The sequence below is a fragment of the Aythya marila genome, assembly GCF_965140915.1.
Source record: "Aythya marila genome assembly, chromosome: 1".
Lineage (NCBI taxonomy): Eukaryota > Metazoa > Chordata > Aves > Anseriformes > Anatidae > Aythya > Aythya marila.
Window position 1 is genome coordinate 61,191,053 of NC_139042.1, and position 540,233 is coordinate 61,731,285.

Genomic DNA, 540,233 nt, shown 5'->3' on the forward strand with positions numbered 1-540,233 from the left:
GTTGAGTAAATCCTGAAGGCATGAAGGCCCGAAGGCAGGAAATTAATCCAAAACAACAAAAAACAAAGGCAGAAAGGCTGAAACCTCATTTGAGGTGGGACTGAGAATCCATCTAAAATGGACCCTCTGGGCACACCCCATGGAGGTGACCCATGACAACGACCCAAACCTCTCTCATGCCTTGCTGGAAGTAATTAAAGGCAAGGAATTTCCATGCAACCATAAGTAGCTAGTGATTCAAGAGGGGTGGAAGATGAGCTTTCAGAAATTTATATCCTAGCAGATAGCAGAGATCTTCAAGGAGAAAATAATATTTGAATGACCGTCTCAGGAGCCTCAGGAGCTCAAGCCCTCGTCTTGGGGTAAGGAGGCTGGGGGGAGAGGAACGGAAGTATTATCTACCACCAGCAATAGGCAGAAATGGGAGCTAGGCAGGGCCTCAGTCAAAAGAAGAACCCAGGCTGGTATCCAGAACATTTTCTTGGAGCTAAAACAAAGATTGAGAATTGAGTAAGAGGCACAAGTGTGTGCTTTGAGAACCCAGTTGATCTTGCTATTAATCATTACCTCTCCTGCAGGAGGAAAGCAAGCACGCTCTGCTGAAAACAGCTATCTACCTTTGCTGCTGCAAGACAAAACACAAAAAAGACTGGAGTGGCCAAATGCAGGATTCACTGCTACCAGTTCAGGGGAAGAGGCAATGAACCCAGGGACAGCAAAAGATGATTTCAACGTCAAAGTCATGCTTCGATTAAGGATAAGGCTCTTCACAAGGCTGAATGCTCTTCTCTGCCTGCTTCCAATAGTAACCACTACACAACAATTCCAATTCTGTACTGGTCCACCTGACCACAGGGCCAGTAATGTACCCCATGGAGATTCACCAAACTCAGAACCAGAAAATTTGACAGGAGTATCACATTCATGCCAGGAGGAGAAGGGGAAAGGAGACGACAAGAGGCTGGAAACCGATACAGGAACAGCTAAGCCCATAACTTCCTGATTGCCAGGCAGCAGGCAGAATACAGGAACAGCCTGAAGCATTAGGGAGTATCATCTACCCTCCCAAAAGGCTCTGCAAGGAATACAGTACTCCTTTCCAAATTCTTCTAAGGAACTGCACTCATCATCCTGCAGGGCAGGAACTTGGTTGGTGGTACAGTTGAGGATTCTCCTGGTTCCAAACCTCAGGCTACAAGAAAATCAGATCAGACTAAGACCAGAAGTGCAATCATCATCCCTGGAATGGCTGAAGGAAGTGCTCTGCAGTGGGGACATATAATATGGGCACAACACCTCTTCTGTGTGAAATAAAAAGGTGAGTAGACAGTAGCTTTGGAAATATGCTGCCTCTAAGTACTGACAGAGGTCAATCCCAGGAACCTTGGCCTTGTTTGCACAAGACAGCTGAACTGTCTCAGGGTCTAAACCACCAGCAGCTTGCATACCAGCCGAGGTGAACACAAAGAAGCAGTGGTAGTGTCACTGCTGGCCAGGATCAATCACAGACAATGAAAAACAGATGGCCTGGTATTGTCTACAAGGAAGCTGGCTGTGGCTTTCTCTTTCTGGAGAATAGCCTGGAATGCTTATTCGCTCCAGAGTTGGAAGGTCTATTCATGCCAAGTCTAGAGCTGCCACACCTGCATGGGATCCAAACAAAAAAGGACCCAACAGAAGCTTTCTTTGGTAGATTTTTCTGAACCTGTAGCTCCTGGTCCTGCAAACCTGTAACTAGGGAGCTCTGACAGAGCATCAGACCTCATCCAGGTGACTGAGGAACAGTATGTGAGGGGGAATAAAACTTGTTGAGTAGCTTCTTGTAACAAGACTTGCAGATGGAATTACAGCCAAAAGCAGACAATCACAGGAAGCCAACAAGGACATATTCAGAGCACCACTCCACTCAAGAAAAAAAGTAGGAGGAAACCAATCACAAAGTGCTTCTTTTCCATCAGACTGTTGGAAAGCCCTTAAATGCCACAATGCATGCACATTAAGCATGAAGGAGGCAGATGATACCATAAGGACACTGAGAGAACAAAGGGTCCTGGGTGAGAAGATGCACCACCTGGTCAGCAAGTACACGATCTATCACTCTGGCCATATACCAGAAACTGCAGGTTGCTGCCTTAGTGCCTTGGTTTCGCAATGCTCAGAGGAGAAAAGTAGCCTGAACACCTGACTGTTTAGACAAACATATTTGCTGGCAATGTGCTGGCACAGTTTGGACAAGACCCAGACAAGAACAGCGTCAGAGAGGTGACAGACGGCTAGGCCTCATCACCTAAATGGGGCAGAAGGAGGAAGAGGAGAAGCCTCCTCCTGTTGTCACCGCCGCTCTGATACAAAACCCTGAAACAAAAGCAGACACTGATCTACATCTCAGCCCTGTGTTCAAATGACAGCATGCTGAGGTTAGCTTAAAGAGAGAAAATTATATACCCAGTCAGCCTCTTAGAAAAGTTTAAAATAGCAATGCTATCATCACTTGCTTGTTTTTTGGAAGGTGAAGAGTGATACAAAGCTTAAAATTCACTGTTGAAGCAAGAGGGAGGCTCAGACTTTCCTCAGCACAGAGAAACACCAGCCCTCCTCAAGCAGGTAACCAGAGTTCACTTTTCCCAATTACATGGACTTCTTAAAGCTTTTGGTTGAACGAAGAATTTAGAAGATTATGGTTGTTGGATTAAAAAAAAAACAAACAACACACACACACATACAACACAACTGAATAACTAATGAACATTTACATAATTATAGTGAAGACAAAGAACTTGAGCTTTAATGTGGCTCGAAATTAACAAGGTCAGATCTACAGCTCACATAAACATGGCCCTAGTATGGAAGAGATCCCAAACAGCTTGTCTTCACTGACTGGGTTTGTTTCTTTAACTTCACGAAAGCTCACGCAGGACACCCAGGCTGAAGTAAAAGTATGATTGTAATTCACCAAGAAAGCAAAAATTATTTTTAGCAATGAAGAAAAAAATAAAGGAATCTTCCACATACTATCTTACAGATAAGTACATGACAGATACTTAGAAAGCCCAGATGGACTGAAGAAGCTTATGTTAGATCTTGTAGATATTCTAAACAAAGCCTTATTTTCTTTTGTTTAAAGTTAATTTCCTCTAGGGGGAAAAAAAAAAAGTAAAAATAAAACAAAAAGGAAAAATCGAATCTTTTTTTTTCTGCAAAAAGAATTCGAAGGAAAGTTTTCAAAAACCGTCTTTGCTGAAAGTTTACAATCATCATCAAATTTTATTTCTTCATCAGCTATAATAATTTTATTTATTGCCACTCTCCAAAGCCATGTTTTTTTTTTGGTTTGTTTTTTTTTTTTTTTTAGTTTTGCACCTCTACATCATAAAACAATCACTTTTTGAAAGCAGAAGGAGAATTAAAGGAGTGAAGAACTACAACACCAACTTTCTCTAACAAAAGCCTAGCAAAAATGCCCTTATCAACCTCAAAGTATTCTGAATGTCTTGGATGTCAATGTGGTCTCCAGTCTCTTGCCTCCTCACTTGTAATTTCACTGTGCCACTGTTAACATTTCTGTAACTTCTATTAATTGCACTTGTTAGTACCACTGATTAATTCAGTAACAGTCCTCAGAATTCTTTCTTACATTAGTGTCACTCTAATTTTGTGCAAAGTGAAATATGTACTTTGAACGTGCAGAGATCTATTGGTAGTAATACAAGACATCATCTGGAAGACTGTGTAAGTGCCTGTTAGTTAGAGCACAGAGCTATCTAAGCTCCTGTTTTCAGCTTTCCACTAAGACTTGACAGAAAATAGGATTACTTCTTTATCCAGAGTAGAAATCTGCAACATTTTATAATTAAGACTATTATTTCTTATTGCAAGGGGACACAGTCTCTGTTCTTTGGTCCCTTTCCTTTCACAAGCTGTCAGACACAGCTCCTAAAATTAGAAACTGAAATTCATATTTAGGTTCTTACAGTACAGGTGCTCGGCACCTAGGAAAACACAGAGCCCTTCAGAGGTGCCAACATCTATTTCTTAATGAGCAACTTTCACAATCAAAGCAGAAGCAAATCAAAACAACTATGTGGGTGCCTGAACATAAAGCATCGCTCTTAATTTTAATAATGAAGACCATAATTAATAGCTGCAATTTTCTGTCAACAATATCCAATTAAACTCTTCCCTTTAAATTATAGCTGTTACAATAAATACTAACCACTCATAAAAAATAAAGTCTTCTTAAAAAAAGTAAAATACTTTCTGTAGTTCATTCTTATCACAGAGCCCCCTTTCAATCATGGAAATATATTGCAACAATTTTACTTAATCTGTTAGTTGTTAACCAGAAACATCAGTGTGATCACATAGATATGGAATTGGTTAATAAAATTCAACGTGAAGACATAGAATAAAATAGCAGGAAACATATTACCTTTGCGTTCTCAAGTAGAACTTCATCTCTACCTAAGCCAGGTCCTATGACAACTGAGTGCAGTCGTGGCAACCACTTCTCCACCTCATAGACAGCATTCGGACTATCACTAAACAAAATTAGGGGGAAAAAAAAAAGCATGTTCAAAAAGGCTTCATTTTAGTATTCTCAAAATCTGAGTTCCAGGTGCAAGACATGAAGAGCTCTCTCATATCCTGAGTGTCAGGCAATTTTATCCTTCAAATTACCAAACATTTGTAGCCCAGGAAATGTGGCGTGGTTGTCCAAATAGCTAAAATGAAACATTTCTCTCAATTCATTCCTTAAGGGATACCACATAAAAATGAGGAAATAATTACAAGTATCCCCCAAAGCTATTACAAAATATTAAAAGAAAAAAAAATTAGAAGAAAAGGGCGGGGAACCAACAATTATTACAGTCTGTCACAGTTCCCTATTTAATGTTTCCCTGTAGAGATTACACCTGGGAGAGAGATCCACCATCTCACAAGTGTATACTGCAGCTTGCTGGGAATTACGCAATTATTTATTATTCTATATAGCAAAATGATAAATCTAGTCGTTTGCTTTTTTTGTCTGTTGTTTCACAAGCATTTGTTCCAACTGAACTGCAGCCAAACCGTCCCCTTTCCCAAAAGGCAAGAGAAGCAGCAAGCTGTTCGCCACGGGTATCATGGGGTCGTAGTGTTTAAGATCTCTGTAGTGTTTAGGTTTTGCCTGTGTTGGGAAAATGACATGAATACCCACTGCCAAATGCAACCACTGCAATCCAGCAGCTCACCAGAACCGTTTATGTTGTTTTGATTGGTTTTGTTGTGTAAATAGGTCAGAACATTTTGAAAGCACAGCTGGACAACGCCAAGTAAATCCTCACTGTCAATACGGAGGGGAAGTTTAGCCTCCCTCCCCACCTCCGGCACAAGTGGCTGATAACAGATGAACATTTTCACCCAAACACGGGGGGCAAAAGCTCCCTGCAGTCTAAGCCAGGAGGTGCTGCTAGATGACAGCACTCCTCAGGATATTTTCAGCTTGTGATACTTCGACAGAGCTCTGTGACTGCGGACAAAAGCCCCTGCATGTTTTTCATAACCGACAGCTGTACCGCTGGGACACACCACTCGGGAACAAGTGTTTAGCCCGGCTCTGGCAGAATCAGCAAATTCCACAGCGATTTCTGCAAGTGCCAGGCAGGAGCCAGCAGCTTGTGCAGCTGCGGCAGGCGAGGCGGCCTGCTCGCGCCTGGCCGCGGCCCAAAGGCCTCACCACCACCAAGGGCCGCTGCACAAATCGCCACGCTTTTATTTATGTATTAACATATAACGTAGAAACTGGTTTTAGCTTTAAGACCAGGAGAGCTGATCTATAGCAAAGCCCTGCTTCCCTGATGAGGATGTTTGAAAGGGCTGGATTCAAACCAGCTTTGGGTAGCGGAAGACAAGTACACAAAATAAACGTTACTTTAAATAGAGCGAGGATTGTACCAAAACTTCCTCCGCAAATAATAAACTTTCTCATGCAAATAATCTCAAGGTAGAAAGTTTACTACTTTATTTATATTCAGACTTCAAATAAGATAATTTGGTCTCCAACCCAACTGATAATGTACGCTCTTCAAAACAAAGCCATCTCTCGGGAAATGAGCAGTCCAACATGAAGCCACTCCTGCTCACTTTGCCCCTGGTAATAATAAAAACCTACTGTAGAGCTTTTCATCTTCAAAGCATTTTACAAACATTACGTTTCACATAACTCCTTCGCAATTCCGCATCGAGAAGCAACCCAAGGCACATGAAGGGCCAAGAGATTCAGAATGGTGATAATGACTATTACACTGCAAAATCAGCTATGAAAAACATGCCGAAAAATATCTGATGGAATTTTATTCTTTATAAAAGGAAGCAGAATAAATACTGCCTCCTCGTAGCACCACACCACCCTCACTTCAAGGTACCGGATGCTCACAACAGCTGCAATTACGCACCTAAGGACACCTTATAAACTCTCCTGGCTCTGCTTGTCTGGAAGTGGAAGGGCTTATCACATCAGGTTATGGCTTAGTCCCACACACAGACATCAAAGCAGCAATATTTTAAAGCTGACAGAGTAAAAATGACCACCGTGTAACTTTCTTCAGGAAGATGATAAATGGGTATCATCTCCAACTTTCCTGACCACAGGATGTAGCATAGAGAAACTCTTTCAGCTCTTAACACAGCTACAGTCTACACACAATATTTAAACATCCCCAGATTGGTTTTCTGATGCAGAAGTCAACCAGCCGCTGTAAGGAGCCCACTGTAAGGCTTTAGAGCAGGGTTAACAACCAAGCTGCCTACCAGGCACAGCCCCTGGACTGTAGTAATTCCTCAGCAGTGGGAGAAGTCACTTAGGAAAAGCTACATGGCGTGGGCCAAAACCTTGCCCAGGATCATTTGGCAGCATGGATAATAATGCTTAGGTAACTGGGAATAAATATGCCTTGGCTCTGTTTAGTTTACTACTGCAGACAAAGCCAACATGTATTCTTGTTTCTCTGGGGATTAAAAAACAAACACAGAATATTTCAGAAGTACCAGCACAAAACACAAATCATATCATCAGCTGTTTGCTGGGTGCTGTACTCACAAAAATAACTGTTACTTCCTTTGTCCCTTCATGCCAATTGCTCTGTCTGATTCCTAACCTGATTTCAAACCACTCCATTTAATTATCGCCTCCACTGCCAAAGACATGCACATACAACTTAGATTAGCACCGTTTTTTTAAGCATCTATAAAAGTATGAGGTATGAAGATGATGTCCCCTTGATCAAAAGAGATGTAATCTTTAGTCTTAGATAGAGAGGGATCGAGTAAACAAGAATCATTATTGTCTTCAGGGGTGCAGAGCCATAAGATAAAGAATCATGGATTCTTTCCAGAACACGAATCATAAATGCAATACTCCTACTCTGAAGAGCAGAGCTAACACTAATATTAAAGGAAGTCAGAAGATCTATTGGGAGGCCCCAAGACAACAGCATCTGAACTTCTGAAAAGAGTGAGAGAAAGAGCTGTTATCTTCCCTGATCAAGACTTTGATTAACCAAAAGTTAGTGTTTTCACAGAACTACAGACTAGCCAAGGCTGGATGGGACTTGTGGAGGATATCTGGTCCAACTTCTGCTCAAGCAAAAGGAACCCAGGCCTATCTCCAGGCGGCTTTTGAAGGCCTCCAAGGAGGAGACCCCACAGTCTCCCTGGGCAGCCCGTGCCAGGGCTCTGTTACTCACACAGCACAGAGGTGCTGCCTGGTGTCTTGATGGAATCTCTTGGGTTTCAGTTTGTGCCCATTGACTCCTGTCATATTTATTTCCCAATTTTCTCTTGTCTTTTATTTCCCAAAATAATCTAACACAATGGGAATAATTTAGGAAGCTGAATCGAAGCCGTAACACTAGTAAACATGGATAGAGAACTACAATACCATTGTGCAGATGCATGCAATAAAACATTCTGGTGACAGATCACAGTTGCAGATTTGCAGGCAATGAACAAATCTTTAAAGAGCTATCTAATTTCCAGCTAACCGCTATTATGTGAAATGTTGTCAGATACCATTTTGCAGGAAATCTAGATTATGACAGCTCACTGTTGTTCAAGCAAGCAACTAACCAAAACCCTTCCAAAACCCAAAGGCTTTGTCAAAGTCTTAGCTTGTCTGGAGAGCAACTGATAAAGCTCTGGCTGCATACAGAAAAGGACTACTTACTGCAGCATAAACACGAAAATAACATCTGCAAGACAACAGAATTATTGTTTTTCAGGCAAACAGAAGAAGCTTGCATAAGCCATCTAATTCCTGTGAAGGCCAGTAGGCGAGGAAGAGTCTAAAGCTAGTGTCAAGTGTCAGAAAGATAGCCTCCTGTCAAACAATTAACTTTACACATTGTCCATTAGTCAAAGCAGAGGTAAATAAATAAGCAATCCTACAGTCTCACAGTGGGGCACACTATGAAAAAGGGCCCCACACATGTTTCTCTGATCGATCTTCCCTTGGCTGTTAGTGAGAGGCTGAGGAGACAAAGCCTCGCTCAGTTCATGAGGAGAAGACTGCAGTCTCTTGGGAAGGGAGACACAACAGCTTTATCACTTGCCTTCCTTGAACCCCCTCTGGAGACAGGGCCAAGGCATGGTGTTCAGAATCTTACATGTTTATCTTTTTGCTCTTTTTTTCTGCCTTCAGAATGTAGCTTTCATGGAAAATCCTAAAGAGATAATAGCTTCCCTTCAAATTTAAACACCACCTAGTCTCTGAAATGGTGAGGACAATTTTTGTGAATTACTGGTAACTTTAGATAACTTCTACCAAACTAAAATCAGCACATGCTGAAAAAAGCATTCTCTTGGCTTTCCACTCAAACTGTTTTTACGTACAAGAACAGCACCGGTTTCGTTACTGTGCTTATGACAGTAATTGCTAGATTCAGTACTGCCAAGTCTCATTGTTGCCTCTTATCTAAATGCACAGCCTCACAGCCTTTTATATCTTTTGGTTTTGAACTGGTAATAAGGAAAATAAAAACTTTAAGCTTTTTGCTCTTCGGGACTCTTCTGTATTTCACTATCACACAGTAAAAAATGATATAAGACAGTTCTGTAGATCTTTATCTTGGTGAAAGTTTGCTGTAATAACCTTTCCAAAAAAAACAAAGAGCCTGAAAATAGATGGTGACTATTGCCCTAAGATCACCCACAGTTTCTAAACATCTTCCAGAGCAGTTTGTAACAGATATTTGATAGTTGCCATCTGCTTGAAAGTCTACTCGAGCTGGTCACTGTCCAGAGTTGGAGAACACTTGACAGCTAGGGCCTGAAACATAACTCCCCTCTCCAGCCCCCCAAAACAAAAAGAATTTTGCTGTATGCTGTATCTTATTCAAAGGGTGGCTTTCACCCAGTGATCAAAAGCTGTCAAGGCAATAGCTTTAAATTATCACAGAAAGGTCTAAACACAGCAGCTTTCCCCGTGAATGACAGTTACTGTCATTGCTTTCTAGAAGAGGGAAAAGGAACAACGATGAAAAGCTGCAGCCTTGTCAAATTCTACACGGAAACAAGAAACTGAAGCAAAGTCAGCATGGGTATAACTGGGAGCTACGGAAATAGTAGATAACCACAAATGACAGCGCGTACAGGAGGCAGCAAGACAGCAGCTTTTCACATTTGTTTTAGGCAGGTGGAACCACCTAGGTAATCCGAGTAATCTTCGGTTTGGGCTTGGTAAAATGCCAACCAGTGGGACCTCCTGCTAGAGAAGGTCAAGGGACACGACTGCTGTCACCCGATCAACCACACGGCTCCTCACAGGAGAAGGTATTTTTTTTAAATTCTGCTCATTATCAGTGTGCACTGGGAATGATTGAGCCCAACTCCAAATGCATTAAAATGTATCGTTGCAAAAGTCTGTTATGTAAATGCAGACAAAGACATTTTAAGTGGGCAGTTTCAAAAGCCAACCTGGAGTCTTATCTTCAAAGATGAGAAAAAGTCTCTGATCTGAGGATGAAAGAGTTTTGGTTTTGTTTGTCCAAGCACTGCAGGTAATTATATTAACGTGAATCAAATGCTAGACCTGCTGACATTTAGATCCTGTCATATTATAAAGTACATCAAAAGAGCAAAAGACGGGACATAATGTGTAGCTCTAGAATTTAGGTGGTTATCTCAGAAAGCTAATTATTAACTATTGTGGTAAACCTCAGGTGAAGTCATTATTGGAAAATGGGCAAATAAGATAGGGAGAGAGATTATTCTCCAAAGGTTAGGTCAAAGGAATTACAAGCAAAACCAAACAGTGCAAAAAATGAGCATAAAGTTAAAATAATCATATATTCCCAGAGTAGCTGTATTTCTCCATGTTTAAATCATCGTTCTTGTAAATTAACTCCAAGCTTCCAGAAGCCCAAACTTTTCACGTGGCATCTCTCAGCCCCTTGAACAGAACTGGAAATAACAGCTTGTTCTAGGAAACCTCATTGATCCCACAATCAACTCATGGGATCCAAGCACTTCTGCCAGGCAGAGTCAATCTCAGTGATGAGAGTGGTGTAAAGTTGGTTGGATGCAATTAGAGACCAAAAAGACGTATTTAGAGAAGTAAGATTAAAACGCCTAAAACAAAGTGACAGGGAGGAAAGTGACAAAAAATGAAAAGCAAAGGCCCTAATGAGGAAGGGATTGAATAATATTAAAACCAATTATTCCTTTTCTGCTACTGAATAATCAGGCATATGTGATAGGCTTCATTCACATATTAACAGCAGGCAAGAACAGCAAGCCAGCAGCCAGGAGAAGCAGTGGTATTCCAGGTTCACGGCCAGAGACTGCCCTTTATATGCAGACACCACAGTCTTCACTTGCTGTATTCCACCTTCAAAAGAGCGCGAGGGTGGATTACCTATCAAGGTACGTATTTGGAAAAATGCCTTGGTTACCCTATCATACCTTTCACATTGTAATAATGACGACAAAACCCCAAACATAATCCAGAACTGCTACACAGACACCAAAGACCCTCATTTCAGGCACAATATCTGTCTCACCAGGCACTGGGCACGTACATTGTCAACACACTATAGGCATTGGAGCCAACCACAGCCTCATTAATAACAAACCTAAATACATTACACAAACAGGGTCACCTCTCTTACGCAGAGCAGGGCCTCATATCCTGCGAGAAAGAGCCCCAAAGGAGAAGCAGCTATCGCTTCAATCTATTTTCTGAGATTTCTCACACAGACATGACGACAGCACTCAAGGGCAACCTCATCCGGCCTCGTAAAGACACCACAAGTACCAACACAATTATTTCATGGCCTTCATTTAGATATATCCAAACCTTCAAAGCAGTTATAGTACATTTCAATCTCAATCACATTACCAATGTAATATTACATCACATCACCAACGTGCGTTGCAGCGATCCACCCCAAAAGTATCATGATAACCAAATGTCTCAACTCAGCTGTTTTCATATTTCAGAGTTAATGGAAGCAGTCCTGCCCTATTAATACTCCCTATAACTGACTTGGTAAGTAGAATCTGTCAAAAATCCCTCCAAACAGACTGCAATCAACCCAAACCTGTGATTTTAAGTGACAGAATGAAGCTGGGATGACAATGTAACCTTCCTCAGAAGGAAGCAGAATTAAGATGTCCCGGGAAAAACTAATGCATGTTATTTTTACTATGTTGGCTGATAAACAAAGTGACAAGTTTATATTACATTGGTATCACTCTCTAGTTTACATTCTGCTCTTAAGGTACAGATGATAGTTGAATCTGTACCTGGAAGGCTTGAGTACTTCAAGTCAGCTCTCTACACCTGAAAAGACAGAACAAGTCTCAGCCCAAACATGTTTTGGTGATTGTCAGCTGGAAAAAAAGAATGAGATCCTAACAGCTTCAAATAATAAAGAAAAGCAAATACCATCATGCCTTTCTTTACTCAAACTCAAGAAAAATTACATACCAAAGAAATCAAATCGCAGTGTCAAATCATAGCAGCATAGCAAGTAGGAAGAATTAGCAAGAAGGATGAATTTGACCAGGACCTAACCTGAATACAATGCACCTACACATGTATATTTCTTTTTCTGACATATCAAGATACAGCAACAGCAGAGCGACCCCCCACAGTGCAGTCAAAAATGTTTTACTACATCTTCCATTTTGAGGTGATAAAACATCTGTAAGTTTTCATCTGGGATAAGGAGCACTGCCAACAACAGGGAGGAGAGGGGCTATAGCATGAGGTGAACACATCTCCTTTCTTTTACTCACTTGGCAGCACAAAGCAAAGAAACAGCAGCTTTTTTGAACAAACTCAGTTTATCAGGAGCTCACTATCCATGATTCGCTTTCACGTTTTTTTCCAATTATCAGATCATGGACAACATCAGGTAGAAACAAGTAAATACGTCCCAGCAACCACAGCCTAAGCTAAGCTTCTTCGTTAATGGTAACCGGCCTCATGAGTTTTATCCTCAATCATTTTTATTTCAAAGTGAGAAAAAAAAATATATCTTTTTCAAAATCCAAAGCAAGAGTTGAACTCTGCAATTAACTGTAAGACTTCTGGTAATTCTGTCAATCTTTCCCAGTCCATATAGACCCATAGCTATGACCAGCTGGGATAAAGGTATTAGTCCTAAAGCTGTATTTTGTTTAAGGAAGGTTTTTTGTTTGTTTGTTTGATTGTTTTTTTGAGAATGGAAAAACTGCATTAGTTCTTCTGGACCACAAGGAATGTATGACCTGACACCTCAGACAGCTTCTCTGATAAAACTCTGCGGAACAAGGAATATACAACTATTGACTTCACAAATACATTTGACAAGAAGGTTATAAGTGGGTTACTCAGTAGTATCTTGTTCTTTCCAGGCCTGTGAAGAAGGAAAAACTCTGTAAGATTACAAAAAAAGTCCTCGTAAGAGGACTAAGAGGTGAACTAGCAGCATAGATTTACTCTTCCCTCCTTTTAAAATATAGCCAGCTCTGTTCGTATAGCTCATTTAACTCTGTGATCACTGACCTATCAAGACAGTATAAGCTAACCCAAGACATGTATCCAAGCAGGCTACTCAACCTGACCCAAGGCAAGGAATTAACAAAGGCAATATAAACACACTCCTGAAAACTGTCTTCTAGAAAGTTCCAAGCATTAAAGCATGAAAGTCTGTACATATCTGCAGCAAAGATCCACACAGAAAATGCCAAAAAACCTTGGCTTTTGCATTTCAATAAGTTTTATCTTGTCTGTATTTGTGTAGAAGTTATGGTAGGAGCATGCTAACAGAGAAAACGGAGAAACGTAGCACAAAACACAGGTGGTGGTGGCAGGAGCAAGGCAGCCATGACCAAGCCTCAGTATACTCCACTGTTCAAAAGACCCTGACTTCTGCAATACATATTTCTCAGTTCTCCACTGGAAAGCAAAAAGTCAGTCAGCAGAATTACTGAACTGGCTAGCTGGTTAATTTTTAATTAATGCTTTTATTAATACCGTCATTGTTGAAGGGACAATAATGCCTTTGAGAGAACCCCTGACTAAGAAGGAAAAGCTGCTATTGATAATATTGACAACTCATTGTCCCATGAAATACAGCTATAATTTTTCAGCTCAGGCAGTGAGGACACAGAGCCAGGTGTTAAAGCTTCCTCTTCCCAGATCCCAGGCTGCAACATGCAGTTCTGGCTCTCTTACCTTCAGAGAATGAAGTCACGAGATAAAAATCACACAGAAACTTGCATTATGGGTGTATCTAGCATGGGATGTTACACTACAAATGAATCTCAGAATGATCTGGGGCTGCAGCCACACAGAATTGCCCTGGTAACACTGCAATGTTGGATGCCCGTTTTCATAACCCTTCTGCAATCCTACTCAATCCTCCTCACAAAACACTCTTCATATCCTCGAAGTGACAGACGTATGCCAAGGACCTGAAACACAACCGCACAACTTGTAGCTCTCACACGCCTCCGCTAGTCATGTTGTCACACACCGGCTACTGCAGCTCGAAGGAGCCCCTGCGTTGAGGTGCTCTCTCCTTAGGGCGATCCCCCCTGAGGCGAAGGCAGATACCCCCGAGAGGTAGCAGCAGCCAAGTCACCGAGGAGATGATAAAATGTCAGACTCCTGGCTGTACAAAATGGCAGTTGAACCCTGGCAAGGCGCCAAGTCGCTCAAACAGCGAATTGAGAAGTCCACAGGGCCATAATTATGATTAGCATAATAAGAGAGCGCTACAACAGCTACCTTGTTACTCTGAAGGGTCACGGAAAAATTATCACAAAGCAAAGTTTTAGGGAGGGACACAAAAGACAACAATGACGTAGCTGGGAGGTTTTTACCCGGAGTTTCTCCCATGCATGAAGCGTGGCCCGGGAGAAAGTACAAAGGCTGTGTAAGAGATCAGGCTCTGAATCAGGAGCAGCCAGCCATGCGAACACAACTCCAACTCCTCTTCAACTTATAAAAGATCATACGAGAAACGTGACACGGAAGACAAAAGGATTTCACCAGAAAAATAGGCGGCTTGTGTAAATTTGAATTAAATACGGGCTCAAGACAGTCAGGCAGGATTCTTTCCTTTCTAGCTAAAAAAGGCTATTTTCTCCTTTCTTCAGATGAAACAGAAGAGATAAAAATAACAGAAATTTAACTGACAAAATTTGAACATTCTGGTATTCACATTTTTTCACTCTGAATGTCATATAAGCAATATTTACAGAACCACTGATTCATGCAATTAGCCAGCTGTCTGGGTGAAATTAATCAGTTATAACAAAAGTGTTAGACATTATCATTGATTTTCAGACTTAATGCTAAATGGCTACGAAAATTTTTAGATTCATCACACTTTGTACAGGAATTTATAGAAGAGCTGAAGTTTAAACTCAAAAGTTCTTTTTGCAAACAGAAGAATAAGGGTTTTCATTGAGATCTGAATTGCACAGAAGACACTGATTGAGAATCTGCATATAAAAACGTACATATTTAGCAGACACAGTTTGGTCCCGACAAGCAGAAATGCTACTGTTTACACAGTCACTTCCACTTTTGATTATGCTGCTTCTGTTTTTCCTGTAAAACTTTTCCCTTACCACAGATAGCTCAAACTAAAAATGCTTCTTGCGAGGCAAGGTCAACCATTCCCATAGAAGGCAACTGTACGCTGTATCCCAAGTGGCACTCACCAAGACAGCCTAAGTTACAAGCTAATATACTGCCATTAAGATTTTCCATCCCATTTGTTATGATATGGTATCAGACAAAACATCAACTCAAGATCTGCCTTTTGGATTTTAGAGGCTAAAGCAGTTGGACTTGTAAAAACCCTACCCTGCTATCTTCCCCTTGATCTCAAATTCCCTGTGTAAAATCCACAAAGTCAAGGGTTTTCTAATAAAAATAAAAATCAACCCTTGGCATCTGTTTGACTGACCTCTTTCTAAGCACCTTGTTCTACAGACAGGAAAGAAAACCACCTTTAGACTGTAATATACTTCTTTCAACTGCTACAGCTTCCAATTGTAGGCATCCCCATAAGTGAGATATTCTACTTCTCACACACCAAAATATTGCTACTGTCATAAACCTTTCCTGACAGAAATATCTGGCAAATATGGTTTTAAATATGTTTTTTTTTCTAGCTTTGCTATGTACACCAATGGACTTTAACACACACAAGCTAAGCTCAGGGCCATAAAGGTAAGGCACACATCCTAAATCTCATTTACAGTGTTCACTGTATACCATTGCTACACCTCATTGAAACAATCTAGCCTGTTAAAATTTACCAACTGGTAGCACATTTCAGAATACAAATTCAGGGAAGTGCATGCTGATTTTCCCAATTAGGACAGCCGCTTATCAAACCTGTCATCTTCACGTTAATAAACCTTTTATTTTAAGTAAGAACATCCATTTATTCCCAGAATTGCTGCGTATCTAATGCAAGATGCTTACGAAGAAACATGCAAACAACTGCCCCTCTTGCCCAGTAATGTCAAGCAAAAGACTATAGACAAAATAATGAGAGGAAATATACACTACTGTTAAATATTTTTTGGACAGAAGAAGCAGGAGAACATACTCTATTTGTCTTTCAAATGCAGATTCTAAAATGCTGACTTGTAGTGAATCTTAGCTCTGGATTTTGCTACTGCTCACATTTAAATGCATTACAATCACAAAACACATGTCAGCAAGTAGTGGAAAGCAACATCAGATACTACTTTATAGTACTGATAGTATTCTGATAGTAATGAAAAACTTCACAACTGATTCAACTGATTGTTCTGCAACAAATATCTGTTTTTAATGAAAGGACAAAAACAGGCTTTTTTTTGTACTCTCCGTCTCACTCATACTGTAACTAAGAAAAAGAAATGACATAAACTAATGATATCAACTGTCAGACTGAAATGTTCAAACTAGTAATCTATACTTGTTCATTATATATATATATACACTCAAAAAAAAGGTAAGTCACTTACAGGACAGGATGAACAATCAGCTCTGGACTATATGATTTGATTACTGTTGCTGCATCTTTGGTACAAAACACGTGGGATAAATCTGCACCCTAAAAAAGAAAAAAAACAAAAACCAAATAGAATCATCAATTCTGTACTTAATAACAACTTAGTCATTCCAAAGCTTACTCAGTAAATAGTTCATCTACTATCAAATTCCTACTTCTTGGTGGTTGAAGCAAACTTTTTGTATTTTTTCTATTTTGGCTTATCACACCATGCAATGTTTTGGAGAAAATTTATACAATTTTTTTGCATCTACCTTCCAAAATGTTTTTTTTTTTTTTTTTTTTTTTTCTGTTTCTCAACAAAAGGATGGCCAAAAACACAGATCTTGAACTTTTACTCGCTTGAGCATCGTTTCTCATTTCAGATTACCAAAGACTAAAACAGCACATGTACAATAGGAAAAAAAGGCAGGAGAACATAATTGAATAAGAGATAAGCTGCACTAGAGAGGAAAAGTAATACTGTAATATACTTGCAAAATATAGCTGTAACAACCTACAAGTACTATTCCAGTCCTACCATTTTTACTCAACAGGCCAAATCCACGGCAGATAAAGGCTGGCACAGTTTCAACAGCTTCCCTTCAGTTAAATAAAGCTGAGGAGTTTAGCCTCAAACTTCCACTATGAACTCAAAAAATCCAAAGTACACTTAAAAATTATGTAAGCAGTGACCAGAAAGCCTTGTCTGCTATTTGTCTTCCATGCTGCAATTTCACAAGGTTAAGGAAGTGTCTCCTCTGCTTTACTTCTACACGTTTAATATTTCAGGTTTCTATGCAATTCTTAAATTTGATCCTATGGTTCCTCCTATGCAGATGTAATGAGCTGCGACCACGCAACTTCAGCAGAAGACCTCCTGGTGTACTACTGTATTTGCACTTAGTGAACAGAAAGCTGAGTGCTTTAGCATTTTATAAGATGCCAATTTAATAAGATTATTAAATGATATCATTTCAGTTTTAGGATTTTTTTTAAATCGTTGAGGAACTGCATCTTTCGGGGGGAAAGAGGGGAGAAAAGATCGAAACATGCCTTCAGAAGGAATAAACATATGCAACGAAAAGGAAGTACTGAAAGTGCTGGTACACAAATAGAATATGTGTATGTGAAAAGTAGATATACATTATATAAGCATGACTTGTTTATATTTGTATAATCACAAATGTATTTCGGTAGTATGCTGTAAATATATTTTTAGCCAGTTAATATGTCACTAAAATCACTTCTAGGAAGAAAAAACATTGGGAAATACTTCTGCTAGAGCTTATAATGTAAATAAAATGTACTACTAAAAAAATACATTAAATTTAACCAACTATAGTCAGACTTACAGCATCCAAGAATTTTATTAGCTTAAAGCTCTAAGTTTTGAAAGAAAGTTACTTCATTCAACACACTTAGCAAGTATGGAAAGAAATTCTGAAGATTTCTGAATGCCACACTGAAAATGTAACTTTAAACACTCGTCTAAAGATATTTGAGAAACTATTTCAGCAACTTTTCAGATTTCCTATCTGAGCCTCTGATAAAACAGTTCTCCCCTAAAATCTTCATTTTTTTGACTTAGCTCTAACTTTACCTTATACAGAGGAAATACTTCCAAGAAACAGCAAGTGACACACACTTACAAAATATTTCTACAAATCCAGAACTAAGAATTTTCTTTGTTAAACAGAAGACCTTTTAGAACTCCAATTTCAAGTACAGCACAGAGCAAATGCTTTTTAAAAATGGCACTAAGCCAACATAACTGATGAAAAGTTCACTTTGGATTGGTGTAGAACACGTACCGCTTTGAGAGCTGTAATTGCAGCAAAATATGGTGCTCCCGTGTATCTAGAATGAAATACAATTTAGGTTAGGAAGCACATTCATGAGGTTAGATAATCTGGAAATCACTCTGCCATAATGAAATCTCAAATTCAAGGGCAAATTAAAAAAACAAACAAGCAAAAAAACCTTTCTCTTTTGTTTGCTGTCAAAGACAGACAAAATTCTGCTATACTGAAGCCAATCTCAAACCTTGCTTTGATTTGAAAGTAGCCAGGATTTCACCTTGGACACCTGATCTTTTCACAGAAACATTTATAAAGATTATGCCATAAAAAAGCAAACTCTTCTCAGACAATCATCTTAAAAGTTTGGAGACAGACAAACAAAACAATAGTTGAGCACTGTTTGCGAGCCAAGTCTGGGATCCTTGACCTAGATCAATCCCATCTGGTTTTAGATGCTGAACTGAAGTACCTAAACTGGGACTACAGTTGTCCTGAATTCTCTTTATGAAGACTGAAAAGAGGGATATGGGCAGAATCATCCTCCAGAGGTGTCTGCTTCTGCCAAGAGATAAGAACCTAAGTTCAGTAGACCAACAGGAAAACTAACTCCTGGCTAATCAACCTAGCTATAACATAGCACATTTTTGCTCTTTATAGAATGCTTATTAATGGCAGATCTCCAGCAGCAGATCTCTTTTACAGAAGATGCCACCTCTATTTCAAAAGGGGAAAATGGAAAACAGGAAGGTATAGCGGTTTGTGCAAAGTATTGTGCAGATTATTGAAAGTGACCAAGAAACTGAACAGAGGTTTTATTTCTTGGTCAGTACAATGTTTAACTGGTATACATTGTATTTATTTATTTATTTTTTTGAAACATTCTATTTCTAGCACTCCAAAACATCATACGTCAGGGTATTGATAGATTCTAGGAAACACCACAGTTCATCAAAATAAAAAGCTCACAGTGACACAACATTCTATTCCTCATTTAAGAGCTCCAGTTCCCGAGATACCAAAATACAACAAAGATCAGCTGTGCCACTGTCTTAGTCTATTTACTTCCACAACCTCATCACGCAATGGGAAAAGACATTAATACTGAAAGTAAAGACTGTTAGGGTAGTCAAAAAAGACTGAGAGGGTAGACACAGACACAAACTGCACTCAAGTTTCAACACAAGTTTCAAACATATTCCCTGCCAAAGTTTTGCATCACAACCTTAGGGCAACGAGCTCTTTCATAAGCATGCACGGTCACAATGATGGACTAGTAAAGCCCTCTAGAAAATTCTCCTAAGGTGAGCTCGAATGGCTTCCAGAAGCAGCAGTGATATCCACAACCTCTTGAAAACAACGCTCAGATTTCTGTTTAACTTACTCTTGACATCCTCCAACAATGCCTATCCGTCCATCTTGACCTTTATGCCTTTTCCCTGTTAGAGGAGGGATAACGTTGCGCACCAGCTGAAAAATATTCTCCATATCCTTCAAAGTGTGTGTTCGGTGCAGTGAAAAGGTTCTCTCTATAACTGAAAAAGAAAGAAGTCTTACTGTAAAACATGTTCTTTTTTAAACTAACATGAGCATTTAAGTACTCAAACACCAATAAAATCGCTTGAAGATATACAAATGGACGTACTTGTAAAAACCAAAAGCGTTACCACCTCAAAGCCTTTAAAACACCACGTAAATAGGGAAGGTGATCATTTTTTAAAATGAATTTAGCGTCAGAGGCGGCGAACATTCTCACTGCTCACAGTCCTAGCTTAGAGCTCAAGTACAGAGAGAAACAACAGCCCAAAATAGTTACATGTACATTTTGCAACTCAACTATCGTCAATCTGAAATCACTTCCATAATTAAGCTCAACTGAAATAGGTACACTCAGTAAGGACTAAGCACATCCAGACACGGAGCAAGCACAGAACAGCTCAAACCACATTTTATATTTATACCCTACCTTATTTTCACTTCCCCTTAAAGACTTCCACACCTCAGCAGAATCGGGGCCTAACTCACTGCTCTCATTTTGGCAGGTGGCTACAAAGCATAACACAAAGTCTTTCTGCAAAACTATAATCCATTGCACTAGATGCAGCAAGCATTACAAAAATAACACAAACAAGTTTGAGCTGTAAGGCAACTACTGATCTCTGATGCAAGGTTACATTTGACACTATGTATTAAAACAGCTATACCCTCTAAACGCTGTATGCTCAAATTATTGTTTCAGAAGACTACGAAAATTTAGCAGAAAAAAAGTGCATCAGCAATTACAACTAAAGCAAATTAACGTTTACCTATCACGGGACAAAACAGAAGACCAGTACTTACATCAATGACGGTTTAACTATAAATTGCAGTGAATAAAGAATAAACTCTTGTATTTCAACAAAACTCATTTACTGTACAAGTTTGTTGAGAAGAGTGGTTTATTTAAACATTATATTTTACTTCTTCACTTTATCCATGTTTCTTTTATTTTTTTTTAACAGATCTCCAAAAATATTTCAAGGAACTGCTGCATATTTATAGAAAATTACATAAAAAATAGCTCCCACAATTGTCCTGATTTCCACTTGCACAAAATTTAGTAATCCCACCCCTCAACCCCAAAAACTGGAGGAGAAAGAAGAGAAAAAGATGTGCCAGAAAATTTGGACATAATAATGAAAAAAAAAGTAATAAGCAAGAAAACTATCTGCACGCTATCAGCAGAAAGCATCTTTTTCTCCATCCTTCACAAAATCTAAACCTAAACCTAATCATCAGCAATAAAATGCTTTAGTATTCAATAATAATAAATATTCCTTGCTGATCTTTTGCTTCTAAAATCCTCCTGTAATACAGGCATTCTGCTTCCACTGAGGTAAAAATATTTATATATATATATATATACACATATATATTCACGTGTTGGATTACGGCCAATGTAGCATTGCAGCAACCCCTAGTAAAACAAAACACTCATCTCCTCTGGAAATAGGGCAGATTAATTTCTTTAAATCACACCTCGTACATTAACTGGTTTTCAACCTCACATTAAACATCCATATCGTACACCTTAGGAGGACTTGAGAAACTCCTCTGTTCCTTTGCTGCTGATTTTTGTTCGTTTGTAAATATAAAGTGATTATGTAATAAACAAGAAGAAAAGGGAATCATGCTGAAAGACATTCTTTGTGGAGCCCCACTTACCTACATAAACACTAAGGCATATTTAGCTATCAACAACTGCAATCCTAACTTCTTCAAAGATGTGTTGCCTGAAGCGTGATTTTTCACATTACAAACACTTTCTTTCACCTTCACCATTTGAAAGGTTAGGAACCTGAGTTTCTCATTACTATGGTTAAATATACATAAAGCATTTTTGCACAGCGTATTACAGCTGTACAACCTGTATGGTGAAATCCAGCAGGAGAAACTAGACTGCAGTTTCGATCCCATACAAATGATAAAACTCCTTCAACTTTTGGCAAGAAAAAGAAACATTTTAGAAGCAATGGTAAAGCCTTGTAGGTACCATCACCCCAGCTGAGCACCTCAAATAACTTCCTTGGAGATTTTCTAAAGCACTTTAGGTTTCCTTTCCTTTAAAAGTAAAAGCAGTGTTTGAAACACAAAATCCATAAACACGCTGTAATTTATCAATAAGTCTTTTGACATAGAGTATTGCTACTGATCAACTAGCCGATCAAGAAGAAACACAACTGAGTCACCTAGCCTAAACCTGTACAGGCCTGAACACACAGTTCCTGATCAGTTTTACAGGGAAATGCCAGAATATTTAATATAGAACTGAAAAGGTTTTAAGGTCCTCTCAAGAATCAGAGCATGCCCTTTATGTTCTGATGTGCAGGATTATTATTCTATGCTGTGGATTTGGGTGTTGTTTTTTTCTTTTCAAACCACAATTTCTCTTTCCAGCAGTGTGAACTTCAGAATTAGAACGAGACTTGTTCCAAGACAGCAGGCTACAACCACTGAGTCCCAAGCTGACTCTGGTTTCAGCACTGACAGAATACCCGTTTTCCTCCTGCCCATGAAGTCTACCTCCACACACAAAGAGACTATGATAAAGAAAAATGACACAGAACCACAGAGCTCAGAAGTCTGTTAATGAATGCTAATATCTGATTATCAGCTTCTGGGCCACATGTAAGTTACAGAAGAAAAGGTCTGTGCATAAACACCAAGTCTAGAGTTCTTGCTTTGCCTTCTTCTCTAAAATAAATTCAGGCCCCCAAAGAGTTTATAGATGAACTGGTATAGAATAAAAATACATGCCAGTATTTCCATCTTGTACTGCGCCTACTACAGTAATATGGTGTTTAATTAAAAGATAGGATTCAGAATACATATTTAAAGAAATTTATTTTAAAGCTGGACTTTAACATTTGGCTTACTTGAGCGTAAGCAAAATTCAAGTCTTTTCCCAACCCTGGAAAAATGTATGCATATCCTTAATTTCACACACTGAGTTAGGCCTGCTAATTTCAGTAGTAGCAGAATTTCTGCTACAACATATCCATTTCCACATCCTTTTCAGCAAACGTACTACTTGTCTTTTATATATAAAACTTCTCCTAACTTTGTTTTACAGACACGTGAATGTGGAAAGAACTCCCCGATGTTTACAGGGTTTCAGAAGTGTTACTTCACTCATTAGAGTTTGTTATAACTAACGCATCTATGTTATATAATCAGTACAATGGTGCAAGTGACAATTTCGCTTTACATCAGACAGACACCTTCACCACGGTATTAAATAATTCCAACTACCTTTTATTTTGAAAAGCTGCTTACTAACAGGGCTTTCACATCGAACCTTTAAAAAAACACAGCTTTTATTTATGCTATAGAAGGAAGTACCTATCGGTGGAGAAAGTGCTGCTGTCACAGCATTATAATTAAAGTTATCCCCATATGAGCGATGGTTTGCCCTCTGAGGTGGACTCGCTGGTATAGATTGTGACCTTTGTGATACCGTAGAAGAAATTCCTGCCAACATCTGTCCCAACATCTGTAACATCTGGAGCTCTCGAGCATGCTCAGCTTCACGACGCTTGTCCTCAATTTTGAGCCTCTGCTCTTCATATCTGTAAAATTTCTCTTCTGTATCCACGCTCTGTTGCAGAAATTTTTCCATCATTTTATCCAACGTTAAATTTGCATGGCGTTTTTTTGATCTTTTGGGCTGATTGAGAGGTGGAGTAACAGTAGGAGCACTTATTTCTTTAAAGCCTAAAACAAGAGGAGAGAGAATTATCTTTCTGGAGGACTAAGAAGAAAGCACCCAAAAAATCTCCCTGCGAGATGTGGACCTAATGTGTCACTAAGTTGTTATTCTTCTCAGTGAGAACTGTAATTATTTCAGATATTTGTATTTCAGAGTACCAAAGCAAAAAACCTCAAGCTTCTACAAAGTCGCAAAGGTAGCACAAAAATCACGCAGACATCTTTTAATTGTTGTAGTACTAAACTTCAACAATGGGAGTCTTTTTGATCTCATAAAAAGGTTTAAGTGAAGGCTATTAAACAGTAGAGGCTCATTTGTGCATTGCAGGTAATTACATTAATCTAAATTGAGTTTCAGTCTGTTGGCATTCTGGATTTGCATTTCAAAAGGACATTAGTGTAAACAACCCTTTGATGGGGTTTATGTGTAAAAAGAAGGTTGGTTAAACGTCAACCAATTGGCTGATTCCTCAGTGATGTCAACTGCTGAGGACAGGTTCACGTTTGTATTAAAAACACGGCTCTAATCTAGCTTCAAAACAAACAAATAACGCTGCCCCCCCACCTCCACGACACACACACAGAGCCGGGGGGAAAGAAGGAGAGGGGAAGGGGCAGGCTTTATCTGAAGACTTCTCCTGTCTGCCAGCAGCCTGCTGAACTTGGAGGCAGGCTTTCCGAAACAACCCAAGCCGTTAATTACGTAAAAGCTACCCCTAGCTCTCTGGCCCGTTTCTGCCACAATAAGCAGATTTTTTCCAGGCATTATCTTCATCATCATCATCGTAATGCCGCTTAGCGGGACCGCGCGTCAGCCGAAGGGAAGGGGAAAATCCTCCGGCGAGAGGCGCTCCCTGACGCCTCGCCTCACCTCCGCTGCCAGTCGGCTTCCCCCTGCTCAACCCCAGCCAAACCTCCTCTCCTCGGGGCCTCCATCCCAGCGGCGTCTCCCACCTGCTCCCCTCCCGGGCACCCTTGGGAGGCCTGGAGGAGGCGGCAGGTTCGGGAGCGAGGCAGAAGCGGCCGGAGGGGAGGCCGCCCGCTACTCACCGTCGCCCGGCGGCACCGGGATGGCGAAGGGGGGACACTCCACCTTGATGGGGTGGTCGGCGTAGGACGAGCACTCGCCGGAGTCCTCGGTGAAGTTGTCGCGGGGGGACTCCAGCTCGCCGTCCTCGTCCAGCTCCGTGTCGACCTCGCGGCTGTTGTGCGGGGTGCCCGGCGTGGGCGGCCCGCCGTGGGGACCCAGGGGCTGGGGGCCGTCGGGCAGCGGGGCGGCGGGGGGCTCGGGGGCTCCGTCGGGGCCCCCCCTGCAGCTGAGGATGCGGTCCATCTCGTCGTAGTACTTGCAGATCTTGCGGGCGTGCCCGTTCTTCTTCAGCCCGTCCCGGGCCTGGTAGTACTGCCTCTTGAGGCCCTTGATGCGGATGCGGCACTGCTCCGGGGTGCGCTCGAAGCCCAGCTCGGCCAGGCGGCACGCCACGTCCCGGTACACATGGCTGTTGCGAAAGTTGCCGTCCAGCGCCGACTGCACGTCTGCCTCCCCCCAGATCTCCAGCAGCGCCCGCGTCTCCAGGTCGGACCAGAGGAAGCCCCGCGTGTTGGTGATCATCCTCGGCCGGCCGGGGTCACCGCAATGGCCGCGCGCCGGGGAGAGGAAGGCAGGGAGAGGGAGGGACGGAGGGGAGGAGGAGGAGGAGGAGGGAGGGGGCTCAGCGCCCGCTCGCCGCTCGCCCAGGGGGCGCCTGCACCAGCCCCGGCCCGGCAAGCGGCGGGGAGCCGAGCCCCGGGACCCGCATCCCAGCCCGGGCCGCCGCCCGCACGCCAAACTTTTCCCGGCGCCGCCGCCGCGGTCACCTGCAAACAGGGAGGGAGGGTTCCAGGGGGGTGGGATAATGAGGGGAGGGGAGGGGGGGAGTGGGATACAAAAATAAAAAAATAAAATAAAACCCCCCTTCCCCCGCCGCTCGCTCGCTCGCTCGCCCTCCGCCAAGAACAACGAGGGAAGAAAGGAGGCGCAGCCGCCGCCGCCCCGCTCAGCCCAGCGCCGCCGCTCCCCCGCCCCGGGCTCCTCCGGGAGCAGCAGCAGCAGCAGCAGGACGGCGGCGCTGCCCGCACTCGGAGGCCCGGCTCATGGCAGCGCCTCCCTCCTCCTCCTCCTCCTCCTCCTCCTTCTTCCTCCTCCTCCTCCCTCCCGTTCCTCCCCCTCCCTCCGCAGCGGAGCGCGGCTGCCCGCACGGGCACGGCCACCCTTGCACACGCCATCCCCTCGCACACCTTGCACACCGGGCTGCCCGCGGGCACACGCACACCCCCATTTTACGCCCACCCCCATCCCATCCCATCCCATCCCATCCCATCCCAGCAGGTGCCCTCCTGCTCCGACCCGCGGCGGGGACACCGCAGCCCCGCGCCCTCCCCCGGGGGCTCCCCGCTTACCTCGCCGCAGCGCGGGGCCACCACCGCCACCACCCACCGCCGAGCGCGCAGGCAGGCGGCGCACCCAACTCATGGGCTCGGCTTCCGCCTCCGCGCCGCGCTGGGGCCAGGGCCGGGGCCGAGCCGCACCGGGCAGGGCAGGGCAGGGCCGGGCTCCGCGGCCGCCCCTGCCCGGCTCCGCTCCGCGCCTCCCCGCGGCGCCCCGCGGCCATCCTGCCCCCCGCCGGCGGCAGCCAATGGCGGCGCGGGGCCGCGCCGAGGCGGTGGCCGCGCCGGTAATGGCCGCCCGCGGCCCGCTGGCAGGCGGCTGCCTCAGGGCGGGCGGCCGGGGCGCTGCCCGGGGTTGTCTCCTCAGCGGTGGAAAACGCAGCGGAATTACCGTTTTTATTCATCGCCGCCAGCCTGGGGAAGCTCCTCGCCACCCTCATCTCCCCCGGCTTTCCGGGGAAACCTCCGATTCGGGAGCGTGATACGCGGCGGGGTTGCTATCTATATCCCAGACACGTCATCTTAGAGCAGGGTTCTTGTAAGATTTTCTTTAAAACGCGCCCAAGCCGGTGGAAATACCCACTAGTGTTCATCTCTGGTCCTACAGCACCTACATAGTCAGCGCAATACATCAAAATACAAGAAAAAACGAAATTTTTAGGCAGGAGATACCTGAAACATTAAAGCTCAAAATATTCCTAATTTCTGCCCTATGCTTCTGGGTATTCCCAGCAAGACTGTTGTTAGTAGCTCAGAAGAGCTTCTGGCCTAATTAGAAGTAAGATGTCAACGTCTCGATCAATATTTTGCTAGGATAAAGACAGACAACATTGTCTTTTACAATTTTTCTTTCCACACAGGATGTGGACAAACAACCTGCTATATTTGCCTGGACCAAACCCAAACAAATGATTTGTGCCCTTCAGCTTTGGAGGCATCGTTTTAAAAAGCCATGCTGTCTGCAAATTGCAAGACAGACGAGCTGGGCTTTTAATAATCCAGATCGGACAGTAACACAGGTACCGAAGCAGAAACTTGGATGACTGACAAGTGCACTGTCAAGTTTTAATTTGTTTGCTGAAAAGTTACTCTTCTATAGGTCCCAGTATCTGATATGATTTTAAAACTAATACCAGGCCAGTGAAACTTGCCTTGTATTCAGTCAAGCACAAGTAATGCTTTTTACCCTTTGGTTATTTGACTGTACCACAAACTAAAAGATAGGTTCAATGGCAGATCATGCTTAGCTTTCACATGAATTCTAGCCCCAAAAAGAATTACCAGACTGTTGAACATCACGTTTCTTACACACATTTTGATTCCAACTAGAAGAATGAAGGCAAAGTAGATTTCCTGTAATGCCAGCACCAATTTAATGTCCAGGAAAGAGGGGGAAACGAACAATGCAGATGTCTTTTTTGATCCCATCAAGTATTTCTAGCTCCACTAAAAACATGTTTTGTGCCCAAAAAAAGAAAAAAAAAAAAAAGAAGAGAGATAGAATTGTAATGTTGTTCTTCACTGTCTTCTCTGGTTTCCTTCGTAGCAGAGTAAGTTCTGATGTTTTAGAACCCTTACTATTTTTTTGGGGATCAGTGGTGTTTCTGGGACCCAATTCTCAAAGTGGAGAAGAAAACCTAAAGGTTGTACTATGTGCTTCCCATATGCCAAACTTGTTCATGCTGTTATACACAACCCTTAACATCAACTAATCTAGTCTCACCATACTTGAACTGTGCATTAGCAAACACGAGTGTAAAACCTTTGAACAAAACGTATTGCCACTCTTCCAACATTCTACTGCTCTGCATCTAACTCTAGTTACATTATTTTCGTATTGTACTGGCTGCTATTTCCATACATTGTACAGTGTGAATCCACAATTACTAGTGCCATCTCTGAGCCCAGCATCAGGACTGTTACTTAACTGGGGGATGAGGCAGGAAAAAAGAGCCATTTATAGAACTACAGAAGATAAAAGGTAGATGAGGTGAGAGTTCACATGCCCAACAGAGAGAAAATGCAACTGCAAGAGGCACTGATTTCTTTGGGTAAATACTGTGTGTGTGTTTTTTTTTTTTTACTGAGTTCCCTTTTCTGACAGGTCCGTCCATTTGTCTGCTTGTTCATCTCTCACATGAAGGAAGGGAATGACTGTGCAAACTTCCCTTTCATACTTTGGATTAAAATCCTTCTTGCTTCATTGCTGGTTTCTCTGTTGCTGGCCCCTAGCTCTTGATGTCAGCTTTCAGTTCCAGCATTTTATCCCATTTGTAGCTGCACTGTCACCGCAACATAGCTTTCTCATTAGTGGAATTATTACTGCAAAGAAAAGCTGGACATCATTGGCCTACCTGAGAATTTCCTACTCCTGCCAAAGCAGACAAGCAATTGGAAGTTTTACTTAGTAGTAGGTGGCCATGGTCGCTGACAGCAGTTGCTTGCTGAGAACAGAATGTATATACAGAGATGAGGTGAAATATGGGCTGTAAGCTAGATGTAGAGACCCCCAGATCATGATCACTCTGGACTATTGTTCTCATCTGCAGGCTCCTGCTGAATCTCCATTCACAACTGCTTTCTTTTTCAGGTCACTTTGTGCCTACTCAGTCCTTGCCATTCATTTGGATCCTGTGATCCTGCCTACCCAAGCCAATCCAAGGTGAACGTGGACAGCAGGTGGCAACAGCAGAGCTTGCAACATCCTTTGATTGCATTCTCCATTCAAATAAATGTCAACCTGTATTGCAATCACCGCTTTAGGTCAGAAAAGCATATCCATGTTAATAATTGCAACAGAAGGTTTAATTGTTTGTGTGGAGTGAGGGATTGGATGAACTCAGAAGTAGTAAGTAGCTTGGAGCTGCCCATAAAATATGACCTAAGATATTTTTTTTTGTTGGAATGGGAATGTGAAAGCATTTTTCATCATGAAAAACGTGAAAAGTCAAAAGGCTTTATTTCATCTGAATGTTTACCTAGTTAAATGAGGGGTTGGAATTGACAGTAGTAATAGAGAAGGCAGCAGTGCTGCAGGTGTTACGATAAAGAAATAAGGGGCCAATTCTGCAGGTGTTATGATCAGTTAAATTTACTGCCATGAAAGTGAGTGAAACGAGCATGTTTTACAACAAATGTTGTGGTTTTCTTAGTACAGGACAAAATGGATTTTTATACTGTTTAATTTTATTCTCTTAGTTTCGATGTCTCTCTAGGCTGCGAAGAAACTAAATGTTTTTAGTTGAATAAGGCAACCTGAAGCTATAATTATTCCTGCCACTATACTTCTGTGCGTTCTTATATTCAGGAGAGAGGACAGCAGCAAAGAATTCATGACAAGCACTTACTATAACACAACATACTTTGGTTTGCCTGCAACATTTACTGAACAGGAATACCACATGGCCTGAAGAGTGGAAAGGAAACTGTAAATGGGAACAAGTTTACTCACACTTGATTAAGTAGTTTGTAATAATTTAGTCTCTACAGTTTCTGTAATTCTTCATACTTTTATGAGTGGTACAGATATTTCTGCTTTTAGACATATTGAGTATGATAACATTTTGAATCCTGTGCATCACTAGATATTTTTTGTTTTATACAAAGTGGACAGTAAGGTCTTTTCATTTTACTAAGTGTTAATGGTGAAAAAAGCAGGTAACAAGGAAACTGTAAAGAGAGTATTTCTGTTTTTTCTTCTTCTTAGAGCAGTAAATATGAATGACCTATGTACTGCAGTAAAAGTGAAGATGTTTTTTGGGGGCTTACCCAACTGATTCAAACAAGTTCCTGATACCTGGTGCAAACAAGCATACATACAGTTGCACGACTCTTAAGCAACATCCAAAAAGTTAAAGCAAATGGTTTATTTTGGTAGCCTTCTATCATGGGGTTAGAGCATTGGTGGATAAGGGTTGAGCAACTGACATAATCTACCTGGACTTGTGCGAAGCATTTCACACTGTCCTGCACCACATCCTTGTCTCTAAATTGGACAGACATGGATTTGATGGATGGACCACTCAGTGGGTAAGGAATTGGCTGGATGGTCCACTCAAAGAGCTGTGGTTAATGGCTTGACGTCCAGGTGGAGACCAGCGATGTGGTGCTCTTCAGTGTGGGAGTGTGGCCGTGGGGATCAAGCCCCATGGCTGGTGATAACATCAGGCTCTTAATGATGAGGCCATGAGGAACTTAGAGAGTTTAGAAGGAACAAAGAAGAGTGATTCAGGAGATGCCTTGCTCTCTGGACTGCTTGTTCTCCAGCCATTAAGGCATGGAAGTTGCTGGGTGTTTGCTGTTGCCAGGATGTGGGCCTGTGCAAACCTCATGAAGTTCAACTAGGCCAAGTGCAAGGTCCTGCACTGGGGCCGGGACAATCCCAAACTCAAATACAGGCTGGGCAGGGAATGGATTGAGAGCAGCCCTGAGGAGAAGGACCTGGGGGTAGTGGGAGACTCAACAGGAGCTGTCAATGTGCACCTGCAGCCCAGAAAGCCAACCGTATCCTGGGCTGCATCAAAAGCAGCATGGCCAGCAGGCTGAGGGAGGTGATTCTCCCCCCTTGCCTTTCTTTTGTGAGACCCCACCTAGGGCCCTGTGTTCAGCTCTGGGGCCCCCAGCACAAGGAGAGCACAGGAGTGTAAGAACAAGTCCAGAGGAGGGCCATGAAGATGGTCACGACCTGGAGCACCTCTCCTATGAGGACAGGCTGAGGGAGTTGGGGTTGTTCAGCCTGGAGAAGAGAAGGCTCCAGGGAGACCTTACAGCAGCCTTCCAGTACCTAAAGGGGGCTACAGAAAACCTGGGGAGGGACTCTTTTTCAGGGAGTGCAGTGATAGGACAAGGGGGAATGGCTTTAAACTAAAAGAGGGTAGGTTTGGGTTGGAAGAGACCTTAAAAATCACCCAGTTCCAACCCCCCTGCCATGGGCAGGGACACCTCCCACTAAGATCAGGTTGCTCAGGGCCTTGTCTGTCCAACCTGCTTTTGAACACCTCCAAGGATGGGGCATCCACAGCTTCTCTGGGCAACCTGTGCCAGTGCCTCACCACCCTCTGAGTGAAGAATTTCCTCCTAACATCTCTTCTTCAGACTGAGCCTGATAGCTTAGCTTGAATATTGTACATACAGGAAAGTAAACCCCTTGCACAAAACGCAGCTTTCTGCGCCTTTAAGAGAGACACAGATTCTCAAAATGATGGACAGATTTGTAAAGTATAAATTGGTTTTACTTTAACTGACACATTTCACTTCAGCCTGGGAAACACAGAGTATACATTGAACATAACTGCTAGGAGAAGACTACAAGCTATATTCACAAAGGGATTTGAACACTGAAAGGTTCCTCTTTCAGGTACCTTGCTTTCCATTTTTTTCCCTGTAATATATTGCTAGTCATCTCACACATCCAGTATATCAAATTTAGTGGTGTCCCCAGGTGTTTCTGGAGACTTTGTAGTAGCTTTCCGCATAATGCCCTAAACCTTGCATTTGTTGTCAATCTCAGATTGCTGCATGCCATGGGTGATGTCTTTGCCTCCAGCTGCTTCTAGAGCTCCGCATAATCTTGTTGCTCAAAGGGAAAAGCTGCAGTTCTCTTTTCTCCCTATGAAAGCTCTTCAGGTTACATATTCCTGAGATCTCGTACATGAAAAATATACTCCAGTCCTCAGTAAGTCTTCTCTTCAGTATACAAGTATTATAATTTAACACGTGTTCCTGAATTTGATTACAGCATCCTTTACTGGAAAGGTAGCATATATGGATGTGTATTATTTCACTCTAGTTGCCACAGCTGTATAAATGCATGGCTAGCAAAAAATCATTTTCTCAATGCTGAGGCCAGCTCTACGAGTTTTATTGGTATAATTAATCCTACTGGGGGAAGGGAAGGTCATTTAAAAATAAAAGCCATAATAGGGCAAAAGTTGTAGGGTGCATGTAACTGTCGCTATAAAGACAACACATCAGAGCTATGATTTTCCTTGCTATATGGGAATAACTATCCCAGCATAAAGCACTTTCGTACAAATATGACCATAGATGTATTAGGAAGTTGGGATAGGAGGGGAATTTTATTACTTTAGATCTATCATGATAATTAAAACAGTACCTGTTTCTGACAGATGAGCCCCAATTAACCTATGGAAATTTTAAATTACTTCATTTGGCCAATGCTTTTCCACACATCCCTTCCTGTGAAGTAAAATAAACTTTTCAAAAACACATTTCCATTTTCTGCCCTTCACTATCATTAACGCCTTTCCCGGGAAGGTGTACTGTGTCAGTGAACAGTGCTCTTCTGCTAGTACATTTGCACAAAGAGTAGTTAATGAGAGCGCAGCAAAGACCAGGAGGGGCAGGAATTTTGTGTGTAAATGTGGGAAGGAGAGTGTTGAAAGATGGTTCCCCAGAACTAGGGCTGACAAACACCAGGTGTCCAGAAAGCTGATGTGTGGCTGGAGATTAAGAGAGGTGGGTAGCTGCTCAGCCCGTGAGCTGCTGCTGCTGCCTCTGGGTTCACATTAGAAGTGATCAGGCAGCTCACAAATCCCCTGCCCCATTCCAGGGTCATCACTCCTTACCAACTACCCTCCCTGCATTGTGCTCTCCCACTGTCTTCCAATGCTTTCCACCAAAATTGGCCTTGATCACAGGTTGAAATAAGATTATTAATTTTATTTTTGCTCTCAGTAAGTAAAGGGGAGAGGTCTCTGCATGCCCACACAGAAATCTTGCTGCCTGAGGCCACCCAATGGTGTTGCCCAGCTCCAGAGCCTTTCTTCTCCCCCTGTGCCTGCCCACTCAGCCCTTTCCCTCGATGGCCATATTGCCAGCTGGCTCCAGCTTCTCCTGCCACACACTGAGGCTGTCCACTTTGACCTTCTGTTCAGACACTCCCCATGGAAGAAATGGCTCCAGCTGCAAGGAGAACAGCATAAACAGCCCACACTTAACCAAAATCCACCCAGGCAGGACTCTGATGGCAGGAAAACATGGGGTGCATGCAGCAAAAAACAGGTGGTAATGGTCAGAATGTCTTGGGATGCTGAGGCTAGATCTCAGCTAGGGATGCAGAACTCAAATAATTGCCAATACCATCATTTATCATCTTCAGTCTGCAATGTCAGGTGAATTCCTATCACACTTAACACACCTCTTCAAACCCACTCTCTCCTCCTTAAAAAGGAAGAGGACTAAAAACCCTTTTTAGGTCCCCCCACTCTGCAAATGAGGCCCCCAAGACCTCTTACCTTCTTTCTTCTTTAATTAAACATCCCACTTCCTCAGGCTAGAGCCCCTAACTTTTGCATCCCCACCCTCTTCTTTTTTTCTGCTGAGTACTGCTGCCTCACTGCAGTGCACAATTGGTTCCCTGCTCTGCATTTGTATTTCTTTTGGATATATATATTTTTTTCATTTATGTATCCTTTGGAAAGCGGATCCCAGCACTACACTGAATGTGAGGGAACACCTTGCAGCGCAGCGGGTGCTGTGGCTGGGCGCCAAGGCTCACACACTTTCACAGGACTGATGTGGATTTCCATACAATACACTGCATGTGCCACAGGTGGCCCGTTTCTGCAGGCCACAGAAGAGGGCCAAAGAAATAGTCTGCAAGCTGCCTTCATCCCAGTTGTCAGATGGTGAGTTACCTGCTGTAAAAAAAATCTGTTAAGGCACTGCTTTCCAAGTGGCCATGAAGGCTTCCTCCCATTATAAGGAAAGCAGATTATTGCTGAACTTATTTGATCCACTCCCAGGGAGCAATAAAAAACACATTTTTCTCAGTAAAAATTCCATCTGGTCTCTGAGATATATTGGTATGGCAAGCTTATGCCTTCCACTGTTGCTGCTCGCATTCCCCATCCAGCCACTTATCAGTTCATCTGTCAGAAGAAGCAGAAAGATTCCCCTTGCACAGACAAAAAGTCACCTCCCGGCAGCCTCTGGTAACTGGTTCTGCATCTATTCTGGCAACTGAAACAGCCTGATTTTATAAGGTTGCAACAACCTAAAAAGGACTTTAACAGTCTGCCTGCTCTGTTCAGGCATTCAGAACTGTCTCTACAAAGAAACTATGGGGTGGGGAGGGAAAGCACTGGAAAGAAAAATTAATCACCCTTGTGTTTTGCTTTTTGTTTGTTTGTTTGTTTCCTGTGAGAGGTCTTTTGTAATGCTTCACAGCAGATGGGAGTTTGCAGTTAGGAAAATCAGCAAACTGAATGCTATTCTTTTGAGATAAAATCTGATGCCTTTCATTTGCAGCTGTGCACACAGAGTCTTAATCCACCCGGTGGTTATCAGGTTCAGAAGCAGCTTTATCAAATTCACTGAGGAAAAAAGGAGAGCCATCGGTTTGGGCCTAACTCCCTTCCTGATACCTGTGGGTCAAGTTTGAGACCTCAGGTCTTTCCTCCCATTCCTGTGCTAATTAAAGCTGCTGACCCGTTGCAATTCATCGCGATGACACAAGTGACACAGTCACCTTTCAAAAGCATCACGTTATTTCCAGATAAAAAACACTGAAGAGTATTATCATTCTGGTAAATATTGGATGGGAGAAAAAATACTGTTTATCAGGTTTAACAGATGCTTGAGGTTATTAGTTCTTCTGCCAAGTGCATGCTTTCTGCATGTGCTTCCTCTAACCCTCTTCAGAGGTGCCCTGTTTCTGTGCCCTTCTCCCTCCCTGGTTTTTGTCCTGTTGAGCCAGAACTCACCAGTAATTTTCTTGAGGGCAGAAGGCCTCTCAGGCTCTTTTACCCACCCTAAGAATAATGTTAACTACTCTCCAGTAATTCTGTGATCTCAAAGATACAAAGGATGCCTATTGATGCATTAGCCTATGAACATCTCATGTGTGCACAGTCTGGAGATACAGACTTTTCTTTTTTTTTTTTTTTTTTCCTGGGCTTCCAAAGTCTGTTACAAAGCCTCTTAGCCTATTCAGTGTGAGTAAAAAGACTCAGAATTGGAGGTCAAAGTGACAAGGATGACCTAATTGTGGAGGTGTGTGAGGACTGTTTCAGAGTAGCGGAAAAAGTGGAAATAAAGGAGGTCAAATAGTTTCAGAAGATGCTTCTGGCTGAGTATTTTTGCCAGGTCATGAGCTGTGACGGGAAATATGGAGTGTAATTCAGCTCCAGATTGTAGACCTCTAAATTTAGCTATTAAATGTAGGTAACTGCCTGTGAGCCACATACCTAAACTTCCATTTCAAGGAATGGAGATCAAGTCCTTAGAGTTATTGGGGCCTGGAGAGCTACTGAGCTCATCCTAAATTAGACATCTTCCAGGCCAGTCAGTCAAAGACCTGCTCCTGCTGCTGCTACGGTACTTCTTAAACTTTGTCAAGTCTATTTGGCACTTACCCAGATACCTAGGGTACCTGAGGATATGCTGGGCTCCCTGAAGCCAGAGGAGCCACATGCAGCCCTCTGGTAACTGTGTTGGCAAGGGGAAATTATGTACCCTTTTGCCCACACAGGAGCACGCCAGATGGTTGGGACAGCTGAGTGTAATGCATCCTTCAGCGCGGGCCTCCTTGAATGTCCCAAAAGGGCATGTCCCAAAAGCTGCTCGTTTATTTGCTTGGTTTACATGGCAAACACAAGAAGGGGTAAACATGGCATCAGCTGCCCCTGGAAAGCTCAAGGGCTTCTTCTGTTCAGAGTCTCTCAGCCAGGCTGACTGATGTGGCTATGGGCTGGAGCTGTAGGAGTCAGGGCTGTTTGATAAGGGTGTCCAGATATGCAGCCACTTTAATCTGCAGTAAACAATATTAACTGAAAAGATGTGGCACACAACCCTGGCACCGTATAGGTATGGAGAGAAAGGGCAGTCTCATGTATTTCTCTTTTATCTTACTCTCTGCTCAGCCTAAAAGGTAAAAAACAATCATTCAATCTAAAAAACAAACAAACAGCCCAAAGAAACCTACAGTGACATTATCACAGCTTATTCTTATCTATTCGTTTGCTGCCTTTGCTCACAGATTACAAATCTCCTTGATATATTACACAAGGAGTACAACAATTTAACTACTAATGGATTTTCACAGTAGAAGAGGAGTACAGAGCATTTCTGGAAATACTGTATGTTCATGCAGAAGAGGATATACACACAGACAACTGACTTGCACTTCATGAAGAAGCTTTTGGTCCCCCGCTGGTCATTGCCCGTTCCCTTCACAAGGTGTTCCGGCTGCGCATTGGCTTTAAAAACATTATCAGCTTTGTCTGTGCCACTGTTTCTACACAGTCATGTCCTTCCTTGCTGTTGTTAGGCTTCTGTTTGCAACTAAAGGCTGTTACTTCCATCTGCTCTGGGCAAAAATCTGCTTCTGAAAGACTCTTCTTGTCCTTTGGCAGCGTGCCACAGAAACGTTTCTTCACAAAAGCAGTAGCTGTCAGTTCTGGATTTTAGGGACTGCAGGATCACCTTCAACACGCAGCAGCACGCTGTTCAATTAGTTGTCATCAAGTCCCCCCCCGGAGATGAATTTTCTGGGCCTGGACACATACAGACAGCCTGCTGTTAATGCAAACTTTGAGCAGCCCAGTAAGTGGCAGTGCTATGAATCTTCTCCTTCCTTTGCTCTCTCTTTTAAGCAAGAACTACAGAAAGAGAAGTCATTCCTCTCCTGTAACCCACATATGTCACTGTGCTCTGCTGTTCACCCAACAAAAGATTTCCTTGCTCCTGTGCCCTTTGTAATCATTATTGACAGTGCAATTCTTCTGACCGTTGATCAGATTTATAACTTGGGCATCACCTCCAGGTTGAACTTCGTTTTGAGTTCCTTCCATCTAACTACATTACTACATAACTACAACTTCCATTTAACTACACTTAAATCTTGCAGGTAATTTTTGCCTAACATTGAGAGGAAGTGAGCCTTCCTATCTGCTCACTCGAGCAAAAAGCTTGTTAAAGACAGATACAGCAATACCAGAAAAACAGTAAAACTTGCTGCTTTTGGATTTTTTTTTTTTTGTAAGAATCCTTATCTGTAATTACTGAATTACTGGTGTGCTAGAAGCCCGACTTACTGATCAAGACTCTGTTGCATTAAGAACTGTGTAAAAAGGACAGGATCCCAGAAAAATGTTAAATCCATGTATACCGGGCAACAAGCAAACAGGAAGATGCAGAGACTCAAGAAGTCCTTATGGGTCAGCATGGGGGTGACAGTACTTACAACATACCTGTAGCAGAACTGTTTTAAGATCTTTGCTTGAAAGTTTTGAAAAGCAAAGTGTGTTCACTGTATACATGTTTATGGCACTCTTCTCCCATATGTGATGGCTGAATAGGAGGAAGCACCAGGCATGCTAGGAAGGTCCTTGAAAATGAAGACAAGGATATATTTCACGATAAAAAAGCAAAGAATAAATTGGGGTTCAAAGATAAGCTGATGGAGAGGAAACAAGAAACTAATGATCGACAGAAGTTGTAAGGATGCAACCTTTAGCTCAGCAAGTCTCTAAGATGCAGACTGGGGGAAGAAAGAGAGGAAGCCTCTAACTGTCTGGCTCTCTAGCTTGTGCACTGATTACCTCTGGGACTGCACAGATGATTTTGAGGAGTGTGGGATAAGGTAAATGTGACAAAGGTCTTGCAAGTAAAGTTAGGTAAATATTTTGGAAACTGCACTGAAATGTAATTGTCTATATATTATTTTCCTTAAGTACACCTAATGACCAAGGTCATCAGTATAGACGCTATATTTTTGCTATCAGGACAGAAGAGTGAAGGAAACTCAGCACCTCTTGCACTATAGCCCTTTATCCCTGGAAGGTCTCTTCCTTTGAAGCTGCTCACTTCATCTCAGCCTTTCTCAATAACTTTTGTCTGCTCATCTGAGAATCATTTGTGTTATCCTTAGCACAGGTTAGAAGTGGAGTTGCTGAGCTCTTGGTATTTTTGCAAGTTTGGAACTTTTCCTGTTTTGTAATAGAATAAAACCTGAGGGTTGGAATCTTTCTGCTAAAGGAAATACTGGAAACAGTTGTAATGGATCGTTTTTGGAGATATCATTTTCCAACTGCAAAATTCTCCCTCTCCCCAATATAGAATAAGTTTTGAAACAAACATCACTTACAGTGAAATTCCTTTCAGCTAACTCTTGTAATTTAAAAGATAGCCTATTCATCTAGAAGTCAATCTACTCATTCAGCTCTGGGTGACTGAATCCAGAGAGTGGTTCACTTCATCCCTTGAAAATAGATAGGCATTTACATTTTCTAAGATCAGATTGTAAGTCCTTTAAGATAAGACTTCAATTTTTCTTGACCTTGATATCAAAATGGTGGGTCATGTGTACTCCAAGGTATATCCTGGATTGCTAGACACCGATTGTGCACATTGAGGGATCTGTTGGCCTACATCATTGCCCCCTCAATTCTCATGTATCTAGATATTCCTTGGATTGAAAAGAGACTCTGGGGAGGAAAAGGAGCACAACCACCTGGCTTTCCCCCTAGTATACGATCAGGATAGAGAAAGAGTGTGTATCTGGGTCCAGATGCTCTTTAATCTATGACAAATTATACCAAAAACTTAATCTGTGACGTATCCTACCAAATACCCTCTTTTTATGATTGTTATGTGAAGGTGGTTGTATTTTTTGAGCTGTCAGACATGGTATGCAAATCTGCAACTATTTTACAAAGTAGGTCAGACAATCCAAGAGGGGGAAGAAGGTAATAGGATTGTGTTCAAAGGCCTTTGGCAGCCACTTCTGTCTAGTTCCTGTATCTTATAATAATCTCTTAAAATGTTATGAAGTTTTTTTCATATGTGTTTTCCCCATTTATTTCTTGAGAATACTTATATGTCTCTACTGAGTTGTTCATGGGTCTGTGTCTGGTTTACTCACGATTCTTCTCATTTTTAAAATGTTCACCAATATCTTTTTTTTTTTTTTTTCCCAGGAAAATAGCAGTGTGCGCAATAATTTACAGGCATGGTAAACTTCAGAAAAGCTGCTCAGGTTTCTGAGCTCTCAGTTTTAATGCTGTCTGTCCCTTTAATGTCAGCTGAACACTTATTACTGATGAGAAGACAGCTGGTTGCTCAGACATGGATGTACAACATCTGCTGGCTGCTGTATAAGCACGAGACTCAGAACAGCTTCCACTTACTGTGCACCTGACTTTTTTGAAAATGGTCCAGTTTTTGTGTTTATGAACTGATTTTGTGTCTTTATTCATGGGAGGGCTTCTCCTCATCCTTTCTTTATCCATTCTTGAATCTGTGCCACATCATCTGAAAATAACGATTGAAGAACAGCTCTTGGTGTTTAGCTTTTACACGGTTCTTCAAATATTTCTTCAGTTAAAACAAAAAGAAATGATTTTTGGAGTGCCTGCAAGCCTGTGTGTCTCTTTGTCTCACAGGTGGCAGAAGTGAGAAAATAAAACACCCAAATTTTCACAAGCTTGGAGCTGTGGGCAAGGGGCAGCTGAAGAATCTCTGTAGGGGTGAGGAGTCTCTGGTTCCACGGCAGCTGAACTATGAGGTCTCTGAGAGGAAACAGATAAAGCCTGTGACTAGTAAGTGTGACAGACAGTTGAGTTAAAACAGCAGCACTAGAAAACACTCACTATAAAGAAATTTAAAGAGCATCTGGGTCTGTGATTGTAGTTAAGTGAGCATCCAGCTAGGAGAAACCTCTCCAGGGCTGTAACCAGCATTCAGAATGGTACCTGTTTTGCTGGAGGCTTTAAGCAGAAAGCCGTAAGACAGTCTGCAAGTACTGAAAATGCAAATGTACAGATGGTGGCTTTCTAATTCTGTGAATTGCTTTCTTTCCAACATACAGTACATGCATGTCATTCTGTGTTGGTGTGAACGTGCTCATGCAGTTTGCTAAAACTATCCTTTACATCAAAGGGAGAAATGGGGACATAGGAACTCTATTTACCATCAACACCAAAGTAAGCGTGGATGTATTTCACTGCTTGTTTCCATTCCATCTCAGTCACTTTACCATGACAGAACCTACATGGGCATATGCATTCACTAAGAGGGTGGTCGGGCACTGGGTCGATCCCCAAAGCAGTGGTCATGGCACCGAGCCCATTGGAATTCAAGGAGCATTTGGACAGCACTCTTAGACATAGGGCTTGATTTTTTTTGGTCCTGTGTGGAGCCAGGAGTTCGACTTGATGGTCCTTGTGGGTTCCTTCCAATCTGGGATACTGTGTGATTTTATGAGCTGTCTAACTTCAAGCATGCAAATAAATTTCCAGAGTGGGTGGGAAGGTGTTGATATGCTCAAAACTCAAGGTTAAGAATTTGTAGACCCAAAGTTGTCCTCCTAGGCAACTGCATATATACATGTTCAAAAGCGTGTTCTTACCCCGAATTCTTGCAACCATGTTTTGTGTCACATCACTTGGATCTCTCAGTTATGCTTAATAGCTATGGCTATGAATACTTCATGAATGTGTCTGTGCATGTTCTGGACTGAAGTTAGCTCCCTGGAGTGTGGGTGAGGTGAGCTTGCTGGAATAAGTACCGAGTACTATCAAGTGTTCAGCACAGGAAGAGCTTTGGTCTTGCTCCAAACCCATATGTAGTGTTGCTGAAGAAGCAATACCTTTTGCAACTTTGTCAAGATGTAAGAAGATTTTATGCTTTTTAAGGAAAGAGGGAAACTGTTATTTAGGGTTTCAAAGGTCTGTACAAAAGAGATTTTTGTTCTTTGTTGAGGCTTTGCATATTGACCCCTTGTTGAACTATATTCTTTGGATCATTGCCTAAGCTCTTTCCAAGCAAAGTTCATGAACAGTGCCATGAAGTGTTGGCATTTTAGGTCTCTGACTCACCTGCACTGGACCAAATAGCTATGGTGATTTAGACTACAACCATTCAGCAGCTGTCTGCTCCTTCTCTACGCCGAGGAGAACAGAATTTCTTCTTCTGTCTGGGCTACTCTAGCCGATAGGTCACGTTGGCAAACCCAATTTATCCACATTTTAGCTACAATAAAGTCTGAACTGAAACACTTCACTTCAAGTATGTGCTTGATTATGCTGTTATTTCTCTGTGGCGGTGTGGATGGACAGGACATTTTTTTGCTGACTGTGGTGTCCTCGCCAAGTCCCTTCTCCACAGATGCCTTATGAGGAAATATGGACACAACAATCTACATTTTTGATTGTAGACACAATCAGACTTGAACTTACATCAAGTGTCTTTTCTTGTGTACATGCCCCAAACCTCTTGTGAGGTACATTTCTTATGGTTAAAGGTAAGAAGAGAACTCATTTGCTTTAATTTAGGTGTCAAAAAGTAAAGTTTTTAACCTCAGATTTTCATTGTAGGCTCCTTTTATAATCAATAATGACCAAGCAAATGTACCATCAAAGGTGATAGGTGTAATCCTAAAATGAAGGAATGAAGGCCTGTGAAAAGTTAGGCAATTGAGAGAAAAGTCCTCTGTTTCTTTCCATTATGTTTAAAGAGAACTAGCACAGTAGGGTACTAGCTCAGACTTTTGCTCTCAAAGGTTGGTGGCAATAATTTAATGTTTGCTGTACTGGACATACCTCTTTGCAGGCAACAGAAGTAGAATATGATTCTGAAGGCATACAAGTAAGTGTCAGAAGGACTTGGGATAGACATTTACAGTAACCATCAGGACTGGATGGCTCTCATCAAGGAGTGGTAACAACTGACTTGTTATAAAATACCCGCAAGCGATCATCTCACATAGGCCATGCTGAGACGAAACCCTAGCCCTGCCTAACTGTAGCCCTAGAAATACCAGTTAAGTTATAGATGTTTTATCTTGGCATTATCCTGAACAGAAATACTGACACTCTATTTGCTCTAAAGAATTTCAAGAGAAATACCAGCCAATCTATTCTTATTACTGAGAATAATTATTAGCAAATATTGAGAATGATGAAATCTTTAGATGGTTATGATTTGAGGGCAAACGGACATCTTTCATGAGGATGAGTTCTGACTAATTTTGTGTCTTTTCTTTTGGTAATAAATGAATAAAAGAAGGGATGAAGAAAACCACGCAAATCATTTACTGGCTGAACTTTCACACAACAGTCTGTAAAGGAAACTTGAAAACCACGGGATGGGAGGAACAGTTCTGTCATTAATCAAAACCTGCAGGAGAAAGGAAGCAAGGGATAATAGTATCAGTCTGGAATGAGTTTAAATCTGAACTGTTCCAGTGAAGAGTACCTGGAAAAGTTTCAAGTGTACTGTCATCAAGCAGATTTAAAAAGAACTAGCCAAGTACCTTAAAAAAAACGTGTATATTTAATTAGCAAAATGTTATAGTTCTGAAACATTATTTCAGGTTGGAGATTAGCAACTATTTTTCTCAGATTTCACTTTACCAAGCTATGCTGCAAAATCTTCTGACAGTGTTGTGCTGTTCAAGTGTCTCTTAGAGTGAAGGAGGATCCAGTTTCTTCATTCAAATCCCTGGAATACATCCATTTGCTAAGTTGCAGGTTCTGCATTTTTTGGTGCCCATGGAGTAGGATGGGAGTGCAGCTGGTCACAGTTGCTCATGCTTTATACCTCTTGACATATAAGAGCCTGAAAAAAGGCGGTGAGCATGCCATCATGGGTATGCTGGCTTGAACATTTGGCCAATGGCATACAAAATGTAACCCCTAAGGTGCAACCCCAGCAAGTAAAACACACCATACTGCAATACTGCTACAGAGGAAAAAGAAAATAACCCTTAAGGTAACACTAAGCCATGGTAAAAATCTTATTCCAGCTTTAAAACTTTCTCTGGATTTTTGCATAGGTTCACCATCCGCTTTTTTTTTTTTTTTTTTAATGGACTGGTGGTAACAGAAGCTCAGCAGAACTGCACAGGGGATCTTATTCACTGAACAGTTGCACTGGCCAGGTGGTCCTGTGAGGTTGGCTGGGGACACAGAAGCTTCTTTTTACACTTTCTAGGAAGTGTCCGGATGCAATTAAGTGAGCCAGGAAAAAAATCTGTTCTTCATTCCTTGGAAAGCTGAGAGACTACGGAATAAATGCTTTGGGTTTTCCAGAACACATGCCTAAAACGGTTTGGTGGAGAAGCATGACCAAACACAGACAATCCAGTATTATGTGTTTGGAGGGGTCAGTGTAAGGGGGAATGATTCCTGTAATGTGGACACAACCTGAGGGTACTCATTGTTGCCTTCTACACCTTGTGAAACCACGAAGAGGTGGGAGAGAGTCTGTCACCAGTAATCTTCCCACACCCTGCAGAAGCAGTTTCATTTACCTCTCCTCCAAACTGGCTACTGGGATTGAGTGGAGAAGGTCTCAGTGTGGGCTAACTTGTGCTAAAACTACTACATTGCTCCCAAAGATGAGAGCAGTTGGTCTAACTTGGTTTGACACGCTCTTAGCTTCACTTCAATCCCATTAAAGACAGGGTCTTTATCTTATCCATTCTTTTTACACATTTCCATTCTTCAAAACTTGGAAACAAACTGCAAGTAAAATTTAAGGAATATGATCATCATTTGTTTGTTTCAGCAAATCATGAGTTCGTGTGTTTCAGCAAATTTCACTAGAGATTGTGAAACAAAATTTTGAAGATCAGGACTGTATTATTCTCCTTATTGGAGACATGAACTGAGAGATGAAACGGTGAAGGAATATGAATAACAAAGAAGAAAGTCAATCCTAAGGTTTTGATCAGGCAGGCATATTCCCAATGAGTTAATGAAGACTTTGCAATAACCCTTTCTTATTTTTTATTTTTTTTTTTTGCCTTCAGCTCAAAATGCCAGCTGAATGAATCAAAATTAGGAGTGTTCAGCAGAGCAAAAAAAAAAAAATACTGCAGGGAACTGTTCCTGCTAAAATTAATAGAGATGTTCTGGAACCCACCCCACTCAGATGCATAAGCGAATCTGTAATTTCAGCTATCAAAAATTTGTTATATATGTAGCTCTGGGAGATTTAACAAACTGTTTGGAAGACGGACAAGTATAAGATAAATGAAAAACAAATTAAATATGTTAGTTACAATATCATTACTTCATTTTGCCTTCAGAAAGTGACATGTATGATTTGGCTGAGCAGACATACAACAGTTTCTTTTGATCAGTCTGAATTACAACACGTTTTGCCTGCTGCAGCTCTCTGCTACTCCTTTAGCAGCTCAGGTTGCACACAGTTTGATTAATGTACATGGTTTACATTGGGGTCATTTTTTCTGTTACAGCCCCACTCATGATTATGTAAAAAGAGATTATCTATTCTGGATCAGAATTCCCTTATTAGAGAAACACACACACAGCCTTTTTTTTTTTTTTTTTTTTTTTTTTCCTCCCCCCTGTATCTTTGCTCTACAGTTTTCAAAGAAAATAATTTTGAAGCTCATCACTTTTATTCTTCAATGAACATATGAATTTCTGTTGGTCTAGGGATCAGGAAGACCAAAACTCCAAAACTCCAAATAACTAGAAATAATTATCCAGAGTTTCTTACAGAATACTGACTTGACAGCTATAAATTTGGCCTGATGGATCATGTTTTTAATAGAGTCTGTCTCATTAGCCTTACAAATCTGATGATCTAATTTTAGGTATCCAAGTAAAAACAGTTATCCTGAATTATTTATTATTTTTTGTTTATCCTGAACTTGCTATTGATATATTAGAACGAGTGTAGTGGAGGGCCACAAGCATGATCAGGGGCTGAAGCACCTCTCCCATGAAGACAGGCTGAGGGAGCTGGGGTTGTTCAGCCTGGAGAAGAGAAGGCTCCAGGGAGGCCTTACAGCAGCCTTCCAGTATCTAACAGGGGCTACAGGAAAGCTGGGGAGGGACTCTTGGTGAGGGATTGTAGTGATAGCACAAGGGGGAATGGCTTTAAACTGAAAGAAGCTAGGTTTAGATTAGATTTTAGGAGTAAATTCTTTACTGTGAGGGTGGTGAGGCACTGGCACAGGTTTCCCAGAGAAGCTGTGGATGCCCCAACCCTGGAGGTGTCCAAGGCCAGGCTGGATGGGGCTTTGGGCAGCCTGGTCTGGTGGGAGGTGTCCCTGCCCATGGCAGGGGCTTGGATATAGGTGATCTTTAAGGTCCCTTCCGAACCAAACCATTTTGTGATTCTGAGATTTATTTTATTTTATTTTATTTTATTTTATTTTATTTTATTTTATTTTATTTTATTTTATTTTATTTGTGCATATATATATATATATAATGTGCAGTTGATTGTCAGAATACAAACCAACGGGATATTATTGTGCTAATATATATACACCACTGCTAAAAGACATAGCCTGGCTCCAGGCTATAAAAAGTTCAATTATCCCATTTCAATATGGAAAAAAAACAAATCTTGTTTTGTAACTTCCCAAAAGCTCATGCAAAATTTAATTTCATCCAGACTTCAGAGATGTTTTGATCGTCATATAGATGTAACTCTACTGGCTTCAAAACACCCCACATAAAAGTTACTTAACTTTCAGAATTTCTGTAGTTGCATTGAAATTATTCAGGTTGTATAAGCATTTACAGTACTGAAAATGGTGTCAGACTCCATCTGCTTGAAAGTAAGTCAACTTTTCAGCTAGTCACTTTATTTCTTTATTTCTAATGTCTTATAAGAGCGCACTGTATTACTATTACAAAGAAGTCTTGAGCCTGTGTTCAGTTAAATCCAGCCTTCTGGCTACATCCGAACCTCAAGTAAAGCAAAGTATCTGATTAAGAATCTCCCTTCTCTAATATTTCCAGTTATTTCCTTGAATGTCTTAAGACTGTTTGGAAAGCAATGATTTTTCCTGTCCTGCACTTTAAAGCAGCAGAAGTAAAAGTGGCTCTTCTTTTTAATAACCCCTTTACATGCAGTGTCACTGATAAATCAAAAAGAAGATGCCTCACTGCTGGGAAAAGCATTTCAAACTAACCGCAGATAACAGAGTAATGCTCACTTTGCAAGTGCTGCTCCCATGCCCAGAGCTGGCAGAGCCCTGGAGCAGCTGTGGAGAAGTTTTTACTCAGCCAGAGTAACATACACCATTAAAATACGTTTGAGAAACCACACATGACCATTAAACTTAATTAAAGATGGGGGGAAAAAAAACACCTAAAACTCCCAGCACCACAGTTTGCGTCAAAGGAGATCTGGAGCTTATTTTTGCTTCCAATTGCTCTTTCTTTATTTTGACTTTTGCCATGCAAGTTACGCATTCTGGTTTGGGTTAAGACACAAGGATATTTCGACCATGGCTAACTCATAATTATTTATATGCTTACTTAACATGCAGATGGCAGTATTTTTTTCATGCTGTCAGAGTACTTGATCCAGTCAGAAGGTAATTTCCTAGGTAGGTGAGGAAACAAAAAGTATGGGCATTTTGTTACTCCATATACACTGATAGCGTGCATGAATATAAATCACAATTTGGGAATGGGGGATGTAGAGGTGAATAAAAAACACTGATTGCTGGCAGAATATCTGGGAGCTCATGATGCCTTTTGGTCCCAGCAGCCTATTTCAGGATGCCTGCCCATTCCCACAGGCTGCATAGGGTAACAATGCAGGGGAATAGGGCAGAGTTCCTCTTCCCAAAGCCACAAACACTGCCAGAAGTGAGGAACAGTGTGTGCTTTAAAGGAAATTACTCGTTTTCACATCTTTATGGGATGCTGTCAGTCTCTATGCTTGTCAGAAACAAATAGCAAACAGGTTTCCCAGAAAAGCGAGTGTGATCTTAACAGTGTCTGACTGCACATGTGAACATTTTCTGAGTGCAATGACATTTCTATTGCTTTTTTATGTTAAGTATCCCCGGGAAGAGTACTCCGTAACAGAGAACTTGCTGTAAAAGCAAGGCAAAAAAAGACTGAAGGATGGAAATCCTCTCATTGCAGTGCCATAAGCACGGAGGTGGCTGTTGGCATCCTGCATGAAACCCAAGGGATCTTGCACTCGGCGCTCTTCAGTGTGGCATCCATTTAGAAGGGGTGTAAAGAGGGGTCTCACGCTGGTCCCCAAATCCCAAAAACCAACAGTCCTTGTGCTGTCATGACAACCACAAGCCTGTGGTGGCTGCCTCCGGATGCTTGTGCACACACCTGAGCTGCTGGCAGTGGGGTCTGGGACTGATCCTTTAGCATTAGCTGAACAGAGCTTCTTCCAGTTCAGAGGCCACGAGAAGTCATTTCCACTGGGCTGGTTATTCCTATTGCTGCCTTAATGGTACTTTTCTGATTAATGGTACCAGGCTATTCTGGGAAATAATGAATCAAATGACCTTTTTATCTATGGTCTAAAAAACCCTACGCCCTTCTTTGTTTCCCAATTTGGCAGTGGCCCCTAAACCTTTTCCTTCCTAAGTTCATGGCCATTTGTGATTATTACAGTGGTCGACTCTGGCCTGTGACAGGGAACAAGAGCAGCAATATCTAGAGCATGTCACCATCTCAGCATAGTGTGACAGCAATACAAATGGTTTGTGGGCTCTTGCTGTGACTATCCAGGGGAAAAAGCTCTCCATCTCCACCACAGTACCCTCAAAGGTCTTATCAGCAGAGCTTTTACCGAGGATGGACAACCTGAGCAATCTCAATCATAAATCTTCATTAAGTATTTCTTGCTGTGATAAGCTTTCTCTTTAATTCATGGATGGGGTCATTCATATTCAGAGTGGTGGTAGCAGAGCTGTACCCAAATAGGATAAAAGCTGGTCCCTACTTGCCATGGTGTTCCTGCAGCTCCATGATGCTGTTGTTGGGTTGGATGAGGGGGGTTAAAATACCCAATACTTAGAGGCAGCCAGTCTCCTGGGCCCTTGGAGCCAGGGGGCTTCCCAAGCTTCGAGCCCTGTGCCTGTGGGGCTAGCCACCTCTCCTCTTGGGTCATGGCACATGCTTTTCCCTTAACTGAATGGCTAGCTAGCAGTCATGGGCTTTTCGGAGGTCAGATCTGACTCTGTAGGTTTGCATCCAGCGGTGGGTCTGTCCCACTTCTCCTCACTCGCTTTCCTGTTAGCTCAGCACTCCAAGCACACAAGCTTGCAGGCGTGGAGGAAAGCTCTTCAGCCTCCAGGCTGGATTCCATCAAAGTGAGACAAACGGGCTTATTGTGAGGGCCCTGCACAAGGTCACAGGTGCGCCATGAATTTCCCTAAAGCCATTTATATTTGGTGTCATGCTTAAAAGTGAGTCTACAAAAGTGCATCAGAAAAGTGTGGGCAGCTTGGCTGTCCCCCATTGTACCACCGAGAACCATTGGGATTCTGAAGGCAGTTTATTGGCACACTCAAATGAGTGAGCAATAAATAAAACACTTGTTCCAGGTGACCCCAGCAAAAACACACATGAATCGTGCTGCTGAGCAGATAGATGTCCAGTGAACACACCTATGGACCTTCTCCTCTGCATTCACTCACACTCAGCCCTTTGGCCTGTCTAATTCGCTCCAGGCTCAAGGGGAACTTGTCTTGATTCCGCTGGTAAATCTGCTTTGAATTCAGGAAACCTGCACTCATATTAATAAAAACAAGGCTGGAAAGAAGGAAGGGTCCAGCAGAGCAGAGCCCCGGAACATCAAACAGAGCATCCCGCGCTGCGACCCCCGCGGGACGCTGCCGGAGGAGCAAGCCCTCGATTATTAATTAAGAATTACCGATAACGAACCAAAAAAGCCTGAACACTGCCTTGGCAGGAGCGCAGGAGCCCATAGGAGAATGCCTGCTGCCACCTCGCGGTGCCTGGGCTGGAACAGCAGCTCAGCCCCGCTCCTGCTCCTGCGGAAAGCCCCCAAGAGAAATCCCAACAACCCCGGAGGGCAGGGACCCAGGGCTTCGGTTTTTATTACAACGCGTCCTTATGCTGCTTCCCCTGACATCAACTGCCCAGGTGCCCTCATGGCCAGCAGTAGTCACCTCCAGAAATCATCTTTTAAACTTATCTGTGACCACACATGCCCCAAGTATTCATTTAACATGTTTTATCCTATGTTGTAACACAGATACACATGTAAAGCAGATAACACATACTACGTGTTTGACAGAGGTGATTTTTAAAAAATGATGTCTAAGAGAAGTGGTTATCACTTTTTTGTCTTTGTAGGAGCTTGTTTCAGAAGTAATTCCCCCAGTGTAGGCTGTGCCAGTACTGCTGGTGTTTCTGTACTACATGGTGTCACCTGCAGTCTTGATTTCCCTACTTGTCCAGATAAAGGCACCTGTCCAGGTTTGCTGTGGAAAACCTTTGCTTTGTGGTCCTCCTGTCTGAACATCAAGTTTTCTTATACATGGAAAAAAGGACAGAAAAGGGGCACATATGGTGTTTCAAGCTTGAAATCAGGACAAGAAATCTTAAGCATCCAAATTCGGCAATAGTGAGATGCTCCCATGCCCCATAACGCAGCCATATTCTCAATGTCCACCTGTGCTTGGACCCGTTTGTGTTTCAGGACATGACAAGACAAATTCACAAAACCCCCATGTAAAGTCCCCCATGTGTGGGACTATGCACCAATTTATGTTGCAAAGGGCAGCCACTACAAATCCCTTAGAAGTGCAGAAAGAGCATTTCACATCACCACCGAGGATGTAAGGGTCACAGTCACCAGACTCCCATGACTTTGGACAAAACCCTGTGTGTGAATTGTAAGCCATCTACCAGGGGTGGCATGTGTGAGTGGAGAGCTCATGCTTTCAGCTTCTGATAAAAAAATGTTCTTAGTCAGAGGGAGGAAGTTGATGCAACACATTGAAATCCTCACTTTCTTAGCCAAAATAGAAACGCCTCTATGGGTATGCCTACATTGCAGCCAAATTCACGACTGCAGCTCCAAGTAGTTCAGACTATCATAATTGCCACCCACAGACTTCTGCTAGCAGTAGTAAGGGGTAAAGATATATTGCCTCAGCTTTCCTCTCTCTGACATAATTTGGGTCACATGGAAAGCATTTTTTCCTTCTTCTCACTTACTGGAAAAGGTGTAAAGGAAATGACCTGGAACATTCAACCCTGAAACTACAGTATCATGTGCAAATTTTTATCTCATTCCAAATTAATATCTTGCTGTGCATTTTAAACAAAAACATCTGGGAGTTCAGAAGTGAAACACACACTCTCAAAGGAAAAAATGCACAACAGAAATTAATAAAACCCCTACTATATTCGCCTGGCTTGGCCCCTGATTTATCCTGTATTTTTGATAACCTCATATAGCCAATCTTATTAAAGTCATTCAAAAACATTCAAAAATTTAGGCAGCCTGGTTCACGCTGGTACCTATGGTACAGGACCCTTTGTGGGACAGTTTCCATTGTGAGGAAGGCTAGAAAGATGTTCTGTTAATTTGGATAGACATTATCAAAACTGAAGGCTAGACTGTTACTCCCTCAGTACACACTGTTGAACAGTTACTTCTACCACTACATTTGTGACTATATTATATTAATGCAGTTAACATGCACAAACAGTCTATGGATAATGAAGAGGCTATTTTATATATGTATATATATATATATATATATATATCTGCTATCAGAAACTTAGTTTGTCAAGGTCACAAGTCATTTTGCTTCAAGGCAATAGCTGATCTCAGACTGACCATACCAGCTTCCATCTACTGGTTAATAGTTAATAGTTCATTTCAAGTGCCAGATGAATTCTGGGTCAGAACGCCTGAAAACATCTGAAGGCTCAGAGTTAATGTTTATTTTAGCAGAGTGAAAATATGAGCCACTTATTTCTGTAGCCTCTTGTGATTTGATTTTATTTCCAGTGTGAAACAAGTGGGGCACAAGCAGCCACCTGCCTTGCCAGGGAGACCTAATAAAAGAGCTGAACAGAAAAACCTCTCAGAAATAGAAGACCAGGTGGGAGGAAGCTACAAAGACCAGAACAACAAGTTACTACTGCTATCACACAGTTTAGGATATAAAAGACCAAGAGCATTAATTCACTCTCTGACATTCTAGCATTGTTCCCTACTGTTTATTATTATTATTATTATTATTATTTTCATTTCTAGTTTTAAAGGAGATTTAGAAGAGTTTAAGGTCTCTCCAAACTGGAATGGTACTCCACTGATTCAGTTGTTGGCCCTCCTGCTGAAAGACTTGGAGGTATTGCTTCTTTAGCTATCTCCCCCAGAGAAAGTGGGCAAACATCTACCCTCATGCAAGTTTTTGCAGGACCTGTTCAATTCTATCATTCTTAAATATTATCTCTACAATTCTTTGCTTAATTCTGCTGTATATTATTCTACTTTCATAAATCTACACTGCTTAATTTATTCTTTGCTTTCACCTATCTGGATCAAGTAATCATAAGTTTTATGACCCTTCCAGCTGATAACTGAGAAGCAAGAGAGCTTCTCAGTTACCAGATTGCTATTCAAAAACTCAAAAAATAAAGCTTTTGACAGCTGGTAGCAATCAAGTGGCTCTAGTTTGTACTAGAGATGAGCTAGTTCAGAATCCAGGAGCCCTCTGTAGCTCCCTTCTACAGTCACCTCCTACCCTGATCACACCACCAAATCTCAGTGTCCCACAGAAGGGGCCAATCAGTGCTCATTTCCACCTCCTGACATGCCAGATTTTAGGTTGATGCTTTAAGACAAGCTGACCCAAACTTCAGGTTGTGTTTATATATAACTGCAGAGGTTTAGGGGCTGCTTCATAAAACCTTTCCTTTCCCAGAGGTGAGGATGATTCAAGTTCGAATGTGGGTGAAAATATAATGTGTATACAGATTCTCTTGCCTGGTATGTCTGAGAATCAGGGGTTTGGGGACTTTCTGATTTCCATTACTTACTTTGTCTAACCTTTTTTAAACCTTTGGCTTCCACAAGGCAAGCAGTTCCGCAATGTAATTATGCACTGAGAAAAAACAACTACTTCCTTCTGTTTTAAACCTTCTACATCATGCCCTCAGTAGTGCTAGCTCCCAAGTAGTGTTTTTTTTCACCCTTTATATTGGCAATTTTAAGAGTGGAGGTAGTGAGATAAGTGTTTTACCTGGAGAACAAATTCACTTCCATTCCCTGGACTGCCTAACTTTTTTTCCAGTTTAAATAGACCTTGAGTTTCAAGTTGTCACGGTTCTTGTGACAAGAAAGGTTTATTACAAATCTTTCATGATCACAAAATGTACTTAGAATGAATATAAGTACATTGTGAAATTGCACGCCATATCCATCCAAACACAGACTTTGACCTAAAGCTTGCTGAAACTGATGGATTTTGTTCTTACCAGCTCTGAAGAACACAGCCAACAAGTGTTCTTTGTGATTTCTCCATTTGTGCAGTTTTTTTTTCCTTTTGTTATTATCCATTTTCTGCTTGTCTAAGAGTTAGCTAATGCATAACCCTAATAAAAACCTCAGAATTTGAAATCAAGGACATCCTTCCTCAGTGAGTAATTTTAGCATATGCTTTTAATGTTTGTATGCGTTTGCTTAGATATGCTTTTAACTGTTAACAGTATTCTTAAGAGCAGAGAAAATACTTCTGACCAGCTGACTGTTAACATGCTATGAAATCAGGTCCCAGCTTGACACAGAGAATGGAAATCCTTTTCTATATTCACTGATGTCTTTCATCCACTGTGGATATTCCTAGTTATTTTTCTTTTACCCATTTCCATTCCTACTTTCCATGCACATATTCTACAGTGAAGCTTTCATTTTACGCTGTGTATCCTCTCTCTTCACTTTTGGATAAAACCTCTTTTGTTTCACCTTTTAATTTCAATTATTTCTTCCATTCAGTTTCATCTGTCTACATTAAATTAATTTTCTCCTTTCTCCTTTTTCTGATTTAAGAATAGCAATCTTGCTATGCTATTTTATAGTAATCTCCTCTGAGCTTTACAGAATTACAAGCATCTTTATTGGAATTAAATAGGAACGGGCTCACTCCAATAATAATATCTTCCATTAACATCTCCAATATGTGCTAGAAGTGTTCTTTACTTTTTGTTATTTTTACTCTTTAAACAGACCAGCTTTGACACAAGCAGGTGTTTGAAGTCAATTAGATTATATCATATTAAATTTGGAATGAGTTCCACCCAGAACTTCTGCTTAAATTAGGGATTTAATTTAAATATCAACACGCATAACAATTTCTGCAATTTCCTTTCACTTGTAGAAGTACATAAAAAGATGTTTTCTTAAAAAAAAAGTTAAAAGGATCCACATAATTCGCTGTCTATGAAAAATTATCTCTTAACGGAGTGTAACTTTTTCCTCAAGCATTTTGCTTCTTAATCCCCCCCTCCCTTCCTTCTTCCACTCAATTTTTGGACCCAAAATTTTGTGTCCCAATGGACCCAACTTTTCCCTCTGAGTTGAGTTACTTTCCCTGGGTGTGAAGGGAGGTTGGGATACCTTATACTCAAAAGCTTCTGGAACCGATCAATGACGTCAGGTGAAATATGGAACTGATTTACTCCCATAAGCCATTTTAGCAACATTGCAGTGAAGTTGGCATAGGTGTAAACTAGCACAGAACATATGGCCACAATTCTGCAGTGCTCTAAAAATGAAAATGTCATGAAAATACTGTGTTTTACTAATAATTAAAGAGCCAAAGAAAAGCAAAGTGCAATTATGTTTACTTCCCAATTGGCATTTCTCGCACATGGAAAAATAGCAAGCAAACAATTTTTCAAATCAGACTTTCAGCTCTGAAGCCCGAAGAGGAAGTACCAAAGCAATTGCTTCAGCAACTTGCTTGTATAAATGAAATCGCCAGCAACAAGTTTCATTTCTAGGTAATTTCCCAGGCTCCCAAGAAACACAGCAGAATCTACAGTCTGGAAAGATGTCAAAACAGTAGCATGCAATTCATTGCAGCTCAGAAACAAAGTGCCAAAAAATACACTGCATGAGCAATCATCATTTGTATCAAATTTTCCCATAGCAGAACTACATAGAGGATAATTGTATTATAACAGCAGAAAAAAATTTAAAAAAAATTCTGTGTCAGCTGCAAACAGTAGGCACTGTTTGTCAGAGGAGATTTTAAATTTTTTTGCTCTTGAATTTAGAGCAGGAATATATCTAGATAATTAGATGGGAGGGTATTTCTTCTGAGGTGGCCGAAGGTCTAATTCCATCACACTTATTTATATCTTTGCTATGAATAGTTCCATTGATCTCAATAAGATTTCCAGTGGGGTCCTCAAGGTGAGTGATGATGGAAAATACGGCTATAGAAAAGAAAGGGCAAAAGCAAAATATTACAGTTTTATAAGACGCATTAACAGCAAATTCATACACGCTGAAATTGAAAATGCTCTAAAGGCTGACACGGAAAGGAATTAAAAAAAAAAAGGGATGTAAAGGGATGCACTCAGGAGTGGTGCATTTTATGGTAATTATAAATACACAGTTAAAGACACAGAAGACTAGGAAAAACTGAATGAGCTTTTATCTTTATAAAAGTTCTCTACAGGGTTTTACAGGGTTACAAAGGTAATGGTGTTTATATGCTTATGCCTTGTTTGAAACTATTTTAATAAACCTTAAAGTTGTTTCAGTAGGCTTTAGTGCAAATATATATTGTCTATATAGTGAAAGTCCAACAAACTAGGTATTAATCCAATTATATTTACATATTCAAAATCCCACTTTGATCATTCCTCTTTCTCCTAATCTCCTATTTCTTCACACATACAGCTAAATCATTAATCTCTTTATACTTCTCACTACATTCATATTTCCTTTCTAAAAAAATCCTATTATTCGCCAAGACCTGGTGCATTCCTAACCCAAAGGCCAGACCTAGGTGGATGAGGCACAAACCCATGAATGGCTTCCCTGATTTTAGGAGAAAGCATTGCCACAAATTTAATTTCACAGTGATCTCTTTACACTTTGACGGTTACCACATTATCTTTCTATGTAAAAAGAGGGCGGCTGTTCTTTCCTGCCAGATTCAATCACATCCTTTAGACCTTTAGCAAGTGCCCAGAGGAGAAGTCACAATTACTGCCACATACTGCCCCTCTGGGCTGGGAGGGGTTCAAAGAGGAAGGAAAAAAGGGATCACAGTGACTCCTCCAGCCCAGGGGTGAAAAAACAGTGTTAGCAACACGGCTAGAGGCAGGACAAAGCCTAACTGCTGACTGGAGCTGGGTTTGCCCTGAGGCTTAGACCATGACTGCCTTCAGTGGTCTTTTCAGCCCGATCAGAGCAGTACTGACAAGCCTGGCACCATGTGAATTCTTCATAGGGAAGCGTGGTGGCTGTGGCTCAGAACATAAAGGAATGAATTAAAATTGGGGTAAAACAATAATATGTGTAATAAGCATAATATGATGGCATTGCAAATAAAAATAAAGCTTTTCCGAGTGCTGCAAACCTGGATTGTGGAAATAACTTCACATTCAAAGGCCACAAGCTGTATTCATTTGGGCTCATGTGTCACTATTAGTCACTGGGCTTGTGCCATCTGATTCTGCCAGGCCTGCACTCAGCTTCATGTCAGCATGCTGCCTATGGGACTTCACATACATACACCTTAGACCTTTTTATCATGAACAATATACAATAATCTTCAAGGCTTTATAGCCACTAGAGCAAATTCTGTTTTATTGTCAGCAAACTTGATTGCTTGTATGATGCCGGAAAGAGTAAAAACCTAATAAATCTTTTTATAGGCCATAATTCTGTAGCTTCTCATCGGCATATGGACATCCACACGCAGTGCCTTGTTAAATTCTAGAAGAATAATATAATAAGGTAGGCTTGGATTGTTATGTGTTGATGGAGTCTGATTAGACTTTAATGTTGCAGTCAGAAAACAGAAATCTAAGGAAAGTTTGGACCTGGTGCTTAGGGACACGGTTTAGTGGGTGACTTTGGTAGTGGGCTGATGGTTGAACCAGATGATCTTGGAGGTCTTTTCCAACCTTAATGATTCTGTGATTCTATGCCAAACTTACATGATGTACACTTACCTGAAGTGCTTGTTTTGTGGTTACTTTGAATCATGGTTTCTTACTTTCTGACTGAGGCCCTGATTCTCTATTGCCATGTGGTTAGGTGGGTGCACCCCTGATTTGGTGAGCCTGCTGAAATTCAGGAAAAAGGTTCTTCCACTCTTTCATTTACAGACTGGCTATTAACATCTTTTTATAGTATGCATAGCAGAAAGTGTAGAAAAACTAGTAGTTCATTCCCGAGGTAGCACATATCAATGTATCTATGTGATTTTGGTGAGACAGAAGGATTAGTAAAGAGACAATTTGGCAGGGTGGTGAAGTGGGGACAGCAGCCCAGCTTCCTTCACCCTGTGCCAGCTGCTGACTGTTCACAGACTCATACTCCTTGCTGAAGGAACCTGATCTGAGTCCTCAGCTCACAGGCTAAGGTGAAACTAATTTTCACAGAAAGCCTGGGTGGGGAGTTCCTCCTGGGCCCCTCTTTCTGTCTTCATCTCTTGCATCTGTGCCTCGAGGAAGTTTACTGCATCTCAGTGACTCTATCTACAGCTGAAGCTGCCTCATGCTTTTTATTCAAGACTTTCTTTTCATATGCCTGTAGCACAGGCAAATTGTCATCATTCAAGCCAGGCTTTTCCATGACGAGGATGTCTCAGGCTGGTTGACTCACCTGCCTCATTTTCAGGGCGCTGTGATTCAGACACCCACCAGGCAGAAGTAATACAGCAATACGCTCGTTCCATTGCTGTGACAGAAAACTGTCCTGCAGCTGAGGTGCTCTAAGGGCTGCGTGGTTTGGAGAAGGGCCAAGAACAGGGCCACCTTATGAGCTGCCAGGCCAAAGGGACCTCAAGCTTGTCGGTCCTGAATTGGGGCTGCCTCATCAGCCTCCTCCACACTGCCTCGGTGCCAACCTCCTGCAGATCATGAAAACAGCAGAAAAATGCTCACTTTCATTTCTGAGTTGTTTTTTATATCAGCTCCTCAAGCTCAGTTGCTCTGAGGAAGGGTAAAATGGAAGCCAGAACCAGCACAAGGAAGGAAAAGGGAAAAGGTGAGGGAGGCGGAAAAGGGACTGACTCTTGATTTGAAGTGCAGAGCAATTTTCCTTGATTAGGGAACCTAAGCTGTGGGCTGATCTGTGAGGTGAAGAGCAAGAATCTAGTCTATTTAGGATAAATACACATGCAGAGTAATGCAATGAATAGTACTCTTAGGCTTTGCAGAGAGTGCCCTGAGAGAGAGCTGTAGTTAGGGCTGCCCAGGAGATGAGGAGTGTGAATGTCCCTGTTTAATGAGCATGCACACTCATTTGTTCCTTTTGAAAAACTAAGTCATAAAGGAAGGCATTAAGCACAAACAAAGCCAGATATTGCCATGCTTCAAAAACTGCTAGCTGCTCACAGCTCTTGCAGTGACCTCACATCTCTCAAAGATGTGCAATTCATAAACCACTGGAGAACCAGCACGTTTTGAAGATGAAGAGTAAGCCTTCCTTATTGCCCTTCTCTTGTGTTCTTAAGACACTGGATAACTGAGGTACACACCCCTATTGTATGGATTTGTCTGTTTAAAGAGCAGCGTGTTTCTGTCAGCAGTTTGTACCTCTTTTGTCATCGAAAACGGCCCCGTTCAGTTCCCCCCCCCCGTGATGTTTCCATGAGGCACTCTCTCTGGTGGCAGGTATTCAACATCCCAGAAGACAGAGACACTGTGAGAGGAGGAAAAAGAGACACAGGTGCTGACATCACTTGCTCGGTTTGTCCCTAAAAGAAGGTCAGCTCAGCAAAAATCAACCCTGTTCTGTGACAAACATTTCAACCCACGTGAACTTAAAAAATAGTGGCGGCCCCGAGGCTAAATGAGGCCCATGGGCAGGACAATGTATATAAATACCTAGGGAAGGCTGGCAAGGGAACAACTAAACAAGCTCTAATTTTCTCCTACAAAATTAGGCAGGTTTCATACCACGGGAGACTAGAAAGGTTGAGTTACCCTGACGCCAGTACCGTCATTATTGGCTCAGCTTTTTTGGCTGGCGTACAAGGCTGACGTTCCTGCTCTTGAGGGGATTTTACTGTAGCACAGAAATTGGTGGGAAACTTCAGTGTGTCAGCCACCTCTGTAAGCTGGTCCAAACTTCCGAATTCCAGGACATCTGGAGACCGACCACGGTGGCCATGTCAATGCTCTGTCAGGAAGGCTAATGAGCAACCTCACTGTAATTAAATGGTGTCCTCAGGTGCTCTAAAATTAAAAACAAAACAAACCCCAGACAACGTGTACAGCCTGCATACATGTGCTATTATCCAAACCGTAACGTATTCCATATGCCTTCCTATCAAGTAACTTCCTACCTTCTTCAAGCCCACACTTACTACCTTGGGGACCTCCCAATAAAATGCAGTGATTTGGGGAAACGATCTTGCAATAGGCCTACACATCTGAGGGCCAGAGAGCAAATTACAGGCTCCTAATGTTTTCCCAAATATCTTCACATATGCTCTGTTATTATCTATATTGCACTACAGTGTATCATGACCTATTTGACATTAACAACATACGACATAAATTGCCCGCGGAGGACTGGAGAGCGTTTGTACAAAGCGATGTTGGCAGTCACAGCCACATGCACTGCACAGTGCCCGGTGGATCTGTTCTCCTGAGGTCGATGGAAACTCAGGCTGCTAAGGTCTTCACAACCTTCAGTCCTCTGCTTACCTCAGGAGCCCTTCTGCATACCAGGAGCCTGGCCACATTACCAACTATTTTTCCAAAATCCTCCCAAGGGTCTGAAACAACATGCAGTATTCTCTGATCCTATTTGCATCCCATTGTTAGCCTGAAATGCTCATGCTGAAAAGTGGAGGGTCACAGGTATCTCTTTCAAGCAACTGTGGTAAACATCCATTAAGGGCATCACATTCTCTTTTATAGCACATTAATTAACAAAACCTAAAACCCTAGTTGCTCTTTCACCCTGTTATTGCATGTTTTCTGCAATTTTCCTAACTTTCCTGCATCACTGTTAGAAGCTGTTCATACCTGTTTCGGACACTGAAAAGAGCTGCATTTCAGCAGCACATCGGTAGTAACTCAAGCACAGCAGAACCTTGGTAAAGTACAGAAATCATTGTTTTAAGTGCTGTAAATCAATAATCATACTTAAGCATTTAGGACTTTTTTTTATTACGCAGACAGCAAATCCACGTGTGAGGTAGGAGTATATATACTGAGGACCCGGGAATACATATATGGTATATAAGCATATATACACAGGGGACCCAGAAAAGAAAAACAAAACAAAACACCCCCAAACTAGTTGCTTTGCTCCACCTGGAAGAAGCACTTTGAGCTGATGGGTTTCTTTTCCCCAGCTTTTGGATTACGATGGGAATCTAGGAAGGAAACGGGAATCAGAGGTGAAGGTGCCACAGCAAACTACCGCCATGCAATGATCAAAGTGAAATAAAGCCCACAGGTTTCGCATGGCTCTGAATCGCATTCAGCATTATTATTTTGGAGTCTTTTGCATTTTTTTTTTTTTTTTAAGGATTTAGCATCCTTTCTGTTTGTGTAACTCCAGAGGTTTGCTATCTGGAGGGTATGTAAACCTGAACTGAAATTAGGTATCTCCGGAGGAAGCCTAAATCGCTTATCTGGGCAGTAAACGCAGAATAAGCAGGATTACTGGCACGGCTTGAGTAATACAGAAATACTGCTTTTTGAGCAGGTTTGCTTTGAACAAAATCTCGCTGTTCTGCCTGGAGCCAGGCGGCTGTGAGGACGCCTGCCCCTTTACCCCCCTTCCCAGTGTGTGGGGGCAGCCGACAATAAGGTGACTTCTCCCAGGGACACCCCAGATTCGCCTCCCCTCTCCCGGCCCCGCTCTGCCCCGTTTCTGTCCCACAAAAAAACTTTCCCCGGAGCTTTTCTCCAGGCCCGGGGCCGCGCAGCTCCCGCCCGGGTCCCTCCCCCTGGCGCCGGCGGGGGCGGAGCGGGGCCGGGCCGGGCCAGGAGGAGGAGGAGGAGGAGGAGGAGGAGGAGGAGGAAGAGCAGGGCCCCGGGGCTGGTGGAGCCCCGCGGCGGCGCCGTGTCGGTGTGCGATGAAGAAGCCAGACGGGAAGGTGGTGCTGCTGGGGGACATGAACGTGGGCAAGACCTCGCTGCTGCACCGCTACATGGAGCGGCGCTTCCAGGACACCGTCAGCACCGTCGGCGGCGCCTTCTACCTCAAGCAGTGGGGGCCCTACAACATCTCCATCTGGGACACGGCAGGTCCGTGGGGTTGGTATTGGGGCTGGGGGGGGAGCGAGCTTGCTGCGGGGACGTGGCTTTTCCACCGCCGGGCTCAGCAGGGGGAGCGGGGGGAGAGGAACCGCTGGGGAGCCGGGCAGCAAAACTTCTCGGGAGTTTCCGAAGAAAAAAGGACTTGTGCTTCAGCAGGGACGTGTTTTATTGCGTTTTTTTTTTTCTAGTAAGCAGGACCCGCGAGGGTGGCTAGCGGTGGGCTGTGCTTCAGCAGAAGTGTGGCCAAAGGCTGGCTTCACCAAGATGACTTCTCTTACGCTACTCTGCTTTTATTTTTAAATATATGCTGTGAAATAATCGGGTCCGAGCTGAGCTGGGAAGCTGGAAAGCCTCCAGAGACTCTTCTCAGCAAGCCAGGCAAAGCACCCAGGCGATAGGCACCTTCCCGGGGGCTCAAAGCCTGGCTCCTTCCCCCCAGTTGGGGTTCACCCCACAGCGGGACCGCTTCGGGTGCTGCTGACCACGCAGCGCTGTGGCCGGAGCTCCTGTGGTTTCCTGAGCCCTGGCAGGGTGTCTGCTGGTGAAATGTGCCATGCTGGGAGCTGTGGCTTCCCCGTTCTTCCCCCCGGTTGGGAATTAGCCTTTCAGAGGCAGGCACGGCTCCTGGAGGGTCTCCCTGTTGGCTTGGTGCTCCTGCGGAGCGGTGCGAGTAGCTCTGGGCTAGGCAGCACTGGGACCCGTGGGCTGTGGTTGATCCTCTCATTAGTCTTCTGAGAACTTGTAGCTCCCAGGGCACGTACGTGCCTTGTTTCTGGTGAGGAAGTAGTGGACCTTGTGGGTGCTACAACTCTGATGGTGATAAGATTAAATGTGAGTTTTGTCATTGTTTGCTTTTTGCTTTTACGGTCCTTGTGCTTTTGTTGGCCACGACGTGTCTGCAGTCCTTGGTATGTGGGTATTACTCCTCCGTGGTGTCACTGTCATACCTCTACCAGAGGAGTGCCACCTAAGCTTTGAATTTTTATAGCAAGGAGGGGCTTAAAATTCAGTGCTGCGTTTGTTTATTAACCTGGCATTGCTTACTATTGAATTCTTATGAGGCAGTTACAGCGTAATCAAATACAGATACATTGTTCAGTGTAACTGTGTATGCAGAGCTCTGTAGGAGAACCCAAAAGAAAAGATCAGCCTGGAGATGAAAAATGCTCCAGCACAGCAGTAGCAAATGTATGTTTATTTTTGTTTTGGCTTATCAACATTTTTCTGGGCACTGCTCTCTCCGTAGAAGTCCTCTTTATTTTATGTTTAGTCCAGTCTGGATGTTGTTTGTTATTGGTAGGGGTTAGGCAGCTGCCTGTAATAAGGTAGACGTTGATAATAAACTGAGACTTTTTTTTGCTGTGTTTTTACAAGAGTAGACTTCAGTGACTGATGAATATCAGTAATGGTGATAGATCAAAAGTTACTTATGTGTGGATATTAGTACTACCTCAGTTCAGTTGCTGATCCTCTGAATTATTTGAAACATACCATTTTTACTCATTGCTCTGGTCTTCTTGCTCTAGAAATATCTTACCTGTTTTCCAGATATAATTAAATCTGCGTGCCGATGTGCTCGGGGTGCATGTTGTTGTGTTATCACTTAGTAAATCACAGAAATGCACACCTCACATCTACCAAGGGAAGTTTGAATAACAAATCATCTCTCCTAGGTAGGGCTCCTCTCTTGGCTGTGCATTCCCACCCATCCTTATCCTGGAAAGATCAGCCGCTTAGTCTAATCTACATCTTTGATATTCTTATCCACAAGTCTTGTAAAATGGGTGTAAAGAAGTTGTCAGACTTGATTTTATTTATTTATTTTTTTTAATGTAAATGCTCACAGCAAAGAACTTGACATTTCCAGTTTTCCAATCTGATGATTATGGAAGAAGTTGTTTAGAAATTGCATTGAACCCAAGGAGGCAAATAAGCTACACAAGGAAGAATACTTGGGAGAAGCACTGTGTGCTTGCTCTGGTTTTTTTTTTGTCCTCTTTCTTTTCTTAGCCACCTACTTTTGACTGTTTTTTCCATTGTCAGAGGCCTGGCTAGATGGTCCTCATGTTTCACCCAGTGTGGTGGAGCGGAGAATTGTTTGTTAACTCATATTCCCTGGATACAAATTATATTTACGTGTTTTGTTTGAGTCAGTTAATTCAAAGGAATTAAACAAACAAACCCCGATGTGCTTAAAGTATACAAAAGAAGAGGAAAACAGTCGAATTCTAGTGTTTGTTTTTTTCTTTTTTTTTGAAGGACTAGTCTGCTAGAGGGCCTTGGTCTCCAAAGCATCTGAGCGTGTGCCTCGAGACCTTCCTAGCAGTATTTTTCAGACCCAGGGAACGTAAGCAGTAGCATCAGCCAGAAGAACATTCTGCAAACGAATCGGAGGCTGGAGGCTCAAGGGTGTCCAAGTGTGTGTGTGTCTGTCTTCTAGGCAGTGCTGACAGCAGCTTTGGGGTAAACCAAAGCTCTCTGCTGGGTGTTGGTGGGGTGCAACACCATGCTAGTAGGTTCTCTCTTCTCTCTGGCAGCACAAATGTACCTTGAAGCTCTGGGTCTCGGTTCTGCTCTACCTTTAAAGGCGTGTGGTGTTTTTGCTTAACAATTCAGTGGAAGTGTTTGGGGATTTCACGTGTGTTTTCTATGTCTTAATATTTCAAAAGGGAAAAACTTGTTTGTATGTTAGTTTTTGGTCTTTTGAATTGGACATTTTTCAGGTGATGCCCCCAGAAGCAAGGCTGTTTAACTATTAGTGGTCAGGATCCATTGTGTTGCTGGCGTGGTATCAAAGCAGCAGGCCAGTAAGTTAATCACAAGTATTTAACAAAATTCACTTCATGATGCTGTGACTGCATTTTAAGAAAGAAGCCGGCTTTTGAATTTACCATGCAGTGAGTAATGCAGCATGGTAATGAACATAAAGGTTAACTGGGAAAGTGAGCTTCCCTTCTCTTCCTTCCTCTCATCTTAAGCTAGGTGGCTGAATGGGAGAACTGATTTGATTATCTTCTGTGAGTATTCGGCTCTCAAAGAAGTAGAGCTTAACTGTAGCAGTCTGCAACGGTGTTAGGTTCCTCGCTGACTTTGTCTTTGAGCCTCTTGTTTTTGGAGGTGGAGGTCTATAGGGGGAGAAAAGAAACTACAGATGAGGTGGGTACTTGGGTTATTCAAAGCCCAAGAGGACCCCAAGGCAAGTGGGACGGCCTTTCTAAGCCAGGTGAAGGAGTGACAGAGTAGCAGCTGACGTTGGGTCTTGATCAGTGTTTAATGAGGTATGTTTGAGGAGGTTTAGAGGATATTACCCCAACAAGAGTCTTGGGCAGCAAGACTCATTCAGTGAGTCTGTGTGTCTGGCTGCGCTCAGGAGCCTGGAACTTAAAAAGGTAGGAGATGAAAACCACAGAGGATAACCTGTCTTAAGTTTGTTGCCTGTGAGTCATACTCTTGGTAACTGGACCCTGAGCTGTCTGAATTTTTGCTTTTTGCCTCTGGGAAGATTATCCTGCAGAATATGATGTTGGCCTCTGCATATGATAGCTGAGGACCAGTGCCTTCATGCGCAGAGCTTCCTTGTGTATGGTTATAGTCCCCACATCTTGAAAAGGAAGCTGTCAGAATGGAGATTCAAAGAGATGGGGTGGTTAGCTGCTGAGAAAAATCTCTTGTGTATTTGGGGAAGCCAATGAAGAGAGTTCACTGTCACCGAGCTCTGTATCTAAAGCCTATGAAGCAGGCTCAGAAACAGGAATAAAGGTTTTGCTTTCAGACGTCCGCAGAAGCCTAGTTTTGTTGTTGTGAAACATTGCACTAGGGGATTTTTCTGCAATGAATCTTCTCTGAGAAGAGCAGAGTAACTTGGGAGGTGATTAGAAGTATGAGGAAACAATGAATTGTACAGAGAAAGTCCTCAAGAAACTTCTGTTTTTTGTGTCCTACAACTTGAGAATATAGAGATGCAAAAGTCAAAGGTGACAAATTCTGCTGCTGACAGAAAGTGCTTTTTTACACAAAAGCAGTAAAAAAATTGGAAATACCTTGTCACAGGGAACTGTGGGGAAGAAAACAAAAACGTGAACAACACATGGGGGACAAAATCAACACATTTTCTTCATACAGCTGCGGCTAACTCACTTTATTGACAGGGGATTATGTTTCTATTGTGTATTTTTTAGTACTGACTCTTGAGGAGGCAAGCTGTTGGAGAGGGTAGGCCACTTGTTTGTTGTATTTAATACAGGCCAAGATGAGTGTCACGTATGGACCTCTCTGGTAATGTCTCTGTTCAGACTTCCACGTTAAATCCATGCTTCAATAGTAGCGTGCAAAGGGACTTCACTAGTCCAGCCCGAGTGGGACACTGCCTGAAGGTTCAATACGACTCTCTCCAAATTGTATCGGTAACCTGGGATTTTCGCCTGGCTACAGCTGGCAATGTGTTATGGCACAACATCGCTAATGTTTATCAAGCCGTAGCTAAGGTTTGTGGCTTTGGAGTCCTCAGGAGCACCTCGACTTATGTGAAAAACGATGTTGTCTTTGCTTTTTAATTTTGGCCTGGAGTGGGGCCTGAGTTTTAGAGTCACACTGTAAAAGAGTGGAGAGGGATTAATCTTAACTGTTTTCAAGAGCATCTAGTGGGAAGGAAAACAAGGATGTGTTTGTCTAGTCTTTGGTGCATGATGTGTGTTCTTGTCTTCCTGTGAAAACTCTGCTTCATGTCTGTGGCTGATACGAATGAGTTTGTACAAGTCCTTGAATTGACTGAACATATCTATTTTCAAACCAAGTTTTAAAGCCCCAAATCCTAGCTTGAAGCAGCACTGATAATCTCTGTAATGAAGAGCTTGTGCCTTTGGCATTGCATCCTGTCTTCCCTGCTTACTGAAGGAAGAGGTGTGTTTTCCAGATATCTCTGTCAAAATTGACGTGACAGCTGAAAGGTTAGTTTAAGTGATGACTGCCTGCTTAATGACAACACTGGCAAAATGTTTGTGAGAGAGAGGCATAAAAGAGGGAAATGGCTAGTCAGACAGTGGAAACAAAATGGCAGACTTGCTTCAGGGTTGCTGACAAAAAATGCAAATGTATGAAAATTCATCTTGCTGGTGGATCAGAAGCAAGGTGGGAAAAACTGTAGAAAATTTCAGAAGGATGGCCGTGGACTGGATTATTTGCTTCAGTAAATTTGTCTGCTAGTAGGGTGTGTGCGAAGGCTTAAATAGGTATTTTGTGCAAGAAAGCAAGTCATTAATGCTTTGTTGCGCTCTTCATTTTGAGCTTAATATCTGTCAAATGCGTACCTGAGCTGTCTATGAACACTCTTTCAACTATTTGGAGGTGGAGGGGAGGACACAGGGACAGAACGGGACGTGACACTCTTTTTTCCTTGCATCATCCTCTGTCTAGCTGGGTAAATAGTGGTGTGCTCCTGACACTTAGGCTAATTTGAGTATCTTAACTTCACGCTGTGATCACATATCATAGCTTAATTGTTTGGTGCACAACAATTATTTGCACTCAAGCCAACTGCCATGTGAGCTTCCGAGTGTTTGTTTTTTCTGTGGCAGCGTTTCTCTGGATGAACTGAAGGTGAACTTGGTAATTCCTTGTCCGAGTCACGTTGTAGTATTGCAAAACATCTAAACAAGTCACCTTTGTTTGGGTCTCCACAAAGAAAGACACTGAGACTGTGGCAGATACGTTCGGAGATGTCAGAAATTATGGAATAAAAAGAATCATTTTCTCTCCCAAGTCTGGCTGATTAACTTTCTTCTGGGTGAACGTTGGGTAGGACCTTCTGGGATATGATCAAAAGGTGTCAGAGTTGTGATATATTACTTTTCCTGTTTTGTTTTTGTTATATTAACTATAGCTTCATATGCAGTGCCCAAAGATGTGCGGGCCTAGGAAATGGATTAAAACTTAGCTTACGTGAGCAGTACTGCTGAGAGCAGAGGTGGTCAGAGGAAATGAGTTTTGGCTTTTTCTTGTCTGAATTTGAACATTGGCTCATTAGAGCAAAAATACATCCTAGTCTAGTTTGTAGCATGGTGGACACTTCATGTACAAGACTCCAGGAGGAGGGACATTCAGAACTTTCAATATTCAAACAGGTTATAGTCACAAATTGCCTTACTGTGAATTAAAGCTTCCGTGCTTTCAGGTTATTTCTGTTTAGTATTATTGAGCCCTCTCCACCCCCTTCAGTTCTTTCAATTTTGTTTTTGCTTTTTTTCTGTCATGAAAATAACTATTCGTATCCTCAGTTTAAAGAATATACCATTTTCCTTGTTTTTCTGGTCTCCAGGTTAATGAATTGAAGATTGAAACAATTATGTTCAGTAACCATTAAGTGTCTGACGTAGATACCTCTCCCTCTTCCCACAGCATGTCCTCTCCCCAGTTGATCCAATGGCATTTCTCCTTTAATTCATTATATATTTAATATTCCTAACCACCGTTCTTATACTTAAGGATATTCTTATGAAATACAGAGAAAAGATGTTTTCCAGCCATCCAACTGCTCTTGTATACTTTGCTTAAAAATAATGGTTTTCAGTACTGCTGAAATAGCAGGGTGTATTTGTTCTACCATTTGTAGCTGATGACTACTTAACCTTAAATGTGTATGGTTGAATATTTTGTATGACTTAAGTATTTGAGTTTTTATTCTTCTCTTAATTATATCATTATCCATAAAGTGAAGGGTGGCTTAGTTGGGCATTCAGGGAAATGTTGTTCCTGTAAGAATATATAAACCAGGCACCTCAAAGAAACAGTTTGTGAGGTGGGGCAAGGTAAGTGAGTGTAATATGCTTTATGAAGAATGTAAAGTAGAAGGTTAGTACATGGGAATAGCCTTTAAAAGAAAAGAAATACTTAAATTTTGAACACTGGCCGTATAACAACTACTTTAAATGGAGACAGCCAACTTTGGGATACCTGCTTGCACTCATGTTCCTAATGTACTGAACTGCAATGGTATAAAAACATACATGTGTGGTGGTGTGCCCTGGCTGAAATGACCTTCAGGTGAGCTCTTGCTCCCTTCCCTCCCATGTCCCGAGGGGTTTGGGCTGGCCGACTTTCCTGTCTGGCTGCGCAGGTTGCGACACTGCTGGGGCTGCGGATGAGTGCGGTTCTGTGCTTTATGCCATGAAACTTCTCAACGTTCGTTTTCTGTTCTTCATAGTGAGGTCTGTCGTCTGGATGTACAAATCTGGTGCTACTCTCTTATTAGCTCTCATATTTGGAAAGAAATAAGGCTCTGGGTTATTCAGAGGGTTTCTTGTTTGTTTATTGTTTATTTCTACTCTGCTGTTTCTGGCAGCAAAAGATTTTGTTTTATTCAGAAAATTGGGAAGTTACAATATCTGTAGTGATTTATGGTTTAAAAAAAAAAAAAAAAACACAAAACAAACAAAGCAAGAGTCCTATGTAATTTAGTCATCATCCTCCAAGCTTTGTAAAAGGGATCATCACATCTCTTGGGTGACACGTGGGACACGTTTTGGAAAATAGCTGGTATAATGAGACTGATTTTTACTTATTTTTTTCTGAAAAGCAGTTACAGACTGCTTATTTAAAAATAAATCTTTAGTTTCATGAAACCAAAAACACCTCAAACTGCTCACCTCTCCCTGGTCCCTGCCTGTGTGCCTGCTGCTTATTTTTATGAGGAGGAACAAACACTCTCTTGGACTCTCCTTAGGACGTGAGCTTTCCCTCCCACAACAGGTAGCTGTCTGTATCACGTTCCTATTTCCCTTATCTCCTTTCCCCGTGTAGCATTGTATGCACCCTCCACGTTTCCACATTTTCCTTCTCAACTGTTGTTTTTTTGTTAAACCTTGGAAGCCCAGTGGCAGTGGAGTAGTTGCTGCCTTCCTTCTAGCAGAACAGTACTTTGTGACCTAGGGTTGCTGCCTCATCACTTTCTTAAGACTAGAGGGGAAAAAAAAAAGGATGTAGCACATGCAAATCTGCAGTCAGTTCCCTTTCAGTAAGTGGCTTCCCCTCGTGTCATGAAGGTTCAATGGATGGATGCTGCACAGTGCAAGCAGATTGCTCTGCGTGGCATATGCTGTGTGTGAGTTCAGAACTGAGCTGTTTACAGGTCTTAGTGGTACTCCTTTTGTGCCAGGCTAGGGAGTGTTAATAAGACAAGATCAGTTTTATTTTACCATCCCTGTTTTGTGGTTTTTGTTTCTTTAATCCTTAAATTAATGCCTATACACAGTGAATATTAAACATGCTCTTAAGAGTGCAGGCAGAGAAGCAAGAAGTGGAACTGGAAGGGAGAAGAAGTGCTGGAAACTGAAAGCCATGTCTTCATCTTCATCAGCAGATTTTCTGAAAACCCAAGTGCCATGTTCCGTGATACGATTACCCAAATTCAGTAAACCTCTCCTGTTAAATCCCTGAGGCAGCTGTATGTCTGGCATAGTCTCCTGTTCATGGTGCTTGCTGAGGACAGCCCGCTGGGTCACCAGAACTTCCTCCTGCTTCTGACAGACAGCAGCTATCCAAGGGCATCCAGTGAGGGAGACTTCAGCTCAGTCAAAGCTGGTGGCAGCTGGTAATGAGCAGAAGCAATTGTGATTTTCTTGTGGATAAATTAGAACCGAATAAATTGAGTATGTTCTCAGTTGAGAATCTGCCTGAACTGATATTGAAACAAATCATTTAAAAATATGTCTGAGTGGGCCTAGGTTTATGTCCCTTGTTACTGATGTGAGATGATCTTCAGCAAATGAAATAGTAGATCTTTATTCGCTTTACAAGATCCATATCCTTCATTCTACCCATTCGACTTTCTACCCTGAATTACAATTTTTCAAATAGCTAGTGAAGGCTAGGCAATTGAAGTGTTAGAAACCAGGCGTTACTTGTAGTTATCTACTACAGCATGGTTTCATTTCACCATAAGACAGATCAACCTTAAATGCAAAGCACTTATCAAGTATCTGCTGGGGCAGACCATCTTTAGGTGCTTGCTGTTGGTCTGAGAAGGTAATTTCGTGAAGTAGTTCAGACAACTCTATTATTCGTTATGTGTGCAAGAACCATTTCTCAGTTTTAAAGCATGTGACACAAAAGGTCGCTTCTGACAACAACTGCCAGCTATCAAATGTTTTTTTTTTTCTCTTTGTGAAATCTGGTCTCTATATTTTTCAGAATCTGAATGTTGTATTTCTGCATGTTGACTTTTTTTTTCCCCTCCTCAGTGGCAAACAGTGGTGACTACCAGCATTCAGCTGCTGTTTTACACAAGCTTCTAAAAGCTGTCATTTTGAAATATTTTAGCACTCTTCTTCCTGTCACGTAGTCCCAGTCAACTTGGAAAGGTACTGGTAAGATAAAAGATTTATGGAAGTAGTACTTGAGGTACCATCTGGATATGACTTAGCAATTAATTTTATCTCCAAAAGGAACCACGGCTGATATATTCAGGGCACATTTGGCCCTTTCTGTATGCCCTAGAGTGTCCGTACTGAACAAAGCCTTGTTGTGGAAGAACAGGATGATCTCTGGCTGTGGACAAGGGTAGGAAAGTGTGACCGGGTCACCCTAAATGTCCTCCAGGCTGATCACTGAAGGCTAAAAAATTACTGCTTCTGGTATCCTGGTGCCATGGTGGAAGCACGCCGGAGATCCTTGAAAATGTCTGAAGCCTGAACTTTTTTCAGTTTCTTTGTGGTTGGATACCTAAATTTAATTCACAGAGGACCTGCTTTCATTAGAGAAGAAAAATAGTGCATAGTTAAAGTGTTGCTGTCCTTAATTAGGATGTGTTTATTAAGTTTATGGTATTTCCTCACTCAAAGAATGGCATGATGTAAAATATTGTAGTGACTTGGTGTGTGTGTAGTCACCCGTCTTCAGCAAAATTTATGGGGAATTTCAATTATTAAAAGAAAAAAAGTCTGTATAAAGATGACTAGGGTGAAAGTAAAGTATCTAATGAGGAAGCTGAAAAAACTAAGTAGACTTAAAACAGTGATAAAAATGAAGAAAAACAGGAAGCATTTCTCATTTGTGAGGGAACAGGCAGATGCTGATTGCTAACTGTCTTCACGGAGAGGAGGAATGACTAATAGTGCCAGGGTTTCAAAGGGTTTACTGATGTGCTTTTAGGAGAGCAATCTCAACCCCACCCGCCTCCGATTATTTTTTTATTATTTTTATTTTCTAATATCACACCTGTATCAATGTTTGCTTGGGTGAATTGGAAGCCAAGTTAACTCGCGGTTCTGTATTAAGTAATATAACACATCCAACTTGTCTTGAGTGACCTCCAGGGCCCTGCAGTGCTGGCTGAACTGTACTAAAACAAACCTGGCCCTGCATTCCTGTGTGAGCTAAGGACCAACTTCTCCCTTTGAAGAACAAACTTTGGGCGGGATCGCAGGCTTTGAAGTTCTCTTTTCTGGAGGTAAGGACCTGGTAACAAGCTCTGCTTAGCAATTGCACGAAGATTGTCTGCAGCGCTGGTTCCTCTGTGGAAAGGAATTGCAAATTTAAGGAAAAAGTATCAGATTTTGGGTACTGGAAAGGGAAACAAGCTGCTTTTAGAGTTTGTCCTGTGGAAAATTAATTGCTTTTCTGTAGGAGTGACTTTTCTTTGAGGCGACGAACTATTGTTCCAGAGGGTGTTCTGGCGAAAAGGCTTCTTGCACAACCCAGAGCTGAGAGTCTGACGTGGCCGTGGTGGTTTCAAAGCCCACTTCACTTCTGTAAGTGGTCTCTTTGTTACCTTCACTGAGCAATAGCTGGCTTTAAGCCCTGCTGCTGCAGTTAAGGAGTCGGCGTTATTGCTTCCTGCTGAACTCTTCCAAAGTAAATCCTAAGGTTATTTTTTTCCTCCTCCTAGTTTGTTTCTAATCATATCTCTCCTTAAGCAGGTCATATGCCAAATGACCAGTTCTTCTTTGAAGCAGCAGTTTTAAATTGCCTTTTAAACATAAAACTTAAGAAGAATTTTACATTGATGCTTACATTTTACTTTCTCAAATTCAAATTTCTCAATTCAGCCTTGCGCTCCTGCTCACACCTGTACTAAAGCTTCCTGATTTTAATTCTCTAGTGCTCTGCCACCTATACAGTAGAGGTGGTGTTGATATTGGAGTTCTGGCACGGTGTTTCCTCTTAGACAGAATGATACCGTCACACGAGTCTGGCATCACCTCATTTATTTTGCCAGACTTAAGCAGATAAAGTGTCTTCTTCTAAAACATCATAGTTTTGCAGGGAAATAGATAAATACCGGTGTCATTTTGTCAGTTTGTATTGCAGATACTCTTGAGATATGCTTGCTGCACTGGAAGGGCTAAGGTCATTTTTACATTGCATTTACAAGGCACTGCATTTCCAGACAGCTGAAAACTGCTTGAAGCTTCTGGGGTTATTTTCTTCTCCTAAAAAATACATATAGATCAAGAGAACTAAATATAATAGGTGGTTTGAAAAAGAGAAATCTCATTTAGCTAAATGAGAAAGTTACTTGGCATGGTAGAGGTGTCAATGGGACCTTTAGCTGCAATATATATTTATTTACAGGGGTACCTATTTATATATATATTCACTGGCATACCCAAAGTTTTTGTTGGCAAAAAACACACTAGATACTGTGGTTAGGAGCATTTTTCCAAAATGTTTTGTGTTACAATAATACATGGTTTAAATTTAAAACTTTGGATGGAAAGCATACAGGTAGAATAAAATTAGCCTGTCAATGGGAACTTCTGATTTTGAAATGAAAATTCTTGTGAGTTGAAAAGTTTGGGCTTAGTTCTAGTAATAGTAGGGTGAGTTTTGATTTGTCAGCAAGAAAAAAAAACAACTTACGAAACAGAATGGACTCCAGCTCCTCTTTTATCCCAGAGAAGTTGAAAATAGTTCATGGGCTAAATCTTGTGGATAATGGGGATCATCTCTGATAGTATTTGTCTTTTATTATAAGAGTTATGCAGCTCCTTTGTCTGGTGGAGGCATTCCTGGTCAGATACCATGAACATGCATTTAGTCCAAAGACACTCAGCTGACAAGTCTATCTACAAAAAGACTATTGCAGTTAAAAACATGCAGACTAAACAAATGCGTAAGGTTACAAATATAGACTAATGGCCAAGCTAGGTTTTGTTTGCGCAACAATACGTGTTTTGTTGCAAGGTCCATTGAGCTGGTAGCAGATGACAAACCAAGCTCTTAATGTTTTGTGGTGTCCCAGAGCCCAAGAGCTGTTCCGAAACGTATGTGAAGCATAGAGATGAAAGTAATGAAGAATCGGGGTAACCAAGCAGTGGTGGTGACTCTGTGCTACAGTCTTGGTTATAGAGTAATGCAGAAATGTTGGAGAAAAGAGCTACAAGCATGGCTAATGGATTAGAGGCAAAGAGCCTGAGTGTGAAAAATTGTTGACTTCTGTGGCCTAATTAGAAGAAGGTTAAGTCATATAGGAGTATCTTTTAGTGAAGAGTAGGGTTTTTTTAAAGTGAATACAGCATAGGAATTTGTGGAATATTAACTCCTCTTTGGTTTTTCTATGAAGTACAGATTCTTCAGTTACAGGATGAGGGCTGAATGAAATCCTGTTGTTACACAGCAGATGAGACTCAAATGAGAATTACAGTGGCTGATCTCTGGCTTTACTCTGAATGTTTTTTTTTTCTTTCCTCTCCTTTCTCTTTCGTTGGCTTGATCTCCTTAAACTTGTAAATGGGTCTGTCTTTGGGACCTGGTAAATGCTGGTAAATCTCCATTGCTGGTTATGGAATGAAAGTTTTCAAGGCTGGATTTAAAAAGTTTCTGGCTGAAACTGATTATTCTGACTGAATAATCAGGGATTTCAAAAGATGACTGAGCAATATTTATTTTATTGAGGATTGAGTGAGAGGATTTCATCTGCAGTAGCATTTTTTTTGATACTTCTGTGGCTTGGTATATTCTGAAGGAGGTAACGGTGGATCGACCTGCACCAATGTAAGTTGCTAGTTACGTGGTTTTAGTTTAGCTGCCTTTAGAATGAGAAGCTAACCATCCAAAAAAATAAAAAATAAACCCACCAAAAAATACCAAACCAACCCCAAAGCCGACTTTTTCTCAGTTTTGGTCGTGGACTTGTCAGAGGTGTGCTGGGAGTTAAGCCTATGTCTTTTGAGTCATTTCTTTAGCACCTCAGAAAAATGTTGTAACAAGATGTTTATTTTGGAGTTTCTACTAGTGTGTGCCTAGAAAGATAACCTTCTCAGAGGGTACAAAATAAAACTAAGCCTGTAGCAGAAGTTCCCATTACTTTCTGTTGTTGGAGAAAAGCGTATCACAACAAGCCATCATCTTCAGATAAAACTCAGATGATCTTGTAGATCATTAACCAAGTCTTTGGGTGTTTGGCATGTGACTCACAGTACGCTGTGCTGGCGTGGTTCTTGCGTAACTTCTCAGTGTGCTGTTTGTCCTACCAATAAAAGGCCCATTTAAGCGTACTTCTATGGAAAAGATCTCTTACGTGAATTGCGCCGAAATATCACTTCTGAAATGCAAATGGAATCAATGTTTTAATAGCTATTAAGCAATCAGTTGAAACTGCTTGATCGATTGGCATAGTTCAATCTTAACAGCAGATGCTCATCTCGGAAAGTATGGAGGCATGAAGGTGCTTATTCCCCTGGTCATTCAGGACTGTTCTGTAATCACTGTGGGAGCATACAGCAAAAAAAAAAAAAAAAAAAAAAAAAAAGAAAAGGAAACAAAGCCAAAATACAGTGATGAACATTTTTTCCTGATGGAAATCATAACAGCGGAAGGAAAATAAGGACAATTGCAGCTGTTCATTTCAGCTTGCTGTTAAGGTGACTTTCCTTTCAGAAAGGCTGTAAACCAGGAATCTCTAAAGAAATATAAAACTTGAATCTCTAAATATAAGAAGCATTAGCAAAATTATTCATCCTCTTAAGGAAAGGCTCCTATTTTAGAAGGTAGGTGACATGGCTAAAATTATAGGACAAAATCTTTTCCCTGTTTCATATTTGACAATCCCTTCTGAAACATGCCCTGCAAAACTTATTGGTGTATCTGTTATTTTTAGTTATATTTAAAGGGGAGGAGAAAGAAGTAGGCAAAAAAAAAATCAGGATAAAATAATTTTTCATTATATTTATTAATATTTGTGGGTATAGAGTAATGAAATTTCTGTTCTCAGAAAGTAAAAGCCCCCTTTTTCAGATGCTTTCTAGTATTGCTGTCTTCCAGTGGTTCTTCTTGTATGTAAAGAGTCTGAATTGGTGCCTTTCCCAGCAATGCTGGTGGTGATTACAACTGGAGAAAAAAAAATTGAATTCATATGCTGGGTTTGTATTGGAACAAGCAAAAAGAGCAGAAAGGAAAGAAAAAAAGGCAAAAAGGAAGGGGATTTATTGGATGGGAATCCATTTTTTTTTTTTTTTTCCAAATACTACCATGTTTTCCTCTCTTTTTCCATGGAGACTATATTAATACCTGTTAAATATTTAGGCATAAATATGAAAAGTTACCCTCCAAAGATAATTTATGCTTCTTTTTTCAATTGCATTTAATTTTTAATTTATTTGCCTTTTCACATAGTCCTTCAATTGTTCATCACTGAATTTTTCATCTTTTTTTTTTTTTTTTTTTGATTCTGAAAAAACTTTTAGGTTTCCTAATAACAGAGTTTATGTATGTTTGGATATGTTTTTTGGATCACTAGCGGCAGATTGCTGGGCTTCTCAAAAGTATCTCTTTAATATTTTTATTTACATAGACGGGTGCAGCTTAATCTCTCAGGATAAAAGCCATCCTGTGGTATCATAGCTCATAAACCCGTGATTACAGTGACAAGGTATTTCCTGTTTTATGAAAACCATTCTCTGCCTCCAACTTGATAACTGGTTGGATTTTCTTGAGTAAGTTATCAGGCTGTTCGGACAAAATTAGAACAATAAACTGAATATTTTAATATTTGAAAGAATCCTCCTCTGTAATCTGCCAGTAGATTGTGTTAAGCTCTCTGTATGTGAATTCAATGGAGACTGGCTTATAGTGGGATAATGTAATGCCACATCCAGGTTGGGAAGATAACATTTTCCTTTTGTACAATAGTGCACTGAGTTCTTGAGGGCTGCCTTTTATTTAAATGCCACTAAATTAAATGTATTTGAAAACATCTTCTGCTTCACTGTTTATAGTTAGTGGGGCTTTTCTGTCTCTGATGAGTAGTTCAAACATTGTTCTTTTGAGTTTGGGACTTGCCTCCATTTGAGTATTGTTCTCTATTTTCATGTGAAGATGCTTGTCCTGCTTGAAACAAACTTCCTGCCTGGACACCAGCTCTTAGGGCAGTACTGGAGCTCATTCAGCATATTTCCTTTATTTATAAGGCAGTATAAATTCCTAAATGCTATCAGGCCTGAGGGGTTTTAAGCAATTCATAGCTAAAGATGATGCAGTGGATAAGTTGTAGTCTTTCTAGTCTTCACTTTTTATGTCCAAGTGAAACATTTGTTAACGGGGGGGTGTTATTTGTAGGAAGATAATTAAAGCTGCCTGAAGGACAGTGCTCAGGTTGAAGGCAAGACAAGAAATTGCAAAAGTGAGGAGTGAATGATGGCTCCTGCTTGTGTGGTTTTCATGCTCACACTGAAGGGCTGTGTTGCAGAGAGCTTTACAAGCCTCGGATGCTTCGTGTTTGTAGAGTGGGAACTTTTGCAGGGTGTTTGCCAAATTCTGAAGGAGTCTGAAATTCCATGGTTGTTCTTTAAGGTAAAAACATAGAGATTTAAGGGAGAAGATTGTCTATTTGGCCATTTAAAGTCTTCTTTTAATATGAGACAGATACCTCACTTAGCAACTGGGAGTAAGTTACATCTGGAAATGCAGTAGGATTGTCCCAGTCCTATACTACATACAGGTTGCTTTCCTGGCTGTTTGGTTCTGACAATTTTTCTTCAGAGGGATATACTGAAGAATCTTCCTTTTTGTTCTTTGTTCATCCAACCAATGCAGCTTTTTTTTTTTTTTTTTTTTTTTTTTTCTCTTTCTACTTTACAAGATGAAAGTGAAGCCCTTTGGGTATGAGATCAGGACTTTCCTATGTTCACATTATGTTCTGCTGTGGCCAAGGCATCCATACACTTCATCTTAATAACTTAAGTAGGTTCTCATGAAGTAGGGCATAGTTCACACCTTGAACGTTGATTAGCTTCTGAGTAATTAATATAAACAAAATAAATGTTGTCTTGATCTTTTAGTAGAGCTAGAGGTCAGTTGTACTCTGAAACTTCCACGCACCCAAGTATATTCTCTCTTATACCATTGTAAATGTAAAATACCAGGTAAAGGCAAAGCGTAAGTGAATTTTCTAGTTACTCAGCATTAAATGGTTTGGTGTTTTGTTTTTTTCTTTTCCCCTCTCCAAAACTTTTATTCTATGGGGAATTTTGTCTTGGAGCAAAACCAAATGTTGACATTTCAAGTGGATCAGGAAATCGTGTATTCAAGCAGCTTCTGGGTATGTGAAAAAATTGAGCTCTTCAGTGTTCTCAGGCTCATTTGTTTCCGCTAATTCCTACTTATGTCCTCCATGCTAATCCTTTGTGATGGAGAGCTTTATTTTTATCCGCAGGTAACCACAGGCATAGTCCAGCTCTTCTTAATAGAGTTCCTGGCTGTAAGGGAAATACGTTAAAGCTGTCTAGAAGGAATAAATATCAATATTGATCAAGAAGTGACGAACTCTGACTTCATCAATGTCAAAACTTTACAGCCAAAGTCACATGTAGGCAGGGGAATTTTCCTGAAGCCTTCAAGGACCTTTATTGCTTGCTTTTTGATAGTCAGCCTGTGTTTTGGTATACGTGTGCAAACAGAAATCTCGGTTTCTAGCCAAATTATTTCCCCTAATGTCAGTTAAAGAATCATAACATTACCGGTCTGTCTGCAAACAGAAGGAAATGCTGTTTATTAAGAAGGAGCTTCTGTGTATGGTCTTGTGATTACATGGATGTTCCTACTGAAGCAAATCAAGAGCATCAGGCCCACCCTTTGAACCTCTGTCTTGCTGCAGCTGAATCTGCGTTTCTTTCTAGTACTGTTCTCTGTGCTGTCTCATGGGTGTCATACTTCAAGGGAAACCAGCTGCTGTGATCTTTTTGGACTTCAGCAAGGCTTTTGACATGGTTTTCCATAGGATCCTACTGGACAAAATGCCCAGCATACTCCTTACCAAAAACATCATACGATGGGTGAGCAATTGGCTGACGGGCAGGGCTCAAAGGGTTGTGGTTAATGGGGCCACATGTGGCTGGTGGATGTCACTAGTGGGGTCCCTCAAGGCTCCATTTTAGGGCCAGTCCTCTTCAATGCTTTTATAAACTATTTGGATGTAGGACTAGACGATGTTCTGAGCAAATTTGCCGATGACACCAAACTTGGAGGAGTTGTGGACTCTGATGAGGGTGGAAAGGCCTTGCAGAGAGACCTGGACAGATTGGAGAGCTGGGCAATCACCAACTACATGAAGTTTAACAAAGGCAAGTGCCGGGTCCTGCACCTGGGACAGGGCAACCCTGGCTTTACGTACAGACTGGGCGATGAGACGCTGGAGAGCAGCCTAGAAGAGAGGGATCTGGGGGTTATGGTTGACAGCAAGTTGAATATGAGCCAGCAGTGTGCCCAGGCAGCCAGGAAGGCCAACCGTATCCTGGGATGCATCAAGCACAGCATCGCTAGTTGGTCGAGGGAGGTGATTGTCCTGCTCTACTCTGCGCTGGTGCGGCCTCACCTCGAGTACTGTGTGCAGTTCTGGGCACCACAGTACAAGAAGGACATTAGACTGTTGGAGAGTGTCCAGAGGAGGGCAACGAAGATGGTGAAGGGCCTAGAGGGGAAGACATGAGGAGCGGCTGAGGGCACTGGGCCTGTTCAGCCTGGAGAAGAGGAGGCTGAGGGGGGGGACCTCATCGCAGTCTACAACTTCCTCATGAGGAGGAGTGGAGAGGCAGGTGACCTTTTCTCTGTAAACACCAGTGATAGGACCTGCGGGAACAGTGTTAAGCTGAAGCAGGGGAAGTTTAGGCTGGACATCAAGAAGAGGTTCTTCACCGAGAGGGTGGTTGCACACTGGAACAGGCTCCTCAGGGATGTAGTCACTGCACCAAGCCTGTCTGAATTTAAGAGGCGTTTGGATGTTTGGATTGTGCAGTCAGTCACATGGTCTAAACGTTTGGTCTAAAATTAGACCTGAGCAGTGCCAGGAGTTGGACTTGATGATCCTTATGGGTCCCTTCCAACTCGGGATATTCTATGACTCTATACTTCATTTTCTTTCCTGTTTTGGCTACCGCCTTAGGGCACAATTCCTGTTTAACTTTGCATGTGCTTAGATTCAGACTCTCTTTTAAAAGAGAACTAGAATTCAGAAGGGAAAATCTAGGTGGTACATTGTGTTTGTGCTTATTCCTCCTGCTCAAATTACAGTAAAAAGAAAGCCTTGAAAGAGATCTGGCTTTATGGGCTGTCTCAAAAACTTTCTGGACAATTTTGCACTTTTGTTTATTTTGAATACAGTACTAATATACTTCTACCACTCACCTTTGTAGTTTTCCACACAACATGTTTACTTTAAAAACTCAGAATTTGGGACCGTTTTCAGACTTAGGTATCAGAATAACATCACTTTTTTCAGTGTTTTCTGGAAGACCTTTTCGGCTCCTTAGTGTTCAAGGTGTTATATTCCCTCAAGACTTCAGGTAACAGCCTGTTTTGCATTCTTCTGTGTGCTCAGCATTAAGAGATTTAAAACTAGTTTTTCCAGTGGAAGATGCCTTGGAAGTGTGTGTGGGAAGTCATGTTTAGAAGCTGCGGTGAAAGCCTTTGCAGAGGTGTTAGGTAAGGAACAGATTTAAATCTGGCTGGAGGAAATTTTTACTCTCCTAAACATCAACAGCGACTCCATAAGTGACCTGGGGTCTCATTCTCCAGGGTGGCCAGGGACAGAGCTCCAGGAAGCAGCTGGGGACAGCTGATCCCATGGCTGGGAAGGGAAGGGCAAGCTTGGTCAGGTTGTGGTCCTGTCTGGAACAAGCCTTCAGGTGGGCTGCAGCCACCCAGCTGTAGGTCAGGCTGGCTAGATCAGACATAGGCCTTCAGTTCTTGTCTTAGAAGACTTCAGAATCACAGAATCATTAAGGTAAGCCCTCCAAGATCACCTGGTCCAACCACCCCCCTACCACTAATGTCACCCACCAAACCGTGTCCCCAAGCACCACATCCAACCTTTCCTTGAACACCCACAGGGACGGTGACTCTGCCACCTCCCTAGGCAACCCGTCCCAGTGCCTGACTGCTCTTTCTGAGCAGAAATGTCTGTTTCCAATGTGAACCTCCCCTGGCATAACTTGAGGCCATTCCCTCTAGTTCTATCACTGGTTACCTGTGAGAAGAGGCCGACCCCAGCTCCCCACAGCTTCCTTTCAGGTAGCTGCAGAGAACAATGAGGTCTTCCCTGAGCCTCCTCTTCTCCAGACCAAACACCCCCAGTTCCCTCATCCGCTCCTCACAGGATGTGTTCCAGGCCCTTCACCAGCTTCATAGCCCCTCTCTGGACATACTCCGGGGCCTTGATGTCCTTCTTGTAGTGAGGGGCCCAAAGCTGAACACAGTGCTTGAGGTGTGGCCTCACCAGAGCTGAGTAAATCTGGCCTTGCTCATTTATCAGGCTGGCCTCTTGCAAGATCTGCTTTTCCCTTCTTTTTCCAGTGGGTTTCTTACAAGCTTTAGGGTCCTAAGGTCCATTTGGCTCCAAATTCTTTGCTTATGGCAATTGCCACAGAATTTTGAAAATGCTTCTTGGCTGTGCTGCTCCTGAGTGGGTGAAGAATACAACAAGATTTCATATGTTTGCTGGAAGAGCCTTTGTAATACAAATGGTGCTGCAGGGAGTGATACAGCCATAGGGGTTTTGAACTGCTTAAAATAAGGCAAAACATAAAGAAAAACTGAAATTAGTTTTCATTGCTTGGCTTTAAAAAATTCCCTAATATTATTCTTTCGTTGTTGATCTTATTGTTCTTGCAATTCCTTTGATTGCAAATTATTTGATATAGTTCTGCCACTCTTCCCTGTTACCTTTCTTTTTTTGCAAGGGTGAAATTGTTTCATCCTTTGATCCAGGGTTTGCAGTTTTATCTAGCTGACTGTGTAAAAAGGCATGTTGTTGGAGTGGGACCAGGTCCTTCCAGACAAGGAAGTAACTGGTCCTAAGAGAAGGATGGCTATCTCTCTGTAGTAAGTTTTTCACATTATGTCTGATATTATTTTGACCTTCATTATATTGACTGAGACCTTGAGGATAGTTGAGATTCTAATTTAAATTCATTGCACAGTTTTGACGGGGGGAGTTCTGCATATTCCCACCTATGAGTGCTACCAGTGGTCTGCACAAGGAGACTGTGCAGAAAAGTAAATTATGCATTTTCTGCATGTTTATGTAGATTAAGATGTGTGGGTGAGCAAAAGACTGTCCATAATTCCTCCAATATAATTAATCCCTTATGCAAGGAAAATTCTTCTTTCTGCTTTTTACCCTTTTCAACAATATGTTAGTTGTAGGAATAGTCGGTTCGTGGTTAGAATGTAATTGTGTCGTGGTTTATATTGTGCTGTGCAAGATTAGATTAGCATACAAATTCCATAAAACAAGCAATACTATTGTTCTAGCATTCGGTTGCTGTAGCAAATGATTTTGGGGGCTGGATTTAAGCATCTCAAGTGGGAGAACGAGGAGAATATACGTTCCATTGTGGCTTCCAGACCACAGTATAATAAGGATTCTGGTGAAAACAAAGTAGGTCATGGCACAGACTTCTCCTAAAAAAAAAATATGGAGATTTCTAATAACTCACAGTGCAACAGAAAGAACAAATATGAACGTGAGATTTGAGGAGAAAGTGTGAAAGTACTGACCTCCTCCTTCCCCTACACCCCAATCTCCCTTGTTCTTACCTAGCATAATGAAGCAAGGGCATCTCTTCTTTTCTTTATTCCCCCTTATTTCTGATTTCTACATCACTGGTTAAAGAACTTTTTTTTCTGGAGGAAAACAAATCAAAAGTTATACAAAACTGCACAGATGCATAAACGTTGTGTAATAAACGTTGTGTAATGCTTTCCCAAAAGCCGTTCACTGAATTTTTGACCTCTAAAATGTGATAAAACAGCAATTTCCATTATTCACTCTGTAGGTAAGCATTTAAACTACATGCATGCTTTTTTTGATGGGGTATCCTCATTTTCTGTGCTAAGAGGAAGTAACCCAGAGACTACCCAGAGAATTTATAGACATCCATTTATATCCTTTTTCAATCATTCACCATCATTTTTGTTTTAACTATTTGATTATTGTTTATTATGAGTATTTTTACTTACACAAGTTTTCACCATTTCTGGGCATCCACACCATCTTCCTTTATACCTCTCTATATTTTACTCTGCATGCTTTTAGATTAATTTCTTTAGCGGTTACCAGAATTTCAGTCAGTGTTGAAGGACTCAGATGGATTTCATATTTTTAGTTCTGTTTTCCAGTTTTGTTTTACTGATACTGTGATACCTTTGATACTAATGTACTGATACCTTGTCTCTCTTCTGGCCGCCATGGAGTAGTGTCCTGAGGTTTCTCAAAGGACTGTGTACAGTGACTCAAAGGTCTATTTTAAATTCTGTTCCTGATGGGAGGTAGGCTCTAAGTTACCTTCATCATGTGCGTCTTCATGTGGCAGATATGTTTTCCTAATACACGCTGACCTGTGTCTTTTGGCATGGATTTCTACCTTTCCTGTTCTACAGTCATTCGCAATGATTTTGTGGTACTGTAACTCTTGGTGATCAGTAGCTTCCTGAAAAAAAAAACAACACACAAATGTAACCAGATCATTTCCAGATTTTCTATAAATGGAGGCCCTGTGCGAAGAGACCATATGAAAAGTGTTGATAAATGATGTTAAATGTTCAAAAGAGTGTAGTTGGAGTTGTATTCTTGGCTCTCTGTTATTTCCTTTGTTCGTTCACAGTTCTGTTCTGTAGCGACCAAAGGCTGGCTCCAATGGCTATTTGAAGTCTTGTGCATTTAATCTTTTTCTCAATCAAGTCTGGGGAAGAAAAGTGAAGGTGCTAGAGCAAAATTCCTTATGTCCTAGATGTTTGGAAAAGTTGCAGTTCCCTGTCAGAAAGGAAAACACTGTTTGTCTGTCTTGAGTCTCATTTCCCTTGGTCCCTTTGCAGCCACTGAAGAGCAATGTTTCCTTCTCAGAGTTTAAGGTAGAATCAGTTTTGTCTTCCAAGAAACAAGTCAGAAGGAGACCATTGAGGCTTAGGTGGAAGTGATGTTAGGTATTTGCTGGATGATGATTAGGAAAAAATGTTTTGCTCTAATTCGTGGTTATTGAGTGAGTTGGGACAACTAAATTGAAAGGTAAATCACAGTTAAAGTGAAGTTATGGTTCATTTGTATCTGTTTAATGCCCTAAAAAGCATAAGTACTTATGATGGGACAGATGCATAATAATATAGACCATATACGGAAGTATTAAATGACAAGGAGTCTCTTCCTGTAAAGCCAGTGTACCTGAGAACAGTGGACATGTAACATAGCACTAAATTGCTTATGAAAACCTTCAAAATCTAGGAAGAAATGGTCTTTGATCCAGATTTCTGAACTAGATGTACTTTGTAAAGTATGTATGTACTCACTTTGTACTGACTAATAAACTGTAGCAGAACTTGACACAATAAAACTTACTTTGTGTTTATAAATGGTCCAATAGGTGGAAGGAGACATCTGTGGATGCAATCAGGGTAGTTACTCACGTGACATAAACCAATGTTTGTTTTTTTTTTTTTTTTTCTGCAACTCTGAATGCTTTGTCACACTTGCACAGTCGCTCATCTTTACAGGTTCCCTGCCCTGAATCAGTGTGCAGTGAGCTGAGCTGTTCTGTGGCACAGTTGCACTCTCAAGGAGAAGTTTAAAAAAAAAAAAAAAAAGTGCTAAAAGTAACATATTTTACCTTCAGTGCTCTATCCCATTTTGTGAAATTGGCTTAAAATTTCTTAGACTCTTTTACTTGGTTAATGATCTAGCTTCCAGTACACTAACTTCTTTTGTGTTTAAACCTTTGCCAGGACGGGAGCAGTTTCATGGCCTTGGGTCTATGTACTGCAGAGGAGCAGCTGCCGTGATCCTCACGTACGATGTGAACAGCCTCCAAAGCCTGATGGAGCTGGAAGACAAATTCTTGGCGCTGACGGACAGTGCAAGTGCTGACTGCATTTTTGCTATTGTTGGAAATAAAGTTGACCTCACTGATGACTGTGCTTTGCCACCGGATGAAAATAGGCCTGAAAAGTCTGTTGCCAGCTGTGGCGCAAAGGTGCGAAAACAAGTCCGTGCAGAGGATGCGATTGCACTCTATAAGAAGATACTGAAATACAAAATGCTAGATGAGAAGGATGTTCCAGCCGCTGAGAAAATGTGCTTTGAGACCAGTGCAAAAACAGGATATAAGGTGGACTACTTGTTCGAAACTGTGTTTGAGATGGTAGTGCCAATAATTGTAAGGCAGAAAGCTGAGGGGCCACCGCAAACTGTAGACATTACTGACTACAAGCCAGCAAAAAGGACAAAATCTGGTTGTTGTGCCTGAACCATTTATGTGACGTAAGAAATGGGAGGGACTGTTCACTCTAGCAGACTAAGAAGTTCTTACAGTTCACCAGAAAACAAAAGTGAAAGAATAAATAGACTGTAATGGTTTATGTGGGAGAAAATAAAAAGCCCCACCCACAGCCAAGTCTCCTGAATATTAAATGTTTCTGGGAAACTCTGTGTATGAGAATGTGAGTGAAATTATGGAGGAGGACTTGCCAGTTTCCAAGGGCTCAGAAGGCAAATTGTGTTAGTACGTTTGGTAAAGACAATCATTTAAACAGTTGTGAAGGAGTCTTATTTTTAATGACTCACCATTTCATGTTGCATATAAATGATCTATTTGTATACTCTATACAGTTTTCAAATGATAATCATCTTCCCCCTTGTGATTCTAACTTTGGAAGATTGAACACATGGTACTTTTTTATTCTTAAAGAGAAAAAGAAAATCCAGATATAATTTATATTTGTAGCTAATAAAGTGATTACAGTCTTCTTATGTCAGATATGACACTGTAAGATTCCGAAGCTGTACTATTAAAATCACTGTGGATATGTGCTCTTCGTATGGAGACTTTATTTACGTGAATTGTAATGCTGGCTTTCATGTATTAACAGAGCAACATCATAGATCTTGCTGCTGTAAATGGAAGTTGCAGAAGGAAGTTTTTTCCTTCATTTGTCTTGTGTTATTTCTTTATGTGGAGAAGCAAATTTTTTTTTGTTTCCTTTCTGAGAAGGAGGGAAAGAAAAGAGCATGGTACCTCTTTATGGTGACTGATACCATAGTGTTGAAAACCTGGGTTCTTAATCCATTCCAACTCCTCCTTGGCTATGCCCAGACAAATCCATGTATTTGATTTTTATCAGCTCTGCTATACTACCTGGGGGGGAATGAGAACTGGTATTTTCTGATTTATAACAGGAGGAAGGGAAGAGAAGGGGCGTGTTGTATTCCTTTGTGCAGCTTTCTATTGTACTAAAGAGGTGCATGGTGTCCCTTCTGACCGCAGTAGAGGACAGGTTATTACTTCATACTGCTCCTAGAGCTTCCCAACCCCCCCCCAGCTACAAAGAACTCATGCAGTGGTGCAGTATCTCACACTGAGACATGGTAACCAGAGAGAAGATGGTTAGTAAAAACAAAACATCGCTACTACTGGGGGAAAAAAAAAAAATAGCTCGTGTGTTTCCAGTTCTGCAAGTTCTTGTGTAGAGTCTCCTTCGTCTTCCTATGGATGCTATCTGGCTTCATTTCCTAAAACTAAAAGGTTAGCTGTTCATATGCTTTGTCATTGTCTTTTTCTGTCCCACCCAGCTCATGGTTGAGTAGTAGATAGGAAGACCATTGCTAAATAAATAAGAAATTAAATTATTATTAAGTATATCTTAAATATTTTTATTTTCACAAGTATGTCCTCTTGAGCAGTTTAGCTTCTCTGCAGCAAGTTGAAGGTCAAAGCAGCTTTATTTGCTGCTTTCAAGTTAGCAGAGTACATAGTGGGGAAGAATGGCTTGTGAGAAGAGTCTCAGTCACATTTAAGGGTTATCTCTTGGGTTTGTTAAGGGTTTGCGGTTTAACACCTGCCAATCTGTCAGACTTAATTGTGCAGGCTCTGTGGTGTTTAAAACATCAGCTGTGTTCAATTAAAAACTTAGCAGTTATTAAAAAAAAAGTTCAAGGCCAGTACCAAGAGGTCTTTCTGGACTGGGAAGAGACAAAAAGGCTTGCTTGATCTTGTTTGTGACCAAAGCGATCTGCCAGCACATCTGTGAAAAGTCTGCCACTGGCTTTGCTGCATTTGGTGACAACTGAACTTTGCGTGCTGGCATGCAAAGGCTGTGCTGGAGCCTTTAGTCACTTGTTGCAAGATTCTTTACACCTCGAACAGGAAAAAATGTTTATAAACCTAACATCTAACACTTCATAAGGTATAGGTACTCAAAATTCAATTTCTCCAGCATTTTATTCAAAGGAGATCTTCAGGAATTCCTACACTCTTTCCAAAAGCTATAACCTGGGTATTTTTACTGAAGGGGTTGAGACAGGAAGCTGTCCTGCATGCAGTACCTTTGCCTAAAGGGCTACTATTGTCTGGCATGATGTTAATGGCTTTTCTGGTGTTGCTGGCTATTGCTCCTTGAGAAATGCATGGGTTACAACAGGCGGTCACTCTCAACCTTGTGTTGGACAAGGGGGTTGCACAACAGAACACAGGAGACTCAGTAATGCATGGGGACTATTAATAAGATGTTAGAAGGGAATCTGGACTATTCAATGTACATGCTAGTCCCATTTCTTCACTACTTTCTGAAGTCAGATTGTGCCTCCAAACAAAATTGGAAGGCTTTTTGGGGTTTGATACAGGATTTTTTTTAGTAGTAACTTGAGTTCTGCTGCAGTTGAGCTCCATTTAACAGCACAGTGTTGATGCTCTGCTGCAACAGTGCCTATGCTGTCTTCATGTCTGCAAGTGTGATCACAGAGCATGGTTCAACCCTTGATGCTGAAGTTGCACAGATTATTCTCCTGCTTAGTGGTACTTCTTTATCAACATGGATATTTAATACAATACGTCCTGCTCTTGTGCTTCCTACATGTCCTGTATAAATTCGTTTATTTCCTTGCTGCTTCTGCAGTAGCATCCTGGTATCCCAGCACTGCAAAAGGCATTTTATACCCCCCTTCCTACATAATTTTACTAGAAAATTCTGCTTGGCTTAATGAGGGGGAGGAGTAGGATTTTCCCTGCCCTTCCAACCTTGCTTTTCCCACTGATAATTTTGATAGGAGGCCTGGATTCGGGCCTTTCGTGGCTGCATGGGGAGGGCTCTGCATGAGGGTTAGCAGTGGTGTATGAACCCTGACGGGGAGGGAAGCTTATTTTACAAATATTCATTTTTTCTGCTCTTCCTTGTTTTGCTAGACCAGATTATGTGGAGTGTGTAAACAGTGAAATAGTTGCTATTTTTTTGTAACACCACCTGAATGTGAGCTATGGGCCTTGCCAGGCTGGTGCCCATCTGCTTTGGCTTGGCTATGCCACTGTCCGTGTCACGGTGGAAAGCACAACACCATGGGAGCAACAGCATTCAGACCAAACACACGGCAAGTGTGTGTCTTGAAGGTGGTGTCAGAGAGAGGCCAAGGCAAGGTTTCAGGCTCTGGCAGCCAGATAAGGTGCAGCCAAACCCATACAGCAGTCGGTGACCACGCCACCTCTCTGCTGGCAGCGGTCTGATACCGCCTGTTATAGGGTCATGTTTACTGCTGCACATTGCTGATTTTCTGTTCCCACATGCCTTGGACAAGCCCAATCACTGTGTGAGAAGACATGACAGATTTGGTTAATACAGAGAGAAAACTTTTTGGTGTCAAGTAGCCAAATTGCATTGACTTCACTATAGCTATGCTTATACATGTATATTGATGCACCATTACCTATGGAGGGGAATATAACCTTGCTGACCTTTTCCAGGCTCAGCAGCATGTTACACTTCAGCATGTTTTCAGACAGAGAAGTGTAGGAAACAAGCAGAATGCTTGGAAGCAAAATTTTTGACTATTACTCAGAAACAGGCAAAATACTTGTGGTTTTCACATCCTAGGCTGGAGTGGTACAGTTCAGTGAAAAGATTGTTTTGAAAAGTCCTGTTTCCTGAATAAAAATGTTTTAACTTCCTGGGAGTAGGTGCTTTGGGGAGGCAAATTTATCTAGGCAGTTTCGGACAAAGCATTTCCCCTGCAAGTGCAGTGCCGTGCTCCAAGGTAGCTGGCAGGCTGAAACCCTCTGGCTGCTGCAAGCATCCCACGTGTTCGTGTGTACTTGCTCCCTCCCCTTCCCAGACAGTGAGTAAGCGTTGTTTGGAGAAACGTGTATAAGTACATGGACCTGAAGCACATGACGTACACAAAGAAAGTACAAAAGTTCACTGTGGTGTGGCATAGTTTTTTTTTTTTTTTTCTTCTAACTTCCTGAGTGCATTTCAGCTCACCACTGCTGATGATACTGTGCTGAGCAAACTTGCTTAGAACAGCTTATGGGAGTCAGAAAACTAATAGACAACACAACTCGTGGAGAAAGACCTATCTGCTGAGGCTTTACACGCAAAAAAAAAAAAAAAAAAAGCTGTATAGGGACATTATGCAACATAGCAGCCATTAAAGTCTGAATAGTTAGCTGTTGTTGCTGACAATTGTTTTTTACAGGTTTGTATAACCTGTACTTGAATTCTGTTGAAAAAAAATTCACGTGCTGCACTGCAGGAGTTGCACGCTATAAAAATCACAAGTGATTTAACTGGTCATCCGACAACCACTGATGACCTGGAAGAGGTAAATTGATGATTATGGGGTGTTTGTTCCTGCAGTGTGTAATTTAAAAGGATTGGCAAATGTGGAATAGATTTGGCTAATGTGCACTGCAATGTTTTCAGTTCTAGGTATTTTATTTGGCTGAAACAAATACCAATGGAATTAATTTGTTCAGAGGCTGCCTTTCATAGCTAAAGCATGGCCAGAAAACTGATTTTAAGCTCATGTAATTTCTCACTTCATGGATATATCTAATTATACGCACAACTAATCTCAGCTAGAAACTGTGCTAGCTCAGAACTTTAACTGAAGTTACACTTTAAGTTTTTTGCAGAGGTAACACTTGTCAAGTCTGGTTAATGTTGGTTTCTTGAATGTTGTGGAACATGAATAATACTTTGCTTTAATTTGCAGCATCACAATTTATTGGCTTAAATTCCTCTTTCTAACAACAGATTAAATACTTCCATCTCCACAGTTCAGCTTAAAGGAGCAATTTTAGAACTGCACTTCCCTTCTGGAATGGTTTAAGTGCCACAAAATGTATTCCTGGTTGAAGAAGTAGAATGGAGCGTTATGGTAATGCTTTTATTTTTCTTTCTGCCTTAGGTGCAAACAAAGTAATTCAAAAGAGCAGTCCATATGCATTTTATAGAAAACAAACAAACAAACCACTTTACAGAATGGCAATCACCAACAAATAGAAGTGTGGAAAAAAAACAGATTTTATTTATGATACAGTGAGGATGGAATGTAATTACAAAAGCCAATAAGCACCTGAAGCAGGAGTGAACAGTTGAAAAATCAATTGTCATTGTTATAGAAGTCTCTTTGATTTCAGTTTTTAGTGTTTGGGTATATAAGGAGATTGTGTCAATGGGAAGAGAATCATTTGCAGCTGTGCTTTTGCCCCCTCTCCTGTAATGGAGAGAGACAGCTTTGTGTTAAATGGCTTCTTTAGAAGGGAAGCGCTATCTGTTGGGGCCATTTCTCAAGCCTGGCATGCAATGACATGGTTTTCTATGGAAAAAGATTGTGCCAAATAAATGCTCTGCTTCCTTCCCCTTTGGTTTTGCAAGGAAGGATGTGTGTAGGCATATATGCTGGTCATCACATTGCCACACGTCCCCAGCTGCCAGGACTACATGCCCCCTGACAGACAACTGGCAGGTCTGCAAGTTTTGACCTTCAAGGTAACATGGCATTGAACAATAGGCTGTCCTGGAAGACCTACCCTACGTGTGACAGCAGCTCCAACAGCACATGGGTAAGACCTGTTTGTGATGAGTAACCTGGTTTCAGAGGGGAAAAGCTGCAATGCAAAAAATACTCAGTGATGTGAACTGAGTAACATGACACAGACCAATGTCCACAACACGGTGGAGAAGGAGACCTTTGTAACGATCCTTTGGCCTGGAGTATGTCTAGAAAAAAAAACACCGGACTTGTAAAATAATATGCTGATCTTCATCATGCAGTCTCCTAACCAAAACAGGAAGAGATGTGCATTTTCTGGTTACTCTTTTTGGAAGGCTTGTGTGCTTCTCTGCTATTTCCAGTGATTAAGTGCTAAAGAGTGGTGAAGCTTAAAAAAAAAACAACAAAACACAACTATAAGAAAAAGATGATTGTTCTGGGTGTGTGTTTGAAATGCCCAAGCATAAAATACTGTCATTAAAGTTAGGTTTTAATGCTGGACATGAGCACCTTCCAGTGTACATTTTCAGTACTGTGCTAGGCTTTTAAGGCTTAGTGTGATCACAGTGTGTTAATTGTTTGAATGAATGGTAGCTGTTAGTGTTTAGTGTTGTGACAAATACAGTTAATAGAAAAGATGCATACTTTATCTTAAAGTAAATGCAGTGGGTATCTGACCAAGTTATTCATTTACTGCTGAAGTTTTTGTGTTTCAAAGCTGAGTATTTGTAACATTTGGCAAATGACAGAATGTTAGACTAGCAAAAAAATACATATATACTGTATAGCAGGAGAACACAACACTAGGTCTGTGTGTTAGACTTGATTTCTGTTACACTTAATTTGCTTTTACAGACACTTACAATTAAATTTCCATTCAGCTTTTGAGGTAATAAGTTAAAAAAAGCACCAACATGATTTATTCAAATGTCTAAACATCATAGAAGGTTTCATAGTACAAGAACTACAGGATAAGCAGGTTCCTTATACTATGAAAGAATTCTATAAATTTTTCATACAGACTTGGCATCTGCTGATATGGCTTCGGATGAGTCCTGCCTTGAGTGTATCTGCGGAGGGCTTGCTTTGGAAGGACTGGTCAATCGTAGTGAGCCAGAAGCTGTATTTATTTGCAAAGTAATGACAGGTTCCACGTGCACCGTTGCATTCGATGAAAGGAGTAGCTCTGAAATCTTCCAGGCAGCTCCCAGGAGAAACCAGCGACTGTCCTCCACCTTCATCACCAGCTGCAGTGTGCTAAGGGAGACAAGAAGGGCAGCGTTCAGAGTAGAACCTCAGGCAACGCTGTCAAAAACTTACATGTGGGGAAAAGAGAAAAAACACTAGAAGTGCTCCTAATCCTTAACTCCAGAGCAGAGAGAAGGCTAATCCTGCAACCAAGTAAGACGTAAGGGTTTGGCTGTCCTTTATACAAAGGAACAATCTCATATGCTGATGCCACTTCTGACAAACATCTTTACTATAGTTAGGATTTTCACTGTTTCTAGTTTTAGACCTGGAGAATCATTTGGGTGAGAAGCGCTCTGGCACTTGAGCCAGTTCTCTGCTCAAAGCAGACTCAGCTTCAGCGTCACACTAGGTTGCTCCAGGGCACTGTGGAGTTGTTGATACCTCCAAGGATGGAGTTTCCACAGTCTCTATGGGCAGCCTCTGGTTGCCATCATTAAGTAGAACATTTTGTCATATAGCTAACTTGAATTTCCCTCATTATAAAGTCTTATGTACTCTGCATTGCACTTAAGAAGCACTGTGGGAAAAAAAAAAAAAAAAAAAAAAAAGCTTCTATACAGATAACTTCCCTGTATCATATATTCATTAACAGCACATTGTAACAGCATCATGCACCTTTAAACCACTCAACTGTTTCCTTTAACACGTACTGTGGTAACAAACTGAATGTTACTTATGTTCTGCCAAAGGGATCTCTAACAAAACAGGCATTTCCACAGTCCCTTTGAGGGCTGTACAGCTGCATATTTAAGTGCTGTTGCTTAATTTTCTGTTAAAAACTGAAGGTATTTGCAATACAAATGAAAGCAGCTGGAAAAGTTGCTAAATAGTTTTGTAAATGTGGGAAGAAATCTGTTGGCCTTGGTTTATGCTCAGAGGCCTGCTGTGTCCATATAAATGGGTAACACAAGCGGCCACCTTTTAATGGGGTAAAGGATCTGACCTCTGATCCCTTCTAGCATCCTTCTAGATAAACAAAGTTGGTAAGAAGAAGGGCTAAACTGTTCATAGTTTTGAGGCCTCTGCAATTGGAGCTGGAAAGCAGCTGGTACAAGCTGCACATGCTATCTAAGAAGTGGCCTGGGAGTTCGACAACCTCAGTGCAAGGGCTGTGGCCTTCCTGTGCTCAGTGTAGTCTCCAGCTTTGTGCCTGTGATAGCTTCTCATTTACTAGCCAGGGCTTCTTGTCCCTCAGTAAGTTCAGTGCCCTCTCTGCATTAAATCTTACTGACTTCTGAGGTGGTTTGGGCAGGAGTCCACAGTGACTCCCTTCAGGATTGTACCTTAGCCAGGGGAAGGAGGTAACGAATTTAAGCCAAGAAGTAAAAGAACGTGTACTCTGAAATAACCACAAGCATGCCGTACTTCTCCTTCAAGAGTTGCATAAGAAGCAAAAAAAATGTGTATGCCAAACACGTCATTTGATCTGAGCACTAGATGGGAAAATGTGAAAGCTTTAATCTTCTGAAACTCCTCTCACTGTACGTTCCTTGGTGCTGGCAGACTTTGTCCCTGCAAAAGCTTCTTGCTAAGGTGACAACTGTGCCCTTAACAATGCTGAATGTTTACATGGGCTTTACAAACAATCAATCCTTGGAATTCCTGTGAAGTAACTATGAGATCCGTATCGGGGCTTTTCAGAGAAGCAAAAGAAAGGTCAAATATAATACTGGACAAAAATTGGATCTGCCTTTTCTCAAATCTTTTTTCTACAACTAGATGAAAAATATCCAATTTCCTTTTATTTTTTTTTTCTTTCCTGAAAAGTTGAAGCTTTTGGAAAGCAAATAATCTGCAGGAAGGGCTGACTACAGCTATTCCATGATGTTTTCTGCCAGAAAAATCTTACTCTTTTCCAGCCTTGATTACTTCATCATTCAATCCAACATTTAATGCATTAACACAATACGGACATATTGTTGCAGGTTTTGACTCTAGTGTGCATCAAGCAAGTCAAGTAAATTACTACCAGCCGGATCATTCACTGACATATTCTAGGTACTGTTCACTATGTTGAGTCCTCCAATGCCTACATGATCCCTCTGTACTGTTCTGCACCCAGAGGTAACTGTTTGGAGTGAGACAAAAAGAGGTGAATCTTTTCATTATGTTTTACACTGCATGCCTAATGTTAAGCTCTTTTGTAAGATCCCATTTCCTAATTATCTTGTAATCACACAATCTACGAGATCCTTTGAGCAATAGGATATACAGCTCTGCTCCTGCTGCCATTAGAGGTATGACACTGAAGATTAACTTTTAAAACACCAGGAGGCTGTCTCTCTTTCCAGACTAGATGAAACACTTTTGCTTCTAAATCTTCTACTAAAAATCAGTGATTTTCAGTTTCTAAAAGAAAGGGAAACAATGTCGTTTTTCCCCCTCCAGATCAGCCTCTTAATAGTGATGTTCATCAGTAACCTCCACTCTTTTTCTAGCTGTGAAAATGCTCCATAGACTACTGCCTACAGAGTGCAGTTTTACTGGGTAATTCACAGCTGTACCTGTACTGTGCTCTCAAACACTATTTTGTACATAAAATAAGGGCTCCAGATGCTATTCTGACAAAGAGGCAATTTTCTCTGCGGTTCACAGAAATTTTGCTCCTCAATCCTGTTTCCTAGAAACAAGTTTCCCAGGATGTTGCATAGTTTTGATGTTACTGGAGCTACGACAGAGCAGCCGTCCTAGGGTCTAAGACGTCCTTAAAGCCTAGTGCCACACACAGTGTGATGCTGAAGGACAAATACCATGAGGAAGGAATATCCAATCCACAAACTGCGCCAGCCTTCAGGGCAGCGAGGAATAGAAGCTTCTTGGCTATGGACAGCAATCGCCACAGCTGGGGCCTCACAGACTGAGCAGCGGCTGATATATGGTCTAATTTCTTCTTCTGCCACAGGCATCATTGGGAGAGGTGCTGTAGTCGAGAGCCAGTAGGATTTATCATTTCGATTTGCATAGTAACAAATATCCCCGGGGTTACAGTAGAGGAATGGCATCGTACTGAAACGAGCCAAGCATGAGCCAGCCAGCCCTGTTAAGAAAGAAAGAAAGAAATTATGGCAATCATTTTTGCAGAAGACAACGTGTGTTTTCAGTTTATTGCTCCTTCCCAAGTGTGTGTCAGTAAAACCTTGCAGTCCATAATGTGTCTCCGGCTTTCCTGTTCCCCTCAGATGGCACTAACAATTTGCAAAGTCTCTCTCAGGGATATGCTATGCAGGTGTGGTTTTTATCTTCTCATTTTGGTGCTTCCTAAATCTGGCTGTTGAAGTCCCAGCTTTCTATCAGTAAGCTCTATTTTTTTTATTTTTCATTTTTTCCTTCTTCTCAGTCAGAGGGATGGAATTGCAGCTGCTGCCAGCAATACCTGCACGTACCTAGGTCCTGGTTGTGTGCTTTCTCTTGACCTTCGAAGTACAGGAGGCTGTATCCACTCCAGAGTTTGTTCATGCCGATCGGACACATGGGCTCTTGGTCGGACTGGCTGTGCTTCACCAGCAGGTAGCCGATGCTGACGCTGCGACCCGGCATGCCTGGCAGCCCAGGGCTACCAGGGCGGCCTGGCTGGCCTTAGGTAAAAGGGAAAAAAAAAAAATACAGCTTAGTTTGTGCTCCCACAAGTGCTCTCGTGCTAGCTGGTATTTCAGCTAAGCTGCCCATGAACAAAGATTGATTGCACAATAACTCTTCTTATGGTAAGTTATTGTTAAAAGAGATGTAGCTCTAAGGTTAAAGCAGTTGATTTTGAAGTAGATTGGAGCTGGGTCAGGCTCCCTGGTTTCTAAGATATTTCACTATGAGAGCCAGGGAAAGTCACATATAAGGTTCTGATAAACTTTAGCATACTTTGTACAATACAGATGCACACCTTTTTTCCTTCAAAACATTTTCTAAGAATAACCACTAGGTTTTGAATTGCTTCCATCTGCTTTATATGTTTAAAACTGTATTCTGCAAATATCTTTTGGTCTGTGTATTTAGTAGTCTTCCCGCTCTTTGACTAGATAAAGACACGGGTATTTCTTTCACAGGTACATTTTCTTAAATGTTGTTCTTGCAAGTATCACCTATGTAAACATCCATTTCTATGAACATAACAGCTAGTAAAACTCTATGCTGAAATAATTAGAGAAAACCAACATGAAAATGCACACAGATCAAAACAAACTCATTCACGAGTGGACTGCCATCTGCAGCTATCAAAACTTATTTTGAAAACATTGCTTTAAGCTACCTCTGTTGAAAGTTAGCTGTGCCTTTGAAGAAGTTGTGAGGGAACAAGCCATCTCTCTCCTCCCTCCTCCCATCCAGTGATACAGTTACTACAGAATAATTATGGCATTGAAATAGGAAAGAGGGAAGAAGTGCTGTGTGACATCTCTTACCTTCAAATCCCACTGGACCTTGAAACCCCATTGCTCCTTGTTCACCTCTGGATCCAGGAGGAGCTGGAATGCCACCTCTGCCCTGGAGCCCTGGGTCTCCAGGTGAGCCTCTGAAACCTTGCACCAACAACAGTTATGAGCACAGTGGCTGCAGAGATATCAGCATGCTACTTGCTCTGATAACACGTGCTCTACTTGCGTGCATTCAGTCCTATCTACCAGATTTACCAATTTATACTAAAAGTGATATCCTGTGGCTCCTGCTCAGGCAAAAAGCACTAACTTTGGAAAAGGCTGCTGGAATTGAGACAACATGACACCCGCAACCTTAATCTTTCACTCTTGCCACCACCATGCATCTCTGACAAGGCCGTTAGCAAGAGGTGCACTGTGTCTGGTCCACGTATTGCTAACACTACATCTCCTGAGCCAAAAACACACCCACAAGGACGTGTGCCTTTCCACAATTGCATCTATATCTGGTGTTGCTTTGGCAGTGAGTGTTGTCAGAGTTTATTACTGTTTTGCTTAAGTTCTGAACGTTACGAGGGGGAAGAAAGCCAAGCCCTTGGCTTTGAAAAACCCAACTTTGACTCTCATTTCTGACCTGTAGAATTTAGAGTTGAAGAGAGCTAAAGCAGTGCTCTGGAGCCCTCTCTCTGCTGAGGGCAACTGAGCATTTGCTATGAGTGTGCAATTCGTACCTGGATCGCCTGGTGGACCCTGAGGGCCCATATCTCCTGGGCTTCCCGGAGGTCCTGCGTTTCCACGGGGACCTGGTGTTCCTTGCTCAGCAATCAGCCTTGGAGGAACAGGCGGCAGCCCAGGAGAGCCTGGAGGGCCCTGAAAGCCTGTGATAGGAGGCAAGATGAGACAGTTTCATTAAAAAATATGCACATTTTCCTTAATATGCTTTCATCCACAGACATGTTGCTGTTAATTGGCTGTGTATGTGAAAGAGGGACCGTGATCTACAGTTTGCTACCTTGGGTATAAGACATATTTATGATCTTGGAGGAACATATGTGAGGATTGGGATTGTCTTGGACTGCACAAAGATAAGCAGAAGGAAATGAATGGCACTACTGCTTCCTCAGTTACAATGTAGGAGGTTGGGATGGTTTCCCCAGACAGCCAACAGCTCTCTGAGGTAGAGCACCATCTTTTGGTGGGCTTCTGGAGACACAAATACACGATGGCATAGATACTCCTAAATATCTAGTATGTCTACTCTGCAGGATTATTTTAAGTCAACATTTCTTTTTCTCTGAAAGCGGGTCTAATTTTGGAATTGGCGACTCATACAAAATAAATTACTTACAGCAAAATGTTGACTACTCGTGTTAAATTCAGGCACCCATCCCCTACAATGGGTGCTCAATGAGCACCTACAATGAGGCTCAAAGCAGGGCCAGCTGGATCAGCTGTGTGTTCCTAAACAAAATGTGTAGAAAGGAGCCATGCACCTGACTGCACTTACTCACCAGTTAGTCCTCTGTCCCCCTTGGGTCCGATGGGTCCCAGATCACCTGGAAATCCTACTGTGCCCATAAAGCCAATGACACCTGGCTCACCCTTGCGACCTTTAGCGCAAAAAGACATATCACATTACTGCATTTCAGTACGGATCATATAAATTCAGAAGTCAAGCTGCTGTAGCATAGGGGGTTTCCCCCTGCAGATGATCAGCATCTCCCATCCTTACCTTTTGGTCCAGGGTACCCGGGAATTCCAGGTCTCCCTGCTAATCCAGGGTCACCTCTTTCTCCTTTTGGGCCAGTTTGTCCGCTCACACCTGCTTGCCCGCTTTCTCCTTTGCTTCCAGGTGGAGCTGGTACTCCAGGCTGCCCCTGTAGTCCTGGATAGCCTGTTTAGAGCACATTCAAGCTGTTACCTGTTTATACTGCCTCAGTACCTGGGCACAGATGAAACTAACAGATCTAATTGTATCCCATCAGGTTTTATGTCCTCAGTTTAAGCAAGGAGCTTGTGCACAGTTGACCAACAGATGTATTCAGCACTCCTGGTCCTGCTCTCAGACTGGCATACCCTTCTGCTGCAGTGCCAGAGGAATCAGCACAAAACTCCCACAGAACCTGGTGTCATCTTAAGCAAGATTTCAGCAGCCATGAGATGCCTGCTGAGATGCAGCCTTTGGTGAGCTACCCCTACCCCAGCAAATGCCACTCTTCACTAGGTGCCTCCCTGCTTTGTCCTAAATTCTCCAAGCAACTAGAGGGAAATCAGATATCAGCAAATACCTGACTCGGCGCCAGGTGAGGTGGTAAATATGCCAAGGACTTGCTGTTCCATGTACTCTGGTACTTCAGTTGAACACCTGGATACAAATAACTACTTCACGCTGTCTTGGCAGTTACGGGAACAGCTTCCTTTTCCAGAAGTACCTGTTTTCTGAAGCTAAACCTGGCATGTTCCTACCTCTGCTGCCTGAGAGGAGATTTGGACCCTGTTTCCAAGGGGAGAAGGACTTAGTAACTAGGGTTTTCCGTGGGGCATCTCCTATGCGGCCTGTTTCAGTTGGATCACGTGTGGGTACTAATGCAGGATGCTTACGGCAAAGAGCCATGCCTATCAGCATATCAGGTGGCAGATGGTCTTCCTGTTCTCATCCCCCTCTCCTCACTGCTTCTATTTTTATTTTTTTTAACCCAATGACTGCCTAGGGAATGGGAATCAGTATGCAGAGTAAGGCCAACTAGCATTCTAGTCACATCTGGAAACCTAGGTACTGTGTTGGCTCCACAGCTAGTTTGCCTCCTGTAAGTTTTTGCTGAGCTTACATTAAATTTCCACACATCATAGAGATGATAATGGGACACCTGCAACTTCTGCTACAAGCACTGAAGTTTGAAATGATTGTGCAGTCCAACAAGCAGCAGGATTTTCAGCTTCTAAATGCAGAGCCACACTGTAGCTCTTTCATAGGCTTGAAAAATGTGGGCTCAGAGAATGAACTTTCAGAAAGAAGAGCAGTTAATGGTCTCCTATGCAATTTCACACAGGAAAATTCTGTGAATGATTAAGAAAGTATTCTGTAGATTTGCATATCTGCCACAGATCTAAATTTTAAAGTAGAAAGTTAACATAGTGCTTCTGAAAGTTGTTAAGGGAATTTTGGATGATCAATTAAATCTGTTATTTGCATGAAAATCAAGTCCTTCCATTAAGACACCCTGCAGGAATGGCCTTTGGCATCAGAGTTCTGTCCCTATTATCTTTTGTGCCATTAGTTGTGTCTAACAATTATACAAGGAGCATCGAGCCATGTACTTCAGTGTTGCACTTAATAGGGATATTTTACTGAACAAAGATTGCAATAACTACTGCTGTTGCTAACTTGCTACTTAATCTTCTGTGTTGTCTGAGGGACACAAGGCATGAATTACCTGGCACTCCGTCCAGACCTGGGGAACCTTTATCACCAGGATATCCTGATATATTTGAAATCCCAGGAGGCCCTGGAAATCCATCCTGCCCAGGAATGCCAAAGGTTCCTTGGATCCCTGAAAAGAAGAGAAGAAATAATCAGTACTGCAAGGAAAATGCACAATTGCAATTATAAGGACTCACCTTTGACTACATATAAAAATGGGATTTTCAAAGTCAAAACACCTGCAGTTCCCACTGATTTCCTCCCCCCCCTCCCCCCCTCCCCAGATGATATGATATGGAGGTTTTTCTTAAAAACAAAACAAAACAAAACAAAGCCCACAAAAGCTAGTTCTGTTTCAAAGCTCTCTGGATAGCTAATTGCATCTCACTGTGTGGAATGCTAATAATTTTGCATCTGCCAAGTAAAATATTATTTCAAAATAGGAAGTACTTAAAATATCCAAGGTATATTGAAGCAGACAAGAAAGCAGCTTTTTTTTTTTTTTCTGTGTCCTATTGAATCAAGGTGACAGACTTTTTTTTTTTTTTTTTTTTTTGGGTGGGGAGGAGGAATTCAATTAAAACCAGAAGTTCAAATTCAAGGAAATTCTCTAAGATGGAAAGTGTTGAATGGCCAAAAATTTGCTTCACCTTTTTGCTCAAAATTGTCCTTTTGAGCACATGGAAGTTGTCAGGAAGCCATAAAAACCCTCTTGTTTAGTCTTGTAAAAAGAAACTAATATATTTAGTTCCAACAAACAACAGGAATAAAATAAGCCAAAAAGTTATTTCTTGCAGGGCTTGGTACTAAATCTCTGAATGGTGTTTGGGAAGACGCAGCATGTTAGCAATAATAAAGTAGAGCACCAAAGAGCAGATATTCAATGACACAGGTAAAAGCAGTAAGTTTATTTATTTTTATTTATTATTATTATTATTATTATTATTATTATTATTATTTTTTTTTTTTTTTTTTTTTTTTTTTTTTTTTTTTAATCTGCCAGTCCTTTTAGAGCCAAAATGTTAGAAAAATTTTGTAAAAAAAGTAGTAGTTGTTCATCTGTAACATGAGTCTGGTGACTCTGTGATGGAAGAAGAACTGGTGGTGAGCCATACTGAGGTAAGTGCTGCCTGCAGGTGGGTCAGAGCTGGAAAGCCGTACGCTTATGTTGCACAAGGGTGATGGTATGAGTAAAGCACTGTGCATGGAAATAGAGCACAGGAGCGATCGCAGGGAAAAATCACATGTTAATGGACAGTGAGGCTTTCAGAAGAAAGGTAAATATTGAAGGATTTGCAATGCAAAGAAAGAAAGAAAAGCCATAGTGTTGGTGTAACTGGATTCTCTTTATAAATATTTTGGGAAATGGTGGCTAAGAGCAGCATTTGCAGCGAGCTGAGCTCTGGGTGTGCTACAATGGGCTGCTACTGTGGGGAAGGACCCAGGCTGCCCAGGAGGAGCCAGCTTGTCCAGCACTGGGCAATACACAGTGCTGTTTCTGAGCAAGGTTTGGTTAATTAGCAGCAGGAACTCCATACAGTCTCTCCTATATCTCTGTCTACACTGAATTGCATTTCATGACATCCTTAATGCCCACAGGTGGAACAAAACCCAAGTAGCTCACATTCTTCAGGATACAGACCTGGAACACCTCTGTCTCCCTTCTGACCCGGAGGGCCTCGGCTGCCTTCCACTCTGCTCGGCTCTCCTGCTTCTCCTTTGTCACCCACGGTGCCTGGAAAGCCTGCAGAGCCGTAGCCATCCGGACCTGTTGTGGAGTAGTTCAAAATTAAGAAGAAAAGTTTCTGCATGTAATAACGTATCATCATGCTAACATACATGTAGAGAACATGTGGGTCTACTGAATACCTGAGCCTAGGGTGACTCATTGAAAAAAAAAAGGAATAAGTAATGCTTGTAATGGAATAAAATGGTCTCGAGGATTTCACTTTGCAAGAGTAAAGAAACTATGACTTGAAGTTGTGTTTTAATTCATCTGTGTGGCAGCATGTAAAGTGTGTGAAGTGTTTTGCCAGTGTCCACAAGGAGGTAAATTCCACACTGGGCTTTATAGGGCACGGTTAGGAAAGTCCCGTTGCAAAAATCTCACGGACCTAACTTGCAGCTAACACAATGCACAACCTGTGAACCGGCAGACTAAAAGTCTCATTTACCTGGTGATCCTGGAAGCCCCTTAGTGCCCGGTAAGCCGTGCAGTCCACTGATTCCTCTCAAGCCAGGCAAGCCTGTTTTAAAGTTATAGTCATGATTATTTTAATAGTTTCTATCAGTCTGTATATATTCCTCTGCAGAAAACTGAAAACCTTGAATAAATACGATTCTGTGTTAAACTCTTTCATATTATATGCAAAATGATTAATTGCGATAAGCTTATTATGAAATACAGCACTCTATGTTTTTTCTTCTTTGATTAGCAATTTTGTTATTATCCAATAAGCTCACTATGAGGTATTTCTTAAAATATCTCTGATCTGTCTGGTAGCACACCATTAGTTCCAGTCCTGAGACCACAATTTTGTTAATAACCGTTTATAGTTTTCAAAAGTCTTCAAACAAGACAGCTATGGGATAATTGTACACTCTAAATGTGATTATAATGAAACCATCTTCAGGAGAAATTCGCCGTGGGTCATTAAAGAAACCAACACCAGTTAATAAAATGTCTAATAGCTGTCACTGCTGGTAAAATGTATCACATTTATTTGTACCTATCAAAAAGTTAAGCGTGATTTTAAAACTAGATGGGTACCATTTAGTTATCAATGGTAATCAATGGCCAGAGTTCTGGAGGACAATTAAACCTTCACAAAAATAAGTGTCTGCCTCTCTTCACTGTCTATAAAGGCAGCCTTCAAAACCTTATTAGCTTCAATTTGATGCAGATTCAGATAGATGAATCTCACTAAAAATAGGGCAATTTTTGGCTGTACTGTAGAGAAAAATCTGCTTACTTCATACATTAAGGAGTCAGGTAGCAGACAATGAGATTCTGCATCCTGTGATACAAACAGCTTAGTTCGAAACTACTGCCTTTATTTTGAGAGCAGAATTCTGCCTGAGCCATAAGTCAGATGTAAGTTATCCAAATACATAAAAACACCTGTGGGATCAGTTAGTGGTTTCTTAGGATGATGGAGAACAAATACACTGTTTGCTATCTAATGCCACATTATAATATTCTAATACTGTACATCACCAGTCTTGCTGCATTTTAAATATCTTTTTGCTTTTCTTCCCAGCTGTCATGAAAAATGAAAATGTTTCTTGAAAACTGCTTTCCTGGAAAAAAGAGAGGAAGCTCACAATCACTTAAAGTGATCTCAGTAGACACCAGTCCTTTAGAACCCATGAACCACACACACGGGTCTCCATTAATGCATCTGGACTTTTTGAGGAACACATGTTTACTAGAGGGAGCTCTGCCACTGTGAATTGCAAAAAGTCCCCTTTCTTCTTCTTTACCCCAAAAGAGCAACAGCAAGTGTTCACACTGAAATGACTGAATAGCTGAAGTTGTATAAATACCTGCTTGTCCAGGTAAGCCTGGCCAGCCGGGAGTTCCCTTTTCACCTTGAAATCCAGGTGTCCCCGGGCTTCCTTGCTGCCCTGGGGGGCCAACCAGTCCTGGCAAACCTACGCGACAATGATAAAACATTGTTTTTGAGTGTTCTTAAAAACCAACAGCCCAAAACACTGGCTTGTGCTACCTTCATTCTCCCAGGTAGCAAAATGAAGGTTTCCCCCCACCAGTGTTATTATATGGCACTGCACCATACATCTGAGTGGAGGAAGTAAGAGAGAAAAGGTAGGATGGACAAGGTGAAACAGAACAGTTAACTACAAATTTCAGGTTTCTGACAACCTCAGAAATATACTGGGCTCCTCCTATTAAAATTATAGTTTTACATCTATTACCAGTTACAATAATTAATTTCATTTGTGTGTACCTCAGTTTCCCCATCTGCCCGGGTTTTCTGAGAGGAAAGCTGATCAGACTAGTGCTGTTTCTCAGTGAGGTGCCTACCAAAACGGCTCCAGTCTTGGATGGAGCTTCTAAGCCCTATCATTAAATGAGAAATGTGGAGCAACTGCTCTGAAGGAGCATTTTCGTGATCATCCTGCAATGAGACATGTTCCTTAAGTTGCAAGTTTATGATCCAGCCAGAGCTGGACCTCATTTCAATTTCCTTGTATTCTTGTACAGTCAGCCAAGGAAACTGGCTCAAAGGTTCCCCAGCTGGCTCCTGTGGGATATTTATTTCATTTATGGCAGAAAAGAGCATTGAAATGCCCACCTCCTTGCCATATTGAGACAGCATTAGAATACCAGCAAAGTAAGCCAGCAATGGCTTACTTTGACTGGACACAATTGCTATAAAAAAAGGAAAAACTGGAATAGAGTTATTCTTTTGAAATTTCCTCTTAATAAGTTCTCTTGGGAATTCCATGTCCTTTTTGCTGCTCTTTACCAACTTACAGAATGATCAACATTTTAAAAACTTAATGACTTTCTTTCCAGAGCGTAAGATTTTTTTTTTTCTCCTTTCTCATCCAGTTTTATTCTTTGGGGTGTTAAAAAAGAAGAATATTTTACCTTCTTGTCCCAAGGAGCCAGGGACACCCTGTATGCCCTTGATGCCCTCAATGCCAGGGACACCAGGGTCACCCCCTTCACCTTTTTGTCCTGGGCCTCCTCTTAAGCCTGCAAAAAACACAAAAACACATTATTCTCTCAATAATCTCTGTATGATAAAAGCTAACCTGCGCAACGTGAAGTTGGCTACTTGATGAGTCCTGATCTTGCTGCATAAAGACATTCTTCAAGTCAGAGTGCTTGGATTGTCTGGGAGAACAAATGTTCTTCTACAGTAGGTCAGCCAATCCATCATTAAATTTGTTTTTTAAAAGTACTGCTCATATTATGTGGAATATGACACCAATGTTCAAATGTGCTGAACGTGCAGAGATAGCTCAAATTTTACTACATCATCTAACCAACCCAATCAAAAATAAACCTGATTCTGCTATCCCCCCTTACATATTTATGGCCTTATATTCCTCTTTTGTCACCAATGGCAAAAAAAAAAAAAAAAAAAAAGGAAATGTTTTACTACAGCTGCATGTGACTGATATTTACTGCCATAACCGCACTTTCATTTGAAGAGGTAACCCAAGCACATATTCAAAGATGCACCTCTCTCTTCAGGAGCTCAACAGTCATCAAAAGAACACAGGCTAAACTCTCCCTCCTTTCCTTTATGGACTTTAGTACATGAAAAATTATCGCTCGAGTGACTGTGAAATGAGTACCTGTTAGGCCTGGCACACCGACTTCCCCTTTAAGACCGGGCATTCCTGGTAAGTTTATAGTATCTCCCGGCTCACCTGTTTCAAGTGAAAAAACAAATGAGTGGCAAGGCTTTAATTTAAATAGTATTTCCTGTTGTTTTGAAGGAGTTTGGCAACATCCAAGGCAAAATTCTGCAATAATTATCTTTCTAAATATAAAGAAAAATAAGTTTAAGGAAGAAAAACAGCCTCTAGAACAATGCCCTCACTATGCCCCCCATGTATTTATACATGTTGTGTGAAATTAACAATATCAACCTTTTCACAGCCTCTCACATTTACAATAACATACTCTAAGACTGTACAAGGATCCTTTAAGACTGAAAACCCTACAGAAATTCATGTCGTGCACTTGATGATTAATGAATACAAACAATGCTCAAATAAGAAAACAAACTCACCTATTTCACCATGGGAGCCAGGAGTACCAAAATGGCCTGAAATTCCCGGGGCACCCTTATCTCCCTGTTATGTGATGGGAAACAGGTATGAGTTAACGATGATGGGGATTTATTCAACCTTCCAAACAGCATAAGCTTAGATATTGAACAAACATCTTTAAATTTACCTTTCTGTTTTGTTTTGTTTCACAGTTCTTTATAAGTGGAGTCATTTGGTTGAAATTGGTTAAACCAAACCAGTGCAAACCAAGTCAGAAGTTGTGTTTGCAAAGTCTTAAATTTGAAACGGAGAGCTTCATGTTGTACATATTTGGCACTGCTTCTCACAGTATTTAGTTAGGAAAAAGTTCTACTGAAATCTAAGGGCATACCTAACCGAGAAAGGAACAATTTTAATTTTTTTTCTCTATTACATAAATGGTATGTGTGAATTTACTGCCACGCCTTTTGCAAGACTTCTTTTTGTTTTCATTGTAAGTTATTTTGCTGCCAAAGTGAATAACGGTGAATTGTGCTCAAGGAACTTAGGTTTTTAGACTTCTTACCATCAGGTGAGTGACAGTGAGCAATTTTTGGCAGTGGCACCATCAGTAGGAGAGAAAAAGAAGAATAAATATAGTGCTGAAAATATTTTTATTTTTTTTACCAACAGCTATGGTAGCAAAACCAGGGACCTTGAGGAAACAATCTGAGTCCTCATAGGCAAAGGGCTGGCACCTGAAATCTGGATGTCTCCCACTGAGAAGACTGTGCTTAATGAACATTGGAGGGATCAAGGAAAAAGATTTGGTCTATTTATTCCATTTTTATTGCATTTTAGTCTTTGCACTGTAGCTCTTTGGCACAATTTCAAGGGGCGAATGCCACTCCCTAGAGAAGCTGAAAAGGACACCGTGTTGCCACCCGTGGGCATGTACTCACCCTGCCTCCTGTGCTGCCAGGGAAGCCTCTGATGCCAGGAGAGCCAGCAGGACCAGGATACCCTTTCACACCTGTCGTTCCTTTTGCACCAATGTCCCCCTTCACACCAGCCACGTAACTGGGGTGCCCCGGAGACCCGGGAGTTCCTGTCTTACCGGGGAGGCCTGGCATTCCCTTGCTACCTGCAGGCGGGGAAAAGAAAAATAAAGAAGACTTAAAACACTAGAGCAGGGAAGGATGATAAGGAGTTGTTAGTGTGGAAGAAGTTTCATGGTAGCAGCCTTCCCTAAACACAGCATCACAACGTGCTGGCACAACAGGGTAGCACACATGAGTGGCATAAACACGAAGCGCTTTCTTTGGGCTTTCTCTCTGTGAAACTCAGCTGTGAGCTCAGCTTTTCTTGTCAACCTTGTGGGCTGCAGCACAGTGGTGCATTGAGCAGAAAATATTTTATATGGCAACTGAGAAAATACTTAGACACTGATCAATAGCTGTGAATGTGCTTTCTTTGCTTTGTCGTGACCACTGACCTTTCAAGCCAAAGAATCCCTTGGTGCCGGTTTCTCCAACATCTCCTTTTTCACCTTTAACTTCCATCATCATGCTAGGCTTAAGCTTTGGGGGCTCTCCTGGGGGACCCTGTTCCCCACGGTCACCTAGAGGGTAAGAAAACAATCGTATTTTAAAAAGCTAGTCAGCGGCACTGTGCTGGAGAAAGCAAAAACAGAAGAGTGAAGTTAGCAAAAAAGGGATTACTGGATAACCTTGCATAAGCTATGGAAAACCCATCTGCATAAAAAGTTGCCTGCATCAATACAACATGTCAGCAGAACAATTAAACATAAGAAACCATGAAAAATGAGTTAAACCTTTTGTACATACTATTCTGGGGATCTGGACACAGACTCCTTTGCGATAGATAATCTACCTCTCAGTAGATCAGTTATCTTGTGTTCATAAAAAAGAAACCACACTGGAGAAAGCACAAACAAGTTGGTAGTTCCAGTGAAAGGGAAACCCTCAGATAAACAGGGTAACGAGGTGTCTGTCTCCAACCTGATCATGTTCAGGATTCATAAAGCCCTCCTTGAGCTTAAAATCCAGGCCTCTGTGCCAGAGGCCCATGTGTGAAATAGGTGGAGGAATGTCTGAGCTAACCCGGCTATGTCAAAAATGTGTTGTCTTTGTCTGTGCACCCTTGCAAAATAGTTCTCCAGATGTGAAAAGCAAACACTGGTACCACCCATAAGCAAATACCTTTAAAGCCTCGTGCGCCCTGTGCGCCTTTATCACCCCGAGCCCCGAATGAACCAAATTCTCCTTTGATTCCTTTGATTCCTGGTCTTCCTTTCAGGCCTGGCATGCCTTTGAAACCATCAATGCCAGGTGAACCTTTTAGACCTTTAAAGAAAGAAGGGGAAGAGAAGTGTTACTTTGCTCAGCGTTCTGCAGACTGAGTAAATGTAAGCTAGTAATGCTCAACTAGAGCTGTATAAAAGCCTCACTGCTGCAGTATCTACTTCTGGGTTCCTTGATGCCTAGGGCAATGTGCTGCTTTGTATTAGGCACCCAAGCTCTATGAGAGGTAGGTACCCAAACAAGACCAGGGCTTCACTCAGTTGTGAAGATGGACAGAACTTGGCGTCATCTTCTGAAAAATCAATTCAACCCCTGTCCTACAGCTAGAGAAAGTTAGACTAAATTCCATGCAGAATTTTTAGGCAACCCCTTTTTCTGCTTGCACAGATACAATTGTAGGGCATGCCAGTCATAAACCTTTCTCAACAAAGATGACTACACTCCTCTTCTAAACAAGTAAACAAGAGGATGATGTTTTACATGGGTCATGCTAACAAGCAGATGATCATTCCTCTCAAATGAGAGCTAAGCAGCACTTCAGAATAATTTTAGGAAAAAAAGTCTTAGTTGAGTCTGATCTTTCCAACTGATGAAATTGCTACATGCATTTTTAGATATGCACCCTGTCTTCTGTTTTAGTTGGCTTCGCATGGAGTTGAACTTTGTTGAAACTCCCTCTGTGATGCAGATATAACACTTTTGTGACTGGAAAGTGTGAATCTCACCTTCTTTATACAAAAAGATCGGTATCCCATTAAAATTCAACATTGAGGTCTTGTGTCTGGCATTGCTCAGCATGCAGCTGCTAACTTTCGAAAACTTTAAAGTAAAGGTTTCGAGGAACATCTCTCAAATTCCACTGAGAGCTGGTAGGACTGGGACAAAGGAAAAAACTTTTGGAGAGAGCAAATAGTAAATACTGTATGTTCTTCAAAAGAAGAAATACAGCAGCCATTGCCCTTCAAAAAAGGGTTGCAATAGCTAGATTTTCACCAAACACAACACAAGGGAAAACCAACAGTGATTCTGGAATATACTAGGCCTATGAACATAACTCTTCTGTTTTAAAAAGGTAGCCCAGCAGAAAGCGTGGCTTGTTCTTTTCAGCACAGAGTAGCTTTAAAGAACATAATTTTTCCCAGTGCAGCTGTTCAGAGCTTACCTTTATCTCCTGGAAAGCCATCCATTCCACTGATGCCAGGGGGACCCATCACGCCAGGTATACCTTGCAATCCTGGGTGCCCCATTTCACCTTTGTCACCAGACAGACCTTTCAGGCCCACGGGACCAGGAAAACCTTGCTCACCATCTTCTCCCCTTGCACCTGGTGGACCTGCCATGTGAACATGTGAAAAGAGATTAAAAATGTTTGGACATACATGATGATTTCACACAAGGTAGCTCAAGAGGGAGAAAAATACTATCATACCAGCTTCAAGTTGAGGGGGGGGAAAGTCTGGATTTTTTTAATCAAAGAACTTCAGAAATGATTATGAATGTAAACCAGTCTTGCTACCAGTCTGGTTCAATACTCAGTCCTAACATGACCTCCCCCTCCTCTTTAATTTAAGAATAACTCCCCTTTTCTACAAGACTACTCCTATTTGGTTGTTCTGTTCTCCCAGTCTGCCACTGGAAAGCTCTGACCTGGCCTGGAAGGTGGTTACAGAAGGAAAAGCAGCAGCTCTGCCAGTGAGGACCATCACCACCCCCGCATCCCATTTGTGACACTGGCACGATTCGCTACCACAGTACCTGCGCTACCTGACTGGGAATTAAAGCCTGGCACATGCCACAATCCCAAGATTAACTTTCCCCTTGGTAAACCATACAGTTGCCTTGCCACAGAGAAGTGGGAGGAGAAAGTGACACAGGACAGCAATACTTCCTTACCAAGGGGTCCTTGAGACCCAGGTCCTCCGTCTGGCCCGGGGTTCCCTGGTGGGCCTGGGAATCCGTGTGTTCCTGGTGATCCTGGCAAACCCATCAGACCAGGGAGACCCTGCAGCCCTGGATCGCCTTTGGCTCCTGGCAAACCTGGGCTACCATCCGCTCCTAAAATACCATAATCTTGCATTAGAGAGCATCAGTATCTAGACAGCTGATTATTACATGTAACTTCTCGAAGCAGGCATATGTACACTGTTCTTTCAGGTTATGCTTTTCCTCTGAAAATTAGTGAGAACAGGAAAAGCGAATTAAAAGACTGCTAATTAGTTTTTAAATGATTGATAATACTGGTACTAATCCAATATTTGCATCAGATAGGTTGAGAATCAGAGAATCAGAAAGGTTGATAGGCTCTTTCCACTTGATGGAAGTAATTTGCTACCAGGTGGATCTAAACAGAGTAGGTGTCTTCCATTTCTAACTCCAATAATTCTGTAATTTCTGATCTTTTCCTTTTATCACATACTTCTTTGTAAGAACTCGGTTGAGTAACTGACCAAAAGACAGAAACAATGTCTATATCTTTTCTAAAATATGATAGGCAGAAATGGAAAAATTTAAATCTGACAGGGTTCTTGCTTTGTGTTATTGTTCAGAATTTTTCATGTAAGGTATTGTTATAAGATTCATACAAATTCCTAAGAAAAATGGCCCTGATTCTACACTTAATGTATTGAGTGAAAATTTACATCTCTACAAAATAAAAGCAAAGGGGTTGTAAAGCCCTTCAAGATTTAAAAAGCAATGCGCACTTTGCATTAAGATTAGAGAAGCAATAGCATACAAGACTTTAAAAGTACATGGCACTTAAAGTCCAGGCCAACTGGATCTGTTTGTCTTTATTCTGATTTTACATCAGAGTAGGTCCATAGGCTTGAATGTAGCTAGATGTGCTTTATAACAGAGAGAACCTAAATGGTCACATACAGTGAGTTTTCTCAACAACAGGCTACAGACTTTAGTTCCCTATTCTGAAGGGCTAAGAGTTTAAGTGGCACGGATGATATAAAGTATTCACTAACCACTTCATATGAAAGTAAAATAAAATAAAATAAAAGTCATTCATATAAAAAAATCACAAGCCTTTTCTTTTGGCTGTTTGACCAGAACTGTGAAATACATCAAAAATTGACAGACTAATAATGATTTTTATTTTACTGTAATTATTCTTTATAACTGAAAATTTAGTTCTACAGAAACACTAAGAAAGAAGGTGCAAAGTCACATATTTTTTTTCCTTTTCATTCTGTGTTTCCCCTTGAATTTCTTTACATTTTCAGAAAAATAGTCTAGAGGCATTAGTGTCTGCCTTTTCTCAGACTTTCCAAGTATTACCACAGTGCAACAGAGCTGCCTTTATTCTATCACTTCACTCCATGACTCTACTGAAGATGAAATCAACTCCCCTCACTTCAAATAGCTCAGGTAAAATGGCGTGCTCTTTTCTTTTTCAATTTGTATTGCAAATCATGAGAAGAGTCTCCGAAATGAGTTCCTGTGACACACTACTTTGCTTTGAGCTAGTCACAAAATTACTTCTCCTTCCTCATTTCCACAACAGGGCAAGAGGGTAATCTTCAGTCTTAAATTTAACTGTGTGTCCAACTGCTGCAGAAACTGTGCAGAAGGAGATGCTTAACTCCCAAAGGTACTTTTGAAAGTCCCCCACTGAACTCAAGGAGAGTCAAAGTCAGATTTTGTGGAGAAGCTATGATTTTCTCTGTCTTCTGTATGGAGAAGACATATTTTTTTGTAAAAAAAAAACCTGTAAAATAACAAAATAAAATGAACACCTCAAAATTAAGAATAAATACATAATGCTATCCTTCCCTCGTTCCTGAACGTACAAAGACCGATCAGGTAAGACAGATGATTAACATTTTACTAAATATTATGTCCACTCAGCTAAAATTTACAATTTCTGATGTGAAGCAATTTACTATTCTGCAAAGCCATGTGTTACCTAAACATTTTCTGGTGTGGGAAGTAAGCTCAGTACTATGCAGTATGTGAATGAAAAGTCAGGAAAATTAACTACAATGGGAAAAACTAAAAAGTGTGTCTGAACACAACAAAGATGAGCAAAGTCATGTTCTTTAGTATCCTATTGCAGCTGATTTCATGTAGTACAGTGTGAAGGAGTGTTGGTCATAAGCAGTGGATCTCCAGAAGGTTTATGGAGGAGCCAGGTCCTTTGGTAATAGGCAAGGTACATGGGGAAGGGATGAGAGACCATCAGGCATGGGTATTTGACACTGGGGTTATTGGTAGCTCCAGTGCATTTTGCCATGGTCTCTTACTACTCTCACCTATCCTTAGTTTGGGAAGTAGGCGTTACCTCTAACTCCTGGTACTCCTTGATCTCCAGGTGCGCCTTTCAAGCCAGGGAAGCCAGGCAGCCCAGCATCCCCTCGAGAACCTGCTGTTGCTCTCAAAACTTCACCAGGAACGCCCTTCTGTCCTGTCAGTCCTGGAGCACCAGGCTTTCCTGTAAGGCCTGGGTGTCCTTGTAGTCCAGGTAGTCCATTTAGGCCCCTGTCTCCCCGAGGCCCAGTAAAACCTAGAAATAAAACAGGGATTAGGCATCACAGCATTCACTATAGATGTTGCAGTGCAAATCCTAGATACAACAGATGTGTGGGGAAAAGCAGAGGCGATGACCCATCTCAAGGGACAAATGCCAATTTCTTCAAACTCTTGATAAACCATTGCCAGTATGCCTGTCTTCCACCCTGTAGGTGAATGACTGTGAGGGAGCAAGTCCCCATTCCCACAGATGATGGGAGGGAGACTGGGAAACTGGACCTCATTGTTTCAAGTGCTAGTACTCTGTCTTCAATATAATCAGTATAATTTATATTAATGCTGGAAAGAGTTAAATAGAAACACTAATACTACTAATTTCTTCATTTCTGCAATCATCATTCTATTTCATCTGGAATCTGAAATGTCTTAGTACTGAATTTCCTTATTTCTACATCAACTTAATGAACTGTTGTATCTGTAATTTTGCACTATAAAGCATATTGAAAAAGGTTGAAGTCTATTTTACTTTTCACCATTAGAGAACCTTCAGAAATTCATTTTGGCTTCAAAAAAGACAGTTTTTATAATAGCTTATTGTTTGATCATGACATGGAAGATAAATGAAGATGCATCTGGAATAAGGTGACAGTGCTCCTGTGACTGTAGCAGAGGTCATAAGTACATAACGAATGATTAATTATTTCAAGATACCTGGAGGACCTGGCAATCCTTCCCGACCTGGATCACCTCGTGTACCATTGAGCCCTGGGTATCCCACTGGGCCTGGGTCACCTGGGAATCCTCTTGCACCTTTAGCTCCTAAATTATATAAAAGAAGTAAAAGGAAAGTGATGATCTAAACAAACAAAACAGAAATTTGCATATAATGTAAGCAAAGGTAGTGGTAAATATCATAATTATGTATCTCCAGGTACAAAGATAAACTTTAAAAAATATTATGGGATTATACTGTGCTCAAGATCCCAAGAATAGATCAAAACTAAGTGCTCTTACAAACATGGATTAAAAGGACTGCCCCTGACTTTAAGACTAATGATAATGGTGCCTTTTAGGGTGAAAATCATCAGTTTCATAGGCTTTTTGAGACCTTTTAAAATAATATTTTGTAATTAAGCGTTTTAGCTTAAGGTTAAAAGAAAATGTCAAAGGAAGAATGCTCAACAGTAATGGGCACAGGTGAGATAATGTTGGAGGAACAATTTTTTCCCTTTCCTGCTAAACTGATCACAGGACAAAGCTGACTGGTTTAGATAACCAGAAAAAGAAATGTAAGGCTAAAGGTTAGATCTACTTATCCTAGAAACTGAATACAAATTAACTAGCCTACTTACTATTTTTGTAGTAGTGCGGGTTTATAGCTGTGCCCTGAAAAAGTGTTCCTCTGGCACTGAACTCATGTTCATATTGATTTATCTCCTGAGAGGTAAAATGAGACCTCACTTCCTCGTGGTGTAATACTTGACATCTGGGTAAGTACAAATATTACTGTTTCTTAACATCGCAAAATCTGGAACCATTTCATAGGATTCTTTTCTTTCTGTTACGTTTATAAAACTATTATTTGTGTTTTTTTTTTTTTATTTTTTATTTTTTCCCAAGCAATAATTTTATTACATGACTCTTGTCAATTAATTGTATTCCAAGATCCAGACATTTGGTGAAGTTCCTTCAAAATAATTCCTGGGGAATGCCTTCTTTCTCTCCCCTCCCTAGCTCCTTGAACTCTTTAAGTTCTCAGCTGAGGATTGAAGGTCAGGAACATGCTTTAACCTTTTAAGTGTTGTTGCTTAGCATCATCATGAATTACAACTCATTTATTTATTACACTGAAAGTAATAAATACTCAAACTATGACAAAACAAGGAAAATATCACTTGAATTTTGGTATTTCTTTTCACTTTAGTTTTCTGGATTTCTGATCTAACCATTGATTTTTGCATTTTTAGCTGGTTTGTGTGTATGTATGTGTGAAGCAGAGAAGGAAACCTTTCGAAAGCCAGAATTGAAAAGCACATAAACAGCCTACGCAGTGTGAAAAGTATTTTCCCAGTGCAGTACAGGACTATTGTTCTCTCTCTTATATGAACAATAACTTCTCAGAAAGCAATTTAAAAGAAAATCCTAGGCTTTCAGGTCTCAATGAAAAATTCTAACATGTCTCTTATCCAAATGGCATCTTCAACTTGTTTCCCATCTGTAATAACTGACTTTCATTTATTCTGCTCATTATTGTTCTAATTACAGAATCACAGAATTTCCTAGGTTGGAAGAGACCTCAAGGTCATCGAGTCCAACCTCCAACCTAACGCTAACAGCCCTCCACTAAACCATATCCCTAAGCTCTACATCTAAACGTCTTTTGAAGACTTCCAGGGATGGTGACTCCACCACTTCCCTGGGCAGCCTGTTCCAGTGCCTCACAACCCTTTCAGTGAAGAAGTTCTTCCTAACATCTAACCTAAAACTCCCCTGGCTCAACTTAAACCCATTCCCCCTCGTCCTGTCACCAGGCACGTGGGAGAACAGGCCAACCCCCACCTCGCTACAGCCTCCCTTGAGGTACCCATAGAGAGCGATAAGGTCGCCCCTGAGCCTCCTCTTCTCCAGGCTGAACAAGCCCAGCTCCCTCAGCCGCTCCTCGTAGGACTTGTTCTCCAGGCCCCTCACCAGCTTCGTCGCCCTTCTCTGCACCCGCTCAAGCACCTCGATGTCCTTCTTGTAGCGAGGGGCCCAAAACTGAACACAGTACTCGATTAAATTAAAAAGCCATGCTAGAGAAAGAAGGCAGCAGATGGAGAATGCATCCGCTGCTAACATGTATTTCAGTAATTCAATATATGATGCTATCTGGTGTTAACATTGTGCCAAACAGCAGTAAGAAAAGTTTTTATTTTAGAACAATGTTTAATTTGCAAGCATTTTATCTGTATGTTTGAAACAGAAAACTTAAGCATCTTATTCAACAGCAGTTATGTAGGTCCTGAGACTACTGAATACGAGGATGTAACTTAGGATAAACTGTGCGTGTTGCCAGGAATTTCAAAGAAACACAATAACATGAGGGTGTGAGACTATAGAGATGACTTTTTGCTTGATATACTGTCATCAACAACTAGGACACTGAGAGACTTGATTGTTTATAGCTGAGCTCCATCCTGGCTGAAAAGAAGGCAGGAAGTCTTGAGGACAAAACCACAACAACCTAAGCAGAGAATGAAAGTGCTGTAAAGGTGTTGGTGCTTTTGTCAATATGGAGAATGTGGGCAGGAATTATGCCCTAGGAAATCAGACCAACACAGCTACAGTGACAAGAAACTGAAAAGACGTAAAATGTGTCCTGTACCTCTGAGTTTTCCAATTCCAGACCTACCTCCAGCTGAAAGAAAGAGAATGCAGCAGAGTTCTGCATTCTGATCAGCAAGGGCCTTTTTCCAGTTTTTGGAGGGCAGGAAGGCAAAATAAATCTTAAAGTTCATAAAACATATACATTGATGAAGATAGATTTGTTAAAGAGCTAACCGAAGCTACAAAACATAAACCACACAAATCTGTGATTGCAGCATCACCTGCATGCAGCACTCTTAGAGCTAGCAGTCTGACTGCATTCACTGAAAGAAAAAAAAACTGCCAAGTTCATATGAAGGAAAGAAGAAACAAATAATCCTACTTAGAAAGAAGTTACAAAGATGGCAAGGAAAACAACATTCAGAAACATAGATCCTAATGCCAAACTAAAGGCATTAGGACTAAGGTAACACAAATCAGAGATAGTCATCATCTTTCAATAGAGATAAACCATTCCCTTTTAAGATCAATGAATTTGTTATAAATCAATCCATGCATGCCATAATAAACCTTGTGCTGGGAAAAAAAGAAGTTGACCTTAAATGTTATAGTCCAGATCTCTGATATTGCCTGAAGCACAGAGGGAACGGTTCAGAAATGGGTACATCAAGAATTTTACATTTCCCAAACTCTGAATAACCCAGCGATTTATTTATTTATTTATTGGTCAGCTGGTGATAGAATTATTTACTAAAAATACAGCTTTATTGCTTAGGCTGTAAGTGTATAAACTTACAGGAACTTATAGTTTGTGGTGCTGGTCAGAAATTCCCTCTTCAAGGTTAATGGTTATGATTGCTCCTCACAACTTCTCTGTGGTTCTCTCAGTTCCCATCTCACATAGTCCTTCAAACCCTGTCCCCATGCCCTCTTTGTTTTGGAAAGTGGTGGGGAACCTGCAGTGCTGTGAAGGCCCAGGATCACCAGATGGTCCTTCTGGGCTTGGTTGTAGACCAGCTCTGCAAGGAAGGCACGTGGTGCACCAGATAGGGCAACTGCATTGCATCAATCTGGCCCATTGCACCAAGCCACATTAAAGAGATTAGGCTCACCCTTGCAGAAGGGACTCTGTATATCTCACGAGGAACAGTAAGAAGCTGTCACAGTCCTTCATTGCAACTTGTGAGGTGCCCAGTCATCTTGGAGAGACCTCAATACACTCTCTACCAATATACTTGTATATTTTCTCTCTTGACTTACTTGCACATGCAGAACAGCTTTTTCTTTTTGTTTCATGTCTGACACTCATTAACACAGGCAGAATTAGTTTAGGAATGGTGCAGCCACCAGGGCTGTGTGCTGCTTAGAACCCTCTGCCTGCTTCAGGTCAGTACTTCCCTCCACTGCCATTTCTAAACTTTAACTTCTTAAACTTCTGACTTTAACAGGTTTGGCAAGATCTCCCTCATAACGTAGTGTATATGGGAAAAAAAGGTGAAGGCAAAGCATTACCTGTGGCTCCTGGCAGTCCTGGCTTGCCTTGGGACCCCTTTGGTGGCCTTACACAGCCCCCACCTGCAAAGAAAGACGGTTAGTCACACCATGCGTGCTCACATGCTGCCTCTCACCAGCTCTGTGCCTACAGTTCAGACAACATTGTTAAAGCAGGTGAATGAAATTAACAGGCAAAAGCCTAATTTTGTAAGTTTTATTCTTCATTAAAAAGAAAACAACAACAACAAAACATTGGTTATAGGTGGCATTTTCCGGGTGGCACTCAAGCTGAGCTCCATCCCAATAATCAGCCCAGCCTATTTTACAGAGGCTATGGTAACTGCTCTTGTCAGGCTGTCATGGGAAAGCTATTTCAGGACACCTGACTTACCAGAATAAGAGAGACACTTTGTTTGCCTGCTAGCAATTTGTACCCCTGAATAAACCAAGTCAATTTCTGGTACAACTGAAGGTTCTTTAAACATAAAATTGCACTAAAACTCATTACTCAAAGTTCTTCAGAAAAGTTTCTTAAATTCCCTTTGGTAATTCATTTCTGGGATTGTTGCCATATATTGCATAGTAATCATTATTTTATCTCAATAAACACTCAGGAAAAATGAAACAAGGAACTTCTGGATGGTGAAGGTAAAACTGCAAGAATTTTAGAATATTTTCAATTTGATTCAATTACTTTTGAGCTACATACTCTATATGCACGGTTATTTGTGACCTGAACTTCAAAAAGTTTTCAATTAAGAGTATCCAAACCAGTCATCAGAAAGAACTTATCCAGCTTTAAGAGTTCCATAAGACTAAATATGGAAATACATTCAAGCCATTTGTATGTTCAGTACCTGACCATATTGGTTCAGTTCCGTCTCCTCTAGAAAAGTCTTCAATGACCTGCCCACAGTCTACAAGCAAAGAATGGGAAAGGATAGTTATCATTTAAAAGTGGAAAATCCTAAAACACTCTCATTTCTAAACAAAATGTATATTATAACATCATATAAAGTGTTCTCTTATGTATTATGCATTGGAGAAGCTACTTAAAGCCTATTTGCTATAAAACACTGAAACTCTCTGTCCATATATTAGTTAGAACTAGGCTTGCAACCTAAATTTTCAAATTTTCAAATTAGGAGCCTATATATCCCAAGCAACATATAGGGTTGGCAGGTTCCTGCTGAGGCTTTCATATTCTGCTGAACAACCTGAAGCCAAACAAAAATACTCCAAGTCTGAGCTTTTGGGAACATGAGAGGCTCAGAAAGTTGTGAAGATACTACAAAGAGCTCTGAGGGAAAAATACGTGATTTTCTCTGCTCAAATAAAAGATGAGGTTGGATGGGGTAGACCAGACAAAACCCCCTGTGAGTAATCTAAAGGCAGTACATTGCTGCATTGCCTCCAGCTGTTCAAGACACAAAAGACTACTTGCTGACACAAATATATTCACTTATGCTGTTTCAATACTCTAATTGAAACCAATAAAACTACTGGGACTTCTGAAGTGTGTTTTTTTTTTTTTTTTAAGATTTCTGGACAACTAATATAAGCAATCCCTTTTCCTCCATATAATCCTCCACCAAATGCTAACTTTTCAACACTGGTGCCACACACAATTTAGTAGTGATCTTCCACGGATTTGATACGAGACAGAGTCATCTTTCTTACCTAGTTGGCCAGGCTCTCCTGGTGGACCGGGCAGACCTGGAGGTCCAGGGCTTCCGTCTGTTCCATGGTCACCTGGAGGACCACGGTACCCTTTTGGACCAACAAATCCTTCACCTGGAAGACCCGTTTCTCCTGGAAAGCCCTTTGGGCCTAATTCGCCTGGATAACCAGGATCGCCTGGGAAGCCCCTGATAGTATCACCCTGTGGGAAGTGAATAGAGGTGATCACTCCTAACTTTGCTGAGAAACAAACAAAAATCAAACATAAAGTTCTCTCATGAATAACATCTTACAGACAGCTATTCCTCCTGAATTGCATCCCAGCTCTTTATATCAACATTGCAAATAAAACATATTTGAAATTATCAGACATTAATTTAGACCCCACAACACCAAGGGCATAAGAGAAACTCTCTTAGAAGGAGCATTGCCCTAAAAATGATGGCCAATGAAGAGCATTTGGACAACATGTGTCACTGCTGTGGACAGCCTTACTGCCCTTTCTGAAATGCCCTGAGTAGATTTGGGGGAAACTACATGCATCACTAAAGATGAATTAGGTTTAGTTCTGATGTGGCATTTAGTTCGTACATCTTGAGAGGTGCTGACATAAAACTGTGCTCAAATGGGTTGGTTCTTCTTGTTCTGCTACTGTAGTGATGTCACTGCAATGCTGAATCTACATCTTTAAAACATCACTGGGAAATGTTTCCATTCACAGAAGTAATGAAAGTACCATTTTCACTGGCAGTATAACCCACCGTGGTCCGTATTGGATGAAATGGCTCTAGCTCATCCTCAGATATGAGGCAAGAGCATCCCAGTGGTCCAAAACATTTGTGAGATGAGTCACTCTTCTTTTGCCTACAGACGGATCTTAGAAGACCAACTGAGACTACGTGTCTAACTGCTTGATGGCTACAATTACTTAGATGAGGTGCTACCAAGTGCATATATGACAACATGACCTATGTTTTGAGGATGTAAAATTGTACTGATTATTGCTTTCAACTCCCTCAAATCAAATTGTCACACAGAATGGCTTACACAATGCTGGATAACAATAAACTGCTAATTATCACAAGTTAACCTCTAATACCAAATTGGCCTAAATGGGTTATATATTACTACATGTACTTATTTGCTTAAATAAAACAGAAATAAAAGTGAAAGGTAGCTCAAAAAAACCCTGAGGATAAGATCAATATTTGATATATCAATAACTAGCACAGCCAGTTTAGTTATGCATCTTTATGTGTGTGTGAAGGACAGCCTGGTAATCTGCTCAGAATGAAATGCATTAGTAATTAAGTGTACTTACCGGAAGGCCAGGCTGTCCCGGTAAACCATCTAATCCATCTCTGCCTGGAAAACCATCTCCCCCTCTGACACCAGGAAGCCCAGGGTCTCCTCGGATTCCTTTGGTGCCTAAAGTAGACCTTTCATTTTAAGACTGCTCTCTCATGAAAGGTATAAATAATGCAAAATAATGTGACATGAACTTTTACTCTACCTTTAGTAGTTATGTAAAAAGAGTCTCCCTTTTGTCCTTTTGGTCCTGGAAATCCTTCTTGACCTGACGATCCCTGATGTTACACACAATGAAAAAAACACACAAAAGAAACAGGAATTCTTAAAGAATAAGTATACATACTTGTATTCCCACTGTTCTACTTAAAAACTTGTTAAAAAAAAAACAAAACAAATCAAAACAAAACCAAAAAAACACCACCAACCCTCCTTAAATTTCACTGCTTTTCTGTTACTCTCCGTGTATGGTTTCCTCTCCAGTAATCCCACTCTAGTGCCTGAATCTTTATTAACATGTGCTAACTAGGACCGAGGTCTGTGTGGCATGGTGGGGTGCTTCTGCATGAGGATGTCATTGGAAGACCTGTGGGTTTTCATACATTCGAGTCCTGTAGATGACTGCAACTGGAGAACTGCATCAGTACTCCATCAGTCATTTTTCCCTATCTTCCTTTTACTGAATTTCAAGGCAGACACTGAATGAAGGGAATTCCTGGTGCATTTATTTTTTGTTTGAAATATTCCTTTGCCGTAAATTACTTAATATGATATCTTTTGCATCACTGTCTTTTACTGACATTCTCCAATCTTCTCTGAAAAAAAAAAAAGCATGGTGGAAAAAGCATTGGTGAAAAGCATGTGTGGAAACTGTATCTCAGCTGCAGGTCATCTCAAGAATACAGGTTCACACTTCTGTAAGTCTAGAAGGGGAGAGTAAATTTGAGCAAAAGGATCCTGCTTTACCTGTCTGTATTTTCTAGCTGTGGTGGACAGTGAAGCCCCATGTAGAGATGCTTCTTTTGAACATTGCTTTATATAGGCCAAAAGAAATATCAGGAACTTAATATGATGCTGAATTATGTCATTGACTATATAACTGCAGAAATTTTCAGCAATAACACTGCATTAATAGTATGATGTTCACTTTGCTATTTTTTGCTTTCAACGTTTAGATGTGCATAATGCAATTTGGCACATAACGTGTATTTGAAATGGTTTACAGCTGTTCCTAATTTCTCTTTCTCTACAGAAAAGAATGCCCATGGGTTGGGATAAAATTTTATTTTCATTAAATTGACAAAGATCTGATCTAAATGAAATGTATTTATTATCTGTACACAAAATTTACTGAACAAGCTCAAAGAATTATGAAGTCACTTCTGTCTAAGAATATGGACCAAAAATAGCTAAGGTAACTTGTTTTATGTTGAATTTGTTGCAAACCAAAAACAGAGATAAAGTGCTTTCCCGCTGGATGATATTTTGCTATAATATAACATGTCTGTGTATGTCTTAATTCTATAGAATTCTGTGTCTTAAACTCTGGAATTCTGGGATTTCTGGAACAGAAATCATTCATTACAAAGGCAAAAAATCTTGCAAATATGAAAAATTTAACCAAAGTTCCAACACTGAATGTTTCAAAAATACTTTTGCCTTTTTTTTTTTTTTTCACAATTCAAAGAAAATAAAAATTTTCATAAAAGTATTTTGAATTTTTGGAAAAAAAGTTTGTAACTTTTTTTTTTTTTTTTTTTTTACATCAACAATCAAGCCAATGTTTATTTTATTTTAATTCTAAAAAAAAAAAAAAACCACCAAAATCTAGATAGTTGCAAGTGAGTTTGGTTTATGTTCAGAAAGCCAAAAGCACTAACTGAAAGTACTACATTATTATTATTAGCAAAGCACTCTTTTCAGGGCTGTTGACAGTGTTGTTTAGGAAGACTGTGTGCATTTATAAACAGGAACCTTACATTTAATCAGTTTGACATATGCATCTTATTAGAAACAATTTGAAGGGACTACTGAAATTGTTACCCTTCTGGCCAGATCATAATTGGTACTACAGCTGCTTTAAAGTGTTTTGCTGAAACAGCTTTGTTTAAATGGAAAATATATTTTGGATTTTGTGGAAATCTTTTGCTCTTCTCAAGATACTCCATTTTCATCCTCATCCCAGCATCTTTTGGCTTTCAGTATTTTGTAGCAATCTGAAAACAATTGAGGTGGTACAGAAAAAAATACTTTTCATCGTTATTTTTTTCCTGTGGAGAATAGCTGTTTTTAATTTTTCAGTAGGCAAAAAAAACTGCATCAAAGAAACAAATATCTCACTTTTGCTCCAGGGTAGCCAGGAATACCATGTGGACCTTGATCACCAGGTTCTCCTTTTCTCCCTGGCTGGCCAGGGGTTCCTGGAAAACCAGGTGGGCCAGGGGGGCCAGTGGAGCCCCTTCTGAGTTCTTCACCCAGAAGGCATTTACTGCAATCCCCTTCTTCACCTAAGGACATGTATTGGAAAGAGAAGAAAGAACACTCTGTCACAACAAATACACTTTCAGCTGTACCCATTATATATATATATATACTTGAAAACACTTGAGCAGTTTATCAAATACTTGAGAAAAGTGCTTATTTTTTCTTATAAGACACTAACAACTTTACTTGTTGTGTTATCCTCAGATCATATGCATCACTCCCTGAGTCATAATTCAACTTAACTCAAACTGAATACGAAGGGAGTTTTACACAAAGAATAACAGTAGAGCATCTTTATAGTTATGTATTATAAACTACCTTTGGGTCCTTTTTGTCCTCTTGGCCCAGGGTAACCTTGTGTGCCAGGTCTACCTGGTGTCCCTTCCCGTCCTTTTAATCCAAAGAGAGAACCTACAAGTTTAATCGAATAAAAAGATAAGTTAATGTATTTTAGATTTACTTTTCCTGTTTCCTCCCTCTTCAAGCTGGACTGCATCTGCCTTTTTTTCTGTAACCCTTAATGTCATTGTCTAACCCAGCTTGTTATTTTTGTTGTCTTGTCTTTTTGCTTGTCTCTGCATTCCTCAGTCCTGCTTGCTTTCATCTGCTTGCAAAGAATCCGCCTTTGGTATTGCTCAGCATGGACAGTCCCACCTAGACCAGCTTTGTCAGGCTTTTTGTCCCTCTGGCCATGACTGCACTGCATGGCTGGAGCACTCCAGTGACCAGGAACTGGCTGGAGCACATGTATTTGCTTGGCTGGAGACCAGCATGAGGGGTTCAGGGAATGTATATGCTCCGACCTCATTTCAGCATGGTTACAGGACATGGCCTTGACACACACACAGCCCCAGGACCCAGGTCTTCTATCACAGACCTTGTAACTTCTTCCCAGCCCCCTACTCCTCATTGCTTCTTCTGTTATGGTGGATGATTCTTTCAATTCTTTGGTCTCTTACACCCCAAATTCCTTTGCTTTCATCTCTCAGCACAACATACTTTGCAGTACCACAGACCAATGGATTACTTCCTGCAATCCTTTTCTCCACTTCCACTCCTGCACTGCAGTGTGGTGCTTTTCACTCAATCTCAGTCAGAAGTGGCCTCTGGAGACCACCTGGTACCTTCTTCTCAAAGCAGGCCCAGCTTCAAAATCAGAGCAGGTTGCTCAGGGCCTTGTTCAGCTGAGTACCTCCAAAGCTGAAGCATCTATACAACCTCTCTGGGCAACCTGTTCCAGCAGTTGACCACCCTGAAGGTGGAAAAGGATTTCATAATATCTACGCAGAATTTCCCCTGTTGTAACTCATGACATTTGCTTATTGCCCTGTCACTTATATTCTTGGTGTGTCTGGTTCCATTTTCACTGTGACCTCCTAAGAGGTACAGGAAGATAGCAGTAAGATTTCCCCTTAGCTTTCTCTTCTCTAGGCTAAGGGAGAAATCCGGTTCTTTTAGCCGCTCCTTCTATCTCACAAGCTTTAGCTCCCTAAACATCTTGTTCATCCTTCATAAGACTCCCTTTACTATGTTAGTATCTTTCTTGTGCTGGGGAAGATGAAAAAACAAACTTTTCCAGAACTTCTCATTTTAACTTCTGTTTGCTAAACTTATTATTTACAGTGTTCTCCATTCCAGACCCTTTCCAATCTACCTCTTATCTCTTGCACACTTACTGGGACACTCTTCCCAGAATACTGGCACATATCTTTTGTTTGAAATTTCATCTGTGAAAATTATTTTTACCTGAGCAGAATGCAGGTTTAAGCATGTCCATATCCCTCCACCAGCCCCAAACAGACCTCCTTTTCAAATTTTGCCAGGAATGTCTAAAAATCATGCAAGCCTTTCTTTCATCAATGCCCCTACAACGCTTCTACCCTATGTGTCTCCCTACCACCCATTTTGTTTCATTCCCTCAACCTACTTTTTCACTTTGCTTTGCCAACAACTATCTTTAAGATAAGCAATGGTGTTCCCATGAGTTCTCCTCACCTCTCTTCTTGCACTTACCGGGAGTTCCAGCAGGACCAGGAGGACCACGCTGCCCTGGTTCACCGTGCCTACCTGGTGACCCAGGTGGGCCTGACTGATAAGCAGGAGATCCTAATTCACCTTTTTCACCTTTTGGTCCCATTTCTCCAGGTAAGCCTGGCTTATCCCCATCTCCTGAAAGAGAAGCAGAATTGTTCAGAACTCAGAAAAATTTCTTAACAATGCTGCACAAGGATCTGTAATGTAACAGAAAAGACAGTTCATGCAAACTGCATGTAGCACTCAAGGAAAAATGGAGACATTTAGTGCACAGCAAAAATGGCAACCACACTTTTCACTTGAGCAAATCAATAGCAGGTCCTGAAGCAAGGCTCTGTCATCATCTCTACTTCAGTTGTTTTGCCAGAGTCCCCCTGGGCTAAAGCATGAACACAAAACACACCTCACAGTTAGTTATCTACTACTCTGCACCACATATTTCACCAAGTGCACATGTGTTTTCTCCACCTCAATCCTGTACCAGTTAAAATTTGCTATAAAGTGTAGTTGTTGGAACAACTGTTATTGAGGTATTACCATCAGAGAATCCAGGAAGACCAGGCAGCCCACGATCTCCTTGCTCTCCCGGTTCTCCCTGTAGTCCAGAAGCACCTGGAAAGCCTGGTTCACCTCTTGTACCTGAAAAACACCCCCAGTTCCACAAAACACATTAGTGTGATGCTGTTTGTGACCATAAACGCTGACTTGTGGTACACTGCAGATGTCCCAGTTTACTGAAATTCTCAAAATATTAAAGTTTTGAGAATAAAAACAAACTTTTATTTTGTTTTGTTTTGAGAAAAAAAAAAAAGAAGAAACTTCCTTTCCCTGGAAGTTCTGGTCTTTGCGAACTTTTATCACTTGATGTGGTTCTAGTCTGGTCACCCTGAGCCAACACAGCTCGGCACAACAGGTAACAGTGGGCAAAACAAGCCTACTGAAAGGATCACTGAAGATATTTATGACCCAAAGGAAAAAGACAAGTCCTCTTCTATTCCTCAAAGATTCTATTTTTTTTTCTTAGCTTTTTTTTTTTTTTTTTTAAACATTAGATTAGATGAATGAGCTGTCAGTGCTGCATTTTATCCAGAGAGTCTGAAAAAGGATACAGGACACAGACTCTCCATTTCTTCCTTTCACTGGACAACAGTCACACTCTTTTATTGTTTTAATTAATTAATTAATTAATTGATTTTCTCTGTGGACTCAGGAATGCATGGATGCCTTTTGTATAGCAATCCAGCTTCAGCAGGAAAGACGAAAAAGCCACCTTGTCTGCAAAAAGGTGATTAGTGATCTCTCTTGGAAGGAAATTCTACCTTCTGGAATAGCTTAGCAAACCAAAGTTTCTGAAGGAGTTGAATTCTCAGTCTTTCATTCTTTTGATCTGTGTAGCAAGTGGTAAAACATGGCTAAGATAAGCAACCTAAGCAAAAGAGACCTACCTTTTCTTGGAATGGGGTACGGAACATAGACAGGTGGTCCAGGAGGACCCATCTCGCCCTGCTCTCCCTGTTAACAGAAGTTGAAGCATTGCATTTAAGCACGCTATTCTAAAGATTTTCTTTTAATATTGAAACAAAAGCCCAAGAAACACACAAACACACAAAAACAACTTTCAAAAACACTACAGAAACTTTTAAGAAATCTGAGACATTTCAAGTTAGCAAACAATGTGACTAGTTCAACAGTGCAAACAAACTCTTTGACTGTTGTTACATCACAGAGAAGAAAAACAAAAAATACGTCTAGTTTATGCCTTCTAGCAAATGAAATTAAAGCAGTACCTTGGCACCTCTAGGACCGTATCCACCTGGTAGGCCATCAGGTCCTGAAAAACCCTGTAATACACATAAAAAGGGTTGACTTTTCCTTTAGCAGAGAGACAATAAAATTATTTGGTCTGCAGCAGCTGGCTTCCCCTGATGTTACCGTGAAAATTATGCAATAGAGCTGAACAGTTTGCTTCCTGGTGTGTATCAATTCAGGTTATACTATTAAGTCTCTTTGTGCTTTAATGTTCCATCCATTAGACCAAACCTAGCTCCCATCAAAGGCCAGAGGAACTTGCTGTGGCACAGGTTCTGGCAACGGTGCAGAGGGATGGAGCAACTACACTTGCACCATCCCCTTGGACACTGCAGGGTGGGAGAGTAGAAGGAGGATGTCCTCAGTGCTGGTCAACCCTGAGGACCATGGACCAGACAGACAGAACATGCCAAACTGTTTCACCAAAACTAAATGAGTCTGAATCATGATGAGTGCACTTCACTGGAATGCAAACAGCAAGCAACAAAATAGCATGAAGTGCACAGGTCCTCTTTGCTGTTTTCCAAGCAGACGTAGTTGGTTTGGCCAAAGAGAAGTCCCCCAGCTCAAAGAGAAGAACTTGGGACCACCCCTGAACATGCCTTATTCTACCTCTCCTACCCTCAGGCAAGCTGTGTCCTAGAGAAATTTTCTATCCCCACCTGCCACAGAAAACATTTCAGTATCTAAGGTCCTACCCACTTCACTCACTTAAAATGGTCGAAACTCGAAGTGTGTGTATTAAAACACGTGGCAAAACACAACACATCCAATCAAAAGGACATATTTCAGCTGCTGGAGGTGCACAAGGAAGAGTGCAGATTTCAGTGATGCAGATACAGAAGAGGTCAGAACCTGTATATTGTACTCAGTTTCTTAAAAACCTTTGTTCTCTATAGAAAACATTGATAGGTACTCAGTAAAAGAACTGGGGTTAAAAAGGTGAGCTTTTAGTAGAAAACAGTGGCCAGATCCTCAACTGATATCAACTAAAGCAGTTTCACTGAAGCCAGTAGATTTGTAAAATTCACAATAGTTAGATTATTACCCAGCATTTTTAAAACAGCATCTCCTAATTTTCATAATCGGAACAGCTCCTACATGGAGCATTAATTTTTATAGCATGCTCTAAAAGATATTTACACAATTCCACCGCTCTCAGCAAGACACCATGAACTGAACCATAGGCATCAAGGACCTTTCTGTAATGGCAACTATACTGCAAGCTATCAGAAAAGCAGCATTAAGTATCAGGTGTAAAATCTCTTTACGCTAGGTGGAGCTGGTGGTCTAGAAGTGAAGCCAGCAGCTTCCTAATTAACCAATGCTTCATATAATGTGGGCAGGCAAGGCAACTATCCTCTCTGAAGAATCAAATCATTCAAAAAACAACAAAGAGGGTATTATTGTGAATCGCAAACCAACCAGCCTATTCATAGAATCACAGAATCATTCATGTTGGAATAGACCTCTGAGATCATCTAGTCTAACCTTTAACCTAGTATTGACAAGTCTACTGCTTAACTATGCTAATTAGTACTGCAGCTACACGTTTCTTGAAGACCTCCAAGGATAGTGACTCAAGCACTTTCCTGGGCAGCCTGTTCCAATGACGCACATCTCTTTCAGTAAAGAAATTTCTCCTAATATCCAACCTAAAAAAAAAACAAACATAAGAACTATTCCTTTCCATGCATGTCCAAACCAATGTACATTTCACTAAAATTGTTGCCAAAATTTACTTTCAATAAAGGGAAGCCATTGACCATTTCTGACCAAAGTGGGAACCTAAGTTGAGGTCAATCATTTGGCTTTAATGGCTTTTGCATCACTCTCTCCACACATGTATTACTGCCACACCACCAAGTTTTGTGATCAACTGAATACTTGCACAACAGTTACTTTTATTGCTTCATGTGCTTTACGTCCCATGTGTTTCATGTTATTATTGTTTTACCTTGGTGGCAGGACAAATTCATAAACCTATTAAAGATAGAGAAGCAAAGTCATGCAGCTCATAGTTATTTGAATACTTCATGGAAGTGATTTCTAATGCTGACTGAAGAAGCCTTTTTCTGAGCATAAACAGAAAGTATGAGCTCTTACTTGTCTGACACAATGCTATTTTAAATATTTGGGTGTGTTTCCATGGGGACAGAGATTTAATGGTGTATTGGTGTATTTATCAGTTTCCTTCCTTTTTTTTTTTTTTTTTTTTTTGATATCCAAGATGTAGCATAGACCACAGATCTCAACCATGTCTGTGTGTCTGCAGAAAGCTGTTCAAACTAGTAACTTTTTGCATCTAAGAAGAAAATTATAGAAATCATGGTAGCAGTAAAAGAAGAAATGAAAAAAACAATTCCCCACAGCACTTTTAAAATGTGGTCATGTAGAAATGGAAAAACGAACTTTAATTACAGGACCATTTTTTTCTCACTGATGAGTAAACTAACTGACACAAAATTACAATGATAGAAGAATCCAGATGATGCTTTCTAGACTACAGTTGGTGGAATTACAGGCAGAATTTGTCCTCTATAATTTACTTTTCAGACAGATTGTCTACATGTGTGTTGGAAACAACAGTCATGTATGCAATACTCACTCTTTCTCCAATGAGTCCTGGATAGCCATCGATACCAGGTAGTCCCTATGAAGGCACATTGAAATTAATAAATATAAGTAACATCATAATAAATCTTTTAAGAACCATTACTATTTCTTAGACAAAATAAGTCTGACAATTATTTAGAATCTCTAAAACTAACAGTCAGAGTTCAGATACTTTTCCAATGTGATTCACGTATGCTGCAAACACAAAAGATCTGAAATTTACTCTGGTATTAGATTTTTATCTTCTTTCTCTTAATCGGGAGATTACAAATCAACCATGAAGATTTTAAAGTCTCTGAGATTTTTAAAAAATATATGCTGAGTACTGTTCTTAGTCTGTTTAAGCACCTTAGAAACAGTGCTCCCAGAGAAACATCCATAGATGCTACAAAGTAGTAGGATTTATTTATTTATTTATTTATGTTTCTGGGGTAACTGGAGTCAAACTCGTGTTTGCTGAACACAGTTTGAAGAGAGCTAATGTGGAAATCGTAAAATTAAGACTATGCTGGGGATCAGGGGAGGAACGATCCTCCCCTGGGGAGATCCATGGGGATCGCGGTGAGCGAGCACAGCTTTGGGTGAGTGATGCATGACGTTTCCCCGTGAGGGTGTAGTCAAACCTGTGAGTCATGTGGGGCCCTCCTTCTGTTACCATTTCACAATGCCATTTTTCTTTTCCTGTACCAGGGATTTCAGAGCTGCCCATAACTTGGAAGACATGGGCTGAAGGGCTCTCATGTCTGTGGCTTGTTAACCTATGTTTTGCTCCTAAAGGCAAAGTCTCAGATTGGACTTGCACATTTAGCAATACTAATTTTACCTTTGAGGAGTGACTCACCCTTTGTCCTGCGAAGCCCGTTACCCCTTTTTCACCTCTTTCACCAGTGTATTGTATACCCTAGGAAACATTACATTCAGATAACATATTTCTACATAAAGTGCAAAAAAAAAAAAAAACCAAACAATTTTAATGGAAGCTAAACAGAAGGAAAAAAACATCATTGTAACACATGCATGATCTAATTATAGCTGCATGTGAAAGAACCAGTGTCTTTAAAGTAGAGTGCAACATGCTTGCTTCATTACAATAGCAGGATCAGGCTATTAGGCAGAGGACAGGGTTTCCCTTCTATCATCTCCTCCTTTATTTCTTTTATTTCTTTCTGTGACTCTGAAGAGAAGCCAAAGCAATTGTTCAGCTATACAACCAATTAAGCAACTCAGCGTATGTCCAAATTATAGCTTTAGAGAACTATTTGGCAAATACAGGCATGCTACTACTATTAAAAAAAAATAAAAAAAAAAAGGAGAAACATATCTGAAACATATCCCACTCTGCTACATCAAGATAAAATCTGTGGTTTTACTAATAGAGTCACAACAAAATTCTGCATGTATAAAATCTGACCATCAGCTAAAAATATGACTAGGAAGTGCATACGGAGGGCAGCAGGGCTTACACTGCAGGTTTCTGCCATAACCCATAACCTCATTGGGAAGTTAACCAGACTGTTTGAGAAAATAAAGCTCTGCAAAATACCCAGTGAGGCATCCCAAGTTGGTGAAGACTGTATTTTAAACCACTCTGGGAAGTAAAAAAGAACCACTCAATAGTAAAGCTATTTGGACAGACTAGAGTTTGCATGTGAGTTAATTAAACCACATTCAGTCAAATTCAGTTGACAGCTCTAAAAGACACAGCAACACATGGGATTATTCTCAGTCAACAGACCTATGAGACCAAAGGTTTGTATGTGCTGGGCAGCAGACTGAGAAGGATTGAGAACATTTCCTTACATACATATTTAATGGGATTTAATGTAATTTTTAACATAGCAGACCATCAGCAGTAAAGAGATTTATTAATAGTTATAGCTAAAATTTAAATAAAAGTGTGAGGGAAAATCTTATTTTGGTAAACCAGCAAGAAAAGAACAACAGATTATGCTGTGAAGTTCTTACACATCATGTTGTTTAGATTTCCTAAAGCATCAGAACTGGTGCCCCTATTTGTACTGCTCCATATTATACCATTTCAGTGAAGAATGCACCAGTATTAACTCTGATATTGTTTGTCTTTGATGTTCTCCACTTGACTTACTGGTTGTCCAGGTTCCCCTTTTTGCCCTCGTTCTCCTCTTTCACCCTAAAAATGAAGAAAAAGTGTTCAGATATGTTAGGCATTCCCATTTACATTTTATTAACTTTTTTTAATGCAAAAATACAAATCTTTTTCAAAAAAAAAAAAATTAGATTTTTTAAAAAAATCTATATATTTCATAGTTTTTCTGAAAGTATTTCTAGGAATATGAACACTGTAGGATATTTCCAGGCTTGTTCATAAGATGCCTGGGTGATGAGTGCCTGGTTAATGCCTATAAATAAATCCACTTTCTTCAAGTTCTACCTATTGCTTATCTGTGAACTGTCTGATCAGATGTAAGAATTCCTCTTAGGATGAGAAAAATTGGAGCCTACTCATGATATTGTCTATATCTCTAAACTGACTACAAAGACTGTCCAGACAACTAGCTCACATCTTCCCTTAGTCATGGAAATTCCATCTTGACACCAAAGACATTTTTACATCTTTCAGTATCACACCAGTTTACTTATATTTCTGGAGCCACATGAACTTTGTAGCTTCAAACTCAGAACTGAAAACTACTGGTCTGGACATTGGTGCTCACCACAGAACATTCCTATATGAGGTATGACTATCTCTGCTCCCAGTAAGAAGCAACAGATGAGAATAAACTGTATCTTGCTGTAGAGGATTTCTCCAATACCTATGGAGAAGCCTTTACTATAAGTATACAAACATCTGCACCACAGAGATATGTTACATAAACATACACGACAATTCTGATTGCTTCCCTAAAATGTGCTTCTTACAGGAGGATGATTTAATTCATTATTATGGAAAATGAGATACTGAATGATTTCTCAGATGATATTTCTGGTTGTAAAATCAGAAGACATCAGTGACGACCAGTAGCTTCATACTTGGGTTTATTTAAACAAAAATAGCAAGTTTGCTATGATACCTCCAGTCTTACGTTGTGAGAAGTGCTTTCTCAACAGCCAACATAATAACAAAAGTACTTTATGATTCAAGCTGCAGGAAAGCAGCAGATTTGTCTTTTGACAAACTAATGTCTTCTACGTACTATATGTAAAAGCACATTTATCCAATATTTTAGTTTTGATAGTAGAGAGCTCTTAATTCCTCTCACATTTTGGGAAAATATTCTGTAGTTACCTTGTGTTTGTCAGAGGGGACACCTGTCAGTTCTTTTGTAGGAAGCCCGGGTGGACCTGGTGGACCTGGTGGTCCCTGCAGCGAAAACGTAAGGGTATGTTTACTAACAGTTACAATACCTTGTCAAGTTGTTGATCATCTCTGGCTGATGAATAGGATGAATGATGAGTAGAAAAAGAGGGATGCATATTTTCCCCTGCTAAGAATACAATTCTAAACCTCTAAATAAATTGATAGCAAGAAACAAGTTTACTTTGTGCTGTGATAAACATAAAGCAATATGTGCTCTTGCCCTGTATGCTTCCAGAATAACTTTAAAGGCTATTGCTTTATATAAAGGAGTCTGGCTCTACACATTTCAGAAATGTCACCTCTGATTTGTGTTGGTGTAAATGAAGGCACAGTTGGACCAAGACTAATGTAAAAGTTAGATGTAAAAATTAGTTCAGTTATGACATTTGTTATGGAGATTATCAAATATAGCTTTCAAAACTATGTTTGTTTTTCTATTATAATAATGTAATATAGTTGCCAACTGATAGTGTATTTAAAATAGGTTCCTTTATAAATAGCAAACAACATCATCCTGTCCTGTAGTGATACTAATTCATCAGTTTTTCTTTACCTGTTCGCCTTTTTCTCCATAGAAGCCAAGGCCCCTGTTGCCCTGCAAAAGCAATAGGTCAAGATTTACTAAAAGTACAACCTGGTTTTCAAATGCAAAATTCAAATTTAAACACACTGAAGGGCCTTTTCAGACTTAGAACTCTGTAGGATGCCACTGAAGAAGAGTAACAAGTAATAATCTAGTTTTACCTCAAAGTATTTTTAGAGATTTAGAAGTATTTTTATAGATGTAAACATCAGAAAGATGACTCTAATTGAAATCTCATGTTACCAGTGTTTCTTATAACAGACTTTGAGTCATTCGCTGAGTAATGTTGTGAAAAGATCAAGTACTTTAGCAATTTTTTTACGGAACCAAACATTAAATAAAAATACCTAGGTGGGTCAGAACAATTAACTTATATATTTATTTTTTTTTCCACTGAGATACAATTGAATATTGTGCAGACTGAAGGATTCTTTGTTAATGGGAAGCTACTGTGACTACAGTAGCAAATTAAATCTGGCTCTAGAACTGGTTTAATCATTTCAGGGCAGCCGATCCCAGTGTAAGATTAACTTCTTGTGGTATGCAGCCAACACAGAAGGTCTTGTGCTACACAGCCTTTGGATCAGCCTGTGGTTCTTTATTTTACTGCCTCCAAGTGGGTCTTGGATAAACCTTAGTGACACAAAATCAACATGAACAGCTTTGAAACAAAGACTTACTTGTGGTCCTTGTGGTCCTGGGGGCCCTGGTGGTCCCTAGGGAAACAGAATATGTGAGAGCAAGTTACTTGTCACTTTGTAATCAATGCATGCAGGTCAGTTACTCTATGTCAGAAATAAAAGCATGTATTTGGAAAATAGTGTAATCCTTAGTGCTCAATGTACTATCCTTGATACATTAGCTGTGTTTACTGCTCTGAAAAATACTCTTCTAAATCATATAATAATCTTTCCTAACATAATAAAAGTCTCCTGGTTTATGAAATTCTGAAATTAATGAAATTCTGTTTTATTTCAAGTAATAAGAACTTGTGCTTTGGATCCTGACCTAGTAACATTTTAACTTCAGACCTAAAGTTAAGCACATCTTTAACCACTTCACTGGACTAGTGTCTTGGTACTGCATTGGTGTTTAAAGGGTGTTAAACTACCATGAGTGTATATCAGATTCCCAATTTGGTATATTACAGAATGAAAAAAGAAGATGGTGGGAAATGAAACTAGAACAGACATAAATGCTTGTCTTACAATATAGTCTTACAAGAAGAGCAGTAAGGAAAGCTATTAATTGGACAGAAAACCTACAGTGCTTCAGTCAACTAGGGTAGTTAATAGGCTCCAAAGGATCCTAAGCATTAAAAACTGTCAAATGTGGGAGAGGTGGGGTGAATAAGAAGCATGAGCTTTTCAGAGAAGGAGATGGTGAATAAGAGGAATAATAAAAGTGAGACAGCTGCCGATGGAACTGACCACCTGCTGAGCCCCAAAGGGGGTACAACCTGGGTTATGCAACATCAACCCAAACTTACAGAAAAAAAGATCATGATGGTCAGGCGAGACCTAAACTTGTTATATATCTCTCCTTTGCTATGTGTCTTTGTGTAAGTACACAGTAGACTGGTTCTGACAAAACAATGCTAAATCAGTTTTGGTTAGTCAAGGAGTCTGTGAGCTGTTGCCTAATCTACAGGGCAGATGCACCGTGCGGGCATGCTGCCTCTGGAGGAGCCACGTTTGCCTTCATGTGGGATCTAGGACTCGAGGATGAGGAACGGTGCAAACCTGGAAGCATTTCCCAGGTCCCTCCCACAGGTCAATCACAGTTTCAGAGATGATAAAGATAGTTTGAACTATTTTGTTAATAGTGGAGATGGTGGGTATCCATCTACTGTGGCAGAGTGTTCAAAAGAGATGTTGAGATGATTGTAACCAGAGGGATGTACTCAAAAGGCTTAGAAAATGCACTGTTCATGTCACTCTTTACATCTTACATCCAACACAGTGTCCTGGGAATAGTAGGCTGGGTCTTCTGTGTGAGGCTCATGAAACTAATGAGTTCACTCTAGGAACAAAGTAAAGGACTGAGAAGATTTTCTTTCAGGAGGTTCAGAAGAGAAAGGTAAGATGCAGCTTACCTGCAGTGATAAAGCAGACACCGCAGAAAATTAATTTTGGAGAGGCTTAGCATGCTGTGAATTTAGTCCTAGAATTTTATTTTATTTTATATTTTATTTAATTTATTTTTTGGGGGGAGGAGGCTGGGTGTCCCTCATAAAAGGTTATGGAGGTCATTTGTAAGAAGCCCTGAATTTGATTTTTTTTTTCCCCAAAAATTAGTGATGTAGAGAAGGTCTGAAGTAAATGTTGACAAATAAAAAGATGAAAAAGTAAGTAAGTGCTATAAAGTTTCTTACAGGAAAATAAAGCAAGCCTAAATAAAACATAATAAACTGAATTTGAATATCTGCTTTTCACCCATAAAACCGTTAACCATGGTAAACAAGAAATGTAGAAAATGATATCTGTAGAGAACACAATATTTCCAAAGAAATAGTCAGTACCAGTTGTCAACTCCAGTGCTGTAAATGTTGACTTTTGAAAAAAATACTGAAAAAAAGTTTAAAAATAAAATGGTCTTCTAAAAACTAATAAAGAAAGTTATCTATTCAATCTCCTGTAGGAAGGATGAATAGCTGATAACCACATCCTTCATGAGCAGAAAAGATTACATATTTAGATTCTGATATCTCAGAGTAGGGGGGCGTAGATTCTTAAATGGACTGCAATAAATAATCTCTACAAAGAAAACTCTTTCAAGGAGGTTAAAGAAATACAATATAAATCAAGACCTTTAGGTAATACATGGTGAAAGAAAGTATACTTCTTTGTGCAATACTCATCACTGTAGAACCACTGTCTTAGTACTTTTTTCAAGGTTTTCTATCCAAGCACACCTCCTTGCTATTTCTAAATTCATTTTTTCTCTTCATTTGCTATGCTACAGTTCAACATAATGAATATTGCTGAGATGAATCTTTCATTAGGTTAATTTCCTACAGAAAATATTTTAAGCATACTTACTGGTCTTCCTCGTTGTCCTCTTGGACCAATAGGTCCTTGAACACCCAGTATACCTGGAGATCCCTTTAAATTGAAAAAAGAAAAACCCAAAACATCAATTCATGTTGTTTTGATATCAGTTACTGTTGACACTTTATCACATTTGCTGTACTATTACTTACAGGAAAACCACTGAATCCTGGATCCCCAGGTTCTCCCTAAAGAAAACAAAGAAGTAAAAAATGCAGTAAATACTATACACAAAATTGAATAAAATATTTTCTTACTAGCTTTTTCTTATTCCAAAAGCTATTTAAAAATCATAGTATATATTCCATATAAATCCTTATATACAGATACATTCAGTGAATATTTTGAGATAATTTGAGATAATGTGTTTTATCATAGATTGATTTTATACTTTATATAGTATAGTTACATACAATATACTTGGAAGGTACAAAGATGGTTAGTGAAGTTAGGGATCCAAACTGCAAGACTGAGACGGAATGTTTAATTCCTTTTTGAAAGACCCATCTAATCAGTAGCTTAATTAGGGATACAACATAAGCTGAAATGTACAAGTTAATTTTTCATGAGTTGCATGGGAATTACCAAATCATTTTGATTCTCTTCTGAGTCACTGAGAAGCTCTTGGAACATACCGTTTTCAGTGACCACATATTTTAACTGCAGTACATGTTGAAATGTTTTTGGAAATTGGATCCAAAAATGTTCTAGTGCAAAGACCTTTCAAGCCCATAAATAATACAGCATTCAGTCCAGACACCTTCAATCATCTTAACTTTTTTTTTTTTTTTTTAATATGTCTAGATAATTTGAGTTTAGTTAATGTAATGATCTGTGGAACCAAGTACTTTTTGAAATGAATACAGGTGCCAGTACCTATTCTTGACTATAAATACTTGAGTAGTTCTCCAATTACTACTAATGAGTGAACAGAACTTAAAGTTTCTGAAAGGAAAAGATTCCATTAAAAAAAGTCAAAAGACAAATATATTTTGGCACTCATCACTGGCATAAAATTTACTTAAATGAACTTAGCAGATCCCAGTGCTGAGTACAGTTCTAATGTAGCTTTGTACTTAAATTTGTCACAGTTTATACTCTAACAGTGTATATAACCACTTATCATTATCTGATATTTTCAACTTATACAAAACCATATATATGAGAAAAAGACTCAAGTGATCACAGAACAAGTTTTTAGGATTAGATAGAGTAAGGGAACCCAGAAGAATACTTGGGGATAACTAAATAACTGAATAATACATTGAAGCATATATTATCACAAGTCAACCAAATTCCTACATGGAAGTTATACAGAAAGGATCATAATATTAAATGGAATCATTCAGTGGAGAAAACTGTGAGAAAGGAATTATTTTACCAGGAATGATATATGGGTAGTCATCGAATAAAGAGGATAATACTTGAACTACAACATTTACCACTTTTATTTAAAAGTACAATGTTACAAATGTTTTAAAATCAACAGGTTTATGTCCTTGTCCAGTACCTCTGCAATCCACCTGCAAACTGTAAGTCCTTGCAAGTAAGCGAGTGGACATTTCCTCCCTGGATAGGCTTAACTGTAACCAGAGACAGAAGAAGCTGCCTGGCAAAACCTACACAGAATTTAAGTGGGTCTCTAGGAACGTGTCTTCCAGAATGTAAGGGAAACTCATTCTCCATCACCTGTTTTAAAAACAGTATTGAGCATTGACTGAAAATTCATCAGCTTGAGGGAGTGACACACCTACCCGGTATTGTCTGGCAATGTCCGGTGGTAGTATATATGGCTCCCCCTTCTGGCCCTTTGGTCCTTGGACTCCCTGGATGTGACCGAAAAAAAAAGGAAAAGTAAGCTTTCATATCATCTGTGAATGCATAAACAGTTACGAGTAATGCAAAATATCTGTAAGGTTTTTCATGAGCATATATGTACAACTGTTTGAAGGCAGAGACTACGTGTATGTCAAACTCTGGAAAGCTGTGGTTCACAGACAAATTATAAACCCTTGTGGTACCTTTAGGAATGGATTTAAAATACAGGGGAAAGAACTCCCTGTTACTTAGGAGTGATATTATGGGATGGCACCTGCCAGATAGAGCCATGGCTGCAGCTACTTAGGGCTGACACATAGGCTGGTAAATCAAGGAGCTCCAGTGCTCATTGCAGCATGATCCTACATATTGCGCTATGGCAAGCCAGTATGTTGGGCATGGATAGGGAAGGAAAAGGTTACTTTCATCAGAAATTGTGAGTCTGATATTCTTTTACTGCTTTTGGATAAAGTTGTACAGGATTTCTTGAAGCAATGACCCTGCAGGACCTACATGATAGGTATGGCAGACCTTCCAGCCCTAAGTGTTATGAAGGTCATCTGGGTAAGTCCACAAGGATGCTGTGCTGGGCCAAAAGGGCCCATCAGTTTCCAACACACACTTGCATGAAATACAAGTACTTCAGTAATGATCTTCATTTTAGGTATCCATTTGCTGTCATCTACTTACAATGGTACCAGGGAAACCAGAGAATCCAGGAGTTCCTGAGTCTCCAGGGTCACCTACTGTCCCGTTACAGCCATCATGACCCGGTTTCCCCCTTGATCCTGGCTGCCCTGGATGACCCTGTTGAGGAAAAAAAAAAAGTGTTTATCTATCCATCTGTTTCTAGTTTTCCTTTTCCTGTAGTCACACAGTATTTAGACATTCTCACATTAAGCCCAAGGCTTGGATCCATGGGAAACTATGATTTTCAAAGAAAGAAACAGACAGTGCCTTTTTTTAATATAGCTGCAGCTTGAACCAGATGCCCCAGACAGTATGAAAAAAATGAGTAGTGAAGGACCTTTCAGAAAGGGTAAGAAAGCTATGTTCAATGCAGTCTCTGTTAACCAGAGAACTAAGCCAGATGAGACTGCTGTGCAGGGAGCCACCAAGAACTGAGATTGTTAAGAATTTCAGTGCTTCACACTGGAGGAGTGGGAAGAAAGGTTCATTACTGGCTTTGAAGAGCTTCCAAGCTAGGAAAAAAAAGTCACTGATGCCTTTGGAGCTAGGTTGGGTGCCATGATGAAGCTGTAAGTACAGAGATGGGAAGAGATCAGGTGGGCTCAAACCAAGGGTGCTGGGGATACTAAAGTTCCACATTGAGCCTCAGGAAAGCAGGAAAAAGTTACTCCTGCCTTAAAAGGAATTTCCATTGCAGTGCCTATGTTCACCTAAATTATACTTATGATTGCTTTGCACTGGGATTGATGAGAAGCTAATCTGCCCTTGAGCAGCTTTCTTCCAGGGGGCTCAGTCAGCAAAAAAAACAACACAGAAACTAACATAAATAGAATACTTTTCTTCCTTCTTCACTACTTAAAGCAAGGGCTTTCTTTTTGCTTCTGCTCACTTTCTTAGAAGAAAAAAGAGATCTGTCCATGCCCTCACCTAGCTTCATCAAATACTCATATTCCTCACTCCAGAACAGACCCAGGTTTGTCACCCTCCTCTCTTGGCCTTTAGCCCCACATCCCAGCACTTTGCTGTTACAGTTCATATATGTGCCTATTTGCCTTCTCTTCTTGCCGTGGTCAGCGTTGTGCTTTGGCCTAAGAAAACTGGTTGGAGAACATAATCAAGTGGGAAGGGTGGAGGGCTTGAGGATGCATGCGGGTTCAAATAGTATCTGAAGGCATTTATCCCCCACAATGCAATTGCAGAGGTTGTGAAAACAGGGCTAAAAAAGAAAACTTGCTCAGGTAGCAGAAGCGGTCCAGCTATAGTAACATGGAGCTTCAGAGGAGAGTGATTTACTCGCAGGAAGACAGAGCACTGAGAAACAACTCAATGATGTGGTGGGGCGAATGAGATCCTTGGCTACAGAAGGTTTCTTCTTCCTTTAAGGGTGATAAGGAGAGAGAGGAAGAAGAGTGTGTGAGAGAAAGCTCTGAAACTCGATACAGAGCTCTTTAGGAAACAAAAAGGGTGAAAGTAGAGTGGATGTGGATGTGTGGGTTGCAGAGTGAGGCCCCGGTGTCAGAGAGCACTACAAAGGAAACCCAAGCCTGGGAACTCTGTCCAGGGATTCCAGTGACTCAGATTTCTTTGTTATTTTATGACACAAGATGTAAAGGAGTGTAAGCTGGGAAAATACTGTGCTGTGAACTTTACCCAGTTTTCCTCTTTGAACGCTTCAGTTTCATGGACCTGGACAATTTGTTCAAAGTTTTTGAGATAAATAGTTTTTTTTAAGACCATCTCATGCAAGCTTTATGAGATATAAACCAAATAACAATGGTTAGTATTCTTACATTTATTGGTCTTTCTATGTACTTTACAATTCTGAAATAATTAAGGCATGACCCACTGGTGTCCTTTGCTCACTAGCCTAGGAGATGTGGAGAACTTATCTCACAGCTCTTTCCTACAAAAGAACACACTTAGCTGGGTAACCTCCAGGGACACAAGAAATTTCCTTCTGTTTTTGTCCCTTTTTACAAGAGGATTTCTCCAAAGGACAAAGCAAACGGACCTTAATTATCAGAGGGAATGAGCGGGAACACAGATTCTATTCTTTTGCTGTGCATCTGCAGTTCCACTTACTTTAGCAAATGCCCTTAGTTTAACAGCGCGTATGTGGCTGATGCAGAATTCAGCCCAGAGACTTTAATTAAAGTACAAAGTCATTAAACCAGTCTGCAATATTTGCAGTTGGTAGTTTCTTAAACATGAGGTAACCGGATACTTACAGGAACGCCATCTGCCCCTGGGAATCCAGTGACTCCTCTTAGCCCCTAGAGTGAAACAGCACAATTAAAATGATGTTCTGTCTAGTATTTTGCTCATTAGCTAAAACATCTGATATTCAAAAGTTACCATTTCTCCTTTGGGTCCACTTATTCCTGGATGTCCTCTTTCACCTTTGTGACCTTTGGGACCTTGCACACCTGGGATCCCCATCAATCCTGGTGGTCCAGGGAACCCCTGTGATCCAAGGAGTCCTGGCTGGCCCTGATAAAAGTAATAAAAAAGCATTTATTTAGGAACAGTTATGATGTGTGAAGCTGGGTTAGTTATCACTCCTGCAGTGTAGTCAATCTCTTCAAGAGAAAATAAACAGAATCTCTTTTCATTCCAGAAGAGCAGATTCTGATGAATGTCATCTGGAAACACCATACATAAACTCCAGCAAAGTGACTACATTGTGCATGACAAAATGAATACATGGGAATGAACTCTCAAATCAGTATTCACTACTTGAACATTTGCTGCTACTCTATGAAAAAAGTGTTTTGTCTGGAGTAGGTAGAATGACTTCTCAAGAGAAGGAGGCTGATACTGAATGTCATGAATTTCTGCCTGCATTTCTGCCTTTTGGGGATGGTATTTCTATTTAACAGTGGAGCCTGAAAATTATTAGACAACACCATTAGGGTATGGCATCCACATAGGTTGAAATGTTGCATGCAGGTTTCCCTATCATTAACAGTTCCCTTCCAGAGCTGGTTTGGTAGAGCAACCCTAATGACACTCTTCAAGCCATTTCAAACATTGTTTAAAAATAATTCTCTGTTGACTGCCAACATCACAAGGCTCATCACAAGGGAAAAAAAATCATTTTGAAATGACACAATGGTGGTTTAAATAATGGGGCTGTGACAGTATGTCTGAGATCCGTGAACCAAAGTATTTGAAAACCATTCCAAATGCAGTGTCACCAAGGCACATGTGTTTTGTATGCTCTGTGGTACTCACTGCATTAATGACAGTAATAGTAAATTGATAGTCTTTTCTGGAGAGAAATGCTTAAATGGCACAAAGCACCATTTAACAAGACATTCTAATGAAGCAGGTTCTAATGAAAGTATTTTTAAAATGCAGCTAGATTTTCACAGGTCATTCTGCAACAGCATTAATATCTCACAAAGCAAAAATTATAGGAAAACATGAACAAATAGATGTATATTTATATTAAAAAAAAAAAGATAAAAACATCAGTATAAAATATATAATGCAACAGTTTAAAAATAGTGTAAAATATATCCTATCCCATCTTCCTACAACAGCTTACTTCCTTTTCCACTCTCACCCATGCCTGGAAAGAAAGAATTAAAAAATGAATGTAGTCTCTCTCCAAGAAATGCAGTCGTTCAACTTCATTTAATGTCATTGAGATTGTCATTGAGAAGTGAAATAAGACAGCGTGGGGACTTGAAGAAGTGAACACGAAGATATCCTAATCCTAATTTCTTTGTATTCAGAAAGCAGTAGACAAGCTACCAAACAATGTTTAATTGATTTTAGGCGAACTTTTATTCTCCTATTAAAGGATAGGCCCACTTGTGACACAGTTTCAAAATGTATTTGTCAACCACGCAGAAAATCACAAAATCACAGAATGGTTTGGGTTGGAAAGGACCTTAAAGACCACCCAGTTCCACCCCCCTGCCATGGGCAGGGACACCTCCCACCAGATCAGGTTGTCAAAAGCCCCATCCAGCCTGGCCTTGAACACCTCCAGGAATGGGGCATCCACAGCTTCTTTGCCAGTGCTTCTCCACCATTTGAGGGAAGAATTTCTTCCTAATGCCTAATCTAAACCTACCCTCTTTAGTTGAAAACCATTCCCCTTTTCCTATCACTACACTCCCCAATAAGGAGTCCCTCCCCAACTTTCCTGTAGGCTGACTTTAGGTACTGGAATGATGCTCTAAGGTCTCTATGGAGCCTTCTCTTCTCCAGGCTGAACAACCCCAATTCCTTCAGCCCGTCTTCATAGGACAGATACTCCATCCAGCCCTTTGATCATCTTTGTGGCCTTCCTCTAATACACCCATGTCCTTCTTGTGCTGCGTGGCCCAGAGCTGAATGCAGGGGTCCAGGTGAGGTTTCACGAGAGCAGAGCAGAGGGGGAGAATCACCTCCCTTGCCCTGCTGGCCATGCTGCTTTGGATGCAGCCTAGGATGTGGTTGGCTCTCTGGGCTGCAAGCACACATTGCCGGCTCATGTTGAGCTTCTCACCTGTAGTTGAGAAGTTGAGTTGTCTTATTATCACAAACTACAAAATAAACACCATGACTGAAACATAGTGTACTTCTAGTTAAAAAAAATAAATATCATTTTTCATACTGTTTTTGTGGAAAAATGCTGTCACAATAGTTTTGGTAGTTTTTATATTTTAAACCCCATTATATAATATCAAACAAGTCCATACTGAGAAACTGAGATAACCAAACAAAGTACAAAACTCAGTGCAAATATTTTTCTTTTCTTTTCTTTTTTCTTTTCTTTTCTTTTCTTTTCTTTTCTTTTCTTTTCTTTTCTTTTCTTTTCTTTTCTTTTCTTTTCTTTTCTTTTCTTTTCTTTTCTTTTCTTTTCTTTTCCTTTCTTTTCTTTTCTCTTCTCTTCTCTTCTCTTCTCTTCTCTTCTCTTCTCTTCTCTTCTCTTCTCTTCTCTTCTCTTCTCTTCTCTTCTCTTCTCTTCTCTTCTCTTCTCTTCTCTTCTCTTCTTTATTATTATTATTGTTATTATTGTTATTATTATTATTATTAATTTTATTTTTCTGGGAAAAAGACTAGGAATGAACCAGTATGAAGAGTGAATTACATGTTCTTCCTCAGGGACAAGTCACCAGTATGGATCCTTGATCATGCAGATCTTTTGCTATACCGTTATGATTAATTTGACAGAACTGATGGGTTAGGTGCATTACCAAAGGATACCATGGATTAGTATTTGAGCTGACACCACAGAAGATGATCTCTCTTGTACTTATAACCAAGCCTGACCTCATACAGCTTCTGTACTTGTAAAGGAAGTCTGCTTTTGGGGATTATTGCCATTTAGAAGGCCAACATATTTCCATTTTTCAATTCAACGGATTGAGAAGAAATAAAGCTTATATGAGTACACACGCAATGATTCCTGTTGACAAAAGGTACACACATCTGAGCAAGTAGCAGCTCATTTTCCTACACCAGTCGCAGCTGGCTACTACAGATGCAGCTTTCTCCACATAAGCAGTTTTCAGTCTTTTAAAATCAGTGAATCTCTGTTATCCTATGGAGGTGCAAACCCTTATCTAGCCATGTTCGCAATAGCCATACTTTTGTTAGTTACCTGCCTCAAATTGAAAGCTGCTGATTAGAAGCACTAGAATAATGATTTAAACGGGAACTAGTGTGAGCTCCAAGGTACAAGGTCAGGAAAAAGAAGCCTTTTCTGACTTCTTCTTGATTTACCTATCTTTAACTATAAAGGGATTGAGTGAGTACAAATGAACATATACCATGGAACAGCCTTTTTTTTTGGAAATTACAGATAATATTTCATCCATTCTAAAAGATGCACGGTAGTCTTTTTTTTTTTTTTTTTTTTTTTTTTTTTTAGAACACCATCTCAGTATCTATTCTTATGCTCTTGCATAAGATTTTTATCTAGTTAAAAATTCCATCATACTACAAAGTTTTAAAATCTAATTAAATACTTAAGCGAGTTTATCCTTTCCCACATGTAGAAATCTGGGAAGGAACCTTTAAAATGGATGAAAAGTATCTCACACATCTGCGAAGAACATAGAAAAATTATTCAAATTCAATTTTAGGGATTTGAGTTGGCTCTAGTTTCAATTTAATCTTGAGAGGTTCTGGGAAGAAACATTTCAGTTCCTTCCACAAAGAAAGTAAACCATGGATTCTGCATACTGGAAAGGTCACTTCTTTATTATATTGAAGTAAATAAAAGCCAAAGGAGATTAATTTGACAGAACTATTAAGAGAACAGAATTATGAAAGGAAAACCAATTCCAGAAGCCACTCACCCACCTGAGACATATAAAATGACTTTTTGGTTCATATCTGCTTACATTTTTGGGGAAGCACACAGCAGACAGAATGAATGTACGTTTTCAGTTGTAACTTTTGACAAAATGCTGGTTATGGTTATAATTATTGAACCTGTGCATAGCTTTCTGCAGGGAGTTGTAATACTCCAAAGCTGGCATTGCATGGGACACAGTTGTATCTCTAATTCATATATAAAATACCACCCCTATTGTTTGGGGTTGCACTCCCATCTTTTTGTCTGGTAGGGAGGAAGAAGTAAACAAGGAATGGAAAATGAGGAAGAGAGCAGGGCAGTGCCGGTGTCCCTTCCCCATGCTTTCCTGGTTATTATTAAATCACTTGTTTGTTGAGACACTTGGGTGGACTATTTAATATTAGTTGTAATAAAGACAAGGTAACCAATCCTTCTGGGACTTGTTCATCACGAGGCTAGAGACAGAGCTGGAGAATTAGTTAATATTATGACAGTTTGTGCAATTCTTCAGCCAGTTCACATCTTGGCTTATGCTTTATTAACCTTGGATTAATAAAGCTTGGATTAGCTTTATTAACCTTTGTTAACTCAGACATGTAAGCTTTTACTCTACTTTCTTTATGTTAAATCTTTTGTTGAACAAGTATGTCCTCTCTTCATTAACAAATGACCTAAGAACATGTGCTCTTCTGCAAAGGTCATTAAGGAGATTTAAGTAAAGACAATCAATTTGAAAGGTTCAGTCAAATACAGCACAACTCAATTATTAGAGTCCTGAATACCCCTGTGTAAAATATGCCATGCATGCTACTACTCTGGTTGTGCTCCTGGAGGTTCAGAAGTCCTAGAAAATTCTACAAAGCTGTGAAATTGTGTCTGGATTATATTTCCAGGTTAAAAAAAAAAAAAAAAAAAAAAAAAAAAAAAAAAAAAGAGGTAAGCCTATGGGAATATGTTGTACCTGGCTGTCATATTTTAGGTAACTCACAAAGCACTTTCTCTGGTGCTCCCTTTTCTCACCTGAAAAAGTATTGCAGAAATGTGTTCTGGCCCAAATGTCTCTCCAGAAGAAGGCTTCACATTTTGCTGGGGGGCACTGGAACTCTGCATGGCACAATTGCCCCTTACTGCCACTAGATTTACAGGCTGGAGCTACAAGGCTTATGGGAACATGCATAGCATACATGCATGGCATACTATGGCAAAACAGCTCAGAGGGAGCATGTGAAACGAAAAGGAAAAAGTGGGTGGATGGAATATCTTGAAGACCAACAAGGAATTTTATATTCCTTTTTGTTCTTGTACAGGACTTCCTTTACCATTCGGACACATTACAAAGCTACCAATGTCAGGATACACTCCCAAATAGGCAGTCCCCGCTCCGCTCTTCCTGTGACTCCAGCTGACTGGGAGAGGTCTCGCACAGTCCTTGTGGCCAGCACAGCCATGTGCAAAAGCTATTTACAGGGAGGAGCAGAGGTCAGAAATTTAGGAAGCCTGGAGGAAATCTTCCCAGAAAATATTTGCAATATTGTATATACATTGTCCCCTGTCCAATGACGTGCATGAAAGAAAACGCTGTCAGGGTTGTCATTGAATTTAATCACTGCATTTTGCAATTCAGTCCCAGTGGACTTAGAAGATCCTGAACAGACTTTTAGATATGTACTAAATGTTCATGTATTGCAGCTTGAACTTCAGTTTTTGTTTCTTGTAGGATCAGTCAAATGAAAGAGAGATGTTGTGTTGCAAAACTTTCTTCCTTCTAATTTACTGTGAAATTTACACCATGGAAACAAAACTGGTAGACGAAGGTGTGCTGATTTTGAAAACAACCAATTTTGGGGGCTTCTATACAAATAAAGGCATAATGAATGTCAGTTCCTGCTCTGGAGGTTTTAAAATACAAAACGTTCATCATGAATCACTGAGAAAGCTATTTACCAATGTTTAGATATAAAGAATGGAGAGAATCAGTGATTTGCAATAATGAAGAGAGAGAGAGAGAACCAGAGTTACTGCAGAGCTTCACGGTAATTGAGCCCATTTTGCTGTATTTCATTACAGACTTTTATTTTGCAACAGCTTCTGGTATATGGAATGTGATGATTCAGTATTCCCCACATGAAAATGACCCTTGTAGACCATAATTTGTTTAACAGTGGACAAGAAGAAAGGAGGTTGATTCCCTGACATTTCAGAAAGGTCATTTGTGAAAGGACAAGTTCGCTTCCTGCGGGAAGGGGGATCTGACCGTGATGGCCAAGCATGAGCTCGGACTTTCGCAAGAGGGCTTGGCCTCGCACGGTTACTCTGAGAATGGATGGGAAAGGGAAGCGACAGCAAGAACCTCGATGCAGCCCCGCTAATGAAAGACATCGGCAAGCAGAACAGAAGGCAACTCACCAGGGAATAAAATCAGTTAGATGGGAAATTAACAACTTCTGAGCTGGTTTAAAGTGTTAATCCAGGAAAAGGCATTCTAGAAGGCACATAGGAAAGAAAGCAAGGAGAGAAGTGTCTGGAGCATCCATCCACACTGCTGGCCCGTGCATGGGAGCGGGATGCTGCCCCTTAGGTGGCACCAGGCATTGCCTTCAGGCACAGCCATGCAGGTGCAGCTGGAGCTATGGGCATTTCTTGCATTTATGCTCTGAATCTGCATCTTGCTGTCTGCAACCAAGTGGTTACCAGCATTAGGAAGGGGTGGACTTCTGTGATCTCACAGGAATATTGATTAGCAAAAGAGGCAAACCTTTCTCGTGTGCCTTAACCTGCTGGGTATTCAATGCTAAAACACAAGAGTAGCACTGAAATACTCAGCAGACTTTAAAAAAAAGTATATTTAAATATGTACTAAATATGGTTAAATATGGTTATTATGTACTAAGCATGGTTCATATTGAACCATATGGTTCAATATGGTTATTTCTGTTTTGAAGTTCTCTTTCATTACTTTACAGAAGGTTATTTAGCTGAGTTTCACATTCTAGCTCATTTTCTCAGAGAAAGCTTTCCTTCTCATTTGTTAAAAAGCTGTTTTATTTATATCAAAAAGTAAACAGAAAATTATAAAGTTGACTTTAAGTTAAAAATAACTGAAAAATGAAGCCAGTTCAGCCTAGTGGCATGGTAACAATTTGCTGTTCTTTCAACTATATTGTCTGGACATGTGACATTTTCTCTCAGGACAGTGGCGACCAAATGACATTAATGTTAATTCCAGAGCAGTGATTCAGCTTGCAGATTTTTTTTTATTATTATTTTTTTTTGTTAAGGAAGGAACAAACATTAAGTCTCCTTAAGAAAGAACTATGAAAGAAGCCACAGTCCTTTTCTGTAGTCAGTAAATGAAATAATTTTGTACTGCTTTCTGTTCCCACGGTTTGATCTAATTTGTGATCTTCCAGAAAGTTGCTATGTCACCCAAGAAGATAAAACATGCATAAAACAAAATATGTGCTGGAATGTGTAGGTCAAGCACTCAAAAGAACTAGTTAGAAGTTTCTTCATGTCACAAAACACATACAATTACATGTCAGAAATGCTTTCTGTGCTTTGCAGAGCTGCTGCAGAAAGAATGATATTGGGACCATGTCAATGCTCTGTTGAAGATAAACACTGGACGAGTCTAGACAAAAAACAAAACAAAACAAAACTCACAAGGATTTCTGTCCTGTCTTCAAAAGGTCATTACATGGAGGAAAGGAGAAGATATAGGCATGAAGTGATGGGCAAGAAGGACATAGTGTTTTTGTCTGCAGAGTCAGTGAAGGGAATAACTCTGAAAGTCCAGAGTGTAGTTGCACAAGTTACGAGGTGGCAAGTAAATTAAGATTTGTGTTTGCAATGCACCAGGTGCTTGTGAAGCCTCCCACCATTCATGTTCATACTGTGCAGTAAATGGAAAGTTCCTTACCCCATCACCACTGAGAAGTCAGCTGCAGTAAGGTCAGCATGTATGCCAGCACTAGCGGTGGAGTTGGGGCTGACAGGCTGTAAATTCACATCCTGCTTTATATCTTGGTAATTTAATGGCTTGGATATTTAGAAACAGAATTGAGATATATTAGCAAATATATCTATCTGGTGAGCACGTTCTACTGAATTATGTGACAGGACTTGAAAGGCCTTGAAAGGCATCATTTTTCTAAACAGGATTGTATTTACTGAGCACATGTGGTCATTTATCTGCCTACATTCAGTGTAGTCAGCCAAAGCTACATTCAGGCGAGGGTGAAATCTTATGGCATGGTATATCCTAATGTAGACATTCAAACTAGTCCAGATGAATACACACTGAATGTGGCCATTTTAATTCATTGTCTATAAAAGGAGCTTAGGTGCCTAGCTCAAATATTGACCACATTGTTGCTTTCTAAATTAATCCACATTGTAGCTTTCTAAACTGTGCAAGAAGGTAACACCCTAAAAGATCAATTGCATATTTGATGGTTAGGATGAAGAAATAAACTTGAGTGGGATAATTATGCTGCTTGAAAAAAAAGAGCTGGATGTAAATGCAATCAATTTACTGAATTTGGCAGGTAGTGATGCAAAATAGTGGGATTTTCTTGGAAGTTAGAAATGTTTCAACTGATCAGATGATGATAATGCCATGCGCTCAAGAGTATATTCACTTATTACAACCATATCATCTGGCCCCTACCTTACTTCCTTTCAGGCTACTCATATTTCTTTTAGGCTACTAAGAGTCACATAAGTGCCACCACTTCTGCATAGTTTCTTAGCTCAATTTCTGTCATCCTTATTCAAAGCATACCAAAATTTCTGCTGACATCAGGCTCTGCTAAAGTTGTGGTAAGGGGCTCTAGCTGGAGGTTAAGGGGAAAATCATCACATTTCAGAAATGTGCAGAGTGAGCAGAGCTGGGGCTGGCCTGACACTGTGGCAGGTGCTTTGGGCTAGTATGAGAGTGGAAGTGTGATGAATGGAGCTATTCATTTTATATTGGTGAAATGAAGAGCATCAGTCTAACACAGAAACAAACAAACAAACAAACAAACAAACAAAACAACCACACTTATATTGACATGTAAGTGTTGCCCCCCTGAGTTCCAAATAAAAGCTTTCTCTAAGACAGTTAACTAAAATAACGTAGAGATGTTATTTGAAATGAACTTAAACATCAGCAGTGAAGTTGAGCTCATGAGCTAGTGATGTTTTACAGAGCAATAAAATGGCATTGATTTATCCTTGCAAACATTCATTAGCATTTAATTAATTGGAAAAGGGTAGTTTTTAGTCAAACAAAAAATTCACTAGAGACAAAAAACATCTTGCCAAATTTGCTTTTCCAACCAGACAAATATTAAGATGCAGGGTGTGGAGCAGGAGGAAGCAGGGAACTCCCATTTACTTCGTGACAGCTGCTGTATCATGCTTATATAAAGGGGCAGAATTTGGTCATGGTACCTATCAAATGTTTGACTGAGTATTTTGAGGGACAGCAAACGCCTCAGACATATTTAGCACTATGAGTGTGTTTTCAAAACAGAAGAAAATTCTGTTCATTCAACATGGGTTTTGACAGAATTACAAAAGCCAGACAATTTTCAGGGCAAAAAAAATGTGTGATAATTCTTCAAATCTGCTAGCATCTACATTGCCATTTTTTTTTCCCCGCTCATTTTATTTGGATTATTGTACTAGGATCAACTGTTTTTTATGCCTTTTACTAAATCACATCAAATCCTAAACCTTGCATAATGGAGGGAGCCGGCGCTCCTGTTTCGGGTAGCGGCACGGTTACTGCTTGGCCAGCCAGGCTCCTAGAGACAAGACAACAAGCAGCACCTGCTCTTGTTGGAACATTCAGTAATAGACTCGAAAACTGATCTGCCAGCCCAATTGTTTTCAAATGGCTTTTGGTGGTGTGTGTGGGAGTGTTCTCAAGATCCTAAAATTCAGGAAGTTCGACACAGATGTTTTTTGTCAGTAGGCGTTGGAAGCACCAATAGTAACATCTGTTCACTTTTTCATATTTGTGAGAACATCTTTTTTCTGTCCAAAAACCATTCACTGTTGAAATTTCTAAATTGTGCAACTGGCCAAAATGTTAAGCTCATTAGGCTCCATGAGTTTAAGACTATGTGAAAATTAAAACCCCTGCAGGAACTCGGTATGTCATATGCCAATCTTTCCATTCTGTGCTCCTCTTCTGGTTAGACAAAACTGTAACTATTTTTGTGGTGGGAACAGCTATCAAACTGACTTGATCATTTAAATGCAACTTACTACTAGCTACTTTAGCTGTAGAAAGAATTTAAATCCCTTACAGAGGCTGTGACTGTTTTAATAAATTCTGTGCTGAGATACCCTCTCCACACGGGAGCCCTGAACATGCTCTCCAGCAGCCAGCACAGGGGACTTGTTGCAGACCTTAGGCACCTTCATACTGCAGTCCTGGGAATTTACAGCTTGGGATGGTCTCTGAGTTCCCAGGAAGGCCAGGTGACTGGCTCTGAACCACCAGGAAAGACTGGGGGCTCTGAGGCAGATGTGCACAGCGCTCTGAAGAGCCGCTGTTGATACAGAATAAGTGACATCTATTTTTCTCTTAACACTTCTATGGCCAGATGGTCCTTGAGAGCAGCAAGGTGCCGTGAGATCATCTGAATGTAGCTCAAACAGTTGTTTTCTCTATATGAGTTGCAAATCCTTATGTTAGTATCAATGAGGACGGTGTACAGATTTCAGCAACAGGGACTCTACTGAAGCCTAATGATGAAGCTACATGAACCCTAGGTCTTCCATCCAGTGCATGTGGCTTGCTAGCATAACACCATCACTTTGATGGTGAGCCTGGCTTCATGCTGGGCTTGTCTCCCAAAAAAATAAATAGTCAATGAGAGGTCTTGCCATCTTTAGGTAGTAAGTGGAAATACTGAAAACTCTCAGTTCTTTTTTTATATAATACAATTAGGTTTCCTGTCTTCTGTATGCACAACATTTTTATAATTTTACAGTACTACATCAAGCTAGATCAACTAGATTTAGGGGAGCTGAATGATCGGGGGAAATTATTATAGCAACTGATTCCTTGGAGAAGTCTCTGTAATCCCACTTTTTTTTTTCCCTCTTTTTTTTTTTTTCATTTTTTTTTTCTTTCTTGTAATCAGGGAGAAGAGTGAAAATATTTTCCTTTGAATCCTAAAAGAAATAGTTCCATATCACCTAGCTGAAAAAAATACTCTTTTTGTGTAATGTTGCTTGTGATAGCAGTCCTGAAGATGGACCAGATTGGTATATGAACTTGAATAGGAAGATATAGTTCTCCAGATCCATTATGAAATCTAATTTTTCCATTACGTCTAGTTTTAGGTAGCCAAGTGTGCCCACACATCTTCTCTAGATTCCAAAATCTCGTCACTTGTGGGAAAGGATGCTCTGGAGAACATCATCAGCAGACTGTTCTACAGCTGTTCATGGAAAAAGCCTATTTATTATTTCAAACACTGATTTCAAAAACTATTGGAAAGTTTTAAAACTTTTACTGTAGACAATGCAGGCTACGTGGCTGTTTCACCAGAGGACCAGAAGAAGAATCAAAGCAAAACATTATTTTTGATCCTTTATTCCTTTTCTATCTGCAGATAATAAAGGGAGTTAAAGTACTATTAAACTGTAGTGGCGAGTTACTTTTTCTTGAAGGAGGTACTATTAGTTTGACAGGCCAGGGAAAAAAAATAAGGTTGATCTCTAACTGGTGGCAAATGCAGGTTATGTGAAGGAACAGAAAGGCCTTCCAGACAAGGAGAAACAGCAGAAGTAGCTTTCACATTCCACAGGAATAACAGAGGTTGTTAAAAAATTTGTTGTGACTACTAATCTGGCCCAATCACTGGGGACTAGTTTCAGGCTTCAGTTTGAGGAGAGCATCTTCAGTATTTCAGATTCTGGTTGTGGAGTGCCTCTAAGCTGTCTTAAACTAGTGCCTTCCTGGCAAAAAAAAAAAAAAATATGATGTGCTAGCAGTATGAGTTGTGTCAAATAAATCAGTACTGTGTTGTCTTCATGAACTTGTGATAAAGTACCTCCATAAAGTGCTTCCATCAGACTCATAGGAAAGACTGCATTTATTGACAGGGAGCTTTGAATTGCTGGTGATGAAAGGCAACAGTGGTGCAGTTCACAGGTTAACCATAACCCTGAACCTCTGCTAGTTTGCCTCTTCTGCTTTACCCTTACTGCTACAAGCAAGGATGAAAGAATTAAAAAGTAAATAGGAAGCTATACCTCCTTTCCTAAAAATTAACTGATCCTGAAACATGTGTCCTAGATTTATAGGTCCTGGATCCACTGGGAATGTGAAACCTGAATGGCCACCGGCAGCATCAATCATCTGTGTTTTTGACAATAACAAATGAACTTCATGTTCATGTTTATGTTTATGTGGCTCCTATGGACCTTTGACCTCCCTCCCTGCTTTCTCCACTAAAAAGGTTTCAACTCTAATTTTATAACTTCCTCTGTACCTAGGAGAGCTTATAGGTTTTACTTAGCTGCTGAAAAGAGCCAATGTCAGCTCTTCTACACAAGCTAACACCTGTATTTTATATTTCCATCTTTTTTATTTTGCTTTTATTTTGTATTTTTCTTATTTTTGTAAAGAGCCAAAGAACACATTATATGAAAGCACACAAACCCTGAGCAGTATCATTACTGAGTGCTATGGCACTCAGTACAGACTGTCGTAATGTGGATGGTCAAATGAGTCACTACAGCCTAGAGATCAAGAACCCCCAAATTATATGGAAAATAACCAAGGCTAACTAATAACCTGCCCTAGTTGACCCTGCTTGAGGGGGGTGATGGTGATGTGCACTAGATGATGTGAAGAAGTTTCTTCCAACCTTAACCATTCTGTGATTCAGAATATGTTTGATGTCCAGGATCCTCTCTGAGGCCCTGTAAATTAGCTTTTTACCAGATCTACTGTTTACATTTTTTCAGTGCTTAGATTTTTTCTTCTCTGTGGTGTCTGCAATTTATTTTTTTAATGTCTGTGTATGTATTTATTCTCCCTTTGGTTTGCTGTCTTCAGATCTCTGTGTATCTAACATAAGCCATAAAGCCTTCTAGTTTCTTTAAAACCGATAAGGGGTCATTCACATGAGGCACTATAATTTCTTCTTGTTAAACATTGATAATTACTATGAAATGCTCAGGTGAAGTCTGCATTATTAGTAAAAGCAAAGACATAAGTTTGTGACTATCTGCTTGTGGATATAACAATCATGGGCTTGCTGCAGTCATGTCTATGTGCATGTGAGATCTCCTACGTGTTTACAGATGAGAAAACCTAAGCTTCTGGTTCTACAACAGTGTAATAATGTTGGCTAAAGCCCTGCCTGTCACTGTACAGACAGTACTGCTTTATGTGGTACATGAAGTTCTGAACTAGATTGCAGAAAGTCTCTGCTGCTGAGTTACGTGCTTCTACAATAAGACATTAGCAAGCACTCCTAGGAGAAACCTGTCTTTTTTTTTTTCTCAATATATACTAATTATTTCATTACTTTCTGGCACAAGAAATAACTGAAAGTGCATCTAAAATGAGAGATTAGAATAAGACTCAGAGAAAGCAAAATAATACAGATTTTCAGCTTCCTGTGCATGTTTCTTAGCTAGGGCCGTGCTTTTCTTCCTACTCCTGTGCCACCCCCAAACAAAAAACCCACAGCAGACTTTTGAATAGATGCATTAAAAAGTGAATATAGATGCATTTGTCTTAAAAAGGATGAAAGAATTATCAAGGGATACATATGCAGCAACAAATGTATTAAATATCAATGAAAATTTATTTCTTGTCATGCCAGCTGGTTAACCCAACAGCAATGAAGAAAAACTGTCTATTTGCATATTCGTTTTGGTCTTGATGATTTTGTCTGGTTTCTGCACATATTAGATACCTTGAAAAGATGGAACTAATTTTAAAAGAATGGAGTTTATTAACCCCATGGGGATTACGCAAGTTAGGAAGAATTTTAATGAAGCATCATATAAAAAAAATTTGCATTATTAACTATGATAGAGTGTGGGCACACAAAAATATCAAAACTATTTCCTTTCAGCATTCAATAAAACTATTTTACTTCTGGAGAGAACAATCGTTTAATACAATTTCTTGATTAATTTTGGTTATTTATAAAGGTCTGTCTAGACATGGAGATGTGGATGCCATAGATGTCAAACCATCACAGAAATTCAAAGTATTTTATTTATTTTGTGCAAAATGGTTGAGATTTCTGTAGAAAAAAACTCTTTAACTGAACTTTCCCCAACAAATTAAGATCTTAATACACAGAAAATCTGGAAAAAAAGGTGAAATGTATATTGAAAATACAATAGAAATGGTAAGGAAATAGCTTTAGCAAAAGATTAGAGTTAGGATACTGCTTTTAAGCTGTTTAGCTAAGTAGCTTGCTGTTTCATTCAAGTCCTATCTTAGAGAAGAGATGACCTCAATCCCCAGTTGAATATCTGATCTTTGACAGTTGAAATTAGTGACGATTTGAGAAATTAGTTAATTGACAACAGGACACAGTGTTCTGCACAGCATCAAGAACACTACTGCCCTAAACTACTGCTGATGAAACAAAGAAATGAAACTGAAAAATAAACCTGCTGAAAGTAGTTGGATCAGGCAAAGAGAAAGAGAAATGGTGAGGAAGACCCGGGGAGGAAGAGCACGCTTTGTCAGCACAGGGAAGGCAGGGATGCCTTGGCACAGCCTGAACTGGCAAGCCTTTGCCTTTGTCAGGATTTTTACCACCTGTACTGTTTACTTGTGTTGTTATCTTCTCAGTGGGAAACAGTCATTGCTCAAATTCCATCTGCATACAGTCTCAGCAAATTGTTATCATGAAGTTATAAAAAACCACCAACCCTCCACCAGGTCTGAAGCAAAGAATTTAGAAGTCACAGCCAAAGCATGGGTGCTTGAAGGCTCCTTGGTTCCCACAAGTTGGTATCTCCTTCAAACATGATTACGCCAGAGCTGTTTGGTTAACTGTTTTCTTCTACTCTTTTCTGTTCTGTGCTATTAATAAAGCACATACACTACTTTCATTTACGTATTCGTATGAGGTACAGCTATTAATTAATATGTTTTTAAGAAACACGGCTTCCAACTTACAAAGAGAAATGAACAGTAAAGCCTACAGCGATTTCTTTCATTCACTATGGATGAACAAATTAGTAATACTAAGGAAACATAATTTTTTTTAGGAAAAAAAATACCTAAACTGGGGCAAGAGATGCTCCATGAAGTCATGCCAAGAAACATAATCATTTTTAAAGCCATGACAGCCACCTATCAGCCATTAATCCTATTTGGAAATGTTAGAAATTATACGTCTAAGGTGGAGGGAAGTTGAGAAAAAGAGGTGAAGTTGCATGTAAACCGCTGGGAAGAAAACTGGGAAGAAAATTGATAGTGATCCCGGAACTTGATGCAGTTCAAGTACACACCTCCATTTCCCACAATGACAGTGCTGCCTTTGAGCCATGCTTCAGTTTTTGAAAAATGCAGGCTTCAGATGGAGTGTTCATTGGTTAAAACAGGGTATCTACTGAGAACAAAATAAAATGTAGGTAGATTTTTTGTTTTGTCTTTGCTTCTTTCTGCATTACTTTTTTTTTTTTTCCCCTACACTGTTCCTTGACTAGCAGTTGCCAAACAGTAGTTAAATTGTAATTATTTTATTAAAGAAGAAATTACGATAACATTTACTTTTACCTTAACAATTTCTAAGAGTGATTACAGAACAAACAAGCAAAGCTACAGGCATCTCATTCCCCAGGGAGCAGCAGCAGCACCCAGGAGGTTTGGTAGTTGGAGTACAAACTGTCAGTTTTGAGAGATATCTTTTCACAGCAATAGGATAATTGAATTTCCTTGGACAGAGGCTGGACAGAGGCTTGAGACTGGGTTGCGCTGAGTTAACAGCAGTATCACTCCTGTGTGATGAAATGGAGATGGGAACCACACTTCCAGAAGAACCCTTCCCTCCAGTCAATGGCCAAAACCTCCTCGCGCTCACCTCTCTAGAGTTAGGAGGGAGCTTTCCTTACCCAGTTGGGTATCATAATCCCTATGACACCTAAAAAGAACTACAGGTCTCAGACAAACCCCTCTACTTCTGCTAGTTTGGTATTTGCTAATTATTTTTAATAAGCCTCAGCACCAGCAGCAATCCTTCAGCACACAGATAAACAGGACTTCTTAAAATTTATGGAGAAAAATAAGAAAGAGTCTTGGAAGCATATTTCAGAATATGTTTTTTGTGCAGATTTTAACAACTTCATACAAGAAATGCTGAAGATATGTGCTTGGAAAATAACACAGAGTGACAAAAATGTAAACATGAAAAGACTAGCTATGGCTTAATTTAAGACTTGTTGAATCGTGCTAGCTAAAGCATGTTTGCACCATTATAATTAAAAAAAAATCTTGAAATTTAAAACACACACAGCAACACAGCAATGCATTGTCCCAAAGATGTGCTATGAAAAAAAAAAATCATTTAAATCTTTGAGATTAAATAGAAAATATGCAAGCATGCATTTAGCACACTTTAAAATTGTTACTCAGTTCTTTCTCTAAATCTAATGGAACATGTATATCTTCAGTGAAATGCACCAGTTCCTGATTAATAAAACTGATCATACAGTTTATCTTAAATTTTGGGTCATGATTTAAAAAACATTATTTAAAAGACTAGATTCTAGCAGTAATCAATATGCCTTGTTCCACCTCAGGAACATTACAAGGTGGTGGTTTAAATACAATGTCCTAGTCAGACACAACTGTCAAAAGGGCACCTTGCAGACCATCTTCAGTGGAGACAAACAAAAGAAATCTGAGAATCACTCTGGCAGGTACTCATAGTCAAGCTGACCATCAACATTTTACATGGGTACATGGGTACACAGGGGGTCACTGAACAAATTAAGTGAAACTTGAAAAACAGTGTTTTATGGCCTTCAAGATATGGCCCAAAATATGCCTTTCTGCCTTTTCAGATAACTTGAGTACTGTATTACCGTCAGTACGTGATATGATTGTCAGAGCCTCACTCAAGGTCATGTATCTTTGCAGCCACACCTACTTTTTTTTTTTTTTTTTTTCCCTCAAGCAATGGGGGGTATCAGGGATGCATGGGAAAATCTACCAAGCAATTTCAAGTACTTAAAACTTCCTCTTTTTAAATGCTTTGAATATTTTTAAAGTGCTTCTATATATCCTCTGTGAGACTGAAATGGTACAACACTGAGTGTTTGTAATAATGTTGTGATATGTACGTTTCCAAAAATTGTATGTATTGTAGACACTCTTACATGACTGCTATGCCAATAAATAGCCCTGACGTGCAGCAGTGCATGGGAGAAGAGCCACCAGCATCCATGGAAGCTGCTGGCTATAGCTCATTGCCGTGGTAGGTGCTCACAGACTAAAAAATGCAAAGTATGAGTTACTTCTGGCTAAATTAAGCCCAGGCTAACTTCTTAGCCAAAGCCCATCAGTTCCTTTTAGGGAGAGAATGGGTGCTATGCAGAGTGGCTGCTCTCCCTGCTGTGCTTCTTAAGGACCATGGGAGACCAGTAGGAGTGTCCAACTCTAAAGAACAGACCAATTATTTTTTGCAGTGCCTGTTTAACAAGACAGCTCAAATGAACTTCTCCCAAACTGTTAGCTGCTTCTCACCATATATGCCAGAGATCTTTCCTCAGCTTTGTTAGGAGACAGAAATGAGGCATACACAGCCATCTCTTTGCCAGCTTTTTCTGAGTGGATTACCTTTTGGGAGGATGGAGGGGGTGGAGAACAGAGGAGACCTTCCTTTGTAGAGGCTGTTGATCTGCCTTGTATAAGGGAGTCTTTGGTGCTATCCTAGTGTGATATTTTCCTTCTGTTGGTCTTCATTAAGACTGAGAAGAATGGGATAGCACCCAGTACTTGTATCTCCACAGTTGTCATCAGTGCTGCCCATCTGCCTTGAGTAAAGAAGACTGTATCTCCATGCTACTGATCCACAATAGGCTCTACAAACATCAAGTATAGCTCATGCAATACTCATTTTTCTTTATGAAGTGGTATAAAATTCACCTAATCATTTGAGAGACTCATAATTGTCTGCATGAAGACAACACCACTAAAAATGGACAGAAAAGCTATTAAAAAATTAATGTCCCAAGGCCACTTACTATCACAAGCATGAAATACAGAGCTCCTTGTTTAAGTTCTCCTACACCATTCCAGTCTACTCCCTCCTCATTATCTCCACAGAAAGACTATTCATTCATGATAAGTCGGTTTGATTAGTTCAGATAATTTTCCATGGCTATTCACATGCTCTAGTCTGCCTCCTGCAAAATTACTTACATGTTGCAGAGTTTTTGACTCACTCTCATTAACTTGCTCCAAAATTTGCCTGCACTTCCCAGTGCCCTAAATCCACCAAAAATCATAATAATGTTTGCATACGGTACTACTAGTTATATATTTGAAGTTCTGAGTGGAGAAATAAGAATTAGAACTTCTAAGCAGTGATTACAGCCATTCTGGATTTGTCTGATCTTTCAGTTGGTGCTCAGCCAGACTATCCATGATAGGAGTGTGATAATCCTGTGGGAAAGGATTGTGGAAGTGAAATCCAAACAGTGCAGCCTATTGGTTTGAATGGAGAAAATAAGTGGGTTTTGTCAGTTTATTTTGATTATGGGGTCGGCAGAAAGAAAGTGAATACACCTCAATAAGTAACTTACCTTTTATCATTGAAATGTATTCATTTTTGCATTACATATTTTTAACATTAAAAAAAACTGTGGCTAAGAAAATTTACTGGCAACTGATATACTCTAAATATTTTTATTTACATTTTATTGGTAAACAATCTTCTGACACCTTTGTAAGTAAACAGGCTGTAAAGCATATCTCTAGAAAAATATAAATGTAGAGGGATAAACAGTCTGAGGGAAGAGGTTTCCAAAAAATCTCAAGCTGTCATGTAATATTAACAGGAATACAGTGTGTTCTCTGCAGCACTACTAGTGAAATGTTATGACCATGGATGGTAAAGCAATGAATAAGCTGCAGTTAGTCCTGTTCATGAACCACTGTGTTTGAAGGCTGCACACGAATGCCAAAAAGTCTGTGCAATTAAGTGCTACTAGTCTGACAGATCCCAATTAGGCCATATAAGAGCTTATCACTCTCACTGCTGTGAAAAACCAAACCGAAACACAAACTAAACCACGGCATGCTTGCAACATTTCTGGAATTACAGGGCTAAACAAAGATGGGAATATAAAAGCAATAACGGCACAACTTGCTGCACACCAGCCAACAATTTTTAGGTCAGTCAAAGGAGATTTGAGCACTGAACTTTAGGAGCCCTAAACCCAGAGCCGTTTAAGATTATTTCAGTGAATGTTTTCTAATCATAAAACATTGATTTGTCAGAAATGATTATCTGAATGTCTTGTTTTAGAAGCCATTGGTGGTGGTGGTGGTGAATTGGGACAGATTTTCAAATTCCAGTGTGGAAGTCTTGGACAAAACCAGAACTGGTGCCAACCCTTGTGATGGTGAATTGCACAAAGGCTGCAGCACCCACGTCAGGTGTGTTGGTTCAGGTTTAAATCTAGAGCACGGCTACACTGCCATGCATATTTTTCATTCTAACCATGATTTTCCATCTCAGTCCTTAAAGAAAAATAATCTCAGTTTTGCCTTATTTAGGAATAAAGCATCTCAAGTCTTGAAAATACTTCAGGTAAGCAAAATCAGTTCTGTTAACATTTGTTCTGCCATACTCTAGCAAGTGAAGTTTCCAAGCTTTTATGCTGGAGGACGGTATGTTTGCATCTTGCTGTCTCCTGGTTTTTACACCTGCTATGCTGTGAATGGAGTTAATGTCACCAGGCTGGCTCTCCTGGCTTTATTCCAGCCTAAGATTTCCTTGTGTTGGAGGGAACTTCTTCAGCTGCTTCTGCAGAGCAGCTTTAATTCCCCTTACCTCTGCTGGAGTTTTGCAAAAGAGGACTTAACAGAAATCAAATCTGTCTTATTTTTCATCTCTTTTCCAACAGAACTGTTTCTAACAGCTATGACTTTGATAACTAATGTGAAGGAGATAACAGCTTGTGCCCCTCCTTCATTAAAAGGACTTTTATTGCCATCTAACTTTTATTTTCCCTAATCTGCATGTGAACTGAACTACATGCATGCAGTTTATAACCCAGAACTCAGACTGGGTGAGATTTATTTCTAAAATGGAAAGGATATCCAAAGGTAGTACAGAGTGAATACAACGCTGGAATAGGACTTTCACTGGATTGCAGCAGTGGATGCAGAAGAGGTTTCCACTGCAAGGCAAGATTGATGGTGGAAGTCTGCTAGAATAAGGCTCTCTCTGGACCAACTTCTGGCCATTACAGTTTCTTTGTCAACAGGGTGTTCCTTATTCATAGATTTCTCTGCCTTTCATGATAAGATTTTCTTGATCTGAGATTATCTTAGACATGGCCATTGCCAGTAGTTAAACAGTAAGTATGTTGCAACAAACTATTGCCTTGTCATCTCTGATTAACTCCACTGAGTTCAATTAAATCACTCCAGTATTAAACCAGTGCAGCTGAACTGGGAACAAATTTGGGCCTAACATCTAACAGATGTGCAATGGGAAAATTTCCAATGTCTCTCATTTTTTTTCTTAGAAAGCAGTTTATAATAAAAGCTAGTTTAACTCCAATTTCTCATAGCTCAGAATCTCTCACAAGAACAAGCTTTAGGAACAACATGGGAATGAAAGAAACCACACTAATATAACAAGAGGGAATAACAGCTCTACTTAAAATACAAACTATTTCACAAGCTTATTCATATCCATATTATATAGAATCTTTCCGCTGAAAGCATTCCAAGAATGTGCCATTTACCATTAAATCAATGAAGTCAAAGAGCATGGGAATGTACTCTTAGACCCCAGAAGAATCCATCCAGATTGCACTATCAAAAACCTGCAATGTAGTGCAAGGTTGAGACCAAGGCCGATATTCTATCCAAAAGCAGGGAGATGATTTTTTTTCCGAAAGCCTCAAATGCATGGGTTTTAACAGTACCATTTGTGACCATTTGTCTCAGGGAAGCGAAGCAAAGTTGGACAATAATGCTTTCTTTAACAAACATATTTTATTTGTGCTCAATGTATATGCGAATATTTATTGGAAAGAAATTTTATGTGAGCCATTCTGAAAACAAACCCCTAAACATAAGTAATTGAAGCTTACTCAAATACATAGCAGAAGCAGGAATTTTGCTGAGTTATTACATGCTCAGCTTTTTCACTCCATGCCTCATCTAATGTTAGGACCCCAGCTTCTGAGATAAATATGATTCTTGTATAAACACATTCTTTCCAACAATATTCATCTGGCTCTTTGCGTCTAAAAGAGTATGAAACGTTACAGAGCTCTCAGCACTTCATTCTCCCTCTCATTCAGCAAGCAAAAATAAATCTTTGCTTTTTCTGCTGGTATATGATATGCAGTGCCAGGAGCTGCAAAATCCTTCCCTTTTCTAGTAGTGTCTAGCGCACTCAAGAACTCGTTGTTAGCCACAGACGTGGAGAAATGTTAAACAAAGTAGCTACTGCATGATCATCTCCTCCTCTGTAAACTCTTGCAATAGGTTTAGCACTTGCACTGGAAGAATATTCTTGTTGAGATTAATGTGGCATCATAGCTGGGCTGCTTGCGTAGTTTTATTTAGAGTTGCGTCAGCATCCTTGCTAAGAGATCCAGCTAGGCTATTTAAAACACATCTGAACAAGGCAAGAAATCAGATTTTTCGCAACTCAAGTCCTGGAATTTTCATAGGGAACTGCAGAGTTCAAGATTACAGTTGGTCTTCAAACTAAGAAGTCCTTTTACATGCAGGACAGAATCTGGTCCCTGTTTTTTAGCGTTGGCAAGACAGCTAGGCTACATTTAAAGAGAAGGACCCAGCAGAGCTTCCCACCTCTTGGATAGAGATGCTGATCCCACCCATTTCCTGACTGTGTATTAGGATCAGACACAGGTGCACTTCACCTCCTTTTTCATCTTCATCTGCCCTACACTCTACTGGAAGAGCCCCAGGCTCATCAAGAATAAAGAAATCTTGTAGGGGTACCTGCACTGCAGGGCTGGCTGCAGGGGGACCTACAGTACACTTCAGCTTAGACACTACTTTAATGAATGAGTTGGTACCAATTACATGCAGACAAGAAACATAAATTCAGAACAATAGGATAATTTCATAGTTAAGAGACTGCATTAACACTTTGTGGACTTGAGTAGCTTAATTCTTAATTCCATCATGGATTTCTTCCTTAACACTGGCAGAGCTCTTAAAGCCTCATCAGAGGTTAACATGTCCTGTCTTCAATTGTTTGTCTCCTTTGCTTCAACAGGCAGCATAATGTGCAGTGGTGAAACTATATATTTTTCTTATTATTTACATTCCTTCTATGTATCAAGCAATCTTTTAGGATTAGGACCAAACTGCTGTGCTGATAATAATGGTAGTGGCATAACAATAACTCATAATAATTTGGAACTGTACATTAAGGAAGTCCAATTTTATTCTTTTGTTTATTTCATATTACAGAGAAGAAAAAAGGAAGCTTCACTAAAATTATTTGCATGACTTTTCTTACCAGTAAACTCATACCCATTTCAAGATTGATTTGTTCAGTAAAAGTATGAGTAAGCAGTCTTGCATATACAAATGTGCACTTGGAGACCTCTTTGTGTCATGCAGGTGTCCATTTTTGTGGAGGAGGGGAGGCACAGTTTTTTCACATTGGCTCATCATCCCTACTGCATGCCTGCTGAGCTCCATTCTCTGGAGGTCCATCTCCGGGGAGAGAAATGTAATACGGGAAGCTTTTTATATTTAGATCTGAGAACAACTGAGCAGCCCAACATTGGCTGCACTGAACAGCTTTTCTGCCTATTGCCATGTCTCCAGCAGCCGTGCAAATTCATGCTCTGCATAGCAAAGGACCATGTTTCTTTATCAGCTATGAGTTGGCTTATATTCCTATCGTGGTTTAACCCGTGGTTTAACTGAAAATTCCATTTTCAGTTGCAGAGCATATTGGTAATACTGAGACAAGAAAGTGGACAGATGAAAACCAGAACCTGATCAACAAAAGCATCCTTTTTAGACTTACATTACTCCAATTATAATAAAGCACTTCTCAGAAAATATTGGCAACATTTTTCTCTTATGGCCGAGTTCTCCATAAGTGCATGCTTCTGACACAGGGACCTAAAAAAATCTTTTCCTGTTTCTTTTGTCTGTGTATACCAATGTGTGCCAAAAGGAAGTATGTTTGGACACTATTATGTGGCTTGCTGAGAAACTATCTTAAATGTGAGGTTTCTTCTTTCCTACTAGCCATTATGATTCCTTATCTCAAGCATTCAAACTATTTGCTAATTAGTCTCTCTTCTGTTGTTTTTTTGTACTTTTCTTTTGTTTTACAAAGTAGTTGCTATGGAAATAATAACTCGTGGATGTGAACATTATGTCCATTTTTTAATGTTAAAGTGTTCTCTTTCTATTGAGTAAGAAATTTAATAGAGTTCTGGTAATATCTTTGTAAAAAGCAGGTTGCTAGAATATTGCTGTGAGGTTATCTGAAAAGCTGGTCAAATAAAAAGACCAAGTCTTTTGTGAGTAATTGCTACCAGGAACTATTAGTAAGAGCTGAGTCATGCCATTAAAATGAGTAGAAAACACACTACATCTATTTGACGTTATATAAGATATGTGAGGTATAAAGGTTTCTTCTATACCACTTGTCTGTTATCTTGCTCTAACCCGAAGAAAGCCATCAAACATATACAAACATGCTTGTTCATATGTTAACATACTTAGGTGTCTGTTCAGACAAATAATGCTCACAAAGTTGTCAATGTGACTAAACACAGAGTAAAAAAAAAAAAAAAAAAGGTGATCTGCATATAGGAACAAAGCTTTTGACAAGAGTTGTGCAGTGTTTTACCCTTGCTGGTGCTAGCCTTGCTCTGGTACTGCATGACTGAAATTCAGAACAAAAACATGGAGAAAGAGAGGTTGTTTCTTTTCAAAAAGGTAGATGCTATCAAAACCAACTCCTAAAATCTTCCAACAGAAACATCTTTCCATCTGCTGCTATAGTTTCTTTATCCTGAAATTGTTCTGTGGAATTTCCTGTTTACTCTCAATCTACTAATTTATAGATCACGTCCTTCGACACCAATGGAAGAGTTTATGTAATTCCCATTCACTGAATTCCTTCTTTTAGAACAAGCTGGATTATTATCTTAATGTGCATAAGTTCAAGAGGGCTAGCATTTCTTTGTAAGGAATATTTCTACAAACTTGAGTTTAATTGCAAGTTTGAGCCTCTTACTGACAATTGCCTAATTAAGAAAAACAAACAAACAAACAAAATTAAATTCAAACTACTGGAGTAAAATTTACAATATATCATACAGAGTAACATTACCATTAGTTTTGAATTTCCTTACTTTTTGGCCACTTCTTGTATGTACTGGTTCTATCTGAAACAGCAACAAAACATAATGTCTTCTCTTCAGTTACCTTCTATAAGAAATACTTCTTCTCATCACCTTTATGCCTGATCTCTAAGCTCTGGATCATCCTGGGTCAGACCTTGCACTGTGACAGTGGGGGGAGCTACAGGTGACCAACCACGAAGGGAAGAGCTTGTGAAGGCATCTGTATGGAAAATCCCTTTCACCTTCTCATGGAGTTGATAGGACAGGTGGCATTTCCATGAGGTAAGCTGTGGGTCTCTCCCCTACCTATACAGATATTTCATGATCAGTGGAGACTGGAAACCAGATCTTCCAGCCTCTGCCTTCTCGTCCATCCACATGTGCTTACCTGGAAGGTCTCTCTAGCAAATGACAGGCCCATGAACCCAGCCTCTGCAACCCTTCCTAGGTAGCATGGGAGAAGGAGGATGGGTAAGTCACTTTATACCTCCACCAGAAGCACACACTTCCCTCCTTGGCCTTCCTGTCACCTGGGAAAATGGCCGAAGGCAGCGATGGGAAGCTCGGCACACAAGGTACACACCACTGTGGCTCCTGGTGTCACCCAGGACATATTACAAAATCCACAGCTAGAATGGGCTTGGGAAATTGCAACTCAACATGCTTACTGAAGTAAGATTTATATCGCTAAGTCCTCACTGTGTTTCTAAGTGGTTTGTTGAAAATCTTCCAAAGGTTGACTTGGGAGCCAGATTCACTTTAGCTTAGCAGAAACTTATTTTAATCAAGTATGTAACAAGGAAAGGCTATTTGCTGTTGACTGGCCGAACTCAACTTGTGACTAACTAGCACTCACCCCCAGCGATGTGCTCAGTGCCCACAGCAAGACTCTGAACATGGCTCTGAACATGGCTCTGAACCACATTGACTGTGTGTGGTGGGTACGCTGGGCACTGCTGTAGCCTAAAGTGGCCCTCAGACAACTAAAGTGTTACACTGACAATATCCCAGTTCCCTGAGTTTCCAGCTACTTTATTTGAACACAGAGAGGAACACAAACTTCTGTCCCATGACAGCTTATCAGGGATCATGTCTACCACATAAACATTTACACAGAAACAACTTAAATTATCTTCCCCTTGTGCAATGCTGAGTCCTGCTGTGTTTTGACCGCTCTCCACTACTGCACATCTCCTCTCCAGCCTTAGTCCCAGCTATCCACCACAGGTTCCTAGACAAATCTCATTCACAACCTTCCTCCTTCTGTCTCCTCTACAGTCCACTCCCACACCCTTCTTAAATCTCTTCTTCAAAGAGCCAGTTGGCAAGAAGAGCATCTTCAGGTTCATCAGTTACACATTCCTGGAGAAAAAAAGGACTAGCTACAGGAGAAGGGTGGGGCTGGCATGGGGATAGCCAGGGAGAAAAACAAAAACAGGCAGTGAAAGGATAGGAAAGCACTCTAAAATTAGGGAGGTTCCTTGCCTGGTAGCACGGATGGCCAGCAGGGTTTCAGTGAACCTTGTAGTGAATAAAACATCCTGCCTCACTTCTACTCCATACCCGGGTCTTAAAAGAGTCAAAAGGAAGAAGATGGCTGGAGCACTTTGATGCAATTTTTATGGGCTGTGAGATGCTCTAAAATCTGTCACTGAAAAACAGCCAGAGAAACAAATAGCCAATTTGAGGGCTCGCATTGTTGTTAAAGCAGCAGAAAGTACAAAACAGGCTGAAATCAAAGCTAATTTTCAGGAGACGCTGGGTGGTAAGAAGCAGTTGTGTTGTGTAAGAGTAAGCCATCAAGAGGAAGAATGCATTCTACTTTGATTTTTTTTTTTTTTCTAAACATGGATTTGAGGTCAATAAAGGCAAATGAGCTCACCTCCCAGTAGAGATAAAATTCCACTCATACAACTGATAGCTACAAGACTGTCCTCATCATACTAAAACTATTCCAATCAAAAAAAAAGCCCACAAAACCTTCCCACAACCCCTAGCCCCCCACCCACATTTCTTAGTGAACAGAAAAAAAAGCTGCTGACAAATGGGAGCACTGTCCATCTACTGAGTTTTCAAAGTGTTATGTTTTTGGTATTCATTGGCATAGTTACACTGAAAATTAACTTCTCACTGACTGATATGTTCTAGTAAAATTTTGACCTAAGCGAAGCGTACCCAGTTATTTTGGCCAATTGGCAGTGGTTGATCAGATTCCGGTTATTTCTACTTTGTTTTGACTGGCTTCGAAAAGGCAGTCCTAAATAGGCTTTTTTCACTTTCTGGAGTCACAGGGAGTTGAGGAGGTATCATGCTGCATGTACATACAACGCTGTGCTTCCACACAGCACTGCGCAGTTACAGGCTGACACACATACACTAACACCTCCTTAATCTGATTTACTACCTGGCTATCAAAACAAGATGCACTGTTGTGCAAGCATTCCTTCTAACCTTTGATAAGAGAAATGATATTAAAACCCAAAGAAGTATACACACATTTCCATAACTGTTGGTGAATGTCACATTCTTTTCACGCTCCTCACCTTTTCCCAACTACAGACTGCAATTTCTGGCACTTTCTAGGAATATTCTGGGCCTCCAGGATGGTGCGAGGTTCTGACCTGGGACACAAGAAACCTCCTTGTGACAGGAAAAGAGAATTATTGTCATATTAACTGACTATTTTTACAGCATTTGTTGCAGACTTGTCTTATAGTCTATGCAATAGCTCTACACCTCCTGTGATTTAGCTCTTTCTAATAGAAGTTACTTGGAAATAAATGGAATTGTAGCAAATATTTAACTGCAATGTTCAGATACATACATATTTGTCAAAGATCAAATTAAAATCTGAAGAGATGCCACAGCGATTGCATAACCAAAGACAGAAATGACAATTTTCTCATCTAGTGACCTTTCTCAATTCTGAATTGTTGAGTATTGTAGGCAGGCATATACATGTACACTGCATAAAATATATTAAGTGTCCCAGGCTCTTCTCAGTATTGACAAGCTCTTGGCCAGATGGTTTAAGTTCAGAATTGAACATAGCTTTTGGAGAGTCACAAGAAAAATAATAAAGAATGATCAGTGATACAAGAAACTTTGCATACAAGTAATAAATGTGAGAATTCAGACTGCAGTAGCAAAGACTAAGTGGGTACATAACAGCAGAGAGATACCAGCAGAGCACTTCAGATACGTTGACAAGCTTGCTGGGAAACACTGCAGAACCTCCATCACTGGAGATCTTTAAGAGAAAGTTAGACGCATCTGTGCTGAGAACAGTAGCAGAGATGGCATACCATACATTTCATTAGGACATAAATAAGATGAAAAAACCTCTCAAATGTAGTAAGTGCTTATAATTTGCACAATCTATAGAGTTTCAAAGAGATCAAGGCCTCTTTGTGACAGGCACTCTACATGCACATTAAATAACTATGTAGATAGCTTCCACTGTAAACAAGAGGGCTGAAGGTAGGAGGGAACTATTTTCTTTACTAAGAAAATATACTATATTTACTACATTTTCTTTACTAAGATTGAGAAGCTCAACCACAGTGATATTAAGCAAGAGACAAGAGCCCAGTTTCCAAAATACTGGGTACGAAACCCTGGCACCAAGTCCTCTAAGAAGCTTTCAACTCCCAGATAGTAATTTTTCAGTAAATAAGTGTGATGAGCAAAAATCAGGACATAATGGGCAGAACTAGATACACGTTTTAAAAGGTTTTATTTAGGTAACTAAAGAGAAGTGAGCTCCTGGAAGATTCACCTTACATGACTTTGCTTCCAACAGACCAGGAGTCTGCAGCTAAGCCAAGAAGGGAAGCGACATTTCCTGTGAGCCCAAGGCTACAAAGCAGGACAGCCTGCCTGGAGGCTGCAGCCTCATTTCTGTTGATGTGCTGGCTGCACACACATCTCATATGTTCATGTAGTAAGTACTGTAGTAAGCTACCAGAAGTACATAAAGATAGGCCAAAATCAGTGCTGATTCCCTGCAGTAGGGCAAACTGCAAGCTCTAGGAATACCTGCTGCTTCATAAGCTAGCTGCCAAACCCTCTCAGAAGCAGGGCCAACTTAATATCATATATAGAGGATAGGGAAATACTTTTTGTTTCTTTTTTTTTTTTTTTTTTGTAATAATTTCTCATATACTCCCATGTTACACAAAAATGATGCTCAGTTTTTCTATTGACAAATATGTGTGTTAAAGTACCACGTGTCCCACTAGGTCCGAGAGCCCCAGAATGGTAAAATTTGCACTTATAGTAACTAAAAGGTAGTTCTTACATGTTGCCTATGGGCGATACAGAAATCTAATCTCTTTGGGGAAAGAAACCTATTTTAAAAACAGTGTTTCTGGTTTCATTTGTCTGTAGGGCATGGGTCAATCTGAAAGGAGAATTGATACACTATAGTAATGCCTGATTACACCCTGCAGTTTCTTGACTTGCACAGTTTACTGAAAAGGTTAAAATACCTTGATGTTAACAAAATCTTTTTTTTTTTTTTTTTTTTTTTTTTTTTTTCTCATAGTGACAACTACAGAACTACAGTCTGAGTGACAAGAATATAAAATGAGACAAGCAGTCTTAGTGGAGATCATGGGTGAGGTGCTTAGCTGATATGAACTGGGTTAGCTCCATTTCCTTCTTGAAGCTGATGCTGATGTTCAGTAACTGTCCTGCAAGAAGGTCTAACAGATGTTTTGCTATAATCTGCTGATATAGGAGTCTTTCGAAGAAACAGGTGTGAGCAAAGGAACAGGAATGATAGTGAAACTACATCCTTGGCATACTGACTGCAACCAGTCCAAAAAGAGAAAGGGTGCTCAGAGGATTTTTCTTATTCCCCCCATGCTGACCTTCATTAGTTTCTCTCCAGACAACATGGAAACTCCAAAGTCAACCACAGGCTCATTGCAAGATTCAGAGTGGAAGTCAGGAATGCCTAAGTTCTGTGGCCAGCCTTCAGATCAGGAGTGAATTCGGCAGAGGTGCGTGTGGACTCCGCAGCCACACAAAGGCTGCACACTAAGTCCTATAGAGTTCACTTACGCTTTTATTTTTTTCACTTAAGGAATCAGAGGGGACCGTTTTTACCATACAAGAGGATCATGAATTCGAGCCTTAAGTAACAGGGACTTGTTTGGTTTAACTTTTTTTTTTTTTTTGTTCATCACATTGTGTACCCTAAAATCTGGAGAAAACTTCCGTACTTTTGACCTGGGAGACTATAAATACATGTAGACAAAACACAGACAATAGCAGATGATTGCATATTTTTACGTTTATTACAGCATTTTATATGAAATTATGGCAATATTCTTCTTCACAGAAGTTATTTATTCCCTTAAGCTCTTGATAACTTTGTGTTTAGTGAAAATAGTTGTGCGTGTGTGGCACTTTAATGTAATGACACAATCTGTAAGTACAATAGCCTAAGTTTAAATAATGCTTCCTTACAAAGTTTCAGGCACACAACTAAGGAGTTAAGTAGTTTCCATGTTTGTTTTTCCTGGATCCTGTTCTGAGACTATCTTCCATAGCTGGAAAAGGTCAACATCCTACCATTAATACAACATTATTCCCACAAGTTTCTACAACAACAACAAAAAAGTTTTCATAAACAAAAGCCATTTTTTAATGTGGTGCATCAAGAGCCATGTTTACTTGTGCTGTTATTTTGCCAGTACCTTATGGTTTAGAAAAGATAAGGCTATTAATGGAATTTAAAATACATATTTTTTGATCTTATTCCACATTAGGAATGAAAGAAAATGTTACTAAACTGTCCTCCCAACTTCCTCTCTTGAGAGGTCGGACAACTTGGCAATCTATCATTTTTGAAAAAAGAACTATACATATGTATATTTGAAGGAGCCATGGCTTGTAGAAAAAATATTATATACTATCATTCAAAATTTTCTGAACTTTGCTCTGAAAATAAATAATGTTGTGACGTGAAGAAAATTGTAATTATTTTATAGTTATTACAGTAAAACCCTACAAATCTCATAATCAAAATACTCAAGAGGAGTTTCTTTACTTTGACTTTTAACTCACTTTTTTCCAGTGCGCTAGCTGGCAAACAGTTCATCTGGGAAATGTGCGCACATCCGTCTAGTTCTCAGTTTTGTGTAACACTTCAACAGAGTGTTCAAGAACATGAGAACATGTACTGAAGTACTCATATGACATCTGGCTGAAAACGTAAAGGGACAGAATATTGAGACAAGTGAGTTTTTTCTTCATCTGTATTTTACAACTGCAGCATCTGTTTAGATAGCTTACTTGTTCACAATGCATGCAACTCACATCCATTTTCTCCAGAGAACCAATGTGCAAAACTGGGATGTACTATCCAAAACATGGATCCCACTGTTTATTTCCTTCAAACTTTCAAAACTTATGTGGAAAGAATGTATTGAATGGGGGTATCTGAACAAGAAGGTGTGGTGCATGGACGTCAGTATGTGATAATCTCAAACTCTGGAAAACATAAATTGTTATTATCTGTCATGCTAATTGATTCTGTCTCTTCTCTGTAACACAACTTCAATAAAAGAATCAGTGAGCTGGTACATGCAGATAGTTAGCAGTTTTAAATGAGAAATGCTCCCTCTTTAACCCTCTGACACTTTCCACATTGTCTGTTGATGCTGGGCCACGGCATAGACCTGCCCTGGTCTCTGGGCTTGTCTCTGTGGGAACTTATTTTTGTGTATGACTCACAAAAGTTGTGAAGGACTCTCTTCCTTTGCAACTTCTTCATTAATGAAGATGATTTTGTGTTAGGGAAGTATTTTTTGGCATTTGTCTGAAGCCTGGGCAAGCTACAGACTTTTGTAACATTGCATACACACATCAAAGCTTTTTACTTTTAGTGGCTGAAACATGGGACAATCCCACTGCTGTGGAGTGTGTCCAAACCCTCACAGCTCCTAGGCAGGACCAGGCTCTGTGAAGACTGAACATCCCATGTGGTTGGGTCTGCTGCATACCCCCACCAGTCATTCATGTCATCTGGCATCAGCCTCACAGAGACCTGTGCATGCACTCATCCAAGAGCTGAATAGGTGTGGGAGAGCTTTTGCTAATAGATACTCTTCCAAACCAGCACGGGATTAGATATGAACATTTAGAGCTGATTTTCAGTCCATCCTGAATCAGCATTCAGGCAGCATGGAGCTTTCACCCAAGCAAGAATATTTGTTCACAAACTCACAGGCTCAGCCACTTAGAATATTAACAGACACTGACTTTGCATCCCGCAGATTTGGGTTAAAGATAAGTAGAATAAAGTGAAATTGGACTACCCCTAGGTGTCTCATGTAGTTGAGATATGTAATAACCCAACCAAAAGGAGAGGGATAGACCACAGAAACTGATCTGGTAATACAGCAATAAAGTAACAGAGTCTGGGAGTGATTGCAGGAACACACATAGTAGCACATAACAGAAAGCAAATGTGCAGTTCATATTACTTGGGCACAACATCCACCAGCCACAAAGCAGTAAAAATATGAATCACGTTGACAGCGGCAGAGCAGATTACATCATTTCAGAGAGGCATCTGACTGGCTGCAAGAGAATCCAAAGGAGCATGAATATCAAACTAAAAGCTGGCAAGAGCCATCAGAGCATCACAAACATCATGGTATCATAGAAAGGCATATGTGCTGGCCACCAACTAAACTGCTCTAAGCTTTGGGGTCATAAACAAAGCATGGGACTGTTTCACAGCCCCCATAAGAATTTATTCTTAGCATATTTATCTGCCCAAATATTCATAAGTCAGATAGGAAATAAATGAAATTCATCATTCAGCAGCTGGCTGATGCTCTTGCATTCTGGAGTGTTCATGGGTTGTGCAATATTTCCGCTCCCAGGGAAAAAATACTTGTTACTAGACAAAATGTGTTTTCAGTCCTTGGTTCTTAGTATTACTTCATTGTTGAGGTTTTTTTTGCTCTTTCTTTGCTTACCTCATGACAGTCTAGTATCTAAATATTACTGGATAGTTTAAAAGATTGCCTTCTGCTTGGTTTATGTATACACCTTCTACATATATACTATATACGCCTTCTACAATTTTTCTTTCTAAATACCATCCTTTCCTCCATCTATCCCATTCTAACCAACTCAAGGAAACTTCTGATTGTTCTATAATTACAACAAAAGCTTTGTACCCATGGAAGGAAGCACTTCTAAGAAGGAAGTCTTGATGCTGTTTTACTTTGGAGAGTGGCAGATTGATATCTCCGGATAGTTTTATCTCAATTCTTCCTGAAAGTCAAATTTAAGCAAAGATGGATATTTCCTATTTCCATTAGAAGAAACTGAAAGGTTCTCACAGAAGGGTAAGATAGAAGCTGAAGCATTTCCCTCTTGGAACCTCTGGAAGGCCCTACTTACTGCTGTAGGTTTGATTTAAAACACCTGGGTCTTCCCCTGGTCAAACACAGTTAAATTTATCTGAGATGCTTCTACTGTCTTATGAAACACACTTTACATCTCCCAACAGTTTTTAGATGCTTAAAAAAAAGCTCTTAAAAACCCAAACCTGACCTCTTGCCAAATTTCAGTTCTGAAAACTAATCAGACCAGCAACAAATCATCACACCAGAAATGCCCCTCTTGCATTCCTTCAAACAAGTTGCGTGTTGTGGAAATTATTGTGATCTATTCAGAAAAGCCATGTCTGGGGTGGGATACCTCCTGGAAGTTTTTATATGTGCCTACAGCTAAAGGGATTCATTTGCAACACATGCTGGAAGGGAATTATACTCTCTTGGAGAGGCTGGCTAATTCACAGGACCCTAGGACTGGCTTGCTTTCCTACGGTCTGAATTCTGAGGAAGTTCTTCCTTGAGCTAAATCACTGCTTAAATGGTAGGCTTAAGTTTGATTTAAATTTCAGCTCTTGGTAAGAAAAGATTCTAATACTTGAGAAAACAAAAGCTGACCAATTTTCTTTATGAAAACTGTTGTAGCTGCTTGAATAAACAAGCTACAAGAACAGATGAACAATTATAATATAAGTATTGAATTTCATTACTGGAATGCTTTTAACTGAATTGAAAAGAGATTGTGCTCCATCAGACACAGATAAAAGATATGCAACCTCTAAATGCATGCATTTCCTCGGATCTTTAATAGAATTTAGTTTAGAATAACAGAATACAAAAGAGATTGTACAGTATGGAAGATGCCTACATCAGAGATCTCTTGAGGCAAAGGATTCACAAATGGCTGCAAGAGTGTTCCAGCAATTGTAAATACACAGCAGAGAAGTATGTTTATCCCGCAAAAGTGAAAAGGAATCCTGTTGACTTAGTGCACAGACGCAGGAACACATTCAGCTCTACAATCATGCCTTACTGTGTGAGGTTTATTCAGCCAGCTGGTGTGCTGATTTACACCATGCAAAACATCTTTGAAGTCAGTGAGGTTACATGACTTACAAATCAGAACAGGTATTTGCCTGGGACTAAGAATAGAGAAAGAAGGAAAATCCTTACAGGGAATATGCAGAACAGGGTGTCTGTTAGGGGGAGTAAACAGTAACCAACACTGCAGCTGTGTAAATGCACTGAGCTGCAGAAGCTGCAGACACTACAGTGTGTGAGCCTATACCAGAGCGCTGGGGCTTTTTCAGCAGACAGAAATATATTCTTTTTTAAAGTGTGCTTACTGAGAATGGTATTTAACATCAGTTTAGGACACACTGAAACTTATTCAGAGGTTTTTTGATGATTAAATACAAGTAACACCGGCTAGCAGTAACTATTGCTGTACTTAATAAAACTATGAATGCGATGACAACGCATATCCTTGATGGTGATATATGTAGTTTGCTCCCTGCCACAGCAGAGCAGTGTGCCCTTCCAGCCACTCACTGCTCACTGCAAAGATGAGGATGGAGGGGAAGGGAGTGTCTCCTTCCACCAAGGGGGAGGACCTCAGCCCCTTCCACATGTTTCTTGTTCTGCACACGCCATACCATGACAGGGCATGGGATGAAGCATGTCACCCCTTTGGACAGCGTTAGGCTCTCTTCATGCTACTGTTCATGGGAGCGGTCAGAGGGCACCCTGATCCTTTCCATGAGCATTCCCTTCTGTGAGCTGCCACAGATCTGGGATAACCCCAGCAGACCAGTTCCCCATTTCCATGCATCAGTGAGTGCCTGTGGCAGCTCGGGTGCTGTGCTGGAGGAAGGTGGCTCAGGCAGCAGAAGCGAGCCCGTGCTCCAGCACACTTGACTGAGGTTACCACTGCAGAACAGGACCTGGCACTCGCGGAGGTGCCCCGTGTGTTTAAAAGCACTGCTCCAACACATACCGTTCCCCTCCTCAAGAGATGCTTGAGCCCTTGTGCCAGACAGCAGATAAACCACTACACGCCTGCTGGGCCCGAGGATGTGGCTTGGGCTGGGCTCTGCTCCCCTCAGCTGCAAGCACTGGGTATGGACCTCAGGAACCACCATGTCTCATCCTCCCCTTGCTGCCTGGAAAAAATCCTGACCCATCCCACCCTGCATGAGAGCACTGGCAGCACTGCGGCTGAGGGGAGGAGGATGGGGATGGAGGAAGCAGCGGGGCCCATGGCCTCTCACTGTTCAAGCTGCATACTGACCCAGCCACCGACCAGGGCATTTGGGTGCTTGCTCCTCTGCATTTCTGTCTGCGGGCACAGGCTCAGCTCATTTTCAGTAGAATTCTTTACTGTTATTTATCTGGATAAGCTGGCTTCTTTCACTTTACATTTATATTTCAGTGAACATCTGCCGCGTTTGAGAGTTCACTGCATGGATTTTCCAAACCACACCATAGGATCTTGGCAGTTACACATGACTTCAGAGATTTTATACACATATATCTGAAGCTCTGAGGAAGCAATTAAACCATATGGACCTCTCCCATACAGTAGGAAGCACAGCACAAGTCTTGTTGCTTGATTTATTATAACCCCACGTCATTTAGCAAAACTAACTCTGCAACTGTTTGAAAGAAGTAAGCCAGCGGAGAGGGGGAGGACTTGCACAGGGAGCTGTGGCTCAGCAGACCCTGAGCGGCTGCACTCAGCTGCAGCTGCATGGTGTGGGGAAGGCCACACTGGCTAGACCGAGTGTGGGCTAGCCAAGTTGAAGTCGTGTCATGGGGTTGAGCGACAAAAAGGTAAACAAAAGGATTAAATGGATCCATCCTCAGCCACCACACACCTACAAAGCAGGCAGTGCCTGTCTGCTTGCCTATCCTCCTTCCCCTGTGCAAAGTCTCTAGCAAATAAAAAGTGAAGTAAAAGCTGTGGAAAAGGGCAAGTTTTAACAAGGCAGTGTTAAACCACACACCTATACTGCGCACATGGAGGAGCATGCTCTGTCCTGAGTAGGGAGTTTGTCTCACAGTGGTGAGGGACAGACGCTGCAGGAGCAGTGCAGTCATACTGGAGCTGAAGTGTATGCCATGGAAAATTTGTTCTAACCATAAAGCAGCATGCCAGCTCATGCTCTCATTAAATACCAGAATAATTAAGGTACTTGGGTCCAACACCTTTAGCACGGGGTGGTGCCTTTGGGCCCTTTGCTGCTGGAGCTCCTGTCTACTTGAAGGAAGCTGTCACCGTGTCCCTTGGCGTGCTACTTCTGTTATTAACGTGAGAGTGCTAACAATGCTCTTGGCACTGTGCAAAGATCCAAAGGCAAACAGTTCCTGCCCCAAAGAGCTTACATCCTCCCAAAGACAAACACAGCTAGCAGTGAGGACCACAGCACCATGTGTTCTGGGGGAAGAGTTCATCTCACTGATGATGAGCTTTGCTCATTCCTCTTCCAGGCTACAAAGAAGAAAAGTCCTTTACAGGAAACCTTTAATACAAAAAGGGTGTTGAAATGACAAAGGAAATGCTGTTCTAGGTAATTTAAGGTAAAGTAGGGATAGTCCTGGGAGCAGGTCATGAAATAACAGAGAAGTAGAGGGTCTGGAAATTGAGAAACAGCCAAAAGCAAGAGGTAGTTCAGGTGGGAAAGAGGAATATTTGGATCAGAATAAATTAATAAGGACACATCCAAATCCTTAATAGACTGGGCAGAAAAACTCTGTTTGCTGCTGTGCCCTGGATGGAGCAAAGCATTATATGTCCTGAGGACAGCAAGCACAGGACTTTTCATTTTTGCTCTAAAATCAGTACTATGCTCTGCCAACAACCTTGAGGCCTCATAAATCTACTTTTAAACAAGTTATAAGGCTTGATAATATCTCTTTAACCAGAGCTAAAGCAAAAATGAGCTTTGCTAACTATTAAAATAAGTGACAGTTATCATCAAACAGCCATGACCCTTACTAAAAAAAAAAATAAAAAAAAAAATCAAAGAATTGTACTTCATTGGCATCTGTGATGATACCAGACAAAAGGGAATCTGACAGACTACTAAAATATTTTCACAGGAAAATAATTTAAGTCTGTGAGAGAAAAAACACTGCACAGACATATTTGTTCGGGCTTGCAGCTTCATTGTCTAGAGACATTTTCCATGCCTAAAACACAGAAGTCTATCCTTCAAGATCTTCTTTCTGAATACTCCCAAAGAAAGTATCCAAGTGTAAGGTATTTTAATGCTTTTCATCCTTTTCCAGATCAATGTAATGGAAGCACTTCCCTATATTTCCACAGTCCTGTTCATTATGTGAAGATACTCGAAAAGTATTCGGAATCCTTACATACAAACTGAGGTAAAAAAAGAACATTCATTCTTTTAAGTGTCATTAAGGAAATGCTGAGAATGGGCTATGTTAGCCTAGGCAGACACTGTACATGATGACACTCTGCCCATTCCCACATTCCTGATCTGTCCAGGTCAGACTCAAAGGATTCCATTAATAGTTTGGTGCTTACCAAATAAGACAAAAGGAAAATGGGTCAATGCTACTTGCTCCCATGTGACAAAAATACAGAAAATAGAAACAAGCACTATTTGAGAAACTTGTAAAGCCTTGGATACATGTCATGAGAAACCATTCACACTCTCTAGAGTGCAATTTAAACATTACAAGATGACCTGCATTATCCCCCTTGGACGGCTGTGTGGGCTACCCAGTTACAGAGCAAGGCTATCATCCACAGGCTGCACGGTCTTTCAACTACTGCTCACAGTAAGCAGAAATTGTAAAACTTGGCCAGAAGTATTTCTGGGCATTAGTTGCACCATCTGACTGTCAGAAATCAAAGCTTGAAGGTCTAGCCAAATGGACAGTATATTTGTCCTAAAACAAAGCCGACTGCATTTCATTTCCATAATGAAGTGTAATTCCTATGAGAAACACAAACAAAAATATCAATGATACATGAGAATGTACTGTGTTGTGCAGATACTATTGACCACAACGAGTGAAAAGATTACAGATGACTAGTTAATAACAGAATTGCTTAGCTGCATGTACTTGTTTTCTAAAGGAGGTAAAATATACCTTCAATATTTCCTAAGAAGACAGGAAGTAACAACAACAACAACAAAAAGAGCTGTTTAATTTTGAGTTAAAAGGTATGATAATTTTTTAAAATGATTGTGAGTAACATCTTTTACTCACAATCATTTTATCGTGAGGGTTTTTCTTACAGTTTCAGCTATTATAACCATGAGAGTTTTCCACTACAACAAGACAAGCTAGCATTGCTAAAGTTTCCTTTCATTATTTCATTGCTGCAGTTAAGTTTTCTACAACTAAATTTAAAGTCTTTTTTTTTTTTTTTTTTTTTTTTTTTTTTTATCTTCTGGTAAAACACTTCTGGTGTGTTTTGTCTTGCTTTTGTTCTTCATCTCTCATTCAAATTTGTGATATGCAGATGGCCAAATCCACTCTTAAAAATGCTGCTCTCAAAATAAATTCCTAAAATACCAGTGAAATACCTTTTCAACTTACTATCAAACTACTGTAATATCTTATTTGATTGCAAGAAACCCATAAATCAAGCAAATATGTAGCTAATGCAAAAGGCATTGCATTTGTGTCATTTCAAATACAAGAGCTGAACCTGTATTACAAATAGAGTTAATCCAGCACATTTACTTCAGTCCTAATTTTGTTTAAACGGCAATCTTGGTATTCATTTTGATTGATTATACTAATTCTTGAGCTTTGTCCAACACCGTTGAATTGTTCTCTAGTCACACCAGCTGAGATTGCAAAGGTTTTTGAGACAAGCTTGTAGGAAAAATATCTGCACAGCTCTAATCTAGGTCAACGGGTTTAAAGAAAAAGTGCAATATTTATTTTATTTTTTAACATTTCATATGTGGATGAAGCAGAAATGCTCCACAAAATAAAAGAAGAAAAAGAAGAAAAAAAAATATTTTTGGTCAATGCGCAGATTTTGTTTGATCTGAAAGAAAGATTTTAGTTTTATTTAAACTTTGAAAAAGACTTTAAAATATACTTTACATTTACAAATGAAAATGTGATTTTGGCTTATACATTTAATTGCATATGTGCACGTATCAAATCACTTTGTTTCTTTAATATATATATATATATTTTTTTTTTGGTCTGAAACTGGTTCTTAGAAAAATCATTCACTGACTCTTCCCAAATCTCTGATTTTGTGTAGAATGCATATGTGAAAGGCAGATCTATTGCTCCTTGCTCATGGGAAAGTTATCTAACCTCCGTCCACCAGTTCAAAAAGATCCCTGATGTTGATTAAACATGTATAAACAGAGTTGAAAAGGAAACATGCATATTTCACTTGAAAAAATGTAAGGACAAATGTACTAAAGGACAGCAATTAGCAACCAACATGAGTGTCTTGCTACATGACTGATTGATAGCCACTGTAGCCCAGGTTAGGCAATTTGCACTAAATAAAATATTAGGTTGTAAACTAGGCATTGAGTTTCAGACTGACCAAGTCAACTTATGTCAAGCAAACCTGCATCCTGCCTTTCTCTGGTAGCTAACTCAAGAGATTATGGAACTATTCACTACTAATAGTTCATGCTATTAAGCCTTAAACCCAAGATTTAGATGCCTGTGGAACAATATCAAGAGTTTAGGGACTTAGGTATGCCAGCAGGACCTTATTAGGTAGTGTTATGCAAGTACAAACATAAACAAAAGCATACATTTGAAACCATATCCTCAGACGTGTATGTAAAAGGGAACTGTACTCTTGCATCTGAGAGCTGCGTTCAGCTTCAGACAATTAAACACTTTTTTTATGGTAACACTTTCTTCTTTTACAGTCCCTGGTAAGCTGTTCTCCACTATTATTTTGACCAGCCTGAGAAAAAATATATAAAACCTGATATACCACACTAGACTTGATTACAGTATTAAAATAATGAAAGGTGCCTTCCTGTCAATACATAATGTTTATTAGCACTACAGGTAGTTTGCCTATAAATCTGCCACCACTACAAATACCTCTCTCAGATAACTCCCCTCTGAGGCTGTGCATCTTCCTGGCAGCTTTCAGGGAGAAGCACAATTACCTATTGCCTGTGAAGCAATATGAAATTTTGAAGTGTCTTCTTTTTTGGGGGATGAGGTGGGGAGGGAATGGGGTGGGAAGTATTTCATATCCATTCCATTGCAGAATCTGATGATACTTTTGACGATAAATGAGGGAATTCAATCCCAAAGCTTTGCAAACACAGAACAACAAACAGGAGACTTTTAAAATAATTACTTTTTGGGGAAAGAAGGAACAAAAAGAAAGAAAAGCAAGGGTAGGCTAGTGCAGGGCACATAAGCATGATGAATTTTTGGCTTATATGATCAGTAGAGTTTTTCTTGGTGGTGGGAGTGTTTAGATTTTTGTTGAGTGGCTTTCTGAGGATGTCTGAAGGGCATATGAACTAGCCAGGTGGTTCTTCATCCTTACGAAGTGCAGCTCAGGTCAGCTTGCCTTCTCCCCACTATTCCCAGGTATGTCTCCTCAAGGCCAGATCTTCCTTGTTGCTACTTAGCTTGATAATGGGTTGAGCAGGGAAAAGAAAAGTAATTCTACTCACCTCACAAATGAGAAGTTGTATTAATGAACCTTCAAGAGCTTACCTATTTTAAGCTCAGGATGCAAGCAGAAGCTGCACAACAGAGCAGACCACTCATTTTTTATTTTTATTTTTTTACACAGAGAAGACAATGTGTGTTATTACTAGCCCAGAAGGCAGGTTTTGTACATGCAACCTGGCAGGGGTCCTGGATTTGTTCTCTACAGGCAAGAATGGCTGAGCTGAAGCAGCTAAGAGAAACAGGTTCAAGAGGTACTAGGGGGAGAACTGCTCTGTAATAGCTTTGCAATACAACTTGAATTTAATACTGTAGTCAGATGGAGTAAACAAAACAAATGCATCACACAGATATTCCATATCAAGAAGGGAATATACATAAAAATCAGACGAATAGTAAAAAACTAAAAAAGCGGTCCAAAATGTAGGAAGCCTAAAGCAACCTGGAGGCTTTTCAAAACCACTGTATTAAAAGTCCTGGTAAACTGTGTCACATATCAAAAAGAATATAAAACAGTTCAATAAAACTCTGCATAGCTCATAAAAAAGCTAAGAAGGCTATTGTAGGGAAAAAGGTTCACATTTAAAAATTTGCTGAAATGAACAGCAAAGCTCATAAAAACCAGATCAAGAGTAAATGGCAACTCGGATGGCTAAAAAAGAATGTGAACAGTTTGCAGAAGATCATCAAGCTCATAGTAAAAAAGTTGTTTAAAGCAAAGCAAGAAGCCCTCAAAGGAAATAACAACAGTACATGATGCCAAAAGTTTAAAAGGGGCACTCAGGGACAGGAAGGTCACAGCAGAGAAACTTAGGGAAATCTTTGCATATGTCTTTACCGCTGAAGGTGTTTGAGATTTGAGTCCCAAACCTAAGCTATTTTTTGAGCCAGATTAAGTTCAGGTAAATATACAGGAAGTAGAAGATAACATAGATAAGGCAGACCTTGGTAAGTGAGTAGAGAGTGGTGACATTCAACTAGACCTTCTGAAGGACCTCAAGTGTGAAATTGCAGAACTGCTGGCCAAGGTGTGTAACCCATTGTCACAAATAGCCACAGTTGGTGCCAACCCAACTCCCATGTGAAAAAGACACTCAGGAGTAGACTCTGGCAACTGTGGCTGGCTGGGCCAGGATGTCTGACTTCTCTGCTTGGCCAGGCAGTCATCTACCTTAAAGAATATCATAACTGAGCACACGGATAAGCATGGTAAAGGAGAACCTAGTAACCATAAAATATTTTCAGTATGGCTTTCGCAAAATTCTTCACCAAGACTTTTGAAAATAAATTCCCTTGGGGTTGGAAGAGAGGTGCTTCTATGGATTGAAGGCTAAAAGAAAGATTGAAGGAAGAATAGTGCTCGGCAGTCACATTTCAAAATGGAGATGCAACAGGGACTGAGCCATGAAACACACAAATTTGTAGACGACATTATCCTTTCTCAAGGTGTTAAACACCTTGATGGTGATGAGGAAGTCTATCACTGGGTGGGTAGATAAACTTCAGTGTTGGTAGGCCTCAGGAGCGGCATTGAGAGGAAAACAAGAGGGTATCAGTTTACTGCTAAGACCTTGGTGCACCCATAATCCTGCATGCTGTGTACAGTTGTGGTATCTCAAAGACCAGAGAGTCCAGAGAGAGAAGACTAGAGGGATTAGGGACTAGAGTGCTGTCTCCTAGGAGAGGCTAAAAACACTGTGACTCTTCCTTTCGGACAAGAGAAAGGCGAGAGGGGATGTCATTGAGGTTTACATTGACGTTTACATAATTAAGGGAGCAGGGAGTAAAGTAAATGCAGAATTGCTCCTTTCCAGATCTTACAGAACTGAAAATAGGGTGTATTAGGAAGAGATTGGCTTAGAACAGGTTGGATAGTAATTTTATATTGTTTGATTAGTTGAATCCTTGGTGCCACAGACGGCTGTAAAGACACACAGCAGCTTCAGAAAAAGATTAGACAAATCCAGGGAGAAACACAGATATTGAAAGAATATAAAAATATGTCACGTCTCTAACAGTACAATTTTAATTAAAAAGGACTGTACAAAGTTGCCAGATCTCTGTGCTCCCCCTAAAAAGCACCTCCTACCATCACTGCCGGGGACATAGTAATGGGTTAGATGTATTAGTGGTCTATGATGGGAAGAAACTTCTTGTGCTTTTATTTTGTAAAAACAAGCTAAAATATCAGATTTCATTAGATATATCAGTTTACACTAACCAAGAGTTAAAAAGGAGTTACTGCCATTATACCAGCTGAGAACCTGGTTAATTGTGAAATTCAAGAATTACACTAACAGTTAATAACATGTATTTACTGGATTTAACCATTTCCCTGAAAACACAAGAATGGAATTAACTTCAGAATAGTTAAGTGTTGTATTTTATTATTATTATTATTTTAAACTATGGAGAAGAACATCTGCTAGATCTAGTCTGTGTGTAAAGATTTAAACTGGTACAGAAAGTGCTTGTAAGTTAAGATCAGACACTAGATTTCATAGTTGCACTCAAAAACAGACAGAAATGATTATAGGTGAACTGGTAATAGTTTACCCTTGGCCATTGCATTAGTGAAAGCAATACAACAAATATCTGTATAGGAGTTGTAGAAATGTCTCATATCAGTCTTGATTAACAAAAAATAAATAAATGTTTTGGCATTCCCACAAAATGGCCTTTATGGGGACACGAAACTGTCCATTCATTTCAGTTTCCGTTATCTCAGCCCCTTGCAAAAATAAGGGCTAACTGGCTCAAGCAGTGCTAGACGCTTGACTCAGACAGAAAGTACAAAGCAAGATTTCAATAGAGCACATTTTCTCACTCTACAGAAAGATCAAAAAGATTTCTATTCACTTCCACTTTCTACAAAGTCCTCTAGGTTGATTATGAAGTGAGGCTGATTATGAACTTCAATAGGTCAAACAGTTGGCCATTGTACTGAAAGGAGTTACCACTTCCTACATAAGCGTATTCATGTACTAACAATTTTTAAAGGTGATATATTATACTCTGCCCAATATATGGTCTATAAATAACGTCAAATCTTAAAATATTAGGAGTTGCAATAAAAATTTGTAGAAAAAATAAAATAGATTTTTTTTTTCCCCTTTAGTCCAGGGCCTCTGTTTTATTCAAGATAGAATTTCAATACAGTATCAATGCTTACCCGTTCTCCCTTCCTTCTTACACAGACACCTTGGCACTCCTCACAGTATTTTCTCCACATGCTGCTTACGGAGAAGATGAGACCACCATCTTCCCTCTCCCTCCTCACCCTGAGCCCTCCACCACATGTTTACATACATGTAGTTTCTTGTTGTGTGGATCTGGACACTCCTGCAGGAACTTTGATTCTCACTGTAACTCCACTGAGGTTTTTGCCAGCTGTGAGAATGGCCAGATGACTGACCATGAGGTATGGTCAGACCTATAAAGACTGGATATTCATATCCAGCTAACAATAAATACACACCTAAGTTTAAAGTGAAGTAACTAGCCTGCTGTCAACACGAACAAAGACTGGAGTGTCATTAGACACTAGAGAAAGAACAACTTATGAAAGCAGTTCCCTTTCTTTGTTTTGCTCCAAAGGTGTAAACTCGAAAGCAAGACAGGAGGTGGCAACTTCAAGGGGATCATGTGTGGCCCTGGGAAGATATGCCTTTACAGAAACTTCCCTGAACAACGGCTAGGCATTTGCTGTGAACTGCAAATGTGGTTATCAGCAACATCCTGCGATTTTCTGAAGGTTTGACTCAGAAATGAGGTAGAAAGGATGGAAATGTGGTAGAAAGTGCCTTTCCCATGTGTCTCCATAGCCCTGGCAGCAGGTCTGATGAGGGGTGGGAGCTTGCATGTTAGCCGCTGTATTTGCCTTGCTGCTGCAGCTCACCACCACCATGGCAGGCAGAAGATGGGGCTTCTCCTGCTTCATTTTCCCCACCCACACTGGACTTCATTGAGCTCTGTCTGAGTCTAGTGAAAGCTTCATGGCAGAGCCCAGCCAAAAAAGAGTCGAGGAAAAACTAAACACAGCCAAGTGATACCATAACTCTTTCCAGCAGGCTTGTTGGGTGCATGCACTAATTTGTGCTAGGTTGCCTTCTGTCCCTAGAAACTGCCTGTTTGAAACATGATTCAACTTCTGTGTGCCTTCATAGCTGGTGTTATCAGTCTTGAACCAAAACTGGTGTAGAGAGAACCACAGGGCTTCCAGCTGTCATGCATCTGGAGACCTGGCACACTTGAACAAAGTCTGGCTGAATCCTCACAAATCCAGACAGACAGTGCCTCTGAGCACAGAACCCCCAGAAGAAAGCAATGGGCATATTTTAGTAAAAAACACTTAAAAAAAAACAACAAAACAAACAAACAAACAAACAAAAAAAACAAATGCCATTGGATTAAGACAATACAGAAAAGCACCTTTATCTAAATGCTGTACCTTAAAATTTCAACTGCAACAACCGCAGAAAATGAAGTAGAACCTTATATAAATAAAAATAGGCATTTTTCAGACCTTTTCTACTGTCATAATTTTCAATAGTATTTGCTGTTCCAATGAACTTCATTCAGCAATTTCTGAAATGCATTCAGTAGCAGAAAGCTGAAGAAAGACCTTTTGTATGTCTGTATTTAGAGATCTGTTATGAGATTAATGTGTATTTTCACTGCATGGTAGGGCAACGGTATGGCAACTGGTTGCTGGCTCTCACAGTGCTATTTCTACCTGAATACCCAGAGACAGCTGTGTTGTACCTGACACGGAGAGCCACTGAACAAGCACAAATCTAGCAGACTTCTTCAGGCACTCTTACAAGTGCAAACACGCAATATGTCTATTGTGCATGTAATGAGTCACCTCAAAAAGAACATGTGTGTCGTGCCAGATTATACAGAGGTTTTGTGAAAATAAATATTCCCATTGAGGATTAGCATGAGACCAGAAGCTATGCCAAATTTGACTAGTCTCTAAAGGCCAGTTTTGTTCCTTAAAACAGATGTTTAACTGAGGTTCTGACATCTGAAGAGACAAGCAGACGCAAAATACATTTAGTGCATGCTGACTCAGAATGAGGTATACAATTTCAGAGAATTCAAACACAATTTTTGAAGTGTTATAAAATTCTTTAAATCACTTTCCCCGATACTCCTTCACAATTTCCACAGTAACCACAAGTAGCAAAATATAATTAATGTTTTGTAACATCCTCCTTTTCTCTTGTCTTAGTGTCTCTTTAACTAGCTTGATTAGTTACTGGGGTTACTCTTACTTCCCTGACATAAGCAAAAGAGTGAGAGTGGAGAGTATATAAAATATGCTCTTTTCTCCTTTCTAGATACTAAACATCTAAGCTTCTGGGGCACCTGGCTGATTCTCTACTTTAATAACTTAAAATTTTCAGCTTTTCTAACCTACTCAATTACTTCTGTTTAGCTACCTCTCTTCTCTTGCAGACGTGGTTAACTTGAAATTAAGGGTTATTCACTCAGTAAGGAAGGAGAAAAATATTTGGTCACAAATTAGGTAGTTTTCCCACAGATTACTGTTTTAATGAACTCTAGTAGAGAACTAGCAGGTCCATGCTTTACCTTAGAACACAAAATGTCACACTGAAGAAAGACACAGTAGCATCGTACTTGAGGCTGTTTCGCACAGCCAACAGTTTTTGTCTTTCAGTGCCCTTGGAGGGAAATGGCAGGAGGCACTCGCTCAACTTCACAGGCTGAGTGATCGGGGAAGGGCAATAACAGCTGGAGACAGCCCCTCCGGAAGCTGTGTCTCATGGGAAGGGTTTGTTTGTTCTCAACTTCATCAGCCTGCCATTAGGCTATTGTAATGGAAAGCAGATCTTGAGCAGGCCATGGTCAGGCGTTGGGAGTATTGCCACTGTGGTGCTCATGGCATGGTGACCATGGGATCATCTGACTTCCACAAAGACATCAGGAGTTCTGCTGTAAACAAGAGTGTTCCTTGCCTTCCACCTACACGTTGACTTTCCTGCCACCTCTTCCTCCACTCAGACGTGGAGTCAAGCTCAAGGAATGTGATGGGAATGGGAACTGGCAGCCTGCTGCATGGAAGAAAGGCAGAGTGATAGCAGAAAGAGCATATGACCTGCTGCATCTCTTGCCTGGCCTATTCTTAGGGATGGGTGGATGGAAAAGGCTGAGTCACTCTCAGCTGCAGACGACCAAGCTGTACAGAAGGAGCCTGCCAGCCAGGGCTTCGAGCCATACAGGATAGGAACTGCCCTACTGCTGGGAGCTCTTTGGGCAGGTGGCTAATAGCCTCCACCCCATCTCCCTTCCTCTGCCTCTTAGCTCACTATTCCCCAAAATAAAGAAAAGGGTATCAGCAACAACCCAGTGCCAGGAAGTCCCAAGCAGTTTCCTTCAAGTGGGTATTTCAGGTTCTGCATAACTGGTTCCCTTCTGCTTTGATGAAAATCACACATACGAGGTATCATCTCATTGGATAGCCTTTTGTTAGAAAGAATTCAGGAAAGTTACTGAGTGATTTTGTTGATATTCTTTTAGCATCATCATACAATCTGTACTGACAGATCTAACATCATGGGACAATTATCCGTTGAATTCTGACCTGATCCACTTGCCATGTCCCTGAGGTCCCTTGGCCCTCAGCTTTAAGAGAAGAACCTGCTATACTTGTCAAATCTATGAGTTCCTGAGGAAGTAAGATGCAATAACAGTAACTCCTAAGAAAAAAACACAATAGTTTGAATATTTACAGCACTCTGATGCAAGTTTGCCTCTAGCAAATGGTATTGAACTGATAGCATGAAGAACGTTTTGCAGGAAAAAATATTACTCACACGGCCTCCTTTTTCAGGAAAACACTGGCATCCTCCACTGCAGTCTCTTCCTCCACATGGTCCTGCGTAAGTCTTTGCACCCTGCACACCAGAACAGACATAAAACAAAAGTTAATTGATGTGAACTACATATTTGTGAACTACATATATTTGGCACAACACAATAAACATTAATTAGCAGAATCACTGCAAAGACCTGGATCAGATCTATGACTTCCAGGTGAAACTTCTTAAAGATAAGCTTAGAAGCAGAAGTTGGAGCCCTCCCAGTTCTTGGAGATCATCATCAAGAAATATAATGTTACTCTATTAATTTCCCTCCACATTTGCGAAGTGCTGCAGCTCCATGTTGAGTGATATTTCACACATCTTTTTGACACATGCAGCATGTATCATATCGCAGAAACACAGCTGCTTGGATTCTTCAGGGACACTGACTAAGTCCTAGATCACAATGCAGCACATCCTTCCATGCGTGCTCTAAATCATTGCTACATTTTGCAATATTTATTGGTAGACATAAAGAAAGACGTTGGTATCATGTTCAAAACCACAAGGCAAACTCCTGCCCTCTCCTTTCCAATGGCTGTCTGTTCTAAAGGCACCTAAAACTTGCTGGCAGCCAACCTCTGTGACCTAGAATTCAGTCCTACATTCAGCTGCAGTTACACCTGTCCTGCCTGTGTAGAAGTGCCTTGGCCTGGGCTGTGAATCTATCGGTCACAACGCACACACTGCTACATGCAAATCCCTGGAAGGACTCGGGCAGGCTGGCTGGCTCAGATTACATCTCGCACACACTGGCTGCATGAAGAGCAGCAGCCACAGTCACTCTTGTTCAGAAACCTGAACAGCAGAGATGCTGTGCATGCTGTGGTGTAACTTTTAGAAGCGTAACCTAATAATTAGGAATATTATGAAGGCCAGCCTGTGGCCCACCTCAGCTCAGGGTTTCGAGCCCCTGATGAAAGTGTCTCAGCAGCCTGGTAAGGCATCTGAGAAGAGGAGAAAGGGATTTCTCATCACTATTACTGAACCAGTTTTGCCCCACAGAAAATAATAGCGTCAGAAGAAATAGAAGGACTGAAGTCCAGCAGCTACTGGAAGTATGTTTTTGGAGCCAAAGCTCCTCATTCAGGGCTGCTGATAATTTTCACATGCACTGCTCAGAAGATAAAACTGTAAAGCACCCTCACTCTAGGGTTCAGAGTCAGGCTCCATTCCATTTGCTTCCCTCCTGCCTTGAAAAACCCTGAATTTGTTGTTGTGCTGGGGCAGGAACAAGGAGTTCTTTCACCCTCCCCATCTTCCTCATATTTGAGTACTTGGAAGGGGGGTGACATGGGTATAAAGCCTCCAAAACAAGACGAGTGCTCTGAGCTGCTCTGCTATTTCTTAAAAAAGCAGTAATGCTGCCGTTCCTGCCTCTAGCCCTGACTCAAGGACCTAAACCATACAGAGGGACCAACAATGCAATGCGTGGCATTCTTCAGGTAGCTCTAATCAATCCCCTACTCAACACGTGGGGCTGATTTCTTAGGTATCCACTTCTCGCTTTACACTATCAGGAACCTGAAAACACAGCTTCAGGCTTTGGATTCCACTCTGTGAGCTAAATGAGTACCAGGTATGAAGCAGGTAGCTAACAGACATTGCCTAAGCCCTCCTTTGATCATATTTGTACAGCTGGCTCTTAATCTCATGACAAGCGGCTATACCAAGTTTCCAAAACAAGTTGTTATGCTTCTCAAGAGGGGGTTCCTGTCTGTATCATAACTCATCTCATGTATTAAAATGATATTGTTTCAGGTTTATATTTACTTCTCACATTTAATGAAACAAGTAGGCTTTCCATGCTGACAGAACAGGTCCACATGAAAAACTGAAACCATGCCTCGAGCTATTTAAAGGTTAGGTGTCTGACTCAGGAAATTATTTCACAGAGGTAACAGTGCTCTACGTCATGTTCTGACTCTGTTTTTTCTTTAGACTATTATTTAGAGGAAATAACAAGCTAAGACCATTTTAGAAACTCAAGCAGCTTCCTCAGGTTGGTCCATTTCAGTCAAATGACTGGATGATTGCAAACTTATTATGCCTGTGTTTTGTTCTTATTAACCTATTTACAGATGTAACGTGCACCTCTCTTTCAGGATCCTTCATTTCACAGTTTCCCTCTTCCCCCCCATTCTGCTTTCATAAATGAAGAACTGATCTATTCATTTCTATGGATGCCATGCTGATATAATGCTTCTGTGAACACATTCCTCTGCAGGATGCACATCTGCATTAAGGTGCAATGTAATAAGTAGTGCAGCCACTTTCTGGAATTAATTCTGAACTTTTAGAGAGATGTTTTGGAGCTGCAAATAACAGTATATTGCAGCCCAAGAGTAATAAACTGACAAATACAGTAATTTAATCAGGAGAAATTTCAATTATGCCTACTGAGAAAATAGCAAGGAGAACAATAAGTTTATTTATTTTTTAATTAACACAGTGTCTCTCAATTTGGTAAATTGTTGCTAAGGAGAAAACAGAGTATGAATCAGAGCTATGGCAAGATAGTTGTGCACTTGCAAAAAAAACCTGGAGGCTGCTAATTCTTATTTTGGCTAGAAGAAGTTCAAGGTCTATTGTTTGTGTACTATCCATCGTCCAACATTTTAATTTGCATGTTTTAACAATACCAGCAGCTAATGTGGGGACACAATTGTTTTCTTCTACAATCTGAGGAAGCTTTATTTTATTTTGTCATTTTATGTCCTTTAATGCACACAGATCCTTGAGATAATGAAGAGACAAATCAGGAAGACTTCTCCAAAGGTAGAGAACATAACTGGAAAACATTTGAGACTAGCATTAATATATTTACTCTGGATTACACTTGGTCTCTCTATATTGCTTTATTTCCACTCCTTCACTTTTTGACTGCTAGTGGGAGGGCTCTGGGAGCTTTTATTCACATGTAACATTTTCTGTTTTATTATCTGTTACTGTTTCTAATCTCTTGAAGGCAGATAACTGCGCTGTCATTTAATCTGACATTACCAGGAAGTTATAGTATAAAACATAGTTTAAGAATTTTTCATGTTAAAAATAGATCATTTAAGGATCCTTGTAAAACCTTGAGAAAACCAACTATACACACGGACACACAACTGAGTTGAAAAGAAATAAAAGAGAGGTGTATCAGTCAATAATTAGAATGGAAAAAGCCCAACTTAAAACTTAGAAATGGGCTATGTAATTTTAAAGTAACACAAAAATGTTTATTTCCCGAGGAAAATACATTTGTAGGAATTCAGCAACAATGGTTAATCCAGATGTAGTTCTCTTGATCTGAGGCAGGAGCCACGACTACCTGTTTGGTCAGAGGGAGAACACCCAGTCCTAAGATACAATTCACCCCATCCTGATACTGGCACCTAAACTGATCACCTGCATTTCTCCCAGAAATTACCTACTGCTATCACTTAGCTGGAAAAGCTAGTGGAGGCGTGCAGCTTACTTGGAGACATCCACCTACTGTAGAGGTCTACAGACAAGGAGATGAATGTCCTGATTTGCTCAATATGAGGTTGAATGGTAAAAAAATGTTTGCAGCACAATGATGTTCTAGCATCTGTGCAAACAAAGTAGAAGAGTAGTAACAGCCCCAATTCTGAAGTTCTCTGGTGTGAAAACCTTCAAATCCAGGTCTCACTTATGTTTTGGATGATCTCAAATCCCACTAATGATTAAAAAATCCAGAGTCTAGGCAGAGTCTAGAAATGGGGTTTATATAACCTAATTTTAGATATCTGCAATATACACATCTACACTTGAACACAACATCTGTCTTGCTGTTATAGACTACACAGAGAATTTCATCAAAACTATTTCAGGCAGTTGAGATAAATCTTATCCCAGAAGTGCCAGGAGATGAGAAAGGCAGCCTAGGTTAACTAGTTCATATGTGTCTACAGCACAGACATCCAGTTTCAGGTGAGATTAATACTATGCTAAGTGTCCTAATCTCACACCCATTTATTGAACAGATCAGCACAGAAGTGGGAACAGTCTCCAAGGAATTGTGAACTAGTTCTCTGACTGAGAAAATCAAACAGGCATCTACCCTGGGAAAGCTCTAACCAGCAGGTCATGAACTAGGCTGGAATGGATACAGAAGGGGGAATGAGGAAAGAAATGAATAGAAAAAGAGAAGAGGGAATTTTCAAACTCTTCTTTTAATATCATTTGGTAACTCTGTGGTGGAATGTATATATGAGTGATAACTCAAGAAATTTGAACGTCACTTACGTTTAAGCACAAATAAGGGAAAACATACAATCTATGACTTTAAACATGTTTTTTGCCTGGTGCAAACAATTTCCCTTTTTATGTATGAAACATCAAGCATAAAATATCTATGTTGCAACAGAAAAAATTGTTGACCTCTTGCTTTTTCATAATTTTTTTTTTGTCCCAAAACAATATTACTTATGTTAGTATATCTTCAGCCAACAATTGTCAACTTCTCTTCCAAGAGTTCATGGAGTTTTGCTTTTGACTTAAATGTAGTTTCTTTCAGCCAAACTCCTAAAAAAAAAATAGAAATATATACCCAAGTCTCTTTAAAATTTTCCACCCATTAATGAATTTTTTATTACTGATCTTGACTACATTTATGTAATTGTTATCTCTGCATGCCCATTCAAGTATTTTCACTTTAGTGGTTGTTATTCTGACAAAGAACAAAGGCAATCAGAAGACAGAACTCAAAGTAAAGTTCTAAGAGTACAGAAAGACCTGGAAATATAAGCCATTTCGTTACATGCAACCTCACCCCCCCAAAAAAATACAGAAATTTTAATGTAAATATTGCAACCTGGAATCAAAACACTCTGCACACTGACATTTTCTTTGATAAAGTTTTACAGGTTGCAGTTGCGCCTTAACTTCTGCCTTGTCACAGCCTGATTCTGTGCTTTCCATCAATCACAGCAGCCCCTCCATGAAGAGTAAGGTTTACAAAGGAGATTTCAGAAGGTCTGGGAACTTGCTGACAAGCTGAACCATAGCTGAGGGTGCTACACACTGCGTGCTTCACTTCGCATGAGATTTTAGCCAGAAAGTCAAGTCAGAACTGCAAACCTGCCTCTGAGGCAGCACACTGTGTTGACTGGCCCATGCTTCCAGTACGAACCTCTTTTTCCATGCCTGACTTTCAGTTGTCAACACTCACTCTAATTTCAGATTTGGTCTGTAAGGCCCTGACATGGAAACATTAATCCTTTGCTGCCTTTGAAAGAAAAGAGAAAAAAAAAATAAAGTAAGAGTATGGTTGGATACTCCAGTTGCTGAGGAAGCAGACAGATAAGAACTTCATTGGTTTCAAATGTTACTGCACAGTTGTATTTGCTCAAAACAAGCTTTTCACTCCTTAAAAAGATGAAAACATTTGTGGCCTGGATGCCAAATTTATTTCTCTAGAAACACTCATAAACAATCCTTCAAAACAAATATGGAGAACGCTGTCTGTGGGGTAGCCTGGGTTAGCCAGCATTAAACTTGGTCTGGAAAATGCTCTGTCCTCAGAGAATTGCAATGCCAGGGGAAGAACCAAACGTCTGAAACTGTCTGCCTGCAATCCAGTAACTACGAGTTCACTGGATAGTACGACCACTGTGAAGACCTTAATTGGTGAGGGAAAGGAGATATAAATTGGCACATTCAGAGAGGAAGGAAAAGATGTGGGTGTGGATCCTTTTTCCAACTGTTCTGAGAATTATTTAGCTAAGAAATAATTCTTTCTTTCATATTTGAATGGGAGCCAGAATCTTTCTAGACTGGATGCATGGCGAGTAATTTAGTGTGTGACCTCAACATCATATGAATGTTTACACTTCCCACAAAAGCAGGGGGAGCCATGTATTTACATATCCTTCAATGAAAAATAAAATAAAATAAATGGAGCTGGAAACTGGCCCCAGGATGAACATGAAGAGACTTACCACCAGCCATCCAATAAAGCTGGTTGCTTCACTACTGCCTAAGGCAACATCCCTGGTGTGATGCTTCAATGCTTGTGGCAAGCACTTACGAATTTTTGATTTGTGTGGAGTTTCCAATGCCACCTCTCTTGTGATGGATTGTGTAGAGAAAACTGTAAAGCAGGTTGCCAGACATGCAAACAGCTTGCTTGACTTCTGGGTCCTGATGGGCATGTGATTGTCAACAGACAAGGAGTATTCCAAAGCAGCACAGCTCCTGGGGACTGTCTGGGGCTGAGTGGATAAAGGATGAGAGAATACAAAGTCTCTGATGCTGTGAAGTCCCCAGAAGACAGAAATTTGTCCTTTCTAGTGTGTCTCTGCAAGTATGTCAAAGCTAGCAATGAGAAACGTGAATTCTGTACCTCTCAGATGTGAAGCTATAAAAGATTTTCCTCTTATGGACTGGCTTGTGGCTCTTGATTATATGAACTTTCTGGCATGCAGCCTTGATTTGAAGGCTGTATAGTTTCATTTCAAAGTGAAACTTCACAGCTCCACATCTCACTTTATTTGAGGTACTTCTTACCGTCCCCTCTTCAAATTAAAAAGCTCTCTCATCCCAGTCTTGAGACACTGCCTTCTAACAACTGCAGAAACCAGACGTGCTGCAGTGCGAACTTACCCTTCGCATTTTCATAAAAGCATTTCTAATTGTGTGGCTTTCATCCAAACACATATTTACCCAGAAAACCAGATGGAATCCAGAAGGAGCTGCTGCGACATAGTAGGCAGTAGAAGAAGAGGAAGGTCTTCAAGAGGCTTAGTTACAGCATAAAGCTAAAAAGCTGCCTAAATGTATAGCATGGATATTTGAATAATAGTCCAGTGGTCTTGCTCACTTGCCCAGCATGAGGCTGTTTTCAAACAGCAAACTTCCCAGCAAGCAGCCCACGCTGTGACATAGTTTTCTGTCAAGAATTCAGTGCATGGGAGTCTGGTATTCACAGGTAAAGAAGTTGGATTCAGCTGTATTTTGCATGTTGTTGGTTTTTTTTTTTGTTCTTCACAGAGTTGTTATCTTAAGAAAGTGACTAGAACACAAGATGGGAAAACCCAGTTAAAACATTGTAAAATGTCAAACAATAATAAATGGTCACCTTTACATAAAAATTCATCACTGCTGTTTATTTTTGAAGAATCTGCAGTGCTATCAGGTAGGGAATGCTAAAAAGCAGCAGCTGGTCTCTACTCGAATACGCTGCAACTCCCAGGACCTAATGAGGGTGGGTTAAGATATAGATGGCTTTTCATAGAACAGAAATGCATCTAGAGGAGGAAAAGCAGTATCCTCTGCCACTTCCCTATTTGAGATAGGTGATTTTGTTCCTTAGAGGAATGAAAATTTTTTGTCTTAATGATCAAGTAAAGCTTGAACACGTGGTAACAAGAGACAAGAGAGTTGATGTTGCAATGTTGCAAACTAAGCTTTTTTTTTTTTTTTTTTTTTTTTTTTTAAGATGGTTGCAGCCATGGCTGAAGATACATCTTATTTCTTACAAAGGGGCAAATACAGTCATCAGTTGACACCTACAGCCTAGAGTGATTATGGAAGAACAATAAATGTGTTGCTCATGAGCACTCCATTTGCAGATGTACCAGCTTAAGAATCAGACTTGCCAACAGAAAAACCACAGATATGAGTCTACTAAGAGCTTGAAGTTGGAAATGTATTACTGAAGGTAAGCAAAGGTTCAGAAATTCATTATTACTATTAATTAAGGCAGGGTCATTGGTTTCCCCGATTATAATAGGCTCTGACACTTTGTGAATATGTAGATGCCTAAATTTAGGTGACTTTGTATCAACTGACTCCTTGTTTGGAAGGTGAATTTACTTCTTTCAGCTAAATCTGAAAGATAGATATAGAGGTAGCTGAAGGGAAATCTGGACTGGTAAACTAAAATTTGGTTTAATATCCTTTAAACTTGATTTCTTCTTTGTAAATGCTTGATTTTAGAGATGTATACTATTTCAGTCTATTATTGTTTCTTACGAGACAACAAGACTCTACTATCTTCTACCATCCAACATGGCACTCCTCATGTGGTAGGATGGTGGTCTTTAGCATACAAGTGTTAGGACATCCTAACCTGAGCCCTGCTTCCCAACACAATCTTCCCAGGAACAAAGTGTATCTCCATAGAAGCTACTTAGGTGATTTTCAAAGCTAGTATTTCAGGAGTCAGAAGTGTTTTCTAGTTATCAGTGATGCTGATGAAAGCTCTCTGATACGGTGAAGTAGACATAATCACTCTCTAGGGAGTCTGTGATGACAAAGTATACTGAAAAGCAGTCTGCCTCTCCCTTAATTTTTATTCTATAATTTTATGTTATGCAACCCCCTATGTATTTTGTATTTGACTTGCATAAGTGTAAATGCTCATGCAAGGTACAAGTCAGTGGACAGTGTAATCACCTCATATGTTCAGTTACACTGCACGGTGGATGAAAAAAGATTTTCCATAAAGGAATGAGTGTCAAGACACTGTCAGCCCTTAATCTGGATTTGGCTTCTGTCCAGTATCTTATATTACTGGAATAAAATCCCCCTTCTCATCCCCAAGCACAGAAAACCATTTGTTCACATACTAGTAGCATAATAATGAAATACAGCATCCACTCATTAAAGTAGCAATTTCTATATTTAACTTCTTTTAGTTTCCGAAGTTCTGGAATGACATCCAAATAATGATATCATTTGCTTCAAACAATAGAAAGTCTGGATGCTATTCTATATATGGAGATTTTTGTAGTCTATTTATAAACCACGCCAGTTATTTGACCTGTCTAGTTTACTCACCTACGTAAATTGACAGACTCAGGAAACTTGCTTGAGAACATATTATTCTTAGCAGTTGGTAAATTTGAAAGTTGTTAAATTATACTTGAGATATGAAACCAATATTTCTGAAAACTCATTTGCACCTTTTATGCTAGGAACAAACAAACCTGTCAGTGTAGGACAGATTTTTGCTTTTGAACAAGCAGCAGTGCAATTGCACTAGCCCTACTCGTGGAGAAAGGATTGATATAAAACAGCCGCACAGCTGTTTTCATGGCTGTATCGTCTATATTTGTTCAGTGCAGAGCAACAGAGCCAGTTTTTCCCGAAACATAAGCACAACCACAGAGGTTTGATTCCAGTTCCATGATTAATTATTTAAAAGTGCTTGATTGTGCATGCACTGCATTTATAAACCGAGTTAACTTGTTTTCCTCTAAGAATAGTTACATGTATTTACAGCCGTAACCTGCTGACCTGGTTTGTATGCGTTCAGAGATCATGGGACCAGGGCACCGTTTTTTTCGGCTTGGGAGGGGTTAGGTTAATGACAGTTTTTGATGACCTTTTTTAAACCTGTTGTGCCTACAGAATTATATATAGCAGAGATAAAGAAAGAGTTGAGATGAAACAGAACTATGTACTAAATTGCAGTTTGTAAATAAATACACCAAGAATTGGGATTATGGAACTACTGAGAGCATGATTTGAAAGGAATGGATTTGCACAGGTTTATCACTGATGGCACTGCCTGACTGACACTGCTTTTATCATACATGATGAGTAGTTCTAGCCCTGTGTAACTCTTACAGTTGTGGCTCATTTTTCAGAGTTTGCTCTTAGACCAAGGAATGATCTGGAAATACTACATGTGGAAATTCGGTACGCAACTTTTCAGAACAGCTTCTCAGGACTGGACTGGTATTTCCTTAAAAGTAAGAAAAATGGACAAGAGGTTTGCAAGCTGGGAGAAGAACTATATTTTATGATGGAAGTGTTTACAGCTAACTGCTTGGTCAGATGCAACACCCACCATTTCCTTTCTATTTCAGTCAAGAAAAAGCCCATGAGAACTAGCTTTCTAACTGACCCACTTCACTTTTCTGTTTAGATTTAAAAACTTAACCTCCTCACTGAGCCTGCTCCTCTCTGCTCTGTGTTAATCAGTGTCATCCCTGGTAAAAGATCTGTGCAAAGCTGACTGCTATAGGAGGTATAACAGAGAAACCATGTTAGAGGATCTAACGTATCAGGACTAAATGCAGACCTCAGTGAGTTTTCCTATTTGGAATGGAGTCAGGGCAGGTAATATAAAATATAGAAAAAGGTGTTGAGGTGAGATCTCTTTCTTTTGGATACAAAAATGGATAGCCACTACTAGTGATAATCTTATTTCTCACCCATATGCTTCTGTCTAACAAAACGTTTTGATACATTTTCACAAAAGAGGAAAGAAAGGATGCAGATTTTTTTTTTTTCCTGTTGTTTGCAAATAAGGTGCCCCAATATGCACCTAAGACATAAGAAACACACTAAAAATCAAACAGGAGAAGCATTATTATCCTTTCTCATAAAAGATGTGTAATACTTTTTAATTCCCACTTGTACCAAAAAACTGTTTTATTTACTTATTATGTACTCAGGTGACAAAACTTATACCTCAATATAATGCTTATTTTGTATATTTGTAGTCTATAGATGTCAAAATCACAAACCTGGAATGGACAAATTAAGTGCTCCTTGATACTAAAGAATAAATAACAGCCAGTTTTTGCTTTGGTTATATTTTTCATACCCACTTCTACAGAAATTTCTTCAGATGGGTGGGGAAAAATTTTTGCAGGGGGAGGTTCGATTTCCTTCAAAATATCCAACTGAATGTACAAGAATGTTAGCACAAGCACACCATGAAACATTGGCTTGGGAGAAGATGATGCAGGATTTAGGTTTATCCAGAACAAGAAGAAAAGACTCATCGTTCCCATATGTACTACTGACTTGACACTTGCAACCTGCTTCTGTTCAGTTCAACAGCTGGGCGGATTTCTGCAGTACTGCAGACTGGAGTTGAACGAACTTTCCCAGAGCCATGAGTCACCAGTTCAGCTTGGTCTAGGATCTGAGACCTTGCTGCCTTCCAGTCCATTACTCTAACCAACAGACAAACACTGTCTGCATTGCTGTTATAAGTGTTGTGGCTCAGTCTCCACACCAAAAATGCTCTTATCACAGTACAAACAACTAACATACTGAGATTATAAACAACCAAATATCAAGCTTCTTTAAACTGACTTAAGTGATGTCACTTGGTTTTTCTTTCACATCCTTTTTCATTATGTGCTTCTCTTTGCAAAATGATCTATGAAAATCCAGAAGTGTTCATGCCTTGGCAATAAAGAGCAGAAAACAGATAAGAGTAAATGAAAGAATACAGCCATATTTCACTGTATCAGAAGTGAGACGGTCTTAACTCTTAAAAGAGGTAGGATGGTCCACGCAGTGCTCATCAAGCCCAAGTGTCTTAGTAATTTGTAAGCGATGTCTGATTTGGAATGTGTTTCCTGCATAAGTTGTACACCCCATGGACCTCAGAAGGAGAACTGATTTAGAAATTCAAAGGAGGCAACCAGTAGATTGGATTTATATACTAATCTTTGCTATAAACATATTTTTTGAAACTTCTCATAGGTAATATCAACTCAAGATGTTGATTTTGAGCCATAATGCCCAAAGACCAAGACTGGAGCTTAGAAACACTTTATCAGCAATATCATGGAAATAACCTGGGATTGCAAAATTCATGTTAAAGGGTCACAGTACTGCTTATCAAAAAAATCCAAGCTCTATCTCCTTGCTTGCCTCCCTGAAACCTCACAGGTAACATCTCATGGCTCTGCTTGGAAGAGATCTTTAGATTGGAGACCAGCAATGAGACTGTCAATGTCATGGGCAGGTACCACCATATTAGGGCAGTGATGAGGCCACTTTTAAGCTCCCAAACCTGAAAACCCTGTGGCTTTTACCTAACATAAGACACAAGACTGCCAAACTCCTGGTATGGGACAACAGCTCTCCATGTGTAGCCTAAGGTCTCTGGACTCCAGTGAATCTTTATCATAGGTATGCCTCAGCCACTGTCAGACTCTTCTCCAGGGGCTCTTTGCTCTCCTATGCAAAGCCACAGCTTCATTTTCAGGCAGTATGGGGTAATACAGAAAAAACGGTGTATTTATCTCATCTATCTTCTCCCTCATCACAGAGTTAACAATTTTTATGCTGTATTCTGTGAGCAGGATAGATCCTGAATGTGACACGTTTCTGACAGGACTGCTACTTTCCCCTCCTAGAAGATTCCTCTCACAATTTACTTCTACAGAAGAGATTCAGTGCTTGAAGAGCTGCCTCTTAACTAAATCTTTCCTTCTTTTATTTTATTTTATTTTTTTTAAAGCTCTAATAAAGTATTGACCCACACTTGGCTCTCACCAAGCATGTATTCTTTGAGGTGTTGAGCTTTGAGTGTGCAGCACCTGCTATCTGCATGACTACAACCTCATTCCTTGCCTAGTGAGATGAGTAGCAGTCCCCAGAAAATTTCCACTTTGTTTATATTGCATAGTTTGTGAACTCTTATATTCTGAAAGGTAAGAAGAGGGTTTTCCTAGCTGTCAGATCCTGGAACCTGTTTAACTGAATTGGAAAGATGCTAAAGCAAGTATTGGAGGCATTTGCTCCAAAACTCATCCTCCTTATTTCCTTAGTGTGTACTTACATACACACAGAAGTGTAATTCTTTTTCCAGCTGTGAAGTATAATATTTTTTCTTCTGGCTCTTCTTCCTTACTTTTCTCTTTCTTCTGATGCACACATCTCTTGGGTTACACTCAGGCAACTGCTTCTCAGTAGCAGGAGATCCCAAATCAGCTGCTATCTTTGTTTCAATTTCAATTTTGCTGCTCAAGTACAATCTTTTAACACAGTTGGACCTTTTCTCTACAGCTCTGTTTTCATGGTGCCAGCTGTTCATGGTCCATTCAAAACACTTATGCTGCATTTTTTGTTTCTGCACAGTATTATAATTTCCGCAGACTTTTCTGACTGTTGCCCACTGCCTTCTTTATGCATATACATGCTTCTTCCTTCTCTCTGTACAACATGCAAGTCACCAGATCATTTGGAGGACTCCCTGGATTATAGTCACACTATTAACCCTTCTTTTAGGCGTTAGTGATTCCTGATGTCCCCTGTTACACAGAACACTGGGTAGTATCTAAAGAAAGTGCTTCTCCCTCCTGATTCTCATGTGTTTCTGTATTACATGTGAGACAGATTTTGGAGTCTAGATCTAGGAATGCAAGACAACTGAGAACATGGGCATGACAAAACAAAACTTTGGAGACCTTGGAAAGGGAATAGCAAAGCACCTTAAGGATTTCCCCATCCCCTCAATTTACTGAGCAAGAGAAAGGATGTCTGTAGAAACAAGTTTCCTAGAAATTCTTGTGACTTTCCTGCATCCTGTTACTTCTCATTCATCTTGCAGTGGAAATAGCCAATAAATCTGAACTTACTGAATCCATCCATATTCCTTAAAGATGGACAAAGAGCCTCTTGTCACATACTAGAGAACTTCATCACCATCATGAAGTGTGATATTCTCAGCTGCAAATTCCTGGTACTGCGTGCACTAGATCCCATGGCAAAGAAGAAGTTTTTCCTGTTATTTATTTATTTTTAACTTTAGGTGACTAAAACATCAGTTCTTTTGTTTTCCTTATTAAGTGACAACAGTGATGTAAGAAGTTATGCTAAAATCTACTCTTAAAATCTCATAATAGCAGAAAAAAAATCTTCTCCACACAAATTTCCTTTTTTACATTTACAGACCAAAATCCAATTATGCTAATCTTTGTACAAAAGCATGGCAATTGTGCCTATTACCCCTTAGTAGTAACTGTCCAACTCACATCTTCTTCTAGCAACAGGAGACCTAGATGATACACAACTTACAATACCCTTACAATAGCAAAGACAATAGTTTATGCCAGATGCTAAAAGAGCAATGGGATGCATTACAAAAACAATTTTTGGCTTTTTTTTTTTTTTTTTTTTTGACTGAAGACATGTAAGTTATTAGCCAACTGTTTCCTATCATCCCTTTTTAACAATCTTCTGCTTTCAAGGGGAGAGCAGTACAGTGCCAACACGCTTTGCTGTGTCTATTTTGCTAGAAGTAGCTGACAGAGTTGGCAAAGGGGAGGTTAAATTTTTCTCACTTCCCCTACCCCCATCCACCCCCCATCCCAGGAAGGCAGTAGGAAAAAAGGAATTGTTCTTCTGAATTGCACATCCGTCCCGTCTCCTCCTGGGAAGAGACAGCTATTTCTTATCTTGGCTGTTTTACATCACTGAAATGTGAAGGGAGAGCTGGAAGGAAGGAAATGAGAGAAAAGACAGAGAGACCTCTATGCTTCAGAGCATTGGCGGGAATTGCTGTCTACCAGAAAAAAGAAGGGTGGGGTGTTGGTGGTGGGGATGGGAATGCGGTAGGTAATGACTACCTAGAAATCCTCCACTGATAGAAAAATAAAAATAAAAAATAGTGAAAAAGTGATCTTTGACCTGCTATCTGCTGTTTAGGCTTTTAAAAAATACGCTTAAATAAGTTCCTCTGCATTATTTCAGTCTGCAAATTTCTTTCAATAGCTATTGACTTCTGAGATCCTAGAGAAAAGATGTAGCTGTCCATATTATTAATGCTTCAAAGATGCAGAGGAAAGAAGAACATCATTTCTGCACTAGTCTAAGATACACTGCCCCTGAAAATAGGGACCTATGGCTGAAGCTTGCATAAATAAAATCATTTTGTAATAATTCAACAAATAACAGCATGGTTAATTTAGCCTTCCTGCTGGGGATCACAAATATGCATATGAGTTCTCTGAGAAGGCACAAAGAAATTTTGGTTATCTCATTTAGAAGAAGCTCTGTTTAAAAGACAAGGACTAGATAGATATGAGAGGGGTAAACTCCAAAAGACTGAGAGTTAGAGATAAGCACCCCAAACTCAGAGTACTTCAGTACTTCTCTGAAACTTATCTCAACTATTTGATGCTCTGTGAAACAGTACCAGAAACGTTGTACAAGCAGGCTCTCTGGTAATTCCAGAACTTCATTTCAGGCCAGAAACTTCATCAATTTGGTAGCAGTTTTCACCTCTGGACGTTGCCATACACTGAGAGTGTGGCGTGAGAAAAGGAAAGCCAGTAACTTAGAAATTCCTCCCACCAGAGTGCTAACCAAGCATTTCAGAACTCAGAATTCGTCAGAATTCCAGAGTTTTGCCACTGCAGTAATGGAAGCTTAGAAAAATTCAACTATTTTTTTCCTGAGAAAGTATGTGGTCTGAAGAGCAGACATTTCTCAAGAACTCCAGCAGGCAAGTAGTCTTCTCCAGAGGCCAGAGAAGGAACAACATCTGTTGGCATCTGCTAGCAAGGACAGGGAACTGCGTGAGATGAAACAACAGACAGGGCAGTATCAGGCTTATTCAAACTCTTATTTTTTAGCGTTTCATGCCGTTGTGTTAAAAACATCAAAGTTAAAATGTAGAAAAAAGTACATATGAACACATTTGTGAAAACTTGTGTAACTTCCCTGTGCCTGATATACCTGGGGTAAACAGTAGTCCGAGTAAGCTGTTCTAGTCATAAGAAGCAGGGACATGTGTGCATGTCGGGAAAAAGATTTCAAGATCTTCCCTCCCTCCCTCTTTTCTCCCTCTCTTCGTTCCTCCCTTCCTTCCTTCCTTCCTTCCTTCCTTCCTTCCTTCCTTCCTTCCTTCCTGCCTGCCTCTCTCCCTCTCTCTCTCTCCACTTTAGGAAAGAAAGAAGACTTAATTCAGCAAGCCTGTTCTGTGCAGCTGGGGCTCTGCATGGATGCTTGCATCACTGCACTTTTTGTAAAGGAACAGAAACACCATGCGGCCTGCTGCGAGGCAGGCTGAAAAGCCCAGCAAAGGGAGTTGTCAGGAAACTGGCTGGCGGAGCAGCAGTCACAGCTAGCAGCAGCAACTAATGGCCAAGCCAGCAGTGGAGCTCTGTCTGGCACAACATGTGCCAGGATTAGGGCCAGAGCAGGCTCGTCTGCAGACGGCGCCCACCCCTGTGACCTGGTCAGCCTGCTCCCACGGGGGATGAGGGCACGAGGGGAATGCAAGCCACCTCGGCAGCTGCTCACAGCTCCTGGAGGACGGCTTGACGCTGCCAATGCACCCGCGATAGCAGGTTTGCCTCCTGCTGTGGATTACTTAGGTTTTCCTAAAATGACGTATGATTAATTGGGAGGTAGAAAGAACAGGGAAGTGTAAAGATTTATTTATTTAAGCCCTTTCATTTGATTCATTGTTCCTGCGGAGGGAAGTACTGCTCAATAAGAGAGTGTAATTTAGATTGCCAGATTTCTGGGTGGAGGCTCAAACTGGTGGTGTTTGTTTGGCTCTCCAGTGTTGTTTTTTTTGGTAAGGAGAGTTAAAATTGATGCTGACCTATTCTGCTTCTTGCCAAAGGGGTTCCTCTTACGTTGAATTCCTTGTCGGGTTAGACATCAGTGCTCTTCCTGAATGACGTGGGCAGACACGGATGTCTGAAGAACCAATGCAGACAAGCATGTACCAAATCTAAAAGCATAATTATCTCATTTGTAGATGGGTGTGATGGAGAGTAATTTATCACTAGGACAGTTCGGCCAGGAAAAGCTGCTGTTGCAACTGTAAATGTCAAATCACAGTTCTGCCAGTGGAGTATTTTTATACCAAAAATATGAATTGGGAAAAGCACAGGATTTCCATTTCTGGCTTTATCTATACTAGCGGCTTTTGTCAGCAAAATATATACATGGAATCTACAAATGGCTGGATTACAAATCTGGCTAAAGATTGCTTAAACAGACCCTTACATTTAGCTAGGTAATGAACATGACTCAACTGAGATGTCCCACTGCGACGCTGTCCACTACTTCATAATAGTAAGCTCATCTATAAATATTACATACCATAATAACATTACTCAGTTAATTAGTTATTATTATGTTTAGATCTTGCACATTTTTGACTGAATTTTTGGTTTCATATATGAATTCTTGGTTTCATATAAATGATAATGTAAATTATGCTATTTTATCATGGATATTAATTGAGAATTGTTGCTTTTTAGAAGATCATTTCTCTATTTTCATTTTTGGAAAGAAATTTCGATGAAAACTGAAATTCCAAAGGAATTTGTTCTTTTTTTGGAGAGCAAGCTCTGAAACCCTGTAGAACTTTCTACATTCCCATAATAAAACTCCCTTGACCTCTAGCACCAGAACTATCCGTTCCTCCAAGCGCGGAACACACCAATGAAATATTTACTGTCTCAGAAAGCCGCTGGCAGTGATTTTCATACCATCCGCGTTCAGTTCTCAAGAGCCGGGTGAGGGTGCCTCCTGGACAGCTGTCAAAAGCTGGGCAGAGAGTGCTTAGCATGCCACGGGAGGTGAAGGGCCTGCAGGGGAACCGTTACTGAGCTGCACCACCCCAGCACGCCTCGCCTGTGGCTGCAGCTCAGCCATCACCCTCCAGCTTCGACAGACACCCTCCTTGCTTACGTTCCTCTAGCAGCTCCAGAAGCATTAATTGCTTCTAGTTTTCAGTCCTAAAACTGTGTTGCTGTGCCAGTCCCTTTGTTTCACCCTGAAGAACCTCTCCTTCAGCAAGGAGGTACCTGCAGCATGTATTTTGTGGTGTGATTCATTTCCATAGCTGATGAGATGTACTTGCATTTGCACTGCTCTCCACATAGCTCTTGTCCAGCCTGCCTAAATAACTCCAGCTGCAATTTATATAATCCAAGGAACTGATTGAGATTGGTGCTACCAAATATTTTCATTATGCTGTTTTTAACAGCAAATTATGCTCCTTCTAATAATCATGAAGATGAAATAATGAAGCCGAAATTATGAAGTCAGACGCCTACCTGGGCAACCTGCTCTAGGGAACCTGCTTTGGCAGGGGGCTGGACCAGATGATCTCTTGAAGTCCCTTCCAACCCCTACATTCTGTGATTCTGAGAAATTTTGATACAGTGCCTAAAAATGCATTTATAAAGCTTTCTGTTACTGTGTTTTATTTTATAATTTTGGGACTCAAAAATAGTAAAACTTGTGTACAGTAGGAGACAGCAACAACTGTATCAAAACATATAAAAGTCTTTAATCCGCCAAGTCAAGGTTCAGAAAAAGTATTTACACAGGTGTTAATTTTTTTGGGAGTATGGAAACAAAATGTAGACTGGATTTGAAAGAAAGTATTTTGCAGCTTTGACTATGTTTTGGCTCTATACAGTCAGGTAGGTGACACACTTTCTACATAAAAGCAAAGTAAAAAACCTCCGTATCAAAAGGATAGGTCACTTAAGTTACTTGTTTCTCTTTCCTGAGCACAAAAGAACAGAGTAGGAAAAAAAAGTCTTTCGGGTATTTTTCAGTGACATTTGTTATGCATATTAGAAAAGTGTCTTACTTTGTTTTATCTCAAAAATAGCACACACTCTCCAGAAAATAGTAATAATATAAAAATCATGCAGCTTTCTTTTCCATGCCTCAATACTGACTGATGGAGCCTGTGCTCTAAGACATTTCCTCTGCCTCCAGGAGGCATGCCTAGCTAGTTCAGGAGATCAGATAAACCCACGGGTTGAGCAGACCAGATCACAGGCCATGAAGAGTGGCAAGGCTGCTGCAGCTGTCTTCAGTGTACAGCAGGAGCCTGGGGACATGACTGCTGTAGCACAGCATTTTGCATGAGATCATGGGTCAAGCGGAGATGAGCTTCAGTGGGCTGCCAATGGTAGATTTGGTATTCATCACTTTGCTATCTGACCTCACTGAGATGTCAGAAGGAAATTAGGTCCTATTTCAGCTGTGACTGAATTTTTGACTTTTGTCAGCCTGACTGATGGACACTTGGCCTGGGACCCCGCTCCAAAAAAATTATCAGTAGTGAGAACCACATGCAAAGCCCCCTCAGAGACACAGCAATGAGGATGTGTTCATGTCCCAGAGTGTCAAGGAGGACTAGTGTTGGCAGCTGGAGAGGGCAGAGCATGCTGCCACCACTGAGGATGTAACAGCTCTGTTTGAGCGCTGCTGCCAGGCTCAAATTCCAGATGCTGAGACAGGAAGTTAACAGGAGAAGGCAAAGGAGACAAGTCAGGCAGTGATCCTTTCCAAGGCAAGATGTCTTTTTTCACTAAAAACTTCCGCTGCATTGAAGCCTTTTTCTCCTGGCATTCAGCTGCTCCCCAGCTTTAGGACAGGGCAACACCTACTCCATGAGGAAATGGTACCACAGCAGCGTGTGTGGAACAGGTTCCTGGCTAGCAATACAGAGAAAAAAAAAAATATATATATCTCTTTCTTGCTCATTTGCAAAAGAGGGAATACTGCTGAGAGCTCTCAAGCCTCTCTTATCTCTGAGACTGATCCTTGGAGAACAGCCGGCAGTGAAATGAACTTTGCAGGGAGGCTGAATAGCAAATAAATGTGGGTCGCCTGGACTAGAGAACAGCACCACTACATCTTATCTTCTTTTGACAAACAAGTTAGCATATTCTTCGTTCCTTACTTGACGAATGTAAGCAGACACAAAGGGTATGTAGGGACATAACATCATTTTCTTCCATTTCTTAAAAATAGCAAAGCTAAAAGATCTTCTCTCTAAGCACAGCATATTCTAAACTTAGAAATACAAAGACAGCAGAAAGGTTTCTAGGACTTATTAAATAATGCAAAAGACAGTTCCTTCCATCCTTCCTGTTTTCCTACATGTCTGTTAGCAAGTAGATGGGAAATGTTATTGTTAAGATACAGGGAACTGAGTTATATCCAAGTTAAAAAAAAAAAAAAAAAGAGAAGAAACTAATGAACTGAAAGAAACTGTATTTCAGCATTAAGGCAGAATTATGTAGGGGTTTCCCAGACTTGCTTGAATGATGGCAACAACTCTTGACTTCATGAATGGGTGTCTATATTCTCAACAATTCACAAACAATTCTGAACTCACAAATTCAAACCTGTGCAATCACTTCTTTCACTCTCCTATTACATACACTCACACCCATGCTCCAGCATCCTCAGCTGGAGCTGTAGATATTCTATGAGCTTCTTTGCAGCGTGCCTGTGCTCGGGACCAACAGCAGAAATGGGCATTTCTGATTTTACCCATGCATGGACAATGATTCAAGTGGGCAGAGCTGGAAGCCACCATCTCTGGAGGGCACACACGTACCACTTTCAAATAGTGTGCATATACGGCTATTACAAAATACATAGTCCGGGAATCACGCATAAGACTTAAGTGGAAAGAAAATGGAAGTTCTGCCCATTTAGACTGAAAAAGGACAGTCACAAAACATTTGTTTCCCTACAGCAGCCCTAGTCATGAAGCAGGCATCAAAACAGCTGGTTTGCAGCTTCCGTTTTAGTATTAGAGACCAGTTATGTATGTCATTTGTGTTGGCCTACGAAAGGAAAACATTCATCATCACTAGTCCTGAGACCTGTGTATGGAAAAACCACAACAATAAAGCAGATAATTTGGAATATTCATTCTGTATAAACACCATAAAGAAGATGCAGTTGTAATGGCAGCACTGGGTTGGTGAAAAAAAGTGTGATGACTTGTGGGAAGCAGAATTAGGAAACCTAAAATCTCAAGGAACACATTCAGAAAAGAAGTATAATTTGACTGCTACTGAATATTTCAATTGCACTAAAGAATGTCACATAAGCTAACTTCTGTGCTGCTGAGTCTTTTTAAGCAAAAGTATGCAAAGTAGCTTTAAACTTATCTCTTATCTCCATGATTGCTGTATATGGAATTTTCCAGAGGAATTTGTCTAGCAGATGTTTTTAACTAGAGCCCCAGTAGGGAAAATAAATAACAGTGTTGTGACACTAGGAACCCAGTTGTCATTATTAGTGATGAAGAAAGATAACTGCCTGCCCTGAGCAAGAGTGTTCTGGTGGTCTCAATAAAACTTGAGACAGAGGAAAACAAGCTGGGCTGAGCAGTCAGGGAAGTGCAAGTATTGCCTCATGTGCCTTCAACATACAAGCCCCAACCAGTTATTCACCAGTCATCAGTAGCACATTTTAGGAGTGCTTGCTATGTATCTGGAAAATAAAGTATCGAGAAAAAGAAATTGCCTCTCCCCCAGGTGGATGCTAAGAATGAAAGGCTGGGGTCCTCAGACCCTTAAGATGGAAAACATTTATCTTATAGACGAGTTCTTCATCATTAAAATACTGAAGATGGTCACGCGGGACATGGGGGCAGGGAGGGAGAAGGAGCTGGAGCCTGCACATTTCATGCTAACCATGCAGTTTTTTCTTTCCAGGCTGAGGAAGGAAAACCCCTGGAGGAAGAAACTGAGAGGAAATTCTACATGGAATTTTGAAGATTTTCTTCCTTTAGTTTTCACACAGAAGAAGGTGACCTGAATCCTTCAAAGTAAAATAAATGCTCCGTAAAGCCTCATATGAATCAACTTCATGTCAAAAGCCTGATCTTCTGCATGCAACGCTCTTTAAAGAGCTCCTATGGAACAATTTAATATAATTAGTTCCATGCAATCTGCAGAACTCCACCGCTAATGCACTGCTTTTGCAATACCAGAAGTAAAATTGAGCATGACTGAACTCTTTTCCTGCAATGTCACGTTGCTGTACAAATAGGAATGAGCTTCAGGCACAGCACAGCACTGCCCTTTGGGCCCAGGTTAGGCTGTGCAGGGTGGCTGCACTCTCAGGCCTCTTTGGAGAATCAATGAATGGACACGGTGGGTGGCAGGCTCTCACAGTGCTAATGGTCACAGAAAAAAATGAAGCAAGACAGGGGGCAGGGGAGGAGGAAAGGGAAAGCAGGACCAAGAAGTGGAAAACTATTATATTTCCACAAAGCTCAAAGGGAAACAATAAACAAAGCACTATTATCTCGGCTGTTGATGCTTTATTTTTTATTTTTTAAATTCATTTTCTCTCTCTTTCTTTTTTTTTTTTTTCTTTTCTTTTTCACTAGATTTCTTTCATCTTCCTGTCTCCTGATCTTTCTTTAGCAAAAAAAATACCATATTGAGATGCGCTCAGGCTTAAAAATGATTAAAAGAAGCACACTGTACTTAGCCTCACAAGTGCCTCTTTGTGAGGAGATATCTCCCTGCCTTGCTGCCAGCCACAGGCAGTGGTACTTAGCCAGGTAGTAAAAGCATCTTATTTCAGCATGCATGTTCCCTTTTTCCCTGGACACTGGATGCCCACAGTGGATGGAGCAGGGGTGCCACACATTCCTCTGGAAGCCCCCCTGCCGCAGGGCTGAGCTGAAGAAGCCCTGTGGTGGGCTGTGGCAAGCACTAGTGCAGACTGGCAGCAGCTTCTGCTGGGGCAACTCACCCACAAGATGCATTTGGGAAGTCAGGAGGCATTGCTTGTTACAGGTGCATGAATGCAATGCAACACTGCTAAGCTGTGCCTGTGAGATCATTACAAATGAAAGCCTATAAAGGTGAGGGGAGGCCAATCCTTTTGCAAAACTGACTTCTCTGTAGCATCTCAGGTTGGACATTTACATTTGCCACTACTTTTTCCATTATGAAGAGGAAAACCTTATATTAAAGAGTTTATGAGGTTGACAATATATAGCAAGTTGGCAATGAGATTTTCAGTTGCCAAGTATCTTTCATTCACTCTTCCAGGCAATGTGAAGAAATTCTTGGATTAGCAGCAAGTAAAAAAAGTGATGGATGTCTGTGGCATGCATTCAGATATATGAAAAGAAATGCAAGGTGTTAGAAATGCATGCCTGGTAACATTTTAATTTATTTGAGAATGTATATTTTCTTGTCCTAAGTGTGAAATTAGTTTCAATAACAGTTTCCAGGAGATCCTATTATTATAACATAACCATTAAATTTATAGTACTTGTGGAAAGGCTTCCCTCTGTTTCTTGGGATACCTCCCAGGAGAGCCTGGCGCTGAAATGTCTGACTCAGTAAATACTTATTTTTTGGTAGTATAACCTTCTTTCCAGCAAATGTGTGATTTATGGTTATTTTTGTGGTAGAATAAGTTTGGAATTATCTATCTGCATGGTATTCTTTAATAGGCTGAAAAAAAATACTTTCCTTAAAAAATAAGACTTTGAAAGATGCTAAATTTTGTGAGTTATTAGAGTATAATCAAAAAATTCACAGAAGGGATCATTGGCTGTACAAGATGAATGACATATTAGACAAGCATGGACAGATAGGGAAAACTTTATTTGACTAGTCCATTAACTTTGTCTCAGGCAAGTTAACCCCTCAGGAAATACCTTTTTCTATACAGAAAGTAGGACCTCAGCCAAAAGGTGGAATCTTATGAAAAGGTTTTAAGTAGTCAGTAAAGCTGAAAATGTCCATACCGTGTTTTGTGAATTACAGCAAAGATTTCTATGTCGCAGTATATGCTAAAATTACCATTTCCAAAGAAGCAAATACTTTGTTGCATGCTAGTCTTAAAAGTAAGACAATCTCTTGATTTTGAAAACTGTAAACTCATGAGAGGAAATAGCCCCCAAGCCTCTTGAATCCAGATACAGACTTAACAACATAATACTTTCCAATGAATGCTAATGGCAATTTCATCTCTTCAACAATTACTCAAGAACTACTTCATTTTCTATGTAAACTTCATTTGTTTGTTTCCATTATTTTATTGTGAAAATCTAAGTTAGGTAACATACAAGCTCCTCTCCCTATTCCCAGTGCAGTCCTTTATAAATGTAATTAAAAATTCTAACTCAAGAGAACTGTTTGTAAACAATGGTAAACAATTTCCTTCTTCAATGAGATGACCTCTTTTCCTAGGTATCAAGTATCACAGCTTGAGTTTCTCTCTTTACACTGTGAGGTCTGTATTAGGAAGCAACAAAGTAAACAATAGAAAGAAGAAGGAAAAAACACCAAGGTCTAGACCAGCTTAACTTAAAGAACTTAGCCTAACTTCAGAGAACTTGACCGAAATAGTGTGGTTTTCTTATTTCTTCAGAAAATGCTGCAGAGTCCCTAGACCCTGAATGCGTATAAAGAATATATATGAAAACATATAAAGAATAGATACTATACTGCAGACCATTCCTAAATTTATATCAGTCTCTTTTAACAGACCAATACACGACTTTTCATCATGTCAAAATTGTAAAGAAAATGTAACAAAAATATGAAAAGATTTCTGTGTGAGCTACAGCCTGCCTTTGCAGGGGTCCTTGTACTGCTGCACAGTGCTGGACTGAAAGATCTGCTTCTACCAGTGCTCTGCATCTACACAGAAGTTACTGTATTACCCCAAAAAGGGGAAAAAGACTGTTTTGTGAACAGGGATTAAACTCATACTTCCCACCATTGTGAATTTGACCACAATCAGCACGGCTACCTGAACTGCAATAAGATGTAGGATTATGCAACAGTATAAAGTAAAATTACACTGATGAAACTCTAACCTTAAAAATGTCAAGTTATACTGACCACAGTAACAGTGCCCCACTGCAGATCCAAGTAAGACAATGATGAAATTAACATCATCATGGTGATAATGTTACATTTGTGGAAACAGGTGAACTGATGAATGAACATATCTGAATTTCTGGATTTCCCCAAGTAGAAAGAAATCTCAGCTAAAACCTCATACTAGTGTTAGTTACAGGCATTTTTTATTAAATGTAAACACACAATGAACCTAAGCTGAAATTGATAGGATTGTTGGTTAAATCATTCTAACCCACCACAACTATCTTATGACCAAAGAAAAATGCAAGAGAATTAACCGGAATTCATTACACTGTAAAGAGTAGACACACCAATCTTGAGTTACTATTTTCAGCTTAGTACACATAATAGGACAAGAGGGCAAAGGTAGAAATTAAAGAAAAACAAATTCCAGCCATCAGGAAGAATTTTTCACAAGAGAATCATAACTGTTGGAACGCTCTATCAAGTAAGGTTAATGAGGCTAACAGCTAGCAGCCAAGGAACATAAAATTAGATGGCATCATGGGTGGATGACAAAAAGGAAGCAATTTTGTAATTATCCTGAAGGCAAGAATGCTTCTGATGCTCCCTGCATACCAACATACATACAGAAACACAATTGCCTTTCAGTTACATCTGCAAAACCTGATTACAATCCTTAGGAAATTACACAGCATAAGTAACAGGATAACCTGGACCAGGGGTTTTACAAAAGGTGTATAGGAAGAGGAAGGGTTATTTTTCCTTAATGGTCTGCTGTTTAAAAACTAGGTTCATTTTTTCTGGTTTGTTGTATTTTGCAAATTTCTTATATTCACTTACAGCTTTCTACAATAAAATAATACCTGGGAACTATGAGAAAATCTACTCTCAAAACTTTTCTTGTGGAGCTGGGAGGGGACAGACCCAGGACAGCTGATCCAAACTGGCCAAAGGGGTATTCCATACCATCTGACATCATGCTAAACAATATATAGGGGTGGCTAGCTGGGGTGGGGAGCTGGCTGCTCAGGGTTAGGCTGGGCATCGGTCAGCAGGTGGTGAGCAATTGCATTGCGTACTTGTTTTCGTACTTGTTTCATACACATTATTATCAGTAGTACTATTATCACAGAATCACATAATCACAGAATTGAAGGGGTTGGAAGGGACCTCGAAAGATCATCGGGTCCAACCCCCCTGCCAAAGCAGGTTCCTCAGAGCAGGCTGCCCAGGTATGTATCCAGACGGGCCTTGAATATCTCCAGAGAAGGAGACTCCACAACCTCCCTGGGCAGCCTGTTCCAATGCTCCGTCACCCTCACCGTGAAGAAGTTCTTTCGCATGTTGGTGCAGAACTTCCTGTGTTCTATCATCAGTATCATCATTATTGATATTATTGTTATTGTTGTTATTATTATTATTATTAATTATTGTTGTTGTTGTTGTTGTTATTATTATTTGATGCTACTATCAATCTAGTGACACACCCTGCAGACACTCCAAGTCCTGTGACAAGCCCAACTGCCACTCCAACCCCTATGATGGACCCTGCAGCCACTTCAGCTCCTGCTCCTGCAGTCATTTCATTGCTTGCTGATGTTCCAGTTCCAGCTCCTGCAGCCGTTCCAGCGCCTGCACGGAAGGATACATAGGAAGGGTATGGAAGGATATAACATTTCCTTCCTTGTTACTTTTCCAAGTTAAGAGGTATTACAGATAATGTAATGCAACTGCGTCATGGAAGTATTCTGTGGATGTTAAGGAGGAGAAGTGTTTAACACCCTGCTTATGGGCTAACAGGGAGAACAAGTTCCCTCTCCCCCTTGCTATGCACACCTTCTGCATCACGTAGGCCGGGGCCCACCTGCACTGTGACTGCAGCAAGACCAACACCACCAGGATGGACAGGCAGCGAGCCCTGACTTGCTCACACTCACTCACTGGTTATCGACCATGTCTCTCATGTTGGGGTTATGTTTTAAGACAGTCTTCTGTGTGGCTCTGCTGCCGCGGGGGCCGATGGACAGTTTGAAACTCATGCCTGAAGGACGAGAGACACGTGGACCTACAGTGGTCCACATTTCCAGGTCTCCCGCAGACTTGGTCCTGCAGCAGGACCCCTCAGGCACCTGCTCTCTGCTTCTACTTGTAAAATGCTGGAGTGTCCCTTTTGCTCAGGTCTCCAAGTTCTCTGGTATTTGTCTTGCTGCTTTTGGATGTGCGGAGATTTTGGGAACAGATCATCAGATCAAAAGGTCAGAAGTCTTTCCTGCTTGTGCTCTGGAGCACAGTCTTTGTGTACATTGCTCATCTGAGACACAAGGGACAGCTGATGTTCCTGACCAGACCCTTTGAAAAGGTTAACCAAACTATCTAAAAATTACACTCAGTTCTGAAGTGTCAGAAAAAAAGTAAATTTCTTCAAACTATGGCAAAAATGAGTTGGTCTTTCATATCAAAAAACAGAAAGCAAGAAACAAGCTTGTACCTGATTTTAATTCAGTACTCTCTCATTCCCTTTCATAGGAAAAAAGTACTCCCTTTTGACAGTCTGCAATCTTGGAAGTAGGAAGATACAGCAGAAATTCTGGGATTGAACTCTCTGGCTGAAAAAACTTCAGGGCAATCAGAGTGGACCACAAAAAGACAGAACAACGATCCCAGGCCTGGCTTTTCAACTACTGAGGAACAGCAGTTTCCTCAAAGAGAAGGGTAAGTTCATGTTTAGAGAAAAGCTGTATGCAGAGGGGGATCTTGAGATAAGATGAACAATCTTAGGAAAATCTCTCCTGATATGATAGGAAAACAAAACAAAACAAAATGAAACAAACAAACAAAAAAAACCCACATTTTTTTATGGATAAATGGTTTGGGGAAGATGATACTTCTGTACAGATGAATAGATTACCATGGGGTTACCCATTATCACTAAGAGGTGCCATAACCTTGCTGCAGTCTAAAATGTAAATTGTGAAAATACACGGCACGTGCACTTCCATATCCCTTTATCTCCTGAGAATGACGAACTTTATTTTCCCATTATGAATTTTTCTATTTGATGAAGTTAAATGTGTACTTGTCTTAATGCAATATTTATTAAAAAAACTAATTGGTAGCCCCAGATTGGTAGCCTCAAGGCTAAGAGTAAATAGCAGAGGCCACTCAGTCTACCTCTCATTCATAACAAATGATGGCTCTACCTCAGTTCCTCTCTCCTTCCTTACAAATATTAGTGGCTCTAAGGAAGATGGTGAATGATACACTAATAAGAGTGAAATCACATTCATGGAAAATGACATACCTTGAAGAGTTAGTAAAAAATTACACTATTCCTAATTGGGGGTGGTGTACTTCCAGTGAAACAGATGACCAGTCCAGACTATTTCATGGAAACTGGATTCTATATACAAAACGTTCCCAAAATGCCAGTAAGATGTTTCTGATCTGGTCACAGTAACTGTCCTATATCCTTCTTTGGGTAAAACAATAGACTAGGTGGTTGAAAGCATGAAGCCCTGCATACCTACTAAGCAACACAGGACCATGTTCACATGTTGCTGTAGGGCTTGCATGGATTCCTTGCTCTGACAAACTCAAGACTACCGTCTCAATCTTCAAAGTGATTTATGATCCAGCCTCAAGCTACCTTACTAATCACCCATCTACTCAATGGCGACACTATGTAATATTGTGTCCCTAAGGGACAATACAAACCTCAAGCAAGCGATTAGAGTTGTGAAAGCAGAAGTAATATTTGCTTGAGGTTTGCTGACATCTCAGACTATTGAACACACCTTATCAAGAATGGCTCCAACCTTATCCCTTTGAAGGCAAAGAATTTATTCCCTCCTACACAGGAAAATAATCAGAAGATCAGTATTGGTCAAAGTATGTGTTGTATGGATGGTGTAAGATGTTTGGATCTTGATTTGATGGCATAAATTCCTCAAAGGTAATCAATATTCAAGAGAAACCTAAATTTTTCCAGATTGTTCCCTAGTCCATGGGCCATATGAGTTCATTTGGATAACCATTCCTTGGAGAGGGATTCAGGTATAGATAGTCTGATGACTGAAACTGTTATGAAACTGCATAAAACTGTTAACATGTTATACGCCTTTGAGCCCATTTAAGCCTATTTACTCAAAGTAAAGGGGTACTGATTACTTCAGTCCCTGGGTCATTAAAAGGTTGAAGTCCCAGGAAGTCCTCTCCTTAGACTTTGGTAAAAGGTAAGCAGATTATCTTATAGGGATTTTTTTTTTTTTTTTTTTTTTTTTAAGATAAGGTAATATTAATAGTTTCATAGATAGGGCACAAAGGCTGTGACCTGCCAAACAATCCAAAACTGTTGCCATAGATGAGGACTGGAAAAGTAAGAAGCAAATCTAGACTGGAAACTGACACTGTGTGACTGATAACCAATAAGCCTCAGTTTACAACAAATGAGGACAATTAAAACCCCCGCCTTCCACTACTCACTACTCACCCAGTCTCAACTTTAATCTAAAATCAGAAGGTAAAAGCACATTTTTCACATTCCCCTCATCTGACCACTGTACATAAATACAAAATCTCTAGAGAGAGGGAGACAGATGAAGATGTGCTGAGGTTCTCATACTTTCCAAGAACAGATGAAAGAGCAGTTGGGGAGTGCAGCATAAGCCAGAAAATGAGCCTGTAGCCAAGTGCTACGTACTTGAGTCACTTGGGGACTTCCTCACGTGGGGAGGATGATCTTTCCTAACAGTTGTGTACAATGAAGAGGACTAGTGAATGCTTTTTTAACTTGCTTTTGCATTTTTGTTTCTGACCTGTCACCATTTGCATGTTTTTACGTGCTTATTTTTGTCCATTATTTTACTTGCATGATGCAGATACCAACAAATATGATGTCACAACACCATGAAACATCACATAAAGCTTCAAACAAGCTATCAGGACAGGATTTACTTTACTTATTCAAGCAGGTGACATAGAAATACAGTTGTGAAGCAAGCCACAAGTATTCAGAATGTTAACTGCTGCCTGCATTTTCTCACAATTTCTCAGCTGCTCATAAAGCAACTTAGTTTTCATGCAGTCCTACACAGATAAAATTGCCCAACTCACTGACTTATGTGAGAAATGAGAGAGGGACCCTGATTTCCAGCCAATTAATCTGCACTGAGGTGTCACAGTCTGAGGCACACGTGCTATGTCTATGTTAATACGTTAAGTATTCCCATGCCCTGCAGCTCTGTAAGGGGCCATCATGGTTCAGTGGGTGGCATTGGTAGTAGGGTGATGGTTGGACCAGATGATCTTGAAGGTCTTTTCCAACCCTAATGATTCTGTGATTCTGTAATTCTGTGATTCTGTTTTGCAAACGAAGGAGGCTAATTACTAAGACTAATGACTATTATGGACATGGACAGACTGTGCCAGCTGGCCACAAGGGCAGAGAATACACCTGGGACTCTGCGGTTTGCAGTAAAGGACACAGCCAGAGAGGAAGCAGTCTGTGGGCTTTACTGAGTTAAGAGATACCAGATGTGCTGGCTACCACATAAGCACATACAGCAGAGAGAAGATTTAGGCAACTCTATATCTTCTCTGACAATGCACCTGCAAATCACCTGGGGAAAATTTAGCTTCAGTTCCACACCATGGGGGAAATGCTTAAATTTCCCCCCTTGCTTCCTTCTTCCAGCGAGTGCAACTGAAGATTTTCCAAGTGTCACGCAGAGACGCCTGGGCCGTTTTCCAGCAAGCTGTTTCTCTGGCTCCCAGCTTGGGGAGATATGCTGACTTCCCATGCTCCGCGGCCCCAGCGGCTATTCCCAGCCCTGCGCGGGAGCGGCATTCCTTTCTGCCCACTCCCTGTGCTAAGGCTCAGCCCAGGACACGCCGGCAGCCCCGGTGGGCAGCTCCACTCTCCTTCCGGAGGGGCTCCCTGGGGCTTGGCTGGGGCACCGTGAGACTGTGACCAGGTGGCTGAACACCAATTGCCCTGGGGTCAGTGGGGCTGCAGCCCAAACGTGACATGCCTTCCTGCATCTGTTTGCAGTGTGCAAACGGGGGTTGTGCAGGCAGAGCAGGACTGAACCTCACAGAAAGCCAATGCTGTGCTTGCCAGTGTGGCAGGGAAGCCTGCTGAGCTCTCCCAGCTTCTCCCATCCACCTTAAGAAGTGATTCTGCTCCCCACGGCTGCCAGGCTGCGGTTTTGCAAGCGCAGGCAGGACCTGAGCATGGTATAGGCAGCAAATCACTGATCTGTACAAACTTTTTTTCTCACCCCCCAGTCTGGAGCTCTGCACACCCATGATGAAGAGCAGATGTTTTCTTGACCCTGTGTTTCCACAATTCAGACATGCAGAGAGATGGCCAATGTCCTGCTAAACCAGGGGCTGCAGCATCCCAAGGATGAGAATGGGCAGAAAGACACCCGCATGGTTCTCTGCCTGTTGCACCAGCACCAGTGGCTGATAGTGGGCTCTACAAGCTTGGCACTGCATGTAGCACTCATAAGCTCAGAGTTGGGACAGAGCTGCAATCTGAAACAGTGATACTTGTTTTCTAAAGAAACAAACAGAAATAAAAAGATCAACAACAACAACAAAAAGCTTTTGGCAAAGTATGACAAGTAGAACGTCTGTGTCATATCCAAAATTCTTCACTCCGCCTCAAATATTTCTTTTTACTCAGTCTGGTTACATTGTCAGAAGGTAATTTTGACCAGCAGAGAACCTTAAAGAGCCTTATGAAATAAAAAGGAAAAGCATAGCTGGAATAAAAAAAATGTTACATGGCTTCATCAGTCAATGGTGAAGGGAGGTTTGGGCATGATCTGCAGCTAAGACCTGCCAAAAAACAAGCCAAGCCCTATTTATCTGAATGATCTTCACTTGCTGAGTTCAAAAAGCTACTTCAAAATAAAGGTTGGGATTACTTAGGAATAAATAGGACATCTGAAATATCCCAAGCAAGTGTACATCACTGGGAACAGATATGATCTAAAAATTCTTCTGATCTTGCACGTATAGGATTATTTTAAAAAACACATGCCAATAATAGAATCCACAACACATTGCAAAATGCAATATATTGTTGGGAGGAAACAAACTTTGCTATTCACAAAAGTGGGATGAAAAAAACATATTCTGGAATATAAACTACCTGGAAGAATTTTAAAGACAGATTCTCTATGATGGACATAGTAACGGCATACGTCTTCCACCAGCAAAGTATTTGCAGTGCCTCTTGCATTACAGAGCAAAGATTATTTTATGAGATGGAGTGGCAGTTTGCAAAGAAAGAAAGCTGTTAATAGACAAATATATTTTCCTGTGCTACAAGGACTATTCTCAATGATCAGATGAAAGCTTTTTTTTTTTTTTTTAGTATTTAGTTATGCATTAAAACAGATGTCTGATGTCTGACTGAAGACTTTAATGGAGATCCTTGCCTTGGACATAAAGACATGGATTATAATGGTGAAAGGAAGACTCGGTGTCCAACCCCAGTAACCATCCCCAGCCTTGCTAACTGCTGTGGGGATGTACCAACCTATGAAGCCTTCTCTGCCTCTCCACCCTAGTTGACATTTCCTATCCCCAGCTCCCCTGCCCAAAGCAGCAGCACCCTGCACTGTCTCTGAGTACAGAAAGTCCCTACTACCCCTCCTTCTTGGGCTACACAACCATAATGACATAATGGTGGAACAGTAGAAACTGCACATTATTTTACTGTGAACTTAGTCAGTTGCTGCAATTTGTAAGAAAATAACTGTTAATAAATACCTGTAAATACTGCAAATCTTACTGAACTTTTTGGTCCCTGGGAGCAAACAAGGTATTCCAAATAGTGTAAAACATTAGTTTCCTAAGGGAGAACATGGAAGATAAGCTGCAGCCTTTGGCAAGCAAAAGCGTCATAACAGTCAACTGCAAGATCACCTCTGAATCCTTCCAGATCTTGGATAAGTATACTGCAGTATGAAGAATGTTCTACTCTTTGCCTTAGAAAAACAAAAGGAAAGAACTGATAAAAAAATACTGTAGTTTCAGGCAAGAAACTCACTCATGAAAAAAGAAAAAGATCCACTCAAACAACCTGTGTTCTAAACTACTCAATCAAGATGTTTATAACAAGTGTCAGTTTATAGACATAACTGAATAAGCCACAACAGTTTTTTATTTGGGGTAAGTCTATTCTGCTTACAGATTTTTTTTTTTTTTTTCTACAACATTAAAAAAATATAGCTGTAAAGCCATAATGCATAAAGACTTCCTGTGGTGCAATTACTACACAACAAAAGCCAGGTATACTACTTTATAAGTTCATGGAAAATCAATGTTTAATTTTTGTAACCACTGCAGCTGCTTTCAGATAAAGGTGACAAAATAAGTACATCCTTTCATTACATGCTAATGTACCATGACAGGATTCTTGTCTCTCGGTGTCAACATTTTAACCTCTGAGAAATATGGGAAGCTGCCAAAACTCTGTCTCTTCTACCAAATACAGCAAAACATGAGTATATATTATGTCATTTAATAAATGTAAAAGACAGAATTACACTGAATATATTATTGCTACCATCCCTTGAGCGTGCTCCTATCTACTCACAAGAAAAAGTGAGTCAAGAGTCTACACATGGCTTTCCACTGAGAGATTACAGAACAAGGGCATGTACAAGAACCTCTTTCCATTGTTAACGCAGTGAGACAAAGTATATTGCTTCTGGCGTATCCAGTTCTTGCATGAGTAACTTTAACCAGTGTTACAAGATACGTCTGTATACAAAGATTGGTCTGATTTAATACATATAGACATGGCAGAAATCTACCTAGGAAGAATGATTAATTCATAAGAAATTAGGCTGAGCATTGGTATCATAGGCATGACAGCTAAAAAGAATTTCACTAAGTATTTGAGGAATAATAAGGGAGTGTAACATTTAAGGAAATCCTCTTACTGATGAGTGGAGCAGACAGCATATGAGAAAGAAAGGACCAGAAGAAAGGAATTCATAGCTATAGAACAAGACTATTTCCATATATGTAATAGTTGCAGAGAGTGTGTTTGTCTGACATTGTAAAGATGCTGTCAGATGAAATCTTTGCTCTGGTAAAGAAAAAAATAATCCCATTTGGGCAGCCATCTAGAGCATGATGCACACTGTAACACTCATCATGATGGGGACACCACTGCCAGATCAAGGCATGACGGTGTCAGTGGAAGTGAGGGGTTGTGCCTACTGCAGCTGCCTGCAAACCACCCATTTCACTCAAGACTCCTCACAGTTCTTTAATGGAGTTGCTGCTTCTTCACATCTTTGTGGCTGAACACAGAAAGAGTCCTCTCCAAACTACCCAATAATTCTTTCAGGGTCCAAAGAAATAGTGAATAAAGTGATCAGATATACTGGGAGGCTCCCCTAAATGATGTTTTTCTTTTTTTTTCCACATAACATTATTCTGTCCAATTTTTCTTATAAAACACCACTGTTACTGAAAGATGAACCAAATTGTATACTCAGCTAAACAGACATGAAAAAGCCATGACTGCAAGCTAGTGGAATTGTCCCAAATTACCCCATTGCAACAGTGAAATGAAATTGTTCTAAAATGGGATTGCCACATTTCTCTTAGGGAGATTTCCTAGACAGAGCTGTTTCTGAAGTAGTGCACAGGTAAGGTGTCCGATATTTGCAGGAAGTGATGTACTCTGCATGCACTAAAGAGTGTAGCAGAAGAATTTGGTAAGTCAAGTTGACTACTCATTCCTATGTCACCTGTGCAAGTACACATGGAATATCATATTTTGCACACTGTGATCTTGGTGCATGCATTTCCAGTGGACATGGCCAGCAGGGTGGGCTGAGTGATTGATCCACCCTAACCTCTATTGGCCTGGAAATCCTGGGTCAACAAAAAAAGTCCTCCTATTTCCACCAGATAAAGGTTTCCAGATGGAAACAAACGGTACACATCTGGGAAAACTTGGATATATGATAGCTGTAGTGCACTGACACATAACTTAGAGCATCAACTTGTGTTAGCAACCTCATTTTACTACAAAGTCAGCAGAAAGAAGTACATACCACTGTTGGCTTTATCCTCTCTTTTTAGGGCTTGTTGCCCTCTTTGATGCCATCCCCCTGAATATATCCCTTTACAATATCACAGAAGTAAAAAAGATCATATTCCGTACACTACTTTGACTCTATATTTTTTCTCCATACATTTTTCTATGCATCTATATATGTTGTTCTTTTTAAATACCTATCAGTTGTGATCAGTTATGCATAGTTATTTTTCCAAATGTTATTCTAACTTTCTCTTGACTTTCTTTCTTTAGTCTGACATTCATTCCCTTCTTTTCTATGATTCCACTGCTCCCACCAGCATTTAGCTTTTTTAAAAAAGTGATTTTCATTAGGAGCAGTTAAAAAAATATACTAAGAGGGCACCAATGAAGTCATTAAATGTTTCAAAGCTATTTAGAAAGAAGTGCGCTTTGGGAAAGACAGGAAAAAATCATCATCAGTAGAAGGTATATTCTCTCTGAAAAGAAAAAAAAAAAAGTATTTTGGATGCAATACACTTGCAGTGAGAGAAACAGTGAGAAATTTGTGAACTTGGCTAAACTTCGGGTATTTAACACAACTTAATTTTATTTAAGCCAGATGAACATTTATATCTACAATTTAGAATGGTTCCAAATTTATTTGAGGCCTTTAACATCACCAGCCAGCATATGCCAAAGACTGCTAAAGATAACTGGGGCCTGATCCACTCCATTTGGCTGTCTCCTTTAGTATTTTCATCCAGGAACTTCTCTTCCCTAGCTCTCTGAGCCCAAAGCTGGAGTCCTCTCCTCTGGCCAACGATACCATTACTTCTGCCCTGATCCTCTGATATTCTAAACATCCTCTTTCTTTTTCTTCCTCTCATTTCTTTCTTTGCTCAGAAACATCCACTCCGTAGCAGCTACAACAGTCTGCCAGACATGGTGTCCAGTCAGATGTTCTGGGTTCCCTTCTTTTTCTCTTCCTCCTTTCTGGCTTTCTCCTTCATCTCATTCCAGTGTCCTCCCATGTATAATTTTACTCATTCAGCAACGCTTATCTCCACCAACTGGAACCTGTTCACACACATGGCTGTTGAATTCAGCTGCTATGCTTGTCTTATTACAGGCAGAACAATGATTTTTAAGATCTGTCTATAATAATTCATAGCGATTTTTGATGATGACTGCCAGTGCCCACCTGCAAGTACTCAGGTGCTGCTTCTTCCCACATGTCTACTTTGTCACTTTGCAGACACATTCAGACGGGGGCTGTTGCTGCGAGGAGCGAGCTGCCCGCCTCTCACCCCCAGCTGCTGTCTCCCAGGGCTGTGACAGCCCAAGTTTCCACGAATGCACGTGGGGATCTGAGCAAGGCTAAAGTTAGCTCTCCACACTCTTCTCTTTTTGGGGGCTGGTTAGTTTAAACCAATAATTTTCCAGTTTAGCTCGCCACGTGACTATAGAAAGATCTGTGCTGGCTGAGGGAAGAGAGTGGCACTTGGGGGGAAAATGGGATAAATACTTTGGTAGCAATGTGGCTCTGATTCTTCATGGAAAGATGATCATACTGCCTCACTCACATGCACAGGAGTGTTTCATCTCCTAAGCAGCTGCCACTATAGAACTGCCCATCAGGGAAACCAGACATCCATGGAGGCCAACTTAATCTTCCATGAAATTCTGGGGAAAACATCACTTTCAAGGAGATTCAAGGAACCGTGACTAGACTGCATGCACTAACTTGAGGAGGTAGCTCAGATACCTCCTTGGTATCCCTCTGCATTAACTCTGTAGCCTGCGGTCTACAAGCAAGAACACGAAGGAGAATAAATCATCCCACGCTGTGGCTAAAGCTCAGGTATCACACTACACGCTCTGCAGCACACCTTCAGAAAAAGAAGAGGCAAACCACGAATGACACCGTTTTAGGTCAGCTGATCCCAATGATGTCATTACTGGACCTAAAATGCTTTAATTGTCATCAGCCTGTTCTGGTTTCAATAGCACATGGTAGCATCATTCCTTTCGCGCAACTCAGCAGAAGGATGACGCCACCAAAAGATCATGGCAAAGAAAAATAATACATGACACTTGGGGGCCTCACTCACTGCCCTTCCTGTGGGGCTATGGGGCTTGTCTGCCAGCTTGTGCTTGGCCACAATGTGGAGAAACTCCCCCAGTACCCCACCTGGCACAACCAGCCATGCAGACCGAAGGGCAAATTGCAGCCACAATTGTGTGCCACAATACCTCCTGCAAAAGCCCTGATATTTCCTGCTTTTTAAGGCATTATGCCATCTCCCTGTAAAGACATAACCACACCAGGTATCTACGAGGAGGGTAAAGTAATAAAAAATAAGGGGTAAAAACTGCAGAGAGTGGGATTAAAATATCAGTAGAATAGCTCTTAAAAAAGGTAATTGAGGTGCACCTTACCCTCGCATGGCGTTTTGGTGGCCTTCCAGCATCTACTCTGGCGGCTGACAGCACCACCTCCAGCAGGACCAGCGCGATCCCCAGATCCCTGCACGGAGAAGGGAACAAGCTCAGTGTTGTTGCAAGCGAGCACAAACACAAGCACGTGATAGACTTCCGCGGCTCAAGGTGACAAGGCGACTTCGGAAAAGTTGTTCCCCGCAGCCCCCCGGGCGGATTTACTTACGGACGAACCAAAGCACTCGCGCTGGGAAGCTGCGCGATGTCCATCTTCGCTCATTCCCAGCCCGGGGGCTCCGCTCACGGCTTCCTCTCGTCGCCGGGCCGTCCCCTGCGAGCCGAGCTGAGCCGAGCCCGCTCCTGGCACCCTCCGGAGCTCGGCGAGGCGCTGCTGGGGGGGCTCGCAGCCGCCCTGCCCGGCCCGGCCCCTGCCCCGCTCCGCTCCTCTCCGCGACCTCCCGGGCGGCCGCGACGGTATGGGATGAGGAAGCGACGCCTCTACCCCCCCGCCGCCCGCACCCACCCACCCATGGCCGGCAGAGGAGGAGGAGAAGGAGGAGGAGGAGGAGGAGGAACCGCGGGGAGCGGGCGAGGTTGCGCGCTCCCAGGGTCTCCGCCCGGGGGAGGAGAGGGGGCTGCCGCCGCCCATCGGTTACGGCGAGGCGAGTCCCTCGCCCTGAAGGCAGCCGCGGCCGCCACGGAGGGGAGAAGCACGGCTGTGGGGCCGGCCCCGCGGAGCCCCCACGCCCAGCCGCCGGCACGGTGCGCGGCAGCATGTGGCTGTGGCTGGGCTTCGGGCTGCTGCTCAGCGCAGAGCTCGACACCGTCGCCGCCGCGGTGAGTACGAGGGGGCTGCCCCCGCGCCCCTCTCGGACCCCCTTTGCTGTGGGGACGGGACCCGAGGGACCGGGGATCCCCCGGAATCGCGCGGGGGGTCTCCGCGGGTGGGCAGGCGCGGCGGCCAGGTGGGGGGACCGGGGGGATGCCCGGCTGCCCCGCCGCTGCCCTGCGCGGGTGCGGAGCGGGACCGAGCGCGGGGCGCCGCGGGATGGCCGCGGGGTCCGGGTCCGGGTCTGGGTTTGGGTCCGAGCTCCGGGCACGGCCCCGCCGTGGTCTCGCTGCCCCCCGGCTCCTCGGGGAACGGCTCGGGGTTGGGAGGGAGGATGGAGAGCGCAGCCGGGACCTAAAGCAGCGCGGGCGCCCGGAGAGTGATAAACAAAACAAAACAAAACGGAAAGGTGAGCTTTTGTAGGGAAAAACAGCGACAAAAAATGCGTCTGGCTGCTTGGATTCAAGGAGTCGTGCTCGCTGCCTTTGACCCCCGCGATGGGCAGTCGGCCGGAGACCAGGAATGATTCTGATGTTAATGATTAAAGTTCAGTTCTGGCACCTTTCCTGACAGAGCGAGATTCAGCTGCAGACATGTAAAATCGAAAGTATGCAAGTAGTCTGAAAGTTTTGCTAAGGGAGCTAATTTTATCCCTGTGATATTAGCTACCCGCTGCCCTTAAGTTAAAGGACTCCGTTTCCTAGCGCTCCTGAAGTATTTTGCAGTGCCTCGGACTGTCTCTCCCCTAAGCAAAGGGAGTTGACATGATAACGTGAACTGAGTCATCTTCTCATGGTCTTTGGTTTCTTGCTTTTGGGGAGTTCGACCCCATAGCAGTGAAATCCAGGGGTGCAGAAAACCAGTAGCCACGGGCAGATGGGTTGTTTGTCACATTCCCTGCCGTAAATGTAAGATCTGGCATTTTAAGCAGTGAAGGAAGTAGCAGAGAGGCTCATTGTAAACTTGTTTTCTGCAGAAAGCAAGTTCTATATTGAACTGCTTTTTTCTGTGTGACCATGGGGATGGTATCTATGCCTTGGATCAGCTGAAGTCAGAAATGCACTGAACTTCTGACGTCTGATCTGTTGCTCCTAGGCTGATAGTATCAGGCTCGCAGTGATGGCAGTAAATCACTTGGTGATGCACCTTTGGGATGATTCACCCATCATTTGGCATTAAACTGTCTTCCTTTCAGGATATAATTAAATTTAATTAATTAAAATCTTTTGAGGTAAATCATTCATGTTTGAATTCGGAATTTGGTGTTCCTAGAGGTATAAATGTCTCTCTGTGAAATATGTTCCCACCTTGCACAGTTTAAGTGAAGTCATTGGGTAAACCCCAGCCGTCAGTGACAGACAGACAGCTATGTGACAAAGACCTGCACATTAAAAGAAAATTTGAGCTTTAATACTACTTATACAATTTCAAGTCTTCCATAGCAACCCTGAATTGTTCTAAAGTTGTCCTGTGTGTGCAGGATAAGTTGCTGTATTCACATCAAGGCTCCTAAATGCAATCTGGAGCTGTTAATTACGTTACGGAGCTGTCACACTATTAACCACCCTTTCTGTGCTATGCTGGCTACAGATTGCTCCTGATTGCTCGGTGCCACCAGGAAACACAAGCATGCCACGGAAGCCGAGCTCCTTGAGGCTTTATTGCCATGGATGAACTTTCAGCCATGCATGGCTGGCCTTTCGCTGCGTGCCGTTCTGCCAGCATTGCCCTCAGCAGATCCCCAAAGGCTCTGGGGCCTGCTTCTCTCCAGAGAGCCCAGAGCTGGCTTGGTGCACCCGGGTAATGGTGGCCGAGTGGGGCTGTCACATACATGAGCCTCATTCTCCTGCTTTCTGAGGGTTGGCGGGGCTGGCCCCATGCTCACATTGTCCTGGGCCAAATGTGTCCCTGCTGCTCGGTTGTTCTGTTTATGTTCGAGCAACGGTTGTGTTAAAAGAGGGCCGTGTGGTAGGAGAGGTTGCATGCAGCACTGGGGGTGACAGGCTGAAGGAATCAGCTGGTTCTTTCCTGCCCTGAAATAACTTGTATAATCTAGATGAAAAAATCATTATGTTTGTGCAGCCACCGTCTTGTCATGCTCTTAGTCGTTCTGTGGCCTTCATCACAGAATCTCTGAGGCTGGGGCACCTTGCAGAACGACTCATCCAAATCCCGCCCAGAGCAGGCTCACCTATAGCAGGCTGCTCAGGGCTGTGTCCTGTGGGGTTCTGAGCACCTCCAAGGATGGGGACTCCACAGCCCCTCTGTGCAACCCGTCCCATGTAGTAGACATGTTTCTTCATAGTTCTCCTTGTGGTTGTGCAGGAGTGACTAGCTGAAACTCGAGGTCGTGTCTGCAACGGCAAATGTAGCAGAAGCAGCTTGTGCTGTGTTGCTCTCAGGGATTCTGCAGAGTAACAGGGCCAACAGTAAAAAACTCTTTTTATCACCGACTTACTCATGATTAAATACATACAAGGAGATTTGGAAGGACTCCTCTCATGTCGGCATTTGATGCAGCAACGCCAGCCTTGAGCCAGCTGCTGTCAGGATCCTGTGCCTTAGTGCACAACAGGGGACCACTCCTTTGCAGCTCCCATGGGGACCTTGCCAGGGTGTGAAATGGCACTATGAAGTACACCCACATGTGACACTGGAAGCTCAAAGCATTTCATGTTCACCCATTGTCATTGAAATACTAATTATAGCTGATACGGGCTTTTGTACTGTTCCATGTTTTACTGAGGAGATTCATTTTCAAATTGTAAAGGGAGCAGAGCAGAAGACAGGGCAGCAGTTTATTGTGTTTTCAGGTCAGACTGAGAGAGAGCTCCCGTGAGGCAGTTACAGGAGAAACTTGTTTTGATGGATCTCTGCAGGGGCTCTCATTTCTGACACTCTTCAAGCTGCTGCTTCTTTTGGAGAAAGTCTGCTTCCTAGCATTAGTACTGCTTGGTTGAGGGATGACAATGCCATGGAAATCCTGGTTTCGTGTTTTGATACCCTCTCCACACCACTGCAGATGCCTTCTGTGTGTTTTCCGAAATGGAGCAAGATCTCCTGGCTGCATTTAAGTAGTGGGGCAGATCAGCCTTGACACGAGCAGGCTGGGTGCTGGTGGGAGGCCAGGAGGTCCCTGTCCCCAGGTGAGCCCTGCCTGGTGTGTGTGTCCTGGCAGAGGCTGGGATGAGGCTGCTCTGCCCTGTCACCCTCACACCTTCCTCTCATCACCCTCCTGTTTTGAAATCATAAAAACACAACCAACCAACCAAACAAAAAACCCCTGCTCCCAACTAGTCTGAATGATTTTTCTGTTCTGATTATGTTAAACACAGTTTATTGAGATAAAGGCAGGTAAGCCAAGGGCAGAGAAAAGAAATGACTAAAGAGGCCTGGATGACTGACAGCAGTTCAGGGTGTGCTTTTACTAGTGAAATCAGGCTATGTTGGCCACCTGCCTTCTGCAGCCTTTCATGCCTATCACTGTGACTGTCTTTGGTGTTGAGAGACTCAGCTCACCTCTCCCTCGAGGCCATTTGAGATCCTTGTCCCTAAATGACCTCAAGGACTTGTCTTGTTGACACTAAGAGCACGTCTAACAAACCTTGGCAAGTTTGAGTTCAGGATGGAGATGTGGTTACTGTAATTCAGAAGATGTGGCCAGAAGGAGAGACCCAAATGTCTTCCGCAGAGTTAAGCACCTCCCAGGCTAGAAGGCATCCCTGAGAAATGGGAGATGAGGGTCGATTCCCCCTGCCAGGCTATGGTGGGACACAAGAAGGTGTGAAGGACAGCTCTCTCCCTTGCTCCTGTAGGAGCTAGGTGGCCTGATAGGAAGGGGTGTGGGACTGGGGGTGATAGATGGTGCACTACAGAGAGAGATGAGAGCATGGACATGCATGTGGCTTTCCAGCTGGGAGATTCAGATGTCATCTCCTCCCATGTGATCCTAGTGTGGTCTGTAGCCTTGTTGTTACAGGAACTGTACTTGCCCAGGAGGTGGGAGAGGTGGATGAATCCCTCTGGGCAGAAGGGGAATTGAGATGGGTTGCCCAGCTCCCCCAGGGACACCACTGTTGCATGAGAAGGACATAGTGGTGGCTGCTCCTCCAACCCTATGTCAGAGCAAGAGTAACCCAGTTCTGCATCCCTCAGGTATTTGAGGTTGGCTACTTGCATGTAGGAGAGGGATTGTGGCCTCAGAGCTGAGCTAGCACCTGATTGTGAGCAGTGGTTTTGGGAAGGGAGAGTGTGGTAGAGGGTCTAGAGAGGCAGGTTGCTTCAGGAGCACATAAGGGGTTGCTGCCGGCTGTGTTCGAGCACCACCAGCTGAGCACACCAGTGACGGAGATCTCAGCCAGCCTCCTTCCCTGAGCAATCCTGACTCATCTTCGTCAGCCCCTTCCCGCAGCCAGCTGTACAGCATCAGCAGACGCAAGTGCATTTCTGAACCGTCATCCCAAGTAGCACAGTTCTCACTTCTGGGCGCTTGGGTGTGTTCAGTGTCTTCAGAACTACTGCAGTATTTCATCGCATCTCATCTGCTTTGCGTTTGTAGTCCTGGGATATATAGTTGTGTTGTATGGGGTCTGAGGTTATGCTGGTTGTATATGCTGTCAGTTGCCATGATCACGTAGAGAAATGTAGGATAGCTGCTTTAGGCAGCTAAGACAATTGTTTAAAAACGTCAGAAACCATCTCTAGGGATAGGCTTGTGAATATTGTTCTTTTTATAGAACTAGACTAAACACGATTCAACAACCTCAACATGAGAATAAATTGACTTACTTCATCAGTGTTTAAAAGTTACATAGTGCTCCCTTCCCAGAATTTCCGCTGGTATTACAAAGGCGTTTGACACCTTGCAAAATATGGCCAAAGGGAGAAATTTGGGCATGGGCTATAACCTGACTGAAATAGCAACCAGTGTAGATAGGGAGCAGTTGAATATATGAAGCACTGCTACAATTTAACGATGTTTGTGGGAAGATAAATTTTGACTTCTCAGGGTTGTGGCCGGCTGGGATTATTCTTGGTAATTTAATACATCAGAAAAGTATGTGGCATTAGCCCTCCAAGAGTCTTTATATAGCAGTATCTTGGACAATGTGGACATAAAATACAGAACAAATTAAAACATTGTTGACATATATTGGTTACTGTCATTGTGCCATTCTAATCTGCAGTGGCTTGCAGTAAAGAGAAAGGCAAATGTGTACTTTATAAATAATATAAGTAGAAAATACAAAAAAAAAAACAAAAACAAAAAAAAACATGGTTTGCCGTTACTCTCTGACATGTATAAACAGATAAAGAATAATCAAAAGATTTAATCAGAAAAAAATGTGTCTATTTCAGCTTGATGTTTCTACTTAGTATTGAGAAAAATACATGTATACAACTAATTAGGATTAAGTAAGTATTTCTGAGGCTGAAAAGATGACTGTTTAACCTCCATTTATCTTTGGCATATTCTCTTAGAGGAAGGCAGAACCTGGGTAAATATTCTAAAGAAGAAAAAAAAGTGTGTTTTTAAGAGCACCTTTGCTTCCAGTTCCTTGTACTTCTGGATACTCTATTCTGCTTTAGATTCGGTTCTTACTGCTTTAGTTGATCAAGTATCTCACCTGGGTGTTTCTTTGGAAACCTCTTGCAGCCTGCATCCCATTGTGCTTACCTCCATCGTATTTCCAACCCAGGCAAAAAACACAGGAAGCCTTAAGGTTGTATTAACTCTTTATAGCTTAGTTGAATGTGTGGTGATTATAGGAAATACTCCTCCTCACCTTGGATTTGCCAAGTTTTAAGGATATGAAGCTTTGTACTGACAAAGTCTTGATTCAGACAATAATTGTGGTGCTGCCTGTATACCTGTGCGGCAGAGTTTCAGTAACATTGGTGCATCGCTGGTCCAAGGTGTTGCTGTGTTGCAGCAGGCAGCAGGTGCTGTGGGAGCCTGGGAATCCCCTGGGATTGGAGATGAGTCAGCCTGGCCTCACAACCCACAAAAAAAGCTCTCTCTCTTTTTTTTTTTTTTTTTTTTTTTTTTTTTTCCTGGAGGGTGTAATATGACAGAAAAGGCATGGCCAAAGATGAAGAGAGAAAAGCCAGAAGAAAATGTGAAGATGATGGATTTTCTTCTTTTTAAAATGCCTTCTTGTAGCCACACACATTTTCTGAAATAAATGGCATAAGATTTTCTGACGTTGTGCCAATCTAATTCATAGAAAGTGTAGCTGTGTTTTTAACACAGTTATTCCGTTTGTTTTATGGAATATTATGTAGGTTGGGGTTTTTGGGTGGATCCAAGAGATCTACTAAACATCCTCTGTTCCCCTCCTTTCCTCTGCCTTTTCTGTCTGTGCACACTCCTGCTGCCTTTACCTTCACTGCTCCTGTTGCTGGCAAACAGCCCCTTAGAGGGTCTAAGGAAGGGTGTGCATCACTAGCAGAACAATGCAGCACACAAACACAAAGTGCTGTCAAGTGTGTGGGGTAAACAAATTGCAAAGTAATCATTCATTTTCTTTCATCTTTTTTGTGGCTTTCATCTGCTAGTAACCGTGACAGATACAACATTTTGAGATGAAGGTTTTCAAGATGGCTGAGAAGGAGCTGGTGGAATAAATGATAAAAGTTATAAAAATACCAAAATTAATTTCAGTCTCTACAACTGGGAAGCAAAAATAGGTTTTTAAGTAAGATTTTGTCACCCCAGTGGAGAACTTTGTGTAGCTGTTAAAGTAGTAACAGAAGCAATGTGCTAAAAAGCCTGGATTTATAGACTCTGTACTTCATGTCTGAACTGAGATATGATGAAAACCACAAATTAGTTCTGGATGTTGAGCTTCTTTGAAAGCTGCCAGAAGTCCAGTGGTATTCCCCTGCACCTGCTAGAAGAAAATGACCTGTGGTGGCTAACATTTCATCTCCTCTACCACCTATAAAAAACACGCCTTTTCTCTGCCCTGTTCCTTCTCACCTGCTGTGGAGTTCATGATCTCTTTGACCACATGAAGGGTCTGTGATTTCACCAGCAGGGACACCTGTCCTTCTAGCCAACGTGCTCTGCTCTTGTGTATGTCTTCTTGTATTTGATGATGTTGCCTTTCCTTTGAGTTCTAGTTTAGAGGATGGATGATGGATGTGTTCTAATTCATCAGTGTAGTTGATGTGGTTTTTTTTGTGAAGATTATTTCTACAAATATTCACATGGAAATTCACAGTGAAGTATGTAAGTTTTCATTCAAATAATCACAAACTTAGAGGAAAATTGTGTGTGTGTTGTTTTATTAGCAGTAGTATTTTGATAGATAATCTCTGGAGTCCCTAATTTAGAAAACAGATGCCAGGATAAGAACGGCTTTTTTTTTTTTTTCGTGTCACATCTCTCTTCAGGCAATGTTTCACTTGTAACTAAGGGATAAAACAAATTAGCCCATTTTCACTGGATAGCTATGTTCTGACTGGGTATTCTAGGTCTTTTGGTCTTACTAGTCTTGTTTATCTAGTGAAGAAAACTTCTAGTCTACTGAAGACTTCTGTTGAAATATTTGATAGCCTAAAAGCATTGAAACAAATTCTAAGATTGTAATGAAACCCAAATAAGGCTGAAAAAATATGCTGGCATGGACTTTTGGGGCCCTAAAGAATTAGAACAAAAGTATGAAGAAAAATTAGTACATTAATGGTTTGTATTCACAGTGCACATATTAAGGGAAAAATCAGCTAAGTGAGGTTGACTCAAACATTCCAGGAATTTTCATATTGTGCTTGAAGCTCTGTCCCTTTTATGGCAATGGCAAGTCAGTTATCTGCTAGTAGAATAAAAAAGGATAAATTCTGGCTGCCATAAAGCCCAGATGCATGTGCAAGCTGTATTCAAGGCCCAGACTCAGAAGATGGTTTAGCTGTAAATATTCAAACGTGTTTTTAACAGTTTGCAAGAACAGGCAATGAAGACTAAAACTATGTAAATGCTCATAATATTGCTTGAGTAAAATATATATATATATAAATATATATATATATATATATTTATGGAAACTACCGTCCTTTTTATCACAAGTCTACTAACTGTGTACTTGTTATTAGCTGGAATTGCTTGTTATTTTGGAATGGACATGGAAATACTTAGAGAAAACTTGGGAATAGCAAGAGGTGTAAATGAAAGTAAGAAGCAAATAAAAGGCTTAATGTTATCCTAGGAAGTTTATGTTCTTATCCTGTGTTAAAATGATGCAGTGGTTGTAAGGAGTCAAGGCTCCATGACTGATGCCAAGGGGCCAGAGTAGAAACCAGGGCAAGAAACATCCCAGAAGGCAGGAATTAGAAGAGATTGTCAAAAACTGGAATAAAAAAAATCAGGAAGAGGGAAAGGACTAAATGCAGGAGCCATGGACTTTATGTTTTGATCATCTGCAGATCAACTGTGGAAGCAAACTCCTGCCCCTGCCCAGTTGCAAGGACCCCCAGCTGGCTGTCCCAGTTTGGACAAGGTTGGACAAGGTTCTTCTTATGGCCATTCCTGGCAAGTCCCAGTGGGGGAAGACTCAGACATGGGTTCTGATGACGTTAATTCCTATGTGACATAATTTTACTGACTTTCTATTGCTATTTTAAAACTTACTTCCCATTATGGACCTTGGTGATATATCAAATGTTGTACCGATGCCTAACATCTTTGGGTTAAAAAATGTCTCAGCTCATGCCCTTGGGAATGCCAAAATAATAGTTCAAATCATGCAGAAAAACACATCCATCTTGCTGGGGACATGCCTTTGAAAATGTTCTGTGATTCACACTGGTCAGACAAACACTGGTGCTGACTTCGATGCATTTTCCAGGAATGGTGTCTGGCTGGGAAAGTGCTGATGATCTGGAATAAACTGGAAGTGTCATAAGCATAGAAAAGCTCAAGGTGGCAGCCCATGAGATGTGCCCCAGACAGTTGCTGACCTGGCAGTGATGCTAGCTCAGTGGCCTTAGTCCTGTCAGGTGCAGAGTAATCTGCAGATTGACAATGATTTCAGCTTCCATTGAATTTATTTTTAGAGTAACTGAAGTTGCTAAGGACATGGAAAATATTCTCCTAGATCACAAAGGAGGCCAAAGAAGATGATGCTGGTAGGGTAAAGCTAGGAAACTGTGTATGTCAAAAATGAGGAAGAGTTTAGCTAGGCTGTCACCCTGTACCATCAGGCCCACAAACAATTCTTTGTCTTTCTAATCTGCATACATTATTGTAGATTAAAGTCTAAACATTTCATGAGGAAAATGTGAAAAGTTCTGGATTTCCCTCTCTGCTTGCTCAGATGCTTTCTGTCATGGCAATGCTAATGTGTAATTATATGGAACGGGCTTGCATATGGCACAGAGTGTATGTATATTCTCCAAATGAGATGTAGGAAATTGATTGATATGGGAATGTGCATATGTGGTTATGTCATGTCTTATATTGTTTCTGATAATGCCTTTCAATTGCTGATAAATGTGGTTCAGCTGCCTAGAAAATTATTTCACAGTTCTAAATCTAAAGATACGTAAGTCATATTAAATCAGTCATAAAAACAGAGGATGAGTTCTCAGTGAAGTTTCGTATGTTATTGGATGAAACATTGCTGAAGTGTATGTTGTGATGTATTTAAAGTATGAGCATCTTATATGAGTTTTTCTGTACCTGAAAACAACTAATGAAGTTCCAGAACTTTACTTCAAATGTAGAGCTTGGGTACAACAACACTAGTTTAAAATGAATTTATAATATTGGGTATAAAGTAATCTGTTTCTCGTCATTATTATTTACTGTGTTAGAAAGTGTCGAGTGCAGAATTCCTGTTCTTAGATTTATTGTATTACATGGAAACTGCCAAGAAAGCATTTTTAAAATCTGAATCACTCGATGCTACAGGCAGATTTATGATGGATCTTTGTAATTAACCAATTTCATAATTGTCATTGGTGGTGGCCAGCTCTGTATGCTTCCTTCTGATAACCCCATGTCAAGTGAGATAACTGGTCGAATGGTTGTCTGCTCACTTACTTGACTGGGTTTGGTATTTCAAAATAGTGCTTTTTATACTTGAAAATTTGTCTGGCTGATGGAATTACCTCATGACCCTTTTCTTAAGTGTAGAACTGGGTCTGTCATGGAAAAGCCTGATCTTACAAAGGTCTCCATAAGTTTCTTTGGACTGGATTTTGGTGTGTGTGCATTTGGGGAGGCAAGAAGGGAACGGGTCGTAAAACAGTCAAGATACTTTGCCCATTGTGGTGAAATGCTGCAATGCAAGCGAGGCAGAGGAATACATGTATTTCTCAAAGTATTGGCTGGGTAAGACCAACCTCCATGGTGAGATGTCCCCCAATGCATGCTGTGCTCCCAGTGGGATGGCTGGTGTTTCGGTCTTCGCTTTACACCTGCTTTCCCATGGTGTGTTGTAGATCAGACTGGAAGCATCACCAGCTTTTTCTTCCCCAGCTGTTTCCTCCTTCATGTAAAGCCTTGGAGATGAACCAGCACCGTTTCCCTTGAGCTGGCTGCTGGCACCTGTGTGTTGAAGCAGGAGCACAGCTGGGCTTGAGCTAGCCAGCAGAGATGTGCTCCTGCCTCAGTGGCAACAGCTGCTGCCCTTCACCCCACGGGAGAGACAGAAGAGCACAGATATGCCAGTGGGCTGTTGCCAGTCCGAAGCTGGGAACTTCATGGCCACATCTGCTTCCCGTGAGCGAGAGGACGAGCAGCAGCAATCGCACAGTGTCTGCCAGGGCTGCAAAGGTTTGGTCTGCAGGGGCACATGCACTGGTCACACTTGTGCTAGGGATTGAGCTCTCCTGCTGATGGCTGTAGGTGATGAGAAAAATATCCTTGCTCTCATTGCTTGGCATCCACTTCCAAGTCTATAAGCGATGAGAAAGTGGAGAGAGCATGCCGCAAAAAGTCAGTATGATTTGTGTGTCTTTTTTTGCTCATAGGGTGTTCTAGCAATTTGTTTATGACATGAGGAATGAGGTCTGTTACTTAAGAATTATTATGTGCAGAGTTAGCAGTCTAAATTCTCTGTCACTAGAGTGAAAAGGAGTTTCATCATCTCAGTTTTTTGAGGGTTACTTGGTATTAGGAGATTTGCCAAGCAAAAAAAAAAAAAAAAAAAAAAAAAGAGGCTGGTGGGATTGTCTTTACTGCTTTCTTCCCTTACAGATGGCATTGCCCTGTTCTGTAGACTGAAAGTGTCATGTCTGTAACCATTTTTATTTTTTTCATACATGTTTATTTAGATGTTGGAACTTAGTAGCTATAGTCTGATAGCTTCCTAAAAATGAGTCAATTAAAATATAGCAGCTGAAAATGTGTGCTGTGGTCTAATGTCAGGAAGCCATTAAAAACCTCTGGATGTCTTGACAGCTGAGAAGCTATCCAGGTAGTGATCAAAGTATTTAGTAGTAGAAAAACACCTACTGAGGCTTTAAGCTGAGTGATCAAAGAGAGAATTTTTTTATATGATAAAGGCACATTAATATAGAGACAGCTTCCAAAACGTTATTGACAGAATACAAGGGAACTGGTTTTCTATAGGTTTTGTTTTAATATTTCCCAGTGTTAAGTAAACAGTATAAAGGAGACAGACTACTGGGGAGGATGTTTTAGTCCAGAGTTGTCTTCACAGAAGTGGGAATAAGAATAAGTGGTTAACTGAAACCCATAAAGGGGAAAAAATCCCTTAAATGTTTCAGAATAAAAGATAACTTTAGTTTTTCTGTTTTTTTTTTTTTTTTTTTTTTTTTTTTTTTTTTTTTCCAGGCCTTTTTTAGAAATACTGGAAAAGAAAATTCTGAGGAAAAAATTGAAAAGAAGTTTACATTATGTATTATTCTCAGAATAGGCAGTAAAATAATTGTTAGGATAATGATAAAAGTATTTGCACTGTACTTTTATTTATTGGAATTCTTTCTACAGTTATAAATAGTTTTGAGTAAACAACTTCATTTTGGAACCTGCAGTATCAGCCAGGCACAGTTCCTGCAGTCTGTATTATTCTCAGTCCTGTTCTACATATGCAATCATGTCTATATATTGCCATATGAAGTTTCTTGACTAAGATTGTTTTCACCAGAAGCATCTCCTTTATTTGTACGATTGAGTGAAGTACTTGTGCACATCCCTGTTTCTGAAATCTTCCCTTTTTGTTTACAAAACAATGATACTGCTGCTTTTTCTCTTTCAGTTTTTATTTTTATTTTTTTCTATTCTAGTCATATATTATTGGTGCCTATTAACAGAAGCATCTCTTAATAGACCCCCCTCAATATTTGGTGTAGTATTCAAAAGTATTTTATACTTAATTTCAAGCAAACATATCTAGTACTGCTAAATCCTTTTCAGACTAACAGGTGTGCTATGCGTAATGTAATAAAACCTTATTTTGTTAATCAAGTATCTGTTTCAGGTACTTCTTCTGTTTTTCTGCACTCATCCCCTCTTATTTTTCTTTAGGAAAAGTGTGATCCCCACCCTGGATCCTCTCCCAATGCCTTTAAAACCTGCAAGAACTTCTCTCATCTAAGTCAGGACTATGGATCTAGATGGATAATCAAGGAAGAATTACAAGCTCCAATGAATTTCTGTTCCCTTGACAATAAACTCAGCATAGCCTAGATTCTGACTCTGTGGTAAAAATAAAATATACTTTTTAATATTCTTTTAGGTTAAATTGTGAACTTTCACACTGTGCAATCTAAGGATGCAGCCAGCATCCAGTACAGCCACAGGTGCATGTGGCTGGCTTCATGCTCGCAAACAGGAGTCTATTCTGCCTATTCTGCCACAAACAGCTTCTGCAGTCCTACGGAGCATTTTTAGCTTCTCTGTATCTCATTCTCCCCCAAGTGAAGAAAGGGTAGTAGAACTTCATGGTATTCGAAACTAGATATAAGTCTGTTGTGCTAGCGATTATACAAAGCCTGAAAATGTATAATAAAAACTAATTTGATCAACCTTGAAAATTAATTTTCAGTACCACCTTCAGGAATAGAAGTCACATGCATGTCCCAAACGGTGGCAGCTCATACTCATCACTTACCATGTAACTTTGCGTTGTCTAACATTTTGCTGTATTGGCCTTTACTGTTCTTGGGTGTTTTTATGGCAACCACATGTTTTATTGGCAACCCCAAAAACTTTATTTAAAGAGGCTAAATGTAAGAATGGGAAAAAAAGACATGATCAAAGGGAATTGTGTCAGAGAGTTCAGGATAGTGCACCAGATTAGCTGGGGATTTCCATCTCAAGCTTTATTTTGTCTACTTTTTCATGACCCTCTTTGAGAGAGAAATTGTTCATAACTGAATTGATTCTGCTCAAAACCTTAAAATAGAAAAGTCTTTTTTTTTTTCCCTCCTATGAGAAAAGGCAAGTATTCACAAAATTATTTGGATGAGTAAAAGCAATGGATTTGAATTTTGATATCCAGTGTAGTGGAAGAAAATAAAAGTAACCGGACAGAATAGCTTTAAATCCACATGTCTTATGATGCCTACCAATTTGATTTGTCTGAGGAAAAAAAAAGAAAAGGTAAGATTTATAATCCTTAAGATAAGTTTAGTATAAAAAAATCTTTTGGAAGTTGACAATCTCATTCGTATTTCTTTTATATTTTTAAGTTTCTTTGACATAAAATTCCTTTCCAGTCAAAGAAAGGGAAATGAAGGAAATTAATAAAGAAAAGGCTTGCCAACAAATGATAATCTTTGGATTGTCATAAATACCTATAAAAATTTTAGTGTAATAAAAAAATAAAGTAATTTGAAAGCATGCTACCTGCTCTCCTCTTGAGTGGTGCTGACTGAAAGTAAAGGAGGAGTGATTTAATTCTTTATGATTACATTTACAGAGTTAGACAAGAGGGAACCTAGTCTGTTCTCAGCTGGATAGCAAACAGTAGAGCTATTCTTTTGGTCCCAAAGCCCTGACCTCGTAGGGAAAAGTGATCCAACTGTTTCCAAAATAGGCACATCTGTATACTAGAGTACTTTGTCTCTTGGTGATGCTTGGTGAACATCCCAGTAGTTGACATGACAGGATATGTATCACAGCATTGAAAATAATGCAGACTGCAGGGCACAGGAATTGCGAGATAAATGTCGAGCTAGAGAATAAAAGGCATGAAGCTGTACGTCACCCGCAAATCTAGGAGCCCCTATGTATTTTTTATTTAGAAAGTTGTGTCTATCTATTCTAGGAAGTATAGCGGACAGCTTCTGTTCTTCATTCTCCTCACTACTTGCAGTTTCTGGTGGCCACCTAAATAGCTTCACCTGTGTTAAATATACTTACAAAGACTAAATCACTCAAGTGTCATTATAGAATATTTTTTTCTGTGCTCAGATGCTGAAATACAGAAATAGAGATGGAAGTACAAGGAAAATGACTGCTGTTTGCTCTCACAGTAGGATTGGGAGAATAGGCTGGCCACACTGGCAGCATACTGGCAGTCAAGAAGTGGGATCTCTGCTGTAATTTCTCTGTGATTAATTAGGGGTGGAGAGGACAGGGGAGTAGGTTGCGGGAACTTTGCTGGCTGGTCCTAAAGTGGCAGCATCCCGCTGCGAAAGAGATGCTTCCTCTCCTTTCCCCGTGCCCAAGTGTTCACTTTGCTGTAAGCGGGAGCCCAGTCAGACAGGCTGGCCGCAACATGGAGGCCAGCACGGGAGCGGGGCCAGACCGCAGCCCTGAGTGGTGGCGGGGCCTTGGTCGGTGTGCCAGGAGCTGTGCGAACCACAGCTTCCAGGTGTGGTTTCACACCACGCCTCAGCTGGCCTTGAGGAGGGGTGGAGGATGCCTGGGGCCAACCTTCTGGCAGCCGCTGGCTTCCTGAAACTGCAGCCATGCTCCCGCTCCTGTGTCTTTGAGTCTGGAGCAGCAGTGGCTGTTAAATATGTTTGCATGATGTACAGCCAAACGTATTTCCCCTTTACTGCTGCCTGAATGTTAACATAATGTTAATACGTCTTCCTACAGAGAAAATCCTTAAAGAATATTCTGTTTTTGCAGTTGAGCTCCAAAAAGCTAGGAAAGCTCTGTGCAACCTAAACACAGGCCCTTTCGCATCATGCTAGCCTTTAATTGCTTGATTTATTTACCAGGACCCCATCTTATTCAATGCACAAAACAGATTGTGCTCACTGAATGAGTGAAGATGCAAGGTTTTTTTTTTTTTTTGCTTTACTCTTCAGTTTTTGGACTTGTTTCTTTTTTAAGATCTGATAATCAAATTACCCGATAAAGACAGCATAACCATCTTCAGGTTCTTAAGAGCTTCAGTTGGCTTTTATCACAATCATAGCTGAATGCTCCAACAAAGCGTGCACTGATTTCTTGAAACCTACTCGTGTTTAAGGAGGCGGTGTGTGGCTGCTGGCAGTTGTTTCATCCCATTCTCTTTGCATGAGCCAAAGTAGTGCTAATAGATATTTCCTAGAGATTTCATAGTTATTTATTGACGATTTGAGAGAGGATGGATAGGAAATGTTAGAAGTACCTCCTAGTTAGCATTTTATAGTCTGGTTGGTTATGCTTTTACCACAGTGACTTCAGCTGAAACCAGGTCTTCAAGATCTTTGGTCTGAGAAAAGACCCTAGACCAAACACATAGAAAATGAAGAATGTGTGATGAGTGGCTGCCTGTAAAAAGCATGGAAATGATTTTTGCAGTGTGTTCAAGGGATTTCGTGGTAGAGGCAGGGACCAAATCTCATCCTCCAGGACACCACTTCCAGGACACAACTTCCTTAACCAGGAAAAGTCTTTGCAGTTCTCTTCCTCAGGTCTCTGTGCATCTTCTGGTATCTGCAGCGACAAAGCAGTAATCATGCAGAGAGCCTTAGAGAGGTAGCAGAGTCTAATGCTGAGACCCCATATTCTCTTTAAATGGATTTAAGTGGGGTGGCACTGACAGGGATGGCCATGCTCTCCTTACAGCTTGTTACTTTTTTTCAGAGAGAAATGTATTTTCAGCCAGACGGTTCCTTGCTCTGGCTTGCTAGACAGCAAAAGTGCAAGGGAGATATGGTGGTGCCAGCTTGGATAGAGCAGGCTGTCATGGAGAACATGGGTGGCCCCAGACCAATAATAACTGAATGAGTTTAGCCTGTGCAAGGAATGCTATTGCGCTTCTTGGAAGACAGTAACCCTCTGCTCAAGGGAGGGCTTATGTGGAGCTTTCCCAGAGGACTTTAAATTTGCATTTTCTGACTTGCTTTACCTTGGAATGAGAAGATTGAAAATCTAAAACCTTCAAAAATAATAAAAAGAAGAAAGAGAATTGAACAAAGAGAAAAATGTCATTATGTTTCCATTTTGACTCTTTCAGGAAAGTAAGGTTGTGAAGCATAGTTCTACCACAGAGATTTGTGACAAGCTCTTGGTTCTCTGCTGCTCTCAGTTATGCCATCACTTTCTCTGGGGTTAGGAAGGTGCAGGTATTTGAAAGGTATTTGAAATCCTGTCTCAAAGTCATCCTAGTTATGGAAAGTAGTGGCAAAATATGGATTGCTTTTGACATATCTCATCCAGACTATTATTTCACTACAGTAAGGAGCCTACACTCTGATTTACATGTTTCTTCTCTGTCTCTCAGCCCAACTGCTTTGCCCTGGCTGTATTGGTTATTTTCCTTTTGTTATCTGTTTGTCATCCTTTTTTTCCTCACTCTTCTGTCCTTATAGTCCATTTCCTGTGTGTTTGACTATCATTTCAGTCTTGCCCTTCACTATTCATGTCAAGCCAATTGAACTTACGTATATTGCCAGCACTACTAGATTTGCCTCTAATAAGAAAAGAAAAAAAAAGTGAATGCAGTAAACCAAAGGTTTTCATATTAACATGGCAAGTACTTGACTATTTTGTCTTTTAACTGCTGATGAGCAAACAGTTCCCAGTTTACAAGCTGCTTAATCTGTTTGATGTATCCATTGCAACATCAGTGCTTTGTCTGTGCTCCTCTTTTGGTGTTCCTGTCTTTCTATTGAACTGTTGCCAGATACAACTCGTATGCCTGAAAACATGGAAAGAACTGATGGAATAATTGTGTTTCTTTTTCCCTGGAAATTGTTCAGTCAGTCTTTGGTTCAACAGCTTCTGTGTTGTTTTTATAGCTGTCCTGTCCGGTGCTTAACACTGCCATGAGAGCAGGGAAAGGTCAGATGCTGCAGGACCTCCTTGTGAACCTGCTTTGCATCTCATGAATATGAAGCTTTTAAAACTAGCTAAGAGCTTTGTGGGAACAACTAGAGAATGATAAGATCTCTGAATTCAGCTGAATAACAGTAGAGCTGCAACACTGTTATTTTTAGGCTTTATATAGGCAGATGCAGGTTTTTGTAACCCATTTTGAATTATTGGTGGTAATAGAATATTATGTGTTACTACCTAATATATAATCCTTAAAGTTCCCTTAAGCATGTTTCTAATTAGATAATATCTCTCAGAAAGTCAGTGTTGGCATTATGACAAGTCATGTACTTCTAAACATGGTGCCATTCATGTCTTGTTGGTTGTACATAGCCCCTGCTATTTACTGGATAACAATGAGCACCTCAGAACTAATTGCAAAGCTGGCATGCATTACAGATGTATTAAAAACAGAGTGTATTTTTTTTTCTTCCTCCCAACTATCTGTACTTAACTCATAACAAAATGTCTTGGTTATCCAAAAAGATCTTTGTATGCTTCTCCTGAATAAAGTACTTTGACAATGTGAAGCTGTATAAGCAGTGTGATGTAATCTTGTACAGCCCTCAGGACAAAAAGAAATATGTAATTCTCAGTCTTCTAATAGTGTAAATACAGTAGAAGGGGAAAATATGAGGGTTGAGTGTAAAGTTATAGCAGGTGTTTTATAGCTTGTACATGCAGCAATTTCAAAGCGTATGAAGGCAAGTAAGGTCCCCATGGGTTCAGTGAGCTTTAGGTTAAATCTTAAACATTAATAGGTCTTAGATCTGAGTTAAGACTAAGAAATGAAGAAAGAATCCAGAAGAAACCTAACAGTCAAAAGTTCTGGAGTTCTGTGTTTGTATTTTGCTAACTATGATCAGCAAATATTGATGAATAATCTGAGGACTGATGGGGATGGCTGCTTTGGCTGCTGGTGGTGTTTGAATAAGAACTGCTGTCTTGTAATTCAAAGTGAACAAATATTAGAATTGCATCACATGTCTTTTAAGTGTTTGTGGGTGTCATGACTTCCATAATGCATAAAACTGCAAGGAAAATAAGTTGTGCTTTTTGAACAGCAAGATTTAAAATTTCACTGTTGGCTTTCACTGTTTTTTAGGATATTTTCTTTTAAGGAGTTTTGCTTTTAATATAAATGAGTAATTGTTTTACATTTTCAAAGGAATAATAATGACATTGTTGCATTCAAGATAGTTCGGAATTTAGGAATGCGACTTTTATTTTAAGGTTGCATGGGATCTCCCAAAGGCATTTCACTTTTGACCTTTAGATGAAATAAATGGATGTTCGCTTTTTGTAGAATGGACGGAGTCTTCTGGTGGTGTGTAAAGGCATTTCTTATTTAGCACAAAGTCAAGCTTTATGTGGAGAATTAGATATACAGATTAAGCACCAGCTAAAATCCAGTAATGCCAATATAATGCCAATCTTGTTCTCACCCTAAATAAGTTTGCATCCTTAGATACAATTTGCTAATGTGAATCTGTGTTACTAGTTCTTTAAGCCTTTAGTTTCTGTGCTTCTAATTTTCTGTTCGTAATTTCCTGGCAGTAGAGACACCTGTTTGTCTACATGTGTGTAAAAGGCCAAGCTTTGTTTCTTCAGAAGTCTGGGGGGCCTGCCATGTGTGTTAGCACACACATTTGTTAGCAGGTATATCTAGTTTTCATCGTAGAGCAGTTTTGATTGCAATTAGCAGGAAATAGAGGCTAAGATTATGACTTCTGTATTACATGGATTGTAAAATATGTCTTCATGTTACTATGGTACTTACAACATGTTAGTTCTTCCAACTCTTCCTCAAGAGACTGTATGTGCAGCAGTTTTGTGTGGTATTACCTTTTTAAATAAATCCCTGTGCCATAGTTGGATTTCAAATATTAGAAAAGGCAAAGTCAAAAAACCCGCTGCCCACTGGAAGCAGAAGGTGGAGATTTATTGTGATGCTCTGTGGATCCTCTGGCAACATGTCCCTGGCTGCAAAGCAACCTGTTTTAAGTGCAGAACTAGCCAGCTGGAGCAGGCTGAGGGCTTACCACAGGGCTGTCCAGCTTTCCAGCAGTAGGATATACTGAAAAGAGGCGATGAAGGCTTCCCTCGGCAGCTGTGAGAGCTGCACTGTGCAGCAGTACCTGTTTGAAGCCCGTTCCTGAAGAAAGGCTGCAAACTCAGCAGTGCTACCTGAGGTCTCTGTCTGCATTGAGGTTGCGCTTGAACAGTATGTGCCGCACAGAGGAAGCATCAACATTGTTTCCAGTTATTTACCGTACATACAAAGTAGGTCAAAGAGGCACTTGGTTTAGATGAAACAACTGCAATACTTGCCAGCCCTCTTCCTCTCCATCATCCCCCTCTGCTGGACGTGCATAGCTTGGGGAAAAAGTCAAGACAAATTACAGAGGAAAGCATTAATCACTGTCCTGGAGCCAGCTGCTTCGAATCCCAGGTGGCATGGGGCAGAGAGTACGGCACTTCTGTACTGAAGCAGAGTGCATTTACTTTTTTGGGCTAGCTATAAAAGGATTTCAGTATTTAAATGGAGTGTTGCTCGGTTAAATTATATATATATATATACATATTCACATACATATATGTTTATATATATGTATGTGTATATGTATGTATATGTATACAGATAAACTTAGGTCCAAACTGAATCTTGCACAAGCAAGATTGTTGATGGAGCAACAGTACCTTTGGGCCTGCTATGGTATTTCATGGAAGCCAGGCTTTTTGAAGAGCAGCTGCTTCTAAAACTCAGAGAAGACTGAGCCCTGAATGGGCTGAGTTGATGCAAACGAGTGCTTTCTTTCACTGAGCCTCCTCACCCCTGTAGCTTGAGCCCCTCTTTGTAATCGAAAGAATTGCAGAGAAAGTTAAAACTTACAGGCTGCAATAATGCCTGCAGAGTTGCTTTTGTAGGTGAAAGATGGCTCCAGCTGATGAGCCCAAAGAAGATGCCTTTGTGCAGGCTCAGGTCTTTGCTGCTTTCCTCTGGCTTTTTGTGCTCTTTTCTTCCTTTGCCTCTGGCTGCTTGTTCAGTAGATGCACTCTTTAGTGCAGTGAGCTCTCTGTACTGCTTCCTTGTAGGCACTCAGCTCCTGTGGTGTGACGGGAAAGGATTCTTAGCAATCTTGCTGTCACCAGTGTATCAAATGTGGAAACAAGAGGGAGAGGGGTATTTCCTTTCCCAGTCTCCTCCTCAGCAATGAGAGTGAGATGGATGGAGCACCCTGAGCAGCAGCTGTGTCTACTAAGTGGGTTTGGCTAGGCACTGGTTCCAGCCTTCACTGGTAAGGACACAGAAAGAGGTCTTTGTCCTGGTTATTTGCACTGTGGGCTTGAATTAACGTGCATGATTTTGTCTAATGGCCAGTAAAGTTTTGATCTTGAAAAGCTGTGTGGATACTTCTGTGCAAATGTTTGGGCTGCATTTAGCTTACAGGAAAGTGGAAGGGGGAATTTATTTGTAATAAATAAATTCTCACCAACTTTTTTTCAATTACAGGCATATGAATTTGGGGAGGATTCTTACTTTACTTTCAACTGAGTATGCCTGTTCTAGAATAACCAGGTAGAAACTTGGAGAAAACAGCAGAGTTTCCTGTTCCCTGCATGGTGGGGGGAGACGGGGAGAACAAAACATGACCTCCCAGAGGTGGTGTCGATCGGCGTGAATCAGATGCACGCAAAATACAATTTCCTGTTCGACAGAAGCAGTGAGTTCAGCGACTGCCCTCTCTGTTGGCTGCAGAAAAAAACATTCTTGAGCTCTTCCGAGTATTTAACCCGTCGTCCAGTTACAGTTGTGAGAAATACAAAAAGCTTAGGGCCCATAAAAGGAGATAATTCGAAGTTAATGGAGGCAGCGCTATGTAACACATAAATGGAATGCGAGCAGTCGTGTGGTTTACCCTTGTATTCTGCTCTATTAAATTATTCTAATCTGCCAGTTTAATTCCTGTCTGTGTTAAACAAAGCTTCACATGACATAACAGAAAAGCGCTTGTGTGTCTGCCTTGTTGCCTTGGTTCTTTCATAATACTGCAACTTTCTGTGAGCCTGAGGACAGTGAGATGAGCCTCAGCGTGGGCTGAAAAGCAGCAGATTGAATAGTTAAAAAGATTGAATAGCTAAAAAGTTTGAATAGCTAAAACTCAAGGGTTGATTAAAGGGTTGGCCAACATGCCCACCCCTGCTTCTGTTGTTATCCCTGATACATATTAACCTAAATTGGTTAAATACACTACTTGATTTATGAAGCACAAAATTGCTCCGGTGAGTGAAAGCTAACAAAGTCCGTGGAGGTAGGATATCTCACCACTCTGCTTTCTTGTTTTCAGTTAATAAGTTAGGACGTTAGTTACTGAAGTTAATATGGAGTGCAATGAATGAAAATGTCCATCTGAGTACATCTGAGGCAGGGACGAGAAGATCAAGTGAGTCATGATTGCCCCTATTGTTTAGGGCAGGTGGATTTTACAGCAGAGAATTCACATGTTAAAATCATATCTTTAAACATTTGAAATTGAGATTGGAGTGGGCACAGCTGTGCCCAGGTAGCCGTGGGCCATGATGTTGGGGATTACTGGAGTTTGGAGGCCCTTGTGTGCCCTCTCCTTGTGTGCTGCCTCCTCTGTGTTGTTTAGCATTAAGCTGCTGGAAGGCATAGGGCCTCTGTCTGCCCAGAGGTAAACCTGTTTTTAATCAGAGGGCTACCATATACCTGATATCAAAAAAGGAGTGGTAAGGGATAGAAGTAAGCCTCTGTTGTGTCCTCTTGTCCCCCAAATGAGCATCCTGTTGCTGGTGTGGGGAGGAGGGTGGCACTGGGGACTCAGAGAAGAGAGGGGAAAATGACTGGTGATTGCGATGGTCCTGTAACCCTGTTTTTAGCCCTCCTGCTCCAGCTTCAACTGCTCCATTATTTATCTACCTTTGTGCACACAGAGATGCACTTCATGCAGATCTCTGCAGTCCAGAGATGTCCCTCAAACCTTCCTGTCCCCAAACCCTCCCACTTGAGAGCTGGCCTTCCTCTTCCTCCTTACCAGCATCCCTCTGGTGCCCCAGCCAGATTCACCTCTCTTACCTAGCCCCAAATCCCTCACCACAGCAGGTTCCCTCATTCTAAACTCCCCCAGCTCTCAGTGTACAGGACCAGGGGCTCCTGATGCTGCATTCCTTCAATTCCACTTGATTTTGAGACTACTTTCTTCCCATGTCTCCTGTGTGTAACTCCCATCAGCTGCTGTACCAGCTGAGCATCACACCCTTTCCTCCCCCTTCTCCCCAAAGCTAGGTTCATATTTCTAGAGATTTTTGAAAAATAACCTACAATTGCCAGAGATCTGCCAAGACAGGACCATAATCGGAAAGCAAAGACATAACATATGGAGCAGTAGATTGTCTTTTAAGTATATTTTCTTAGCCTTGTGCTGGTCCAGGGTGACTAATGCGTGAAAGACTGATGGTCAGATTCCATCATTGATCTGTTAATTGAAGATGGCTTTTGCCTTAATCTCCTATATTGCAACATGGTTGATATGTGCGTCATGAAGTGTTTACTGTTGAAGATTACTGATGTTCGTCCAGGCTGCCTTGTGTATGCTCAGTTTTGAAGACTCCAGCACAATTGCTCCACTGTGAATTATAGAAACATATGTTGAGGAATATATATATCTTCCATTGTCCATGTGTGCAGCTGCTAGCAAAAACTTGGTACTATCTCTTGAGGGAAAAAAAAAGAACGTGCTGTACCCATGTATGAGTCATGGTTCATTTATTTTCTGTGAGAAATTTTAAATGTTCTATTGCATGACCTTTGTCATCTTTGTGTACTGTGGAAAAATATACCAAGCCAGGAATATCAATGAAAGTCTTCTCAATAACCAAAAACAGGCAAGTAACTTTCCATTGGACCTTTTTTTTCACGAAATGGATCTTCACTGTGGAACAAATGATGATGACTGCCTGAGAATTTACAAGCTAAATAAGCTTTGAGATCATACTAACTCCTTGACTAACCAGCATTCTCTGATCTTACATCAAAGGAATGGGGCTTTTTTCGCTTGGCAAACGGAGAAAGAAGCAAACATGTCTGTTTTTATGTTTTAAAATGAAAGCATTGTTTATTTTATACATTCATCATTTGTTAGTATGTGTAATGCATTAATTGCAAATGGTGGCTGCAGATACGGCCTGTCTGCTTGGTGCAGTACTGCACAGGGTAAAAAATAGCAAAGAAAATTAAAAAAAAAAAAAGCATACCTAGGCCTGAAGTGCAGCTATCCCATCTAGGACAAGGTGCATCTACCAGGTTCCTTTGCCCACATGGTTCAAATAGCATTATTACCCAGCGAGTTGTGTAATGCAGCAAACATTTCTCACCCGCCTCCTTCCCCCCGGCATCTTGGATTCATTTTCATTGAGAGTTAATGTTTGGCTTGGTGCTAACCTAACAGCTTACTGCAGCTTGCCCTGTGGAGCCCAGCATGCCTCGTAATAGATTGGATACGCGTCCTTAGAATAAGAGGGGCAATGTGCCCGCTGTCCAGTGATATTTGTGGGGGTGGCAGAGAAATCGGAATGGACAGGCAATAAAATGCTCTTTCATTCACAATATTCGTGAAGCTTCATAATGCTGTTTTTGTGAGTACTTCATGAGTCTATCTCCTTGTGTTACTTTTTTGTTTTGTTGTGTTTTATTTAGTATCCTGTTTATTAACATACATTCTATAAAAATGAGCCCTAACATAAGGATACAGCATTTGCCTTAAGAAAATAGGAAAGTTAGAACAGCTTTTTAAACAAAAAAGGATTAAATATCAAGAGAGTATTTTAGGGGTATTTTTCTCTTAAGTCAAATTTTATCCTGTGGGGAGAAACTGATAGAGATGATGAAAATGGTGATGAACTGTGAATTATGATTGATGATGATTGTAAATTATAGTTTTCATAATTTCCTAGAAAGAAAGAAGTAGAAAATAGTTGGAAGAATACAGCTGAAGAAGATTCTCTTCAGTAGCCCCTGGAATGCTTATGTAAGATCCTACTGTAAGCAAAATCAAACAATTAAAGACAACATGTGATACCTTTAAGAAAGGGAAGCAGCATAAACAGTTTGGCCACAATGGAAACAAGGAAACAAGCAAAAATTAAAAACAAACAAACAAACAAACAAAAAAACACTGAAACATAATAGGAAACTAAATGAGGGCTTCAATGAAGAGATGAGTGGATTGAAGTTCATTATCCAGAAAATATCAGTGAGACCAAATTGCTAAGAATCATTGCTAGTAAGTAACATGGGCATGCATGGGCAAACTTGGAAAGGTCAGAACGAGATAAAATGAATGAGAGCACTATCAAGAGAAATTATTAAATGTGCTTGTAAGCAGTAAGAGAAAACCACAGGCAAGAATTTGCCTGTTGGTAATTGGAGAAGAAAACCTCCTGATGAGTGAGGCGTATGTGTTCAGGTGGTTAACCCATCAGCAGGAATCTGAGATAACTTAGGGAAGGAGCAGGCTAGAAACTACTTAATTTAGATGGATATTTTAAAATTAATCGACCCTGGTGACTCAGGCTCATGGCAGCACTCTGTCTAGTTTGTTTAAGCTGCACTGCCTTGAGACAAAGCCATCTTGCTCTGTCCTGCCCCTTCCCACTTGCAGGAGCTTACTCCCACTCTTGAACTCTGCCCATTCCTCTGCTGCCGTGGGAGTTCATCCAGTTACATGGCAGAGCAAATTAGGGATTTGATCTGGCTCAAAACCAGCGAATTTAAAAAAAAAATCCTTTGCAGTTATTTTTTTTCAGAAATGAGCTTCACCAACCCAGTCTGCTGCACGCTTGTGCTGCTGGCTGGAGGGGATCAGTGGGATGTCTGCTTTTGATGGCTATGGTGGCTTCAAGCGTTGGTGGACCTACAGCATTACCTCATGGACCCAAGGCTTAACACAGAGCCTGTAAGAGCTATGGAAGTGTAGTTCTCTCTGAGATGAGAGGAAAGAGAAAAGACGCAGGGTTTGAGGTATATAAAAAGCTGTTGAGAATTGGGTAGGAAGAAATCTCTCTGTTCTGTAAGTGAGAGAAGGAGTCATTACATTGCCAGGAGAGGGATTCAGGTTGGGCATTAAATGGGCAAGTTTTCAGATAATGACAATGAGGAACAGGTATAGTTCATCCTTCCTTGAGACAGCAGCCTTAAGAGCTTCTTGGGTTTTCTTTTCAGATACTATTTTTATTTATTTATTTATTTATTTAGCTTACAGAGGAAACATGGTGCTTAACTGCTAATGCACAGCAGCAGAAATTCAACATGTGATATCCTCAGAGAAATTTTATTTTGCTTCAGAGGAACTGAAAGACTGCTGGGCACCATGTCTTGTCTTATAGCTGTTCCAAACATTGCAAACTCAGTTGCAGTGTGTATCAGTGCACACTTGGAAAACTAATCAAACCTATTTGTATGTTATATTCATATATTTCTTTGCTTCCCATCTCATCCTTTGTACGATGTAAGAGGGCAGTTTTTGTTTTTGTTTTTTTTTGTGTTTGTTTTTTGTTTTTAGTTTAAAGACAGCTTTGTGAGATGGTTTTAAGTAATTTTGGGCAAGATTTTACATTCAAGCAACAATTTTCTGTCATCTTCAACCCTGCCTGATGTTGCTTAATCTCATTTAGCCTGGAGTAATGATGTACAGGGAAATAGAAAAATGGCTTTGTTTGAGTGGACCTCAAACTGAATGAAAATAAATGTACAAAAGGTTTAGAGGATCCTTTTAAGGCTGTACACCAGATGTAAAGCCCAGATGCCTGTTCCTCCTGACCTTTAGTTTACTTTTTTTTTTTTTTTTTTTTTTTTTTATCTTAGCAAAAGAAAAGCAGAGACAAAAAAAAGTTTTTAATTAAGAAAAAAACATCAGCAAGGGTCTTCTTTCATAGGAGAAACAAGAAGTTTTAAAAAAGTGCTTCATAGAAAGATCTTACTTCTGTTTGATGCTATTCTTTTTTAATAGCTAAATTTACCATTCTCCCAGATCCTTCATATTGCCCTTAACTGTGGGTTCTTAATCACTGTAAGACTGAACGTGCATGGAGTTAGGAGGAAGTTGTTATAAACTGCAGTGAGCACAGCTGAACTGGGTGAGGACCTGTTGTGGAATAGAAAGAAGCCTGACGGCACTTGAGAGGTCTGTGGGACCATAGGGATTTTTTTTGTAGGTAGACGGATATATTGTTAATATGCTGGTCAATGTCGAGGAAAAGTCCAGTGTCTTTAAAAAGGCTCTTTCCTCAACCCTCTAGCTTGCCCTCCCACATAACGCAGCTTCTCAGTTCTGCTGGTTTTTTGTTCTTTTTTTTTTACACAAAGCATACGTACTGGGGCAGTTAGTTGAGAAGACAGAGCCAATATATTGTTCTCTTAATTTACTTAGCATATGACCTTGCATGTATCTGTGGTTTACATTAAATTACATGAGCCATGGATTTAGTATTTCTGGGCATTTTTTAAGCAAATATTTGTTACAGAGATAATGCTTCCACTACTGGGAAAAGGAAGACCCTATTGTTACAGTGACATGTCTTTGTAATTTGAGATTACTTAGTTCTATTCAGAGCTTAGGCTTTATGTGTGTAATTATAATAGTAAAAAAACAGATCCTTGATACTCTAAAACACAAACAGTTCAGTAGAGGGATGCAAAAAGTTATTTTATTTTTAGTGGTTTTCCTTATTACTTAGAAGCCCTAAAGTTGAAATGTTACCCTGTATTCCTCCCTATGTACAATTTACAGAGGTCTGAGGTGCTGATTCATGAAATAAAGTCAGCCTGAGATGGATTTTGGATGGCAAAACATGTGAGCAGTTGAGGGTTAAGATCGAGTGGCAGCCCTGTGTGTGTCCACACACCCAGGTTAGAAGAGCCAGGGGTGAGTAGGGAGACCTCTTTACAACATGCCTTCTCTTTTTGGTCCACAGTGTTGACCCAGTTTTAATTTTCAGCTGAGTGCTGACCCACTGGGGGGATACAATACATGTGCAATACATGCTAGGCCTGGGAAGGTGCTTTATTTCGTCTGCTAGTCCAGTTAATCATGGTCAAAAGGATTTTTTTTTTTTCTCTGATGACTTCACTGAATTCTCTTGTCATTGAATTTTGTTGGTACCTGTAGCGTATGCATGTTTAAAATAAATTTAACAATCTGAATGTGTGTTGCTAGAATGACTGCAGAGCTCATCCCATTTGCTTTGCAAATGAAGGAACTCATGCCAAGCCTGCACTCTGAAGCTGCTATGCTAAGGAGCATTAATGAGATCCATGCTGTTTTTTCTTAGGAACACGTTATCTCTTATCTTTGTAAACCATGTAAAATAAACTTTATGGAGAGTGATTTGTTCTGAATACTGTTTCAGTAAATTGGTGATAATATAGCCAGACCATCTGTTTGTCTCATAAGTGCAATAGGAGCTTACCTGATTTGTGATTTTGGGGGAATTCCTTGAAATTAAATGTATGTAGTATGAAGGTTCACAAAATGAATGCACATTTTTGCTTAAAATGAAATCTTCCATCAGCATGACTTAGCTGGTCAAATGAAATTCTAGCATCCTCAATAAAAAGAATACATTCGTACTTATTTTTCTCATTTTGATTCCTAAATTTGTTATTGTGATTCCTTCAGTAATGAAATATAAATGTGCTACATAGTTTGGAAGTGTACTGTAGTACACTTCCAAACTATGTATTCATGTAACCTGGTGATGACTGCGGTGTTAACAGAAACTGTTCTCAGGCAGCTCTCCTAAAGGTTGGGTTGAAACACTGCATCAGCAAACGTTAACAGACCATATTTAAGAAAATTTCACAGTGTCAGTTGAACCAACATAGAATTTCAGAGTGTCAGTGTTTCAGTGTTTCAACATAGAGCGTCAGAGTTTTACAACATTTCCTGTTTTCAGTGCTTTGTAATTGTAATATAATTTCTTCTGGTTTGGAGGGGAGATTAAATCATTTTTGAAAATTGAAACTACGTGAATAGTCAGCTGGTTTTGCTTGAAAGTGAAAATATTAAGTGAAATAGAATAGGCTTGTATTTTGAAGTGAAAATATACTGGCAAGTACTCCATAATTCAGTGCAGTCATTTAAAAGCAGTTGTTCAACATACACCTGTAAAATGCTATTTGTTTCTAGGTAAGAGCAAAGACTGTAGAAAATCCATTTCTGTAGTAATCTGTTTCTATAATCCACTTCTCTAATACAATAAATACTGCTTTTCTAAATCACCAAAGTACCTTTCAAGAATTCTTAAGCTAGTGCACGTGGCTGGCATTTATTTTTCTATAGCCATCTTATTATGGGATATGCACTTAGAGGAGTTATTATAAACAAAATAAAATATTTGATACCCGAATGTCTAACATACTGCCACCATTTATTTAGAATAAACAAGTACAACTCAAAATCAAGTCTGATAATCCTTCATTAGAGGCACATGTGACTCTCCTTAAGCATGCATGAAGCTGCTCTTCTGACTTATACTTACTTTGCTTTTTATACCTCATCATACTCCTGTGCAAGGGTGCCTTTTCTCTACTTGATAGGTGTTTGAAATCAGTTTACCACGTCTTGCAGTATAAAGGTGGCTGATCTCAAAGAACAAAATGTTTTTTGCCTGAGGTAGTGCTGTGGTTCAACATCCTGCTCCAGCAAAAGTCTGCCCAGGGAAGGAACTTTTGGGCCAGTCTCAGGGGCTCCCTCTGCTCTTTATTCCCTCTTGGGCTGAGTCTCAAACCACGCAGGAGTTTATTGCCAATAGGGCACACAGTCCTATTGTGAGAGAGATGAAATTGTACTTATGTGCAGTGCGCAAAGTGCAGAGCAGTTTCTGTATCATACTGCAAATTACTTTGAGAATGGGAACGCAATCTAAACAGCAGGCTCAGGAATTCCCTGTGCATTATCCAGGTGAGCAGCCTTAAATTTGCTTTGCTAGACAAGCTCTTTCCACTTCATGTTCATCTCCTTCATGTTCTGTCCAAGTCTTGTCATAGCACTCAGTTAAATAGCGTGGACCCACACCCAACTACTAATGATGCTGCATGCCTTTGAAAGGTGTAACAAATAGGTCATACTACTGTACAGTAAGCTATACAATAAAATAATGTCTCCAGGGACTTGTCTGTGAGATGAAAGTCTTCACACAGGACAGGCTTAGTCAGGGCACACCACAAATTGCCAGGAGCAGGGCTGGGGTGTGAGCTGGCAGTGTCTGTGTTGCACACCCAGACCCACAAGGCACATCATTTGTGTGCCTGCATAGCACTGTGTGTGTGGAGGGAGTGGTTCAAGGGGAGGGAGTTCTGTGGAGACCCTCCTTGCTCTGACTGTATGGTACGGATGCCATGAACACCATACAGGCTAACCAGCTGCCAAGGCATACCTTAGCTACACGGACACATTAAAGTCAAAGAAGCTAACCTGGGGATTCCTCAGAGAAGAGCAACTTCAACTATTGTCAGCCAGTTTGGTCTGTCCTTAAACTTTTCACCGCCAGCAGTATCTTTAGGTCAGCCTTCTACTGCCAGTGGTGTCTTCTGGTCAGAAATGATCAAAAGCTTCCCATTCCTTTGCACATTTTTGTTAAAGCCTGTTTGAAGTTTGCTTGTGATTCAAGTATTTAAGAAGTTTTGGGGCAGGTTGCACGTATATTAGAAGTAGCACTAGAAACAGAAAAGGACAAAAGGATTTACAAGGAGAGAAGAAAATGCATAAGTCAAGGTTCCTTCTGACCTGTACATTAAAATAAACCATGTGGTATTTGAAGTTAGTCACCATCATTAAGAGGAATGCACGTTTATGTAGGTAAGACTGAAATATTCCAATACCTCTAATTCTTATGATTCATCACTCCTCCACGATGATTTAAAAATTCTGGAAAAAAGAGAGAAGACCATTTAGAAGGTTTGCAAAGATAAAAGTCAGATGCCTTCTTCTTTACAAAATGGTGACACATAGCCATCTAAAAGGAAGGAAGGATGTGAAAAATAAGACCAAAGGAAGAAGGCTGCTATCCTAATGAGTATAACAGAAAATGCTGTGGTGCGAATTCCCTAAAGTTTCCATCTTCCCACAGAAGCTATTTTTGTATAGAGTTTTTCCACAGGATGAAATGGTGATTCCATGATCTAGAAAGTGATATGAGTTACTGTTACATCAGGCGTTGATTTGGGAAGTGTAAAGGCATTCATATTTTTAATATGTGTCCATTTCAAGAAGATTATTGCAATACACTTCGTGATGACATGCTCCTGAGCTAAAAACAAAAAATATTTGTTGTTGTTGTTGCACCTGACATTACTGTTTTTACCCAAAAAACTCTTAACTTTCGTTGTGGCATTTTGGATCTTTTCAGAAAGTCTTCCATTGTGGAGACACAAGATGACTTCATAACTTGCTGTTTTTAAGGGAAAATGTAAATTTTTTCAGATCAGAAATGAAACTGCTATGTTAACTGCATACTCATTAGGAATAAGTAGCAAAGACAGGAGGCTACAATGGAGGTTAGAGAATTTTATGGTGTTCTTGCTTGATGCATGGCCATTTGGAGTGCCTCTTCAGTTCTTAAAGCTCTTTGACTTGGAAAATTATACAAAATCTAATCATATTATTGCATAAACGGAAGACCAAATTTCTGCTCCTCCACCCAAATATAAATGAGCAACATGATTTTTCAAAATTGTTGGATACTTCAGAGTTTCTGATCATATTGCTGGATCATGTAGTGGGTGCAGCACTCTGTCAAAAGAATCTGCTGCAATGATTTGGATCTGTATAGTACTCTGCAATTTCCAAAATTATGAAGCTTATTTTGATTTGTACAGAGGAAATACTAATATTAACGCTAATGCTATTGCTAAACAAAGCTTTGCCAATGTTTTTCAGTTTTCCAATAGCATTTCTCATGACTTTTTTCTTTTTTAGACTTGAAATCTCTAAGAATTGTGCCTCTCCAGCAATCTTCTCATTCAGCATCTCAAAGCTTGTTAGATGTTCAGAACCCCCCAAAGGCCTTTTGACTCACATAGCTTATTTGGCATCACTGTTTGTCTCTTTTTTTGAGGAATTGTGGCAAGGAGTCAGATACTATGGGTGCATATCAAAAGAAACCAGCCATCTCTTCTTTCAGCCTGGACACATTTTCAGTTTTACCAAACAGTATTCATGCTCATAACCATTCTGCTGCTGTGTATGGCTTGTAAATCTTTGTGGGGTATGTTTGTTCGGGGAGGTACTGTGGGATGAGCATGTTTGTGACTAGAGATGCTTGGATTTGAAATTCTCTCAAATACTCTCAATTAAAAATTAGTTCTGTCTTGTTTAGCTGTAGTTGAATGAAAAGCCAGGTACAATAAAATTGCAATGTATGAGCTTGGCTGTGTTCCTGCAGAGATGTCTGCAGGTTCTGGAATCTCAACGTCTTTCTTCTTCTCCTGGGCAACCCATCACTGTTCTTCGTACCACTGTGTCAACCAGAACTCCTAATCCCACATCTCTACGCTTTTTCCTCCTTTCCTTTCTCCACTGCTGGAGTACTCCGAGTAGTGCCAGTCTATGTTGATGCTCTAGATGTCATGCTGGACAAAGAAATGAGAGAAGGATTAAAAACCCATAGTTAGGTTTTGTAGGTGGGAGCACTTTTGCTCCACACATTTCCTGGGCTTCCAGTTTTCTTCATGGGTAATGACAGAGATGTAAACTCTTCCATTTCTGATGATTCTGAGAACTACTGCAGGCTTCATAGGTTCATTATTAAAAGCCTGTTAAATAAAGTAACTTCTGTTTCTTTCTAGCACTATATACAACTTGGATGAAATGTTTTGTCTTTATCTTAATAGGGTACTTTGTAACCCAAATTATTTTACTTGAAGATCAAATAAACTGTTAGAGACAGGGAACAATAAATATTGTAAAAATATAATATAAATAAATGCCTCATTTAAAGAGAGCACCAGTGAAATTAAGGGACTAAATCTCTTGTAAAATTTTTGCTTACATTAACTCAGGTTAAAATATGCTTATGATAACTTTATCAAACAGACCGAATCTGCCCTAAAAGCTTGAATTATTTCATGTTTGACTTCTTTTTGTTGTTTCAACTTCTGAGTTACATCAGTTAGACAAATGATCCGTGAGCAAATCCAAACGGAGTTACCATTATCTGTGTGCATGAAATGTGAGCTGGGCTCCAAACAACTGTGACTGTATCTTAAAAAAGATTTTTGTTTGTTTGTTTACTAATTATCCTCTAGTTGCTTTGAAATTTGTCAATTTTTGATCTTTAGGTTACGGATTTCCAATCTATAAGACAGTCAAGACGGATGACACTTTTAATTAAAAAACAAAACAAAACAAAACAAAAAAGCAACTAGAAGGTTTTCATGAACTCACATAAATTCAGCCTAAAGAAGAGTGCCAAAAACCAAATGACCCCGGGTAGTCGTGAATATTTGTGACACATCTTTAAGGCACTAGTCACAAATTTAAGGTTATGTGTGGGCAGCATTGATTCCCTTTCAGTTAATGAACCACTTTTACTAAGTAGATGTAGAGCTTTTGAGAATGTCAGTTTTCTTTTAACTCTTTGTGTGGTGTAAATATGTGGTTGTTTTTTTTTTTGTTGTTTGCCTTTTTTTTTTTTTTAGAAGTGTTATTTGGATGTGTGGTTTAAAGTGTGGTCTGTTCTAGGGAATGATTTGGGAATACATCTGGCGCATTAAGGATGTTGCCATGAGAATGACATGTTCTGAACTTTGAGTTTTAGTACGACTTTTGCAGATGTGCTGGCATTGAAAGGCGGTCTCGTGATGTGGCTTTGGGTGGTTTTGCTTACATTTATCACTTTTATTCCTGTTTTTTTGAGGACACTTGTTACTCAAAATTGTCAATATTTGCATGTCTAGTAGCGGAACCGTTAAGCTGAACATTTTTTAATTAGTTAATCGTAGTCAGAATGTTCTGAAACAGCCAGACTAATTTATAGCTTGTAAACAGCTTTTCTCCTGGCACTGAAATGTCAGTGAAATACTGTAGATCACAAGGATATATACAAAAGGATGCAAACTCAGGTTTTCACAATTAGAAAATTTTGTTTTTTTTTAATCAAAATTACAAATTCTGTGTTCGGCTAGTGCTGCCCATGACATGTCTTCCAGAGTTATTCACGGGCTGGGAAGTCTCTAGCAAAGAGCACTGGGAAACTCGTTCTCAACATCCACAGGAGTGCCCGGAAATTTGCGAGTTATGGCATGAAGCCAGGTTGGTAATGCCAATGTGTATGATCATTTCTGACAAACTAGAAGCCTATCAAAGCTTGCAGTCACATTACAATTGACTACTGCAGACAATTCTGCTCTTTGAAAATTAAATGAAGTTGGTCAAGCTATTCTGAAAAAAAAAAAAAAAAGAGAGAGAACACCATGTCTTACAAACCAATGTTGAAAGGGGTTATGAAGAGAAGTCATATAGGTTTAGAAAATGGGAAGTAACTATCAAATTTGTTCAAGAAAAATTTAGACCAGCTTAACTTTAGAGATGCTTTCAACCTCCTTTCACTACTACCACTGAAAATGGAAGTATCTTTGTTAGTAAGTGGAAGTTACACTCTTGGAAAAGGAATTATGATCAATAATATTTCATTTAAAAGGTAAACTCAGGGGACCTCCATCTTTTTCTAATACAATGGCATGCAGTAGCTCATAAATACATCAGTTTAACAAATTATCTAAGCGCCTGGTATAACTAAAGTGCTGCAGAAGCCTACATTAGTTTTACATCAGACTGATATAAAGCACAGGTCCTCAATGGTTCAGTTACTGGTTCTGCTTGCATCACCTTGCCCCTCAATTGCGGCACCATTTTTTGGATTGACCTTAGCATGAAGTTACCTCAAGAAGCTAGAATAGGCCATTAAGAAAATGAGGGAAAACGCCACTGTATTTAGTCCTCATACAGTTTAGTTCCAGGATGAATTTGATGCATGTCAGTGGCAATGCAAAAGTGGGGATAGGACTGTAGGAAGGAGAGGACAAACCTGTGGCAGGTCCCACCAAGACTGTATTCCATGGCATTAGCTATCAATAACCACCCTTTCAGTGAGTCGTGGGAGGAATAATCTTTCTTGTGTGCTGCGTGTTGTCCTTTGGGTACCTTGAGCCTCCTACTGGGAGGATATTTTTTGGAAGAGCTCTGGAATTTACACTTTGCCCTTTTCTGTAGTAACCCATGTTTATTAATTTCTTATATATATTTGACAAATAATGAGATCTTTAGTGCTTATTAGTGCATTTACTGGATGGATGAGCTTACTCGCCTGTATTTGTTTTTTAATTCTAAATAACGTGCAAAGCTCTTGAAGCCTATTTGAGTCTGCTTGCTTGTCAGTGGAAGAAATCTTATTGCTGAACATGGCTTCTTTTTACTGTTTTTAAATAAACTACTCACAAAATATTTACAGCTCTATGTCAATCTTCATCAATGTTTGCAGTCCTCCTGACCTTTACATGTGGAATGCAGGTTAGGCAAATGTTTAATTATACTCAGCTGTAGCTTTTCCATCACTCAGGAAGTTGCCACAGAAAAGAATGGATTCTCTTCTATATCACGTTATTTCCGTTTCTGCATTAAAAACTATTTATTTTTATTTTTGTACTCAGTTAGTTCATCATTCTTGTAAACTGTCAGATATTAAACACTTTCCTGGTTGCTCATGAAGTAGGTTTATTTACTGAATGCAGTCAGCAACTGAAGTGGTACAATAAAAATTACGTTGCATGTTTTATAGGAGGAAAATAAATAAATTTTTGTCAACTTCCTGTCTAGGCAACAAAGAAACATAAAAGAAAGAGAGGTCTGACAAGTTTGTTTCCTTTTGCGTCTGACAAATGTTGCACACTAAATATTTCCTGTCTCTATTTTGCTCTACTGTGGTCCTGTTCCAACATTCAAATTTTTACTGAAACTGGATTTCAAATGTGGATTTTGAAAAATGTAATTTCGAGAAAACTGTGTCTGTTTTTCATTTGGGCCAGACAAGTAAATTAGAGTACACATGGCTAGTACTGATTTTTTCTTGTGGCTAGGTTTTAAAAATGTTGAAGGACTACCCATTGACTAGCCACATTGCTCAAATTGAGTTCAACAGCAGAAAAAGAAAAAAAGTAAGGTCTTTGAAAATTATTCTAGACTAGTCTTGAATTCCTGATTTTGAGACAAAATTATCTTTAATGTATGCAGTTATTTACAGTTATTTACAGTCTAGGTGCAGTTATCATGCACCTAGAATTTTGCAATCTAATAGCAAGTGAAAACATTTTCTGGAATTAAGACCTGATTTGTATAGAAAAACTGATGAAAAGCTACTGGTGTATTGTGAAGAGAGAAAGCAGTACATAGTCAATGATATCCTTAAAAGGAGGAAAAGATAGAATTGATTGGCCTGTTAAGGTGCAAAGGAAAAAAAACTCCCAATTATGGATTTTTAGGAGTCCAAACAGAGGTCTGGCTGATGATTTGTTGCAAAAATATTAATTTAGCTGAACTGAAGTTATAACTTTAAGCTTTAGAGAAGATGACCTGGTAGATGTTGATTAGCGGTTTGTTAACATAGTGGAGAAAAATGCATGTAATAAACACCTGGTCCTGCTTGCAGTCCAGAATTTGTGGTAGGATTATAATACAAATACCCCTAAAATAGATTTCACTTCAGGAAATTTATTAGGAAATGATGTTCCAATTTTAAGTCTGCTTGCTATAGAACTGGCTGTCCACAACAACTGGCTGAAATCTTTCACTGTAGGAATTAAAAGCATCTTTTTATTGTAGCAGTGGTTTTGTTATAGGATGAACCTATTTGGAAGAGCTTTTAGATCTGTGTGGAAAAAAAGGTGGGTTTATAAAATGAAATTTTGTGTATGTGTATATTTTGGCTGGCTGCTAAGCAGACTAAACATGCTGCATGCATTTGAAATCCAGTGTTTGACAAGGATGTTGGAACTGCTGTGGTTACTGCTGCTGTTTCCAGAATACCTTTTGGTTCTTAAAAGGTATTAATTGCTCATTAGCAATCTTATGACTCTTTGTTGAGTCTGCCGTCCAGAGTGAGGCTACCACTGTCACTTCTTCACAGTGTTACTGAGACTAGTGAGCTAACCCCCTATCTAGAAGAAAAGAGACTTAATGTGTTTTCTTAATGAAGTCTTCTAGACTGTTCTGATAATTTATGCAATAAAAATTGCATGCAGTCTAGTAGGTTTTGATAGCCTTCAAATATTCTAGCAGACTGTCCTCTTTCGATTTTACTCACAAATTATATATGCTTGCACTATTCCATGGAGGTCAGTAGGGATTTCCCTTAAGGCTTTCCTTTTAGAAGCTGTGGAATTTCACAAGTAGGGGCAAATCTTGTTTGCTGCACAGGATGCTGCACCTCTTGTGAAATGGGGCTGTGTGGGATCTCTCCTCCGTGCAGGTTTAGCCACAGTTTCAGGGAGCAACTGCATGAGTTGTCTGCTCCTGGAGCAATCTGTCTGTCCTGAGAAAAAGGGCGTAGAGCCCTTACTGGTACTTGGACTTGGAGCTGGGCCATGGACATGTACATGAAGCTAAGTCTTTTCAGGAGTCACACAGAATCAGACTCAGGAGTGGGGAGAGGTAAAGGATAAGAAACTGGTTATAGTGAGTAGAGGACTTAGAAGGTGAAAATAGATGCCATTCATGCAGTATATGGGATGTGGAGGCAGGAGGCCTCCTGGGCAAGGAGTGTGGTTCCCTGGCAAACCTGCACATGCATATAACCTTCCCTGGTGAAAACTGGAGTTGCATAAGTGAAAACACAGTACTCATAGCCCACACAAAGGAAAGCCATGCTCAGGCAGGGGCATTTGTTTAAAACACAGGTCTTTATCTGTACTGGACTGTAGGTCACCTGGGTTCATCCTCAGGGCCCAGGCCTAGAGGCTCAGGAGTTTTTCTTCCTGGGCTTTTCTCCCATTCTTCAGTGCCTATCCCCACCAGGAGGATTTCGCCTCTCTGTTTATTTAGTCTAGGCAACCGGTAGCCAAGGGAGAAGCCCTCCACTCCCCAGTGCTGTACTGTTTTCAAGTTGTTACTTTCAAATCTATTTGTTTATGTTGATGTCCGTGTTTATCAGCTAACGGAAGGGAAAGCACCGCTCACCAACTCACTGTAAACATTTGCAAAATTGCTCTACTGGCTTCCTGCACATCCTTCCTCCCCCGACATGTCTCCTTGGCCTTGAGGTTTACAGAAAAGCCTGGAGATGGGTAGGGTCGCTGAAGGTGGCATCTCCACTGCATACTCACCCTTTCTCCACCATCCCTGATGTAATCAGGCATTGTAGGTGCCAGGAGAGTACTGGTTATAAAAGTGAAAGCCCAGCAATAGCTCTGGACAGACACATGGCCCAAAGGGAGGTCACCTTTCCCTCAAGGTAGCGGCTGAAAGGGGAACAGCCTTAACAGGATGCCCACCTCGCATGTCATGGACCACCAGGCACATCGTTCTGTCCCTGTGCAGCGCCTTCACTGCCCACGTGGATGTGCAAAGACACATGGGCTCTGAGGGTTTTTTGGTGTCCTGCAAACCACCATGATCAATGAAAACACAAGTGAGGATGCTGGGTGGTTATGAAGGATGCCTTCTCTCCATTGGAGGTGTTCTGCCACACAGGAGGTTGGCCTGTGGCCACATGGCTGCAGAGGTGGCACTTCTGCAGCACAATTTTCTGTCCTTCCTGCAAGACTTGTTTGTTTAATTTAGCAATATGGGGTATGGGAGCTTCTCATCTGTATCTCCTGGCTCAACTTTGCCTCTTCACAAAGTAGAAGAGTAGGATGGGAATTATAGGCAGTGGTTGCCATAACTGAATTAAGAGAGGATCATGCCTTTTGGAATGTGTTCCTGGAAATGCTTTTCACTGAATAGAAGGTAGTCCCAGATTATACTCTAATTCTCAGCTGCCGATGAAGAACAGTGACTGTTGTACCAAAGGATCCACCTACTCTTGTGTGCTACTGAAACCTGGAATATTTTTCACTTCTTTGAAGATATAACTAAAAATGGAGTTCTTAAATAGGAAAAGGGTACAAAAACAACTGGATAGACAGTAGTCCCTTGGTAAATACAGTAGTCTCTGTTTGCTGGAGGCTAAACAATATGTGGTAGTCTGTGGATTTAGATCTGCTTGTACGTTTACTGATGGATGGGTTTGTATTATAACGATAATGAGATTAGTTAGTATTTGCATTAGTTAGTATTCTGCACAGTTTGAGCTGTGCAGAACAGAGTGGCATAAGGTGATATTTTGAAAACTTTACTAAATAAGCAAATACCTTGATTCTTGTCAGAGCTTCCTGTAAAGGATTTTAGTTTGAGGAAATGTTTGCTTTAAATGTCATTTTTGTCCAAATATGGAACAACAGGAATAGCTTTATATTTCCTGTGAACTGACTGGAAGCCCCCAGGATTTGCATTGCTTTGTGAAAATGATGTTCACATCAGCAGCAGGAAAGTCGTGTTCACAGAGCAGCTTTCAGGGGACTCCCATGACCCTACCTCCAGGACAGACCATTGGGGAATTTGGAAAGGAATGTCAGAAATGAGGTCCCTGTGATGAAACATTTCAGATCCAGAAATCTGGGATTCATTTGACTAAGATGTGACTGTTCATTTATTACAGCTTTTTACTGAGTACTTCTACCAATGCTAATTTAAAAAATAAATATTTTCTGAAATAATTGTATTAAGTATTAAAAAAAAAAAAAAGAGACAATATTTTTTGAGTGGCCAAAATACACTGGAGATCTCTGATAAGTATCTGTGATCTGTCTGCAGTTTTTGTGTGAACATCCTGAAGGATTCTGGTAACACTAAAAACAACAACAACAAAACAAATACAGCCTCTGGCCAAACAGAAGAAAAACTTGCCAAAATCTACAAACAGCCCCTCATGTCCCAAAAGCAATAAAGAATTTATTTCCAACTATATTATATAGAGATTTATTTGTAGAGAACCAGTTTTGTGAAACTTGTAAGAGGATTTTAAATAAAACCAAAGTTGAATTGTTGTAAATATTTCAAATTTCATTGTCCATGATGATACTTCAGACAGTAAATTCTCATTTCTTTCAGTTATATGCCAGTTTGGGTGAGACTTGCTTAAAGTTTCCCTCAGATTAAAAGTGGTACTTGCCTGATGCATTGACAACGGCAGTGCCACAGTTTTCCACTGTGTACGATTGTTACAGGACATTTCTTATCTAGTCTAAAGCTATTCCTAGAAGATGTGTTAGGAGAACAACTCTGCATTAACAGAGAGCAAGTGGGGACCACTTCTGCTTCTTTCTGTCCTACCCATGTACATCAACGTACATCCAAGGGAGGTCTTCAGCAGTATGAGAATTTTAATTCTTCTTATGCATGCAAGGTTTAATGAGTCTACAGAAACTGGGCTGCACTTATTACTGTTGCTTAAACCTAGGCATCTAGAACCATGCGAGAGACTTATCAGACATGACAGATACTACCTGGGACTGAGGGGAGAGCTGTTGCCACCTGGCTTGGAATCTGGAGGCAGGTGGGATACCACAGGACATCGTGAATGGCACTGTTCTACTGTGCTCTATGAATACTGGATTTACAGAAAATAGAAATGACACAACCAAGGATTTTAAATAGCTACTACATGACAGAAACTTTCAGTTACTGCTGACTAGAGCTGAACTTAATTTGGAGACCTAGAGGTGGAAAGCTGTAAAACCAATAAGCCATCCCTTGGTTCAAGGAATTCCCAGAACAGTCGTAATAGTAGTCCGTCCTTGATATGCTGGGTAACAAAAATGGACATGAAGATAAGTTGCCAAGTTTTTAGGTTGTTTGTGTTTTTTTTTTGACTTTGAAGAGAAGGAAAGAGACGGAAAGACTGGACATTATAAATATTATAACATTATAAAATCATAAAATATCCTCTTCTCTCTATTATTTATCTGTCTAGTGATATCTGAAATAGGTGTCTTTACAACTGAAATGAGAGCTGTCCTGCATTTCTGTTCTCTGCTTTAAGTCCTGAAAGTGAAGGCATGACAAGCGTTCCTCTTCCTGAACCATTTTGTGGGTTGAAGTTCATCTGTCAGTCCAGGACAGTTGGCTTCCTACTAACTCCTGAAAAGGGCAGACTTCCACTGTTTAGGCATATGATCAAGGCCAGTCTTTTAGCACAGACATCGCCAAAAAGCAGCTACCCCTGTCACAGCAGAGCGTATGGGAATAACTGAGTGAGTGACTGCACCAAGTCACCACTCTCTCTCAGCACTTCTGACAAAGCTTGAACTGCTAAATCTCCTGTGTGTGAATCTTCCTCTGCTTGCCCAAAGTACTTTTCTAATGCTTATGCCAAGGTTTCCATTGATGAAATATACTTAGAATAAGTAGGCAAACAGATACCATGCTAATTATCAGTTAAAGCTAATTGTCATCAAAGTAATATGTTGTATAATTAACTTCAAGCTAGCCTTACAAGTTGATTCATTCTGAAGTGAAATTTTCTGTTCAGATGCTACAATTAAACTGACTGTTTTTCTGATGACAAAAGAGGATACGTCCCAATCTACATTGCAACAATTGCTCCATTTCAAACACTAATGAAGGAAAAGTATAACCTTTAAAAATGAAAAGCTGGTAGATTTTGATCAGGATTGGGTGAGTTTGTCAGCAAGTTGGTGATTTGATGAAAAATACGACTTTAGAATTGGTGAAATAAAAAATGTAAACCATATTCAAGGAATAAAACAGTAAAAGAAATTATTAAGAATAACAATTTTTTAAAAAGAAATCAGAGACATTTTTGAGAAATGCTTTAATAGTGCACTTTGACTTGTTTGATTTTTCATCATTTGCTAAGAGCAAAGAAAATATACCTGGACTCAGAAAGGAGTTGCTTTTTCATTATGGTATTTCCTTGAATTTTGAAGATACCCGTGTTCAGTGTAGTCAGGGGGTTTTGAGTACCTGCTTGACAGCCTGCACTTGGGATATCTACTCTCACACTGCTGTAGTGTGGTTCCATACCCTGCTGTTGTGGAGGCAGGATGAAAGCAGGTGAAAATGCCTTTATACTCCACTGCTTTGCACATTGAGGAAGATGCTCAGGTTCCCATCTCCGATCTAATAAGATTTCAATGTGCCATGTGAAATGAAATTATTTCAGTGGGAAAAAGGGGGGTCAGTCTTGCCTTTGAAATGCTCCACAGCACATCATGTTTCTTGTTCTTCTGAGAGAAATGAACTCAACCCTCTGAGGCAGGAGGTAATGTATAGCACAACTTTTAAGTCTGGGTCAAATACTTCATGCAAAGCTCTGTTTTGAAGGAGGAATATGACTTTGAGGTGTGGTAGTTCTGTGTTAGTGTTTTTGTTGTTGTTGTTGTTGTTGTTTTTTTTTGTTTTGTTTTGTTTGTTTGTTTGTTTGTTTTTGTTTTTCCCCTTAATTATGGCAAGGAAGAATTGTGTTCTTATAATGAGCAGTCGGTTTGCTTTGTGAAAATCCTAGGAAAAAACGTAGGCAGGAAAAAAAATCATTTTCTTCCACAGACTTTCTATCAACCAGGAGATCAATACATAAATTAACCTTACAAATATAATATTTCAACATGTACTTGTAGCTAACACTTATATTAATACTGATCCATACCTTATCACTGTAGTCTGTAAAGACCTAGAAGTTCATAAGTTAGACATTTAGGTCCTTTTTAATAGATTAAATTGGATGTTTCTTGCAAATATTTTTATCCTTTTGTATAAATACAGTATGGTGAGATAAAGAAACAATGAACCTTTTCATCCTGCTATATTTATTTCAGAAAAAAAAAAAAAGAAAAAAAAAAAAGGAGAGGAGAAGGAGTTTATACTCTTCAAGTATAGCAACCTGTTTCCAAAATCTAAAATAAATCTAAATCTAACATTACAGGGACAAATAAGACATTCTTTCTTTTCTTGTTATCCTTTTTGTTCTAGCTAGATGCAACTCAGAAGTTGTAGCAATGTGATTTTTTTTTGAAGTTGTTAATGGACTGAAAAATCAGTTAAGAAAAATATTTTATCTGAGTGTTGCAGTTAACTGATTAGTAGTGATTTCCTCTGATGATATTTTACATACAAAAAGAACAGTTCAGCTAATTCAGTGCAGTTCTATCCAAAGGGTAAACATGGGAATAGTAATGCAGCTAGGGAGCTATTTTGACATTCTGAAGAGAAGAAAATATGTGAAGAATTTGAGATAAGTATCCTGCTGTTGGCATCACTTCCCTGTTCCCGTATTTGGTGGGATGTGAAACTGAAGACATCTATTGATCCAGTTCTTTTGTCAGCTACATGAGCTGTACATATGTGTGCGCAGGTAGAAGTGCAGTCTTTGCTATGTAGAGATAAATCTCTGCTGTGATTAAGATAGCGCAGGGGAGGAAAGATTGTCTGGTGGGAGGAGGTTGAGCTGTCACTCGAAGCTGTCACAGAAACATCCCACTGACATAACCAAAATTGGTGTTTGAACTGGGAATTGGTGCTAGGATGCAGTCCAAATTGGGATTTGAACTAAAGCAAAGCAGACAGGGAAATCTTTACTATTCTCATCAGAAAACATGATCAGTGTAATGTCTAAACACAAAATGACATTTTATAATGAATAAATTATGAGATGAAATAAGTATTTTTGCTTGTTGAAGCATTTCAGATATGAATTAGAAACGGTGAATAGTCCCAGAATTTTAACATCTGTGCTAGCCTCATTGGTCACCTGTTCACAAGGTTTTCAATCACTGGCAAGACATTGCATTTTGGTGTAGGGGAAGTGACTATGTGCCCTGGAATGCGATTTTCAACACAAATAACGTTGAGTAAACAGCGAGAAACATATCGGGTATCTGCCTTATACCTGTGGTGTACAATGCAAGACTGGAACTAGACTGAGGCCAATGCAATTGGCCTGTGCCTGCAGGAAACTCAACCAAGGCTGGGCTGATATTGTGGGATGGGAAACTGCATTCTGTCGTGAAAAAAACACTTGTGCGAGAAAGACGAGTGTCCAGGAACCAGCTCTGCCTTTGTGCCCTTTGGGTGCTCTCTGCAGCCTCCAGACACGGGGCATTTCCAAATATGGCCGCCGTCTCCCTCGTAGGCTGCTACTCTGGCTGTTTGTATTGTTCCTGTACGTGTTCCAAGCAATAGTCCTCAACTGCCAGGAAAGTAGCTGGACGGGGAAAAATAGACCAAAATGCGAAAGTCTGTAGTCTGACAGATGTGTTAGAAACGGAATTGCAGAGCAGAGTTTCTCCCATCCGCTGCAGGAAGTTTCAGCAGTGCTGCTCTCAGGGCTGAGCACCCCTGAGGCCTGAGTAGGCAGGGGCTGGGCTGGGTGCTTTTAGGGCTTTCCTTTAGCATGATGGTAAACAAATGTCTCTCCTTTAGGCAAATATTCAGTCTGCATGAAGCACGTTCCCACACGTGATGTTAAAATGGCATAATCTTTTTTGTAGTTTTATACTGATTTGCTAGCGTGATTCACAAAGCTTATCAGTTGCAGACAGTCTGGGAGGAAGAAACAGAACGGAAATGCTTGTCAAAAAATAAAGCAATTTGTACTGCTAAAATGAGCTTGTGCTTCTGGGCTAACTGGTATTTTGTGGGAGGAGTAAGAAGAATGAATGCCACCAAATATTATCTAACAGGCTAGCCTGAGCTGCAAGGGAGCTGTGGCTGTTTGAAACCTGCTAGCTGGCCATGCAGAGTAGGTGCATCTGGCAAAGATCTTTGGGTCAATCTAATTAACTGCTACACAAGGAATAAAGACCCTTCCTTTTCAGTGCCTCCCCCACTACGCATTATACTTCCTGCACAGCACCATTCCTTCTCTGTTTTTTTCACTTGGAGGACAGCAGTGATTGCTCCAAGCTCCATGCGGTTCCTGGAGAAGACACTGTTTCAAAGAGGATGCCTAGGAGATAGGACAAGAATATTTTTCCCATCTCTAGCCATGTGTGGTGGGAAATCACAAACTGGATTCTTCATATTAGACTTGTTCTAAATCAGAACAATTTCAAGTAAGAGTAATAATTTGCATAGTTTCATCTCACTTACCTTGAGATGATTATCATTTTTCCTTCAGGATGAAGTTTCACATTTAGGACTTGATTGTGCAAGGTTCATAAGTCATTCCTAAATGAGCTTCAGAAATGCAGATCTCCATGTTCACTGTTCAGAAGATACTCAGATAAATTACAATACTTTTTGAGGAATGAGGAGATATTATAATTCTCCATCCCTGTAGCCCTCTGTATCCCTTAGCCCTCTAATTGTCTGTGTGTGTACACTTCGCTCTCCATTTTTACCCTTGTTCTCATATGTAGCCCATACTTGCTTATTTCAGTCTCTCCTGCTTTGTCCTCCAAGGTGTGATTCATTGACATTGAAAGCAAACATCCGAAATAGGTGAGATGAATCCCAGCCCAGAAATGCCTGTTTCTTACTGTCAAATAAAGGGAGACTGCAGTGAATAGATGTTTGTAAGCACAGTAGGTCAAATTAACACAAATCCTTATTCCTGTACCTGCTATAAACATCTTGTTCTCCCAGTTTCCCACCTCATTACTTAAATGCCCCTTTGACCTCCTTAAACTGACATTTGATCCATAAGCTTTTTCCAGTCTGTGCCTCCCATCTTCCCAGATGACCAGGAGGAAAAAGTTCATACTTCTTCCTAGCATATGCAGAATCTTGTCACATCCTTTAGATTCAAAAATAGGCATTGGTAGCTGCAGATAATGTTATCCAGTAGAGGCTGTCATTGTTAGCCAATCTTCCATCTGTTTATAAAGGTTACAGTCAGTAACAGTAGGAGATGATGCTACTGTAAAATAAACATGGAATTTTGGAGTACAGGTGGCGTGCTCTGGCATAGTAAGTTACAGCACTTGACTGCAAATAGGACGTTATGCAGCTGTGCCTCCTGATGCTCTGTACTTTTTTACCTTATGTTTTTCTAAACTGAGGCTTAAGAAACAGGAAAAATGGAATATAATGAAGTCATTTTTGGGAGCACAAAAGGAGACCTGAAAGCACAAATCCATTCTTCTGGCCATGCCAGATTTAAGAACAAAACCCAACTGAAAATAAATAGCAACATACCTTTTTCTAAAATGGTGCATGTTAAATAACAGGCTGAAGGAAATATGAGGGGATTAACATGAAAACAGATGTTTATAATGATACAATGACGTATTTTAATTACATTCCCAGATGCAATTAAAACAGACTTCTTCTGAATTTAAGGGATGTGTTGATACAACTGATAACATTCTACATGATGCTGGAGGAGGAAGTATGAGCTGCAGGCATGCGTCCTCCAGCTGTGATCTCATCAGGTCTGAAAAACTAAGAGAGGTTGTACAGGGTCAGTTCTTGAAATGGGAGGCCCAATGCTTTTCTGGGCAAAACCATGTACTGCAAGAAGTGAAGTTGATTATTCAGAGAGTGGCACTTTTCCCTATTGGTCAGTACTGAGTTGGCGTTGTAGCATGTGTTGGCATTGTTTTCAGATCCAATTGTCTTTCTACAGTATAACGGAAGAGAAAAATAGGAATATTGTTGCTTTATATGAATGTGGAGAAAATTTAACATCAAACAACAAACTCAGCAGATCTACATATATATATATATATATATATAAAGATAGCATCAAAAGCAACAAATGCTTCAGGAGCTGGTATTTTAGTTTTATTGGACAGCCTTTAGTAATTTTATTTTAAGCATTAAAACCCAAGTTCTCTTTGATGCTTTGCTTTAAAAGTAAATGTACTTAAAAAGTGTTACTGTATTATCAAACTTTCCTGAGTGAGAATGTTTATTGGTCTCTTTCCAAATTTAGAACAGTTTGGGTGCATTTGCTCTGACTTCCCAGCAGCACTGAGGTCCCTGTAGCTTCTGTATTCCGTAGGCATGAAGGGATGGACGCTCAGCATCCTTGCTGAGAGCTCATTCTGGAGAGATGCTGCCCCTGACTGCTTCCAGTTAATGGCTTACTAGGACTAATGAAGTATCTCACGTGCATTAGTACAATATTCAGGGATATACATTTTTGCTTGTTTTCCTCGTAGTTTGTTTCTGAGGGGCACAACAACTATAAAAGTGATAGACTGCCTGAGTTACTCACCAGCTGCTTCATGACTATGAGGAAGAGAAGTAGGAAGTAGTCCAGATGTACTTGAGAGTGCAGGAGTACTTTGGTAACACAGAGCAACCATAAGCTTTCACTTGGGCATCAGTTAATCTGACTTCTCTCATCTGTTACCAGCTTTCATGTTTTGCAAAAATATGAACGTCTCTTCATGAGTATGTGATAGAAATCTCAACCATTTAATTATTATTGACTTAGAACAAACAAACAGACTTCCAAATCTCTCAAGTCTCTGTCTCTTGGCTTATATGAACAGAAGTGTGAAAGCTTTTAATAGCATTTATTCTCATTGAGCTCCCATCCTCAAACATCTAAAGCAGGAGTCTTTCTCCCTTACTTCTGAGGGAAGTTACACTTTGGAGTATTTCAGGTATTGAGATCAGCTGTCGGGACTAGCAGAGCCAGCTGCACAGTGCACCGCCCTTCCCTCCTGAGATGAAGACCCCCCTCTCCCAAATTCTCCTGTCCACCTGGCCTCCAGAATTTTACTTTACAGAATCCAGATAAATTTGGGAATCTGTCAACATTTATGCTGAAGTACTGACATTTTCTGGAGGTAGAAGTTAACTGCATCTAGACTTTAGTTTATGTAGTGTAGAAACCCCATAAGGTACTGCTGTACTGAGAAAACAAAATCTTTCAGGAAAAGAATCTCTGCAGTATTGACTGGAAAGTAATTCAGACTGGCTATGCCTTTCTTTACTCATGTGTTTGCATACATTCTTCTGCTGCAGTGAATGTGCTTTTCCTAAATGGAAGATTTCCCATCATAATGACAATTACAGTTTGGCATTACAGAAAGCAAGAAAGGAGATCATCTGAAATGTAAAGTAGATGTAAGAAGGGACCAGAACCCTGGAGATAGTCATTGCCAGTCCAGTAAACATTAACAATTGTCTCCTTATCTAATGTTTAAGATTAGGAGCAGTTTACCCTTTTGAAGGCTGTGGTTTGGCTTGATTTTGTGAAGTATTTGCAGATGTGCTTGTTTAGATAGTGTACCATGGTAATTATACCAGTATTTTAATTTCCTTTAAAAACTTTTTTTTTTTTTTTCATATCTGAAGACTGCAAATCACTGATTAAAAAATTGAGTAAATCAATATCAAGATCTCAGAGTAAAGACCCAAAGGGTATAGACAATATTTTGCATCTTCAAAAAATAATCAAAGACTGTATTTTTCAGGTCTTCTGTTTTCTTCCTTAACTGTGGGAGATAAGTCATGAAATACAGTTTCCCCATTCCTTTCTCCTCAAAGCAATGACATGTATTTATAGAGATTAAGTATGCGTGCAGCCATTTATTGATGAACTGGTACTAAAGAGATGCTTCTAAGAAAGGATTGATTTTATTTAAAAAAATCTGTTGGGCTTTGAATGTATAAATGCAGAAGAATCCTAGAGGAAAGTTCAGAAGTTGTTTTGAATTGGGACTTGAGACTTTCATATTGTTAGATGGAGAATATGCATGTGTTCTGGAATAATGATTTATATTGAAAATGCTGGCCCCGAAATACAATGATTTAAAAGCAATACAGCATTTTTATTAATGAGTAAAAACTACAGCTTTTTTTTTTTTTTTTTTTTTTTTTTTTTTTTTTTTTTACAAAATCGTCTTTGACTGTGACAGAATGTACGTCTGTATAAAGATAGCAAAGTACTGCATTGGGCTTAAGTGGACATTCCATGTGCTGACCACCCTGCTGATATCCCTGACTTGTTGCTGTATTTTTTGACTGTCACCCAGTTCAGACAATTAATCTTCTATTTCTGTTTTATTTTCAGGGTTGTTCCGGTTGTGGAAAATGTGACTGCAGTGGAGTAAAAGGGCAAAAGGTGAGTATGTCAGCTGTCTCTGCTTCATTATCTCTCTTACTTAAACCACACAGTGTATAATCTACTGGGCGGCAGGTCAGCCGTGGGTTTCCCTGGGCATTTGTATCACCATAGAACATTGTCAGGCCCTTTAAGCAGTGTTTCCAAAATGCTGCCGCCTCAGTATCTGCAGTGGCAGGGGGCTGGAGGCTTGGGGTGGGAAATGCCTAATGCCATCACTGTTGGGTGAAGCCCCCAGCCTGGTGCTTAGCCATGTCCTCTCTCTGTCCCCACTGAGCGTGATGCTGACCCGTCAGCCTCACCTTTCTCGTGCCTCATCTTTCCCATGCCTCACCTCCAGACTTCCAGTGCAGATCTTGGTTTGACATTCTTGACCACCTTTGGGAGAGAGGTGAGCACCTCCATTCAGAAATGGTCCCCTCAGTGCTTTCCAGGAAGTCTGTGGGCTGTGATGCATCATAAGCAACATACCTTGACCAGGGGTCAGGTAACCCCAGAGGCAATGACATCCAGTAGGAAGAAGGAAGTTGATAATAAACTCAAATACAGAAAAATATTTCAGATCAAGGAAAAAAAAATTTCCTTTTTTTTTTTTTTTTTTTTAACAGAACCTTGCAAATCTGTTCATTCAGCTGTGCAAGCTCTTTCTGTGTATGAAACAAAAATATGTATTAAAGGTTTCTTTTGAAGCAAATAGCAGTGAAGAAAAAATACAGTGTACTTAAACATTCCATGAATTCCCTCTGCAAGTTACCTACTTCAGTAAATATTGTAGACACTCAATCACTTTCCTTATCTCTTTCAATTTTGCTGTAGAGATTTTAATCTACACTATCTTTGGTTGTGCATGCACATGTACTGTATATCTACCATTACAAATGAGTGTAAACCAATGGTTTTATCATCCTGTGATTGCAGTGGGTACATTTTTCAAGGTAAGTTGTTTAGGTCACCCAAAGGAGTACTTAGAAGAGTGTTTTTTTCTTTAATTGTTGGCTCTTTTAATATGTAAATACACATCCAGTTTTCTACATTGTCTCATATGCGATAGCTACATATTTACAGATGAGGATTTTAAGAATGTTTGTTGGTGGCTTTTCTTTGGTGTTCTCCAAAACAGAGGAACGTAAGTGGCTTAATTAGAAAATAAAGCAGAGATAATTTTATTTGTAGCAGAACGTAGATTAATTTCTGAGAAACATGAAATGTGTCAAGTTAGAAAACATCTTTAAGATGAAGTCTCCTTTTTTTTAATGACCAATTATTATCTGTTTAATAAAAGTCAGCCATCTATTAAAAACAAATAAGGCAAAAATTAGCTAAGGGTCTGGAACTCTGAAATTGTTCCTTGATATCTTGATCTTATTTTTCAGTTACAAGTACAAATGAATTGTAGAAAAAGATAGATATTATATAACAACTCTCATGTTGAAAGCCATTAGTTTGCAGTTCATAGAGTATGCCAGCATCTTGTAACTAGATCATTTTAAAAAATGATAGTTTGGGGAAATAAAATGTAAAACACTTCATTTGTTTTCATCTGTGTTCTGTGAGAACAAAAATATTGTTTTTGCACAGAGTTACATTGTTTAAAGGTAAATTGTTAAATGATAGTGTTTGTCACTCCAATTTTATGAGTACAAAAGCCAAATGGTCCGTACCAATTAGTACAAGACCTGAGAAGAGTCAATGAGATAACAGGAAAGCGCCGCCCTATGGTTCGTAACCCTTATACCCTCCCTGATGAGTAAAATCCCTTATGAAGCACAAATAGTTCAGCGTTAGAGATTTAAAGGATGTCTTCTGGGCATGCCCACTGGATCCTGAAAGTTGGGATATTTTTACATTTGAATGGGAAGACCCAGAAACAGTCCATAAACAGCAATATAGATGGACTGTTTTGCATCAGGGATTCACTGAACCCCCTAATTTGTTTGGGCAAGAATTGGAAAAGATTTTAGAAACATTTCAGATTCCAGAAGGGGTGAAGTTGTTACAGTATGTAGATGATTTATTAACATCTGGGGTAGAAAAATCAGAAGTAAAAGAAGCCACAAACAAACTCCTGAATTTTTTAGGAAAACATGGGTTAAGGGTACCTGAAGATAAAGTACAGTACGTAGAAAAAGAGGTTAGGTATTTGGGACATTTAGTCTCTGAGGGTAGATGAAGAATAAACCCTGGAAGGATTCAGGGAATTGTGCAACTTCCTCTCCCTAGAACAAAGAAGGAATTGAGAAAATTTTTAGGTTTAATTGGATATTGCAGACTGTGGATAGAGGCATATGCGCAGAAAACAAAGAAATTATATCTCAAATTACTGCACAAAGAATCCAATATAGTGAACTGGACTAAAGAGGAAAAAGTAGTGGAAAATTAAAAAAAAAAAAAAAAAAAAAAAAGATCTTATTACAGCACCAGTCTTAGCTCTTCCCGCCCTAAAGAAATAAATGTTTTTATAACTGTAAGTGAGGGTGCTGCTTTGGGGGTCTTAACCCAAGAGTGGGGAGATAAGAGGAAAGCTGTAGCGTATTTGCCTAAATTATTAGACCCCGTGTCCCAGGGATGGTCAGAATGCATTCAGGCAGTAGCAGCAACTGCCTTATTAGTAGAAGAGAGCAGGAAATTGACCTTTGGAGGACAACTGATTGTTGTTACCCCTCACCAACTGAAGACTGTTCTCACTCAGAAAGCAGGAAGGTGGCTGACAGACTCCAAAATAATAAAATATGAAGCTATTCTAATTGAAAAGGATGATTTAACTATAACTACAGAACCTGTTTTGAATCCTGCCTTCTTCTTGTCAAAGGGAATTGAAGATCCAATGAATATGGAACATAAGTGCTTAGGTCTAATAAATTACCAGACAAAGATAAGATTAGATTTACAGGAGGTGCCCTTAGAGGAAGGGGAAATATTGTTTATAGATGGATCTTCTAGGGTAGTACAAAGGAGGCGATGCAATGGTTATGCCATCATTGAAGGAACAGATGGGAATGTTGAAGAAATGGCAAAACTGCCTAGTAATTGGTCAGCTCAAACTTGTGAATTATATGCATTAGATCAAACATTAAAGTTGTTAAAAGGAAACAGGAAACTATAAATACTGACTCATGATATGCATATTGGGTGGTACATACATTTGGAAAAAATTGGGAAGAAAGGGGCTTAGTAAACAGCAAGGGAAAGGAATTGGTCCATGAATAATTAATTAGACAGATTTTGGAAAATCTGTTACCACCAGAAGAGACTGCTGTGGTGCACGTGAAAGGACATCAAAAAGGAAACTCCCTACTTGAATGGGGAAGCAGAATTGCAGATGAAAAGGCTAAAGAATCAGCTTTGCAATGACAAGTAGAAGCGAAGCTGCTTCTTGTACCTGAAATAAAACCTCCACCTGAAAAGCAAATATTCAGTGAAAAAGAGGTAGAAGCCTTCAGGGAGTTAGGAGCGAAGGAGACTGAAGGACGGTGGATTCTCCCTGATGGGAGAGAAATGGTAAATAAATAATGAGGGAAATTTTAGCTGTTCTACATCAAGGAAGCCATTGGGGAGTCCAGGCATTGTGTGATGCTGTATTAAGAAAATATGTATGTGTAGGCATGTATACCATAGATAAGTAGGTGTGTAATAGTTGCATAACATGCCAATGAGTGAATAAGAAGGTCTGCAGAAACAGCCTCTGGGTGGGCGGGAGCCAGGACTTCTACCTTTTCAAAGTATCCAAGTAGATTTTAACTGAATTACCTAAAGTAGGTAGATTTAAGTACTTGCTAGTATTAAGTGACCCTTTGCCAGGATGGGTAGAAGCTTTTCCTTCAGTATCAGCAACAGCTAGTGTGGTGATAAAGGTAATCCTGGAACAAATAATCCCTAGATATGGGGTTGTTGAAAATATAGACTCAGATCAAGGAAGTCATTTTACTTCATCTATTTTTCAAGAATTAACGATAACCTTAACAATGAAATGGGAGTTTCATACTCCATGGCATCCTTCCTTCTCCAGAAAAGTAGAACGAATGAATCAGACATTAGAGAAACATCTGTCAAAACAGGTTTTAGAGGCTAAGCTTCCCTGGACAAAACGTTTACCTTTTGCAGTTCTCAGAATTTGAACTGCTTCTAGAAAAGATGTAGGAGTTTCACCACATGAGATGTAGTTTGGGCTACTGTACCTGGGTAGAAGCAGTGAGATACCTACTTTTGAAAATAAAGATATTTTTCTTAAAAACTATATACTTGGATTATCTTCTTCCTTGGCACCTCTCAGGATTCGTGGACTTTTGGCTCAAACCCCACCTTGTACATTCCCTGTAAATTCATTCCATGCAGGAGATTGGGTCCTGATATGTACCTGGAGAGAATCAAAACTCCATCCTGAATGGGAAGGACCATTCCAAGTGCTACTAACCACTGAAACAGACATAAGAACTGCAGAAAAAGGTTGGAGTCACTATACTCGAGTGAAAGCATCCGTTGACCCTAGTACCTGGGAAGTTGTTCCTACAGAAGACTTGTTGGAAGTTAAAATCACAGAATCACAGAATTGTCTAGGTTGGAAGAGACATTAAGATAATTGAGTCCAACCTCTGACCTAACACTAACAAGTCCTCCACTAAACCATATCACTAAGTTCAACATCTAAACATCTTTTAAAGACCTCCAGGGATGGGGACTCCACCACTTCCCTTGGCAGCCCATTCCAATGCCTCACAACCCTCTCAGTGAAGAAGTTTTTCCTAATATCCAACCTAAAACACCCCTGGCACAACTTTAGCCTGTTCCCCCTCTCCCCCAGGCACGTGGGAGAATAGACCAACCCCCACTTCTCTACAGCCTCCTTTAATGAGCGATAATCAAAAAGAAAAAAATCAAAATCAAAAAGAAAAATCTCATAATAGACTCTGAGCAGGATAAAAGCTTACAATTGTAAACTAACCTTTTTATTTACACAGGTAAACAGTAAATGTGACTTGAGATTGGGAAAAAGGACTGGACTATACAGAATTGGAGTGCCTCCAAGGCGTTTTTATTCTAGTAACAGTGTGCATCTTATTCTTTATATTGATAATTATTTGGAAACCTACGATTTAAAAATAATGACAGGGAGAGGTCAATTATTAATTTTTATTCTGGTGATTGTATGCCTCAAAGAAGGCCTTGGCCAGCTGGCAACATGGAAAAAGGAAGACCAGATAATAGGAGCAGCAGGATACCCTGTCAAGATGTAGGTGAACATGACAAAAAACGAAATACCACAAAGCATCACATTTTATGCTTGTGAGGTGTTAGCTTGTGGAGATTTAAATGCACAACGACAATTAAGCAGTGAAAACAAGTATCTGTCCTGAATCTAAGACTAGTGGGCTGTATAAAGGACTCCTTTGCCCAGGATGGAGTAATGTATGGTGCATAACCACTTATAAAGGATGGACGTATACACCCAGTCCAAGTAATAGTTTAAAGGCATTAATGAGCCAGATTAACATATTTAAAGGAACTGTTCAGTCCAACTGTCACCCTCTACAATGTAATCCCATAACTATAACAATTAATAAGGCTGGTGGCCTTATTAACTGTACTTTCGGTCTCGGAGCAGATGTGAGTGGGAAAGACCCAACATCCAGATCTAGGATAGCTGTATGGGATCCACCCTCTATTGTCACCAAAGGTAGGGAGAAACGAGGAGAAAGCAAGAGGCCTTCTTCGAAATGAGGCAGTTGTGACAGTTAAATAAATAAAAGATCTTAGGCAAACAATTGAGATTGAAACAGGGTATTGGAATGTGAATGCCTGGATAGAAAGGGTCAAATATACTGTCCAGAGTCTCAACCATAGCAATTGCTATGCTTGTGCCTCAGGACGACCGATTTCCCAGATAGTGCCCTTCCCATTGGGGTGGACCAAGGACTCCCAGGGAATGCAATGTATGATTGCATTGTACCAAGAGAAGACTGCCTGGGGAAATGAGGCCTGTAAGTCTCTCTCTTTGTTATTCCCTTCCTTGTATGATAGCGATACCGGGGTTCCCCCTGTATTCTCCACAGCTGTAGGTAACCATACAGCTTGCCTCTCACGGCAGGGTGTGAGTGCTACCCAGCACCTGGGAGAGTTTGCCTTGTGTACAAGGACCTTGAATGCTACCAAGGACTTGATGGGAAACTACTCAAGACTGGAGATCCCTAGGGCAGATCTCTGGTGGTACTGTGGAGGAAAGATCTTATGGTCCACCCTACCATCTAATTGGGGAGGTACTTGTGCAGTTGTTCAATCAGCTATACCCCTCACCCTGGCATTTGAAAGACAAACAGCCGCTGGTTGTTGCATTATTCCCTGTGTAAGAGGACTAGTCCATCAGTTAATTGAAACTGCACTATTGAAACAAAATGACCGTGGAGCCACCACCTTACTAAGATACTATGATGATATTAGAGGAGATAGAAAGCAAAGAAAGTGAAGAAGAGGAAGATATCTACCAAATTACACCTTAGAGAAAGTTTTGCAAAAATCACCAATTTATAAAGAAGAAAAGGGGGGAATTGTGGGAACAAAAATGTTTTTGCACAGAGTTACATTGTTTAAAGGTAAGGAATGTGGTATTGAAATATGCTTGCAGTGATAAGAAAGCTTAGTAGACGACCTTGTAAAATGCAGACAACTAGACTCCTTAGAGCAATTAGGTGAAAATAATGGTGTCAAGTCTCCGGCAACTGAAGGCCATGTATTGTCTGTGAAGCATTGGATAGGTTGTGAACCTGGATTTCCCAATCAATGGGGTAACAGGGGAGGGTCCTGGGTGTTGAGAAATAAAGTATATAAACTGTGCTATGTGACTACCAGGTGTGCTTCTGCTTGTGTCCACCATTGCAATCGTGAATAAAATTGCTACTTCACTGAGATCCTTGCCTGAGCCTATGTTACTGGCCACAGAGTGTTTCTCACAGTTCCTGCCTTTGCTAGAGCTTCTCTTGCTGACATTTTCTATTTGTGTAGCTCAGAGACTCAGAGAGTCCTATTTCTTGAAAAGAAACAGGTGCTTGCCTAATATGATCAAAGCCAAAACAACCTCAGATTAATGTCGGTCATTTAAATATGTGGAAGAATGTGGTGAGACACTGGAACAGGTTGCCCAGAAAGGTTGTGAATGCCCCTTCCGTGGAGGTGTTCAAGGCCAGGTTGGATGGGCCCTGGATAACCTGATCTAGTGGGTGGCATCCCTGTCTGTTGAAGGAGGGTTTCAACTCGGTGATCTTTAAGGTCCCTTCTAACCCAAGCCATTCTGTGGGAGTGTGGCCATGGGGGTCGACAAGCCCCATGGTTGGTGATAATATTGGACTCTTAATGATGAGGCCATGAGGAATGTAAAGAGTTTAGAAGGTACAAAGAAGGGTGATTCGGAGACAATGCCATCTTGGGTTGCTTGTTCTCCAGCCATTAAGGCATGGAAGTTGCTGGGTGTTTGCTGTTGCCGGGCAAAGCTGTTGACCAATGAATAGTTAGTGGAAAAGTACTGCTGTGGGGCAAATGGTATAAGAAAGGAGCCTGTCCTCAATAAGTGAAGAAGTTATGCCCTCCATAAGAGAGAGAGGAAGTTACGTCCTCAATAGGAGAGAGTTGAAGTTATGTCATCAATAAAGTGGTAGCAGTTACTGATCCTGAAAGAACCATGTTGCCCGTGTGGTCTTTACGCTACACCATTCTATGATTCTATGCTATCAGTCTGTAGCAACAGAAGTCAGTAAATTCAAGATCTCATGCCAACTTGTCCAGCAAGTAAGTGTTAAATCTTGACATACTCTCAGACTATGTAGGGAAGATAATTTTAACAAAAGAGGCACCTGAACAAGTGAACAAATAGTTATGCCTAGAAAACCATATCCAATAAAATAGTTTGAAATTATTTTGAAATATATTTAAAGGTAACTTCATTCACATCAATATCTATTTAATCGTGCTTACTATGTTAACACTGTAAGTCTTTCAAACGTGTAGATTGGAGATCGAACTGAAAACTGCAATTTATTTAAAAATATCTCCCCCCCCCTCCCCTTCCCCCCAGCCCTTGTTTTAGCCTACTGCAGGTTTGAGTGACAGTTCTTTACATCTAATGCCCATCTAGAATAAGGACAGACTGGTACCCAGTCCCAGTCCCGAAGAGAGGAGAAGTTGGTCAGGCAAAGCAAAGGAAGCATCCTTCCCAACTTCCTCTTTAATGTTTCTAGAAATGGCCTCTCCAGCCAGCACATTTGGATTTGAAATGTGTCTTTGGTAAATGTGGTTCCCATTAACACTCACATCAGTAGAGGTACCTGTTGCTTCAGAGATCTATGTGAATATTGTTCAATCAGACTGATTAGAAGGACTGATCCAAGCTAGGACCCAGGACATGAGAAGGCTGCCATGCCCAGCCCATAGTGGGACCCAAGGTGATCACATTAGAGAACATCTGCTCTCCACCTCTCACGTAGCCTCCTGCGTGGGAAGTACTCATCCATTCTGCCCTGCGCCATCCACAGCCAACAAATTGCCTGTGCTGGAAGCCCTTTTGATCTGGCTCCCATGTTGTGCAGAAGTGCACACACGCTGAAGGGCCCTTTCCAATACACCCACACTCTTCAGCAATGTAACCACAGTAGTTTACTGCCGTGGGAGCTTAGGCAGCTGCGGAAGTGGGTGCTGGGTTTACCCTTTAATGCCTTAATCATTAACATCTGGAGATGTATTTCTTACCGTAGTGTGGGAAGAAGTTCCAGACCCTATGGTTTATGTTTGGAGGGTGGGTATTAATTAACATATATTTGATGAAGTAGTCGTATTAATGATCTCACCAGAAAAAGTGCTGAAAATAGTATTTGACTTAAAAGCTGTGAAATGCCCAAGGAATGTTACTCAACAAAATTACGGACATGGAAGAGTGAGTTATACTGCCATATTTTCGTCCCTCATTTGAGACTCTTTTCATCAATACGACCATTTGGATGGCCATATTTAGAATGCATTCAATATGTTCTCTCATTAGACTGTTTCCATGAAAATTACATCTCTATGCCAAACTCCTTTAAGATGACTCATAGTTCTTCAAGGGCATATAATTGACAAAGTTTAAAGTTTTTCATCTCTTTCAGAAAATCTCAGAAAGTGAGCATAATTGCAACAGATGGCTCTTATCCTATAAAGCCTTTATTATTACACTGAACATCAGGCTGTTATTTTAACTAATGTAATATCAAGCATCAACTTTTTGCAGAACAGAAGGTGCAGAAATTTTAGAATAACACTATATTGCTAAAATAATAAAGCAATAAATAATACCTTGATGTTTTCCATTAAATAGATTAACCTAAACCATCTTCAACTGTTTCCTCTTGCACTTTTTATTTGTCGGTCTACATATTAACTGTTCTTTCTGACCTCATTGAAGTGTGAGCTCTGTTTAAACTGATTAGACTTCTGAATGCTTGTCTACATTTTATTGGGTTACTCAGAAGTAGGCAGAAGCTATATTTTCTCTTTTATCCTAGCTAGACTTTGCGAACAATTTCAAGCAGCTGTGGAGATAAGAAATTCTATCCATTGAAGTGTATAGAAAAAGCAGGTTAAGCATTTAATTGCTATTTAGAACAAAGGCTGTATAGACTGGAGTAAAATTCCTTTTGTGTGACTGTTTTCAATAATTCATGCCCTCATTCATGAGTATTTACACTCATCTTAGTTCATACAGAAACATGCATAAGTGGAGGTAACACTGCATTTTTTCTGTCACTAACATAGAATTATTAATCTTCTAATGTTTAACAGTTAGAATGCCTTAGAGTACAAATTCTCATTCTTTACTGTAAATATCATATGAAGATTCCCTTGCCTCTGCATTACCCAATAAAATTTAAAGTCACAAGAATCTTAAATGTGATATTGTCCTTGCACACTGAGTAATGCATTAAAACAAACAAACAAACAAAAAAAAAACACCTCTGTTAGGAAATTCTGAAAGAAAATAGAAGAGAATTAATTACTTATATAACTGTTACTCCCAAGGGGTTTTGTTTTAGGATGCAACAAAACTTGAGCAAATCAATTTGTACTGGTATTTTTTGTTTGCCTCATTCTGAGACTGTACGCATTATTATACCTACATAAAAATGACTTTTCTGTTTCCCTTGATGGATGCATCATTCCTGTGTGGATTGACCATGCTGCAGAAATGCATGCACTGGTTTATCTGGAGCCATATTGGGTCTGGAAACCAGGCAGTTCTCTTCCTGGCTTAGGTGAACAATCAGTAGGGCACCTTTGTGGCCCCAGTCAACAGCAGCAGCAACCGGTCTTTCCTCTCCTGCACTCTCTTTGTACAGTCTTAAAAGTCACCCAGGATTTCACTATCTGCGGGTGATATGGCTTTTCTAGTTACTCTCCGTAATGGAGAGTCAACTGTGCCCTTTTATTTTATTTTATTTTATTTTATTTTATTTTATTTTATTTTATTTTATTTTATTTTATTTTATTTTATTTTATTTTATTTTATTTTATTTTATTTTATTTTATTTTATTTTTTAAGTTAACCAGATTGTGAGGATCTTCAATGCTTTTCCTGTCATTTTGGGCATGAACAGATACAGCAAAAATATTTGTGATATTGACGAGTTAAATCAATAACCCTCTTCAGTCTCTTGCTGGAGAGAAGCTCAGGTAGTCAGTGAGCAGATCAACTCTATGTAGTTTGGGGTTTTCTTTACAATATAGCAGATGGTAGCAGGTCTGGTCCTTTCATGCAGCAAGTCAGTAATCTGTGCTTTTCATGTTCAACCTATATTAACAGCATCAAAATCTTTTTTTTTTTTTTTTTTTAACCAAGAATGTACATTTTAATGTTTTTCATCGTTTCATTGGCACTATATCCTGTAAATGCTTAATATTTGCTTTTCATCCCTTCCTCCATGGTTTTGCTGAGCGTTTCTGCATAAGTGACTGCTGTAGAAATGTTCCTCATTCACAGCACCTGCTCATGTCTGAGTTGGAGAGACTATGAGTGAAGACACCAAGGAAAGCAGAGCTAAGTTATACACCCTGGAGAGGGACCTAAAGTTGAAAGAGAGGTGGCAGGCAATGTGGGAGGAAATAATATGTTTTCTGTAGGGAAGGGACTAATAGATTACATGAAAATATCTATTCATTCTTGAAAGGGGGAAATCAGAAGATTATAATGAAATAAACAAAGATATTGATCAGCTGCAGATCTGATATACTTCAAGGAGACTTGTGGTTCATAAATATTTTTGAAAATCAGGCCATTATCACAACGTTTGTGCCAATTCAGCAGTGGCACTACTGTATTTTTATTGATTTACCCTTTCTCAGAGAAAAATAATCTTTTTAGTTCAAATCAAGGAAAAAGAACATCTATATTTCATAAAGAGAGCCCACAAACAAAACTGCTATTCTTGAAAAGAACAAGCTGTCAAAAGACTGAATAATACTGAGTGAGATATGATAAGTATTGATAAGTACAGTTTCCCAGTTTGCAGGCCAAACTTTTAAGTGGCATCTGGATTCATCAGATTTTCTTTGTTTGAAATAGTTACTAGGAAGCATTTGTACCATGTGCCCAAATGGGACTGAATTTCTCTGGCAAAGTTTTCTATATTGAGGTGTATAGATTAGTAGATTACCTGATGATTTTATCTCTATGGAAATAGTGCTATAAAAGCATATATCCCAGTAATACTGTGTGGCAGGCTGTGTTCATATTTAGTTTTCAGAGACAACTTCTAAAGGTTTTCACACAGTAATATTTCAGCTGGCATAATATAACTTTTTCAACAGCTGTTGCGAGATGCATATCTGTGCTTGTGAAGATGTTGGTAGAATAATCTCAGGCATTTCATCATGAAATAAAGCATACTCTATAGCCTCACAGTATTTGATTTTACATTAGTACAACTGTTGTTAGTGTATGTCTTCATTCTGGTTTCTTAAAGGATTACAGGGCTTTATCTTGATCTGAATCATGTAAGCCTCCAAAGAAGTCAGTAAAGTTTCCTAAATGGGATGTCAAAGTAAGTTCAGAAAAGACCTATAAAGTCTGCACTTCTCTGAAAGCCACATGTTCTGAAAGCAGAGCCACCCAGTGCCTCTGCAATATCCATGTGTAGTTTGGAATCATCCTAAATTTTAAATTTTGTCCGCGCAAAAAGAGTCATGCTTTTAGTGTCTACTGACAGCACAGGGATTACTAAAACTTTTGTATCGGTATGCAGGTGTTTTTTACTATCTGGTTATATGTGACTACACCTGCAGTCTGCTTCTGGTTTCTGTATATTCGTAAAATAGCCCATAACACGAATACTCCATCATGCGGACAGCATTTTGTGGGCCTGGGACAGCAAACGTCTGGGGAGCAGCAGTAGCTGCATTTTGTAGTTTACCCCTCAGGCTTCTTTAAATCATTCTTCCATTCAATTTATATTGTGTTTACTGGGGATCTTAGACCAAGCCAGCCAGTATAATTGGCGGCTCTGTGATATGTCAGTTCCCACACAAGAATTTAATCATACTTGATACATCTAATCTTGGATCATTTAATATATCTCTGCCTACATTTTCTCTGTAGCAGTATTTACAACAAGCAATCTTGTATGTATAATTGTTACTAGGGAACCACAGTAATCTCCTTAAGTCACTTGCTGGTCTTCCTGGCCAAGAGCAAGAAGTGGTTTGGTTGGTTTTGTGGTTTATTTTATCTTGTACTGGTGGTAGTTAATTGTTTGGTTCTATTAGCTCAGCCACCTCCTACTTCAGATTATAGAGCTACGTTTTCAGTGAGAGGTCATAATTTAGATTAGTCATTGGAAACAGCCAGCCATATGGTTTAAAGAAAAGGAGATCTAAATTCTCTTCAAGTTTGGGTTTTATTGAGAAAGGGTATCAAGACAAATTTCAAACAAAACACTAAAAAAAAAACACTTCCATCAGGAGCAATAGCAAAACTTGTAGCCATATATGCTTCAAAGGAGATAGAGCAGTAGGAAACGTCATGAAAGTGGAATGTCCAAAGAGGAAATTTGAAGTAGCTGCTAAAAAGGTGATAATAAGGTACTTTATCACCCAAACAAATTCCTAACCAGCTGAAGAACCTCTTTAGTTTAACCACAGAAGAAGCTCATGTCACAGAGGGAGCAAGGACAGCTGAGAAAGCATTTTCAAGAGATGCTAAAACGATTTAAATTTTCTTTCAGGTAAACTGAGAAAGTTCACAGAGCAATGAGTAAATTGAGTTATAGACAAAACAGGAAAGAAAGTTAACTTAAATTATGAAAATAATTATTAGCTTTCAGTGACGGGTAAAGTCTTCTTATATATCATCTTACTATCAGAAGAAAAACAAAGTTAAGGTGAAGCCAAGGGGAAAGCAACTCAGATTCTTGTCTGGAAAATCATATTTCTATTCCTTAGAATATTTCAAGAGTAACTAGAATGGTAAAACCTACCCATAAATTTTGTAGCTCTTAAAGAAGGCATGTGGCAGCTTCCACTAAAGTTCAGCTGGAACATTTTTAAATGTTTTGATATGCCAACAAAAATAATTCTCACTGAGGCTTGTGTCAAAGATCACCATGTACAGTTAAAGTAAATACTGAGTTGACCAAGTGAGTGAGCACAGACACTGACATCAAACTGGATGTCTTCTCACTCTTTCCTCATTTGATGCTGTTGCTGACTATAAACTTATGAAAAAAAAAAAAAAAAAGTAGTTGGTGGATAGTTAAAGCTTTGGGGCTTTTGCTGGAACAGTTTGATCAACTGCCAAGAGAAGGCTGAAAGGCAGCAGAACTGCAAAACAAATGCAGTTTGTAAGTAGCAGGAAGGGAGCATAGGGACAGTAGGGCAGGAGTGGAGTCTTAAGTGCACTTAAGTGCACTCCTGATTCTGAAGTCAGGAGTTATTTGAAAAAATGAAAGAATACCGAGGGCTTGTATAGGATAGCAGTGAAGAGAGAAGTCATTGTTGCCCAGAAGTGCTGCTGCCAGCTGTATGCAGCACCTTTAATGGCATTTGTGAATTAAGGATGCAATTACAAATCTGCAACTCAGATTTCTTTTCTGTCTGCTACGGAGATGGAAGATGGCAATCCAACGGGGGGACACACAGCCTTGGCAAAACTCTTATGAAGGGAATTCTTTAGGATGTTCTAGGTATCAAGTGCAATGTATTTACACCAGTACCAAGGCATGGGAGTTGAGGTATGCTTTTTACCTCAGAAAAAAAAAAAAAAAAAAAAGAGAAAGGATAGTGGAAAAGTGAAAGTCTCTAAAGCTATGCAAAGTACAAGCCTCAGGCAGAAAAACTTTCATTCTGCCCTGCCTGTCACTGGGTACAATCAGATTAGGGGAAAGAGCAGTGAGCATCAGCGTTGCCACTGTGAGTGGTACCAAAGGGGAAGAGCTGGTCCATTTGAGTCACAGTCTCGGACCAGCTCTCACCAGGACAGATTCCTTGCTCCAGTGGCTGTTTTCCTGTGAGTTCCTCTGGGTGGCAGCAGTCGTACATCGCAGGTTTTTAAGTTTTCTGACATGCTGCCTTTTTTTTTTCTGACATCAGCCTTTTTTTTTTTTTTTTTTTTGTCAAAAAGACAACCTTTAAGACACCTAAGCAGTACAGCAATTTCTGGTTGGCATTCACTGGCAAGTAACAACTGATTGATTATGCTTATGACCTCCATAGTGTCAAAATAAGGAAAATATCTGTTTTATATATTTGTTAGCGATTATTGCATCTTTGATAACTTAATTGGTTTAGGTTGCATTATGCTGAAGGTGCTACAGAAATTATATTGTGCTGTCTGTTCTCTAATGCTTCTGGTTGAGTCAAGAGGCTACAGGTTAAATTGAAGAAACATTGCATTACACTTTGAGGTATAGTGTTATCTGCCTTGTGGTCTTTTTGTGATAAAAACTCAGAAGCCAGAATATTTCCTCCAGCTTTTTTGGAAAGATATCTTACTTCTATGCAACTTGTAAAATGTTTAAAACTTTTGAAATGCCATTTCAAACCTAACCAAAAAAAAGTAGCTAGAATAGCACTGTCTAGAATAGCACTGTCTGTCATGTACTCTTTAAGATATGAGCTACTTCATTATGAGAACTTTATTGCAGTCTGTACTGTCTAGGACCAGCTGCCCATGTTTTTACTATTTATGGAAGAGATTATTTTCTGTAAATATGTCCATGTCAAACCTTTGGCAAGAGAATAAAACTCGCATGTAACAACGTCAAATTTCATTCCAGGTCTAGGATGTGAACATTTCATTCCAGGTCTAGGATGTGAACAAAAATAAATTAGAAAAACCTGAAAAGTTCAAACCTTTTTTTTTTTTTTTTCTGCTGTTTCATCTTTAAATGTGAGCCTTTAAACAATGCCAAATGCAAACAAATGCTAAATAATTTTCACTAATGAAGAAGGAAGGGTGTGGAGCATTTTTACCCCTTATTTTCATGGACCTTCAACAGTGGAAGTGACTTAACACAATGTGCAATAAAACAAAGGAAGAGTTACTCAGAAGTAATGAGTTCAACAGATGATTAGAAGGGGTGGGAAATATAGCACCCTTTTGATTCAACCTGTCTCCAGGTGATAGAATTTCCTTTTTTTTTTTTTTTTTTCTTTTAACACTGCATATACATTTTTCCTTCCCACATCCGCTTCTCTTGAGGCTTTTTGAGGTTGTTCTGTTCCCTAGGGTGATTCTAACTTTTGGAAAAGGACTCCTTGAGCCAAGTTTGATTTTATTTTTATTTAAAGTTTTGGAAATACACCATGTACACCTTCGGTGACAGGTTTTTGTGACTTCCTCCTGAAGCATCATGGGATGTGTCTTTTACAAAAATCAATAAATGTTTAAACATGAAGACAGTGAAACACATGTGTTGGTGTTAAACTGCCAAACACTGTTCAGGCAGACTTCCACAGTTAGCAAATGAAGCTCACACGCTGTCTGTTGGCTTCTGCTCTCTGTTATTCTTGCCTTCATACTCTTGTCATACCATGCCCTCCATCATGTGTTGAGGTAGACTACTCCTAGCTTATGAAATGGTGAAATTAGGGGTCATGAATTAAAGTGTTTGTTTGTTTGTTTGTTGTTTGTTTGTTTTTGTTTTTTTTGTTTTTGTTTTTTTTTTTGTTTTGTTTTGTTTTTGTTTGTTTGTTTTTTGTTTTGTTTTTTTGTTTTTTTGTTTTTTTAATGGAGGCAAACCAAGCATGTCTTCTAAATCATAGTTTTGTGTAAATAGAAATACACTCCTTCTCAGCATCCTACCTACTTCTGGGTCTGCAACATTTGTCTACACTGGAGTTAAATACACCACAAAATATACAATCGCCAAAGACAAACAATGTAAGGAATCACTGAGAGCTTAGTTTAACCTGGCTCAGCAAGTCCTAGAAAGTGAAATGTAGGCGCCTTTGTTGAAAAATCCGAAAAGCATTTGGAAAATGAGAAATAACTATGAGATGACCAAGAAGAGGAATTGCATGAAGCACATAAGTTAAGTATGGAGGAGCCATTACTTACAGCTGGTTTAGCTGAAATTGTACAGTGCTGATAAGCAACCAGTTGCTTGACACTAATTAAGTAGAAGTTGAGATTGTAACAGTGACCGACTTCTGAATATTAATTTTACTTGACTTGGCTTATTTTAATTCTCCTTCAGCTACTAAATCAAATTCAGACACACTGCATACCCACCCACTTTATTTGCAGACAAACTAAGCACGTCAGTACAGATATGTAGAGGAAAGGATACACAAAGATCGTTATTTCTATTTTTATACTCTTGGGAAGCACTTAGCAACTTCCTGAGGAATGCTCTTTGCAGCCATCAGGCGACACTGATATACACTTCCCGCCTAAGCATGCTCTCCGATTTGGAAGGCAGAGGCACAGACAGCCCTCAAACTGCCAACCTGAACTGCTCTCTAACCAAATTGTTACACTGATTGATTCACTACTGCAGCTCTGAGTTCACTGTGGATCACTCTGCACAGGTTCTTCGGTGCTGCAAATTTACTAGGCTCGGGAGCAGATAATTGCATAGCAGGAATGACAGCAAAGCCAGCAAGAAGCTAGTGCTGTGTGAGATGCCATCACGGGGTGACAAGAGTGCACTTTCCACACTTGTGTATACAAGTCTGTGTGACACTGGCTTTTGCACTGTCACTGGGTGCTTTTCAGTGTTCCCACCTCAAAGCACAGCTCAGGAACTGGTTTAACTGGGGGCTGAAGGAGTCCCATGGGTAAAGGGCACCAGGGAGTGGACAAGGAGAGATGGAAATGGCAGAACCAGCATCGTGACAAAAAGGGCATGACTGGAGAGTGTTGTTCACCAGCAGCTGCTGGGAGAGCTCTTTGTGTGTCTGCATATAGCCTAGAGCAGCCCTTGTAATGCCTCAGGTTTTCCAGGGGACTCATCCAGCCCACAGCCAGCCCGGCTGGGGAGCTGTGCAGGTGATGCAAAACAGTCATGGCTGCCCCTTCTGTTAGTCATGCTGGATTCATGTTTCCACATGAGTGAGTTTTCTCAGATTCTTTCTGGCAGTGCAAGAATCCAGATTTTGCTGATTTACATCCCCTCTTCCTCTCCCTTCCCCTCTTTCCATTCTGCATTCTGTCAGCCCCCAAACTGCTGGGAGAGCCAAGATGTTTACAGAGCTCCTGCACAGATTCTTTACATGTCTTCACAGTTATGTTTGTGTAATTATTTACTAGTTACTCGTGTGGCTTCAGAACTGTATCTCTATAGTGTAGATAGATTCTCACACTGAAGAATGTGCCGTGGGAATTCTGTAATGTTAAGCATCCGCAGTGCATTTAAGGACTCTTGTGCTGTGAGCGTATAGCAATAATTCTGTTTGACTGATATCCACTTCACACTTTCAGTAAAATACTGAAAATGGTAAGTGCAGCTAAGGACAAACAGATGATATTTATTGTACACGTTTATTTTAGACCTGAAAGATATTCGATGCCGGTACTCCCTCTGGTGGTTAGAAATACTCTTTTAGTTAAGGATTTGCTATTCCCCACCATTTCTTCATGAAATCAGCCCTGAGCCAATTACAGTTCTGTAAAACGTGTTTAGAAGAGTGTGGAGAGAAACACAGTGACTCAGGAGCGCTACTCAGATCCCACAGTAGTGTCTCCCACTGTGTATTGTAATTACAGGTCTAACACTTCAAAGCCAATTCGCTTGAGTGCATGCAGTTATATCAGCTGAAGGAACAAACACAGAGCCTGCATTCACCTCTCACGTGGTTTGGGACAGTCTGTCTAGAAACCGTGTAGGTCACTGCAAGGCTGTTGTGTGTTGCTGTGGATTTTAAGACACCAGAGCATCAAGGCATGATGAGAACTTCAGGATTCGTGTGAATGGTACATTTTTCATTAACAATTACACCTGGACCTCAAATTAATCTCTATCAAAAGCAGCATTTAAGACTATTTCTAAAATCACACTAAGAAAAGAGAAAAATAGGGAAGAACACTGAGCTGTCAGGCCCTGTCTCTCTCTTTTTGGAAAACTGCACCCTCAGTTTTCATCTTGAAGCTGTTGCATTTCTTTGGCATACATGCCCTTGGTAGTGTTTCAGTTCAATGCACGTGAGCTTTGGAAAGAGGGATGCATGTGTGCTTGTGAGAGAGGAAGCTGGAGCTCAGAACGGATGTTGGACTCGGCATTAATGCTGATCTGAAGATGTCTGTCCTTCAAGTTCAAGCATTTGTTGGCTCTGGGCTCAGTTCCTCCTGCAGCAAAGGCACAGCTGAGGAGCTCTGGTAGATGAACTCCATCCAACCTGCCGTGCTGCTGTGAGAAGTTGTTGTTGCAGCCTTTCCGCCCTGCGTTGCTGTATCCTCGCATCAGTTTTGGCAGCCACCTCGACACCTGATGGGCTTCTCAGATCACTGAGGCCGGAGCAAGCTCTCTCACCAAGGAAAAGTGTGTGAATTTAGTGAACTGGTCTGGTGCAGCGGTGCTGGAGGGAATCATCAATGCTATAAAGAAGGGCCAGGAGGCAACATCCATTTCAAAGGAGCAGGAAGAGGAGCAGAGCCAACTTTGCTAACTAGACCAGCTCAGCTGCCTTTTAGCATCTCACCGTAAAACCGTGTTACGTGTTTTCAGCCAAAGGGCAGGCACATGTCTGTTCTGCCGTCTCTACCACGGGATGATCTACAGCAGAGGCAAACCAAACAGGAGAAGCCAGCTAGGGGCTGTGTGATAATCTCGTAAATGCCTCCAGAAAGCTCTGCACATTGTTATTCACCACATGATTTGGTCTCTGGAGAACTGGAGAACACAGCATATGTATGGGCCCAGACATTGTGTGAGCCCACAGCTCTGCAAACATTTGATTTATATCCGTGTTACCAGTCTCTCAAGACTAACATCTCCCTGCCCAATAGTCCCTAGACGAAATAATAGGGGAAATAATTTATAATGTAGTTCTGGTTGTTTCCTCCCCCTCAGCGCTTGATTTATAACTCTTCTGAAACTACTTGCTTCATGTGACTCTCCTCAACAGCCATCTGCAGTTGCTCCATGTGTGAAACAGTATTTCATGGCTAATTTGGAAGGATGGATGCCAGCAAAAATGTCAGCGCCTGTAGCTATGCTCTTAACAGGTTCACCTCTCTTTAAAAGTCCATTCAGTTGCTTTTAATTTGAACTATCTAATGCAGAGGCATTTGGAAGAATTTCACAAAAGCTGGATTTCAACAGGCATCTTGCTAATCAAATGAGTGCAACAGTGACTGAGCACTTGCTGTCTTTTTACATAGCATCTCTGTATTTTCGACAGCAGCTGAGAGGCATGATATTCATCTTTGTGAGCTGAATAATGTATTCTCCTTCGTGTTTTCTGACAGTTTGCATTGAATCAGTGGAGGTACAGATGACTCGGTTACATCTGTTTTAATTTCCGAGTCTCATGAATTGATTTGTAAGAAGCAGAAGCTCTTTTAATATTACTTGCCAAGATTTTGCAGCTGTGAATATTGGAACTTGAACAATACATAGCACTTAGAGTCAGAGTCTCATGCTCTCCACGCGTTGCAGCTAGGAATCTCAGTGCTGAGCAAAGAATAAGTGGGGTAACAGCAGTGATCTAGTGCTTGCCAATTTATGTAGTGTGGATGCTTAATGAGTTGCAACATAAATGTAGTGCAAACACTGTTGGGATGTTTGGCTGGAACACCGGATGAACAAAGGAACTGGGCAGGCAAGCAAGGAAGGGATGCTGCTCAAGTATTTCCTTGCAATGCAAAGCATCCTCAGGACACGCATATGTCTGTACTGCATGGTGTAATACATGATAGCTTCATCTGAGCTTGCAGTTCTAAATAAGCCACTTTGGGTAGGAAAGCAGCAGTACAAATGTTGCTACCCCAGTGATCTTTGCAGGATAATACCCAGTCAATGTAGGACACATGGAGCTCAGCATTCACATGAGTTTACTAATTCTCATGACAGAGTTTCTGTATTCTTTTGTTCAGTGTAGACATTTTGAGACTGATAGAATTTTACTGTAATCCTGTAATCAGTTTCACTGATGCCAAAAAGACATGGTACAGTGTGAGTTGGTACTGTCTGGGTCACTGAAGCACTGAAGTTAGATCTTTGTTTGCTAGCGATACTTCTTTCCTTACAGCCTGACACATGGAGTAAAAAAAAGGCCTGGAAACCAGGCCCCTAGGTCTGTCACTGGGTCTGTCTGGAAAAGGTTGTCCTAACTCTTGTGAGTTTCCATGGATGGCATGGAGAAGTAAGGTCCCACTGTCTGTCTAGCCAGAGACTGCAGAAGGTTGGGCTACTGATTCAGTATTTTGCAGTGGCATTAAATGGGAAGGCAAAGTAGAGAGAGGAGTGTAAGCAGTGGGTAAATGCATGCTCCCCAGTTAGCATGAGTGGCTAAGGTGGCTAGAATGTGGCTGTGAATAAAATGCTAAGGTGGCAAATTGTGTGTAGAGTGAGATCCTGTGTCCTGTGGTTCTCACACCCTCAGAGCCAAGACTGTCAACAAACTTTATGGTTTTTGTTTTATTTATTTATTTATTTATTTATTTATTTATTTATTTACTTCCCTCTGGCAAATCACAAGCAAATACACGAGCTCAGTTCTGGTGTGAGAAACTGTGAGGCTGCAGTATTTGGGATGGGAAAGACCTCCACACACTCAGGAGTTGCGCTCTCCAGGCCTCTGGGCATCTGGCAGCTTGACTGGGTGTCCAGAAGCCCTGGACAAATAGCCATTTACTTTTCTTCCTCTTGGCCTAACAGTTCAAGTCAGTAAAAGACAATGTTTCAAGGGAAACCTGGATCTATCTTGGCTCAAAGTGTCCCTGTACAGTCTCTGACCTGCTTCTGCAGCTATGTTTAACCCCTCAGAGAGGGCAACCTGGGAGTCTGAAGATAGCTTTGCAGAGCTGGCTCTAATTGTCCTGGAAGTCCAAGCTTTATTTATGTCAAGCCTTAGGTTAATGTCTTTGGCAAGACAAAGTGGTCATTACCTTAGTGAGTGATTTACAGGCACATAAAGGGCCTTTTACAGTGCCAGAACAGTCTTCAGGGAGCCTTAGACTAAACGAAATCTCTAAACCTCTGTTTTATTTTTCCATGAGAATGGCAGAATGAATATTTTCCTGTGTTGCAGGGTACAGTGGTTCAAAGTGCATTGAAAGCCTCTGGACAGAGCTCCTGAGTGTAGAAAGTATTAGCTGGCTTACATATGACTCATACTTCTATGTAGGTGTCAGAAAAATCTTGTTTTGTTCATGTTGTGCTTTCCTTCAGCGATGGAAAACCCTGTATTTGAGTGTCTTCTGCCTCCTTAATAGATCTCCCAGCAGGTCATGAAGGAGAGTGCCCATGGTTCAGAAATGTGTCCACTGTTCTGAAATGATTACTTCAGAACTTGGACTTTGGACATTTAACAGCTGACTTAGAAATATGTTTCTTGATCTGTTGGGTTGTTTGCTTTGCTTTGCAGTGTTTTATAATAACAACACAACAGGATTTTGGTAACTAGCAAACTTTATTATCAAAGCACGACGATGAATACTGAGAAGTAAATAGAGGAGATTGTGCCGTTTTGGTGCTTCAAGGAAAAACTGTTTGATTGCCTCACAAAGTACTTTTTTTAATTGAAAATGCTATTTTTCATGGGAGCAAAGAGAGGAGAGGCAACGTAAGAATTTTTCCCAGTGGAAAATTTTAAGAAATGAGTAATATTTTGTTTATAGAAGTACCATGTCCCTCAGTTTGCATGGGCAAGGACTGCCATGACAGCCAGTCCAGGAAACATACCACAAAGAGGCGAATGGACACTTAGCATGCACAGACATCAGCTCCATCAGCAACCCTTGCAGTAGCATTACAAAACCAAATTATTATGTTATTTGACCTATCAGAAATTTCAGACTTGCTCCTTTTCTGACTCCTTCCATTTTTCCTCCTTCCCCTTCTCAGCAAGGTGCAGGAATGGCTGCACAAGCTTTGGTGGGACTGGTTGTTACCGCTGATACCCTGCTCACACTAGCATGCCATGGGGCAGGGGCTGTAGGTGCTGGGTGCATCTCTGTGTCCTTTTCTTTGAGACTTGAAATATAAAGTACATAAAATATAAATTATATAAAATATAAAGTATATAAAATGAAATGCCAAGATCACATTTCCACCAGACCTGTAGAAACTCAGGCTGGCAGGAGCAGCCTCAGCAGGGACACTGAATAGAGCTGGTACCAGTAGATCTCCTTTATTTCCACCAAAGTCACTTCTCTGTATTAAGTGGTTATTTTGCTTTAATTTCCCCTCTACTTCCTCGTACTTTTATCATTGGCCCTTTCATCTTACCCATCAGTCACCTCTATTCTTTTTCTCTTCATCTGAACAAAAGCCTACCCTCATGGCCAACTCCATCATCTTCAGAAACTAACAAGCGCCACATCTGTGAGTCATCTCACCCCTTCCTCTGACTGCCTACCATAATGTTTTCCTTGCAACGTATCTGTTTTACCTACTTGAAGAGTGAGCTCTCCAATCTCCAGATGTTGTTCTTCACTTATTTGCTCAGTCCTCAGATGACCCCCACCAGCTAGTAGAATGTAGCTGGTAATCCTGAGCAAATGGGAGAAAAGTTTCTTGCTCCTCACTAAACTACTCACCATCCTAAATTCGCAGTACCAAATCATTTGTTAATTACAAATAGCACGGTCATCTCTCAATGTTCTGCTGAAGATACTGAAAACTGAGTAGCTTCCTTTTGTGTGTTTGGAACTTTGTTGATTTTATTACCTTGTCTGTATCCCATGAAAATTGGTCTATTTTTTGAGTTTCTAAAACAGATGTCATGTGTTTTAGTTCTTGACCAAACCTGTATACCTTTTCCTTTTATTTTATTTTATTTTTTTCAGTTGCTCACTAATGTTTTATTCATTCATATTACCACATTTTTGGATAACATGAGGTGCTTCTCCCTGTTTCACCCTACACCTTGAAAAGACAACTCTAGTTATTTCCTATGTGGAACATTTGGCTTTTAATTTGCTTGATTTGCTGTTTTCAGACTTTGATATATGGATACATTTTTTTTTACCCTCTCCCCTATGTGTAGATTTTTTCAGCCTTTATTCAGTGTTCCTCTTGGTTTCACTGGGAATGTAACAGCTGCAATATTGATCTAGAGCGTGGATGGATTTTATTTTCTGCCTCTAGGTTTATGTGTTTTAAATGCATTTGGAGTAATAGGGAGAGTGCAGAAAACATGTATATCCCATATGACTATAAACAGGAACCTAAAGGATGACAGATACAGTCACTGTGTTGAGCTTCTCAGAAAGACCCTGTATCTTGAACCACCTCTGATTTTGAACCACCCTGAAGCTCAAGACTAAGTGACAAAGCCTGCTGTCCAAAATCTGCTGTTGTGAATGACTTGTAAGACAAAGATTCGTACTGGCCTTTCATATACCAGTGGCCGAACAGTGATGTTTGCAGTTTTCAGGAATATGACTGCTAACTTGGGGTATTAGATTTTCTGGCCTTCCTATTACTAGGGGTATAAACATGCTATGAATAGTGCTTTTCTGTCATGCCACAATCACCTTGTGCCAACTTGTCATCAAACAAAAATATTTCTTTGTTTATAATAATCCTCCTTTCAAAGACTAGAATGAAATGTTGGTTGTCACATTTAACTTCTTACTATTTTCAGTGGTGTTGTTGCTAATGCCTATTCTTCTTTCCACAGGGAGAAAGAGGCTTACCGGGTCTACAGGGTGTGATTGGGTTTCCTGGAATGCAAGGACCTGAAGGTCCTCCTGGGCCACCAGGGCTTAAGGTAGGAATTAAGCTTTAATATTTAAAACACTCAGATTTCCCTAAATTGTTGTCCCTAGGAAAGACAAAGCTATCTCTTTTCCTTTACAGGGTGATACTGGAGAACCAGGACTGCCAGGAACAAAAGGAACAAGAGTGAGTTCTAACTTACATTTTTGTAGTTTATGTTTGTATGTCTTTCATGTTTATATGTCTTTCATGTTTTCATGTCTTTATATGTCTTTCATGTTTATATGTCTGTTCATGTTTATATGTCTTTCACTCTTCCTAGCTGCCTTCAAGTGGATGATGGGGTTATTCTCTTCTTTGCGTTAATCAACTGCATCCCCTTGTGCTGCACAATAATTCAAGATTTTTGCTCTTGCCTTTGAAGTTCTTTCTGCATTGTGCAGTCAGTGATTTTGCCCATTTGCATTTTCCCCCATTACTTATCACTGCATCAACAACTCTGGTTTTAATATTCCTTTGAGAGCCTTCTGACCTACCAAGAGGCTTCATTCCAATAGAATGTGAACCATGTAACCTCCTTGAAGTGCTCCAGCAGAGATGCTGACACACTCACAAGCATGTATATGTAAAAATTTACACAGGGTGTAGAGACAAATTAAAGCTGGGGCTTTCATCCCCCAACTTCTTCAGTTTTAAGGGAGGCCCTAAACACGCCTTCCTGTAGTAATTTCTGTTTAATGTGGTACTTACAAAACACAATTAGTATATTATAGTAGCCAGGGCTGTGTCTTCTTGTGTTTTGTCAGATGCCAAGCTCATTCTGAGCATTTTCACATGTTGTAATGTACTGATGAAAGAGAATTTGAATGACTTGATGAGCAATGATACATTTTAAACTGTGCCCTCTTGTCCATAGATTTTCAAAATGCTGTGTCAGTTTGTTCTCCATTTGCCTGCAGCACACAGAATTTACAAAATCAATCACAGTGTCTAGAATATTATAGAGAGGTATTCTGATAGATCAAGAAATCCTCATTTCAGTCCATGAGGTTCATGGTATCCTGTATGTTAACATAAATTAGCATCTCCTGGCAAATCCATTCATGGTTTGCAGTGCACGTAGACTGTACTTTTGCAATGGTAAAGTTTTGGAAGATGCAAATATGCTATCTGAGCTTCTGGAATCTCATACATCTTTTCTGTTCCACAATAAATAAACTGGTAGGATGAAAATGAAGTGCCAAGTCAAACTCCTGATTCATTACACTGGAAAGCTATTCAGGGAGAGAGAGTTATTTCAAGTCAGTTGTTTTTTGTTTGTTTTTTTTTGGATGATAAAAATGAAATTGACAAACTGATGTGGCTGATGAAAGATGAAAAAGCATCTTTACAGTGACTTAGCATCCTCCTCTGCTATGAAGAGGTGTCTACAGTAAATTTCACATTGTGAACCATGGTTGTGAGAAGACAGAAACTCTGCATTCCTTCATTATGCCTGTGTAAGGTTCCGATGCAGTTTCAGTTGAATAAAATGCATATTGCTGCTTAAAAATTACAGAAATATAAAAAAGTGCTTTCAGCCACCAATTGCTAAAATGCTGTGGTTGGGAGGTTTGGAGATTAGGGCTATTTTCCCAAGAGAGTTTAAAAGAAAGTTTTACTCTGATTTTTACTGTCCCCACTGGAAAGGAGACCAGACATGCAGCTTGTCATTGTTGTTTTGTGGTTTTGTCATTTCAGTTTCCCAAGTTCAATATGTTTTTGTCAATTGCAGGGCCCACCAGGACCATCAGGATTTCCAGGAAACCCAGGCCTTCCTGTACGTGTGAAGTATATGTATTTTTACAAAGAATGTCAAAAGCGAACATCAGGTGATGTCTGACCTGGATTGCTAATTTCTTTACTTCCTTTTTATGTAGGGCATTCCTGGACAAGATGGCCCTCCTGGTCCACCTGGCATTCCAGGATGTAATGGAACAAAGGTGACATTTACATATGTTTATAACAACATCTCTGTGTTGGAATAAAAACATCCTTCAAAAGTGTTCCCTAAACAAAACCAATTTCTCTGTTCTCCTTAGGGTGAAAGAGGTCCAGTAGGTCCCCCAGGGTTACCAGGACTGACTGGGAGCATAGTAAGTAGATTCTTCATGCTTCATTCACTTCACTTGTTTCAACTCCGATTCTTGAAATTTAGATATAATTATATGGCATTATATAGATTATAAAATGTAAAATATGCAATACTGAGGAAAAATAACATCAAATATGTCTTTTTCCACAGGGACCCCCAGGACCTCCTGGAATGAAGGTACATTTTGCTCTAGATGTGATCATACCCTGTTTCTAATGAAAAGAATTAGAATGAGCTCTACGCCCTCTAAGACTAGCAGTCCTTTGTTAAGTACTAAAAAACTGTACTGATGTGCTTCACTTTCTACTCTGCTCTGCAGTCCTTCTAAATAAAGGCAGTGGAACAACATCCAGTTCATAACAATTAAACGTTTGTGTTGTTCCATGCAGGTCTTTAAAGTGTAAGTATTTTATGAAGCACAATAGAAAAAATAGTACATATCATTAACTTTGCATAAGTATTGTGGTGGCCACAAAGTTGTGCATAAAGATTTAGATAGGTTTTATGTTTCCAACATTTGTTTTCATACTGGCATTTCATTTTTCAAAGTAGTTTAACATAGAGAATGTTTGTGGAAGAAAGTCACCCCTCAAGTTATAGCAATGTTGTACAAAAATGCAGGAAAAAAACAGGATCTTTTGCTATCAGAAAAAGAGGCATAAAGAAGCAGGTAACAATTGGAATAGTTTTCCAAAATAAGAAAGACAAAGTGTATCTATTTTTTAAAGAAAAAGGAGAGCTTTGATTTCAAAATTAGTTTTAAGACTAAGATCTCATTCTGGAGAAGAGACTGCAAAGTTACCAATTCCATTAATAGCCAGGCCAGACGTTCTCATTGTCTACTAATGCTGTAGTAGTGATAGATTGGTGGGAAAATCTTTCTGATTACACATTACAGTGCAGAGAATAAGAGTATGAATGATGATTTGGTACTGGAATCTCTTAGATGTTAAGTGAGGTGACTCTTAAAAGGGAACTTTCCAAATGATTCCAGATTTTACATAGCTCTAACTTTCTTCTTACCTTAACATTTTTGAATGTGTTTGAATGGATATTAAAGTACTATTGTTTTTATTTTATTTTATTTTATTTTTTGTTATAGGGAGATCCAGGTGAAGTGATTGGTCTTTTTCCTCCTAGTGTGCTAAAAGGTGATAAAGGCGTTCCTGGCCAACCTGGACTACCTGTAAGTTTAAATGATGTTTGAATACCAGAGAGTTTCAATTAAAATTATATAAATATCATGAAATTGCCAAATACATATCACTTTTTAATTATGCCTTTTCTTTTTTTTTTATAGGGTCCACCTGGAACTGCGGGGTTTCAGGGACCAATGGGGCCACCAGGGCTTCCAGGCGAACCAGTAAGTTTCCTGTGATGGAATCACATGTAATGGTGATTTGCACTTCACCTACAGGAAAGTCCTACAAGGTGTTAGGATTTAGGAAAGACAACCTGTGGTTTCAGGCTGTGTATTTAGTCTCCTAGATTCTGTCATGGTAGGATTGCATAGGTACATAGCTATTCAATAGCACTGCTCCTAGAGTCATCTTCTTGGAGGATTTGGAGGATTTTATTTGTGGGAAAGGGGTTGTAATATACTTAATCCTCCTTTTCTGTCTTCCCACACTTAATCTATAGAACATAAACTACAGACCTAGCAGCCAGATCTAAATCAAAATGTATGCTAAGATTATTATTATGGGCAGTTGAGTAAGAAGCACTGTGGAAAGCAGGACAGCATCAAATTCATATTATTCCTAATGCTGAAGTCATTTTAACTATCTGAAATGTTGTCAGATCTAATAGATATCTAATGTCTTCTCTTCCTGTGCTGGATGCGGGTAATGTTCATAGGGATCAGTTACTTCCATCTGACGAAAGTCCACTCAGTGTTTCTGGCTATTAAGTGAGCATCTGTTTTCCTTCTGAAGAAAACTGAAAGTGGTCTAAAGGAAAATGGTCATACAGTTTAGTCAGCACTTGCACTTGTTGATGTAAAAAAGAACAAGTTTAATGAAAGAAAGGTGAGGATTAATGTTTATCACTGTCTATTTATGTAGTTAGTAGTGCACAAAACTGTGGAAAAAAAAGTCATTAGTGAAGTTATTTTGCAGTGCAGTACCACAGATTTTCTGTGACTGTCTCCTGTCTACATGCTGATTAGATCCAGCACTCTTAACTGTAAAGCAAGCTCTGATGAAAGATCTTTGACAGGTTCTGTTTATTTTATTATTTAGGCTAAGTTGGGAGCTACAGACAGTAGAAGAAAAATACTTTAGATCTTGGTTTAATGGAGAGATTTGCATTTTTGATCTCATTATAGAATAAGGAATTATTCAGCCTAGCATACTTTATATATGTCTGCTGAAATGTACTGTCTTGTAGGGTCCCCCAGGGCCACCAGGACCTCCAGGCGAGAAGGTAAGACTTTATTATAAAGATTATCTGTTTGTTTAGTTATTTGGCACATCAGTTACCCCCCAAATTTGGAAACTAATAGTCCTAAAGGAGTGGGTTTTCTTGCAATCTGGGGATAAGTTGATGAGGCATCACAGAGAAAGCTTTTTATTTTTTCATTTATTTATTTTATTTTTAATTAGATCTGTTGCCTCAGTTGATCAAGTCAGTAATAATTACAACATTCTGTGATTATTGGGACTCATTTTAAAATGCCAAAATTTAACACTAAAATGTTGAAAAAAGAGCATGATGACACTAAAATTATGCAATAAATTTAATTATATATATATATATTTCACAAATTGCTGTGACAACTGGAGGTTTAGGACATGATTTATTTGTTTATTTAATATGTGCATTTAAAAGACCTATCTTGTCTTTCATACTCTCTTTACTTTAGCCATGTACAAAATATTTCTATATGTGTGTATGTATGCACATGTTTACTGCTGATGAAAATTTACTATGTTTAATTTTTATTTTCAGGGCTACATGGGTTTGGGCTTTCAGGGTCCAAAAGGTGAAAAGGTAAGTCTCTTCTGAAGAATTAGAGAACAACTTCCATAAAATATTCTTGAGACAATTTGTTTTAACTAAATAAACTTCTGGAACTAATCTGTGAAGAAAATCAGCTCAAAGGCATTGTAAGTTTTAGGCAACTTGAGTTAATCAAATCTGTAACTCATAGCTAAATGAACAGAAGTCCTAAACAGTTACAGATTTTTATCTGTAACTGTTATCCTGTTTTCTAGCTGTGACTAGTACCAACTGCCTTAGTTTATCGTAGGGAGATCTGGAAACATTTACTCTGCATATTAGGACTCATCCTGAGATTAATTTGAAAACAATTTCGTTCTGATATATGCTGTCTGAAATTGTCAGAATTAGTTGAGATAGGGCTCTTGAGGTCCTGTCTGTACCACTGCTTTAGAATGAATAGAGGGTGTGATTTTGAGTCAGATCTTGCGGTTGTCCCCTGTGTTTTGGCTCAACTAGGAGCATTTTTGAGAGAGTGCAATCTGGTTTCCTTTAGCATGAAACTAAACATGAAGCTGTTCTTCAGGAGCATGCTACAGTCAGTGCTGAGGGCTGAACCTGTTGGAAGAGAGTGTGGTTAGTCCAAAGTAAATTGCCCAAAACACATACAGTGTCAACACTGATCCATCTCTATCAACCCTTTTGCCTTCTACATGGGCTTCTGTTGTGCTGCAGTACCTGCTAAAGTGGAAGAGAGCTGCAGCCTTGCTGGTGCTGTGTGACTGCAACTGGTGATGCAGTTATTTTCTTAGTTGCCAATGCTGCCAGCTTGTTCATAAATATGGTCAATGTCCCAGAGTGCAGCGTGAGACTTCATGCTGTCCAACTCCTAGCCCTTTGCTGCAGTAGTACCAAGCAAATGACCTTTCTTATTTTTGCCTTGTTTGTTGATTTTGCTGTGATGACTGATTTCCTGCCTGCTGCATGACTGTTTCAGCATTGATGCATTGCTGAGTTACCATGTATTACCTTTGGTGACTGATCTCATTTATTCCCTTAGCCAGCATCAGGTGAGAGGTAATGCATCATAAAAAGATGCATAAAGTGCTCTATGTTGCATTTTCAGGAGGCAAGAAATGCTTGGAGTCATAGGTTATTGGGTAAACTGCTAATGTGTCTGAGCCCTTCTCCAAAAGCTTCTTATGTATGTCATTGGCAGAGACCTTTGGGAGTATAAGTAAATCATTACATAGGCTTTTTTTTTTTTTTTTTTTTTTTAAGCATACTATTCCTACTGGATAGGATTTTTCATGACGTGGTACATCACTGAGATTAACTTTTTATCATAGAATTGCTTGAAAAATGTTGATAATAGAACTAAGTATGTGGAGATTTCCTGGACACCTTAGGCTTATCTTTAGCAAAAAATAAATAGTATTGATATGTGTTATTTTCTGGCAGAAATGCATCAATCCTCTTTGGAGGTGTTTTACCATGAAAGATAGTCATATTGCATTATATAAGCATATATGGTTTTTACTCTGTTGTGGATGCACACACAATGAAAAAATATGATCCACACTTGTTTTATTGAAGTTGGTCTCAGTAATGTTTTCAATGGTCTGTCCCGGATTTGGTGTTGACAGGGAGAACAAGGAGTCCGTGGTCCCCCAGGGCCACCAGGACCTTCACCACACGCGAAAGAAAAAGGAAGCGAAGTCATAAAGGGAGAAAAGGTGAGACCTTAAATGATCAACCTTCAATACAATGTAGTCGTTAGAACTAACGGTAAAAGAGGAAGAAGAAAATAATGAGTCATCCACAGCCAACTATTCAAAACTGTTTGGCTTTATGTAATACATTTTGATTGTCTTTCTGGAAGTTTCTCTGAAAAATATGATGACAAATGTATAAACAATTGCATACAGAAGTAACACAAATAGCAGAAGACTTTCTGAAGAAGCAGAATTGATAAACATTGTAAATCCTAAATTTTATAAAAATTTGAATTAAGTAGCTTACACTGGACTTTTCATTTACAGAATCACATCCATGGAGTATGAGTGTTAATGAATTATCATTAATTTTCAGTTATTGAATTAAACCCTCTAAGCAATATATAGTAGCATAAAAATTAGCTTAATGGATTCATGTTTTGTGTTTTGTCTAACCTCTTTTTGCATGTCATACTATTAGGCATAGTTCTTGAAGTGGAGAACAGTATTAAATGTGCTATGTCTGATATGAAGAAGTAAATGATTTACAGCCTAAATGAATTATGGGTAAAATTTTCCTTACTAATCTACCTTTTTTATATAATTTCATTAGGGTGAACAAGGTCAAAAGGGAGAACAGGGAACCCCAGTAAGTATTTGTAGATTTTTTTTATTACAATAAAAATACTGAAGAATCTAATGATGGCCCTGAATATCTTTATACCTAAAAGCAAATTTACTTTTGAATATGGCAGTATTATTAATCTGGTATGTATTTGCCTTCCAGGGATTGCCAGGCTCAGCTTTCAGAGGAGAAAAGGGTGAACCTGGGGCGCCTGGTCCACAGGTAAGTATCAATAATGTGATTACAGTCATTGCATTTCATCCCTAAACTAATTAAACTTAGTAACTATTAGTGAAACATTAAATTTGGTATATATCAAACAACAAGGGCAGGTTTACAAGGCAAGATAGTGATAACGTCCAGTTAAGTTAATAGGTAACATGCTTTCACGTAACTAAAGACAGTGGCTGCAGTGCTGAAGGCAGAGGCAAGACTCCCATTGACTACCAACTGAAGCAAGGTAAGGTCATTCCAAAACAGAAGGAAAAGCAAAGCAAAGCAAATCACACTATATAAATGACTTTAGCCAAGTGTTGAATTTGTTTCAGATACTCAGGAATGGAGCAAAAAAAATTAGATGACTGATAAAAGTTAACTTGCTGGTTTCTAGCCTGACCATAAGGCCACAATGTCTGTTGCGTTTGCCTAGTTTGACCTATATCATAGTCTCATCCATACAATTTCTGTGAGCCATGCTGTATCTTTCACAGCTGAGCTGGTAAGCAAAAGCAGTTTCTACATGAAAATATATCTACAGTTTCTCAAATTGTGGGTCATCATAAACCATTAGAAAATGACCAAGCACAGCTATAGGCATTGAATTGTATTGCAGTCTGAAAGAGATCTTCCTCCTTATTTCCTACTATACTTCAAGGTTGAGTGTTCTGTCAACCCATCAGTAAAGGTGCATGACGGAAGTATCCCTGCTATCAGATATATGTTTTTACTCCTACAGTAAATGAGGGTTTGAAAGCTGGAAGGATGGATAAATGTTGGCCTGGAGCCGGCTGGGGAAGCATCTTTGCATTGTTCAAAAATAAATCTTTCGGGTTCTGCAGAGTTCTTTGAACAAAGCTTCAAAGATCTTTTAAATATAACTATTGCTCTTCAAGGAAATCACAGCTACTTCTGAAATTAAGAAAAGGCACAAAAGATTAGTCAATACTAAGATCTGATATCGTCATTTTATGGAATTGTTTGACTACCATATGGCTAATTCCAATCAGAGAGAACATAAAAAGATTCTCCTGACCTCCTTGGTCTGGTGGATCTTTTTCATGTCCTTCTTGTGCTGGGGGTCCCAGTGCTGAATGCAGAAATCTAGGTGGGATAGGATATAATTTATAGTATGTTGAGTAGTATAAGCACCAGGCAGTCACAGTTTGCTTGTTTTTTACCCTCTACACCGTCAGCTGTTTTGGCACTCTTAATGAATGCATTACAGTAGTGATTATTTTGTTCTAGTAGTTCACCCATCATATTTAGAAATTGTGTACCAGTGACCATCTGCTTAAGCAGAGTGGAACTTGCTGTTTTACAGGGAAAGCCTGGAAAAGATGGCGAGCCAGGACCAAAAGGACAACCTGTATGTATTTCACTGAATTATACTATTTCTTACATTCAAAACCAAAGAGTTGTCTGTGTATTATAAGTGGTTGACATTTTCTAGCCTTCCAAATTATTTATTTAAAATTATTGTGCTTGTTGAGTTTAATTTAAAACTTGGATGCTGTCAGAGCTAATGTGCAACTATGTTTGTCTTTTTTGGTGTCACTGTCTTCTACGTTCAGGGTTTGCCTGGAGGGTTTGGGATTCCGGGACGGCCTGGGGAACCTGGTGCTAAGGTGAGTCAGAGCCTGTGCTTGTCACTACAGAGTGAGGAGCTATGAGCTCGTATGGCCAGTTCATATGTGTGTATTGAAACATCACATGTATGTAAAGCAGTGTTAAATGAAAATTGCTATGTTGCTACATTGTAAAGTCATCACTCAGAGACTACAAAAAGTCAAAGTCAACATGCTTAGGTACCCCTGATTTAGTTCTCCTATATGAATTGTTTAACACAGCCTTTATTTTCACAATCTCTTTGCTCAGCCAAGAAATGTACTTTTCTAAAAATCCCTGTTTCTCTTTATGCAGTGTAAAGCAGTACAGCTCCACCTGCTAACAAATTATTGTTTAGTATGATATTCCAGGTGCTTAGCATTTGGATTTTGTGTGAATCTGTGTCAAAGAGTTCATTTGCTAAAGAAACTATTATTGTTATTATTATTATTATTATTATTTTGTGAAGAACATCTGATCTGGATTTAAAGCATAACTTGTATTTTCCTTTAGGGTGAAAAAGGTGATCGAGGTCCTCAAGGTCCTCCAGGAAGAGTAAGTAAAACAAATTCTTGTTTTATTTTAAATTTAAATGAAGATAAAAATTTTGAGAAAGTCAAAGCACTCAAACATAAAGAAAAAAAAAAAGAGAGAGAGAGATTATGCATATTCTGATCTTGTTCAAATCAGTTATGTCCTCAGTTTTTCTTAATGGAAACAAAAGCCTTATTTCTGAAGTATGTTAGAAATTTGGGAAAGGAGCTTTCAAAGAATATGAATTTTGAATGTTTTTGAGAATGGAACTATTAGGCATTGTTAATCAGTACACACTAAGAGAGAGTTCAAAAGAATACATCTGTCAGCATTGTAGTCTATAAATTTTTTAACACTTCAAATAAAAAATGGGACTAGTTAGCAGCAGACATATCTTTGATGGTGCTGCTTTCCCAGCAACTGAAAAAATTCCCAACATCTGCTCATTTGTTTTGAAAAAAGGTGTGTAATTCTTGAATATTGTATTGTAAATGTTAGTATCTTCTATGTCAAACTCAGATCAACAGTAGAAATCACTGGAGTGGAGTATTTTAAGATGAAAGGTAACACAAACCCAATGGATCAGTGCTTAGAACATACTGAGGTTTCTTTACATCATCTTCATTCAGAAAGGTGCTATCAAGTTTTCCACTTAAGCATATGACTGATATGAAGGAGTTTTGGTAGAATATGAAATCCTTATTTTCTCTGGTAATTCCTCAGCAGCTACAACACTCTCACAGCAATTGGTACCTGTCAATGAGATTGCCAGTATGACCAAAACTGCTCAAAGCTGTTAACACAAAACAAAGTGGCTTCTGTGCCATCAGGTTGGGATGGATGACATACAAACTACTAGAGCACAGTTGTGTGTTTCTAGTTTCCTCATCTTTGTCCTACGATTCAGGTTATAGATACTGGACCAATGGATGCTTTTGGTGAAAAGGGAGACCCTGGAGTTTCAGGTTTGCCTGGACAAAAAGGTCAAAAAGGTGAAAAAGGTATGTATTCTCTATTGTCTTTATGACTGAGTTGTGCTTTTCATTTTCTTGCTAAAGGAAATTAAAATCCCACTGTCTGTGGGCTCAGCAGCTCTATGTAACTGTGGAATGTTCCAGTTTTTCATTTAATTGCTTTCAAATTATTACATTTTTTCATAGTTTTAGTCAACACTTCTTCTCATCATTAATAAGACAGCATTTCATTAATAGTTTGGAAAATAATAAAATGGGGCCTGGGTTTATGGAGGTTAAAAAATACAATGAGATTTTTTAATAAAGAAGTGAATACAATCACAAAGTGGGTAATAGTGCAGAGAATCTTGAAGAGATGCCTCAAAAAAAAGTCAATAGCTAAATTTTAATTCTTTAAATGGACTTGTGTTATTTGCAAAATTCCTCAGTAGACAGGAAATTCCTATAGAGAGCATTCTCAATTTCCCCATTACAGACATTTCCCTGTTGAAGAAAGTCCAATGGAGAAGATGGCACACCACAGGGACTTTTCACTAAGTGTATTGTTTGCAGATATCTATGAGTTATTTAACTTTTGATACAGAGAATACTTGCTTATAATGTGTACTTAATATGTGATAGAATTGCATTCATGATAATAGCATTGCTGACTTGATTGCCTAATTGAAAACCTCTCTTTTTAAAGGTTTTCCTGGATTACAAGGAATCCCTGGAACTCCAGGTATGATTTTGTTCACTTTTTTCCTTTGTTCTTCTTGGGTGGAGAATCCTGAGAGGTGGTCTCTGCTTTCAGCCTGACTTACAGGGTGCCCAGGTAGTGGCCTCTCTGAGGATCTAATCTCCACCTCAGACCATTCCTGTTGATTGCTTTTCTGGAATCTCTGCTGTGATCTAGCTTTGCTCTTTGTGTAGAGCTCTGATAATTCTTAAATCTTCTGTGATCACTGCTTAAATCGAGAAGTGTTAGTGTGCACACGTCATCTGAGAGAGTCCAGAGAGTATGGCTCCATTGGGCATGAGGAGCTGTAGAATGTGAATATGCGTGTGTACCTGTGTATGTATACTCTTGCACAGATAATCTGGTTTGCTTTCTCTTCAGCTTTATATGCATTTGCATAAATAACAATAAAACAAGATTTGCTGGAGGAAATACTATTTATTAGTCAATTGACAAAGTCATTCCTGAAGGCTTCCTGCTATTTTTTTTTTGACTGTGTTATTTGATCTAATAAAAGTTATTTCTCTTGCCTGCAAATGTTGCCTTTTTCATAGTCTAACGTCTTTGCATACGTGCCCACAGTACTGTTATGCATATGTACATGTGTATGTGTTTGAACTAAACCACAATATTTGCTTTTTAAAAATGAACCAAATAATCTGTAGAAACGTGACTCCAGCACATCTAGTAGTGATACTACCATAATCTCCTTTGCTCATATTTTCCATCTTGACAGTTGCTATGTATGAAATTATTGTGAACCAAAGTCAGATAGTTGCCAGGAATTTTTTCACAGTTTAGGGAGGAGATACTATATACTGCAGGCAGTAGTAATCTCTAAAGAATTCCGTATGACATAGAAGAAGAATGGTGGCTCTTTGTCTGTTATTACCCTACAGAAATTGAGATTTGTGTGACTTAAATATCTTCACTACAATGTTGCAGATGGCTCAAAATGGTTTAGCAGTCAAATCTCATGATTAATTGTTAATTAAAATAAGTCATTGAAATAGGAAGACCTGTGTGACTGTGCAAATAGCTAAAAGGAGATCTTGAGTAATTTTTTTCCTAGTTGTTTAACTGTCTGCCTTTACTGGCTGCTGTTTACTTATTATTCCTACAAACAGTTTGGGGTTTAGCATTCCTGAAAATCTGCTAGCATCATTGAATACTAATTTACTGAAGTTCTTACAGATGCTGTTCATTTCCAGGTGTGTTTAAGATTTGGCTTATTATGAGAAGAGCATAATGGCTTCTAAGTGTAATAGCTACATGAACTCCTTCGTCACCATTTTTTCTTAGCCAGCAAAAATTGGTTCAAAAAATAACTCAGAAAGTTACTTTTCCCAGTGTTTGCTCGGGGACTGAATGGAAGTGAGTTATTCTGAGTTGTAGTGAAAATATGCCCTGAATTTTGTAAGTCACCAATAGTAAAAATACAGTTCCTCTTTATTTTGCACTAGCATTTTCCAATTTCTCTCCAAAACTTATTGTAAGCTAATGTGTTGATAATGTTACTATCATGTATGTTTTATTCTGTCCAAAGGTCGACCAATTCCAGACAGAGTAGGATCACCTGGTGTCCCTGGACAGAGAGGTGAAAAAGGTGAAAAGGGTTCTCCTGGATTCCCTTTACCTGGACCCCCTGGAAGAGATGGTTACCCAGGTCCTCCTGGGCTCCCTGGCCCTCCAGGTCCTCCAGGTGTAACAGGTAAGTAAAGCACTTGGCAGCTTTTCACAATGAAGTCTCAATAATGCACATTGCATGCACTTGAAAAAGGAGACAAGATTATAAAAGCTATAATTAGGATGCATTTACATCTTGGAAGAAATGTATCCGACCTGTTAATGAATAAAGTGAAGAAAAAAAAGATGCTAATACTATTCATAGCATAAAAGATAGCTGTCCAATATCGCAATTTATAAGTCTTCAGCACCAATATATATAACACAAAAGATATACAGACTAGGGGATGAGAGCCCCATAGAAAGGGATCTGGGGGTTTTGGTTGATGGCAAGTTGAATATGAGTGAACAGCGTGCCCTGGCAGCCAAAAGGGTGAACTGTACCCTGGGGTGCATCAGGGACAGAATTGCTAGCTGGTTGAGAGAAGGGGTTGGCCCACTCTGCTCTCAATTATGGGCTAACATCGAGTACTATGTACAGTTTTGACTGCCACTGTAGAAGAAAGACATGAAACTACTAGAGAGCCTCCAAAAGGAGGATTAAAAAGATGGTGAAGGGAAAGATGTAAGCAGAGTGGCTGAGGTCCTTTGGTTTGTTCAGTGCAGAGCAGGCTGAGGGGAGGCCTCATGGCGGCCTGCAGCTCCCTCATGAGGGGAGCGGAGGGGCAGGCGCTGAGCTCTGCTCTCTGGGGACAGCGACAGGACCTGAGGGAACGGCATGGAGCTGGGACAGGGAAGGGTCAGGGTGGGTGTTAGGGAAAGGGTCTGCACCCAGAGGGTGGTCAGGCACTGGGACAGGCTGCCCAGGGCAGTGGTCACAGCACCGAGCCTGATGGAGTCCAAGGAGTATTTGTTCAGTGCTCTCAGACATAGGATTTGATTTTTGGGTGGTTTTGTGTGGAGCCAGGAGTTGGATTCAGTGATCCCTGTGTGTCTCTTCCAACTCGGGATATTCTGTGATTCAACTAAACTAGACATTACACTAACACTCCATTTTGGACAGTACATATCAGACAGCATCAAATATGTAATATAAATAAAGAGGCATGTATTTTAGGGTTAGTTGTTACCCAGAGACATTAAGTAATTATTAGATAAAGATGTCTGCAGTTTATTCCTAATACTGTATTTTATGATTCTGTTACTGTATTTGTCATGCATACTTTTTGTGAACCCTAGGCCATCTATACCTTCAAGTAATAGTTGCAAACTAATTTGCTCAACATGAAACTTTAATATTTAATCATACTGCTTTTTTTTTGGTCCCTCACAGTGTTCATTTGAACTTTATATCGCATAACTGTAAATTGAGCTGGCTTGATGTTGTTTTTTAACTAAAGGACAATGATGTAAAAATAACAAGGGAAATACTAAAAGCATAAAAGAAAAATAAGAAATATGAAAAGCAGTGTTCTGCTTTTGCTCTACAGTTCTAGGTAAATGCTTAAAATTAACTTGCCTTACCCATTTTGTTGGGCTATAAACCTTAATATAAAAATGACTGGTTTGTTTTACGTACACAGTCAGTGAGAGGAAAAGTGCTGTTTTACTTACATTTCTTTAGCAGATTTCAAAATGTTTAGAGATGACTGGAGTAGAGTAAAACTTTAAATAGTATGTGCAGGTGTCATATATACCATATGCAGGCAATGTTTCCTTTCTGTTTTGTCCTATAGATTTTGCTGAAAATTTAAAAGCTCTAGTGTTTTTCCATAGCTGTGATTTTCTTAACCTTTTTAAAGATTAAATATGAAATAGATGATTCCTGTTAAAAGGAACATTATTCTCTATGGAATTCCTAAACCAAAATTGTTTGCTAATGAATCAGTATAAAATTCAACACTTAGAACAGGTAATTAAATAGTGAAATCTCACCCTGCCCCTTAAAGTAATAAGAGCAATAAGAGCAAATCCGTGGTTTTTAATAAATAAAAATGTTTCATGTTTCTTTCACTACGCCTTCCCCAGACCCTTCTTTAGCTTTCTTCAGATATAAAATCGGAGGAAAAAAGAATCCCTTCATGTTTAACTGTTGTTTGCCAAACTTCACATAAATATTTTGACTATTGACTTTGGCCAAAATGATTAGGTTGGAGCCATAATATCAAACAGAACAAGCACAATTTGTATTCCTACATTAAGTTTGCTGGGTATTCTTATTCGTTAGCTATTTCAGTTCCTACTACCTGTAGTTTCTTGTTTTCAGAAAGCTTTATTGGTGTGAAGAAGTTAAACATATTTTAACAAGCTGCTTTTGACCTAGGAAGTTTCCAAGAACTCCAGGCTAGGTACAAAAAACTCGACATAAAAATATCTACATACAATAATAATATGTTTTGTGTGAAAGCTGTTTGTAAACTTGTTATAGCAGAGTCATCTCTTTTTCTGTAATTCTGGGGGTTTCTTAAGCAACATATCTGGAATCAGAATGCAGAATCCCAGGTGGTTTTTTTTTTTTCAGATTAAAAAAAATAAATAGAAAAATGAAAGACTATCCTCATGTACCACTACTCTCAGATAAATTCAGCTAGGACATTCATAAATGCATCCCTGTGATAGAAACTTGCATTTGCCAGACAATAGCTCTCTTGCATTTCAATTGCAGATGGAATTGATCAATGCCAACAGGGGCAACCTGGTGCACCAGGTATACCTGGACCTCCAGGGCAACATGGATTTCCAGGAGAGATGGGAGAGAAAGGTAATAATATTTAAAATGAAAGTGTGGTTGCTTCCATTGCTTTGTACCCTGGGGCTTGGATATGTGGAGGTACTGAGCCAGTTAACTGGATCCAGAGAATTGGTACTTAATATTAGTTACGCTAACAGTTCATGGATGTGCAAGATGTTTCTTGAGTCTCTGGTGAATAAAAGAAGGATACTGTGTATTGAGTTGTGTGACACAGACTTTACTTACATTTCACTTCTCTTAGGCATTGCTGGTAAGTGATAAAAGATGGGTGATTTCAGGGCCAAAAAAGTATCTGAGAATTAAAAAAGACTTGAGTATAGACTAATTAAGTATAAATTGAACTGTTCATGGCAATTTAAGATAAGGATTCTGGGATGAAGAATTAAATGGGAAGATGATTTGGGAATAAAGATAGTTTATGAATCAGTACCTTGACTAATTGAAACTAAAATTGCCACACCTGCAAGTAGTACTGTCAACTGTGTGGTTTAGCAGTATCAGCTAAATGGACATATACAAAAAATGAACGGCACTAATTTACATATCATTTGATTCTTCCTAATCTCATTCTGCTCACTTCTTACTGCAAAATTGCAGTAGCTGTCGAGTTTCTTTTTTTCTACTTTAAACTTTTCATATCTTCTATACCCAGTGTATATTTCTCTTCTTTTTGATCCTCTTCAGCCTGGTTCCATCTAACCCTCCTATTAAATACTGTCTGTAGAATAATACATAAGTTGATTTTAATGCCATTCCTTTAAAAGTTTTAAAGACTTTTGAATATCAGTTTGCTGATAAATTCTCTTTGAAGCATATAGTTAGAAATAGCACATTTATTTTTATTCCTTCAACAAGAAGTGTATTAAATTGACATTTGCTACTGGATTCCACCTGATTGCAGCTCTCTTAAATCTTGTCATTTTTATTCATTACTTTTTTTTTTTTTTTTTTTTTTTTCAGGTGAAAAAGGAGAAACCTGTACTTTATGTGATAAAGTAGGACCTCCTGGACTTCCAGGACCACAAGGACCACCAGGTCCAGCAGGTAAAAAAAAATTAACTACCTGAGAATTAACTGTTACGGCTAAAACCTAAAAATACAGTGTACATTATGTGATAAATTATTTTTTCTCCCACTAATAAAATTGCTTGTGAAACTAATGAAAAAAAGATAGAATATTCTTATTTTTGGCCTGATTCCTAATTCCCACTGAAATTGACAAGGAAGTAGAAATAGGCCACAGTGAAGTATCTTTGCAAACTGTAGACCAAATTGTGAAAGTGAAAAAAAGTGTGGGAAGCATTTTCCCTACATGCTCAGGCTTGGCAGTAGCTCATACATATGTTCCCAATCCTAGGATCAAATTGTGTGACCCAAAAGAAATGATTTGTCTGCTGCCATGTCAGAGAATTGCCACATGCAAACACGGATAATATTCTTAATGTTTTTTCCAGTAGTTGTGAAGAAAAATGAACATGTTTTAGGTAGTTTGAAGATTGCAAAGTTTGCACGATAGATATAAGTTTAATCAATTCCAAAGTCAAATGCCTCATCAACTTCTGAGCTTGGGAGTGCAGACACAGGGAGCACACGAGCACATGAATACAGACATCTTCACTGACTTTTTGTTATATTTACTGGGGATAGAATTAAACACTTTGTGAAGAATCACAAAAGCTTCACATACAATGATCTATTTTTAAACCATGTAATGAATAGAATTCTATTTTTCTGTCTCTGAAAAGGTTTTCCAGGACAATCAGGTTTCAAGGGTGACAGAGGCTTACCTGGACTTGAAGGCCTTCCAGGGTTACCTGTAAGTAATGCCTTACCAAATATTGTGTGCTTATTTCATATTAGATGTTTGGTAAGACAACATTCAGTGTCATTGTGTAATAGTTCTGATTAAAAATAGACCAACACGGTGATATAACAAAATTAAAGAACTGGCTATACTTAGTAAAATAAACTAGGAAGCAGTATTGTCTAGCTATGAGATGAAAAAAGAGCTGTTGGAAATGGGTTATATTTCCATGCTTACCCATCAGATGAATTCAGCAGTGGAGCTGGGTAAAAAGTAGGATTTTGCATGAAATAGATGCAAGTCTGCCCTGACCTTGTGTAGCAAGGTATCTTTCCAATAACTCTTTGGTATGTGAACATAATATATTGTGAGAGAGATACAGTGCCATCTAGTGTGATGTAAGCAGTTAGTCAATATTAGCAATCAGTATACTTTAGCAGTTTGTCTGAATTTTGGGAAATGTGTGCAATGTATTCTATGAAATCTAATTTTCAGATATTTAGCAGGGAAGCCAAGTGGTTTTCAAGAAAGAAAGAAGGTCCGTGAAAGCATCCTTAATTATAATGGGATTACTTGAAAATTATGTTGATGCAGCATAACGCAGTTCTCACTAAGGCTGGATATTAGAAGCAGGAAAGCCTTAATTATAGCACATGCTTAAAATGGCAACACAAATCACTCCTTGATGAACACTGTACTAGCACAACTACATTTGATCTTGTCAGAGTTCACTTGAGTGTCCCCGCATACACTGTGGTAGGCTGTGAAGACCTACATTAGCACACATGTTCCTATAGCATAACATGGATTTTGACACCATAGACTCATGGAATCCTAGAATGGCTTGGGTTGGAAGGAACCTTAACGATCACCTTGTTCCAACTCCCCTCCTGTGGACAAGGATGTCACCCACTAGGTCAGGTTGCCCAGGATCCCATCCAACCTGGCTTTGAACACTTCCAGGGATAGGGCATCCACAACTTCTTTGGGCAAGCTGTGCCAGTGCCTCACCAGCCTTGGAGTAAAGAATTTCTTCCTAACATCTAACCTAAATCTCCCCCCTTTTAGTTTAAAACTGTTCCTCTTGCTTTATCACTATCTACCCATGTAAAAATTCACACTCCATCTATTTTATAAGCCTCTTTAAGTACTGGAAGGCCACAATGAGGTCTCCATGGAGCCTTCTCTTCTTCAGGCTAAATCCCCAACTCCCTCAACCTTTCTTCTCAGGAGAGGTGCTTGAGCCTTCTGATCATGGCCTTCCTCTGGACTCATTCCAACAAGTTTATGTCCTTGTTTTGCGAGTCCCAGAGCTGGATGCAGCACTCCAAGTGGCCTCATGAGGGCAAAGTAGAGGGAGACAATCACCTCCCTCTGCCTACAGCCCTGGTTGCAGTTGGCCTTCTGGGTTGCAAGCACACACTGCTGTCTCATGTAGAGCTTTTTGTCCACCCAAGAACCCCCAAGTCCTTTTCCACAGGGCTGCTCTCAATGAGTTCTCCCAGTCTGTACCCAGATCTTGCATTGCCCACTCCTCAAGCTTGTCCAGGTCTCTTTGGATGGCATCCCATCCTTCTTTTGTATCAACTGCACCACTCAGCTTGGTGTCATCTGCAAACTTGCTGAGGGTGCACTCTATCCCACTGTCTATGTCACTGATAAAGATCTTAAACAGCCCTGGGCGCAAAACAGACCCCTGAGGGACACCACTTGTCACTGACCTCCACCTGGATATTGACTGCAACTCTTTGGGCATGGCCATCCAGACAATTCCTTATCCATCGAATGGTCCACCCTTCAAATCTTTTTCCAATTTGGAGATAAGGGTGTCATGGGGAACCATGCCAAAGGCCTTACAGAAGTCCAGGTAGATGACATCTCTCAATCTTCCTTTGCGGACTGATGCACTGCACACTGAATCATAGAAGGCCACTAGATTCGTCAGGCACAATTTGCCCTTGGTGAAGTCAGTCTGGCTGTCTTGGATCACCTCCTTGTCCTGCATGTGCCTTGCTTGCAGGAGGATCTTTTCCATGATCTTTCTAGGCACAGAGGTGAGGCTCACCAGTCTGTAGTTTCCCAGATCCTCCTGTCTACCCTTTTTAAAAATGGGAGTGATGTTTCTTTCCCTTTTTCCAGTCACCAGGAACTTCACCTGACTGCCAGGACTATTCAAATATGTTGAAGAGAGGCTTGGTAACCCCATCAGCTGTTTCCCTCAGGATCCTGGGATGCATGTCATCAGGCCCCATAAACTTGTACCTGTTCAGTTTCATCAGTTGGTCTCTAACCTGCTCTTCACTTACAGTGGGAGGGACTTTGCACCCCCAGCCCTCATCTACACATTCAGTGAAACAAAAGATGTGGGAAGCCTGACTGGCTGTGATGTCTGAGGCTACGAGTACTCTCTCTGTTGAGTACCTCAGCCTTTTCCATGTCAGTTGTTACCAGTTCTCCCTTCTCATGTATCAGAGGAGGTACACTCTCCTTTGCCTTTCTTTTCTGACCAACGTACCTATGGAATCCCTACTTGTTATTATTTGCCTCTCTTGCCAAGTTCAGTTCCATTTGTGCCTCAGCTTTCCTATCCCATCCCTACACATCTGAATGGGATCTGGACACAATTCCTAATGTAAGTAGAGTGACTGTCAGAGTCTTCCCAGACTTTTTTTTTTTTCCTAAAGCTGTTTTCTCCTTCCAGCTGAGCATTTTTGGCAACATAGCTTCTCAGTGGTGTTCATGTGTGCTGACTGTAACACACACTGGAATTATCCAAGCACCCTCTACCACCAATGGTGAGAGATAGGCACCTTCAGAAGTTAATCCAACCTACCTATATTAATTCCTTACTCAAGGAATCTATTTCTTGCCCTTGAGTATGAATAAAGCCTAGATACCCTAATTTAGGCAACAAAAGTTAGCTGGGATGGGAAACACATTCTCTGTGTTTCCACATTGATAAACAGGATGGTATTACTCAGTGACTGAACTTACTACAATACAAATGGGTCCCTGAAAGAAGGAATGGAGAAAAAAAGGAGAGATAAAATATGAAAGAGACAAAAAATAAAGACATCCTAACATATTTAAGCTTTTGTCATGTTTGGCATTTGTTCTCAGCACATTTTTGCCACATCTTTACATTTTCCTTTAATTGCCACTCAAGTTCTGTTCATGTCTTTCATCAGACGAGGACTGGTTGTTCTGAATATTTTTAAGCTTATCTTTGTCTTCAAAATTCAGACAGATGGTGATCCAGCCTATAGTTCAGTTTGGAAAAACTAGTACCTAGAGGCCATCTTTGCAAGCCTACATTGTTCCAATCCATTCCACAGCATCAAAGTCTGATTCAAGATCCACCAAAGCTAAAGGAACTATGTTCTAGTTCAAGTTTAAATGAAAGGTACACTTAAACCATAAGACATTGGCTGTGAAGTTTGTGCTTTACTATCCTAGTCCTGATCCAGCTGAAAATAGAATAAAAATTCCAATGCAAAAAGTCCATACTAGTCCATATGTAGGGAAAAACTGGAATTCTGGACATCCTGTAGGTGTATTGTTATTGTACATATACATGTACATATATGTATATATATATGTACATTATTATACATATACATATATATATATATTATTGTTATTATAAAGGACTTCTTCCCTGGAAAGCTTACAAACTTCTTCTGATCATGTGTATAGTATTCTATGCAGCAAGAGATTGTGAATGTTAATTGCACAAAATCAATGAATGTTGGTAATGATGTGAAATGTATATTTTAATCAGCCAAATGTCATAAATAAACTCGTTCTTGTGCAAATAATACTTGAACTTTATATAAGACAATGAATTGAATTTAGTAGGCAATCTATGTATTTAATGAATATTTCAGTTGATTTTAAAGTTTCTGAAAGAAGCAAACTCAAGAGTTTTGGGCTTGTATAGGCAGTTTAAACCTGTACGTTTGGCTATGCTTTTCTTTGCATAATTGAAGCGTGCTCTTCTCATGTATTAGTACTATTTCTGGTATTGTAAATTATCCTGGAAATGTAGGATGCAACCTTAGTTGCATTTGTATCATAGAAATAGGGTCTGCAATGTTACAGAGTACGACTTTGGGGGCAGATGTTAGCTCTGACAAGGCCTTTTCAAAAAGCCTAGATTACTTTGATATAATATAAATATATGTAACTAAAATTCAGTATGTAGTATATTGAAAATTCAGAGTAGATTTTTGGTGGCAAGACCTGCAGCTTTTGTGTAAATAGTGAAGTTTTATATTGATTGTCAAAAATGATGTACCTGTGGTATGATACAATGACAGTGTGGTCAAGACAGGGAAATTTGTACTAATTCCTTATTTACACTGCTATATCCTGGAAGATATTCTCATTTGATTTCCTTGGTTGAAAACTTAATGTTTTATTTGATTTGGGTCTACTTTTTGATTTCTGAAGATCTGTTTTCTTTGTTTTATCAATTGAAAAGTTGATAGGGCAATTGATGACATTTGAATTTATAAAATTTCAGGGGCCCCCAGGTGCTCCAGGACTTATCGGCGCCCCTGGGGCAAAAGGAGAACCAGGAGATTTTTCTTTTGATTCTATCCTGAAAGGTGAAAAGGGAGATCCTGGTTTCCCAGGACAACCAGGTATTCCTGGAAGAGAAGGAACACCAGGAAAAGATGGATTGCCAGGTCCACAGGGTCCAAAAGGAGCATCGGTATGTGTTATTTCTTTATGTTTGCACTGTCCTGCTGAATGTTTCTGTATTTTTACATATTGTCCTACACATGCTTTATGTTTATTGGCCTCATACGTTGTTCCATATGTGATCCAGCTCAGACATATTCAGATTACAAGGCTTGCTGCTTTCAGGACTACAGCAAGGTTACTTCCCCCACATTGTGGGTGTGGGCAATATTTTTTTTTTTCATTTCTCCCTTTCTCAAAGTTTTATAATGAGAACTGGTGTGGATGATTTAACTCATATCTGGAGACGATTGAAGAAATGCAGTTGTCCAAGTACAGATAATTAGGATGAGGTTCAACTCTGTTCTAGCAGACTTATCTTCTTGTGGAAACTAATGTTTCAAAGTCTTGCCCAGTTAGAGGGTTCAGCTGATGTGGATGTGGAGCTGGATCTGGAGCTCAGATTTGCTCCCAGATCCACAACTGGGAAAATAGTCAAAATGATCCAGTTACCTGCATTGCACACTAGGTATGATTTCCATGTACTTTTCTACATGGAACACAATTCTACTTCCATTGAATTCAGTGATAAAGGAGTTACAGGTAGGTATCCTGTGCTAAATCCAGGTTACAGTATATTCACACAGATGGAAGGATGTAAGGATGTGTTCTGTCTTGCCAATCACACAAGGAGTACATTTATACTGTCTACAAATTAGGGTACAGCTGGCTTGAAAGGAGAACGTGGTCCCCCTGGCCAACCTGGATTCCCTGGAGTACGTGGTGAAAGAGGTTTTCCTGGCCCTCCTGGGATAGGCACTGCAGGGCTACCTGGTGACAAAGGAGACAGAGGCTTTGCTGGAACCCCAGGTTTACCAGGCCTTCCAGGTAATGCTATAGTATTTTTTTTTTTTTTTTCTATCAGGCCAAACAGGATGGTTTAAAGTTATCCTAAACCTAGTTCATTGTAGTTTTCTATGGATATTCTATAAAAAAATTCATAAAAAGTCAGTTTTAATGGTGTGGAGGGTCTAACACTGCTGGCAAGGTGAATGAAACTTCTCTGTTTAATTTCATCGGTTTGGACTTAATACATCTTTATGTTCACAGGGGCAAAGGGTGAAGCAGGACGAACTATACCGCTCCCTGGACCTCCTGGGGCAGATGGCCTTCCTGGGCCACCTGGTTTCCCTGGACCCCAAGGTACAGTGTTCTGTTAATCTTTCTCTGATCTAATGTTTCTGTTTCCAATAAGTTAACATCGGTATCAACGTTTGTCTTGTTTTCACTTGCAAAGGTGACAAAGGGAATCCTGGGCTTCCAGGGATACCTGGCCTGCCAGGAGAAAAAGGTGCTGTTGGACAGCCGGGTATAGGGTTCCCTGGGCCTCCGGGACCCAAAGGTAAGATAAAGTTATCCATCTGACAGGGCTGGTGTATCTTAAGTGTGGATGGAGGACTGCACTGTTATCCAGTCATGGCTGCACAAGGAGATCTGCAAGGTGTAGCAGAAGAACTTCCCTTGTGAAAGTCCACAGACACTTATCAGGATACTTTCAAGGCACACCTGCTTTGTGCAGTCATGTGGTGCAGATACAGGCAACGCTACTGCCAGAACAGAAAGTGATATAGTGCATCCTGTGTTGCAGCAACTGAGGTTGCTGATAGATGAGATGGCCTTGCTGAAAGATGATTTAGGTTGCTGAAAGATGACTTAGGTTGGTCAAAAAAACATGCTAACATAAGTATGACTTTTTTTTTTTTTTTTTTTTTTTACCAGAGCTCACAGGTCTGTGGTGTCCCAGGTGGATGGGAGTGTTTGGTCAAATACCAGCAGATTCAGTAAAAGTTTAGGCTTCCCCACATGGCCATTGTCAGGGTGTACACATAGTTTAGAGTCTATAAGATCATACCCTCATTTTGGATTTTTGGGAGACGTATTTTGTAATGCTAATGCTACTCATTCTGGACTAGATGACTGAGCTTTCAGCAGCCACTTGAACCGCCATTCTCTCTATCTCACACACCATGAACTGGGAGGGTCAGATAAATTTTTAAATAAGAAAAGGGAAATCTTTACCTCTAGTTCTTACAAATCTGACATGACACAAGCCTGAACAGAAAAGTTCCATAGCATCTAGAAAAGGATTGCTATACGCTCTTAAATGCCAGCAATAAAGGAATGAATGATGTATCAAACCCTTTTATTTCCAAGACACTTTCTTGAATGCAGCTCTGCCCCGTGACTTTCCAGGGGCTTAGTCTAAAAGCTGGATTTCCCACTCTGTGAGACCTTTGTGAAAGAAGCTTCATCTCAGTTGAGTGAGCATTATCTTTAAGTGATCTTCAGAATGTTGGCTATCTTCCTTCCTGAATTCCTGAGGGATGTTCCTTGTGCCAGGTGTGGTATAGAAACATGTGACCCTCAGGGATATGTGTAGGACAAGTCACATTACATATACAGTACAGAAAGTGTTGATTCACCAAGATGGCTTTTGTTCTGCATCCCTGAGTCTTATGCCTCACACATTTAGTTACCCCTCTGAAAAAGACTCTGGAAACACATCTTTGCAGGTAGAATATTTCTCAATGATGTGAACCCACAAGGCTATTAATTAAAGAACAGTCACTCCATATTTGTTCTTTTTGGGTTTGAAGCTCAATGTTTAAATATCTGTTGAGAACACTGACATTTGGGAGCTGCCATTTTTTTCTCTAGGAATTTGATGAAAGAGACTACACAGACCTTTTTGAACATATTCCTCCAAGGATGTGAACAGTTCAGTTAGAAGTTTGAAGAGACGATAAGGGACATTTAGAGGGACAGACAGCAATAATGTGAGTTTTATTTTTTTATTTTTTTTTTTTTGTAGGTTTTCAAGGTCAGCCTGGCTCACCTGGTCTACCGGGGACTCCAGGAACTCCTGGCCTGGATGGTTTGCCAGGTACACCAGGTTTACAAGGTCAAAAAGTAAGTGTCTGCTGCTGATACTGTTTCTGCCACTTCATGTTAACAGGAATCTGAGAATCTGGGAAAAGATTCTGCTTCTTTCAAAAACTGCCCGTCATCTTACGTTTCCCACTGTATATGCAAAGGAACAAAGTAGATGAATGTTTTATGTTAACTCTGAATGGTTCATGTATGTGCAGCATTCTTTCTGAATGATTTAAATACAGTCAGCGAATGAGTTAGTGGTTTTGATGTATTGATTCCCAATCTGTTGTGTTTCTGTGACTAGGGTGAACCTGGTGTAGGTCTCCCTGGCCCTAAAGGATTACCAGGCCCCCCAGGCCCAGCTGGCATCCCTGGAGAAAAGGGAAATCCAGGACTGCCTGGCTTACGTGGCGAGCAAGGATTCCCAGGCATACCTGGACAGCAAGGATTCAGAGGTAACATTGCTGAAAAAATAAAGATACATCTCTGTATTTATATATATATATTTTTTTATAGTTTCTCCCCTGTAGAGGGAACAAAAAGTCTATTCACCACTTAAGTCCTACTGATAACTAAGGGCATTCTCTTTTTTCCTTTCCTTCTCCTCCCTTTTGCCTACCACAACTGATAATAAATGGCAAGCAACGAAAAGCAACGATTCCCCCAAGCCCAGGCAGGAGGTATTAGAGGCTGAAATGAGGCTTTTGTTGGCCACATATTTCCTAAGCATCTGTCTAGCACCTTCTGGAAACAAGATCTCAAAGACTCTCATCTCTGTCTCCCCACAGGTGACCCTGGCCTCCCAGGACTGCAAGGCTTGCCAGGCGCCCCAGGTGCACCAGGGGTGGGCCCACAGGGATTGCCAGGGCCTGCTGGACAGCCAGGACCCCAGGGACCACCAGGTGAGAGAAAAATGCTCCTATGCTGATGCTTGGAAGTGGATTTTTTGGCATAAACATATGTTGGTGTTCATAAATTGCTTGTGCTTTGTGGGTGAGGTGCAGGAAGCATGGCAGCAGACCTCATCCATCTGGTCCAAAACACAAGGCAAGGGCTGAGAAAATATCTGCCATTTTGTTCAGTTTCCTTGGGTTATTGTGGGTAATATGTACAGGATCGAGGCTGCGCACAGGAAATGAGGAATATTTCTGCTCTCTTGACGTTACAAGAGAAACTGTCTTTGGGTCTTCATGCCACATAATTTCTAAACCATGGGAGGACATTTTGGGGTATGCTTGTTAACTGTGTTTCCTGTGTTCTGCTAGGGACTAATTCTATATCTTCTCTTTTTCCTAGGATTTCCTGGAATAAAAGGAGAAAGGGGTTTCCCTGGTATCCCGGGTCTAGATATGCCAGGACCAAAAGGCGATAAAGGTAGCCAGGGCCAGCCTGGAGTACCAGGGTCTGTGGGGTTACCTGGCCTGCCGGGTCCACAAGGGTCTGTTGGACTGAAAGGATCAGAAGGTAAACATGCTTACTGCTGGGAAAGTAATCTCCTTCCTTGGAAATTGGCATCTTTGGCAACTGTTTTATTAAGTCCTGGTAGCATTCCCCTTCACTCAGTTAGGAATTGATCCTTCAAGGAACCTGAGCTTGAGGAAAACACGTGGGCTTCTATCAGCAAAGCCACTCTGTGCATGTGTAGCTTTAAACTCATACTGAAGTCTTTTGGTGGATCAAATCCAGCTATATGCAGGAACTAGGCGTTAACCTGTAGTAATGGAAGATGATTATTCTGCACAGTTTCAGTGATAGAATGTGGTTTTAATAATGCCTTTGTTAATAACAGCATTGTTTACTGTAGTTGCAAGTTTTAAGAATCTGTCAAAAACCTATTACAAACCATGTTTTATTCTGTATTTCCTAACACAATTTTAACTGCTGTTTTATCTGTCAGGCTATTTAGATTAGATCATCCTCTTTATCCCTTTTTTCCTTAAGTAGTGTAATTCCTGATATAATTGGAAGTAAAACATTCCACTTCTCATACTTCTTTACACTGCTTGCTTTATTTCTCTTATTCACTCTTCCACTTTGGTTTCAGGAGCCAAAGGAGAAATGGGAGTTATGGGAACTCCAGGACTGCCAGGGACTCCTGGACCAGTTGGAGATCGAGGGTTGCCTGGTGAAAAAGGTAAGACAGAGACTTTCTTAAATTCTTCTCGTACATTTTAAAATTGATGTTTTTCCCAACTGAAGTCTGGAAATAACCAAATATAGAGAGTATGCTTGGCCTAAAGGATGTTTTATGTCAAATAACTTCCTTCTAAGTTAGAAATAATGTAATCTAGAAAGCCATATCCTAGGAGCAGTTGTATTTGGGCACTGAGCCAGGAGTTTTGGTCTGTTCTTCAACAACATAAGGGTTGGCTGTTTGAGAGCATGCTATGGATATTACTCCAATAGAAACACTGTGTTTGAAGTTATAAATAGCCAGCAGGAAGGACTTAATTAAATCCTTCAAACAGTGCCCTATATTTAAACTCTTCAGCTCATATTCCTATTGTTTTGAGAGGGTCTCAAGCTAATGTCTGTGAAGCAGGTAAAAGATACCAACTTTTTCAATAGTTATTGTGAAGTCCTGGTATAGAAAAATCTGCATATGAGATAAAAGATGTGGGTGTTTAAGAGCATGTTAGCCCATGCTCAAAATTTAATAAATAGCTTATTTAATTTGTTCTTGTCTACTAAATATTTTTGCAAAGTTTTATATGCCTCTATAACATTCTGTGCTATTACTTTATAGGTAGCCCAGGGTTCAAAGGGGTAGTTGGACCACAGGGTGATCCAGGTGTCAAAGGGGATAAAGGTGAAGCTGGTCTCCCAGGAGTACCTGGAAGCATGGATACCATGGACATGGTTAGTCTCAAAGGCCAAAAGGGAGATCCAGGAGAAAAAGGTAACTTTAATCTCTAACTAAAGTTAGAGTGGCAGTACTTGGAGTTCTGTTGTATCTTAGTTTAGACATCAAGTTTCAAAACAAGATTAAAGAACTTTACACAACAAAGCAGATATTTTTCTAGCATCCTCCAACTCCATAGAAACAAAGATCAATCAGACTTAAAGGGTTTTGGTTGGATGGAAAAGGCTCAATTTGCTATTATAAAATCAGTTTTTACCTCGTTTCTCAGAAGACTCTCTGAAAATAATAATAATAATAATAAAAAAAAAACCTAAAATTAGAAACTAAAGCTTGCTAGAACAGTAAAGCTTTCTTTCATGTAAAAAATATAGTTTTCACTGTTTTCACCACGAAGACCAACTGACTCTAAGAAAAAGTGGTCAGCCTTTTTTGGTGTACAATTGTTTCTTTGGGACCTGAAGAAATTTCAGGAAAGACACATGTGAATGCCACTGATACTGAAAGACTACCTTACATCAGACTGGAAACACCCGGAAATATACAGGAGAAAAGCAATCAGCTTTTTATTTAGAAATTAAAAAAATATATTTTATATATTTAAAAAATATATTATATACATTTTATTATTTGTTCTTTTTATTATGATGTACCTTTTATTAAAAAATCCCGGTAAGAGTTTTTGATAAATAACTATTTTTATTTTATTTTCATAAATAAATTGTAATTGTTTTTTTTGTTAAAACAGAAGTGTAGAGCTGGAAGGGAGCTACTGGGATCGTGTAGTCTGCCATTTCCATCAACCAAATGCTTCAGCCTTTCATTGTGTAGCATGTTTTCTGAAATAATTATCATTCTTATTACCCCTTCTGAATTCTCCCCAATTTGGCTGCATTCTTGTTACATTGCATTGTGCTGAAACAACTGAAGGACTCAGGCCCTGCTGGAATAAAACTTACCAGGGTTATGGACTGAGAGGAAGGGCAGGAGCAAGTGTGGAGTACATCTGCCTCTAAGCTGAGATTCAGCTTCTGACCACACTTGTGAATTTGTTGAAGCTCTCAGCCTGTAAGAATTTCATCTGGATTCCTTTCTCTCATTTGTGTCTGATCTTGATGTGGTGGTGTGAAAAGCCTTAAAACAAGGCTACATAGGTTGTTTTTCATTAACTCCTTTTCTGCAATTGATCTATAGGTTGACTGGTTGATAGTTTTATTACCTTTCCAGAAATCAAAATCAAGCACAGTGGTTACATGCGTATAAAGAAGCCTATGCTGAAAGGTTCAACTGGTTTATTTCTTTTGTTTCTAACTCCTTCACCCCTCCAGCACTAATAATGCGCACTTCCAAACTTGGATGTTCTACCTTTCCCTGATCCCACACAGTCTGCAGATTATCCTGGCTCATGCAACATGGAAGGGTAGGCTCCAAACAGACCCCAGACTGCAACCTTCTGCTGTTGTTTGTCTGTCTCATCCTCTTTAACCCAGAGATAAATAGTACCAGTAGAGAAAAAATCTAGTTATATTCCACAACTTTCCTCATCTGTTTGCTGCCTTCACCTCTCTAGTCATGAATATCACAGTAATGTTTTAAAAAACTTGTAACATACAAGCAAAAATAGAGTATTTTAATGGAATGGTAATGTTTAATAAAAAAGGTTGGGTTTGGACATCTTGGGATTTTTTTTTTTTTAATAAATCCTCTTACTTAAAAGCATTCAGCTACCTATCTTCAGTAACGTATTGTCCAGCATTTAGATACAACACTAACAAAAAGGATTATAACCAGAAAGCTTGAACATTACGGTTGGAGAAGAGGCATGCTGCAGAATAAGAGATAGAGCCTTCTGGAATGATGAAGTTGCTTTAACATTAAATAGAACTGAAGAAACGGAAAAATTCTGCCTGTGAACTGGTGGCTCACGTTTACCTACATAAACAGCAGAACAGTCAAATCAATCATTTTTGTTAACACCTGATATTGTCTGGCACTTCAGAAATAACTCATTAATCTAACTCAAACATAAGTTTGCAAAACACTGAGTTTCTTTTAAAAATATAATTTGTCTTGTAATCTGTGCAGACACCTGCAAAATTTATCAGTTTGTAGCCTTCCTTCAATGCTGGCTTGAGTGGAGAGTTGTTGCTCAAGTTTCACTCTGCCGTACAATGTATGAAGCTTGAATTCAGCCATTCCCTTGTTAAGCAGAGAAGCAACAGAGATTAAAAAAAAAAAAAAAGTAATTAGAAGGATTATTATATGACATTACAGTAAATTTTGATAAAACTGATCAGTGTTTGTTTTATTGTTGTCCAGGGGACCATGGACCAACAGGAGAAAAGGGGTTACGTGGGGAGTATGGAGAACCAGGAATTCCAGGAAAGGATGGTGAACCTGGTACTCCAGGACATCCAGGTATGTCGGAAGCTAGCAAAAGGAGATAGTGTTAACCAGGTATCTTAAATGACATTAACTATCTGGACTCTTAATTTCTCTGCTGTCTCTAGGACCAAAAGGTGATCAGGGCCCCCCAGGGTTCCCAGGAGAACCAGGAATTCCAGGACAAAAAGGATCAGTTGGTGAAATGGGTTTGCCAGGTACTGATTGCTGGGATTTTTTATTTTTATTTTTTTCTTCAAGTTAATCTGGAGCATTGTTACAGGCCTATCTAGAATATTAGGTGGTGTTGATCTACTAACTGTTTGCAATATTTACAGTGCCTGAACTGTAGGCCTTGGGAACACTGCTTTTTTAATCTTATTATGATATACAAATAATTCACGTTAAATAGCTTCCTAACTTTCTACATGTGCGTCCTTTAGACAAATGTAAAATGATTATTTGTGCACCTCAAAGAAAGGACATATGTCAGATTTGTGTTTTTGTTGCAAGCAGGCAGTTTTTCAAGTGATCTCTGCCTGTCTGCCCGTCTCTGTCTCTGCCTCTGCTAAAGTGTGAAGTCCTTTAAGCTTCTTGTGTATTTTCCCCTTTTTAAAAAGCTCTGTGAGTTCCAGTGCATTGCACATTATTGATAAACTGTAATGCTCTGAGAGGAGTGTTGCTGGGGAGGGGAATGGAGAAGAACATATATCTCAATAAGAGAACTTTGTCTCCATTCAGATGGTCTTGTGCCTAATGTATTTAGGAAATCAAAGACAGAAGACTGAAGTGGGGGTGGGGAACAGAAAAAAACTGCTACGGCAGAGTTCCTTTGTCACTGCTTGTCTTGGTAGACATTTGTGAAATCAACATCAACTTTTAGACAAATAATATTTTTAGCAACAGTTCTGTTTACTATTAATCCAAGATTATAACCTTCTTTTATCAGGAGAGCTTATCTTCCCATAAAAAGACCCCTTTAGATGGTAAATCTCAAAAGTGAATTTATTAGCTATTGTAGGGAGTTGCTTTGTTTTTCTAGCTCTAAGTAGCTAAGGCAACCCTGAAAAAACATTGGCAACACTGCTAAGGTGCCACCAGCTCTGAAACACACATTTTTCCTTTTCTTTTACTAGGAACACCTGGAGAAAAGGGTCTGCCTGGAGTACCAGGTTCACCAGGCACACCAGGGTTCCCTGGGCAAAAAGGTGAAAAAGGAGACAAAGGAGCAGCAGGTTTTCCTGGAATTGGCTTTCCAGGGTCTCCTGGTGAGAAGGTATTTACACCCCTAGGGATTTAATTGTGTTGTCTCTGCTGAGTATCTTATCTGAAAAGATGCCTTTGGCCTTTAAGCTATGTAATCTCTATTTTCTATTATGCTCATTTAAATACTTGATGAGAAATTTGAATGGTGTGTATATGCACAGGTTTAGATGCATTCTGTTTGGTGGGACCATTGTGTTCAGCATTCGCATTTATTCTGTCTCTTTAGCTCATACTAAATTTACATTGCTAGAAATTTGGGGGAGGGGAAGAACTTTTAAAAACGTTAAGGAAATAAAATGAAATGGGCTTCATGCAAACAGAGTAAATAGGTGTACTGAAATACAGTAAATACATTTTTAAGATATCACTTTTTTCAGATTCACAATAAAATGCTCAAATATGAGTGGAAATACAACTGTATTAATACTGTCTGTAAAGTTAATTTCACTTCTAATACTATTCTAATAGGATTCTCATTTGTTTCACATTGCTTTTCCTAGTTATACAATGACACTAATCCTGAATTTATAAGTAAAAATAAAACTTAGTTACTTGGTAGCAAATTTACTGAAGATTTAGAAGAGATTTTTTTGAAGATGATTAAGTGTAGTAAGTTATGAGGCTAATTTGGAAAAGCCTTTGTAAAATCTATTACAAAGATGCAGAGAAGACTTGTCATTTTCATATGTAGTTATTAAGCAATTTCTAAAGAGTCAGTACTTCTGATAGTGCTAAATTTAATCTTAAATTGTTTTGTTTCTAAATGGAAAAAAGAGTGAAATTCTTTATAAGTCCAAAAGATAAGAGGGGGTTACATCTACCATTTTCAAATAGTAAAAGGTGTTTCACAATTAATGTGTGGATTTTATAATGTGTGCTGCTTCTTCTAGGGAGAACCTGGAAGAACGGGTAGTCCAGGTTTATCTGGAGACAAAGGTGAAAAGGGAAATATAGGAATTCCAGGAATACCAGGTGCCCCAGGTCCCAAAGGATCTCCTGGCATGGCAGGATTTCCAGGTAAGTGTTCTTGAGTTAATACAACAGAAAATGCAGTGCAAAAGTTATTGTCAAACTTACAGGTTCATATGCTGGATATTTCTGATGTCTTCTTGCTTTTTTTTAGGGAGCCCTGGCCGCCATGGAGAAAAGGGTGAAAAAGGACTTCCTGGCTTAAGTGGCATCCCAGGTTTAAAAGGAGAACCAGGTAGAAAAGACATATAAAATACTAAATGCTACTTAAAGTATTGTTTATCTCCAAGCCGTATCTCAAAGAAATAACATGATCTACTACCTTCATTCTGGCTCAGATGTTTCCTCTTAGATTTGTTCATTTCATAAGTGAACAAAACACTATGCTGTTTCCCAAGTAAATCTGAGTCAGTGTAGTATAGGGCTAGTACTTCTTTTGTAGTGTTAGTGGAAGAGATATTACTACCTTCCTCAAGACTGGTTATTACTATAGCCACAGATGTTAAAGAGAGAGTAGAGTAATTCCATTGTTGTCAGGACTATAACAACATTTTTGAACATTGAATCTTGTATTCTTAGTTTACTGGCTGAAGGATACATCATCTCATTGGACATGGACCATGCTATTCACAAGTATTTGCAGGAGTTTCTATGCTCTAAACTCACTGAGATGTGTGATAATTAACTATATGAAAATCTGTAGTACTTGAGCCCTGTCTCACACTAATTTAATTCAGAAGTAAGCTCAGAGAAAAGTCACACTTCGGTCATTATGCAATAAATATTTGGTCTTTGTGGGAGCAGAAGAAAGAACAGGTTAAGTTTTTCATTAGAGAAAAAAAAAAAAAAAGTAAAAAAAAAAGAAATGATGATTCATAGTTGCAATGAATATGGTGATGATTTTTCAGGTGAACCTGGTGTTCCGGGTCCTGCTGGTTCCATTGGTCAGAAAGGTGAACCAGGTTATGATGGGATTCCAGGTGCTGCTGGCGCAAAGGGTGAACAAGGTACTGTGACTGTCATGTTACGTTGATGTGGTACAAAAACACACAGACAGACTACACAAGAGCAGCTGGGAGAAGGGTGTGCTGGTTTTGAGATTCTTTGGACTGGAACCTTTACAAATGTCTTGCAAACTATAGACTATCATCCATCTTTATAAAGTGGATTATATAGATTACACTGATTAAACTGTGTTTAATCGGTGTGATCGTGAAAGAATTTCTTTCACAAAAGCTGGTAATACTTTAAAGAAAATATATGTTTTGGAATTTCATTTTGCAAGTTAGCTGGGACATAATATCTTGTCTTTCCTCAGTGTAGAATTTTCAATCATGAAGTACCCATTGTACTAAAAGCATTACCAATATGTAACAGTCTCTGCCCTGAAGAACTTTTTTCTAAACCACTTAGATTTTATATTTGCTGAATGGAGTTTTGTTTGTTTAGTTTAAATGTAACTGTAGTTCTGTCTTCTCATTTTTTGCTGCCTTTATATTCCAGGTTTTCCAGGTAGAGGATTTCCAGGATCTCCAGGTGCAAAGGGAGACAAAGGTAAAACTTCTTTAAACAAGCAGCTAACCTCCCTTCCAACATACTACAAATATAATTCTGTCATTCAGACATACTTTATGCTTCATTATTTTACATGCTATACCTTTTCAGAGCAGGCAGAAACTCAGAGGCTCAAATACTAATTTCTGTTACAGTGGAAGCATCTTGGACATGAGTTAGATATGCCCTAAAATAGGTAATTATTAATAGTGTGGAATTTACTGCAAGCTGTGCTGTGATGAGGTAATATAAATAACTCCCTTATTTGTGTGCTGTGCTTTTGATTCCAAGTATTTATGTTTTCCTACTAATTTTATAAGAATCAAAGTCTAGTGAAGCTTTATGCACTAGATAGCTAAAGACAATAATTTTGTTGCCAAGATACTACAGTATTTTATTTTTTTTACCCGAGTCTGTTGTACAGCTCTGATGCAATCATATTTGTTGCTAAAATAGGTGTTCTCTGTAGCTCAGTGGAGCATGTCTAAACTATGCACAGGAGCATGGTGCAGAGGTGCCAAAAATAAGAGACCAAGTGTGGTCTTACTGAAAACTGTTATAACTAGACTCAGGACTTACTAGCTTGAGTACAGGCACATAGCTATGACAATTTGAAGACCACTTTTGGTCTTCACAGATCTGTCACTACACTGTGAATGACTTGATTGGCTTGAGTCCATGCTTGTCCAAGGTGTCTGTATGCACCATGTTCCATTCTACCTGATAAGTATGTCCTAGATACTAGACTGCAGTAGACACAAACTCACAGCTCAGTAAGGCAAGTAAAATGCTAGACTATGAAACCACTTTTCCGACCCCACTCATCTCTTCCATTTTGTTAGCACAGCTCATTTAAAGAGAACTGGTCTTAGAGTAAATATATATACAACTGACATCATTTGTGTTCCAGAAGTATTGTAGTTCCAAAAAGCAAGTCCAGGATTTAAAGACCCCATTCTGTTTAGGCGAAGAGCTGGGAAAGTGTTCTTTATACATTTTATTTCTCGTATAGATTAGCTTGTATAAAATATATTATTTTTCTTCAATCATGATCGAAAATTCAACTAAATTGCAAATATTTACTATTTGTACAAGCTTGAAAATAAATACTAAGTTTTCAAATCTAGATCTTAGTAAACAAATTCTCTTCTTCTCCAAGAGCAAGTCTGTGTACTTACCTAAGCAAAACATCCATGACTCGCATATGACAATAATAATTGTAACAGAATAAGGATTTGAGGGCTTTGTTCCTTGTGAAGGGCTGACAGAGATGTTCATTTATTTTTATAGTGAATGAAAATAGTCCAATAATCAGTTTAGTTAACAAAAGGTCTGTCAGTTAACCTACTCTTTACCCCTCACTTTATGTCAATAATATAAAGGATAACACACTTTTCCTGAAGTTTTGCATTTTAATGCGAATATGTAAAGGTGAGGTCTATAATTTCTTAAGTAAAAAAGCTTACTATGAGTGGACAATAAGACAGAAGCTTTCATTGATGGTAATCCTTTCTCTAATCAAGTTTTGGGGGTTGTTTCAAAATAGGTGCGAAAGGCGATGTGGGTTTCCCAGGATCCCCAGGAAGTCCGGGGATACCAGGTCTAAAAGGAGAACCAGGATATGCTGGTCCACCAGGCCCTAAAGGCAACCAAGGTCTTCCTGGACTACCAGGAATTGCAATGGAGGGCCCTAAAGGAGACAGAGGACCCCAAGGCCAACCTGGCCTTCCAGGTAATTATTCTTCTTTGGTATTAATCTCTGTTAATCAATGCTAAACAGGTCTATTTATAATATAATCAATATTTCATATCCTTGTTTCTCCTCTTCTCAGAGACCAGGCAAAAGCTGTCATTCATAGGCAGCTTGGCATCATGTCCTGCAACAGACAGATATGATGTCCTCAGGGTGTTTGTTTTGACCAGAAGTCTTTCTGACATTGAAAACCTTGCCCTCCTATTTTCATGTGTTTTCCTCTGAGCTTTATTTACTGTTGTGGGGCAACCATAGCTGCATGTTCCTATGTCCTGGTGTGTCAATGTCTTTAAAAATAGCTCAGTGTGGCCTTACCTTGGCAGGTACTCTATGCTAGTGGTTAATGAGGAAAGTAGAGTAGAGCTGTAGTAAGTCTCTAGCACATTCACACCTGAGAACATACAATACGTTTTTCAGCTCATGTAAAACTCTCTACATTATTTTCCATCAACTACAGACAAAATAAATGATAGATATCCAGTCATGTGGGTGGGTATTCATATAGACCTCCCTGCAACAGATATTCCTACGTATTTTCTTGAAATGTTGTTATAATTACTTCAATTATGCCCATCTGTAGTTTGAGCCAGCTCATCCTCCTGCAGGTACTGCTTTTGTACAGAACAAATTTTGCTACTAAATACGTTCTTCCTCTTCTGGTTTATAGGTTTACCAGGTCCAATGGGGCCACCAGGGCCACCAGGTCTGAAAGGGGCCAAAGGAGAGCAGGGGAGCGAAGGCTGGCCTGGGACTCCTGGAGGTCCAGGAGTCAAAGGTGATCCAGGTTTCCAGGGTCTGCCAGTAAGTTACTTTCAGCACACTATCCAGACTTGTTGAAACCTGGTTCTTATAATTAATGGATATATTTCTTCTTCAAAATAATGATACTTTATGCTCAAGGTGCCTTTGGACTTACTGTTGATAGTGTAAAGTCAGTTTCAAAACATTTTAACTCTCTCTTTGAAGGCTACGTACCAATGATCTAGTGAACTAGTGAGCTAGTGAACTTATTAAGAAGACATTTATAGACAACGAATGATAACATTCAACACCCAGAAAGTAATTTACAATGTATTAACAGTACAGGATGGCTGCAGTACATCCATAAATCCTGCAAATGTATTAGTAATTAATTTTAAAAGTTGCTTATTTAAAAATAACTTGCCTTCTGAAAATATCCAAACTGCTTGGTTATGATATGAAACCTTTCAAACAAAGTGCACTTTCTGTACTGTAAGTAATGAGATATAGCTGCTGATTTAGAAATACAAGCAGGAAGTGCTGTTAATACATTGTTGTCATATATTTTTCATTTTTCCTGATATAAAACAGTCCCTTTTCTGTGTATTAGGGAGAATTAAGAAAAATAGGGCAGACACACAGAATAGATGGTACTCTATACTTTCTCTCTCAGAGTGTCTGCCTTCTTTTTCCACAGTAGAAAATATATTCTGTATTTTAACTTGTCATTTCCGCTGTCCTACTAAGAAAATAATAATAAAATTATGGAAGAAGGGATAAGAAAGTAGGTAAGTATGACTCAGCAATTCATAATGTATATAAGGAAGGAAGACTCAAGAAAAAGGTCCTGGTGAAAAAACAAGATACTGATAGTGGACTTAAAAGATCAGATTCTTGATAATGCAAAGATCTATTGCAACCTTTTCTGCATCCAGGAGTCAGAAGGGACACCTTCTGTCTTAGAGAGCATTGTATCATAGTAGTTATGAAGATAGTAAATTTCAAGATAACATTCTTTTTCTATTCATTTCATTTCTATTCATTTCTATTTCAAGATAACATCTTCATTGACGACCTTAATGAGGGAATAGTGTCTGCCCTCAGCAAGTACGCCGATGACACAAAGCTGAGAGGAGTGGCTGACATGCCAGAAGGCTGTGCTGCCATTCAGCAAGACCTGGACTGGCTGGAGAGATGGGCAGGAATAAACCAAATGAGATTTAATAAGAGTCAGTGTAGAGTCCTGCACCTGGGAAGGAACAACCCAATGTATCAGTACAGGCTGGGGGACGACCTGCTGGAGAGGAGCTCTGAGGAGAAGGACCTGGGTGTCCTGGTGGACGACAGGTTGACCATGAGGCAGCACTGTGCCCTTGTGGCCAAGAGGGCTAATGGGATCCTGGCATGCATTAAAAGGAGCGTGGCCAGCAGGTCAAGGGAGGTGATCCTCCCCCTCTACTCTGCCCTGGTCAGGCCTCACCTGGAGTACTGTGTCCAATTCTGGGCTCCCTGGTACAAGAAAGACAGGGATCTCCTGGAAAGAGTCCAGCGGAGGGCCACAAAAATGATACGGGGCCTGGAGCATCTTCCCTATGAGGAAAGGCTGAGAGACCTGGGTCTGTTCAGCCAGGAGAAGAGAAGACTGAGAGGGGATCTCCTCAGTGTATATAAATATCTGAGGGGTGGGGGACAGAAGGACGTAGCCAACCTCTTCTCAGTGGTTTGTGGGGATAGGCTGCAAGTTAGAACACAGGAAGTTCTGCACTGACATGCGAAAGAACTTCACGGTTAGGGTGACGGAGCACTGGAACAGGCTGCCCAGGGAGTTTGTGGAGTCGCCTTCTCTGGAGATATTCAAGGCCTGTCTGGACACCTACCTGGGCAGCCTGCTCTGAGGAACCTGCTTTGGCAGGGGGTTTGGACCAGATGATCTTTCGAGGTCCCTTCCAACCCCTACAGTTCTGTGATTCTGTGATTCTGTGATTCTGTGATTCTGTGATTCTGTGATTCCCATATACTTTCCGTAATTCAACAATTTGAGGGAAGTTCTAAAGCTTTTCACAGGTTAATATTCTACTCCAAGACTACCTGTTTTTTAAGAATGAGAAATGCCAGAAGATTTTGTTTCTTGTCTTTGGTCAGAACAAAATGTTTTACTCCTTCAAGAAATAACACTCCAAGGATAGGATTTCTTTTGTTTAGCTTTGGAAATCTTACTGCTGACATCCATTTTTGAGCTAGCCATCTCTTCTCCCTTTATAGGCAGTGAAAAGAATTAGGCATTTGTAGGGAGTCATTCTTCTCACCTTAATATAAACATCTAATACAAGTCAGTTGAAAAATCACCTTTGTGTGTGTTCATTCTATTGCTATTGTAACATGAGATTATTTCCCAACATTAGTGTTATTTTTCACTGAGTACTTAATTCACATCTCCAACAGGTTATGTAGCAAAGGGTCTTTGTTTCTTACCGCCACATGTTTTACACTATGTTATATAGCAGACTCTCATTGCCATGTTGCTTCATACTAGGGTTAGCAATTTGTTGGGGAAAACTCTAAGGTATTCTTAAAAGCTTTTTGCACACGATGTAATAGACAAAAGAAAAAAAGGATGTTGGCCGTCAGTTAAGTGACTGTTTATAGTGTCTTTAGAAATATAGGTTTGATTTTCCTTGAAGTGAAGCTATGATGAATTTGTCATTAATTTCAGTGGAGCAGTTTTTAATAGTGAAGGCCAGAGGAGTATTTCACATTATGTTTGAAGAGTTTAAGTCCTTATGTATTTTAGCCCTATTGAAAGATGAAAGTCTTCAAAGGATTATGAATTCTTGAGTACATTTAATTTCATTCCATGTGTCAATGTAGAAGTTTTTAAGTTTGCTATGGTTTAGAATTACCCTGTGTGATTATCCTCTGGGGATAACCGTCCTCTGGGGATGCACTGAATTTATTTTTTTAAATTGTAATAATCAGTGCTTAGTGAAGCTTTTCATAACAGTATGGTCTATGGTTGAAGACCTTTATATTACCTATATTACTTGTGAGACACCTTATTCTGATCTAGTATTTTGTAAGGCAAAAAATACTTTAGTAATGTGACAAACTTGTTCATGCAGGAGCAGCTTCTCCTCTAATAATTGTAGAGAAGAACCATTAAACTTAATTCTTCCCTCTTACTAGTTTTTCATATATTTTCAAAAATAAATTGCCTATTTGAGAGTTATATTGTAATAGTGTAGGATAACTTTGCTTCACTTTCTCTTTTGTACAGGGTAGTCCAGGTTTACCAGGAGATATCGGTCAAAAGGGTGATCTAGGGCCTCCAGGAGTTCCAGGAGTTCCAGGTGAGAAGAAACTTTGCCCTAAAAAGCATGCAAAAATTGTTTTTTCATATCCTTCCTCTCTCTCTCTCTCTCAAAAAAAAAAAAAGTGGACTCTGTGTTACAAAGTAATGCAAGCAGAACATTGAAAGCTGTGTCAAAAAATACATGAGAAGAATATTGGGATTTTTATTCAAGTTTTTTTTTTTTTTTTTGCTGTTTCCTTGTTGTCTTGCTTTGGCAATTTTAAGTGCATACTTGCTTTAGAAGATGGGCGTAAAATCAATTTTTTGGACATTACCAGTCAAGAACCATCAGGATTTTCTTGAGAGTGGGAGGGGCAAGTGTTATTTGTTATTTGAGGAAACATGGGTTCAATATATCTCCATTGTTGACTAAATTGTTGTTATTGTCACCATCACATACATGAAAACACTCTGTGTATAAAAAATGCAATTGCTAATAGAAAAAAAATCTAATTTAAAAAGATTATTAATTAAGAAAAATTTGTTTTCAGTCACCAGTTCTTTGGTGACTTAGTGCATTTGTTTTTATGTTTGTTCTTGAAAACAGTTTAAAAGTACTTGTTTGAATAAAATCATGGCCCTTATATGATCATGAGTTCACCCATGATAATTCTGAATATGTCCTTCCAAGTAGAGAAATTATTCAATACTCATGTAAACATTTCCTTTGACTTCAGGTCCAAAAGGATCTCCAGGCTTCCCAGGCCTTAAGGGTGAGCGAGGTGACCAAGGTCTTCCTGGATCTAAAGGTATAATGCAAAGACATACTTTTTTTTTGTTTCCAGATTTTGTTGTTGTTAAAATGGTTATTTGTGACTAATCAATGTACATCGCCTCCCACGGTTTTATTAGGCACAAAAAGGTAGAATCTGAAAACAGATATCGTGGTATCAGCATCCAAATATTCAGATTAGGTTTTAGTATTGGGTAGCTTTGGGTGGAGTATTGTTTTTTTTTTCTTGAAAATCAATATTGAGGATTTTTTTATTATTATTATTAGAGTCTTTAAATGGTAGTAGAAGGCAACGTTGTTTTCCAGTTTTATTTATTTATTTATTTATTTATTTATTTTTAATTATGCCACTTTACATATGTTTTGTTTTGCTTTGTTAATTTTCTAGGTTTACAAGGCCCACCGGGCCCACCAGGTCCTTTTCAGCTTATCAAAGGAGAGCCTGGTTTACCTGGCCCTGTAGGACCAGTTGGTCTCAAAGGGTTCCCAGGACTTCCAGGTCCCAAAGGACAGCAAGGTGAGAAAATTTGTAATTTGCCAGTAGTAATGCAAAAATATGCCAGTGTCAGGCTAGACACTAGAATATTTTTGGTATAATGATACCCAGCTTTGTATACTCCGCTCAAATTATGTTGGACAAGGAGGAAGAGCGTACTTCTCTTTGAAGCTTATCCAAAGGAGTACCAGAAACAGATGCCTTCCTTGTGATTTTTATAAGCTTCCTCTCTGTACTCATCACATAGGTATCTAAGATCAGTGGTAAGCAGGATGACCTGCATCATTCCCCAGAATGTATTTGGTTGAGTGTCTTCTGTCTTTAGTGTTTAATCCAAACTTAATTACTGTGTATCTCTGAGAGAAAGCAAACCTAAGGAAAAACACCTTGATCTTGGAGTGGAAAGTGCTCCCTGCGGAACCTTGTTCTGCAGTTCTTGACTTCCTCTCTTAGCCCAAACATTGCAATATTTAAAAGAAAAGGTGAACTGCAAAAATTTGACACAGAGAATAAGGGAATGGAGCAAAAGCTTATGTGAAAGAAATGCTGACACAAGGGTATGTGTCCTTCAGAATGACAGGGCATGGAGAGTGAGAGCTCACATGCATTCTTCAGCTATTAAGATTTTAAGGGACAGCTTTCTTCCTGGATATTTATGAGAAGGTGATGGAGAACTATGGTGGAATATAATTAATATTTTATTTCTAATTAATACAATATGTAAGTTTGTTCTAGAAAGTAGAGTTAAAACCCTGCAAAGACCATTAGGAAATAGCTGTGAAATAATCTCAGTGATTAAGCACAGCATGGTTTGCTTGTATGGGATCTGTTGCTGTTCTCTAGCAGTCAGTTCCATAGAATAACAGAAAACTGCCTTTTGAGTGATCACTAAGAGGACAGCTGTGACTAATTAAAGCTACTCATCTGCCACAGAAAGGTTGGTATGGTGCCAATCGTGTCAGCTTATTTTTAGCAAAGTCATAGTTACTGAGTTTATATAGTACTCAGAGCATCCGCTGATGTGGAAACTGATGAAGGGAAGACATAATATATGTTTGAAAACCTGTTTGGGAAGAAGAAGTTAAGAGAATACTGATTTTCCTGCTGTTCGTGACCCTACTTTTTATGGTCTTCTTTCGAAGGAGTCATGTAACAAGTAGCAAGAGATTGCTGTCCTTCCTTTTCATATTCCAGGCAAATGCTAGTGTTTTAGAAACACACACACACTACTTATTTTTTTTTTGCCCTTCTCTACTACAGTTATTTTGCCTTCAGTAACCCACATATTTCCTCTAGATATTGAAGTATGCACTCTGAATCTGAATGAGCTTAGTCTGTGCTGAGGTGTGACAGCACTGTACACGGTATCAAAAGACAAAAAGTCAGAATTAACATGGAGTAACATCCAGTAATAACTATTTCTTTTTTTTTAAACAGGGATGACAGGACCTTCAGGTGTACCTGGACCGCCCGGTAGTCCAGGGTTTGATGGCAAACCTGGGCAAAAAGGAGAAGTTGGTCCTTATGGTCCCCCAGGTAAGTCCATGAGTTTTTTGAAGACTTCTTAGAAAAATAATATAGATTAGGTGTGAAAATATGTAATCTCGGTTTCCTTTCCTTTCCTTCCCTTCCCTTCCCTTCCCTTTCCCTTTCCCTTTCCCTTTCCCTTTCCCTTTCCCTTTCCCTTTCCCTTTCCCTTTCCCTTTCCCTTTCCCTTTCCCTTTCCCTTTCCCTTTCCCTTTCCCTTTCCCTTTCCCTTTCCCTTTCCCTTTCCCTGGACTGAAAATGAGAGGTATAACTGAGAGAGAAGGAAACCTGTCTGTGTATATTCTTTCATATAAAACGCGTTTTGATACCTAGGAAATGTCTGCTGTTTGCATTACATTAGAAGTAATGAAGTAATGCTTGCTTCAAGTATAAGTAATGAACAATTTTGTAGATGTTTCTCCCTCAATCATACAACAGAAATTAGCATTTGAGACATTGGTAAATCTACAAATCAAGGTCACCTGTAGGTACTACTGGGCAAGCTTGAGGACCTTGTGATATTAATATAAGCCTTTCTCTGTGTCTGCAGATCTATCCCTTTCCTGCAATTGATAAAAAAGGAATATCTTTGTTTCCTTCTATATAAAGGCTGTAAATTCCCCACAGTGTTCATTGCAAAGGGGAGAACATTATCCTGCACACAGAATCAATCTTTTGTCTGAAGTTCCACTTCCATTACCAAATTTATATGCCTGTATTATTTATACATATGTAATATAGTATAGTACGTTATATTTATATATGTAAGTATACATATATAAAGGGGGCTCATAAGAAGGACAGAGAAAGACTTTTCACCAGGGCAAGAGAGGAATGAACTAGATGATCTTAAAGGGTCCCTTCCAAACCATAACATTCTATGATGAGAAAGAGAGACAAAGGATAAGTAATAAAGTCACAATATCACTGCAGATATTGTTACTTCCACAAATTTACTGACATCTGAGTCTTTCAACTTCGGTCACAAAAGATAAGTTTTAAAAATTGTGATATATTGTGAACAGGTCAGTTTTTGTTTTGTTTTTGTTTTTGTTTTTTTCTGATGTTAATGACTAGCTGGGAAACACCGATTAATGAGATTCCATTACTTACTGTATAATTTCAGCCCTGTTAGAATTCAAAATATTTTTGTCTGTAGATGCTCTCTAATGCATTTTAGTAACAATGCAAATAATGAATCAATGATCACTGCTACCTGAGTCTCTGGTAGCAGACAGTGTTTGTAGAGATAAAAGGAGATTCTCTGTATTGTAGGGCCCAGAGGATTCCCTGGTCCACCTGGTCCTGAAGGTTTGCCTGGGGCTATGGGCCCACCAGGTGCAGCATCTGTTGCTCATGGCTTCCTTGTTACCAGACATAGTCAAACCATTGAAGAACCATTATGTCCTTCGGGAACAAGGCTCATTTATCATGGCTACTCCTTGCTTTATGTACAAGGCAATGAAAGAGCACATGGCCAAGATCTGGGTAAGTAGAGACCAAATTAGAATTCAATTAAAACTCATTATAAGCGTTTCTTTCATTTGTAAAACTGTATTGAACAGAACTGTATAATTATTCTTGGGTAGCTGGTTCTTTATGCTCTCTGGGTTGGTACAAATAATAGGTTGGTTTATAGGAGGATAGGTGTCATTTTATTTAAGAAAGGTTTTATCAAAGCCTTTGGCATGGTCATTCATAGGATGCATATAGACAAATCAGTGAGATATGGGTGGCTAAGTGGATGGTAAGATGCATGGAAAATTGGTGGGTTGAGAGAAGAACCTCAAGTCTAGTAAAGACAAATGTGAAGTAGCATCCCTATGATGAAATAACTCCCTGCCACAGAACAGACTGACTGCTATTTCCAGTAGCAGTAGTAGAGACTGCTACAAAGCAGCATCACACAAAAGGGCCTGGGAGTCCTGGTGAGCAACATATTGCATATGAGTTAGCAGTGTGCCCTTGCAACAACTACTCACCTCCCTGCTGCCAAAACTGCTAGGCTTTATTGGCCAAAGTACAACCAGCAAGTGAAGGGAAGTGATTCTTCCCCTCTATTTGGCAGTTGTGAGATGAGGTCTGATATATTGTGCCTAGGACTTGGGCCTTCCAGAACAAGGAAGATACTGATATACCAGAGTGAATACAAGAGCTGACTACTAAGATGGTTAGTGGGGGCTGGAGTATGAACAGTCTGGTGGAACTGAATTTGCTGAGCTGTAACTGAAATTTAAGGAGAAGCTTTTATTGATGTCTATAGCTACCTAATGGAGGGGGGCATAGAAAAGGTGGAGCTCAGACTCTTCTCAGAGGAACTCAGTGATACTAGAAGAAGCAATAGACACAAGTATGAGATATTCCAGTGATATATATAAAGAAAATACTTTTCACCATAGCTGTGCTCAACCACTGGAGCAGGAGCCCAGGGACGTTGCATCTCTCTATTTGGAGACACTCAAAACTCTGGCTATGGACCTGAGCAACCTGATCTAACTGGCAAGGGGTTAGGACAGGAGACTTCTAGAGATCTAGTCCAATCTACATTATTCTGTGATTCTACAGGAAAGATTAGGCTATTCCTTCCCTTGCCCTATTCCTTCACTCTGAAACTAAGAGAAGTCACTCCCTCTGAGAAAGCTGGGCCCTCCAAAGCAAATGCGGTTTTAAAATGTTTTGGAGTTGCTACTGAAATATTTATTGGGCAACTGGCAATGTTTTAGCAAAAATGGACTAACTAGCAACCTTTGACTTAACATTTCAGGCACGGCAGGAAGCTGTCTTCGTAAATTTAGTACTATGCCTTTCTTATTCTGCAATATCAACAATGTATGTAACTTTGCATCAAGGAATGACTATTCCTACTGGTTGTCCACGCCTGAACCCATGCCAATGAGTATGGCTCCTATCACTGGGGAAAATATCAGGCCATTCATCAGCAGGTACAGTATCATAAAATGAGGAAGCCTGTGAAAGTCATATTTTCTTTCAAAAGACTTGTATTCTATATGTTTTTATTTCCTCCCTTTAAATTTAAAGTTTGAGTTGTTTTGGTGAAATGCTTCAGAGTACATGTATTCAGTTTAGACTTTGATCAAAAATAAATCCATCTTGGAGGAATCCCAAACAAATGAGGTATTCAGTTTTGAGTCTAATTTAAACAAAAATATTTACTTTGAAATTATGTTTTGTGATATACATTGAAGGAGAAAAAGTTCTGAATTTATTCACAATTCCTGTCCAAAACAATTCTTTTTTTCACTATCCATAGCTAGAAGCTTTTCAGGGCTCAGTTTCCTTTCATTTGCAAACGGTAGCATTATTTATCATACAGTAGAGTGCCAGGCAGGCTTCTTGCATTGCTTTGGATAGACTGCTTGAATACAGTCACTACTATCTGCCTTATAGGAAACAGTTGCAAAATCATTAATCTATTTTTCAATAAATCCAGATTCTCAGCTAGCAGAAATTATAGCACTTATATTGGATGTAAGTGTTGTGCATCAATCCAACATGTTAAAATTCTGGTCCATCTCAAGGTTGCTAGCAAAAAAAACATCCTGGCATAATAGGCCTAGTGCTGAAGGCAGAGGGGTGAGCAAAAGTGTGGTAAACTGTACCACTGTCATTAAGAGTCTGACAAAGGAAGCTCCAGCTAAAAACTTTGATGATAATCAGTAGATCTATGTGTTACTAAGATTCCCATCATTGCTTCTGATGTGTATCAGCAATTTTGGTTACTCTTCCTGCCATATAAAGTGGATAGGAATGGAGGGTGTTGGCAGTGCTTCCTCAGGCTGGTATATACCACCTAAGGGAAAGGACAGTTAACATCATCTGAAGGTTGTAGTCTTGACATATTGATATGTTCAAAAAACCTGCTTCATCGTATCGTACTGCAAAATATTTCATATTTATTTTGCATAGTAGAATCCATTGTGTATCTGTAGTTGTACTCTGTACTCTAATAATGGTTTAGTGGCAAATAAATATATATGCCTTGAAAATTAGATGGGCAGATTGAGGCCAAGATTCTCAAAAGTGACTACAGTTTTTGTTGGTCTTACATTTTTGGTTGTTAATTTGATATGAATGGAAAGGGTTTGACTTTCAGAAAGATTCAAATGACCAACCAATAGAAATTCATGTTCCTTTTATGACATCCATGGTCAAGCACCCAACATTTTGCACCTTTGACTATCACTCTGGAAAATTTTCCTCAATGAGGTAACTAGCAGTATTTTGCTTTATTATGCATATGGAGTAGTTTTTATACCATAAAAATGTATATGTATATATGTAAAGGTGTGTGTGGGGTGTATATATATCTGTATATATATACATTATCTATGCTTATTTAGATATATGAGTTTTTCTCCTTTTAGCCATGGCAAAGAGTGACATAATTGCTGTACACATTTTTTAAAACCAGCAAGGAATCTGAGAAGACTATTCTTTTAATTTATTTTACTAGCTGAAATCTTTAAACTAACAGTTTCCCCTGACCAAAAGTTGAAAAGGCATAGAAGTATCACTTGCTGCCTTGGGTCATGAGACTTCTTTTCATGTATACTGAAATACCAGTAATCTCTTGAAGCAAAGCAGAGCTCCAAGAATAGAGGCAACTTTTACATTCTTTTAACTTACTCTTTCATTGATGTTTTTCTAAAATAATTGTTTTGCTTCTGCGCTAAAGATGAAGGCAGTAGGTATGAAAGCAGTCTTCACAAGTCAGAAATAGAAGGCTTTCATTCTGAATTCCTTTGCTTTTGTGCATTTTCCAGAATCCAGCTTAATCCATTTTGCACTTGATTTATTATTTTTTTTCACAGCTTTGATAATAATATTCAGACTGTGTACTGCCAGGTATTTGGTTTGCATCATTTTCATCATTGCTTACTGCAGTAGCCAGTTCAGGAGTTGTACAAGAAAAAAATGATTGTATCTATTGAATTCCTTACTACCAGCCTCAATATCATAATTGTCAACCCAGCTCACATTTCTTATAATTCTCCTGTGAAGTCATGAGTGGTCTTTGGATTATTCAGTAACCTAGCAGTTCTGAGACACGACAAATTTATCTGAAGCAAAAGAACTGCTGCAGTGTAGCTTTCAAAGAGTTGCTTTCAGGTATGTTATTCAGTTACATTGCTAGAAATCTCTTATAGGAGATAAAGACCACAAATGTAAATAAAAGCCATTTTTAAGGAAAACGCATAGGGAAGAGTCTGTGTTACATTAGATTAGCAGCGATTGTCTTTGTAAGACATTTTCCACAGAGATGGCTTTCTCTCTGGAAGCCACTCTGAGCTATGTTTAGGATGATGAATTGCTGTTATTTGTCTCTGATCACAGTAGACCACTTTATAAGTGATACCCGCTGCGTTGCAATGTTAGGCTATTTGCCTCTCATGTTCACGACATTGAGCACTTTAAGAGCACTTTAAGAAACAGTACAAATGGGACTAGCAAAAGACAAATGCATTCAAATATTCAGATAAGTCTCTTGTTCTGAGCTCTTAGGAAGGCTAGTATGAGTAATACTCGATTCTTAAGCAGTCCCTAAGTAAATGAGAAACAAAAAAGAAACAGGTATTTTTCTAAATGAAATGCTTGGATTTTTGCCTTGCTTTTTAAGGTGACAACATTTTTGATTCAAACTTTCTTAATTAAAGTAATTTCTGAAAAAAAAAAAAAAAAAAAGAAAAAGTTCAGTCTTAGTAGAGTGCATGTATCTCATTTGCATCTTGGTCTTTCTAGATGCGCTGTGTGTGAAGCCCCTGCTATGGTAATAGCTGTTCACAGTCAAACAATTCAAATACCACCATGTCCTGAAGGCTGGAGTTCACTTTGGATTGGTTACTCCTTTGTCATGGTAAGTGCGCTGAGCTGAGAAACTATGTGTTTGATGCACACTCCTGCTCTGGGAAAGTTCATACCTGACTCTGTCAGTTTAGGTCTCAGGAAGGCATTAGACCTCTACCCTTTCTGTTGATTTTAAAAGGATTTGGGCTAATTACTAAATGAGAATAATGCAATAGCATTTTCTTGTTAATTTTTTGGGAAATGCACACAGCATGCTGTCTTGTTTGCAGCTCCAACAAAGGATCCAAGTGTTGAATAAAGAAGCAAATAAGCATAATTGTCTACCGTTCTTCCTATGCTGCATCAGCTTCCTGAGTACAGCAGTGTTGTGTTGCCATACTTGTTCCCATTTTTTTGATAAATAAGCCTTGAGTTTTCAACTCGTATTTTCTGCCTTTCATGCCGTTTCCTCAGCTGTATCTATACTAGTAAAATAAACAGGGCCAGGGAATGGTCTGAAAAGCCAGTCCATAGCTCTCCATAGTGGTTAGTTGTTAGCATGCTGTCATGCTCACAGCCTATAACAGCCACTCTCTCAGGTGTGGTGTGGGCATGATCTGAGACAGTGTGGGTCCAGAGGTGTGAGCACTTGGCAGTGGGAAAGAGGTCACTGTGATGTGGGGAAGGAACTAGGTTTAACTATTCAGATATAAACCATACTGGTCTGGTATGGACCTGAGAGACGGCCATGCCCTTTGGCTACTACATGGATATCTTGGGTCTTACTGTCAGTCCTGAAAGATTTCTGTGCATAGAGCTGCCCTGAGGTTGGTGTTGGTGGTGTGTTGTGCTGCCATTAAACTAATCAGGCTGGTGCCACCTCAAGAGCCCTGCAGCTATGCCCTCTTGCTCTTCCCTGAGCAGAAGGTCAAAACAGCAGACAGACACAACAGAGGACAAGGAGGGCATGTGAAGAAATATTTGTGCAAGAGTTAATAAATGTTGCAGCAGAAGAGACGAAAAGTTCCTTTCTCACTGATGTTTTTTTCACTTTCCTAGCACACCAGTGCTGGTGCTGAGGGCTCTGGCCAGGCCCTGGCATCTCCTGGTTCCTGCCTAGAGGAGTTCCGTAGCGCTCCCTTCATTGAATGCCATGGCCGGGGCACCTGCAATTATTATGCAAATGCTTACAGCTTCTGGCTTGCCACTATAGAGAGGAATGAGATGTTCAAGTAAGTTCATGATTGATTTATCAGTATTTGAGACTCAGTCAAACCTTGTCATTGAATAACAGAAGTATTGTTTGAGTGTAATACATGGTTGAAGTACTGGCTCTACCTCAGCATGCTTATTATGTACAGTTAGTGATTTCATAGCAAAAAGGAAAAATGGTAGTAGTTTTGGGGGGGAATGAATGAGTGTATTCACATTTGTGAACGAGTGTATTTACAGACATTAGTGTTTACAATTTGCCATTTGCACTTGGCATTTTACTCTTCAGAATTATCTAAAATGTTTGCATTTCCACTATTTTGATTGTATTCGTTGAATTGTAACTGGGATAGGCTGAAATTTTGATTGAAATTAACTCAGACTATACCATTCTCCCTAGTGAATGTTAACCTGTAATAGAAACACAGGAAATTAATGCAGATGTTGACCATGGAGAGGGAAGAAACTAAGCGAGCTGAGAAATTGTTTACCTCTCCACAATGATGGAAGAAGTATGCCTGAATAAAATGCAAAGGCAGAGACCCTAGGTATTTCTTCAGTCCTGCTGAGGTTCTAATTTCAGGAATTAAGTGCTAGTAGGCTTCGTTCTAGACTCCTGCACATAACTGTATTTTTCAATGTGGTCTCATTTGTTCCATCCAAATTTTATTAGCTATTAGTGTATAGACGAGTTCCCAGGTCTGCAAAGTTTACCCGATTAGCAGGCACTCCTCTGGAGCACAGGCAAACATCTTCTTCCACAGAAGTCCAGGCTGCCATTTTGCATACCCTTTATCTGTCCATGTCTTCTACATGTGAATGCTCATCAGCCTGTCTCAGCCAAAACGAAGCAGGCTGATTAGCCAGTTTTGACTGTTTGTCTATAAAATAGTTGTCAAATAAGTAGGTGGAAAAGTTGAGCACCATGACTGACAAACACTGGGGCTGTGATAATCTAATCATCAAGAAAAGTTTCTACTGAAAGAGCCCATGTGCCAACACTGGAGTGAGCACTAGCTCCCTAGGAAGGAGGAAAGCAGGTCAGAGGAAAATTTAGAAGAGTCAGCACTACAATTGTTTGTATTCATTGAGTTCTATTCAGAGACGTCTCAACTTCATATCCTTTTCTGGCAACAAACTTTATCTCAAATTGCTAAAATAACCCCAGATTAAGATAACTGTTCTGCTATTGTAATCCACAAGTACTCTTCAGTGTCCCATACACTCACAATCCTTTCTCAAGAAAAAAGTCAAATGGAAGCACACTTTTGTCTGAAAATGTTTTATTTCCGGTTGTTAGGAGTAACTCCTTATGACATGTTAACCACTAAAGATTTTGTTTTGTCTTTCTGTATCACACCACTTCACACACACCATTTCCTTTGCTTGGTCTTCATTATTCTGCAGTCACAAGGATTACCAGAAACTCATAAATAGTCAAATGTCTCCCATTTCCTTGCCCAACTTTTCTTTTCTTTACTTTATTTATTTATTTATTTATTTATTTTTTTATTTTAATGCCTAAATTTCAGCATGTTTTCAAGCTTCTGTCTAAGCAGGTAGTTCCTTCTGCTTAAGAAAACCTTCAGCCTAGCGACAGAATTCTAAATTAACTGAAAGTGGACGATGTTTGTCGGTAATCCTGTGATAGTTTGTGGTTTAGGCTTGTGAGTGAACAAAGAAATCAAAGAAATTAGGGATACCTTCTTAATTCAGCACAGCTTGAAGAGGCACTTGGTGGCATGCAAAGTTTGCCTTGTAAATTGTAAACCTGAAAACTGACTGTTTGTATTAACAGTTTTTAATGGGTCTTCCCTTTTCTTTATTTGTAATAGGAAACCGACTCCGTCAACTTTGAAAGCAGGGGATCTGCGCTCAAACGTTAGCCGTTGTCAAGTCTGTATGAGAAAAACATAATGACTTTTGAATTTCAACTAATTTCACACAATATGGTGCTATTTGTTTAACAGCAATGAAGCCTAGACGTATATCATATGTACCTCATTGTTGTCCAATATGAAAACAGTAAAGTGCCTTTTAGGAACTTGCATAACTAACACACACTGCTTTACTGGCCCTGTCCTTGCTGAAGAAGAAAAGAGACAACAAAGATAAGCTTCAAATGTTGACATGCCAAATGGCACTTTTGATCAAAAAATATATATTTTTTATATAAATGCAATGCACTGATAGAATAAAAAGTCAGCATTCATCCAGAAAAATGCAAAGGTGCTAGGAGGTATGCAGTTCTGCCTTATACTGTTTGACTCCCCTTTCTTATTCTTGTATTATATATTTAGACTCATTTTTCTTCCCCAGATAAGTTTGTTGTTACCATTATTTAGGTGTCTCAAAATCCCACACTCTTGGGTATGTACTTATTGTTCCTGTACAAAGCAATACTAATGTAAAAAAAAAAAAAAAAAAAGAGTTTTGGGATTACAGACTGTGGTTAACCATCTTTTCAAAGCATAGATTGCCATCCTGCAAACCTTTGCTTCTGTTGTAGTCCTTAGTGCTATTGGTTTTAATGGGACTACATCTGGAAGAGATTGCCAAATTGGGTTCACATATAGGCAAGTAAGTGTTTCTGCTATGTTGGTACTATGCAGCTTCTTTATGCAGTAGAACAAACTTTCCTGTGGAATAAAGAATGATCCAGCAATGATCAAGAAAAAATATATATATAAATATTATAGTAATTTATGTAGATATCAACCATTAGGCTTTGAGTTTACCATTTTGAAAAGAAGCTTACAAAAGTTTTCTTCTTTTCAGTGTCATAAATTAGATGTTAAATGCCAAAATATGATGTGAAATGTTCATTTTACATAGGTCATTTCAATGCCAAAGTTGCAGATACTGAACCCAGGTTAATAGCTATTTGTGTTTATTATAGTAAATCCTGCTTTGAGCTTATAGTCTTTATTCTGTATTTAATGTTTTTCAGGGTTTTAAACACTACTCACACACTGAATGACTTGATATTGAAAAGGATAAGGCCTTAATTTTGTTAATATTGTGCCAAAAAAATCTTCAAAGTAGCCTCAAAAATATTTCTAAAGGATTTCTATGCAGCAATAACAATGTTTGAGCACATCAGCATCCAAAGGTGTTTTATAGTCTATAACCATGAAAATACCAAAAGATTTTTGCAAATGTCAAGGCCTTTGTGTAATTTCTTAAATGTGTATTATATCTTAAGAGTTCAAGTTTGTAATAAAACTATTTGTGTAAAAAACAAAAAAGCAGAAGAAAAGAAAAAAGTTTTTACTAATTTGTTATTAGCATTCATTTACAGCAATGAATTAATTTTGAATAAGCCACCAATAAATGCACAAGCTTAATGCAATCACAGATTATTTTTGTTTTGCACATCTTGCAGATGTACAAAGCATCTTCAAAAGGGGAAAGCAGGACACTGTACTGACACCTCAATTGTTACTGTGTAAGAACTGGTACTGATAGACAAAGCATGGATTATGCATCTGTTACTGAAATGTGTTTGATGTTAACGTGTTACAGAAATACTCAAACTTCATTTTAGCTTATGGGAAGCAGTCAAGATACAGATTTTTTTCACTCTTCCTTTGAATTTTTCTAGACAAAATGGAACTAAATTGTACAGGGTGAAAATCAAAATATCTGATATAATTTTGCTTGTAAGCAATGAAGGTGAATCTTTGCTCAGGTTGTCTGAAGAGGAAATGGGCCGTGATATCTTTTTCCTTGGCAAAAGCACATACTTTGTTAATGTTGCATATTGTTTTCCCAAATTCATGGGTAGGCTGCTGCTGCTGCTGTTCTGATCTCACTTTCACTTAAAATCCTTGAGAACATTGGCTGGCCAAATGACTGAGTACCCCTGAACAGAAATTGGCCATTTCCTTCAGTTCTGAGTCTTTCTCACATGGAAGAGTTCTGACAGATGATCCTTTCATTTATAAATGACCAGTCCTCACAAAAGTCCTTTACCAGCCTATGAAGTACAATAATGTGTTTCTGTCCAATCAGCTTGGTGCAGGGATTTCCAAAGTGCTATATGTTTTTCAGAGGAAGAGGAGAATAGAGGGTGATTCCAAACAGAGGGTGATTCTTGTTGTCTAGGAGGCAGACATTCAGCCTTCTCCATCTTAGAGGATCCAAGCTACTGGTCAGACATCTTAATTGCACTTTACAGTTTATCTCCAAGGGGTTATCTCAGCTAGGGATTTAATTTGATTGGTTCAAATCACCTCAGAACTGATAGATGGTTGATTTTTCAAGTCCTACATGCATGTTGGAATCAAATTTGTGCATAAGAAAATAATTGCCTTTGCTGGTAAAGGGACTACTCATTGCAGCTGGGTGTGTACTAACCTGTATTTCCTTAAATGGGAGCATTTTGGAAACAAGGTCCTTTGGAAAAGAAAAAAAAAATAAATCAAAAAACATTTGAACTATAGTTTTATGTCATACTTACCTAGTAGGAATTATTTATTCCATAACCTCCAGCTCTTAAAATGACCTCAACCTCTGTAATGCTAGATATGCTGTTTCTACTTAAATCAATGAGTAAACTTTTCAGTGGTTATTGAATATAAATCAGATCTCCTGAAAATATTGTGAATGCTGGATTTTGATGCCCAGCATGAGGAAGAGCCCACATACAATTGCAGAACAATTGTGAAATTCTTTCTTACTTTCAAAAGTCTGTAAGTATCCCATATTCAGTCATTCTTGGCCAGCTTTGTTGCTACAGTACAGTTCATTGTGTGAACAGGCAACTGCAAACACATAATTTGTTAAAATTGTCTTGCATAATCTTAAATTTCAGGAAAAAGCTTTCTTAAAGAAGTACAGCTTGTTTAGTAGGCCTGACTGTTTTTGAATGCAGTACTTGAAAAGTAACTTTAATGACCCAAATAAATACATTTCTAAAACAGCAGGTGGTGCCCTTGCTCTCTTTATGCTAAGAGTGGTACTAACAACTTCAACAAATAATGTGTTCTCCAGTTCACCAAAATGTAAAGCAGGGTGGCAGTTCTCTGCTTTCCTGAGTCTCTGTCTTTATTCCTACATGTTCTATTCACCAGCAATTTTCTTTTTCAAATATAGGTAAAGCAGTGTTCAGTAAAAAAAAAAATAAAATAAAAAAAGCAGATTCTAAAACCAGGCAAAATAAAAATAGAGTAAAATGAAATAATTTGTTTCAAAATATATATTTGATTATCTCTTAGCCTGTGTATCTTTTCTGGCAGATGCACATTCAGTTCATAATTATATATCTTTTTCTTTCATAGTGGTAACTTGCTTGATAAAACACGTTTTCCTCTTCTTTTTCTTTTTCTTTTTCTTTTTCTTTTTCTTTTTCTTTTTCTTTTTCTTTTTCTTTTTCTTTTTCTTTTTCTCTTTCTCTTTCTCTTTCTCTTTCTCTTTCTCTTTCTCTTTCTCTTTCTCTTTCTCTTTCTTTTTCTCTCTTTTTCTTTTTCTTTTTCTTTTTCTTTTTCTCTTTCTCTTTCTCTTTCTTTTTCTTTTTCTTTTTCTTTTTCTTTTTCTTTTTCTTTTTCTTTTTCTTTTTCTTTTTCTTTTTCTTTTTCTTTTTCTTTTTCTTTTTCTTTTTCTTTTTCTTTTTCTTCTTTTCCTTTTCCTTTTCCTTTTCCTTTTTCATTTTTTCCTTTTCCTTTTTTCTCTTTCTCTTTCTCTTTCTCTTTCTCTTTCTCTTTCTCTTTCTCTTTCTCTTTCTCTTTCTCTTTCTCTTTCTCTTTCTCTTTCTCTTTCTCTTTCTCTTTCTCTTTCTCTTTCTCTTTCTCTTTCTCTTTCTCTTTCTCTTTCTCTTTCTCTTTCTCTTTCTCTTTTTCCTGTCTTCTTCAGGTCTCCTGAGAGCAGTATTCCCTTGTTATGATCCCTGAAACAAGATTGTATTGAAGCCATATCTTTTTACATCTGAAATCATAAACCTGTGTGACTTTCTGAGAGTTCCTTTTCTGCCTTTCATGTTTTACAAATCTGGAGTAATCTACACTATTTACACAAGACAAAACATCAAGCATCTGTAAAACACAAGGCCCGGCACTTGGGTCCCAGAAGACCCACTAAACACAGTAAGCAGAAAATATGGCACCTGGCACAAAGAAAGACCCCTGACAATTTGATATGTTGGTATCTCTAATAATGATGATCATCAGATAATATCTGCGTGTGGGCATTCAGGTGGAATTTAGTGTCATTTTTCTTGATGCTGCAGTGGAGTTACCTCTGTCTTTGGTGTTTACATAGCAGCAGCGATGTGTTACTCGCTGTATTTCTACCTATTCATACAGAAATAATCTTTCCTATGAACTTCACATCCTGAATTAGATAACACAGTGAGAAAACGAGACCAGCATGGATGCTTAAATGCATACCTCAGGCTTGGGCTAATGCTGAGACTAGTGATGGACTGGGATATAATTAATCATTATTAAGAAAAGGTATTCAGTGACCAAATGGAAGCATTCAGCCTCTCTGTTTTCAGGCTGAGGTAAGAGTGTGCAGAAGAGGAAATTGTTCCATCCACCCACTAGTTATGCTATCGTTTATTTAAAATGAACTCAATATTACTTGTAAATGTGTAATATTGGTGAGATATGCACAGTCTGATTATAAATCAAAAATAATATGCAACCATTTTTATTGCTAACAGCTGAGCAAGAAGCACATACTCTTTGTGGAAGATGTGCTAACAGTCAGAAAGACCTCAAAAATAATTTCCTGGAAACAAGCAAACAAACAAAAAAAATTGTTTTTGTGTGGTAAAGATGCTTCACCCAGGCTCACTGACACCACCTTTTGTCTTCAGATCCCACCATAAAGGGGATATGTCTGAATTGAATATTCTTACTTATATGTTGATTTCTAAATCAACAGCCTGGGAACAGGCTGCCCAGGGAAGTGGTGGAGTCACCATCCTTGGAAGTCTTCAAAAGACGTTTAGATGTAGAGCTTAGGGATATGGTTTAGTGGAGGGCTGTTAGCGTTAGGTTGGAGGTTGGACTCGATGACCTTGAGGTCTCTTCCAACCTAGAAAATTCTGTGATTCTGTGATTCTGTGATTCTGTAAATATTTAATCCTTTCCAATTTCTTATTGTCTTGAACCCAAAGAGAACAGAACATTGCTTTTAGGTAAACAATCAAAAGATTTACAAATGCCTGAATACCTTAGTTGTACATACATTAGAAAGCTGCCTTCATTTTCTTCTGGCTATACGCCATCAGCTATATTTATTATAATTGGCATGCAGAGGACAGAAGACTTGACAGAGTGAAAGTTATAGATGGAACATGATCATTTGATGCTCTGTCAACTTCTGTCTCGCCTAAGAAAATGTTACATTTCATGCAGAATTGTGGCAGGCTTCATTTGTCATCTCAGCTCCATGAAGTATGATTTACGCTGTAGTAAATAAGCATGTAAAAGGGCCTGGGCAGGGGAGAAAGCCCTTGTAAAATAGTTTAAAGAGCGTTGATCAAACCTTTTTATTATTCTTAGAGCACAGCTTTCATACTGGTATAATTCACTGTATTCTTGCTCTAGAATATACCTCTTGGGCTTTCACCAACGTGGTTATTTCTCACCACTGGTTCCTGGAAGAGGTTCAAAATGGAGAGTGCTAGCACATGCCCAGTGCTATCTTTTGCCAAAGCTTTTGTTATCCTTGTGGGCATTGTGGCTGGCACTGGAAGGTGCTTCCCTCTTCCTATTTCCTGTAAATAATTACAGCAACATTTTCTTCCAGCCTAATTTTGGAACTGAACCTGTCTGTGAGATGTGATCAAAGTGGCAACCAAATCACAGAAACTTGAAACGCAATCATATGTCAAGAATTTTTTGTGTACCACTTTTAAAAATGTTTCTGGGAAATTCCCAACTATACACAATGCTCAGGCACTGATTCCCAGGCAAGTCTAAGTATTGTTTTATATTTACATGGAGATTTACCTCCTATTACCATAGCATGGAAAATGTGCCGCAGCAGCATCTGCACAACTTTGGGACCAAGGACACTGGCAGGTAAGAATGTACATACCTGACAGAAGTGATTGCTGGCACTTGATAGCCCAACAGAGACATGTAGGGATGATAGCACTGGTTCTTCTCTTTGCCAGAGATGCTACAGCTTTTTCACAGATTTTTTGGCCACCTTTGATCAGCAATTGGGAACTATCAATTGTCTCTGATCAAAAGCTGTTTGTAATACCATCCAGGCTTTTTAGCATTGTCCCTGAACCAAGAAAAGGAGTTAGCCCAAGGCAGTGAAAGATACTCCCTATCTTATTCTCAGCCCTGCCTTTGCTAATACAAAACACATAGAAAAAAAAAAAAAAAAAAAAAAGTGCTGGCATTCCATTAAAAAGAAACTGCAGCCCTCTTCCTCTCTTCAAAGACAAATCTCACTCCAGGGAAAGGTGGTGAACTCTCTCAAATGGGAGGGAAGGAAACCCGAAACAAAAATTTGAGAAAATTCTCTAGCGGATATATTCACATTATAACAACAGAATAAGAAAGGCGATTATAGCATTTCAGATATTGCCTACAGTTATGAGCTAAAAATGGGGATTTCTTAACAGGACAGATACAGAACTTATGAAGCTCAAATTGAAAAAAAAAATAAATACAGGAATCAAATTGGCTGAGTAGTCTCTCTGTAACCGCAAGCTTATACATTTGAAATAAAAATCGTATGCTGATTCCAAGAGTTACTGTGATTGCTGGTGGTGCAAACCAGAAGCACTGCATTTCCTACAGGAAGACACCATGACCCTAGGGTCACAGATCCAAGTAACTGCAGAGAGAATAATTGAGATTCTGCTCAGATGAAGTGCTTCAAAGCATCTGCAGGATTCCAGTTACAGCCACTCTCCTTTTCAGAAAAGTGGCCTAAAAAAACTGGAGTAGGTCCTATTAGTCAGAGCCCGAGAATCTGAAAACTGCATTTGTGAAGATGATCTGGATGCTGTGGCCAAGTGCTTGATTCACTGATACGAAAAATCTGAGCTCTTCTAAGTAGCTTTAGTACCAACACATATTTTTTTGTCCTGATCTATTGTAATCAATCTAGCCAACACATGTAAAATAATAACTACTAACAAGTAGGTTTCTTTTCAGAAACACACAGTAGAGTGGAATTTCTTTAAGTTCTTTTCTTCCAGGCAAATTACAGGGGATCACAGAGCGAGGGAGAGAGATTTTGTAGTTGTTTGTTTGCTTTTGCAAGGCACAGAACATGACCCCTTAGGAATGTGTAGGAGAGGAAATGAAAAGCAGACGTGGGAAGCTGAAAAAGCAGCACTTCTCCTCTATCATTAAGTGTATAATAAGGCAGATTACATCAGTTGTTGGCCTAGTCTCCCTGGTGAACAGGTGTCATAGATACAGTACTGCCTAATCAAATATTAACTCATCATGTGGCAGCAAGTGCTAAGAGAAGGCACATGTAAGATCATCTACCTCCTTTTGCATGCAGCCAACTCTTCCGGGGGACAGTAGGGTTCCGTAAAGGACATTCCCGTCGTGTTTATGGAGTGAATCTAATTTTATACGGTTGCATAGACTTGTGACAACCAACTTCATTTTCTATTTCCTATAAGAAACTGTACTGGATACTGACATATGAAGAGCCACAAACACAGATAAGTGGTTTGTTTACGTACACAGTTCTAAAATAAACCCATAGGAGTTTAGAAATAACCATCTTCAACAATTACTTAGAATAAACTGATATACAAGAGTTTTGATTCATTGTTTAGAATAGCAAATAAATACCAGTGCTCCCATTTTACAAGCAAGAAGAAAAAAAAAAAAAAAGTAACATGCAGTAAGTAAGAGAAAAGGTCAGTCTTTTAAATTCTGGGCCAGGATCATGCTCTGCCCCAAACTGTCTGGCACTACTGGATAGTGACCAAAAATGGAAAAAAAAATATTTTTTGCATGTTCCATTGTATATGTTAGACTTTACTTATACAACCTTACTTTATACTTACTTTATACAACCTTACACAGAATCCAAAGAGTTGCAGTAGTTGCAGCTGGATCACATATACCAGTGTTGTACATAGGATGCCAAGTAACTCAAGTGTCCCTTTCTGTCTTCTCAGTTGCTTTCCTGGAAGAGAGGAAAATTACTGAAGTATGGTGTTCATAGTAAAGTCTCCAAAGCAAACTAATGATAGATGAAATGAAGCAAGTATACTAAAGACAGCATATTACTTGCTCTTTCTCTGGGCTCCAGGAAAGTCCGTATTGAGGGAGAAACAATGACTAGAAGAGGATTTTTAGGATGATCAAGTGTCCTGGTGTATGGACTGTTACAAGTGGCCTCTTTGATCCATCCTAGCTCTTCTTTTTCTGAGATGAGAAGTGCAGAACTCATCCACACATTTTCAAGGAAGGGGCTAAAAAAAATCTTCCTGTTTAATAGAGAAGGGACTTAGTGCATTGGGTGTAAAATGACCATGAAAATTAATCCTGGAGAATCCTTTATAACTATCAAAGGAGGTAGATTTGGAGCTGTTTTGTGTTTTGGTTTGGTTCGGTTGCAGTAAAAATGTTGGTGCAAAAGTATGTTAAGGCCTGGCAAATTTGCACAGCTACCTGATGGGATTGCCTGGGCTGGTAGGACTGAAAAACTAAGGCACTGTCCAAGCTGTGTTAGCACTTCCTGAAAAGAAATGCACATCTGTTAGCCATACCCTGTTGTCAGATAGTGTCTTTCTATGTTCTAGTGGGATTCTTCATATGGATAATACATATATATTTTCAACAATTATTTTATGTAGATTTTACATCTGAGAGCTATTACCCTATCATCTGTACTACTTGTCCAAAATATTATTAAAATTCAGCCGACAGAAGGAAGAATCTGATGTATGAGTTCCTGTTCTATAGTTTTTAATTACTCAATGGAGGTGGGAGGTGTGCCAAGAGCTGGACAGATCTAGGTGGAAATTTTAGCTCTGACTCAGCTCCACCTTGAACTGAGATACAGGTGCAGGCTGTTCTCTCTCCACCCCGCTTCCTTTTGGAAAGAAGCCCAGAGGTGTAGGACAGGGATCCAGCAGATTTGTCAGTGAGGTAGGACTGGCAGGTGCATCAAAGGGAACATTTGCTCCGGGACTGGGACGTGGCCAAGGTGCATGGTCTACAAACACAACACCTGCCCCACGGTGCAAATACACCCAGCATCATCCTGCTCTGCTTCAGCTCATGTCAATGGGAGCAGAGCTGGTGAGGCTTGAGCACCTCAAAAAATCCACAGTGATTTATTTAGGGGGTTCAAAAGAAGCACTGCTAGGCCACCTGTTGATGATAAAGCCTTGTCGATTTGAGAATAATTGAGGATATCTCCTTCAGTCCTGTATTGCGCCAACTGCAACATATTTTGGATGCCCTGCTGTCAGTGAAAATAGGCAGTCTTCTTGAACTCTCACTTCTGAAAATGAGACCAGTAAGAGCTTGTCATCGGTTTTTATTAACACAAAATATTTTAGCAAGCTCTTGCCATTTTAAGTATTGTGGGGAAAACAAAGCATTCATCTGCCTCCTCTAGCAATTTTCATAGCTCATGAGACTAATCGTTCCTGTCAGGTAGCTGGATAGCTTGTTCATTCTTCATAGCTGACAACCTTTTTACATTCGGTATTGAAGCACAGGCTTCAGCCTTATGCTGCAAAGAATATCCTACATATTTTAATCGCTTCCTAGAATCACTCACCTTTTGAAAGCTGCACAGCACTGTGCTGAAAAGCACAGAAAGGACAACATTGAGTCTACAGGATTCATATTCTGCATTGGATTTGCTGGCAGAAATGTAATGCTCTCAGCAAAAGGCATCGAGAATGGGCTCTGCTGTAATCTTGGTGAACTGGTGATCCTTACTTTTATTTCATACTCGGCATCTGCTGTGATTTGATCTAGATTTTAATTTAAAAAAAAAAAAAAAAAAAAAAAAGCAAAAAAAAAGCTATATTGTGTTGATGGGTCCTAGAGGGCTGGTTAGAGGGAAAGAAATACAGAACAGGAATATTCTCTTGTTTTCACAAGGAGAAGCAGAGTTGTTACCAGCAAAGAGATTCTGCTGCAGTAAACTTGTCCTGGTGGGACAGGTTTAAGCACTTAATCCCTTTGCTGCTCCTGTTATAACAATTCCTAGAATATGGCAGCACTAACAGGATGTTTTCCATAGAGATTAAAAAGGATTATTCATTTTAGTGACTCATCTCCAGCCAGTCCATTGTTGAAAGCTGTGGCTGATTGTACAAACAGTGTGTTGTCCTGATGAAAGGAAAGCAAACTGAAGGGACCAGCTCCTTTTCAGCCACCATCTATTCTGACCTTTGCTCTCTGTTATCAGTATAGTGACTAAACATCCCAGCTAACTCTCTTTGGTGTGTCCCATGTGTTAACCCAAGCATCCATCTCTCACTGTCCTTTACAGGCTGCTCAGAGACAAACAGCACAATGTCAGGTGATGGTTACCCCTCTGTTTTGTACCTGAGTGCTGTGCAGCCAGTGTGCCAGCACTAAGGGCACATCTTGCTCTGGTACTGCTTAGGAGTTAACTCTGTGAACAACAGGCCCATGAATATTTTCTGCAACAGAATAAATCCTCTTTTCATGAAGTACCAGGAGCAGCTGGGTGGCAGCACGAGAGCAAGTAAACTGCTACACACACACAAATATGCAAAGGTGTCTTGATTTCTTATGGTAAAGCAGGGATTATGGTGCTGAGCAAGGCTTTCTGCTCCGATGTTCCTCTACTATCTACAAAAATGTCTGTCACTTTTCTAAGGACAAAGTATAAACTTTTGATTAAATTCGTTTTTCATCCCCAGAGTCTGCTTGGAAGAGGTTTAAATAGCAAGGACAAACAACAAAAGCCTTTGCTTTAAAAACAAACAGCCTAGCTTGGAGTGTTTCTGTTAATATTAACTTTCCTGGCACAATTAAAGAGCTTTTTACCCTTTCCTTATCACCAAGGGTTTCTCTAGGGTTTCTCTATGAAAAACTTGCCACTTTTTTTTTTTTTTTTTTAACTAGTTGGCAAGGTCCCTGGCTTTCTAAGAACTACTTTTAGTCTTCCAATTTTGTAAGTCTTCTTCTGGCTTGCTACATACTGCTTTATGGCCATGAACTGCAAGAAGTTTTTGAAGCATAGCAAATGCATATTATTTGAGATAATATTTTTGGATATGTTTTCTGAACAATTAACTGTACCTAGTAACAAAATGTAGTTTTCTTATATTGTAAACAAATGTTTATAACGTTCATTTAAACATCATGGAGCAAAAATTGCTTGGATGAACGACCTTCCTGTGAAGCAGGAAATATATGTTCTCTTGACTTCATTGACACGGTACATGCTGCCATCTGGGTGTCCTGAGACAGCACCTGGCTTGCTTTCTTAACTGCTACTCCATCCTTTCTCAGTGGTCACATCAAAGGGCACTATACACACAAAAAAATGTCACCAAATGCCAAACTTTCAACCTTACACAATGCTGTTTGCTCTGGGCTTTTGCAATACGATTGATCATCCCTGTTTTGCAGGTGGAGGAGCTGAGGCAAAAATGCCTCAGAGCCGTGGGCTGGGCATTTATATGGCATGTGTGCCAAGCTCCTTCACACATGCAGTGCCCACATCTGAAAGCCATGTCCACGCACATTGTTGTCATCATGTCCACAACTACTGCCAGTGTATACTACCAGTACAGATATATAAAAATATTCCTTCAAAAGCACTGAAGCATCTTAAGAGATCATATGGTACTGCTACATTTACATCATGATTTGATGCTGATGAAGAACCTGATTTTACACATGTTATATGTCTATGTGTAGGTCACAAAGAGTACATTATGAATGCAGTGACGTTTGTCATTCAAACTAAAGGATCCACTAAGCCACTGCTAGTGATAATTATTCTCCAAGGGACTGCATGCCGATGGTGAGACACCAAAGTGTCTCATGTTGGTGTACAGCCAAAAGAGGGTGATTTTTTAATGATTTTTTTTTTCCACACTAGGACCTTGTTAGATGGGATTATGCTCCTCAGATACATTCAGATTAATGTGAAGACACTTTGGGTACCAAAGAAAAAGAGGGTAAAGTTGCCAACTGTTGGCTCTCCTGTGTTTTCTCTCTTTGTGGCAGATTTCTGAGGTTCCTGGTGGTGCACTGTTCAATCTTTCAGGAGCTGAGAGGCAACAAGCTGTTTCAGTGCTCGCTGGAACTCAAAGGGATTTGTATTACCGTCAAGTTGCATGAAGACATTTCAATTGGTGCAGTTGCCAGGAAGCTCACAGAACTGTTTAAGTCTTTGTCATGAATCCGTGAGTTTTTTCATAGCATAGGCTGAAGGAAGAACCACAAACCGTACTAAAAATCAGTATAATTTAGCAACATGTCAGAACAAGCAGAATTTTTCTAGAAAGGGAAGCATTTTGCAACAAATTGTTTGTAGACTACAGCTGATGGCTTAATTTCCATTTCATTCAGTGAACAATAGGACATATGGCCAGCTGGGGTTTACTAGATACTTCCAAAGCATCGTTATTTCCAGTTAGAAATGCTATCCACTGTGAAGTCAAATCCCCACAGTGAAGGCTGCTGAGACTTTGCACACTGCCAGAGTAAAGGCACTACCCTGATCATATGTAGTCCAACTGGAGCCATGTCTGTGTCAGGAAACTGGGCAGAGACGGGGCGGTCTGGAAACTCTGTCCCTGGTCATTATGTTCGTTGCTTCTATAAAAAGACTTCAGTCAATTATGAATTTTGTCAGAACATTCTAATACAGATGGAAAGAGAAGGTCACTTTGAAAATAGCTCCTATTTATTTGTCTGTCATTGCTCATAAGAAATTATACACATACACCAGATGCTAGACTGGCTCTGCCCTTTGTTCATAACACAGGCAATTAAAACAAAAAAGAAGAATGCCCAAGTGGTATAGTTTTAATAAGCCCAAAGATTAGCAACTAATGCCAAACCATAATGAATTTTCCATCAGCGTGACTTGTAGGTCTCTGTCACTATAAATCTAGCCCAGCGAAGCCCATTACCTAAAGGAAGGTCCATGGACTGAAGAAAAACAGAAGAGAAGCCAGGATCAGTAATGGAAAACAAAACAAAACAAAACAAAGCATTGTCTGGAAGGTGTTGTACTGGCAACATGTAGGTGTCAGTAGACTAAACTCAACTTCTACTCACATACTCTGCAAGGTACATACCTTTGAGGAGGTAAACATCCCTCATCATTTCCATTTACTTCACTTTCTGTTCCACACCACTTTAATAATAAATACCAACTCTTGCTGCCATATGGCTGCTAGAGTCCTGGTCTTTAACCATAAATATTTTTGACTGTTAGGCCTGTTGGGTGAAAATATGAGGACTTCTGCTAGGGTGCCTAAATTCTGGACAAAAATGTTCCACCTTTGTAACCCTGTAGAGAAATAGGTGTGTGAGGGCAAGCATTTTATTGAGAAAATGAAAAAGAATATATCCTCTGGTTAGGGCATGCCTTTGCTGAGTATGTTGTGTGAGCACTGCCAGCATAGCATGAAATACCAAAAAGAAAGTCCTAATTTGCTGTTGTACCTGAGGCCAGAGCCCATACTAGACTGAGGTTCTAGTGCAGATGAAATCCAGAATTGTGATCCAGAAGCTTTCTGTTCAGGAATTAATTTAGCAGGGGGGAAGGGATCATGCAGGATTACTTTTAACTGTGTTGTGACTAAACACAGTTATGAAACCATGACCAGAGTGATTGTCCAAAATATTATTAAAGACATTGCGGTGTGAACAAATGAACATTTGACATTGTCTACTGTAATCTGAGTTAGGCTGTTATAATATGTATGAGAGGACAACCAGACTGGTAAGAAACCAGCTGGATGGTCAGGCTCAGAGTGTCAAGGTCAGCAGGTCATAGTTTGCCTGGAGCTGCAACAAGGCAGGTACTGCATTGTCATGGAGTATGCTCTCATCAGATTTGCAGATAATTCCTAGTTGAGGGTGGCCACTCCTCTTCAAGGCAGGGCTGCCATTCAGAGGGATCTAGAGGAAACACGAACCTCATGAAATTCAAGAAACCAGAAGCAAAGTGCTGCACCCAGGAAGGAATAACCCTTTGCAAATATGTAGTCTGCAGACAGACTGGCTTGGCATCAGCTCTGGGGACAGTGGCCTGTGGCAGCAAGCTAGGCAGCAGCACCTGAGGCCACCTCCAGGAGATGGGACAGGGCTGCCCAACACTTGCCACCAGCCAGCTCTGTGCCCCCAGCACAGGGCTGGTGCTGATGGCTGGAGCAAGCTCCCCAGGCTCAAGCAGAGGCTGGGCCAGTGGGGCTCATCCAGCCAGGGCAGGGCAGCCCTGGGGGCACCTCACATCCATCATTACATGTGGGGACGGGCCAGGAGGCAGCCAGGCCCTGCAGGGCCGCACATGGCCGGAACACAAGGCTGGGCAGGTATGGGCTGGAAGCACAGGGGCTCAGGCTGGGTGTGAGGAGGCCTCTGGCAGCATGAGGCTGCCAGGCAGAGGGATGGGCTTAGGCAGGATCTGTCCTTGGGGTGTCCAAGAGGAAAGCCCTGAGCAGCTTGGTCTGGTCTCACATCTGGCCTGGCTGTGAGAAGGGGGGCATGAGGGGCCTTCTGAACATGAATTATTTTGTGATTCCACAATTCTAACCAACAATATTAAGCGTAGGTGCATGAAGAATATTTTTCCCACTGTTACACTATTTCCATCCAGTGTTGTGCTTGTGATAAATCCTGGCTGTGCATGGTGACCCAGACTTGTGCATCTTGACCACCGTCATAATTTAGTGTACACTTTATTGACTCAGGACTACTTAAATATCATAGTATAGAACCATAGAATCACAGAATTGGTCTGGGTTGAAATGGACCTTAAAGGCCACCCAGTACCAACCGCCTGCCACAGGAATGGACACTTCCCACCAGACCAGGTTGCCCAAAGCCCCATCCAACCTGGTCTTGAACACCTCCAGGGATTGGGCATCCACAGCTTCTATGGGTAACCAGTTTCAGTGCATTACCACCCTCATCAGTGAAGAATTTCCTCTTTGTATAATACAGTAGATGCTGTTGCTCATTTCTTACTGTGAAAGGGAACTTTATCAGCACAGTATGGATGACTTATATTAGAGTGTTTCCTCTCAAATATGGACCATAGAATCCAACTAAGAGTTCTGTTTTGTTTGTTTGTTTGTTTGTTTGTTTGTTTTTCAGTTACTATTTACAGTTCAGCCACAGTATCCTGTAGGGGAGTAGGGGACTTGAGTGTGACTTAAAGAGTACATTTTGCTTCTAATGTCTTTTTTTTTTTTTTTTTTTTTTTTTTTTTTTTTTAAAGCTCTTATCATTTTAAACTTGATTGCTATTTTGGTACAACTGGTGACATTTCACTGGTCAGCAGTTTCTGCTACCTCCTCCCTTTTTAAAATTAACACCAATCATCACTGACATTTTTCTTTCCTTCACATATTTTAAATGTTAATTTTGAGGATTTATTTATTGCTCTGTACCTTTAGAAAAATCCATTGCATTGTTCATTGTTGTTCAACCACAGTATTTTATTTAGCTTCTAAGTAGTTTTTAAACACTTTCTGGTCTGATTTTTTTAAAGCACTTCTACCTTTAGATGCACATTCCAGTCTATTATGCTGCTAAATACTTTAGGCATTAAAAATGGCTATTTAAAGCTTGATAAAGTATAATACTGATTAATACCAGTACTTAGTCAACTAAGTTTAACCAGATCCTGGTCTATATATAATAGTCTATAATGACTACTATAAGGGCTCAGTAATTACCCGTACCTAACTCTTCATCCAGATGTAACAGATGCTAGAACTCACAGTTTTCTAGACTCCCATGACAAATGTCTAATCTAAATGCCATCTAAAAAGGTGAATTCCTTTTTCTAAGTGTTCCTAAACACAGTTAACACATCGACAAGACCTTGAGAGATCCCTTTAAACCACAACATACTAATAGTACCCGTGATTTCCCCAGATGTGTGTTCAACATTTATTTCAGTACTATCCATGCTCACTGCTTCCAATTCTGTGCAACACCTATCATGTCATCTTTTAACTGCTTCTCACTAAGCACATTGTAAATGGAATATAAAAGCCTGTGTGCTTCCAAGACCCTTGAACTTTGACAGAATTGCTGTTCATGCAACTGAGTTTCAGGTTCAGAAGCTGTGTCTGATACCTTATTTAGTCAGCGGGATCCCACAGACATGCTGCTTTAGACAACAACACTGGTGCCACAACCTTTCTGAGCCCCTAATTACCAAGGCACTTTTCCTTGCTTGCTGGGGAAGCTCTGGTTTCTGGATAAATGTAGAGCAGGGTCTGTGGAAGAGAGTAAATTGAACAGACAGGAATGGAAAGTGTAGCACTCTGAAAAATAAAAATGTTCTGTGAAGCCCCTCCAAGTTTGATCTCACCCCTCTAGCTTATCCTTGGTTTGATCAGTGCTATTGTGCTATGTTGTCATTCCTTCCCCAGCACGATTTTCTGGCTAGCCTCTATCTTTTCCTTACAGGACTAGTGTCCAGGTTGCAAAACCCACAGCTCCTTTCCTCATCAGCTTTCTAGGAAAACAAATAATATATTGAAAGACAGTAACCATCATTCCTGTTTGGAGACGTGGGATGCTTTGATAGCCCTTGACGTCTCTGCTGCCCACCCCAGCTGTAGTCTTCCCACCAGGGTACGATGCCTGTGGCATGGTGTGGCTTCTGCAGCTCTGTGTTCACTCTGCTGCTTCTCCCCCACTTCCCACCAGCTGCTTCAACCCACGGGTTGAGGAATTGCATTCTCAGCATTTTTAAATGCTCCAATAAGTAAAGCTTAACATGTGTAGTTAATCATTGATTTTTATTTTTATTAACTTAACACTGAAGGTTCAGAATAAGAGACTCCTGAGTCTTCAGAGGAATAGGGAGGCAGGGGGAGGCAGGGAAAGGTGTGCTCTCCCCATTACTGACCACGTTCCAGCCACTGACACATTGCTGGGTGTAAACTACAGCAACTATAGGAAGTACTGTAATGCGAAGCCATTTCTCAAGGATTTTCCACTGGCTTCAGATCCTCCAGACTTATGAGCTCTACATTTGTTCCCCACTCCACCTTGGAAACTTCTGTACTGGCTTGTGAAAACAGCCACCTATTTTGGCCTTAACCTACATTTCCTGGATAGAATCAGCTCCCTGAGGCTCATGCAAGTTCCCTAAATGCTGCTTGATTACAGGGGAATATGTGGGAGGGATGCCGAGTTGACCCCTTCCAGTTTCTTACTTGTATACATATGTGGTATACAATGATACTTAAGAATATGTGTATTACCTACCATGGGTACCTATGAATAATGTAGCTTTACCTGATCTCAGATGCAGACTGCATCTGTGCTTCAATATGATAAGGCAGCTCCCCTTTATGAAGCTGAGTTCTGCCACGTCGAGTGAAAAAACAGCGGAATTGAGTGGGGTTAAGAGAACTTGCCACCCATGCACCGTCTGACTGCCATCAGCCAGAGGTTTCAAAACTTTCTGGGCTTGTAATCAAGGTTGTGCAGATATCTGTGATTTTGAGGAGCTGGACAAAACATGGTGAACGAGGATAAAAAAAGATGAACAGGTTAAAAAAAAAATCTTATTGCAGTGACAGTTGATTAGGGTGTTGTTATTTGTTGTAAGGTGTATGGAGTAACCCCAAACCCATGAGAGAATCACCAAGAAGCAGTTGGAATCCAACCACACAGTGTCATGTTTGAATCAGATTTCGAAGTCAAATCTTATGGGACAAAGTTACCCTTGTGATGCAAAGATGCATGAAATAGAAATGTTTGTGCATAGATGTAGCATCCAATGTAAAGGAGACACAAACAAACTGCAAACAAACCATCAAGCACAATATATAATACAAAAACATTTCCTGTCTGCTTCATTTCACTAAGTAACATAGGCTGTACTTTACCTGAAGGATGCCTCCATAATGAGTGGATGCATCTTTAATGCATTTGTACCTCTTCTCATTTAGAAAGCATACTCCGTGTTTTTTGCAATCTTAGAGAGGAGATGATTCCCTGTTCAGGCTCTCATTCCCAGATGAGCCATGTATCTCCCTGTTGTGCAGTGCTGTACACTTGTACTGCATCTCACTGTCATTAAAAAGAAATGAAACAGCAGCACAGAGGGGATGCCTGGCAATGGAGTTTTACTATGTGTCAGTGTTGTAAATTGCAGCAAAGCTAAGGAGTGGCTCTAGCCCCTGGATCCAACTGCCTACCACAAAATAAGGCATTTGGTTGCCATTTAAATGCACCTCTACACTTACAAGCTTTCCCAAAAACCTTCCCAGTATCAATGTAATCTGAAGGGAAGCTCCTACCATCCCTTTGGGCCTATTTGCTTACATATGTAATGTGTGAGTTCATTAGGAAAAGGAATATTGTGGAAGTTTTAAATGACTTAGAACAACCAATTGAGAGACAGAGAACAGATGAACCAAAATCTGTCTATCTTCACCCTGACAAAGAGATAACCTACACAGCTCAGGCACCTGACTTGAATTAATTCAGACACCTTGGGCAGTACAGAAATATACTGAGCAAAGATGCCTTTATAATAGACACATTTATGCTGATATGTAAGATTTGATGTTATCCCTACATATTGCTTGGAATTGCTTGCTAATTCAAAAACATGTATATGAAGTCACTCTTTTAGCTTCTGTGGAATTCTAATGACTATTGAATAATATATCATGGTGACTTTACTTCTAAAATCCCAAGGTCCATATTATTTGGGTCAACCCTATTAAATCAAAGGGTTTATCAAGTGAATTTAGTCATACCTTTAAGAATCCCTAGCAAACACCATTGAAACTAGTTGTCCTGCATTATGCAGAAGCTCACTTTACAGAATGTTGATCATTATGTAGATGCTAGACAAAGCAGACCTCTGTCAGAGCCCTTGGCTCAAAGTGGTTTCTGAAAAACACACACTGTCTGGGAACAAAATATTACCTGCATGAAATACCCTGAGTGGCAGAATGAAGTAGCTAAAAAAAAAAAAAAAAAAAAAAAAAAAAAAAAAAAAAAGGACACAAAACCAATAGAGTTGAAATTTCCTGGAAATTTGGAAGGCAAATGTCTTGAACAGTGCTTCATTCTGTATCTGTATTTTGCACTGACGAATCTGCTAAGTTTTGTAATATATGCCAAAAGTAAAAGCCAAGTGAAGTGAAAGAGCCCATGCCGATGTCACTGAAAAAAAAAAAAATCAGACTCTTGGAGCAAAGGAGACAGATTTGCTTATTAAGGAACATAAAGACTAGAAAAGGTCTCTGGATCTTCATTGTGCTGTATGGAAAAATATATATACATATATATTTATATATATGTATATAAATATATATATTTGTCTGTGCTTGTGCACTTGTTGTAAAATCCAATTCTTGCTTCAATGACATCATCTTACTAAAAAACACTACAGTTAAAAGAGGTGACGTGGTCCTGGGCAACCTGTTCTGTGTAGCCCACCTTTAGCAGGTTTAGAGGTTGGAGCAGATGACCTCCTGAGATCCCCTGGCTTAACTCTCAGTTTGGGCATGAATTAGCTCTTTACACCAGACCCATCTTTGAAGCCCCAGACTGGGAAACACATTGGAAGATGGCAAGAACCACACGCACGAGACTGCTGTTTAGATCAGTTAATGAACTGGTTATAAATATCACATTAACATCATGTAACCATTGTCACTTCTGTTATCTCGAGCTGGGAGAAGAAAGCCCTGGGAATGATATTTTCAAGGGATTTTTCTGCAGCCAGCTGAAAGCAGTTAGGTTACACGCAGGCTTGTGTAATGTGGCACTGCCGGCTGGGGCCCAGACGTGCAGTCAAAAAGACTTTGTCAAGCCTTTGGCTCTGATGGATTGGTGAGGAGCACACAGGTTATTTCTAAACTTCAGCAGCTACAGTTAGCTCACTTCTACGTGCAGTCTGGACACTCCTGAAATGTCTGTCACAGGACATAAACATTTATGATTCCTTTAACGCCAAACCCTTGGGCTCAGAACCAGTGAAGGTTGAATGAATACCTGCTATTATTCTTAGCTATTGCAGCTTAAAGTAAACTCGGCATGCTTAGTTATTTAAAAATCAGTTACTTCATGCTTTCATTGAGTGTGAGGACAATCCCGCCTGTCTAGCTGGTCTACAACAGCTTGCCGATAGCCTCAGTGTGCAAGTGTGTTCAGGGCCACCCTTACAGGCACATGTGCTGCTGCTGTGCAACTTTGCTGAAGTGGCCCCAAAAAACCCTTCACAAAACATAACAAAAATCCCAAACCATTTGAAACAGAAGAGGGCTGGAGGAGCCTCTCATCCAGCATATTCCCTAGAGTTAGGATCTGGTTCCTGAGCCTTGGGTGTAGCTGTCTGCTCCATGGCAGCGTCTCGCTCGCCCGCTCGTTTGTTCTGGCTTCACGCCTGCATTTCAGCTCCTGCTTCTATAGCACTCAGTAACACAGCACGCAGACCTGGAGCTATGCAAGTCAGCTTTACGTAGTTATATGAGGGATGAAATCACTAAGCAGCAGTCTCTTTCTTGAATAAAGATTATAGGTTCTTTACAATGGGGCTGGAGAACTTCTATAGGAAATAGCTTTGCTTAACAGGAGAGTTTTTTCTGGATGTTTCAAATCACAGGACAGCTCTCAATACATTTGTAACATCCTCACAATTATTTTTTTCTGTTTACATTGGTTTGTTCATGCTCAAGGAATTATCTGCAAGACAGTTTTTGCTTGATGTTGTTTTGATTTTCCTTTTATACCAGGAGTCTTTATTTCATGAGTGCTTGGTATTGAGCCAGATTTCAGTAGTACAACATCAGTGATTTTACCAGGGTAAATACCAACTATTTTTGTGTTCTGATAGACTTCAGACTATAACCCCACCCTTTGAGGCTGAGTTGTGCTCACTCTGTGCTCTCAAAGAGGACAAGTCAGGTTACAGTGCTCACTAGATTAACCAAACATAAAATGTGAATGCAACAGTTCACAATCACAATGAGTAAATGCCCTTGAGAAACAAGAGTTCCGCTTTAGCAGAACAACAACAAATTAGCTTGTGATGAATAACATTTACAATAACTTCACAAGTAAAGTTGCCATTCTGTTCTGCTAAATATATAAGACGCGAAGTCACAAGGTGAAACTGCCAACTGCTAGAAAAGTTAATAAAATTCAGTCGTTTACATCAAGGCTGATTAGAAATAACAACTATTGCATATCAAATTTTTTTAACCTGCTGTTCCTCAGCTAAAGGTCCTTTCTACCAATGACAGTTTTGTAAGATAAATCTTGCAGGTGCTGATCTGCAGTCAAAATGCACATAGTACTTTGCAGACAGACAAAAGGTGAACTTAAGGAGTCAAAAAGATATAATCTTGAAAACACGTGAGTTATCTCTTTAATTTCAAATGGTAGTTGTAATGTGATTAAGTTTTCTCATGTGCATATGCATTTGCAAGTTTAGGCATAAAACATGAAACAATACCTGATTTTAAAAAGAAAAAGAAAAACAAACAAACAAACAAACAAAAAAAAAAAACAAAACACTTTTTTAGTGGAAGAAGAGAGGAAACAATGACTTTTAGGCTTTACTGACCTTTTGTATTTTTCTGCTTAAACTATATGTATGGGTTAGTGGTTTTTAATTTATGTGTATGGTGGAACAGAGATCAGAGTTGCAGAGACAGGTAAATAAAAATAAGAAAGACTGCTCATGTCAGAGAGGACTAATAGGGGTGTAGGGTCTTGTGTTGGGAAGCAGCCAGAAGGCAAGGCAACATCAAGTTAAAACTATCTTTGCTGATTTTAGGGATGGAAGGTAAGGCAACAGATTTTGCAAGTAGAACTACATGTGGAACAGTTGTTGCCTTGAAAAATCCTAAACCAAGACACATGCAAGACAGTGGTCAGCAACATATTCATGCCCCCTCCCCACACTGTGATTTACTAATGTTAGTTTAGCTGAGAAAAATGTAATGTTTCTCTTTATTATGCTTTTGAATGGGATGATTTCATCATGAAAACAACACATTTATATCAGTAGCAGAACATCTGTCCAGAGGCCAGACTTCACCACATTTCCTGCATCTGTGGGCGGGCACTGACCTCAGTGTAGTCAAAAGGGCTAAAATCACCTTATGATGCCTTTTCACACCTGTGCAGATGCTGTTTAATTCTTGAGAGATGAAGTTGGAGCTAAAAATTGAACAGGGTGCAGGACAGGAATGAAAACATAAATGTGGGAAGATGACTATTTTCTGAAATACCATTAAAAAGGAGAGTAAGGTAAACCTATTTTAGCAGCAGCATGTTTTGGTCAAGGTATGAAAAAATACAGAGACTACAGGGAAAGTGATTAGATGTAGAGGTCAATGTGAGATTAGCTTTCAAGATCAAATTGAAGGATTGACTGATTGACTGAATCTCACCCTAAACCGTGTTTAGAAAGTGATAGGTAGATGCCTAAATTGTGGTGATGGCACTTAGGTGTCATGTAGGAACCACTCATCTAAGCTCACACTACTGTCAGCAGAGGTTTAGTCAACAGTATCCAAAGAGAAATTCAGCAGACAAGTTGCTTGTGACATGATTCAGCTGTCTAAGCATAGATGTCTAATGCCAGTTGAGATGCCCTAGGCTATGCCATCTGTCTTACAGCTGTCTCTCCTGAAACAAGTAGGACAAACAGGTCTGTGCTGTGTCTGCCAGCCAGCACAGATGTCTCAGATACCTGCATCCATCTGAAAAGAACACTTACATCTACATCTGACCTAACTAAAACAAGTCCTAGATGCCTGCTTTAGAGGGAGCTTCTAGGATGCTCTCCAGAGTCTCTTAAATTTGGGTATTTTAAATCTGATAGTGCTTCCAAAACTAATGCTAATTCCAAGTTAGTCATCATCACCTCCCTCACAGGTGTATATATATCAGGCTCTTGATGAATGTGAGCTGTACCATTCAAAAATGGTACTCAAGATTTTACTGGAGGATATCCACTGGTACTCTCCACCATATATATCTTTCTTTATTAACTGCTAAGGGTGTTAACACAGAATAACTTGCACTTTGATATCTGAATGCTAAACATCTGGTGAAATGAAACCCAAACTAGGGAACTGGTTCCAGAAGAATTGACAGGAGTCAGGTCTGGTCTACACAGGGAAAAAAAAATATTTTTCTGTAATTAGTGGTGCAACTTTATCTGAATGATGTCATACTGGTGTGAACACTTTATTCCTGGACCTTTTTCCAATCTCGTTTATACTGCATGTGAGAAGGTTGGGGTAAATAGTTCCAGGATAAGTGTGCCTGTGTGGCATAACTCATAGTGTTTCACTCTGGAGGCAAAGTCTTGGGGATAGAAGAGAGGAGAAAAGGGCTGATAAAACCAGTGTCACAGGGAAGGTTAGTCAAACCACGGACAATTGTAGTAAAAGAAAGTACTCATTTAAATTCCTTCTGATTGTCTAATAGTGATGATAAAACGTTGGCTCCATTTACTTTGTTTTTAAATGGTTTGTGTTTTTGTACTTACTGGCTGTTCCTTTCATTCTGAGCCCTTTGTTTGATACAAATTGTTTCAATATGGCTTTGAACTGCCTGTCTGAACACACTGTTTAATTCACTTCCATTTTCAAGAACAAAGTATTTCAAGCACTCAAAAAAGTTTAGAAATAACTCCACACTCATAAAACATTAAAATCTTTGCAAGCACTTGGAGTAGGAAATGCTGCTAGTTCTTAAGATGTGCAGTCTATTTGAAAACCAGTTGCGTACTTAATTTAAAATGGAAGGATATAAACAGTTTGTTGGTTTAAAGCAATTCTAATATACACTGTCCCTTAAAATTACTTCCATCCTCAAAACTGCTTCTTTTTGCTGCCATTATTAGCAGCCTCCAATCCTGCAAATAGCTGTGCATGATAATTGCAGTACTCTAATTGACTTCAGTGGGACAACACATAAGAGTAATGTTATGTGTGATAATTTTTGCATAGGCAGGGTTGTTGTAAAGTATTCAAAGTTCCCAACTGAGGGACCTAACTTCAGTTTTCTTCTGTGTGTGTGTGTGGTTATCAGTTTCCTATATAGGAAACCAGGTAAGCACATCTTAGAAAAAGCCTACTGCAATTACAGTACAACTTTTTAATCCAGCATCCTATTAAAATGTCTATCAAACTCAGTAGCCAGTTACTGCACATGATGATACAACCTTTCTTCTGAGGATGGTATGGATTGTGGTCAGAAGAGAATTAATTTCATCCTAGGGTTACAAATATGCTCCAGGACATGTATCTATAATAATGCTCAAAACAAACAATATTTTGTGTTATCAAGTACCTATGGCACAGTTTTATAAAAAGGTCTGGTAAAAGATATTGTAAAAGAAGCAGAGAAATTATTTTAATGTTTAGTTTTCTGTGCCTTGTTTCATTAGCACTTCATCTTTGCAACGTTAAATTAAAGTTGCCTTTGTATATATTTATGTATATGTATGTGTATGTATATGTATATGTGTTCTTAAACATTTCATTTTCTCAATGAGAAGCCAATCCAATTGCTCCCTCTTAGGAAATGTTTGAAACATTGTCTTTAATGTGCAAACAAGAGGAGCCTCTGTCACCTTTACTAAGGGATCCCTTCTACAGAAAGTTCAGAAGCTTTACAGTGTGATTTGCTACACTGGCTGAGGTATTTTTGTTTCATTAAAAACAGATGCTATTCCTTAGTATTAAGACAGATTAATTTCACAGATACAATGGGATCCTATTATAGCAATCTGGTTTTGTTTTTATACAGAGCAATTTCATCATACGCATGACGCCTGGCTATAATATAACTGTTTTGATGTGCAAATGGAAATCTGGGAATCTGACTTTCTTACAGTATATGTAAAAGGTGGCTATATTTGTAGTCCATAAAAGTAGATTCAACTCTACAAGTGTTTGGATATATACCATCTGTGTTAAACATACGTTCTTTTTAGGCCTGAGTTTGCCACTGCCATTTTTTCTTTGAAATGATCATAATGGACATCAAACTGACCAGGCATCTCCAAATTCAAGATTAATTGACAGCCATCTTGCAAAAACTTGCAAAAAATTAACATATATTGACAGTAACTTGCACTGTAAGTAATCAAAATAAAATAAAATAAAATAAAATAAAATAAAATAAAATAAAATAAAATGGAATGTTTGTGGGATGAGATGTATTCCATTGCCCAGTCCTTTGAGGAGAACTTAGCGTGGCTCAGGATAGAGTCAGGACATGCACAGACTTAAGCTTCAGAAGCCACAAGGAAGGACCTCAGAAACATGACCAAAAAATACTATAGAGAACAGGAGCAGCCTACATGTAATATTGTTATCACATCTGGTCCCAGATTATAGGAATGATTGAAGGCCTGTTCATAAACAGCTGAGATATGGCACTGTTCTTTGGTCTTCTCCAGTGAGGTATCTTTCCAGTGAGTAAAAGCTTAATTATGGAATTTAGATCTCCTTCAGGACCATCTGTGACTTGTTTTTCTAAGGGCAGTCCACAAACAATGTGTTATGTTGGGAGAAGAAAGAACAGCTCAGAAAGAAGCTTAGGGCTTTAGGAAAATGTGACAACTCACAAGGAAGAAAAATAGACAGAACAGCCACATCACTTTTTGATAGTGTGTCATGTGAGCAGGTCCCAGAAATTACATGTATGGCATAAAATGAAAAGTCGCTGGATATTCCATTTATTATACTCCATCATAACAGCTTGAGTCTTTCCAGCACTGGCTTTGATCTTACTGTTTGATTTATGTGAGCTGATTGTAATGCCTTGGATAACCCCAGCTGAAATCAGTTTGGCTTTGTAAGGGTGTAGACGGTTGCTCTGCAGCTCAGCCTGCAGAATAGGAAAATAGTTTCATAAGATTAAAAACTGCTTTTTTGATTTGTTGCTATGAAATGTCAGACTCATGTACTCAAAATTTTCATTTTCATGAAAGCTCTTGTTTGTACATGGCTGGAGAATGTGAGTTTCTGGAACTCCAGACTGTATAAGTGCATACTTCCCAGCCTGTACACCACTGACCCACAGGGTGTTGAGACCGCTGTGTGGATTGAAGAGATCTGAATCTAGCACTATAAAAACAAATGAAGGGTTTGAAGCATGTTATACAAGGAGAGGCTGAGCGAACAGTGACTGCTTAGGCTTGAGAAGATATGGCTCTGGGGGAATCTCATCAATATGTATAAAGACCTGATGGGAGGGAATGGAGAAGAGACAGACTCTTTCCAGTGTTGCTCAGTTATACAGGACAAGCAGCAATGGGCACAAATCAAAAACCACAAAATCCAGTCTGAATGTAAGAAAGAAAAAATATTGTGAGGGAAGTCAAACATAGGAACAGCTTGCCTGTGGAATCTCCATCTGTGAAGATATTTAAAATTGAACTGGATACCATCATGGGCAGACTTCTCTACCTCACCTTACTTGAGCAGTGCAGTTGTACTAGATGATCTCAGGAGGTTCCTTCCAACCTCTACCATTCTGTGAGGTTTCATAATAGTGTTGCTTCCATGCTTAATCATATTTGATTGCCAGATACTAAAATATCTCTCTGGAATCACCAGGTATAAGAGCAGATGCATATAAGGGTCATCAGTCAAAGCAAAAGCTCTTTTACTACTACTTGCTTCAAAACCTACAGGAACTTCCTAGATCACAAAGGGAAAATTGACTCCCTCAGAGTGACTACTCCCCAGGTTTCTCCTGTTCTACATCTGCAGCTCTGCAATACAATGTGAATGATACTTGCCAGTAAAATAGACATTGTAGCTATTTGGTTAACTACTTGAAATGAGCTCAAGTAATATCTCTGGAGGCAGGTTTTAAAAAAATGGGCTAAGAGTAGACCAAAAGCAGAGAGGTATACAGCTATCACGTAGGATTTCTGCTTTTCTTCCTGCTATGCGGTTATGCCAGGAATTCTGTCATAAGGGCGATGTGTTATATCAATTCTATAGAATATTTTCCTTTTATGGCTATGCTTTGTTGCTCATCTAGCTGCTTATATGAACACTGCCCTGCTTGCTTGGCAGTGCATTATAATTAATATTATACTAAGTACCACTGCCTTTAAACCAATGTTTTGTAAATGCAGTTATTAGTAGTAGAAATAGGGTTTCACATGTGAGATGAATAATTAAAGTAGTGGACTGAGTATTTCGTAGTATTACGTTCTATGGTTGTTTGATGGCACAAACATGTTTTATTAAGGTAAGAAAATCTCTTAAATGACCAAAACCAATTGAGTATATCAGATACTTCATGTGAAGACAACTAGTTAGATGTTGTCACATAAATTATTTCCTCTCTCAACAATGTTGAAGTAGATACTGTCTTTTGTTTGTAATGGGTTTACGTGGCAAGGTTTTGGTAGCAGGGAGCCATAGGGGTAGTTTCTGTGAGAAAGATCTAGAAGCTGCCCCATGTTTGGTAAGGGCCCCATTGTTTTCCAGATCTGAGCCAATAAGCGATGTTGTTTTGCGCCTCTGTGAGAGCATATTTAAGACAGGGAAAAAACGCTGCGCCACACAGCAGCCAGGAGAGTGAAGGGAGTGAGAAAACAGCCTTGCAGGTGCCAAGGTCAGTGTAGAAGGAGGGGGAGAAGTGCTCCAGACGCCGGAGCCGAAGTCCCCTGCGGCCTGTGGTGAGGACCATGGTGAAGCAGGATGTCCCCCTGCAGCCCATGGAGTACCACAGTGGAGCAGGGTTCCACGCTGCAGCCCGTGGAGGAGACCACGGTGGAGCAGGTGGCCCTGCACCAACGGAGGCTGCCACCTGTGGAAGACCCCTGCCGGAGCAGATTCCGGGCCGGACCTGTAGCCCGTGGAGAGGAGACCACGCAGGAGCAGGTGACCTGGCAGGAGCTGCTGCCCGTAGGGGAGCCAGGTTGGAGCAGTTTTCTCCTGAGGGATGGACCCCGTGGTACAGACCCATATCTGGAGCAGCTCCAGAAGAGCTGCTGCCTGTGGGAAGCCCACACTGGATCAGTTCATCAAGGACTGCATCCTGTGGGTGGGACCCCACAGCACAGGGGACGAGAGTGACCGAGAAGGAGCGGCAGAGAAGAAGTGCTGTAGACTGACCATAACCCCCATTCCCCCATTCCCCTACGCCGCTTGGGGGGAGGAGGTGGAAGGGGGTGGATGGGGGGGAAGGTGCTTTTGTTTTTTTTTTTCCTTTGTCTTCTCACTTCTCTCGCTTGTTAGTAATAGGCAATAAATCTTACTATCTCCTTATGCCAAGTCTGTTTTGCCCGTTACAATAATTACTGAGTGATTTTCTCATCCTTATCTCAACACTTGAGCCCTTTTCACATATTTTCTCCCCATTGCTCTTTGAGGAGGGGGAGTGAGAGAGCGGCTGTGGTGGAGCTCAGCTGCCCACTCGAGCAGAACCACGACATTGTTCTTTCCTAATGCTCATTTATCTGTGATTTCAGAATCACTGCACAGAAGCAGCAACCACTTCCATATAGCTGAAAAAAAAAAAAAGAAAAAAAAAAAAAGATGTAATTGTTTCTGGAAAGAATCATATTTACATATTTACATGTTCTGTCCAGGCAGTCACTTTCCAGAAATACTGGGCTGTGTGACATATGCACACGCACTTCTGTTTGGGAAATCCCAGAAAGAAATGCAAGACACTATATAGGTGTGTGTCCTCTGAGTGACCAAACCAGACCTCTATACTCATTTCAACACCCTCCGCTGAGTCTAGTTGGAGGCTGGTAGCTAGCATTGTCTCTTAGGAGTCAGTACTGGGTCCAATCTTATTCAACTTCATCAATGACTTGGATGAGGGGACAGTGCACCCTTGGCAAATTTGCTGATGACACAAAACTGTGAGGAGTGGCTGATACAGCTGAAATCTATACTGAAATCTATACTCAGAGGGACCTCGACAGGCTGAAGAGTTGGGCAGAGAGGAACTTCATCAAGTTCAACAAAGGGAATTTGCTGAATTCTTCATCTGAAGAGGACTAATCCCATGTACCAGTATACATGTATGATAGGGGAGGGTGTCAAGAGGGTGGTGCCCAGCAACAAGATAAGAGGCAGTGGGCACAAATAGAAAAACACAAATATGAATATGAGGAAAAAAATATTTAGTGTGAGGGTGAGAGAGCACTGGAACGGGCTGCCCAGAGAGGCTGTGGAGTCTTCTTCTCTGGAGATATTCAAAACCTGTCTGGACCTGATCCTGTGCAACGTGCTTTAGATGACCCTGCTTGAACAGGGGGTTTGGACTAGATGATCTCCAGAGGTACCTTCCAACCTGTGACTGTGACTCTGTGACCCTTACCAGACAAAGCCCAATCTAAAGATATTGCTGCCTGCTACAGACCATCAACACTTCCACCCTATCCAAACCACTGGCTTCTTCCCTTACTATCTAAAATATTCTCCCCCTGATTTGTTCCCAGAGTACAGACCCAAAGTGTGAGTCCCAGATGCTGTACCTAGAAACAGATAGTACTGTTTTGGATGTTCACTGCAAGCACCAGGGTTGATGAGAACAAAACTGATGGTATGCACTGCTGTGGGTCACTTTGCCATCCAGAATTTTTCCCTCTCAGTCCCCAAGACTAATAACACATTTATGGCTCGTTAGTCAACTGGGAGGCTCTTATAAATAGATCTACTGCTTGTTTATTACATTGCAGGTGAGAATCTATAAAGAAATGTAAGGTGCTTGGGTGCTGGTGAAATGTAAGGTGCTTGGGGGTTGAATTAGTCATGATCTTTGTGGGCATTCACACTTGCAGTGGGACAGTGCTCCCCTCTGCTATTTTTATAATTCTAGCAAATACAATGATAGGTAAGGGAGAAAGGGAGTCTTTGCAACTCAGAGACACTAGGAAAGATGGCTTTGGAGCTCTACAGAAATTACAGGTGATGGGAGAAAAAGATTTGAGGCAAAATGAAGAGAAATGCAAGACCTTAAATTTGTGTAGAATTTGAAGCATGTGTTTGAATGCAGTCCCAGTTGATAGGTTTTCTATCCTAATGATAGAGGAATGTTCCTCTTAAACTTATTGAGATAAGGTTGATGGGTACTTCTGACATCTTGGCAGCCAAAAGTAGTGATTCAGGTGATGTTTTGTTGATTGCAAGAAAACATACCTGTTGTCTGATGGGAAGGGAAGGTGAAAGTTCTTAATCTGGCCATTCTTAGCCTCCAGGCTTCTAGTCTTTTACTTCTTCTAGCCATTCTTGTTTCCTCCTCCTCAAGAAACAGTCTCCAAACTATGCCCATTTCCACCCTTCCACTTTCCTTCCCATTACTCCAGTCTTCTGCCAGATCCAAATCTCCCTTTGCAGGCCTGTTCTGTGCAGTTATCCTTTCTGCTTTACCCTCCCATGTCCTGCCTGTGGGGCCCACAGTCCCCTACACACCCCCTGCCCTGAAGTCCTTTCCCTGACCTGGACTCTGCAGCTTCAACTCTTGGTTTCCTTTTTGGTTTTGCCCAGGTAAAACCTAGGTCCTGCTCTGCCCTCTGCAGCTTTCACCTGGAATGTGTGGGAAGGAGGCAATTTCTAGGCAATTAGCTATAGATTTCTAAAAAATAGGTGAAATCACAGTTTTTCAAAGGTTTATAACTGGACCATAATGAGTGGGATAAAACAGAAGATTTTTTACATGTAAGCCACTCATCCCCCTTTAGATTTCAAGTGCCTTCTCTGAACCCCTATGTATAAGAATACCTTTTAAGAGTTTAAAAAAATGTATAAAACCCCACTCTTTCCCCACACATGCTCTCCTGGGTGGCTGGACCTTGCCGTATCTAATCTTATGCAAAAATTCAATGTCCAGTGTCCACCTCAATCTGAAGTCTTCCTTACATGTAGCTAGAGGTTGACAAATCCTATAATGAGAAGTCTTATAAGAGTATTGTAGTAGAAAGTGCTGGGCTGGCTTCCTAAGAGGAATAGCTGCCAGCCACACCTAGCACAGAAAAAAAAAAAATCGTTTATTGATTTAAAACACTGACTATGAAACATTCTACAAAAATATGCTATCCTGACACTATGTTTTGGTACCTCACCCAAGACTTAATTAAGTCAGCTCAAAAAAGATACTGACTTCAATTAGCTTTGTATCAGATTCTGGCTGAACAAACAAATGCTCATAAGAGATACGAGAGATAATAAACACAGCCAGCCTTTATTTTTGACGTGCATTTGGAGGAGGGAGGGAATAATAGGCTGAGAAATGTTTCATTTCTTTTTGTCAAGGTGAAAGAAAGGAAAAATACACCCAAGATGTCTCTTTAAAAGAGCCATTTAAATGGGACCACTGTTGAAGGAGGTAATTTTTTTTTTTTTTATCATAAAAGCTTGACAGCCTCCTTTTAGGGCTGAAATGCAGAAACAAAATGAAACCTTTTGTATGATGGATTGAGTTAATGCACAGCAGCTTTCTGAGTGGGAAAACCAGAGAAGTGATTAGGTTATTTTTATTACTTTAGCTAGAGAGACTGGATACTGCTGTTACAACTAGTCACTGGGGTATAATTAATAGACCATTTGCTAATAGAATATAGAGCTTTAAAGGCAGATGCCATTTGGGACTTCAGCTGTCTCGCTGGATCCCAGAGGGCTGTGAAGACTACAGAGCTGTGCGGTGTGGTCCAGGTTGTTCTCCAGGGCCTTGCAGAGTTAATATGGGTTGCTCAGAGAGACCTATGCAGCGCAGAGGTCTGGACAGGCCACAGGACCTGCCTGGCTGCAGTGGCTGGGCTGCAAGCCGTCTGGCAGCCTGCACACCAGGGTTTGTGTGCTCAGCTGCCAGCCGTGCTCAGTGCCAGAAAAAGTCCCAAACTCAGCTCAGAAGCTGGGAGAGGTGGGGCAGTTTTGGAAGAGAAAAAGAAGACATTTTCACCACTCTGGGTCAGGTGGTGAGGGGCTGTCTGGAGAAGTGAAGAGCTTCACAAAGCCTTCATATGAGCTCTGACCTACAGGTACGTGTTGAAATCTTGGAGCTCCACAGACAGTTTCTCTTTCTGCTGTCGTCTCAGAGGTAGCCCTTATTTTTTATCCCATAAAGATGTTCTCCATGTTGTCTGCTAAAGCTAATCCAAAGGTAGCAACACAAGAACAACTTTCCAGCACTGCTGGGCATTACAGCTCTTTGCAAGACAAGGAACAAGGGAGGGATCTGGTCTTGTCAGTTGCATTGCATGTCTAGAAAGTCCAAGGGAAGAAAGAAGCAAAGTCAACCAGGAACTTGAAAATAGTGTGTGTAAGGCAATCTCTGACACAAGCAGACTGTACACTGGTAGGATATATCTCAGTATTCAAGATATCTTTCAGCCTTTAGGATACATCTCAAGTGCCTTCTGTGAACCTCTAGGTATAAGAATAAGTTTTTAAAAATTTTAAAAACTATAACTCTCCCCCCACACACAACTAAATTATTTGTTGTGGATATAGTGTAAACTTTGAAGACACACATTATATTTCACTGCCTGTCTGGTATGATGCGATTCAAGAGTCTCCAGACCTTTTTTCCATTTTACTCTTAATTGTTTGTAGTAGATGTCCCTGTGTTGATTATACATACATGCTTAGAAATTTTCTCCCTGAATTTCTGTCTGCAGTTTGTTAGGAAAAGAATATATGCTTGTCTTCTTTCTTCAGTCTTAAGTTGCTCCTCTACTGTCCACATAGGTCTTGTTTCACATTTTCCATTTATGAAAATAAATGGAAAGCCTTGTGAACTGCGTACATTGTGGGCTTGCTCCCTTTCCATGTGTGCTTGGCTTTGTAGGTGTTTGTTAGAGAGTTTAGGACCCTTTAGCTGACAGGGAGAAATATGTACATTTTATTCCATAATAAGCAAATTTTGCAGGGATGATGCCCTCACCTGCATCCGACATTTTTGCAATGGAAGTATGTTTTAAGGGAATGGATCTGTGTAGAGCATGTGCTGTTCTGTTTTCTGAACGGGTGCCCCAGTCTCCTAAACCCAGCAGTGGACATACACCACAGTCACTCTCCTGGGTGCTTTGAAGAAGATGTGGCTCCCAGCAGGCTGGAAGGTCTCCCTGGCAGGTGCTGCTGGAGCCCATTGGTATCTCCCTCCATCCTAGGGGTTTGGCCACCTGGGCTTCTGGCCAGTGTGTGGCTGTGTAACCTGGAGTCAGGTGGCTGGGAGAGCTGTGAGAAGTCTCCTCTGGGGCCTCTCCTGGCTTGGGGACTGCTTTCCCAGCTGTGGTCCTTGACTGAGCTGTGCTGGAGCACAGCTGCACTTGGCCTTGCCAATCCCGACCCTGGCTGGCCAATGTGACGTCCCAGCCTGGTCTTGGCCTTGGCCGGTTCCTGTGGCTCTTCATGGCCACTCCAAGGCTGTCCCCGACCCTGGTGACCATCCCTGGACCTGCTGGGCCCCAACGCCATTGCCTTCAGCTTTACTCCTCTGCCTGCACAAGGACAGGATAACAAGTACCACCACAGAAAATACTGTCTGTGTCTTTTGAGATTTACCACAGCAGACTCAGATGTACAATTAACTTGGTTTCTGGAACTTAACTAGCTGCCACCCATCAGCTGCCATGGTAGCTGCCTTTGTATGTTCTTAGTCTGCAGCAAATGCAAGATAATTCAGCTTATCTTAACTCTTTATTACTGCAGGCTCAATTAAATCCAATTACCTCACATTTGCTACAAGATTACACACAGAGGATTACTGCCACTCAGCTGATGGTGGGGAACCTGACGATGTCTGAGCCCAGCCTAAATATTTCTTACTACTCTTCAGGATCATTTACACTGGTCTCTGCATCTCTTCTGAAGGTTTTCCCCCAGAGTCTTATCTCTGAGGGAAGGTGGAATGCTTCTAAGTGCCAGCGGCTGTTAGTAAAGGAATTCACATTAGGGTGAACTGGTGACAGTGGAGAGGAAGGACCAGGCTCCACAGCACATGGAAAGCATTCGCCTTGGCTTACATTACATCCAAGCACTGCATGGTTAGGGAATTCCTCTACAAGAATCCCAGGCCCTACACAGTTAGCCAGAAGCTATCAGGGGTGTTTCTAGGGATGAAGTCATGCAATATTTTTCTGTTACTATTTAATGTATTTCAACAGGAGACAAATTAAAGCTCAGATCTCCACAATATGTTCACAGTTACGTTTTGGAGAAGTTTACTGCTAAGCAGGTATACAAGATGAAAAACTTAAGCAAAAGGGATGGAATCATTCCAGGTATGCAGGAAGAAGGATCAATCCAGCAGAAAGCAGTAGTGGTGGGAGAATGGCAATATTGGTGGTCTCTGAGGAGACACGAAACTTTCTATGAAAATTAGGCTTAAAAGTTATAAGAAAAAAACAAAAAACAAAAAACAAAAAACAAAAACAAAAACATTTTAATAAGGTATATATTCTGAGGCTCAGATGAGTAAGATAATTATAGAAAAAAATTTTGCACAGGTGATGCTCTGCCCTTTGCGACTTAGTGACGCCCAGAAATCTGCTACTTAGGCAATTCATTATTCACATGATATAAGCATATGACAGTGGTTAGAAAATAAGGTGCACACTTCTTTTTTTGTAAAACAAGGTTAGCGTGCATGGTCTGGAGGGCAAGGTGAGAACAGATTACCTTTGTACATAATATTAGTAGCCAGCTTTTCAGGTAAGATAGCTATGGTTTGTAACAGTATATCTGAAAAAATAAATAAATAAAATAAAATAAAGAAACGTTGTCTATTTCCCTCAGACATATTTTATGGGTTTTGAAGAGCTAATTTTGTACCAGAATTATCTTAAGTACCATACTGTTAGCACTCCAGCAAAGTATTCCAGCACCTGGTCTCACACAGAATTAGCTCTAGCTATACCCCTAAAAAGAGGACCAAATGACTTATACTATCTGCTATTAATTTCGCTTGTATCTCCCAAGAGCCATGATATTGCAAATAGTCGGCAGTTTCCATTCGCACAGTAATTGGAAGAGGTACTACAATACATTATGGGCAATTTTGATTTCAAAATAAGTAGAGACACAAATGTTTGATGTAGATATAACAGAAAATGCTTTTAAAATATACAATCCCTACAGTTTTGGTTATTGTCCAGTGTCAAAAACCGAAAACTAGAAAAGAAACAACTATGTCCATGTCAATTTGTGTAAACTACCCTTTTTAAGCATTGTGATGGATGGTGAGTCAAATGGCATGCTCTTTATGGTTGGCCCTATTTACAACATGGATTTCAATAAGGTCAAAACCAGTAAGGTAAACCTTGAAAGCATTTGCTATTTATAAATCACTGAACTTCGAACAAGTACACATCATACATTGGAATCTGACCTTAGCAGAAATAAAATCTAAAGGGGATTGAAACTCATGCAGTCATTATACCACTTCTCACACAATATCATATTTAAAACAAGTTATCCTAGGAGCTTCTTCACTGAATATAGTTTATAGGTCAAAACATTCAGCTCATTTTATCATAGCCTTAAATATACAACTTCCTTGAGTGTGAGTGGCTTTAGACAAAAAAGAAAGGACAAAGAAAGGAATTGAAAAATAACAGCAATGTATTTGTCAAGGTAAAATCAAAATCAGCCTGATAAGTATAAGTCTGGGGTCCAGTTCAGCCCAATTCCCTCCTGCCAAGTGGCAGCACTGGGAAAATCTAGAAGATTTTACAGGTTAAATCTGATTCTATCAACAATCAAATAAACACAAATAAGTAGTGATTTTTATTGTTCATCTTTACTACTAAAGGTATTTTAATACAGGATTTTCCAGCTGAACTCTGGAAACCTCACCTGCTTTCTGTGGTTTTACATCAGATATACACTGAATATACACTGAATGTGCCCAGCCTCAATAACTGCAGATATGACGCAGAGTCACAAGGTTCACAGGTGATTTTAGCTAGGTAGGACTGCAAAAGTCAGAACATCATTCAGAAGCCTGTGCCATATGCAAACTTTCAAACTCCCACAGGAGCTTTGGATAAGGGAAGTAAAAAAAGACACCCCTTACTCTGTCTGTGCTGTGGTAACAAAATGACTGGAAGGGAGTGGGAGCTGATATCATCTTCAGCTGACCTAGATGGATTTGGAAGAGGACATATGTCTACAGCTTCAGCCAGGGGTTATAAATATGAGATTAAGTTCCCATTCCTTTATACTACACTTCCATCTAGGAAAGCTGAGTTACCTCAGTGTTTCCACAGTTCTGAAGTACCAATTTTTGCCATAATGACTAAATAGCCACATTTCCATTGCAGAGCTGTCTGTCTATCATTTATAGGTCACCCATTACAATGACCTCTTTAGTGAGATCTTTGTATAGCAATTATATTTGGGAATCTTATCTTTTTGGTGTCTTGATTTCATTCCTATGATTGGCACTCAGTAAATGAAAGATATGATTCAGAGTTTGAACACAGAGAGATGAAAGTCTCTGTGATCCTCTTAACAATCTATCCAAAATGTGGATAATATATTTAGATAAAAAGAAATGTTGCAGCCCTGAGAAAGATCTATTAAGCTGTCCGAATGGAAAAGAAATTAGGGAAATGATTGAAAGGGAATAGAAAATTGTATTATTCATGGGAGCATCTTCAATCCATTTGCAGTGTCCTCATCTCTCTTCATGCACAGTATGAAGCCCAGCTGTTGATCAGACACGCAAATGGTGGATGTGACTCTCCCTCCACATTTTAACCATGTCAAAGTGACTCTCAGCAAGCACTCTCCATATGTATTCCTGTAGAAAGGAAGGAAGGACAAAATAAAAATAACACTCCCATCTGAAGAGAAGGATTTGGACTTATATTGGAGATGGCAAACTGGTCACAACAGACACCACAGTGAATAACTAGACCTTATGTGTTCATCTAGAGGTGACTCCTTTATCCAGCAGCTGAAATATTCTCTTGGTTAAGGAGTAGCTGCTGAGTGACAGAAATCATAGGTTAAGATGCCAGAGGGAAGGGCTCGCTTTACAAACTTGGTCTGTTAAAAATGTGAGATCTCCCTGTAGCGTATTTAAAAATCTTCATAGGCTTAATTGTTCCAGTCTTGTCAGTCAAGTTCATGTCTCCTATCCACAGGTAGATAGGAGAAAGAATAGATAGATAAATGCTTGGATGGAGAAATTGGACAGGAACAAATCTACTGGGGTCTGCTGTTGTACTGCTGCCTTGCAGGAGGCAGGCTTTGGGAAACTAAAAGCAGCAGAAGAAACAGTGGCTTGTGTCAAAATATACCCTTGCTGCACAGCCTGGCTGTTCTGTCAAATACTGGTAGAAAAACTACAGATGCTGGTTTTTCTGCTCTGCCTGAAAGGACAGAACAACCTTCTGATATTAGGCCATTTATGTTAAGTTTGATAAACACCAGGGGCCAAAAGGAAGGACTGTCTGTGCTGAAACCTGGAACCAAAAATACGACAGGCATTTTATTAATGATATCCCAGGGTAAAAGAGCCCTCAGAAAATCTTTTTTTTTTTTTTTTTTTTTTTTTAATATCCCTTTATAATGTGAGCAATTGTGCTGAGATTCAGGGAAAGATGAAGTGATGACTTTAACAGATAGCAAGCGAATTGTAATTTGGAAGTAAAATATGTCCTCCTTTCATTAATAATTTACAGGGATAAAATTTACATTGACTTCATGAGGGATATGCCCCAGGTAACACCACTTAAAGCACACTGAGGCTTGAGCCCTGGACATTTGGAAGCAATGAGTTCACAGGGAAAAATTCTGCTGTTCACTTTGCATTCCTGATTTCTGCTTTATTTCTGTGATTAAAGGAGTACCTGCCACCTCTGCCCCTCTTTAAAGTTTCAGTTTTGTAAGATGATTATGTCTTTCAGAGTGTGTGGAAGGGTTACCTACCATCTGAAACACAAAGATATTATTTTCATGCTGACAGGAGCAGCCTGTGATCTTCAGTATCCCTAATTGTGAAGTGACCTATAGTTACCTGATGACATGTGGATGTATTTACTTTCCAGTCAGCTTTGAGTGTCAAATGGTAAATGCAACATACAAAGACATTAGGTGACTCTCTAACATTTTCTCGAAGAATCTGGATCCATATACTAATTAGTAGCCTTTTGCAAGTTTCACGAGCACAGTGGTTAAAAAAAAATAAGTTAAATTGAGATTTACAGAGTTAAATTACCTGCTATAAATGAGTCCAAAGTGGAAAAGTTGACAAGACTCAGTAAATGCCCAAATGGAGGTGCATCCTGGAACAAGAAGAGCCTACAATCAAAGCAGATCCAGCTACATTGACCTAGGGTAAGTAAATTGAAGTTTTCCGGCACCAGGCTCTGAACAAACCCTACTTCAGAGCTGACCCAAACTGCATTGCATTGCAGACTCTGTGCTGGGATGGAGCTGAAGGGAGAATTCACTCTACCATCATCTTGATATGACTGGTATTATCTTATATCTTATGCACAGCTTTTTGCTCACTTTAGGAATCTGTAGATGTTGTAAGGTCATTGACTCTGTCATGTGCATTGCATGCACTTTTAATTCAAGGAAATTTGTTCTTTTCTGTCATGTGAAGCACATGAGGAGCATAAAACATCCTTTGGCAAGCATCCTACCCATCCTTTGGCATGAAGTGGGCAGAAGGTTTCAGTGTTTCAGAGCTCTTTCTTCAGAGAAAAAAAAACTGACCTGGCATTTATAGGAGCAGCTTTCAGCCCAGCAGTGACCTTTAAATAGATAGTCACAGGGAATAGGATTTGGCTGGGTGTTGACTGCAAAAGAAAAGAGGTCCAGTAACCAATTCTCAGCCCAGGGCTATTTGCCACAGACTGGGATATGTCCACCCAATCTAGGGCTAGCTAATACTAGACACTATTAGCCCTAGTGATGGAAAATGGGAATTGCTTGAAAGAGAGCAAGGGAGGGAGCTAGGAGTGAAGCAGTGGGAATGATCAGGTGTCCAGGAGCTGAGCCTGCTCACTTGTCCTCTTGCTGACCAGCAAGGACTGTGCTGGTAGCTCCCAGGAGATGTGTTGCCTTAGAAGGGTAGGAGATCTTTCTGTCCTATCCCTCTCCTTCTGTAAACTAACCTTCAGAAAAGAGTACAAAAAAGTGTAAGTGTTGCTTTTAGAGATGCCAGCCTTCCAGGAACTCCTGGAGCAGTGTTTCTTCACATGGCTCTTTTTCAGTGAAGTGTTTATCCCACCTGATTCACGCAAAGCAAAATAAGTATGAATCTACCTACTTGTCTTATCCCACCAGGAGCACAGAAGCAGTTTTGGTACTTGCATATGCCTCTCATTTCTCCCTGTGCAGCAGCAGAGCCTCACCTTCAAACTGAAAATGTAAATGTAGGGATATTGAGCATCATCTTTAGCCCCTGGCTTTGGATACCCCAAGTTTAGTTGTGCTCTGTGCTGCAGAGAGGACCAATTTGCTAGCACTCTTGTCTGCTTTTCTATTTTTGGTTTGCAACAATATTTTCTTCGGGATTTGTTTTCCTCCACCACCACAGAACAGTGGTGTTGTTCTGTTGTTGTTGATCTTCTGTATCAGTTGAAGGAATTAAGCAAAAATGCTTTATTTGTCAGGCTGGCAAATGGAAAGAAAGAGAAAAGAACAAATCCAACATCACAGGATGCTAAGAAAATGACTTCTATTTTTAGCCTGGTACATTTTCAGACATGTAAACACCTCTGTTAATCGCAGACCCTGCAGCAGTGCTCTAGGGATTATTGAATTGCTTGGAAAGCTGGCAGCCCTATATGGCATACCAGTGAAGGACTTGACAAGGCTAATTGTGTTCCAAGTTGTTTTCAGCACCAGTGGGAAATGAGGTCTGTGTCCTGGATGTACTGTACAAACTGAGTAGTAATGACGGAGGAAAGGGAGGTGGGGAGAGCGGGGTGCTGAATAAAGGTAACAGGATCTATAAGCATATGACATTTCACTAATATATTTGGCCTCCGGAATTTGAAAAGCAGTTGCACATTTAAAGGGAGTATGATGTGCTCTGGAGAGTGACTGTGTTTCCTCTGGAAGGTTTAAATGGCTGTTAGGGCTTGAGTACATCTTTCTACCTCCCTTCCCTGTAACAGTAAGAATATGAAATTCATTATTAATGAAATTCCCCCTCTAGATATGAGAATTTTCACATCCAGTGTAGTTAGTTTTTTTTCCTTCCATACGCTTACCAAGACTGCAATTTATATGTACGAAGTTTCAAGCTCTAGTAATAACATTTCAGGATTGTCCTCTTTTAGAAATTCCCAGTAGTAGCAAATGATTTGCAAATACCCTTTTGCTTCTCATCTTCAGATATAGGTTTCCCCCTAATCTATGGCTTGAGTGACTTATCTCCTGTCCTGTGAAGTATTCCTTAAAGCGTACTTAATTCAAAACCTGTGTGAGCAGGTGAAACTTCTGCAGTGTTTGCACCTGCTTATCTCACATTTAAAATTGGCTCTGTTCATCAAGTTCAATATATTTAACCAAACAACTTTCACAGTATTTGGCATGCATTCATCAACCATTTACGTGACTTTCTGGATTCTGGTGGGAGGAGGCAGGTAACCTTTTATGGCTCACAGCTCCTGGAAAACCAGTTTGCTTTCAGTGTCACAGGAACAAACATGCCATGAAAACACCTCATTGCAACAGATTTAACAACGTTTCCTCTTTTTATGAACCTGGCAGTAATTTGTGCTAGGTCTGGCTTTGGTGTATCCTTGTTCTTTGCTGTGAGATATACATCTCCTGCAGAAAGTGAGCTGTTTCTGCTTTCTTAGGACTTATCTTCTGGTCTTACAGTGGCAATTCATCGTAAGATTGTGGCCATGCTCAAGTGTGCTAGTTCTTAAGAGACGGTGTTATGAGCACTCTGACTGAGAGCTTAATAACAGGAAATTTTGGGGAATGCAATCTCAAAGGGAAATCATTGGCATCCTGGGGCTCAGGAATAATCTGTCTACCAGAGTAAAATGGAAGCCAGATAAAAGGATGAAAGGATATGAGAGGAGGTATGGAGGAATGGAGGCTTGGGGAAAATAGCCAGGAAATGAGAGAAGGTCTGGAAGAATATCAGGGGTGTGATGGAAAGAGATTGCGAGGAGAAGTGTTTCCAGAAGAGAGAAGCCTGGCAGAGAACTGTGAAGTGGTATTAAATGGAGTGATGCATGCTCTGGCTTGGGGGCAGGAGCAGACTGAGGCTTGCAATGTGAGCTCTCTCCTTCCAGGGCTCTGTGCCAAGCAGCAAAAGGATTTTTATGTTTGGGAGCAGGCTGACAGCAAACTATAAGCCCATCTTCCTAAAGGTATTATTCAACCTTTTGTTGGTACACCTAGAACAAACTATTGAGAATGTTACTTTCCATCAAACTTGTTCAGTTAGATCTGGAGTGGGCAGATCCAGAAGGGTATGTATATCCTACTAAAAAAATGCACAGGGTAGAGGGTGTTCTCTTGCCCACAAAGCAAGTGGCAGTGAAATGAAGGGGCTAAAATCTCTCTTCTGTCATCAGATAAGCTCTTCCCATTCTTGCTGTCTACTGGAAGTTTTGATCATGCTTTACCTCATGCCTAGATATTGGCCAGCAGAAGTCAAGTCATGCCAGGGAGTATACCAACCAAGTGGCATACCACTGTTTCAGCATCTGCTATAGCCCTATTTAGTTTTCCAGTAAAGTCAGAACCTCATGAAAGTACAGTGGGGATCAGAAAACAATGGGGTGAGGATATCTTTCTGCAGAGAACTACCTGAGTCATTCTTTAGCTCTGAAAATGAACGTGAAGTCTTCAAGGGATGGTTCTAGTCTGTGTAGGTTTTCTTGTTTTCTGCTACACTAGGCACAAACAAGATCAGCATCTAAAACCTGCACCAAGATGAGCATAGAGCTTGTCTCCACTAATTTCCCCTATCACAGTAATGATAACCAATTGACAGGGGTGCCAAATCACCAGGTGAGATTTGTGATGGTGCCAGTACTGTGACAATTTTAAAAATGTTTGAAATACATCCAAAAAAAGTTAATATAGGGTTGTCAGGTTCAATATAGGGACAGTTCCCTTCTGTGGGGACCCTGAATATTTAAAACTGAGTTAATTGATGATAGAGAGGGATTGGAGAGATTGGCCCCAAGACACTAAAATGAGCATTTATAACTACCATGCAATGCTACCAAGAAATTAATAGGCAATCTGTACTGGTGTATGTCATAGTGTAAGCTGCAGCATGGTTTCCTGATGATCAAATCTGGGGGTCATGGTTGGAGAACACATCTACCCACATGCCCTGTCCTTTAATCCCTGGACTTGGGGATAAAATGGGGAAGGAAAGTAAGTTGTGTGTCTAGGAGCTAGGATGTAGCCAAAGAACTTGTGCAGGAGCATTAAACGAAGAATACTCAAATCTTCCAATCATACATAGAGCCATAGTCAAACTCAAAACTCTTATTTTGTTAAAAATAAGTTCATGAGAATCTGCTCTGAGAGAAGCTGTAACTATCAAGACCAAGAGCTGCTATGATTACTCCACAGACTTCAGCACAAAAATGGCAATATATTCTGCCAACAAACAATGTGCTGTTCGATTGCGGTAGGACTATCAGCCCCAAATTGCCATCTGTGTCTCCTGCAGTGTTCGGTGTCCCATGTGGCTAATTAGCTGGCATATGCCATCATGTGAAAGAAGGAATTGTTCTATCTCGTTGGAATTTTTTTGTTCTAAATGTAAGATGTTTACGCTTGTTCATCTAAAAGGTAGTATTTTTTTTTATGGTGAACCATAACTGTTCTGTATACTACACAGAACAAATAGGACATATAATCTTGACTATAAAGAATTTATCTAATTCCAACAAAAAGCTTAGAGGGGCAGGTAAATGACTAGTCACACATTTTCAAAATTGCTTCAGATGGAAAACTGGGTTTTCAAGAACAAAAATTCACAAGAAATCCTTGCTTCAAAATGACTTGTTGGTTAGAAACCAATCACTAATTTCTGTTCAGATATTCTGCTGCAGTCTTGCAAGAGTTATAGTTAGGTTGTTTGTGTTTTCTTTCTTTGTGTGTAATTCCCCTCCATCAACTGAACTCTGGTCCCACAGATGCAATCTCCTCTTTTGCTAATAGGAGACCATGTGGCATCTCATGGAATATGTAGGCTAAACAATAAACCTTATTTACAAAGAAGAATGCACAGCAAATAGTCTGTAGCTCCCAGTGGAATAGAAATATTTAAGAAAAGAAAAAAAAAAAAAAGAATCACAACAAATTTTCACAAGTCAATTTCATTTCATTGGTTTAGTCTGCCTTTCCCTTGTGGAAGGGCACTGTCTCAAAGCGAAACAGACATCAAGGAGCCAGAAGGGTGGGGGATTTGTAGTTGAAAAGATGAAGAGAGGAGACTGCTTGCTAAAATACTTGGAGCTGAAGATGCTGCTAGTAATCTGGTGCTGTTTTTTAAAGAATTATAACCTGGCAGATTCATTCAACTTCTGCTGACTTTAGAAGGTTATTGAGATAAATACATGGTTGCTTACTTTAGCAGTACAGATTCGCCTAAATAATTTTACAAACACTAGAGAGAAGAAAAAAAAATTGGCCTGAGACTGGCAATTTTGAACTCAAGAAGCAATGAAACCCTGCCTAAATATAACTAACCAAAATTATTATTCATAATTAATACATCTTTATTATGACTGAACGCAAATCTAGCTCCTGTTACAAGTACTCTGGGATACAAACCACCTTTTTCCATCCAGAATCTAAGGGCAGTACTGATGGATTCCTGTTTTGTGCATAGAGGCTCTGATGAAAACAAAATTCCCAAAGAAGCCCTAGATGCAGCAGGGAAGGTGGGATACAGCAGCAAGGGTCCTTTGGCAGGAATTTTCTTGTTACTTCCTTGTGGTACAGAGTTGGTCTAGCACAGAGCTGTATCTTCTCATCTGAATCCCATACATGAAATAATTTCCTGCTGCTGGTGGTTTAAAATGTAACTATTAGACTGCACTCAGAGAAAGCTCAATATACCAGAAAACTCTTAAATAGATTAACTGTGAGCAACCATGATCTCTGTGGAGACCGTGCCTAGGTAAGGCACACTGATCTTGTTCTGCACTTTCAAATGCTGCTTGCAACTCTAAAACTACAATAAATCTGTAATAATTCACCTCAGAAGCCTCTCTCAGGGGCTTTTATCCCAAGTAGTTTGCCAGCTTTCTTAAGCATGCTTTACTGTATGTCGACACTTTGGCTTTTTGGGTATTTCTGTTTCTTTGCCCATATGAACCACTCCTTAAAATGGCCCGTTTCCCTGGCACTGGGAATGAAACTGGAACAGCTTGTCCTGGCAACTGTTGCTAGTCTACAGTAATTGGATGTATTAAAAATAAAAACAACAACAAAACAATTGTTTTTCCTCATTCCTTCCCAGTTGAAATCAATTAGTCACAGCCTTTATTTAGCACATGTGACATTTACCTAAGCAAAGGCAACTGGTGAGCCGGTTTTGTGTAACAGTCCTGGGGAGCACAGGTCTTACTCATGCTCCAGGCCTTGCTCTGTTGTCCTGGTTGTCACCAAGAGTTAGTCATTATGCAGAGCAGTGCTGGGTGTTTCTGTTAATAGGACAAACCGCTACAAGATCCTGCTGCCATGAATTTGGAACGAGCTGGATGGGGGAACTGTTTTCTTCGCTTGCTGTTGGAAGTGCCCTCCATCAGCACACCATGCAAAGAGCTTCCCTTGCTGGGCTTCCTGCCAGGGCCTCAGCATAAGCTGTCACCTTCGGTGCTTGCTGGCTGCTGTCCACCAGATCTCTATGTGTGCCTGCTCACGCAAGGGCTCACGCAATAAATCATGCAAACACGCACTCGTTCCTCCATCGAACAACACCTTCCTGCCTCCCTCTGCATCCAAGCCCCAGCAGCACTTGTCCCCAGTCTCAAGGGGATGTGGGGAATCATTTTATATTCCTGGCAGACCCCCGTGTTTGCAGTTCTCTTGGCAATGCCGCTCAAGTCAGGTCGAAATTCAGCTGGGGGGTGGAAATGATAATAATGAAAGTCTTGGTTTGGTTTCCAGGGTTTCGTTTTGTATGAACCAAATTTCATAGAAGTTGAGGTCCAAGGGATCTGTTGCAGATTTGGCCTTATTGCTCTTTTGGGGCTGAGGTCACTGTGCTTCATCACCCATGTGCAAAACAAACACCTTTGCCACCTGGAACAAGGCAGATGTTCTCTTGATACCTCTGAAACAATGCAATTTTTTACCCTCCAACCTCTATTGTATTGATATGCATTTCAGCAGTAGTAGTACAGCTAGGGTGTAGGCCCTGTCCCCACATGGCATGTGCCCTACTAACTGCTGGTCTTCCTCTGCTGCAGCCTCCTGACAATGTTGTCACTCCAACTCAACATTTCTATTGTATTTATTACCAGCATCAAAGACAGAATTGAGTCAAATGAAATGTTGAATGCAACATGAAGAATTTTCTCAAGGCTTCCTTTCACTTCAACAAGAAATATTAGGAGTAATTCTTGGTTTGTGCCAAATTGATTTATTCTTTTGATTTTACCCCTATTACTGTCACATTAGACATTTTCACTGTCTCAGTTCTGTCCAGCCTTGTGTCTTGCTGGTGTTTTGAGGGGCAGTTTCTGTCTGTCATCTTTCTCACTCAGAAAAGGAAGCTTTCTTGTCTCTGACATTATCTTGAATGAAAAACAATGTTCTCACCCCTCAGTTTCATCTAGGTATCACCCTGCTTCTGCAAAGCAAGCTATTTTGGTGGATACATTCACACGAGGGCATTCTTTAACTTTATCAGCTGGTGATTAATCATTGCTTAGATTTAGAATATATAAAAATTTTATTTTTAAAAGTTACAATGCCATACATAAAAGCCTCCAAGGGTGACTTTGAAGTTTGAAGATAATTATTTGGCAAGCAATGTGGGGTCTGCTGACATGGTTGGTTAAAGAACATATTGTGCTAATTTACAGTTACACTAACAGAGATAAGAAGCTTGAACTACAGAATTGAGTACAATCAGGGGCATGAAAACGGGACTTATGTTATGTCTGCTAAATCTCCTGAGGTTCTGGCTCCAGTTTAGAGCATTTCTTTACTTAAAACCCCGCTGTTGGAAAGAGAGATGTGTTGGATATTCCAGAGGAATTTGAAAGCTGGAAGACTTTCCAGAAAATGAGATTTTCCTTTAATGCTCAATAACATGATTCATCTATTGTTACCTGCTTTTCCTCTCCTGACTAATTGCAGAAGGTATGAGTTTTGTTCCCCTTTTTAATACATCTACCAGTGTCAAATATTTTACTGGATGGATTGATAGGTTCTGAACTTCACAAAGACTCCATAGTCAAGGGGGCAAGGCAGCAGAGAAGTGTAAGGACATTGGTCTAGTTTGGCCTTATTGAGAGAACCTCAAGATGAACTTTGGTTATTTGTGTAGGAGTGATTTAAAATTCCTGCTCCATTTTTCTGCCAGACATTATTACCCCAGTAGCAGAGGCAGCAGAAAGGGTGATATACCCTTCTCTCAGCTACAGAGGTCACAGCCTGGTGTATTCAGTGAAACTGCAATAAATCTTAGCTTTTGGGTAGTAACTCCTGTCTGTGTGGGCAGGCAGCTGAGAATAATAACCTCTTAAATTACTCCAGCGTACATTGCAAGAACTCATTTAGAGGCAGTGTGCATAATCCTGGGCCCAGATTTTCAAAGGTGTATTTCCTTGCATAAAGCTTTACATACAGGCTATATGTTTGCACATACGTGTGGTCATTAGGTTTTGTCTTTGTGCATGACACTATCAAAACAGCATGCATGAATTTGTCTTGCGTAGTGTGGGTGGATACTCATAGTGCTACTGATCACAGAAATGTACTGTTGCCTTTGGAAATGCTGCTCATCTGCCTATGTAAAATGGCTGATACCAGCACTGTGCTCTGTCACATGGCTGGGAACCCTGAGATGACAAGTCCAAAGTCAGACACTTCTTCAAACCAGAGGTCTATGTCATGCCAAGCTTTGGATGTATGTAAAACCCTTGGGTTTTCCTCAGGGAAAAGCAGTTCTCACAGAAAGCAATATTCTTCTTTCCCAGAAGTTGGGAGCTACTGTCTCTCACCAATGCACCTCAGGATGCCATGTCCCCAGGCCCTGTGTCCTGCCCTGCTGCATGCCACTCAGCTGCTTACATACATGCCAGGTTTGTCACCTGTGCCACTAATTCCTGCTCACAGGTGGAGGTGCACAGTTCAGCAATCAGCTCGATTACTGGTAACATCACTACCATGCCTCTGAAAATACCTCATGACATGGAAGCTATGTGGATTGGCAAGAAATAGCTATAAAACTGTGATCTTTGTGTTCATTTATTTATTTTTGGTTAGAGGGTTAATTACATGCTGTAATCCCACATAATTACTAGATTCTTAATGGAGCCCAATAAAAAGATTAATAAAGCTATTCTGAAATAATTATTTCAGTACCCTTTATGTAGAGAAAGCAACAGTAATGAATTCAGTCTAAGAGGCAAGCAAGAGCTATGGCAATCTACATATCACCTCACCATCACATCCTCTGCGGGTCTAGTCCCTCATTGAAAGACTTTAAATAGGACTGTGAAGTCACATTGACCTTGGCTGAGTTTGGACTCCCAGAATTCTCTAAATGGATATTAGTTGCACCCTTAGTTCTTTGTATTTCCTTAGAAATTTCTGATTAGAGTGAGGCCTGCATCTTCTTTGATTCTAAGTCAAACTATTCTTTTCATAGCTTTCATTTGTTTTTAATAAGTGTTTATTTATAAACAGCTGTACTTGACATTTAATTTGAGATGGAGCTGGGTAGTGTTTTTCTTTTTGTGGTAGATATATCTCTTCAGGAAATGCCTGCTAGCAGCAGGACTTCTGGGTTTGTCTTGGCATATTCGAACTGGCACTTGGAAAAAATAACTTAATTCATGACTCTTTAAGTTTTTGTTGTAGCTAAGGGTTTTATGATTACAGAAGTATAGTATGCATGCATGTATGCTTGAGTACAGATACAATACTAGTGGAGTTGTGTATGGGGTTTTGCAAATAGTTATCTGAGAGAATGGTTAGTAGGCATGTTGACGGATATGTGAGCCTCCATTCACGTCCATATGGCTTGCAGCTGAAGTCACATAGGAAATATGGTTAATATGAATCACCCTCAGTTAAACTTTAGTGATCATACATGTCATCAAATCAATAAAAATGCTGACCTGATTTAACCCAGGTTGAAAACCATTGTACTCAGGTTGACATCTTCAGTTAGAGTGGCCTTGCAACATTTGAAAACTGCAAAGCCAGTAATGACAGAAGCCTACTTTAACCTACAAATGGCAGGTCCTTTTGGTTCTGTGAGGATTATTTTTATCAGATCTGTTTTCTGGTTTTGATTTTATTCCTCAGAAAATGAAGTCTATTAACAGCCCAAGTACATATTAAATTTTGAAAGCGTAGATGTTTCCTTTTTTCCATATACTCTTTGGCTGCTTCTGCCTTGCAATGTTTCTGTTCCCCTCCCTCTACCCTGAAGAATTCTAATAATGGGTTTGGGTGAAGTCATCAGAAAATAAAAGTAGTGAAATGCATGAAAACTCAGAAGGGTGTCTACTTTTTCTTGGAATGCTTCCTTTGAATAAGGTCTGAAATAATTTAAGCAAAACATGATCTTTTCTTCTTTTTCCATTAGGGAAGGTCAGTTTAAATATGACTTTACATCAGTGGGCTATACCTGTGTAGAGAAGTTACCTTACCATAATTATTATTTTTACTATTATTCGTTAAGTTTACCTTGTTGAGAGCTATGCTATGTTGTATATTCCATGTAATCATAACAAAATTATAACATTATCTGTAAGCACAAGATGTGGTTGTGATTAGAAACTTTAATTACTTCAAGTTTTCTTCCCAATTTCTCCCCTCTTTCTCTTTACTCGGCAGCAGATTGCAAATACTCCAGTAAATAAAGACTCAAGCTATATATTTCTTCTTACAAACAATGTTTTTATGAATATTTCTGTCTTTCTTCTAAGAAAAAGGATCTGTGGCAGATCTGGTACTGAAGGTGATTCTCCATGTAGCCCTTCCCCCAGACTTCATTCGTGTTCCACTTTGAACCCTAAACCTGTTTGTAGTGACTTTTCTGCTATAGTTTCTAAAGATTCTACAGTTTCTAAAGATTGTGTGGTGAGGATGGTTGATGCAACTGAGGATGTAGAGGTAGGTATCTGGTGCCTGAAATACAGGCATACTGTCTTGGGAATTGCTGTAAACCACCTGCACTGATTTTCAGGGTAGACATAAGAGAGGATTTCTATCTGCACATTGGTCCAGTGTTCAGAAAACAATCTAGCTTTCTAATTTACTAGCTTGCTAGCTCACTAGAAAACTGACTCCTGAGAATCAGTTAGCGATGGTTCATGTATCTTAAATTGGCACTGCACTGTGGAGCGCAGCCATAACCTTAAGAGCCTTTAAAGGATGAGTGGCTATTACTGATCTATAAAACGTTATTGCATAGCAATTTATTCCACAAACACAAAATGATACAAGGAGAAACTGTATTCATTACATAAACAGCACACTTCAACAAACAAGACTGACGTTCTATAAGCAGCACACGTGTAGGAATAAGAACTTTATAAAACAAATAATGAAAGGAACAAACTGTTACAGTCTGATGTAATTTCAGTAATTTTGTAATTGAGAATTTCCACCCACTACCCATGAAAGGGAAAGTACACATAGTCCTGCACACCCATTATGTATTTACTTCTCTGATAGTGGCAAACACGTTAGATGTTGAAATAATGGCTTTGGTTCCTTTTCATTATTCCATGACCCTTCATAGAGGTGTCATTACTTAAAGTTAGGAAGTGGAAAAATTTTATTTTGATAAGTGATATCATTCCTAATTGAAATAAATAATTTTTTTTACCAAACCCAGACCAGCTATTTAGATTTTTTTTTATTATTATTTATTTATTTATTTATTTATTTTCTGCAGCAAGATAAAATAAGCTTATTGGGAGTAAAGCTGTATGATAGCTTACAGTTGATTCTTTTCAGACAGCAGTAATGGAAACTGTCCTTTTGAATATAATTACATGTGTGAACAATCATTGAGATCTGCCAAAGTTTTCACTGCTGTGAAGTTAATCTTTCATCTTTTAAAACATTTATTTATAGATCCAGATCAGTTACATGGAGAACAGCAACAACTATGGCCTCAATTATAAATGTTTGTACTAATTGGTAGAAAAGTGTACATGTACATGTATACAAAGACACATATCAGTATTCCAGACACACACCAGAGATGTCTGCACTCCTAAAAGTAAAATCAAACTCATATTTTCCATTTCCATTTTTGAACCTATCTTTCTGTTATGCTGCAAATTGTACTGACTTACTAGGTTTAGACACTGCTTATCATTCAAACTTAGGTTATTCATACAAACCAAGCCTGAACACCAGATATTGAAAGGTCAATTTTTGGCACTGTGCTTTTGGAAAGATGTGAACCAGTTGGAAAGAATCTGGAGGAAAGCACAGGAATGAGCAGAGGTCCAGAAAACATAACCCATGAGAAAAGATGAAGGTATTGAGGTTGTTTAGTCTAGAGAAGAGCAGACTGAGGGGAAAAAAAAAAAAAAAAAGGAAAAAAAAAAACTTTTAAAATATCTGAAAAGCAGCTATACTTATCTATTTTCCAAGCTGATGGCTGATAAAGCAAGAAGGAATGGTCTTAAACCATGGGGTGGAAGAGACAGATGAAACACCAGGAAACACACTGCAATGATATAGCCAGAAAAACACTGGAAGAGTGCTGGAAATCTCATCTGGAGATTTTAAAGGGCAGGTTAGAAAAACAAACAGCCAAGAGTAGAGTTGGGAGGTGGAAAGTGGAGTGAGAGGGTTGAACTACAGACAATTTTGAGGGTCTTTTGAAAGCACGTTGTTTCTGGATTATATGATTTCACATCCTGGGCCATTCTAGTAGGGTACCACTAGAATGGGTACCCTTCACTACCCTCTTATGAGTTCACAGGAATGGACAGATCTCCTTTCCCAGATCAGGAAACACCAGTGGAAAAGGTTACCACCTCACATTGTTGCATGCAGCAGGAGCATACCATCTCCTCATTTAATTTTTCCAGACAGATATCGGAGTGTGGATGATCAAAACCATGTCAGTCAAAATAACTAGATCAGCAAAGACCTATTTAAAGTGTGTATGCTACCATGGCTGTATCATTTGACCAAGCAGCTTCAGCCAGAAGGTCTCCAGCAAGACTAATGACAAGTACTGGGTGAGGCTGGGCTAATGGGTTGAGCTTGTTTTCTTCTCTCCACTTAAAATGGTGTGGACATTGGTCTGACCATAACTGCCCTGGTAATTTTGCTGCTTTCCCTCCTGCCATCCTTTCTTCGGAAAACAAATCTCTTTACCATTTCCTCACGTCCAATTCATTTTTAAATAATTTTTGCTCTGTCAGACAAAACTTATGTATCATGGGTTGTAACTCTGACATTTTTTACTAAACATAAAGTTAATATATGTTAGAATAAGCTACAGTCAGGGCAATATAGAGAGAAATTGGAGGCTGTAGTTGTCCTCAGAAAGAAATGGACAAGGTAGATAATGTTTTACTCTTGTTTTAAATATCACACTCATTTTGATGTATTGCCTTTCTGGCAAACCAGGTCCATTTCTTCAGGAACTGCCAGCATGAAGCTGATAATGCATTACACAGTGCAAAATCAGTCCAAGAAGTTATAGTGGTAACTGGCAAGGCCTCCTCTCCATAACAGCCTGTTAATATTTAGAGGGTAACTCGGACATTGCAGCTCTTTGCTGGCTGAAACTCAGGACACAACTCCAGATTCTGGGGAAGAAAACAAAACCTATTAAGAGACTGATTAAATGTTGCTTCTCAGAGGCTTGCACTGAGACCTAAGGGGGATGTACTTTGATGGTGTACTTTGCTTTTTTGTGCCTGGATTTGAGTTACATCAGTAGGCCTGAGCCAGGTGCTTGGTCCCACTGTTTGGTGTGTGGGGAGAAGAGAGCACCTCAGAAGAGAGGGAGATGTGAACGCCCATGAGCAGATCAGCAAACCACCCCAGCCAACCACTAGAACACATGGTGGTCAGAGTCACCCTGAAGATCCCTGTTTCTCCCCCCAAGCCTGTCCTAGCCACTGCATTAAGTTTGGGATGCTGTGAAGTTCCTTCAGGATCTTCTTGAATGTAGCTTCCAGGAGACAGGAGGTGAAAATGAGAGGCCAGGCCAGGGAAGGATGCTCACCTCAGTGAGTGAGGACATCTGGGATCTAAACTAAGTCTTACAGCTATGACATGTATCAGCAGGCTGACAGATGCCCCTATCACAGGTGAACGTGTAAATTGTTCTCTTTCCTATCTGGTGCCTCCAAGTGACTCTGTAGTTACTATACCCCTGTGGGCTGATTTTGGTCAAAGATGGAGAGTGCCTTCAGCCTTGTGTCTACTACATCCCAGAACTATCCCCTACCAGTGGAGTCTCTGGTCAGGGAGAGGAGACTGATGCCATCACCTTCACTTCCTCTAGCTACACTTGTGAGGGAAGATTCCACCCCTGTGCTAGTTTTGAAAGAAAGATAAGGAAAATATTCAGGACTGGTTGCAGTATCACCAGCACTGGCCTCCTCAGAGACAACAATACTTTACTGGACTGAAGGAAGATGATAGGAAAGATTCTGAATATGTCATATCTTAGTTACTATCTATGGTTTTTTTTTTTTTTTTTTTTTTGGGTTTTTTTTTGAGAGAGAGGAGAGCTGTGTTCTTTCCAGAGGCAGTCTTTTTATTATATGGATACTTTGCTAGGGTCCTCATGAAACTGGACATGTTTACCAATACATAATGTAGATCCTGAGACTGGTAAACCTGTGTCCATGACTGCTAAAAGCTTAAAATAAACCCCAAATTTTCTTCCATTTTTTTGAGACTTTGCATCCATCTGCCATATCTCTTGCCCTACCTTTCATTTCTGGACCCTCTAAAATTCCCAGGGGTGTATAAGCATGACTCACACAAACTCCATCTGCTCTGTAGTCCATGTTGGGCATAACTACCTTACATCACTGCCACAAAGCCAAAGGGCTTCCTTCAAATGAAACACACTTTTTGGGTGGGTATAATGTCATCTTAAAAGGATACTCATATCTGAAGATTTTATTGCACTTACATATAACTGTTTGGAAAATGAAGAGGGCTATAAACATTTGTAACACTTTTTTTTTTTTTTTTTTTTTAAATCAGCAATGCAATGGAGGATGAAATTATATGCCAAAGACTTGAGCATTTTACAAGAGTTCTTCAAGATTTCAGATTGTCACACAACTTAGCATGACCATGATCAATCTTAAATTACAGATTTAAAGTTGCTCTTGTTCTTCGTGATATTTGCAATTGCTTATTTTACAAAGATAGAATGTAGTTTTTGCAAGAGACACTGTACCATTCTGTAAGTGCTCAATTTACAGATTTACTCATGCTGATCTTATGAAATTTTACAAGATAGTTAAAATTATGTTCATAGTTTCTTTTAAATAGATCCTTCTATCTGTTAACAGTTCTGGAAACACTCCTTGACAAGATAAGACTTAGAAATCAACGGTAACGTGTGCATAGCAGGGGAAATCAGTTAACACTTATTAAGTAGGACATTATTTTGCATGGGTACTGGTCAAAATAGAAAGACATTTACCAGAGCAAAACACCCTATCTAGAAATACAACTCTGCCTAAAACATTTCAGCAACACTGCCAAGGAGTAAGTGACTTCAGGAAATGAGAAGTAACTCTGGTTTTGCTCAGGAAAGCGGGCTCCTTTTCTTGAAACAGTTTCATAACCCTTCACTTGAATATAAATTGCAAGTAGCAAGACACTTGTAAGAGTTGAGAGGCATGCTTGTATGATGAGCAGCCTCCTCCCAGCTACAGTTTTTGGAGTGGGGGGGTAGGGGTGGGGAAAGACAGTAGCAGCAATCTTCTTAGGGTCTCCATTCACACTTCAAACGAGACATATATGGGAAACAGAATAACACTGGTGCTGTTCCAAATGTATATTAGAAAGCACCAAAGTGGATATAATTTATCCCTATGGTATCCAGATGCCATGGAAACCTATCTCATGTAAGCCAGGATGTTTCTTTTATGATTTAAATACCATTTCTTCTGGTCCATGTGAAACATATGAATACCACCAAGGGAGAATTCGCATATAAACTACCAAATGCTTCTTAACAATTTCAAACCTTCCAAAGTGACAGTAAGATCATTTGTATGATCCCTGTGTACATTTTCAGTCCTTTAGCTGCTTCAGGAAGAAGCAGAAAACTCTTTAATGTAAATTCTTATGTAAAGCTCTGACTATGACATTTTAGGATGAATGCCCTTACACAAAACCAAACTGCATTGTACTCCCACTGCACAGAGAAGTGACCAGCACAGAGTCCTTAGATCATGCAGACCTAACAAAGACACTGTTTCCTTACAGAGTGACTAAATAGAAGGCCTTAAAAGTTCTTAAGATGCTGCTTAATGGTTCAAACAACCTTTTGTCGTCCCTTTTTGTGTCATGGCTCTCCACCTCTGAAGGCTCCCAGTTGTGAGAAAGGGAAGTAGGCAAGTTCTATGCTAAAGAAGAGCAAGATGGCTGTGCTGTTGGAAATCTAACTTTAGTAGCAAAGTTGCATCTAAATTTTGTAGGAAAGGAAGAGACTGCATGGCAAACTCTGAATTGTTTGTAATATCATGACTAGCTGAAACTTGATCAGCTTTTTTGTATTTTTTTTTTCAGAGGCAAATAACCAAAGTGACAAGAAGTGTCTGAACTCTCTCATGTAGTTTCTGATACTGAAGAAGACTGATGCTATCTCTCAATCACTTATCAACCTCCAACTATATCCTTCAGTCCTTCACAAATCTGAAATGAATCTTACTGCACTAAAGCTTTACAAACTCCTGTCCTTAAAAGTGTTTCTTGTTAGTAGACAACCAGTCCTTGCTGTCTCTGCCTTCCTGTGCTGTCAGTAACTTTCCCTTGTACTACCTGTGTCTTCCTGTCTCAGTGCTGCAATACTTGCAGTCATAATGATCCTGCTCTTTTACTATCTGCAATAACTGCATCAATGACAGCAATTTGTGTGTGTATAAATATGTGGGGAAAAACAGAGTGCCATGCTTAATGCCCTGGAGGACTTTGACAATGACAACTACATATCTATTCTCTTTGAGGTTGGCCAATAGCATGTTGGGAGCTATATTCTTCAGGAAATTTTATTCATTTATAAATTCTAAACAGAGTTTATTCATTAATATTGTTAAAGTATTTCATTACAATTTTCTTTAAAGTAAATATTTTCTCTAAGTCCCGAGGCCAATACTCCTTATAGCCTACCATGTATTCTGTGCCTACAAAGGCTATTGTGGTAAAGTCACTTTTCCTTTCCCTTGCTGCTTCATTCCCCTGTTGTTAAAGGGCTCAGGCAGAGGAGGACTGGAGCATGCTATGAGGCTAGCCTTGGATGTGACCACCACTAAGCACCTGCATGAAGATGGTCAGCAGAGCAGAATGTGTGTCCACACCTCAGCTGTTCCAGTTCACACTTAAGCTGCTGACAACAGTGTATTTGTGTTAAGATGCCTAAGTGCAAAACTGTATTTCTTTCTGTCTGGCTTCTTCTGTGACAGTGATGGTGACCACCAGAACAAGAAAAAGCAGCTACAGAACAGGGACGACCCATAACATCTTCGGTTGCTACAGATATTGACTAGCGCCTGTGATCATCTGCCCAATGACCTGCAGTCAGAGCTATCACCGCAGGTTGTACAGATGTATCTGAACACCCTTTGAAGTAGCTGCCTTGGATACAGCCTGACAAACAGCTGAGGCAGCACAGAGTCCAGTGTGGGCTGTTTCCAGTTATTTATTCAGCTTCTCAGGTGGTTTGCATAACCCAGGCTGAGTTGTGCTGCCATAGCTACGCAGTAACAGCACTTCTGCTAGTTTCAAGTTAGGGTGGGTTTATGTGCAGGAGCACCAGCCATGGTTCCACACAAACAGAACAGTTCTGCCTTTATTTGCTAGTACAGTGGGGCTTCAATTCCCCATTGGTATCTTCAGGCACTGCTGCAATAGAAATGATAATAAATCATTAATAACTTCTGCTGAATCATTTGAAAACTGTTCACTGTGCAATGGATGTTTATTTATTAGTACAGAATAGGTGATGCAACAAAAGATGGCAAACAAAATGAGCTGTGGGCTGTTTTGCTCCTATTCATTGTACATTTTCTTCTGGGGATAATTATGTCTTAGAATGAAAGCAAATTGTGTGCATTTGTGGTTGGAAAGATTCCCCTTGCCTCTGAATATCTTCTCAAAGTGCCTTTGTTTATTAGTCCTGGTAATGCTTTACTATTAATGTACTACTGATAAAATGCCTGGAGAGGAGTGTGTGTGTGTTTCTTTCTTCTTTTTTTTTTTTTTTTTTCCTTTCTTTCTTTCTTTCTTTCTTTCTTTCTTTCTTTCTTTCTTTCTTTCTTTCTTTCTTTCTTTCTTTCTTTCTTTCTTTCTTTCTTTCTTTCTTTCTTTCTTTCTTTCTTTCTTTCTTTCTTTCTTTCTTTCTCCAAAATAGAGTTATGAGATGTCAGAACTGGGTATATTTTGTCCTTCTGTTAGTATTTCATGTTCTTCTGGCATAAATTCATGCCAGCCTCCACCTTTGGATCCAGAACAGCTAGATGGAGCTCTTTCCTCTCTAATTAACAGGAAACTGTCTTAAAGAACTAATTTAAAATCTTTGGCCTAGTCATACCAATGAAAATATTCTCATTTTTTAAATAAGAGAGCTCTGAGTAAGAGCTATATAGGAAGGTTTTGCAAGATCCAACCCAATGGCTTAAGCTTGAAAGATACTAATACTGTGCACATGAACAAAGCAGGTTGGATTATTGACAAAAAAGATAGCACGAAAGAGAATAAGAACTTGAAGATTTCCTGCCAAGTGGTATCTTTGTACTTTATATACATATATATGAAAAAAGATTGGATTAGGTGTCATATAAAGGTCTCTCTTTGTCTCTGAGTCAATGGATCTAGACAGATGTCAACTGCAATGGTCAGTGAAGATAGCTGAGATGCTGCTTGTAAATAGCTGTGTTGAAACAAGCCAGGTAGTAGTCCTGTGATCTTGAATGGCATTGCAAAGGCACAACTAAACATTGTCCTGAAAACACACAAAACAAGGCTGCAGTCCCAGATATTCATGTTACTTACTCTTGCTAAGTTAGGAAAATATGTCCTAGTATGCAAGTTTAGGGTAACCATCATTTCCTGACCTGTCTGACACACATAAATACAGATCTGTCAACCCTCAGAAAATGAAATTAAATGAAAATGGAGAAGCATTTGCTTTAAAAATATGCACAGTAAATAAATGCATCATTCATATGTTTAATTAGATATTACATTTTGGAAGATGGAATATAACTGTAATAAAGATATAAGGATGCTTATTCTTTGTTGGCCTTTGCAATACATATACTTATGCTGGGATTGCACTAAAACCTCTTAGAATCAGTGGAAGTGTTTGCCACTGGTTTGGAAATAAACTAAATCACATAATTGCTTTCCCAAACCATTCACCAAACTCCACTCTCAAAAGCTTTTCTTCTGTTGATCAGTGAGAGTTTCTGCTTGCATGCAGAGGCAAAACTGAGCTACCTGCTTCTTCTTTAGTCTCCTCTTCATAGTCTATCAACACCATAAACTAACAGTGAGGCACTCAAACATAGCCCAGCTTCAGAGCACAGGCTTTTTCCAGAGGCTACAACAACCTCCTGCTAGTTCTTCTATCTAAGGCCTTGAGCCTTTCTTCCTAGCTGAAGTGGGGTGAGCATATTTGCTTCCATTAAGTACCTTCTTTTCCATGGTCCAGGATGTAGGACTCCAAAGCAGAGCCTGTGATTTTCTCAGCTGTATATGGCACTGTGGGCCTGAAGGAGTCTGCCTGAGCTGCAGAACTCAGTCTTGTGATGCTACAGACAGCCACAACATCTAGCCTGCTTTGCCTGAGTAGCCTCCAGCTAACAACAGTTGCTGGTTGTTGCCACAGCTCCTACTGGACAGCTGTTCCAGGATCTCACTGTGCTGAAGATTAGAAATCTTCCTCTAGCCTCCGGATATAATTTATTAATAGCCTGTTTGTACCTATCTGTTCTTGTACAAACATACCTGAAAGATTAAATACGTCTTCTCACTCCATGCTGCTAATGGATGGAAAATGTTGGCTCCAGCAGCTATTCTAGGACAACCAGAGTGAACTGTCACTTACACTCTTGGTTTTCTGTTTGCTGTGACTAGTCCAGGCTTGATTGGTGTTGAACTGAGACTATTGGGACTGCATCACCATTGGAATGACAGGTATGAAGCTCCCCGCTGCAGAGAAACACCATCAAAAATCTCTCCTGTGAGTGGGTGTCAGGACCTTACCACCCTTACATGAAATTTTGGAAGCCGGCATCTGAATTCAGAATAGCATCATGAGCCCTGTGGAGTCTTACAAACTTCAGAGCCTACTCTGTGGCTAATCAGTGTGAGACGGGCAAGTCCATCATAGGCCAATACAGTGAAGCTCTCCAAGATCATCTTCCACACCTGCTTCTTTCATATGGTGCAAATAGGTGACATTAGCAAAGTCATTCAGACCTTTACACTTTAAGGGCTGCAGGTCTGTGTGTAGGGTGGAGGAACAGGGTAGAGCCCATCTTTCTCATCTACTTCCTGGATTTCATAACATGAAAGGGCTACCACCACTTGCTGTCCAGACCCAAGACAGGACAAGATACCTTGACAGATTTCACCAAACGGACTCAGGGTACTCATGCCTTACTGTCTCTTATTCCTTCTTTACAAATTTTAGGAAAAATCTCATGTGTCTTCTGTACCTAGACTTCTGCCTGAAACGGTCAATTCACAGATGGACCAAGCCCTTCTGGCCTCACAAGCAGCCCATGTTCCTTGCCCCAGAGGGACTTAGAGCTGGACCTCTTCAGTCCCAGAAACTGTGCTTGCTCTCTCACACATGAAGCATTTGGAGTCTTAGATCAAGGTGAAATACACATAGTCAATCAGAAAATTGTTAGCGTAGGCAATTTCATTTGCTGAGAAGGCTGACAGGCCCCGTCACTTTTAACGTGAACAGGTTAAGGGGTGGGAGGGCCAACATGGCTAAGAACTGCTTAGGAGCAAGTACAGAGGTAGAGAGATGGGGAAGGGATGCAGGGGGTGGGGAGGAAAACTCAGCCAGAGGCACAAACTTCCCCCTGGGGAAGTGCACACTGTTGTCTCTGCCGTAACACAACTCACCGGGGTAATGGTGGTAAAAGCTGGCTAACATGGCCTAGTCAAAAGGCTGACACAATGCCTACAATAGTGCCTGCCTAAGAGAGGAGAGCTGTTACCATGCTGCTCAGAGCTTGCTCTCCACCACGGATGGTGTGGAGGTCTCTCTTCAGGTCTCTTCCTCCTCCAGCTCTTTCATGTTGCAGGAACCTGGCCTTGAAGCTCTGAAGAGAAGTGGAGGAGCTGCTGTTTCTGCTACTTCTCCTGCTTCTGAGCTACTGGTCCTTTTAAGCATCCTGAATAGTCCTTGCAACACCAGCTCAGAACTCTGCCTTCTCCTTTCTCAGGGCTCACTTCAGCCTGAGGCACTGCATGGGATGCCTCTTTACCCTCTTGTTTTTGGGATGTGAGGGCAGAGGAAGGACAAGGCAACCTCTGTGCCTCATCTTCATGAGACAGTTATTGGAGGAAGAGGAAGTAATTTTGTCAGTCCCTCTGTGCCTGTGAGGGTACAGTACCCTGTTCTGCTGCCTGTGATCATCCTCTCCACTGTTCTCAAGCTGTCAAGAGGATAGCTTTCTGGAAAACTGGAACAGACCCACTTCTTCTCTGACAGACTCATCTGAGAGGCAGATGAAGACAAGGTCTGACTAGCCCACCAGGTATTCATTAATTATCTCTACACTGTGTCCAGCACTTTGACAGAGTCTCCTTTGACAATGTCTCCTGTATATAAACTTGTCCAAGATGCTCCTCCTGCCAGAGGCAGGAGATGAAATTTTTGGTTGCAATGAAGGCATCCCCTCAGGATTTGTCACAAATCTGTTTGATGTCTTGCTATATCTGTCAGAATGAGGAATGGTTTGGGGCTGTGTATCGTAGGGCTGTGCAAACTCTGCTGGGTGCTTTCTTCAGTAACCAAACACCTGGAGCTGCTGCTGCCAACATTTGTCCACTTTCCCATGTCTCTCCACGCCATAAGACACCATGCTGTGGACTCTATTAGAAGTGATGGTGTGTCTGCAGATATGCAGAACACTTTTCACTCTCCATTTATCTTCCAGGAATACAATACTCACACTTTATTCTCTATTTCCAGGCTGTCTGTTCACATAGGAGACAAGAATCAATCTCTGCCCTAGATACTCTCTCCCTGGGACCACATTTTCTCCAAAGGTTATCATTTTGTGCCATAAGGGATCTCTATGAAATGACAGGCATGGCCATGGGAAGTTCTGAAAGGAGGAGGGCATCTATGACGGTGGGGAACCATGAAGCTTCTTTACCAGTGTGAGAAAGAGAGGAGTATGGTAGCTAGCTGCTATCCCAGTAGGAGCCTTTTAAATACATCGAAACCCTTTAGCATATACTTTTCAGCCTTGTGGATGAGGTCAGGAATGGGAGAAATAAATGTTGTTGTGCACGGTGCCATTACTACATCTTCACATGATAATGCGGTGCACATGGGAAGGGACCATGTGAATGTGTCTGTCTCTTCAAAAGGCTAAGAGGGATGAATCGCCATGGTGTGCTGCACTTCCAGCTTGCCTGGGTGCCTGGACTTGAGGTGGGTGCTCTTATTGGGTGGGACTGGATGAATGGTTTTGGATGTAGATGGTTGTTACATGAAGGAATTCTCTGGCAGCTAATTATTCTTGGACAATAGTTTGCAGAAGTGAATAAACCAGCAGTGTGCTAAACCACAGCTTTAAACATACAACTGTAATTCTGCCAGAGGTTCACTCCTTCTCCTCCCAGCCTAGAAACATGAACAGGAAACTCTATCCTTACCCACTCTACAATTAGCATGGATGGAGGTTGAGTGTTAAAAGTCATGTTGGGAGCGGCCAAAGCAGAAGCCCCTCAAAACGCACACATATATCATCTGTCCGGGTCTAGGAATGGGATCTCTAAGTCAACACAGGCTTGGTGGCCCCATGACCCAGGGAATGGAGAGTTTAAAATAGGCAGACAACTTTATGGTGGACTCCCAACCACAGAACTCCTCAAGCTGTCTGTACTGGACACACATCTTCTGTTGTCCCCACAATGTGATTACTGTCTTCAGAAATATTCCCTTCTGTTTCTGAATGTCATATAATATTTCTAACAATCTTCTAATAGTGATCATTGTGTTATTCAACTGCCCAAGAAGTTTTTAGCCTTTTCTTCTCATGATTTTATGAATGGTGTAATTTCCTAAGGCTCTGCGAATCTTTTAGGAGAACATACAGCTAGCTGATACTTTGACAGACAAGACAAAGGTTGCAAATTGGAAAAAGAAATGAGGGGTTCTTCTAGGCAGGGTCACAGACAAGGCTGGATAAGTAACCAAGTGAAAGGGTAACAAATTTAGAGGAGACTTCAGAAGATGAAAGGGCATTTGCAAAAACAGATGAGGCACAGCATTCGATAAATGGAAAGGCAAAGATGGCACTTGCTTCTTTGCATGGCAGGAGGGACAGTTTTGGGTGTTATGGGATCTGCGGAAGTGTCAAGAGCCTCCTTGTAGAATAGGTATTTTACACAATGCCTGGTGGTGATGTGGCCCACATGGAGGTTCAAAACCCACAGTCTCCATGGAGCACCAGAGCACTTCAGAAGTGGATATTTCTTTTCATTCTTCCCCAAGCGGAACCTAACTTATGCACACACAAATCACTCTGCCAGATGAACCAAGACACCAGAACAGAGGCAAACAGGAGAGAGTCTCTTCAGAACTGCATGACTGCTTCAAGCCACAGTGTCTATGTAGACCTTACCTCACACCTTCTCAGCCTTCAGAGGTTGAGGTGAAACAAGCTAAGATTTTCGTGTTGGTGTCCTGAAATGTGCATCTGTAGTTGGTGCAGTACCTATAAGATCTAGTCTGCACGCCAACTTTCTCTTCTAGGTAATTTATGTATAGGGAGGCTTTTTTTGCATCTGACCCACTCCAAGGTAAATTTGGTATCTGCACCTGTGAACTTGGTCGCATGTTTGGGCTGGCAATAGGGACATGATCTGATGGCTGCCTCCACTGAACCTGCCATGTTGCATGACAGTTGGATGCCTCCTACAGTGTCCAAAAAGAACAAGGTTCCTAGTGAACATGCCTCCTTAGATATGTGTAGAGAGTGCCTTTATTATTATTATTATTATTATTATTATTATTATTATTATTATTATTATTATTATTATTACTATCATTTGGCAGTATGTGATTCAAGATGTCCTCCAGAAGTCCTACAGTACTGAAAAGATTGAAAACAAAACAACAAACAAACAAACAAACAAACAAAAACTAAGTGATCTGGGAGAATAAACTTACCCCACTGGATCTATGTGCTTTTTCCACTTCTTTCCTAAAATGGTGTATTTGAAACCAAACAAAGTGGAAAAAGTAGACTGGAATTTTTTATTCCACTGAAGTGTAACAAAGGGCTGTGGTTTAAGCCACATCTGTTTACTCTCTTTAGGAGATAATGTGCACAATCTTTACACATAATAACATACATTTTAAAAACAAATATTTGACATAGAATTATTATTATTAAAAATGAAATGAAAGCTTCCCAAAAGAGAGTCTGGCATTTTCCCTTCACCATTTTGTATGTTCCGGTTGGATAAGCATCAATGAATCATCACAAGGAGTTTGCCTGAGGTTCAGCTGTATGATCACATCTAAATCTGTTCCTCACAACCTGAGGGATTAGCAGGAGCATAAATTAGGAGTTACATCTACTTGAACCATTAAGAACAAATATTCAAGCTTTATGTATCTTTTCACACTTATTGTGTGAGGATAATCAATATGGGGTTTTTGTCTTGTTTTGCTCTTTTGATGTATTGCTTTGGAAACAAGATACTCTAATATTTCAAGATGAATCATTGTTAACATTTTGCAGACTACCAGGCACCAAAAATCCCCTGAAATACCTGACAAAAAGTATCTACAATCAGACATGCTTAATCCTAAATCAGTCATCAACCTCCATTTCTATATAGGCTAGGAGAATCTTCAAACTAACATGAAGGTGACAGGAAGCCAGATTACCAGATATTTGGATAAAGTAAAATGGGATTAACCAAGTCTAAGAGATGTTTTGCAAAATGAAGAAGAGTAAATGCCAGTTTGGAGTTCGGAACAGCAGGTGAGAAATAATATTGCAGACTGCCTCTGCTTTGTCCTATTAATAGCAGGACCTGAGGAGAATAGTCCCTCTACAGCCATTGGCTTTGCAGAAAGCTGCTATCAGAGTCCAGCTACACACACTGAAGAAAACAAGGCTCATGGACTCCATCTGGAACTCAAGGAAGTTGTTTCTGGCATGCAGGTAGTCCTGGTTGATTGGCAGAGCCATAGAAGAGATACATCAAAGCAATTCCAATTTTAAAATCCCTGTGTAGTCCGTGCCCTGCAGCACTAGTAAGAGTCATCTTTGGTGTCCTTATTTTTTCTTCTCCCATTTTCAACAGCATAAGGAACAACATGTTCCCAGGGTAGCTTGTGAAACTGTCTGCTACCTGCTCCTCTTCAAGCCCTTCTCTCAGGACCTTGTACTGTGACCCTGTAGGAAGCCACTGACTTATAATGTTCATGGGAATTTCTGCTATTAATTAGTTAATGTTAGAAACAAAACTTCACTCGAACTGGCTTCCTATAGTTTATGTACATTCAGTCACACTCTTAGAAATATTATGCTTGCCGTCCTCCTCTTTCTCCTATTGTTTGTAACACTCACTTGTGTTATTTCCTATGCTAAAACGTAGGATGTTATCAGATGTCTGTGGAATGGAGTGAGTGTGTCTATAAAGGGATATTCTACATAACTAGATGCTTCTCTGAGGTGTGGGAGTATACTGGCATAACCACGTGTGCGTATGAGCCTCCTCTGATTCCTTTCAAGCCCCTTATCATATCCACATTCCTGTGCTTCTGGCTCCTACAATGTTTTTGAATTTGTAAATGAATATTAGCCACTTCCTATTTATTGTCTCAGATAACCTGGTTGGGGATAGGGTGAGGAAAACAAATGGTGAAGACACTATGCCACATGGAAAACAGAAACATTAAAAAAGTTGTCAAACTGAAATGGATCATGCTTCTACAGGCAGCAGCAAATATCAGACGCTTCAGGAAAAGTCACGTGTAATATCCACAGAGCTGGTTTCTAATGCTGTTATTGGTATTCTTTCCTGATATATTAGTGATTTTTAAAAAATCCCTATCCTTGTGTATATCTGTAAAATGAGTCCCAGAATGGATCAGGATGTTCTAAAATAGAAAATCAGGAAGATGTTACTCCAAATGAAAACATTGGGATTAACCTTTGTGATGATGCTGATAAAAATGACAGTTGTGAAATATCATCCTCAGCGATACCTGTAAATTAGCACATCTGCACTCTGTTAGGTAAACGTCATATTTCCTTCATTTTCTTACCTTATTAGATTGTTTTCTTTCTTCCTCCCTCCTTCCCCTCCCCCCCAACCTCAGCAAGAGACCTAATGTTGGGATGTAGAGAAGGCAGGTAGGAAAAGAAAGAGGAGACAGCTAGGGGAATGGTACAGCTGGGCAGGGTGGCATGCAAATTAGCCAGATGATGGATGATACCGAGGAATGTTTGCACGCTGTGCCTTCTTAATTGCTCTCCATGAAGTAGTGAACTGAAGAAGGAAGGGCTGTTTTTATCTTAGCCTGAATTGTTCACGTCACCCTTGTTTAATTTTATCAGATCCTTTTCCTCGTCAGCTTGAGCTCCATATCAGTCTATCAATGAATATTCTCACTTTTTGTGCTTTTTATATATCTTATACATTTCATTATTCATCTTTCTGAATAATGATTGCAAAGCAGGCTTGATGGATTCAAAAAGGGAGCAAAATATGTGCTTACTATCTTTGAACTGCATACTACCTGTGGGAGAGCAGAACCAAACACTGCCCATGTTATAAAAACAGAGCATATCAGAGTAAATTAGTTGAGAGCCTATACCCCCACAAATTCCATACACTCAGTTCAAGTCTTAGAGATCCTAAATAGGCATTTGATGGATGCACTCTGTTATCATTTTATTCCTAATGAAGAACAATATCCAAAACTTCACTTAAGCACAAGGTAACATAAGGAACAGAAGGCAGTGACTAAGAGTGGTGACTCCAGTAAGCTCCCTGCTCAAGACATCTTTGCTGCCCCTCTTTGTGGGCTGGAGGTGAGGGTGATTGAAAAATAGTTTCTGAGCAGTCTGGCAGAGGCAGCGTGTATGTGCTCTTTCCAGCTGGAACCTCTATGTTTATTTGCACAAATGTAGGGGCCTCTTCCTATTTTAGATCGTGCAACTTACAGTGTGTATTCTGTAAAATGACTTGGATAGTTGCAGCACAATCCCACTTTGTTAATTAAACCAGAGCTGTGTTTAATTCATTTTGACAGCATACTTCTTTCTCCTGTTATGTTTGTAGCAGCAGGAATCCTACTTGCTGGCTAATAGTTCCACAGAAACGTGCAATTACAGAAATTGCCTATCAGTCTTCATGTCTCTTGCTGTGTCCAATGCAGTGAAAGCAGTGAAACTTATCTGACCAGATGTGAACTGAGTGTGTGCCATGGAGGCTTTCCTGTCCCTCCAGGCAGTCACAGGCAGCACAAATTTGTGTGGTAGGAAGGGGACAGTAGCACAGCTACAGATGTTCTTACGGCTGTCAGATTGCTCAGTCGTGCTTAGAAATAAGCACTATTCTCTTTGATCCCTGGGGCTAACTTCTAGAGTAGACTTAACTAGTTACATAACAGAACAAGTGGAAAAGGGAGTAGGTGTATGGTGTGAATCCATGGTGATGCACAGACTCGTTGTTAGGGTAAGAAAAAATCATGTTTCCTTCCAGTTTTCAGCTAACTGTGGGAACAGTAACTGGCAAGAATAATGTAGGTGAAACTGGACTCTATAGGAGTGTGTCCATTGTGACCCATCAGAAAAAGATATAAACAATAACATCTGGATTTGTAACAGAGAATAAGAAAAGAAGCATTGTTCTGGGCAGAAGGAAAGTCAATGGTTTCCCTCCATCCATATCTCAGCTTTCTGTGTCTGTTGCTTTCATCACCATTACCCTAGGACCATTGTCTTTGAACAATGGTCCATAAGAACATTCAAAATTCTAGAAAAAGGTTTGAAAGTCCTAACTTTGTTGGTTATACACAACATTTTAACCTGCAGCAGAAAATATAATACTAATATTTATTAGATGCCATTGCGTCCCTGGAAAACAGGAAAGGGTTGTCTCCTCTATTTTGCAGATACAATAAACAACAGCAAATATTAACGTGCATGCATAAACCTACAGGATCTATAGCAAAAGCTAAAACACATTGCAACATTCCTCAATGTAGCCATCTTCTTTTTAATGAGTTTACCAATTAAAAAAGAATGAGGAAATTCAAGTTAATAAAACGTAAGGAATTATTCATGTAGGATACCTGCAACCTTGTACATCTAGTCTCTCTAGAAACTGAATAGAGACGGCTAGGATGAGCTGCCCACTAAAGGAAACTCTCTCCCTTTTTCTCATCTTCTGAATCCAGGTGGCCAATTGCACAAGGTTCATAACCGGTTCAAAGAAGATGCCCATGTGAGAACAATATTAAATTCTTGAGGTTACACAAGGAGTTGAGGCTAGAGGGCAATCCAGATCCTGGAGAGGGGAGGAGGCCGTGGACTCCAGCACTGGCTTTCCACATCCCATTCCCATCCCATGGTGAAGCAGACAGACCCTTGGTGGAAACCACCTCTTTCTTTCTAGGACCAGCCCTCATGGTCCTGCTCTCCTTGGGTCTCCTATGTTGTGTGGCATGTACTTTATGGCTCTTGTTCGTGCAAGTACACTATATGGCTCAGATTGGCAGGAAGACTGATTACTCTGGGATTGTTTAAGAAATTATGCTAAAATTAGCTGGGAATCTCCCTTCAGGGTGAGATTTGGTGGTGTTTTTTGTTTTGTTTTGTTTTGTTTTGTTTGTTTGTTTGTTTTTAAGACTTCTGATTTTAACTAAAATCTATTTTTAAAAGTGTTTGAGCCCCTGACAACATGAGAGTTAAGCACCCGGATACCTTTAAATATGTGGCTCCTAATCTGTACTGAATATGCATTACCACCTTAGGCGAAACAAGACACTTGGAGGTTTAATGTTTGATCTAGGCCCTCAGCAGACGTTTATCAGAGCTTGGCAGGTGCCCATTCATTTACTCTTTTCCCGAGAAAAGGATTTTCCTTGTTTAAAACAAATGATTTTCATTCTGTTCCGTATTGGAAGAGTTGAACTGAGGAATACTAGTTACTTTGCCTTCTTTTCTGCCTCCTGCACTGTTTGTGTGTGCTTGTCCGTCTTAGTAAGCAAAGAGAGCTGGGACGTCGCCGCCGACGTAAAAGCGCAACCCTTTGTTTCTTTCAGTGTACAATGACTTGCTCAGTGCCCTGGAAATCTATTTCCATGACAGCCTCCTTGAATGGCGTATTTGCCATTTCCAGTTTACTCGGCGCATGTTTGCGTATGCTCGTGTGAGTGTGCGTGTATGCCAGTGGGCGGGCGTGTCCAGAGAACAATTCCCATTGATGAGAGAGGCAAGAAGGAGGTATTTGTGAGATGTTATGAAAGGCTGAGGAGGAAACAGTGCAGGTAGCTGCCAGAGCGAATTAATTATTAATGTTTATAGTTTGAAAGTTTTTAGAAGCCCAGCTGTTCAGGGTGTGTGTGTGCGTGTGTGTGTGTGTGTAAATATAAAGGTTAATGACTCACGCTCTGTTTAGTCAATGAATGAGTAAAAGTGCCCAGGCTTCAAGCAACAACTAGCAGACATGCCTGAGAATATCCACCCTAGTAATCATCACCCAGAATCCGTAAACATTGAAATTTCACTTGCTTGGGACTTTCTGGCAGCCCTGCTATTATCACTGCTCTGTACTGAGTCCCTTATGAAGTGACAGAAAGGCACGTTGCTTTTTTTTTTTTTTTCAAAATTGTCCTTCATGTTTACAGGTGAATGATAACACTGAAGACAGCAGACAGCTTAATTCCAGGAGAAGCCATGAGGCTGGTTTGCAATGCTAGGAGGCTGGTGTTCCCAGAAATGACCTGTATTTAAGGAAACAGTTGCACAACTAGCCAACAACCGGCTTGGCATGAGAACTCATTTTGTCTTCATCTCAAAATACCTTATGGAAAAATTTCATATGGAAAAAAAACTCCTTCCAAACCCAAACAAGCAGAGAGAGAGAAACAATTAAAAATTTAAAAACCTGAATTAAGACTCTATAGCCAAGCACAAAAAGTGAAATCTGATTATTATTTTTTTTTGTATAATTTATTTGAAAAGAAGAAAAAAATATCTTTGTTCCATTTTTACCCCTTCCTCGGGACTAACTGCTTTTGTTAACAGCACAGAAGGCCTAGGTCCTGCTTTTGTCCCCATTTAAGTGGATTTGCACCTGGACCTCCAGCCCCACAAGCAGTGTGTCTAAATATTCTGAAATAAACTATGTAGGGCTGGAGCTTTCCTCATCTGTGTGGGATCCTGAAACAATCACTGATCCTGGTATTTGAAAACATGCATAAAGATGTCTAAAATACCCAGGAGTTTATTCTCTCTGTGCCAATATGAGTATTTAAGCATGTTCTCTCTATTGAGAGGAAGGGGTTCACATCTTTTCAGATGGGGGAATAAATTGAACCTCAGATTCCCACATCTTTGGTGGCTGAAAATGTGATGTTATATTTTTTTTCTATGCTATTTTTGTGATCAATGCTTACGTCTATCCTTTCTTTTCCATTACCTCATTGTTGTTTTTAATTACCTTACTTGGAAACAAATGAAAAGTTTCATTTGATCTAAGGTTTTTACTTTTTTTTTTCTTTTCTTTTTTACTTGATCATTTCAACAAGTCAAATGGGATGTTTTTACTTGTTCATCTCTTGGCATTCCCCAGCTTTTGCTCTCAAAAACTTGGCTGCACCTGTTATATTTGCTTTGCCTAAAACTACAGCAAACCAGGGCCTGTTGCTGGCCAGAGCATGTGGTCCCTGACTGTGCTGTGCACAGGAAATAACCTGGCCACATAGAGCAATATCACACCTTCAGAAGTGACTGCAGAAAGGGGACAGAAAGGACCCATCCTCAAAGCTCTGAGGTCCTGACTTAGAGAAAAAGCAAAAGCCATGCTACCAGAATTTCAGTAATTCTTCAATGCTTTATATGAATCTGTAGAATTTTTGGATTCATATATATATATATATGGAGATTTTTAGTAGTAGTCAGCAAATTCCAGAGTTAAGTTTAGGTTTCTTTCTTCTCTGTCACTTTGCCAAGTTTAATCAGTGGTTAAAGCTGAAACATGTACACTCCTGGTGTGCAAGGTTCATGCATAAGGAACTGGGGCAGGGGGAATTGCAGCTGCTGCTCCAGCAAACACAGCAGCATGCACTCCTGGGTCTGGAAAATAAGGAAAGCACAGACAGGTCTGCATCTGAGAAGAGCCACTAGCACTAAGGGTGTAGAAACTAAGCACAGCCAGCTTGTGTAGACGTGATTAGCATCCAAGATTTGCAACATAGTGGTTACTGTTCAGAGGAGGATTAGGTATGGTTGCACCCTCACAAGGCTAGAAGTTGGAGGGCTCTGTGTTCCTATCTAATTACATTACAGGCTGCAGCTCCCAAATGTCGCTAATTAGGCTTCTGAAGTCCAGGTAGCCAATTTCTGTGCTGTGTATGCATGTAATATACACAACATCTGGAAGGTCATCTTCTCCTATCTTCACTTTAGGACTCTCACCTTCAGGGGTAAGGTTGGCAGGCCAAGCATCAGTGAAGATGAAGTCTTCATCAATGCCCTTCTAGAAAGACAATGTTCGACCTTAGCTCATGTGTGTCTCTGTGTGTTTGTAGAGATGAGAGAGCAGTCACCACTGGTGTGACAATAAATACCCACTATGCCATAATCTAGGGTGGTTGAGAGGAGTTTGTTGAGAGCTAAAGAACAGTAATGTGGGACAAAAGCTTGACATTAAGTGGAGGAACACAGCATTCCTCACCTAGAGGGTTTTCTTAAAAGCCACTTTCGACACAGAACAGCCCTGACACGTCAAAGCTGGGTTGTAACACCGTACCAGATATCATTACACAAGTGTTAAAAACCTGAGCAATGCAGTGCCAAGGATCCACCATGCACAGGTGAAACCTGCTGAGCCCACACTGTCGGAGGTTTCACAGTGGAGCGCAGCAGTCCCTTGGAAAAAGGGAGGTGCCTTACACTCTGTACGGTCATAAATACCAGCTTCTGTCCTCACACTTTATCAAGGAAAACTCAAAAGCCCTTGGAGAAATTTCTTCAATATTCTTGATCAGGTGGATTGTATGTAGGGGTGTTCAGGGGCCTGGGGAGCCTGCCCTATCCATACTTTAGAGGTATTTGCAAAGTGATGCCTAGGTATCTGAAAAGGCACAGAGTACCTTCAGTTTTCACAGCAGTGCAACTCCCTCCTCAAGTTGCTTTGTGTTATGATTACACATACTGTTTACGAGGCTGTTAGCAGAAGCAAATTAAAATTATAACAGACCCACCTTCATCAACACCTGACCACCTCCAAACGACTGGTGGTGTGAGCCATGGGTGCTTGTTGGTCTGTAATTCCTTGACACTCAGCAGATGCTTTTTCTCCTCCCACCCATTCCTCTCAGGGCACTTTCTACTTGAAAAGCATCGTATGTCTGGGGCAGAATGTTACCACCCCTGCTGCTGAGCCCTGTCTTGGCAGCAGATAGTCATTAGATCAGCCCTGCTGCCAGCTGTACAGTGGCCTGTTTTTCCATACAGTCCCCTCTAACCATACGGCCAAGAACTCACATATCCCACCAGTTTTCCCTAAATTCCTACTTAGCCACCTACAAAGCAAAAATAATTAAAAAGTCATTTGTCACTTTGATCACTGAAGCATGTAAAAATTAAAATGTCCATCGACACACATGACTCTGATCAAAAATCAAGGAGGTAGCTGGGAGACTGTACTTTATACAAATGATAGTTAACACTTGTTAATAAAGTATAACAGATTCCTGGGACTAGGTTTGGGATAGTAATTCTGAGGTATACAAGGAAGGATAGAAACACGAGGCAGTGTATTGAAATCAGCTTCTGTACCAAATAATATGATGGCAGTAAATGCTGAACCTCTCTTTAAAAAATATCATAAGGGATGTTCCTGAGACCGAAACCAGAGAAACCAGTTCTTCAATAACAAGTAAATTAATTGAAGCAGCAACCAAAATTAGAATTATAAAATGCGGTAATGAATGTAACATAACAAGGGGCAAATAAGCACAGCCTCTACCAAAACAAAATGTTTGTGAGAGCCTCAGCACAAAAATAGATTACAAGAGATGGGACAGACAAAACAAGACAAAAAAATGTATGGAAAATAGATGTTTGACCAATCTGTGTCCTTTTAACTTTTTGTTGAAATCCAGGAACCCCTGGTAGAGAGGAGATCCAAGCAAACAACCATAGATGTGCGATCATAAACTTTGACACTCTGGGTATGAGCCCTGACTCTACATCACTGACAATTTTGAGTTGTATCTATCTCCCTGTTCCACATACACACACACAAATACACTTCTTTTTGTCACAATTTCATGTGATCATAATGCACTCAAAAAGGTTACCACTGAACGCCTTTGTAGAAAGGCAAAACATTTTAATTAAAAGTTGAATTTCAAAATAAAAACATTTTGTTGAAAAACTCCTAACTATCCTTAATACAAAAGTGTGTAGTCTTGGCATTTGAACTGCTTTTATTAAAGCCTGTCACAGAAGTTTTGTAAGTGTTGCTGTGTATGACAAATGTACGATGCTATCTATTTTGGATTAAACAGAGCTTCTAGGGATTGTTGGAATCTAAAGTGACTGTCAGCACTCAGGAAAAAATTGTTTTCACCACCCAAACTGTAATGAAAATCTCTGTTCAGAATGTAACACTGGTAATAAAAATCAAACAAATCTAAGATAGACAAGAAGATGGAGAAGAATATGGTTATGTAAATTGACAGTATGCCAAATTATGGTAGTCACATCTAATAACAAAGCAAAGCAAAACAAACAAACAACAGCAACAAAAACAATTGGAGTTTCATGGCAATAGTCTAATAACTTGAGGCTTATGCAGAAACCTCCACACTGCGAGAGTGAAAGATAATTCATACTAGGAGAAAGACAAGTAAGGGGAACTATGAGAGACAGAGATAAAATATTGGGAATTTACACAGACAGAGAATATAAATTGGGAGCTTCCTTTTGTGGGTCTCATAATAGGAGAGAAAGGGGGTGGTCTGTGAAATTGGGAAGAAACGTGTTTAAACATGGTTTAAAGGAAATGCTCTTTATGCAACATATAATTATCTATTAGGACTAATTGCCAGAAGATATGGAGGCAAAGAGCTTAGCAGGATTTGAAAAATGGTTCAACATCTATACAGATAATGAGGACATTCATAGTTAATTAGATGGCACAAAAAAATGTACAGAATATAACCATGCTGTGTTAACAGTGTAAAAGAACTACCAGATAGTGGAGGTTATGTGGATATTTCCCCCATGGCTACATTATTTTGTGCTTGTTCAGTCTGGGTTTTCTTTCTCCATTTTCTGAAGCATTTCAGAAAAATTGTTGTCAGACACAAGGTAACAAACCAGTCCATGGATCAATGCTGTGTTCTCAAACGATAATTCATGTGCCACAAAGACAGTAAGGTTAAAAGAATTTTATTTGATCAATTCTAGGATCTGAATCTCTATCTGGGACAGAAGAAAACCTGTATAAAAATGATATTTTACACGCTGCAGAGCACTTGGGGATTTGGGTTCCCTGGGCTTCTTTCCAGCCCACAAACCTTGGTGTCTTCTCTGCGAAACCAGAGAAGTGGGAGACCGATACTTTACTGCATCTCATCTCACAGGTCTGGTCCATCTGGGGTCTGCCTATAGCCCTTACCTGGAACCCGGGGTTCAGAAGAAGTCCCTGATCTGGTAACTGAGACATAGTCTCAGAGATGTAATGAATCATTTAAAAAGGATGAAAATTTTCCTTTCATATCTCAGCCTGGTCCACAGTGAGACTATGAGTTTCTCCACTTCTATAGTACAGGTTTCTTTTAATTTTCAGGGAAATGTAACTGTAGAGAAGACAGGAGACATTATTATTATTATTATTATTATTATTATTATTATTATTATTATTATTCATTGACCTAAGTTACACAAAATTTACAGCAATTTTATCACCCAATAAATGTTGCTATTATCACAGTACTAACCTACTTTCCAACAGCATGGGTGTGCTGGGACTAAGGGCAGGATGCTCCTCAGAGTGACAGAAGAATTCAAGTCTTTGGAAAAAGGCTGGATTTTTTTTTATTTTTTTTTTTAGAGAAAATGAGAAAAATGACAATTAAAATAGTAAAATGACTATTCTTGCTAAGCTTTCTTACATGCAGTATTGTCAAGTGGATTATAGTAAATATTTAAGTAGACTGTATGGCTTTCATGGGTCATTCTGCGCATCTTAGAGAAAGATCATAGAATAATTGAAATGATTAGATATGGTACTCTATAGGCTGTTTTACCAGAATTTTGGCCTCACATGATTTTAGGATCATTCTTAGAAGGTTATGTAGGATGTGAAAAATTTGCTGTGTAGTTTCTGAGAAACTCTTCTTGTTTAATGTTTCCTATGTCTTCTGCACTTAGGTGTAGAGGTAGTAACAGAGAGCACTGTATTCTGAAAATCTTTGAAAAAGATAATTTGTATTCCAAAGTTCTTAAGTCAACTGATTTTTTAAATAAATCTTTTATCTTAAAACTTACACTGTCAAGGTAATGTTGACAGCATATGCTTGACCTTAAAATTACTTGAATTCTTGCAATAACTTTAAGAAATGTATGTTCATGGCTTGTATCTCAAACTATATCTTGTAACCTTCTTTGCAATAAATAAACCATGTTGATTACAAATGTCATTGTGGGATCATTTTTAGTTTAGTGATAGTTTAGTTTATAGGGATTGGATACAATATATTATTATTATTATTACATTATAAATAACAAAATTCAATATTATTATTACAATATTATAAGTAACACAATTCAAAACATGGATACACAGATTAAGAAACACATAAAACTAGCATAAAATGACTTAGTTAAATAATATAGTTAATATTATAGTTAAATAAATCATATAGTGAAAACTCACTGATACGTGCATATACTATGAAACTGCATATACATGAAGCATAGATGTTGCTGTGTAGATTAAGGCTTAAAATCTGCACATGAAAATATAACATCTTTTGAATAAATGAAGAGTAACCATGCTTCTCTGCATATTTCCACAATAATATAAAATAGTACAAAACTTGACTTTTCTTCACTGTGTACATCTAATTGACAAGCTTGTTTTTCTGCTACTTTCTTAAAAGAACAATTGAAAATTTGGGACATGACTGTATGAAAATTCATGTTTATTTTTACAAATTTGTGCTTTCAGCTGAAATCCAATGTACCATAATATAAATTATATCAGAGATTTAGCTTTCTTGTTTACATGTTTTCAACAACTTCTATTGTGTGCCTGTGCAATTTACATGTTTCTGGTAAACAACAACATGTTTTGAAACAGGCAAAGATTTGAATACCAGCTCTGTCTAACAGGAACAGGATACAGAGACATTTTTATGATTTAATTACAAAGGATAGGGTTGAGTAATCTCAAATCCCCTTATTTTCAGTTAGGAGCAAATAAAATGGGGCCAGATGTAAATAGGCACCTGTGACCAACACAGCTCAGAAGCTGTGCTTTCTGAGAAAAAAGTAATTCAAACACATCCAAGCAGGAGCTCATTAAATGATATACACACCTAAAACCACAAGACCTTTTAAGGAGCAGCTTTTTACAAATGGATCTCAAATGACTTCCTATGAGAAGGAGTGTGTGTGTGTGTGCGCGTGCGCGTGCGCGCACGCGCGCACAAGCTATTTTAATTCTTGTATCAGTTCCCAAAGAATTCAATTGCAGCCTTTGGAGTAAAAACCGCCCAGGAGTTGTCCTGCCACTCAGCTGTAATCTTTCAAGTTGTTCTCTTGAGGTTAAATAAATGATTTAAAATCTCCTTGAAAATGTTTTTGAAATTAAAAGAACAAAGTTTATACCGTCATCACCACTTTTTCTAATATTCAAGCCACTTGCTTGTTACTACTATTGCTTGAGTTACAATTAACTTAAAGAAATCTCATCTGTGAGGAACTGACTGGTCTCACTGAACAAGGTATTGTCCACCATCAGGAAGGGAATCAGTTCTTATTTTAAAAATTGAATATTTTTTAAAAACACATATTTATTTTAGGTATTTAAAATGCTCTTTTAACCTCTATCTGTTAAACATATTTTATCAAATTCTTTTAACACCCTTCTTTGTCTGTGTACTCTATTCTCACCACTTGTCTTTACTATTCATTACCCAAATGTGGGGTGATGATCTTTCACTGAGCCTGGGGAATCTAAATGGAGACGAAAAGAGCCAGAGGATAAGGGAGAGGGCAGCAGCAACTCAGCAGAGTGTGATTGTGTTTTACCAATAGACAAATCAGGCTGTGTTTGAACAGATTCTAAACCACAGGTTTAGAGATAGATGATAATTTCCCATGTTCTCTTGAACCTCTTCATAAATATCTGGCCATGTCAACATTAGTTACACAATATGATTTTTTTCTGTATAAGTTTCTCTGTTTTCATAAACACATGAATTTCAAGCTGTTTCTTCATCTTCCCATGGGTTAAAATTTGACATACTTTTTAAATCTGGCTACTTCACTTTATCTCCTTCAGAGGCAAGCAATGAGGACTCCACAAGTGTCTCTCCTGGTGAAAACCGGTCCTTCCTCAGAAAGAAAGCTTTATCGGCTGATCAGGTAACGTACAACTTGCCATGCTGTTGCAGATGTTTGAGGTTAGCCGTAATCATGCAGTTATATCAGGGCAGCTGGCCCTGGCCCTGCTGTGTGGTGCCAGCTGTGTGCCTCTGCCTTGCCCCTAGGCAAGGAGTGCTGCGGGCAAGGGGCTGCCTGGCAGCTGTGGTCTGTGAGAACAAGAAGGCAAAGTTCACCTGGAAACTGCCAAGTTATCCTTCAGCAATGTCTCTGTTTCCATCCTGTTTAGCACCTGTGCGCATGTTATTTTTTAATTTGACAGAAAATATGCTTGTTCTCAGGGTGCTATGCATTTTGCAGTGACGGATGTCTTCATTTTTCTTCAACCATAGTTTTATGTAGCTCAGTTCTGCTGGTACTTCTGGTAAAGGTGATGGTGATAAACATTAGGTTGTTCATGAAAGCACAGTGAGAGGTAATTCAGGATATGGCGTTTTCTAGTAGGTTGAAAGGAGGTAGCTATCTCCTTATATGACTCTTTTTTATTACTGTACATATTGTGTAAACACAAACTCTTTTATGTCTAGTTACTTTGTTCATCATATGGCTGCTCTCTTCATATACTTACACAATTTCTTAATTAAAAATTGCAAAATTTTACAGTTTCTTCTCCCTGGTCTTGTCTCAAAATTAACCTGATGAAAGGAAATGCTGCTATGCCAGCTGTGTGTTTTACAAGGACTTGAATAACCGAGGTGGCTCTGCTGCACACTCCCTGCAAACTTGCTAAAGAAAAGCAGGTTGAAAAATGCATTTGCCTGTGAATTTTTTTTTTTTTTCCATTTGCCATGGAAACTCTATTTTGCTAGCTGGTTCAAGCACCCAGTGCTGATATTTGGAACTCACAGGATGGTTTTATCTTAGAATAAGTAGCTCATTATGGATCGTGAATTTCTTTGGTATAGTATTCATATATATAACAACAACAACAAAATCAAAGTTCTGTTCTCCTAAACACTGTAAAACTAAGCAGGAGTCAGCTTCCATTTTCAGGAATTCAGACATGCCCTTTCAGTTAGCACTTTTCCCCGAAAACCATCCATTCGCCCAAAAAAGCAGTGCCTGAAGGCGACACACACTACTGCATTTCTTTACCTCCTGGCATTGTAGTCACTTTCTGACTGTCTCAAACCCAGCTGCAAAATAAATCAGTACTACCAGATCCTGTTTCTGCAAGCAAGTCCCTGGGAAACCTACCAGTTCACATAGCTCAGGTTTTGCTCTTGCCTCGCTGGGCATTATCTTAGTGTTACAGCTGTCCCTGACCAAAGGAATGTTTAATTGCTGCTTCAGTATGCATCAACCGAAGGATGTTTGGTGTACACATTACCTTTAAGCACACCTATGACTGATGGTAACTTCCAGCGTCTTTCAGCTGGACTTCTCAAGTCTATTCTGCCCCAGTGCACAAGGTGCTGTGTATTAGTCCATACCATAGGAGCTGCCCTGCACTTTGGACCACCAGATCTGAAAGATCTCTCCTATGCATGTGTTGTGGGAAGGGAGAGGCTCTGATGTAAGGTTGTAGCCTGGGAAAAATACATTTGAGGTTCTGCCTGTGTCTGGTATGATCATCCAGCTGACCGTGGAAGAGGTAGACCTCTTTTTGGATAGAAGATAAGCTCTGCATAAATTCATGGGACTGGGCCTTTGTGGTGGGGAAGGTGGGAATCAAATGCTGAAATCAAATCAGATTGTAAGCTTGCATGGTAGACTCCTGTCCTTCATTGCAGTATGTCACCAGACATACTAAATAGGTTAACACTTGCTTTTTGCCACCCTGGTTAGTAATGTTTCATTTTTGCCCTGAACTGTAAATAAAAGTTATCCTCAAAGATGCCAGATTGATAATGAACTCTAAATGCACATACAAAGGGAACCACTCTTATCTTCTTAGGAGATATGTTACAGAAGAGATGAAGTGCACCCATAGGTACCTCACCACTACTCCTGCACCCCTCTGTAGGAATTCTTCCTGTGAGCTGGTGGGTGGCTGATCAATCAGCTTTCATTATCACCTATGGCAGAATATTTCCCACACCTACTTAATCCCAATGTAACATTTCCCAGAGACAATGAAAAGGATTTGATTTCAGGCCTGGTGGAGGCCTGTTTTTTACCAGCTGGTTTAATAAAACTCATTACACATCCCTACAAAGTTTGCCCAACCCATCTTTTGGCCATTCCTTCAACAGCAATACAAGTAAAGATGTCTTTGGCTTATAAAGGGCCAGAATCAAGGAACTATGCCTCCTTACCGCTTACAAGTACTCCTCTTGGAGTTGAGCATCTGGACTTCTCTAAGGACAGCTAGGCTTTAAATGCAGTATTAAGTGCACAACAAATGGTGCGCAAATTAAAAATAAATTTTTAAAAACAAATCCTAGAGAAGATCTTTGGTTGTTTCAACTGCAAAATGAGTTCCTCAAAAGACTGTTTTAGATGTGGGCTCTTGTTCTATGTAAGTAATGCAAAATATAGAATTATATTCCAACTATTTATTATATTCCAACTATTATATTCCAACTATTATATTCCAACTATTATATTCCAACTATTCCAGCATTATATGTTGGCTGGAGCTCTGTCCCTGGTTTACCAGGCTAACATTAGACTGTGAAGTATCATTTTTATTTTCATCGACTAGGTTAACTATTAGCAATCATATTTGCGTGGTTGAACTTTCCCAGAAATACACATTTATGTTTCATGCAACTACTCGCTTATGAAAATACCACCAAGAGGTGTTAATTGTATGTGTTTCTCTCTCACACCCGGGGGTGCCAGTTTGCTAGGTACCACCTGGCTGAGCCCAGAGTAGGTTCAGTAGCAGAAACCTTCCCTTTAAAGACTGTCAGGTCTAACAGATTTCAGCTCCAAAAGCCTGATCACACATCCTCTGCTGACTGCAGCAACGCCACAGTGGAAATGCTTGACGATCCCCATCACTGTTGCCTCAGCTGATCTGCTTGTGCTAGCACTCTTTACCCTGTTTCAGCTTTAACCTTTTAACCTTTTAAGCTTTAACATTTGGACGGATCTGGGTCAGAGACTGACTATCCATGTAGCTCAGCAAGCAGGTCTATGGAACAGTAATCTCAACAACAGAAAATTGTTGCTGTCTGGCACCGACAGACCTTAAAGGTGGGCTTTTTACCTTCTCTTTCCCCTACAGTTAACAGAGGAGAATGTCACCTGATCCTGGAAGATTTTTTTTTTCCTTTTTTTTTTTTTTTTTTTTAATGTTTTTTTCCTCTGAGTCCTCTTCAGCACAAGAAATACATCTGGCAATGTAGTGGCAACATGGGCTAGGGGACTGACGTATGAATTTGTATCGGAAAGAATATTCAGCCTGAGAATATGGAGGGTTTATTTTTCCAGGCATTACTGAGATTATCTAACTATGGAGGAGGACTGTTTCCATGCTTCCCTGAAATTCTCTTCTGAAGCTCATTGAGCTTCTGATTCATTCATTTTGTGCAAAGCAGAGTGATTTCAGACTTTAAAAGCCTGTATCTTTATTACTGTGGGTGTACTTTTCCCTTTCTTTTTTGTTGCTGGGTAAAAAGAATGATTTCTTTAATTTATCTTTTAGTTCAGAACTCATTATGCACACATATTAACCACTATTTCATAACTTTTAACAGACAAAGCTTTATCTTCTGAGGCGTGCAAATGTCTTAACAAAAGTATCTTTACTTTTTTTTACTTTTTTTTAATTTTTTTTTAAGGAACAGTCACTGACATTCTGCTGCTTGGGGATCAGTGACAGAGGGACCCAGATTTCTTCCTTCTTGACTATACAATGACATACCTACATAAAGACCAACCGAAGCTTTCTTGGGAGAAGCTGGCAGCTCAGGCATAGTGGGGAGAGCAAAAGGCCTGGGAAGTAGAGAAGAAAAGGAAAAAGTAAGTGGTTCCTCAAAGCAGTGTCTCCCACCCAGGTCCTGCTGCAGTACCACAGAAGGTGAGCAGGCAGGGGGTAGCACTGGCCTTCTGTACTGGGAGTTGACTTGTATGTTAGTACAGGATTTCAGAGAAGGCAGCTGGTTAACAGATGCAGAACATGTTGTCTCTGCATGTTTTCTGCATCCAAACAAATCACAGAAAAGTGAAAGAGAGAAGTAGCTGGGGAAACTGAGGCATAAGCATACACATTTTTCCATTGCATGAAGCAATTTTGTCCAAAATCACACTGGGCCAAGACCTGTTGTCACCTGTCAAACTGAGGTTACAACATGAGGGTAGTGCTGCAAAAATGGCATTATCATCCCTCTTCATTCAAAATATTCTAATGAGAAGTATGCAAATGTTTTACTTGCACATCAGGTGCGTGGTCCTCAGGTAGCTGTGCCAGGGCACAAGCCACCCTTCTGAAGTGGGAAGAGGCGGCTCACCCCTCACTTCCACCAGCACAAACTTGTCTTACCTTTTCAACACCATTGAAGCATGATGCCACCGAAGCTTTCTGCCAATAAATATCCCCAGGATAAGGCTGCTTACAAGTCTCTGCCATTCGTGAAATTCTCTAAATATTCACTGTCATGTGCAATATTTCAAAGGCATAAAAGTAAGAAAATGTGTGCTATTTTACAAGGGTGAGCTAAACATATTTCTGTTGCCCTGTGCTTGAGATGAAAAGAAAACAGGCAATTAAATAAGGAAGTCTGAGGCCCATTTTATGGCATTGTATGTGACCGCAGAAGGCAGGGTGGTAATTGCCACTGGTGTGTGATATCCTTTAGCAACCTGACTCAGAGACTATCTCTGCATTCTAGAATGCTGGCATTTTATAAAGCCTGCAGGCATATCAGTCTTCAATAAGAGAGCTCACCCCATTAAAGCATTTAAAATTAATTTCAATCCAGGGAATTCAATTCTTGCCTTTAAGCCTTTATGAACAAGTTTAAAGCTGCCATGTACCATAAATTCATGGTGGTCTACAGAGTGGTTTTTTTTTTTTTTTTTTTTTTTTTTCTTTACAAGCTGAACAAAGCATAGCAATCACATGGGGGACTCAGCAAGGCCCAGTTGGAGTGTACAGATAATACGCCTAGAGAAGAGCTCTTTCTGCCTTTAATAATGGCTGCTGTATGGATAATGTCTACAGGAAAAATGTCACTGTGATAACTACTGTCCCTTAAATCAGGCGTGCAACAAGGAAAAGATTTGTTCATAAAGCAAGCAGGTATCCTATCCCAACATTATAATATAGGTGCAGTTTGTCATGCTAAAATTTGTGCTGTTCTGCTACAAAATATAGGAAATTCTGAGGCTGCTTCACTTCACACATTGCTTCATATTGAAATGTACAATTACCCTATTCAACCTGTAATGTTTGTAGCTTTGAAGATGAAATAACACAGACCTTCAGCTATTGCCTACTTCACCTCTCAGTCCTAAGACATTGTGCTGACCATGGCTAACATGCAAACAATACCTCACTAACCAGGTTTTGTTTTCCAGGCTGTTCTGGATTTCTTCATGTTCGGGCTCTTTTCTCATATAGTAAGGTAACATTGATTCCCACCTCTTCCGTCCAAGACTCTGACCTTCACGACCTGTTATGTTTCAAGCAAGCACCGTGTGCTGCCACAGGTGTTATTTCACCCCCAAAACACACCATCTTCTGAGGAGACGGTGCTAAGTCCCCTCCCTGGAGCCAGCACATTGACACTGCCACTTGTTGTGTTGTGTCCCTGGAGTGCTGTTGTGCTCTTTGGCAGAGGTGCCCTGCTACAACCGCACTGGCAGTGATCTGATTGCACTGGCAGGTCTCTGGCTGAAGCACCAATAGCTCACAGGATGCTGCTCACCGCCCCATCGGGTTTGCTGATCCAGCTCCCAGCAAGCTTACATGCCAACCCCGAAAAGTGAAATGACCCAAGCTAACTGCCCTCCCAACACCGTGCTAAAAATAGTGGTGGTGGTTTTTAAATAGGATCACTTCTTCGATCCTAGAAAGAAGTAGCTGAAATGGAAGAAGGAGAAGACATCTCTTAAACCTGCTTCCCTTCTGCTCATTTATTTTCTGTTCTATGATTCTCTTGGTATTTACACATTGACCCCAGTCATAATTAAATTGCAAGCTCCTTAGGGCAGAGACTAGCCTTCTGTTCCGTGTTAATTAACAGATCTTTTTTTTTTAACAAGACCTCTATGATCGGACTTCTGAGTGATACAAAAATCAACATCTTATATTTTTCAGGTTCAGGGCAGTTGTCACACAGAGAAGATTGTCAGCTGGTCTAGAATGATAATACATGCACACGAGTTCAATGCTGCTGCTAAAATGATAAACAGTTATAAATCAGTGGATGCTAAAACTTGAATTATCATATTAAGGATTTTGAGTCAGTACTCTACTGTGATAAACAGTCCCATCTCTCCATGCTTTATTTCAGGCTGTCTGCACAGTCAGTAAAGGAACAATGCATTGATTTACTCCCAGTTCATATTTTCAGTGTCTTCTGGAGTGGTTAGGGTTGGAAACATATTTATTTTCCTAAGTTAAAGCTTGGATTCCTGGGGGATTCCAGTGGGCTGCTAACTTGGTAATGGCTGCCAGGAGCTACTGACCAAGAGGCTTCTGGCTCAAGTCTCTGGGTCAGTTAGAAAACAGTAAATATTGTCCAACGTTTTACAAAAGAACTGCAAGAATGTTTCTAAAGGAAAAAAAAAAATCAAGTATATTTCGTATTTTCTTTGTGAAACTAAAATTGTTTGATTCTGAACACTGGAAATGTTTCTGGTCTTTCACTGGTTGGTCAGAAAAAGTGAAAGAAGGAAACACGCTCTGTGAAAATGTTCATTTCAAAGTCAGTTTTTCATTATAGCCTTTACATCCTCTGTATTTGTGACAAATAGAAACCACATGGGGATGTAAGTTATTGTTTGTGTAAAGTGTCAGAGAAAGAAATTTAGAACTTTTTCCAGGCATCAGAAAATGTTAGGAGTTCGCAAACTGTCACCAGTCTCATTAATCAACCTGGACTTTTAAGTATGTAATTTTAACCATGCTAAACAATTAAATCAAAGTTAAGGCCAAAGCTTGCCTCTGAATATGCATACACAATATCCATTTAAGTCAATGTGAGGACAAAATTTAGCTCTTAAACCTTTTAACTGATAAAGTCCTAAAATAGCTTTATAGGCAAGAATTTCCTGGCAAGAGTCGAGTTTTGTAAATCTAAAAGCATGCAATCATATTTCAATGTAAAATAGCATATAAATATCAAACGAGATCTTGAATTGTAGCCAAATGCAACACTACACTATATCAAGCATGGCTCAGAAGTGCTATGTAGAAAATTAATGCTTTGTCAAGTTTGTGTGTCAGTACATAACAAACACGGAAATTTGCACATACATATGTATCATTGCACAGGATGCTTCCGCAGTTCTTTTTGACTCAGTTACAAGCTCTTTTGCTAAAAAGAATATAGCATTTAGCTCTTAAAGCCAGAGCAGAAGTAGAGATTATTTCAGGGAGAGTTTTAAGGCCAGGCTGAGATAAACTTAGTGCCGTTGCATAGTGCTGTATCCCTCCAGCAGCCATGCTCAGCTCAGTCATTGGCTTCCTTTAAGAGAGAAGTAAAGTACTTCTGAGTGTGAGCAGCAGAGAAGTTTTGATAAAAGCCTTTTAAGCCACTCATTTGGGTAAATCAAAAGCCAGCAAGAAATTTTGACATGTCAGAAAGTAAAATACAATTAATCTTTTTCAGAAGTTCCTGTTTGGCTATTACAGATCTGCCTATGCAGATCCATCCTTATTTAACATTGTATGCACTACAACTTTTCATTTCCTCTCCTAAACCTGATGTTTAGTGTTATCCGTTGCTGGAGCACCACCCTGGAGGAAGCTGCAGTTCAGCAGTGGAGCAAGTGATTTCCTTGTAGATGAGATTTGAAGTGCTTAGTGACTGATGCAATGGAGAAAGCAGAAGCTGTGTTGGGATGCAGCTCGGAGGATGATGTTGTCATAGAGATAAATCAAAACCATCTCCGCAGCAACATTATGAACAGATGTTAGTGGCTCTTACTGAGGCCAGAGAAGAGGACTTTGAAGCAGTCAGGGTAATCAGAGCCCAGATTACTGTTTTAGCTGTATGAATGGAAAACAGCAGAAGGCACAGGACCAAAGAGGAATAAACTCCAAGGCTAAAGGGAGTGATGATGCTACAGATAAGTAAATTTTCTTTCCTTGACACAGGTTTTCTGGGTATACATTCATTTTGTGTGTGCATCTGTAAGATCAAGGAAAATCAAATTTTCTGTCTACCTCAGCCATACCCATGATACCCTCAGCTCCATGATTAAGATTCCCAGAGAGACAAGGAGATAAAGACAAGAGAAGAGACATTGGTGGAGCCTGACTAGAAATGTGAGGCATAGCTGCAGAGACCTGAAGATATGCCTTCAACTCTGATCCCTGATGAACCCCTTCAACTTGGCTACTTGAGCTGGGTGCTGACCTGCCTCAGTTCGCTACGTAAACTCCTCAGGGAAATTAAAGCTAGTGACAGCCACCTGGCATCACCCAGAAGTGTTTCTAGGGTGGTGTCACTGATGGAGGTAGTCTACCCAGACCCCTGCTTAAAGAAGAACCAGTGTTTTGTTCAGTCAGGATCTGAATATTTCCATGGATGGATTGTCTCCACAACCTCGCTGGCCTCCTCTTCCATTGTTTGACCACCCTCATGGTGAAAATATTTCTCTTGTATCAAGTGGGGAATTTCCAGCGTTGCAGCTTGTGCCCACCACACCTTTTCCTCCCACCTCACCTCACTGGGAAGAGTGTGGCTGCATTTTCTCTTCACCTTCCTATGAAGTGGCTGCAAGCAGCAGTAAGGTCTCCACCTTCTCCTCATAAGGATGTGCAAATCCAGTTCTTGGAAGTGGCAGGCCAGAGGCTGCGTCTAAGCACTTCAGCCACCCCCAGCTATGCCAACCCCACTCCTGAATCAGAGCCCATAAAGCTGTCAGTGGGGAAATAGAATCTTGTTGCATCTTGTTGTTCACTGAAACAAGCCTTCCTGTGAGTTCTCCATGTAAACTAATAGTTTATTGTAACAGGAAAAAAATATAAACAACACAAAAACACCAGCCTTGTATCTATGATCAAGTCCTTATTCCAGATACAACAGCTGTCAAGACACATATTACAGAAAAACCGCTAGCCTTTCCATGAAATGGAAGAAAAATGATATGCTCATTCCTATAATTCCTGCAGTTTGGTTTCTAGAAGCAGTAGCATGGCAAAATTGTCTTTCAGTGAAAAGTAACTTAAAATAGAATTTAATTTGCAAATGTCTTACCTGTTTCTCCTGGAACATTTTGAATTTTTGCACCAATTATTCTGTGACAAAATCTAATCCTAAGGTATTTTTTTCACTGTACTGATAGGAAAGAAATTCCAACATTCAGTCTTTTTCTTAATGCATTTTTTCTTGCAGAGGAGAGTTTTTTTGGCATTCCTGTTTCCATATAACAGTATGTAGCAACACACCAAGAGCCCTAAAACACATAAAAAACCATGCTGGTTCTTTCCTATTTTTTTCCCAGGTAAATGAATTCTTCTTAACAAAGTCATATCCTCTTGAACAGACCTCCATCGAACACAATGGTTGTTGGAGAAGACAGTTGCATTGTCTTCTTCAGACAATGCCTGTTCTTATAATCAATATTCAGAAACATAACTTTTTAAAGCAGATTGAATTAATTTTATGGAAGAAATTAGAGTCCTTCCATATTGATTAGTAAGTCAGTTACATTGGAAATTTGTCTGCCAACTGACCTCATTTCTAATACCAAGGCATGGAGTCCTTGCTTCATCTTTCACCAATACTTATTTAAGAATGGCTTAATTCTGTCAGCTCCACTGAGGCTTTCTTGTCTTACCCCAGTGAGAGTGAGAAAAAAAAAGAAAGAAACAGGTTTATTGAGTCTAAATGCAAGCACACATGAGGATTCATACAATTTATTATTATATATATACACAGAACATACATAGAAATGTTGGTTTTAAATTGCTAAGGTAAACTTGCATTTCAGTAGAGTCCAGATTTTTTTTTAATTGTATTTTTTATAATACCTATTTTTATTATTTTATGTATTTTAAGAAAATCTTTCGGAAGGTCTAACAATTAAAGAAGCTATAAATCCCCTGCACACTTGTCCCTGTCAATTCACACATCCCTCCCACTTATGACCTGGGACATTCAAAAGTTTGTCATTGTTATGCAGACACATTATGGTCTACAGCTACTGATTTTCTCTACTGTTTTAAACACACACAAAACTTTCTGAGAAGGACACTTTCTGGTGACATGCTCAGTTATGTCCCTGTAACCACTATTCCCTACAAATTCAGTTTTATGCTCGGGTAACAGTTGGACTTGATGATGTTGAGGTCTTTTCCAACCTAAATGATTCTTTGATCAAACAGTCATCTCTGATGGCAAGGTTTTAAGAGCTCTTACCATCCCCACCTTTGGCTGCTCATGTTTCCTCAGTAGTGCTGAAGCAATAGTTGCCACTCCATGATACATCACTAAAAGGATCCAAAGTTTTTGTTTTGGTTTTTCTTTTAAATGCAGTTGTGTTTTATTATTATTATTATTAGTTAATTTACTTTATTTTGCTATTTGATTGTACCCAGTATGGTGTCTGGCACATCTCTACAAAGAGTTAAACCAGAACAACTGAGGAAGCAATCAATTGTAGCTATGGGGCAGGAATAAGCAGCAATTGCAGGAACCTCTTAAATCAGCTGCCACCTGAAAAAAAGTTCCTGTAACTCCATCATTGTGTGATGTGCTGGGGGAGTAGAAGAGTATTTTTATGAATATAACTGCAGTGATTCATGTGTTTGGTGTTCTGGAATGTGTTGAGCATATGGTATTGCAGGCTTTATGTAAGTGACCTTGCAAGTTTGTATTTTTAAATCTATTATGGAACAACTAATGAATAGGTTCTGATTTCTCCTTCCCACTGATGCAAATCTTGAGTTTCTGATAAGTATACTGCCTGGGACAGACCCCACAGCTTGTCCTCGAGGACAAGAATTTCTTCCATCCCGATGAAATGAGGAGTTCTCTGCAACAAGATCTCTTGGGAGATTTTTGCTCCTGGCACACGCTACCTTGGGTTTTTCCGTGGGAAGAAATGATGTGAGCCATGATAGCAATGAAGAGACATGCTGTGTACAAAGTCTTATCATTTTCCAGGAGCACAAATAAGCTAGAAATCATTCTACTGTTCCTGTTCCCTGACAGAAATATAAGGCTGTGACTGTACTAGTGAGCAACATGCTGCCAGGGAACATTTCTGGACCCAAAAGCTCCTTCATCTCTGGTGCTGGTGGACATTTCCATGGTAGGATTTTGTCCTGGCATCCTGTGGATGCTGTATTGAAAAAAAGAACTTGGTTAGGAGTTTTTCATCTGCTTGTTGATCACCTCAGAAAAAAGCTGGTACCTACGCAAGAAGGTCAGCTGAACTCTTCTTCCAAGTTTTGTAGTTTAATGCAAACACCCAGCATGTCATGGCAAAAACTATTTTTCTTACTTTAGACCATCAAGGCCCTAGCAGTATATTGTAGGCAAATGCATTTCCTCCGTATTGTGCTGAAATTCCTGTGCTAGGCATTTAACGACTGCATACTGTGTTTAGCTGGCTTGTAAAGAGTGACCTAAACATGTGATAACTATATATATATATATTTTAAACTGTAAGTGGTTAATTCTAAATATTGGATCAAATAATCTTGAAGCCTTTTAAGTGAAAGACATCAATTAGTACTTTGTGGAATTCTGGACTGCCTTTGGTGACACATACGGTCTGTAAGGTCTCAGATGCAGAAATTGATCAGAATAGCTCTTCCAAAATAATTATTCCTCTGAGCTATTCTGCAGGCACTAATCCAAAATGTAAATTAGCATGTTCCAGAAAAATTACTCTCCTTATAATGCAGGGTAAATATCCTAAATGATTTCTATTCCAAATTAGACTACCTATATGGAGGAGTCACTGTAGAATATAGGAGTAGCATAAAAATACATAGACTGTGTTAAGATTTTGATTACTCATATAATCCTGATGTCAGTAATTTTACTAAAAATTGCTGTATTCCTACATTTCTAAAGGCATTTAGTGCGTGCGCAGTTGTTTCTGGCACATCTATAAAGCTAGATGATTATGTCACACATTTTTGTCCCATATAAAAAAAATAATAACGAGATTGAGTTCCCAGGTTTGCAAACTTCCTGTGGAGATAAGGACTTTTATAGTTTGAGTACAGCAAGTCCAATGCAATCAACAAGTTTACTTACCTGAATGATAAATCAGCTAAGGCCCCATTTAGATGAACAATTATTTGTCTGGCAGAGTGAGTTCACGTTGTGAGTCCCTATCCTTATGCTCTCCCGCTCTCCCATTGTACAGCTGCAGAGTGATCTAGGCTGAGGAGCTGATAACCCAGAAAAACACCTAGAAAAAAAAGTATATCTTTCTAATCTGTATTAATATCTTGTTCCACATTTGGGGTCTTTATTTGGCACCACATAGTTGTGCTTCACATGTCAAATGAATGGAAAAGAATGGCAGGCTTACAATACACATCCCTTTTTACTTTGATTTCCTTAGAACCTTCCATTGCTTTATCTAAACATAGAAAACTTTCTGCTGTTAAAAGCTGTAACTAATAATTTTAAGAGCAAAAGCCAGTGTGTGTGTGTGTGGGTACCCAGTCACAGTCATTCAGTCCAAAGGCAGTTTGTGAAAGATCATATTCCCTCCCCAGCTTTCAGTATCTGTATTAATTAGCACTGTGTTTAGAACTACAGTAGTTTTTATTTTTGCTTATAGATACTATGTTGACTTGTCAGTATTAGATTCTTTTCTTTCCCCAGTGGCCTCCAAGAGTTTGGTTCAGGTCTCTACAAGTAACATGGCCTGCTCAAAATTATACTGCAACACCACAGTTCTAATTATTTGCATGCAAAATTAAAATGCAAGAGAATAATTATGCCAAAAATGTTCTCTTGTCTAGACAAAGCCTTTTAAGGATGGCAGGAGTGAGGAAGGCTCCTGTGTTTCTCTCCAGGGAATCCTGCACACTTACCATGCAGAACAAGCACCCTGAGGTCAATGCCTCTGGGACACGTCAGACCTGCTGAGTATCAGTGCACGTGCACCAAGACTGTTAGGTTTTGATAGCATCAGGCTGACTACTCATAAGGTACTGACTGTATGCTACATGTAACAAGACTAACATGTCCTGCCTCTGCTGGCTTTACTTCATACCTGACTTTTGCATGAAAAATAACCACTGTTTAAGAAGAGTCTTCTTCCACCAGAACAAAAATTCTGAATGGTAAAAGGCAACTGGCCTAGAAATCCATGGCTATATCAGGTCAGGCCCCATAGTAAATTTAATCATAAGAGAAACCTTTTAGATCAAATAATAAAGTGTAGGAAAAAAAAAAAAAAAAAAAAAAAAAAAGTAAAGAAGAAAATGTCTTCTTGAAGGCATCCTGCTAATTAAGGAGTTGAAATTCAGGCAACTACAACCTTAGGAAATGTTTCATGAATATTGGTGCACATCTTTGTGCATGTGCCAGACTTTTGAATGTATAGCTTTTCCACTGCCAGGGATATGAATGTGAAAATGTCTAATAAGTAAACCCTGAGCCAAGCAGAAATTAGAGCCAAAAAAATCTGGCTAACCCAAAACACTTTTTGATATTTCTCTTAAGAAGGCATCTACAAAGCACTAAATTTTAGGACCAAGGCTTTTTACCGTTACTGAAGTGTTAGCAGGAATAGTTCAGTAAAAAGCTGGGGCTAATAAATCCAAATGAAAAATTGTTACCGAGCAGACACGGAAGCCAAATTAAAAATAGGACTATCACTGCTTTATTAAGAGTCATATTTTTAAAGTGCCTGCAGGGTAGTGCTTCTCGTATTTTCACCCCAAGACCAAATCTTGGTTCTGCCTGCAGTTATCCCAAGATAAGTATGCACCAAACACTTGCAGCCAGCTTTATTTTAATATGCACACATACCCTGAACAGCAGAAATTGTACATGCCATATCTTGTAAAATGTATTCTGTCCACAAGCTTAAGCAGTCTTCACAGGAATGCAAGTACAGGCTGTGCAGTTACTTCCATGACTGAGTATAAGCCACCACGAACTGGGTCAAGTGATGGGTGGCAGGGGTCCAGGATGCTGGAGTCATGTGCCTGATGTGCGTGCGTGTCTGTGTGATGGGGGCAGCTCAGGGCACTGCAGATCACATGCTGGGAGGGAGAGAGAGGAATGAAGGCTGTCCTGCTGGTCTGCTGGTCTGCAAGATCCCTTGTGGAGGCACGATGATAACTGGGTAACTAAACAACTGGCTCCTTACCAGGTGAGGGATGCCAAACACCAGCTGAAGCCTGAAGTAGGAGAGTAACCATGGCACTCTGTGTATGCATCATGTTGGCTTGCCCAGGCAAGAGAGCACTGATGTACAAACACAAGGCTGTCAGTTTCTGACCTTTAAATCATGCTCTCTGTTCCTTCTCTGTGCTTAAGGAAGGATTTTTTGATGGGAAAAGACAATCTTTTGGCCACATGCTCCTTGTGAGCATGGACTTTGTAACAGCTGCCTGAAAGTGAGGAAAAGGCATTACAATTATCTAACAGAAAGGACTTGGTTCTTAAGATAATAAGATCTAAAATTAAATCTCCCTTCCTCATATGAGGATGAGATGTCTGTTAGTGGCAGCAGAGAAAAGGCCTGAGACTGTATTTGGGACCCAAAAATTTCCTGGAAAGATGCTAGGGCTGGATGACAGGGATACTTCAGTGGTCTTGTTTATCTGACGGCTATCTGACCCATTTCTTACAGTGTGAAGTGTGTCTTAGTGCTGTTTCCTACTTGCTGTGTCTTTCATTGTCACACTTTCACAAAGCTGGCTAACATTAAGCATAGTAGAAACTTCTTACTATGAGAGGAATCACAAGAAGGCACTATTACAAATCGGGCTTGATATAAGACAGGATTTAGGGATCAGAATCCCCCAAAGTGAAAAGTATAGGACCAAAACTGCAATTTTAGATTCCAATTTCAGTACTGTCTTGACTTGCAAGCTCTGTGGTGGGAACCGTGGGCATTTCCTGATCACTCTTTGTGAGCACTTCGGTTCTCACAGGTCTGATTGAAATCTAGCTGCTCAGCTTTACTGCACATAATTACCCTGGGGATCCTAATCTATCAGACACTATCAGAGCACACTTACAACACTCACTGGATTGGACTCCTCAAGTAATGTTATTGTTTCTACTTAAAAAAAAACAAACTGGATGAAGTAACGCTTCTCTTTCATAATTCAGTGGTCAAAGCATCCACTCAGGAAATAGAAAACTCACTGCAGTGCCCTCAAACCAACATCTGACCGTGTCATTCTCTATCAGCTTCTCTCCTGCACCAGTTAAAGCTATGCCACTCTAAAGAAAAGATTTCAGCTGTAGCGAGGAATGAGATAGAGATACATACTTATGATATTGCATCTTAGTGAACACAGCACTGAGCTGAGAACATGGAGTCATTTGTTCCTGTTTCCAGCACAACTTCTGTATGTATTCTGATGGCTATTTTATTTAAAATACAAAACAAAACCTGTGAAAGGAACTGTAATTTGGATGCTCTCTGCTCTGCCATCAATGATAAGCTGAAGAGTAGCTCTTTTGTCTGTATTACATGGTCTCTGGCCCTGCCATTTCTGTGATAGCTCCTTCTTCACCATTCACTGCAAGGTGCATGAAAGGTGACAGCCTCCATGGAGAACAAGAGCAATAGCCTCTGGAAAAAAAAATAAATAAATAAAATAAAAAAAAATATATAATAATAATTTGGAAGCTTCACAACTTGACTTAGTGACCTGAGAAAGGGTAGAGCAGGTTCTCACCCCCAACTCTCACACACTCTTGGTAAGCTTGAACCACAAGTGACTTGTGGAAAAGATTAGGGAAGGAGTTGACCTGGAGAAGGGATTGCAGTTGGCTTGCCTAGACAGACAGAGAAAAGTGACATGGGAGAGACATCCTGTGCTGATGAAAAGGCTGGAGCAAAATCCAGAAATACCTGTATGATAGCAGACTTTTCCCAGAGTTAGCAGTCACAGAACATGTTTGTCAGAGGAGAAAGCAGGCAACAGTTACACTCCATCAGAATCAGAAGGGAGAAAGTCCCACGACACTGTCATCTCAGAAGAAATTCTCAAGCAAGTGTCCTCCCTACCAGCACTTTCATTAAAAATCCGAAGGTCAGAAATGACCTTGAGACTGTGACCTAAGGAGATAACATCGTTTCAGTTACTTTTGGTTTGCTTTATGTCTTCACTGCCATTGTGTGGGAGAAGGCGAGGCACAAACTTCCTTATTCCTTGAGAAAAGAAGACATCACAGGTGTTTGCACTGCTTGCATGGAGGAAACTATGGTAAGATGGACCGATGGAGGACAGTCTATGATTTCTTGTGGCTGTAAAAACAATATCACATCACTGCCAGAATGGGTCATGACTTAGAGCAACAGAGTTCAGGCCCCATGTTCATCACTGCCTGCCACCAACGTTCTCCCCTTCTCAGATCATGGGGGATGAAGAGACCCAAATCTGCAGGGAAGACCTGGAGGGGCAGCCTGGAGACGATATCAAATTGTGTCACTTCTGCTTTCTCTCACAGCTGTTGTGGCCTCTTGGCTTGTTCCTCTGCATCCAGGCCAACAGGACTGTCACCTGTTGTCAGTATTCAGGCTCTCAAGCTCTTTAAGCTCCTTGATGAAAGATGCTTCCCAAGTGTCAGCTCCAATCGTGCCTGAGCCACACCAGTGAAGGTGCAACCCCAGTAATAGTATGCAGAAATTACATGGAAGTGATAAATACTTGAATGATTTAATCATTAGTCATATGATTATCTTTGATAATCTAAGCAAGAATAGCACTGCTATCTTGATCCGGCCTCTGAATGGAAGTAAAGAAGCTACTGCAAAATGTAAAGGCAAGCAGCTAACCTAGAGCCTGCCCTCCCTGGATTTCAGGCAGCCTCCTGACTGTTTGCTGAAGCCATGTCACTTTGGCCTGCCTTCTGTGTTGGTGACACCTAGGCCTGACCGTGTCCTGGCCTATCCTGAAGGTACACCCTAGGATCTGTCATTTGTAGGCTGCAAGGTAACCTGTATCCCAAAGAAAACCAGCTTACTTTCAGCAGTAACATGGTAGCTATGCTCCCCAACGGTCTTCCAAAGACCATTAGTGAAGTGTTTTTGTTTGTTTGTTTGTTTGTTTTTTCTGTATACCGTGCTATTCCCTTAAAAAAGCCAATAAAGACAGGGCAAATAGAGTGCCCATGCTAACGACTGGCTAATGTAAGTGACAACCAAGGTATAGTAGTATTAGCTATTGAGAGACAGACAGCAGCAAATAGTTGCTGCTTGCTTACATGTTAGTGTGTAAATCCTGCTGATGACTGAGATAAGCAGAGAATTGAATTGTATGGTCAGATGGACTATGTGGTCACCTCACTCATTCCAGTAACCCTAATTCTCTCAGCTTCTCTAAAACAAGAGAGCATCCTTGAAGACCTGGTAGCAAGCGCTTCCTTAGAGCAGTTGAAGTGCTGCTGTGTATATGTGGTCAAATATATATGTGCACGTGCATGCAAAAGTGTCTGTAGTAGAGACAATTATATCAGCACTGTAAGAGGAAGGTAGATGGACTTTCTTGTTTGAGTACAAGTAGTCCTTTAAGTAATAGCAAGGTTGCATAACAGCACGGAAATTTAAAGCCGATCTCTGTTTGCTCTAACAAATGTAAGGCTGGCACCTCGTCAGTTATGACTCAAGTAACACATTATAACACTTCAACCATATTCAACTGTGCGTCACCAGAAGACTTATTTCGTACTGTATTTTCTTACTTATGGAGGAAGAGTAAGTAACAGAATGGATTTTTTTTTTTTTTTTTTTTTTTTTTTTTTGTGAGCTGTGGGTTTCCATTCACTTTGACCTGGATGCACTGTAACACGATATGACTGCAAGACTGGCTTTCTTACAAAAACACCTTATACAAGTAACAGTGTTATTTCTAAAGAGGAACTGTGCTTTACACAGTACTCTTTACTGTAAGCACTGGTGAGGTAATGAGGTCATAAAAAATCATCAAAAGAAAAAGATTTAAGGGTTTTAATTTCACTGTTGACCAATGTGAGGAAAATAACTCCCTCTCTTTTGCTTTCTGCTTTTCTGTAGGCAGGTCTGCAGTCTCTGTTACTGAAGACCACTGACTAAGAATGGAGCTGGAACAGCTGTGACTTCCTTCATCTTTTGCTCTACTAAGAGGTAGAGCAATCATATTCCCCAATATTTTCCCTATCATTCATAAAGCTTTGCAACACATCCAAAGCATGCAACACTTCCAGTTTTCTTTTCTCTTCTTTGCTTTGCTTTGCTTTGCTTTCCTTTTCCTTTTCCTTTTCTTTTTTTTTCTTTTCTTTTTCCCCTTTCCCTTCCCTTCCCTTCCCTTCCCTTCCCTTCCCTTCCCTTCCCTTCCCTTCCCTTCCCTTCCCTTCCCTTCCCTTCCCTTCCCTTCCCTTCCCTTCCCTTCCCTTCCCTTCCCTTCCCTTCCCTTCCTTTCCCTTCTCATGCTATTTTAATCTTAGAATTTTAGGCAGCTTCTTGTGTTAGCCATTTTATCTTTTGTTCTGAATAACAAATCTTTTTCCTTCATGCACTTATTGTCACAATTTTAAAATCACTTTTCCTCTTTAATGTTGCAGGCTACTATACTCATGCGTGTTTTAAGTGGCTCCCTAGTCTGGTTTTCACTCAATACGCAGTTAAACCTTTTTTCCAAGATTAGCTTGACTCGCAGAGTAAGTATCCTACATTCTTCTCCTTTTGTTCTGTCAAGAGCTCTTTCTCTCTCTCCCTCTCTGTGTATGTGCTATACAGTAACTCCATATTCTGCTACCAAAAGATGGAAGTGAAAGAAAAACACTGTGATTTCTTTCCCCTTGTTTTAGTGCCTGAAGCAACACTGGGCAGCCATTTTCTCTGTTGCCCTGTATGGTCATTCACCGGGTTCTCCCTTACCTGTGGTAACCTTACAAGAAGAAATAGGAGGAGATAAACCAAAGTGTGGATGTTGTCATCGGCATTAAGAAGCAGGATCATTTTTGTGTAACTTTAAGCTATAAAGGAGGCTGTACTCTACTTCAGGTTGTCAACAATATAGAAGAAACACAGGTCTAAGATAATGAACTTAGTTTTCAGTACTTTGGAATGATTTATACAGTTGCAGTATTGCAGTATACCATGCTATCTTCAAATACTAGTCTGATGTATTCCTTTACAATCCCAAGTAAGTGATGCTACTGGTAAATTATGCTAGCAATAACAGACAGTCGTATTTCACATGGGAATGTTTGAGGCAGAATGAATGAATGAACAAGGGTTCCTCAGTCCTGAGGGGTTGCATTTCCAAGGATGTTTTAAAACCTGTCTTAAAATCATTCATAAGTGGTTGTTGTGATTGCTGGTAATATGCGACAGAGTCTCTCAGTCATAAAACACCCTGAAACTTATTAATATCTGAGTATCATTGACTTCAGCTGAAGACTGTTTAAATCTGGGCTTTGATCCATGTTTAAAAGAAGACTTAGCTGGGAAGTGACCATTGTCTCAGCTGTCCACCCTTCCCAAAGTTTCAACCACAATAATAAAGGGGTTTAAATGGGATTGACTCCTAGTCCTCCAGTGTTGTAATATCCAGCATGATATATTATTGACATTAATATTAAACCACTATCAATTTTGTTTGTGACTATAGGACAAACTGTAAAAAGAAGGTGATTTAGGTATTTGTCCTGCTCAGCTGCTGCTGACAACAACTGCCAGGAGAGGAATGAGATAGCTGTGGGTGAAAGCTGCCTCAGCTATCTCAGCTGAGTTGGCCAGTGAACACAAGCCTGAGCCTTTTTGTTGTAAATTTATTCCACCAAAGCTGGAGGTGTTCATGTATCTATCTAGAAGCTCTATTCAAGGAGATCATGAGTTCTCAGACAAGCAAGTAAACAAGTCCCAATAAGACTGACAGTATATTTCAAAGGCCTAATTATTACAAGCCTTGCATAAAAGATGCATATGTCAAAAAAATCAAAATTAAGAAAAATAAAAGAAAATTAGGGCAGTGAAAGCTTTGACAACAGTTGATCTTTCCAGTGACTCAGGCATTTCTCCTAGTCCTCTTATTCTTTTCATGGGGAGTCCTGTTAAGGCTGTAAGATAGCAGCTTTGGGCTATGCCCTTTCAAATCACACCTACCACTCATTCCTTCCTTACTTATTCACTGCTTCATCACTCATCTGCTCCCATCTATCTGTTTGCTAACGTCATTCACTACCTCCTCCAAAATTACCTCCCCATCCACTTTCTGAACAAGGGATTCAGATAGGTCATACATGTAGAGTTTTGTTTTTTGTTTCTTATTTTCCTACACTCCAGAGGGTTTCCTCTCACAGGGGCAGCTGCAGAAACCTGCAGAGCTCTGGAGGAATTTGCTGCCAGCACAGTCTTTACTCTCCAGAAATACTCTACGGTATGGAGCTGTTGACCCTCTCTGTTTCCTCCCTGTGGCCATTGGATATCGGAACTCCATAGCAGCCGGATGAGCCTCTCTGCTACCATGAGATTTTTCACTCACCACACTTACAAAGCATGTGCTTGGCTCTGAAATACTCCACACTGAACTGCTAAGGTTAGTTGCGTAAAGAAATTGTAACATTTGTAAACAGTTGTAATGTTTGAGCTCAAAGATTTTCTGCAGTATGCTCCCCTTCAAAATTATTTTATAGAGAAAACTCCAAACCTTAAAATTTAAACCTCTTGAGCTTTAAACTCCAACATCAACATTTTTTTTGTGCCAAAGTGTCAAAATTATCTCTTAGCACAAAGCATTTTCAAGTATTGAACTCAGTCCACAATTCCAAAACTTTAGATACTTCAGATTACAAAGCTTCCCAACATTGTGCTCTTATTTAAACACTGTTTCCCTTAGCTATAGAAGATTCTCAGTTTTTTTTTATAGTTTTCTAGCTGTCATTCTAATATAGACTTTTAAAAAAGCTTAAAGATAGATATAAATACAATGAACTCCAAATCTATCACATATAAAGTATGATGTTTAAGCCAATTTCATGTATTTTGGCTTGACATGTGATTCTTGAATGCTGTGATTGGCAACACTAAATAAAAAAACTCATTAATATTCACCTTTTTCCTACCAGTCTGAGTTATTTTCCTTTTTATATTTCCAACTACAAGAATCCTTTCAGAGTTGTGAAAATCTCAGTTGTAGCCCACCCCTCTCTGTCTTATTTCTTAGCTGGTTTTAAAATTATTTTTCATTTCCTGCTTCCAAAGGACGTACCTGAATAAAATGAAAAAAAAAAAAAAAAAAAAAAAAAGTAAAAATATCACCTGGCAGCATATTTGAACTTTAGAGAAAATTTCTTGAGCACTAAAGAAAAAGAGAGCAAATATCAAATTTGAATGAAACAAAAGAGAGGGTGCTAATTATGGACTTGCTGCCACCATTTCATCTTCCACTTGCAAAATGCAAATATAATTCCCACTGAGTTGTTTAAAAGATCACACGTCTGAATTACAAAACGGCGTGTGCCATAGCCTTCTGAATAATCATGTTTGCTTAGGATCAATGTATTGAGTGACTGAAGGAGATATGTCCGTCAGTGTGAATGTTATGATACACTGTGCATCTGTTGACAAAAAGCACTCATGTTTACAGAGCTGAAGCCTGGTTGCTTTGTATCTCCAAGTATAATGTATAGCTATGTTTGCAGTTGCTTCAGGTCAGGAATATGCTAATGAATCACGTTCTGTGACCACAGGTAATGCTTAAGATGACTTACAGGTAGATAAAAACAGTTTTTCCAAAATGCCCTGATCAAGGAAAAGGTAGATTTCATGCATACTTTTCTGTAAGTGTGCTGGCTGGAACTGGGCTCTGGACAGCAGGCCCTTAAGGGTTGCTGTGGAAGTTTCCTAGCTGGTACTACCTCATACACATCATATAGCTGCCTTGGGTGGCCTAAGGGCAGAAAACAAGCTAGTCTTTACCAGCTTCAGCTCCCAGGCTCAATGGAAGGCCTTTTCTCCTCCATTTATTTTCCCCAAGTCCCCTCAGATCTCACGGCAACTGTGGTACCACGCTATGCGCTCCCCCTCCACAGCCCGCTGCCCACATGTGGGTGAGCACAGCCAAGACCGTGTCCAGCAGCTCCCTCTCCCTCCTGAAGAAACGAAGTCATGCCTGTATCCAGTAGCTTCCTCACTGAAGAGACGAAGTCACAGCAAGCTGACCAGAGGAATCACCTCACAATGTGGGGCTGAGCCTTCTCCTTGTGGCACCACCGCCTTTCTACCTCTGCTGCAGCTTTGCATGGGGGTCACAATTTACCTTAGGACAACAGCATAAATAAACCAAAATCCAATGGATTTTCAAGATTTTGGTAGGTGTTTGTGTTTTGGTTTTGTTTTGCTGGTACAATAGCAGGAGACGCTTTCCTAATAGCTTTACTTTGCTTTACCTATCAGGTCTGCAGTAGTACACTGAAAGCTTGTAAGCCATAGGCCGGAACTATGAGGTAGTGTAAACTTTTGAGTGAAATCTGTGAGACTTTGCCAACGAGCCCCTGGCCAACCATACGTACTCCAGCAGCCAGAGGAAGCACTTGGTGGGACGTGCGAGCAGTGGCATCCACCTGAATTACACGGAGCCCTGCCCCCGCCTGGGCCCAGCCAGCAGGTAGGGTGGACATTTTTAGCTCACCGAGGGGAGCTGCCACTTCTGGCTGCTGGGGAGAGCCCGAGCAGGAGCCTTGGCTGCACTCCCTGGCTGGACTCGCACACAATGAGCCCATAAGGGCTCTGCCAGCTCCCCACTGCTGGCTGGCTGCTGGCTGGCAGATGTAAACGGCTCCTTAGCTGGAGGGTGACCCTGGTATTCAAAGCCAACACACAGACACACACAATGAATATTTTTATTCCCTTGTATAAATTGTTAGACGTTTGCTGGCAATTATTTGCTAGAACTTAAGGCTTGAAAGCCTTTTGCAGTATTTTTCTAGCTTTTTTTTTTTTTTTTCCCTCCCCCAAAATGCAGCACTAATCTTGTTTTGGCTCTGAGTGTTTTGCATTTTATTGTTTTTGTTTAAGGTGATATCTGGCTGCTGCTACTTTGTTTATATGGCAGGAAGAAAATTTGTTTTCCCAGGCAAATGTTTTACCTCTTACACATGCGTCGTCCTGTTAGGAAATGAGGGCCTGATCCCACCAGGAGCTAGGTGAATGGACCTACTACTGCGGGGACCCCAGAATGAGAGTGGTTGACATTTTGGCACAACCAGGACCCCTGTCTGTGTCGAGGACTACAGGAATAGGCAAATGTGTGACTGAAAAATGCAGACAACAGTCCTGTCCTTCTTTGGCACCTCTTTTGAGACCTAAGGGCATGAAGTGTTATATAAAAAATAAAGTTTTGTTTAATATTCTGCTGCCTGTAAAATCAGCCAATGGTGTGGATAGACATTTGGCTCTCCATTTCCACTTACAGAAAACAGGGAAGAGGAGAATAAACCTTTAGTTTAAGGAGATAATTCTCACTATTGCAGGCATCATGACTGTTGTCTTCTTTGCTTTGCTAAAAGAATCTCTTAAACCCCGTACTCCAAGTACCTTTCCCTTTCCCTCTAAAACTTAAGTTATAGTGTTTTGACAGAGTTTTTATGTACTTCAGAAATTCATTGACTTCATGTTGTTCCTATTCTTCTTGGCTGTCTTGTATGATGACAATTACAGAGGCCTCTTTAAGTTTTATTTTCCTCACTAACATTGCTGTCAACATACAGGATGAGGACAGCAAGCTTTACAAAGTATACTTGGTCTTTTAACATACCAAGAATGTATTTTTGAATCCTCAAGTAACTTGTAATTTCATACTAATAGTATCTTCAGGGTCTGCAGAATTTATTTCAGCTCACATTTATTGCTTTATTTTTTCTTTCTGCTGAGATAGGTGGCCTTCTAAATTTATAATGCTACTACCACTGTGAATTTATTACCAGCCAAGTACTTACAATTAAAACAATACACAAAACATGTACACAAAGCTCACTGCAGGGAAAGTATTTGATTCCAAGTCTGTGCAGACAGGGAGAAAAAAAGGGACTGAAACTGCCGAGTAACTCAGTGTTGTGGAATAAAGCTGTAGACAGGCACACTCCCTAAATGCAGCCTTCTGAAGAAGGGTTCTGCAGTCAGCAGTCCAAGGGTATATTTTCTTGAAGCAATATCATACTTGGTTTGCATTAAGGACTTTGTACAGTTTTATTTAACCTTTATCACCTCATAGAGTCATTATACATAATACTTACTGCCAAAATGATCCTACATATATCCATACTCATAGCTCCCAACAATCCCTGATTTCTAAGCAATGTCACTCATTTTAAACTCGATGAAACACATAGTACGCAAGCTCAGTGTCTGCTGAATTTTGCTGCTGAAAGCTGTTCACTACAGAAACAAGGAACTCCATGAATTCATTGTGGAAAGGGTGGGGGACAATTTGTTAATAAAGGGAATTGATCCCCTTAATAGTTTAAGCTTGTAATATCAGTGTGCTGTGCCTTTTATACTGCTTGGGCTTTTTCTGCCAACCACATCTCCACTTTAAGCTTTGAAACATCAAAAGGGATGTCCATAACTTCAGTTGCTACTCTCAGTTTCTGCTGGTATGAGAGGAATGCTGGCCCTGCACTAGAAACCACATCTCTCCTTTTTAACCCCTACTGATAAAGCAGTTCATGAAAATCATGGATAGATCTCTTAAACACATTTGGTTTGTTTGAACTGGAAACTATCACAGCTCCCTGACCTTTTAATAGTTTACCAACAAAAATGTAAATAGTGGCATTTGTGAGCAGATGCACGTCAAAAATAGTACATCCTGGTACAAAATGCATCCTAGAAACTTGTCTTTGCATTCTCTTGTGTGTCTAAAGGAAATAAATAACTTAACTTCTGTTTCATCTTTTCACCAGCTGGCTTTCAAAGCACCTCCATATTTAAATGTGAACTCTAGATCTTTAGCTGAAATGTAAAATTCTGGGCTACAATAGCAAGAAATAAAAGGAAATATACTCCAGATTGCTGATAAATGCTATGTAAATTCTGTGTGTGCTGGGTTACTATTTGGTTGTGACTAATTGCTTACAAGGATTCATACATAAAACTTCCGTGATTTCAGTGTGAGGCTTCCCTTATTTAGGAAGGCATTGACCAGGTATCAGGTCATTGATCAGGTATTGACAAGACTTGTTCACATAATACCTTTGGTATTTGCTTATTTTCTGCATACATATATGCATGAGGTTGTAGAATAAAACTTTTATTGGAACAATTGTGGAGAGACCCTACTTACAAATGTAAAGCAGCAATGTATGACAAATAAGTGTGTCACAAATGTGTTACACAGATGAAGTTAGCATGTTTTAGAAGATTTTTTTTATGTTTATAGAGTTCTTTTTAATATTTAGGGTACATCCCTTTTAACAGCTGGTGCAACGCAGAGGGGGTTTTGACTTGCTGAGATGTATTACAGCTCTAGCACCATATGTCTACATTGCATCTTTACCAACAGCGATGTTCATGCCAATGGTAGGGCCTTGGCACACATAGTGTGTGCATGGCAGGTGACTTTAAGCCCATGCAGCAGGTGAGGTGTGCTGGGTGGTGATCCTCTGCGTTACTCCAGCCTTGGTTCCCTCAGGAGCAAAACTGGTCTGAACACCAATTATGTGCTTGTTTGTATCTCTAAGTATAAAAGGAAGGCAAATGCATACCAAACCCAACCTCCTCCAGCACACTGAGTCAGTAATATAGATGTACAGAATGCTTTTTTGTGTTCCGTTATCAGCCTTACAAGTGTGTCTATACATGTGATATAGTCCAGTAATTTTCCAGGATATATCAATGATGATATTACAGTAAAAGCCTTATAAAGATCTCTCATACAAAATCAACATATATGCACTTAGCTATTTATGCATAGTGAAGTGCTTGGCATGACCAAATCTTCTACAATGAGAAGTCATGCTTCTAAAGTCATATTTTTACTGTATCCAGTGGGACTAAGTGCTGTTATGTGGTAAGTAACATTGAAAAGCAGTCCACTGACATCTTTCTATTTATGATAGGAAAATAGGATAGGAATTTGTTTTGCAAATTATGGAATTTATTACTCTTCAGTGATTGTCCAAAAGCAAGATGTACAATATATTATAACTATTGGTGAGATCTATGATTTCAAAAGATAAATAGCCCTGTTTGTTGGAACTTGCAGGTTGCATGATTTAAAAATGGCAATATTTAATAATTTATGACTTCGTAAGGTGATTTTGTTTCAGAGTTCAGACTCTGTTATTGTATGCCAAAAGTCTTTCGAGATCATGATATGTTCAGAAGACTTTTAAATATCTGTATATTTCCAGGTGGCAGGTGTGTCAATTTCCAGAATAATAAATAATAAAATTATTACTATTATTATTGTTATTGTTATTGTTATTGTTATTTTGCCACAGTTTAATACAAACCATATAAGGCAACTAAGAGTTGATAGATTTGCAGGTATTCTGGTTAATGAAAGTATTATATAAACAAATTAGCCCTTCTAACAAGAGTAGGAAAAAATCTATAGGCAAGGGACAATCTGTAATGTAGTAAGTAATTGACTTACTATCAAATGATTCATGTCTCAGCTATATGTGAAGTACAGATAGTAGATATTCCAGAGCACAGCACACACTGTTCCCTGGGCTGTAAAATAGCAAAAGTCCTTAGGCCAGAAAGAGCTTATGAGATAGACACAAATGCTTTAAGCACTGTTATGAACGGGGGAGGACAACCATTCCAGATTTAAGCTTGCTGTAACCGTAGCCCCCATGCTCCATGGAAACTGATGCCTCTCATGTGACAAAGGGTAACCTTCAAGATGCTGACACATGCCAGGCAACTAGATGCAGAATGTAAAGTGTCCCCTACCAGATTCTCTGTGTGGTGTGACGCTGGTACCCCTTAATTGAATTTCAGTGACTTATGTTGTTTTGTCATTTCTAAGATCCATGCATTTTTCCCTTTGAAAATCTACCTCAGAGTGACTAAATTAAGGATACATAATTAGTTTTTCTACCGAACGTGATGAGAAATATTGATAACACAAAGTGGAAATGCTCATCAGAATTCACTGTCTCTCTAAATAATAGTTTTGTCAGCTTTAAGCAAAGAAACAAAAACTGATAAAGCTTTCCCTGCTGGACTCATCTGACAGACACCTATAACACTTTTTAAAGAAGAATTGAGTGAAGCACCATTTAAAATTTTTACAAATGCAAGGCAATAGTGTTAAAATTGTTGCTCAGCTCCAAAAATGGCAAATGAATTTCCTAGCATGTTACCTACAAACTCATTAGTGTCTGGGGGAAGGGAAATTAGAAAGGCATTTCTAGGCTTCCTTATAGTGACAGTCCTTCTCATGTAAAACATTACTTGAGGCTTTGACCTTAAGCCATCACTGTAGTTTTATTTCAGGACAATTGAAAGTAGTCCAATAAGCTCTCTGTAAAACAAAACATATTTAGATAGTAATCAGCAGGAGTTGAAAATTTTGCTATTCCCAACATGAGCAATGAGTGGCTGAGGTAACTTATCCACATCTGGTCCTTGGAAACATTTAAACTGCTTGCCATGTACCTTAATTGCAAGAAGGCATGGGGAGGTCTGCAAATAAAGTTAAAGGGTTAGCAGCTGACATTTCTGATCATTAAAAGTTTGGGATCACTATTTTCTGATTCTTTTCCTTACTGATTTCTTTATTTTCCCAGATTTTTGCGAGCACAAAATGGGAGCACTTGCCTGTGTCTTTCAGCTGAAGTTGCTGACTTCACTAACCTACTCCTGAGGCCCTTCTGAGGTGCTCCTCTCAAGCATGATTGCTGGAAATATCTGTATTTTCAAATACATTAATTCCTTGGCAGTTCAGCCTATTCTTCTCATTACTCTGTATGACAAGATATTTCAGACATGAAGCTGGTCTTGTTTTTACCAGCCTCCATATTCCTACAGGATGTACTGGAGAGGAATTAGTTGTTGGTGACATACATAAGCACCATCTCCTTTCAGATATATTTGTAAACGGATGGAAAAGCTATTTGCGGTAGTGCTTGCCACAGTGTTTATCCAGAATTATGGCTTTGTCAGTCTGGTACCTTTCAGAAAACAATTCATCGTCCATGGAGAAGCAAGAATGGTTGTTTGGTTTCTGAAGGCTCCTACGTGTTCTGCAGCAAGGACATTCTTGCTGTCAGGGGATTCTAGCCAAAGTGCTGCCTTTCAGAAAGAAACTGCCAAGCTCCTACTGCAAGACTGGAAAAATATTCTCAATAGTTAAGTCCTCAAGTGCAACAAAACATGGGAACTAAAATTCCTTTCCCAAAGTTCCAGGTCGCTGATTTTAGATAATTTATGGCCTTGTTTTCTCCACTCCTGCTCACATTGGGTTGGTTCAGAATGTGCTGGTTGTTGTGAGTGAGAAGGGATAGGATGAACAGGAATCTGTATGTAGACCCTCAGGCGAAAAATAAATTCACTAAGCTGTTGTCCACACCTGTGGACTAACAGACTTCACTCTGTCTGCAGGTACAGGTTAATACACATTCTTTGAAATCTGGGATCTATTCTGTTTTACACCAGTCAAGAATCTTGTCCTTGAGCTATCCATTTTCCTTGTTCTACAGGATCATCATTAGTATCTGGCTTCTAATAAATTTCAGTAATAAGCAGTAATCTATGTATAAAATGTATCATCATAACTTTTAGCAAAACATGCCCTAATTTTTCAGTTATAGACAACCCTTAATACTTACTGAAGCTGTTGGGAGCAAACAGCATAGCATTTCATAAAATGCTCCTAAGTTTTAGTAACTAAAATGACCCATTGTATGCCATTCCATACTTACTGAAAAACGTCTTACATAACTGCCTACTCAGCATCATGACTCAGCGCTGGGGAAACTGAGAATACTATTCCTAAACATTAATAGAACAGTGTCGAGCTTTTCACTGATACCTGAACAGGAGCTATGGTGATCCCTGTTCAGCTTGCTGAAGTTTTTAAACTTAGCTTTTAATCTGAATCTAAATGAGTAACATTACTTCGCAGCTAGATTTTGAAGCAGAATATATTTATTTGGACGGTCGTGCTGATTTTTTTTCTAGTTATAAATTTAGAAACACAGGACATCTTATGTTTTTATAAATCATTAGTTTTGAGGTTGCTGGAAAACTGGCTTAACTCCACGGCTTCTAGGTATTTTAGAAATAGTTCTCATTCTGTTTTTCCATGGGTAAAGGAATATATTTTCTGCCAGCTATCTCCACAAAACAATTAATTTATTTCACAGTAACTTCATTTGCTGTCTGCAATGACTCTAAAATCTATCTGGTCATGCTTGCCAGTAGTGTTTTGCAAGTTTAAATTAATTATTTCTCCTTTATTTATAGAACATGCCACTTTCTTACAGAGTTTCACAATGTATACAAAAGGAAACTGATCTTTGTACATCAGAAAAGTTGCCTGAGACAGACTAAAATCCATAAAGAATAATCTTTGCTGTCTTACCTTACCTTTAGGAATTACATAAACAACACCTAAATATACTCTATTTTTTCTTTGAGGGACTAACGAATTTTGACGTGTCAGTCTTTGACAGTTTATTCCCAACTGGTATTCCATGGTCCTTGTTTTTTAGAAGAACTTGTGATTTCTGGTCTTTTGATTTGTCTAATATATCTGAAAATTAGTAGGTTCAAGATGTAGTTTCATGGTATGCAGATCTCAGTGTGAACACTGGCTTTAGGTATTCTACTCCTTTTCTCCTCCTGCTGCATGTGGCATGCGGCTGAGGGCAGACCCTCAGCTGTGCTGAGAAGTTATTTGTGGCACCACACCTTGAAATTGAACATGGCACTGAAAATCTTGCAGATAGGCTCTTTGTAGTGTGAAACCATAGTTCAGAAATCACCTGTCACTCTAGACACTGCCGGTCTTCCTGTTCAAGAATTTCAAAAATTGTCCTCCTCTGCTTTTCCATTTCTAATGTTTTTTCTTAACAGGATAAAGACAGCCATGACCAGAAGGAGGATCCACATAGTTGCATTGCTCTGTGATACAGAAGGCAAAAGCTTATGCATCATGGCATTCTGTTCTTCCACGGTAAATTCAAGCCTGATTAAATATTTCTAGGGGGTCATTCACTGTCAAATGTTCCATATGGGAGCCACAGCACATGGTGAATTACATAGCACTCTTGGCTAAAGATAACACACAGGGCACTAATTGGTCTATGACAGTGACAATCATAACCTTGTCAAAAAATAACCTTTGCTTAAGCAGAATTAAATAAGAATATTTGAATATTTCTGCCCACAAACGCTACTCACTGCCCTATCAACTGTGTTCACAGATATGTCATTCAGAAAAATCATAAATATTTACTTCTTTTTCTCCATCAGAATGACTTTGATATGTTAACTTAGCTATTGCATTTGGTTGTATCCTAGCATTGCATCTTAGCATAGAACAGGATAGATTAAGAATCACAACCATTTGTGGGGCTACAGCCTGTAAAAGAATAATTACTAGAAAATTAGAAAACACTAATTTGTTGGTGCTGATTTGCTTCCCAAGAGGACATAAGATCATATCTTTTTCTATTAACCTGAGACACTGTGCTTCTAGCCATAATCCCGAGGGTGTTTTGATAACAAAAGTCTAACTATGTTCTCACTGATACATGTTAGCAAATTACTTAGGCTTTTTATTTATGTGGATTGATAGGGCTTCTGGGAAATAATTGCTCATTAGGAGAAAGCTGACATAAATGTATGAAATAATATTTTAAGGTATGACAAAAGCATTATGCAAGCTGATGACATTAACAATGACTCTAGCAGCTATTTGATTAATCTATGGCAAATGAGCTAGTGTATTTAATTACAACTTTTATGTGCTGTTGATACTTTTGCTATAAATAAGGGAATTACATGTGGGTCACTCTGGTGTTTAGTTATGGAATTGTTTACTTGACATACTGATGTCATTAAATGATTATTCCAGATCACTGGATAATCATGGTGACTTTTTACAAGAAGGAATCAACTTTTTATTGAGTCAGATTCTAATTCAGTCCCTGAATTCCTTTGGTTCCAGATCTATTTTAAGTAAAATATACAGAGGGGGTGCAAGTGTATTTGTGTCACTTGCATCTCTTTGTGCAAAATTCAAGTATGAACACTTTGTTTTGGCATTGCAGTTTCTGGATCCTGACCTAAAGCCTGCTGAAAGCTAAGGGAGGGCACTCAGGTCTCTTTCTATTGCTTAACAAAAGTAGGATAAGAATCAGCACCTGGCTTGAAGCCCCACATGTCATTGCTGTCCTGTGCACACACTGTTTCAGATTTGTCCCTGTTACATACGAATTGCCTGAAGAGAGCAAGATGTGACACTCTAGTGCAGAGGCTGGGAGTGAACCATCAAATCAGCTGTGGAATGGTTAAGATCAGGACTAGAGCCCACTCTGTGGCTCTTGGTTATGTATCATGGTGTACCTTCACTGACCTCTATGAGGTTTGGTTTAGACATTTACAGCAGTGTTTTACTACTGACTCACCCGGTATAATATGAACCGGGATGCAGTCTTGACTGACATTTCATTAGCTCGTCATGGAATTTATCCCCTTGTTTGCACTAAATGTAAGAGAATGAGAGCTTGATGTGTTTAATTTGACTAATACTAGCTGAAAAGCATGGCTGTTCTAGCTGAAAGGTGAGTAGATTCAGTTTTACAATAGCTCCTCTTCAGTGGTAAGACCAGTTTAATGAACTCCCATCCTTTCTACTCCTCTCATCTCTGTCAACCCTTTTCTGCCCCCCATTGCTCATTCCCACACCCTGGCCCCTCCAAAGCAAATGTTATTTTTAATCCAAATCAGTTCAGTGATCCAGTTTAGATTGCAGTTCCACAAGCAGTTGTGTTGACACAACTGTGGAGGTGGTACAATATGGGGAGGCAGAAATAAGTGGTTAGGGACAGCATATTGTGAAATGACAGCTTGGAAGTGACACCTGGAAATGAAAAGCTTTTTATATTAGACCTATGGAATAAGCATAGCTACAGAATTATAGCATAATTATACATTAACAAATTAGAACATAAAGCTCAGTAGAGAAATTTCAACAAAATAAATCAACTTAACTCCATATAAACTCTAAAGTTGGGGAGTTCTGGTAATCTGCCTTTTCTTGGCTTTAGTTCTGTCAAACTAAAGCACTAGCTGAAATGCTAGTCTGCATTGAAAAGACTGTCCTGAATTATAAAATGGGTTGCATATGTTGTTGTTTTCCTCCCCTCCTCTCCACTCCCAAATGAGTTTATCTTTCATTTTGACTGTTTATGTCGAACTCTCTGTCATTCTGCTGCCCATCTAATTCCTCATTCAGTTTTATAGTCAAGCAATAATTAGAAACTATCGCTAGGGAAAAAGCATATTTTAGTTATTTGATGTGATACAGCCTCGTATAAAATATAAGTTCTCCAAAAGTACCAGTAAGAGAATTGCAGAGGACCCATCATTACCTCAGTTTCAAAATAAATGCTAAACCCTGTAACTTGACAAGTGTTTCTTCTCATAAGCATCTCCAAACACAGTACAGCAGCATTCAAAATGGAGAAAAGGAAGATTATGCTTCTTTTCTTAAAGAGTTTGAGTGAAAGAAACTCAACAGAAAGCACAATAAAGTGGGCAGCTGTATAACGAGTATGACAGATCCTTCCTAGATCTCAGTGCTTCTACAGACCAAGCCCTGCAGTTTAGTTTGTTGATGGACACATTCGTCATGGACAAGTTGACGTAACAGTGCAAATAAGTTTCTCCGGTTCCCCAGTCTTCTTCACCACAGAGGCACCAAAACATGGGTGGGATGAGTAGGGAAAGAGCCGATGTGTGTGTGGTGGGAGGCATTCCTACCTGAATGCCCAGCCACTGCCTTTGTGAAGCCCACCGCCTGTCTCTGTGCTGCGAGTGTTGGAAATAGCTTTCCATCCTTCAGAAAATCTTCCAGCAAAAATGAGATCCTATTCTTTAAAGGTGGAATAAAACCAAACTGATTGGTTCCTTATTTATTTATTTGTTCTTTTGTTTGTGTGTTGTGTTTTTTTTCTTGTTTGTTTTATTATTATTTTTTTAAAACAGCTTTACCTATTCATAAAATAAAGCAGAAGGAAGCAAATGATTTATTTTCCCCTTGGGTGCTAATAGCCCATGGAGACCCACAAGATAAGAGAGAAAGACAAGCGGTGAGAGTTACACATCAAACCCTGTTCTTTTTTTAACCAGGAATGTAGTGGGAGCAGGAAGCAGGGAAGATCACTAAGCTTAAACAGAAACATATTTGCAAGACCTTTTGTCTCTAGAATCTTTTCTGTGACCTTTTTTTTTTTTTTTTTTTTTTTTTTTTTTAACAATAGCTCAGCTTCCCCTCCTCTCACATGCACGGTGAAATGCAAATTTGACTTTGCATTTCTGTTTCCATTGTGGTATGTTTATTGGTTGCAGTAACATTGTGATTGCTTTTCATTGACTTAGAGGAGCAGAATATGTTTTATTGCTACATCGATATTTTAACAAATGGTGTTCAGCAAACTGTTAAATCTGCTAGTTTTTTTTTCATTGTAGTTCTTCACCTAACCCATGGCAAATGAGTTCAGGCAGAGTTATTTTACATTATTCTCCCTCACCCCATCACTCCTTGATGAGATTCTCAGCCTGTCATGGCTCTGAGGGCACTGAGGGCCTCCTTCTTCCTGCCCACCCCTGGGGCTTCCCTGTACTGCCCAGACCTAGGACCCTACCTCAGCCCTGTGGCTGTCAGCTCCAGCCCCAGCAAGGCCCCAACAGGGCCAGGCTCCAGCTCCACACAACCCTGTCCTGTCTGGCTATGGGAAACAAAGGGCTGGGCCCAGCCATGGGCCCATGTTGGCCTTGGCCTGGCCCTGCCCATGGCCCTGCTCTGCTGTTCCCTCGAAGGGCCTGATCCTGAACACCATTTGCAGGCCAGCGTCCTGGTTTCACATGTCTTTGGCCTTGCTTTCCACTTTATTCTTTCTCATGTAATGCTTTACCTAAAACAGTCTATTTTTTACCTTTTCCTTAAATAATTTTACAGAACCTCTGCTCTTCCTCAGGGACTTTGGGCTATACGTTCACCAGTTTGTCTTGAATTACCCAGATATTTCTTCGTAAAGGAGCCACTACCAAAGCTGTCCACATTTAAATGTAAACCTAAAAATGTTACCACTCAATGTAGGTAGGTACACACTACATGCCCATTCTCCATACCTAAAGGCCAGGTGTTTCCAGGATTTTCCTTGCTTGCTGGGGTCCCAGCCATAGACCAAACAATCTCTTTTTGACTGTTGTTATGTAATGTGTACATAAATACCATTTCACAAATTTTGTGAATTGTATATTCAAGCTTTTGTCTGTTCTGTGTCAATTATCTCACACTCCCAGACGGACAAGAAGCTACGCAAGAAAAGGTTGTTCACAATGGTGACCAAAACCTTATTCTGAAGCAAAAGAATAAATTTTTCAAGTAAAAAGTTCAAAGGCAGCCTTAGAAAGCTGCAAATTCAGTAGACAAGGAGTAAACTGTAAGTTTGGTTCCTAAATCTACTAACAAATTTTATAACAAATAACATACAAATAACAAACAAATAAAGAAAGAAATTTTCTTGATGAATAAAAATGCCTGAGTATTCAGTGGATTTTTAGAGCACTCTAATATGTGTGGGTTTTCATAGTTATTACTAAATTTGTTCTTAAGATGTCTTTGCACTTCTGGGTTTCTGCATCATAGAAAAGTAGAGCTCCAGTTCTCCAGAGAAGCAACTAAAACATACAGCATCTAAGGATGGAGGTCCATGATCAAGCTTCCTTGTGACAAAGTTTTCCTCTCTAGCTGCTTGCTTCTGTTCCTGTGTTGATGTTTATCACTTCAATTCTGCCAGTGCAATCATTTATAAGATTTTACTCAATAGGATCAGCAAAATGTTCTAAGCTAAAAAATAAAATAAAATAAAATAAAATAAAATAAAATAAAATAAAATAAAATAAAATAAAATAAAATAAAATAATAAAATAAAATAAAATAAAATAAAATAAAATAAAATAATCTTTTCAACCTAGATTATTTCACTAATCTAATTTTGAGCATGGCACTGAACATGTATTGTCCCGGAATGCAGGTACTGCTCAGGAGGTGATAAATTGTGCTACAAGGGAGGGGATGGGCAACTGGGGTGAGAAAGGATGGAAATCTATTAAATTAGTTTTGCCACCAGAGAAAATGAAGTCTGGAACTATGCTCTGGCCCTTCTCTGAGTAGGGCTGGACAACATGAAGATTAAAAAAGCACTGATAGCTGCCAGGGACTCATCTGTATGAAGAGCCTGCTGCCGCAGGAGCTATGAAACAGCCCAGAATTTAAATAAAGAAACAAAGTGCCATGAAGACAAGGCTCCAAGGGTTAAGCATTTTGGGGTTATGAAATTAAAATAAGTCTACTCCACAACTGCAAATCATCTGTTTTTCTAGTGGAAAACCAGAACAGGTGTTTTTAAAGGAGATCTTCAGGTGTGTGAATCATATAAGTGCATCCAGGCTGACTTTGCAAGAAATTTATGAGAAAATCACAAAGGGAATTAGAATTGAGACAGTTAGAGTTTGGAACATAGTGGGGAAAATGTTGGTTTATGGAGCTAGAGGAGGAAGAATTTTGTGTAGGTGTGCACGTTAAAGTATTAGCCGACTCCTGTAAGCCTATGGTGTTTTCAGTGTAGGTGCTGATTAAGAGCTTAAACTTATGATTACTTTATCAACAGTCACGGCAGTTTAAGATGTTTACACCTGACACACGATTAGCTGGTGGAACCATCCTCTGACACAGGTGTTTTAGGGATCTTGGGCTGATCAGGTTACTGTCTACGTGGGTGCCTGTGGCAAGGCAGGGGGAAACACGCTCCTGGGCTATCCCTGATGTCAGCTGAGCTCTAGGGAGAAGAATTTTCCACTGAGGATTAGTAACAAAGCACAGAGTGGCTAATTTTAAGCCACAGTTAGATCCAGAAATGACCACCTCTTGCACCTTACAAACCAAATAAGCTGGTAGATCTGCCGTGCTGCACCCTGGTCTCTTCCTGCCTCAGTTGCACTGAAATGAAACATAAAAGGGTCTGACTCTCATCAGGGTTTAGGAAATTAGCCTACTGAATGCTAGCCTTGAACTCAAAAACTTCCAATTGTGTCTGCAATGATAATATGTAAACCAGAAAAAAATCCGTGAAATAATAGTAATGCTATTATTGGCTTTGCCATTGGTAAAGTGTATTCATTTATCAGTGCTTACACTGAGCAGCCATGGCCTCTAATAGGCTGCAGAATTGTCGACTGCTAGTTGAAAAGGAGCTTAAAATGCGTACTGATTTGCGGTAATTTATTATTGGTCATTCTAGGAAATAGCATGGAATCAGCTGAATACTTCTGTCATTAATAAAGTTATACCAAAATGGGATTCCATAGGATTCTGCTATCATTCAAATAATATTAAACATGCTCTTAATAACCTTGCACTGTTAATAACCTTTTACTGTTAATCTCTGTATAATGTGAAACTATGAATTAAGAAGTCTTTTCATGTACAGTGGCAGAACTTCATTTAAAGACATTGATGGTGCAAGAAGCAGACTGAAATAAATCCATATTGCAAACAGTCAGCTAATGGATGCAGAGATAAAGAAGGACTTGTGAAGACAGAAGCAGAGCAATGTCAAATCTATTTTTTGCACAATTTCCTATACAAAATATTCCCATTAAAAGCAGGAATGTAGCAGCAAGTGAGGGGTTTGTGCAAGGTAAAAAATGTAAATGGCAAAAAATGATCGATGAGTCTGATAAAATAAAATTTATTTATATTTAGTCAGACAGAGAATGAAGATTAATAGACTCTGATTAATCCCATATTTAACTTTGGAAATCCACTCACTTGGCAATATTGAATATCCTATTCACTTTTTATTTTAATATCAAATTACAAGCCAAACTTTACACTAATTTTATAAATGCTGTTTGTACTTATCTTAATTTACCGTTTGTGCTTATCTTAATTCAATGTTGATTACGTTAAAACCAGACCATAGTATTGATGACTTGTATTCTAAATTTTCATATAACTTTTTTCTTTTTCTCTTAAGTGCAGCAGTCTGTTTTATTTTAATAGCGTAATTGAAATTCACTGAAATAAAAAGGCTTATTCAGCTAACCTGTCCAGTTAGTGTACCCCTGCCACACAGCCTGGACAGATCTCAGCATTGGCAAAAACATTTTTCTGGCAGCAATCCTTTCAGAAAAAAAAAAAAAAAAAAAAAAAAAAAAAAAAAAAAAGCTTTCTTTTGTTATTTTTTGGGTGGGTGGGGTTGTTTAACACAGAAAAAAAATCCTTTTTTTTTTTTTTAGAATACGTGCTTATGGGGCAAGGTGCTTTATGGGGCAAGGTGATTTTAAAATTATTTGTGATTATTTTATGCTTAACGAAAAAGAGATTTTCTTCCTACAGACCCTACTGCTCACATGTCCTTAGCCCATCCCAGCTACAACATTACTGCCACTGTTTTCATAACAAAGTAGTGGAAGAGCACATACTGTTCAACGCGTTTGTTTCATGCCTGACGCTAGGCAGGCAGGTCTGCGGAAAGAGGAGGGTCACACCCTTCAGACAAATATTGGCAGGTCATCCTGTCCCTCGTGGGGACCTGCTCTAACCATGCAGCCCTGGAGGAGTGTTTCTGCTGAATAAGAGGACCAGGGACCAATTCCTGCTGCTGGAACCAAGGGGCATCCTTCAACAGGATAGGTACCCATGCCATGAAATGTTGCCCTGTGAAGGCTGCTGTGGTCTGAGGACATATTTACCCTGTTCAAGTGGGAATTTCTTTTGGTTTTAACAGTCTAAAGTAGTGCAACAGTTGCGTTGCCATCCACTAGAGTGAAGCAGCCTCCTCCATTTTGGAGGATGGAGTGTTGCCATCCCCTGGACTGTGCCCCAGACATTAGTTACACAGAGATCCAGCTGGAGCTGGGCAGGGAAGGGAGAGCCAGCGGTGTCGGGGATGAGATGTCTGGCGCTCAGGTTTGGCATATGGGCCTCTTTTATTTAGCCTGGAGGTGGGCCCGTGCTGACTAGAGAAGTATAAACGTGCCACTCAGTCTAGGCACAGTCTATCAGATCTTGTTCATTTTGGCAGGGTACCTGGGGAATGGCTCAGGTTGTACCTGTTGGTGTTAGAGATACATGAAGCATCTAGCAGCAAGCAGCCCCAAAAGTCAAGGCTCTTCCAGCCAGGAAAGGAAGCACAGGAATTGCATTCATGCAGGGAATGAGTCAAGCTGAACAGTGAAAACAGCCTGTATCAGCTTGGTTGCAAATGTTGTGAAGTGTGTCATGAATATGGCAGAGAACATCAAATAGAGGCCTTTGGGTCACTATGTTTTCTTCATTTTCTGAGTATCCATCTTAAGACACCCAAGAGTCTACTCAGCTGAATGCTAGGCAACAATAATCACAGCAGAAGTGAACAGGAACAGTACTTTGACCTTATGAAGGCCTAAAAATTGCTAAGTACCCTGAAAAAGCCAGCTGGAAAGCATGTTATGTGAGGGAAACAAAATTAGAGGACAGTTTTCACTTTTCAGTGTCTCCACTCACAACACATAAGAGGAGGATAATAATACCACCAGGGTGTTGGGAAGATAAATTCATTAATATCTGTGGAGAAATAGAGTACCACAATGAGGGCACCATTGAAAAGCCCATGAGAAAATGAGCGATTTTCTATTCAGTGCAGCATTCAGATGGTGAGCAGTAAATAATGGATGGGGCACACATTGAAAGATGAGTCTGAAAAGAAATATTGAACAACTACGCACACTGAGCTCTGTTCATCCTTTCCCCATTCTACTATCTGCACCTCCTATGAAGTATGTAAAAGGAAAATAAATGCTGTCTGACTTTGGAGCAGCTGGGTAGCCTTAATCTCACCTAATTTTAGCCTATAAAATAAGATGTCTAGTCTGTGCTTCCTCTGCAGTCAGTGAAAAGCGATGGGTACCTTAGGAAGCCGTTCATCACACCACTTCTGACATCCGTGTTAGGATGGGGTGATCACTGTCTCGTGGTGTCCATCTCTTTTCCTGGACACACTGAGGGAGTGCGGAGAAACAATTTCGCTTCAGACTCTAGTGTTGAGATAACTTCAGTGTTTAGATTAATCCCGCCCTAAATCTCAGTCTGGATGGTACAGTGTGCCATCCCAAAGCAAGTAGATCATTTTAACTGCCTTGTTTTCCTTCTGGTTTTCTGTGAATCATGATCTGTTTTGCACTGTTAAGTAAAGGTGCTGAAATTTGCATTAGACTGTCACTGACAAGATGCTTCAAAGATGCCATGTGTGTGGCAGCTGGAGAGTGATGGAGTGATGCCTGATTAGATGTGGAACAGCTGCTTGTGGTGACTGGTATTGACTGATCAGAGAAGGATCCTTCCCTCTCCCTATCTCACTGTGTGTACAGGGTTCCTTTTTTAACATAGCACTTGAGTTTGAGAAAAGTACATGATTTAGAAAGATCCTATTTTGCATTAGGAGACAAGTACCCTTTTTTTATCCTGGACAAATTATTTTAATCATTCATATTACAAATTTGACCTTTGTATTATGTCAGGATGAGAAATCAGATGTATTGCACAAGTCTGTCAACAAATAGTGCAGAACACATGAAGAAATTTTATTTTGTGATTAAACTTATATTTTAAATCCAAGATGAAGCAGAGAAATAAAAGCTCATAGGAAACCAAGTTGGTTGCATTTGGATAGGAGAAATAAAGATTGTTTCAGGGATAGATTTCTTTTTAATATATGTTTGTTTGTTTGTTTGTTTGTTTTTAAATAGAGCTGTGAGGGCTTACCTCTGTATTATGAGGACCATCAGCTTCTGAGGACTGGGCTTCTAGCTTTGAAAAAATGGTAATTAACTAGCCCGGACTTTTTTTTTTTTTTTTTTTTCCTTGAAAAGATTTCTGAGTTCAAATCCAGTTCTATTATATTTGCCATTCATTCCTTTTTTTCTTTCTTTTTTTTTTTTTCTGCATTGTTATTACAAGAGTATCTCTTGTGAATGAAGCTCATGTTCATATTTTTTGATGGTTAAGCTGGAAAACTTGCTTTCAAAGGACAGTTCAGATTCTGTAGGAAAATGTAGAATAAAGAGGTTAATTAACAGAATGCTCAACAATCAATCATCTTCAATTAAAATGTAGCTATACTTAATGCAGTCACAAGTCTATGTCAGTCTCCGTGCTCTAGGGACAAGTCAAATACATAATGCAAATCCACCCTACTTCTCTTCATAACATTAATATTCATTCTATAAAATTTTCATGGTAGGTGAAGTTCTGCATTTTATTTTCTAACAGCAGCTCAAGATAGCAGTTTTATGCAGTTCCTTACAATTGTTTTCTTCATTCACTGAACGCTTAGGTTTCTTGTGTCCCTGATCTGGCAAATACTTTGCCACCCGCTTACACTAAGTAGGTCTGTTGAATCCTATAACAGTGTTGGGAACTAATAAATGAGACAGCTGACCAAAAGAGATGTTATCAAAGGTAAATCCTTGGTGCTCAACATTCACCATGGCTTTGGAGGCCACCTTAATAAAAGGCAAGGTGGGTTCCAATTATCACATCTGGTGTCTCTCAGAGTAGAGGTGGAACTGACAAGGATGTACATTAAGTTCCATACTTTTAGCTATAGCTAAAACGTTGCAGATCTTACACTTCTGCAGTGACCTGCAGGAAGTGATCACATAAGTGATCACAGGATAACCAGTAGTGAATTTCAGTGGACTGATTTCAAAAAGTTGTCAACTTTAAGTTGTCAGAAAGCTTTTTTTGGAGGTTAGCATTTGGAGATACTGGAACTGATCACATGAATACACCTCATCTGCTCCAGTGAAAAACTGGTTTAAACTAGCTTAAATGTCTTTATGCTGCAGTGGATGAAAAATAGACAGTTTGCTCTGCCATAGAAGTGATACCTCATAGAGACGTGATGTTAAGCAGCTAGAAAGTGAAAAAAAAATGTTAAGTCCGTGTGTTCTGCAGTGAATATCTGTCCATGTTCAAGTGGCCCCAAACACATCAAACGGTGTGCTAATGAAAAACTTTCTAAGTGCTGGAATTTGTTTTCTGTCTTTCTGTGTGTCTCTAAGGTGATGTTCTGCACAATGTCCAAAATACGTAACAGCAGCATCTATGTTCCATCCATGATCTGAGAAAGGATCACCTTGTGCCAGAACAGCTGCATAAACAACCCTCAGTGGCTGCAAAACAGTTTAATGCAGAAAGGCTGCAAGGAAATAAGGCATTGTCATAAATGTTGGTAACTGACAATATTAATTTGGATTCAAGAATCTATCAATATCTGATAGCTTCCAGAACAGTTAATGGTCAATCACCTCACTTGCCATCATTAAGCAAGTAGCTTGATAGCTACTTGTGAACATGAGGCAAAGCTTGGACTTTTATAATGTGGGTTTGTTGTTGCTGATTTTTTACTTGCCTTTCTTAAATGTGTTTTTGGTCAGCTCATTTTTTATTTCAGCTTTTGAGAGTGGAACAATTAACCAACTGGTTAACTCATAGACTTAGGAAATAGATTATATAGATAAATTTTAATACACTATAGTTACTCATCAGTCCTAAGTTACCTAATACTCCCTTTCTGAAAACTTGTTTTGAAAATCAGATATTTTCATTTACTGGCAAGGTCTGGACTGGGGAAAAATGTTGTCTTATGTGGTGAACTGTAACTGAAATTATCGATGCAGTGGCTGTAAATCAAAACTTGGTAAACAATTTTGTTTAGTGTGTAGACATTTTTCTCCATGCTTCAGGGCCTTAATACCGATTTCTTTTATGTTGACCTTTGCTCCTCTCAATTGACTCTTCTGTCACTATCTGCCAGTTTTCCATAACTGTTTATGCCCCATATGCTGTCCTTTCTGCTGTATTTTACAGCTATTCCACAAAGTGTCCTTCTTTCTCCTCAACTTTCCTTCCCTGAATGCCTGGAGGAGACATCTGAATAAGACCCCAGCTAAGGATAAGTGAACTCCACTTTTTTTTTTTTTTTTATTATTATTGTTATTATTTATTACTGGAAAGACTTAGAGATCTTACAAAGTGTTCATTCAGCTTACTTCCTCTTTCTCTTTCCTGCTCTTTCTTTCCCTCTTGTTTTTAAAACTAGTCCATGTTAAACTGCATTACTTTTTTTCTCAGTGAGTTAAACCTTGGGGAGGATATGTTGAGGACTTTAGGAAATATGGACTAAATTTTGTCCATGGATGAATTATGGTTTTTGAGTGAAAACAAGGTAAAAGACAGAAGCCTTATTTAATTAGATATGGATTTCTTCTGAAACAGTAAGAAAATGTTCCTGTTTTTGCCGTGCTTCCAAACAGAATGATGTGAAATACACTTTCTTTTCCTGTTTTGAATCAAAGTATGTTCTGAGTTGCCAAACAGGAGAATCAGCATACAACTAATGTTATTCCAAAGTAGATTTCTGAGTGACATTTTGAATTATGTATTCCCACTATTGTGTCTAACCCCCTTCTAGTCTCTAATTGTGGGTCCCTTTTCATGCATGTTAAGTAGTTTTTCATCTTGACTGAATTCTAATTTTATCTGAACCTTTGCAAGTATGTATGCTAATTGCAGAAAAAAAATATTTTGCATTCATTTTGAAACTAGAACATATTTACAACAAAATGTTTCCGTTTCATAAACGTGAAATTGCAACTACTCCCAGCTTTGTCACTCAAAAGGATTTTAAATGTTATACTTTTAAATATACTTGAGATACACATTAAATTTATCATTTATTTTCTGTAGTTTATAGCAGTGTTCTTGTTAATAAGACAAGAAACACTTAAAACATACATATGTTTATATTTCTAACACAAGATACAGAATAAGACATGTGAATATAAGGGTTTGTTTCTTTTTAAAGGTAATACTCTGGAGTAATTTTAAGGAATCATTGTGCAAAAATAGTCAGAGTTCCTTTTATTAATTTATTGGAGCTCTCAAATATAATTCCATTTAATTTTATATATTTAAAATGATCCCACTCTACTTATGATTACACACATAATAATAGGTATTATTTTAAAATGAAAGGAGCCCCAAGAAGATAGCCTTCTAATTATTTCCTACCTAGTACTGAAAAGGAAGGACAATGAAATACAAATGATCACTTGAAGATTTAAGTGCTTAGATATTAAATGATTGGAAGTATAAAGGAAGTAACTAATTTTAAAGTCGATTTGAAATGTAATTGCCCATTATGCCATCAGTGATCTAGGCATACTATGATTTACCAATGAAAAATTCAGCCTTGTATTAAGAAAGAGAAGAAATGTCATTAGTTGCTACACCTCATTTGCATAGGTTTTCAGCAGAGATAACATGACGCAAGCTGGATGCAGTGCATTGTTTTGAACAATTCACAAGTTGTTTTGCTTTATTACAGAGCTTTAACGGTAAAAATAAATAAATAAATAAATAAATCTGTTGACGTATGCATTATCTTTTGACTTAAGCAAATTTAGTTCCTGCTATTACTATGGTTCTTTCATAACTAAACTTCACCTGAAATTCTCTGGTGACTAGAAGTCATAGTGTTCATAACTATGAAAATACAGATACTCTAATGTCTTCCCAGTGAAATGTGACATTTCACCATTTCATGAAATCAAACACTTAACAGGAAAAATAAGGCTCTGGAACAATATTTTAATATGTATAAGAGGGACTCATAACTTAAGTTAACTTAACTCTTTTATAAGTACGAATGCCAATGTAACACTGGTGATAGCGTTACCCGAGTATTGCGATGAGGTTTTAATGGTGGCAGAGGATCCTGACAAGAAGACGCAGGCAGGTTGTCTGTTTCCATGTGTCTATACTGCCATTTTTATAGTTGGGAAAATTAAGTCAAACATATACACTCAAGTACACTGCATGTTATAAAAGTTTCCAAGCTACAGTATTGAGTACAACAGTGATTAATAGATGGGAATGTGTATGCTGTTCAGACAGTTAAATAGTAATTATAGTCTATTTAAACTTCTTCCTTGTGAACTAACCGGTATCTTTGAGCAAATATTTTTTATTATTTATTTTTTTTTTAGATTTAACATACTTTTAACCAACCCTATTCAGGGCCAAAAGGACAAGCCTAACTCCTTAGCTGGCTATTCCTGTCATGAAATTCTGATCTATCAGTTCTAAAGATGTACTCTTCTGGCACCAGATATGTGAGACAGTATTTTGAATTGCACAAGTAACATAAAGTCAGCATAATATCATAAAAGTCAGCCTGAACAACATTTTTTTTTTTTTCTGAGTAGTTCAACAGTTACGATCCTGGACCCATGATTGATCCAACTAACATCTCTTTCACTGGGTGATACAATATAGAGAAGCTATATTATTTATGACTGTGGAACCACCTCATAAATAGCCCAAGATTTAGAATATTTTGAATTCCAGATTTATTATTTTTTTTTAAATCTGAATTTCTAGAACTGTTATACTAGAAACTGCAGGGCTTATAAATAGCAACTTGGATACATACAGTCTTTTAAAAAATATTGTTCAAAGGAAGTTTTAGCCATAGGCAGACCAGATTTTTTGAATACCAAGTCACTGATCAGTCATTCTGTTGGGGTGGTGATCTGAGACTACACTGTTCACAAAAGTGGTGATTTTGTCCTGACAGTGCATTCGTTTCTCCTCTGATCCAGCTGAAAAACAGCCTTATATTTTTGGTAAGATCAGTATTTGCTGAGATCAACAAACTGATCATTATATGCCAGCATGGGAGGGATGGCAGGCACGTGTGGCCAAGGGTGAGCAGGAAGAACTTGCCCCATCAGTGGCAGTGACTTTTCAAATTGGCTTAAACTGACTGTGATACTGTGTCTCTGATGTGATGGCAGCACCTTTCTCTGACTGTGTGAGTTTCAAACTGAGCTTTGATGCATCAGTGAGCCCTTCTCCTGAAAGTAATAGGGCTTCTGCCAGCAGGGTCTTTTATTATCTTTCATAGACTGCCAATCCATTGCACTGAATTGAAAGAAATTAATTGATTGACACTTAGCTGATGGGTTTAAGAAGTTTTTTTTTGTTGTTGTTGTTTTGTTTTGTTTTTTGTCTGCCTGCTTTTTAAGGAATGTTGCCAGTGATTTCTCTGAAGCAACACTTGGAAAAGACCCGTTCTTAAAAAATTCCCCCTCTCTTAAGTGTGGAGAGAAGTAATATGTGATGTTCCTGTCCAGGGAACTAAGGGGCAACATTCTGTCTGAATAGTAAGGAAGAGAGAAACCACCTGAAACCCAAATGTTAAATAGATCAGCTCAGAAGTGGCCTCTGTCTAGACAACAGAGTAACCATGGAGGTCTACACAAATTTTGTTTCTTTGTTTGTTTGTTTGTTTGTTTTTTCGCAGCAGTGCTCATTTCCCTAGTGTTTCCCAATCAAAACATGTAGCGTAATGGAAAGAAGGCACATTGTACTTAACGTTGTATCGACTGATTCCTTGGGAGGAAGGTATTAATGTGAGTTGTTAGTGAAGACATAGCCTGTGTCTATGTTTCAGACTGCACAGCTTCACATCGCTATATTTACGATGATGGTAGAGTACCAGACCCACCTTCTGGCCTTGTATGGCCATGCAAAGCACCATAGAGGTAGCTGTGTTTGCACAGTATTGCTGGGAAAAGGTAAGTGACATCAACCGACAATGCAAAATAGGAGCAAATAAAAGAATGCTTTAAAATGAACACAGTTAGGGCAACTTAGAAAAGTATATTGCTCCTGTTGGCTGCTCTGCTTCTTGGAAAGAAATTTTCACCCTTTGTCACCTGACAGAACAGGAACTATGCCTGACCTTCAGCTGCCACAGTCTCACACTTGGTGTACTGCCTTAAACATCCATCAGTTCCAGTTAAATGTAATGTGCTGGGCCGTGGGTTGATATGGCTGAGAAGCAAACACCCTCGTTGTGTTGTAAGCATGGTAACCTCCCCAGAGAGCTGCAGAAGAGGGCTGGGGGCACTACCTTCTGAAATCATGCCAGCACGAATCACCACGTTTCCTGGTGGTACCCTACTTCAAGGCACGCTTAGGAAGTTGGCTTGCTGTTGCTCACAAGTAAAATAGCCTTTTGCTCAACTCTCTTCCAGAGATTTAAGTTAGCATTAAAGAGCCTGTGGCTATGTCTCCAGCATTTCATGTGGCAAACAAATGGTATGTGTGGTGACCTGGACAATCAAATTGCCTTCACATGGTAGGCGACTCATGCCTCCAGAGATCACATGTATTTTCTTACCCACTCCGTCTTTCTTTTTCTGGGCCTTACGAGAAAAACAGCTCTAATGAATCCTTCTTCTGAGAAGGTTGGTATGTTCTCATAAGACCAGTGTTGTAAAAGGTCTATTTTGTGGTAAATTGCTGAAAAATAAGAGACAGAACAAAATTAAAACTGAAATTTTCTGAAGGCTTTCATCTAGTTCCTCTTCATTGGCAATTTAATCCATCCTGTTCATATATTACCTTTCCCATTAGGATGTTCTTCCTGAGTTGCCAATTTACTCATAATTTTAGACTACGAATCCATTTTGGCTTGTCTGAAGTTACAGTTAGAGCCAAATAGAATACCTATTAAACTTGGCAAAATATTCCCTCTTTGTTTCAGTGGGTGTCAACCCTTAGGCCAAGATCATTTAAACTGGTTTATCTGCACCAGTGTAGGTACAACCTGAAACCCTAAAGCAAAACTGGAGAGTGAAGCTTGCACACCAGCTGTGTAATGGGATTTAGGACCTCATGTCATGTCCTTTGGTCCTGTTCTTGCCACTAAATATTTAGAGGAATGGCAAGTGAACTGCAGTATTAAAAAATGTTATCAACTGTAGCTATTTGGTCCTTCACATTTAATTTTCTCTCTGACCAAGATGATAACCTCCTCAGGAGAATGGCAGTACAGAACACCCAGACGCTTTGCAGCAGGGTTGAGTATCTCAGTGTCAGTTTTTGACACAGGTGAGCTTAAAATAAACTGTCAGGTTTGGGACTTGATATGGTAACATGTGGACTTGTATTTGATCCACTTGACTCTTGTCTGGGAGGTGGTTTTCTGTCTGAGCAGTTGTTGCACAGGTCATGACACTGCTTCTAATGGACTTTGTTTTGCAAACAGCAGCACACTCTGATAATGTTTTAATCTCCTAGATCCTCAGTATCCTTTCAGGGGAGGCACCTCTCTGTTTTCTGCCATTCTCCTTTAATCTTTCTTAGGTAAAACTGGCTTGGTTAACAGATCCTGCCAGTACGTGGCTATGGATGATATTAATTTCTGACACCACAGACAGACTTGGAAGAGGATACATGATCACAAACTAAGGTTTTTAACTGGGGAGCAAGGGTGACCAACCTTGGGCAAGATGGAGCAATTCCCAGCTACAGTTCTCCTTTCCCACCTTTACTGCGGGGATTACTAAATTCTGAACGATGTTGCTAATGGCTATGAATTAAAGACCAGGCATCAGTGCTGGGTTATTTTGACAGGTCAAAAACCTTTGTTTGCATGGCTGCTTCCCAAGAGGTCTAGCCCTTTCTGCAGTGGAGATAGTAAACTTGAAAGAGAGGAGAAAGCTATACCAAAATAGATGACTGTGAGCAGGAAGCATTACAGCCATGCCAGCTTAAGCCATTCCTGCTCCTGAGTCAGAGTCCTGTGTGAGCATGAGTCAAATGCCTTAATTGTTGCAGCACAACCACAGAAGATTTCTAGCTATAGCACCTTACTAAGGCTACTAAGCAAACCCTAATACAGGGGGAAAAAAACAAACAAACGAACAAACAAAAAAACACCTATTTAAAAATTAAACGGCAGACAGAACTGAACTTTTTCAAACTGGAGCTAAACCACTTTAACATCTTGAAAAACTGCAAACTTCGTACAGGTCTGCTTTAAGTGAGGAAAAATATCTGAAGGTATATGTTTAAAAACAGTCACCTTCCTATATGTATGTTTATTATTATTATTATTATTATTATTATTATTATTATTATTATTATTATTATTATTATTATTACTTTCCCATGCTTCATGCTGCTGGAACATTCTTAAAGTTCTTTAAAAAAATGCATCCAAATATGCCTGGATGCTGGCTTGTCACTCAGTGATAGCAGTGATTTCAGACATGCACACACAGAGAGAATTGCATGTATAAAATCCACTTGAGCTAGTAGGATGAGTAGAAAACTGAAAACGAGTGGTGTGAAAAAAAAAAAAAAAGGGGGACAGAAGGAATGTAGTGATTTTAGTAGGCATGCACTATTTTCTGTAAAGTATGAAGGGGTAATCAGGCATTTTTTGGTGACTTGGGGTCACCTAAACTTGAATGAGTTTTTCATATTCTCATGATTCTGTTTTCCATATGCAAAATGAAATGCTCTTGAAATGTATGTAAATAAGTGTTATGTACAAAGACGGTCCAGCCATAGATGTAATGAATCCAAATAGATTTAGCCTTAGCTCAGTTCAGTGTTATTTTCCAAGCTCCTCTCTTCACATGCAAGAGTCATGCATTTAGAGCAGGCTGCCTGAGGTCATAGACAGGATTTAACGAGTGCAAGCCTGCTTAAGGAGGCCGATTTGAACTGAGTGGATACAGAGCCTTATTTATGACACAAACATAATCTGAATGAAATTGGTTTATGTCTTGTTCATGTTTAAGAGTACTGTGCTACCCTTATGCAATATTTGCATTGGAAAATAAGAGATTTGCATGGGAGTGAATCACTAAAATTATTCACAAGGCATTACAGGGCTTTACAGTGGATCTTTCATAAGGGAATCAGGGATAGATACTGTGGCACTGATTTCAAAATAAAATCTGTGTGCTCTCTGTGAACTTTTGTTAATTTCTTTTAGTAAAAAGACTATCACGTTGAACTAAAAATACAAATTCTCTTATCTTTTGCATAATAACTTTTGCACCAGAAAGCTTGCAACCTATCTGCCTACATCACGGTGTCAGTGCAAGCGCTGAACATGAAGAAATGATTTAAGCAGAATGAGAAAGCAATGTTTGGAGCACATAAGGTCATCCCTTGAATAGTAGGATTTTCTGCTAGCAGCTGGCACTGCTGAATCTGACCAGTGACTAGAAGGCATTGTGCCAGGAGCTAGGACTTAAAAAGATCTTCAGTCTGGGGAGCACAAAATTGAAATGGAGAGGAGCTGATCAGCTTTTTTCTAGTTTTAAAGATAGGTCAGGGAGGTAAGTGAGGCAATGCTTGATGGGGTTGGCACTTCTGGGTTTGTCTGTGGGGGAAAGCTGCACTGAGGTAAATTTAATTAGCTTTGAAGCCATGATAGTCACTGTAGTGCCTCTCTGTGTTTTGTACCTTCCTGGTATAGGAGGATGTTTATCATTTTTAACCTGTCAGTAATATATTCAAGATAAATCAGAAAAATCATTCTTATACTGTCATAGGAGTATGTACATGAAAGTTTCCACTGGTTAAAAATTAGAGCCAAATCCACACCAGGAAGGAGTTACCAGAATAGCCTTCCCAGTGAGCACTCTTAAGACAGGGATAGTCTGTATAAGCAAGTAAAATGCTTTCCCTATGTAACATACACCAGGGCAAAATCACAAAATAGGCTGTACCACAAGTGGGTGCCACAATAAGTGGGTTTCCCCTTAGGCTTCCATTGGTATCAGAAAGATGCAAGAGAAAGCACCTCACTGGTCATCTGCATGACTGCCAAGGTTACTTATTACGCCAGCCTCTGTCTGTTTAAAATATTACAGCTCATTTTATACTGTCACTACCAAGACTAGTCCTACATGTACATACAGCTACCACCAGCCAGACAACTGTAATGCTGTGTCCATAGGGTGGCTACTGATCATATTCTAATGCACAGTTAGCACAAAGAGGAACATAGGTAACCCATGGTTTTGCAGAGATACCATAATGGAGAGGGGTCTATTGATTTCGACTTTTCTCCACCACTAAAAAGATTAACTCATTTATTTTTTTCAACCTCAGAGAAACCAACGTGCGTCAGCTCTCCTGTGGTAAAACCACAGTGAAGATAAGGTGCTTTAATTTTGTATCGAGGTCAATTTTCCAAGGTCAATCCCAGGCAAGAGGACAGGGCTGACCTTGCTGAATGAACCTTGTGGCAAAATTAAAGTATCCAGCACTTGGCTGTATTTCCAGTTTAGTGTATCTATCAGTGATTTAAATGCAAAAATATCATATCATTTTAGTAGCAAAGTCTTAGTCTCTAAAATCTCCTTTTCCATTCCCTCAGAAGCAATTCTGTAGTTCATCTTCCGCATAATGCAGAGCACAAGATTTATCAAAAGGACCTAAATTCTACATGCAATTGAAATTTGCTTTGGACATCTGCATCTACGATAAGTCCTCTGAAACAGGGAGCAGTATGTCCAGAGGGTTTCGTTATCCTCGGTGATGCAATTTGTGTTTGGAATAGTCATGTCTACACAGTGCTCTGGAATAGCTGTGTCTCCACTGCTCTTACAACACTGCTGCTTTGCATTCTTGGAAGATTCCACAGTTTATTGCTTTGCCCTTCTGTTTTTTTCCATGCTGCTCATTGTGAAAGATCCCACCAGAAGCTAATGGAGTATTTCCCACGATTTCTCTCATTTCATTGCAGTGCTAGAAGTGAGCTGCATTTGCATTTTGCTTGCATTTGTTGGGCACCGGGCAAGAAGCACTGAAGACCACTAGGATGTTCCTGGTGCTATTTGTATATCTTTAGGGACAGGGACACGTGCATAGCTGAAACTGAGCAGAGACTGAACTAAACTAATCTGACTAAACTAATGCATGAAATGGTGAGGCTCAATGGTGATGCAGAGCAGGGACAGCGAGCAATTTCAACAGGGTTTGAGGATATTAACTTTCAAGAGCCTTAAATGGAGAAATTGCCCTACCACTCTAAGAGTGGAACATGTCATAAGAATTTCTCTTGGCACAGTGAAATATAATCATCCATTTTCATCTGAAGTCTCACCATTCTCATTTGGTAATCATTTCTGTGGAGATAAATCCACAGGAAAAAAAAAAAAAAAAAAAAGGGTCAGGATTACTGTGAAAGAGTTATGTGCAACAACTAAGAAATTATCTGGTTTATATGAGTTGGCAATGCACAGGCATTTATTGATGAATGTCAACATTTGGAATTAGCTAATTATGTTTAGGACAGTAATATGACCACTGTGGCTATTCTCACTTAAATCATACTTAACAGAAGGCAGGATTTTTCTATAGTGTCACAAAGACAGATGATCACCGCAGGAGACTTGCTAATATTAGAATGATGTGATGGATATGTCCAAGAAACCTACATTTTTAGAAACACTGGGCTACTTAATGCCTTTTTTTTTTTTTTTTTTTTTTTTTTTTTTTTTTTTCCTTTAAGGGCAAATATAGAAATTGGAAGTGCTGTGATTATTCTTGTCTATCTGATAGACTTAGTATGCTCATAGTCCCATCTTTCCTCTGTTTATTAAGCCTTTCACTGGATGCTGAACAAAAGAAAGGCTCAATTATTTGAAACCTACTTTTGACTGTGCATTAACAACACTGAAAAACTTGATCTTGGATAGGCAATATTTACCTCACATGAGAATTATTTCCTTTATGTTATGCAGATTATTTTAGAGCAAAGTGAACAGGAAAACACCAAGACATTTTGAATAGTAGAAAAAGTAGTGACAGTGCACTTCTCCATCTGGTCAGGAAGGCAACAGCCAGAGATGTCCTACAATTCAAATATGAAATGAAAGCAGATTTTTGAATAAAATGCATACCATCTTGGGGCAGAAGTCAGGACATTTGTATATAGAAAGGGTTTTAATACATCACATAGGGATTTTATTGAGTTCTGCAAAGCTTTTTATGTCATAGAGCTGTGGTATGAAAATCGTTTCAGAAGTTGTAAGGTAGTTAGGGCAAGAGAAAAGGGAGAAATATTCTATGGAACTATAGAAAGAACCTATGTCTTTGGGTAGATAAGTGTGCTTATGGTATCTCACACTATGCACATTTACTTGTTGCTTTGCAATATGGAATGTGAAAGGACAAACTTGTACCTGCAAACTGGTGTAAAAAGCTTCCACCTCAGAGATTTACAGGGTGCCCAGGACCATGTCCAGGCAGCTTTTCAAGATCTCCAAGGATCTTGTTCCAGAAGATCTCCAAGGCAATTTGTTCCAGTGCTCCATCAGAAGTGCTGCCTGGTGTTCAGAGGGAGCCTCTTGTGTACCAGGTTGTGCCCCTTGCCTCTTGTCCTGGCACTGGGCACCTCTTGAAAAACCCTGGCTCTGCCTTCTCTGTACCCTCCCTTCAGGTATTTACAGACATTGACGGATTCCACCTGAGCCTCTTCTTCTACAGGCCAAACAGTCCTACCTATCTTGGCCTTTTCTCACAGGAGGGGTGCTCCAGTACCTTTATTGTATTGGTGGACCTATGATGGACTCTTTCCAGTATGTCCATGCATTGCGTTTACTGGGGAGCCCAGAACTGGACCTAGTACTGCAGGTGTGGCCTCGCCAACACTGAGGGGAAGGATCACCTCTCTTGACTTGAAGGCAACACTTTGGCTAATGCAGCCCGGGAGGCTGTTGCCTTTCTTTGCCATGAGTGCACATAGCTGGCTGATGTTATCCAGGACCCCAAGTTGATCCTTCTCAGCAGAGCTGCTTTCCAGCTGGGTAGCCTTCTGCATGTCCTGGTGCCTGAGGTTGTTCCTCCACAGGTGCAGGATTCTGCCCTTCCCCTTGTTGAACTTTGTAAGGTTCTTTCAGCTCACTGCAGTAGATGCATTGTTAGAGAAAGGCTGACGGACACAGAAAGTGGTGGTTAGCCTTTGAAAAAAAAGTGTATTTAGACAGTGCTCTGTCTCCTGCAAAGGCTGTTCCTGAAGTCCACAGCCATTTTTCTTCTCCTCTCTCCTCTTAACCATGCTAAATTTAACTTTCTTCCACCTTTTTATCACAGTTGAGTTGTGTACATAAAATCAGTGAACATGCCATCCCTTGATTTTCTTTCCTTCTTGCATAGATTGGACAGGTGTTCATCCAGTGCAGGCACCTGTGGCCACAGTTGCGGCAATGTGGCATGGGTGGGAAAGATAGAAAGGAACAGGTTGTCATTGCCCAAGAAATATCCTCTGTGCCAAGAATAATAAAATATTGCTCTTTCCTTAATTGCTCAATATCCATTCCAAAATAGAGTATTATCTTTGCCGGAAGCTTTCTTTTCTAATACCTGTAGGTCAGTATAGTCATCTGTTAAATAAACAGGTAAAAAGGTAAAAATTATTTAAAATCTCTGTAGTTATTAAAATATTTGTGTAGTCTAGTGTTTAAACTTTAAATTTTAAGCACATTTAGAACCTAAAAAACTGTAAAAAAGTAACATTTAAGTAAAGTAAAAATTGAATGAATTTGTTATTTGAAATAGAAAATGCTTTATTAATTTGTTTAGTATTATTTGTTTGGCATACAGTAACTTTAAAGATCAGTAGTATATATTTATAATCATTACTTAAGTGCAAAGCTGTTTAGTTAAGAACTTTAAGTGCTTTCATAAAATTTAACTAAAATAATAAAAAACTCACAATCCTAGTCCACTTTGTAATTTTTTGTAAAGAAAAGCTATTCTTTTAAGTAATTTTTGTCAGCTTGAATATGCACAGGTGCAGTTGTTTGTTCAAATTTTCCTCATGATTATATAACAATAGTTTCAGTGAGGAAAAAAAATAACAACCTGCAATATGGATGATCAGATGTATATGTGGGAAATGCAGAGAACGAAATTAGGACTAATCATCCTGGTCTCCCTTTATTATTTTTTTGGGGGGGGGGCACTTTAAGGCATGATTCATTCCATTCTTATGTAAACATCCAAAATAGGTCAGATTAATTGAGCTCTAAAATATCTATTTTTCTCTGTGGAGAGAGGCATGGTCACCCAAGGGAATGACTAGTTTAGGTGTGGTTATTTAGTTATCAAGTAAGGTGAGATGATTTGCACCCCATGTAACTGTTGTAGTCAAGAACAAGTATCTATAAAGAAAGAAATGTTGCCTTTACAAAAAGGTTTCTAATATAATAATATGTGCTCAAGCTCTTGTTCCACATTCCCTCCAATGCCCTAGATATTCTAAAACTTGTAACTTGAAATTTCTGTCACAAAGTAGAACATGTTGTAATACTGTGTTGTCCTTCATTCTGACTTACAAAAGCAATTGGATGCTAAACTTGAAACTAGCACTTGCCAAGAAATACATGGCAGTGTTCTGATTAAAGATGTGCACACAGAATTCAGTGTTCATTCATATGTGTAAGATAATTACTGCACAGAACAAGGCAACAGTGTGTGTATATATGCATGTACACGTGTGTATGTACACATACTAATAGAATGGTTGAAAGACAATTATAGGTAACAAGTGTAGTTAAGAAAGCAACTGAAAGCCAACAGACCCATAAATTAATAAATGTCATACATTAATAAATGCAGTATAGCATTATGCAAACTGTATCTACACAAATATAGGGATAAAGATAATAAGAACATGTCTGTGCTTCATGTAGGACTATCAGGACAAAAGAAACCCTAGAGATGACACAGTTCCATCGCTAGCAGTGGAAAAGAAAGATACATTCAGTGAATATTTTTGATTTGTACTTAGAAATGAAAATAGAGTCTGTATGGCTAAAATGACATCTATTCTGACATTCCTTTAAGTGGATGGTAAAGAGCATCTATTAACTTTTTCAATTGGCAGGACAGGATAACTTGATTTAAAGCTTTTAAAAGGAATCTTGTACTTGTGCTTTCTGTCAAAAAGTCTTGGCATACTGGAGAAGTCCAAGGGGCCTAGAATATCTCATGCTGTGCAGATATTTCAAAAGTGTAAACAGGGTAATTGTAGATGAGTTAACTTGACCTTGGTTCCGTGTGGAAGAATGGAACAGCTGATATCGGACTCTATCCATAAGGAAACAAGACATGGTAACATAATCACTGCCAGTCAGCATGACTTTATGCAAAACGGGTTAAGTTAAATAAATGGAATAGTATTTTTATGAGGTCAGAATTTTGATTATTTGATTTGTTTAATAAAGGTAAATATGCTGACAAAATAATGGCTTTCAGACTCATGTGAAACATTGATATTGAATAACATCCTGATTAAAATATTAACATCAGAGCAAAATCAAGAAGATATTTATTAAATGAGATTAAACTGCATAATGTGGACATTCACCATGTAATTGTTAATGAAAACCTACCAAGTATCACCAGTGCAGTGATCAAGAGAGAAATTATGAGGAGAGATTACAAGCAGGAAGTAATCTAAGATGAATTTCCAGCTGAGCAGAAACAATACGGATACTAATATCGCCAATTAAAGGCTATATATTTGGAGAGGAGGACATAGATTGCACTTGCAGGTCTGAGGAGTGTAATGTCTTTGAAAAAATGGGAGGGCAATGGTTGATAGTCAACTTTTTAGTGTAAAATGACATGAACTTGGTTAATGTGATAACTCTGGAAGGTGTCAGAGATGGTCTTGTAATGGGACAATGTTCAGACCAAATTAAGCTCTCCATAGAGAAAGGCAGAAACAGTGAAAGCTACCACTCAACTGCCACATTTTACTCTGCTTTGAAATATATGAACAGAGCAGTTTCTTTGGGATACACTGCAAACACAGTGGAAGAAGAAATAGTTAACAGGGGTTATGTACATCTGCATATGTAAGTAACAGAACAGGAGGGAGTATTTCCTTGCTGTTTTTTTTGTTTGTTCGTTTGTTTTTTGTTTTGTTTTGTTTTTGTTTTTGTTTTTGTTTGTTTTTTTTGAGAAAGGAGACTTTGGCTACATTATTTGTAAATAAGATTGCACAGCTTTGCTACCTTTTGTGGTGGCTTTTTTGGTTTTGTTTGATTGCTTGCTTGTCTGTTTTAAAGCTTTTTGATATTTAGTAAGCATAAAGCAAGTCTCAGAGGGAATCAATAAGCTCTAGACAGTGCTGAAGTGTTTGAGATGTTTAATGGGAGACATGACAGTTTCCTGCTTATTTTCCTGTCTTCTGGTCCCCAGAGTTTTGCTGCACAGAGGTAGAAAAGTCCCTTGGTCCCTTCCAGGGCAGTCATCACTGTCATGAGAAGACAGAGCCACCTGTCCTCCCTGTCTCCCTTCTCCAGGAGCATCAGAGAAATGCTTTCTCTGCTTTCTGCATTTCTGGAACACTTTGAAGGGGAAAGAGGTTAAAGAATTGCTGTAGGTCTCACCCTACTTTTTGGTTTGGAAAGGAGAAAGCACATAAAAAGACAGTTTGATGCTAACTTGTGAAGATAAGTCACACATTTGGCAGAGTGTATGCAGCTGGTCGAGGACCCTCATCTCTCAATATTGTCCAGTCTCCACAGTCAGGGTTTCAGATGGAAACCAGAGAGCAGGAAAAGGGGCCACTCAATATTTAGGTCTCGTTTCTACATGGAGCCAAGCCTCAAGTTCCAGCTTGGGATGCTGAAGGTCCCTGGGATTTGCCAGTCTGGTAGTATTAGGTAGGCTGCTGTAGGGAAGCAGAAGTGAAGATGAGGAGAAATAAGTGGGGAGATACGTATCTGTTGGTATCTGTGCCAGTAGATAAAATAGTAGCAACGTCTGGTAATGTGATGGGGAATCAGAAAGGTGCGTTGGGTGGTGTTCAGAACCTTCATGCTGCCCTGCAACAGGAACATATACCCCATATGCCTGAGGGTGTGAAGTCACTCACTGCATTAAGTTTCTGCAGCCATTTGTCTCTGACCTGACACGTGATCCAGTAGCTGATCAGTAAAATTAGGGGGGTTTTCCATCAGCTGCGTCTAGCACACCAGTTCATAGAGCAGAGGACTGTGCAACAAATCCGTGTGAGATGTGGGCCAAATGGAGACAAGGGTCAGGCAAGAGCAAGTGTAGAAATCTCACGGGTAATGCATGAGACAGGCTGGGAACAGAGAGGCAAATATGAGGCAGGATTAATATCAGGGCTGGGAGGCAGCAGGATCACCTAATATAATAAATCATCATGATTTCACAGGAATGAAGATCAGTATAGATGAAAATAGATACAAATGGACAGGTTACCTCTGAATAAAGCAATAATGAACCTATGGCTGGAATACCATCCCTGCCCCTCAGCATCTTCACCACTGTACTAAAGACACTTCTGGCTTCTGTTTTTAATCCCCCCTTCTAAACAGCCTGTAATTCTGCCCTTTCTAAAACAATGACCCAACAGCTGGTGCCTTCCTTCTTTCTCTATCATCAACAAACAGTTTGTGAGGAGGGAGAGGGAAAAAACGAAATGTCTTCATTTTGCTCCTCTCTGGCTTCCCTTGCTGTCTAAGCATCTGTCCCACAGCTGTTGCACAGCACTCAGAGAGCGATGAACAACTTTAAAGTACAGATGTCTTCCAGTTTTCTGATTTTCAGCAAAATTGTTAGGGTTTGGCCTCATAATGCCTAAAATGTTTCCTGAAGTTTTCCGTTTTGTTTCTGATAAATTCCAAACTGGTCACATTGTATCCACACAGGCGAGCAAACAAATGCATGTATTTCTCTTAGCCATCTAAAAGGAAGGGGGCAAGTGTAAGTTAGTTCTCCAGAGTCCCTTTACAGCAAGCGGAAAGAGACATTTATTTTCTGATGGAAATATGTCATGCCTATTTTAGGCTGTCAGTTTGTGATCATTAATACCAGAGCTGAACACAAATGGACAGAAGCAATATAAAGCATATCTTGAACATTTTTTTTAACATAAGTTGAATGTTTTTGTTAAATGAGCAGAGCACAGAGTATTGAGTCCACAATGGCATGAGGATTTCAAGCTGCCTATAGAATCATCAAAGATGCCCAGCCTGGCATAGAGCTGAGCGCTGACAGTGGATGGTATCTGACTAGGCATAAACTTCCTCGTACAAAGTTAATGTTGTAACTCTTTGTAAATTGAGATAAATTAGTAGTTGCAATTGTACAACCAATACCTACATTATGTAGCTACAGATTATATCCTCCAATATTAACAGTAATATATATCCAGACTCACTATGCTGTGAATATACTCACTATAAAGCGTCAGATCTACCAGTAGAATGGATGAATGACTCTCCCTTCACCACATTTTGAGGAACTCTAGAGGTTAAAATGCATTAGCCATCCGACTTTTAGATAGCTGAGATGAATTTGACCTCACCAGACATCCAGGAGGATTCAGTCCAGCTGAGCTTATAGAATCTCTTCACTTATGGATATAACTTAATGGCCACTTGAGGTCTGCATAGGAAGACTTAAATATTATGCTGTAGTTCAATGACAAGTTGTTTGTGCCATGGAGGACATCAGATCACCAAACCCCCAACAGTTTGCTTTGAAACCCATGTTGCTGTAACAGACACAACTTGAATTATGAATATCTATTTATAACTGACTCATGAGACCTAAGGAGAAAGTATAAAATTTGTTCAAGAAAATCAATGTGCTTGTTGAGAGAAAAGAGGTTGTGTGGACTGTGATGGTTTTCAACAGCTGTAACATCACTCATGGACATGCAGAGCAGAGCTGCTGCAATTTATGTAAAGTACCCCCAGTCTGTACAGCACTAAAAAGTGTGTTCTCCTGAGCTTATTCCTAAAAAGGGACAGAAATTAATTTACTGGAGCTAATTAACTTGAGACAAAATATTGTCAATCCTGTTGGCTTGTTTTCAAAAAGAAGGGAACCTCATCAATTGTGTGTTCCTGAGTCCTACTGAAACAATTAAAATGGAATGCTTTAAGATTTTTTAAAATTATCGAGTCCAACTGGAGGCAAGATATTTCTTTAAAGTAATATGTAAATTTGATGTGTGTGTATGCAGCGTAGTTACAAAGTTGAACCTGCACATGGAAAGAGCAAATTGAAATTAATTATTATTATTATTAAAGACAGCCTTCAGAAGTGAGAAACTCAACAATCTGCTTTTTCCTAACTGAAAGTAAAAAAGTAACTAAAATCAGCAAGTCATTAAATTGGGTTGCAAAATTATTTCGGTATTATCAGTCTAAAGGATTAGTAATGTAAGGATGTCTGAGTGTGAATGTTTTGGGGATTGCGATTTTCAACTTGCTGGTATTTCTTTAAATGTAGCCAAGGCAGGAGAGTGGCAGACAACTGTTGTTTTTAAACTTGATAATCCTGCAAGAGTATCTAGATCACTTACCCACAGGCATTTTTCAGCAAATGTTCAATTAACAACTTGACAGCCATCCACTGACTTTAAAACTATCTGATCTTTTCACAATCGATACCTCGCGTCTGTGTAATTTATACCACTGTGATGCAGTTAGATGTTTAGCACATTTGCTGTTCTGACGCCTTTCTAAACAAAGAAAAAAAGGTCCCGTGGTTACCAAGAGGGACACTATCCCAGGGCAGCGTTGCAGAGGAAACTACGGGGCAGATACATCAGCTGGGAAAGGTAAAACAAAGGCCAAGCTGCTGCGCTATCCAAGGACCTTCCGTCAGGTCCGAGTCAGTTGGGACAAAAGAAGTTTTTGTTAGCAAACAAACCCAGGACGTTTTGTACCAGAAAGGAAAGGCCCTTTCAGCTCGCTGGAAGGTGTGAGAAAAAGATACCTGGGAGGCTGTGTTTCCGAGGCTTCTGCCAGGTCCTTGTACAGCTCCAGCTGTGGGAAGAGTTTTCTTTGCTGGGGTCACTAAGAGGTGGTGCACCGGGTCTTGGCTGATGGATCCCCAGCCATGACAGCTGCTTTCTAGAGACAAGAGCAACACCGACAACATCTGGCTTTGGAGTTATTCACCTTTAAAAAATCTACTTCCGTAGCCTTGAAAGATTTCACAAAGTCAGCAATTCCTTAGCCAAAAACGATTACAGTCCCCCATCGTATCACAGAAATAAGTGAATTTCTAAACTCAGATGTATCCTGAACTTCCTATATGCAGCTTACCTCTCCTTATTAGATGGTCTGAATAGATGGAAGAGTAATCAGATGGACATTTTCCATTCCCTGTGGGTTTGAGGGAAAATATTCCAAACCTCCTTTACTGATGTAAGACACTTGGGAGAAAATAACACAGTGAGGAATAGAACTGAAAGACAAAAACAGCAAAAAACAGAAGCGTGTAGGAATGAAGTGGGGCACCCAGAAACATTTTCGTATTGTATGATTAAATAGAAGAGATGAAATTAAAAACATGTTCATTTGCCATGATTACCTCATACTCTCCTGTTGTTAATGCTGTCTAATTCCCTTTGCAAAATCAGCAGTTTAACTGAAAGCACACTCTTCACTTGTATTTGATTTTGCAGTCTCCCACTCCACTAATGAAAATGTAATGTTCACATGAATATTTTATTATCATAAAGTGACCGTTTTGTTCTGTGTCCATGAGCACTCAACAGACCACACATGACATCTTTTTTTTTGTGTGTGTGTGTGTGTGTGTGTGGAAATTACTTGATACTAATTATTGTAGTAACTTATTATTTAGACATATAAATTGCCCCCAAGCATGGCAGTGCTTGCTATTACAAGGATCTTGGAGATAACCACTCCTCTTTGTCCTGCCCCACCATCCAGCCATCCAGAGTCTGCAACAGTGTCTGTGGTGTTCTTGCCATCAAGCCCATCGCCTGGGAGAAGGTTTTATTCAACCTCTGGTGTAGGCACAAGAAACTACAAAAATTTCTAGTGTCATAGTTTCGGGCTTGTTTTGTTCGGGTGCTTAATCTTTCTGAAATTAATAGCTGGTTCTAAACTGCATAGCTGAGAAAACATGGAAAAAAAAAAAAAAGAAAAAGATATTCCACCTCTTCCTTCAGCACACGTGCTGCCTTTTGTGCTTTCTTCATGCATCTGAGCACACCAGAATTTGTCAGGCTGGCACTTTTCAGTTCTTCTTTAAATCCTGAGCATGCCTGCAGTGTCCATCAGTTAGGCAACTGGCAGGCTGAAGCTTCTCCTTGTCAGCCATACCGTTTATGGGGCTGCAGAGTCGCCTTTCCCATTTGACTCCCCACGTCGGCAATCTTCCTCAATTCATTGTATACATACAATATATACATTAAACAAAACAGAAGGAGGCCCACCATTAATTACTCATCTACACAATGTCTAACACAATGGGAGCCTGGGGCTCCGCTGAGTTTCCCAGAGCTGTCTAAATAATGCAGATAGATGATAACACTCCTTGAAAGCAGCCAGTCCATTCCGAGGGCAAGCCTTCCTCATTTTATTCACATAAAACTTCCAGTGAAGGGGTACACTGAAAGAAGCAGGCAAGGTTTTGTAGTGACTATATTTCTGCAAATGTCTCTTTATCTCCCTGGCGCTCGTGTGTGCACAAATTAAGCCAGCAAATGCTTTGCATGAGTAAGAATTGCATCGATAGCATATTCCAAACAGTAAGGGTAAGGGGACAATTCAGAATCACAATAACTCATAGTTTTATGCTCTTTATTTTGCACCATCAAATAAGTAGGCAGAACAAGAAAAGACATACAAAAAAGAGAGAAGGCTGGTTTTTTCCCTTTTAGTAGTAATAAACCTGGGGCTATTTATAAGGTGTATATATCATAGAAATCCAATAAAACAGGACTGGGAGTAAACATGAGATCATCTAGACTATCACACCGCCCTGAGTCAGGACAACTGTACTAGTGTCATTCCCGATAAATATTTGCGTAGCTTAAAATGCTCCAGTGATGGGGACTCTATAAAAATCCCTTGACAATCTACCCCAGGACTCCATTACCCCTGGTGCTAGGAAAATTATCCTGGTGTTAAGATAAATGACTGAGGAAGTCAGGCTCCCTTCTGAAGTTAAAAGCAAAACAACAACAACAAAAAGAGGAAAAAAAGAGTTAGTACCTAAAGGAGATGCAAAGGCCATCTGAAACAAAGACAAATAGCCAAATGAATTGTAGGGTAGAGGGGAAAGCTGAATGCCTGGGATTGTTTTGCTGGGGAACAGCCTCCCAAAGCTGTAGGAAACAAACAGACAGAGGCCAGAGTAACCTGACTTGGGAAGGAAGCAAATGAGCGGACTTTCAAACAGAAGCTACCTGGAAAGAAAGGATTTGAAAAAAAGCAGACCAGAAACCAAACCAAACCGAACAAAACAAAAACTGTTCTGCCGGAGTCCCATCATGCTTGAGTGAATTTTCTGTAAATATTGCATGAAAGGAATAGTGAGTTCTATCATTAGGCTCTTCTTGAACAGAAATAACCTGAAAGACCCTAGATCCCGGCTATCCCTGCAGCTCAGCAGAGTACACAGAAAACCTCTTGGGAAAAAAAAAAGTAAAAAAAAAAAAAAGGAAAAGAAAAAGAAAAAAAAAAGGGCATTGTTTCCAACGAGTCTTAGATATGTGCATGTTCTTCTCCTGTGCAAGAGTGGTATAGGATTCAACTACTGTTTGCAAATATTTGCTCCTATTGCTTCACGAACCTTCTTCCTAAAACAAGATCGGTGATATTCTATCAAGCTTTTTTTCTTTAAAATAATAATACTAATAATAAACCAGCATTGTTTAGCCTCCAGGTAGCTCCAGAAGGCTGCGTTCCCCCCCCCCGGAGAATCTCTCCTCCACCCGCGGGTGCCCTCCCCGCAGTCCCGCCGCAGCCAGCGGGGGGCAGCACGCACCCGCGACGGGCCCCGGGTCCCCCCCCGGTCCCGGGACACCCCCGGGATCCCCCCCGGGAGCCGCTGGTGATGCCGTGGGTGCTCCCTGAGCGTCATTTTTTGGGTGCACCTGTCGCGGGAAGAAGAACGGTCTCCTGGCTCGCTGCTTGCTCCGAAACACGGCTGCTCCAAACTTTCCTCTGGCAAGGCGAGCGCTGAGATGGGAGCGATCTGTGCACGGGGAAACACCCAAGGAGGCACTTGTCGAAAAGTAATAAGCTGGAAATAAGGCATGCCCCGGATTCCCCTCCGTTTTCTTTATCCCCTCCCACGCTGGAATGGACAAGCAAACATTCCCGTTGTTTCAGTGTGTGTTTAATGCAATTAACACAAGTCTCGGAGTTACTGAGTATGCACAGAGTTGCATAATTGTAAGCCCGATTTATTTAACCTGGAATTGTCTGGAAATCTGCTGGCACAATATTCTCTCAGAAAAGCAATCCCTACTCAAGAAAGAACCATTTTCAGACCCTACAGCTGCTGACTCTCTCCGCTTCACGTGCAAAGCCACCCGTAACCGTTTTCATAGGAAAAAGAAACAAGGAAAAAAAAAAATTGGCAGCCCCAACCTCAGGGGGTGGATCCCTCTGAGCTGCTCTTGCTACAGAGGCGTAACACACGCCGGTAGCTGATGCTAGTGAATGCGTAGTATCAACAAACAGATTTATAAAACTGCCCGGAGAGAGGGCCCGTTCTCCCGGCCAAATAACACAGGCTTCACAACCGGGTAGTAGCTCGGTCATGGTACATTAGCCCTCAAAGGAGCTGAGAAAGGTTAGGGAGAGAGAAAGACGTGGATGGGAGTTCATGTCCTCTCACGGTAAGGTTATGAAATGTATAACCAGAATGACACTGTATCAGAAGTACGCAAACAAATGTACAAGGGAATAAACTGACTTCACCTGTTTATGTAGAAGTTCAAGGACATCAAAATATAAATCACTCTATTTTGTTGGAACAGATAACTGTACTCCTGATAGCACAAGAAAGTGTTGCTGACGCACATAATCTTTCTCCACACTTTTCCCATGGCTTGACTACCATCAGCTTTGTGATCCTGGCAACAGGTAGAAGGCAAGAGCCAAGCCAAACATCGAGCACATCCCTTTCAACTCTTGCTCCTTATCCTCAAATGGAAAGATGTTTCAAAATGAGATTTAGACTAAGAACAAACAAAAACGAAGCACGGGACAAATTCTGAAATTCAACCAACTCCTGCATCCTGCCTCTCAGAAGGTTTTGAGTAACCTGGCTGTGATCTGGAGCAATATTTAAATATACCTACATATTCATAGCGCCTGGTGCTCTGAAAAAAATGGATCCTGCATGTGCTGGGCTTGTAGAATCAAGCTTCTGCACGTACCTAAAAACAGCTGCATGTCCCTAGAAGTAATACTTTTATCTGACCAGGTGCAGGCAACATTTAACTACTGTTCCAGCAAACAGCCTTCCCAAGCACAATTCACTCACAGCTTGCGAAGTTCATTGCCTGCAAATCACAGAGTTGCTGGCCACTGTTCACCATCTGCCCATATAGTTTAGTAACCAAAACATAGAGTCAAAATACATTTATAAATAAATGATCACCTGTGTTCTTTTGACGTATAAGGACCCCAGATACTCAAGGAGTGGAAGCATGAAATCAGTAGGGCTCCGTGCTGGCAAAACTGTATTTGGTATCTCTAAAGACAGCTTCATAAGCAAGGTTGGTGTAGTCCTTTCTTGGCTTGTCCCTGCCAGTTGAGGGTGGAAGGAGGAACATGTTTCGACTGACATAACTGTGAGCAAATGCCCCTAACACAGATAGTCCATTTTGATAAGTCTGACCATTACCTAACACAGCTTATTTTGCTTGGAGGACAAAAAAAGAGAGAGCTGGAACACGGTATGCTGGCAAAAGCACAGTTTAGCAGGCATGAAAGTTGTTAATATGAGCACTATTTTGTTGGTCTACTTCATATATTGGCAAAGCATTCCCAGAAGAGACTTCAAGCTAGAAGATAAATGTGTTGAAACAGAGATGGGGCAGGGTGATATGACAGAAGAAAAGGAATGGGAGAGGTAAAACAAGATTGTTTTTTCTTTCATCATGATGGAATTATTCTTTGGAGATGATTTAAGCAAACATCCTCTGGCAAATCTATTGCAGTTACTGAAGATGCTGCTGTCCCTATTTGCCACCCTGTGTTCTTCCTGAGGTGGCTCAGTGGAACAAGAGAACAAGTGCTATGCTTCAGCCACCCAAATTCATAGCCTGCCTCATTGAAAGCCCACAGAAATTAAAGCTAGTATGCCACACGACACATGGAAATGGCTGATGCATAAGATATGCCAGCCTGTAGGAACAGTGAACTGTGGCAGAGAGATGGGATGGAGCAGTGGTGCCTGTCCATTTGTTTCAATTAAATGCCCCCGTAATTACACTGAAATGACTGGGAAAATTTTCCAGAAGGGGGTATAGTTTTGAAAAACAAATCAGAGGAGTTCAAAGCAAACTCTGAATGAGGTAGATCACCTATGTAAACTAGGGTCATTCATTCTAGAGGGTCGGTCATGCAACAATAGTTGTGATTTTGTTGTTGTTGTTGTTGTTGTTGTTTTTACCTGAAGTTTATGCACAGCTGAGAACCACTTCCTGTGTTTTGTAACAGTTATACATGAAAAACAAAACAAAAAGAAACAAAATGTTATTTTAGGGAAAAAAAAAATAAAAAGAAAAAGCTTGTTATGCATCAGCCACTGCTAAAATTAAACGATACAGATACTCTTTATATCAATGTCAATATAGAAATCAATCCTGATTGCTAGTCTATCTCGATGCCTGTCATACAAATTGTTTGCTTAGTTCTGCTGTTAGTCAGTACATCAAAACGTTTATTGAACGTATCGTAATGACTTACATATATGAAAATACCATTTAGACAAATGAATATTCATCTTCTTTAGCATGTCAGATGTAAGAATGCGTGCGTAAGGTCACCAAGTGTATTTCATAAACGTCTGGAAAAATCTTTCCAAATTTGCAAGGGGTTTCCAGACAAATGACTCCTGACTGCGTTTACGGGCCCAGCTCGCTCTGAGCGGCAAGAAATTGCTCACCTAACGCCCCTGAAGCCTGCAGCTGACAGCCTGGCGGTAGCACAGCCACTGCGCCTGATTTTCCATGGGAAACCTTCCGCGCTGAGGTCCGCCGTGCCATCGCAACGCGTCATCTAAAATTCACAATTCCCTGCCTCTTCCACGCATTTTCCAGACGCGGGAGCCGTCGCCCGTTGCCAGGACAGCGAGCAGGGTCAGCACGCCTTGCTTTCGGCTGGGGCGTGGGGAGCTGGTGAGGACCTTGCCCAGGGTGACCCGCTGCATCAGCGGCGCACAGCGGGCACCCTGGGGAGAGAGGTCAAGGCCTCGCCCCCCCCTCACCTCCTGCCTTTCTCCCCTTGCTTCCCCTTCCCCAAAAAAATACAACCCAAACTCCGCCAGCTCCCAGCCAAGCCGCTCCATGGCAGCCTCCCAGCGCTAGGCACCACCGCGGTGGTCTCCCCCTGCCTCTCCCCCTCCTTCCCTCAGCTGCTCATTGCCAAAGGAGGCTGCGGGCAGCTTTCTTCTCCCCCCCCACCCCCATTTTATCCCCTTTTATTTATTTTTTTTTTAAATTTGCGCGACCCCAGCCTCACTTTTCTCCCCTCTCTCCATGCGTGTACAAGAGGCAGGGGCACCCCCACCTAGGGAAAGGCGTGAGCCCCGCGGCGTTAAAACCCATTTTATTGCATTTATTATTGCATTTATCGCATATATATAAATAAATATATACATATATATATATATATATATATATGCAGTCCCCGCTCCGGGCGGCGTTTCCCCACCTCACGCAGATAACGGGGCGGAGGAGGGAAGGAGAGAAAAAGGAGGGGAGGGGGGGGGGGGCGTGAGGTGGGCGCCGCTCTGCGTGCGTGCGTGGGGAGGGCTGACGCACACACACACGCGTGTGAGTGAGTGTGAGTGTGTGTGGAGGCAGGAGGAGGGGCGGCGGGCACACGCACACGCCCGGAAGCTCGGCTCCGGGGGCGCCGCCACCTGCCGGCAGCCCCCCCACAGCCCGCTGCGGCTTCAGGGCTGCGGAGGGGCGAGCCCGCGGCCACCGCGCCCCTCACGCCCCGCCAACGGTCGCAACGGTCCCCGAGGCGGGCACGCTCCGGGGGCGGGGCGGGGCCGGGCCGGGTCCCGCCGCCGCCGCGGGCGGCGCCTGAGGGGAGCCGGGGGCCGTGGGCGGGAAGGGGCCCGCCGGCGGGGGCGGGGGGAGGCGAGGCTGCCGGCGGCCAATGGCAGTGCGCCGCCTCTCCGCTCGGCGCCCGCCCCGCCGCGCTATTGGTGGCGGCGGCTGTCGCTCGCGCGGCGCGGCGGCCAATGCGGGGCGGCGGCGGCGGCGGCGGGGTTCCGCCCCCGCCGCGGTGTGTGAGCGCCTCGGTAACTGGGCGGTCACGTGTTGTTTTGCTCTTTAGTTGGGGCACTCGGTGCGCGATGCGTTACTCACTGCCACGCTCCCGCCGGCGCAGGCAGCACCAGCAGCAGCAGCAGCAGCAGCAGCAGCAGCACGGCGCGCTGGGAAGCGCTCGCAGCGCCGGCACCAGCAGCAGCAGCAGCAGCAGGAGCAGCGCTGCCGGCAGCTCAGCCGGAGCAGCAGAAGCAGCAGCAGGAGCAGCAGCAGGAGCCGCCGCCGCCGCTGCTGCCTCCTCCTCCTCCTCCTCGTAGCGCGGTGTCCCCGCGGAGGGCGCCCGTCCCGGCCCGGCGCAGGCAGGCAGCCGCCTCGGGGCCGGGGATGGCGAGCCCCGCCGTGCTGGGTCCGCCGGGCTCGCCGCCCGGCCCCAACCTGAACAACAACAACAACAACAACCAGGGCGTGAGGAAGTGCGGCTACCTGCGCAAGCAGAAGCACGGCCACAAGCGCTTCTTCGTGCTGCGGGGGCCGGGCGGCGGGGAGGAGGCGGGGGGCGCCCGGCTGGAGTACTACGAGAGCGAGAAGAAATGGAGGAACAAGTCCGGGGCGCCCAAGCGGGTGATCGCCCTGGACTCGTGCCTCAACATCAACAAGCGCGCCGACGCCAAGCACAAGTACCTCATCGCCCTCTACACCAAGGACGAGTACTTCGCCGTGGCGGCCGAGAACGAGCAGGAGCAGGAGGGCTGGTACCGGGCGCTCACCGACCTGCTCAACGAGGGCAAGGCGGCCGGGCAGGGCTCGCCGCGCCGCCACCTCCCGTCGCCCTTCGCCGCCTCCTGCAGCGCCGCCGCCGCCGCCTCGTCGCTGGCGGCCGCCGGCGAGGAGCTCAACTACGGGCTGGTGACGCCGGCCGCCGCCGCCTACCGGGAGGTCTGGCAGGTGACGCTGAAGCCCAAGGGCTTGGGGCAGAGCAAGAACCTGACGGGCGTGCACCGGCTGTGCCTGTCGGCCCGCACCATCGGCTTCGTGCGGCTCAACTGCGAGCTGCCGTCGGTCACGCTGCAGCTGATGAACATCCGCCGCTGCGGCCACTCGGACAGCTTCTTCTTCATCGAGGTGGGGCGCTCGGCCGCCACCGGGCCCGGCGAGCTGTGGATGCAGGCGGACGACTCGGTGGTGGCGCAGAACATCCACGAGACCATCCTGGAGGCCATGAAGGCGCTCAAGGAGCTGTCCGAGTTCCGGCCCCGCAGCAAGAGCCAGTCCTCCTCCTCCTCCTCCTCCGGCGGGGCGGGCGGCGGCGGCGGCTGCGCCCCGTCCTCGGCCACCCACCCCATCACGGTGCCCGGCCGCCGGCACCACCACCACCACCACCACCACCTGGTCAACCTGCCCCCCAGCCAGACCGGGCTGCTGCGCCGCTCCCGCACCGACAGCCTGGCCGCCGGCCCCAAGTGCACGCCCTGCCGGGTGCGGACAGCCAGCGAGGGCGACGGCTGCCGGGTGGGCTCCGCCGCCGGCAGCCCCATGAGCCCCGGCCCCGTGCGGACCCCGCTCAGCCGCTCGCACACGCTGAGCGGCGGCGGTGCTGCAGGGGGAGCGGGAGCAGCCCGGCCGGCGGCTGGGAAGCTGCTGCCGGTGCTGGGCGGCGGCGGGCTGCAGGGCAGCCGCTCCATGTCCATGCCCGCCTCGCACTCGCCGCCCTCGGCCACCAGCCCGCTCAGCCTGTCGTCCAGCAGCGGGCTGGGCTCCGAGCCGCCGCACCCGCACCACCCGCAGCGCCCGTCCAGCGGCAGCGCCTCGGTCTCCGGCTCGCCCAGCGACGCCGGCTTCATGTCCTTCGACGAGTACGGCTCCAGCCCCGGCGGCGACCTGCGGCCCTTCTCCTCCTCCTCCACCGCCAGCAACCGCAGCAACACGCCCGAGTCGGTGGCCGACACCCCCCCGGCAAGGGACCCCGCTGCCGGCGGCGGTGGCACCGACCTCTACGGCTACATGGCGATGGAGAGACCCCCCAGCGGCCGCCTCTGCTACCGGCCCTGCCCCGACCCGGCGGCCGACCGGGGCCACCGCAAGCGGACATACTCGCTGACCACCCCGTGCCGGCAGAGGCCCCCCCCGCCGCAGCTCTCCTCCGCCTCCCTGGACGAGTACACGCTGATGCGCGCCTCCTTCGCCGGCAGCGCCGGCCGCCTCTTCCCCTCCTTCCCTGCCGCCGCCTCCCCCAAAGTGACCTACACCCCTTACCCCGAGGACTACGGGGACATCGAGATCGGCTCGCACCGCAGCTCCGGCAGCAGCAGCACCAACCTGGGGCCGCCGGCAGGGGGGGGAGGAGGAGGAGGAGGAGGAGGAGGCGGTGGGGGGGATGATGATGGCTACATGCCCATGACCCCCGGAGTGGCAGCAGCCCTCGGGCGGGGGAGCCGGGGAGGCGATGACTACATGCCCATGAGCCCCACCAGCGTGTCCGCCCCCAAGCAGATCCTACAGCCCCGGCCCGGGGTGGGCGGCGGGTCCCCCGGGAATGGGAGCAGCTACAAGACCAGCTCGCCCGGGGAGAGCTCCCCTGATGACAGCGGCTACATGAGGATGTGGTGTGGCTCCAAGCTGTCCGTGGAGAGCTCGGACGGGAGGCTGAGCAACGGCGACTACATCAATATGTCCCCTCGGGACCCCCACCACGGGCCCCAGGCTCCCTCCCTCACCCCCCCGGACTTCTTCTTCGCCCCTGCGGGGCACGGGGCCGGCGAGCCCCCTAAGCCTGGCTGCTATTCCTACAGCTCCTTACCCCGCTCCTACAAGAGTCAGGGCCTGGCTAAGGACAGCGACCAGTACGTCTTCATGAACTCCCCGGGGAGGATGATCCCGGAGGAGGCGGTGTGCGGCACGGGTCCCTCCCCGGCTGTCCCCTTCGCCCCCTCCAGCCACACGGTGCCTTCGCCCCTGCGGCACAGCCGGACCGAGAGCTTCCTGAGCCAGCGGTGCCAGCGGGCGGTCCGGCCCAGCCGCCTCTCTTTGGAGACCTTGCGGACGATGCTGCCCAGCATGAACGAGCACCCCCTGCCTCCCGAGCCCAAGAGCCCCGGGGAATACATAAACATCGACTTCGGGGATGCCGCTGTCTATTCTCCCCCCTCGCTGCCCGCCGACAGCCCAGCCTCCTCCCTGGGCTCGGGCACGGGGCAGAGGCGCTCCCCCCTCTCCGACTACATGAACATTGACTTCGGGTCGCAGTCGCCCTCCCAGTCGGGCACGGTCTCGGTGGGCTCCTTGGAAGCGCTCTCTCCAGGCTCTTCCTCCAGCACCAGCCAGCCCGACGGGCGCTACCTGAAAGCGGCTGTGGGGGTGACTTGTTTGTCCAGCCCGTCCGACGGCGGGGATTACACCGAGATGACCTTTGGCATGGCCACCACCCCGCCCCAACCCATCGTTCAGAAGCCAGAAAGTGCCCGGGTCACCAGCCCCACGGCTGGGGTGAAGAGGCTCACCCTCTCCGGGGTGGAGGCTTTCATTCTTGCCAGCCCGCCCCCAGACCCCAACCGCGGGGCCAAGGTCATTCGGGCCGACCCCCAGGGGCGCAGGAGGCACAGCTCGGAAACTTTCTCCTCCACCACCACTGTGACCCCCGTGTCCCCCTCCTTTGCACACAACCCCAAAAGGCACAACTCGGCCTCGGTGGAGAACGTGTCCCTCAGGAAAAGCGAAGGCCTGGAGGAGGAGCAGGGCAGCAGCCCCATGTGCCGGGAGACCTCGGCCGGCTTCCAGAACGGCCTCAACTACATCGCCATCGACGTGGTGGACGGGACCCTGGCAAACTGTGACAAAGCCAGGTCGAAAGCCAGGCACGTCCTGAAAGGAGGTATCAACGGAGTGGAGACGAGCGCCTATGCCAGCATAGACTTTCTGTCTCACAACCTGAAAGAAGCAAGTGCTGTGAAAGGTGAGTAGCTACGCCTGACGGTGCCTGCCACGTGTGTGGCTTTGCTTAAACGTGTTTGTTCCTCATGGGTGGACCCTGTTTTGTCGCGGAGAGCACTCCCCTGCCTCTCCTGCCTTCAAAATCCCTTTTCCCAAACCCATCCCGTAATCAGCGGTCCTGGAGGAACTGGCTTTCTCTTTGTATGAGGGAAAAGTTTAATTGGGGGGTATTGCTTCACGTGTAAGTTCTGCTGTGCTGTTACGAGTGTGTACTTCTGGGTACCCCAATAGAAGCTGGTGTTTACGCTGTTACCATGGTTGGGTTATACTTAAGAGTTTTCTTATGTAAGGTTTTCAGCAAGCGTTTGGAAATTGTGACCAAAATAGTTTCTGTTAATGCAGCTTCCACATACCATTTAAAAATGTAAAACGATTGAGTTAAAAACCAGAATTGTTGCAGTGAGACCATCAGATTACAGAAAAAGAAATCCTTGGCACTCTAGCTGGGAAGGTCAGTCGCAACAAAACGAGGAGGGTTATTTTAATATCTTGATTTGGAAATCTCTTATCTCTTGCAAAAGTTTAACAGTAAATCATGGTGAGCATGGAATGTGAATTTTTTTTTCTTAAAAAAAAAAAAAAAAAAAAAAAGCTTTTCCAGAAGACGCCGTACGCCTGAGCTGTTCCATGTCGCGTTGCACATTTTGCTCCGAGGCCGACCCTAGGGTGGTGGCGTGCAGCCGGGGCCCCGCTGGGAATCACCGGCTGGGTGGCGGGCTTGGGAGTGGGTCGAAAAAACGCTGGCTGCTCGAAGACAAAAGCAAGCCTAAGAAACCCGAAACGGGGGGCCGAGGGAGAAATTCTGTTTTAATTATGTAGCTGTTCCTTTGTTGAGGTGCTGGTTTTCCTGCTTTTTGCTTTTTTTTTTTTTTTCCTTTAGGAAAGAACAAAGAGCAACCCCCCCCCCCCCCCCCCTCAAATAGCAACCCGCCTCCTCTTAACAAGCGAGAATTCGTACACAAGTGAGTGCTAGTTGGGGAGGGCCCAGAGCAGCCAATCTGTCAAGGATTAAAAGTTAATGATGAGGCACCGTAGGGATCCTCTTTGCTGTTGCATTTATGCAAGACATGGTACTTTAAACCTGTATGCATATAGAGCTGTAATAGATGTTTATGGGTCCAGCGGGGTGAAATGACATACCGTGCAGAAGCAGTTGCTTGGAGGTAAATAGGTATTGCTTCTGCATTCACAGTGCTGACAGAGGTCGTCAATCATACTCGGAAACTGACAGCTTGTAGAGCTACACTTGCGGTTTTTTTTTCCTTCTGTTTTCTAACTAGCTAGCTGATTTTGAAGAAGAAAATATTTTCTCTTTTGATAGGAAGTACAGGAAGATGGAAAAGATGAGAGATCCACCGTTGGCAGAGCGAGCTTTGAACCTAATTAAGACGAGAGGATTGTTGAATGAAATGGCAAAGTTTTAAAGGATGAACTCTTACTCTGAATGACTCGAAGGGTTGGGTGCAGAGTGTTCCTTGTCAGTTGCTTTTATTTTTTGCTGGAGACGTTTTCGGGATTCGTGTGTCTTGACCTAAAGCGGTGTGGATGCTGCAATTACTGGTGGCGTTGCCATCTAAAAGGCCAGCTTTGGGACCGCAGCCCAGGACACTGGCAAACAACTGTGCATGTTTCTTTGAAAAAAAAAAACAAAACTGATTTTTCACAGAAACAAGGGGTTTGTCTTGAGCCACCTATGGCTACGACTGCAAGCCAGGGGGTGCTGGGAAGGAGAGATTTCCACAACAGTCTCCAAACTGCTGACCCCAAGGCAGAGGGGGAGCAGGGGGAGGGGAGCGGGAGCCAGTGACAGAGAAAACCTGGCGTGGATGGCGGCGTTTCCATCACCCAGGCGGAAAGCAGGAGTAGAGCAGCCGATCAGCCAGATAAGCTGGGGGAATTGACTGCTGTCCTTCTGACAAAGTAAACAAAAGGGTAATGCAATAAACACAGCCACGTTAATTTGGTACACGGTGTACAGAGGAGAGGGTTTAATTGTATATTTATCCACGGGTGGTTATAGACTTACTTTAATATGTAATCTGCATGTGTATTTATTTCCCCCGTTTCCTTTAAGCTTATAAATGTTGACCGCATCCAGAAGCGTTCTGGGTAAACTCGTCGAGGTTTAATCTCCACGTAGGAGGCAAAGCTCTCTTTCCCATCCTTCTGTTTACCTGAAAAATGTGTCCGCCTACTGCGCATCGGTGCAGTCTCGCTCTGCTCGGGGATTGCTGTAGCCAATATCAGGCCAGGGCGGTAAGAAAAAACTTGCACAAGCATCCCTCAGCAGCGTTCTGGGTTGTATGTCAAACGCAGGGTTTCATGCCAGTTGTGTTTGTGGCAGACTGACTGGGAGAGTCATAGCATGGGAAAGCAGGAATATATCACAGAGAATCTTAGGAGTGTATGTAGGATCAACTTGTGCAAATTTCTGAGTTTCTCTTTTGTTTTTTGTTAGGATTACACACTGAAGTTTGTTTACAGAGCTGCTTCTGCCACTGTTAAAAAGATGACTTAGTGTTGTGCCAGTGTATTTAAATATCAAAAGTTGTGGCTTGGGAGATTACTAAGACTTTCATATTCTGCAGAGAAATACATAGACAATTTAAAGAAAACTGTATTTGAGCATAAGGAAGAGTAAACTTATTTTAACACAGAAGTAATTCTGGTAGATTTGAGAGAATCTGATTTAGTAAAGTAATGGTTTGTACAAGAGATTGCTTATATTGTATATAGTCAGCATTGTTTACTTAGCTCTTTGCACTTTTTTCAGATGTTGTTTTTGAATATGTTATCAAAGGGGGAAGCCTTACTTCTTCAAAACTAAAGAGGGAGTTTTCTAGGGAGTTTTTTTAAAACAATGGAGGATCCGTATATGTTTAGTAGTTGGAATAGGGGAACATCTCAGATACAGGATATATGAACAATCTCGTTGTAATTCAAAGTAAAATACATTTAAAAAAAAAAAAAAAAAGAAAAATCGATTTGAATGCTTCCTAAAGGTCTGTAGCAATCAACATGTTTTCATGTGGATAAGTATTTGAATGGGAATTATCTGTACCATTTGGAGGTGGTTGGTTTTCATGTGTAGCTTGTCTCCTCGGCCAGTACCTGACCTCTGCTGTAGCAGTGCTGCGCTTCTGGGATTCTCTCCTGTCATGACAAGAGCAAGCTCCTGCCACCACAATAGCAGTGAAAACAGAAAAATGAAAAGTTTGCTTGAAATTATCAGCTCATTTAGATTTACTGTACTCTGAAAGTGTGCAAATGCTTAAGAATCTGGGAAAACGCTTGCCTTTGTCCAACATGTAAATAAAATAATATTGTTACTGGTCAGTTAAAACTCTTGTTACATGCTGATAATTAGCTAGCCTTTGTTCTTAAATGATGATTGCTTTTTTTGCTTTAAAAAAGTATGAACTGTGTATGGTTTTCGTTATTTATAGAGACGTTTACGGTTATTTTCACATATAGTGTAAATTATTTATTCCACTGTATTTATGACAGATCACACCCAACGATGAGCTGAGTTTTTGTGGTGGATCTTAGCTCCATTGAAGTCAAGTGGGAACTTTGTCTCGATTTCGGTGCAGTCAAGATTTTACCCTTTGTGTGTAATCCTGGAATTCCTAAGTGAAATTCCCATTAAATTCAGTGGGTGTGTAATAGGGAATTTTGCTTGAGTGAAAACACCATACTTGGGTGTGTTATCTTCAATTGTGTTTTCTATTAACAAAATGCTCTGTAACTTTTAAATGCTTCTAGTAGTTGGTCTGATTTTCCAAAACTGAACAGATACTATGTATAATGATGCAAAAAAACAGAGGGTGGTTTCCTCCTGTGTTAGTTTCCTTTGTCTTGATTTATTTAAAGTAGTCATCAGCTGTAATGCATCTACTTAAGATCGTAATAAGGTGATTTTTGATAATAATGAACCTCCCCCTTGTCAATTAGCTCTTACTTTTGTGAGGGTTTTATGATTGCGCCTAAACAATAAAAAGCCTATCTTAAGAAATCTCTTCCTGTGTCTTTCTAATGGCATTTCAGATTATTTAATACATAACCCTTGTTTCCTTTTTCTTTTTAGATTACTTTGCACAATGAATTATTAAGATCTTTTCCCTTCTACTGTGCCAAATGCCATAAAGTTTTGGTTCTCAGAGCGGCATGAGAATGTTTAATTGTCTCGTTTCCAAAACTTGCATTCATTTCTAAATGACTCCTTAAAAGAATTGAAAGAACTATATGCTGTGTTAGAAATCTGTACATGTTTTAAAATCTTCTTTGAATAAAGTAGTTGTAAGTGTAGTATTTTCTCTTACTGACAACTTCCTTGAGAACATTGTAATTAACACCCGAAAGAACTGAACTACTCTTAATAGCTTACGTAGTTGGATTTCACCTCTTGAACTAAGAATTAAAAGTCTGAGGTTGTCTCTTGCTGCCTCTATGAATGCACTTCTTGTCTCTAAAATTGCATTTTACAGGTGACCACACCAAAATGGTTAGGTCTGAACCAAGCAGAGCCATTCATTGAACAAAATGTAAACTGAGTTTATCTGAGATGAAATGAAGCCTTTGATATTTTAAATGATGTTGATTATACGGACGTCAGCTTTTTACAAGCAGACAGAATATTAAAACTTGTAACACGTTTTAGACTTCTATTTTGCTTTATACTCTAAATTATGTTTAGCTATACTGTTCATATAAAGAATGTCATGGTTGCTTTGAGTCGTTTAAGATAAATTGTTATAGACAGAGTTGAATGGTGGGTTTGTTCTAAAATGAACCAGTACAGTCATTGCTCAAGGCAGAGGAAATGCTTAGGTTGATGATTGCTTCTGATTACTTGATTTCTTTCAAGATAGCTACAGAGACTAACGTTCACTTGTGAGTAAAATGGATGAAGGAATGTTTGAACAGAGGGAGCATTAGGACATGTTTTATATGGTGGTGTTTGGTTCTTTTTCTGTTTTGTTTTTGTAATAAGGGGAGAATAACATGGGTTTCTTTACACTTAGTTTACTATTAGTTTTAAATAGTGTTAATTATACTGGGATGCTGAAGTGGTTTAAAAGTTTAAACACAGCAAGCATCCACAGAAAATTGTGCTATCCTCAGTGTATGTAGTGTAACTTTCCTCCCTATTCATCAGGTCAGTGGCAGCATAGATACATTCAGGTACTTTCTGGTTATATCAGATTTTCTTTAAAGCACCGAGAAAGCATCAATCATATGTTTCTTTTTGAAGTACTGAACATATAAATAAATGTCTGTATCTTTTTTTTTCCCCAGTTTGTTGAGGTGTTGTATGAACTGCAGTGGTTGTCCACTTGTTCTCTTTGTGTCTAGGTGTCAAAGTGCGTGTAGTAACAGTATAACGTGAGCAGCCTATTTGATGAATTGGGATGTGCGATTCTTTGGGTTTCACAACTCTGTTGTTTTGTTGTTGCTTAGAGTGTTTGCTTAGAAGTGAGCTGTGTGCGCATGGAAATCAGTAGCATCCATTCACTTTTAAAAGATGGTGCACTGACCCCAGAGTTCAGTCGTGTTTTGCTTGTGTGCGCATTGTCTGGTACGCAGTTATTTTTAAAGTTTTTGTGTGTATGTATGTGGGGGGTCAAGAGTGGCAGCCTTGAAGAGCCAAGTTCAGCTGAGTAGTTCCTTGCTGCCAACTGCTGAAAAGACTGTTTTTCCTCCTGGAGCCTGTCCAAAGGGCAACTTTTGTTGTTTTTTTTTGCTTTCACACTGGTATTTGTCTCTGCTGCCTGACCGTGTGCATCTCCCAGTAGTGCTCTAGGCGCTCGCTACAATCAGCAGGAGTAAACAGAGCCACCAAGGCTCCTCCCACCTACTTTAAATTCCTACTAGAAAGCAGCATGAATTTTCCCCTCAGCTTGACTGCATCTCTGTCAGCTCTGGAAGAAACCTGGATGACTGGTATAGGTGCTACGTGCAGTTTGCACACTCATGTACTCAGGATGAGTCCCTTAGTCGCAGGGCTGTATTTGTATTTGGGGCTTAGGCATTGTTAGCATGACTGAAAGCTTGGAAAAAGCAACATAAGGATTACTTGCACCTTTATGGAGGATAACTTAAAAATGCACTTCATTGAGCGTAGGGTGCTAATAGAATAACCTCCGAGGCTCACTTGAGGAGAGCAGTGGTGTGCCTTCTCCCCTGTGCTGGACACGAAGCAGTAATGCTCCTGAAGTCATTACTGTGACTCCTCCGGTAAGTGCGTCTGCCTCTGCCTGGAGAAGTGCTGCTGCCTGGCCCCTGCAGTGCGAAATGGACCACCAGCACCAGTCAAAGCAAAACCAGCAGAATTTAGAATAAATAGCTTGGTCTAATCGTGAGGGATCCAGTTGGAAATTAATTTTAAAAGACCAAAGACAATGCTCCAACTTGTTATCTATCCATTTTTTAATTTTCAAACTTCCTATTTTTTTCAAAACAAATTATCACTTTTTTATCAGCTATGGCAGCCCAAAATTCTGTATAGGTGTATTGAAAATACTAAAAAACAAACAAACAAACAAAAAACCCACAGTTTTTGCACACAGTGAAGGATGTGAAGAAGCACATCAGAAGCTGAAAGCAGAGGAGTAATTTCTAAAATATGTGTTTCTGGTACTAGGTTTGTTTGTTCCCTGTCAAATCCAGATTTGTGTGTCTCAGTTGATGTAAAAAATAGTTTAGAGTGCATTATTTCAGTAAACCAATCAAAAAATAGTCAAGAAAAAAAAACAAATAACAAGCCCCAGACCGAAGCCCCCACCTCTGATCGTACAGTCCACGTTGCGGAAGAGCAACGTAATAGCCCGATTCCATAGATTAGGAATGATTCAGTGTTTTGTTTACATTTTGTCAATCTCTTCAGCATCCTAGAGGAGAGCACTTCCTTCCTGGCAGATGGCAGCCCCAGGGCCATGCACCTGCCACGACAGGCGCTGCGCTAGTAATCTACCCCGGCATCGCTGCTGACAAAAGGCTAATGATGGGAGGCTGTCTGCCTGACAGCCTAAACAAAACAGGATCGCGTTTGTCCTTCATCCAGGGTCTGGAAGATCTGAGGAAGGACGGTCTACGCGAGAATTACTGTGGAATTTAATTTGGGCTTCTTCGGAAGCGCTTGCGGTGGGTGAGAGGCGCTTCTGAGATAATTGCGTTGCAGAAAGTGAAGGGTGCCTCAAAGAAGGGATTTTCCATTACTCCACCGGAGTGACATCCAATTTCCTACCTCCTAGCTCTGTGTGGATGGCAGGAGCACGTGTGTGATTTACCTGTCAGCCATCCCCAGGGGAGTCTGAAGTGCTGGCGGGGGGCTCGGTCCCATGCTGCCTGGTGGGCCCAAGGCTGCGTTAAAAAGGACATCTCTTTATCTGTACGTGGATGGAGTGCTTGGTGGTTGCATAACGTGTTCATTCTCCAGGCATCTGATTTGTAGTATTCCAGGTTTTTATTACGTCACTAGGCCAGGGGGGTCTTAATTTGTCTTTCGTAATTTTTACTTCTGCCTTCCTGTTCGTTTGCTTCTCTTGTTTGAAATGCGTCTGGGTGACGTTCCTAGCGGATGCTACCCAAGGCGAGGGTGTCTTTGAAGTAGGCCAGGATGTTCTTTGCTAAATTTAAAAACTACACAAATATTACCCAGAGTTTGTAGAGTATTAAGCGGGATTACATGACGCACGGATTAGACATTGTTGAGCAGCTTGTTTTTGTTTGAAGGGGTCAGAAATGGAGGCACTGGGGCTTTAGTGTAATGCCAAACTGGTGAACTTGCTGGAACCAGCAACAGCCGAAGTTTCTCAGAACCAGCAGGACACAGCAGCAAGTCTTCCGAGCTTCTCCAAGTGATGCTCTAAAAGCAAGTGTGCTGTGATGATGAGTGCAAGGTATGAAACTCACTGTTCAGTTTGGTCTCGACTTCAAAGCTGATTCTCAGACAACTTGAAGTAGATGAAGAATAATGCTGTAAGTGAGATTGAGGTAGGGGACTTTGCTGCTCTGAAGTCAAAGACAAATCAATACATCTTTCCGGTAGCAGTGGGAGAATCGTGTCAATGAAATTAGGGCTAGGCAGTTGTAGTTTTGCCTGTGAGCCTCTGTCCTCTCTGTCAGTATATGATTTTAGAAACAGGTGTTTATGATGGTCCTTTTTGTCCAGTTTAACCTTTCATTAAATTGGGTAACATTTCCAAATTCTCATTCTGTACATGAGTCTGATAGACTTTCCTTTTGGATCCAGGCTTTTGCTCACCACAAGTTACAAGATGATTGAGCAAGACATTCCTATGAACGTTTTTTTGAGATAGGCTTAGCTCTTCCATGGGAAGCAGGCTACAGAAGGCTACTTGAAGAGTAGCTCTAGGACAAGAAAACAGTAATGAAGTGGACTTCGTCTACCTTCAGGGAGGTAACTGGCACTATAGCAAGTTTTTCTCAGTGACTGATAGTGCTATGTTTTAGTGCTATTTGAAAGAAATAAGAAGAGATTGACATGGGGATGCAAATCTGTTTCCCATTTAGTTAGTACCAAACTCTTTCACACCACCAAGCCGACTGCTTCAACTACTGTGCTCTCTCCAGTGCTTGAATTACTGAGAGGGTGCAATGAGATTTTCTTTGGTTTTCTTTTTACCAGTTTCTCTGATACTGACTTTCTTTCCAAAACTCCAGTGATAGTTTTTGGTTTATTTTAAGCAGACCAAATCACCAATGAGGTGTCTAAACAAAATTTTCCCTGATACCATAAAAAGACTTCTTTGCAAGGGGGTTATGAGGTTTGGATCTGGAAGGTAGAGATAAAATTCAACTGTAAAGTAGTTGTACTCAATTGTGTTGTAGTATCAGTGGCTTTTACAACATAAACATTTGGAAATGTTTGTAGGAGGCTGGACTTGCATCTTTTACAACAGGTTTCAGTCCTGAGCAATTATTGCTGCCAAAATTAATGGAGTATTAACTATTATAGTACAATAATGTTGTCTGTTTAGCATAAGAAGAAAAGTTATGCTCCTAATGTAGCAATGTTGTACAAAAAGTATTGATAAAATCTGATAAATATTTAAGTTTGTGAATTTTGAAAAGTCACTTTATATTATTATTTACAGCTAATGAGTCTTTACTATAAAACTGTGAACACTTATATTTAGACAGAATCAAACCTGTTAAACAATTCAAGAGAACATAATTCATTTGATGCTGGTCACAGAATTAGTGCTTGTGACTTTAACAATATTTACAGAGAAGTGGGTATGCAGGGAGGGGTATTAGGAATAAACATACATGATCCTTCCTGAGGCACATAATAATTCAGGGAGTTGGCTATAAACTTAAAATGGGAGTACTTACCATTTTATTGCAGCAGCTCCTCTCAAACAGATATCAGACAGATCCTTGTGTGCACAAAGGTGCTGCTGCTTTCTTTTGGAGATCTACAAAAATATATCATTGCACTGCTGTGTTTAAATCTTTAAATGTCAAATGAAAATCCTACCAAGGTAAACTTTTAACAATAGGTGGTGTCTTCTAAGTAAATAGTAGATTGTGTGGGTTCTAAGTAAACAAATTGGTAGTAATCGATTGTTAAATGTTAGCCAATAGGATTATTTCCAAATATAAATCAACCTGTGTATTTCAGTACAGTAAGTGATTTTTACACCAGGTCCTCTTTATTTTTTTTTCATATTAGTACGGACGTTTTAAGTGATAGTAAACTAAAAGCTGTGGGAGAACTGATAACATTAGAAAACAAACTTGTTTGTTTGTTTGTTTGTTTTTAAACAAATAAATGCCAGACCATGGTGGTAGTGAAACAGCTGTGTGTTTTGATGTTTTGTTTTTGTTACTGATCTTTAGTAGAACTAGAATTTGGCCCTGAAGAAATAAATTGATGGACTGTTATTCTTAATAGCTGTATACTGGCCTATGCTAGGAAGTGTAAACAACAGCCTTAGATCTTGCAGCTTGAATGAGCCTGGTTAAACTGGTGTGCTTTAATGCAGAGGGAGCTGCCCTGTGCTGTGAACGAGCTGTGTAAGATGTTTAGATAGAATGCTGCTGTTTGATGTAGGGATCACAGAAGGTCACTTCCAGAGTGGTCTGCAAGTGAAATTGTTCCCCAAGTCTGCTGCATCTGTCAAGAACATGGCAAGTTTTGACTTGCCTTACTGGCCACATGGATGCTCTCTATATTAAAAGAAAAGAATGTAACATCATACTATGCACACTCCTTGATAAATGTCTTTCTTTTGTGCTCATAAATTGGCTTGTGTAGGTTTACAAGGTGATAACACTTCAACCATAATACTTTAAAAACACTCTCAGAGTTATTTACATGACACTTTTTGTCTTTAGACTCAGCCTTGTATTCTGCTTATTTGTACTTTGCCAACAGATATACTTACACTGTGTTTTTTTTTTTTGTTTTGTTTTTGTTTTTTTTTTACTAATAATGTCCTTACAATTATAGCGTAGCTTTCTCTGTTTCCTTAAATTAAGCATAAGTGGGACTTTAAGACCTGTACGTAGGACTCGGACTCCCAGCAGATAGGAGGCATGGGACTGAGTATGAGTAGATGGAGAAAGGCTGGTCCTTCAACTGTTCTCTACTTGCTGAGTTTAGAAAGGAAAATAGTAAGCTCTTTTGAGGATTCGTGTGTAGGAGACAGGTTTAGACTCCCCATCCCAAGTGGAACAAAGTATATGCATATTGTCGTGCAGTATCTTAACTCAAGATGCAAGCATTAAGAAACATTTCCTTGTTTAGGATTTCATGCTAGTCTATTTTGGATCCCATCCCCTTTATCAAGCACTGATTTTTGGTTTGTCTTTCTCAGGTGTTTTTCCCAAGCACTTTGTAGAGGGCTACCTGAGCAGCCAACTGTTCTTCTTTCCACTTGGTAGGCAAACTCCTAGGGAGCTCTGCTGAGGGTGGCAGAGCAGTAGGCAAATAAATCCTTTATGAAAATTGTTAAATTCTTCTTTGCAATCCTTTATTATTACTTTTTTAACCATGTGAAACCATTGCTTCACTGAATGCTCAAGTGGTTTTATGATGAAGTGGCTTTATCTTACTCAAATTAGTGTAGCTGTAGGTGTGCGTACCTGAGTAAGGTCTTCATTTTGCTTCTGTAATCCGAGAAACAGCTCACATTTTGACATGTGTCAAAAAGATGTTTACTCGTTATTTGCATCATATACGAGCAAAGCTAATTCTTACCAGGAAGCAGGAAATACAGCATATTTGATACATGGAGAACTGTTGTCTCATAGGTTTCTCACAAAGAAACTGCACAGTGCTAAAAAGAATTACGTTCGGTAATTGTCAGTTAATCCAGGAGCAGGAAACACATGTCCAAATTATGTGATTTAGTTGAGGAAAAACACTGGAAATACACGGTACCCAGAACAGTACGGGATATAGCACAGTGGGCTATGACTGCAACTCAGAATGAACGGCATCGCCACGTGTCTTTTTAGTCTGAATTCCTGTTTCTTCATTTGATGAGCTATTACTGGAATTTTTCTTGTGTATTTGGAGTGTATGTATTTGTCCTGAAGTATATGGTGGTGCCTATTTTTAACCGTCTCTTCTGCTTCTGTAATGAGGTAACTTTTGATCTTATTTTGACAGAGGTTTCCAAGATCTTTCATAGCAGCTATCAGATATTAATGGGGAAGCTTGCAACCATTTATTTCCTTTCTCCTGAGTTGTCGTAGGACCCTTTTAATACCATTTGTAGCCACATAGTATCTTTCTGGAATCACAGTAATTAACTACATCAATTAAATCTTTTCAATGTACTTTAATTCCAAATAGCTGCTGGAAATAAGGACCTTCAACACAGTATAAGCTACCAGCTCTGAAGTAGTCTGTGGACTGCAATTGCTAAAGCTCCGGTGTCGAGGAACCGCTCATTTACAGGCAGTTCATGTTGGGTTTGTTTTATGTGTGTTTTATGGAGATGTTTTTCTCACCTAAGTGGTTTTGTCCAAGTCTTGTATCTGCTGTTTGGGAAAGTGTGTTTTTGTGGTCTCTCATCTCAAATATCGACTGAATCTGGCTTTTTTACTTAGAGACTTTTTTGATGCCTGTTGGGGAGGCTGAGGCACTGAACTGGAAAACACTGGCAGAGCTATTGTGCCTTTTATTAGTGCCTCACGTTATTCAGTTTGTTTTTCCTGCTTGCAAGCAGACATCTTGTGACTGCTGTGGAAGAGTTTGTTTGATTGTTTGGCATAGGCTGGGTAGGATATTTGCAAGGCAAGGGGGACATATTCCAGAGGCAATTAAGCCATATTTTCCTAACAAGTTTTGTGGGGTTTAGATGTGCTGGGCTCTTGTTTTGGTCAGATGGACAAAAGAGTGTAATTAATAGGCAGAAATATCTTTTTCTGAGGCCACAGGATGACCACAGGACTTCATGTTCTTCATGACGGTGGTGGTGAGGCACTGGCACAGGCTGCCCAGAGAAGCTGTGGCTGCCCCATCCCTGGAGGTGTACAAGGCCAGGCTGGATGGGGCTTTGGGCAACCTGGTCTGGTGGGAGGTGTCCTTGCCCATGGCAGGGGGTGGAACTGAGTGATCTTTAAGGTCCCTTCCAACCCAAACCTTTCTGTAGTTCTCTATTTCTGTGGTAAAATCTTAGGGGACCTTAGTACAGGTGTTCTGAACGAAGCTGCTCAGTTCCACCAGTGTTGTAAGTTTCCAGTGTGAGTGTCTCCAGTAGGTCCTAGTGTCAGTATCCTCTTTTAGGTTTCTATATATATGGTGCTTTCTTTCATCTAGCCATTGTTTTTTCACTGTATGTAGATCTAAGAGGATTTGGCCCCACCTGTAGACACCTCGTTTGTTCCTTATTAGGAGCATAATGAAACAGTCCTCTAAAGATGAGGATCTAACTTGCATAGGTAGTCACTGAAAAGATATAGGTGCCTGTAAAGTACTGAAGAGGCAGGTCAAAGCCACTCTTCATGGCTGATACAAGCCTTTTGTGTTCCCTGACTATGGAGGGAGCCTGCATACTTAGCATAAATGGGACATCTAGTAGAGGGTTGCGATTTGGTGAGGTCAAACATGCTGTGTTAGGGGCTCTTTTAAACAAAATGACTTGAAAACAAGACTGGTATTTATATGTGTATCAACTGCTATAGCGAAGCATTCCTTCCTGGCCTGGCCTGTTCTCTCTGTGATAGTTTATGGTGTATTGTGCATGGTCAGTAAATGTGAAATTGAAAGAGATTTGCATATTCTCTAGCTATGCACCTGCTGCAATATTCACTGAACACTTTTCAGTGTATTTGCTGATCTCAATTACAATACATGAAATATGCAATGATTTCACCTCCTTAAAACTTGGAAGCAAACTTGTGCTTTAAAGCTGCAGGCATGTTAGGGAAAATACTTGTGTTTTGCAAAGTATTTCTTCTGCAATTCCTTTTTTGTTTTTCAGAGTATTTCTACAACATCTTAGTTTATATGAAGTCTCATGTACTGCACAGCATGCTAGCTGTAGTTCCTGAATGTGACATCCTGCAGTGTTCACAACACCTGCTTGAGATGTCCTAAACAGCTTCAGAAAGCTGGGATGGTGGCAGTAAATACGTGCAGGTCTTTTCGTACTGGAAATTCCCCCTGAAGTCTAGGGGAATTCTCTGCTAGACACTGGTGGGACTAGAGCCAAACTCTCAGGTGTCACGTCTGAAGTGACAAAGATGTTTGTTGTTTTTTTTGTTGTTTGTTTGTTTGTTTTTTTAATCTGTTTGTTTTATTGGAAGAGTCCTAACAATTTCAAAAAGATGCCAGTATCAGTTATATCAGATATATTGTTCTAAGTAGAAAGTATTTTTCAAAATGCTGTCTGAGGTAGTGGTGAACATTTCTAAGGAAATTAAGCATCAGTGGTTGCTTATAAACATATTTACACAGCAACAAATCAGGTGAGCCATTAAACAAAAGAAGGCAAAGATGCATGTGTGAGAGCACCTGTGAGATGAGGAAAAAAACAGAACTCTTGAAGCAGTCAAGTACAGCTTTGTTTGTACAAATGTGTACTGAGAGCTTTTGTAATCACAAGAGAGTGCATCGTGCTCTGGAGTTAGCAATATTGGACATGATTGATACCAATTTTTTGTCTTCATTTTAAGTCCGTGAAGTTTGGAGAAGAGTGCTGTGAAAGCACACTGTGCTTTGAGGGCATAGTATTTCTTGTATTTAAACAAATGTTCTTTTCTTGAGGGAAGTAACGTTTTGTACTGCAGGTCTCACTGCAGAAAAACAGCCAAATACGTGCTGTTTTCTAAGCTGAGATTCATCACCTGTCTCATTCCTAGTTGTTCCTTAGGGCAGATGAAACTTGGCATTTTGCATTCACCTTCTTTAGCTACCCTTCTCCAAAGTGAAGCTTCTGCATCTGTTTGGTCTTGCTGAGCTAATGAATGTGCGCTTGCTTCACTTTACACCTGCAGGAAATTCCTAGGAAAGACTCAAGGTACATGCAGTAGAGCTGGGAACAATCTCATTTATTCAGTATAATCTGTGTTTTGGGGGTGAGAAAGGAAAATAGGAGTAAGAGGAGGATATTATTCTATATACTTGCTGCTATCGCGAGTTATTTTATGACCAACTTCCAGTTTTTAAACTGGTGTTCTCAGAAGATAAATTGTAAACAAGAATTGCTTCTCTAAACAGTTTACTGAGCTCTTTGCCTCTGCTTGTGAACAGAGTAGCAGCTAGCCTCCAGGTGTGATACGTGGATGGCATTTATGATGCCCATGTGACAAACATACATCCTCTCCCTTCACCTTGTACCGTAATACTCACTTCCGTATGCAATACGATCCATATCAGCTTCAGAAGTAAATGCTAATTCATCTAGAGATTAACTTCAGAACAACACGTTGTAAAGGAAGTTACAGGTTCCCCTGTTTGTTTTAAACATTTGCTTTATAAATGAACATAAAAATGACTTATTTTTTTCTAGCATTTCTCAGAAATGCTGTTGATCCAAGGGAGAGCATACAAGTTTGTAAATAAGAAATCTAAAGGATGAAGGTATTGAAATCAACGGGGACTGGCACCCCACTTAATTTCTGACTTTAAGATAGTAACCACTCTCCCAGGTGTAGGTATTGGTTGCAAGCCTACGGTCCAAGGATGTTAATGAGAGCTTGGTTTGTTGCCTTTAACAAGGTAGCTAGGGCTACCTACCTTCTATAAACATTCTCCTGAAATACGATCATAGCCCCTATGTGTACTTGGGAAAAAGGTGAGATGCTTTGATCATTCTCTGTGGGGGTATTATGAAGTATTTGCTTAAATTGGATTGTTTTGGTTCTGGGCAGGATCTGTCTCCCAAATCCCATGTTAATGGTCAAAAATAAAAACAACAAAAAAACAGGTTTGCATCATCTGCCAACCCCCATCCTGCCTCCTGATACCCATCTGGGGGAAAACCCAGCCATGGGGGCAGAGAGGGAGTCCCTGAGCAGTGCAGTGGGTTCCCTGCTTGGTAGTTGTCTTCCTTAAGCTCAGGACTTGAGGGCTGTCAGGCGAGTTCCTCTGCCTTGTTTCAGGTGTAGGCACTGACATTTCTCAGTATATTAAATTGTGGCTGCTTTTTGTCAACGTAAATCTGAGACTGAGTTTATAAATTTTAATTTGGTGTTGTGTAGACTGTGCTTAACAGGTGCCGCAGTGGTAAGGAGTGTAGCTGAACACAGTAAGATGCACAGATTATAAAATAGCAACCATAATATTGTAATGCACAGAAATAGATCTTAAAAAGTTATTGACCAGCAATAAACTAAGCTTGTGCTTCAGACAGCCAGAAATCATTTTCCTGCAGAAATATTTCAGAGGCTTGAAAAATGTAAAGGCTCATTCACAGGAATATGTATTTCCCTCACGTCTGTGTTGTCGTGTCCCTGATAGCATATTGAATCTGGCCATCACTGGTGGCGGGCTGCCACAAGCGAAGTACTGAGATCTGTTACAAGTGAAGTTTACCTTTTCACTACATTTTGTTTGTGTCTTTTTCTCACAAATTTAGTCTTTTGAATTCTTTTCACAGTACTCCCAAGCACTTTTTACGAGAGTTTTCTTTTCAGTTCCTCTTTTATATGTTGATAGCACAAATATTTCATTACTAACAGGAGCAATACATTCAATAAAAAGCCATAATCACACATCTATTCAGATAATTTCCTGTGATTAGTAGAGAAATATATCGTGCCTTTGTGCATGTGCAGTGCCTAGCACTATAGGCTCCATTAATAGAGGTTTCTAAGCACAACATAAATACAAACCCCACAAAGTTTGCAGAATAAAAAAAAAGCCTTTAAAATAAGGAGACTTCGGATAATGGAAATATGTTACTTTTTTATCCAAACTTCTGTATATAGGTGCTTGAATTATTGTTTAGGTGGAATTAGGTGGAAAAAGGTTAAGTGCTTAACCTGGTTTGTGCTACTGTATTAACAACTCTGGGCTACTAGAGACATACTCTTAAAAGAATAGGAGTGATATTATATCCAATAAGATTAATAGCTGAATGGAATTATGTGGGTATTTAATGATTCTCAGTAATGATATTTCAGAAGATAAGAAATTGAGAAAGCAAACTTCCTACTTTTTTTTCAAAGCAGCATTCCCTAAAACAGTGGCTCATTCTTTTAGTTTGAAGGAAGGATTCTACGCTGGTTTCATGGGAAAAACAAACAAACTAAAAAAGCTCTTTAAACTCATAGACAAATGACCAAAAAAAAAAAAAAAAAAAGGAAAAAAATACTTTTGCATAGACCTACTGGGAGAAGCATGGTTGAACACACAATAAGTTATAGTAGCTCTCTGTGTGTCAAATATTGAGAATCCATTAGGAAATCATGTAAAAAGAGAATACTACTTCTGCTCCACTTTTTTTTTTTTTTTTTTTTTTTTTCTAAAAAGCAGACAGTAAATGGGCAAAATAAAGTAGTGAGCTCAGCACTGGACATCTGTGGATACTTTTTTCTCTTCTCATAGGGAATTTCTTTTCCCATCCTCTCCCCCAGTCTGTGTACGCTGTATAATTTATTTTCGATCAAAGCATTAGAAATTTTTTCATGTAACATGCAGCATAGGTTTTCTTCTCCTAAAAATCCTGAAGAAAGTGTTTGTCAGCCATGTAGAACTTTTCATCCCAGTTTTGCAGGACTGTATAGAAATTTTGGGGCACTGTTTTTGAGCCTTTCTGTTGTGTGCAGGAAACACCCATATGGGTGAATTGCAGTTCTACTTGTTTCATGTCTCAATATATGAAGTAAAGACACCATGGGATGGATGGTATATGGGACTCTTTAGTACATGGGAACTAAAACTCCAGGTTTATTGGAGCCATTAAATTAACATGTGGCAGGTTGTGAACAAACAAAAGGATATCATTCTTCTCACACCCTGTAGTTGACATGTGAAACTCCAGACTACAGGTACTGAAAGTTTCCATGAAGGGAGGCTAGGTGCAGGAGTTGTGTTGTATTGCCCATTTCAATTCATGGTTTTGGGGAGGTTGTTTCTATTTGCAAAGCAGGCAGTTGATTGTGAAAGCTGAAGAGAGCTTTGTCTTTTAAAACATGGCACTCTCAGGAAGATAAATGTCTTCCTCTAGGGTGGAGGAGTGTTCCAGTCTCCATACAGACTTCGTAAATCTGAAACCTCTTCATTCTAGGTGCCTAAGCCCTTTTGTCAATGATGAAGGAAGGGATCAATCTTTCAAAGAGTGCCTGGAAGAAGTATTTCTCTTCCCCTAGCCACAATGCTTAAGTGGCTAGAGCACTCACCCAGTACTGACCTGCATCCAGTACCTTTCTAGCTGAAAAAAAAGTCAATTATTTTCCCCAATGCCCTAGTCCCTAGCACATCTTAGCCATATATTCTTCGGTAGAGTGCTCTCATTCTTTCTTACTGAAGCTGTTTTCATGGAATAATTAGATATCTGTTCTAGTGGAAAGAGAGAGTGAACATGACTTCCCACAACTTACATGAGTCCTTATTCCTGTTCCCATGAATATTTAAATATTTAATATGAATAATTCTTCAATTTAATCACTGGAAAAGATTGCTTTTTCTCCCAAGCGAGAGAGGAAAGGCATGCTTTTCATCTCTTTGAGTGCACTCTACCATTGTACGTTTAGTCACATGTACGGAGGTAACCCAGTGGCTTAGAAGAAGCCATCAGTCTTTGGTACTGGCCATTGGTGTCCAAAATGTCAGTTAGGTTCTTGCTTATGGATCTAATCTGAAGTCCAATTATGCTTTCTTTTTCATTGTAACCTTCCTGAACTAAGTCTACCAATACTGATGGCATTTCAGTCATGGTTGTGTGAGAATATCAAGCTCTAGTTACAAGAGGTCTTCTTTCTTGTCATTGTTGCCCTTGCTAATGGCTATTGCTAAGTGTTAAAGGAGGGACACATATACCTTTGAATTGCAAGCAGAGCAAACTTTCAGCAGCTGTAAAGATGTGTAAGGTGATTTGGTCTGTGCTCCTGAGAGGAATACAAAGTTGTACACCTCACAGACTTGGAGATTTTTCATTACTGTTATTCATCTGAGCCTTGTGTGAAATAGGGCAGATGAGTTGTTGCTTAGAAGTGCCTGTTTCTTTCCTTTGACTATCCAGAGTTTAGTCATCCTACCTCCTTATAGGGTGAGTGGGTCAGAGATGTAGAGGTACACGCTGGGGATGCTAGAAGTGTGCTGAGATGACTGTTACCTAATGTACGCTCAAAGGGGTAGACATGCAAATATACGTGGTTTTGTTGTGTCTCTGAAGATGGGGATGGCATGTAGTTCGCTGTATTAGTCACCAATCCCTTCCTCCCTCGCCCTTCATCACTTGTAAAGTGAGCACGTTGTTTTGCAAAGACTGTCTCTAATAAGAAACTTCCCGTCTCACTATATATGCAAAGAGGTGTTACTAGAATTTGCTCATTGCCATCAATCTTTCCCTGGGAAGAGCTGCTCTCTCTCATTGACATGACCAAAGGAGCTGTAAAAATTCAAGCCAACAGGCTAATTGAGGCTACATTTCCAGCATTTTGTTTTTGCATCCACGATGCTAAAGGAATGATTTGATGGTTTGTAAGGTGGGAGGCAATTACAGTTGCATGGTAATGGCCATCAACCAAGAAGATGACTCCTTTTTCCATGATGGCTAAATCCTCTACTTGTGAACTGCAGAGTGGCTCTTTGGCTGCCCGCCATAGACTAATCTTTTCAGTAGCACATTTCCTATATAGTTGCCACATCTGCTTCTTTGTATGTGTTTCTGTCCCTCTTACAAACTCCCAGTGGAAGGCCAAAAGGACTAGACATCTTTTTTTCTTCTTTTGCCTGCTAAGAGAAAGAAGCTTGATTTTAGCTTAATTTCATTTAACGTTTTTAAACAGTTGTATAGCCAACTTGCTATACAGCAAGAGAAGGGTAATTGGACAAATTTCAGATAGTACTATGTTGAGTTTTTTGTCTATTTTTTTTTTCCCTAATCATGGGATTAAATCACATCTATACAAACTTGTTTAATAGTGTACAGTGGCTGTAGCTCTGAAATTAAGAGGTATGATTGCTAATGTATTAAATTAATCCTGGAAAAATGAGCGTGTCTAGTTTCTTCATTTTAAATTTGAAGTGCCTATTTTTATTATAATTTATATGGGAAATGTGTTTCTGGACCAGCACTTTAGCTATAAATTCATTATAATGGCATTTGTAAGTTTAATCCTTTATTTTCCACATAATTGCATTTTAATGTTTTAGTTATTCATATTACAAAATCTATAAAAACCTTGACAAAATGATATGAAACACAAATTACATCAAATTCTGAAATCAACTAAGCGTAGCACCCGTTGTCATCTGCACTTCAACTCTGGACTCATCTGCTAGTGAAAGATTGCAGGTAAAATATTTGCTATCCATGTAAATAGATGGCATCAAATACAGATGCCTTTGATTTTATTAGTACTTTTGGATAAAAGTTGACACTCAAAATAAATTAATTGTGGGGATTTGTCCATAGATCAGATGAACATGTCAGCCTTTTGTGCATATGCTAGGGGAAACAAACAGTATTCGCAACTGCTGACATGTAGCATCTTTTTCCAGGCAACCTAGTGTTCCGTTTCCCACGTTAGAAGATAATATTTCTCCATGTTTATCATAATGCAATTCAAAGTGTAATGATTTTTAACTATTTGACTGAAGAGAGAGGAGTACTACAAAGCTCATGTTAATAGAGATGACTGTGGCCACAGCATCCTTGCTTTACTACCTGAAAGAAGTTCAGTAGTTTTCGTTATCAGTCATGAATAATCAGTACTGACCCAATACTCGCTCTTATAAACGCACAAAACAACAAAAGCATATCCAAATAACATCATGTACTGTTCCTTAGCGGACTTTCATACCAAAAGGGGTAGTTACTTGGGGCACCATGTCTCCAAATATGATCAACCATGTCTTGTTTTAAAAATAAGTACTTATAATGTGCCTTTTAATTTCATGGTTTAACTTGTTTTTCACATCGAATCTGGAGACATTTCACTTTGAATTGCTATTATTCTTGGACTTCGTAAATTGATAGAGCGTACTACTTCATGTTTTCCTGTGAAGTGCTGTTAAGGCAAATGTTTAAGCTCCAATGGAAATGTTTCCTTGTGACGATGGCCAAGCTCTGCTTTATTTGGTAGGAGCATTCTCACTGAATTCCCTGGAATTACTGGTGGAGACCCACAGCTAAACACAAGAGCTGTGTTATCTTTAGCAGGGTTACCTCTGTGCTTTTTATTAAGTATATTGCTCCTTAAGTTGCTTAATGAGAGTCACAGCTAGGTCAGGATTTGGCTCCTGCCATTTATTTTGCAGGTGGGATCCAGGTCCTCGGGCTGTGCTTGGCCCGAAGCCTGCAAACGTCCCCGTTGTTAACCTTGGGATTCAGTTATATCAATAGGATTGCTCTTCCAGGAAAAGTTAGTTAGCAGGATCAGAGCCTTAATTGATTTGGCAGGCAATGTGGGGAGGGGAGACAAAGGGACAAAGCCAGGGAGCCATTTGCCTGGAGTCAGGGCACAAGCCCGCAGCAGCGCTGGGGGCTCTCAGCCCCGTGCTTTATCTGCTCTGACGGTCGCCCTGCCACTTGAATAAATTGACTGATAATGAATAACCAGCACCGTGTTGTGCCACGAGCCACATGAGTAGCGGTTTCTGTCTTTTATGCTTGTTAGCAAAAGAGAATTATTTTTAGGGATTAAGAAAAATTTTGCTAATCGGTTACTGACTTTGAAAATTAATAAGAAGATGAGATCTTTAATCGATTAACCACTGTATTCTCTTCACAGTGTATTTAGCAAACCATTGAGCATTTGGTCACTTCCGAGCAATTTTTGTATGTGTTTATTATCTGATTTATTCCCCAGGAAGCACTGGTGTAATCAGCTGACATGAGGTAGTTGTGGAAACCCAGCAGCTAGCATGGAGGTTTTTCGTGACAAAACTCAAAACCAAGAGGGAACTTCAGCACTGAAACAGTGCTGCTCTTTGTATTGTGATTTGTGTGTACCCAGGGGGAATAAGATTATCAAATAATATATTCATGTCATTTGGGAGTTCTGCTTAGTCCTAGCGTAAAGGTGATGCGCACTGGTTTGGCTTGCGTGATAGATGACTTTAAGAGCAATGTTGACCTGGGACTTGAAATAAGTAGAATATATTAATGGCTGAAGTAAAATAAATCAATAATAGCAATAATGATAGTGATATTGATGTAAATATCCATGTAAAGCCCCGTGAACCAAGTTTGGGAGTGCTCTAACACAAACCACCCCACCTGCTCCAATTCAATTCTGTCTGGAAAGCACCTGTTGTACTGCAAGAGCAATTGAGAGCAATCACAGATTTACTCAGTAGCTAACGATCAATCCTTCCTGGTGGCCACCCTAAGCAGACATACTTCTCAAAACATTTTTGCCAGCTGTATTTGCATGTACAAAAGTCTCCTTCTCTGATTTCCCTATCTGAATAAATTATTTTTAAATTTATCTATTTAAAAAATAAAATAAAAATATTGGGCTTTAGCTATTGCTCTGATGCAATGGTAACCTAAACTTAGCTGTTCTGTTGGTTTCCACTTGGAGAAGGAAAGCCATTGCACAGAATCAGTGCATATCTTTAAATATAGGCATACATGTAAGTGCTTAAAGGTTTGACCAGATAATCTTAGAGGTTTTTTCTAACCTAAATGATTCTGTGATGTGCATGCATCCTGCTTCCCCGAATAAAAGTCGGAACAAAGAGGATTGCTAGGCAACTCTTCCTCAAACAAGGGATCTCTGCTCCCTCCTGAGAGCCACCCATGCTGCCCTTGTTCTCCTTCATAGTCTCGCTGGAATAGATGAGGACTGCCAGGCCAGTTACTTTCTTTTGGTTCCCAACTCCAGATTCAAAGTTCACAAAACCCTCTAGGATATGGTTTCATTTTATGGGATCTTCAGTATCCGTAGCAGCTGTATTTACAGCTCACAACCAACAAAAATGACAAACTTTGCTGTTCTTCCAGGCTTTCCATGTCCTCTTTCCACATCAGCTTCCCTCCTACTTCCTCAGCTCCTATTTCATCCTATGTATCTAAGTACTACTTCTAATTCTGTCCCACTGGCAATTTTGGGGCTTCCTTAGTTGTATCATAAGTCAATTCAGGTTATTAGTTTGGGGATGGGGGGAAAAAAAAAAAAAAAAAAAAAAAAAACTCTTCTTCTGAAGTTTGAATGGCTAGAATTGACTTAGTGTCAGATCAGAAAAGTGGTACCAAATAAATGGCAGTGGTTGCGGGCAATGAGATAGTTTCTTTTTGGTCTTGGCAAGTTATTAATTCATCTCAGGCTGTGTCAGTAAACTAAATCCTAAGTAACATCCTAAGTAACTGATCATACAGCAGCTCCGATTGACTTCGACAGTACTTATTCCTTAAGTAAACCTTAGCTCTGAGCAATTCAATAGCAATTTAGTAATTCTCACATATGTGCCAAGATATGTCAACCTGTGTTTTTTGTATAGACTTGAAGAAAAGCCTTTGTATTGGCTTATTAGAAGCTTGTATGGAGTGAAACTTGCACAGATAAGCACTTTGACATCCAGGGGTCATATATAATTCATAGTGGTCCCAAAGCAAATACTGTCTCTATACATACAGTCGAAATTGAAGTACTACGGCTTTTCTAGGTAACAATGTTAGTTCCCAGAGTGAAAATCCCAGAAGCTTCAGCTTCTGAAAAAAACTTTTGACATATGTCTTCAAGCTAGAGTTTTCGTCTAACTTGTAAACTTGGGTACAGCAACATACAACAACGAAATTGTTTTAAACAACAAGTTAGACTAGATAACATTAATGGTACTTGGAGGAATGTAGTGTTGCAGCCTGGGATTGTATCGGGCTATACCACTTAGCACCTTTCAAAATGAGGTGTCAGTGTTTTTTCATATAAAATTTACAGTCTTGGTGTTTTGATCACTACTGTTTTTACATTGCTGCTTTATAAAAATCTTAGCAAACTGGAAAACTATCAATAAACAACAAATTGAGGAAATTTGATTTTTAATGACCATGTTAACGAATGACCTTAATGTTGTGAGTCAATCAATATGAAATCTATTTATGGCGGTGGCATATCTTATCCATTCATTCTCAGCAGTAAAAAAAGAGGGGAGTCAGCTGGGTTCTTTAAAATAGGATGGGTCACTTCATAATCAATTTCTATGTTACTGCGTAATTCACTTCCAATGTTTAAAGCAGCCCTGTAGGCAGTAATCTGAAGAAGGTTCCATCCGTTTGCCGACAAATTCATTTTCTTTTACTTACAGAATAATAGTAAATCAAACAACTAGATTAGGACAAGGGCCTTTCTTACTTTTTTGGAAGACTCTTTCCCTAAAGTTAAAACAGTCTCAAAACTCTTGTTAAAACAGTCTAAAAACTCTTGTTTTTAATGTCTGGAACTGGGCAGCTTTTGATAACAACCAGACAATTAAAAAAAAAAAAAAACAACACATGAATTTGTACCTACTTTCTGCAACACCTTTTTCTTACAATTGAAACAAAACAGTGAGGGTCACAACTTGAACTGGGGGGATTTCATGGCGTGTTTTCTAGCCAGTACTGCCTCCTGTGTTTTGCTAGTTTGAGGAGCTGCAGCAGGGAAGTCTGGAACATGGCATGGGATTGGAAAGAGCTCCTTTTGTTGCCTCCATAATGCCTTACGATGTATGTAAATAGAAAAGCAGTTATTACGTACCCTTATTTTCCATGAAACCCCCTTCTGAATTATCTCTATATAGTATTTTGTGTTGTATTAATCATCAATATGATTTTTGTTGCAGCTGTTATTGACTCTCTTTCGTTTTTCTTTTCAGAGTGAAGGAGTTAGTTTTATCACCATGACCTCAAACAACAGAGTACAACATTCAAAGAAGCTGCTCAGCATACATGGTTTTTTGTTTCGTTTTGTTTTGTTGTTGTTGTTTGTTTTTTAACTGAAGCTGCTTAAGGTTTACTTTTTGTTGTTGTCATTGTTGGTCTGGACGGTTACTTAACTTTCGAACTGTTGTGGACTAAACCGTACAGCGGATCAGCGAGGAAGGGAAAGCAACCTGCCCAACTCACGTCCTGTCAATGGCATCTACACTATCGTTTTGCTGCTGTTTTGGCAGGAGTTGGAGATGTTCTTTAGGCAGTAGGAACTTTTCTGCCAGCCTCTTTAACTAATGGCCAATGCCTTCATTTCCTTTTTCTGCAAAGACAAACTGTGTTTATCCTTTGGCATATTAGGGGATTCTGTGGCACCTGCTGAAGCAGTCAGATCTGGTATTTACTGGCATAATTTCAAGCCTATCACAGTACTACCTACCTCAGTTCAAAGTAAAGCCGGATTTGCGGTGTTTGGTGTACGACAGGACCTCCTTTATCTCTATGCTGAGTCTCTCTCAAGAGCGGTCGCCAGCCTTACTGAACTTGTAACGCATACAGCTGCTGCCTGCTTCTCCACCGCCAGCTGCAGAGCTTGCTTCTCAGACGGAGCCTGGTGAGGGCACTGGAAAGTCTAAGACGGGATGAAACTCTGTGGATCGGACTTGGACGGAGGATTTAGAGTAGTTGAAAAATAAAAATGTGTAACTGAAGTGACATTGAGTTAAAAACATCAAACTGTATTGGGGGTATCTCTCTTTACCTTTGACAACTTGTTTAATCCTCTCTATGTAGGTGTTGATGTAGGTACTTCAGATTGCAAAAGCCTTTTCTCCTATCTACAAGCTCACTTTTGTCAGTTTAACCCTGTTCTTAGCTGCGTTTCTTGTAACCAAAAATCTATGTAGGCATGCTAGGAATGCAGGGCTGATAGTGGGTATCGGACAGGTTTGAGCGCTAATATTAACACAGTATTATTTTGCCATCTAGGAAGTCCTAATATTTGCCTTCTACCAGAAAAGCATCACTGCAGCTTACAGGCATTATTACAGGGAAAGAAGAAACATTACAGTCGCTTATCCAGAGTTATTTTCAAGACTACTTGTGCATCACGTTTCAAGCAGTCTGAAAATACAAGTGACTTGGCGGCTGTGGTCACACATGTCATACACAGCTGATGCTCCAGACTAGCAGAATGTCATGCCACCTTGTTTCTCCTTTGATAAATTTGTTGAAGAGTTCATATACGTTTTAATGGTACCTCCCCAGTGCCTGCTCTGATAGACATGTAAGTATTACTAAGTTATTTGAGTTATGTGAGACTTATTTTTCTGAAAATCATTGTGCTAGGTGGGACCTGTACATCACTATTAACAATGCATTATCATTTTGGATTTTTTTTTTTCTGAGGAAGACGAGAGTCGATGTCTTACAAATGAATGACAGTGTGATCTTCCTGCTTACATGCTGAATTTTTAGAACTGAGGATTGTATTACAAGACAAAGATGAATGTAAACTAATTCCTTCCCTACCCCTTGAAACACGTTTATTTTTCAGTATAATTTTGGGGGTCTTAAATCACAGCAATGCATAGGTTAATACAATATTAGATCTAAAATCAATTTAAATATCTAATCTATCTGAATTGTGTTTTTTTTCCAATAATAATAATACTATAAATGGTTTGAAAACATGCTAAAATGCTGCTTGTTCAATTCTGGAACTGAAAAAGCAAATACCGTTGTTGACATTTTCTGTCTGAACCTCCCTATAGCACTGAGCGTGGTACCTGCTGAATACAAAATTTTGAACTTCTATTTTGAAGGAGCCCTCTGTACTGATTAGGAACTCATGCCACTAAAATAAATGGCTAAAACGCATACAGCAACTTCAAAACAAAAACTTGACAATATAGTCAATTCTTCTCTATCCTGTATATTTCGCAAAGGCATATGCAATACTTACATTCTTAATTTAGTTTACAGAATGGAACCAAAATGTATAAATGTTATGTTTGCTAAAACTTCACAATGTATATTGGGTCTTTGTACATTTTGCCTGACTTACCTTAAATTTAAAATATTTTTTGCTATATAACCTTAACAGTTATTAAGCAGTGTTTTCTTTTTGGGTACGTATTGTTTCTGGATATCAAGATGTTAAATATATTTCTTGCTATTGTGATATGACAAGAGACTTAACTTATCTTGCTGTGTCTTCCAATGTACACGCTGTATATAAGGATAAATGTGATGCTGCTGGAGACCAGAATAAATGGAACTAGAGTAGTGTATTGTATTTAGTCTGTATTGATCATGGATGCTCTCCTTAATAGCCATATGCAATAAAATACATTATTTATGAAAGAAGTAAAGTATTTGTGTGCCTTTTTTTGCTAGGAGTGTTGTTTTTTTGTTGTTGGTGGTGGTGGTTTTTTTTGGGGGGGGGCAGGGAGGCTGTTTATATAATATTTTTTCTCTTTTAAAGTGAAAAACACCTTCTCTGAGTAAATCTTACTGCTCTGCACATGCTTACTTACTTTTAACACATACAAAACTTGAAAATTCATGAAACCATTTTAATTTGTTTTTCTTAGTAATAAAGTAATCTGTGTTATAAAGGCAAAGTTTATATTTCTAATTCCAGTTTAGAAAGCTCTCATCCCAACAGATGACTAAGCGAGTCTCTCTGGCAGTTTATTTAGAGGGAACACGCTTGCCCTATACTTACCATATAGTCACACCGGTACAAGGTGAATAGGAGGAGCCCAATGCACTGTGCAGGTATCTTCATCTGCTAGCTTGTGTTCTTTGGGGCACAGTCAGGGATGCCATGGGGTCACTGTAGCCAAATTTGCTCTTGGTCAGTAGGAGGGTTCCTTAACTTGCAATTCTTTTTCATTGTTCCTTGCATTCACGTAAATGCCCGGTGATGTGATGGTCATTGACTCATGACAAGGATTGTAGTGACAGTGGATGATGGTAGACTGATAAAAAGCCTGATCTCTTTTTCACAGCTGAGATCTCCTTCATTTAAACTGAGGAGTGTCTGAATGACACACCTTGTTGATCACACAGAGAAGACATCGTCTCGCAATGCACCATGTTTAAAGTGAGTTGAAATGAAATTCACTCAATGTTATATATAACATAATACATATGTAACATATATGGCAACATCTACCACTAAATGGGCTAGTGTTTTCATGGTTACCTTGCATTTGGGGCATAATTGGAGGACCATATTAATACAACCTTGTTTCAAAAGGACAAAAACCCTGGCTCGCTGTGGCAAGCTCAGGTTCTTTCTCTGTAAGTGGCTCGAATGGAAAGAGCAATGCTGTCTGTTGCTGCGGTAAAATCATCCTGTGGCTGCTGGAGTGTCCATATAAGTCACAGAATGCAGACATAAATCACTGATAATGTGTGTGCTGCCCAAGAGAGAACATTTAGTCCCTTATTATCTGTCACGACTGCCTCAGCTGTAGGCTTAGCTAGAGAAGACAGAATGGGGGAACCTTGTGGATCTTACAGTACCTACACCCTTCAAGAGAAATAGCAATTGCTTAAGTCTACAACATAGCTCTGGAGAAACACAACTGCCCACAAGTGTCATCTTCTCTGCTGGACAGTACTATGAAAGGCATCACCATGCAACAGCCTTTAAATAACAAACTCTCATCAAGCAAGCTGCCTTCTTCAACTTGTGTCCCTACTGTTCCACTTCTCCTGTTCATAGGAAAGAAGGAAAGGTTCAGGTATCAGCTGTATGAATTCTGTACTCATTTGTGATTATTGTGAGTGAGGAAATGCAGTTCAGCCTCTTGCTCTTTGAAGAGCCATTACTGAATAGCACAAAGTGAATGGACTTGGCCAAAGATGCAAACCTTTCTGCTTTCTTGGAGGGAAACAATCTACCAAACCTTTCAGTGTATTAGCACTTCTTCACTCATTCCCAGACAGCTTTCCATCTTGAGGAACCTCAGTTAGCTCTCGCACAGACATCAAGATACACTGAGAGCCACCTTTGCTCCTGACTTTTTCTGGGTGACAGGAGTCTCTGAAAGGGTATGCAAACAGAAGTTATGTTTAATGAATGGGTGACTGGCGTTCTAGGAACCCTAAATATTTAACTTGATGATAGGCATTTCGTATTTAAGGGTACAATTTGTGACGTTTAGTTGGAACTGACTCCTGAAAACAGGCTTCTTTGAAGTATCCCAACAGCCTACCAAAATAACAGGGTTGGAAAGTATCACCATCCACTTCTGAAAATACAGATCCCTGTTGTTTTGTTGTTGTTGTTATTATGTGTTTATATATCAGACTAAACATATGTTTTATACTGTTTAAAACAGGGATGGGATAACTGGCCTGTGGGATGAATATGACACATAACATTGCTACATATGAGCCTCATATTTTTTTTTCAAATCATTAGGCAACACTGTGTCACATGTTGAATGTGTGGCTTTCAAAAGTTTTTGAAATGTTTACTTGATCCTTGGTATTTCTTCACAGGTTATCTTCACATCTTCTCATCCCCCCTGCTGAAAGTGAGTAATGCACATAATCACAAAATGCATCAGTAAGTGCTAAAGTGAATGTAGAAGGTATGTCTAGAAGATGATGAGCCCTACTGCCAAAATACTAGCTCTTACACAAGGTAGAAGAAATAAACATCAGGCTGTGTTTACATATTGTAAGTGGAGGAGGCAGAGGATGGAATTAGACACACCTTGAAACATCCATTAATGTGAATAACATTGGATCTAGATAAAGGAACAGGATTCTCCTACTTGTAATCATGCTCACTGCAGATGGACTGGTAAAACTCCCACATTTGACAGGAATTAACATTAAAATACTATACTGTGTCAACCTTTGAAATTTATGCTGCTGCTTCTAAAAGTAGTTTTCCTTCTCATTAAGAAGGGATCTTGTCTGAAAATGTGGGTGTATCCAACAGTACAGTTATTATTTCCCCATTCATTCATTAGCCTGAGTAAAACTTTATTATGGAGGTGAGTGTCCAGAACTACCACTTTAGACAACTCCAACATTAGAAATTTTTCCTTAAGCGATAAGGCCCAGATTTTACACTGACTTTCTTAAAATGAATGAATTACAGTGTACCCTTATTCAAGATACTAGATCAAATGATGAAACCTGTGTATAAAGGGATGAATTTGCTACATCTGAAACCATCATATTTTTGTGTGAAATGTCTGACCTAAACCAGCAGAGTTACTATTAGTCTATTAGTCGTGTCCCAGTACTCCTAGTTCCTTTAAAAAATTTCCTCTCACCCAGGCATAATGCCATTTTGTACAAAACTTTACGCTAAATGGCTGTGGAAAGGTCTCCCAGGTGTTCCCTGTGAGGGCTTCACAGGTACAGTCTAAATAGGTAGTGCTACAACACATGATGATACTAGTTGGCAGAACAGTTACTACTGGAAAGAAGTAAAATAAAACCTGTAACATCAGTCTTTTACTGGCAATTGACCTGATTTAGAGACAGGTGTTGAAGAGAAAGGAACTGGTGAGGCTGGTTACTCTCCATACAAACTCAGATCATTTGCTCAAGAGTGCTCTTATCCAGCAGCAGATGAAACTCATCATGTAACATCATAATTTTATCCAAAACAAAACAGAAACAGAAACAACAACAACAAAAAACAGAGCAACACTGTGATTGACTTCTCTCACAGTTGCAGGCAATATCTTTTTGTATCGGGAGATGCCAATATTTCCAGGAAGATGTACCTTCCTGCCTGTTACAGAAGACCGACAATTCCCATTTGCCAAGAGTACTGGGTTTACATGGCAAAGGTTTGGTAGCAGGGGGCTGCAGGGGTAGCCTCTGAAAAGAATCCAGAAGCTGCCCCCTGTCAGATATGAGCCAGTTTCAGCTGTCTCCAAAGGGATCGGTTGCTGGCTAGAGCTGAGTGAATAAGTTATGTTTATTGTGTCTCTGTGAGACCAGATTTAAGGAAGGGGGAAAAAAATTGATGCACAACAGCAGCTGGGGGAGAGGAGTGAGAAGCAGCCCTGCAGCCCCCCAGGTGAGTGCAGCAGGAGGGCAGCAGGTGCTCCAGGCAGGCAGCAGCAGTTCCCCTGTGGCCTGTGGAGAGGCCCCTGGTGGAGCAGGCTGTCCCCCTGCAGCCCATGGGTCCCACATGGAGCAGATCTCCACACTGCAGCCTGTGGAGGAGCCCCTGGTGGAGCAGGTGGATGTGGCCTGGAGGAGGCTGCGGCCCATGGAGAGCCCCCGCAGGAGCAGGCCCCGGGCCGGAGCTGCAGCCCGTGGAGAGGAGCCCACGCAGGAGCAGGAGGTCTGGGGGGAGCTGCCGCCCACCCGTGGGGGCCCCGTGCTGGAGCAGTTTGCTCCTGGGGGATGGATGGACCCCGTGGTATGGAGCCATGTGGGAGCAGTGCTTGAAGAGCTGCTGCCTATGGGCAGCCCCCGCAGGCTCAGTTTGGGAAGGACGGCATCCCATGGGAGGGACCCCATGTGGAGCAGGGGCAGAGAGGGACCGTGAAGGAGTGGCAGAGACTGAGACAAAGTGTTAGGGACTGACCACAGCCCCCATTCCCCGTTCCCCCGTGCCACTCGGTGGAAGGAGGTAGGAGAGGATGGTGGGAGGAAAGTGTTTTAATAAATAAATTAATTAATTTTGTTTTGTTTCTCACTGCTCTAGCTTGTTAGTAATAGGTAATAAATTTTATTAATCTCCCTATGCTGAGTCTGTTTTGCCCGTGGCGATAATTGTTGAGTGATCTTCCTGTCCTTATCTCAACCTTTGAGCCCTTTTCATTGTATTTTCTCCCCCTTTTCCTTTGAGGAGGGGGGTGAGAGAGTGGCTGTGGTGGAGCCCAGCTGCCCAGCTGAGTAAAACTGCCACACCAAGGATGCTCTGGGGCAGAGCAGGGCTCCCCACGCTCCTCAGGCATAAGGGTTGGAGCTGGTCAGCATGACAAAGCAGCCTGTTCTCATTAAACCTTTCCGACAAGTGTTGTCATCCTGCAAAAGGACTGGAAAGTGTGAGATGGTATATTACGTCGTTACTTCAGCTGCATGATAAACCTACATGAACCTGTCATGGTTCAAATGAATGTGGATATACTTAAACAAACTACGGAGATAAAGGGAGGAAGGAATAAGTGATACAGCAACTGTACCACCATATTTACCATTTTACTTAATCTTACCCATGATAGCTGTGAGGTGTTTACCCCTTCCCTGTGGAGCAGTGATTACCTCAGATTACCTTGCACTTGCCATGGGATCAGAGTTTAAACACTAAGGCTGGGAAATAAATTTGCACTGAGCTCACCCGTAGTAGGATCACACGGGTCGCCTACAACATACCCAATACCCACCCATTGTCCTTTTAGTGCTGCCAATTTTCAGGCTAAATATTACAAGCTGTTGCACAAAGATAAACCCCGGGGCCATGGTCTGGGTGACCGCAGATTAGGAGTATGCCACCATTGCTTTCATGGTGATTTACTGTATGTGAAACTCTGACTCAGAGGTGAGAGGTTATTTATGTGTTTTTGATATATTTTTTTTAAAACCTGATGTCCTGTGAAGGCTTTTCTATGTTTGTCTTGCCCTTGAGCAGCACCTCAAGTAGTGTAATTGTAGTCAGTTATTTATCATGTCTATCAAGTTGTTCTATATAAGTATCTTGATTCTTAAGTGGTATACAAGAACTTTTCTTTTCTTTTTTTTTTTTTTTTTTTTGCTAGAATGCCAAACCCTACAATGACTGTCCATTTTCTCAAGGCTAAACTGCTTTTAAATGAATTTTTTTTTTTGTTCCTGCTCAATGTGTCAATGCAAGCAGAGAGGAATTTCCAGGGCCAGTCTGTATCGTTAGCCAATGAATCAATAAAGCAATCCAATATTAATTTCAGATGCAGATAACTGAATGTTTCTCTAAGGATTTCAGAAGAGTAAAGGTTAAGATTTCATCTTATTTATCTGTAGAACAAATATTGAAGTGTTTCTACTTTGAGAGGAGTCTTTTCTTAGCAATAGACATGACAAAAGAGGAGTGTTTTTCTTCTCTGCCTTCAATGCAGTGTGATTAATACACCAGTGCTGGATTCTATATTATTTTTATCAAATAATGGCCCTACTATTTCAAAGGAAATACTTTTATAATATAAACATTTAATTACTTTATTGATTTTGTATTTCTGTGAAGGTAAGAAACCCCATGATTTCCCTGTTCTAAAGTAAGAAAGACAATGAGATTTCTAATTGACCAGCTGTAGTCCAATGCCTTCAAAACCAGAAAAACTGCAGTGCAAAGAAATTCAGGACACCATAATTTTCAGTTTGCAAACCTGCAGTCTTCTTGGTTACCAAGCACATTCCTTATGTGATGTACCTGGAGGGTCCATCTCTGGGTTATATCTGTGATCTTTGCTCTTCATTTACAGAAATACAGTTCAGGAGAAACATCCAGGAGGCATAGTTAGAAGAACCTCAGTTATGTTTGGACTTGCCTTTAGACTGTCCAGTCACTGAACTGCCCATTCTACTGCAAATCAGAAGCTCCAGCAATTCTGTTGTTTCACACTGCAATATTCCTCAACTTTATGGATAAAGTAACTATGTACCATCTCAGTGAATGGGGTGTGTTGTTGCTCTGTGGGTATCCTCCCATGCTATTCAGCTAAACTCTCCAGTTCTTATCTTCTGCAGAAGCAGCACTGGATTTTTATCAGTGGATACTGTGCTAGGGGCCTAATTATATGTGATGTACACAAGAAATCTCAAGTTGTGTATGCAGTCAAATATAATTTGACAGATGTCAGTGTACAGATTACCATGGATTTGGGGAGGTTGTTTGCTTTTATTTTGCTGATGAGTAGGTGACTATTTCATTTGTCCTTTAGCACAGAAACTTGACAAGGAGAAAACCCACTGTCCTGTGAATGCAAACAGAAATTTCAGACAGGTCTCTAACTTTTGCCAGGCGCTAGAGACTTCATCTTCCTCCCTCAGAACTGGGACTGCTAGTTGTGCACCTACCTCTATTAGTGCATGCATTCAAATCACCACATTAATCCCTGTGACTGAGACTTAGTGAGGGAGAGCGCTCTGCAAAGCTCTTTTTGAACCACTGTCTTAATGCATTAATCTGCAAGGTGGCTCTGGACTGACTTGAGCAAGAGAAAAGGCAGACTTTCCATGTTCCCTTTCCCATTTGAGGATCTTCAGGAGCCTTTCAAGGGGAGAAATAAAACCTTCCAGATAAGAACAGAGCAGCGTGCATCACTATTCAAGAAACCCCATAGCCTTTACATTGGCGGGTACAGGAGCAGTGTACAAACAGATGCTGGCCTCCACAGCCACTGGGGCCTGGAGAGCTAATGGGATGCATCACCTGCCGGGCTCAGCTCAAGCTGCTCCCTCTCAACTGAGTGGCAGCAAGTGGGGAATGTCATGAAGCATCAGACTCAGCCTTGTCTGATTCTTTCTGCCCTCCCCATTGAAAGGGCAAGAATGGCATCATTAAGGTATTTTGGTGTATCCCTCTGAGGATGCTGCTGGAGGAAGTGGCCTCCTGCAGCCCCCGTGGTCAGGAATGAGGGCCCACGTGTGCCCCTGCAGCTGCCAGGCGAGTTGATCACTTCTGCTTGAGTGCATGGCACAGTGATTGCTCAGATTGCATCTGCCTCATGTGCAGCGCTAAAGAGGCTTCATCAGCTGCTTTGATGCGCTTTCTGGGATCCCTTGCTTGATGTCGATGTATTCCTCCCTGGCAAGGAGCCAGCATTTTGTTTACCTCTTAGAAGAAGATTCATTAATGTGTTTTTCCTGTTCTAGTTTGTTTGTGTCATTTACCCTGAGTAGGCAATTTTACTTTCCTCCTTCTTTTTTCTTTCTTTTTTTTTTTTTTTCTTTTTCTTTTTCTTCCCTTCCCTTCCCTTCCCTTCCCTTCCCTTCCCTTCCCTTCCCTTCCCTTCCCTTCCCTTCCCTTCCCTTCCCTTCCCTTCCCTTCCGGGAGTGGGGGAGGTTTGCTTTCATCATTGATATATTGGTGAGTAAAGTAGCTGTTTGCAAAATGAACCACCACATACTGTTTTGGTTTAATAATCTTTCTTTCTTTCTTTCTTTCTTTCTTTCTTTCTTTCTTTCTTTCTTTCTTTCTTTCTTTCTTTCTTTCTTTCTTTCTTTCTTTCTTTCTCTCTCTCTCTCTCTCTCTCTCTCTCTTTTCTCTCACTCCTTCTCTCCTTTCTCTCTTTCTTTTTCTTCTGTTTCCAAGGTAAGTTTTACTAGCAGCTATTTTTATGCAGCCCTACCAGTCAGTAGAATAGCTTAGTTTTAACTAAGCATGCAGTCAAGCCCAGTAATTGCTCCTTCAAGCTTTCTCTCCAGCCTTGTTTAAAAGGGTATATTTACATGATAAATCCACCACTGTCAGCACTGATGACCCTGCACCAGCAGTACATGCAGTGTGACCATTAACAAATGAAGTCTGGTATTTCTAAACTGTTAGGGTAAGAAAATTTAAAAGAAACAATTACTGAAGATCTCGATCTGCATTAATATTACACTGCTGCCAAAAGTGATGGTGCTATTTTAGCAAAGAAATAAGATTCAGATTTTTGACGGTGTAGATAAGGCCTGACAGGCTGATCAAATAAAGTGGTGAGAAAGTAATAATTTCACAACTTTCACTGCACTATCCTACAGAAGGTGTAACTTTTGTATTTTTAAATGACGAGATGACAATGAAGCTAGCTGAGTTCCTTCACTTTGTGTTACATGCACCAAGCGATTTTTCAAGCTCTCTGTGGCCAGTTTATGTATTGTAGAGGGGCTGTGAAATGAGATGCTAAAGCGTGATTCTGCTTTCAACAGTGCATGGAGCTGCTTCTAGGGAGGGCAGTGATGGCTGGGGAAGCAGGGGCAGCGAGCAGCAACCTACCACTGCCCGAGCCAGTCAGGTGGAGAGGAATCAGCAAGGCCAGATGCCCAGATATTGCAGGGCCTTACAATGTCTCTCACGTGGTTATTTAAGAATAAGAATCCATACAAAGCAAAAAGAGTAGAACACACTTTTCAGTTCTTCAGCCACAGGCTGAATTTTGTCCTACAAACTGTAATTTTGGAAGAAAATAATTTCAATAATTTAATCAGAGAAGTTCAAGATCAGGTTGAGAGAAGGAACTAATTAATAAATTTTGCAGGAAAGATACTTCCAGTTCAGTGCCTCTCTGTCAGGGAATGGTGGTGATCAATTTCGTCTTCCCATAAAGCTAGAGCACTGGGACTTGAAAGATTTATATTAAAAAAAAATCTCACTTCGGGACAGAAAAAACGTGATTGATCAGTTCCCTCAAAGAAAGGAAACCCTTGCCTAATTAACACCTGTATTTGCTCTCTTTTAAGGTAAATCAGCAGGCAATGCTGTGCAATGACCTTTCCATAGATATTGTTTCCTCTTTTGCTAAACCAGGGAGCCAGGGTCAGCAGTGCAGCCACATTTTCCACTGGCCCCGTTACCAAGCCGAGGCTGATTTAAAAAGCAAAATTCTACGTTCCCTGATCTGAAAAGAGATGTGTTCCAAAAAAAGTACAAAATCTCTTTGTCTTCCTGACTACCTATGTTTCAAGTTTAAAACCCGTTTCCTTGGTAACTGGGCTTGCTAGGCTGGTCGGCTCACATGATACGTGCAGAGGTCACCACATATTGTCCAAAGGTTATCGAGCCGTGTAGCTGAAACGTAATGTATGAGATTTTGGTCCTCGTTTCAAAGGGAATAAGACAAATGACAAACTTTCTCTGCTGCTCACCTTGTCCTACATAAAATATCCTGTGAAGTCTGCTGACGGGGGGTGGTGACAGTCACTCTTCCTCTTGGCTCTTCTCTCCACCACCGGCTACCTCAGGAGCACTGTCAGCCATGACGCCATTTTACTGTCCTTCTTCTGTCTCCGAAGGGGGCTGTTACGAAAGATATTAAAACTTGGCTGTTCAGGGCCTATCTCTGTGCTGTCGTCACGGGGCTGAGTGGCGGGCGGCGATTTGGATTTTCCTGACTGTCAGCTTGAGTCCCCACACCCAGACAACGCGCATTCACAGCGTCCTTGGTTGCCTGCCACCAGGCCCATCTGTTGGGCTGATTCTCTGCCCGTGTAAAAGTCAGTCAGACAGGGCTGTGGGTGCCAAGAAATTGTGAACTGAGAAGGGGAGCCTGCACAACGCTGCCGGCAGAGCGTCTCCGGCGAGGGCCTCCTCCTCTGTGGCTGCCGTCGCTGCCAGCTGCCTCCCTGCTGCAGGTTACAGCCGCTGGCATTCGCACGCCGTGGAAAGTAAGCAGAGAAGAGGAGGGGAGAGATTTCGGGGTAGCCTTGGCAACTTGCTAAGCAAGCTGTGCTGCTGCAGGTACTCGGCTTGCAGCACAACTAAGAGATGTGGAGCTTGTGGTTTATTTACATGTTACTCAGTAGGAAGGAGACACACAGCCAGTGTGCTAGGGTGAACCTGGGGGATACCATTACACTTGAGAAGAGAGCCACTGACCAAACTGGCATAATTTCAAGAGGTCAATGAAGGTACTTCTTCTCCTCTTCCATGTAGGAGATCTGCACAAGATTGTTAGCTCTGCCTGTGGAGTGCTCCTGAATGCAGGGTGGAGATTCAAAGACAAGATCCCTTAAGATAGATCATCTCTCTCTCAGCCACAATCAGGTTGTGCAGTGAAGAAGATTAACTCATCTGTGTGTAACCATTATAATCCAAATCTGGAGAGTGTCAGGCACATGGACCCTTGCAATCCCATCCGTAAATGTGTCTTTCACTTTAAGTCTGTCTGGCCAAGACTGTTATATATGTGAGGCCAACCTGTGTATCTGTTTTCTTTGCTTGGACAGCTCTTCATTTCTGCTGAGTAGGCAATACTGCTGCTATTCTTGACATCAGAGGAACAGTTTTCCATCATCACCACTATACTTGAATATAAGGAGAGAAATACCTTCAGAGTTGGTCAGCAGGAATTTGCCATATCACTGGCTATGGATCAACAGTATATAGCAGCCTAACTAGTTTTTCATGAATTATATACTTCTCTGATCAAACTTAAAGCACAAATAAACATGGGGGTCAGTTTGAACTCCAGAATGCTTTAAGTCCTTCTTTATATGCTGAAAAAAAAATCATCCCAAAGCAGGTAAATAGATCTGTGTAATCTGAATTATTTCATTATGTTTCCAGATTTATTTATTTTTTTATTATTATTATTATAAACAAAGACAAGATTTTCCCATCTACCAGGAACCTGTAACTAATGGATAGATGAAGAACAGCACAATGGTGCATAGACTCAGCAGCTCAGTCTGGATGTAAAATATGGTGGTTAACTGAGAAACAGGTTGCCCAGGGAGGTTGTGGACTCTCCATCCTTGGAGACAGAGGTAAAAGGGAAAAGAAAAGAATTGGAAAAGACTGGGAAAAAGGAAAAGATGAAAACATAATTTAAAAAAAAATAAACATTTCAAAGAGGATGGCATGTAAAAAGTGAGAGGCCAAGAGTGGAGCACATCAGCAGGAAACAGATTTGGACAGGTGGGGAGATGAAAGGAACCATTCCCCATTGCCCAGTCAGTGCTGCAGTCATTGAACAGCAACCTGCAGTTCTGTCCAGCCTCAGAAGCACCACAGAAAGGAATATTCCTGGGACAGAGTAGAAGAACAGCAGGAAAGGTGTGCAAAAACTGAATGAAAAATTAAAAGAAGGAACAGAAATGAAGAAAATGTAAGTTGGCAGTTTACCTCACTTTCAGGTACAGCAAAGGAATCTGTCTCTAACTCTAACTAGTCTTGTTACAATGCAGACAGTTGTATAGTTTGGGGTTTTCTTCTTCTTCTTCTTCTTTTTTCTGGATTTGTTTTGTTTTGTTTCTGTTTTGTCTCTCTTCTCATGAGTCTGAAGGAAGTGTTTGTGAGAGGCACTGAAAGCAAAGAATTGCCCAGGCGTGTCTTTGAGGGCCTGCTGTGGTGAAAAGATGAGCTTCCAGACACAGAGCAAGATTATTTTTGTGGTTTTCCAGCTCTTGTTGTTTTCTCCTTCTGATGTTTTGGCCAACGTTAAATCCCAAGCAAAGAACCCCAATTTCCAGTAGTCTGGGGTAATAGTGCTGAAGAAGGGATGAATAAATGATGTGTGATGATGTGCTTTGCTTTCCCTGATGGCTGCGAGTAATGCTGAGGAATCTGGTGCTCAAGATGCTGTCTCTGAGCCAAGAGTTAGGGACCACTGCCTGAGGGGACAAGGAGCAGATGTAGAGAATTATTTACTTGCTCACTACCAGTAAAAATTAAAATAAATAAATAAATAAAAGTAGAAGACAAATAAAAATACCAAACAATTGCAATGGTTCTCCCCTCTCACCTTCTGCTAGAAGTGCCAGACAGCATGCTGCAGCTCTAAGCACACCTGGTATCAAGCAGTACCAAAATCATTAGGTGCTGATGCTTGTATAGCTTTGCAACACCAGTCAGCTGCTCTGCAGTGTGTCAGCCACAGGGCTTGGGGGCTCTCTCCCCACCCTTAACCCCTCCTGTCTTGCATCTTCAAATCTGTAAGATGCATAGCACAGTCCTCTGCCTCACCAGCTTCATGGGGATCACCTGGACAGAGTTACTAGCCTTCTCTCTACCTTGTTTGACCAAGGACTGTCTCATGGGGTCTGGGATGAGTCTTGGGGGGACAAGGATGTAGGATTAAGGGGACTGGTGTAGATGAAGTGGGTCATTGTTCCAGAAGAAGAAAAAATGCAGGAAGCCAGCTTGGAAGAGTGTAGGCCGTACACTGAATGACAGGGAGAAATAAAAGGAAAAGAGAAAGAAACATGAAGAAGAAGAGAAAGTGTTGGAGGTGCAGGTCTCATGATGCTACTTTCCTGCAGTCTGTACTCCAGCGTGATGTCTGCCAGGAAAGTCACATTGTCTGGAAAACAGAGGTGTTAATGAGGAGAAACCAAACCCCTGATCTCACCAAGAGCTTCCTGCAACATGGCATTTGGTGGTATCAGTATCATCAAAGATTCAAATGGCAATGCGTAAGTGCATTGGTCATCAGCAGATCAGTCCATCCTGGGCAGAGGACGAAGCACAAAAGAGTGAACAATGTCACAGAGGAAATATTTAATATGTAGTCTGACCAGCACTTGAGAATACCAAAGCTCTAAGAGGTGCATTAAAAAAAAAAAAAAAAAAAAAAAAAAAAAAAGTCAAATACTCTCCTGGTGTTAATGTGCTGCAGTCCAGTGAGCAAAGTTCTGGTCAATGAAAGCAGCCTTTTAAAATAGCACAGCCCAATTCCTCTCTTTTCTTCCATGTACTCTACAGGGATTCATGCCAGCAGCTGAACTGCTGCTTTTTGGTCCCAGAAAAATACTGTTGTTTTTTTTTTTTTTTTCCTTTTCTTTTTTTCCTTTCCTTTCCTTTTTTTTTTTTTTTTTTCCTTATTAAAGAGTATCCAAAATTTAGCTGAGAAAAAAAAAATAAAATCTTTATTTAAACTTCTTGTAAAATCAGGTTAATTATTTTGGAATATATTTTTCACCAGAGCTTTTTCAACAGTGGCTCTGCTGTACCTATTGGTAGTGGTAGATTATGGGAGAACTAAATGATCAGGTCTTGCCTAGGTCCATTTCATGTTCTGGCTTAAAAAATTTTAAGCCAGATTTGGATATTTAGCATTAACATAGTTAAATCCATGTGTAACACCATGCAATATGTATGCTGCTTACTCTCTGAACGTTCTGTGCATTTTCTTTGTGCAAGCTCTATGCAGTGACTTTAATAAATATCCTGTATAAGTAACATCCTCTTACCAATTTACAGAAAGGCACTGTGGAGGACGTACTTCCAAAACAAGTCAGTGAATTTGAAGGCTACAGCAAGAAGGAACAACTCTGATGCCACGAATTCACTTATGACCAAGTTAAGTGAGCAGACAGCACTGCCACCGAAATAAGCAGTCCTTCTTCCTCCTTGCCCTGTGACTATTTTCCCCTCGACCCTGTGCCATGCTGGCCTTTCTGCTGCTGGGTTGTTTCATGCAGGGGAACCAGGCCAGGAGAAAGCTGTGCTGGGAAAAAGGTCCTGGCTGGCTTTAACATGATCCACTGCATGGACCCACACCTTCTGATGCCAGGACAAGGGAGAGGGCAACGTCCAGTCACACACACACACACAAAAATAATAATAATAAAAAAAAAATCGTGGCAGTGGGATAATGGGACTGCTTCTTTTGGCCTCAGTGTTGGACTCAAGTGTTTGTGGAACCAAAGCCTCCCAGAGCCAGGTCTGGATCTCTTGTATTAATGTTGTTAAATCATGAATAAAATCTTGTTCTGGCAGAGAATTTTCTCTGGCCTACAGTAAACAGCATCCATTGCTTATTCAGTCAGGTTCCTGGAATACAGGCAATAAATATGCTTCTTTTTATTGTTTTTGGGGAAGTTTGGATAATAATGCTGGACAGCAGCTAGTCTTTTCCAGTCTGAGTCAGGCTGCACTCCCTTTCCTCGCACTCCAAAAAGAGATATTGCAGACTGCCACGTATGCTTTGGCACATATTTGGGAACCTTCATTGTCCCCATAAATCAGTGGTGCCATGCAGCGATCACTGCTGGGGTTTGGGTTATTTCCTGGCTTGAAGCACAGTGTGTTTGCATGTGTGTGGTGAGCAGGAGATGACCAGAGGGACAGCAATGACTGCTTTTCTGCAATGTATACTCTGCCTGCTGCCATTTGCTGTGTCCCAGAAGCTGATGGCATAGGAAGAGGTGGCTAGGCATCTTTGTGCTAAAAAAGGCTTCTGCAAGATGTGGTCCAGCACCAGCTCTGCCAGCCATATTTCTGGCCAGGGGCCTCCATGCAGGGCCACATCCCTTCCTATGTGGCCAGCAAGGCTGTGTTCAGCTTTTGGAGTGGTTCTTTCCATGTTCTTGCACCCTAAAAGCACAAACAAGGATAGCGTAAGTGTTTGCAGTATCAAACATTTTGTCAGGTTGCACAATGCTTCTGCGAGTGAGGTAAACGTGTCTGAGGCAAAGTACAGGATGGCCAGTCCTCGGGAAAAATACGCACAGTTCGGCACAAAAATGACAGCCTTCCAAACGTTACACAATCACTTGCTCAGAATCCCAGATAATTAAGAAAGAAACAAACCAACATCAATTCAGATGCTCTACATGAAGGGAGAAGCCATGTGTTTTAGGGACTAGGTAAATGTTTAAAAAAGTAATAAAAAGAATGGAGTGCCTGGTCAAAAAAGCCCATGTAGGGTCAGTGCCAGAGGGTCCTGGACAGACAGACAGACAGGCAGAAGAGACAGAAGTTTGCAGACACATAACAGACCTCTGGTGTGCAGGGGGTATGTGTGACAGCTTTGTTCAATAAGACAAGCTTGTGGATCTCTTAGGTTGGAGGAAAACAGTTCAATTGATATGTAAACTAGCAGCAGTAGGATGAAAATAGAAATTCTCTACAAACCACACCAGCCAGAGTTGGGGTTGCAAAACATTGAGAATATAAATGTATCTCTGAGACTTCAGGAAGTAAAGTCCTTTTACATCTTCACAGGCACTGCCAGCCCTCTGAAACCGTTTTCCTTTTCCTTTTCTTGTATGGAGACACAAATTCCCTCCTTTCTTCCCCTGACCTTTTGTTTTACTCTATCTGAGTTGGAAAATATCTCCTTTGATTGTCAGAGTGTTGCTTTCATTTGTAATTCTACTTTGTTTTGCAAAATCATTCAGGAATTCTTCTTGATCCAAAGGCAGTTGTTTGAAAGCATTTCAGTAAAGCCTGTAGGAAGACAGACATCTATTTATTCGTCTGGTATTCGCTTTCTCCATCATTTTCCTTGTTCTTTCCTTGACTTCGCTGATGACCACTAATTTGTGCATTTAGAATTCAAGGAAAAGCCTGCTTTTATATTTTCAGAAAAAGCTAGTGTTATTTTCTATCCTTTGCAAGATGCAGTATGTGCAATTTTCTTCTTGCCTCGAGGTCTGAAATCACCACAACAATGCCTTCTGCCATCAAGGTCTCAGAGGCTCCTTTACAACAAAACACTTGAACAAACACTTAAAGTTAAAT

At 40.4% G+C, this 540,233-nt stretch overlaps 5 protein-coding genes across 8 annotated transcripts in view; 3 read left to right on the forward strand and 2 right to left on the reverse strand.

Moving 5' to 3' along the window:
• NAXD (NAD(P)HX dehydratase) overlaps positions 1-26,415 on the reverse strand; it is a 49,483-nt gene extending 23,068 nt beyond the window's left edge. The window contains exons 1-7 of one of the 2 annotated variants that reach the window (XM_082781553.1): positions 26,388-26,415; positions 24,620-25,426; positions 23,204-23,575; positions 19,707-19,857; positions 18,338-18,383; positions 16,498-16,586; positions 4,430-4,538 (exon numbers count right to left, since the gene is read on the reverse strand). In XM_082781553.1, coding sequence (XP_082637679.1) covers positions 4,430-4,538; positions 16,498-16,586; positions 18,338-18,383; positions 19,707-19,857; positions 23,204-23,575; positions 24,620-25,426; positions 26,388-26,400 — 1,587 coding nt within the window. In that variant the 5' untranslated portion in view covers positions 26,401-26,415. Of the gene's footprint in view, positions 1-4,429; positions 4,539-16,497; positions 16,587-18,337; positions 18,384-19,706; positions 19,858-23,203; positions 23,576-24,619; positions 25,427-26,008; positions 26,366-26,387 lie in introns of those variants that run through there. The other variant, XM_082781552.1, reaches the window with a different exon arrangement.
• A 33,570-nt stretch (positions 26,416-59,985) lies between these two features.
• Positions 59,986-84,501, forward strand: RAB20 (RAB20, member RAS oncogene family). The gene is made up of 2 exons (XM_082761199.1): positions 59,986-60,204; positions 83,419-84,501. Exons 1-2 carry the CDS (start codon positions 60,033-60,035, stop codon positions 83,937-83,939), a joined length of 693 nt encoding a protein of 230 aa, XP_082617325.1. The 5' UTR covers positions 59,986-60,032; the 3' UTR covers positions 83,940-84,501.
• Positions 84,502-88,965: 4,464 nt separating this feature from the next.
• COL4A2 (collagen type IV alpha 2 chain) lies at positions 88,966-224,386 on the reverse strand. Its single transcript, XM_082761364.1, has 47 exons — positions 224,099-224,386; positions 223,873-223,960; positions 186,976-187,056; positions 139,586-139,720; positions 139,459-139,503; positions 137,231-137,347; positions 136,477-136,548; positions 134,875-134,910; positions 134,714-134,776; positions 132,353-132,388; positions 131,643-131,684; positions 131,018-131,092; positions 129,857-129,901; positions 128,594-128,653; positions 127,745-127,789; positions 125,115-125,168; positions 124,773-124,839; positions 123,865-123,966; positions 123,307-123,462; positions 121,612-121,704; positions 121,150-121,316; positions 119,015-119,087; positions 118,823-118,929; positions 117,502-117,703; positions 116,679-116,738; positions 115,840-115,902; positions 111,733-111,840; positions 110,834-111,055; positions 108,439-108,600; positions 107,708-107,878; positions 106,444-106,587; positions 105,717-105,842; positions 105,184-105,365; positions 104,263-104,326; positions 103,823-103,897; positions 103,107-103,214; positions 102,038-102,145; positions 100,666-100,737; positions 100,134-100,259; positions 98,505-98,621; positions 96,803-96,964; positions 96,582-96,680; positions 95,802-95,948; positions 95,098-95,214; positions 94,090-94,281; positions 93,457-93,743; positions 88,966-90,712 (listed from the first exon to the last, which is right to left on the reverse strand). The coding sequence occupies exons 1-47, from the start codon at positions 224,140-224,142 to the stop codon at positions 90,458-90,460; spliced, it is 5,172 nt and encodes a 1,723-aa protein (XP_082617490.1). The 5' UTR covers positions 224,143-224,386; the 3' UTR covers positions 88,966-90,457.
• An 83-nt stretch (positions 224,387-224,469) lies between these two features.
• On the forward strand, positions 224,470-350,677 carry COL4A1 (collagen type IV alpha 1 chain). Its single transcript, XM_082783080.1, has 52 exons — positions 224,470-224,709; positions 273,030-273,080; positions 297,375-297,464; positions 297,554-297,598; positions 299,187-299,231; positions 299,332-299,394; positions 299,494-299,547; positions 299,697-299,723; positions 300,649-300,732; positions 300,847-300,909; positions 301,935-301,970; positions 302,496-302,537; positions 304,133-304,222; positions 304,815-304,850; positions 304,989-305,048; positions 306,367-306,411; positions 306,617-306,670; positions 307,164-307,205; positions 308,092-308,185; positions 308,844-308,879; positions 310,423-310,587; positions 313,168-313,263; positions 314,215-314,298; positions 315,000-315,070; positions 319,584-319,775; positions 320,464-320,632; positions 320,855-320,947; positions 321,042-321,146; positions 322,617-322,714; positions 322,983-323,133; positions 323,467-323,580; positions 323,975-324,142; positions 324,723-324,812; positions 325,425-325,577; positions 327,858-327,956; positions 328,049-328,138; positions 329,057-329,196; positions 330,077-330,203; positions 330,310-330,390; positions 331,064-331,162; positions 331,659-331,709; positions 333,256-333,441; positions 334,130-334,263; positions 337,478-337,550; positions 338,230-338,301; positions 338,674-338,802; positions 340,219-340,317; positions 341,584-341,796; positions 343,073-343,250; positions 346,069-346,183; positions 347,173-347,345; positions 349,161-350,677. Exons 1-52 carry the CDS (start codon positions 224,647-224,649, stop codon positions 349,240-349,242), a joined length of 5,010 nt encoding a protein of 1,669 aa, XP_082639206.1. The 5' UTR covers positions 224,470-224,646; the 3' UTR covers positions 349,243-350,677.
• A 143,161-nt stretch (positions 350,678-493,838) lies between these two features.
• On the forward strand, positions 493,839-524,455 carry IRS2 (insulin receptor substrate 2). 3 transcript variants are annotated; one of them, XM_082751802.1, is made up of 2 exons: positions 493,839-497,550; positions 522,040-524,455. In XM_082751802.1, the coding sequence occupies exons 1-2, from the start codon at positions 493,986-493,988 to the stop codon at positions 522,042-522,044; spliced, it is 3,570 nt and encodes a 1,189-aa protein (XP_082607928.1). In that variant the 5' UTR covers positions 493,839-493,985; the 3' UTR covers positions 522,045-524,455. The 3 variants fall into 3 exon arrangements, with proteins under 3 accessions (XP_082607928.1, XP_082607927.1, XP_082607926.1); XM_082751801.1 differs by lacking the exon at positions 522,040-524,455 and adding an exon at positions 498,910-500,568; XM_082751800.1 differs by lacking the exon at positions 522,040-524,455 and adding an exon at positions 500,047-500,568.
• Positions 524,456-540,233: the final 15,778 nt, after the last annotated feature.

Excerpts from the sequence above, each read along its gene's own strand:
- RAB20 (XM_082761199.1), top strand. The coding sequence starts at position 60,033 with ATGAAGAAGCCAGACGGGAAGGTGGTGCTGCTGGGGGACATGAACGTG. Across the intron at positions 60,205-83,418 it reads CTCCATCTGGGACACGGCAG|GACGGGAGCAGTTTCATGGC; the intron begins GTCCGTGGGGTT and ends AACCTTTGCCAG.
- COL4A2 (XM_082761364.1), bottom strand. The coding sequence starts at position 224,142 with ATGGACATCGCGCAGCTTCCCAGCGCGAGTGCTTTGGTTCGTCC. Across the intron at positions 131,685-132,352 it reads CAGGACCACAAGGACCACAA|GGCAACAGGGGCCTTGGCTT; the intron begins GTAAGTCTTTGT and ends TTGCTTTTGCAG. Across the intron at positions 103,898-104,262 it reads TGGCTCCCATGGTGAAATAG|GTGAGCCGGGAGATACTATA; the intron begins GTGAGTTTGTTT and ends CACTTGAAACAG.
- COL4A1 (XM_082783080.1), top strand. The coding sequence starts at position 224,647 with ATGTGGCTGTGGCTGGGCTTCGGGCTGCTGCTCAGCGCAGAGCTCGAC. Across the intron at positions 320,948-321,041 it reads TGGTTTCCCTGGACCCCAAG|GTGACAAAGGGAATCCTGGG; the intron begins GTACAGTGTTCT and ends TCACTTGCAAAG. Across the intron at positions 330,204-330,309 it reads TGGCATGGCAGGATTTCCAG|GGAGCCCTGGCCGCCATGGA; the intron begins GTAAGTGTTCTT and ends GCTTTTTTTTAG.
- IRS2 (XM_082751800.1), top strand. The coding sequence starts at position 493,986 with ATGGCGAGCCCCGCCGTGCTGGGTCCGCCGGGCTCGCCGCCCGGCCCC. Across the intron at positions 497,551-500,046 it reads AGAAGCAAGTGCTGTGAAAG|GATTACACACTGAAGTTTGT; the intron begins GTGAGTAGCTAC and ends GTTTTTTGTTAG.